The sequence below is a fragment of the Pseudorca crassidens genome, chromosome 7 (assembly GCF_039906515.1).
Source record: "Pseudorca crassidens isolate mPseCra1 chromosome 7, mPseCra1.hap1, whole genome shotgun sequence".
NCBI lineage: Eukaryota > Metazoa > Chordata > Mammalia > Artiodactyla > Delphinidae > Pseudorca > Pseudorca crassidens.
The window spans coordinates 38,782,266-39,358,981 of NC_090302.1; the positions used below are offsets into that span (position 1 = coordinate 38,782,266).

The 576,716-nt window shown below is 41.1% G+C and overlaps 2 protein-coding genes, 2 long non-coding RNA genes and 4 pseudogenes across 13 annotated transcripts; 3 read left to right on the forward strand and 5 right to left on the reverse strand.

Annotated features, from left to right (window-relative positions):
• Positions 1-23,002: 23,002 nt before the first annotated feature.
• On the forward strand, positions 23,003-40,007 carry LOC137228339 (inorganic pyrophosphatase 2, mitochondrial pseudogene; annotated as a pseudogene).
• Positions 40,008-59,213: 19,206 nt separating this feature from the next.
• LOC137227736 (spermatogenesis-associated protein 31D4-like) lies at positions 59,214-67,964 on the reverse strand. Its single transcript, XM_067744088.1, has 4 exons — positions 65,274-67,964; positions 64,481-64,526; positions 63,844-63,904; positions 59,214-63,556 (listed from the first exon to the last, which is right to left on the reverse strand). The coding sequence occupies exons 1-4, from the start codon at positions 65,469-65,471 to the stop codon at positions 59,266-59,268; spliced, it is 4,596 nt and encodes a 1,531-aa protein (XP_067600189.1). The 5' UTR covers positions 65,472-67,964; the 3' UTR covers positions 59,214-59,265.
• Positions 67,965-74,388: 6,424 nt separating this feature from the next.
• On the reverse strand, positions 74,389-95,401 carry LOC137227738 (uncharacterized). Its single transcript, XR_010944985.1, has 3 exons — positions 95,274-95,401; positions 75,281-75,398; positions 74,389-74,647 (listed from the first exon to the last, which is right to left on the reverse strand). It is a non-coding gene; the product is annotated as an uncharacterized lncRNA (long non-coding RNA).
• On the reverse strand, positions 95,393-261,129 carry LOC137227737 (uncharacterized). 5 transcript variants are annotated; one of them, XR_010944984.1, is made up of 4 exons: positions 260,978-261,129; positions 231,389-231,480; positions 221,305-221,416; positions 95,393-95,424 (listed from the first exon to the last, which is right to left on the reverse strand). It is a non-coding gene; the product is annotated as an uncharacterized lncRNA (long non-coding RNA). The 5 variants fall into 5 exon arrangements; XR_010944982.1 differs by lacking the exon at positions 95,393-95,424 and adding an exon at positions 111,298-112,281; XR_010944983.1 differs by lacking the exon at positions 95,393-95,424 and adding an exon at positions 155,277-156,071.
• LOC137228264 (heat shock protein 75 kDa, mitochondrial pseudogene) lies at positions 183,249-184,672 on the forward strand (annotated as a pseudogene).
• Positions 261,130-262,609: 1,480 nt separating the features above from the next.
• Positions 262,610-350,505, forward strand: LOC137227739 (transducin-like enhancer protein 1). Of its 6 annotated transcripts, none has more exons than XM_067744089.1 (20): positions 262,610-262,752; positions 263,531-263,631; positions 265,074-265,137; positions 265,252-265,296; positions 291,545-291,607; positions 293,471-293,575; positions 306,003-306,207; positions 306,946-306,962; positions 319,005-319,121; positions 322,021-322,074; positions 322,558-322,710; positions 324,106-324,250; positions 325,280-325,470; positions 326,941-327,017; positions 341,410-341,659; positions 343,619-343,866; positions 347,025-347,172; positions 348,581-348,731; positions 349,695-349,771; positions 349,917-350,505. In XM_067744089.1, exons 1-20 carry the CDS (start codon positions 262,729-262,731, stop codon positions 350,022-350,024), a joined length of 2,343 nt encoding a protein of 780 aa, XP_067600190.1. In that variant the 5' UTR covers positions 262,610-262,728; the 3' UTR covers positions 350,025-350,505. The 6 variants fall into 6 exon arrangements, with proteins under 6 accessions (XP_067600190.1, XP_067600191.1, XP_067600192.1 ...); XM_067744090.1 differs by having other exon boundaries at positions 306,006-306,207; XM_067744091.1 differs by having other exon boundaries at positions 293,471-293,545.
• Positions 350,506-512,988: 162,483 nt separating this feature from the next.
• LOC137228340 (ferritin light chain pseudogene) lies at positions 512,989-513,571 on the reverse strand (annotated as a pseudogene).
• A 55,570-nt stretch (positions 513,572-569,141) lies between these two features.
• On the reverse strand, positions 569,142-570,566 carry LOC137228341 (glycine cleavage system H protein, mitochondrial-like; annotated as a pseudogene).
• Positions 570,567-576,716: the final 6,150 nt, after the last annotated feature.

Genomic DNA, 576,716 nt, shown 5'->3' on the forward strand with positions numbered 1-576,716 from the left:
ACTATTACAAGCAATTCTACACCAATAAAAGGAACAACCAGGAAGAAATGGACAAATTCTTAGAAAGGTATAACCTTCCAAGACTGAACCAGGATGAAATAGAAAATATGAACGACCAATCACGAGTAATGAAATTGAAACTGTGATTAAAAATCTTCCAACAAACAAAATTCCAGGACCAGATGGCTTCACAGGTGAATTCTATCAAACATTTAGAGAACAGCTAACACCCATCCTTCTCAAACTCTTCCAAAAATTGCAGAGGGAGGAAAACTTCCAAACTCAGTCTATGAGGCCACCATCACCCTGATACCAAAACCAGACAAAGATACTACAAAAAAAGAAAATTACAGACCAATATCATTGATGAACATAGATGGAAAAATCCCCAACAAAATACTAGCAAATGGAATCCAACAACACATTAGAAGGATCATACTCCATGAATCAGTGGGATTTATCCCAGAGATGCAAGGATTCTTCAATATATGCAGACCAATCAATGTGATACAGCATATTAACAAATTGAATAAAAGCATTATGATCATCTCAATAGATGCAGAAAAAGCTTTTGACAAAATTCAATACCCATTTATGATAAAAACCCTCCAGAAACAGGCATAGAGGGAACCTACTTCAACATATTAAAGGTAATATATGACAAACCCACAGCAAACATCATTCTCCATGGTGAAAAACTGAAACCATTTCCTCTAAGATCAGGAACAAGACAAGGATGTCCACTCTCACCACTATTATTCAACATAGTTTGGAAGTCCTAGCCATGGCAATCAGAGAAGAAAAATAAATAAAAAGAATACAAATTGGAAAAGAAGAAGTAAAACTGCCACTGTTTGCAGATGACATGATACTATACATAGAGAATCCTAAAGATGCCACCAGAAAATTACGAGAGCTAATCGATGAATTTGGTAAAGTTGCAGGATACAAAATTTATGCACAGAAATCTCTTGCATTCCTCTACATTAATGATGAAAAATCTGAAAGAAAAATTAAGGAAACACTCCCATTTACCACTGCAACAAAAAGAATAAAATACCTAGGAATAAACCTACCTAGGGAGACAAAAGACCTGTATTCAGAAAACTATAAGACACTGTTGAAAGAAATTATCGATGATACCAACAGATGGAGAGATATACCATGTTCTGGGATTCCAAGAATCAATACTGTGAAAATGACTATATTACCCAAAGCAATCTACAGATTCAATGCAATCCCTATCAAATTAAAAATGGCATTTTTTATGGAACTAGAACAAAAAATCTTAAAATTTGTATGGAAACACAAAAGTCCCCAAATAGCCAAAGCAGTCTTGAGGGGAAAAAACAAAGCCGGAGGAATCAGACTCCCTGACTTCAGATTATACTACAAAGCTACAGTAATCAAGACAATATGGTACTGGCACAAAAACAGAAATATACATCAATGGAACAGGATACAAAACCCAAAGATAAACCTACGCCCCTGTGGTCAACTAATCTATGACAAAGGAGGCAAGGATATACAATGGAGAAAAGACACTCCCTTCAATAAGTGGTGCTGGGAAAACTGATCAGCTACATGTAAAAGAATGAAATTAGAACACTCCCTAACACCATACACAAAAATAAACTCAAAATGGATTAGAGATCTAAATGTAAGGCCGGACACTATAAAACTCTTAGAAGAAAACAGGAAGAACACTCTTTGACATAAATCACAGCAAGATCTTTTTTGATCCACCTCATACAGTAATGGAAATAAAAACAAAAATAAACAAATGGAACCTAATGAAACTTAAAAGCTTTTGCACAGCAAAGGAAACCATAAACAAGACAAAAAGACAACCCTCAGAATGGGAGAAAATATTTGCCATTGAATCATCGGACAAAGGATTAATCTCCAAATTATATAAACAGCTCATGCAGCTCAATATTAAAAAAACAAACAACCCAATCCAAAAATGGGCAGAAGACCTAAATAGACATTTCTCCAAAGAAGACATACAGATGGCCAAGAAGCACATGGAAAGCTGCTCAACATCGCTAATTATTAAAGAAATGCAAATCAAAACTACAATGAGCTATCACCTCACACCAGTTAGAAGGGGCATCATCAGAAAATCTACAAACAACAAATGCTGGAGAGGGTGTGGAGAAAAGGGAACCCTCTTGCACTGTTGGTGGGAATGTAAATTGATACAGCCGCTATGGAGAACAGTATGGAGGTTCCTTACGGAACTTAAAATAGAATTACCATGTGACCCAGAAATCCCACTACTGGGCATATACCCAAAGAAAATCGTAATTCAAAAAGACACATGCACCACAATGTTCATTGCAGCACTATTTACAATAGCCAGGTCATGGAAACAACGTAAATGTCCATCAGCAGATGAATGGATAAAGAAGGTATGGTACATATATACAATGGACTATTACTCAGCCATAAAAAGGAACGAAATTGGGTCATTTGTAGAGATGCGGATGCATCTAGAAACTGTCATACAGAGTGAAGTAAGTCAGAAAGACAAAAACAAATAGCGTATATTAACACATGTATGTGGAACCTAGAAAATGGTACAGATGAACCAGTTTTCAAAGCAGAAATTGAGACACAGAAGTAGAGGAAAAACATATGGACACCAAGGGTGGAAAGCGGCGGTGGGTGGGGGTTGTGGTGTCATAAATTGGGAGACTGGGGCTGACATGTATACACTGATGTGTATAAAATGAATGACTAATAAGACAATAAATAAATAAATAAACAAACAACAAGAAAAAAGAAAATTACTGCAAAACCAGATGATTTTACTGTAAATTATTTGAAATGTCTAAGTAATTAGTGATCCCCTTGTTGTAGAAATTATACACAAATATTTTAAGATGCCAAGTGAACCAATTAATTTTTATGAAATTAACATTAAAATGATACAAAATCTAATTTTTAGAAATAGCAAACCAATCAAAGCATGCTAAGTAAAAAAAGCCAGTCACAAAGACCTACACCTTGTATGATTCCATTTATATGAAAGGTCTAGAACAGGTAAATATAAAAAGATAGATATTAAATTAGTGGTTGGTGGGTGTGAAAGGAGATGGTAGAGTAGGAAAACCCTGCGCTCTTCTGTCACAGGGACACCAAAATTACAACTATTTACAGAGGAACTATTGATGAGAAAGACTGGAGCCTACCAGAAAAGTTCTTCTACAACTAAAGATATAAAGAAGGAACCACAACAAGACAGGTAGAAGGGGTGGAGTCACCCATGCTCCCAGGTGGCAACCCACAAATGGGAGAATAATTACAACTGCAGAGGTTCTCCCAAAGGAGCAAGGGGTCTGAGCTCCACATTGGACTCCCCAGCCCGGGGGTCCTGCATCAGGAACACAAGCCCCCAGAACATTTGACTTTGAAGGACAGTGGGGCTTACTTTCAGAAGACCCAGAAAGCTGTGGGAAATAGACTCCACTCTTAAAGGGCACACACAATATTGCACATACTCCAGAATCCAGGGCAGAAGCAGTAAATTGAAAGGGACCTGGTTCAGAACCACCCAACCAGCTGATCTTGGAGAGTCTCATGAAGGCGCAGGGGGCAACTGGTGCTCACCCTGGGGACACAGATACTGGCAGCTGATACTTTTAGTGAGCTCCTTCTACCATGTGGACACTGGTGCTGGCAAGTGTCATTTTGGAATCCTCCCTCAAGCATATTAGCCTCAGGACTGAGGCCCGCCCCAGCCCATCAGTCTGTACACACCAGAACTGGAGTGCTGCAGGCCAAGCAACTAGCCAGGCAGGAACATAGCCCCACCCCCAGCAGGCAGGGTCCCTTAAGACATCCTGAAGCCACAGCCACACCTGGACACAGCCCTGTCCACCAGAGGGCTCAGTACTTGGCCCCATACACCATTGTGCAGACACTAGACCCAGGACACTCAGGGCCCTGCATCCAGAGATCTCAGGACCCAGCTCCACCCACCAGTGGTCAGACACCAATCCTAAGACACCCTGGTCCTCAGCCCTGCTCACCAGTGAGGTGACTCTAGCCTCGGGAACAGCCTCACCCACCAGTAGGGAGGCACCAGCCTCAGGACAACCTGGCCCTGATCTCACCCACCTGAAGGCCAACACCAGCTCTGAGATACTTTGTGTCCCTCAGCCATCCATGCTGGGATTCAGCCCCACTCACCAGCAGGCCAGCACAAGCATCAGTACAAGCCAGACCCTGCAGCCAGCTGCGTCATGAAACCGGCCCCACTCACCAACAGTCCAACACCAGGTCTGGGACCCCTGGGCCCATTTACAATCATGTCAAAAAGAATAAAATACCTAAGAATAAATCTAACTAAGGAAGTGAAACACCTGTACTATGAAAACTAAAAGAAAATAATGAAAGAAATTGAAGAAGACACAAACAAATGGAAAGATATACCACATTCATGGATAAAAGAATTAATACTGTTAAAATGACCCAAGGCAATCTACAGATTCAATATAACCTCTATCAAAATACCAATGGCATTTTTCACAGAACTACAACAAATAATTTGAAATTTTGTATGGAAATACAAAAGACCCCAAATAACCAAAACTATCTTGAGGATGAAGTACAGAGCTGAAGGTATCACAGTCCCTGACTTCAGACTATATTGCAAAGCTACAGTAATCAAAACAGCATGGTACTGGCACAAAAACAAACTCACAGAGCAATGGGACAGAATAGAGAGCCAAGAAATAAACCAGCGCACTTACAGTCAATCTACAAGAAAAGAGGTAAGGATATACAATGGAGAAAATACAGTCTCTTCAATAAGCGGCACTGGGAAAACTGGACAGCTACATGGAAAAGAATGAAATTAGAACATTTCTCACACATTATACAAAAATAAACTTAAAATGGATTAAAGACCTAAATGTAAGACTGAAAACCATAAAAATCCCAGAAGAAAACACAGAACACACTTTGATATAAATCATAACAATGTTTTTTTGATCTATCTCCTAAGGCAAAGAAAACAAAAGCATAATACCATATGATATCACTTATATGTGGAATCTAAAATGTGACACAAATGAACTTATCTGTGAAACAGATACAGACTCACAAACAAGTGAGTGGTCTCCAAGGGGGAGGGGGATGAGGGAGGGATGGATTGGGAGTTTGGGATTAGCAGATGCAACCTATTCTATAGAGAACGGATAAACAACAAGGTCCTACTGTATAGTAGAGGGAACTACATTCAACATCCTGTTATAAACCGTAATGGAAAAGACTATGAAAAAGGGTGTGTGTGTGTGTGTGTGTGTGTGTGTGTGTGTGTGTGTGTGTGTGTAACTGAATCACTTTGTTGTACAGCAGAAATTAACACAACATTGTAAATTAACTATACTTCAATAAAATAAATTGTTTTAAAAACCATAAATTTAAAAATGGGGCCTAATTAAATGTAAAAGCTCTTGCACAACAAAGGAAACCACTGCCAAAAAGAAAAGGCAACCTCATGAATGGGAGAAAAAATTCAATATTTCCAAATGATATGACCAAAAGTGATTAATATCCAACATATATAAACAGCTCATACAACTCAATATGAAAAAACCAAACAATAAGATTGAAAAATAGGCAGAAGACTTCAACAGACATTTTTCTAAAGAAGACATACAGATGGCCAACAGGCACATGAAAAGATGCTCAACATCACTAATTATCAGAGAAATGCAAATGACATATCACCTCACACCTGTCACAATGGCTGTGACTCAAAATACCACATACAAATAACAAATGTTGGCAAGGGGGTGGAGAAAAGGGAGCCCTTGCACACTGTTGGTGGGAATGTAAATTGGTGCAGCCACTGTGGAGAACAGTATGGCGATTCCTCAAAAAACTAAAACTGGAGCTACCAAGTGATCCAGCAATTCCACTCCTGGGTATATATCCGAACAAAACAAAAAACACTAATTCAAAAAGACACATACACCCCAATGTTCAGGGAAGCATTATTTATAATAGCCAAGATATGAAAGCAACCTAATGTTCACCAACAGATAAATGTATAAAGAAACATGATATATACATGCAATGGCATACTAGTTGGTCATAAAAAAATAAAAGAATAAAATTTTGCCATTTGCAACAACATGGATGGTCCTGGGTGGTATTATGATTAGTGAAATACGTCAGAAAGAAAGACAAATATTGTATATATCACTTATATGTGGAATTTAAAATATCTAACAAGCTAGTGAATAAAACAAAAAAGAAACAGACTCACAGATATAGAGAACAAACTAGTGGTTACCAGTGGGGAGAGAGAGGTGGGGGGGGCAAGATAGGGGTAGGGGTTAAGAGGTACAAACAATACTGTGTGTAAAATAAATAAGCTACAAGGATATATTGTACAGCACAGGAAATATAGCCAATATTTTATAATAACTTTAAATGGAGTATAATCTATAAAAATTCTGAATCACTCTGCTGTACACCTGAAATGAATAGAATATTATATGTCAACTATACCTCAATTTTAAAAAACGGCAAGATATAACAAGTGTTGGCAAAGATGTGGAGAAAAGGGGAGCCTTATGCACTGTTGATAGGAATGTAAATTAGTGCAGTCACTATGGAAAACAGTATGAAGGTTCCTCAAAAAATTTTAAATAAAACTACCATATGATCCAGCAATCCCACTTCTGGGCACTCATCTGAAGAAAATGACAACACTAACTCAAAAAGATATTTACATCACCATGTTCACTGAAGCATTATTTACAACAGCCAAGACAGGGAAACAACCTAAGTGTCCATAGATGGATGAATGGATAAAGAAAATGCACACATAATGGGCAGATTGTATCTTAAATGAATTGTATCTCAATAAAGCTGCTTAATATATATATGTATATAGATATACAACCGGAGCCCCATAGCCAACTTCTGACTGGAAAGCTCTGCTTAGAGGCATCTAAGAACATTGAACTCAACATTTCAGAAATTAAATCCATCATCTTCTCAATGCTGTGTACTCCAGTGTTTCTACGTCGCTGAATGGTAGCACTGTTACCCAAGTCAGAAACATGGGGGCCATCTGTGACTTCTCTCTCACTGCTGAATCAAGCACCAGGTTAATGGTAAATAAAAGAATTATGTTTCAATTCTGTTCATCTCTCCAACATGACTGCCACCATGCCATCACTATCACTCACCTAGACCACTAAAAATGCCTCCAATTTGGATCCATTCTTAATCCCCACAATCTTCTGTAAATGCCAATTCCCCAATTTGTGCCATTCCCCAGCTCAAACCTGTTGTAAATTTTCCCAGGATTCTTAAGACAAAGTCAGAACTTAACAAGGCTTCCAAGACTCTTCACCTCCAGCCCCTCCCCACACAACTCTGTCCTACTGTCATACCAAACTCTTTCCAGTGCCTTTAAGGCTCCGGGCTGTCTCTTACTTTTGGATCTTGATACATCCTATTCCCCTGCCCTCGTTCCTTCTCCCTCTCCCCTCAGACTTTATCAGTCAAGTCTTATTTATCTTTCAGACATAAGTTCACAAGGAATTTCCTCTGAGAAACATTCCCTGGTATCCCAAAAAAAATTAGAGCCATATCACACTCTATTTGTGTAATCATCTGTCTTTCCAGAGGAATTTCAAGTTATGTGACGGCAGGAAAATAATCAGTCTTATTCTTTTTATCCTCAATGCCTAGTCTAGTGCCTAGTACATAGCAGTGCTGAGTAAATATTTGTTTAAAGAAGGAAAAGATCCTCATTTATGTGTATCTAAAGCTTATGAAGCTAGGTGAAGACTAAGACATTTATATTCTTCTCATCACTGAGGTCCCATTCCCAGTTTTACTTATAAGTTTTTTACTGGTTAATATTAACATTCATAACAAGAGTAGCTGCTGTCATGGCACAATCCTCAATCACCAAAGGCAGCTATGTTTTGTTTTGTTTTGTTTTTTACATACACAGGTATCTATCCTTTTTCAAATTCTTTTTGCATTTAGGTTATTACAGAATATTGAGCAGAGTTCCCTGTGCTATACAGTAGGTCCTTGTTGGTTATCTATTTTAAATATAGCAGTGTATGCATGTCAATCTCAAACTCCCAATCTATCCCTCCCCACACCCTTCCCCCCTAGCAACCATAAGTTCATTCTCTAAGTCTGTGAGTCTGTTTCTGTTTTGTAAATAAGTTCATTTGTATCATTTTTTTTAGATTCTGCATATAAGCAATATTACATATTTGTCTTTCTCTGTCCGACTTACTTCACTTAGTATGATAATCTCCAGATCCATCCACGTTGCTGCAAATGGCATTATTTCATTCTTTTTAATGACTAAGTAATATTCCATTGTATATATGTACCACATCTTCTTTACCCATTCATCTATTGATGGATATTTAGATTGTTTCCAATGTTCATTGCAGCACTGTTTACAACAGGCAAGACATGGAAGTAACCATCTAACTTGCTTGAATAATTTAGATCTTGATTAATTTAGGCCAATCTCTTCCTGCTAGTCAATGATTAGTTCAGAGATAACTAAACTTAAATTTACTAGGAAAGTAAATTTCTTAAGAGAATCACAAGAAGTTGACTTCTCTCATTTACTCAATGTGAATATGTATGGTGTTATTACTGGAATCCATCATTAGACCATGAAGGAAACGTATCTAAGTATGGAGTGAACAGTATTTATAGGAAAGCAGTGTTTTGTGTTTATGGTGACATAGTTTAGTCAGTATGTTGATGTTTCTTTTACCTGCAGCCAAAAACAATCTAACAAATATATTTACTTTACATCGTTAAAAGGAATAATAATAAAAATGTTTTAAACTTAACAATGAACTTATTTAACAATGAGCGCTAAAGAGTTCTCTACAAGAATTAGGAGCAAGTATGCTTATTATCAAAGATCACTATTTTAAATTGTTATGGAAACTAACCTGGCATTGAGACATTAAGTAGAAATAAGAGCTACAACTATTGAGCAAGAATGTAAAATAGTACCGAATACAGTTATTAGGTACCAGGAATTAACTGCCTTACATACATTATCTCACTTAATCCATAAAGGAATTCTATGATGTAAATGCTATTATTATCTTCATTTTACAGGTAAAGCAAGGGGAATTCAAGTAACTTAAGTAAAGGCAGAAGTTGGGATTTGCTCCAGGCAGACTGCTTTCAGAGACCACAGCCTTAACATATACACCCTTTTTCATAAACTGTACATGAAATAACTATTTGCCTGCAACACACACACACACACACATACAAGATAATAAACTCTAAAAGTCTTAGAATTACAAAGAATGTTTAATAAAAATTCTAGATACAGGATCAAAGGGAAGAGTTAACAGCTGGCTCCTTTCCTCCATCCTCATGGATGGCTACTGTTAGCTCAAGGAATTGTGAGGAGTAGATCTACAATGATTGCAAAATTAATAATCTCTAGATAAGAATTTGTACAAACCAAGCACTTGTACCTCGTTGTTGAAATTAAAGTGAGGAATCTATATTGATAAGATGTAGCAGCCCTGGAGAATGGACTCTAATCCTGTATCCCTAAAGAGGTTACTTGATAAGCTATATAAAAGTTGAGATGATGGGCTTCCCTGGTGGCGAAGTGGTTGAGAGTGAGCCTGCCGATGCAGGGGACATGGGTTCGTGCCCCGGTCCGGGAAGATCCCAAATGCCGCGGAGTGGCTAGGCCCGTGAGCCATGGCCGCTGAGCCTGTGCATCCGGAGCCTGTGCTCCGCAACGGAAGAGGCCACAACAGTGAGAGGCCCGCGTACCGCAAAAAAAAAAAAAAACTGAGATGGTCTATCACATAGCCCCATCTCTTAACACCATGCATGTATCAAGTGTGAAGTAACTGGAACACTGGAATCTTTGCCTGAAAATCATAAACTCTCTTCTATGCTGTTGTTGTGCATGCTGTTCTCTTCTCCATCTGTATCTTTTCCTAATGCTAAATTGACTTAAAGCTGGGTGAAGCCTATTGTGTTTTGTGAGTTTGACTGTTGCTCCAATACCAAGACCACTGCTGGAGAATGGGCACTGCAAAAGAAAATATTAGGGGCTTCCCTGGTGGTGCAGTGGTTAAGAATCCACCTGCCAATGCAGGGGACACAGGTTCGAGCCCTGGTCCAGGAAGATCCCACATGCTGCAGAGCAGCTAAGCCCGTGTGGCACAACTACTGATCCTGCGCTCTAGAGCCCACGAGCCACAACTACTGAGCTCTTGTGCCACAACTACTGAAGCCTGCACACCTAGAGCCCGTGCTCTCCAACAAGAAAAGCCACCGCAATGAGAAGCCCACACATCACAACGAAGAGTAGCCCCCACTCGCTGTAACTAGAGAAAGCCTGTGCACAGCAATGAAGACCCAACACAGCCAAAAATTAATAAATAAAATAAATTTATTTAAAAAGAAGAAAATAACTGATTTCCCATATGCCTGAAATAACTAGCTAGAACTTATACTGCAGAATAGCATCCTTTAACAAAAACAAAAGTGTAAAACAATGCTAGCAAGAAATGTACATCAATATTTAATTATGGCAAAAGTGAAATGAGATAAGCATTTTCTAACTCTTCTTTGGCAGGAATCTAACATAATACACCCTTTCTAGGGAAAAATTCAGATTTATGAAATTGAAACTTTAAAATATTCCTGTCTTTTTAGCCATTCATTTCATTTCAAGAATGTATCTTGATGAAATAGGCATGGTTTAGACAAATGTATGTGGACAAAACTACTCATCACAGTGTGGTAATTTAAAAAAAAAAGATTTTTTTAAAGGCAAATAAATATGACTTACAATATTAATAGCCATTAAAACTATTGTTTTTGAAGAATGTTAAATAGCTAAAGGTAAGATTAAAAATAAAAAGCTAAAGGAAAAAGCAGAATCCAAAACTGTATGCAGAATATTATTTCAATTGCACTACACACACACATACACACCCCACTAAAGCACGTATGTTGGAAATACACTAAAATATTAACCTTGTTCTTTTAGAGAGTAGGATTATGGATAATTCTATTTTCTTTTATACCACAAAATTTAATCTGCATGAGAGCAAAAATACATTTGTCTTGTTCATTGCAATCTTTTGAGAATGTCTCATATATTATAGGTGCTAAAGACATATCTTGAATGAATGAACATTTTTTCCCTTTTCTAAAATCAGTATTTATTGATTTCTAATAGGAAAAATTCAATAATTATTTTAAATGTGTATATGTATATATAATCTGTCCTTGAATAAATTCTATACAGATTTGTAGACAGGCTAATTTCCGTCTATGGAAATTTACACATCATATAATTTTAATCCAAAAGAATTTGCTCCCAAACCCAAGTTGGTGCACGCAAACATCAAATTTTTATTAGTTATTTCCTTTTATTAGTTATATGCTCAACAAAGAAAATTTTTAAAGTATAAGTATTTCCAGAATCTTTTTGACTCTACATTTCCCCCTTATTCTCAATTTCCATACCAAAAAATACAGTTAGATAATATGATTCAAGGGGATAAACTTGGTCACTCATTAATGAAATGTTTTAACAAAGATAAGCTTTCTTCCTTAATAAAAAAAAAGTTTAAAGTACATTTGAAATGAAGTTCTAAGTGATTATCAGGGTTTCATGAAAATAAGGAAATTCTTGATCAAAATTTCATTCAGCAATACATGTGGAGGTTTGTGATCCTCTAGGAAAAGCATTGGGTCCCAAGAACAAGTGTTTGGCAAACTCTAAGACTGAAGTGGTGAAGGCCAGTTCAAACTAGTTTAATCGAAAAGGAAATTTAATGATTTACTGAACCAGGAAGTCACAGATACATATGGTGTCTGGCACAGTGAAATCAGTGGGCTCAAACAACATTATCAGAGCTTTCTTTCTCCATTTCATGATTCTTTTACTCTACCTAGCTACATTCTGCATGCAGGCTATCACCACATGGTAGACAACATGACTACCAGCAAGACAACTACATCTTTCCTTAACATCCCTAGCTTAACATTTCCACAAACAGAACTTCCCTATCTGTCTATATATCAATCCTATGCAATGCTCTGCTTGACCATCACCCAAAGTTGGTCAGACTCAAGTTAAGGGCACAGTCCTCCAGACTGCCAAGTATGCCCAAGACTTCTGACACCAAGTGAAAAATCAGAGGGAACAGTCTCAAGACTGCTCTCATTTCAGACACCAGGCACAAGTTCAGTGTTCCCAAAAGGACACCCTTACTTCAGACCAGCTAGCTAAAAATTCAGGGGAGTTCTCATGACCACCCACAGGTTTGATGGTTCACTAGAACAACTCATAGGACTCGGGAAAACATTAGACTTATCATTACAGTTTTATTATAGCAAAAGGATACAAGTTAGAATCAACCAAAGGAAAACATGCATAGGGCAAAATCTGGAAGGGTTCCAGATGCAAAGCTTTCACCATCCTCAGAGATGCATTACTCTTCCAGTACCCATATATGACAATACTCTAAGAGCTAAGGAGCTAAGGAGCTAAGTCTCCCAGCTAAGGAGACTCACCCGAACTTCCACGTCCAGAGTTTTTATGGGGGTTTAATATGTAGCCATGATTGACTGAATAATTACCTGCATGGTTTAGCTCAATCTCCAGCCCACATACTTCCCAGAAGTCAGTCTGACATCACGTGGTCTAAGGAGCCCACCATGACTAATAGAGACACTCCTTGCAGGAAATTACAAGGGTTTAGAGGTTGCCTCCTAGAAACAGGAGACAAAGGCCAGATGTGTCTTTGAGCTGAGGCCAAATTCTTTATTACACAGTCATATTTGCCCATCCCTAAAAGAATTGATCACTAATGCTTAGTGAATGAAATAATCTGATAGGCCAAACTAGATCTGCTTATATCCCAGTAGCAGGAGTAAAGCATGCTAGAGAGGAAGTTCCCAGAAGGAACCGTAAGAATAAAGCTAGGACAATACATATGTTAAACAGACATAACCTTTAGCCACAGATGTCCGCTACAACTAGCAACAAACATTACTTCATTATCTAAAAATATTCAGACTTTAAAAACTAATAGGGGGCTTCCCTGGTGGCGCAGTGGTTGAGAGTCCGCCTGCCGATGCAGGGGACACGGGTTCGTGTCCCGGTCCAGGAAGATCCCACATGCCGCGGAGTGGCTGGGCCCGTGAGCCATGGCCGCTGGGCCTGTGCGTCCAGAGCGACGGGAGAGGCCACAGCAGTGAGAGGCCCACGTACCGCACAAAAAAAAAAAAAAAAAAAAAAACACTAATAGGAAACTTAGGGGAGATACGAAGAAATGATTCTAAAAACCTATGAGTATAAACTAATCAAATAGAAATCTTTCTAAGTAAAACATTAAGAATGAATATAAGAAAATTACTTGAAGAGTATGATTTCAATAAATATTTGTCTGTAGTACAAACTTTAAAATTATAATACATTTTTTTCTTTTCTTCTTTCCTATGAACTGTAATGCCTAGTAAGTACAGCTATTATTTTTGTTTCATCATATTTTTAAATTGAAGTATAGTTAATTTACAATGTTGTGTTAGTTTCTAGTGTAGAGCAAACTGATTCAGTTATACATATACATATTCTTTTTCATATTCTTTCCCATTATAGTTATTACAAGATATTGAATATAGTTCATTATGCTATACTGTAGGACCTTGTTGTTTATCTACTTTATATACAGTAGTTTGTATCTGCTAATCCCAAACTCCTAATTTATCCCTCTCTCCCTTTCCCCTTTGGTAACCATAAGCTTATTTTCTATGTCTGTGAGTCTGTTTCTGTTTTGTAAATTAAAACAGAGTTACCATATGATCCAACAATTCCACTCTTGGGCATATATACAGAGAAAACTCTAATTTGAAAAGATACATGCACCCCAATATTCATAGCACCACTATTTACAATAGCCAAGACGTGGAAGCAACCTAAGTGTCCATCAACAGATGAATGCATAAAGAAGGTGTGTGTGTGTATATATATATATATATATATATAATAGAATACTACTTAGCCACAAAATAAGAATGAAATAATGCCATCTGCAGCAACATGGTAGGACCCAGAGATTATCATACAAAGTAAAGTAAGTCAAACAGAGAAAGACAAATATCATATGATACCACTTATATGTGGAATCTAAAATATGATATAACCGTTTTTATTATAGAAAAACGTCATTCTAAGTCTCAGTTTTCTTATTTGCAAAATGAGGTTATTACTTACCTACTATATAATGTTATTACGAGGATTAGAGAAAAGGTTTGTAGAATTCCAAGCACAATTTCTGTCATTTAACAGATAATATCAAATTGATACTGTTGTGGGCTTCCCTGGTGGCGCAGTGGTTGAGAGTCCGCCTGCTGATGCAGGGGACACGGGTTCATGCCCCGGTCCAGGAAGATCCCACATGCCGTGGAGCAGCTAGGCCCGTGAGCCATGGCCGCTGAGCCTGCACGTCCGGAGGCTGTTCTCTGAAACAGGAGAGGCCACAACAGTGAGTGGCACGCGTACCGCAAAAAAAAAAAAAAAAAAAAAAAAACAAAATTGATACTGTTGTTGCCACTGTTGCTTCCCGAAATTAAAAGCCACAGCTCATATGTAGTAAGTGAGATATCCAAATATGAATGATCACAACCTAGGAAAAGCAGAACTCAGAAGAATCACTTTTTAATGCTTTAGAATAAGAGAGCAATGCATAAGGGAAAGACATTTGAATCGAGAACAAAAGGCCTGATTTCATGCTTCTTTCCCACCACTTTACGTACTAAGCAACCATGGGCAAGTCACTTTACTCCTATTGGCCTTAACTTTAACATCTATAAAGTGGGGATAATAGTCCCTTTTTTTACCGTCTTTACTGGATTCTTCATGTGATATGTTGAGAAAGTATTATACAAAATGAGTGGCACTAGTAGTTATATAACCATATTTTGCTTTGTATATATAAAGAAATATTATACAATTAAGGCAAAATATGTAAACTTCAATTGCTTACATAATTATTGTATCAAGAGAGAAAAGTTGTTTCTATTACTCCACAAACATAAGAAAGACCTTATCACATTATAAAAAGCATAAAATGCTAAAGATATATCTAATTATATGTTATATCAAGGGTTACAATTTATGACTAAGATATAAGAAAAGATAGATGGCTATAAACTTGTATATTTAGCAGTATTAATAGCAGAAGTAACCAGTGCCAATCCTGTCAACTGGAATATTGACACTAGCAGAATATGACAGAATTATGAACACCATTTCTGAACACCCAAGCTCCAAGTTCCATGGGAACAAATTTCTCAGGCCACATAAGATATATTTACTTTCATTATATTATGGATCATATGATCTAAACAATCACTTTTAGCCTAAAAGAGTTAGTAGAATGTCTAAGTTGTGACCAAAGAATAATAAGGAAGACATGCTTCCTTATTAATAATAAGCACCTTCCCTTCTCCAGAAAATGTCAAAGGGTTATGCTAATATAATTTTCCACACAGTCTGAGCATCATAGTACTTCAAAGAACATTGCTTCAAAGCCAGACTCCCAGCCTGGAAATCTTCAAGCCATCTTTGACTCCTCCATCTCTTACATTCAATCAGTTATTAAATCTCCTGGATTTTTTCCTTAAAATTTCTCTCAAGTTTGTTCCTTTAATCTCCATTTTCTCTGCCACCATCGCAGTCCATGTCATCACCTTTTGTTAAAACTCTACCTCCTCCAGTTTTTTCTCCCTTGAACACAGCCTATAAAATTCTGCCTCTTTATCTCCCTAAAAATACTATTTATACTTACATCCTGCCACATCCTTGCCTCGGAGCCTGTAATCCAGTCAATCCTTTGATTCCAAGGGAGGAGCTTTTTAAAAAAGCACTGATGCCAAAGTTCTACCTGAAGAGGTTCTGATTTAATTCATCTCCGTCAGAGCAAGTCATGAATTTTTCTTTTAAAGTTCCTCTGGGCTTCCCTGGTGGCGCAGTGGTTGAGAGTCCGCCTGCCGATGCAGGGGACACGGGTTCGTGCCCCGGTCCGGGAAGATCCCACATGCCATGGAGCGGCTAGGCCCGTGAGCCATGGCAGCTGAGCCTGCGCGTCCGGAGCCTGTACTCCGCAACGGGAGAGGCCACAGCAGTAAGAGGCCCGCGTACCGCAAAGAAAAAAAAAAAGTTACCCTGGTGTTTCTAACGTGTAGCCAGATTTGGGAACCACTGTGATGAATCTCTATTGCTTACTAAGTCAAGCTAGAACTCCTGTGGCAGTCACCGCAGGTGCTCTCCCCAGAGGCTTTACCATCCTACTGACCTTTCTGTGAGTCCATTCCTTGGCTTTGGGGTGATATGCTTTTAATAATTATCAGCACATACTACTCTCTTCCAATGACTGCCCTGGAGCTACTAGAGCTACTTTGTCCCTGCTCCTGCAAAGAAAACAGGAAGGGCCTGGGAGTTTACATCCCCTGGGGTAACCAGCAGTTGATGCCCAAATAATGTGGGAGTGTGACAGCCTAGCTCCCTTGCCTGGATTTGGACATATTCGGAGGTGTAATTTACACTTCAGAACTCCCTGGCAGGGTCAGGCTGAAACTGGGACTTTGCCTAAAAAAACACACACTTATTTGGCTTCTTCCCCTTCCCTTCATGCCCTTACTCATTTCTCCTGGGAGTACTTCTCTAAGAAATCACTTGCACATGAATCCTCATCACAAGGTCTACTTATGGAGACCCAAGGCAACCTAAGGCAACATCTTGGTCAAAACAGTTCATAACTTGTCACACCACGTTTTCTACAATTACCCAACATCCACCAGCAATGCTAGTTTTCTCATCCACTGTGCTTATTCCACACCACTTTTAAGCCTGCTATTTCCCCTCACCCAAGATGCCTCTTCCCTGCCTCTGTGACCATCAAAACTTCCCACCTTCCAAAAATAAGCTCTAGATATCTCCCCCATCCCATGCAGAGCCCAAGGCCCTACCCATGATAAGTGCTCAATAAATGTGGGTTGAACTGGTGCTGCCTCCTCCATCAAACTCATCCTGACAATTCCAGCACAGGTAACTCTAGCTGTCTTCTCTAACTTGTATATTTAATGTCAGATCCACAATCAGCTGTTGATTCTTTCAACCAATATTTGTGTGATTACTATGTCCCAGGAACTGTGCTCATCACAGGGAGTGAAACAGTGACTGAAGATGTTTCTGCCAGCATGGAGCTTACAGTCAAGTTAAGGATGCAGACATTAGGCAAATAATCACACAAATAAATGTTAATTTATAACCATGAACATCTAAGATGAGATAAATGGTGCTGTGAGAGAATATATGAGTAGTAATGTCCTTATCTAGGATTTCTCTGAATAATAATGAAGAAAGAACAACCTAAAATTACTGTCCTGTTTTCTATTCTAGGGGTTCTTAGACCCCCTTCCTCTGTAAAATTGCCTACAAATTTTATGTAACTATGTATTATTGTATTAACAGATTTTCAAGGAGTCCATGACCCAAAATTCTGCACAATGTTAACCCTGTAGAAAATAATGCCATGTTTATTAACTGACTCCTACATGTGCTTTATCTATCTTATCTGTAGGTCCTTGTTTATAGAAATATTAGCATTTTTGTTTTGTATCACATATCATTTAGTTTAATGTTAGACACAGGCACATCACTTAACAAATATTTGTTTTCCTCCCCCTGTTTTCAGCCTGAGTATTTCTACAGAACTCAGACCCTCAAAAACAAACTTTAAAAGTGTCTTTATTTTCTTTATTGAATAAGAGCACATTTTGAGCAGTTGTGGTTGGAGTGACAATGATTATCTGGTTTTTCTCTGGGTACCAGGAAAACAAGAGCAACAAAACAGGATTTGCATGTTAAAACCTGCCTGTGCTACGCTAGTGCCAAACAATTGTCACTACATTTCTTCAGAGTTCTATTTCTTCAGGGAGTTAACACTTTCATTCTGGGAACTCCCTGCTGCATCCCCAAACCTTAGCTACCCTAAAAGTATATTACCAGGTAAAAGCAGAAAACATTCATTTCATACACAAAAAGATGAAAGCTGATTACTTAATCAGTTATACTGATCAATTTAAAAGAAAAACAATGAAAAATTAAAATTTCATTTAAAATGCCACTGGAAAATATTTGTGACTATTACACATACACTGAAAATAAGTGTTACATATGTATAAACTAAAAAATATGTGTTTATATATACTAGAAATAAATATGCTTTCAATATGTATATTTATATATGTTGCAGATAAATTAATGTATATAAAGGCCATAATTTTTAACTGACATCAACAAATACCTGAACATAAAATAATAAAATAAATAAGATTATCCCAGATTCCAATATATTGTTAAAAATGCAATAATTTCAACAACTTGTACTTGAATCTCAGGTCCAGAAGACCTGAAATAATGGTGCAAAACGTGAAAAACACAGAAACCACAGAAAATATTAAAACAATACAATAAACTGTTAAATCAAAGTACAAAAAAACCTTCAAGTTTATTGTCCTCAACACCTATCAAAGACTGAAAGAGAGAAAAAGACTAATATAATGCCATATTCTCAATTCATGCTTTTCTTAAACTTCAAGCTCTGAGTCTCAAAGATAGGTTGTTACTAGGATATCTGAAGAGATGACACCATATGCGCACATCAATATTTTAACTGACTGCCACTCTTGAATGATCCAGGGACCAAACACCAAATTTCTAAAATTTACTTCCTTTTCCCATAGGTTGACAACCCTGTGCCCCTGTATTCCTGCTTAGCACTTCCATGATAGGTATACAGATAAAGGAAGAGGAAGTTAGATGCAAATAATGTTGGCGCTTAACAACAATTCAGGTATAAGGTTTGATATAGTAATTGAAATCCATAGTTCAATCTCAAAGCAAGATTGGATTTATAGTTTTCCTTTCCTGTTAGCATATGGGATCAAATGCATGCTAAGTAATTATACATTAGAAACCAAGTCTCAAAGATGACTTTAGGAAGGTAGCATCAGGTAAAAAATTACTGTCCATACAGGGAATGATGACAAGGAATGATGACAAGGAATGAAAGAGTATAAGGCAATCTAATTTTGCCATCTCTTGCTTCTACTTTCTAGGGCTTTGAAGCAAAGATCAGTGTTTCCTAACATTTTGTCCTCCCAGGAATGTAGTACTCCCATAGACATTGTCAACAATTCTTCATGCTAACTCTACGCTTTCTTTTGCCGCTTCAATGCAAGTAAAGATAAACTGATTTTACTGTAAATACAGATGGTTTTGATTTAGCTCCCATTTTTAAACTAATTTATTCTTAAATGTCAGCATTTTAATTATTAATGGCAAATTATCTGCTACCCACTTCATGAGTAATGAAGATTGACCAATATGTTGATATCCCAAAGTGGACAGCTGCTGACCATAAACAATTAACACTAACTTGCCTACTCTAACCAAGGAACTAAAGAACTGTGAGATAACTAACATGGCATCCTACAACTGAAAAAAGAAATACTTAGTAGCCATTTAGTCCTGTATTTTGCAACTCCTCTGTCAGGAACTCTCATATGCAATGAAAGACTACCAAATTTTTCTTTCCTTCCCTACTGACACTTTTAGCCAGGGTGAGGGGAATAAAGGTGATAGTAACCATAGTAGAAAGGAGATAGGCTAATAAATATGATGGAGGAGGTTTCACATGTGTATTATATATATAATATGATTATGGATGAGTGCTATGGAAGAAACAATGTCTAGAGGTCAGGAAAATGGCAGCCGCACTGTGCCCCAAGAAGGGTCACTGGGCTGTCACTGACCAGGAAAGACTCACTAAAAGCAGTGGGATAGGACTTCAATGTTTTTACTTCACTTCACAGTCAGCCAAAGTACTGCATTTTTCAAACTGGATTCATACTTGGGTTGCTTTCACTATGTAAATAAAACAAATGAAGAATTTTTCAATAACAATGGATCTTTTACTTGGCATATTAAACCCCTCCCCCAACACCACCCCCCAACCCCGCCACTACCACGACCCTTAAGCCAAGGCACTCCTCCAATGACTTTGATTGAGCCTTTTGTAGAATTATGAACTTGGAGAGCTTTTTAAAGGAGAAACGAACAAACTGAACGCCAGGTGGGATTTAGCCAAAGCTGTCACAGCTCTGGTTGTTACCCCTCATAATCCATCTTGCTGAATCAAAAAGCAAACTGTGAACAAACAGCTTAGGCAGTTTGTTTGAAGATACACTCCTGTCTTTCTAGGAGGGATTAAGTCATGGCTACAGTTTGTTTGGAAAATGATTATCCACATGAAAATTATTAAATTCATGTGACATCTCTTTGTGCTGAAATGTTTTATAACTTTTCGCCTCTGGATCATAGTGACAATGATGCTGTAGTTTTTATACTAAAACACAGGCTCTCTCCACAGTCTTTCAAAAAGTCGTCAATTTTTTTTGCATTTGCCACAAGCATACAGAAGATGTTGACTTTCAAACTTTTAAATAATAAGGGTTCAAGCTCTGCCTTTAAAAGGCATCACAGCAATACCAGATGTGGAGAGAAGAGGATTATTTTCAGCTTTTATTCTAAACACTGGATTCCATAAAAGCCACATTCATACCCTGCCGGGGGAGACAGATTAAGTGGCTGAGACCTTGAGCAAGAAAGGAAGAATAAAGGCAACCCTGTGATACATCAGAAGTAAAGTGTTTTCCCTTAGAGTATAGAATGGAGTGATATTAAATTTTCATTGTGGTAAGCAGATCTAAACCTTGGAATACAGTATAATCTCTAAATATCTAAGCAATCAGCCTCTTATATCACCAAATATTGCATTTTTGATACTCAACGTATTTTGGTATGCAGGTAACTCTTGAATTGAGGTGAGAAGAGAGGCTGGGGGAGGAGGGTGTTATTCAACAAACACTAAATGGTTGCTATGTTTCAGGCACCATGGTGGGTCTTGGATAAACAGGCTTAATAAAACACTGGCCCTCTCTTCTTATACTCATAGTCTAGTAAGGGAGACAGACACGTAAACAACAGATTACTAACCATTGTGATAAAGAGCACAATAGAAGGGTAACCATTATGTTGATTAAGCAGAACTCCATAGAATGCAGACCAAAAAAAAACCCAAACAACTTCATTCATTCCCTTTATACTAGGTCTTTTATAACCAATCTGCAGATTCATTTTTTTCTCTTGTCCTTTGAAGAAAATTTTGGGTAAGGGAAGGTCCCATAATTTTCTTAGACACTCTTCTTTTAAGTTACTTTTAGTGCCAAGAATAATCTAGCTCAGTAATAATAACGTCTAGTCCAGTTTATTAATCAAAACACCAACTTGATTTAAAGTTAAAACTTCTTCCCTCTGCCAACTGGTAGTAGTTTCAAGCTGGGACACTTAAAGTGGAGGAGAAGGGTATGGTCTTCTTTTTTCTCTATTTCCTCCCTTGCATTCTTTAACCCATCCAACTCCCATTTCCACACACAAAATTGCTTCTGTCTCCATCAGGGATGGAACTAGGCAAAGAGAGAAGAAAGCATCAGGAAATGTCTTAACTTGACTGGTACTATTAGAATCTGAACAAAGCAAATTCTTTCTCTAATAAGGTAAATTTATTTATTTACTTATCCCACGAATATTAATGGAACGCCAATTACATTTTAAGAACTGTTACAAACACTGAGGACACATAATAAAAAAATCAAAGTCCCTGATTCCATGGACTTTACAGTCTAGTGGGGGCTATAAGTCAACATACATTATACTAAATATATATAATTTATTCAGATAGATTGTATGTAAAATACAATGTTAATTATATAAAAAATATGTTAGATGGTGACAAGTGCTATGGAAAAATATTAAACAGGAAAGGGGGATAAGGAGCATGAGAGGTAGGTTAATTTTACTTAGGGCAGTCAGGAAAGCTTTTTCTGATAAGGTGATATTTAAGCAAGAGACCTGAAAAAAACTGAAGGATTTAAGCCAAGAAAATATCAGATTAAAGAGCATTCCGGCCTGAGAGAATAATAACTGCAAAGGCCCTGAGGTAGGCAAATGTTTAGTATGTTCAAAGAACAGCAAGAAGGCCAGTAGTATGGCTAGAGTAGAAGAAGAAAAGGAAAGAATGTTGGAGATGAGGCCAAAGAAGTAGAAAAATCTTAGATCAAATGTAAGGTATGCAGAGGCCATTGGGCTTTTTTCTGAGTTAAAAAGAGAAGCTCCTGGAAGTTTTGAGCAGAGAAGTAAAATGATATAATGTATGTTTTTAAAATATCAGTCTGGCTTCAAGGTGGAGAATAGATGGTAAGGCAAACATGGAAGCAGGAAGACAATTCGGAAGCTACCAGAAGAATTTAGGCAAGAGATGACAGTAGCTTGAATCACTATGCCTGAGTAGGAAGCAGGCAGAGAGCATTAGACAGATTCTGAATATACTATAAAAGATTTAATGATGGACCAATTATGGGTATGAGAGTGAGAAAAAAGTCAAAGCTAACTGCAAAATTTTTGACCTCAGAAACTCAAAGAAGGATGTTGCTACTTACAGAAATAGAGGAAAATGTGAGAAGGTAAGGTTCGACTTAAAAAACAAACAAGCAAAGGAAACAAAAACAAATAAACAAATGGGACTACATCAAACTAAAAAGTACAGCAAAGAAAACTACCAACAAAACAAAAAGGCCACCGGTTGAATGGGAGAAGAAATCTGCAAACAATATATCCAATAAGGAGTTAATATCAAAGTATACAAAGAACTCATATAACTTAATATCAAAAAAACAAACAATCCAATTAAAAAATGGGCAGAGGAACTGAACTGATATTTTTCCAAAGAAAATGGCCAACAGGCACATGAAAAGATGCTTAACATCACTAATCATCAGGGAAATACAAATCAAAACCACAATGAGATATCACCTCACACGTGTAAGAATAGTTATTATCAAACAGACCAGCTGGGCCTGGCGCGTTGGCGCTCCCACTGCCACCTCCGCCGCCGCCACCGCCGCCCACCTGCCACAGGGAGCGAGCTCAGGGCCCCGGCCGTGCTGCGCCATGGCCCTGTACCGCACGGAGGAGCACGGCCAGCCCCACTCTCCCGGTTACCACCTCTTTTTCAAGAATGTAGCTGGTCACTACATTTCCCCTTTCATGATATTCCTCTGAAGAGGAAAATGGCATTCCTACAAAGAGAGCACGAAATGATGAATATGAGAATTTGTTTAATATGGTTGTAGAAGTACCTCCGTGGACAAATGCTAAAATGGAGATTGCCACAGAGGAGTCATTGAATCCCATTAAACAAGATGTAAAGGATGGCAAGCTTCCCTATGTGCAAATATCTTTCCTCACAAGGGTTATATATGGAATGATGGTGCCCTCCCTCAGACTTGGGAAGATCCCCATCGAAAAGATAAGAGCACAGACTGCTGTGGAGATAATAATCCTATTGCTATTTGTGAGATACGCTCAAAGGTTCTTTCTCGTGGAGATGTTGTTCATGTGAAGACCCCTGGAATTCTGGCTCTTATTGATCAGGATGAAACAGATTGGAAATTAATTGCTATCAATGTGAATGATCCTGAAGCCTCAAAGTTTCATGATATTGAAGATGTTAAGAAGTACAAACCTGGTTACTTAGAAGTTATGCTTAATTGGTTTAGATTTTATAAGATACCAGAGGGAAAACTGGAAAACCAGTTTGCTTTTTTTTTTTTTTTTTTGTGGTATGCGGGCCTCTCACTGTCATGGCCTCTCCCGTTGCAGAGCACAGGCTCCGGACGCGCAGGCTCAGCGGCCATGGCTCACGGGCCCAGCCGCTCCGCGGCATGTGGGAATCCTCCCGGACCGGGGCACGAACCCGTGTCCCCTGCATCGGCAGGCGGACTCTCAACCACTGCGCCACCAGGGAAGCCCAACCAGTTTGCTTTTAATGGAGAATTCAAGAACAAGGCTTTTGCTCTTAAAGTTATTAAATCTACTCATGAATATTGCAAAGCATTGCTTATGGAGAAGTGTGATGGAGGGGCTATAAATTGGACAAACGTGCAGGTATGTGATAGCCCTTTCCACTGCTCTCAAGAGGAAGCTAGATCATTAGTTGAATCGGTGTCATTTTCACTGAATAAAGGAAGTAATGAAGAAGATCAAGTATGGCACTTCCTTGGCAAGTGATGAGAACGTTTGAAGTTCTGCCATCAGGATTCCAGTCTCTAAGAACTACAAGACTCCCATCTCCCCCAAGTGCTAGAAACAGGCAGATCTATGAGAATTTGCTAACTTCCTGTTGAAACTTTTTTTTTCAAACTTTTTCATATGCAATGTGTAAATAAACATTGAAATTTTTGAAAAAAAAAAGACAACAAATGACAAGTGTTTGCAAGGATGTGAAAAAAAGAAAGAAAAAGGAAACCTCATGCACTGTTGGTGGGAATGTAAATTGGTGAGGCCACTATAGAAAACAGTATGGAGGTTCCTCAAAAAACTAGAAACAGAACTACCACATGATCCAGAAATCTCACTCCTGGGTATATATCTGGAAAAAATGAAAGCACTAATTTGAAAGGATACCTACACACCAATGTTCACAGCGGCACTATTTATAACAGGCAAGATACCGAAGCAACCCAAGTGCCCATCAACAGATGAATGACTGAAGATGTGGTGTGTATATATATATATATATATATATATATATATATATATACACACAATGGAATATTACTCAGACATAAAAAAAGAATGAAATTCTGCCATTTGCAACAACATGGATGGACCCAGAGTGTATTGTGCAAAGTGAAATAAGTCACAGAGAAAGACAAAAAGACATAATGTATGATTTTATTATGTGTGGATTCTAAAAAAACAACAAATGAACAAACATAACAAAACAGAAACAGAGCCATAGATACAGAGAATAGATTGTCAGAGGGAAGGAGGGTGGGGGATGAGCAAAATAGGTGAGGGAGATTAAGAGGTACAAAATTCCAATTACAAAAATAAATGAGTCATGGGGATGTGTACAGTGTAGAGAATATAGTCAATAATAATGTAATATCTTTGTTTGGTGACAGTAACTAGTATAGTGGTGATCATTTTGTAACACACAGAAATACTGAAACACGATGTTTCACTATGTGAAACTAACATACTGTTGCAGGTCAATTATACTTCAAAAACAAACAAACTCAGAAAAGGAGATCAGATTTTGTGGTTGCCCAAGGTGGAGGTGGAAGGAGGCAGAATTGAATAAAAGTGATCAAAAGATACGAACTTCTAGTTATAAAATAAGTAAATACTAGGGATGTAATATACAACATGATTAATATAATTAAGACTGCTGTATGTATGAAAATTGTTAGGAAAGTAAACCCTAAGAGTTCTCATCACAAGGAAAAAATACTTTTTATTTTGAATCTATATGTGATGATGGATGTTCACTAAACTTATTGTGGTAATGATTTCATGATGTATGTAAGTCAAATCATTATGCTGTACACTTTAAACTTAGTGCTGTATGTCATTTATATCTCAATAAAACTGAAAGGAAAACAAAAACAAAAACAAGGGTTCTGTTTTGTTCATGTTGAGTTTAAGCTTCCTATTTAACAGCTAAAATCAATCTCCAAAACTGGAGATTAGAGAAGCCCAGCCTAGTCAGCAGTACTTAAAGACATGAAAAGGGAACTGTGTGGGTGGAAAAGTGATCCCAGGCCAAAGAGAATAGCTGATACCACATTTAAGATACTGATAATTATTAGAAGAAATACATTACCATTAATGAATCAAATATCACCCTTAAAGATTCCTTAATTTTAAAACATGTAAATGTGAAGAATTATAACATTTTATACCTGATTCTAATGATAACCATAAATTTTAAAAAATAAAATGGTAGCTGGCAGGTTAGAAAATTATCAAAAGGTTTTCCAACTAAAAAGAAACATTTTTAAATAAATGCTTTAAATAAACTCAGAGATTTCCTCATAGCTGCAACTTGGAATCAGTTGTTTTTATTTCCACTAAAAATATAAAGTCAGGAAGTTTTTTTATAAAGACAATTACATATCATATAATTCATTTCCCATTTGCAGTATGACAGTATGATCATCTCCTGAGATATCAAACTAAGATTTTGCTTCTCTTGGCAGTGATAACATAGTATAAATACCTACAAATGTAAAATGAGAGATTCTACTCTATTTAATATTTTCAAAGATTAAATTATCAAATGCAGATTAAACTATCAAACAAAACTCTATTATGCATGTTTTCACGTTGCATAAATACTGTCCCATGTAGACCCCAAGTTGAGAGAGGAAGAATTAATATTGGTCTACCAAACATCACAAGTGTTTCCTCTTTTAAGAAGAATGGGAGACAGATTTCTCACTACTGGAGAAGGAAGTTACAGATAATGGAGAGGAAGAAAACTACAATGAATCCTACAGTGTTGGATATTTAACTGGAATTGGAGGTATTAGTGTGAACTCACAGCTTTCAATATATACAGACACAAAAAATATATAGATGCATATTATATATACATTATTATATGTATTACGTGTTATATAAACACACGCACACATATATATGTATATATGTATATATATATTTTATATATATATATACACACACACACACACACACACACACACATATATGTGTGTGTCCACTGAGAAGACATGGAACAGTAACACCCCGATAGCAACGAACATACTTACCACAGTTAGAACCTACTAATGGCTTCTAAATACCATACTCCAGCAAATTAAACCAGGGCATTTTGGAGAAATGGCTGATTCTAGGATTGGTTGCCAGAAAATACAAGATGCTCCTGACACATGTTGTATGATAAAGTAAGGAAATGTTCAAAGAATGATAGAGATATGTCAAAAGGATCCAGAAGCCAGTTTGAAGGGGCTCCCACTGTCCAAACCTGAGACAACATAAACATCAAAATAAATATTGATTACATGGGAATTCCCTGGTGGTCCAGTGGTTAGGACTCTGTGCTTCCACTGCAGGGAGCCCAGGTTTGATCCCTGCTCAGGGAGCTAAAATCCCACAAGTCACTCAGCGTGGCCAAAGAAAAAAGAAAAATAAATAAATAAATATTGATTACAGACTATAATTAACCAAATAAAATAGAAAACCATGAGCCCATGTGAATATAAATGAAGGAATGAATGAATGAAAAGTGTGATGAATAGAAAGATATATACAGAGTCTCAAAGTACCTCTACTCAAAAAAAAAAGGAAAGCTTTATAGTATAAAAGTCTGGCAGACAGACAACACCTTAACCAAGTGATTAAATTGAACATCATTGGTAATGGGATTAATGAAAATCATGCATCACCTGATAGGATAAAATAAGAAACCAGCCTCGCTTGTGTGCTATTCCTACGAAAGACATATAACCTAAAACTAACATGAGGAAACATCAGACAAACCCAAATTGAAGACATACTACAAAATAACTGGCTTGTAGTATTTAACATTTATAAAAGTCAAGCATCAATAAAGAACTGTTCCGGGCTTCCCTGGTGGAGCAGTGGTTGAGAGTCCGCCTGACGATATAGGGGACACGGGTTCGTGCCCCAGTCTGGGAGGATCCCACATGCCGTGGAGCGGCTAGGCCGTGAGCCATGGCCACTGAGCCTGCGCGGCCAGAGTCTGTGCTCCGCAACGAGAGAGGCCACAGCAGTGAGAGGCCACAGCAGTGAGAGGCCCGCGTACCGCAAAAAAAAAAAAAAAAAAGAACAGCCTGACCCAGAAATTCCATTTCTAGGTATACACTCTAGAGAAGCACTTGCAAATATGCACAGTGAGGCATACAGAAAGTGGTTCATGGCAGCACTGTTTATAATAATGAAAAATAGGAAACAAATGTGCAGCAATCCAAAAAAAAGATGATTACCCATTTAAAGAACTATTATGCAGCAGTTAAAAGGAGTGAGGTACATCTATAAAAGCTATTACAGGTAAACTGACAAGACACCTGGTGAATAAAAGAACCATGCTGTAGAGCAACATATACAATATGATACATTTTTATAACTATACATATTCTAGGTCAATGTATAGCATATCAAACTGATAATAGTAATTGAGTGTTTACCTCGTAGGAAAGGCTGATCACTGGGAGTCTTTAGACTTATGGAGACTGTTTTAATTTTTTAACTCAGACAATCTAATAATGCATTACTTACATAAGTAAAAATAATTTTTAAAAATACTCCTGACTATGAGTCTACAGTCTATTTTGGGAGTATAGCAGACAATGAGAACGCTAGTGTTTCTCCGTCAACCATACTTTTCCATCCAATTCATCTAATATTTGAGAATGATATTCCCACTTCATGTTATCATGGGGGGAAATCAACCTAGTGCCTTTCTGATCATAAAGGTGAGCCCACAAAATTTTGCAGGACAGCAGCCAAGACGGCAGAGTAAAAAGACCCTGAGCTCACATCCTCTCACAAGCACACCAAAATCATAACTATCTGCAGAATAACCATAGATAAAAAAAGATTGGAGCCTACCAGAAAAGATCTTCTACAGCTAGAGACATAAAGTAGGAACCACAGCAAGACCAGTAGGAGGGGTGGACTCGTGATATAATCAAATCCCATACCCCTCCCTGGGTGGGTGACCCACAAACTGGAGAATAATTATATTGCAGAGATTCTCCCACAGGAGCGAGAGTTCTGAGCCCCACGTTAGGCTCCCCAGCCAGGGGGTCTGGTGCTGGGAAGATGAACTCCCAGAGCATTTGGCTTTGAAGTCCAGCAGGGCTTAATTGCAGGCGCCCCACAGGACAGGGAAAAATAGAGACCTCACTCTTCAAGGGCACATAAAAATCACACATACACTGGGACTCAGGGCAAAAGAATTAATTTGATAGGAGCTTGGGCCAGACCTACCTGCTAGTCTGGGAGAGTCTCCTGTTTGGGGGGTGGGGGGAGCTGCAGCTCACACTGGGGACATAGACACTGGTGGCAGATATATTAGGGAACATTGCTGACGGCTGACATCTTGGCTCATTAGTTCCAAGACCTGGACCAACCAAACAGCCTGCGGGCAACACTGCTGGGACACCTCAGACAAACAACAAAATGGGACACAGCCCCATCCATCAGTAGATAGGCTAACTAAAGACCTCACAGCCACCTCTAGGCTTGTCCCTAGACATGGCCCAGCGCACCAGAGGGCCAATACCCAGATCCCCCCACCAGTGGACAGGCACCAGCCCCTCCTACCAGGAAGCCAGACCAAGCTACTAGACCAGCCTCATCCACCAGAACCATGAACACTATGATCCCACAAATCAGGCCATATACCGTACCTGGTACCAGCTGGGCCCTGGCCTGGCCCACTAGCAGGGACACCCAGACCCCATACCCAAATGTGTCAGGAACTGACACCCCTCCACACCCAACGATCTATTGATAAAGTAAGCTCTGATTTCCCTGGGGCCTGCAAGCAGACTCCAGGAAACCAGTTCTGCCTGCCAGTGGACCAGCACTAACCCCAGGATCTGGCCTCATCTGCCAGTGGGTAGGCAACAGCCCCAGAGCCTTCAGGACCCTGATTCCACCCACCACTGAACCGGCACTAGCATCAAGATTCCACAGCCAGCCACGTCATGACCAGACCCCACTAAACAGCAGCCAGCAGCATCTGCACAAGGCAGCCTGGGAACCAACTAGACCTGGGGCCTACCAGACCACCCACATAGTTAGTCCACCACAACAGAAGGACCCATGTAGCCCTCTTAGGGTATACCTCTAAAGCATAAAGCTTGGGTGACGAGAGGGGAGTGCACTGCTGGGACGCATAGGACACCTACTACAGAGGGCCACTTCTCCAAGGTGAAGAAACGTAACTAACTTACCACATACATAAAAATATAAATAGCAACTTAGACAAAATTAGGACATAAAAATATAAATAGCAACTTAGACAAAATTAGGCAGCAGAGGAATATGTTCCAGACGAAGGAACAAGATAAAACCCCAGAAGAAGAACTAAGTGAAGTGGAGATAGGAAATCTACCTGAGAAAGAGTTCAGAGTTGTGATGATAAAGATGATCAAAGACTTGGAGGAGAACGGATGCACAGAACAAGAAGTTACAAGTTTTTAACAAAGAGTTAAAAAATATATAGAATGACCAAACAGAGATGAAGAATACAATAACTAAAATTTAAAATACACTGGAAGGAATCAATAGTAGACTAAATGATTCAGAAGAACAAATCAGTGACCTGTAAGACTGAGTAGTGGAAATCATTGCCATTGAACAAAAAAAAGAAAAAAAAAAGAATGAAAAGAGGACACATAAGAGACCTCTGGGACAACATCAGGTGTGCTAATATTTGCATTATGCGGGTCCCAGAAGGAGAAGAGAGAGAGAAAGAACCTGAGAAAATATTTGAAGAGATAACAGCTGAAAACTTCCCTAACCTGGGAAAGGAAATAGTCACCCAAGTCCAGGAAGCACAAAGAGTCCCATACAGGATTAACCCAAAGAGGAACACACCAAGATACTGTCATCAAAAGGACAAAAAGTAAAGATAAAGAGAGAATAGTAAAAGCAGCAAGGTAAAAAAAAAACAAGTAACATACAAGGGAACTTGTTCAGCAGAAACTCAGCAAGCCAGAAGGGAGTATCACAATATATTTCAGATTCTTTTCCTATCTAGATTGTTACATAATATTGAGCAGAGTTCCCTATTCTATACAGTAGGTCCTTGTTGGTTATCCATTTTAAATACAGCAGTGTGTACATGTCAATCCCAAACTCCCTATCTATCCCTTCCCACCACCCTTCCCTCCTGGTAACCATAAGTTCGTTATCGAAGTCTGTGAGTCTGTTTCTGTTTTGTAAAAAAGTTCATTTGTATCTTTTTTTTTAGATTCCACATATAAGCGATATCATACGATATTTCTCTTTCTCTGTCTGACTTACGTCACTCAGTATGACAATCTCTAGGTCCATCCATGTTGCTGCAAATGGCAGTATTTCATTCTTTTTAATGGCTGAGTAAGAATTTGAAAAAGAATGGGTACATGTATATGTATAACTGAATCACTTTGCTGTACACCTGAAATTAACACTATTATTAATCAACTATACTCCAATATAAAATAAAAAGTTAAAAAAAATAAAGTGATGAAAAGGAAAACCCTACAACCAAGAATACTCTACCCAGCAAGGCTCTCAATTGAGATTTGAGGAGAAACCAAAAGCTTTATAGACAAGCAAAAGCTAAAAGAATTCAACACCACCAGCTTTACAACAAATATGAAAGGAACTCTCTAGGTGAGAAAGAAAAGGCCACAAGAAACAAGAAAACAAACAAGAAAATTACAGAATGGAAAAGCTAACCAGTAAAAACAAACATACAGTAAAGGTAGGAAATCATCCATGCACAAAGCTAGTAGGGAGGTGAAAAGATGAAAGTATTGATACTAAAATCACCTTGTAATAAGCAGTTAAGAGATACACAAAACAATTAGATGTAAAATAAGATATCAAAAACAGTAATCGTGAGGGAAGGAGAGTACAAATGCAGGGTACTTAAAATGAAGAGAGTACAAATGTAAGGTTTGAAACGAACAGATCAGTAAGTTAGAACAATCATGTATATAAACAGACCACTATACAAAAACATCAAAGCAACCACAAACCAAAAGTCTATAATAGATATACACACAAAAAAGAAAAAGGAATAAAAAAAACACTAAAGATAGTCCTCAAGTCACAAGAGAAGAGAACAAAAGAAGAAAAGGGGAGAAAAAAGACCTACAAAAACAAATCCAAAACAATTAACAAAATGGCAATAAGAATATACATATCAACAATTACCTTAAATGTAAATGGATTAAATGCTCCAACCAAAATACATAGACTGGCTGAATGGAAACAAAAACAAGACCCATATATCTACTGTCTACAACAGACCCACTTCAGATCTAGAGATGCATACAGACTGAAAGTGAGGGGATGGAAAAAGGTATTCCATGCAAATGGAAATCAAAAGAAAGCTGGAGGAGCAATTCTCATATGAGACAAAACAGACTTTAAAATAAAGACTGTCATAAGAGACAAAACAGGACGTTACAAAATGATCAAGGGATCAATCCAAGAAGAAGATATAACAATTGTAAATATATTTGCAACCAACATAGGAGCACCTCAATATATAAGGCAAATGTTAACAGACATAAAAGGAGAAATTGACAGTAACACAGTAACAGTGGGGGACTTTAATACCCCACTTACATCAATGGAGAGATCATCCAGATGGCAAATCAATAAGGAAACACTGGCCTTAAATGACACATTAGACCAAGTGGACTTAATTGATATTTATAGAGCATTCCATCCTGAAAGCAGAATACACTTTCTTTTCAAGTGCACATGGCACATTCTCTAGGAGAGATCACATGCTGGGTCACAAAACAAGCCTTGGTAAATTTAAGAAAACTGAAATCATATCAAGCATCTTTTCCAACCACAATGCTATAAGATCAGAGATCAACTACAAGAAAAAACTGCAAAAAACACAAACATGTGGAGGCTAAACAATATGCTACTTAACAACCAATGGATCACTGAAGAAATCAAAGAGGAAATCAAAAAATACCTAGAGATAAATGAAAATGAAAACACAATGATCCAAAACCTATGGGAGACAGAAAAGCAGTTCTAAGAGGTAAGTTTATAGTGATAAAAGTTTACTTCAGGAAACAAGAAAAATCTCAAATAAACAACCTAACCTTACACCTAAATCAACTAGAGAAAGAAGAAGAAACAAAACCCAAAATTAGTGGAAGGAAAGAAATCATAAAGATCAGCACAGAAATAAATGGAATAGAGAAAAAGAAAACAATAGAAAAGATCAATGAAACTAAAAGCTGGTTCTTTGAAAAGATAAACAAAATTGATAAACCTTTAGCCAGACTCATCAAGAATAAAAGGGAGAGAGCCCAGATCAATAAAATCAGAAATGAAAAAGCAGTTACAACCAACACCATGGAAATACAAAGAATCATTAACAGACTACTAAGAGCTACTATATGCCAATAAAATGGACAACCTAGAAGAAATGGACAAATTCTTAGAAAGGTACAATCTCCCAAGACTGAACCAAGAAGAAACAGAAAATATGAACAGAGTAATTATCAGTAATGAAATTGAATCAGTAATCTAAAAACTCCCAACAAACAAAAGTCCAGGACCAGATGGTTTCACAGGCAAATTCTATCAAACATTTCGAGAAGAGTTAACCCCTATTCTTCTGAAACTATTCCAAAAAACTGCAGTGGAAGGAATACTCCCAAACTCATTCTATGAGGCCACCATCACTCTGATACCAAAACCAGGCAAAGATACCACACACACACACACACACACAAAAGAAAATTACAGGTCAATAGAACATAGATGCAAAAATCCTCAAAAAAATACTAGCAATCTGAATCCAACCATACATTAAAAGGATCACACACCATGATCAAGTGGGATTTATTCCAGGGATGTAAGCATTTTTAAATATCCACAAATGAGTCAATGTGATACACCACATTAACAAACTGAAGAACAAAACCACATGATCATCTCAGTAGATACAGAAAAAGCTTTTGATAAAATTCAACATCCACTTATGATAAAAACTCTCCAGAAAGTGGGCATAGAGGGACATATCTCAACATAATAAAGGCCATATATGACAAACCCACAGCTAACATCATACTCAATGGTAAAAAGCTGAAAGCATTTCCTTTAGGATGAGGAACAAGACAAGGATGTCGACTCTCACCACTTTTATTTAACACAGTTTTGGAAGTCCTATCCACAGCAACCAGAGAAGAAAAACAAATAAAAGGAATCCAAATTGGAAAAGAAGAAGTAAATCTGTCACTGCAGATGACATAATACCATACATAGAAAATCCTAAAGATGCCACCAGAAAAGTACTAGAGCTCATCAATGAATTCAGTAAAGTTGCAGGATACAAAATTAATATACAGAAATCTGTTGCATTTCTACACAATAACAACGAAGTATCAGAAAGAGATATTAAGGAAACAATCTCATTTACCATCACATCAAAAAGAATAAAAGGTAGGAATAAACCTACCTAAGGAGGCAAAAGACCTGTACTCCTAAAACTATAAGATACTGATAAAAGAAACTGAAGATGACAGAAACAGATGGAACAACATACTGTGTTCCTAGATTGGAAGAATCAATATTGTTAAAATGACCATACTACCCAAGGCAATCTATAAATTCAGTGCAATCCCTATCAAAACAACAATGGCATTTTCCACAGAACTAGAACAAAAAATTTTTAAATCTGTATAAAAACACAAAAGACCCCGAATAGCCAAAAGAATCTTGAGAAAGAAGAACACAACTGGAGGAATCACGCTCTCTGACTTCAGACAATACTACAAAGCTACAGTCATCAAAACAGTATGGAACTGTCACAAAAACAGACACATAGAGCAATGGAAACAAGAGAGAGACCCCAGAAATAAACCCATGCGTTTATGGCCAGTTAATATACAACAAAGGAGGCAAGAATATACAATGGAGAAAAGACAGTCTCTTCAGTAAGTTGTGCTAGGAAAACTGGAGAGTTACATGTAATAGAATAAAACTGGAACATTCTATAATACCATATTCAAAAATAAACTCAAAATGGATTAAAAACCTAAATGTAAGGCAGGATATGATAAAACTCCTAGAGGAAAAGATAGAACACTCTTTCACATAAATCATAGCAAGATTTTTTTGGATCCATCTCCTAAAGTAAATGAAATAAAAGCAAAAATAAACAAATGGGACCTAATTAAACTCAAAAGCTTTTGCACAGCAAAAGAAACCATAAACAAAATGAAAAGATAACCTACTGCATGGGAGAATTATTTACAAATGATATGACCAATAAGGGGATTAATATCCAATACATATAAACAGCTCATACAACTCAACATCAAAAGAATAAACAACCCGGGCTTCCCTTGTGGCGCAGTGGTTGAGAGTCCACCTGCTAATGCAGGAGACGCGGGTTCGTGCCCCGGTCCGGGAGGATCCCACATGCCGTGGAGCGGCTGGGCTCGTGAGCCATGGCCACTGGGCCTGCACGTCCGGGGCCTGTGCTCCGCGGCGGGAGAAGCCACAACACTGAGAGGCCCGCGTACCGCAAAAAGAAAAAAAAAAAAGAATAAACAACCCAATTAAAAAAGAGGCAGAACTGAACAGACATTTTTCCAAAGAGGAAATACAAATGGCCAACAGGCACATGAAAAGATGCTCAAGGTCACTAATCATCAGAGAAATGTAAACCAAAACAACAATGACACATCATCTTATACCTGTCAGAACAGCTATCTTCAAAAAAGAACACAAATAACAAGTGTTGGGGAGGATGTGAAGAAAAGGGAACCCTCCTACACTGTTGGTGGGAATGTAAATTAGTGCAGCCATTATGGAAAACAGTATGGAGCTTTCTCAAAAAACTAAAAATAGAACTACCATATGGCCCAGCAATTCCATTCCTGGATATATATGCAAAAAGACCCCCAAAACACCAATTTGAAAAGATACATGCACCCCAATGTTCATAGCAGCATTATTCACAATTGCCAATACAGATGAACCAGTTCGCAGGGCAGAAGTTGAGACACAGATGTAGAGAACAAATGTATGGACACCAAGGGGGGGAACACTGTGGTGGGGTGGGGGAAAAAAAATTACCAAGATATGGAAGCAACCTAAGTGTCCATCAGCAGATGAATGGATAAAGAAAATGTGGTATATACATATATATATAATGGAATACTACTCAGCCATTAAAAAAGCCATGAAATATTGCCATTTGAATCAGCAGGGATTGTCTTGGAAGGCATTACGCTCAGTGAAATAAGTCAGACAGAGAAAGACAAATACTGTATGATATTACTTATATGTGGAATATAAAAAATACAACAAAGTAGTGAATACAAAAAAGAAACAGACTCACAGATATGGAGAACAAACTAGTGGTTACCAGTGGGGAGCAGGGGGGAGGGGCAATATAGGGGTTGGGAAGTGGGAGGTACAAACTATTGGGTATAAGACAGGCTCAAGGATGTATTGTACAACATGGGGAACATAGCCAATATTTTGGAATAACTATAAATGGAAAGTAACCTTTAAAAATTGTATTAAGGGGCTTCCCTGGTGGCGCAGTGGTTGAAAGTCCGCCTGCCGATGCAGGGGACACGGGTTTGTGCCCCGGTCCGGGAAGACCCCACATGCTGCGGAGCAGCTGGGCCCATGAGCCATGGCCGCTAGGCCTGCGCTTCCGGAGCCTGTGCTCCACAACGGGAGAGGCCACAACAGTGAGAGGCCTGCATACCGCAAAAAAATTTAAAAATAAAATAAAAATTGTATTAAAATTTTTTAATTAAAAAAAAAATGAGTAGGAGGTATTGGTGAAGTTCCATTCCTTAGGCGGTGGGATGGGTACCTCACTGCTTTTCAGTGATTCAATGCAACATACCTATACATCAAATGTACTCTTTTTTATTATTAATTAATTAATTAAATTTTGGCTGTGTTGGGTTAAAAAAAACAAAATGAAAGAAATCCCCACAGGACATTTTCTCCAGTTGATGATTTTTGACTCTCTTCAGCTTTCTTAGTGTATGTTATATAGCAAATATTGGCTGCTTCCCTGTTGGAAACAATGTGAAAGGAGAAAGGGGAAAATTAAATCAAGGCAAAAGGCAGCCAGCAGGTTGAAGAGGAGTGTATGCCCTTGCATGTAGATTTTAGATGCAACCCGGTGTGCTTCTAGAATCCCTCCTTACTCACTGTGTTCAGAAGGGAATTGATCCTTTTCAGTCTGGCAATCAGATATACCAGTTTGTCTCCTTCCTGACCCTGTGCCCAGCAAGGCTCATCTGCTCCCTCCTCAACACTGTCTTCTTTACCCTCCGTGAGGCAGAGTCCTTAGCCTGCCTCAGATCCAGTACAAAGCTCCAACTTCTCCACTCCACCCAGCACTGTGTCCGCCTTCCCTAGGCTCTGGCCTCATTCATTCATTAATGCAGGATCTGTTGCTGGTCAGATCCCTGGGTGCTGCAAGGGATGTGGAGACTGATAAGGTAACTGGGAAGATCAAACATCCACAAAAAAACTCAGTATATAGAGCTTCAGATAAAATGTGGCATGGGAAGGATTTTTTGTGGTTGAATCATTCAGAGCAGGCTTCATGGAGGAGGCGACTTTTGAGAGAGCCTTGACTGATGTGCAGAGTTTGATTTCTAGATAGGAGTTAAAGAAAGTTTTGGTTTTGATCAGAGAGTAAGATTAAAATATTCTTTGACTAGGGAGAGATAAAGGTGTTTCCCAACTCTTTTCAGTCTCAAAAATTGAAAAAAAAAAAGTTAAGGAATGGGATAATTTTGAAATCAACCAAGATAACATATTTGTCTCCTTTTTTGAAATTTTGTCTTGTGTGTTGGGCACTGTGCAAAATATTTGAGGACAGTGAGCACCTAAGAGTGTTTAGAAGATGGGTCGTTTGAAGGAAATGAGATAGGAAAGTAGAGTGGCTATAAAATTGGTTCTCCAAACCAGAATTTTCCTATGAATAAAACGAGAACTAATATACTTAAAAATATATATATTAATAAAAATAAATAAATAAATAAAATTTTTAATTAAGGCAGAAAAGAAAGTAAATAAATAAGTTGAAATTTTGACATGGAATGAAATATTTGTTTTTGTTTTGGAATGGGATATTTTTAAATTAATTGCAAAAATGCAACTCATGACCTGATGGATCTTACAATCCATTTGGAGGGGATGTAGTTCACTGTGAGAACTCTAGGATTTCTCTGCCCAGCATATTTTATCAGTTCATCCACGTAGTAGCTGACTAGTAACGGGGAAAATGAAGAGAGAGGAGTACAGAATGGCTCTTGTGTGTCATGTTTGAGTGTCCAGATGCTACTAATTGATATTGGGAAGATAAGAGGGAGGGAACAAAGACTGGGGCCAATGGAAGACACTGGGTTAAGTTTAGAAGATTTTACATTGAGGATGTTTAGCAAGCAGTTTAGCGAGCAGTTGTTTTCACTGGCTTGACACTAGCACTGAAATAGCTAACCACTCATTGAAAGAGGCTGGAGAAAGAAAAAAGCATTCAGCCCAGGGCACAGCCCTGGGTTAATCAGACATTTAGAAAAAGCTTTATGCTGTTTGTAATAGGACAGTCTATAAGCAAGTACAATTATGACCAAACATGGAGAGCAAAATATTAAAATTTTTAAAAATTATAAACTACCCAAATGTCAATAAAAAGTAGAATTCAATACTGTAGCACTTAGGATGTCATCATTAAAAATGTCACTTCTGAAAGTTTATAATAACATTAAAATGTTTATGATAGTGGGTGTTTTTCTTTTAAAGTACATATTATTTAAGCAATGTAAAATTCGGCACAGCAAAATCTGGGAAGAGATGCATCAAAAAGTTAACAGTAATTATTTTGAAGGCAGGAATCTATGAGATTCTTCCTTCTCCTATTCCATATCTTTCAAATTCACTAATATTTTCTAATAGGGAAAACAGTCACAAAAAAAGGATTCTCTTCCCTTTTATTAACATAAACACGGCTACGGTTCCTAATTAATACAGAACCTGGACACACAGTAGGCCCTCAATAATCCATGAATGTATCAATACCTGCAATTGAAGACATTTACCTGAGATATTCTGCCCTGTAAAAAGCCTAACCCTTTCTGCGGGAGAGCCTCATGTCCCGCCGTCCTGGATCTTGCAAAGCGTGAAAAATGGTTCTGCCTCTACCCTCTCTGTCCATTGACTCTAACGCCTTGATAGGCCTTCACCTGGGGTTCCCACGCACTACTGCTCACTGATGGGTCCCAAGGGAAATGAAAGCACTTTGGGCTCCCCTGAAACCACCACCAGAGGATTGTGAGCATCCTCCTTATACTCACTGGTCCTGCAGAGAATCAGAGATGATTTCTTAATTTAGTGTATGGACTGGCACCTTTAAGTCTCGCCGTCCTTCTGACCTGTGCAGGCACTTCCACGGCACTGGCCTCTCTGGGGGCTGGCAAGGCTCACAGGGTAACTGCATTAGGGCCCCCAGCCCATTCCTTAACATCGGCCCTTAACAGTGTTCAAAGCTCTTCACTTGTCCATTCCGGTTCTCAAGGCCAACCCCATTAGCTCATATTAGCACGCCATCTGAGACTTAGGTCACCTGTGCAAGGCCAGGGCAAGGTGTAGTCTTAGCAGAAGTCAATGCTGTTACTGCATTTGTTGCTAAGATCACCCCCGTGGAGTTCCCTTGAGTGTCCACCGTGCGAAGGGGACGGGTGTCGCGCAGGCGCAGCGCCACCTCCAGGGCTTCTGAGACAGCGGCCTGGGGCGGGGGGGGGGGGTCAGGGACTGAGAAGCCTCGAAGCCCAACGGCTGGGATGGAAATGGCGGACGATTCCTCAGACAGGGCAAGGGGGAAGGTCACGCAGGCGTCCAGAAACCTTGGTCAGATCCTGTCTTTGAGTTTAAATCTCAACTTTTGTCTTCCAGAAGCGATGGAAACAGGACCCAGAAGCCTGAGGTAAGACGTCTTGCCAAACAGCCGGGAGCAGTCGCCATTACGAAGCCAAACGCCGCAGCCCCTCAGGCCCCGCCTCTGAACGGGGCCCCGCCTCTGAACGGGGCCCCGCCTCTGAACCGGGCCCCGCCTCTGAACCGGGCCCCGCCTCTGAACCGGGCCCCGCCCCTGAGCGTGACCCCACCGCCAGAGCACACTGGGCCGGGCCTCCGTGTAGAAATCCCTCCCTTTTCCATTTTCTGCAGAGGTTTCTGAGCTCTACTAGGTACGCCCGCCGCTTTGATGAGGTAAACGTGGTCTCTGTCCTCTGAGAAGGTAGATAATTAAGCCAAAAGTGTTCCACAGCATGTAAAAGTGTTGTGAATTGGAAAACAAGGACAGATCCCAGCGTGGGAGGATCAAGGAAAGCATGTGAGGGAAACCTTTCAGTATAATAGGAAGGAAAGAGGAAAGAAAGGATGAGGGTTCATGATTTGGTTTTGTTGTTGTTATTTTGAAGTTTTTAATGATGAAAAGTTCCCATTTCATGACTTCTCATTCCCCTGTGGTGGTCCAGCACATATGCTCAACGAGTGAGGAGTGTGGCGAAGTTGTAGGAAAGTGAAATAGTTTTGAGCACTTGGGCAAGAGAACTAAGAAAACAATCATGTGAGCGCCACCAAGACAGGGAACTGTTTCCTTCATTGGTGTGTCCTAAGTGCCAAGTACGTAGTAAACATGGGAAGAATGAATGGATTATTTTTAGGCAATGTTGAAGCTGACCATTAGTTGTAGAACATAAATTTGTGGTGGTACCGACATACTTAACCGTATGATTTTATCGAAGAGGAATCAGTCCTTTATTAGAAGGCAGGTGTAGAAAAGGTAGAGTTAGATTTTGCCAGCAGGACATGACAGGAGAATGGGGAAGGCTCTTTAGAGTACAGCTATTTACGTGTGGCGTTAAGTGATGGACCATGAAGTTTTCCTTGGAAAAGGAGGAAATGAAGACAGAATGTTGTCAGATGAACTACAAGTGGCTTGTACTTCCTGAACAGGTTGAGGAATTGACATATCCAGGGCATAAACTGAAAGAATAAAGGGAGGAATGTCCTGGGCTTCCCTGGTGGCGCAGTGGTTGAGAGTCCGCCTGCCGATGCAGGGGACACGGGTTCGTGCCCCGGTCCGGGAAGATCCCACATGCTGCAGAGTGGCTGTGCCCGTGAGCCATGGCCGCTGAGCCTGCGCGTCCGGAGCCTGTGCTCTGCAACGGGAGAGGCCACAACAGTGAGAGGCCCGTGTACCGCAAAAAAAAAAAAAAAAAGGGAGGAATGTCCGACTGTATTTTTTCAGAACGAAAAAATATTCCTGGTGATGAGTTCTAGAATATGGCCGTAACTGGAATGGAGGTAAAGGGCTCTAGGATGACAGTGAGAGGCCAGATTATTGGATGGTCTATCCACATGAATATTAGGCCTCTGCCTGATTCCTCCCACTTTGAGTTCCTTTCCTGGGACTCTTTCCTGTCACGAGGTCTCCATGGAATTGGTATTTCCTACAACTCTAACCTTCAGTCAGTGGCATGACTCTGGACAGGAAGGGAAACATGGGGCAGTGAGAGAGGGCTATGACAGACATCTGTTTTGTTTTTGTTTTTATTTTGACACTCAGCCTTCACTCACCTTCTGGAAACAGTTATTCTCTTGCCCTCTGGGAAACTAAGCCCATTCTCAGTCTCAGTCCATGTGCAAGTGGAGTAGTTGTTCCCCGACTCTCCTACTTTAAGGATGGGTATACCACTCGGGCTTGGCCAAAAAGATTGTTCCATGATTTTGGCAACAGTGAGAGATGGGCATAGGACCAAGCTAGAGACAGTAAGGCACAATAGGACTTTTGAAGGGACTAGTGGAAGAGATAACCCATTTTTAGTTGCACCTGAAGCTTGGAAGATATAGCTATGAAGTTGCCATCAGAAAGTCTCACAATGAAGCCAGTCCAGAATATAAAGCCAAGAAATGGATAGAAACAATACTGATAACATCCACTGAGCCCCAGTATGAACCCTCTTGCCTAAGGCTAGCCTCACTCCTAGGGTCTTTCAGGTATCTGAGCACAGTTCTCTTTTTTAAGTCAGCTGAATTGCATTTGCTGTCATTTACATCCAAATAATTCCTCACATTGTAAGGGAGCTCTCTATCCCTGGCTCCTTCTTCCATGCTAGCACACTAAATGTATATTACCTTCTCTGTCCTTCAGGTTGCTTTCTATAAAAGGGGATAGAGAAACCTGATTCAAAGAGTTGTAAAGATTAAACAGGATACTATACATAAAAGCATAAATTTGTTTCACAGAATTGAAGTACAATAACAAGCAGTACTTAGTTTTTCTAAATTAAACTAAATCTGGCTCAAAGCCCCCATTTTAAAGTGTAGAAAGATATCCAGTATTAGTCATTACTTGGGGCCTTTTGCCTATTTAGTGTAATATTCACTGTCAAACAAATATATAGGAAAGAGCCTCTGATTTAAGTCCACCATGGTGGGACTGGGATATTCATTGCCCAGGCCCATTTGGTCCATTAAAAGGCCAAATTAACGGCCTTGGCTTCACAGCCTCTATGCTAAGCATGGGCAGTGCAGTATTTTACTGAAGCTCCCAAAATAATGGCACTTGATGATTAGTCATCTCACCAAACATTATTTCATCCCATAAAAAATCGTGCTGTCTCCTAGAGGACTTCCACACAAAAGCCATCCACATAAGGAACTCATCTTTACATCCTTATTCTGGAGTCATTGGAGCCACTGCTACCTTGAGTCAACTCTCCTTCTTTCAACCCAGCACTTATATCAACCCCCATCTCCTCTCTCCTGGGAACACCCAGGTAAATTCTCCTCCCACATGAGAATCTGGACTGGACTGTACAACAGGTATCTCACAACTGCTGTTTGGGGTCAGGAAACATGAAAGCCATTAATAATCCCTTAGACCAGAAGCCCAGAACTTCCTGTAAGACAGAAGGGGAAAGTTAGCTTTTATTCCTCATGGAGTCCCCTCTGGCAGGGAGTGGAAACAGCAATCCATAGCTTGGTAAATTATCCTGCCTCAAATGAAGGATGCCTAAAGCTGGGCGAGCATTGCTACAGAGGAAAATTACCCACCCTTGTCATTGTCAGCCCAACCGCCTTCCCACAGTGAAGCACTGCTAAACTTGCATAATAATCAGTTCCTTCCCTGCCTGCCCACCCCCACCCCACCTCACAGAAGGAAAGAATAAACCCTGAGTTTCCTGGGAGAGATAAGGAGGCAGCCTCCACAAGTCTTTGAACTGTCTCTTGGCCTCCCTAATGAAGACCAAACATGTACTTGTGTCCCCAGGAAAATAACAGCCTAATTTAGGCTCTAATCCAGGACCAAGTAGAAGTTCTAGAAGAAAGGCCTCAGAGAAGAGTCTGATCTCATAGCCTGGACCTCTTCATTGAGACTGCACATTGGGGCACAGTTGTCAGTGTTAATCCCTGTGAAGGCTGCCTAAAGAAATCTGATCCTCTTAGGTAGCACCTGGCACCAAAGAAATTCATGATGCCTGAACCTGTGATATGGGGTTCCTGTGCCCAATCAACCTCGAGGTACCAGTTGATTCATCCATTTTGCTTGCCCTGATATTAGGTTTGGAGTGTGGGCTTGCGGTTGTAAAAATCCAGATAGACCATTCCTGTCACATTCTATGTCAGTGACAATTTCTTCAGGCACCACAAAATATCCTGTATATGAAACACCTCCTGAAATTGCCCAACACTGTGATCCTGAGTGTGGGCACAAAGCACATGAAATCTTTTTCTAGAGAAATTGATCCTGATCTCTCCAGTCATTTTTCAGCTAATATACTTTCCTGCCTTTTATGACAGTCCTTTCCCATAGGAACAGGAGTCTGGGGAAAAGGAAAACAGTCCTAGAAGCAGAACAAGAGTATGGGATCACTCCTGGATGGTGCTGCCACCTCATTTGGACAGGTCACTTTATAGATGTTCTGAAGGTGTAAACTCAGCCTCGTTTCCGCATGTAATGTTTCTCTGAATGGAAGCAAACATCTGGGCACCGGGTATGACTTGTTATGTGACCCCACGCCAGTAACTCATCTTTTAAGCCACTACCTGTCCCTTGGTTAAAAGTCCTCAGGCCATGGTTACATAGAAAATATCCCAGGATGGGAGTTAAATGCTGTGAGTTCCCTAGTACCGGCTTTTCCACCAATTGGGTGACTCATTTTCTCTGATGTTTCAGCTGTGAGAAGCACATTTGAAATGATGGATGTGCTATATTAAATATATTGATAAGAGCAGAAACTAAACCTTGCAATCTGTAGGGTTTGCTTCCTCTCTGCAGGAGCTGAAGGTTGCCTCTTTAGCCCTATGGTCTGAAAGCTAGGGCAGAGGGGAGGGACTGGGGGAGCCAGCATGAGCTATATTGCACCTAATTTTTTCTCTCTCCCAAGTCTGAAAACTGGCAATGGTGAATCACGTGGTTCTAAGGCCTCCTTTCACTTGATTATTCATGGTGACCCCACACCACCTTTACCTGCATGCCACCTTTCCCTCCTTCTTTGGATGCTCCAACCTCTTTGTTTTTCTTACCAGCTACCACTCTACTTAGCCATTAAACAGCTTTGACCTTGATGATATGAATGTGAATGAGGGCAAGGATACACTTGACACCTCTGGCCACTTTTGCTTCAGTAAACTGAATGGGGTGTCCAAGAAGAAACCCTTGTCTTAGGAAGACTTCTAAGACGGTTCCAATGATCCCCACGTCCTGATAGTCACACCCTTGTGTAATTACTCCTCTCCTTGAGTGTAGGCTGGACTTAGTAATTTGCTTCTAATAGAATAAGGAAAAGGTGATGGGATATCATTTCCATTATTAGTTTACAAAAGATTGTAACTTCTGTCTTGCTAGCAGACTGTCTCCTGACATTGATGAAGCAAGCTGCCATGTTGGAAAGGCCCACATGACAAGGAACTGAGCCAACTCTAGCCAACAACCAACAAAGAATTGAGGATCTCAGTCCAACAGGCTTTGAGGAACTTCATCCTGCCAACAGTTGTATAAGTGAGCACGGAAGTGAGTCCTTCTACAGTCAAGCCTTCAGATGAGACCCCAGCCCCAACTGACACCTTAATTGCAGCCTTGTGAGAGACCTTGAAGCAGAGAACCCAGGTAGGCCTTGCCTTGATTCCTACCCACAAAAACTGTGAGATAATAATATGTGCTTTTTTAAGCCACTAAATTTGGGGGTGTCCTTTATACAGCAATAGATAACTAATACACCCCTAAATTACTGTAATCTTGGTGAAAAATGTAGCATGACTGGGAGGGCAGGCACCGAATAGCACGTCTCCCTGATGACATTCCTGGGAATACTGTCTTCATGCGCAAAGATTATCCAATATACTCTTATGCTAAAATGGTATCATTGTGCTCTACAAAGCCCTGATTAGTATCCAGGAGGTACTGGAGGCATAGGTAGGGTTGTGTTGGGTGGAATGGATGGCCAGTATGGGATCATGAGTAGTGATGATGATGTCATTCTTTCCCCTTCTCATTTTTCTCTTCCTTTCCCATTCATTCCACCATTACATTTTCCTTACTCTCTTTCTCCTTTTCCCCAAAATTCTGGGTGACTGCCTGATGACCACTCCTGTAAATGATGCTATTAAGCTACATATCCTAAAGAAATTTCCTTGAGGAGCAGCTCTTCCTGTTCCTCAAGGTGTTCTCACAAGCACAGTGACCTCATTGTCAAGCTCAAAATGTGCTTTCCAGACAGATTAACACCCCATGTGTAGCAGATTGTTAAGCCGGACCCACCCAGTTCCTAGACGCTGCCCTGGCCAACCCAGTGTCCACAATCACAAAGCCCATTTATATACACCCCACTCAATGACCACCTACCTATGAGATACTCTGGAATCAGCAGCTTCTTTCTAAACGAAAGTAAGTCACCATCTTCAGGAAAATATTCATATCCCTTGTCCTTTTCAGAGCTGCCAATTCAGTCTTCCCTACTGCTCCAGTAAGGGTAGAGGAAGGGGAAAAAGTGAACTGCTACCCATTTTCATTAGGGTAAGGTTAAGGGGTGGGGAACATGGCCCATCACTACAAACTTCATGAAGGAGAGAAGGGCTCTCAGTTGCAGGTGACATTTAATCCTCACCAAGAGATCTAAGAGGAAGATTTCTGTCTTCCACTAACCTCAGGGCCTAAACACTCTCCAAAACTTTCTGCAGGAACAAGGGTTAATTCTGGCTACATTATGCCAGAGTGACTTATCCGACTATAGCTGTATATAGTTCAGGATAGTTTGAGAGCAGATAAGACAGTCTGAGCCAAGTTCTGGACTTTAAAGGGTTTTCTCACTTTGGAAAAGCCTGAAAGTTTCTAGAGTAAATTTTTGTACTTTTTTTATAGAAAAATAAAGTTTTTTAAGTAGGGGACATCTGAGCAGGATCAAATAAAGGACCCCAGGATGAAACTGAGGAGGCTGCTGACAGGCTCCCTGCAAGGAACTCGTCATCTCTTAGACGCCAAGAGAGGAAATCAGTATGAGCTGAACTACTCCTTCCTTTCTCTACAAACAAGTTCCAGGATACCCAAAACCCATGCCCCCAGTGCAGTACACAGAGAGCACTAATGTTTCTCTATTAGAAGAAACATTTATTGAGGAGGATCAATACTCTCAGTTGTACTAAAGAAAGATTGTTTTCATCAGAGGATGTGTTATCATGAAAACTGCGAGGTTTTCTCAACAACGACTGAGTTCTTTGGAGAAATTTTTTCTCCCTGGAAATGCTGGAGAAGCAATTTCTGTTTGAATAGAAGAGTCAAATCTCTGAACACAGTGCCTTCATCAGGGTGGCCGGAGGTACCTGGCATTCTTGATGCACGCAGGTGGGGCTTGGATTGGGTACAAGCTCCCTGGAGGACAGGGAAGAGAGTTGACTCTGGCATAATACCTAGTCCTCAAAGGCCACAACTTTCTGGTGATGTCTGATCCTGTCTCTGCTCTGTCTAACACTTGTAAGACAACTCTGGTCAACAGAAACAGCTTCTTGATTTGAGGACTTGGTACATGCCCATTCCTCTTGCTGTGGGTCAGAGAGAGCCCCACAGTTGGAGGGATGTCCCTTGTCAGGCTGTACCTGGGTCTGCAGTTTCTTCTTGTGCTGACTTAACTCCAAGGCCTCAGATTTGAACCTACATGCCAGCTTCTCCTCTAGGATCTTCCCAATGGCTGTCGTGAGCTCCTGAGCTTCAGGAGGCTCATAACTCACAAAGATAGCTGCACTTTCAACTGAGTCTTGGTGCTGCACAAAGGTTGACATGAATTTGGCTTTTGGCTGGGGACTTTCCTGGTCTTTGATTTTCCTCTTGGAGTCAATCCACTGGAAAAATCACCTCATCTTTTTTCTGAAGTAACTTTCTGGAGGAAGCTGTTCATTCTGTGACAGAGGTGGGGAAGTGTCCTTTAATTTTCCTCAACAGGGTGGCTCTTCTTTCTGCCTGTAGATGTCCCTAGTCCCGAATCCACTTCTGTATTCTCCTGCTTTGGAGCCCGGAGGTCTCAATCTCTTTGCAACAGGTGGGAAATTCTTATCCTGGCAGTTCCATAAGACATGCTTAGAGGGATCCTGCCTCTGCTCCGTGCTGATCCCACTGTCCTCCAAGTGGACATGCAGCACCTGGGAAGCTGCCATGTCCCCAGTGGAGACACTGTGGACATGAACCAGTGAAGACTTGGAAGGCAACCTACCTGAAATCAGGCGCATGTCAGTGGGACAGTGTACGGCCTGGCTATGCTCCTTACCCTCGAATTTAAACTTTAACTCACTAAGCAGCTGGTTTTGAAGGTCTGATAGTTTAGAATCTTGGGGAACAGTTATTTTCGGTGAGGGACATTGGGTGGTCAGGGTAGTTTCTATTTTATCCATATTGACATATGCCATTTGGGAGCTTTCCAACTCGCTGGTGGTCAAGATGTCACAATATTGTGATTTAAGAGCACACAGCTCCTTGGCCTTGAATATCTCCCTGGATACATTGGACATGAAAGAGTGTTCTAAATTCTTCCCCACTATCTCTGGGCCCTGAATCATTTCTACTCTATCACTGGAGTTCATGTTCTCATCCCTTGGCTCATGTCCATCCCCGGCTTGCCTTATGGGCACCTCTGGGCTGCATCTGTGGTCTAGTAGAGTCTCACTCTGACTCACTTTGTCTTTGTTTCTGTGTGTGAGCGGCTGAAAAGTCTGTCTGCCATGCTCAATTGTCTGAACGTCCTCTGCAAGCCTTTGGTCAATATCAGAGTGTGATGGTTGTGAGGCCCACTGTCCTTCTTTGTCCACAGATGAGATAACAGGAAGAGAATGATCCAGCACCGGGACTGAATTTGTAGTTCTCACCTTGTTTCCCTGAGAAGTTTTAGAACTTCCTTCAAGGGGCTTGGAAACCTCACCTTTGGAATCCACCCCAGAAATATGGGTGGTTGAGGAGGGAAAGTCAAATTGAGGAAGAGACCATGTTTTGGCTTCCCTCAACATATAGAATTTTATGGATTCAAGAACCTTGAGGGGTAGACCCCAACTCTGAGTCACACGAAACCTTAAAATATGGGCTTCTAGCACCTTTCGGATGTTAGGATCAAGAAAAGAAAGCTCTAGAGTGCTAATCTGGTGGTAGACTTTACCTACCATTGCACTTTTTGAATCTGCGTCTTCCATATCGGTCTGGGAACTCCCAGAAGGAGGCAAAGTATTGTCGTCAGCCAGCCATGAACGACACACACCTATAGGAATCCTACCTGCACTGATCTGCCAAGACTTCGTGCTCACATGTAATCTAAGAATGGTTTTTCTTTGATTCCGATCTATGTCCTTCCTTGAGACATTTAATAATTCATTCCCTGAGTGATTCCTTGAGTGACACACACAGTTAGTTTTTGTCTCCAAAGCAGCCCTCAGACCCTGCACTAGGTAACATTCTGAGACCTCTTGTGGGACTGTCTTCTGGGCTCTTCTCTAGGATATAGCCAAGATTCTCCCTCATGTCATCCCTTAGCTGAAACTTTGTTGGGGCCCTCTCATGGAAATTTGCTGGGAGACCCAATTCAGTCTTCCCTATATCCTTGCTATCCTTGCCCTGAAGCTCAGAGATTTGTAAGTGAACATGTGTGCCTCTCTGCTGAGGTACTTCTTTTAATTTATACTGAGGCTCCATCAGTGCTGGGGACTCTAGATTCCTACAGGCTTGGAGGCACCATCATGGAATTAGCCTCCTTGGAACGTGGAGCTCCAGTTTCTCCTGGGGTTCACTGGTGATAGGAAAATGGCCAAGGACAGAGACTGGTACATAGGCATGGGACGACCGGTTGACCAATGGGAGGTTAAGAGCTTGAGGACAAGTGGCTTCTTGAGATTTTTGGAGCACAGGAACTAAACCCCACAAACTTTCCTGTTGTTTCTGCAACACGTGCCATTCCAGGTGTTGATTTCCAGTCGCGATATGAAAGTCTGACTCATTCTGGAATCTATGGAAAGATACTCCATGGTCCCTAACCTGGGATGGAGAAGAAGATGGTAGAATTGGGAGTTGGGATTGAAGGTGGGCCTGGGGCTGGACCTGAGTGAAAGGTAGGGGCTGGGATTGGGGTTTAGTTTGAGGCAAGCATTGTGGATGTACATGAGGGAGCAGAAGGGGATGGGAATAAAGAAGTGGTGGAGATCCTTGATCCCGCATTTTGAATGCAGAAGCATTACAGATTCCATTGAATAAAACAGAGTGAGACTCTAGTGGGGAACTACTACTAGAAGCCAGGAGAGTAGCCACTAGGGACTCACTGTGCAAAGAGGGAAGACCCCAGAAGAGCTGGCTATATTTCTGCTGCAAGTTTTCCCCCAAAGTCATGTCATATAGGAGCTGCTGACAAATGTGTAGCTGCTCTGTTTTGCTTTCCCTGTTCCAGCCAGTTTGGGGGGGGGGGGCTCTAGTGTCCTTTACATCAAGTGACTGCAGTGAATTCCCTGAAGATGTCTGTTGGCATTCTGACATTTGTTTTGAAAATGGTCCCTCTTCCTTTTGTTCCTTCTCTAAACTCTGGAGAGCCATTTTCTTTTTTATTTGTCTCTCCAAGAGTCCCTGGATGTTAAAGCCAAAGAAAGAATGGCTGTTGGCCTCCATGTGCTTGGTAACAGAGTCTCTCCAGAGACAGGTGTCTGGTAGATGGAGGGAAACATTCTCTCTCTGAAAATCAGAGTGTGATACTGTGGGGAGGAACACGTTCTTGGCATGAGCTTGCCACCAGGAGAAGTCTGAAATGGACAGGCTTGAATGCTCAGTGCCTCTGATTGTTGAAACACAAGTGGATAACCCAGCAGAGCTATCTGGAGATAAGTTCTGCAGAACAGGCTTCAGTAACATGGAAGCTGATTTAGGTTGAGTCACAGATAAAGTACACTCTGGCTGTGGTGAAACAGACAGAGTTGGTGGTGCATGATGACAAGCAAAAGAATCGGGGTGATTCACTGCCTGGGACAAATCTGATAAGGGATTGATATCTTGGGAAAGGGTGGGGTCAAGAGAGAAAATGGTATCTGGAGACAAAGTGGCCTCTCGTGGGAGAACAGGATCTGCTGTCTGAGTGTCATGTGGTAGGAGAGGGGGAAAGGCAAGGGGTTGGGGTGGGGAATAGTCCACTGGGAATTCAAGGAAGGAAAAGGCTCTGGTGCCAGAGAGTGACCCAGTGGTGAGGGTGAAAAAATGTCAACTAAGAGAGTCATTGGGTTAGGGGAGAGAACGGAGTGGGGCAGTGGGGAAGGCTCAGGCAGAGATGCTGGTGTTAGGTCTCTTGAAGGGCCTGTTGAGAAGGCAGGGGACAGAGTAAATGACAACTCAGTCACAGGAGCTGTGGAAGCCAAGGGGGACATAGAGGAAGTAGAATCTTCCAGGGCCTCTGAGAGTAGCAGCCGATTGACCTCAGCAGTTGCATTATTACACACCTCACAGAAGGGGTCTGGACATAAGAGCCGACGAAAGCAGGTGGTGTCATCGTGCCGGCCCAGGGGGCTGCAGAAGACAGGAAGTACAAAGATGCAACCAGGACCAGAACACACATGAGACCCTGACAGGTCTGGCAAAAGTATGGCTGCCCAATGTATACTATCCTTTCACATTCTTTTACTTCCTTAATCTCACAATAAATCTTTTATCCCCCTCCCCAAGCCTTTCACATTCTGAATCTGAGGATTTTCCCTCCCATGTCAATACCAGGCTTCACTGAGGCCCTAGAAATTCAAAGACTCCACTAAAAAGCGGGATACAGGAAAGAAGGTAATGTTCAGTCACCTTTGCAGAAGAGAAAGCACCTTCCTTGCCTCCTCATCTTCGCTCTGGCAAGCTCTCCAACCTGGGAAACCAGGAGAGTGATGAAAGTAGAAACAAGGAGACCTTATAGGAGGCTTAGTATAATGTCCTTTAGTGGTACCCTTGGTGGATTGGACTTGGAGAACCCCAAGAACTAGGAAATAGGGTCAGATCACATGGTCAATGATGATAATAACAAAGCTCAAATATATGTTGCTTTATCATTCACAAAGGGCTTTCATATGTATTCTCCCATGTGATATTCAGAACCACCCTTTGAGGAATACAGGTCAATGGTTATTTACCTCAAAGAGGAATCTGATCATCCAGGAAGTCAAAGGACTTTTACAAAGTCAGGACACAGAAGTTCTGACTCTTGACATCTCACATGGCCACCTGTTGGGAAACACCCATTGCCCAGGTCCATCACTGGTTCATGCCCAGCGATGAGCAGAGCAGGGGATCTGAGCAGTGTCTCAGGCTCTGACTGCCCTCCCACAAGCCTCTCCTCTGAGAACTCTGGTTTCTGAGAGAAACTGTATCTAGCAGTTGACATCCTCAGAGATCAGGGACCTTGGATGTCATGGAAAAGGCAGGAAGGGTCACCCTTGGAGAGTTCAGCTGGGATAGGCAGAACCTTACCTTTCGGTGTTCCACCTTTCCTTCTCCTCTTGGCTCTGCCCTGACGCTGAGAACAAAAAGAAAAGAATGAAGGGCTGGGGCTCATTTCTCTCACTCCTCTCTAGGAAACTCAGATATTCATTATCCATGAATAATATGACTCTATTTTAATTAATAGAACTTTATGTTCCTTCCTTTTATCAATTTTAAAGGCTTAAAATGCTTTCGATTTTTTTCTTCTTTGACAAACTCAAAGAAGGACTTTTGTCTATGAGATCCACACTTGATATTCCCAGTCAGAAGTCATCTGCTCAAGGAGGGCATAGCATCTGAGGCCAACAGTCACGTCCATGTCCCTCAGATGGGACCCTGTATCCTGGAGCTCAGGCTCCAGCCTCTGCTCAGAGGCTCAGCATTGCTGCTCTGATCAGCCCAGCACAAAGGAAGGCTTTGTTGAGTGATGCCTGATGTGAGAATGTACTCATGATCAAGCATTAGGGAACTCTGTTCTCCTGCAGAGATCCCAAACTCTCTAAATAACCCAACCCAGGACCACAAAGTTACTGCAAAGTTATTGCTTGGGATTTTATCCTGGAATCTCCAAACACTCAGATGGGCCACAGGCTTCAATTGGAAGCCTTAGTCCCCCCAGAAATACTGGCCCTGCCTGGCCTATGATGTTCTATCCTGTCCTTGAACTTCCTATCTTAGGTGTCTCTCTGACCCAACCAATCTCACCGAGAAATGTGAGCACGGGAACAAGAAAATAATCATTCTTTGAGAGGCAACTTTTGGTTCCAGCTCCAACATTTAAAGAGCTTGGGAGTCATTACTCCAGTCTTTAGAAGAAGCAAAATCGGAACCAATTGAAAGTCAGTGACTTTTCTTGTAGCATTAGAGAATTAAGGTCACAGGGCAAATCACTCCAAAATCTTCATAGAGGGTGAATGCAGAGAATCACAGCTGAGGTCAGCTTACCTCAAGCAGGGGCCACTGGAGCCATAAATTGATAGGAACACTTAAAAGGACACTTTGACAAATCGCTAGAGGATGCCTGTGGGCTAACATGAGAGCGAGAAACTCCTAGGCTCATTATCTTAGGGGGGCCTCCACCTATTCATGGGTTTCGCCTGTGGGAACCCCACCAGGTTCTCACAGTGAAGAGCCATGAAAAATTCTGATGTTTCTGGTGGAGGAGTGTGGGAATGGGAAGAAAAGTAACAATTTTGAAAACATTCTGAAATATCCCCTGAACGTTCTCCATAACAGAAGCTTACTCAGCAGAGGAAAAGACTACCAGAGACTTATCCCACATGGGAGAAGGGAAATTATCCAACTCCAATTCCCTCTAGCCTTCCTATCTCTTCTAAAAAGTGAAAAGAAAGAAAGAGAGAAAAGTGTTAGAAACATCTGTGAATAACCCAAGGACACAGGCCCACTAAAAGATTTAATCATATCCCCTCCCCCACCGCCCCGCCCCACACCTTACTACCACATCAACAGGGCTCCAGTATGGTAACAGGATCATAGCCGAAGGACCTGCAAGGCATAGGCTCTATATAAGGAGGAGACAGGGAAATCTGAAGACACCAAGGGAGATTAAAACAAGGACACTATAGGAAATTGAAGTCTCTGACATACACAGCTACAGTAAATATTAAACACAACCAACACCTACCCAGATTAACATAAAACTTCACACTATTTAGCTTTCTTGAATCACACTCATGGTTACTTCTTCTATGAAAAGTCTTATGATTTTTTCCCCATCTACTTTCTTACCTTCCACCAAAATTCCTGTTGGCATCTCCATACCTTTTTAAACAATGTCGTCATTTTTGTTGATGTGTATATGTATTTATTTCATCTCCCCGTGCTACTCATTTAATAGTTGTAGCCCTTATACCTTCATTATTTAGATTATAAACTGCTGAAATTAAGCTGTGTCATTTCCTTACTTCGCTAGCCTGTATTCCCTCGTTGAGTCTGATGAATCAGTCTTGACCCCAGATACCTGATTCTCTCCCTCCCCTATGAGGAGGATACTAGTAATGACAGCTCCTTTCTTGACCTGTCTTCTCCTGCAACCACAGCTCCACTGTTGTCTCTACCCAAAAGGAGGGTACATTTCAAGCCCACTCCATCTCACATACCCTCCTCCCTTGACTGCAGGAGGTGTATCTGTTCAGAAAAATCCCTCCACATATCTTTGTATCTCTGGTATTGTTTTCTTAATAGAAAGTCTGGTCCTGACTGTCCCTGAGGTCCCTAGGATTCACAACTGTAAAAACATCCTCTAAAGTCTGAGCAATATAAGCTCCACCAAAAGAATTTCCAGGAGAGAAGGGGTCATAAAAATGACACATCAAAAAATTCTTCAAAAAATGGCCTTGTCATAAAAAAGAAAGACTGAGAAACACTGATCCAGATTAAAGGAGACTAAAAACACAGGACAACTAAATGCAGTCTGTGATTCTGAATCCTGTAATGGAGGTTTTGAAAAAAAGCCACAAAGGACATTACTCAATAAATTGACAAGAATGGAATATGAATGGGAGATTAGTTAAAAGTTTTATGTCATTGTTAAATTTACTGAAGGGGATAAATAACTGTACTGTAGGTAAGAGAATCTTCTTTTTCTTAAATACACAATGAAATATTCAAGGAGAAGGTGCATGGTGCATGAAATGTACTTTCAAATATTCAGAAATGTATGCATAGTTTTCATATATGTGTGTGTGTGCGTATTCATATAGAGAGAGAAAGGGGAGGCAGGGAGGGAAGGAGACAGAAACAGAGACAGAGAGAGGAGAGAGATCTCAAATGGGTCAAAATGTTAGTAGGTAAGTCTGGATAAAGGGTACATGGTTTTTACCATCCATGCAACTTTTCCACAAGTTTAGTTATTTTCAAATAAATACATTTAAAAAATGGACCATTGCCCGCTGTCCTGGATTTTACCTAAACTTTGAGACTTCTGCCTTTGATTCTTGCAGCTACCACCATCACCATACCCAAACCCCAGAAATGTGTAATGCCAGCTTTAAAAGTTATCTCACGTTCTGTCCCAGGCAAGAAACCTGGGATCCTCTGCACATTTCAACAGGATTTTACAAAATGCTGAAGAAGAGCACCACCCGCTCCCCACCAACAATTTTTTTTTAATTAAACACAATACAAAAAAAAAAGAAGGAAAAAAATCAACATGTTTACAGCACGGAACCCCTAATTTTTCTTATCTGGTGCCACCAGGTCATCTGTCTTCTGGCATTTTGTGGTGTGAATTGGTTTGCCAGCACTTCGTCTGCTCTGCTCCCCAGTTACCATTCCTCCACCAGATTTCCATCTTCCAAAAATGTGTTGACATCTTTTGTCGTATCCTCTCTCCTTCTAGTCATCCTTAAGCACTTATTCTTTTTAAATCCTTTGTTTGAATAGTTTTATTGAAATATAGTTCACATACCATACAATTTACTCATTTAAAGTTGTGTAATTCCATGATTTTTAGTATACTCACAGACATGTGCATCACCACAATTTTAAAAACATTTTCATGACTTCAGAAAGAACCCTGTAACCTTTAGCTATTACCCGCCACCCTTCATCTCCCAGCTCTAAGCAACCATTAATCTACTTCCTGTCCTCTCTTGGTTTCCCTATTGTGAACATTTCACATGAATGGAATCATATGTGGTTATTTGTGACTGGCTTCTTTCACTTAGCATAAAATTTTCAAGGTTCAGCCATGTTGTAGCATGTATCAGTGCTTTTTAATGCCAAAAATATTACACTGCATGGATATACTATATTTTATTTACCCATTCATCAGTTGATGGACATCTGGGTTGTTTCTGCCTTTTAACTCTTATGAATAATACTGCTATGAACATTTGTTTACAAGTTTTTGTGTGGACGTATGTTTTCATTTTTCTTGAGTATGTACCTAGAAGTGGAGTTGCTGGGTCACATAGTAATTCTATGTTTAACATTTTGAAGCGCTGCCAGACTGTTTTCCAAAACAGCTGCACCGTTTTTCATTCCCACAAGCAGTGTATCAGGGTTCCAGTTTCTCCGCATTCTCACCAACACTTGTTTTAATCTGACTTTTTGTTTCTAGTCATTCTTGTGTGTGTGAAGTGTTATATCATAGTGGCTCTGGTTTTCATTTCCCTGATGGCTAGAGATGTTGAACCTCTTTTCACCTACTCTTTTTTTTTTTCATCTACTCTTGCTTTTAATGGCATTTGGGGAAAGAGAGAAGATAAACAAGTGTGTTTTATCTACTGTGTTTAACTTGAAACACAATAGCTCATTTTAACTATGTGACAGGAAAAGTATTTTCTTGTAAATATTTGAAAACACATATAATGATGTCAAGTCTTTATCAACATGCACAGTTGACTACTTCTATTCTTTCTGCATGTTATAGTTACTGTGTGATTAAGGGAAAGCATTACTGTGCACTGAATTTGATCTGTAAGATTCCTTCCTCTATGGGGTTGAGGGAGGAATTCATTCAAATGACTCCTCAGGGTTGACTAAAAGGCAGAGCAGAACTGATTGCCAGAGCCTCCAAAGCACAATGCTTTTTTGTCACCAATGCTGTGTACATCTGTTGTGAATAACTGTGTACCACAGGTGATAAATATCAAAGAAATGTGAGAGCTTTGACATGGGCACATAGCATATGTCTTAAGAGATAGATGACAAGATGTTTAAATGGGCTTTTACACTTTAATCATAGTGTAAAAGATGGGATGTATCACACATGCCAAATGATAACTGTGAAAGCTGAGTGAGGAGTGTATGGGAGGTTACACTGTTCTGTCTGCTTTCGTGCATGTTTAAACATTTTTGTACTAAAAAGCTTTAAAAATAATAAAAGATGTAGAGTGACTCATAAGGAGAGGGAGGGAGCAAAACGATACCTGGCCAGGGTGATCAGTCCATCAAGACTAGAGTTTAGCTCTCTCTCAATAAGGAAATTTCAGGAAGTGTAATTCCTTTGAGGTTGGGAAAGAAACTTCTTTCCATATAACAGGAAGGAAGAAGGAAAAGAGGAATGGGAAAGTTTTTTTGTTTTTTTTTTAAGGATTTTGATGAAAATTTCCCATCTCATGACTTCTAGCTCCTCTGTGAATGGTGGTTTGGCACATCTGCTGAGCAAGTGGAGATGGCCTAAATTTGAGAAAAGTGAAGGAGATTTGAAATAGATTTGAGTAGCACTGGAAAGAAAATGGACTAAGGAAACAGTGACCTAAGTTCCATTTGTTTTGTTCACATGTAAGCAAGCATGGAATAAGAATTTGTGGAATGGATGCATTATTTCCAGGTAGTATGAGGGCTGAATTTATCATGGCATCAGTAGACTTGATTGTGAGATTTAATCCAATAGTCATCAGCTACTTATGGGAAGGTATTTCTGGAAAAGGCAGAGATAGGGGATTTTGCCAGACAGGAAGGATTAAAGGTGATTGGATGGGGCCTATTTGTAGTGGAGCTTTTTAAATGTTGATAGACCCCCAAGCCTACCTTGGAGAGAGAGAAAAAGAAGACAAGAGCTTGGTGGATAGAGGAAGAGTAAGTGGAAAAACGACCTAAAGTTGAAAAATTAACAAGTAGTATATAAGCTGGAAGGATGGAGGATGAGGCCAAAGGGTGGAATGTCAGACTGTATTATTCCAGATGGCAGAAGTGTTCCTGGTAATAAGCTCTACAGTGTGGCAGTGACTGCACTGGAATAGAAGTAAAAATGAGATGACGTAGGAACAGGGAAGCTGGGTTACTGACAGGTCTATCCACATGGAGGTTAGAGCCCTCCACCACTCCTCACCTCTTCATGTTCCCCACCCTGGGCCCCCTCCACCTTTTGTCCCTCTCCCGGGGGCTCCGCGGAATCTGCCTTCTCTCTGTGACCATAAGCTTCAGATATTGTAGGATCAATGTCATAACTCTGGATAAGAAAATAAAATTAGTGAGAGAAGGCTGTAGTGGACATCTATTTTTGGTTTTTTGTTTTAACACCCAGTATCCGTAAGTCTTTCTGGAAAAACTACCTCAAGTGCTCTCTAGGATACTCACCCTATTTTTGAGTCCCAGTCTGTACAAGTAGAGTTGCCTTCCCTCTAGACCTCATTGTAAGGGTGGGTATGTGTGCAGCCTTGGCCAAAAAAAGGAGGTCCATGGTAAGCCCCCAAATGTCTGATACCCCAGTGCATAGTCTAGGACTCACCTCTGGTTCATGAGCTGCAGGTATCCTGGGGGAGGCGTACCACGGCTCCACCAAGGCTATTAATATCAGTGGTGGCACCTTCATCTTGACTGGTGAACTGTACACACTAAGGGCGATATCTTGTGTATTCCCATCAAGCATAGATGGAAAGAAAGCACCATGATCACCTTCCCCAAAGAGGGGGATGCCATCTTGATGACATCCTTGGAGATACTGTTTTAGTACTCAAAGACACCCCCATGCCTTTTTGATATAAGGCATCAGTGTGCTGTGCAGTTCTCTGGTCAGCCTCAAGGACATGGTGCTTGGATCAGATTGAGGAATGGGGCAGCAGGACAGGGTCAGGATATGGGAATGATGAGGCATGAACTTTGTTCCACCAGTAAGGACATTCTTTCTCTTCACTTTTTCTTACTTTCCCACTCACTTTAAGACATCTTTTGCTTACTCTCAGCTGTATTTTACCCTGGGAAGTAGGTGGCTGCCTGGTCAACATTCCTACCACTGACAGCTGAGTGGTGCTTTTCCTCCACCAAAAAAAAAAGTCATCAATTGAGCAGCCTGAAAAAATACCCAGGGAGGGGAACCACTTCCCCAGGGTGCCTTTCTAGTAAGGAAACCTCCATGTCAAGTTTAAAGTATGCTGTCCCGATACATTAACATGACCCACATAACAGATTCTTAAGCAGCTGCTGTGCTGTTCCTGGACCCTACGGCAACTAGCCCAGGGTCCAGCAGAGCAACACCTCCGCCCAAATAGTGCCATTCAGGGTTCAGCCCCCTGTAGGAGCCTCTGGTCACTGAGTTCTAAATAACGATTAAGCTGTTGTTTCTTCTTCAGCATTATTTTCAGAAAGTATACCTGTCCTTAACGCTCCTCAGGTATAAAAGACCTATCTTCCCTACTTCTCTAAAGGATATAAAACGTTCAGTGAGGGGGGAGATGTGGGCTGCTATACATTTTCATTAAGGCTAAGCTAAGCGGCAGAAGACAAAGCCCATCTCCTCAAATTTCATCAGGGAGGAAATGGGCTTTGGGGCGGGGGGTGGGGTGGCGGGGTTCAGCAAGAACTCCAGAGGACTGGTCACCTTTTAGCCAAAGCCAAAGGAAGCAATCGGTAAGAGCTGAACTATCTCCTTCCTTTCCCTTACACATAAGCCCTGAGTTACCCAAAACCCATGCCCCCAACACAGTACACAGAAAAGATACACTATTATTAGATAACTATTTATTTGGGAGAATCAATAATCTCCACAAGGAAGGAGTTATTTCTGGATGGGAAGTCTTCCTCCCTGGGAATTCTGGAGAATTGTTTTCTGTCTAAAGAGTAGAGACCGATGTCCAGACACAGTGCCTTCAGCAGTGCTGAGAGCAGCCGTGGGTGCCTGGCCAGCTTGACGCCTGTGGGTGGGGCTTGGATGGGGCACAGGCTCCCCGTGGGACACTGGTGGGAGATGTCTGTGACATAGTTGCTGGTCCTTGAATGCCACAACTTTCTGGGGGTGTCTCTTCTTATCTCTGATCTGTCTTGTACTTGGAGGATAACTCTGGCCAGCAAAGGTAGGACTTGATATTTGATGGCAGGACTTGACATTTGTCACTTTACAGGAGGGAGCCCTGTAGTTGACAGGATGTCCCTGGACAGGTTCTGTCCGGACCTGCACTTCCGCCTTTTGCTGAGTTTTCCTCACCTGCACTGGGGGAGGACGGGGCCCTTGAGAGCAGGTGACATCAATTGCATGCTGACACCCCAGTTTCTCCTCTAGGAACTTCCCGTTGTCTGTCACGATTTTCTGAGCTTCAGTTGTCCCAGTAAAGGCAGCTTTACTTTTAACTAGGCCTCTGTTCTGCACAGTTGATATGGGGCTGCCCTTTTCCTGGGCATCTTCTTGACTTTCGTATTTTATCCCAGAATAAAGCCATTGCAAGAAGTGCATCATTCTTTTTCCGTTATGGCCTTCAGGAAGAGGCTGTCCCTTCTGTGATAGGGTCTGGGAACACTTGCTCGCACGTGTCTGCCCTAGTACCATCTCCTGAGTAGGGAAACTCTTCCTCCTAAGTTGGGATGTCCCCAAGCCTTTATCCCCTCCATCAAGCTCTTTTGCCTTGGGCTCCAGAGGGCTCACTCTCTTTGCAGTTGGTGGGAAGTTCTTATCCTGCTTAGGGGCCCAAGGTTTCTGCTGCTGCTCCATCCTGATTCCTCTGTCCTCCAAACGGACACGCAGCACCTGGGAAGCTCCCATGTCCCCACCTGAGACACCTTGGGCATGAGTCAGTGAGGCCTCGTAAGTCAAGTTATCTGAAGCAAGGGATGTGTCAGTGGGTTGGCCTTGAGCCTGGCTATGCTCCCTGTTCTCCAGTTTAAAGTTTAACTCACGGAACAGTTGTTCTTTAAGGTCTAATGATTTAGGATCTTGGCGAACTGGTAATTTGGGTGGGGGGCTTCCAGTGGTCACGGTAGTTTCTGCTTTATTCTCATTCACATTTATCATTTGGGAGCTCGTTGTCACCTTGCTAGTTGTCACCATGTCACTAGTTTTTATTTGAAGAGGATCAGGCTCCTCAGCCGCGAATACCTCCCTAGACAATCTGGGCATGGAAACAGGTTCTGACTTCTCCACCTTTTTGCCCCGTTGCATTTCTCCTTTATCACTGGAACTCACACTCTTATGCTTCGGCTCATATCTGGCCCCAGCTTGCTTTGCAAGCAGCTTTTGGGGATATCTGTTGGCTAGTTGAGTCTGTCTAGGACCTGCTTTCCCTGTGATGGAGAGTGAAACAGACAGAGGAGTCTGTCTGGCATCCTTAATTCTCTGAACATCCTCTGCCAGCCTACGGTTGACATCAGAGCGTGATTGTCTCAGGACCCTCTGTCCTCCTTTGCCCACAGGTGAGGTGGCAGGGAGAGAACGATCCAGGACAGGGGCTGAATTTGTTGTTCCCGCTTTGTCTCCATGGAGAGATTCAGAGCTTCCTCTAAAGGACTTGAAGCTCCCAGATTTGGAGTCTGCCTCAGAAATCACATTGGTTGAGGAGGGCAAGTTGGCATGAGACAAGGACTGGGATGAGGCATCTTTCAATTTAAAGATCTGTATGGATTCAAGGACCTTGCGGGGAAGGGCCCACAACATCCTCATATGAAACCTTTTAATATGGGCTTCCAGCATCTGTTGTGTACTGGAATCAACAAAAGTCAGGTCCTGGAAGGTATTCAGGGAGTAGGCCGCACCCACTGATGATGGCACACTTCTCTGTTTTGTTTGGGTGTGGGATTTCACAGAAAGAAGCAATGTTTGCTTGATAGCATGCCATGAATTATGCACAGTCCCAGGGAGCCGACCCTCATTTATTTCTCCAAACTTCTTGCTCAAATGTACTTTTAGGACATTTTGAAGTTGTCTCTGACCTAGACTCTCTGCTGACATCCTTGGATTTTTCTCTGAGAGACTCACCATCTGACTCTTTAGGTCTTTCTCAGAGTCATACCCCAGATCCTTACCTGAAGAGCTCTTTGGGTCATTCAACAGGTGATCTTTTGGGCCATTCTCTAGGCTGTGTCCCAGATCCTTCCCCACACCTTCCTCTAGCTGGAACATTTCTGAGCTCCTCTCATGGAAGCCTCCAGTTTGCCTCAATCCAACATTTCCATTTTTGCTACTCTGACCCTTAAACACAGAGATCAGTGAGACTCCATTATTGCTCACCGACTCAGATGCCTCTGAAAAACCATTTGGAGGCAATATCAGTGACACAGACTCGTAGATTCTGCGGGGCAGGCCCCACCGGTGTTGGATGAGCCTCTTTCGAAGGTGATGCTCTAGTTTCTTCCGAACTTCATCACTGAGAGGAAACTCCCCAGGAAGGATGGAGATTGAAACACGGGCCTGGGGGGCCCAGTGGCGAGGAGTGTTAGGAGCTGATGGACAAAAGTCTTCCCAAGATCTTTGGACCACAGAGGGTAAACCCCACAAATTTTCCTGTTGTTTCTGCAAAATGTTCCATTCCAGCTGTTGAATTTCAGATGAGGAGAGAGACTGGGACTCATCCTGAGGTCTGTGGAAACTTACTCCACAGGTCCTGATCTGGGGTAGAGGATCAGATGGTATGACTGGGAGTGGAGACTGAGGGTCGGCCTGGGACTGGACCTGAGTGAGAGGTAGGGGCTGAGATTGAGGCAGGGTTTGAGGCAAGGGCTCAGGCTGAATCTCAGGCAAGGACAGAGGCAGGGGATCAGGAAGCACTGGTGATTCTTGGCCTGTGGAGGCATTCGAGTTTCTATTGAAAATAAAGATTGAGGAACTGTCAGCCAAGACATGAACAGCAGAGGGCAAGGACTCGCTGTGCAGAGACGGGAGACCCCAGAAGAACTGGATAGGTTTTTGCTGTAAATGGTCCTCCAGGGTCTTAGGATATGGGGGCTGCTGACGCACATGCAGCTCCTCTGATTTGTCTCTGCTGCTCCAAAAGGGAAGGCAGACTGCCGAGTCATGCTTATCAGCAGTTGACTCTAACATTTTCCACGAAGAATTTCGTTGGTAGTCTGGCCTAAGTTGTTCTGGAAGAGAATCTTTTTCATTTTCCTTTTCCTTCCACATCAGGAAATCGCTCCTCTTTTGGACTTGTCTCTCCAGGAGTGCCAGGACATCAGGGCTGAGAAATGAGAGGTTACCAGGCTCTACAAGGTTGGCTGCAGGGTCTCCCCCAAAAGAGGCCTCTGAAGAATGGAGGTCAAGAAACTCCTGATTGAAATCACATTGTGCCAACGTGGAAGGGAACGAGTCTTTGGCATGAGCTTGCCGCCAGGAGAAGTCTGCAATTGACAGGCTTGAATGCTCAGTGCCTCTGATTGTTGACACACAAGTGGATAACCCACCAGAGCTATCTGGAGATAAGTTCTCCTGTTCTGGAGTCACAGATTGAGTCACAGATAAAGTGCACTCTGGCTGTGGTGAAAGAGACATCAGAGTTGGTGGTGCATGATGACAAGCAAAAGAATCGGGGTGATTCATTGCCTGGGCCAAATCTGATAGGGGATTGATATCTTGGGAAAGGGTGGGGTCAAGAGAGAAAACGGTATCCGGAGACAAAGTGGCCTCTCGTGGGAGAACAGGATCTGCTGTCTGAGTGTCATGTGGTAGGAGAGGGGGAAAGGCAAGGGGTTGGGGTGGGGAATAGTCCACTGGGAATTCGGAATCCAAGGAAGGAAAAGGCTCTGGTGCCAGAGAATGACCCAATGGGGAGGGTGAAAAAGAGTCAACTAAGGGGGTCATTGGGCTAGGGGAGAGAACGGAGGGGGGCAGTGGGGAAGGCTCAAGAAGAGAGGCTGGTGTTAGGTCTCTTGGAGGGACTGTTGAGAAGGCAGGGGACAGAGTAAATGACGACTCAGTCACAGGAGCTGTGGAAGCCAACGGGGACACAGAGGAAGCAGAATCTTCCAGGGCCCCTGGGAGTAGCAGCCGATTGATCTCAGCAGTTGCATTATTACACGCCTCACAGAAGGGGTCTGGACATAAGAGCCGACGAATGCGGGTGTTGTCATCGTGCTGGCCCAGGAGGCTGCAGGAGACAGGAAGTACAAAGATGCAACCAGGACCAGAATAAGGAAAGAGGGGGACCTGCTGGCCTGGCAGGGGTGGGGTCATTTGAAGCCTGCGGCCCCTTCACATTGCTCCACATCCATGAGTTCACAACATGCTCAACAGCCCTCACCTCAAGGCCTTCATCACATACTCATTCCTGTGCTACCCCCTGCCATGACTACAGCAGGTTGCACTGAATCCCTGGAATTGCATAGAACATGCTAAGGAGGGATGAGGAAAGAAGGGGAAAGACTAGTTAGTCACCTTTTCAGAATAGAAATCAGCTTCGTTTTCTCCTCTATTTCTGTCTGGTGACATCTCCAACCTGAGAAACCAGGAGAGTGGGTTATGTGTAACGAAGGTAGAAGCATAGGTATAATAAAGGAGTCCCCTTACGGGAAACCCTTGGGGTCTTAGACTCTGAAAGACCCAAGAATTAGTAGATGAGGTCAAATGGTCAATGATATTAACATGTGTATGTTGCTTCTTGTAAAGTACTTTCACATGCATTTTATCTCATGTGATGCTCAAAACCACCATGTGAAGCCCAGAGATCAGTGTTGCCTTAGAGAGGGATCTGATCATCCAGGAAGTCAAAGGACTTTTACAAAGTCAGGACACAGAAGTTCTGACTCTTGACATCTCACATGGCCACCTGTTGGGAAACACCCATTGCCCAGGTCCATCACTGGTTCATGCCCAGCGATGAGCAGAGCAGGGGATCTGAGCAGTGTCTCAGGCTCTGACTGCCCTCCCACAAGCCTCTCCTCTGAGAACTCTGGTTTCTGAGAGAAACTGTATCTAGCAGTTGACATCCTCAGAGATCAGGGACCTTGGATGTCATGGAAAAGGCAGGAAGGGTCACCCTTGGAGAGTTCAGCTGGGATAGGCAGAACCTTACCTTTCGGTGTTCCACCTTTCCTTCTCCTCTTGGCTCTGCCCTGACGCTGAGAACAAAAAGAAAAGAATGAAGGGCTGGGGCTCATTTCTCTCACTCCTCTCTAGGAAACTCAGATATTCATTATCCATGAATAATATGACTCTATTTTAATTAATAGAACTTTATGTTCCTTCCTTTTATCAATTTTAAAGGCTTAAAATGCTTTCGATTTTTTTCTTCTTTGACAAACTCAAAGAAGGACTTTTGTCTATGAGATCCACACTTGATATTCTCAGTCAGAAGTCATCTGCTCAAGGAGGGCATAGCATCTGAGGCCAACAGTCACGTCCATGTCCCTCAGATGGGACCCTGTATCCTGGAGCTCAGGCTCCAGCCTCTGCTCAGAGGTTCAGCATTGCTGCTCTGATCAGCCCAGCACAAAGGAAGGCTTTGTTGAGTGATGCCTGACATGAGAATGTACTCATGATCAAGCATTAGGGAACTCTGTTCTCCTGCAGAGATCCCACACTCTCTAAATAACCCAACCTAGGGCCACAAAATTGCTGTTTGGGATTTTATCCTGGAGTCCTCCAAACACTCAGATGGGACATGGGCTTCAACTGGAAGCCTTAGTCCTCCCTGAACCCCTAGCCCTGCCTGGCTTCTTTCCCTAGGAGGATGATGTTCTATCCTCTCCTTGAACTTCCCACCTTAGGTGTCTCTCTGAGCCAACCAATCTCATTTTAAAATGTGGGAACAGAAATGGAAACAACAACAAAGAATCTCTGTTGGGGGCTCACCCAGGGCTGCTTACCTTTCGGATGTCTTTGGTTTTACTGAAGGTAGGTGAAAATGGCAAGCTCACCAGGTACCACAGCAACAGAAGAAGCAACACCAACTCGCACAGGACGATGAGGTTTCGGTAAATATCCAAGGATGTTGAGTCACAGCTCAGACATGGGTCGATAACGCTGTTCAAGAATGAGAGAACATTCCATTCTCTGAATCCCATTTCTGAACCGCAAGACTGCCTGAACACACTGAGCACTGAGAGTGCGAGTGCAGTCCCAGGCCTGCATCACAGAGCACTGAAGAGTCACAGAGGGTTTCTGAGTGTGGGGGAGGGGACAACATGGAGAGGGTGTGTCCACAGCCCCTCCCCCACCCACCAGTCCAGCAGACCCTTCCGCCCCTGCTGGGCCTTCCAGGTCCCTCTGCCCTACCCTGCCATCCTATTTTCCAACTCCATCCTTTCATGGTTTCATATATTTACAGTAATGAAATTTTCTGCTTGTGCCATCTGTAACCCAGATACTACCTGGGTCCCCTTTACTGTTTGATAGAAACTTGACTTGGGTCTCACCAACTCCACTGCCTTAAGTGTCTGAAATACTGTCTGGAATTTTTGCTTGTACCCACACATTTATACTCAGGATCATATACGTCCTTAAATCCATCTTTCCTATAGAATCTTTTCACTACACAAACCCAGTTATAAAGAACTTAAAAGTTCTTTTATCCTGTTTTCTAAATGTTGAATAGGGAATTTTGCTTTGTGTTGCAGTCAGCCATTACCATCTTCAGTCAGAGGGGCTGACTCAAATAATTAAAATGAATAATTCATTATTCAACATTCACAAAACTAAAGTTACTATAAAATAAATGTAAATAATTAAACTTAAACGAGATCTTGAGGATAAGTCCGTAGCACTTATTTTTCTGAAGTCAGTGAAACTTAAACTGCATGAAGACTTTTAGGACATGCGACACAGACACACACACACACACACACACACACACACACACCCTTTGACAAACCAATCTGGTATTTTCAAATCTACGAATAAAGTGTTTTCTCATTTTATTCCAATCTTCCATCTTTCGTTTTGACCCTACTTCTTCTTATGCTACCTAAAATACAGACAGGCCCTGCACTCTACATCAATTTTCTAACACGTGCACAAATCCCTGACCTCGTCAGTTTGGGCTGCCATAACAAGACACCATAGACTGGGTGCTTAAACAACAAACACTTATTTCTCATAGTTCTGGAGGCTGGGAAGTCCGAAATGAAGGCAACAGCAGGTTCTGTGTCTGGTGAGACCTACTTCCTGGTTCGTAAACAGCTGTCTTCTCCCAGCAACCCTGCAGAAAAAGTGGGTGAGAGAGCTCTGTGAGGTCTCTTCTATAAGAGCACTAATTCCATTCATGAAGGCTCCACCGTTAGGACCTAATCACCTCCCAAAGGCCCCATCTCCTAATACTATGATATCATATTGGGCTTAGGGTTTCAACATATGAGTTTGGTGGGACACAAATATTCTGTCCATAACACTACCCAAAGGCTGTGCTAAGTCCTCTGGTGGCAGGGTGGGACCTAGGAATGTCAAAGCCTTAGAGAACAATCAAGTCTTGAGCAGCCTTACCTGATTATCCTTGTGGGCCCTGTAAATCTTTTCTTAAGTGTGCCTTGCCACAAAGGTTGAGAAGCTCTGCTCTATATAATCATCCCCATAAATGTTTGAAAATCAACTACCTGTCGTGCTTTTTTTCAGGCTCCTCTTGTCAGGTTTAAATAATCCCAGTATTTCCCTCCCCTCTTCCTACATCTTCCTTTCTAAACTCTTTACCTTCATGATAGCTGTTCTCTGAACTGTCTCCTAATTTCTCATGTCTTTCTTAAACTGTGATGCCCTCTATTTGACACCCATGGCCTAGCACAGTTACTCGATCTCCTGTGAAAGGGTTAGACAGCCTTCAAACCCACAGAGTCTTCTTTCAATTATGCAGGAACAGGTAAGCTACGCTGAGGATAAAATCTGCCAAGAGGCACCACTTCCTCCTGACCTTGATATGCAGCCTCAGCCAAGTTTTCATTTAATAAATATTTACTGCTGGGAACTAGGAGACACAAGTACCTGTAAGTCACAGCCTCTGTCCTTAAGGACCTCATGGTGCAGTTTTCGGGGAAAGCCCTACACAGGTCAAGAGTTACATAACGGCACAGGAGAGGTCCCCCATGGCATTTGTGAATTGGCAGGTGATCTCTGGAATAGATCAGAGAAGGGACAGATGCTATGGGTGATAACTGCTCAGACATTTTATGCTCCTTAGGAAGGTATCCCTGCATGCCTCTCCAATTTTCTGATACAAATTAACGATTCTTGGAGAAGATGGTTAAAGAAGAGCTTTTCTCTTTTAAAAGGGCACATGTTGGCTAGATATCCTTACATACATGTGTGTGCCTTGCGTGTAAAACTTACAAGAGGTTTCAATAAAAAGGCTTTTCCCAAAATGTTAATAAGATTCCTTTTCAGAACGTGGTAGAGCTCCTTCAAAATTTAAAGAAACAAAGGACTAAATGTACGGCACTTTTTTTCCTTTTTTTTTTTTTGCTTTTTGTACCAACCACAAATAAACTCCATTGGTATTTAGTAGGAGAAGTTCACAGCACTTATCCTTCCTAGACTAACATCAATTATAAATTTATTTGTCTAATTTGTAAAACATTTTGCTTTCAGCGATCTCAGTGGATTTTCACAAACATCCTGTGATGTAAACAGTACAGGTATTATTGTGCCCATTTTATCAGTGAATAAAACTGAAGCTCAGAGACGGGAAGAAACTTCCTTAGATCGTTCAGCAAGTAAGTAGTAGAGCCCTGACTACTAAATTCCCCACATTCTCAATGCTACTATTTTAAACAATATAAATAAGTGACTTCTTAAAAAGTATGCCCTGGTACTAAAATTAAAGTGGTTATGTGATTGAGACTATTCACTTTATCCATTAAATGATGCCAAATTTGGGAAGTAAAGAAAAGCTATTTTTGGCATCCTATCACCTCTTAGGTACCTTTTCCTTATCATTCTTAGCACCAGTATCTTGATGAGTTTTCTCCATTGCCCTCTTAAAACCTACTTTCAAGAACTCTATTACATATGACTCTCAGTAAGGTATAAATGAATAATAAAAGTTTAAAATGTCATCCCTCCCAGGAACACATTTCACACATTTTACATATGTCTAACCCCAAAGCCTTGTAATAAAGCTCTCACCTGAGCATGTCAGGCAGCCATCCTGAGGTGGCAGTGGTGGCTTTCAGTAGAATGAGATCTTCTCCTCTCCCCCCAATGACATCTTCCCAGTTGACCTTCGTCACCACACAGAAGTCTGGTCCCAGATTTCAGCGTGCACATGGTTAGATTATCCCCAAGGAAGAGTATTTTCCAACAGCTCTACTAGAATAGTACGCTGCCTATTGGAGGAGACTCAGTAGGGATAAGTCGTTTGTCTAGGATTGTCACATGTCCTCAGTGCTCTCGCTCACATCCTGGCCACGGTCCCAAGGATGAGCCACGTAGAGGGAGCTTTTTTTAGGTTACCAAAAAGCCTGAAGAACAACAGATTCTAGAGCAGAATCCTTTAAAACTGCACTTAACACTGCCGCTTTAAGATGTTCTTCATTCATACACACACCACACTTTCAACTGAACTCTACCATGTAGTATTTCTAGTAGAAATATCAAGAAAATAAGGCATTGCCTCTGCCCTCAGGCAGGTCATAGTTCAGTAAGGCCTGCAAACAACTATAATAAAGTGATACGAACTATAAAAGAAGTAGGAATAAGAACACAATGAAAATACAGATAAAGGAGCAATTAATTCTTCCGCCAGGAGGGAGACGAGAGAGACGCAGGGCAACTTTCAGACGTGGTGCCCACTGAGATGGGCCTTGTGAGGTCACCCCTCCTCCTCTCCATCCTTGCCCTGGCCCTCTTCCTGTTCTTCACCCCCTTCCTCCTCATCCTCCTTTGCTTCTTTCTTTAGACTTTAATTTTTAGAGCAGTTTAAGGTTCACAGCAAAACTGAGCAGAAAACACAGAGCTCCCATATGCCATCTGACCCCCCAACACCCCTCCACACACACACACAACCTCTCCCACTATCAACATCCAGCACCAGGACTTCCCTGGTGGCTCAGTGGTTATGCCTGCCAATGCAGGGGACATGGGTTTGATCCCTGGTCCAGGAAGACCCTACATGCCATGGAGCAGCTAAGCCTGTGCACCACAACTACTGAGGCAGTGCTCTAGAGCCTGTGAGCCACAACTACTGAGCCCACAAGCCACAACTACTGAAGCCCACATACCTAGAACCCATGCTCTGCAACAAGAGAAGCCACTGCAATGAGAAGCCCATGCACCGCAATGAAGGGTAGCCCCCACTCACTGCAACTAGAGAAAGCCTGCGCGCAGCAAAGACGACCCAACACAGAGGGGAGGGGAGGGGAGGGGAGGGGAGGGGAGAGGAAGGGAGGGAGGGAGAAAATAAAAAAAAAAAAATCCAGCACCAGAGTGGGACATTTGTTACAATCATACCTACATTGACACAGCATTATCACCCAGAGCCCATAGTTTACATGAGTTTAGACAAGTGTATAGTGGCATGTATCTACCATTGTAGTATCATACAGAGCAGTTTCACTGCCCTGAAAATCCTCTGTGCTCTGCCTCTTCACCGCATCCTCCACCCTAACCCCTGGCAACCACCAATCATTTTTACTGTCTCCTGTGTTTTGCCTTTTCCAGAATGTCATATAGTTGAAGTCATACAGTGTATATGTTGTAGCCTTTTCAGATTGGCTTCTTTCACTTAGTAATATGCATTTAAGTTTCCTGCATGTATTTTCATGGCTTAATAGCTCATTTTTTTCAGTGCTGAATGAATACTATTCAGTTGTCTGGATGTACCACAGTTTATTTACCCATTCACCTTAGACATCTTGTTGCTTCCCAGTTTTGGCACTTATGAATAAAGCTCCTATAAACTTTTTAAAAAAAAAACACGTTGTTGAGGCATAATTCACATACCACATAATTCACCCATTAAAAGTGTACAGTTAAATGACTTTTAGTATATTCACAATGTTGTACATCCATCACTACGATCAATTTGAGAACATTTTCATCACTCTAGCCTTCACCCTTCAATCTCATCACTCTCCCCAGCCCTAGGTTACCACTAATCTACTTTCTCTATAGATTTGTCAATTCCAGACATTCATATAAATGGAATTATACAATATGTGGCCTTTCATATCTGGCTTCTTTCACTGAGCATAATGTTTTCAAGGTCAGTCCATGTTGTAACAGGTATCAGTACTTCACTTCTTTTCATGGCAAGTAATATTTCATTTTATGGATATACCACATTTTGTTTATACACTGATCAGTTGTTGAACATTTGGTTTGTTTCCACTTTCAGCTATTATGAATAAAGCTGCTATGAACATCTGTGTACACATTTTGGTGCAGACATATGTTTTCATTTCTTGCTTATTCATTTTTGCGATAACTTAAAGTCACACTTTGTCTAAGTTTGTTGTTTTCTGAGATTTTGGTAATATAACCATACCAGACTCCCTATGAAATGAAAGCTTTGGAGTCTAAATGCAGTTTTTGTCAAATGTCTGGGTGCATCAATTTGCCCTCCTGCCAACACTCTCAAAATTAGCCCTTGAGTCAGCAGGAATTATGGTGATGCATAATGCTTAACATTTAAAAGTAATGAACACCTTATGTTCTCAAGTTCCTATTCTTAGAAAATCAGAAGAGGGTGTGGGAAGAGAAAGTGCAATCCAGCCCAAGTGAACATGAGCAAACCTATAACATGTATAAAAGTGCATGTCTGGTCACACTAAAGCATTGGGCATGTGCCTGAGGATGAGAGTAGCAAAAAAAATGAGGCTGAAAAAGAAGGGGACTCAACTGCGAATGACTTTGAATGACAGTTTAAGAAGCCTGAACTCTGGACCAAGGCAGTGGGAAGCTAAGGTTTTCATAACCAGAAGAATGGCATTCCCAGATCTCTGTTTTGGGAAGATGACTGGCAAGGTGACTGAGAGTTAGGGGAAAACATGCAAATTATATCACATAGGACTTTTTCTCTTGCAGATGATAGAAAACCTAATGAATTCTAGCTTGAGCAAAAATTTTAATTTATTGGCTTCTATTTCTCTACAACACAGGAGCAGATTCAGCTTCTGACTTGCTACCTCTTGGTTCTGCTTTCTTGGTGTTGACTCACTCTCAAGCCACTTCTCTTATAGTCCCAAGATGGCATCCAGCCAGGAAAAACAGAATTGTTGTCCCAGTTTCTCAACCAAAGTCCCAACATTCAAGTGACTGGGACCAGCTCAGGTCATAAGAACACCCATGAAATAATTACTAGGAACCAGAGAATACTACTGGCCTAGTCTAGGTCAGTGCTACTCAAAGTGTGGTCCGTGGGCCAATGCCTGTTTCCACATTTTTGTTACCATCTGCAACAAGATAAGTATAGACAATGGACTATTACTCAGCCATAAAAAGAAACGAAGTTGAGTTATTTGTAGTGAGGTGGATGGACCCAGAGTCTGTCATACGGAGTGAAGTAAGTCAGAAAGAGAAAAACAAATACCATATGCTAACACATATATATGGAATCTAAACAAACAAACAAAAATGGTTCTGAAGAACCTAGGGGCAGGACAGGAATAAAAACACAGAGAATGGACTTGAGGACACGGGGAGGAGGAAGGGTAAGCTGGGACGAAGTGAGAGAGTGGCATGGACCAAATGTAAAATAGATAGCTAGTGGGAAGCAGCTGCATAGCACAGGGAGATCAGCTCGGTGCTTTGTGTCCACCTAGAGGGTTGGGATAGGGAGGGTGGGAGGGAGACGCACGAGGGAGGAGATATGGGGATATATGTATATGTATAGCTGATTCACTTTGTTATACAGCAGAAACTAACACACCATTGTAAAGCAATTATACTCCAATAAAGATGTTAAAAAAAAAAAAGGTAAGTATAGAAACTGAGGATGGTTAGAAACTTGTTCTGCAATTTGAGAGAGTAATTAAATTTAATAATAAAAACTGAGGCTTATATTTTGTATGTCATAGTTCATCTGTCATTTTTCCAGTGATTCATTTTTACCAGATTTTATACAAGTACCAGTCCACAGTGGATGGGGGTGTGGGAGATGAAGCAAACTGGTCCTTCACCACAGATAGTCTGAGAAACCGTGGTCTCATATACATGGTCCACTGTGAAGCTTGCGGGTGAATCAACATTCTGGAAGCACACAGGGAGACTTTGGGGAGCTCTTTCCCCCTCGCCATGAAAGAAGGCAAAAATAAATGTCCACTATAATCGGGATCTTGGTTGGAGAGAGGAAGCACATTCCCAGACTTACTTTAGCTCTCTTATTTTCTCATGCTTTTTTCCACGTTGACCTGCCCTCTTCAAAGTCCCTAGTAAGAACTTACTCTGCATAAGCTTTGGATATGGCCAGTTTAATAGGCTACACATTACATGGGCATTCACCTACCTTGCCCATTAGAACTTTTATTACTAGAATCAAAGCATTTGAATGGCTCTCTTAAGCCATTAAGAGAAAAACAACTTCGAGCTAGACTAACAGAAGGTAATTACTAAGCTGAGCCAAATTCCTCTGCCATGCTCTTGGCACTGAGGTACGGAAACTCTACAGCCCTATACGAAGTCTGAAGGAAAAAAATGTTTTATACAAATTTCAGGGGTCTGAGTTTCTCATTAAAAATACATTTTAGAAAGTTGTTTTAAGTTAACTTGCTAGGGCAGTTATAGGGCAAGGAAACGGGTGTAGCAATTTGTCAAATTGCAGCTTTCATCTCTCTTTTAAAATAAAATGGAAACAATAAAAACACAATTAAAACTAAAATTAAAAAAGCATAATCTGAAAGAGTGTTTTGATTTTTTTCTAATGAAAGCTCTGCAATTAATGTTTTGCTGGAGAGCAACCTGTGTTTTTAATCTCACAAAGGGCTAATAAATGCTCAGAATTTGAGATGTCTGCTAAAACTCAGAGCTGGAAGTGACCTTGGAGAACCTTCTAGTCTGGCTTTCTCATTTTACAAATTGGAAACTGAGGCCAGAGCAGGTTTATTTATTTTTTCCTTAATCCTTTCTTTCGTGTGTGTGCGTGTGCGTGTTTTCTCTTGGTGTCTGCACATAATTTAGTCACTCAATATAGGACTTTCTTCTTTCCAGTATGAAGACAAGGACTCAACAAACACCAAATTTTATGCAGTACTACCTCGAAATCTGCAATTTTTGCCTAAGTGAACTTCACAAACCATTGAGAGAGTAATGCTTTTTTGTGAAAACCAAATGGAAATACAGCATGTGCCTTCATGCCTTCTGCAATAAAATAAGCTGAATGCAACTTCAATATTCCTTGGTGACCCCAGCTTAGTCTAATAAACAGCTGTGATACTGCAGAGGAGCAGGTGTAGGTGGTCTGGGACATGGACACAAATGTGCATTGTCTCCAGCAGTGCCCCACAAACCTGCTATCATTTTAAAAATCCATCACCTGTATTTTAGGAGCTTCCCTCTTTTTCATAAAAACACAATTGTTGGTCAAATATACATACGCAGTGCAAAACTGACCTATGACAGAACTGCCTTTAGCAGGTCACAGGGCTACCCTAAAGAGTTAATGTAGTTTGGATCACTTGTATCCCCTCAGGGGATGAGGGAACGACAGGAAGGAAATGGAATATAACAAATAATATAAGATTTGGTGGGTACTTAATATGTTCCCCAAACTTTCATTCATTTCATTTCTTAACTGTCTTGTGAGAGAAGAAGTATTTCTCTCACTTCACAGATAACAAGACTGAGCCCCAGAAAGATTAAATAACTTGCCCAAGGCCATAAGAGCTAAAAAGTGAAAAAGTAAGGATTTGAACCAAGCTTGCTTTTGTCCCAGACGTGCTTCTTCAATCCACACAATACTGTCTCAGAGAGTAGAGTCACTGGGTCTTGACCACTGACTTCATTTTAACAGGCCAGGAGCTATATTTTGCTGTATAACAAACCACCCCAAAAATGAGTGGCTTAAAACAATGAACATTTTATTTGCTCATAATTCTGCAGTCTGGGTTGGGCTTGGCTGGGTGATCCTTCTGTTGATCTTACTGATGGCTACTCACGTGGATTCATCCAGCTGGCAGGTCAGCAGGGGCCTGGGCTTGACTGAGATACTGGGATGGCCAGGCTTGTCTCTCAGGGCCTCTCCCTCCTATGTGGCTTTTCTGACAGCCTGTCCACATAGCTCTAGCAGGCTAACAGAATTCTTATAAAGCAGATCATGGCTCTGAACAGAACAAAAGGAGAACTTCTCAAGGCTTAGAACAAGAACTAATAGAGCATCACTCTGCCACTTCCAGTTAATTAAAATAAGTCACACTCCCAACTCAGGTTCTAAGAAAGAGGACTACACAGAGGCAAATACTGGGAGATCACGGGGGGCCAACAATGTAACAGTGGTCGCTATACTCTTCTTGAACTGTGGCACAATCAACTGTAAAAGTTGCTGTTTCTTCTATACCTTCCCTTTTTCTTATGTCCAGTTTTTCACTCTTTTCCTGTTTGTTTCTCCACTTTCTCCTACCATTTCTTAGCTTTTCTGCATTGTAACTGGCCTTCCCTAGGCAGCCACAAATAAAGGATGCCTCTCCTTCAGAGCAGTGAACTGACCAATCGCATCTTGTCAACCCTATTCTTCAGGTCATCAGTCTTTGCAGCTGAAGTGTTCTACTGACAGAGGTTTCTTTGTCTAGGTTGTTGTTTCATTTTGCTTTGCTTTATAAACTGGGTTCAAAGCTGGAAGTCTAATTTAAAGGAAATAGGACATTACTGCCTCAAGAAGCAACTTAAGTGAGTACATTTAAAAGCTTCACCCTTATAAATAAAATTTAGAATCTATGATACTCCTCTTCAGTTTTACCTGCAAGAAGGCAAGATGTCCAGTTCAATGGCCAAGGCAACAAATCAATGCTTATCATGTTTTACATGCTTTAAATTCCTTTAGCAGTCATTCACCAGGGCAGAGAAGGAAGAGAGGCCTGTAGGAATCAGATAATTTCCAGCATTACAATTCTAGTTCACAGCAGGTTGCTTCTTACACACAGCTAAAATGAGATCAGATTAAATTTCCATTGGATCATTCAACCTGTCTGATCACTGCTTTCTGCTGTCAGGAGAGTTTCAAGAGTACTAAGAATTAGGGCCAGGAGAACTTGCTGTACAGATACCACAAGCATGAAGAGGGCAAAGGAAGTAAGAGAAAAAAATTGTAAACACCCAAGGTGAAAATTCTTGCAGAAGGGGATCATGGGTTTCCATTGGAAATACTGAGGAATTAAAATGAAAGTTAAAATAAAAGTTGAAATGTCAATTACCCTTCAAGTGTTTCCAAATCCGTTCACTGACAATGTTTATCATTGTGTCTTTTATTCTGCTCCCTGAGGCCAGTCACTGGATCCTTGATTGTTGGATTACGTCTCCACCAGACATTTAGGTGCCAACATGAAAGGGGATTACAGTTAACTTGGCTATGAATTGCTCAAGTGAAGGTGGCAACTGAGATAAAATGTCTTTGTTACTATTTTAGACTAATTCATTGACTCTAATCTGCGTTCTGTCGTCACAAACATCAAAAGTTGATGGAAAATGGGTGTAAATTCATACATAAATGAATAATACACAAACTCATTACAACCCTCATAATGATATACAAGAGTCCAATAAATATTCCAAGAAGTCCAATAAATATTATATGAAAATTTGGAGAATCTGACTAGATTCTGATGTTCTCAGGAAGAAAAAATTGATAAGTTTATCAAAGAAATTTTTGAATGAAGTATATGAATGGGTCTAGCCACACTAGATATTTAAATACAGCATAAAGCTGAGCTGAAAGGAGTGGTGCCCACCAGCACCAGTGTCCATATGGTGGGGAGAGCTCCAAGGGTGGCTGCCGCCAGTTGACTCTGTCCCCAGGGTGAGCTGCAGTCGTCACCATCCCTCACCCCATGCCTCTCTGGGAAACTCTCCAAGACCAGTAAGCATTTTTTTGTGAGAAGTCTCTTTTAAAACTGCTTTTGCTATATCCCATAAATTTTGGCATCAATATGTCTCATGGTCTCTGCCTGAAGGACAGGGCCTGGATCTGACCCCATCTCTTCATCACAACCTCCACTTCTCCCCCTGGACCAGCCTTCACCACCCTCAGCCTCAAGTCACCTGTCATGGTCTCCCACACGAGCGCCACGCTTTTTACCCTTTTGCTCACATGTTAGCTTCTGCCCTTTTATATGGAAAATAAACTCTCTATGGTGAAAAAAAAATAAGGCTATGATAATTAAAATAAGACACTAGAGAAAGAAGAAAAAATATAAAGATATAGAACACACACTAGACAGTCCAGAATTGATTTTTTTCCATACAAGAATTTGATAGAAAACAAAAGTGACATCACCAGAAAGGAAGAACTATTCATTAACTTGTGCAGGAATAACTGGGTAGGAATTTAAGGAAAATAAAATTAATTTAGACCCATCTTTCATAGTGTATGACAAAATAAATCCCAGATATATTAAAAAGTTAAATATTTTTAAAACATCCTTTTCCAAATGCCCACTCAAACAAGGTATTAGATCTGTGAATTTAAAACCAAGGATGACTTCCTAAGCTTAAAATCTTTTAAGAAATCATAAGACAGGGCTTCCCTGGTGGCGCAGTGGTTGAGAGTCCGCCTGCCGATGCAGGGGGCACAGGTTCATGCCCCGGGTCTGGGAAGATCCCACGTGCCACGGAGCGGCTGGGCCCGTGAGCCATGGCTGCTGAGCCTGCGCATCCCGAGCCTGTGCTCCGCAACAGGAGAGGCCACAACAGTGAGAGGCCCGCGTACCACAAAAAAAAAAAAAAAAAAAAAAAAAAAAAATTTTGTTTATCTTTGGCTGCGTTGGGTCTCCATTGCTGAGTGTGGGCTTTTCTCTAGTTTCGGCGAGTGGGGGCTACTCTTCATTGTGGTACACGGGCTTCTCATTGTGGTGGCTTCTCTTGTTGCAGAGCACAGGCTCTAGGCGTGCAGGCTTCAGTAGTTGCAGCACGTGGGCTCAGCAGTCGTGGCTCACAGGCTCTAGAGCGCAGGCTCAGTAGTTGTGCTGCAGGGGCTTAGCTGCTCTGCGGCATGTGGGATCATCCTGTACCAGGGCTTCAATCCGTGTGCCCTGCATTGGCAGGCAGATTTTTAACCACTGTGCCACCAGGGAAGCCCCCACATTTATTATTTGTTGATGAATTTTTTTTCTATATGTGGCCTTTGTTCAGGGCAACAGAATTAATATTCCTAAAACCCCGTTTCCTTATGACATGTCCTTGCAGGAGTATAGCAATTCTCTGTTGTTTACCATTCTCTAATGTCAGTCATTTCAGTACAACCTTCACATACTCACCATATCCATAGGCCATCTCTACCCAATATTTATTTAATAATTTTCGTTAAATCAACTGTTTTACTTAAATACATTTACCTTTGTTCCGACCAATAATTTCTATGAAATCAGAAGTTTTATGTAAATGAGATTTAAATGTATAATACAAATTTAAAAACACAAATATGTCTACCATTGAAAGTTACCTATGCTGACTGTGATGATTAATTTTAATGTCAACTTGGCTAGGGTATGGTGTCCCACTGTTTGCCAAACATCAGTCAATGTTACAGTTATAGTGGTTTTTTAAGATGTGATTACCATTTAAATCAGAAGACTCTAAGTAAAGCTGATGGCTTTCCATAATGTGTGGGGGCCACATCCAATCAGTTGAAAGACTTGAGATAAAAGACTGAGGTCCTCCAAATAAGAAGGAATTCGGCCTCCAGACTGCCTTCAGATTCAAGACTTCAACATCAACTCCTGCCGGAATTTCTAGTCTGCTGGCCTGCACTGCAGTTTTTGAACTTGCCAGCTTCCACAATCACATGAGCTAATTCTTTAAAATAAATCCTCACCCCATCTGTCTGTCTCTGTGTGTGTGTGTGTGTGTGTGTGTGTGTGTGTGTGTATACACTCGTACACTCTATCCTATTGGTTCTATTTCTCTGGAGAACCTTGGCCATCCTTTGGGAACACTGACTTTACAAATCACATTCAAGAGTCTTGGCCTGTATGCCAATGTCCACCTAAATCTGGCTTCTCCTTCCTGTTCCAAATTCATTTCATGTGACTTTCCACTGCACACTCTGCTTTACTCCATCTGGTCACCTCACACCTTTGTTTGCGCTCTGTACTCTGCTGAGAATGCTTTGGTCTGGCAGGCCTCCCCAGTTACTACCTTCAAGGCCTGGATCAATTACCACATGGGGAGCTAAGGAAGAAATCAGATTCTCACATTCTGACATATATAAAACCAACTTTGGAAAATACGTTTCCATCTCATATGCCAATTCTGACTAAGTGGTGGTAGCTTCTTGGAACATGTTAAGGAGGATTCTGAGGCTCTCTGAAAGAACACAGCGATCTGTTAGTGATATCTAACAGCAGAAGTGTGAGAAGGGGTCAGACTGGTAATAAACTTATTTGCTCTCTGGCGTGATTATTAAGCAAACTAACCAGAAGTATTTTCCTGAGCCCTTTCCAATGCCTACTCAAACAAGATATCAGATCTATGAACTTTTTTAAAAAACTAATATACTTTCTAGTCATTTCCCTGATTTACCTATATAGGGACGTCAACCAAGAGCATTCAAACAAAGGGAGAAAGAGAACAGAGAGCAACCTACATTTGCTTCCCCAAAACCTGCTTTTTCGCATAATACCAAACATCAAAACAGAATCTACCTACTGGAATGAGTGAGTGGGGAATACAAATATCCCCAGCATGCCCACTTAGCTTTTCCGTGGCCAAGCTGCCCAGCACCTGACACTGGGACATCCTTATAAATATTTAGGGAAATCACTAGGTACGAAAATTCTCTTGGAGCTGAAAAGTTGCATTGGTCCTTTCCTCACATCCCTGCCTTCCCATCCCTGGATTGCTAGAATAAGAAAAGAAGCAACCCTTTGCAGCACACCAAGATCTGAGTTTGCCTGATTGATATAGATTTTCCTGAAAATCAACCTAAAATTGTCCTGATAGGAAATCATCCTATGCCTGGTTTTCAATAGTTCTTTCCCATATTCTTTAAGATTGGGAGTAGCGGGGTGGCATGAGTATTTATACAGGTGGATTAGGTTACTTTCATTTATGCTGAATTTGAGCACTTCCTTCCATCACAACAATGTGACAGGCACTGAAGAGACAAAGAAAAATCATATTTGGTTTGTGCTTTCAAGGGCTCGTAGCTTAATGACAGTCAAAGAACATATAGAAACATATCTTAGACCAGGGTCGGCAAACTTTGTTTTACGGAAGACCAGATAGTGAATGTTTTCAGCTCTGTGGGCCATATATTTTCTGTTGCAACTACTCAACTCTGCTGTTGAAGCACAAAAGCAGCATAGACAATACTTAAATAGATGGGTGTGGCTATGTTCTAATAAAAACGTATTTACAGGAAAAGGCTACTGGTCAGGTGTGGCCTCTAATTTTCTGATCCCTGACTTAGACTCTACTAGATGTCTTAGGACCTGAGATGAGCACCTCTCAGAGGAAGAGTTTAAAAAAAAAAAAACGGGGGGTGGGGGTGGGGATCAGTCTTCGGTTAGTGTGGTCGCTTGAATAATCAGAACCTTATCCCTTGGTGGTAATTTTTTAATTTATTGAAACTCTCACGGGACTCCCCTGGTGGTGCAGTGGTTAAGAATCCACCTGCCAACGCAGGAGACACGGGTTCAAGCCCTGGTCCGGGATGATCCCACATGCTGCAGAGCAACGAAGCCCATGTGCCACAACTACAGAGCCTGCGATCTAGAGCCCGTGAGCCACAACTGCTGAGCCCACGGGCTGCAACTACTGAAGCTCACATGCCCTAGAGCCCACGCTCCTCAACAAGAGAAGCCACTGCAATGAGCAGCCCACGCACCATAACGAAGAGTAGCTCCCGCTCAACACAACTTGAGAAAGCCCGCACACAGCAACGAAGACCCAACACAGCCAAAAATAAATAAATAAATATATTTTTAAAAATAGAAATAAAAAAATAAAACTCTCAGTAAGATCTATGGCATTTCTTATGAATATGTGAGGAAATAAAGCAGTTACATTGAATAATAGAATGACTTTATTCATTTTAAAATATTTTTGATACAAGATTTTCTATAGTCATAATTCATTCAATGAGGAAAAACTGCTAAATATGAAAATGATGTTGTAGAAATCTACAGGGCAGAGTAGAGAAAGCCCTAGAAGGAAATAAGAAGAGTCTTACAGAACGTGTTCAGTGGAAATGTGCCCCTGTCATGCACAGAGTTCCTAATTTTTCAAATCATCATGAAATATTCTGGAAAACCCATCCTCACCCCAAAATCTCAACAAAGTCTCTCTTTTTTTTAAAATTATTTTTTTAACATCTTTATTGGAGTATAATTGCTTTACAATGGTGTGTTAGTTTCTGCTTTATAACAAAGTGAATCAGCTATACATATACATATATCCCCACATCTCCTCCCTCTTGCAACTCCCTCCCACCCTCCCTATCCCACCCCTCTAGGTGGTCACAAAGCACCGAGCTGATCTCCCTGTGCTATGTGGCTGCTTCCCACTAGCTATCTATTTTACATTTGGTAGTGTATATATGTCCATGCCACTCTGTCACTTCATCCCAGCTTAACCTTCCCAGTCCCTTTGTCCTCAAGTCCATTCTGTACATCTGCATCTTTATTCCTGTCCTGCCCTTAGGTTCTTCAGAACCTTTTTTTTTTACATTCCATATATATGTGTTAGCATATGGTATTTGTTTTTCTCTTTCTGACTTACTTCACTCTCTATGACAGACTCTAGGTCCATCCACCTCACTATAAATAATTCAATTTCATTTCTTTTTATGGCTGAGTAATATTCCATTGCACATATGTGCCACATCTTCTTTATCCATTCATCTGTCGATGGACACTTAGGTTGCTTCCATGTCCTGGCTATTGTAAATACAGATGCAATGAACATTGTAGTACATGACTCTCGGACCAGGGCTCGAACCCATGTCCTCTGCATTGGCAGGCGGATTCTTAACCAGTGTGCCACCAGGGAAGCCCCCTGAACCACTTCTAATGCGAAGCTTTTGCCCATCTTGGGGATCCAACTGGGTAACTGCCTCGAACCTTGGAACTCATTGAAAAGCAATACAGTGGAATCTGGGTTGTTTATACAATTTCCTTCATGGTTTTAGCTAAATAATTTCATATCTCTATGCCTCAGTTTCCTCACCTTCAATTCATCATAAATGCTGTCTTTTAAGCCTGTATCATATAGTACTATAAAAAGAAAAGATGGTTTTAAGAGTTTGCTTGACAGGATATCAAAATTACATGTTGGCATCAAATCAAATTTAAATGGAAGCCTTATGTTTCAGTGGGAAAATATGTAAAATCTGTTGTTTTTCTCATTTATAAATCAAATTAAATGAAGCTAAATTTACAATAGGCACCCTATCTGAGGCAATAGAAAACTGCCATGAGGGGGAAAATTTTGTTCAAAAGCAGAACACCTGAGAGGTAAATACTACTATGTCTACATTTTATCTTTCTTTCCTAATGACATTTGAATGTAAAATAAGATGTTCTTAATAAAAGATAACTTTTGAAGACACAAAGTTGAAGGTGACCAATTGGAGTAGTGAGGGCAGAGGGCAAATAACAGTGGTTAAAGATTAAATGGGAAATGAAGAGCATGTAACATTGTTATAGATGGGAAGAGAAAGAGAAGTAGCTGGGGGCAAAACAGGACTGCTACTTTGTTTTCAGATAATATAATCATGGCTGCCTTACAGTTTTCAGCTTTTTAAAATGAGGATTACGGGCTGATCATTCAAGAAATGTAATGTATGTTTTCAAGAAATGTAATGTATGTTTTCAGATACATTAAAACGTATGTATATTTAATTTTTAAAAAACTTTTATTGGAGCGTAGTTGATTTATAACGTTGTGTTAGTTTCAGGTGTACAGCAAAGTGATTCAGTTATCATATACATATATGCATTCTTTTTCAGATTCTTTTCCCATAAAGGTTGTTACAGAATACTGAGTAGAGTTCTCTGTAGGGAACTTGTTGGTTATCTATTTTTTTTGTTTGTTTGTTTTTTGTGGGGTTTTTTTGCGGTACGCGGGCCTCTCACTGCTGTGGCCTCTCCCGTCGCGGAGCACAGGCTCCGGACGCACAGGCTCAGCGGCCATGGCTCACGGGCGCAGCCGCTCCACGGCATGTGGGATCTTCCCGGACCAGGGGATGAACCCGTGTCCCCTGCATCAGCAGGCGGACTCTCAACCCCTGCGCCATCAGGGAAGCCCTGGTTATCTATTTTATATATAGTAGTGCGTGTATGTTAATCCCAAGTTCCTAATTTGTCCCTCCTCTCCATGTTTCCCCTTTGGTAACCATAAGTTTGTTTTCGAAATTTGCGAGTCTTTTTCTGTTTTGTCAATAAGTTTATTTATATCATTTTAAATTAGATTCCACATATAAGGGATATATGATATTTGTCTTTATCTGATTTACTTAGTTTGATAATCTCTAGGTCCATACATGTTGCTGCAAATGGCATTATTTTGTTCTTTTTTATGACTGAGTAGTATTCCATTGTATACATATACTACATCTTCTTTATCCATTCCACGGTTGATGGACATTTAGGTTGCTTCCATGTCTTGGCTATTGTAAATAGTGCTGCAGTAAACACTGGAGTGCGTGTATCTTTTTGAATTATGGTTTTCTCCAGATATATGCCCAGGAGTGGGATTGCTGGATGATGTGGTAGTTCTACTTTTTGTTTTTTAAGGAACCTCCACACTGATCTCCACAGTGGCTGTACCAATTTACATTCTCACCAACAGTGCAAGAGGGTTCCCTTTTCTCTACACCCTCTCCAGCATTTATTGTTTGTAGACTTTTTAAAAAAATATTTATTTATTTGGCTGTGCTGAGTCTTAGTTGCCACATGCGGGATCTTCCTTGCAGCATGTGAGATCTTTTAGTTGCAGTGAGCAGGATCTTTTAGTTGCGGCATGCAGGCTCTTAGCTGCAGCATGCGGGATCTAGTTCCCTGATCAGGGATTGAACAGAGGCCCCCTGCATTGGGAGCATGGAGTCTTAACCACTGGGCTACCAGGGAAGGCCCTGTTTGCAGACTTTTGGTGATGGCCATTCTGACCAGTGTGAGGTGATACCTCACTGTAGTTTTGGTTTGCATTTCTCTGATAATTAGTGATGTTGAGCATCTTTTCATGTGCTTTTTGGCCATCTATATGTCTTCTTTGGAGAAATGTCTATTTAGATCTTCTGCCCATTTTTTAATTGGGTTGTTTGTCAGGTTTTTTTTTTTTTTTTTTTTTTTTTTTACATAGAGCTGCATGAGCTGTTTGTAAATTTTGGAGATCGATCCCTTGTCGGTTGCATCATTTGCAAATATTTTCTCCCATTCTGTGGGCTGTCTTTTTGTTTTGTTTACGGTTTCCTTTGCCATGCAGAAGCTTTTAAGTTAGGTCCCATTTGTTTATTTTTATTTTCATTGCTCTAGGAGGTGGATCAAAAAAGATATTGTTGCGATTTACGTAAAAGAGTGTTCTAAAAGAGTGTTCTATGTTTTCCTCTAAGAGTTTTATAGTGTCCGGCCTTACATTTAGGTCTTTGATCCATTTTGAGTTTATTTTTGTGTGTGGTGTTAGAGAATGTTCTAATTTATTTCCTTCCTTCCTTCCTTCCTTCCTCACTCCCTCTCTCCCTCCCTCCCTCCCTCTCTCTCTCTCTCTCTCTCTCTCTCTCTTTCTTTCTTTCTTTCTTTCTTTGGCATGGCTTGCAGGATCTTAGTTCCATGACCAGGGATCAAACCCGGGCCCTGTGACTGAAAGTGCTGAGTCCTAACCACTGGACTGCCAGGGAATTCTCCTAATTTCTTTATTTTACATGTAGCTGTCCAGTTTTCCCAGCACCATTTATTAAAGAGACTGTCTTTTCTCCATTGTATAGTCTTGTCTCCTTTGTTGTAGATTAATGGACCATAGGTACATGAGTTTATTTCTGGGCTTTCTATCCTGTCCATTTATCTGTATATCTGTTTTTGTGCCAGCACCATACTATTTTGATGACTGTAGCTTTGTAGTATAGTCTGAAGTCAAGGAGCCTGACTTCAGCTCCATTTTTCTTTCTCAGGATTGCTTTGGCTATTTGGGGTCTTTTGTGTTTCCATACAAATTTTAATTTTTTAAAAAAGATGACTTCTTTCCCAAAATGTTGTAATGCTTATTTGGTAAAAGAGGTCTTGGGGAGTGAGAGCTACAAATATGGAGAGGGAAAAAGAGTAATTCCTGAGTGTTACTGAACTGTAGACAGATTTCTAAAAATACTAGAAATTGTACTTGGTAGACCAAATAGATACATTTAAATGAGGATTCCAGGAAATGCTGGGCATTGCTTTGCAAATGGCCATCTCTAAATTTTACAGATATTATGTCCACTCACAAAAAGATCCATGGGGTTTTCCAATGTTTCTTGCCCTTTGGTCTACAGTGTAATTTCTCAAAGAGTGTTTACAATGGATGATAAGAATTATATAGAAAAAAATAAAACAGGAGGGTCATGTTCAGAACCCATATATATGGACACTTGATTTATGATAAAAATGAAACTACAAGAAGTGAGGAAAGAATGGCCATTACAATAAATAATGCTGGAAAAACTAGACAGCCACAAGGGGGAAAATTATGTTAAATCAAAGACATTAGATAAAAAAGAATAATTCACACTGTGTATCTGACAGCTCATAGTACAAAGCAGTGCTTCTCAAAGTGTGGCCCATGGGCCACTTGCATCCAGGTCACCTGGGTGATACTTAAAGATATAGATACTTGAGCCTACCTTAGACTTGTTGGTTCCCTAGTAGTAAGATCTAAGAATCTGTATTTTTGTCAAACTCCCCTAGATGTTTTTTAGTACACTAAAGCTTGAGATTCACCAGCAGATCATTTTGCAGTTAGAAAAACAACTATCTGAACCCTGGCTCTGCAAATTTATGGGCTAATTAATTAATCTGTCTAATGTAAGTTTTCTTCCCAGTAAAGTGGTGATAATAATAACTTACCGCATAGGTAAGTTGTGATGACTGAATGAGATATTGCATATACAGTGCTTACCATAGTCCTGGTTCATAATAGACACTCCATAAATGTTAAAATTACTCTCCATATCCAGTAAACCTGATAAAAATGATGTGTTTTCAATCATAAACAAAAAATTTCCATTGTAAAATTATAATTTTGAACTAGTATTACTGTATATAAAGGACAGTACCTTTGTCAAGCATACTGACATGTAAGTGGAGAGTATTTGATCTTGTGAACTTGTTTGGAGGTAATATCTAGACAATACAGCTATTCATTCATACACTTGCACAAAAAAAAACTGTGGTCCCATCTAAAATATGCAACCTTATGGGACTTCCCTGGTGGCGCAGTGGTTAAGAATCTGCCTGCCAATGCAGGGGACACAGGTTCGAGCCCTGGTCCAGGAAGATCCCACATGCCACAGAGCAACTAAGCCCGTGCACCATAACTACTGAGCCTGTGCTCTAGAGCCCGTGAGCCACAACTACTGAGCCTGTGTGCCACAACTGCTGAAGCCTGTGCGCCTACAGTCTGTGCTCCACAACAAGAGAAGCCACCACAATGAGAAGCCCACACACCACAATGAAGACTAGCCCGCACTCGCCTCAACTAGAGAAAGCCTGTGAGCAGCAATGAAGACCCAACACAGCCAAAAATAAATAATAAATAAATGAATGTATCAAAAAAAAAAAAAAGAAAAGATGCAACCTTAGGTCTTGTGCATGTGATACAATGAGGGACATCTGCCCCATGACCCCAGTGAGCTAAATCACCTTGGGAATGAATGTATGGCAGATTAATTCATTCAGCAAACATTTACTGGAGGATTATGATATTCCAGGTACTGTGCCAGACTCTGAGCATTAAGAAGAGAAAGCTGTGGTCCTTCCCCTCCAGCAGCACACAGTTTATGAGATGTTGCAGCATGTTATCTTCACATTTACATGTATTACACATGCAGCAATTTTTTTACACATTAAGTTTTTTGTTAAATGGCTAGGAAACTGGAAAAGCCTGGTTTTTTTGGACAGGCTTTTTGGAATTAGGGATAAAAGAAAAATATTATACAGTACATTTACTGTACCTAGCTTCCTCTCCTCCTCCTGCCCCCCAAAGCAAACATTTTTCTTTGAAACTTTGAAAACAATGCTCCATTTTCTTCTAGCACCCAGCACTACTGAAAGTAAGTGTGATACAATGAGTAAATGAAGGAAACTGCCCCGTGAAACAAAAGCTACCTTAGCAACTTCTCTGGTCTGTCCACTCATCTCCTTGCTCTTCAGTACTCAGGGACTAACTATCAGTGCTGGAAAGTGGACAGCTACTTCAGAAAGTAATGGGGAAAAGAGGTGACAAATCAGGGCCCGACTGTGCCCACTCATAACCAGGAACACCTGAGATTCAGGTGAGACGTTCTGCAAAGACCGTCTATACCAGATTCCTAGGATTACCGTAACTAAGTTCCACCATAACACAGTTGGGTGGCTAAAACAACGTAAATTTATTCTTTTGCAGTCTGGAGACCAGAAATTCAACAGCAAGGTGTCAGCAGGGCCAGGCTCCCTCTAAGGGCTCTAGGGGAGAATCTGTTCCATGCCTCTCTCCTAGCTTCTGATAACTGCAGGCGATTCTTTGTATTCCTTGTCTTGTAGCTGCATTGCTCTAATCTCTGCCTCAAACATCACATGGCCTTCCTCTCTCTATGTCATCTCTTCTTATAAGAACACCAGTCCTTGGATTATAGGCTCAATCTATTCTAAGATGTTCATGTGAATTTGACTAATTACATCTGAAAAGATCCTATTTCTAAATAATGACATTCTAAGGTTCCCAGTGGATATGAATTTGGGGGAGACACTATCCAACCCAGTCCAGTCTCAGGAAAGCATGGTCTTAGGGGAAGGCGGTGATAAGGGTTAGTTGAAATGCAGGCAGGCAGCAGATGGGAGCAAAGGCCAGGAGACAGAAACAGCGGCGCACTTAGCATCCAGCAGCACTGATCTATTCAGGATTGCCTTCCCACATGTTCCTACCTTCACTGACAGGGCCCACGTGTCCATTCAGGCATAAGAGGCACAGGGTCAAGGTACCTTTAGGGGACTATGGAAATGTTTCAATCTCTTTTGAAATCTAAAGAAAAAATAAATATAATCCAACCTGGATTACATTGATATTTATATCAGTATAGTCATAACATACAATTTTTAATATTTTTTATGGAGGAGGGGGCTCAGGAGAGGCTAAAGTGCTTAAGGCACACAAAAGTCATAATGCAGCCCCATTTACCAATGCTCATGCTCTCTGGTGGAAATTTCCTCCCTCTTCCATCATCCATCTTACCCTTCAGGCCTCAATTTATGAATCATTTGTCTTGAGTAACTTTCCTTGAGAACATTTTCTCCTCCATCTCACCCCTATTGCATTCCCCCACATACTCACACCTAGCTTGGTGTATGTGCTCCTTATGTGCATAGCTCTATCACTCCAACTCCACGTTGTTTTACAATGACCCATTCCTATGGAGTCACTCAGAGACTCAATATCAGGTATCACTGTGATGCAGATACTATTGGTGCTCCACCTAGATCCACTTTGTCATTATCGTGCCTCAGATGTCATGAGTGCATGGCTCACACTCCAAGCCTCCCAGAGAAACTGTCCTTGCCTGACAGAACTGTCTGGCGGTGCTTGCGAGCTCACATTAGCCTCTACTCAAACCCACCTCCAAGGGTGGTCCATAGCTAACCAGTGACCGATAGCAGGGTTGTAACAGCCCAGCCCCTTTGCCGATGGGGAGAATAACTTGTATGGCACCATTCACTCCCCAGAGTGTCCTGTGAAATCACATCGTAGCTTAGCTTCTTCCCCTGCCCTATTCTGTTTCCCCACCACATATACAGCATTCCCTCAGGATTAAATGGCTTGCTAAGAATACCCACATCAATCTCTGCTTCTAGGGAGCATGACCTGAGACATTTTGAATTGCCATGACCAGCATGAACAAACTGGCGAAAACTGTCTAATAAATGAACATATTGAATGAATGAATGAGTGGACAAATGAAGGAATAAATGTTGGAGAGACACGGAAGCAAGCATCAAAGACCTACACAGGCCTTTACAAGGGCTGAACTGATAACAAAAGAACTTCAGCCCTTGCTAAACTGACAGCTTGAGCACAGGGAGAAAAGATAGGCATGTAGGCTCTAGAACAATGGCGTAAGACAGGTTCTCTCACAAAAACTGGGGAAGAGTCTGACAATTAGACCTGAAGGACGATGCCTGCTGTGTGCCTGGTTAGTCACTTCCACGAATACCAACAGACTAAGATGATATTAAGCCATCAAAACTGATGGAGATTTCCTTAAATTCTCTCAGACCTGATTGGCCCAGAGCTGGGGACAAGATGAGTTTGCAAGTTTGGATTACGAGGTTAGTTCCAATGAATATTTGGAAATGATGATTTGTTGATGAAAGGCTGCCTTTGGGGCTTCCCTGGTGGCGCAGTGGTTGAGAGTCTGCCTGCCGATGCAGGGGACACAGGTTCGTGCCCTGGTCCGGGAGGATCCCACATGCCGCGGAGCGGCTGGGCCCGTGAGCCATGGCTGCTGAGCCTGCACGTCCAGAGCCTGTGCTCCGCAATGGGAGAGGCCACAACAGTGAGAGGCCAACGTACAGCAAAAAAAAAAAAAAAAAGAAAGAAAGAAAGGCTGCCTTTGAAGACCTGATACCCTGGTGATCCTAAAAGTGTGGTCCTCTGGAGCCAGTGTCAGACAAGCTGGGAAAATAAGAGAAGATTTCATGGCATGGAATTTCTATCATAGATATGATTCTTTGTAATTTAAGCAGATCCTCTCAACCTTTGCAGCAGTTTTGGAGCTGAACAGATGGCAGGGGAAGGCTTGACTAAGTGGTGAAGTTTCAGCTGCAAAAGGCAATTCCTAGAATGACAATTCAGAAACTCATTTCCCCCAACACTTATCATATTGGCAGAGGGTTCATGAATCTTTTTAGGAAAACGAGAAGGAAGCAGTGCATCAGAATAAGGCATCCCGTGTTTCGTTAGGTTATATGGAAGCAAACAGTACTGAATCCAATTCTTCCTGAGTGTTTGCTATTCCCAAGGCAGAGGGCCAGACTTGTTTGTAAATTAAATACTACCAAAAAAGCTAAAGCTCAGGGTCTGCAATCTAAAAGACCTCCGGCACACAAAGCAACTACTAGAAGCATTCTAAGTTGCTCCAACCCTGGCTGGCATTACAGACCCCTGTAGTTTCCAGCTACATCTTATAAAGCCCCAACCCCCGGGCCATGGACCAGTACCGGTCCGTGGCCTGTTAGGAACCAGGCCACACAGCAGGAGGAGAGAGGCAGGCAAGTGAGCAAAGCTTCATCTGTATTTACAGCCGCTCCCCATCGCTCGCATTACCGCCTGAGCTCCGCCTCCTGTCGGATCAGCGGCGGCATTAGGTTCTCATAGGAGCTCAAACCCTGCTGTGAACTGCACATGTGAGGGATCTAGGTTGCCCGCTCCTTATGAGAATCTAATGCCTGAGGATCTGAGGTGGAGCTGAGGCAGTGATGCTAACACTGGGGAGTGGCTGCAAATACAGATTATCATTAGCAGAGAGGTTTGACTGCACAGAGACCATGATAAATCAATTGCTTGCAGACTCATATCAAAACCCTATCAGTGAGTGGCAACTGAAGACAGGCTCAGGGATCCCACTGATTCTGCATTATGGTGAGTTGTATAATTACTTCATTATATATTACAATGTAATAATAATTAGAAATAAAGTGCACAAGAAATGTAATGTGCTTGAATCATCCTGAAACCATCCCCCCACCCCGGGGTCCATGGAAAAATTGCCTTCCATGAAACCAGTCCCTGGTGCCAAAAAGGTTAGGGACCGCTGTTATAAAGAAACAGCGAGTTTGTAGAAAGAACATAATCTGGACTCAAATCCTGCCTCTGATACTAAATAACTATATTATCTTGAACAAATTGCTTTTCCTTTCCGAGCCTGTTTCCACAAATGTAACATGGGGATGGAGGTGGGGGAGGGAATAATAGCAATCTCAAAGGATTATTGTAAAAATTCAGTGTGATAATGTTTATGAAAGTAACTGGCAAACAGTAGACTTTAAACTCATATCAGTTTTTCTTCATTTCTATTCTGCCTAGCTTGGCAGAAGTTTATGTCAAAATAGCTGCATTCTTTCAAAGCATTTCAGCTCTGGCTCATCTATAATTTTTCCTTTATCTTCAAGTAACTTTAATATTAAAGTTTGTGTTCCTTGAAATTCCATAGCCCTTATTCTGTGTGAATGAAGCAATGAGGTCCGGCTTTTGGGATTTTAGTTTCGATCCTTTGCATTGCATATGTAACAAACTATAAATGCATTTGATATTCAGAAACTATAAATGTATATTGTCTTTTAGTGAGGACTGAGGACTGGTTGTTTTAATTCAGTTTAAATTACTCAAATGCAATAAAAGTGTTATCAACTGAGATTATTTCTGTGGCAAATAATAGAAAAGCTATTCAACTGGCTTTAAAAATTCAGGGAATTTACTAGCTCCTGTAACTGAAAAGTCCATAGGACTTTCCATGGGTTGGTCCCAGGCATGGTTTGGTCTATAGGCTCTGGCTCAATTTTTCTGCAGTTATCTCAGTTCTGTCTGCCTTCAAATGTTGGCTTTGTTCTTGGGCTGGCCTCATAAAATGACTGCCAGCAGCACTTATGGTGGTTCTGCAGTCACATCCAAGGGTAGAACCAAGGCCAAAGCCAGTTTTTGGTAACATCATCATACAAAAGTCCCAGGCTTCACTCTTACTGGACTACTCCAACATAGTGTCTGTAGGATGGGAACTGCTATGCTCTGACTGGCTTAAACCTGTATCAATCACTGTGACAAAGAACTGGGATTATTCTGAGAGGCTTAGATCAAGCAGGACCCTCCTCTGGATCTGAAGATAAGGTTCATCCCTCCTAAAGTCCATGGTTGTCACTCAAGGAAGCTGAAATGGATGGTAAAGGAACAAATTCAATGTCTGCTAAAATTAAAAACGAAATTTTAGCAATTTAGCACAGTGTTCCTAAATGTCTGGTTTTTTCTTTTTGAAATTATCACTTATTTCACTACACTGAACACTTTCCAAATAAAATATCACACTTTAGCATCCAAGGGCAATGGTACACTGAGAGTCAACTAATACAAGGCAAGACATCAGCAGGAATTTCAGGACATCAAGATGAGAGCTCTTCTTTCTTGCTTTTTCTCTCTCCACTTTCCCTTATTTTTGTCTCCCTCTATTTTCTCATGAATTTTTTTCCTCACTTTCTTCCATCTATATTCCTCTTTTTCTTTTCTATTTTATCGTTTTATTTATTTATTTTTAACATCTTTATTGGAGTATAATTGCTTTACAATGGTGTGTTAGTTTCTGCTTTATAACAAAGTGAATCAGCTATACATATACATATATCCCCATATCTCCTCCCTCTCGCAACTCCCTCCCACCCTCCCTATCCCACCCCTCTAGGTGGTCACAAAGCACCGAGCTGATCTCCCTGTGCTATGCGGCTGCTTCCCACTAGCTAGCTATTTTACATTTGGTAGTGTATATATGTCCATGCCACTCTCTCACTTTGTCACAGCTTACCCTTCCCCCTCCCCATATCCTCAAGTCCATTCTCTACTAGTTCTGCATCTTTATTCCCATCTTGCCCCTAGGTTCTTCATGACCATTTTTTTTTCTTAGATTCCATATATATGTGTTAGCATATGGTATTTGTTTTCTCTTTCTGACTTACTTCACTCTGTATGACAGACTCTAGGTCCAACCACCTCACTACAAATAACTCAATTTCATTTCTTTTTATGGCTGAGTAATATTCCATTGCATATATGTGCCATATCTTCTTTACCCATTCATCTCTTGATGGACACTTAGGTTGCTTCCATGTCCTGGCTACTGTAAATAGAGCTGCAATGAACATTGTGGTACATGACTCTTTTTGAATTATGGTTTTCTCAGGGTATATGCCCAGTAGTGGGATTGCTGGGTCATATGGTAGCTCTATTTTTAGCTTTTTAAGGAACCTCCATACTGTTCTCCATAGTGGCTGTAGCAATCTACATTCCCACCAACAGTGCAAGAGTGTTCCCTTTTCTCCACACCCTCTTCAGCATTTATTGTTTGTAGAGTTTTTGATGATGGCCTCAATAGACATTTCTCAAAAGAAGATATACGGATAGCCAACAAACACATGAAAGAATGCTCAACATCATTAATCATTAGAGAAATGCACATCAAAACTACAATGAGGTATCACCTCACACCAGTCAGAATGGCCATCATCTTTTTCTTTTCTTAACATGCCTTTTAAAATATGCAAACATAACAGGATGTGAGATTAGACATTTCTTGATGTCTAACCAGGAAATTTTAGCTAAAGCCTCAAAGCTATCAAAACAGATCATCATCTATCATCTAGGGACACGTCCTCTCAGAAATTATTAAAAGAGGCCAAACTCATCCATTGCTCACCTCCCCAGCAGCATAATGAAAGAGAAAACTAGAGCTTCATCAGAAAGAAAGTTCTTCAAAGGTGAACTTATATGTAGATATGAGAAAGGGATGTTTTCACCCAGCCTGGAGCCAACTGAAGAAGCTTTCAAGTGAATCTCTCAGAAAAGCCAGAGCTTGTCAGATAAGGGAGGCTGGTATCTTACTTACTTGAAGCTGGATATTTTAAAAATTCCAGGGGAATTCCCTGGCAGTCCAGTGGTGAGGACTCAGTGCTTTCAGTGCCAAGGCCCAGGTTGGATCCCTGGTCGGGGAGCTAAGATCCCGCAAGCCATGTGGCACGGCCAGAAAAAAAAAAAAAATCCGTAATACTGGAGTTTGGTGGGACAGGGGAGCAAAGGAAAGAGTGAAAGTACAGATAATGCCCATCTTTCCCACTGCCAAACCCCAAGCTTTGAGTCAGAATTAAGCTGAGGAGAGAGCAAAGAACTCGGGTGAAACTTTTAAACTGTATGCAGGATGGAGAGTCATTGTGTGGGGTTTTTTTTTTTAGATTCAACTAGGTTCTCTAATACTTGAAAATATAACTCTTCAGTAATAGCCAAACATGATTCTGCCTGAGCTGTTTTCAAGAGGTGAGGAAGCAAAAGTCCTAAAGCATGTTGTTAGTTGTAGGAATTTTTAAAAAATGTTTTGCCTTACATTTTAACGTAAAGAAAAACGTTGTTTCCCAACTGTACCCCCACTAAATTCAGTTTATGTAATAAACTTACTATATGAATGCAAATTATCATATATGCATCTTCAATATACCTTCTCTGAGCATACCTAAATAATGCATCAGTGGGGTCCTCCAGGAAATGTGGAATTTTCATACAGAGCAATTGAGGAGTTTACAAAGATCTGGGGCAGTGGGAGGCTAAGGTCAGCAAATGGAGGAAGGATGGAGAAACACCAGAGGGAGCCTTAGCATCCCCAGGCCTGCAGAGAGAAGGGGAGGGAGTGGTCACCCAAGCCCAAAGAGGGATGGAGCTGAGCTTCTCTCTGATGTGCTGATGCCTTGGATAGCAGCAGGCAAGGAAGCCCGGCCGGTGCTGGGCACAGAGCAGGATGCAGACCAGTGAACAGCTCAGTGGGACTGGCAAATAGCGAATATTCAGCACATGTATTTCATTTTCTAAATTCTAACAAATATCATTGTAATTGATACAGAATACTCAAAGTACTTAAAACTGGTGATAAAGTAGAATTTCCCCATTGAGTCTCTTGGCAAAAACAGAATTACATTCCTCAAGGAGAAAAAATTAACCACAGGCCAATGAAATCGGCCTAAAGAGTATACAAAATGTATTTAAACACAAATGTTATTCACCCAAAATTCACCTCAACATGTGATAAAAGTTAATTACCAAAACAAATCTGGAAATAAAAATGCTGAAAATGGAAACCAAACAAACAGTGACCCTATGTAAGATCACAAATGACACAAGCCCAAGGCCCACTTCGCCCACGCTGACCTCGCAGCACAGACTATTAAAGCACCATCTCTTTCAACATCTTTGCTCAGACAGGCCCTCAATGCTATATTTTCTGACACCTAGGCAGTCTAAAATCACGATAAAATCACCTGTATTCCTAGGAATACAGAAAACTTTGTCATTCTTAGCATCTCAAAAGATCACTTTTTCCCTTTGCATCATTTTTCCATTACTCTCTGCATTCTTATCTTTGTGAACTTAGAGCGGGGCACCTAATTTTTCCACATCTTTGTTTTTTCTCACTGATGAAATAAGGACGCAAGATTTGTTCAACTCATTCTTTCCCCAACCTATCCCTTCAGTTGGTTCCCACATTCCAGCCATACAACACCCAGTCTTTCTCTTTCTGAACTCAACTACGTGCAGAGTTCTGTGTTCTGTCATTGCTCTGCAAAAGCTTCCTCTCTGTCCCCATCACACACACACACACACACACACACACACACACACACACACACACCCTTCCACCACTCCACCGTCCAAGGAAATCCTTCAAGGTCCAGTTTAAATGTTATCTCTTCTCTCAAGCCCCCACTAATCTTGCCCTATTCCACACCCCCAAGCCCAATATGATCAATAGAGTTGAATATCCCCTCTCCTCTGCTCACCTGGTACTTAGTCCTCTTAGAATGGTCTTTATTACCCACATCACAATTAGCTCTTTCGGTGACCATCTTCCCATTAGACTGATAGATCTTGGAGGCAGAAACCATGCCATTTATCTCTGTATCTCCAGTGGCAGAGGGAGAAGGTTTATGCCTAAAGAAAGAAAAAAAAAAAACCTGAAAAGGTTTTCGAGATCTTTTTAAGGTTTTGTAAGCAACAGAAATAACCGCTGTGCACTCCCCTCTGCTCTACTGGTACGTTAGGGCCAGGGCTACAAGGAGACAGATGGTGGACATGGACACTGGCTTCCCCTTTGACCAGAAATCTGGTCAAGGCCACCTCAAAATCCATCTAACACAAAGACAAGAACAACATGTAATAAATTAAAACCACCTTTTGCTACTTAGTTCTTAGCTATGTTCTACATGTCAAGTTGCCTTAAAATGAGAGGTGGCGGTTCATTAATATCTTACTGCTTGCACTGTGTTTACAAAATGGGTTGTGCTGCAACACACTTACACAGTTATAAATAAAGCAAACTGCCAAGAGATTAGCTGTGGAAGATCTGAGATTCTGTTTTCACAAGGACTCTCCCAGTCACTTCACGCTTATGGCAAATTCATGACTGTACCCTAAGGTTTATTTAGCCTAGACTAAGCGGCTGTCACCAGCCCCATTAATGCCGCAGCAAACTCAGTGGAGCTGCTTACAGACCAGGGAGGAGAATGATGTCACTTTGCTTTTAACAGACACCATTCTGAAGTCTTTGCGTTTCCTTTGCAGTCAGCAAGACAGACCCCAAGTTCAGGAAGAGAAGTTTCTGACTATAAACTTTCAAGAATTCCCTTCCTGCCCACCTGTCTCTTTGAGTCATGTTGACTATGCTCATTAGATGGGTTACTCACGTACAGTAAGTTCCTATTATTTGCAACCATTGTTCTCTAAAACTGCTTCGTAAACTATAAAGGGCTTTAAAAATTCACTTGTTTTCCTGCCTGAGGTGAGGACAACTCCCCCTCCAGCTGAAATTATCAGCACACAAATCACAACTATCCACCAGTGAGGACAGACTTTCCCTGATTTCTAAAGCAACATATTAAAGCGGAAAGGATCCTTTATTTAGAGAACTAAAAGGCTTAGGTCCAAATTCTGGCTACATTACCAGGGCTTGGACTAAGCTGAGGTGAGCAAGGGGCCCAGGGAGCAAAACTAAAGGCAGCCCTCACTCTCAGATCTCCCTGGTCCTGCCCCATCCACTATAACCTCTGAGAATTTTTTTTTTTTGAGGGAAAATTCATACAACACAAAATTAACCATTTGGAAGTGTACAATTCAGTGACATTTAGTAGAGTCACAATGTTGTGCGACCACCACCTCTATTTAGTTGCAAACATTTTCGTCACCCCAAAAGGAAACCTCATACCCATTAAGTAGTCACACCTCATCCGTCCCTCCCTCCAACCCCTGGCAACCACCAATTGCCTTCCTATCTCTATGGATACCACATGTGTGCTTTTGAGTAGCAGTACTAATAACCAAGTTACCTTGTGCCAAGACACTATTTGAAGAGTTTTATGTGCATTCATTCAGTTAATCCTCACAAAAAAACCCAATGAGGTAGACACTAATATCCCCAGGTGAATGGCTTATTATTTAATTCTCTAATTATCATTTCTTCATCAGTAAAATGAAGAAAATAGCAACACTCTAACAACAGTTTGCTAAGCACATTTATGTGAGAGGCATTGTTCTAAGTCAGAAATAGCAATAGGATTCAACTGTAACTAACCGGGAGTGACTTCCTGTAGAAAAGAGGGAGAGGAATTCTTGAGATAGCTTGCTGGGACAGAGTGTAATCATCGACTCGTGATGTCTGCCATGGACAGAGGACTGGGTGAAGTGCCGTAAGAAATGGAGATCTGCCCTCCCTCCTAGACAAGTAAGGGAAAAGAAAAAAGACAAGTGAAATCAGACTCTGCCTCAGTCCAGAACAGGAAGGAAGCAATTCCATGCGAGTGTAATGAGGCAGTGAAGGCAGTTCGTACAGTGTTAAGAGCAGAGGCTTTGGAATTTGAAACAAAACAAAATGGAACGTGTTAAATTCTCAACTCTGCAGTTCATAGGTAATATCCTGAAAATGTTATCTAACCTTTCTTAGTCTCACTTCCTCTTTTGTAAAATAGCTAATAAATCTAATTCATAAAGTTCTGGTGGGAATGTCATGAGATCATGTGAGTGAATGGCTAAGCACTGTATCTGACATATAGTAAGAGCTTAATAAAAGGCTAGGAAATAAAATATATATATTGTATTATATATTACATATTATATCATATAATATTAGGTATATTATACATACTTTATATATTTAATATTTATATATAAGAATATGTGTGTATGTACATGTGTGTACAATATATATAAATATTCAAATATAAAAATAAGTATATATATATATACACACACATACACCCATCCTCTCCTCTTTATAGGACATAGAATGGACACAAAGGAGGACTCAAGTCTACTTGCAAGAGGGAATGGAGATTAGAAAAGCTTTCTTACAAAAGGAGGCCCTTGAGATGATTCTTGAAAGAATAGACCCATATGCCTGCCTCATCCTGTTGTTCTGAGGATTTGGTGACATCATTTATTTAAAGCATTTTGCACAATGCCTGCAGTCCACAAATGTTAGCTACGTATAATGTTTTTGTTGGCTGCTTTATTATTCCATTGTGACCCTCTGAATCAGTCAAATTTCTTCATGGCAAAGAACAGAAACTGCTTCCAGGTACCTCAAACAGAAGAGAAATTTCTTGGAAGGGTCTCAGAGAGTTCAATGACTCAATAGGAAGCAGGTTCAGAGCAGAGACAGGAACCCAGAGGGGCCAGGCAGCTGAGGACACAGCCTGGACCAACTCCCTGGAGCAGTCTGGTTAGGTCAGTGCCAAGGACACCATTGCCGCTGGGCACTCAGCACTGCTGCCATCGTCAAGAGTGAGTCTCCTACTGGGCATATACCCTGAGAAAACCATAATTCAAAAAGACACATGCACCCCAATGTTCATTGCAGCACTATTTACAATAGCCAGGTCATGGAAGCAACCTAAATGTCCATCGACAGACGAATGGCTAAAGAAGATGTGGTACATATATACAATGGAATATTACTCAGCCATAAAAACAAACGAAATTGAGTCACTTGTTGAGACGCGGATGGATCTTGAGACTGTCAAACAGAGTGAAGTAAGTCAGAAAGAGAAAAACAAATATCGTATATTAATGCATATATGTGGAACACAGAAAAATGGTACAGATGAACAGGTTTGCAGGGCAGAAATTGAGACACAGATGTAGAGAACAACCGTATGGACACCAAGGGGGAAGTGGCGCGGGGGTGGGTGTGGTGGTGTGATGAACTGGGCGATTGGGATTGACATATATATACTGATGTGTATAAAACAGATAACTAGTAAGAACCTGCTGTATAAAAAAATAAAATAAAATTCAAAAAAAAAAAGAGAGTGAGTCTCCTACTGGGCATATAACCTGAGAAAACCATAATTCAAAAAGATATATGTACCCCAATGTTCATTGCAGCACTATTTACAATTGCCAGCTCATGGAAGCAACCTAAATGCCCATCGACAGATGAATGGATAAAGAAGGTGGGGCACATATATACAATGGAATAATACGCAGCCATAAAAAGTAACAAAATTGAGTTATTTGTAATGAGGTGGATGGACCTAGAGTCTGTCATACAGAGCAAAGTAAGTCAGAAAGAGGAAAACAAATACCATATGGAATCTAAAAAAACCGTACTGATGAACCTAGAGGCAGAGCAGAAATAAAGACACAGATGTAGAGAATGGACTTGAGGACATGGCAGGGGGTGGGGGGTGAGGGGAAGATGGGACGAAGTGAGAGAGTAGCATTGACATATATATATTACCAAATGTAAAATGGATGGCTAGTGGGAAGCTGCTGCATAGCACAGGGAGATCAGCTCAGTGCTTTGTGACCACCTAGAGGGATGGGATAGGGAAGGTGGGAGGGAGGCTCAGGAGGGAGGAGATATGGGGATATATGTATACATACAGCTGATTCACTTTGTTGTACAGCAGAAACTAACACAGTATTGTAAAGCAATTATACTCCAATAAAGATGTAAAAAAAAAAAAAAATAAGCCCAGTGTATAAGGGTCCTGGGAGTGGTTCATCCAGAAAGGGCATAAATCCTCTTCCCAGGGAGCATTTCAGGATCATTTCCGAGATGCCTGCCAGCCAAGGGTCAGAAGTGAAAGCATCACTTTCCCGTGGAGGCCGGTGGTGCTCTCTGGGGCAGGTGCCCGCTGTGTGGCCTAGGGGTGCCCTGAGCTTTGGAGTTTTATATCAACAGGAGTATTTTTATTGAACGTCACATGGTAAACACAAAGAAAGTCCTCTGGTTTCGGACTTAATGCCAGCAGGGCACAGAATTGAGAGTTTTTAGCTTATCACTTCATTTTCTGCTGAACTTGGTCAAGCTCAAATATTACAATCTTTTTGTTCCTGGAGCGAGGCTTTCTGCCCTCGTTAGAAATATTGAAATCTGCCTTGTACCCACGTCTTGCACTATTTGTTTAGTTCTTTAATAAAAGAAACGCTAATCCATGTACAAAAAAAAAAAAAGAGTGAGTCTCAGTGTCCCTGAGATTTTCTACCATTCCCCCAGGATGTGACACCCTTGATGAGAGAATCTGTTGACTGATTCTAAGTCAACTGTCCACATCTCAGCTGCCAGTGGTTATTAAGAGAAGGTAACTGGCCTCTTCAACATCCACAGCAGGAAGTAGGGTCATTTTTCCTACCAAGAATCACACAGAAGGACTTATTTTAGAAATAGAAGGAAATCTGAATGTGGGGTATCAATAAAAAGTTTCAGCTGAACCATAAAGAACACTGTTTGGACACAGCAGAAAGCATTCTACCAAAAATGTAGAAAATCATCATAAATCCCAAAAATTTATCTTCAAACTGTAAAATACTTAAAAAACAAGACTTTCAGGTCATTGTTGGGTGTTCCATGACAAACATATGCTATATATTAGTAAGTCTATAAATAATAGTGAAGTAAATATAAAACAAGTCAATGACTAAATGTGTAATTAATGCTAATCATAAACAATAATTTCTTCAAGTCTTTAAAAATTGGTCTAAAATGTTAATGTCTCAGTTTGAAATAATCCACAGGCCAATATGAAATGTGAGAAGGTTAGTTTTGTTTTCTTTACCCCCATTAACAAATTTGAGAAATGCTTTTATCTAATGTGAATGTGAGCATCTGGAAAATAGTCAGCAGGGAATGTGGGCTTATGAGTTAATAACAAAAGCTGGTTGGTAAGAGTTGATAAAGAATTAGCAAGAGGTAATTCTGATGCTCCTAAAAGATCTGCTCTGAGATTTCCAGGAACTATGCAGACCTTTAGACAGAAGGCAGGAGCCAGAGGAGAGAAAAATGACTTTAGTAGAGAAACTGGCCTCTTACCATCAGTACTTAAACATGCCCAACTCTCTCCCATATCAGATAAAACCCTCCCTCTACATCTTCCCCTGCAGGGACGGCCCTACTTCTACCCTCCCCTTGGCTGTCCCAGACTTCTTGATGGTTGTTTATATTCACTTTTTCTACTTCCTCACCTCCCACTCATTTCCAGCCCACTGCAGTCTGGCTCTGGCCCCACTGCTCCACTGAAACTTGTCAAGGTCACCAATGACTTCCTTGTAGTTAAATCTAATGAACACCTTTCCATCTTTGTCTTACTTGACCTAACTGCAGCTATGGATAATAACTTCCTCTTGGAAATACTCTCTGTACTACACTTTCATAACCCAATAGTCTCATAGTTTTTCCTCCTGTATATATTCAATTGTAACACACTGTCTTGGATTTTACCAAAGATGCTCAAAACTCAACATTTCCAGTCTGAATTCACAATCTTTCTCTGCAGGTACACTTTTCCTCCAATTTGAAATGTGAGAAGGTTAGTTTTGTTTTCTTTACCCCCATTAACAAATTTGAGAAATGCTTTTATCTAATGTGAATGTGAGCATCTGGAAAATAGTCAGCTGGGAATGTGGGCTTATGAGTTAATAAGAAAAGTTGCTTGGTAAGAGTTGATAAAGAATTAGCAAGAGATAATTCTGATGCTCCTAAAAGATCTGCTCTGAGACTTCCAGGAACTACGCAGACCTTTAGACAGAAGGCAGGAGCCAGAGGAGAGAAAAAGGACTTCAGTAGAAAAACTGGCCTCTTACCATCAGTACTTAAACATGCCCAACTCTCTCCCATATCAGATAAAACCCTCCCTCTACATCTTCCCCTGCAGGGATGGCCCTACTTCTACCCTCCCCTTGGCTGTCCCAGACTGTCCTTCAGAATGAATGTCTCCTGAATGCGTGGTTATTAAGGCTAAAGACTCAAGCACCATCTTTGAATCTTCCCTCTCAGTGTCCAACCCCACAGTCTGCCACCAACCAGTCAATGCTGATTATTACGGTCCCTCAATAGCTCTCAAATACTGATATATCCACTTTTCTACTCCTTTCTGAAACCACCCTAGTCCAAGTAACCAAATAAATAACTGAATGATCTTAATGACTTCGTGCCTCTGTGTCTCAATTTCCTACTTTGTAAAATGAGACAGAATGAACACGGTTTCTTCCTTCTTTATATTCTATGATTATAAGAGTTTAAAATCAAGGAGTGACTCAGGATAAAATCAAGTCCAGTTCTTTGGGAGACCATCTCACTTTCTCCACTTAAATACTGTAGTGACCAAGATTGTGCCTCATATCCTCCCACAGCACTGCTCTTAAGGACAATCTCAGGGTCTTCAAGATAATTTATAATAAGGCTCTTCCTCTTAAATAGGGATCTGCCTTATGCCACATTTTGAGTTATAGAGAATATTTTATAATGAGATTCTAATGATGGTAACAAATTTATCTACCTTGTTTCATTAATTCATCTGAAAGCTCCTTGAGAAGAATAGGAGAAAGCTCCTAGTCCTGAAAATGTCCCATGTAGTAAAAGGAAAAAAATGTCCCAGGACTTCCTTGGTGGTGCAGTGGTTAAGATTCTGCCTGCCAATGCAGGGGACACGGGTTTGATCCCTGGTCCGGGAAGATCCCACATGCCACGGCGCAACTAAACCCATGCACCATAATTAACGAGTCTGCAGTCTAGAGCCTGTGCGCCACAACTACTGAGCCCTCATGCCACAACTCCTGAAACCCTCGTGCCTAGAGCCTGTGCTCCGCAACAAGAGAAGCCATCGCAATGACAAACCCGTGCACCACAACAAAGAGTAGCACCCACTCACCACAACTAGAGAAAGCCCGCATGTAGCAACGGAGACCCAATAAAAAATAAATAAATAAATTTATTTATAAATAAATAAATATTTTTTTTAAAAAATCTGAATAACAGGGAAATGTTGACAGAGGTTGCGGGGAGAGGCAGTGATGAAGGAGTTGGGTTGATTTTTAGCAAGTTCAAAATAAAAGCATTATAAAAGGAGAGTAAAGGATTTAGGTCAGGGTTTTCTTTGAAAAAAATTTTTTAAACATAAGCAGATGGAAAAAATTAAGTGACACAATATGGTAGATTCCACCAATGAGCTTAATAGGTAGACATTTTAACGGGAGAGAAAGCATACTGCGAAGTGAGAAGTTGGGAAACTTAAAGGGGCAAGAGCCAGAAAAGCAAGGGACTCCTTCCTGCCATGAGGATTCTTTTGGTTCTGAAGTGTGTGAACCTACTAGTGAGGATATCATATATCCTCTAAAAGGGGCACCCATCAACTGGAGAAAGATGTGCCACCTCCTTCCACAGCTCATTAGCAGACTGAAAATGTGACACTGCGTTACTCTGATTAAGGATTAATTTTCTAATTCCAGGGATGGAACGCTCCTCTAAATGAGCAGGCCTTCACACAAAAACACAGACTCACATAATATGGATGAAACAAAACCTTTAATGCTGCCTTCCACCTTTCTAAGACCCAGTGGGGAAGAAAAAGGAGGTTCTCTAGCAAAAAGGGGAGTTAAGGGTTAAAGTTTTCCAGCTCTCCATCCGGGAACAGGTCCTACTAATGGGGGAGAAGTGTGATGCCATCTTTCTGGCAGACTGAGGGCTTGGGAAAACTAGGCCCTTCTAGTCTGGCTAGGGAAGACATCATATTTCCAACAGCCAACTGTAGCAAGGCAATAAATAGCAATGTCACAGACTAGATGAGTAACTTGTTACCTCAGATCCTCCCAGGGACATATGATTTGGGTTCCTACCATTTATTGGGATAATGCCGACATATGCTGGGTCCTGCAAATCCCTTTAAATTATGTAACTAAATGCTATCTACACTTTTATATTTCACATACATTGTTGGGGCTTCATTACAAACTGTTATATTTTAAAATTGTTTCAGATAGCTTTAAATCCAAGGCAGTGGGGACTTCCCTGGGGGTCCAGCGGTTAAGACTTCCCAATCCATTGCAGGGGGTGCAGGTTCAATCCCTGGTCTGGGAACTAAGATCCCACATGCCTCTCAGCCAAAAAAAACAAAAACATAAAACAGAAGCTACACTGTAACAAATTCAATAAAGACTGTAAAAATGGTCCACAACAAAAAAATATTAAAAAAAATAAAAATTTAAAAAAATTAAAAAGTAAATCCAAGGCAGTGGCTTTCAAAATCTTTTGACAGCAACTCACAAAAATATATAGAATAATTTTTATCATAAACCAGTATATATATACAAACACAAAATAAAAAAGTTTTATGATACCTTACCCTTATTACATATAATGCATTCTAATATTATCTATTCCACATTGTTTCATTGTTTTTAAGTGATTGTTACAACCCCAAGAATTATTTTATAATCCACTAATGGGTCAAGACCTGCATTTTGAAAAACTCTGTTCTAAAACTATAGATTCCAGCTACTTTAGTCAGAAGTCTGGTGTCAAAATTTTTTAAAGCCTCGTTAAAATGCATCATCAAAAAAAGTATTTACTGAAGGTAACTCAGTCTCCATAAAGAGCACTGTCTTGGGGATTTCTACCATAACTCACCATAAAGAGCATTGTCTTGGGGATTTCTACCATAACTCACAAAATGAATAATAAGCCTATACTTTGCAGAACTGAGATGTGAGCTGAACATTGAGTGAAAATGACATAAAATCAGAGCAGAGTTAGAAAAGGAGGACTGTCACCAAATGCAGTGTGTGGTTCCTCTGGAAAACACAAAGCAGATTAGAGTGAGGTGAGGGGAACAAAATAGAAAAAAATATATATGCTAATGAAGAAAAGATCAAGCTTACAACTTCCATCTCCAAGCTTCACAAGTTGCACTTGTACTTTCCAACTCTATGAGACTGAGTAATAGTCAGGATAACTCCACTAATCATGTGGTCTTGAATATCTCAGCTGATATCATTTAAGTCATTAAAAAGGATAACTGCAAATTAAATTAGTTCACCCTAATTATACAAAAATGAGAAATTCAAATAAGCAAGGTAATGCTCTTCTAAATTAAAATTTTTTTCAATCACTTGGCATCTCAAATCAAAGCAAATGGGTAATGTTACCAATTATATCAATTTGATTCTTAAATTTAAATACATAAACATATGATGAACTGAATTAAAATTTTTATTTGATATGCACTTAACGTATTAACATTTGTACTAGGGTAGGGAACCACATTCAAGATGTGAGACAAGGTCATGTCCTTGAAACCCAAAGAAGGTTGCCACAAAATTGCCTTGTGAGAATCTAGCAACAGAAATGAGTCCCAAAATCTATTAAACAAGTTATCCCACAGGAAAGGTAAGGTAGACCACACTACTAAAGGTAGTACTACAGAAGCCTATGAAATATTTATCAAGAGAAATATTTGATAAATAATAACAATATTAAGTTTTAGTAAGCAGTAGGATAATGTGCTAAGCTTCAGCATGGTTGCACTTACAGAGGACTTTCCTAAGAAGCAAAGAAATGGAAATTTATTGACTATCTGTGTTTTGCCTGGCAACACTAAATACTTTCAAATATACTATAGCATTGGAAACTAGGAATCAGAGATATTAAATAACTTGCCCTAAGTCACACAGTGATGAATGACAGAATTAGAATTTAAACTCCATCTTCGGATTACAAATCAATATTCTTGTCACATTTATGTCACTTTATCCTGAACCAGTACTAAAAATATGATAGTGCTTAAAATATTTGCTTAAATATTTCCTAAGACTTCTGATCAAGATCAATTAAGATTTCAATTTCATGGCTAATGAGTAATAAAGTGATCCTTAAAAGAAAAAAAACATTAAAAATATACATGCATTCTGGATGGCATTATGAATCTTTCAAACAATTGATGAAAGAATTATCTATTGCTATATAACAAATCACACTAAAGTGTAGTAGATTAAAATGGTAGTTTATTCTTGTCTCTTATCGTTCCATGGATTCATTGGGATTGGCTGGGGGTCTCCTAGAAAGTGCAGTCAGATGTCAGCTGGGGTTGCAATCACCTGTGGGCTCAATGGGGCTGGACGTCAAGATGCTTCACTCCTATGACTGACGGGATGCTGGCTATTGCTTGCAGCTACCAACTGGAGGACAGCCCACATCACGGACAAGCCGTGATGTGGGCTTCTCTCAAAGCGGTGGCTGGGCTCCAAAACGGAGCATTCCAAGAGTAAATGTTCCAAAAGACCCAGGCTTCTTACAGCCTAGCCTAAGAGGTCCCAGAAAGTCACTTCCACCGCATTCTATTAGTTGAGCCAGTCACTGGGGCCTAGGAATACAGATTTAGACCCCACCTTTTGATAAGAGAAACAACATGACAAAAAGCGAGGGCAAGGAAACTACCCATCACACCTTAGTCTTTTGCCTCCCATCCTGGCAAGTCTACTTTATCCAGCCGAGTTAAAAGGGGAAGTACATAATAAAATTACAATAACATAAATTACTTTGTTGTCTTTTTTCTATTTCTTTGGCTCTATTTCATTCTCTGGAAACACAGCACTTCTTGAATGAATGAATGAATAAATGAAAGCCTCTGTCTCTCATTTTTCCATTTACTCTTTTTTTTCCTTTCTTTCCTTCTTTGTAACTGAAAATAAAAGGTAAATATATATATTTAAATATATGTATATATTTACAAGCACCAACATATTCTGATTAGTTAGTGAATCATATGGTTAATTTCTACCCATATCGCCCATTTGATATCTGCCTGACTCAGTCATCATCCTATATAGTAAGGTATTAAGAGAATTTTTTTTCATGCAGGCAAAGGAAAGAGAGAAAAAATGGTAAAGAAAAAGTAGGATCAAGAGAAGAAGGAAAATATAAATGGGAAGGGAAATAAATAAAGGAGAGTGAGCAGGATTAAGCCCAAGTGGCTGAAAAGACAGAGAAAGTAGCCAAATTCTACCCCTTATAATGTTGCACCTTCCCCTTCCTTTTTAATCCACTGCCACCATCACCAGCCTAGTCCAACCTTATTTCTTAACGCCTGAATTATTGCTATATTATTTTACCTAATCTCCCTGCCTAGAGTCTTTATTCCCTTAGAAACACTGTTTTCCTCATGCTGCTCTCAATTAAAAATAAACACTAAATGACTTCTGAAGGATAAAGTCCAATATAAGCATTTTAAGGATTGTCATAATCTGACCTAACTTTTCTTGCCAATATTGTTCCTCAGATCTCCCCTGCATGAAACTATTGATTCAGCCAAAGCAGTCTACTCACTGTAGCCAAACACACGGAAGAATGAGACTAGATCTCACTATTTATTACATCTTGAAAAATACAAAATCTGAATCAAGGAAAATAATTAATTCACAAAGCAGTGTGGCAAAATTGTAAGTTTATATTATAGCACTTATAGCCCAGTTCATCTACAAATATAGCCTTCTCAGTGTTGTCTTCTGTCCTGTGCTCTAGCTAATCCTCTCACCAGGAGCTTTCTCTGTTGCCCTCAACCTTCCCAAATCTTATCTAACCAGGACCCACTAGAAAATCTCTTCTTCATGGAAACTGACATTAGCTGATTAATTTGGAAGTGTGATTAGCAAGATTATTCTGAACCCAAAGTATGTGTTAATACTACAGCGTCTGATTTGATTGTCCATGGAATCCAAATTCCATCCCAGTTTCTACTCTGTAGATTTGTTCAGCATACAGTGGTTTACAGGACAATTTCACCCCAGTCTGACAGATAATTCAACCAGCATCTAATAATTTGTACAAATTTGATTTGCAATAATTACAAACAGCAATTACAGAAACAGTTAAAAACACCCTTGCTAATATTATAACTCTTTGGGAGCCCTACATAAATGGGATTTCTTAAAAATAGGATATTTGAAGGTAATGATGGGTATATACATGATAAAACAGATTTTGTGGTAAGAGAAGTTTATTGTCAAGTATAATTAAAGTTGTAGATACCATTTTAAAAGTACAGATTTAGGGGGCAAGGGAAGAGACCTTTTGAAGCAAAGTGGAAATTAGGAATAATTACTGTGATGATCATGGAATGTCAACATCCATTTGATCAAGATGAGCTCAGTATCCTTCAAAGTTCCATTGAGTGCAGGAAAGCATTTGTGTAAGACCAAAGGTAGCTTTGGGAGGAATACCTTTGAAGTATAAAGGAGTAGAGTGACTGGCAACAGCCACCATAAAAATGGACTAAACAGGGCTTCCCTGGTGGCGCAATGGTTGAGAGTCCGCCTGCTGATGCAGGGGACACGGGTTCGTGCCCCGGTCCGGGAAGATCCCACATGCCACAGAGCGGCTGGGCCTGTGAGCCATGGCCACTGAGCCTGTGCTCTGCAATGGGAAAGGCCACAGCAGTGAGAAGCCCGCGTACCACAAAAAAAAAAAAAAAAGGACTAAACAGTAAACGTCTTTTATATGTGGAACCTAAGAAATAAAACAAATGAATATAACAAAACGGAAACAGACTCACAGATCTAGAGAACAAATTAGTGATTACCAGTGGGGAGAGAGAAGTGGGGAGAGGCAAGATAAGGGTAGGGGATTAAGAGGTACAAACTACTATGTATGAAATCATACACTTCTGAATCTTATTTAAAAAATTAGTTTTCTTTTTCATGCCCAACATTGAATGTGCGTGCAAACTGCTATTTTTCTTTTTTAATCTTTTTTGATTTCAAAATTGGGTAAAACTAAACTTTTTAGGGAAATTTGTAAATATGGTAAAATTATAAAGAAAAGTAAAATATTATTATATCAGACAGGAGAGTGGAGGCTTCTGGGGTGATATCAAAGTTGTATTACTTGACATGGGTGGTATTTCTGCAGGTGCTCACTTCATTCAATTCATTTATCTTTTATGCATTTTGAAGATGCAATATAAAAAATCCAATGTTCAAATTCTACAGTCCATTAACTTGGAGGTGTCAATTACTGCCCTACCCAGTACTTTGCTCTCATTCCCTTTTGCCCAAATGAAGCTGGTTGTGCGTTAAGAGATGACATCTTGTTTTCTAGAAGAAATAGTGAAACTTGTCTGGCCCTCGGTAATATTTCAAAACAGTCTTTTTGTAAATGGGCATGAGAAGATGTCCTTCTTAAGCCGAGGACGAAATCTTATATTTTGTATTATTTAAAATACCTGATACAGTGCTACACAACTAGTATGCATTCATTCATTCATTTGACAAATATTTATTGACTTACGTATCAATAGACTCTCTGGAAAACCACAGCCGTTTACCAACTAATCTGGTAAAATGGCATTTGATAAGTGCTATAAGGACACTCAAGATTCAGCAATTTCTCCTGGTTATCAAATTTATTTTGGCTAATGGATATCACTTACTTTCACTCCCATTTAAGTCTTACAAAGGGGTACTAGAGGAGGATTAGCCAGTTAGAAGGTGAAGGCTTAATAAAAACTAAAACAGAGGGCTTCCCTCATGGCGCAGTGGTTGAGAGTCCGCCTGCCGATGCAGGGGACATGGGTTCGTGCCCTGGTCCGGGAGGATCCCACATGCCGCGGAGTGGTTGAGCCCGTGAGCCATGGCTGCTGAGCCTGCGCGTCCGGAGCCTGTGCTCCACAACGGGAGAGGCCACAACAGTGAGAGGCCCGCGCAAAAAAAAAAAAAAAAATCTGAAATAGAAAGAGTCAGAGACAGGAGGGGGAAAAAAAAAAGCAGAGGAATAAGTAGGCAGAAATTGTGCAACCAGCAAGGCCTCAGGGCCCTGCACAGTTTGAGTTGAGCCAGATATTCTTCCTGTTTCCTTGCTTGATCTTTGCTTGATCTCTCCTCTTGCCCATGTCCCCAGTCTGGAGGAGTTAAGCCCAGCACAGATGCCACTGAGACGGTCAAAGCAGGGAAAGGTCCTGGGACCAAAAGTTGGCTGTGTAGGGTGAAAAGTTCTGAGCAGCCCAAAGCAGACAGAGCCAGAAGATAAACATAACCCGTTTTCGAAGGAGCCAAAGGTGACAAGCAGGAAAGACAAAATTACTCATCCAGTCCAAAGGGGTGAGCACGGAGCCAGAAGCTGGCGGGAGAAGGGAGTTAAGAAAGTCAAGTGTCAGGTAAAAGCAGAAACAGAGACTTAAAAATAAATAAATAAAGTGAAATGAAGGATCCAAGACAATAACTGGGAACGATTACTTGGAGTTTGGCACTAGATTTGGTTGAGTACGAGTTAGCTTAATTTAAAAGCATAGGATCTGAGCAGGTACCTTTCCTCCTTCTGACTTTATCTCCCACCTTATTGCCAATCCATTATCAACAAGGCATTTAAAATATTTACCAAACAAAATCTGGAAGCCATTTAGGCAGTCCTGCTAACGAACCAACTTAATTCAGACTGATTTGGCCATGAAGATGACCACATCTACTGAGGACAGCTCTCCCCAGATTCCTCCATTGACTAGTTTGAGAAACAGAGCACTTGAAGAAATGGTATATGTAAATAAGTGAGTTTAGGTTCAAGCAGCCTGAGATGCTGGTGGTTGGAAATGCCTTACTCGTGTGCAGAAAATTTCCTGAGCACTTACTATGCCCCATGCAGCATGCCCACCCAAAGTTCTTTAGATATTAATATTCCAGTGTGTTTAACGTTTAACATTTTCTCCATTTGGTTAAAATCAATGAGATTTTTGTGAGGCGCTTGATCCTTTCCCACCCCAATTTAAACCATAATTTTGTGAAGACTGGGATTATCTTGCCATATTCTTTTTAACCTCCCTAATTTCTAGTCAAGCCTCAAAATATGAAGTATACACTTGGGGCTCTTAGCACTTCAGAGATCACCTCCATTCTACTTGTCCAAAGGTGGGGGTGACTTGCTCAGTCAAAATGAAGCGAAGTGTTTAGTATCAGCCTTAAAATAAGTGGTTTCTTTTTTTACTGTCTTCTCTTTTTTTGTTGTTTTCCTGCTTTTCAGAGAAGCAGCAACAATAATTTAAACTCTTCCACTATGTGACCTACATTCCACAGACACTGTATAACAACCTAGCCAGTGCTTAACAAAGGACTTGCGTGATCGTGGGTATACACGTGTGTGTGTGTGCTTGTGTGTGTGTGCACTTCACACAATGTTGTATGCCAGTATGAGGTGGGAGACGAAAGAAAGTTCGGGCACACGCACATTTATATTAAAGAGATGATAGGACCCACAAAAAAAAGACTTTTTCTGTGATATTAATGTTATATTTTGGAGAGAGGTTTGCAGGGAAGGAAGAGGTGCAGCTAGGGGAGTGGGTTCTTGTCTCTAACTATGTAGGGAGGCTCTGGTAAAAAAGACAACTGAAGTCTTTCCCGGAACTGGGATCTTTCATTGAGAAAGGAGAAAATGCAACACTCATTCCTCGCCTCCTTCCCTCCCTCCCTCCCCGCTTCCTTGGTGCCCTTCCAAGGTAGGGCCCGTTGGTGCTGGCTTCTCAGTCCTCCCCCTGGGGAGGCTTGCCAAGGCCAAGAGGGCCAGATGGGGCTGCTGGCAGAGATGCTGCTGATCCGGCTCTTTCTCATCCCACTTTCCGTCTGCCAGTGCTTTTGGTGGTGGTGGCAGTGCCTCATCCTGATGAGGTTAGAATTACCACTCTGCAGCGGGCGGTGTGTGTACCAGCAAGCATCCTGTTACATTCACCAGCTACCCTCTACCTGCTCTGGGCTGGAATGTGCCATTATCTCGCTACTCCCATTTTACACTTCACACACCAGCTTTCTCTCACGACAGTTATTTGATCACTAACCACTCTGAATATCATGATCATCAGCTCATTTATTTTTTCTAGTTTAAAGGATGGTGCTGGGGTTCGCAGGGAGCATCGATTTCCACATTCGCCAAGGCATCCGAGCGTGAGCTGCCTATCACAGTGCTGACTTTAATAAGTGGTTATTACTGTGATCATTATTTAGCATTTATATAGCTCCTCACAATTGTTTACCCATTATTCCTCAGAGCACCCCTCTCAAGGTGATCAGAATTAGCAACCCCCATTGCAGAGGCAATAAATCAGGGCTCCTGGAGAGGATTTTAGGAATGTCCACAAAAGGACACAAAATGAATAACCACACAACTGGTGGGGCCTGGCCCTCCCTCTAGCATTGAACTTGATGAGTTCACTTATTCCATCATTCTGTTTAGCAGACTTACACAGGGTGGGCTCCTCTTGTAGGATACAGCTCAAATACCCTGAAAGGCCTTCCCTGGCTACCCTATCTAAAATAGCATGGCCTCCCCAAGGCACTCACTATCACATTCTGGTGTTTATGGACTTCATAAAAGTCCATAAACAGAACTTATCTGATTTGTCTTCTTATGTTCTTGTTTATTGCATGTCTTCACCATTCAAAAAAGCCATCTCCATGACAGTAGCAGTCTTGCCTGGGTTGTTCATTGCTGTATCCATCCCCTTTGTTGAAAGTACCTGGCATACAGTAGGTACTCAATAATGCCTGTGGAGTGAATGACAATGACAAGAGTCCTGTAAATACTGCTACTCATGCATCATTTCCCGTGCTTTTTCATCTCTTCCTGGACTTCTGGATATAATCACATATACAGTCCATTATTCTTAATTACCCTGGCACTAATGATCTAGTCTGTGGATGGCGCAGGTCCTTGCCTGCCTCTCCTTCTTGGGTTCCTTTCCTCTGGAGATTCCTCCAAATCTTTCAGTCATTTCTCGCCTTTAGTTGAGAGGGGTCAAGAAGAGAGTAGAGCAATGAAAGTTCTACTAGACAATTTTACTAGTTCTAATAGCTTTGGAAAGGTACAAAGTTGAAATTATTGAATCAAAGGTTTCTTTTTCACCTGATTTGTGGATTAAAAAAAAAATCCATCTATGTTATATATGCAATACAGTGAAAAGTGCTTTGAAGAAGTTAAAAGCACTATATAAATGTAAGATATAATTATGTATGCATGTAGTCCCAGTAACCTTGGTAATTGTAAGTTGGTTATACACTTAAGGCTTAATTAGTTTTTTTTAATTAATTTATTTTATTATTGGCTGCATTTGGTCTTCATTGCTGCACACAGGCTTTTCTCTAGTTGCGGCGAGTGGGGCTACTCTTCGTTGCGGTGTGCGGGCTTCTCATTGCACCAGCTTCTCTTGTTGTGGAGCGTGGGCTCTAGGCATGCGGGCTTCGTAGTTGTGGCACTCGGGTTCAGTAGTCGTGGCTCACAGGCTCTAGAGCACAGGCTCAGTAGTTGTGACACATAGGCTTAGTTGCTCAGCCACATGTGGGATCTTCCAGGACCAGGGGCCAAACCCCTGCATTGGCCACCAGGGAAGCCCAAGGTTTAATTCGGGTTTTTTTGTGTGTTTTTTTTTTTGCTGTACGCGGGCCTCTCACTGTCGTGGCCTCTCCCGTTGCGGAGCACAGGCTCCGGACGCGCAGGCTCAGTGGCCATAGGCTCACGGGCCGAGCCGCTCCGCGGCATGTGGGATCTTCCCGGACCGGGGCACGAACCCGTGTCCCCTGCATCGGCAGGCGGACTCTCAACCACTGCGCCACCAGGGAAGCCCGGTTTAATTAGTTTTGATTGAAGAGTAGCTCACACTTTTCTGATGAGTAGGACCAGGGAAGCTCTTAGAAAATGTGCCTTTCGTTGTTTTTCAACCATTAAATCAAGATAAAGCTTGAAATCCCTTCAAAGCCTAAAAGGTTGGAAGTAATGCTGATTTCTCATCAACAGATAAGAATAGACAAGTGGTACGAAGCATTTGTGCTTCCTTGCTTCAAATTTCAGACGATGAGAATACAACTCCCCCGTAAAAACTCTTAGGCTGACCTTGAAAGAAAGACCCTCTGGATAATCTAAAAATGGAGTTTTCTTTTTAAAGGTTGTCCTTAATGTTCTTTATAGTGCTATGTGCAACCAGAAAATGGTTTGCCTTTTTTTTTAAATACACCAAATCAATGGAATACCTTGTATTTGATAACATGTGCTGTTGCATTTGGGCCTCACTACAACTCTGTCCATAGATATTATTGTTGACACTTCATAGATGAAAAAAATGGAAGCAAAGCCATTAAATGCTTTCCCAAGTCTTAGAGGAAGTCACCAAGAAGACTGATCTGACTCAAGTCTCCTGACTCCAGTTTAATATTCTCCACGGTAATATTAGAAAACCACATTGGAAAGGAAAGACTCATTCCTAGTACTGCTGTCATAGCACCAAGCTTCAAAGGTCAGGTAAATGTTTTACTTTATGGTTAAACTGGCCACACTTACTCAGTGTGTACTATATCACAGGCCCTGTGCTGTGCCCTGGGAGGTTGTGGAGAAAGTAAAAGACAGGTTAGATTTCCCTGGTTGTTACAACCTAGTTGGGATGGGAAACACACACATACAATCATTGTTGTGATACAAGGGAAGGGTGCGCATGCACCAGGAGAGATGCAGAGTTCTACAGGAGCAGGGAAAGGGCAGTATCTGAAAACATTCCACAAAAAAAATCACCTTTCATTCCAAGATGAACTTGGCACGAAATCAAGATTTAATTGAGGATATACTGAGAAAAATGAAGAGGGGAATGGGGTGTCTACCAAATTTTACCTACTGAATTTTGTCTATAAAATTTCATCTATTCAAATTGTATCTACCATGGCAAGATGATATTGTTAAATTACTTTTAAATAGAATATTTAATATTAAATATTTTCAAATTACCTTTAATAGATAATATTTCTAAATTACTTTTAAATAGAAGTAGTTGCATATTAGTTATGTAAATAGAAGTAAACACAAGAAGAACTAAAATAGAAGTGGCTAAAGTAGGCTTCCCTGGGGCATGGAACTGGGGGGATAGAAGGATTGGGGTTGCGAGGTGGGGTAGGGCTTGTCATGTTTCTTTATAAATCCTTCAAAACTATTTGATTTTAAAGTCACAGGTATGAATTACTTCGATAAATATTAATTTTTAACTGGCCTTCAAAGAAATGAGTAAGGTTTCTATAAGGAGAGGGAAGGGGGGCGGCATTCCTAGCAGAGGAACCAGCATTAACAGAGAGAGAAGGCCGGAGAGCAGAGGCAAGGGGGAGTAATCCATTTGGAGAGCGTGGGTACACCTATACCTACATGGATCGGGAAACAGAAGCTGTTGCTCTATTGTAGAAGGACATACAAACACATGGTTACATGGTCGCTGACAAGGAAGGCAATAAAGGGTGTTGAACAAAGAGGTGACACGCTCAGAACTGAGCTTTGTATCAGCAGTGGTTCTCACATTTGAGATTATGTGCCTGTTAAAATTGCTGGGTCCCATGGCCAGTTTCTTCTTGAGTGAGGCCCAAGGATTTTCATTTCTAATAGTTAAGTTCCCAGACAATGCTAATGCTGCTGGTCTGGGAACCACCATTTGAGAACCAGCAACACAGTAATGTAGCAACAAGAAGTCAAGACTAGAGTAGCATGAAAATGAAGGTAAAGAGACTATTCCAACAGGATAGACCGGAAGGAATGGAGCCCTGACTAGGAAGCTGATGGTGGGAAAGTACAGATCAGCAGTCAAGAGAACAGATCAGCTGCTTCCAAGGACAGGGGAACCGTTGGGCCTGTTCTGGGTCATTTCAAATCACAGATCGTTGGTAAATCTCCAGTGCCTGGGCCAGGTATACAAGGAGCGCTTGGAACTGGTTTTTAAAATAGAAATCCTGTCTAGAAATTAAGGTGTGAGTTTTATCTTACTTTCCCCTCCTCCCACATCAATAACCTCATTCTAGTGCAATTTAGGTTGCAAAAGCTTCTTCCAGGGAGAGCATCCACAGCTGCACCTGGTCAGCAAGTGTATCCATCAGAACATGTAAAATTGTACTAAAACTGATTTCCTTATTATTTAATTTTAGAACATCCTTGTGGCTAAATAGTATTCAAAATAAATTTGGAATACAGGAAGCACCCATCTCTACAGACTGGGACAAAAATAATTAACTCACTATACCCTATAAATACCCATGAAAACATACATGAATGCTTTATCCACCCAACGTTCATTGAGTATCTACTATGTGACAAGCACCGTGGATGTGCTTAGAGACAAAGGTAAGTAAAACATGGGCTCCACTGACAGCAGTTCAAAATCTAAAGTCTTCTTCCTGTGCTCTTAAATCTGCCTAAGGACTGTGTTTTGTTTGTAATAAAAATTCTAAATCAGGAACAGAAGAAGTTAGCTTTTCTGCCTAACTTCTGCCTAACCTAACTGACTGCTTCTTGTTGTCTGATTATTCAACTGAAGAGAACGCTTCGGTCCTGGGTTATTTTACCAAGCTCAGATATATTTTGCTGACACATAGAAGGAGTCTGGGGAGCATCCAGCACCCGTTTACCTCTGGCCTTTAAGTATAGTGAGCATTTTATCACTTACACCTTTCAATGCCCAAAGAGAGTACCACTTGGGGTTTTTAAAATATCGTTTCCTTTACTACCTCCCAAAATAACAGGGTCACTTCAGGACCAGTAAGTGGTTGGCACTGTGACAGGTTTCCCAGAAGTACTAATAGTTCTGGAGAGGAGCAAGTATTTTCACAGCTGCAGGCCTGGGTGCTGAACTTTCTCCTGTCAGTAAGAATCATGTCCCAGTGAAAATATAGAAGTGGAACTGACCGTCAAAGGGATAAGGTGACAGGGAGTGTTGTTTACTCAAGTCAGAGAGCAACCAAAAATGATTTCTGCTGCTGGAACAAAACAAAGACAAGGGTTGAAGGTCAACTTCCTCTTTTATTTTGGCTAAATAAAAAGCACACCTAAGCAGCCTTTCTCAAATGTTTCGGGTCTGCTAACAATTTCAACTCTATAAAGACCCCACATATTATACCAGTCTATAGTTCTTGGGCACTGAAGGGAAACAAAAGGGAAACTGTTCACTCTCATTAGGATTAATGAAGTCATCCACGGCACCCGGTTCTTCTTCCCCGATCCCTAACCTCATCCATCACCAAATGTTAGGAATTTTATTCGTTAAAGGCCACTCACGTCCTTCCACATCATTCCACCTTGGCCACCACCATCATAGTCTAAACTGATGTCATCTCTCTCGTAAATTACTGCAAGACCCTTCTACTTGGTCTCTCACATCCTGTTTAGCCCACTCCAAATCTGTCTTTACATTAATTCACAGTAACTCACTAATTCACAGTATTAGTTCACAGTAATTCATTCACAGCACTCTTTTGGAAACTCAAATAAAACCACTAAAGTCTAAATACCCCACACATACACGTAAAACCTAGCCTAAATTTTTTCTCTGGATCCCCATTGCTCCAAACACTTAGCTGGTAGATTAGGTCGAGAAGCTCTGCATAATCTGTGCCTCCCACCCTTTTCCCTTTTCTTATTGCATCATGTTCCTCCCTCCTCACTCCCTCTGCTCTCCTCACCCAGATTACACCGCCTGGGAACATTTCTCCCTCCCTGCTTTGCCAAGTTGTCTCTCCTACTCACCTTTTAGCTCTTAACTCATATCAGCTCCTGAAGGATGCTTAAGGAATGCCCTCTCTTTCCTGGTTAGGCCAAATCCCCATGTTTCAAACTCCTCTGACATCATCAACCGGCTCATGAACCCTTCAAAGCATGTATCACAGGACATGTATATACTCTTGTATGATTGTTTAATTTCTACCTGGTCTCCCCACTAGACTGTAAGATCTGTAAAGGCAGGAACACTATCTCTTTTTGCTTACCATTGTATTCCAGAGCCTAGCACAGTGTCTGGCACATACCAGTTACTAAATAAACACATTCAGAAGGAAGGAAGGAAGGGAAGGAAGAAGGGAGGGAGGGAGGGAGGAAAGGAGGGAGGAAGAATGTATGGGTGGCAAATGGATACTACTAAAATAAGAAAGAGAAGGTCTAGCATTTTAAATGAATGATAATAATAGGTAACACATCTTGAACTTCCAATGTTAAGTCTTAAGATAAATTTATTCCTCATGACAACCCTATGAGGTAGTTATTTTTATCATCTTCATTTCATAGATGAGGAAACTGAACTACATAGAAATTAATTACTCAAAGTCACATAGCTAGGGACTTCCCTGGTGGCGCAGTGGTTAAGAATCCGCCTGCCAATGCAAGGGACATGGGTTTGAGCCCTGGTCCGGGAAGATCCCGCAGGCCGTGGAGCAACTAAGCCCGTGCGCCACAACTACTGAGCCCGCGTGCCACAACTACTAAAGGCTGCACGCTCTAGGGCCCACATGCTGCAACTACTGAGGCCGCATGCTGCAACTACTGAAGCCCGCACGCCCAGAGCCCATGCTCCACAACGAGAGGCCACCGCAATGAGAAGCCCGTGCACCACAACAAAGAGTAGCCCCCACTTGCCGCAACTAGAGAAAGCCCGTGCACAGCAACGAAGACCCAACACAGCCATAAATAAATAAATAAATAAATAAATTTATTAAAGAAAAAAGGAAGTCACACAGCTAGCAAATGTAATGTACCTCATAACTGAAGAGATATTATGTTCATACATAACCACAAGTAGCCAATCTTCTCTGGGAACCGTTTTGCCCAACCACTTTTAAGGGTTTTAGCAACCACTGCTTTTAAGGGGCAGGGATTTATCTTATTTGGAATAGGACTTTGAAAGTAAAAAACTCTGTATCTTCTCTACATGTCAAGCTCCTCAACAGATGAACATCAGAGAAACTCTTATCTGGATTTCAGCAGCCTCTGTGTCACTTTTCAGGTTGAAATTTTTCTACATGAATGTAAGGATGGGCTGATTAAAATGAGAACATTGTAAAGCAATCACCCATCCTCACCTCAGTGTTGACTCTATTGCTTTAATGTGCGCAGAACAGAAATTGACATGCTAAATGGATGAAAGAAAGAAACAGAGAGTGTTCAGCACATGGGAAGAAAGACTGAAACAGAGATATATTTGTTTAGAAAAGAGAAGATGAAAAGGAATGTGCTGCCCTCCCAATATCCACAGGAAGCCGCTCTCTGTGCGCGCCACCATAGATCAGTTTATTCGGGGCTCAACCTGGAATAAAAGCATAATGTTTAGACAAGGCAAAAGTTTCTGGGGAAGGGAGGAAGGGAGGAAGAGCAGCAAATGAAAATAACTGAGCTTATTTGCAAGATGGAACTCTAGATGGAGCAGTTCCCTCTATCTGAATTTTTTCTGGCAATGGAATCCTGATTCCACTGGATTAGTATCTATTGGAAAGATGACTGGTAGGAATACCTTAGCTCTGTGATAGGAAATAGAACTGGATGATCCACCACTTACAAAATAGAACCTGACTCTGTGGATGGGATCCACGTAAACAGGGGAAGGCAGAAGATTAAGAGGAAGAGGAGGGAGAGGAGTTATAGTAGGAAGAACTCCGAAAAGGTGCCCAACAAATGGGAGTGTACAATCAAGTAAGATTCAGGGCACAAGTACTGGAGTCCAACTGCCGGGATTTAAATCCAGGATCCACTCTCTACTAATTGTAACCTCCCTAAACTTCCCATCTTTAAAGTTGGGATTATAATCATAGCTGGCTCAAGGTTTTTTAAGGATTAAAGAAACTAATCTTTGTTAGCTTCATAGCAATAGTAAATGCTCAGTAAATATTAGTGCTACTGATGCTGGTGAAGACGATCTCACCTCATAACATAAACTTGAAGTACTAGCTATGTTGAATAATGTTGGAATCCATTAGAAATAGTCAGGAATAACGCTATATTGGACTCTCTTCTGGAGCAGGTCATCACCTAACAGTGAGCTTTATATCTTCAAGGCAGAAACTCAGGGTAAGATGCTATCTTCCAGAAACTGTCCATTATAGGCTTGTCTTATGAAATCGTTTTCTTCTCTCTCTCTTTTAGTGTTCACGCTCCATCTTTTTTCTCTTGGCTTACTTTTCTACTTCGTACTCTCTTTTCCAGTCCTTTGAAACCTTTGCTCCTCTCCCCATGCAAGGATCCTGTTGAGACAGACTAAGCAGATCTGTTTCCTCTATGCCTTAAACGGCAGGGGGCCAAGAGGGAAAAATGTTTCCTTTGGGCGGATGCCAAGGAACTTCGGGCGTGGGGGTAGAGTTTTTAATGACACAGTAAGAAAGAAAATATTTATGTTTCATTTTAATTGAACTTTTCTTAAGCTTACTACATTTTAGTAGGTGAAAAAAAAATCAACATATGAGAATGCTGAGAACGAAAATACACATAGCTCTGGCTTCCAGCACAGAGGTAGAAAAAGCAAAGGGAAGTCTAGCAGAGGCATCTTATGGGAAGAGCTGCCCCACCACAAATCTCAGCTTAGCAGCACTGTCTTCATCACTTCATTTCCAGGATCATATAGATCCTGTTTGACTGACCCATAAAATTAGCAAGATAATGAACAAGCTCATTACTTTAAACATATTTCTATCTGCTGGGTCCACTGAAGTACCTTGAGAAACAAGTTCATAGGGTGTCACACGCAGTTAAACCTGGAAAAATAAGCATTGTGAAATGAGGTGGCTTACTTTGTTAGGTGACTCTAGAAATAGCTACTGTTGTCACTGTTTCCTAAGCATCTGCTTTGTGCTATGTACTCTGTTAACTATTCATATGATCTCATTTAAACCTCCCAACAGCTCTGTGAAGTAAGTACTGTTAAGCCTTTTTTACATATGGGTGACATCAGGCAATTTACTTGGGTCACACAGCTGATGAATAGTGAAGTTGGGATTTTAACCAAGCCTGAAAGGACACCAAACCCGGCACTGATACTGCAATATCAGATGCGGCCCCACCTGTACAGTTATCTACCTCTAACAATACCCAGAAAGGCTCATTATCTTACGATTTATGAAGAAAACAGAGTAGCTGAGTATGAGAACTAAGTGTGTGTGTGTGTGTGTGTGTGTGTGTGAGATATAATTAAATGACATACAGTGTCATTGTTCTGTTAAATGAATCATAGTAGGACTAGGATAGAAACATCCACCTCCTCCCACTATTCCCAACTAAAAGAATGCTTCTGTTCCTTGTTAAGTTTCTCTCCTCCCTGGGTTGTCTAGCTTTTCCTAATCCATTTGTGTGTGGACTGCCAACATTTACATTCCAGCTGTGCCTCAGTTTTATCATCTGTATAAGCAGTACTGAACTCAGAGAGCTATCAAGATTAAGAGAGTTAATAGATTTAAAACACTTGGTGAAAAATCTGAAAGTGAAATTAAGAAAACACTCCCATTTACCATTGCAACAAAAAGAATAAAATATCTAGGAATAAACCTACCAAAGGAGACAAAAGACCTATATGCAGAAAACTATAAGACACTGATGAAAGAAATTAAAGACGATACAAATAGATGGAGAGATATACCATGTTCTGGGATTGGAAGAATCAACATTGTGAAAATGACTCTACTACCCAAAGCAATCTACAGATTCAATGCAATCCCTATCAAACTACCACTGACATTTTTCACAGAACTAGAACAAAAAATTTCACAATTTGTATGGAAACACAAAAGACCCCGAATAGCCAAAGCAATCTTGAGAAAGGAAAATGGAGCTGGAGGAATCAGGCTTCCTGACTTCAGACTATACTACACAGCTACAGTAATCAAGACAGTATGGTACTGGCACAAAAACAGAAAGATAGATCAATGGAACAGGATAGAAAGCCCAGAGATAAACCCACGCACATATGGTCACCTTATCTCTGATAAAGGAGGAAAGAATATACAGTGGAGAAAAGACAGCCTGTTCAATAAGTGGTGCTGGGAAAACCGATCAGCTACATGTAAAAGAATGAAATTAGAACACTCCCTAACACCATACACAAAAATAAACTCAAAATGGATTAAAGACCTAAATGTAAGGCCAGACACCATCAAACTCTAAGAGGAAAACATAGGCAGAACACACTATGACATAAATCACAGCAAGATCCTTTTTGACCCACCTCCTAGAGTAATGGAAATAAAAACAAAAATAAACAAATGGGACCTAATGAAACTTAAAAGCTTTTGCACTGCAAAGGAAACCATAAACAAGACCAAAAGACAACCCTCAGAATGGGAGAAAATATTTGCAAATGAAGCAACTGACAAAGGATTAATCTCCAAAACATACAAGCAACTCATGCAGCTCAATATCAAAAAAACAAACAACCCAATCCAAAAATGGTCAGAAGACCTAAACAGACATTTCTCCAAAGAAGATATACAGATTGCCAACAAACACATGAAAGAATGCTCAACATCATTAATCATTAGAGAAATGCAAATCAAAACTAAAATGAGATATCATCTCACACCGGTCAGAATGGCCATCATCAAAAAATCTACAAACAATAAATGCTGAAGAGGGTGTGGAGAAAAGGGAACACTCTTGCACTGTTGGTGGGAATGTAAATTGATACAACCACTATGGAGAACAGTATGGAGGTTCCTTAAAAAACTAAGAATAGTTTAAAACTAAAAACTACCATACGACCCAGCAATCCCACTACTGGGCATATACCCTGAGAAAACTATAATTCAAAAAGAGTCATGTACCGAAATGTTCATTGCATCTCTGTTTACAATTGTCAGGACATGGAAGCAACCTAAGTGTCCATCAACAGATGAATGGATAAAGAAGATGTGGCACATATATACAATGGAATATTACTCAGCCTTAAAAAGGAATGAAACTGAGTTATTTGTAGTGAGGTGGATGGACCTAGAGACTGTCATACAGAGTGAAGTAAGTCAGAAAGAGAAAAACAAATACCGTATGCTAACACATATACGTGGAATCTAAAAAGAAAAAAAAAAAGAAAATGGTCAGAAGAACCTAGGGGCAAGACATGAATAAAGATGCAGACCTACTAAAGAATGGACTTGAGGATATGGGGAGGGGGAAGGGTAAACTGGGACAAAGTGAGAGAGTGACATGGACATATATACACTACCAAACGTAAAATAGCTAGCTAGTGGGAAGCAGCCACATAGCACAGGGAGATCAGCTCGGTGCTCTGTGACCACCTAGAGGGGTGGGATAGGGAGGGTTGGAGGGAGGGAGATGCAAGAGGGAAGAGATATGGGGACATATGTATATGCATAACGGATTCACTTTGTTATAAAGCATAAAATAACACACCATTGTAAACCAATTATATTCTAATAAAGATGTTAAAAAAATAAAAAGCAAAAAAAATTTAAAAAAATTAAACACTTGGAAGAGTGTCTGGCATATTATTGGTATTTTGGAAATGTTACCTATTAGCATCATGCCACATCCTTGAAGAGGGATCACATTCCCATTTGAAGAACTGACTTTAGTCCCTATTGATGGATTTGCTAAAAAATACAGACATTATCAGGATATTGCCAAAGAGACTTTGCTTCTCTCCAAAGCATCTGTAAAATGCTCTTGTCCACAGCTGCCTGTAGCTCCTAGTAACCTCTGAGGAGGGTGAGGGTGTGTGTTTTATGCCCTTTGCCACACTGAGATGGCGGAAGATGTTTTCAAGGCGGATGGTAAGAAGAATCACCTCCTGTTTGTGGTCAAATCTGCAAATGGATTTTTTTTCTTTTTTATGACGGGCATGAGACCTAAAATTCCATGGAATGTAGCAACTTAGGAATGCTTCTGTGTAATGTTAAGCTTAAACAGGCCTTGGAAAGATAAAAAAAGATACCAATCCCAAATTGATCTGCCTTTGCCATACTTCTTCAAAAGTTTTTTCTATCTATTTTGGAGCATCTTGACTTATGTAGAGTTGCTTTTCAAATCCCATGCCTATTTCAAGTGTCCATTAAGTCTCAGACTCTTCACATTGAATCACCCAGTATAATGTTCCCATTCTATAAATGAGAAAACTGAGACTCAAATGGGTTAAGTCAGTGCCCCTCATAACATTTTTCCTCTGATATTTTGTCTTATCAAATTCATCTTTCCCAAATTTTAAAGACTGCTCACCCCTCTCCAATAAAGATATTGCTAAATTTTCTAGCAAAAACTCCTCAGTTATCATTTGTCTTGATAATATATGGAGGCTGGGGGGGGGCTTTCATTTTCATATTTTTTAATCTTTTTTTTCTCATCTAATTTTAACTCCTTTGTTTCCCAAGGGGCATTCTGTTTTTATAGGTCAAAAATATTTTGTATTGGCAATTTTATATGTTTCAACCTGATAACGAAAAGTCAAATACCGTCTCTGTTTCTAGGTTTATGTAGTCACTGGTACTGTGAATTTTGCTTCTTGCTTCTGTATTTTCTTGGCATACAGTATACTTTAAAGTAAATATTATAAAGTCAAAAGATTTTCTGTGTAAATAGCAGTAAAACATGCACAGATATGAGCTAAATGCCCATTAATATACCCCTTGAATCTCAGTCTCTCACATCTAGGGCATCTATTTTGGGGTCCCCAATACTTCCCTGCCTTGTCTGACACAGACACAGTAAGACACCAAGGGGAGAAAACAATCTACTAAAGAAGTCCAAACCTGTTGCGGGACTAGTCAGAGAACAATAAATTCAATTTACAGCAACAGGAAGTTGAGTGCTATGCCTGGCAATGACCTTGACAGCAACCCAGGCTTGGGAAGAGGTCAGAGGTCATAGTAGACCTCTCTCCTCATCTGGACCAGCTGCTCCTTCGTATGTAGACAATGGACAGAGAGCGCCAAGTTTATGATGCCAATGTGTTAGTAACAGTGCAAAGTTAAGTGTGAGAAGTGTCAGGGAATGTGACTGTGGCATCTACGTTCATTTCCGCAGAGGAAGTCCCATGCATTTGTGATTCAAACCACTTATCCATCACACGGTGGTTGGAAAACCACAAGAAAATCACGGGTCCCATCAAACAGTTCTTCTGCTGATGTATCCATAAGACAACAAATTGGGAGGATTTCCACAGTGGTAAAAGTTTGAGGAAAGTGATTAAAAGCCACTTCAAACCCAGCTTTTAAAAGCATGAATAAAGCAGTAATTCAGTATCAGTTTCCCCAGGGGCTCAGAGCCAATTCTTTCAATCCAGTGGGGGTGAATGTCAGCACAACGGCTGCCTGTGGGAGGTACAACAGCAGTGCCACCAAGCCATGGGCTCAGGCACACCCCAGTTAAAGCCTCACTGTGCCACTCCCTGCTTGTGTCACCTCAGGCAAATGACCCCACTGAGACTCAGTTTCCTCCCCTGCAAAATGGGAGATACCTAAGTCCTAGTGCTGATGCGAAAAATAGTGGTACCTGGTCATCAGTGTTCTCAAAAGATTGTAGAACAGTGCCAGGCAGGTAGCAGGAGGTCAATAAACAAGAAGGATAAGAATTGACACCTATTTGGTACTTGCTGTATGCCAGGCACTGTTTAAAGAACTTTAAGTGTACCGTTTATTTATTCCTCTAAACAACACTAAGGCCAGCAATAATACTACCTGTGTTTCATAAGTGAGGAAGACTGAGGCATAGCAGTAGGTTTCCACATCTAGCAAGGGAATGAATCGGTCCTCAAACTCAAGCCATCATCCAAACCCAAAGCCAATGCACTTCACCAATGAAAATGATATCAACAAATTGACTGGGGAGGAACCAAGATGGTGGAGTAGAAGGACATGCTCTCACACCCTCTTGCAAGAACACCAAAATCACAACTAGCTGCTGGACAATCATTGACAGGAAGACACAGGAACTCACCAAAAAGGATACTCCACATCCAAAGACAAAGGAGAAGCCACAGTGAGACGGTAGGAGGGGCACAATCACAGTAAAATCAAATCCCATAACTGCTGGGTGGGTGACTCACAGACTGGGGAACACTTATACCACAGAAGTCCACCCACTGGAGGGAAGGTTCTGAGCCCCATGTCAGGCTTCCCAACCTGGGGGTCCAGCAACGGGAGGAGGAATTCCTAGAGAATCAGACTTTGAAGCCTAGAGGGAATTGATTGCAGGACTTCAACAGGACTGCGGGAAACAGAGACTCCACTCTTGGAGGGCACACACAAAGTAGTGTGTGCATCGGGACCCAAGGGGAGGAGCAGTGACCCCAGGGGAGACTGAACCAGACCTACCTGCTAGTGTTGGACAGTCTCCTGCAGAGGCGGGGGGTGGCTGTGGCTCACCGTGAGGGCAAGGACACTGGCAGCAGAAGTTCTGGGAAGTACTCCTTGGCGTGAGCCCTCCCAGAGTCTGCCATTAGCCCCACCAAAGAGCCCAGGTAGGCCCCAGTGTTGGGTTGCCTCAGGCCAAACAACTAACAGGGAGGGACCCCAGCCCTACCCATCAACAGTCAAGTGGATTAAAGTTTTACTGAGCTCTGCCCACCAGAGCAACAGCCAGCTCTACCCACCACCAGTCCCTCCCATCAGGAAACTTGCACAAGCCTCTTAGATAGCCTCATCCACCAGAGGGCAGACAGCAGAAGCAAGAAGAACTACAGTCCTGCAGCCTGTGGAACAAAAATCACATTCACAGAAAGAGAGACAAGATGAAAAGGCAGAGAGCTATGTACCAGATGAAGGAACAAGATAAAAGCCCAGAAAAACAACTAAATGAAGTGGAGATAGGCAACCTTCCAGAAAAAGAATTCAGAATAATGATAGTGAAGATGATCCAGGACCTCGGAAAAAGAATGGAGGCAAAGATTGAGAAGATATAAGAAATGCGTAACAAAGACCTAGAAGAATTAAAGAACAAACAAACAGAGATGAACAATACAATAAATGAAATGAAAACTACACTATAAGGAATCAATAGCAGAATAACTGAGCCAGAAGAATGGATAAGTGACCCGGAAGACAGAATGGTGGAATTCACTGCTGCGGAACAGAATAAAGAAAGAAGAATGAAAAGAAATGAAGACAGCCTAAGAGACCTCTGGGACAACATTAAAAGCAACAATATTTGCATTATAGGGGTCCCCAGAAGGAGAAGAGAGAGAGAAAGAACCAGAGAAAATATCTGAAGAGATGATAGTCGAAAACTTCCCTAACATGGGAAAGGAAATAGCCACCCAAGTCCAGGAAGTGCAGCGAGTCCCATACAGGATAAACCCAAGGAGAAGCATGCCGAGACACATAGTAATCAAACTGGCAAAAATTAAAGACAAAGAAAAATTACTGACAGCAGTAAGGGAAAAACGAAAAATAACATACAAGGGAACTCCCAGAAGTTTAACAGCTGATTTCTAAGCAGAAACTCTACAAGCCAGAAGGAAGTGGCATGATACACTTAAAAGTGATAAAAGGGAAGAACCTACAACCAAGATTACTCCACACGGCCAGGATCTCATTCAGATTCGATGGAGAAATCAAAAGCTTTACAGACAAGCAAAAGCTAAGAGACTCCAGCACCACCAAACCAGCTCTGCAACAAATGCTAAACGAACTTCTCTAAGTGGGAAACACAAGAGAAGGAAAGGATCTATAAAAACAAACCCAAAACAATTAAGAAAATGGTCATAGGCACATATATATTGATAATTACCTTAAACATGAATGGACTAAATGTTCAAACCAAAAGACACAGGCTTGCTGATTGGATTCAAAAAGAAGACCCATCTGTATGCTCTCTACAAGAGACCCCCTTCAGACCTAGGGACACATACAGACTGAAAGTGAGGGGATGGAAAAAGATATTCCATGCAAATGGAAATCAAAAGAAAGCTGGAGTAGCTATACTCATATCAGATAGATTTTAAAATAAAGAACGTTACAAGAGACAAGGAAGGACACTACATAATGATCAAGGGATCAATCCAAGAAGAAGATATAACAATTATAAATAGATATGCACCCAACATAGGAGCACTTCAATACATAAGGCAACTGCTAACAACTATAAAAGAGGATATCGACATCAACACAATAATAGTGGGGGACTTTAACACATCACTTACACCAATGGACAGATCATCCAAAATGAAAATAAATAAGGAAACAGAAGGTTTAAATGACACAATAGTCCAGATGGATTTAATTGATATTTATAGGACATTCCATCCAAAAACAGCAGGTTACACTTTCTTCTCAAGCGCACACAGAACATTCTCCAGCATAGATCACATCTTGGGTCACAAATCAAGCCTCAGTAAATTTAAGAAGATTGAAATCATATCAAGCATCTTTTCTGACCACAACGCTATGAGATTAGAAATGATAAACAGGGAAAAAAAGTAAAAAACACAAACACATGGAGGCTAAGCAATACGTTACTAAATAACCAAAAGATCACTGAAGAAATCAAAGATGAAATCAAAAAATACCTAGAGATAAGTGACAAGGAAAACACGATGATCCAAAATCTATGGGATGCAGCAAAAGCAGTTCTAAGAGGGAAGTTTATAGCTATAAAAGCCTACCTCAAGGAAACAAGAAAGATCTCAAATAAACAATCTAACGTTACACCTAAAGGAACTAGAGAAAAAAGAACAAACAAAACCCAAAGTTAGCAAAAGGAAAGAAATCATGAAGATCATAGCACAAATAAATGAAATAGAAACAAAGAAAACAATAGCAAAGATCAATAAAACTAAAAGCTGGTTCTTTGAGAAGATAAACAAAATTGATAACCATTAGCCAGACTCATCAAGAAGAAGAGGGAGAGGACTCAAATCAATAAAATTAGAAATGAAAAAGGAGAAGTTACAACAGACACCGCAGAAATGCAAAGCATCCTAAGAGACTACTACAATCAACTCTATGCCAATAAAATGGACAGCCTGGAAGAAATGGACAAATTCTTAGAAAGGTATAACCTTCCAAGACTGAACCAGGAAGAAATAGAAAATATGAACAGACCAATCACAAGTAATGAAATTGAAACTGTGAATAAAAATCTTCCAACAAACAAAAGTCCAGGACCAGATAGCTTCACAGGTGAATTCTATCAAACATTTAGAGAAGAGCTAACACCCATCCTTCTCAAACTCTTCCAAAAAATTGCAGAGGAAGGAACACTCCCAAACTCATTCTATAAGGCTGCCATCACCCTGATACCAAAACCAGACAAAAATACTACAAAAAAAGAAAATTACAGACCAATATCACTGATGAATATAGATGCAAAATCCTCAACAAAATACTAGCAAACAGAGTCCAACAACACATTAAAAGGATCACACACCATGATCAAGTGGAATTTATCCCAGGGATGCAAGGATTCTTCAATATATTCAAATCAATCAATGTGATACACCATGTTAACAAACTGAAGAATAAAAACCATATGATCATCTCAGTAGATGCAGAAAAAGCTTTAGACAAAATTCAACAGCGATTTATGATAAAAACTCTCCAGAAAGTGGGCATAGAGGGAACCTACCTCAACATAATGAAGGCCACATATGACAAACCCACAGCAAACATCATTCTCAATGGTGAAAAGCTGAAAGCATATCCTCTAAGATCAGGAACAAGACAAGGATGTCCACTCTCACCACTCTTATTCAACATAGTTTTGGAAGTCCTAGCCATGGCAATCAGAGAAGAAAAAGAAATAAAAGGAATCCAAATCGGAAAAGAAGAAGTAAAACTGTCACTGTTTGCAGATGACACGATACTATACATAGAGAACCCTAAAGATGCCACCAGAAAACTACTAGAGCTAATCAATGAACTTGGTAAAGTTGCAGGATACAAAATTAATGCACAGAAATCTCTTGCATTCCTATACACTAATGATGAAAAATCTGAAAGAGAAATTAAGGAAACAGTCCCATTTACTATCGTAACAAAAAGAATAAAACATCTAGGAATAAACCTACCTAGGGAAACAGAAGACCTGTATGCAGAAAACTATAAGACACTGATGAAGGAAATTAAAGATGATACCAACAGATGGAGAGATATACCATGTTCTTGGATTGGAAGAATCAATATTGTGAAAATGACTCTACTACCCAAAGCAATCTACAGATTCAATGCAATCCCTATCAAACTACCACTGACGTTTTTCACAGAACTAGAACAAAAAATTTCACAATTTGTATGGAAACACAAAAGACCCCGAATAGCCAAAGCAATCTTGAGAAAGGAAAACGGAGCTGGAGAAGTCAGGCTCCCTGACTTCAGACTGTACTACAAAGCTACAGTAATCAAGACAGTATGGTACTGGCACAAAAACAGAAATATAGATCAATGGAACAGGATAGAAAGTCCAGAGATAAACCCACGCACATATGGTCACCTTATCTTTGATAAAGGAGGCAGGAATGTACAGTAGAGAAAGGACAGCCTCTTCAATAAGTGGTGCTGGGAAAATTGGACAGCGACATGTAAAAGAATGAAATTGGAACACTCCCTAACACCATACACAAAAATAAACTCAAAATGGATTCAACACCTAAATGTAAGACCGGACACTATAAAACTCTTAGAAGAAAACATAGGAAGAACACTCTTTGACATAAATCACAGCAAGATCTTTTTTGATCCACCTCCTAGAGTAATGGAAATAAAAACAAAAATAAACAAATGGGACTTAATGAAACCGCAAAGCTTTTGCACAGCAAAGGAAACCATAAACAAGACGAAAATACAACCCTCAGAATGGGAGAAAATATTCGCAAATAAATCAACAGACAAAGGATTAATCTCCAAAATATATAAACAGCTCATGCAGCTCAATATTAAACAAACAAACAACCCAATCCAAAAATGGGCAGAAGACCTAAATAGACATTTCTCCAAAGAAAACATACAGATGGCCAAGAAGCACATGAAAAGCTGCTCAACATCACTAATTATTAGAGAAATGCAAATCAAAACTACAATGAGGTATCATGTCACACCAGTTAGAATGGGCATCATCAGAAAATCTACAAACAACAAATGCTGGAGAGGGTGTGGAGAAAAGGGAACCCTCTTGCACTGTTGGTGGGAATGTAAACTGATACAGCCACTATGGAGAACAGTATGGAGGTTCCTTAAAAAACTAAAAATAGAACTACCATACAACCCAGCAATCCCACTACTGGGCATGTACCCAGAAGAAACCATAATTCAAAACGACACATGCACCCCAATGTTCATTGCAGCACTATTTACAATAGCCAGGTCATGGAAGCAACCTAAATGCCCATTGACAGATGAATGGCTAAAGAAGATGTGGTACATATATACAATGGAATATTACTCAGCCATAAAAAAGAACGAAATTGAGTCATTTGTTGAGACGTGGATGGATCTAGAGACTGTCATACACAGTGAAGTAAGTCAGAAAGAGAAAAACAAATATCGTATATTAACGCATGTATGTGGAACCTAGAAAAATGGTATGGATGAACCGGTTTGCAGGGCAGAAGTTGAGACACAGATGTAGAGAACAAACGTATGGACACCAAGCGGGGAAAACCGTGGTGGGGTGGGGATGGTGGTGTGCTGAATTGGGCGATTGGGGTTGACATGTATACCCTGATGTGTATAAAATTGATGACTAGTAAGAACCTGCAGTATAAACAAACAAACAAACAAAACAACTAATATGAAACTTTCTTTGAGTTATTTGTATGATAATACGTTAATATAAATGTTTCAGATATTACATGAAATTTCTAAAAATTTTATATGTTCTGGTTTAATGTTATAAGTCATAATTCTAGTTATTACTTTAAAACGTAAATCTCAGAAACAACTAAAAGAAACAAACAAACAAACTGACTGAGTCCTTCCTTTCTCCTCCCTCTAGCTCCCTCCACCCCATGGAACCCACACTCCATGTCCTCAGAGGGGAACCCAGGTCTTTTAGGAGTTTCTAACCCTTGCTGACACTGGGCTCAACTGTTCTGGCTGGCGGGGGGTTCCAGAGTCTTTCCAAGCTTTGCTCTGGCACTGAGCCTAACCTTTTTTTGTAACTGATTTACTCTACCCAGAAGTCAGGTTTGGCTACCTTCTGTGAGAACTGGCTAGACTCACGAAATACTCGGCTGGCCAACCAGAAAATTAAATAAGAAAGTCATCAGGCCCTGAAGCCTAATTCTCAAAAGCCAAACAATTTAGAACAATGAGTCACAGAAATCTTTCAAAATAGAAATAGTTGTCATGCAGTGTTTAAGTTCTTGCAGCATAACATAGTATACCGGCTAAAAACACAGTCTGAAAGCTGGGGTTCTAGTCCCAGCTCTAGCTGTGTAACCCTGAGCAAGTGTCTTAACCACTCTTGAGATATAGTTGCCTCTTTTAACACATGGCAACAATAACAGGCCCTACCCCAGAACCTGGTCTGAGGATTAATGGGTCAACATACGTAAATACTTTAGAATATGCCTGCCACATCATAAGAGCTAAATATTAGCTTTTATTATTATTATCTTATCATGTTTCGGTAAAGGTATACAGGCTTTGCAGCAATATCTTTACAGAATAATTTTGCTGAAGCTTTATTCCCTTTGAACATGGTTTCCCCATTTTTACCATCTCACTACCAGCCACCACCCAACCCCTAAAAACCCCCTCCCCCCATCTCAACTTTTCCTTAAAAGCAAAGGAAATTACATTTAAAAGCCTCACAGAATTACAACACTCAACACGCTCATAAAAGTCAGGAAATGCAAAAGTTAGAATTCTCTGAAGACATTAACTCAGAATCGCGGCTCTGACACAGTTCAGAGGGCTCCAGTTCAGCCTCGTGGAGTTCCCGCCAGAGAGCTCTGAGGCCTTCACCAGCTGCCCCTCCTCACCAGCTGCTTGCTTCTAGAACCTTCCTACGGACACTGCTGGCCTCTGGACCTGCTACTTCAGAAATACTACTCTTGCTCCAGCCTCAGAACCACCTCACAGAGCAGCGTTCCTCAGTTGGGGGAGCATCAGAATGCCTGGCAGGCGTGTGGAAACATGGACGGCTGGACCACTCCCAGAGTTTCTGAGTCAGGAAGTCTGGGGTGGGGCCTGAGAATTTATATTTCTAATAATTGCCCCTGTGATGCTGATGCTGGTGCTCAGGACCACACTTTGAAAATCACTGCCATGGGTGTTTCTCTCACTTCAAGCCAGTCCTCTCTCAAATCCCATAGACCCCTACCCGCTGCACCAAAAATGGAATGAAAAATTCCGTTCATGTATGTATCTTACTTCTCAACTTTCTGAGAGATGTAAAACACATTCCGTTCAAACCCCAACGCAGCCTTGACAAAACAAGACTCACCTCATTTCAGCTGCTTCACTCCCTCCACCCACCCACATTTATCCTTCCAGTCAGTTTCCACCTTTGCACAGATGGTCAGGATTGTGTGTGTTTATACATCTCCAGCCATGCTTGTTTACATGTACACATTTGTGTTTCTCCTTCCCCCCCCATTAAACTATAAAGTCCTTGAATGTCTTTCTCTCTAAGGCTCCACAGCACCTGATACTAAACACACAGTAGGTGTTTAACACATGCAGTTGACAGATAAATGTTGACTATTTTATTGTATCTGGTAAGCAAAGTGAAAGTTGCCATGAGAACTTTCAACTTTGCATCAGAGACCAAAGTGTGTTTATTTTTGCAGCATTAATGTAGCCAAAAGATGACTCTCCACTCACACATAAATATGCGATATGTTGCCAATGAGCATTTTAAATTGCTTTGATGCCATTCTCAGAAATACCATCTGGGCCTCTTCTTCTCACATAGTTATCAAAATGAGTAATTTAACGTGGGGGAGTTTGCTGCATCCTTATAGGGAATTGCAAGAGATACAAGTTCTAGAAATATTAGTGTAATTGTCATCCTTTATTCTATGGGACATTCATGTATGTGCACCAACTACATCTCAATCTTTTCAGAATTAAATAAAGGAATGATATTAATCCTGAATATTTTCAGAGAGTTAATAGTTAACCCAGAGGTTATTACTATGAACTGATTTACAAATCACATGAACTTAAATCATCAAAGGATGAGATCATTACTGTTTTATCTCTTGAACAGCTAAGAGTTGAACTGCACTAAGTTAAGGACACAGTATATTATCAGTCTTTCCCAAGCAAGCAAAGGCTATTAGGGAGCCAATCAGAAAGCAAAGCTTCCGTCTCAGTGTCCTCTGAGGTCTAGAATATACATTAACCATAATGACATTGGAGGTCAAATATTTACTCAATTCTGTTGAAAGAAATCAGTGTTATGCCTAGTCCTAGTTGATGTGACAATGTGTGGCCTTTTAAGATTTTTTTTTTAAGGATTTGATGCTACATCTAACCTTCTTCTGATCCTATTCTTCTCTGATCATTAAATTAAGGAGAATTTCACTGATGCATGCTGAACACTTGGTTTCTTTCAGCTTAAATCTTTCTAAAGTTCAACCAGGGACCAATAAGGAATCTTAACTGAGAATAAGTGTAGGTTGTTTCTAAAGTTTTTTAAAAGTGATTCCATTCTATTGTTACTTTCATAATAAAACGTAGTGACATCTGGGTTGATTTCTTTCCCTGATCTAATTCCCACCATTGCTTTTTATCCACTCAGGTCAGGTCTTGTTTTATAAAAGAAGCTGTATTGGGGCACTTGACCTAGCCTTTTCTTACACATACCACATAATTACAGGCAGCACACTTATCCCCTTGCAATTAATCTTTTCCCCCAGAGAATTAGGATGGTAGAGGATAAAGAGTATTCTCTTGCCTTTAAAGGTTAAAATCACACTTTGCCATATCACATAACAGATTTCAAGCCAGTCAGACTCTTTTAATTTTTTACTTAATTTTTTGAGATATAATTGATAAATAGCATTGTATACATTTAAGGTGTACAACATGTTGATTTGATACATTTATATATTGCAATATAATTACTACCTTAGCGTTAGCTAACATCTCTCTCACATCCCATAATTATCATTTCTTTTTTGTAATGCGAACAATTAAGATCTAGTCTCTTAGCAACTTTCAAGTTTATAATCCAGCACTGTTGACTATAATCACTCACATGAGATCTCCAGAACCTATTCATCTACTAGTTGCAAATCTGTACCTTGAACATCTCTCCAATTCCCCAATTCCCAGCCCCTGGTAACCACCCTTCTACTCTCTGTTCTCATGAGTTCAGGTTTTTTAGATTTCACATACAAGTGATATCATATAGTATTTGTCTTTCTCTGTTCAAGCGAGTCAAACTCTTGGCTCATTGGAATAGCTTTAAAAATCAAAAAGGCAGGTGTTGCACATTAAAATAAACCACAATCAGCTATGGTTAACGAAGTTGGGAAAAGAGTCCTGATCCTCCTCTGCTATTCCAAAAGCACAGTTAAAACTGACTTCAAAGGAAACCAATATTTGGATCAGTTCTGAACAGTTGAGAATTCAATCCGGTTCAACCACTGCTGGGAAATGCGGATAACATGAAAGTAACAGTCAACACAAACCTAGTCTTCAAGAAAGTTGGCGAACATTAAAGGGATGATAAGAGGTCAAAAGCATTTGTAGCAAAGTACTTTTATTCTTCCAGAATATTTCACTGTGGTTTATTTTCTAAATTGTGTTGAGTTTCAAGTTAATAGGTGCCTCTTAGACTTTGGAATTACTAGAAGACTGTAATTAGTGGTGTAATTAAGCAATGTGTTTTCATTAATACAGACTTTAAAAAGCTTGTTAATAGTCCTTTAGTGAAGAAATTCCTAAGGAGAAAAAAACTGTTTGCTAAGTTTAACTTTGTGGGAAAAGAAAAAAACTAGATCTTTCATGAAAAGACCTGAACTGAGTCCATTTTCTATATTTCACTTATGAAAGAATATGACAACTTCACATTTCTGCAATTGGGCATTGGTTCCTTTGCCACAAGGTAAGATTCATAGAGGGTTTGAGCTCTTCAGATACTAATTAATTAGGGTTGTTTAGGTTGAATTTTCCACAATTTTTTTTTGCATGCCCCATATTTGTATCTGTTTTATTTTTCACTCAGTTGTTGCCTAGTGCAATATAAATTATTCTCAAAATTAATTTCGTCCCTATCTAAAAGTCTTCTCAAGTACCCAAATATATAATTTCACCCATCAGCAAACTTTCAGAATATCTTTAGTTGTTCCATGTATTTCTAAAGACATGTTCCTTTGAAGTGTAATGCTTTTGTGAAAGCATGCCTTGGAGACTGTTCAAATTCTATGGTGTGTTCTCCACTGCTTTTGAGGGTACTATTCAGGGTGATGGATATAACTTGGCAATAATGGTGGAATGGGCACATGAGCTTGGGTTCAAGGCCCAGCTCCACTACTCAGCACCTGTGTGATCTGTGAGATTTTACTCAATCCTTCTACACCTCAGTTTCCTCATCTGTAAAATGGGGATGATAATAACAACCTCATGGTTGGGACTTCCCTGGTGGCGCAGTGGTTAAGAATCCACCTGCCAATGCAGGGGACACGGGTTCGAACCCTGGTCCAGGAAGATCCCACATGCCGCAGAGCAACGAAGCCCACGAGCCACAACTACTGAGCCCACGTGCCACAACTACTGAAGCCCACGCATCATACTCCGCAACAAGAGAAGCCACCGCAATGAGAAGCCCACGCACCACAACAAAGAGTAGCCCCCTCGCTGCAACTAGAGAAAGCCTGCACACAGCAACTAAGACCCAACGCAGCCAAAAGTAAATAAATAAATTTATTTAAAAAAAATACAACCTCATGGGATTACTAAAAAAGTTTAAGAAGATGATGCATATAAGTCACTTTAACAAATGTCAGCAAACAGTAAGCACTCAATAAATGTGACTTGCTATTGTTGTAATTGTTTGGTTGGTGTTAAGTGACTTCTTCCCTTTAAGAAAGTCCTTTTGTCACATCAGTTTAAAACTACATCAACATTTTCCCCCAGAAATGGCTCATCTATATTACTCTGATACAACACACTGGCTAACACTTGTTCACCTACAAATTGACCTTCACTCATTCAACGTGTTTATTCAATATTCAGTCCACAAGTATTTATTTATTTATTTATTTTTATTTTATTTATTTTATTTTTGGCTGCGTTGGGTCTTTGTTGCTGTGCGCAGACTTCCTCTAGTTGCGGTAAGCGGGGGCTACTCTTCGTTGCAGTGCACAGGCTTCTCATTGCGGTGGCCTTTCTTGTTGTGGAGATAGGCTCTAGGTGCACGGGCCTCAGTATTTGTGGCTCGCAGGCTCTAGAGAGCAGGCTTAGCAGTTGTGGCACACGGGCCTAGCTGCTCTGCGGCATGTGGGATCCTCCTGGACGAGGGCTTGAACCCGTGTCCCCTGCACTGGCAGGTGGACTCTCAACCACTGCGCCACCAGGGAAGCCCCATAAGTATTTATTAAGTGCATATTTTGTACTGGATTTGGCACCTGGGAAAGAGGGTAACTCTTCCCAGTAATATAAGAATGCCACCCCTGCCTGTCAGGAGCTCACAATTTTATGGAAAAAAAAGAAAATTTTTTAAAATTAAAATTTGGTGTAAAAGAATTAGGGAAATGACAGAGAGAGAAATCTTTTTCAAAGAGGATATCTTGAAGGATGAAGAAGAGTTTGTCAGGAGAAGGATGGAGGCTGGGGGAGAATGAGGATCTAGGCAAAAGAATCGGGAAAGCCAAGTTATTAATCAGAAGTTGACAAATGATGACAAAATCAGAACAAGAGAAAGAAAATAAGTGATGGGGGGAACATTCCTGCATCTAAGGGTTGAAGGGGACACTGAGCTATCTCTAACTGACCACAGAGAACAACAGCTCTCAGAGACCAGATTGTGTTTGTTACCAAGATCTTCTGTCTCTCTGCTTAAGAAGCAATAGGCTTTGGAGCTTCCCCAACATGGCAGAGTAAGAGGACCCTGGACTCAGCTCCTCTCATGGGCACACCAAAATTACAGTTATTTACAGAGCAACGGTCTTTGAGAACAACCTGAAAACTAGCAGAAAAGATTTCCACAGCTAAAGATATAAAGGAAGAGCTACGCGAGATGAGTATAAGGGGTGGAGATACAGTATAGTCTGAACCACAGCCCTGGGGTCAGCGGCCCACAAACGGAAGGAATATCACAACTGCAGAGGTTCTTCGCAAGGAGCGTGGGGTCTGATCGCCACATGGGAGTCCTACATTGGGAAGATGAGCCCCCAGAACATCTTGCTTTGAAAATCAGTGGGGCTTATGTTTAGGAGACCAAAAGGCCATAGGAAACAGAGACTCCACTCTTAAAGGATGTGCGTAGTATCTCACCTGCTCTGCGACCCAGAAGAGAGACAGTAGTTGGGAAGGAGCCTGGGTCAGACCCACTTACTGAGCCTCCCAGAGAAGCAGGAGGCAACTGGGACTCCCCCTGGGGACAGTGACACTGGCAACAGACATTTTTGGGAGTTTGTTCTACCATGATGATACTGGTGCTGGCAAGTGCCATTTTGGAATCCTCCCTCTAGCCTATTGGCACCAGGGGCTTACCCTGCCCACCCGTTGGTCTGCAGCAGCCATGTGCCTCCAGGCCATGCAGCCAGCTACGTGGGACCCAGCAGGCCAGCAGAAGCACATCCAGGCTGCACAGCCAACCATGCAGGAAGCCTACTCCATCCCACGGCAGGCCTGTAGCAACTTCACGAGGCAGGGCCTTATAGCCAACCAGGTCAGGAGCCAGCTCCACCTACCAGAGCACCCACAGTAGTCAGCCTGCAACAGAAGGGCACACACAGCTCATATAGGGGGCACCCTTAGTGCATATAGCTCTTCTGACCAGAGAGGAGTGCGCTGCTGGGCACCGTAGGACATCTCCTACATTAAGACCACTTCTCCAAGATCAGGAAACATAACTGACCTACCTAACACATAAAAATAAACAAGAGAATTGGGCAAAATGAGGAGACAGAGGAATATGTCCCAAACAAAGGAACAAGACATGACCTCAGAAAAAGAACTGAACAAGGTGGAGACAAGCAATCTATCCAATATGAGTTCAAGGTAATGATCATAAAGATGTTCAATGAACTTAGTAGAAGAATGGATGAACACAGTGAGAATTCCAACAAAGTTAGAAAATATAAAGAAGAAACAAACAGAACCAAAGAATACAATAACTAAAATAAGCAATACTGTAGAAAGAAAAAAAATCAACAGTAGATTAGATGATACAGAGGAACAGATCAGCAATCTGGAAGACAGAGTAGTGGCAATCACCCAAGCTAAACAGGAAAAAGAAAAAAAAAATGTTTTTTCTTTTAAATGAGGATAGTTTAAGAGAACTTGGGGACAACATCAAGTAAACATCTACATTACTGGGGTCCCAGAAGGAGAAGAGAGAAAGAAAAAAAGGGCAGAGAATGTATTTGAAGAAATAATAGAAATTAAGGAAACAATCCCATTTACAAAGAACTAGAACAAAAATTTTTTAATTTGTAATGGAAACACAAAAGACTCCAAATAGCCAAAGCAATCTTGAGAAAGAAAAACAAAGCTGGAGGAATCAGGCTCCCTGACTTCAGACTATACTACAAAGCTACAGTAATAAAAAGTGTGATACTGGCACAAAAACAGAAATATAGATCAATGGAGCAGGATAGAAAGCCCAGAAATAAACCCACACATCTATGGTCAGTTAATCTACAACAAAGGAGGCAAGAATATACAATGGAGAAAAGATAGTCTCTTCAATAAGTGGTGCTGGGAAAACAAAGAAGACATACAGATGGCCAACAGACAGACGAAAAGATGCTCACTATCACTAATCATCAGGGAAATGCAAATCGAAACCACAATGAGATACCACCTATCAGAATGGCTATCATCAAGAAGACAGCAGATAACCAGTGTTGGCAAGGATGTGGAGAAAAAGGAACCTTCGCACTTTGGTGGGATTGTAAATTGGTGCATCCACTATGTAAAACAGTATAGAGGCTCCTAAAAAAAACTAAAAATAAAACTACCATATAAGCCAGAGATTTCACTTTTGGATATTTACCCAAAGGTAACAAAATCAGTACTTTGAAAAAATACATGCACCCAAAATATGTGCACCTCTATGTTGATTGCAATATTATTTATAACAGCTAAGATATAGAAGCAACCTAAGTGTTCATCAGTAGATGAATAGATAAAGAAGCTGTGGTATATAAAAATACGATGGAATATTAGTCATTAAAAATAGAATGAAATCGTGCCATTTGCAACAATGTAGATGGATCAAGAGGGTACCATGCTAAGTGAAATAAGTCAGACAGAGAAAGACAAATACCATATGATCTCATTTATATGTGGAATCTGAAAAACAAAGCAAACAAACAAAACAAAACAATACAAAAACATACTCACAGATACAGAGAACAAACCAGTGGTCGCCAGAGGTGGTTGTGTGAAGCAGGGGAAGGGGATTAAGAAGCATAAACCTCCAGTTATATAATAAATAAGTTACAGGGATGTAAAATATAGCATAAGGAATATGGTCAACAATATTGTAATGACTTTTTATTGGGACAGATGGTTACCAGACTTATCCTGGTGATCATTTTGCAATGTGTGCAAATGTCAAATCACTATGTACTACACCTGAAACTAACATAATATGGTATCTCAACTATATTTCAATTAAGAAAAAAAGCAATAAGCTTTGCCTCTATGAACTCCATTTTCTATACTAGCCACCTCTACCTTCATAAGATATTGTTTCTTTTCTTTCAAATTTCTACTCTTTATTTACTAAATGGTACGCTTATAGGCATAAAAGCTAAAATCAGGTGACTTTAGCAAATAAGCAAAAACAAAAAAAATCATGCTCCTCTAATGTCAGCTCTTTTAAAATCTCTGCTTTAACTCTGTATTCTGTCCTCACAATGGTCCACAGGGCTATGTCAGTCCTTTGATAACAGCTGCCTAGTGCTGCACACTCATTAGGCACCAGTCACTTTCCCTTACCTCATGTAATCCTCCCAACAGCCTTATGAAGAGTAGGTATCACTCTTATCCATATTGTGCATGTGCAAAAGTGGAAAGTTGGGGAAATAACTTGCCCGAAGTCACACACCCACTGGTGACAAGGGATAGACTTGACCACAGGTCATCTGACTTCACAGCTGATGCACTCCAACGCCCAGAGCAGTGTTCCCAGCATCAGGTCTTGAACTGGGGCCAAGCAGTAAGGGTAAGTTCACTGTCTGTTGTAAAAGGAAGAAACAAAGCCCCCAACGTCCAGTATAGTGACATTTTACATAGAAATTGCTTTATTAAAGAATGGTTCTTTATGGGATTATGTCTTACTTTTCCTTTATATCATATTGTCCTTATCTTATGGAATGAGGAAATTGAAGTTGGTAGTTACTTTCTTCACAACACCCTACTTACAAAACAAAAAACCCCAAAAGTTGGCATCTGGTGTCAGTTTTTAATTTAAAAATTTTGTTTTCATTCCCAGAAATTAAAAATCTAAAATTTCCTACTAGATGAGAAAATATCTTCCTTCATGTAAGGCACATGTTTACCTTCTGTTGTCCGCATGACTAGCCATTGTCATCTTGAACTTTCAATTTTTCATACCCTAATTTTTAAGTGCTGTCACCTCTCTTCCCCACACTTGGACCCCAAATTAAATGCACTTACATTTACAGGAGGAGAGTAAGAGAATAGATAATCTAATAGCTTTCTTCTGCTGTGGTTTTCACAAGAGTGAAAATTCCAGCCTTTTCTTATCATAACTGGCTGGAAACACTCCATGTCGGAGATGTCAAGTCAAAACAATGTGGGGGGAAAAAAGCCCACTTTGCTCTCAGAACGACACAGTTCTTCTATAGAAAATACATTCTTAAAAGCTGTTTGCAATATCCTACATTAATTTCCTCTGGTATGGCATCTCACACAAAGGGGTCTTATAAATGGATTAAATGTGGTTGGGTGCAAAAGCACAGTAAGCCCTCTGTCAGATGCTCTGGAGGGTGGACGCCACAAACAGGGGCCTCCTTCATCAGGGTTCCCTGCAAATAGCTGACTTGAAATTTTGTGACCAGTAATAACCTCCTTAAAAATAAGCCACTTATGCCATCTGCTTAACAGTGCCCTATAAATTAGACCAAGAATGCATGGCTTTTCTTCCCTGGCAAATGCCTTCCAAGTGGACAAAAGTATAAACAGAGGGAGGAAGCAGGGTTGGGCCGTGCTCGCTCTTTCAGTGCCATCAACGTGGACCACCATCGTGTGGCCTCAGCACAAATAAGTTTGGGACGGGAGAGAGCAGACCCCACCTCTTTGTTTCCAAGACCAAACAAATGAAGGTTGGAAGGGGTTAGGTTAGAATGAGCAGGTGGACGAGCTAGAATGAGCCCTCAGAGCTGGAATGGCCAAAGAGGCTGTTGGTTGTAGTCCAGACTTTGATTGCTGGGCCAATTGACACATGGACGCAAGAGTGGAAGAGGGATCAAACTTATTTTTAATATCTAACAGATATGTATTAGAAATAATTACTTGGACCGGAGTCCAGTATGGTTTCTACATCTTCCCTTAAAATGTAGACTTAGACCAACAAGGGATTAATCTCCAAAATATACAAACAGCTCATGCAGCTCAATATCAAAAAAAAGACCCAATCAAAAAATGGGTGGAAGAGCTAAATAGACATTTCTCCAAAGAAGACATACAGATGACTAAAAAGCACATGAAAAGATGCTCAACATCACTAATTATCAGAGAAATGCAAATCAAAACTACAATGAGGTATCACCTCACACCAGTCAGAATGGCCATCATCAAAAAATTTACAAATAATAAATGCTGGAGAGGGTGTGGTGAAAAGGGAACCCTCCTACACTGTTGGTGGGAATGTAATGGAGGTTCCTTAAAAAACTGAAAATAGAGCTACCATATGATCCAGGAATCCCACTCCTGGGCATATACCTGGAGAAGACCGTAATTCGAAAGGATACATGCACTCCGATGATCATTGCAGCACAATTTACAATAGCCAGGACATGGAAGCAACCTAAATGTCCACTGACAGAAGAATAGATAAAGAAGATGTGATACATATATACAATGGAATATTACTCGACCATAAAAAAGAATGAAATAATGCCATTTGCAGCAACATGGATGGAACCTGGAGATTATCATACTAAGTGAAGTAAGTCAGACTGAGAAAGACAAATATCATATGATATCACTTATATGTGGAATCTAAAAAAAGGGTACAAATGAACTATCTACAAGACAGAAATAGAGTTATAGATATAGAAAACAAACTTATGATTACCAGGAGGTAAGGTGGGGGGCAGGGATAAACTGGGAGATTGGGATTGACATATACACACCACTATATATAAAATAGATAACTGATAAGGACCTACTGTATAGCACGGGGAACTCTACTCAATACTTGGTAATGGCCACTATGGAAAAAGAATCTAAAAAAAGAGTGGATATATGTATATATATAACTGATTCACTTTGCTGTACACCTGAAACTAACACAACATTGTAAATCAACTATACCCCAATAAAAAAAAATTTTTTTAATGCAGACTTAGGTAAATCTGCTAGGGGAGAGTGAGATTTGCAGAGCAATAGTTATCTAACCTAACTCGCATCCACAGAGATGTGGTAGAACTGTGTGTGTGTGTGTGTGTGTGTGTGTGTGTCAGGAGCCAGAAGCAGCATTCAGGAGCACCCAGGGAGCATTTTGGGTCCTAGTCCTGAAGGGTAGAGTGAACAGCAGACCGTCACTCCGTGGACAAGCTTCTGGTTGTGTGAGAGGTGGGCTGCAAGCCTGTTTTCAACCTCCTCTCCTTCCTCTCAGGCATACTCAGCTCTCCTTCAGACAAGAAAGGGGAAAGAAAGCAGACTGACACTGAACCAGGCAAGAGGTGTACTTTGCATAAAAGAAGGAAGACAGAATTCCAGCTACTCCCAAATCCCAGCATTATCTGTTGTTCTTCCTTTCAGAAGATCATTCAAGGCAAAGTTGGGAGTTGCTGATTAGAAAATAAATATGTCAATGTGCATATATATAATGGAATACTAGTCGTCCATAAAAAAGAATGAAATAATGCCATTTGCAGCAACATGTATGGACCTAGAGATTGTTATACTGAGTGAAGTCAGACAGAGAAAGACAAATATCATACGATATCACTTATATGGGGAATCTAAAATATGATACAAATCAACTTATTTACAAAACAGAAACAGACTCACAGACAGAAAACAAACTTATGGTTACCAAAGGGGGAAGGGGGGGATAAATTAGGAGTTTGGGATTAGCAGATACAAACTACCATATATATAAATAGATAAACAATAAGGTCCCACTGTATTGCACAGGAAACTCTATTCAGTATCTTATAATAAACTATAATGAAAAAAAAAGAAAATATAAATTTCAGGATACAGAGAACACACTAGTGGTTACCAGTGGGGAGAGGGCAAGGGTGAGGGGCATGGTTGGGGGTGAGGCAGGGCAATAAGAGGTACAAACTACTATGCAGAAAATAAATAAGCTACAAGGATATATGATACCGCACAGGGAATATAGTCAATATTTTATAATAACTATAAATAAAGTATAACCTTTAAAAGTTGTGAATCACTATGTTGATACACCTGAAACTTATATAATACTGTAAATCAACTATACTTCAATAAAAAAAGAAAACATATTATATAAATGTCAGGATGTTGAGAAAAAGGTATGTAGTTGGGGACAGAATAGATGTGAAGCAGAGTTCTTTGGATACTTGTCTCAGCTAAATGCAAACTCAAACTCTTCAGTGTTGCACTTGGTCCTCATCTAGTGGCCTCTGGCTGACATTTTGGCACTTCTGGGCTTTATCGTACTACAGATATTTATTTAGGTAGTTGGGCCTCAATCCTCTTCAAATGGTTATTTAAAATTAAAAAAAAAAAGTCTTGGGCTTCCCTGGTGGCGCAGTGGTTGAGAGTCTGTCTGCCGATGCAGGGGACACTGGTTCGTGCCCCAGTCCGGGAAGATCCCACATGCCGCGGAGCAGCTGGGCCCATGAGCCATGGCCACTGAGCCTGCGCGTCCAGAGCCTGTGCTCCGCAATGGGAGAGGCCACAACAGTGAGAGGCCCACATACCGCAAAAAAAAAAAAAAAAAGTTTCATTTCATCCAGTTACAGAACCACAACTGCAGGAAAACGCAGATTGTCTGGAAGCCTAATTGTGTTTTCCTCAAACTCATCACATGTTAACTGCCACCCTAACACCCACCCTTTTTGTTGTTTTCCAATAACTTATTCAGACATATTTTCCCTGGGACCCACAGTGAATACATCCCTTACAAACCTAGAAATCAACTACTCCTGAAAATTTCTCAAGGCAACATTCTTCCGGTTCCAACTGTCATATAACAAACTCCTATTATAAGCAAGGCATCCCATTATGTGCTTCGGAGAATACAAAAACATGCCAGTCCTGCGTTTTAGTTATCTATTGCTGCACAACACATTACTCCAAAACTTAGCCACTTGTTACCGCATAGTTTCTGTGGCTCAGGAATGGAGAAGAGACTTACCTGGGTGGTTCTAGCTCAAGGTCACTCACAAGACTGCAAATCAAGGTGTCTGCAGGAGCTGCAGTCACTTCTAAGTTCAGCTCAGTGGAGGATCCACTTACAAGCTCACTCACAGGTGCCTTTCCACAGGGCTGGCTCCACGCTTCTCCATGTGGTCTCTCATCCTCCAGGGCCTCCCTGCCTGGACAGCCCAGGATAGCCTGAGCTTATTTACTTTACTGGAGGGGACCCCTTCCAGGGCCCGAGAGTGGGCTCTTCTCTAACACTCGTAAGTGAATTGTCCGAGGAGACACATATACTGACAAAACAAAAGACTTTACTGAAAAGGGGCACTGAAGTGGATAGCAGCAGAGTAACAGAACCCAGGAGAACTGCTCTGCCTCGCGCTTCACCGTCTCAGGTTTTACGGAGACGGGGCTGGTTTCCAGGATGTCTCTGGCCAGTCATCTTGCTCGTGCCCATATTTGGTCCAACCCAGGGCCCTTCCGGGTGGCCCGCGCATGCCCCAGTCAAGATGGATTCCAGCGTAAAGGTTCCTGGGAGGTTGGCAGGACATTATGGGCTGGCGTGGCGACTCCTCCCACCTTTTGGCTCCTCCCGAATTCTTCCGGCTGGTTTTCGCGGCAGCTTGTCAGTTTCGTGTGCCTTATTGGGACCTCGTGTTGTGAGACAGTTTATGCACGTGATTATTTTCATGCCTGGCCAGAGCCGGCAGTTTCAGTCCACAGTTCCCTAACATTTACATGGAGGTCAGGCTGGGCGGGAGGAGTGATGAGGGAGGAAGAGAAGGGAGAGAAGGAGTGACAGGAGTGAGAGAAGGAGAAGGAGGGAGGCAAGATAAGCAAGAGAATATGACCAAGATGGATGCCAGCCATTTTATAACTTTACCTTGGAATTGATATCCCATTGCTTCTGCTACAGAAGTCTTTTTTTTTTTTTTTTTTTTTTGCGGTACGCGGGCCTCTCACTGTTGTGGCCTCTCCCATTGCGGAGCACAGGCTCCGGACGTGCAGGCTCAGCGGCCATGGCTCACGGGCCCAGCCGCTCCACGGCATGTGGGATCCTCCCGGACCGGGGCACAAACCCGCGTCCCCTGCATCGGCAGGCGGACTCTCAACCACTGCGCCACCAGGGAAGCCCAGAAGTAAGTCTTAATAGACCAACTCACACTCAAGAGGAGGGAAACAAATGGTGATCACTGGGGGCCGTTTTAGAGGCTGCCTACCACACCCTGCCAGGCTCTACATCATGGACAAACACACATACAGTTACAGCAGACGCAAAGAAGTTTGACAAAGGTAGAATGGAAATGCTCCAAGGCAGTAGGAAAAGGAGAACTTAATTTCATCTGGGGGATGCTGGAAAGGCTTCTTGAAGAAAGCAAAATTTGAGCTAGGTCTCGAATAAACCTCAAAAAACGTCATTTCAGGCAGCTGGGACAGCTAGAGCAAGTGGCCTGGGAACTGAGCAAGCATCAGAGTCACCTGGAGGGCTTGTTAAAATGCAGATGGATGAGACCCACTTTCAGAGTTTCTAATTCAGTAAGTGGTGGAGGAGGGGCTTGATCATTTGCATTTCAGGTGATGCTGATACCCTAGGTCCAGAGACCACACTTTGAGAAACTCTGGCTTGAGTAAAGGCTGGGAAATGGAGCTTTTTTCGAAAGTAACAAATAGATCTTTTTATTTGTCAATTTTGTTTGATTCAATCAGTTTCAAGATCCTCTTAGAATCAGTGGAAATGAAAGGTATTAGTCGGTACTTAATGAATCCCAAAACTATCCACTTTTAGAGCTGGGAGGGCTTCAGAGAATATAAAGCCATCATATTACAAATGAGGAAAGTGACGTTAAGGGATGGGCTCAAACAGATAGTGACAGTTTTCTTTAAAATCAGGTGGATTTTTGTGGCTCTCTCACTCAAGGGCTTCTGAAAGAAACAGACTAGAGCCCTCTTCCTTTGGAGTCTGAGTGCTTTCTCTGTGAAATGAACTAATGAGTTTGTGATCCACTCTCCCAGTAGAATACTCACCCTCTATAAAATGAATATGCCCATACTTTGGTAGAAGGAAGGCTGAAAGAACTCTCTGAACCTCTGGGTCCATTATTCCTTGTGCAAATGGATATATGTAACTCCTGCCTGGCTTCTGTGAAGTGAGAGGCCTTCCCCCATTTCTGCCCTCTCTTAGCCTCTGTTGTTCTTTTTCTTTCACAGGGCCCAGGTGTACAAATTTAGTTGCCAAAACTCTCTGCAACACTTGGATTTGGGGTGCTGTTTCTTTTTAACGTCTAAATAATTAGTAAAATCTAGTGCAAACTGGGGTGAATCTATCTCAACTCTTGAAATATGCTTTCTTTGGAAAGAGGGTAATGAAACCCTGCAGTTTACTGCTTGCAATGTGCACACAATCAGCTCGGTGCCTTTGTTCTGTCGTCTGAGTTTTTGTCATCTTTTATTTGACTGTACTTAGAGAAACAGTATGAAGACATTTAAAAGAAGCCCAAGGGAATCTCATTTGCACATTCAAACAAGTGGTTTTTTTGTTTTGTTTTGTTTTTTTGCGGTACGCGGGCCTCTCACTGTTGTGGCCTCTCCCGTTGCGGAGCACAGGCTCTGGACACGCAGGCTCAGCGGCCATGGCTCACAGGCCTAGCCGCTCCGTGGCATGTGGGATCTTCCCGGACTGGGGCACGAACCCGTGTCCCCTGCATGGGCAGGCGGACTCTCAACCACTGCGCCACCAGGGAAGCCCAAAACAAGTGTTTTTTTATCATTATTCCCCTACCCCTGACTTCCTTTACTCTCACTCTTCCCCCAGTTTATGGCCCTCCACTCCACTCTGACATACATTCTTGCTCCAGAAGCAGAAACAAAGATGCTAAAGGTAACCAAAGTGTAACCCTCTTTGCACTTGTGATTTTTGCACTTGCTTCAGCACAGGTGTCTCTTGAATTGTGACATTCTGAGAAGTCCTAGAGCTCACCAACCACACTTCCTCCCAAGGATAGGACCTATCCTGTGCTGTAACCTTGAATGAGAAGGTAATCTACAAACAGACAGAGGTTAGCCAAAACCTCACTGCAGCTTCACTCACACTCAAACCTGGTTTCTGAGCATAAGTTGGTTAACTGGAATCAGAGGATGCTATGTAGCTCATGTCTTCTTGCAAAGCTGAGAGGTGAGAATGGCAAACCGTAAATCCATTTTATTCGTTGCCTTTACCAATTCAACCACAAATTGCTTCCCCTTCTCCCACTGAGCACCGTTTAATGACCTCTGTCAGGTATACAATGGAAGCAGTCAACTGCAGAGGCAGAAAGAACACATCTCGTGAGCAAGCACACAGGTCTTCCCCACTTCCCAAGTCTTTGGTCTTGGCTAAGTTATTTAACATCTCCAGGCCTCAGGTTCCCCATTTGGACCTTGATTTCCTTACCTGAAATGGTGGTGGTGAAATGGAGTTGTGAAGATCACGGCCTCCATGTGAAAAGTCTCACTATCTGTGTATACCTTAGTCACCTGATACTAGCCCTGGATGACAGCAGGTATTCAATAAACAGCAGTCATGATGGACTGGGCAGTAAATTAAACACATGCTTTTTCTCCCAAAGAAGCTCACAGTCTTCATATACGTTGTTAATGGTGTTAAAAACAAGACAGCAGGCCCAAAATGGAGTGGCTTATGCTAACCCCACATCGCCAAACCAAGACTCAATTACAGTTTTGACCCCTCCCAGAGATGGAACCTTAAACCAGTCAATCAGGAATCACCTAATCAGCACTAGTGAGGTCACCTGCCTGACAAATGCCTGCCATCCACTAAAGGAAAGTGGCCTGGCCACAGCCCGTCCACTTTTTGCTCATGTAACGTCCTTGTTCCTGCTCCCGTCTGCCTACAAAAGTCCTTCACTATGTCCAGCTCCTCGGAGCTCCTTTCTATCTGCTAGATTGGATGCTGCCTGATTCATGGATTCTTGAATAAAGCCAATTAGATTTTTAAAATTTTCTTGTTTGAATTTTGTTTTTTAATACTGGTTTGATTTGGGTTTTTACTGGCTCAGAACCACATCTGTGTATCATACTCTCAATTTCAGGTAAACTAGAGAAATCCGAATTTACCTGAACGTTACACCAGAGTCAGCCTCTGACTGAAAACGTCTATGTTGCCCTGAAATACCCAATGTGTTTTTCCCAACCAATATCAAGTTATTAACAACAACGTTCTTTTCTAAGTCATTAGTCAGGAACTGTCAGAAAGGAATCACTCCTTGTATCTTCCGGGAGTTGATAGAAAAAAAGAATTAAAAAATGTTGAAGGCTGAAGCATCAGCCACTGACATGAATTCATCTGAAACAAAGATGACTTTTAAAAAAAAAAAATCTGTGCTGCACATAGACAAGGAAAGAAAGACACTTTGGCTGCAAAATCCCCCCCATCTTCTCTGGGGAGGCTCATGCCTCCGCCTGCTGTTCATCAATCAGCCTTGATTTTGATGGGGCGATTTTTAGTCAGCTGCCTCGATCATTTTGGCACAGACAAAAATCCTTTAAAAAAGTGTTACACTTCATCAAAGTGTATCATGAGACTTCACGGTCATTATCTCAATGGCCGCTCTGATGTGCTACAATTGGCAGAGACACAAACGGTAGGGGGTGTGTGAGAAGAAAGCCAGCGTTTCGTGTGGAAAGCTGGCAAGCCTCGCCAAGCTTCTGTCAACAACTCGGCGGTTTGATCCGATGCACTGAGCGTGCTGATGATGCTCTTGTTTCTGGAGGAAGTAAACAAGAAAATGAATTCCACCGTGCAACACAGCCTCTTTGTATCTCCAACATGGTGTGACTGGACTGGGGCCAGCCGCGTTGAAAGTTTGGCCATTTATGTCATCAGGGCCCCGGTACTGATGGAGGCTTTGATTACGAGTTGGACCAGCTCTAAGACCCTTCAGGGGCAGCCACGCAGCAAATAAAGGCATTGATTGGTTGTTGGGTCAATTTAGCCATAAGGGTACAGAGCATGGCTCTTTTGAAAAGCCTAATGGATTAGCTACACAACCAGTCCCACTGTGGGCCTTATTTTTCAAGTAACTTCAGGACGGTTTTCCAGCTTGGCAGGGAACAAACTCTTCCTCCAGAGCAAGTTCAGAGCTGTTCTTGTTATCAATAGTGGGCTCAAAGGATTAGACACAGCGGGCTTCACAATTTCATGAAAACAGCTGTTGAAACAACAATTAAGGCAAACAATAGTTTGCATGGACAACTATTAATTATGTAAAGTTATGCAGAAAGTGGAATACGCTTTTATTCAGGGCCTTCTACAGCCGCTGAGCCACCTTCCATTCCATGGCTCTCAAGCATCAGGAAGTGGGGGCACTCGTAGGAAGCGGCTCCACTGCATGTGGGTTGAATGTAAGCAGAGCTCCAGGCTGCCAGTTTGCTGCAGAGCAAGTCATGGGGAAAATATTCAGGAAATGTATATCAGTTAAACAGGTTACCTTGGGTACCGCAGATCTTTTCATACAAACTCAGAGCTGTGTTTTCACAGGTATCTGAAATTCAATTTGAGCCTTGTGGTTGGGATCTCTACGCTTGCTTTTAAAAAAACAGAACATTTCTATAATATGTCCCCTTTCCGGCCTCACACGCCCTGAGGAATTATGAACAATAATGTTCTTTTCTAAGTCATTAGTAAGGAACTGTCAGAAAGGAATCACTCTCCGGGAATTGGTGGAGCTCCTTGTCCTTAGGACTAAGTAGATTTTCCTTCCATTAGGAGGATGGTCCAACTTAGACTCAATCACTCCATATCCACCTCCTCCCCTAGAACAGCTCATCTCTCCTTCCACTCTCTCTGCTTGCTGGGGCTTTTAAATTCATTGCTTCTCTCTTTGCAATTTCCACCCTTGACTAACAGTGCTGGGAATTGACTTAAGGCCCTTCGCCTACCCTGTGTTCCACATCTCACTTTCCTCCCCGTATGGGAATCACCAAGCCAAGAAGTCCCATTAAGAAGGTTATTAACTGTACACATAAACATTGCCTCCTGCCTACAGTTAGATTTATTTCTCATCACTTCCAAGTAACTGGTTTTAACACTCTTTCCAGCAGGCCCAGCACCTTTTATTTGACTATATTGTTTTAGAAAGGCCTTTGGGAATTTGGCTAATTTCATGCTGGAACTTATTAAGTGGGTTTTGACACTCTTTGATAATTCCAATAGACCATTAGTCAAGTCTCACTTCCTTCAGGGAAAGAATGAAAGCTTCATTAGTCTTAGGGTCTCTATTCTAAACATGTCACCTGAATTTAGTAGTGCATCTGTGCTGAGATGCAATTGACTTTGTGATTGAATAGAACTTTGAAACTACAAGAAAGCTGTCACTGGCTATCATCAGTAAGAGAGCACCTGCCTTTTTCTGAAATTCTCATGAGATTCACCTGTGCATTTTGAAACAATTCAGTGAATTTAATTTTCTGACCTGTGAATGTTAATAAAATAAACTGCACACACACATATCCACACAAGTTCTCTCTAAAGTACTTGGTTTAGTCCTTTCTTCCACCCAGGACACGAGAATTCAGAATAATCTCCTTCCCTCCTACAGATAGTTTAAAAATCTTGAGAGATCCTATCTCTAGAAGGCCCCAGAACATAATTGAGTGTGCAAATGAAATTCATTACTAGGGTCACAAACAATAATCCAATTAACATGTATTTGCGTAATGCCTTTAAAATCATTCTAAACCCAAAACCACATTCATCTTTGAAGTATAACGCAAAACAAGTACCATATCCCAGCATACTCCAGTTCACACTTTGCACTGGAGAGTACGAAACAGCATCAAGATTGCAAAAGCAATAATTCCAGTTATCCAGATGTGATTTTCAATCATTCTAAGAAATGTTTTTTTGTTTTTTTTTTTTAGCAGTTCTTATTCCATGGCACCACTCACAGCTCTCACGCTGGCGCGGTGCTTACATCTCTTCATTATTAATTCAGCTCATGGAGCTTAATTGGACAAGGCTAGAGCGAATTTGACAAACATCACAGCAGCAGAAAAAGCAATCACTCTTTCAAGATGAAAATTTGTTTGATGTCTTACTGTGTAACTCATTTACGCTCCTCAGGAGTCATGTGACCTGAATGTTAATCAGCCATTGATTGGTTTCTCTCCTTGGACAGTCACGTGACTCGAATATTAATGGGCTGGCACTCAGTAGCTGTACTGTTAGGCAACCTTGTGATTGGCTGCCAGGTTAAGATACGGAGATAAGTGGGTGCTTGATGAGCACTTGACAGAACTTCACAGAAAATTAAGGCCCTAAAATAGCATGAGAAAGTCTTGTCAAATCAAGCATGATTATCATTGAATGCTTAAGGAATTCATCATCTGCATGAAATTGATACACTTCAGCACCAGCAGGCCCTGTAGTCAGCAGGGACTCATCAGATCTTTATTTATATGTGTTCACCAAATCACATTAATTCTGAGAGCTAAAACATGCTAAGGATGAAGGTTATTTTCTGTTCAATCTAATTTATCTATGACAATAATCATCACTAATAATGTGTCAAATTAGATTGCAGTCATTTTATGCATGCATGCTGATTTGGAAAATAGTGTTAAACCATCCCGCGGTAATTAACAACTGGTAAAGGTATGCCGGGCCTGAAGTAATCAGCATATCTAGATGGAAAATTAAGTTTTATAGAATGGATTTATAGATACATATCCTTACTCAATTCGGAATATAAATTATTCCTGGTAAAAGCCGACATCATTTTTATAACACCATTAAGACCAATAACCATTGAGGGACTTGCATCCTTAATTTGCTCCATCCTTCATTTTTTTCTCTCATTTTCTGTGGTTAACTTTCTAATGGGTGTCACTTCCTTCTTGGCAAGTCCTCATTTTAGCGGGTTTGGTAGGGCTAAGAGATGAATGAATATGCATCGGTTTAAGTGTTAATCATGGATGAAGGACAGGGCATCATACCTCTTAATACACAAAGCTTTATAATTATTGGCGGGGGTTGGGAGGTGGGCACTGGGGAGAATACAAAGAGGGGGGTGGGGACAGACTTTGGCCTTTTGGTGTTTCTCTATTATTTCTCCTCACAAAGGGACAATAGGAAATTTTGCAGATTAACTCATAAGGGATTAATGTTTCTTGGGGAATCACTTAAGCCTAAATTGCTTTTGTGGAAATAACTTTTACGGAACACAAGTTGTGTCGTTGTTGTTGTTTTAAATAACCTCCTGGTTTATAGGACATTTTAGGAGGAATGGAGTGTTGGGAGTAAGGAAATCTTAAAGAAATGTTTAGACCCTTTGGTGAGTGTGGCTAAAATGTTTGAGAGGAGCATTACACTTCGAAAAGAAGAGCGAAATAAATGTTGTTTCTTTCCCACCGCTGCCCCTACCCCCCATCTTAATCTTCTAAGCAACCAGGACTGCCCCTACTCTCTCCCCCTCGCTCAGGAGGTCTCTTTATTGATTAAATGAATCTGCTCCAAAGACTGGCTCCCAGGCTCTTTGATCTAATCCGATCTGATTTTATCCTATCGCTTCAGCAGGACATCGGGGAATTAACAATAAGCAGCTTTACCACAAGTGTTTAATAACTCAACACAATCTCCTTATGGCTCCGAGCTGCTCAAGTCCCATCCAGTCCACAGCAAACAGTGTAGCAGATTGGCCATCCCCCCCCACCCCCGCCCGAACCTGAGGAATTTTCATGCACTATGAAACTAATCGCTTCAAGTTCCTTCATAAATCACACAAAGCAGATTTTAGCATCTTAACAAATTGGGAAAAAAAAAAAAAAAAGAGCCAACCAGTAGAGTGGGGTGGGAGTGGCAGAGAGGACTGGCCCTCCGGCTAAAAGCGGGTGGGAAACAGGCAGGCGCTCCAGTACTGCAGTGGGGGAAGGGGGCAGATGTAAAATAACTTCTGTCTTCTCAAGCAATATGTTTCTCATCTCCTTAAATTTTAACATGAATGAAATTATTTGGGCAGGCTCAAACCTAACAGTGCTCACAGTGACCTTATTTTTTTTTTTTTTCTGCTGTGATGGAAACGATGTGGTTTCAACAACAGGCCCCTTGTTATTGTTCCTGTGACAGCCCTTGAAGTATGCAAGAAGCACACATTTAAACAAGGATTGTGCGTCCTGCGTGGTGCAGACAGCCGAGATGTTAGGCTGAAATGGTATGTCCCCTGGCTTTCAAACCAGCATACACGCATAAAGGGGCGTCTTAAATGATCACTTAATTACAAAACGCCATTCTTGAAATGCTTTTTTTTCTTTTCCACTCAGGGCTGTCCGTATGTATATCCCTATCTCTAAATTGCAGCGGTAGAACTGAGTAATATCTTATTCTCCTCCAAAAAAAAACCAAAGCATCATATCACAAGCACAGATAGTAAAGGTGATTCTCTCCTTTTGTAAGGCAGAATTTTTTTTTTTTTTTTTGCGGTACACGGGCCTCTCACTGCTGTGGCCCCTCCCGCCGCGGAGCACAGGCTCCGGACGCGCAGACCCAGCGGCCATGGCCCATGGGCCCCGCTACCCCGCGGCACGCACCCGCGTCCCCTGCATCGGCAGGCGGACTCCCAACCACTGCGCCACCAGGGAAGCCCTGTAAGGCAGAAATTTTGATTCAAGCGCTCACCCTTATGCCACAACAGAGCTTGTGAGGAACTGCGAGGCGAAACGGGCTTGTGAAAGCTGCCGGATTATTAGTGCCATGGGGAAAATATCACTCTAGCATTAATCTGAAATAAAACATCTCTCAGGTGCTCTATTTAATACCTACCGTACATCAGAATTACCCATAAAAACATGTTTCATAACAGAGAAACAGCCTTAGCTCTCCACCTGTCACTGTTCTCTCCATTACCCTGGCAGTTCTGCGATTTCTCGCTACATCAGCAGAGTAACAAAGTGCCCTCTAACTGAACATCTGGGGGCAGGAGGAATTTTATGACTCAGGTTCAGGCCAGATTACTATTACTATGGTGAAATCTTTTTCCGTATCCCCAGGGCGCAGGGTACTAACAAATTCACTCAGATACGGCTGGATGCTTCATTATTGCTTTCCTAAATACAAACATTTATTTTTATATCCTTCTCCATCCACATCCATTCATCAGTATTTATCCAGATTTTCCCACCATTATATGAGTTCAACACTTTCAGACACCCCCGTTCCCAAAAAATGTCTACTCCAATTTCGTGATCTACTCAATATGGAATGGAACACTAGCATGAATAGTGTTATTTTTTCCTCTTTGGAAATGACTTTTGCCTTACTTTTTTTTTCCAGATAAACTATGTCATAACAGAAAAATCCCTGTGAAGTTCTCCAAAGAACTCTCTGCTGCTTCCAGCCCCTGGAACTATAATTATGCCTTGCATAATTAAAACAGAAAGAACATCCCCTGGCAACTGTGAGCCCCCCTGTTTACATCACAAAGAGGTAGCAAAATGTACTCTGGAAGGTTCCCGCCAAAGTAATTGAGAGGGCTGCCTGAGCCCAGCGCTGCCTTCTAAATATTGTCCATGGGTTAGGAACCGGAGGACGTGCCAGAGGCCTATTGACTCTTCCTGCCTGGGCATGATGTCACGGAGTTCAGTGACTTTGGGGGCTGGTGTTGACTGAAGTCTTATGGCACGTTTAGCCCAAGTGCTTCTACTGGGGAGCTTCAGACCTGTCACACGCCACTACGTGGTGGCCTTCATATGTCCTGAATCCCTGAACTCACACACAAAGGTTCAGAGCATTAGGCCACGGTGTAAACACATTTCTGACATCGAGGACTACAAAGAGGACTCTTCTGCTTGCAGTTCAGTCAGTTCACAAGCTCGTCTTTCTCTGGAGCTTTCTTTGTAGGTTGCTGCAGTTGGAATATGAAAAGGGAGACACAGACACACAGAGAAAGACAGAGAGACAGAGGGAGAAAGAAAAAAAAAAGGCACTGAGGAAAAAGGAAAAAACAAAACAAAACAAAACCAAAGCCACAAGTTGAAAAAAAAAATCCCTATAAAATAGAATTGCATTATGTTTTTGTGTATTTTTGAAATGTAGCCAAACTAAACCATTACATGAGGATTTTGTTTCACAGAGTCTGCAAACTATTCAGTGCTAACCCACTACACCAAGAATGTGATGCCAACCAAAATATGTCAAGATCAGTAGTGCTCAATAAAATCTCAAAACCAAATGACATGCAAGCTGTATTTCATGATTAGAGCGCTTCCTTATGTCAAGGAACATACATATTAACTTGTTTAAACACAGCGATGGGCTGTCACTCTGTTTGTCAAAAGCAGAGGAAGGAGAATCTAGTGCTTCCCAATCCCATCCAGATGATGCTTCACACTTTCTATCTTCCTGGCAGACAGCACAGACCCCATCCAATTAATCTTTACATCTGAGAGAGGAGGAACTGAAGGAGAGAAGGAGGGAGAGAAAGAAGGGGAGAGGGAGAGAGACCACTTCCCACTTTACCAAGCAGGGCAGTAAAAGCAGGGTTTGCCATTGCTTTGCTCAAGGCCCTGATACAAATAGAGAGCTGGGATTAGAAGAAAAAATGCTTACTTTTTTCTACCAACTCACCAAAATTACAAAATACAAGCACCTTGAAACTTTTTTTTTAATCCAGAGAATTAACAGTAGCATAAAGCTTTAAGGTCTACAAAGGGCTCAAATATATACATATTTTCACACTGAATCCTCAGCACTGTCCTAGCCATTTATATATTATTATTCCCATTTTACAAAAGAGAAGCCCAAGTCTCAGAGATGAAGTGACACGCCCAAGCAGCTTCTCCAGAAACAAGGAAAACTAGAGCAGGACGCCTCTGTTTCAGGCCTCTAAACCAAATGGGAACAACACAAAACACGGCATCCCTTTCTGCACCAAAATGTGTGAGTTTGAGCAGGATTCTAAAAATGTAGAGGAGCAATTATCTCGTTCTCTGACTGTCACCAGCAACGAGCTGCTGCGTGCTTCTACCTGGCAGGAGGATGAAAGGGAGGCTGTTCTCTCATTTACAAAATACAGTAGTAAGATATGTGATTATGTTAGGAACACTTGAGGGGCCTTTTGGGTGAAAAGGAAAAACCAGAGCATGCCTCATCTGTTATTTGGGTGTTTTTTCACTTGTGTGAGCCTGGCAAACCCCCACTGATGCTGATACAGCAAAACGGGGTGCTCCCACAGCAGACTTGGAGCTAGAGCTGCTTCCATCTTCTGCACCCACCTGTCCCCCTACACCCACAGCATCCTCGTTCTCAGGGACCTTCTTGAAGCTGGGGAATAACTGCCACCTTGTACCTGCCACACAAGCCTTGGGGTTGTGGCAGAAGAGAACTGGAATTCAAACTAGTGTCTCCTCTGACATATCACAGTGTGGCTCCTTCCAGTAAGTCTGCCCTTCACACCGCAGCCGGAAGGGGCCAGGGACACCGAAATGTGGTGGGAACGTCCATATTTACACCCCCGACATCCTCCTTAGCCTGATGAGACGCCCAGCCTTTCAAGATTTAGGCGCTGTGTGGCATTCTGGCTTCATTTCCTCACACTCATCCGCATGCACCTGACTCCAGTCATGTTTAACAGATGACTTCCGTTATGGGCTGAATTGCGTCCCCCTAAAAATTCCTATGTGGAAAGCCCTAACCCCCAGTACCTGAGAATGTGACTATACTGGGAGAGAGGGCCTTGAAAGAGGTAATTAAAGTAAATGAGGTCATATGTGTGGTCCCTAATCCAACATGACTAGTGTCCTTAGAAGAAGAAGAGATTAGGATACAGAGAAAAGACCATGTGCGGACAAAGCAAGATGGTGGCTGTCAAGGCAAGGAGAGATGCCTCAGAGGAAACCAAACCTGCTGACTCCTGCACTTCCAGCCTCCAGAACTGCGAGAACATTAATTTCTATGTTTTTAAGCCACCCCACCTGTGGTATTTGGTTACGGCAGCCCTAGCTAACTAATATAGCTTCTCATTCAAAGCCGTGTCGTGGTCTTTCATACAGCCCCGGAGTCCCGAACACCGGCCCCTCTACCTGGAACATGCGTCCCTTGACTACTGGCCTTGTGGACACCTCTTCATCTCCAATGTTCAACTCAAATGCCAGGTCTCCTCCTCCATGAGGCCCTCCCAGCTAACCATGGGCACCCAATAAATAGCTCATCTGTGATTACATAAAGCCCGTGACATACCTCTATTATGTGGCCATCCCCCACACTTATCTGATGGCCTGTCTCCTAGTACCAGCCAGTCTTGTGGAAAAGGGACGCCCTCTTACTCATTTCCCCAGCCTAGCACAATGCCCATCAGAGAGCAGACATTCAATTAATGTTTGATGAAAGGACAAAGGGGGGTGTGGAAGGAAGCAACAACAGCAACAGCAAAAATAACTAAACCTTATTGAATGTTAACTATGTGCCAGACTCTATTCTAAATGTTACACTTGTATCAACCAGCTTTATCCTCCCCATAACCATATGAAGTAAACATTACTGTTTATCCTCATTTTACTGGTGAGGACCAAGGCATACCAAAATAAGTAACTTGCCCAAGGTCATGCAGAGCCAGGGATCTAAAACCATGTACCTGGCTCCAGAGTTGACATTCTTAAGAGAATGTCTTTCAAGGAGAAAGAAAAGGAGAAAAGGAAGAGGACAGGAAAGGAACAAAAGAAGGGAAGAAATCACCCACTGTGTAAACTTGGGCAATATACTTCAATTCTTTGAAACTCAGTTTCCTCATCTGCTTGTCTCAGGAAAGGCTCCAGTGAGATAACATATGAGAATACATTCTAATTGCAGAGGCCTGTAGAACCACACAGCCTCTATTATCAGTAGCCAGAAATCAATCAAGTTACCTCACAGGCCTTCAACTTGAGAATTTTCAGGTAGAGACATTCTGCATGGTGGATAATCCTGAAGAGATACATTCGAGGCGGAGAAGAATGGGGTAGTCAAAGATGAGCGTTGCAAAGGAATACTTCTCTGCCTCCCACCAGGGGTCAGAGGTCGCACTGCCTTTTTCCAGAACTCTAGGAGAACCATTTCCCCTGTAATCTCTCGGCCCCCTGGCATTGTAAATTCCACCTGACCTGGTCAGGAGGGTCTCTGAGGATACCCTACAGGGGTGTTGCCTCTGGTTCGGAAACCGCAGATTACATCCTTGAGAGGCCTACAGATCAATGTTATATTAAAATTTCAGGTTAGTGGGCTTCCCTGGTGGCGCAGTGGTTGAGAGTCTGCCTGCTAATGCAGGGGACACAGGTTCGAGCCCTGGTCTGGGAGGATCCCACATGCCGCGGAGCAACTAGGCCCGTGAGCCACAACTACTGAGCCTGCGCGTCTGGAGCCTGTGCTCCGTAACAAGAGAGGCCGCGATAGTGAGAGGCCCACGCACCGCGATGAAGAGTGGCCCCCGCTTGCCACAACTAGAGAAAGCCCTCGCACAGAAACGAAGACCCAACACAGCAAAATAAATTAATTAATTAATAAAAAATTAAAACTCCTACCCCCAACATCTTCTTAAAAAAAAAAAAAATTTCAGGTTAGTAATCTAGTTTACTGAACTTAATATTCCGAGTTGGGATTCTGATGTCACCTGTGGGGTGGAAGAATTTCCTGTTCTATTTTCAAACTGTTCAAACTGTTCTGGTTTTGGTTTGTTTGTTTTTTAAATACTGTCTTCAATGGGGCATCTTCATCTCTCTCTTCTTTGATTCAGAAATGCACTGAGCATGAAACAAGGACAAATGGGACCTGATAAAGGCACAAGTTCTGTTGTGCTACAGCTGCAAAGACTCCTTTTCTCTGGCAGTTTTCAGATGACCTACTTACCTAGGCAGGGAGCAGAATGGTTAAAGCGCTTGAGGAAATCAACTGTAAATAGAAAGCCTATGTTTAACATAATCCCCTCCAGATGATGCCCCCCTCCTCCAGTCACTGTAATCAACCCTGTAGTAGCAGGTGAAGGTGCTTGATTATCTCCCTGTGGCATTATGTCTCACCACATAGCTGATAATAAACTGATGGATTATCAAACAAGATTACAGCTTTAGCAAATAAAATCATGTTTTGTGTTAAGAGAGAAAATGCTTACTATCCCTATCTACCTGGCTAAATATTTACATATCACAGGCTTTCTAGGGTCCCTGTTCTTTCAAATCTGATTTTTTAAAAACAACACAAAGGTTAAGTTAACAAAAAGGGAACACACTGTGCTTTCGACACCAAGCTAAATACACCTCTGGGAGAAAACAGGTGCTGCCTGAAAGGTAGAAAAGAAATCCAAGGCCTCAGGTGCTGGTGAGATCAATGGGTACATGCGACAAAAAAAAACCAAGCTGAATGTGTTAGGAGGGATTCAAATGTCTACTTTAAAGGGAACATAAGTGAAAGAGAATAGAAATCCAAAGCATGCAGGCAGCTCTGTGTGTGTGTGTGTGAGAAGGAGAGCAAGGGGCTTGTATACAAGTCTCATGCTGGCCTGTTGCTTTATAACTTCCAAAGCCCTTTACCTTAGTTGCCTATATTCCTCTCCCTGCCTCCCCTCAACCCAGTTTTTCCCTGTTTTTCCCAATCTCTCCATTTTACAACTGACACAAAGGGAGGCCTAGGAGAAGTTATGTGACTTGCAAAATGTCCTGGAAGGCAGGCCTCAAACACAAATTTTCTGATTCCCGGTACAACCCCCTTTCTGTTGCACCTCTCTACTCTAACACAGGGATGTTCTTCTAAAGGACAGGAATGGAAGAGGGTTTTTTAAAAAAAAGCTTCGTGTAGTCATATTGACAAATCTGAAGTTGAATTACTATTTGGTTTAAGATTTGTGGACAGAAATGGATGTAATGTAAAATAGGAAACAGGCATTTTAAAAGGCCTATCTTTCAAGAGAGGGAGAGAGAAACAGAGAAATGGGCTTGGGAATGGTCTACTGGTCAGTTGAAATCTGTTACGATCCCAGGGAAGAGTACAAAGCATGGATAACCAACCTGGCTAGTTGTGGAGCAAGTTATTTCAGACGATCTGACTTCCTTCTCTGAATGACAGATCTTGCAAACATGGAAGGGCAAAGAGATGTGATTCTCTGCATGTGAAATTCAGAGAAGTTCTTGGTTCCAGTGTCTCTCAACTGCCACACACAAAATAGCACTGGGCTGACCTTCATCGCGAAGGAATTTCTGTTCAGTAGTCTAGGGAGGTCCACAAAAGCACAGGGCAAGATGCTCTGCACTTGCGCCTCTACTTTGTCACGGGCCTTGTGGTCTTCCAGGCAAATCAACCAGAGCGATCCTGGAGTGAGAACACGCTGCCTCTCTGGCACTGCCCGAGGAGCCAGTGTTCCACATACATACCCACTACTAATGAAGAGTCTCGAGAGAAAGAATCATTAGCGTAACACATAATAGAAACATAATAATGGTATGTCATCTACAAAACATATCAAATATAAACTAAATTTTCCCTTTAAAAAATTAGAAATGTAAAAGAAGTTTTTAAAATACAAGCAGCAATACAATAAACAATACATTTCAAATTATCTACACGTTTATGTATCAACTAAATATCAGCAGTGAAAGTACATCTTCCATTCCCCACAATCTTCCTTTCCCCATTTCCAGAAGGATTATCTCTATAGTTTAGTGTGTATCTTTCCAGTTCTTTTTCTATGAGATGTATATCTTTTCTGTTATATATAAATATTTAAGTATTATATATATTTAAGTATAATTAAATGTATATACTAAAATATATATGTGTGTATATATATACTTTATACATGATTTTGCCACTTTATTATTATTTTTTTAATATTATGTGTGAAAGATCTCCTCTGGTTAATAGATAGAACTCTACTTCAATCTTTTAAAACTGCCACTTAGCATTCAAGAATATCGACAGTCCGTAAATATTACGGATTCTCCTACTGACGGACATTTAGGTCTTTTCCTGTTTGGGGCTATTATAATCAACAATGCCATAAACATTCATGTGTATATTATTTTGTGCAATGGTAGAAATGCTGAATTGAAACAAATGTCTGGTTTTAATTTCAATAGGTCCTGCCAAAGTAACTATCAACTGACACTTCCATTTATTAAATAGTCCACACTTTGCTCTCTGATCTGAAATGTGAATTTTCTGTATAGTAAATACCCGCAATGTGCTTAGGACACTCTAATGTCTTTTGCAATTTATCTATCTATCTTGTCTCCTGTCATTTCAACACTATTTCAACTATGATGGCTGCAGGTCATGTTTTGATATCTGGTAGAACAAGTCCTCCTACATTGTTCTTTTTTCAAAATCTTCATAGCTAATTTTGTACATTTTCTCTTTCTTTTAAAGCTCTTGCTACACATCAAAGAGATAAATATTAATTTTAAAATATGTGAGATATAAAGAATAACAATAAAATGAAGACAAATGCAAAATGTCCTCAAACTTTTTTTCTTTTTTGGTTGCGCTGGGTCTTAATTGCGGCAGGCAGTCTCCTTAGTTGTGGCTTGCTGGCTCCTTAGTTGTGGCATGCAAACTCTTAGTTGTGGCATGCATGTGAAATCTAGTTCCCTGAGCAGGGATCAAACCCAGGTCCCCTGATTTGGGAGCACAGAGTCTTAACCACTGCACCAACAGGGAAGTCCCTCAAACATTTTTTTTAATCAGTATATCTAATTACACAAAAGATCCTGCTGGAATCATGATTGGGACTGTATTGAATTTATAGATTAACTAGAGAGAACTAATGTCTTTCCAATACTGAGTGTACCCAAAATTAAAAACATAGTATTTCTCTTAATTTTAGAGAGTTTCTATGACCATCAGTCAAATCTTATATTTTTCTTCACATAAGTATGCACATTTCATAATAGTTTTTGTTGCTTTTGTGCATGAGGTGTTTTTATGATGCTTTCTGATTACTTAAATGGAGATCCAGATAAGCTTTGGATTTTACAAATTGATATTGTGATAGTTACTAAACACTCTTAAGAGTTCTAATGTTTTTCAGTTGATTCTTTTGGATTTTGCAAACAGATTATATAATATAGTGAAACATTTCGCCTTTTCCTTCCCCAAATCATACTCATTTCTCCATATACTATTTCTTTTTCTTTTTTTTTTTTTTTTTTTTTGCGGTACGCGGGCCTCTCACTGTTGCGGCCTCTCCTGTTGCGGAGCACAGGCTCCGGACGCGCAGGCTCAGCGGCCATGGCTCACGGGCCCAGCCGCTCCGTGGCATGTGGGATCTTCCCAGACCGGGGCACGAAGCCGTGCCCCCCGCATCGGCAGGCGGACTCTCAACCACTGCGCCACCAGGGAAGCCCTATTTCTTATTCTTACCTAAAAGCTTCAGCTAGGACCTTCGTTATAATTTTGAGTAGGGGTAGTGATAACAAGCCTTCCTGTCTTGTTCCTGCTTTCAATTGTATGCTCTGTTTTACCATAAAATTTTGTATTTGCTTTAGATTTCTGGTAGATACCCTCTATCAAGTTAATGGAGTTTCTTTCTCTAGCCTAGAAGTCATTTTGTTTTGATTATTTTAAATCACAAATAGGTTTTGATGTACATGTTTTTTGCACTATTGAGATGAACCAATGGTTTCCCTCTTTTTAATGTAGGAAAATACATTAATAGATATCCTAGTGTTCAGCCATTATTGCATTCCTGGGATTAATACTATTTGGTTATGAATTTAATGATAATATTTTACTTGGAGTTCTATATTTATGTTCATAAGGCAGATTGGCCAAAAGTGGTCATTTTGTATGTGTGTGCAGTCATTGACAGTTTTGGTACCTCAACTATATAGAATGATAGTTTAGTTGGGATTATTTCCTTCTTATTTATTTACAGTAGGGACTACCTAGTTTTTAAGTATTTGACGATTTAAAGCCCATAAAATAATCAAGGCCTTTTATCTTTTGGGGCGTAGATTTTTTTATTACCTTGTCAATTTCTTCTACGATTATTATTCTCTTTAGGTTTTCTACCACCTCTTGAAATAATATTAGTAATTTATATTTTCCTGTAAAAGTGATCCCTTTTCAAATAGATTTTGAACTTATTTCAAAGTCAAAGACATTATACTTTTATTTTTTTTCACTTTCCTCTGAATCTGTAGTTAAGTCTTCTCTCTTGTTTCTGAAGTGTATTTGTAGCCTTTCTCTTTTTTCCTGATCAGACTTACCACAGGTTTTGTCTACTTCACACACCACTTCAAAGAAGTAGCTTTCAAATTTACAAAGTCTATTTTTTCTGTTTCTGTCATTAATTTATTATCACCATTCTTGTACATTCTTATTTATTTTACTGCTGCTTTTCACAATTACTGAGTTTTTTAATCTCTTATTTTCTAATAAGTGAATTAGGGCTGTAAAATTTCCTCTAAGTGCTGCGTTAGCCATAGTCAATAGTGTTGATTGGTAGAGCTTTCATTTTTGTTTATGTGTAAATGGTTAATAGTTTCTGTTTTTATTTCCTCTTTAAACCAGAAGTTATTTAGAAGAGTATATTTTGTTTGTTTGTTTTTTGAAATGGGTAGATGAGGGGTAGAGGAGTCTTCTTTCCTTGTTACTATTTTCTGTTACTGTATTTTGTTCAGGGAGTACGAACTATGATTTCTGCTCTTTGGAATTTGTGGAGATTTTCCTAGTAGACTAACACATTGTCAAATCTGTAAATGTTCCATGGATGTTCAAAAATAGTGTAAATTCTCTATTTGATGAAGTTTATAAATATTTTAAATGTGTAAATTATGTTACAGCAGGATTATTAAATGTGCTTTAAAATTCTGTCTCTTGGATTTATTCATTTTTGAGAAAGTTGTATTAAATTCTCCCCCTATGATTGTGGGTTATGCATTTCTCCTTGCATTTTCATTATTTTTTTTCTTTGCTTTGCTTTATATTTTATAACTTGTCCTGCATACAGTTTCATGGATTATTGCATATTCTTGTCAAACTTTTCGTATTGTTTTTCTTTGTGGATGTCACATGTCTTAACAGCACAATGTTGACTTTTTTCTTTATCCAGTGTTAAAGTCTGTGTTGTAAAGGAGAATTTAAGCCATTAAATAACATTAAATACATTTAATGTGACTACTTATACATGTTTGACTTATTTATGACCACCTATTTTTGTTTTCTATTTATCATTCTTCTGCATTATTTCTTTTTTGTTCTATGCCTTTTTGAATTAATTTTTTTTGAAATTTTCTGAAAAGGAATTTAATATCGTACAGCAAATAATCATCACAAGAATGATAAAGATATAATTTAACACTTTTTTAAAAAAATAAATTTATTTATTTTTGGTTGCAATGGGTCTTCATTGCTGCGTGTGGGCTTTCTTTTTAGTTGCAGCGAACGGGGGCTACTCTTCATTGCGGTGCGCAGGCCTCTCATTAAGGTGGCTTCTCTTGTTGTGGAGCACGGGCTCTAGGTGCGTGGGCTACAGTAGTTGTGGCACACGGGCTTAGTTGCTCTGTGGCATGAGGGATCTTCCCGGACCAGGGCTCGAACCCATGTCCCCTGCATTGGCAGGCGGAGCCTTAACCACTGTGCCCCCGGGAAAGCCCTAGATATCATTTCTTATACCAGCTTATTTTATTTTTAAGTAACTTAGAGTTAAGTGTTATAATTTTATGAGAGAAGTGAGGGTCAGAAAAGTTAAGTAAAAGTTTTCAAGGTCACACTGCTAGAAGTGGTAGAGTCAATTTGTGCACCCAACCTCATTTCACACTCAAATTTCTACCTGTACCACCTTACACATAACAATGTTTACCTCCTGACAGAGAATCACTCCCCAAATCACTGGTGCATTGACAAACTTGGGTGCCATTTTCAAACACTGTTGTTCCATTTTTCCCTTCCTTTTAGAATGTTTAAAAAATACATATTATTCTTCTATTATTCTTAGGGATTGTCTTGACATTTGATTATTCACATTTTAATGTATATATCTTACCAATATCTAGAAATAATCAGTATCTCTATGATCCTCCTGGTCAAGGCGAGGCTCTTAAGACACCTTTAATTCTGGTCCCAACTTTGTTTCCTATTCTCTAATCCCTGTATTCCCACATCTACTACTTACGGGCTGGGACTTCAGTGCCATGTTATTAACAACTGTTTCTATACTATGTGCCAATAGTTCTTTTCTTCTTTCTTTTTTTATAAATTTATTTATTTTTGGCTGTGTTGGGTCTTCGTTGCTGTGCGCGGACTTTCTCTAGTTGCAGCGAGCGGGGGCTACTCTTCGTTGTGGTGCACGGGTTTCTCATTGTGGTGGCTTCTCTTGTTGCGGAACACGGGCTCTAGGAGCACAGGCTTCAGTAGTTGTGGCACACAGGCTCAGTAGTTGTGGCGCACGGGCTTAGTTACTCTGTGGCATGTGGGATCTTCCCGGACCAGGGCTCGAACCCGTGTCCCCTGTACCGGCAGGTGGATTCTTAACCACTGTGCCACCAGAGAAGTACCTGCCAATTGCTCTTTAGACTCAGCTATAACTTTAATGTTTTTTGGCCCACATCTTTTTCATTGCTATATTCATTCTGGTTTTCTTGTTATTTTATAACAATATATTTTGAGGATTACTTTCAAAGATGGTCTGTGGTCATATACAAAAATATCTTTATTTTGTCCTCTTACTGGAACACAAATTTGGTTGAGTATAGAATTTGAGGTGCAAAATTGTTTGCTTTCAGCAATAGATTATCTTTAGTATTTTAGCATTATGTAGTAGTCACTGATTTTTTTTAAAAAAAGAAAGAAAAATGTGTTAAATTGTCCTGCTTGGGAAAAAAAAATATTGAAGTTAATGTTTAATACATATAGGAGTTGTCTTTTTCCCCTCTAATTTTGCATGGGGCAAAGAAACTGAAACTGAAAATGGGATTCATTCTTATAAACTCTTATGTAGAATGAATTCTAAGTACCACCTTAGAAGAGATTAACAATATAAAGGAAACTGCAAGAGCTTTCTATGACACTCTGATCACTTTCTAAAAAGTCTTGGAACTACATTCACTCTAGGAGGGGTCTGATTCAGGGAGGTAAAAGTTGTTTTCTACAATAGTACTGTTGTTCAAATTATTAGCTATTGACAATAGGTAATTCTACTAACAAGGGAACCAGAGCATACCAATGTATTTCTATTTCTTTAAATTTTGCTGCAAAGTACTCTGTTGTTAATGCAATAATTTGCCACTAGAAATTGTCACATTTTATCATTTAATAGCATTTTTTAAAAAGAAACATCTATTTACATAGAATTTTCACCCAGTCTCTGTTCTCAATTATTCTAGTCAATGGAAAACTTAGTCATTGGGATCACAAAACTTAATCCAAAAAATACCATTCAACACATAAGTTTCATGGGCTATTGTGAAGAAGGAAATAAAGTCTCTGAATGACTAGTTTTACCCACTGAAATCTGTAAGGTGACAGAGAACATTTTTCCCCCTCTCTCTACTTTTCTCACCACCATCTCCTTCCTCTCAAATTTCCTTGTCATTGGAAAGGGAGAGAACTAACTTCACACAATAATATACAAACTGATACACTCAGGTCACAGAGGAATTCAGTTTCCAACTCCTAACCTCCATTTAAAGGAGGGAAAGGAGGGGCCTTCCCTGGTGGTCAAGTGGTTAATACTCCGCTCTCCCAGTGCAGGGGTCCTGGGTTCAATCCCTGTTACCCTGTTCATAGAACTAGATCCCGCATGCCGCAATTAAGACCCAAAATAGCCAAATAAATAAATATCTTTTAAAATTTTAAAAAAATAAAGGAGGGAGGTGGGGAACAGTGCAGAGCTGCTCTGACAACAGGCAGCCTCCCTTGAGAAAACAAGAGATGCCTGGGCTTGAGATATGAGTTAATCCAGAAACCAAATAGGAAAGCTTTTGTTCATTTACTGGAAGAAGTAAAGAAATATGCCCAAACCAGGGGATATGGGTTGGCGAAAGGTAAGGATTCAAGATTTGCTATCTAGACTATGGGAACTCATCAAGACATCAGCATCAAACTGGACCCACTGGTTGCCTAAAACAACTCTAGAGATTAGGACTTTCCTTGTGAGTTTCTTTAATGGATCACTTTGTTTCAAACAGCCACAAGAGTGGGGTAGCATTTGATAGCAGAGAGCTGGCTAGAATATAAGAACTACATGTTGTTGAATTCTAGTTTAAGGATCTTTGCACTACTCCATCATAAGTCAAACACCAGTAGTAAGACTTTCTTACGGCTAGCTCTGAGTAATGCAAAAGCAGATATAAAAAGTAACAGGGGCTTCCCTGGTAGCGCAGTGGTTGAGAGTCCGCCTGCCGATGCAGGGGACACGAGTTCGTGCCCCGGTCCGGGAAGATCCCACATGCCGCGGAGCGGCTGGACCCGTGAGCCATGGCCGCTGAGCCTGCGCGTCCAGAGCCTGTGCTCCGCAACGGGAGAGGCCACAACAGTGAGAGGCCCGTGTACCATAACAGACACTGGGTAAAAAGAGCTAAGATTATTTAACAGGAGCTAAAAGCAATCACTAAAGGCTACATTTTCTTATATTCCTATAACATAGCAATATTATTTTCATGCGATTGGGACTGGGTCACAAGCAATCTTTCAGTCTGCTATTTGGCAGAGTCCAAAAAGAATGAGTTTCAGGGGGAACCGAAGGTGATGAAAAAAATGTAAGGACCTGAGCACTAATGGTTCTGGTAACTGTAATGACTTCTCTTTATGTACCCATACTCTCCTTAGATAAAGAAAACAAAATGGTGTCTTACAGAACAATAACATAATACCATCAAATTATAAATACCAAAGTGAATTGAAGTTTGTTTCACATTTACTGAAAGTCTAAACAAACTTCTTGATAATTAATCTCCAAAATGTATAAATCTGCTTAAGATTTGTGCACATAAATTATAATAAAGAACGTTGGTACGCAGTTGGATTCGAAGTGCTTTTTAGTAAAGTACGTAATGATGCGTGCTGAGGAAATGCAGGTATATTTAATTGGATATAATTAAAATAATGATATGTTTAAAATAATGATATATTAAAAAAATTTAAATGTAAGTGGATGAAAAACCTGTAATAAAAAGTCAAAGCAGTAACTACTTTTTGATTACCTGATTATTCACAGAGCTAATACCTTTCATTTAACAAGTAACGCAGTAATGCTGTAATAATGTCACACTGGAGGGATCAAGGGAGCCCTGCCGAAAATCTGGGCCTTTGCTTCCCCCTCTTCAGGGAGTGTTTCCAGGACTCTTCTCATGCCAACTTCCTTCATCAAAATGAATTTCCTCCAAGAAAGGTATAATTGCTAATTGGTGGAGCTGGGCAATGGGTACATGAGGGTCAGTGTATTCTTCCTCTTTACTTCTGTGTATATTTGAAATGTTCTTTTATTAATGGAAAAAAAGAGAAGTCTCTACATTTGAATATAGATTCTATAATGGTTGATAACTTTACTTTTTCCCTATGCAAAGGACATAACATATTAATGTGTCTGTGCATGTGCTGGTTCTACTGCATGAAATTCCCTTCAAATAAGTGGACAAATGGCAGATAAATGTACATTTCTAACTCTTAGCCCTGGTTAAATAAGGCTGTCTATAAAGACAGCTTTTTATCTTGGCTGTCTCCCACCATCTTGAGTTATTCTTTGGTCCCCTTCCTTGTTCACAATTCTTCCTGCTTCAAGTTGAATCAATGAGTCACATCCACCTCATCCATGCACCAGGATTTCTCAGATGAGCAGCTGATGAGCTACCCTACTGCCCAGACATCTCATTACCTTCTGTCCTCTGCTGCCCTGCTGTGACCTCACACTGAGCTCAGTTCAACTCCCTGCAGGGTTGTATGGGCAATCAGTGTCCTTGAACCCCCAGCTCTATAATTCATGATCTTGGAGTGGCCAAATGGCTCGGTTAAACTTTTTTTTATTCCTGCTTATGTGACAAAGCTTCTGCACTCAATAGGGAAAACTAGGCTTATGGTGCATGTACAATATTTCCTAAGAATAAAAACCGTATTATACATGCTCTCTATATTTCTTCCTTCACTTGTTATGTTTAATAACTGACAAATTATAACCATGTTTTCACTAATTTGAAATAGATATTCTGGAACTTTGAAAGATCATTCTCAAAAATAGGTCAATTCCTCTAGCAGTTAATAGATTTATGGCTTCACAACTTGATCTTAAAAGTGACCATGAAAAAAAACAAAACAAAAAGTGACTACGGGGCTTCCCTGGTGGCGCAGTGGTTGAGAGTCTGCCTGCCAATGCAGGGGACACGGGTTTGTGCCCCGGTCCGGGAGGATCCCACATGCCGCGGAGCAGCTGGGCCTGTGAGCCATGGCCACTGAGCCTGCGTGTCCGGAGCCTGTGCTCCGCAACGGGAGAGGCCACATCAGTGAGAGGCCTGCGTACCGCAAAAAAAAAAAGTGACCATGAAGCAGGAGTATCTTCTTTGTAGAAAAACATGTAGGACATCCAGAGAACAACACACATTGGAAATAAAGGTCAATAAACTTTTTGGCATTATTTTGTCTTATAGCAGTTCAGTTTCAACTTATATGGACTACAATTCCAAGCTTTTGATTATTTAATGGTGATGACCCAGTTTATAAATTACATCCATCTTCTCCTATTCCTGTTTTTATTCTGTTCATCATCTCATTACTTTGTTACTCAATATCATTATAAACTTCAGTAAACAGAAGGCAAAAAAAATAAAGGCAGAAAAAACACAAGCTAATCTACTGTACCATTTAAGCATCTCTCCAATAAGATTATTTGGAGGGAAACCTGAAAGGATTGACCAAAATAAAATCTCTATAGTTCGAAGACTCATGCAATTACCCTTCTCCCAGTGCTAAAAGCAATGAGGGAGTTGATTTTATATCCCAACTTTAACAAGATAACCATGAAATCCAGCTGTCAAATACTGTGACTGAATTTTTATAAGAGTTTCCAGCTAACGTGGTTTATATAAACAAGTACACGGAGAGTATTCAGGATCTGACTGGATGTCTGAAAACTCATAGTCTACATCCCATCCCCATGTGAATTCTTACATGTTATAATATGTCTCAAAGGACAGTTGAAAATTTAATTAACTAAAAAATAATTTTTTAACTTTAAAAATTAAAGTAAATTTTAAAAAGACAGTTAAGTCTCCTCTCAGCAAGTTTTAACATTGCCAGCTTAGTTTTCTTAATGTTTCTCCCTGTTCCTTCATTTCCTTCTCGCTCATCCGCTATCACTGACCCAGATCTCCTCCACCAGATTTGTACATGGCAGAGAATGGGGAAACACACGGAGAACAACAAAGGGTGAGGACGGATGAAAAGAGCCAACAGTAACTTTTACTGGGGCCAGGGTTTAGAGATTAAGCCGCAGGCTAAACACAAAGCAGCCAGCTTATTTATTTTGCAGTTAGTGGAATTTTTTTTCTTCAATGTCAAGTGGCAGGAGCCAAACTTTAGAAAGTCACAGCTTTCCCAAGACTTAAAAGAAAGAAAGCCTTGATCACGCACATTTTCTTGGAATGCTTGTAGGTTAGAACTGATGATCTTCCCCTGGATGGATTTACAGGCCAAAATGCAATCAAGCTTAGGAGCGCCTGGCTCCAGTCACAGCTGCAAACGAGGTAAATACAGATCTCCAAATTACATCTTCAACCTGCCAATATATTCTCTGCTACCCACCTCCTCCACTGCCTGAACTTTGAGATTCAAATGACTACTCCACATCCTTTGAGGTACTGTAATCTAAGATTTTCTAAATCTCTAAAGCACAAGGAAAGGTACACAGGGGTCAAAATATGTAACGTGTTACATGCCATTCCAAAAAATATGACTTTCCCATTAGAGGGAGCTATGACAGGTTTTTAAGCAGGATAATGATAACACCAGATTTAGTTTAGAAAGATAGTTCTGCAGATGGCAAATTCTTGCAAAATAGCTTATAAATTTAATACAATCAACATAAAAATCTCAACAAATGTTTTTTGAAGAGTGATGCAATGGTGCTAAATTTTATTTGAAAAATAAAATGTGGGGAAAAAACTCTGTCACACAAAAAAATAAATACATAAATATGGAGCAAAGCAGAGGACTTGGCTTATCAAATATTAAAATCCATTAGAAAGCTACTAGATTCAAAACAACAGGGCATTTTTGCTAGAATTTGTAGTCAGACTGATGGACGAGAATAAAAGGCCAGAAATAGACTCAAAGTTAAATAAAAATTTAGTGTATAACAGTGTTGTCACCTCAAATCATTGGAGAAAGGTTGGATTAAACTATAAATAATATTGAGAAAGCTGGCCAACCATTTTAGGAAAAATAAAGTTCAAAACATTGTCTCACATCTCATGCCAAAAAATTTCCAATTAGGAACAACCATACAGGGCTTCCCTGGTGGCACAGTGGTTAAGAATCCGCCTACCAATGCAGGGGACACGGGTTCGAGCCCTGGTCCGGGAAGATCCCACATGCCGTAGAGCAACTAAGCCTGTGCACCACAACTACTGAGCCTGCGCTCTAGAGCCCACGAGCCACAACTACTGAGCCTGCGCTCTAGAGCCCACGTGCCACAACTACTGAAGCCCGCGCACCTAGAGCCCATGCTCTGCAACAAGAGAAGCCACCGCAATGAGAAGCCTGCGCACCACAACGAAGAGTAGCCGCCGCTTGCCGCAACTAGTGAAAGCCTGCACACAGCAACAAAGACCCAACGCAGCCAAAACTAAAATTAATTAATTAATTATTTAAAAAAAAATTTTAAAACCCCAACTATATAGGGAGTTCCCTGGTAGTCTACTGGTTAGGATTCCAGGCTTTCACTGCCATGACCCTGGTTCAGTCCCTGGCCAGGGAACTGAGATCCCCTAAGCTGTGCAGCATGGCCAAAAAAAAAAAAACCAACCAAACAAACAAACAAAAAAACTATATATCATCTATACATCATGAAACCACAACAACATTAAAAGAAATTTTATGTGATCAAGAGTTCTATATTGGGGCTTCCCTGCTGGCACAGTGGTTGAGAGTCTGCCTGCCGATGCAGGGGACACGGGTTCGTGCCCCGGTCCAGGAAGATCCCACATGCCGTGGAGTGGCTGGGCCTGTGAGCTGTGGCCGCTGAGCCTGCGCGTCCAGAGCCTGTGCTCCGCAATGGGAGAGGCCACAACAGTGAGAGGCCCGCATACCGCAAAGAAAAAAAAAAAAAAGTTCTATATCAAGTAAATCTTCTGAAGAAAGTAAGACAGAAAGAGGTACAAGTAGAAAAAATATAGAAAGATGTTCCAGATCATTCGTGAAAGCAAAATAATTTGAATGGCTTTCAAAAGGAAATTATTTAAGTACATTATAGTACATCCATATCACAGAATAATACAAAGCCACCAAAAATGATGTAGCTGTGTATTTATTCATTTAGAAAAATGCTCACAATCTATTAAATAAAAAGGCAAATCACCAAACAGAATTATATTATAATCTAATTTGTATACATGTGTGTATAGTCATAGAAGAAAGTCTAGAAGGATGCACACTGGGTTTTCATTTGGTAATAGGATTTGGCAATTTAACAAGAAACTATTACTTTTGTATTGGAGATAAAATATAAAAGTCTTTGCATTTGAAAAAAAAATAAGATTAGGTTGGCAGGAGTTTGAAATGGGACTGGAGTAAAGAAAGCTAATGATAATCTAGGAGGTTGCTGCAAAAGTCCTGGTGACAGCAGATGAGAACCTGAAGAGACGAGGATAATAAAGCTGAATCTGAAAAATATTTGGGTGGTAGAAGATGTCAGGACTTGGTGGTCAGCTGGGTTTTTGTTACTGGGCTGTCATTTAGGATGCCTGTAACTTAGTAAATGGATCATTAATAAAGAAGGAGGATACCACTGCATGGTAGGGTAGGTGGGCAAACCAACAGTTCTACCTTTAGATATACATTGCAGGACAGTATGGAAGCGCTGTCCAGCAGGCAACTGGAAATAAGCAGCTGGAGACTGAGACATGGAGTTTATTAGTATGAGGGTACTGGTAGAAACCATAATCTGGTTTGTAAAAGCACCTGTAATTCTCCAGGGCAAATGACCATTGGGTCCACACTGCTTCGAGAGCTCTTATCCTAGACTACATTTTCCAAATTATGTGGGATTTTATTTCCTGAAGACCTAGTCATCCAGCTCATTAGGATTCCAACACTATCACAGTCTGGGTTAAGTAACCGCCCATCTCTGCTCTTTAAATCTTTCATTGGCTCCCCAGTTCATTTAGAACAAAATCCAAACTCTTGACCAGGATCTACCAGCCCTACATGATCCAGACTGCTGCTATTCCCATTACTCACTATAATCTTGCCATTCTGGTCTTCTTTGTGATCCTTGAACACACCGAGGTCTTTCCCATTTCAGAGCTTTGCACATGCTCTTCCCTTTGCCAGGAAGGTTCTTCTTTGCCTTGTCTCGTGACTGGCTCCTTATCTTTCAGACCTCAGCTCAAATGTCACTCCCTCCAAGGGTTATTCCCCGACCTCCATTTCTAAAGAACCACTCTCCCTTATATGCACTGGCATGCCACTCTACCACATCACTGCATCATATTTCCTTTATAGAACTTACCTCTACTCAACATTATTTTGTTACTTGTTTATTGTCAATCTTTCCTTCTAGTATGTAAGCTCCATAAGACAGGTCTTGTCAATCCAGCACCTATAGTAGAGCCCAACACACAACCACATAGCAGGCTTTCAAACCTGTGGAGTAGTTGTAGAATGAATGAAGGATTGAGGCATTTCCAGTAAGTAGCTCTACATTTGCAGTCAGAAGGCAACACAACCTTGGCTAAGTCAACCTCCATTTCCATATTTCTAAAATGTGGCCAAAAATGTTTACTCTGCTTATGCATTAGGATTATCATGAGACTTTGATTCTTCATTCATTCATCATTAAATATTTCCCAAGTACTTTCTATGTGCTATGTACTGTGCTCATTGCTGTGTTCACAGCTATGAATAAGAAGTTGAGTCTAGTGGCTGAGACAGTTACGTTTAGAGGCAATTATGAATGGTACGGCTATTATAAAAAAGACCAAGCACAGGGTGCCATAAGAGCACATAGGAGAGGCACCAAATTCATCCTCAGGGAATCAAGGAAGGGTGAGAATCAGTGGAAATCAACTTGGCAAGAAGAAGGCGGGTAGATGGGTAGTCAGAAAAAGAGAAAATAGTCGAGACAGAGGAAACAACATGTGCAAAGGCCCAGAGGCAAACAAGGACAGGGCATATTGATGAACTGCATGTCACTCAGGATGGCTGAGACTAGAAAGAAGGAGTGGTGGCAAAATTCAAGGCTAGAGCTCTAAAGAGAGTCCAGGTCACGATGGGCCTATGCACCAGCGTGGACAGTTTGGAGAACTTTGGCAGGACCAAAACAAATGAGGCAGTGGTAAAGAGGGGAGGGTGATTAGAGCATGCCAGAGATGAGTCTGGAAACAGGGAGAAGCCCAATCAGAGAGAATTTAGGATGCCATGTTTAGGAGTTAGACTCTATGCTACAGGTGATGGGGAACTACTAAAGAGCTTTAAGTGGGGCAATGGCCACTCCAGCATGGAGAAAAATTGGAGCAAGACAAAATAAGGGACTCAGAGTTGTTCATTAAACCAAGTGAGAAGTAATGGGTGGCTTGAATTAAGAGTGATGAGGGTGATGAATCAAAGAGATACTTAGGAAAGAGATCTGATGTGACTGTCAAACCATGTTTGGAGGGGGGCGGGGATCAGCACGTTGAGGGATTCCACTGGTAAGTCTTTATTAACAGCAGTCTTCCTAACTCAGTGAAAAGAGAACTAATGGATAGAATTTCCTTAATATTAAGATCTTGTATACATTTTTCCTAAATTTTGGATTCTATTCCTGATTATTTATAACTACCTGGCTCAAAAGAATTCTATGCTTAGTGATTGTTTGAGATGGGGGTCAAACCAACAGAAAGCAGACTCTAAGACAGTTTAGTATGCAGGATGTTTATTAAGGAGTGTCCTTGGGATCAACACCCATGGAAGGGAAGGGGACACAGGACTGGATGAGGCAGAAAGCAAGCACAGTATGGGCCCCATGACAACCCTGGACAATCTCACAAGGAACTCTGGAGCTAAACTGGCCTCCAAAGTTGTCCCATGCTGGACCGAAATGGCCAGTCCTTAATGCTCATCTCAATCAGTCACTGGATATAGGCCACCCCGAGAAGGGCATAACTTTAAGGAAGGCAGTTTTCTGCAGGTGAGGTAATCCCTGAAGGGGCTAGTAACTAAGGCTGTCCACAGACCACAACCCCAGCAGCTGAGTCAATAGGTTCTTTATTGAAGGGAGATCTGGGCAGGGGCACCTGCATATCACAAGGTGGTAAGTCTGTTATTTCAATATATCAAGGCCTTCGGGGGACACCCTAACAGCTCAGAAATATGCCACCCTGAGCAAGTGTGAGAACTTCTTCCCTTCCTACATTCTTTTAACACGCATTTATTGAGTATATTTTTTTGTGTCAGGCACAGTGTTAGGCATTGAGTCAACGATGAACAACACAGGAACAGCCTTCATGGAAATGATAATGTAATGAGGGAAACAGTTTTTTAGTAAGAAAAATATTGTACAATTAAACACAGTACTTTCCCAAAGAGGATGAAAATGAAAGGAAATGGAAAACGTGGGTAAATGGAAGGAGTCTCATTACACAGAGGGCCCAGGGAAAGCCCCTCTACAGGCCACTTACATTCCTTGGCTTGTGGCCCTTTCATCTTCAAAGCCTCCAATGTGGCATTTTCTCTTTTCTCTGACCTCTGCTTCTGTCCCTTATCTTCTCACTCAGACTCTATTTCTGTCCCATTCATGTTAAGGGCCCTGTAATTACCTCAGGCCCACACAGATAATCCAAGATAATCTCCCCATTGCAAAATCCTTAACCTAATTACACCTGCAAAGTCCTTTTGCTATGCAGTGTAACATATTCACAGGTTTTGGGGATTAGAGTGTGGACAGCCTTGGGGGGCCATCACTCAGGCTACCATACTCAACTTCCTCATCTTTAAAATGGGTATAATAATAGGACCACCTCATACATTTGTTGAGAAAATGAAATCAAATGCTAAGAGCGCTGCCTGGCGCAAAGAAAACCCTCAATAAATGTGAGCAGCTATTTGGGTCACGTGGATCTCTTTATCTATGCTATCCTCTCCATCTCTAGTGTTTCTGCCTTAGTTCAGTCCCTCCTCATTTTAACTTTCCATAATCATCTGCTGTCTTCAGTTTTGCCTCCTTATACACACATTCCTAGACCCCCACCTCCCCACCCTCCATACCACCACCAGAGGGGAACCACAGTGATCACATTTCATTGATTCATTCACTCAGTGAAGACGTATGAGTGTCCATTTTGAACCATTCACCTGCCATGACTGTCTCCACGGCCAATCCCTGTGTCAGCTGGACATCTTGGGCCAGGTATTGAGTCTTGTTTATCTATTTACCCCAGCATTTTACAGTGCTGAGCTACAGTAGGTGCTCCATAAGGCCTTTTGAATGAGTTAATGAATAGATGGATCTAGTTAAAGCACTCTGTAGGTATATGATTCTATAAGGGTAGGAGCCCTATTAAATTCTCATCACAGGAACACATTTGAATTATTTTTAAAGCAGCTGAGGTGCTGTACAAATTTACGGTGGAGCTCAGTGCATCCTGGAGAAGCATATCCGTGCCTGCACACCTCCAGAGGCCTCCTTAGCCAGAACTACACAGGGACAGTGGGGCGGAGAGGGCATCTGGGTAAACTGTCAAACAGGTAGGCTTTAGAGCAGATGCTTCTTTGGAGATTTTAGAAAGGAGAATCAAGTGACCCTGTGATGTGGCTACTATTTTGGTTAAGATATATTTTCTCTCTTTCAGTGTAATCTCATTTCCTCTCCACCACCAAAAAAAAAAAAAAACCCACATAAGATACTGAGAAGGGCCTTTCTCTATGCTTCCCATTCAAGAGTGCCTGCCAAACCAATTAATACCTTCTGAATGTTATCTCCCTGCTATGTTAATGTTATGTTAATAAATGCAATTAAGATAACATTCAGGAGGTGTTAATTGGTTTGGCAGATGTACATGAATAAGAAGCACATATTTTGCTTTCCCTATTTATGGAGGCAGGAAGTGACACAAAGTTGGACAAAAGGAAACTTAATTTGCCTCGTCTCTTTTGATACCCCTTAGGCCTTTTCTGTTAAGTAATACATGGGATTCTTAAAAATGCAAATTTAGATGGTATTACAAAGATGAAGCGATCGTCAAATGTTGCAAAAACACTGAAATTGTCTTTGGCCACAGGAATTAACTACATGGTGTTTACTCTCTTTAAAACACTATATATGCCATATATGCTATACATACACACACACACACACACACACACACACACACACACACATACATACACACACTCTCTCAAAAGTGTCTATAGCATATATGCAAATAAGCTCTCATGTTAATCTATAAAGCAGACTGTTTCACAGGTCTAATACCTAGACTATTCTTGATGTAATTAGTTATTTAATATATTCCAGTGACTTAATGTTCTTTTATTCTAACTTACAACAAGATGGCAGCTTTTACTTTTTATGCTTAGAAATCACATATATATACACATATATATATGCTAATGTACCTTACTTAGCAAAACAGAGGTTTTCTCTGAAATTTATTGGTATAAATGTGTGTAGTCTTGAAGCAAAGAGATGTTACATTGTATTACCATCAAGGTCACTGTGTTCATTTCTGGAACCTGGCATTTGCCAGCACATCACATGGCCTTTGGCAGACTTAGTCTTCCCAGGACCTTATTAGGACACACCTATGATAAGAGCCCGAGCCCCTCTAAGAGCTGAGATCTGAGAGCATGTCAGAGCACAGACCCATTAGGGTCCCTTCCAGTCCTGGAGGGCAAATTATCAGAGTCTACTTTGTGAACAAAATGGTCAGAACTAAACTAAAACATTAGTCTTCAGCCTGGACTTCAAAACAAATTGGAAGTACATTACCTCAATTCTAAGACACCATCTTCTGCAAAATGCACCAGCTCTTTAATAAGGGTTTTCCAGAGGGGGAAACAGGAGAAGAGGAAAGAGAATGAAGAAAAGGAGAAAGACCCCATTAAATTTTATATTTACTGCAAGATCGAAGTCCAGTTCCAGAAATGCTAAAATGTGCCTCTCAAATTAAAGAATAGCAGGCATCCCCTAGAAATACAGGTAACAGTAGGTAGCTAGAACACAGCCACTGCTTTGTTTCCAGTGGATGGTTTGGAGCCAATATCTGTTGCATAGTTCCAGAAAGCTTACCAATCCTTTAGAAATACATGCATGTTTCTTTGCTAAATGCCCATCTGCAGCCCTTAATTGTCCCTTCATCACTTTTCGCAATGTAATTTCCTTGGACCTTACATATAAAATAATGGGACTGTTCCTAGCTTTCAATCTGTGAGTATGGTAATTTCTTAAGTGACAAAGGGTCACTACTGCTCTCCTGTGACAACAGCTGAAGATTGTTATGAAATATTCTTCTAACCTGTGTGCCTGTGTGCATAAATATGTGATAGAATCATTGTGGTTCAAATTCTTTAGGCTTTAGAATCTTGGCTCCCCTCCAGCCTAAGGAGGTGGAGGAACACTCCTGACCTCAGTGACACTGACTCAGTGTTTTGGGACAGTCCCGACCGTGGCTCTAGGCTTTGGTTGACTCTGGCATGGCAGTGAAGTCTTGACACAGATTTGACTGACAAGCCATTTCTAGATGATTCCGTGTACCTTTGAGGGGAGGGTTGCTCACAGTGTGCACCTCTAAGCACACTGCCCCAAGAGCTCAGAAGGCTGCTCAAAGATGGGATCAGGCAATAAAATCTCATTCTCAAAGCAGTGTCCTCTGACCCAGGGTTGGCAAGCATTTTCAGTTAAAAAAAAATAAAAGCAAGTTATACTCACTTTAAATTATTCCTGGGTAAAATTATTGCATTTATATTATGTGGCAGAGATTGCAAATAGATTATATCTGAGTATAATAGGCTGAACTGTGTCCTTCCAAAATTCATATGTTGAAGCTTAACCCCCAGTACCTCAGAATGTGACTTTATTTGGAGATAGGGTCTTTAAAGAGATAATTAAGCTAAAGTGAGGCCAATAGGGTAGACCCTAATCCAATCTGACTGGTGTCCTTATACGAAGAAGAAATTTGAACACACAAAAGAAGGACCAGGGATGTACATGCACAGATGAAAGGCCACATGAGGACACAGCAAGAAGGTGGCTATATGCAAGCCAAAGCAAGAGGTCTCAGAAGAAACCAGACCTGCCCACGCCTTCATCTTGGACTTGCACTCTCCAGAACTGTGAGAAATAAACTTCTGTTGCTTAAGTCATGAAGTCAGTGGTATTTTGTTATGGCAGCTCTAGGAAACTATCACACTGAGTGATTGCTCTTGGCTGCCTTAAGCACAATGTTAGAAAGGATTCTGGAGTGGCAAACACGGGCATGGGAAGAGGAGTAGTCGAACACGTGCCGATTTAGCCATCCTTACTCCATGGGGTGGAATTGAGAAGCTTGACTACCTGTAAAACGTTTATTGTCATTCATGACACACGGTAACCAATGAATAATTTTAGCTGTAAATATTATTATTTTAAGTTTAAACATTTCTTCAATGAATAGGTCATTCAATGAATAGCGTGTAAATCTTCAACGCACAGGATATTTGGCCAGTGAGAATAATATCACACGCGCACACACCCAGTTTCCTCAGGGTGCTGTAGTCAACCATTCTACCCCTAAGCATGGAAAACCACTGCTTTTTCTCCTCCCTCCCTGTAGCTTCAGCTTATCCAGAATGACATATAAATGGAGTTGCATCATATGTAACTTTGTGAATTTGGTTTCTTTCATTTAGCAGAATGACTTTGAGATTCATCCAAGTTGTTGCACGTAACAAATAGTTCATTCTTTTTATGCTGAGTAGTATTCCGTTGCATGGACATACCACGGTTTGATTATCCATTCACTCATTAAAGGACATTTGGGTTGTTTCAGATTTGAGCAATTTTGAATAAAGCTGCTACAGGTTTTTGTGTGAATTTACGTCTTCAGTTCTCTAGGGTAGATACCCAGAAGTGGGATAGATGGATCATATGGTAAGTGTATGTTTAATTTTATAAAAAACTGCCAAGCTGTTTTTCAGAGTGGCTGTACCATTTTGCATTCTCATAGCAACGTATGAGAGTCTCAGTTGCTCCACAACTTCATCAAGACCTTGTATTGTCAGTTGTTTGTTTTTAATTTTAGTAATTCTAATAGGTATGTAGTTTATCTCATGATTTTAATTTGTCTTTCCCTAATGACTACTGCCTAATGATGCTGAGAATCTTTCCATGTACTTATTTGCCATCAATATGTCTTCTTAGACGAAGTAACTGTTGTAATTTTTTGCTTTTTTGAAAACTGGTTTGTTGTTTTCTTATTGTTGACTTCGGAAAGTTCTTTATATATTCTAAGTACAAGGCCTTTGTCAAACATATGATTTGCAAATATTTTCCCCCAACCTGTGACTTGTCTTTTCATTCTCTTAACAGTAACTTTGACAATGTATAAGTCTTTAACTGTGATAAGTTTAATTTATCAATTTTTCTCATATAAATCTTGCTTTTATTATATCTAAGAATTCTCTACCTAACTCAGGCCCACAAAGATTTTTTCCCAGGTTTTCTTTAAAAGTCTTATAGCTTTATGTTTTGCATTTAGTTCTGTTACCCATTTTGAGTTAAGTGTGTACAAAATGTGAAGTACAGGTCAAGGTTCATTTTTTTTTGCACATGGATGTTCAGTTGTTCAGCACCATTTTTTATTCAGTCTCTAAATATTTTTTTTATTGGAATATAGTTGCTTTACAATGTTGTGTTAGTTTCTGCCATACAGCAAAGTGAATCAGCTATACGTATACATATATCCCCTACATTTTGGATTTCCTTCCCATTTAGGTCACCACAGAGCACTTAGTAGAGTGCCCTGTGCTATACAGTAGGTTCTCATTAGTTATCTATTTTATACATAGTATCAATAGTGTATATATGTCAATCCCAATCTCCCAATTCATCCCACCCCACCTTTCCCCCCTTGGTGTCCACACATTTGTTCTCTATGTCTGTGTCTCTATTTCTGCTTTGCAAATAGGTCCATCTATAACATTTTTCTAGATTCCACATATATGCATTAATATACGATATTTGTTTTTTTCTTTCTGACTTACTTCACTCTGTATGACAGTCTCTAGGTCCATCCATGTCTCTGCAAATGGCACGATTTCGTTCCTTCTTAAGGCTGAGTAATATTCCATTGTATATATGTACCACATCTTCTTTATCCATTCCTCTGTTGAGGGACATTTCATTGCTTCTGTGTCCTGGCTATTGTAAATAGTGCTGCAATGAACACTGGGGTGTTCAGCACCATTTTTTTTGAGGTACGTGGGCTTCTCACTGTTGCGGCCTCTCCTGTTGCGGAGCACAGGCTCCAGACGCGCAGGCTCAGTGGCCATGGCTCACGGGCCCAGCCGCTCTGCAGCACGTGGGATCTTCTCGGACCGGGACACGAACCCGCGTCCCCTGCAACGGCAGGCGGACTTTCAACCACTGCGCCACCAGGGAAGCCCTTCAGCACCATTTTTTGAAGAGACTATCCTTTCTCCATGGAATTGCCTTTGTATCTTTTTCAAAACTCAACTGACCACAATTCTGTGAGTTCATTTCTCAAGTCTCTATTCCATTCCATTGATCTGTATGTCTATATTTTTATCAATATCTCATTGTCATAATAACTGTAGCTTTACAGTAAGTATTGATATCAAGTAGTATGAGTCTCCCAACTTTGTTCATTTGCAGAATTTTATTGGATATGCACCTTTGCCTTTCCATATAAATTTAAAAAATCAGTTTGCAGACATGGCTCGCCAGCTGTGGACGCTGCTGCTGTGGGGCTGCCGGCTGCGGGCCGCGGCACTGGCAGCAGCCCTGGCGGTGGCCCGGGGAGCACAACCAGTTCTGTGTCCTTGGAGGCCCCCAGCCCAGTCCTGGAGTCCCAGGCAAAGCCTGGCTTCAAGCTCCCACGATGGACGGCCGTTCAGCTCCCAGGATACTGAGGAGCATCAGCAGGAGCCTCTGCACTCCCTCAGCAGCAGCTCGGAGACCGTGCAGGGCTCTGTTTCCAAACATGAGCTCCAGGCTGAGACAAAGAAGCTTCTGGACATCGTTGCCCGTTCCTTGTACTCAGAAAAAGTGGTGTTTATACAGGAGCTGATCTCCAACGCGAGTGACGCCTTGGAAAAGTTGCGTCATAAGCTGGTGTCTGAAGGCCAGACGCTGCCAGAAATGGATATTCACTTGCAGACTGACACCGAGAAAGGCACCATCACGATCCAGGACGCTGGCATCGGGATGACACAGGAGGAGCTGGTGTCCAACCTGGGAACGACTGCCAGGTCGGGGTGGAAGGCCTTTTTGGACGCGCCTCAGAGGCAGGCGGAGGCCAGCAGCAAGATCATCGGCCAGTTCGGAATGGGTTTCTACTCGGCCTTCATAGTGGCTGACAGAGTCGAGGTCTGTTCTCGCTCGGTGGACACGGGCAGTCCTGGGTACCAGTGGCTTTCAGAGGGCTCTGGGGTGTTTGAAATCGCCGAAGCCTCAGGAGTAAGAACCGGGACCAAAATCATCGTCCACCTCACGGCAGACAGCAGAGTTCACCAGCGAGGCTCGGGTTGGAGATGTGGTGACAAAGTACAGCAACTTTGTCAGCTTCCCCTTGTACCTGAACGGAAGGCGCATTAATACCCTGCAGGCCATCTGGCTGATGGACCCCAAGGATGTGGGCGAGACGCGGCACGAGGAATTCTACCGCTACATCGCTCAGACCCATGACAAGCCCCGCTACACCCTGCACTACAAGACGGACGCACCGCTCAACATCCGCAGCATCTTCTACGCGCTGGAAACGAAACCAACCATGTCTGACGTGAGCTGGGAGCTGGGCTCCAGTATCTCACTGTACAGCCGCCAGGTCCTCATCCAGACCAAGATGGGGGCCGCCCGGCACTTCCTGCGCATGCGACAGCTGGCCAAGCCCCAGGAGGAGCGCGCTCAGCTGCTGCAGCCCACACTGGAGATCAACCCCAGGCACAGGCTCATCAAGAAGCTCAATCAGCTGAGAGACAGCGAGCCTGACCTGGCCCAGCTGCTGGTGGATCAGATCTACGAGAATGCCGTGATCACAGCGGGGCTCGACGATGACCCGCGACCCATGGTGAGCCGCCTGAACCACCTGCTTGTCAAGGCCCTGGACTGACACTGACAGCTGTGAAAGCCCCAGGTCCTCCTGCACTGTTAGGGCTGCAGGAGAGGGGACAGATGGAACCGTGGGACAAGGTAGCCTGAGACAGTCACGGCGGGGGGGGGGGGAGGTTGGGACAATGACACAGGAAGGACTGGATGCTGCCAATGAGAACACCTGCTTTTGAGCTTTATTTACTTTAAAAAATATCAATTTGCCAATAAATGCAAACATACTTGCTAGGATTTTTATTGGAATTGGACCAAATACATAGATCAAAAAGAGGAGAATTGACATCTTAAGTATACTGAGTCTTCTAATCCATGAATAGTCTTCTTTTTATTCATTTTATCAGTGTTTTATAGTTTTAAGCATACAGATCCTGATAAATTTATACCCAAATATTTATTTATTGAGTTGGGGCGCTATTATAAATGGTACTTATTTTCAATTTTGATTTCCAATTGTTTATTGTCTTTACAGGCATACCTCAGCAATATATTGTGGGTTTTGTTCCAGACCAACCAAGCCAAATGTCGCAATAAAGCGACATAATTTGTTTGATTCCCAGTGCATATAAAAGTTATGTTTACACTATCCTGAAGTCTATTAGGTTGGCAATAGCATTATGTCTAAAAAAACAAGTACATACCTTAATTTTAAAATACATTAGTGCTGGGCTTCCCTGGTGGTGCAGTGGTTAAGAATCTGCCTGCCAATGCAGGGGACATCGGTTCTAGCCCTGGTCCATGAAGATCCCACATGCTGCGGAGCAACTAAGCCTGCATGCCACAACTACTGACCCTCTGCTCTAGAGCCCGCAAGCCACAACTACTGAGCCCTTGCACCACAACTACTGAAGCCCATGCACCTAGAGCCCATGCTCCGCAACAAGAGAAGCCACTGCAGTGAGAAGCCCGCACACCGCAATAAAGAGTAGCCCCTGCTCGCCACAACTAGAGAAAGCCCATGAGCAGCAACGAAGACCCAACACAGCCAAAAATAAATAAATAAAAAATTAAAAATAAGTAAATAAAAATACATTAGTGCTAAAGAATGCTAACCATCATTTAAGCCTTCAGCAAGTCTTAATAGTAACATCAAACATCACTAATCACAGATCACCATAACAAATATAATGAAAAAGTTTGACATGTTGTGAGAATTACCAAAATGTGACACAGAGACATGAAGCGATCAAAAAATGGCATTGATAGACTTACTCAACACAGGGATGCCACAAACCTTCAATTTGTAGAAAATGCAGTATGTGTGATGGACAATAAGTGAAGTTCAATAAAATAAGACATCCCTTTATATAAGAATACAATTGCTTTTTGCATTTTAATCTCATAGCTTGAGACCTTACCAAACTCACTTTTAAGTTCTAGGAGCATTTTTGTAGATTCTTTGAGACCTTCTTCTTAGGCAGTAAAGTCATCCAGAAAGTTTTATTTTCCATTCTGAATGCCTTTTCTTTTTCTTGCCTTGTTGCACTGGCTAAGAGTTCCATTATGAATGTTGAGTAGAAATGGTACGGCAGACATACTTACCTCATTAAATATAATGTTGGCTACAAGATTCTATAGATATCCTTAATCATGTAAAACAAGTTCCCTTTTATTCCTAGAGTACTGATAATTTTATCATGAATAAATGTTGAATTATATCAACAGTTTTTTCTGCAAGTATTAAAATAATCAAGTGATTTTTCTTCTTTTGCCTGCTAATGTAGTAAATTACAATAATACATTGACTGTTAAAACAACCTAGCATTCCCAGGATAAACCCTATTTTGTTGTAATGTACATTTTTACATATGGCTGGATTCCATTTGCAAATATTTTGTTGAGAATTGGAGCATCTATGTTCATGAAGATCTATAGTTTTCTTGTATTCTTTGTTTTGGTATCAGGTAATTCTGGCTTCATAAAATGAGCTGGGAAGTGTCCTGCCCTCTTTTATTTTCTGGAAGGGGTTGTATATAATTGTTATAATTTCTTCCATAAATGTTTGGTATGATTCACCAGTTAAATGACTTGGGCCTGGAGTTTTCTTTCTAAGAAAGTTTGTAACTACAAATTAAATTTCTCTCATAGAAATCAAACTATTCATGTAATTTATTTCTTCATGAATTTTGTAATTTCTGTTTTTCAAGGAATTGGTACATTTCATCTATGTTGTCATGGTTATAGACATAGAATTGTTCATAGTATTCCTTTATTATACTTTCAGTATCTCTAGGGTTTGTAGTGATACCCTCTCTTTCATTCTTGAGATTGGAAATTTATGGCATCTCTCTTTTTCCTTTTCTTGGTCATCTGGCCAGATGTTTATCTTTTTTTATTATTATTTCAAAGAACTAGATTTTAGTTATATTAATTTTCTCTAATGTTTGTTTTCAATTTCATTGATTTCTGTTCTTTGTAATTTTCTTTTTTCTGCTAGCTTTGAGTTTAGTTTGTCCTTTTTTTAGTTTCTTAAAGTGAAAACATAGATTATTGATTTGAGGCCTTTCTTCTTTTCTAATGTACGCATTTTTAGCACTATAAATTTTCCTCTAAGCAGTGTTTTAGCTGCACAGATTTTAGTATGTTAACTTTCATTCAGTTCAAAATATCTTAAAATTTCCTAGGAGGTTTCTTTTTGACCCATGAATTATTTAGAAGTATATTTTTAGTTTCTAAATATTTGGAGTTTTCCATATATCTTTCTATAACTGTAGTTTAATTTTGCTATGACCAGAAAACATACTTTGTATGATCTCAATTCTTTTAAAATTGTTCAGGTTTGTTTTATGGCCCAGGATATGGTATACCTTGGTGAATGTTCCTTGTGCACTTGAAAAGAATGTGTATTCGGTTGTTGTTGTGTTTAGAGTTCTACAAAAGTCAAATAGTTGATAATGTTGTTCAGATCTTCTATATACTTGCTAGTTTTCTGTCTACTTGTATTGATTACTGAGAGGATTTTGAGGTCTCTAAGTATAATAGATTTGTACATTTCTCCACTCAATTTTATCAGGTTTTATTGTGTATCTTGAAGCTCTGCTTTTAGGTGTACACTATTAGGATTGTTATATCTTCTTGCCAAGCTGACATTTCTTATCAGTATATAATGTCCTTTGTATTTTTCCTTGATCTGATATTAATAAAGCCACTCCAGCTTTCTTTTTATTAGTATTTATATTGTATACGTGCTTGCATTACTTTGTTTTAAATTTGTCTATATTCTATAGTCAGGTCCTGTATTATTTTTTTTAACCCTGTCTTTTAATTAATGTGGTTGGAAGATATACATTTAATGAAATCATTAATTTATTTGGATTTAGGTCTACCATTTATTTTGTTTGTCCTCTCTGTGTTGTTATTCTGTCTTCCCTTTTCTGCATTTTACTGGATCTTAAAATATTTTTAGTATTTTACCTATTGGCTTTTTATTATATCTTTCTGTAAAATTATTTTAGAGTTTGCTCTGGGAATTACAATATACGTACCAACTTTTCTGTTTACTTAGAATTCACATTTTACCACCTCAAGTGAAATGTAAAAGTCTTACAACCATATTGTCCCTCTAGCCTTCCCCTTTATGTTGCAATTGTCATATATATTACATCTACTTACGTTGAAAACCCCATCAGACATATTATAATTTTTGCCTTTGAGAGTCATAATTATCTTAAAGAATTTAAGTAGAAAAAATATTATATTCTATTTATCCAGATATTTATCATGTGTATTACTTTTTCTGTCATAGTTTTCTGCATCTCAATCACCATTCACTTAAAGTCAAGCCCAAAACTTGGGTGTCATCTTTTATTCTTCTCTTGTCCTCACACTCCATGTCCAATTCATTAGCAAGCTAGCTCCACTTGCAAAAGTATATCTTGAATATGTCTACGTCTCTCCTTCAAATTCATGGCACCCCAGCCTGGGCCATCATTATTTCTTACCTGTGTAATGGTAACAGTATCCTGACTGATCTCTCCTTCCACTCAGTCCCTGTTCATGCCATTTCTCACACAGCAGCCAGTGTTCAAAATGGGTCTTTTGTTTGTTTTATTTTATTTATTTATTTGTTTATTTATATTTTTAATAGAAATAAAAATTATTGCTTCACAATACCGTGTTAGTTTCTGCTGCACAACAAAGTGAATCAGCCATATGCATACACATGTCCCCATATCCCCTCCCTCTTGAGCCTCCCTCCCACCCTCCCTATCCCACCTCTCTAGGTCATTGCAAAGCACCGAGCAGATCTCCCTGTGCTATGCTGCTGCTTCCCACCAGCCAAATATTTTACATTCAGTAGTGTATATATGTCGATGCTACTCTCACTTGGCCCCAGATTTGGCCTCCCACCCCATGTCATCAAGTCCATTCTCTACGTCTACCTCTTTATTCCTGCCCTGCAACTAGGTTCATCAGTACCTTTTTATTTTAGATTCCATATATATGCAATAGCATACAGTATTTGTTTTTCTCTTTCTGACTTACTTCACTCTGTATGACAGACACTAGGTTCATCCACCTCACTACAAGTAACTCAATTTCGTTTCTTTTTATGGCTGAGTAATATTCCATTGTATATATGTGCCACATCTTTATCCATTCATCTGTCGATGGACATTGACGTTGGTTCCATGTCCTACCCATCGTAAATAGTGCTGCAATAGAACACTGTGGTGCATATTTCTTTTTGAATTATGGTTTTTTCAGGGTATATGCCCAGTAGTGGGATTGCTGGCTCATATGGTAGTTCTATTGTTAGTTTTTTAAAAAACCTCCATACTCTTTTCCATAGTGGTTGTATCAATTTACATTCCCACCAACAGTGCAGGTGGGTTCCCTTTTCACCACACCCTTTCCAGCATTTGTTTCTAGATTTTTTTGGATAATAGCCATTCTGACCGGCGTGAGGTGATACCTCATCGTAGTTTTGATTTGCATTTCTCTAATAATTAGTGATGTTGAGCATCTTTTCATGTGCCTCTTGTCCATCTGTATGTCTTCCTTAGTGAAATGTCTATTTAGATCTTCCACCCGTTTTTTAATTAGATTGTTTGTTTTTTTGATATTGAGCTCCATGAGCTGTTTGTATATTTTGGAGCTTAATCTTTTGTCTGTTGTTTCATTTGCAAATATTTTCTCCCATTCTGAGGGTTCTTTTTGTCTTGTTTATGGTTTCCTTTGCTGTGTAACAGCTTTTAAGTTTAATTAAGCCACATTTGTTTATTTTTGTTTTTATTTCTGTTACTCTAGGAGGTGGGTCAAAAAAGATCTTGCTGTGGTTTATATCAAAGAGTGTTTTTCCTACGTTTTCCTCTAAAAGTTTTATAGTGTCTGGTCGTACATTTAAGTGTTTAATCCATTTGAAGTTTATTTTTGTGTGTGGTGTTAGGGAGTGTTCTAATTTCATTCTCTTACATGTAGTGTCCAGGTTTCTCAGCAACACTTATTGAAGAGGCTGTCTTTTCTCCATTGCATGTTCTTGCCTCCTTTGTCATAAATTAGGTGCCCACAGGTGCGTGGGTATATCTCTAGGCTTTCTACGCTGTTCCATTGATCTGTATTTCTGTTTTTGTGCCAGTACCATACTGTCTTGATTACTGTAGCTTTGTGGTATAGTTTGAAGTCAGGGAGACTGATTCCTCCAACTCCGTTTTTCTTTCTCAAGATTGCTTTGGCTATTTGGGGTCTTTTGTGTTTCCATACGAATTGTAAGATTTTTTTGTTCTAATTCTGTGGAAAATGCCATTGGTAATTTGATAAGGATTTCATTGACTCTGTAGATTGCTTTGGGTAGTATAGTCATTTTCACAATGTTGATTCTTCTAATCCAAGAACATGGTATATTTCTCCATCTGTTTATGTCACCTTTGATTTCTTTCATCAGTGTTTTATAGTTTTCTGAGTACAAGTCTTTCACCTCCTTAGGCAGGTTTATTCCTAGGTATTTTATTCTTTTCATTGAAATGGTAAATGGGAGTGTTTCCTTAATTTCTCCTTCTGAGTTTTCATTGTTGGTATATAGGACTACCAGAGATTTCTGTGCATTAATTTTGTATCCTGCAACCTTACCAAATTCACTAATTAGTTCTAGTAGTTTTCTGGTGGCATCTTTAGGATTTTCTATGTAGAGTTTCATGTCATTGACAAATAGTGACAGTTTTACTTTTTCCTTTCCAATTTATATTCCTTTTATTTCTTTTTCTTCTCTGATTGCTGTGGCTAGGACTTCCAAAACTATGTTGAATAAGAGTGGTGAGAGTGGACATCCTTGTCTTGTTCCTCATCCTAGTGGAAATGCTTTCAGTTTCTCACCATTGAGTATGATGCTTGCTGTGGGTTTGTCATATATGGCCTTATTTTGTTGAAGTCGGTTCCCTCTATGCCCATTTTCTGGAGAGTTTTTTTTATCATAAATGGGTGTTGAATTTTGTCAAAAGCTTTTTCTGCATCTATTGAGATGATCATATGGTTTTTATTCCTTAATTTGTTTATGTGGTGTATCACACTGATGGATTTGCATATATTGAAGAATCCTTGCATCCCTGGGATAAATCTCACTTGATCATGATGTATGATCCTTTTAATGTGCTGTTGGATTCTGTTTGCTAGTATTTTGTTCAGGATTTTTGCATCTATGTTCATCAGTGATATTGGTCTATAATTTTTTTGTGATATCTTTTTCTGGTTTTGGAATCAGGGTGATGGTGGCTTCACAGAATGAATTTGGGAGGGTTTCTCCCTCTGCAATTTTTTGGAAGAGTTTGAGAAGGATCAGTGTTAGCTCTTCTCTAAATGTTTGATAGAATTCGCCTGTGAAGCCATCTGGTCCTGGACTTTTGTTTGTTGGACGATTTTTAATTACGGTTTCAATTTCATTACGTGTGATAGGTCTGTTTTTATTTTCTTATTCTTCCTGGTTCAGTCTTGGAAAATTGTACCTTTCTGAGAATTTGTCCATTTCTTCATGGTTGTCCATTTTATTGGCATATAGTTGTTTGTAGTAGTCTCTTATAATCCTTTGTATTTCTGCAGTGTCAGTTGTGATTTCTCTCTTTTCATTTCTAATTTTGTTATTTTTATTATTTACTTATTTATTAAATTTATTTATTTATTTATATTTATTTTTGGCTATGTTGGGTCTTCGTTTCTGTGCAAGGGTATTCTCCAGTTGTGGTGAGTGGGGGCCAGTCTTCATCACGGTGCGCGGGCCTCTCTCTGTTGCAGCCTCTCCCATTGCTGAGCACAGGCTCCAGACACGCAGGCTCAGTAGTTGTGGCTCACAGCCTTAGCCGCTCCGTGGCATGTGGGATCTTCCCAGACCAGGGCTCGAACCCATGTCCCCTGCATTGGCAGGCAGACTCCCAACCACTGTGCCACCAGGGAAGCCCCTCTAATTTTATTGATTTGCGTCCTCTCCCTATTTTTCTTGATGAGTCTGGCTAAGAGTTTATGAATTTTGTTTATCTTCTCAAAGAACCAGCTTTTAGTTTTATTGATCTTTGTTATTATTTTCTTCATTTCTATTTCATTTATTTCTTCTCTGATCTTTATGATTTATTTCCTTCTCCTGACTTCGGGTTTTCTTTGTTCTTCTTTCTCTAGTTGTTTTAAGTGTAGGGTTAGATTGTTTATTTGAGATTTTTCTTGTTTTTTGAGCTGAGATTGAATTGCTATAAACTTCCCTCTTAGAACTGCTTTTGCTGCATCCCAGAGGTTTTGGGTCATCGTGTTTTCATTGTCATTTGTTTCTATGTATCTTTTTATTTCTTCTTTGATTTCTTCAGTGATCTCTTGGTTATTTAGTAGCACACTGTTTAGCCTCCATGTATTTGTGTTTTTTACAGTTTTTTTCCTGTAGTTGATTTCCAATCTCATAGCATTGTGGTCAGAAAAGATACTTGATATGATTTCAATTTTCTTAAATTTTCCGAGCCTTGATTTGTGACCCAAGATGTGATCTATCCTGGAGAATGTTCCATGTGCACTTGAAAAGCAAGTGTATTCTGCCACTTTTGGGTGGAATATTCTATAAATATCAAGTAGATATATCTGGTCTATTATGTCATTTAAAGGTTGTGTTTCCTTATTTATTTTGTTTGGATGATGTGTCCATCGGTGTAAGTGGGGTGTTAAAGTCCCCTACTATTATTGTGTTACTGTCGATTTCTCCTTTCATGGTTGTTAGCATTTGCCTTATGTATTGAGGTGCTCCTATGTTGGGTGCATAGCATTTAGAATTGTTATATCTTCTTCTTGGATTGATCCTTTGATCGTTAGGTAATGTCCTCCTTATCTCTTGTAACAGTCTTTATTTTAAAGTCTATTTTATATGATAAGAGTACTGCTACTCCAGCTTTCTTTTGATTTCCATTTTCAGGGAGTATCTTTTTCCATCCCTTCACTTTCAGTCTATAGGTGTCCCTAGGTTTGAAGTGGGTCTCTTGTAGACAGCATATATATGGGTCTTATTTTTGTATCCATTCAGCCAGTCTGTGTCTTTTGGTTGGGGCATTTAATCCATTTACATTTAAGGTTATTATCGATATGTATGTTCCTATTACTATTTTCTTAATTGTTTGGGGGCTGTTTTTGTGGGTCTTTTTCTTCCCTTGCGTTTCCACTTAGAGAAGTTTCTTTAGCACTTGTGGTAAAGCTAGTTTGTTGGTGCTGAATTCTCTTAGCTTTTGCTTGTCTGTAAAGGTTTTAATTTCTCCATCAAATCTGAATGAGATCCTTGCTGGGTAGAGTAATCTTGGTTATAGGTTTTCTCTTTCATCACTTTAAGTATTTCCTGCCACTCCCTTCTGGCCTGCAGAGTTTCCACTGAAAAATCAGCTGATAACCTTATGGGGATTCCTTTGTATGTTATTTTTTGTTTTTCCCTTGTTGCTTTTAATATTTTTTCTTTGAATTTAATTTTTGTTAGTTTGATTAATATGTGCCTTGGTGTGTTTTTCGTAGAGTTTATCCTGTATTGGACTCTCTGTGCTTCCTGGACTTGGGTGACTACTTCCTTTCCCATGTTAGGGAAGTTTTCCACTATAATCTCTTCAAATATTTTCCCAGACCCTTTCTTTTTCTCTTCTTCTTCTGAGACTCATATAATTTGAATGTTGGTGCATTTAGTGTTGTCCCAGAGGTCTCTGAGATTGTCTTCAATTCTTTTCATTCTTTTTTCTTTATTCTGTTCCTTGGCAGTTATTTCCACCATAACTGGATCCATGTTTACTTTTAAAACTTTGAAATGTTTTGGATCCCATGTGCACCCATCTCCCATTTTATTCCTCTCCCTTGACCCCAGAATTAAGCCCTAAATTAAATTTGGTGTTTATCACTCCCATACATGTCTTCCTACTTTTACTATGTATGTATGTCTGCTCAGGCTGATATAACAAAATACCACAGACTGGGTAGTTTAAACAACAGAAATTTATTTTCTCAAACTTCTGGATGCTGGACACCCAAGATCAAGGCACCAGCAGAGTTGGGGTTTGTTGATTCCTCTTGTCCTGGTTTATAGACACCCACTTTCTTGCTGTGTCCTACATGACCTTTCTTCTGTGCTTGTGCATGCACATACTAGATGGGGAGGAGGAGGAGAGGGAGAGAGAGATCTCTAGTGTCTCTGCCTCTTTTTATAAGGATTACCAGTCCTTTCAAATTAGAACTCTACCTTGAAGATCTCATTTAACCTTAATAAATTCCTTAAGGGTCTTATCGCCAAATATAGTCACATTGAGGTGTTAGGGCTTCAACATATGAATTGTAGGGAACATAATTCAACCCATAACAGTATGGATCCTTAAAAATTGATAGATAGATAGATAGACAGATAGACAGACAGACACTGTGGTAAAAGATGATATAAGCATATATATTTACCTCAACTAATGAAACCTAAGGAAATTGCTATTGGTAATTTTCCATTTAATAGTTGTGCTTTCCTCAACCAAAACCCCTAATTTTATCAATCCTCTTTTCACTAATTTTTCCAAACTCTGAGAAAAATCTGGGTGAGTCTAAGTTGCAAAGTAGAAAAGTCATCTCTGAGACTTGATAATATACAATATGATAAAAATTATGTATTTTATATTCTTGATCTTTATATCCATATACCTTAAGTCTCTCTTGTGTGAAACAAGTATTATGTAATTATAATAATTAAAATTCAAATGTTGTTTTGAGATGGAGACAAGAATTTTATCTCCTAGCTTTTTAATAAAAAGCATTTCTTGGGAGTTTCCTCGTGGTCCAGTGGTTAGGACACAGTGCTTTCCCTGCTGTGGCCTGGGTTCAATCCCTGGTTGGGGAACTAAGATCCTGCAAGCCACATGCTGTGGCCCCAAAAAAAAAATTTTTAAAAAGCGTTTCTTTTTGAAAAAACAATCCTTTATTAAAAATTATGTAGAGAAGAAAAATGTAATTTACAAAGCCTTTTTATTAGTCAAGTTTAGTGTAATGGAAAAAAAGTTCTAATCCATATCCAGCACTGGAGCCATCATATTTCCATTTTATAGTCAATTGGATAAATTTTCTTTCATTCCACCTCTCAGGATTTGTCCTTTTGAGGCAAACAAACAGCTCAGCCTTGGCAATACTATCTCTCATTTAACAATCTATTTCAGACTTATTCTTGGCAGTTAACAATGACCTCGCATTGCTGACACATTTTCAGTGTGTGTGGCTGTGTATAAAATGTTGCTATCTTCCTACATTGCTTTCCACTTTGTTCATCAACCTTGTCTTGTCTCCTACTCTGTCTGCAGCTCTAATTGTTTTTACTCCTTTGAAACCATCTGAGAAAAGAAGGTCCTAAACGAATAGTCTCCATTTCCAGTCCTTGATGCCTGCTTAGAAAACTTCCAGTTTCTTCCTCCCTGAATATTTTTGGTTCTGTTAAGATATTTTTTCTTCCCATCGAGCCTAATCAAGACCTAGGCTCACCCAATCGTCTTCCAGCAGGAATACCCCCAAGGCCTTCGGATGCCATAATGGAAGAGCATGAGGTTCTAAATAAGAACACTTGATATAAGTCATAATCCTGCCACTTCTTAGCTAGAGACCCTTGAGCAAATCACTGAGCCGCTCTGGGATTCAGTTTCCTCATCTGTAAATATGGGGGTGATCATTATATCTAACTTTTAGGGTTGTTTTAAAGGATTAAATAAATATATATGAATGTTCTTGAGAAGTGTAATTCAGTGATATTGACTTCTGTTCAGTTCAATAAACATTTGTTAGTAACTAACAGGGGTGGCAAACTCAAAAGACTATAGGTAATGTCAATACATGCAGCAGGCAGGGTTCCATGCATTAGGGAGCAGGGAGAATGTGTATCTGGAGAACTAGAGGTCACAAGCCTGTCTGAGGAGGATAACCACTGCTCAGTCCCAGCCCACAGTTTGCATCTGCCACATAGTATGGCAGGCCCCAGAAATGCAAAGAAAAATATCTGGTGTGTGGTAGATTTTGCAATGCACTGCCCCATCTCCCTTCAGGAAATGAAGTGCTGTCCCAGCTGCAGAAAGTGCTGTCAGCAGATGGCCTCCAGCTGTCAACCACTGCAAGGACTGCTTCAGCTGCAGAGCTGCCTCTTCCAATGTCATGCCCCTTCCTGGGATGGGCCATGCCAAATGATTGATCAGGTAAGTGATGCCCGGCCATCCCATGCCAATTTAGAACAACTCTGAAAGGGCACTCAGCTCCAGACCTCTTTATGGTGTTGGATGAGGCAGCTGGGTTTGCAACAGGGCTTGATTTCTCCCTTGGCCCACTCCTGCTTCCTTCTCCTTTCCACAGGTGTTCATCCCAAGGGCGCTCCTGAATAAACATCTTGTACACTAAAGTCTGTCTCAGAATCTGCTTCCTGGGAAATCCAACCTGCAATACAATTCTTGAACTAATGAAACAATTTTTGTGGTGAGCTAGGTAGACAGATGATATCAACATCATATAAGTGCTAGGATAAATATACACGCAAAAGCTACGGGAAGGAAGGAGGGAGGGAGCATCTAGTTCAACCAAGGGGACTCAAGTTAAGTCTTTCCAGAGCAGACAAGCTTGAGATTACTTTTGAAGGCTAATTAGGCTGTAACCAGATAAAGAGGAGGGAACAGATAAAGAAGAGGGAACAGAAAGAAAAGGCTAAAAGCAAACAGATATCCAAGGAATAGAGACTCAGGTATCCATGAAGGACCACCAGCAACTTGTTCTAATAAAACTTAATAGAATAGAACCTAAAAGAACTAATAGAACATAAATTCTAAACTGGGGGTTGGCATGAGATAAAGTGAGAGAGAAAAGTTATAATTTAAGAGCTTGGCCTTGATCCAGTAGATAATGGCGATTGAAGATTTTTCTTCCTAGCTCTTTGGAACTTGTTCTTTCTTTCCCCCAACAAGCTTTACATGTTGGTCCTTCATGGAACCTTATTTTCATTCAATAGGACTGTCTTGAGAAACCTCATCTCTTGACATAATTTAAAATCTAGATATGAACATCCAACTCAAAGTCTCCACTTGAATGGCCTACAAGAACCACAAACTGGATGTGTCCAAAATTGAGTTCATTACCTGATGTTCGTACACCTCATCTTTTTGAATTCCCTACCCCGGTGAACATTAGCACTGTCTATCTACCCAGTTGCCCAAACCAGAGTCCTAGGCATCAGTCTTGATCTCTTCCTCTCCTTCACCCTCCAAGTTCAATCCTTCAATGTCTCCTATGAATAATACCACTTTAATATATTTTGGATCATTCTGTATCTACCACTACTTCCTGAGTTCCGTAAAAGCTCTTAACAACTGGCTAATCTGCCTCCAATTTTACCCTTTTCAAATCTCTTTTCCAAACAACTATAAGAGTAATCCTTCCAAAACACAAATCTGATCACACCAATCCTCAGCTTAAAGTTCTCTGGGGTCCTCACAATCTTTGAGATGAAGTCTAAAGTCCTTAAAACTCTTCATCATCTGACCAGTGATTTCATACTTTCTGCTTCGCCCACACTATATTACTTTAAATTCTTCCAGCTCTTTATGCTCTCTCTTGCTTTTAGGATGTGCACCAGGTTGCACTCATAGCCTGAAATATCTTTCCCTACCTGTCTCTCCTCTTCTCCTTCCTTTTACCTGATTAACTCCTATCAGTCCTTCAGGGCTAAGCTTAGGTGTTAATTTCTCCAGGGAGTTTTCTCTGCCACTCTTACCCTTATTATGAGATAAGTGCCTGGTTTATAATTCTATCTATACTTACTTCTCTCTACCATGGGATTATAATTGAAGGCAGAGAACATGTCTTATTCATTTCTGAATTTCTAACATTTAGCATAATATATGGTACATAATAGTTTACAATAAATATTTTCTAAATAAATGAATGAATGAAACAGAATTTGATATTTAAATGCTCCCTGTGATGGCAATGTGGGTCACAAATTCAAGAGGGAACTTACTAGAGGCCGGAAGACAGGTTACAAGAAGTAGTAATGACCTAAACCAGAAAATTGGGAGTAGAAATAAAGAAAAAAAGGAGTTAGAGAGAGAAATATCTTGGAGGCAAAACGAGCAGAATTGATGATAGGACATCGGGGTGAGAGAAAGATTGTGGTATAAAATGATTCCTAGATTTCTGACTTGGGCACTAAAATAGTGATACCTTAACTATGACAATACAAGGGAATAAAGGGCATAAAGATGATGAGAGTGATGAATTCATTCCAGGCATGTTGAGAGTGAGATGCCAAGGGGAGATTCAGGTGGAGTCACTTGGACATCCACCTACAGGATGAAGGGAGGAGAAGAAACTATAAATGAGATGGCCCACAGGAACAGTGAAGGTACGGAGGTGGAGCACAGTGGAAACTCCAACTTTGCTACCGATTGTGCTGGATCTCTTCCTTTTGCCCCTCCAGATCCACTCTCTGCCCTGCCCCGGGAGACTGACTTATATGGATGACACCAGTGGGCTTCTATGTCCTCTGCTTTTGTTTGGGTTTAGTCAATGTGGGAGACCAAGAGTATACAGAAGGAGAGAGAAGAGTGAAGGCTGGATATTTATTCTCCAGCTTGCTCCCTGCTTCATCCCTTCACCAAATGTCACAGCAACTCTCAGGTAGCCTCTTCAGGCAACCACCTCTCCAGGTTCCAGGAACTGCCCCTTGCCCCATCAGGCCTAGGTGGGCTAATGAAGCCACGTGTTATTAGTATGGGCTGTCCCTAAGCCACACATGCTTCATAAACAGCCCCTTCATTAAATTCTCTTCAATCACCCAGCTTGAATATGCCATCCATTTCCTAAAGAGACCCTGAGTGATACATAGGGAATCCTAGGAAAGAAAAGATAGGCAAACTGATCTGATAAATTAACTCTATTCCAGTGATTTAGCGGATTACCTTTCTGAAAGAGTCTTCTCTGAAAACTAAAGGAATAACTCTAACAGTGGGAATTTCAGGTACCTAAGACAAACGAGTAAGTGGTTGGTAGCCAGGATGACTGTAATGGGAAATAACTTGGGAATCCCACAAATTAAATTTCAAGGAGGCACCTTCCAAAGGGCTAAATAACTGTACAAATTCATCACTTGTAGGTATCCATGGTGACATGGTATCATATTATAATGAACTTTGTGAGACAATAATAACAGGGGTTACAAATAACTGGGTATATGGGCTTCCCTGGTGGCGCAGTGGTTGGGAGTCCGCCTGCCGATGCAGGGGACGTGGGTTTGTGCCCCGGTCCGGGAGGATCCCACATGCCGTGGAGCGGCTGGGCCCGTGAGCCATGGCCGCTGGGCCTGCGCGTCCGGAGCCTGTGCTCCGCAGTGGGAGAGGCCACAGCAGTGAGAGGTCCGCGTACAGCAAAAAATAAATAAATAAATAACTGGGTATAAAATGCTGGTGGGTTGGGGGAATGGATATAACAGTACTACACTCTTGCCACTCAGTGACACCCACCCCACTTGAGTCTAATAGCTGGGCATCAAAATAGAGCAAAAGAAATGTAAGAATGTTAGGAGAAACTCAGCTGTCTACTCCACTGGGACCACAGATTAATATTTATATATCTTGTTGCATTGAAGATGGGGTTTTGGTAAACACATATGGCTTCAACATAATTTTTTTTAAAGCTGGACAATGGCCTTTCTTGAAGCTCCTCAAAATATAATACAGGCCACTGTCGACTCTGCCCCAGTTCTATGATATCTCCTTCCATGTCTGTATCCTCTTGGTCGTCTTTACTGCTCCACAGTTTATGACTCACTTTCTACATGAACCCTCTAAAGTAATTCCACTTGACTCAAGGTGGCTATTGTCATAGTTATAACCCCTCAGCAGCCCTTATCTTGCTAGCTTGTTTACAGAAAGTGGCCAGATTGCAAATTTAATTTGTTTTCCTATGATTTATCCAATCAATCCTGCCAAAATGCAGGGGGAAAAAATAACGGAGGCTACTGGAGAACAATTAAAACATCAACATGTTTAGAGACTTAACAGTAATGCAAATATGAAATAGTTTTGATGTTGATATTCAAGTCATTAGAACTTAGTGTTAATCAGGCCATTAGAACTTTGCATTAACTTACCAGTTAGCCAAGAAGGGCAGCGGACCCAGGGCTGTGGGTTGCTTATCTCAAGTCAACAATCTAAATCAAATAAAAGAAAAATCCCAAACTCGGCAGTAACCCTAGAGTCCATCTCTTCTAACTTGCTTCATTTTTTAATAGATCTTTATTGGAGTATAACTGCTTCACAATACCGTGTTAGTTTCTGTTGTATGCCAAAGTGAATCAGCCATATGCATACATATGTCTCCATATCCCCTCCCTCTTGAACCTCCCTCCATCCTCCCTAGCCCACCCGCCTAGATCATCGCAAAGCACCGAGCTGATCTCCCTGTGCTATGCTGCTGCTTCCCACTAGCTATCTATTTTACATTCGGTAGTATATATATGTCGATGCTACTCTCTCACTTCACCCCAGCTTCCCCCTCCCTCCCTCCTCAAGTCCATTCTCTATGTCTACATCTTTATTCATGCCCTGCATCTAGGTTCATCAGTACCATTTCTTTTTAGATTCCATATATATGTGTTAGCATACAGTATTTGTTTTTCTCTTTCTGACTTACTTCACTCTGTATGAGACTCTAGGTCCATATACCTCACTACAAATAACTCAATTTTGTTTCTTTTTATGGCTGAGTAATATTCCATTGTATATATGTGCCACATCTTCTTTATCCATTCATCTGTTGGTGGACATTTAGGTTGGTTCCATGTCCTACCTATTGTAAATAGTGCTGCAGTGAACATTGGGGTGCATGTCTCTTTTTGAATTATGGTTTTCTCAGGGTATATGCCCAGTAGTGGGATTGCTGGCTCATATGGTAGCTCTATTTTTAGTTTTTTAAGGAAGCTCCATACTGTTTTCCATAGTGGTTGTATCAATTTACATTCCCACCAACAGTGCAGGTGGGTTCCCTTTTCACCACACCCTTTCCAGCATTTATTGTTTCTAAATTTTTTTGATAATGGTCATTCTGACCGGTGTGAGGTGATACCTCATTGTAGTTTTGATTTGCATTTCTCTAATAATTAGTGATGTTGAGCATCTTTTCATGTGCCTCTTGGCCATCTGTATGTCTTCCTTGGTGAAATGTCTATTTAGGTCTTCTGCCCATTTTTTAATTGGATTGTTTGTTTTTTTGATATTGAGCTCCATGAGCTGTTTGTATATTTTGGAGCTTAATCTTTTGTCTGTTGTTTCATTTGCAAATATTTTCTCCCCAACTTGCTTCTTACTTCACTAATTTCTTACATGATGTCCCTGACAAAGTCACTTGTTAACATATTCTGCCCAAACTGAGCACCTGCCAAGCATCGTTTAACCCCAAAGATGAAAGTACTTTGGTTGCTGCTTCCAAGGAACTCACACCAAGCCTGTCCTTGAATGCTGACTTCATAACATAAATCATTAACAACAAGTTCTCTTGAACAAAATCTGCCTCCACACAAGTTCTGGAAGACAAAACTCTTCTGCCTTCAATATTTTTCGCAAGTAATTATACTTTTGTGCCATCCATCTCCACCCAACTCTCTTTTAGGCAAAATATACCAAGTTTTTTCCATCGCTCCTCCTATGCCTTGGTGTCCAAGCCACTCATGATCCTGGTCATCCTCTTCTATGCACATTCAAGTGTATCAAATCCCCTCTTAATAGGAAAAGCACAAACTGGAAGATACACCTGAGATTTCTTCTGTTACGATGTGGGCACTGTCTTTTTACTAACGTAGCTACAATTCCTTGGCTTTTGAAAAATCCTCCTGCGATTCTATTATGAGTATGGGCTTTGGGGTCAGACCCCAATTTGTAGTGATAGATAATTTTGCAATCTTGGACAAGTTACTTCACATCTCAAAACACTAAAAAAAAAAATCATCTGTGAGACAGACATAAGGTATTTTTTTGAGGGTCAAAGTGTATGACATAGGTAAAGCTCCCAGCACAGTACCTGATAGATAGGAAATGCTCAAAAATCATTAATTGATGCCTTTAACATCACTTCTACTTTCACAGATGCATCGTTTTCCTTTTTTTCCCCCCACATAAACTGACACCAAATCTAGTACCATCCATCCTGTATTTAACAGATTTTCTCCCTGAAATTTAAGACTTCACATTTCCTATTATAACAGTTCATATGCTTTCATCTTCTCTTCCCAATTTATTAAGATTTTCTCTAACTTTTGAATCTCATTGTGTTGCCTGCAGATTCGATATGCCTGACCTTTAAGTCCTCAGCCAAGTCACTGATAAAGCGGCGACTGAAGAAGGACCAAGGACAAAAAGCCCTGTGACACCTAAGGAGGACTTCATCTAGGTTTACATCCATTTCCACTTTTCATCAGTTGTTTAATGAGTTGTGAATAGAGCTTATTGCACTGACATCTGACACACATTCCTTCATCTTTCCACAAGAACATCCTGAGAGAAAAACCAAGCTAATAAATTTGTCCCTGGCATCCCCATGTCTATTTACCCGGTAACTCGTTAAATAAGAAAATGACACCTGCTATGATTTAGTGAATTTATACTGGCTCTTGATGCTCATTTTCTTTTCCAGTTACCTGTAAGTCATCTCTTTAATAATCCATAATTTTTCTCTTCCTCTTTCTTCTTCTTTGTGGTAGGCCAAATAATGCCCCTCCCCACAAATATGTCCATGTCCTAATCCCAGAACCTGTGAATTTGTTACTTTACAGGGCAAGGGAACTTTACAGATGTGATTAAGGTTAAGGGTTTTGAGATGAGGAGATAATCCTGGATTAACTGGGTGGACCCAGACTAATCACGTAAGTCCTTAAAAGCCCTGGAACCGGGCTTCCCTGGTGGCGCAGTGGTTGAGAGTCCGCCTGCTGATGCAGGGGACACGGGTTCGTGCCCCGGTCCGGGAGGATCCCACATGCCGCGGAGCGGCTGGGCCTGTGAGCCATGGCCGCTGAGCCTGCGTGTCCAGAGCCTGTGCTCTGCAGCGGGAAAGGACACAACGGTGAGAGGCCCGCATACCACAAAAAAAAAAAAAAAAAAAAAAAAGCACTGGAACCTCTTTTCCTGGGTGTGGTCAGAGGGAGATCAAATTTTCTAGTTACTAGAGAAAAAGAGTTAGAGGGGTGCAATGTTGCTGGGTTTTGATATGGAGGAAGGGGGCCTCAAGGCAAAAGAACATGGGCAGCCTCTAGAAGCTGGAAAAGCAGGGAACATATACTCCTCTGGAGTCTCCAAAAAGGAATGCAGCTCAGCCAACACCTTGACTTTATCCCAGTGAGACCTGCATTGGACTTCTGACCTTGAGAACTGTAAGATGGTATACCTGTGTTAAGCCACTAAGTGTGTGGTAATTTTTTACAGCTACCACAGGAAACTAATACCTCCTTCCCCTCCTCTATTGTAAATATTTACTTTGAGTCGGCATAAAATTTTCTTCAAATTCACTTTTGGCCAATTGGGGCTTAATTGGTCCAAGGCATAGGAGACCAGTATGTTTGGTGAATTGCAGGAAATCATCAATCTCCTAATAACGAATTATCCTTATCTCTTTACTAATGCAGGTAAAAATGAAATAGCTCCAGAGCAAAACTTAGAATTCTTATAATCACTATGACTAATAACTATATCTCTTTTTGAAAAATGTAAAGTTCTTCTGGTCTTTACTCCCTTGCACCTCTGATGTAATTTAATAAAATCAGGTGCAGTTTTACTGAATGTATTCTACCCTTACAACACGTACAATAACGTTATCATGGAAACTACCTTTGTGAGCCGGAGCCCAACTCTCATCTAAGAGTTTTGTGACTTTCAGGGAATTCCCTGGCGGTCCAGTGGTTAAGACTCTGCACTTTCACTGCCGAGGGCCCGGGTTCCATCCCTAGTCGGGGAACTAAGATCCCGCGAGCTGCGTAGCGCAGCCAAAAAAGAGTTTTGTGACTTTCAGCAGTCACTTCCATCCCTCTGCACCCCAGTTTTCATACCTAGAAAAATAAGGACATTAGACGGGATAATCTCTAAGGTCTCTTTCTTCCTCTCAATTGCTGTGTTCTGTCAGAGTACAGATAAAAAAAAAAAAAAAGTCCCTGTTTCTTTGCTGAAGGATAAACCAATTGAAGTACAGTACTTCAATCCTTTGTTCATGCCAGTCCCTCCACATGAAATGCACTCTCCTTCTCCTTTATTTTCTCTTACCACTTATATCTCCAGGTAGTAAAATCCTACTCTGCTTTCAAGTTCCAAATCAAATGCCACTTATCGTGAAGACTTCCTTGATCATAGCATCAGGAGCTCATCTTGCTCTCCTCCAAAATGCTCCGGCACTCATTGCCTGTAGGCTTATCACAGACTGAGTTATTATTCCTTTCTGTTGCAACATCTTGCCACTCCAACTGGACTATTGCTTCTCAAAGATGGGGACCATGTTCCTTGTTGTCTCCTAATAGCAGGTGTTGAGTACATATCCTTCCTTCTCTCTTATCATAATGGAATTGGTGGCCTACTCATTCTGAAGCCTACCTCTTTCTGTCTTCCGATTCTATCCCTCTTGCCTCTCACAAACTTGGTGACATCCATTATCCCCCATCGCTCCTTTCCCTTCAACTTCAACTTCTCTTTCAGTCTCAGTCCATCAGCTCAATTATCTTCCAATAAAAAAAAAAAAAATTCCTCCCTTGGCTCATGCCCAACTCTAGCTACATCCTTGGATCTCCCACTGCCAAATTTCATGAAGGAGTTGAGTCATTCACAACTAGTGCCTCAACTTCTCCATCTCTCATGCCTCTCTCTCTCCACTCCAGGCTGGTTTTCACCCCATCATTTCAACAAAACATACTTCCCCCAGGGTGACCAATGTCCTCCAAGTCACCACAGCCATTAGACACCGTATTTATCTTCTAGGCAGCATTTATACTATCGACTCTGACCTGCTTTTTGAAACACTGTCCTCCAATGTCTTCCATGATTTTACACTCCTCTTTCGCCTAGATGTTCCTTTGGTCTACATTGCCAGCTTACCTTCTATTATTCACCTCTCAAATACTTAACTTCCTTAGAGTTATAGCCTAGATTCTCTTCTGCACTTGGTCTATAAGGTCTCTCTAGATTCTTTCCTTCCCCAAGGCTCCAACTTTCATGAAAAAGAGAAAACTAGAGAGGCAAGGCCTTTGCTGTCCAGAAGTTTATATCCCAATGTAAAAAAAACAGACAATAGGGACTTCTCTGGTGGTCCAGTGGTTAAGACTCCGCGTTTCCAATGCAAGGGGCCCGGGTTTGATCACTGATCAGGGAAATAAGACCCCACATACCACCACTGAGCCCATGCGCTCTAGAGCCTGCGTGCCCCAACTACAGAAACCCACACATCGCAACTAGAGAAGTCTGCGCGCCACAAGAAAGAGCCCGTGCAGACAAAATAAATAAATAAAAATTAAAAAAAAAAAGGCAACAGATAAGCAGACAAATAAATTATGAAATAATTTCATATGGTACAAAACTAGACATAAAGAATGTCTGCATACAGAGATCATACAACAATAATTTTTTTTTTTTTTTTTGTGGCCGTACCACCCGGCTTGCAGGATCCTAGCTCCCCACCCAGGAATCGAACCTGGGCCCTCGGCAGTGGAAGCTCGGAGTCCTAACCACTGGACCGCCAGGGAATTCCCCATACAACAATAAACTTAAAATTAAGTTGCTGGTCAACAAATGTAGGACTCAAAATTCAAATTAACAATTTTAATTTAATCGGACACGTGCAGCCGGCCACTCTACCCCACGATCTGAATGCAGCACCCTCTTCAATGCACAGGCTCCTCTGAGTCCAGTGTGTTGACCACATGCTGTGTAATGACTCAATGCTTCCACCTCTTGTCTCCATTTAAACTATGCAGAGCCTTCCTTTGTACATCCTGTGATGAAGTCATTTGGCCTTCACTTGGTGAGAACAACCTTCACATGTTAACTGCCTGTGTGTGTGTGTTTTCCAAATCATTTGTCTCCAACAATTAAAGTGGCACTCCCTGGAACCAACAAAAATCTCAAACACAGACAAAAATTCAGGCCCTGAAAGCACATGGCAGCTCTCTGTTAAGTTGATCATCCAAAGGAACCAAAATATGTTGACAGTCATTTATTACGATCATCAAAATGAAAACACAAAATTAAATTCTTGCAGAGAACTCAAGGCCCCTTGAAAATACAACTGCAGGCTTTCAAGGATCTTCAGACCCTAATTTGAGAAACACGAATAACGTGAAAGGTCCTTGACTCAAAATCAAAAATTGTGGATACACATTCCAGCCCTGACATTTGTAACGAGTGGGCCTAGGCTATTTACTTTATAGATTTGTTAGAGAGATTAAAAAAAATCATAGTACTAAGATAATTTGTGAACTCATGTTTACAACATGTTAGAAGATGTCTTAGCCTAGTCTCCTAGAAAACAGGATAAGAGTAAGCAGTGGGGGCTTCCCTGGTGGCGCAGTGGTTGAGAGTCCGCCTGCCGATGCAGGGGACACGGGTTCGTGCCCCGGTCCGGGAAGAACCCACGTGCCGCGGAGCGGCTGGGCCCGTGAGCCACGGCCGCTGAGCCTGCGCGTCCGGAGCCTGTGCTCCGCAACGGGAGAGGCCACAGCAGTGAGAGGCCCGCGTACCGCAAAAAAAAAAGAGTAAGCAGTGGGCTAACACTTCATAGGGAGTGCTGTCCCAGGAAAGCAGAGGAGGAAGGAAAAGCAAAAAGGTCAAAGCCATTATTTTGTAATAACTTTAAATGGAGTATCATCTATAAGAACACTGAATCACTATTTGTACACCTGAAACTAATACAATATTGTAAATCAACTATACTTCAATTAAAAAGAAAGAAAGAAAAGAAAAGCAGAAAGGTCTGTTGTTCAGTAATCAAGAATAGGAATACTGCAACCCTCTTTGCCCCATCAGGTGTTCAGGTTACAATCAGAAAATACTAGCCTACGGTTTTGCATTTAAATTATATACTCAATTATACTATTTTAAAAATAAAGCTATGCCCTCCTCCTTCCCCTCAAATTCTTCCTATAAATAGAAAATATAAAACCTTTTACTCCTAAAGACCATTTGGGGGGTTTGTTATAGTATAGTCTTATGCCCCGATGATGGTCAAGTGGACATGAAAGTATATTTGCTGAAATTAGTTGCCTGATTTGACAGGCAAAACTTGACAAATGCAAACATGCAAACATGATTGCAAATGCGTAATGCAAAACATCTTATACAAATGGCCCCAATCAAGGCAAAGTCCTGTTAAATTAAATAAATAAAAGAGATTTTGGAAAAGGCTAAGAAGTAAAACATCTGAAGAGGCTAACTGCCCTGGGTTCACCATGAATATTAGTCTTATTTAACCTGTAAAAGATTACCACAAGGAAATGTACCAAAAGGCCTACTCTGTGTTCCATCATTTTTTCCACCCAGCCATTCTGCAATTTTCCCTTCTCACTTCCAGGCTCTGTGCCTATTTTTAGACATTCAATAACACCTAGTATAAGCCACTGCATGTTAGGCATGAATTAATGAACAGTAATATCTAGGTTGCTGGCAACATATTGTGGCAGGGAGTCAGGTGAGATGGGTGGTAGAGAGAAGGAGTGTTTCATGCAGAAGACTACACCAGGGGGCTGAGTAAAGGAACAATCTCTTTACGTGCTCTTCAGATACCAGTCAGGAGAAGAAAGCTCCTCCTGCCTAGGGGGCTTCGAACATTCCACCCACAATCAGCACCTGGAGAGGCAGCCACCTCGGCAGAATGACAGTGGACGCCCTTGAGAGCACACAGAGGGAACTCAATCAGGCCAGGAGGCCACGGTGAGCACGGCTGTTCCCGTGGGTTGGCAGAGGCAACAGTCAGAAATAAGAGGTAAAAAGTGGACATCTCAGACAAAACCAAATAAGACAAAAGCAATGGAGAGCATGCAGAAGAGAATCCAGTCTGGACAAGCACAGAGAATTCCCTTAGACACATGAATTTACAGTAGTCATAGCTTCTTTCAGGAGGAACCTGAGGTGAACATAAAAATTCACTAAGATCCCTTACACAATAGTGTATATAAATATGACTGTAAACTATTATGTATTTGGTTTTTTTTAGAATGTGAGTCCAGTCATTCTCCATATTTTGCCTTCTTTGGAGTCCCAAGTTAAAATGAATGAATGAATGAATCCTATAGTTCTTACCATATATACGTATCTGGATTAGGTGTTTTTTTTTGGCGGTACGCGGGCCTCTCGCTGTTGTGGCCTCTCCCGTTGCGGAGCACAGGCTCCGGACGCACAGGCTCAGCGGCCATGGCTCACGGGCCCAGCCGCTCAGCGGCATGTGGGATCCTCCCGGACAGGGGCATGAACCCGTGTCCCCTGCACCGGCAGGTGGACTCACAACCACTGCGCCACCAGGGAAGCCCCATAGATTGACTTTTAATCCTGCCTTTGGTTACTTAAAATATCCCAATATCCTCCCAATAAACCCTCCCTTTTTCCTAGACAAGTTCAGTTTGGATTTCGGTTGCCAGCAACCAAGGGGATCCTGAGTAGTAAAACAATGTGGTATTGTTTGACTATAGTAAACAATACTAAACTAAACTATAGTATACTATTATTGTCTTACTCCTCAAAGGATGAACAGGAAAATGTATAATAGCTAAAGGACTAGGTGGTGATTCCCAGTCACACACCTTTCTTCTCACTAACCTTGATAAGTGGTTTGCCAAGCTTAATCTCAAGAATTAGGCTGATATCAAAGTGATAAAAAACCTTCACATTGTTATACCACACTAATGAAAGGGCAATCGCTGTAGGAGATAGCAGGAAACAGTAAGGATTTTCAGAGGTCTTCTTTCTTTCGTTCTTTTTATATTATTATATTTTTAAAAATCCTTTGCTTCTGAACCCTTTGCTCCACAGGCAGTGCAGCTGGGAAGCCATGGGTGGTCCCCTCCTCACTCCCCAGGATGGCCAGAGATGACTCACCTCTTGGTCAGTGCCCCTAACTAAGCAGGGTCCGAGGCTGGGAGAAATCAAAGGAGTTACTTTTACAAAACAAAGGTTTTTCTGCGTGCTGTGCAGAGACAATCTAGGACTGGCTGGCTGGAGCTGGAGCATCTGAAACAACTGTAGCAGGAGGGCAACAGCGTGGAAAACCCCTCTGCTCGGCCCCTTCCTGCCTCCTACCACCAAGCCCACCTTCAGAGGAGAACAGAGACACTAGTGCCCATCTGGTCCAGAACAGCATTTGCACCCTTTGAATCTTCCCTCGGGGACAGATTTGGGAAGCAGAAAGGTTTTGTTTGTTTGCTTGGTGGTTGCTGTTGTTGTTTTTCAGAACACTTAAGACAACACAGCATCACAGTGACAATACTCACCGTGTCAGTGACTGGGCGGTGAAATGGACAGAGCACCACCCAAGGTGAGCAAAGACAAACGAAGACTCGATCTGCTCAGCAACCCCCAGACCGGCTCCTAACACAGAGACAACCCCACGGTGAATGGGTCTGCGGGATGAGCGCCACCAAGCAGGGCAGGCACCGCCCTATCCCCTGCTGATGCCCAAGCAGCAAACTATTATTTTTAAAAAGAAAATCTGAAATCTTCACCACCTCCCCAGTCCAATCACACCTTCCCCACCTCCCCCTCACAATCTACACAATGGCTCCCCCCTCACTGTGGGGGGGGAGGAAGTGTAAAGGCACTGCAGTTCAGTGATTGTTCCCGGTTCTTTCTCCTTTCTGGTGGGCGTTAGCGGCAGTCTGAAGACTGGCCTGAGGTTAGCCAAATGAAATCTAGAGGGTTAGACTTTTAGCTAGTGTGTGCGTGTGTGTGTGTGTGTGGTCCTTAACAAACACACATTAAGAATCATGGAAAGGGACTTCCCTGGTGGCGCAGTGGTTAAGAATCCGCCTGCCAATGCAGGGGACACGGGTTCGAGCCCTGGTCTGGGAAGATCCTACATGCCACGGAGCAACTAGACCCGTGCGCCACAACTACTGAAGCCTGCATGCCTAGAGCCTTGTGCTCTGCAACAAGAGAAGCCACTGCAATGAGAAGCGCGCGCACCACAATGAAGAGTAGCCCCCGCTCCCTGCAGCTAGTGAAAGCCCACGTGCAGCAACGAAGATCCAACGTAGCCAAAATAAAAAGAAAGAAAAAAAGAATCATGGAAAGAAATGCCCAGAAAGAACCCCTTCACTGGGCCCACTCTTCCGCCCCTTGGCAGAAAGCATCATGCCCAAACAGAGAGCGTGGCCGCGTTTAAGGTTACACAAGCTAGGCTAATATTTCAGCATGTCATTGAGTTAGTAGAGTGAGTACTATGACTTTTTTTTAATCATTAAAAATATTTTTGCTGAGTATGAAAATTAGTGAAGGTGTTTTACTACTTGAGTTGTAGTCAGACCTACTGTTTATTACTTTTCACCATTTTTAAGCCCTTAATCAAAGATTTCACAGCATTTCGGCAGAATGCTGTGAGATATTTCACAAATGGGCTTCTGGATATGTTAACTGTGACTTTTAAAAGCTGGAATTTATAGTCAGCTGTATATTGTTCTCTTTAAAGCAGTCTCCTGAGGAGACAACAGTAATGCTGAAAAGAGCATGTGCTTTAGAATGAACCAGACCTGAGTTTGAATTCTCGCTTTAAGACGTGCTGTCTTATCTGATAATTAACCTCTCAGCCTGTGCTTTCATCCATAAAACAAGGTTACTAACACCTACCTTTCAGGGTTGTTGAGAGATTAAAATAGGACAGTTGATGTGAAGTAGTGATGTAACTTTGGAAATACATAAAGGCTGAATAAATAGTTACTCTAAAGCTTGCCTGTAGAGCTGGCAATGCTTTTAAAAATATCTCAGTGGTTACGACCTTGGTTTTCCAGATTTTTGAAATTGCCAAAATTTATTTAAATTTCTACTCAAGTCCAAGTCAATCCCCATGGGAACGGTGAACAAGCTGGGGCAATACCGGTTTTGGTCAGACACAAAGTTGGCCTCCTAAGGAATGAGACTGCTTTGGTTGTACTACTTGCAAATTGGTTCTGAAGAAATTGCCAAAGAGAATTTCTAGAAGTGGGGGCATGGCCTTCCGTGGTGATTGTTAGCTTCTACTTCAAGCCTCCACAGCTTCATCTGCCACTGTCCCTCTATCCCACCTAGAGTCTCAGATGCACAGTCACAGTCTCAACCAAGGCCACTTGGCTTACCACCCATCTGGAGGTCTAACATTTCTGGTGTCACATTTACAAGGGCTGGACTCCTGAACTGGCCCTGCAATCACTCTGCTGACAGCCAGGTCAGGTACCCAAGAATGATAAATGTTACCTTCTTAAGAAGCTGCTCTTACCTTCCTTCCAATATTGACCCCGTTTCAACTAGACTCTTCCCAACTCCAAGTCCTGAGAAGTTAACTTGCTGAGCCCTCTCTGCTCTCCCTGATCTCCCTCATGCATGCCAATTTTCCTCCCATTTGAAGTAGGTCCTGCTATATAGAAGGGAGAATCCCTGCATGGAAAGTTAGTCAAGTTCTTTTTTTGTAAGCAATAGAATCACACTCTGGCTGGTTTCAATAGAGGAGTATTTCTTAAAGGATATTGAGACTTGACAGGGGGTCAGAGAAGGCTGGACAACCAGGCTCAAGAAATGGGAAAGAATAAGACGTTGGCCAAGACCATAGCCAAAATCATGCCAGAGTCCTTCTGGTGAGGACACTGCTGCCACCACCACTGAATTCTGGACCTCATGACTTGAATCACTACCTCAGCACTGAATATCAGATGCTGATTTGCTCAAAGCGGCTGCCCCTATATCCCCCAGAAGGAGTCTCCACTGTGCCTGCTTCTTCGTGTACATGGCTTCAGCCTGAAAGTCTGAAGGGGGCTGATCTGACTGGTTAATCCCAGGTTACATGCTGATGGCTTAGCTTCGAGGGAGCCTGAGAAGGTATCTGGCATTTTCCGTTTTTACCACAGGATATCTCCACTATAGGTGTGTGGTAACAAATTCTCCACGATAATTAAATGTCCATGATAAGTAATGACCCATGTGGTGTCTGCTTTGAGGAGGACATCCCTTCTAAGGCAGGAAGCTTTGGCACACTGGGATTGTTAAACTTTGAAACACCGTCCTGGAAAGCCTTAAAAGAGGTTATACCTTTAGTCTCAGAAATTTCACTCCTAAGCCTCTATAATGAGCATATAATGTGAAACAGACGAAGATTTCTTCAAAAATCAGAAATAGGGGCTTCCCTGGTGGCGCAGTGGTTGAGAGTCCGCCTGCCAATGCAGGGGACACGGGTTCATGCCCCGGTCCGGGAGGATCCCACATGCCGCGGAGCGGCTGGGCCCGTGAGCCATGGCCGCTGAGCCTGTGCGTCCGGAGCCTGTGCTCCGCCACGGGAGAGGCCACAACAGTGAGAGGCCCGTGTATCGCCAAAAAAAAAAAAAAAAAAAAAAAATCAGAAATAGGTAAATATAATACCAGGAAGGTAGTCATGCTCACAATTGGTGGAAGATATAAAAGTGTTTGCTATTTTTTCATTTCTACTTTCTGTGTTTTTCAAATTATTATTACAAATGGGATGTACTGACTATATTTCTTACATATATTTAAGAGTAATCTTTAAAATATGTTTCATTTCCTTGTGGTCATTTGGTACAACAGTGTATCGATTAAGTTAGCTTATTCTAGATTTTGAAAGACTAAGAGCCACACAGTCAAATGCAGTTATAACTGCAGCCACACAGTTATAAAAGTCACCTTATGAACAATTGTGGGTATTTCAGTATGGGCTGGGTATTAGATGATATTAGGGGATTATTTGGGAAGATGTATGCTGAAGTCACAATGTCTACAACTTAATTTTAAAAGATGAGCAAAAATTATGTAAAGGAAATATGGCAAAATATAAGGAGAGACGCATGTGAAATATTAAAAAGATTGAGAATAATCGGAGAGAAAAAGGAAAAGGATGACAAAAAGGATATAAATATTAACCAGAAGAAACACAGTATAGCTGTATTAGTATCAAAGTAGTGTCTGAAGCAGAAAGCATCCCTAGAGACAAAGAGGGACACTTCATTCTGAGACATTCACAAGACAGAACAATTCTAAATTTTGTATGCACCTAATAACTTTGCCTCCAAATATATATATATATATATATCAAAAACTGAAGAAAGAAATGCATTTATACATTTAGTGAGAGATTTTAACACTTTTTTTTTTAAATTTATTTTTGGCTGTGTTGGATCTTTGTTGCTGAGCACGAGTGGGGGCCACTCTTCATTGCAATGTGCAGGCTTCTCATTGTGGTGGCTTCTCTTGTTGTGGAGCATGGGCTCTAGGTGTGCAGGCTTCAGTAGTTGTGGCACGCGGGCTCTAGAGCACAGGCTCTGTAGTTGTGGCGCATGGGGTTAGTTGCTCTGTGGCATGTGGGCTCTTCCTAGACCAGGGTTTGAACCCGTGTCCCCTGCATTGGCAGGCGGATTCTTAACCACTGTGCCACCAGGGAAGTCCCTTTAACACACATTTTAACCCTTGGGATATAATAGGGTAAGCAAACAGTCAAGCAAAAAAAAAGCAAATCAGCAAATACACATGATTCGAACAAGATTAACACACGGTGTAACTGATATACAAGGAACATTCCTACCAATAACTACAGAAAACATTTCCTTCTTCAAGTGCACTTGGAGCACTTACAAAACTGACAAATGCTGGACAGCAAAGCAAGTCTCAGCTGCTTTTACAAGACTGAAATCTCACAGAATCTGTTCCCTGGACATGGCAGAATTATGCTAAAACATTAATATGAATAGAAATGTAGATACCACTAGCAACAAGTTAACTAAAAAGTTCACAAGGGGCTTCCCTGGTGGCGCAGTGGTTGAGAGTCCGCCTGCCGATGCAGGGGACGCGGGTTCGTACCCCGGTCCAGGAGGATCCCACGTGCCGTGGAGCGGCTGGACCCATGAGCCATGGCCACTGAGCCTGCACGTCCGGAGACTGTGCTCCGCAACGGGAGAGGCAGCAGCAGTGAGAGGCCTGCGTACCGCAAAAAAAAAAGAGAAGAAATATAACTCTAAATATCTTGTGATACAAAAAAGAAACTAGAAAATACCTTAAACTGAATAATAAAGAATAAGTCATCTCCTCTAAGATGTTTTATGCTACGCTAGCTTGCTAAACCAAAGATAGTCAGTTTTTGTTTAAAATAGTAATATTTTTCTTATCCAAAAAAGAGCTATACATGACCAGGTAAAAAATATCAAGGTCAACACTAAGAAACACCAGTTCTAACTGCTTCAGAAAACAAGGGCCAATCTTTGGATGAGGCTTTAATCTGCCCAGTGCTACACAATGTTAGGAAGGAAATTAGTCCAGCTGAAAGGTTCGAATGCATTTTTAATATGCACCTGATGGCGTTAATTCAGATTCATTAAACAGTATTTCTCTCTGTTACAGCAAAGAGCAAGAAATAACTAAAGCCTTCTGGCTGAGTGACAACGCACGACAGTACAGGAAATGTCACCAAACGCAGAGAGAATACGACAGATGAGGAGCTATAAGTGTGAAATAGACTCAAAGAGTTTTAAACTAAGCATTTCAGTAACCGACACCATAAGGAAAGAGTCCCTTGGTCAGGAATTTAGAAAAGAGACATTTGGTGTCTGTTCCAGGCTGCACATTTTCAGCAAAAGAAGTCTGTTCTACAATCAGAACTCCTAATTTGAGCTCCCCCACTGATAACGCTGTGTCCTTGGGCAAAGCATTAAGCACAGCTGATCTTCGCGAAAGAGGGCATATATCAAACATAACAATGAATGTGGATGTGCTTTGTAAACTGTAAAGGGCTGCATAAATGTTAATGATTACTGTGTCATAGCACTGTCTCAGCTGAACTTTTATTGATGTCACTGCATGAGCACAAACATTCTTGGAAGGTTTTTGAAGTAACCACTTAGAAACTGAATATTCTGTACTATACCACTTCCTGTCCCTTTTCAAATTCTCTCTCCCTTCTTTGCAAATTACTGATGTAATAACAGTAACAGTGGTGGTGAACTGAGCATATAATAATGCGGCAGACTCTGTGCTATGTACTTTACACATGTTATTATTAATCTCCAACACTTACAATAACCCTTCAAGGTAGAGATTTTCCAAATTTCTCAGATAAGGACACCTGGCACACAGAATTGGTGGCATTTAAGCCTGGGGTGGGGGTGAGAAGGGTGGCCTGGGGATGAGGGGTGGTATAAAAAAGTCTCCCTTTTAAAAAAAATACCAGGGAGTGGAGTGGAGGGACAAGCATGCATATTTCAAGAAGGTTCCTGGAGTGATTCTGTCTTCTCTGGTCTTTTGTGGAGAGCTAAACTACTAGGCTAATTAATCTGGTCAAGGTGCTAGAGAGAATAGAATCTGTACTCAAATCCAGGCCTCTGCTAGCAAACTCATGCTTTTTCCACTATATTCAATGTATTACATAAATTTAAATTTATTTCTATTTCTTCATCATTAGTAATAGATGATCTTTGTAGAAAACTTCAAATATATATAACTTTGTAGCACAACTTCACCTATAAAATATTTTTGCCAAGAACTTTTAACATGAATCTAATCAAACATCTAGACTTCCAGATTACAACAAATACACAGAATACAGAAATAAGTTACGTGACACCATAAGGAAACAATCAGACAAATCTAGAATTTTGTATGTTCTGTAAGACAATGAGCCTGCACTTTTCAAAAAGTGAATGTCATTACAAAGAAAAAGTGGGGGAACAGTTCTATATTAAAAGAGACAGAGGAATAAAAACCAAATTAACACGTGAACCTTGATTGGTGAATCAGGATTTGATGAAGAGGGCAATAAAAGACATTCTTGGGATAATTAAAGAAATCTGGATATGGAATAGACATTATATAATTCTATAGGATTGGTGCTAATTTGGGGGTGGGTCACCTAAGTTAGGTGTGATAATGGTATTATGGTTACTTGTGAGAGTGTACTGATTCTTGGAGATGTACATTCAGTTACTTAGAGGCAAAGCATGGTGTCTGCACTTTAAAATGGTTCAGAAAAACGTGTGTGTGTGTGTGTGTATACACACATATATATACATATGGGTGTGTATATATATACATATGGGTGTATATACACACACACACACACACACAGAGAATAAAAGTTGTTAACAGTTGGTAAATCTAGGAGATATAGATGTTCAAGTTACTGTTCCTTCTGGTTCTCTATATGCTTGACATTTTTTAGGGGAAAAAGAAAAGAAATAGATAAAAAGACTATTAGCTTTATGAATGCTGGACTGAAACATTCTTGCTCACTCTTGCCTGGCTCATGGAAGGTGCTATAAATAATTGCTGAAAGAAGAAACAAGTCAGGGAAGGAAGGAAAGAAGGGAAGGAGATGGGGAGGGAAGAAAAGAGGGAGAGAGGTGGGGAAGAAAGAAGGCCATCCCTCCTGCCATCACCCGGGCACCCCCAGCATGAATGTGATGGTATATATCTTCCAGGAATTTTTTCACCACAAGGATAAATCCACTTTTTAAAAGTGCTGCATTTGTAGAATCATCAGGTTTTAGAACCAAAAGCACCCTGGAGACCGTCCACATCCTAATACAGCTGAAGAAACTGAAGCCCAAAAGCAAAGTGGATAAGGTCACCTGGCAGGTCAGTGACTGAGGGGGTAGTAGCTGTCCCATGACCAAGGCTCCTCCCTTCACACTAAGCTGTCTCACTCCCATCTTTGGCAAAATTCTAAATCTACCTATTACATTTAAATGTAACCCCGACAAAGAGCCATATTTAGTTACTCACAGGCTTTCATTTTACTGAAAGTGAAATTTTGCCCAGAACAGCAGTTTTGAGAACTTGTCAAACTTGTGGAAGTACAACTCCTTAAAGGACCAAAAAGTAAAAGTAAATACTGATGTCACGCACTGTGCTAGGAGCTTCCATTATTGTGTCTAGTTCTCCCAAGAGCCCCGTGAAGTAGGCATTATATTCTACAGACAAAGTCTACTGCCTGTGACCTGCCTCTTATGGCTAAAAGGTAACTTCAAGGTAGAAAAAGGAAGAGAAAGGAAAGAAAGAATAACAAACAACTGGATACATCCATGAACACTGTGAGCATTTAAAACTGTTTCTTGATGAAACAGAATAATTATGCATATAGTCTTAGGATGATGAAATTAATAAAAAGAGAGGAAAACCCACATGTTCAATAATAAACTGGCTTAGTAAAGTGACAAATCCAGTGATAAATTAGTTGATAGAAAAAAAAAAAAGAACACTAATTAGAATATAAGTATCCACAAGTTAAAATTTTTTAAAAGGTAAGCATATATATGCACTATAATTTATTAGATAAAAGATACTAATGCTAATGCAATTCATTTTAGGCTCAGTAATAACATGTGTTTCATTCATTACGCTTAGTAGTTCCTTAAAAAAAATAAAACCAAAAACTCCCCTGTTGCAAAATGAGCAAAAGGGGAATAATGACAATAAAAAGTGAAAGGAATGAATGGTAAAGTCTACAATTTAAGAAAATAATCCACAAAAGTTGAAGTAATGCTTGCTTCAAAAACAATTTAGCATTTACCAGTAGTGAATTATACTTGAACAGAACTACATTTGATCTCAGATTTTTAAATGAGCAATATTTTAAATCTAGTTTGCAAGGACTTTCCTGGCCTCTCTGTCTTCTTTTAATCATATCAGGATGTTAGAAACAATCAGAAGTGTTAACATTCAACTTATATTTTAATACTATTTTTTCCTCTTAAAACCTTAGAGAAATATTATTTCTACCAAGAAAAATAAACTAGACAATTGAAGATAAAGCTCTGTTTCATTTGAAAAACGAAAGAGATGCAGGAATTTTGAACTGGCTTGTGAGAGCATTCAGAAAATTACTCCAGTTTTAAGTTTTGCAGAGATAAAGTTTAAAAATTTAAAAAGTAAAGTACTTAGGCAAGAGTTTGCCAGCTGTTAAATATTATACTGTAATAGAACTACAGGTTTGAGTAGAACTCTACATTGACTAAAACAGTCCTCTTTAAAATGATTTATGATGTCTATGTAGTGATTTATACTAGATCTTACCATTTTTCTTTTAAGCATATACATTTTAACTGAAGAAATGAAAAACTTTATCATAGTAAAAGATGATTTCTTAAGAATGGAAAAGGAAATAGTCTTCGATATTCTATCAATTAGCAAAAATCTTCCAGGAGTTTTAAGAATATACTTGAAAAAATTATCTGATGTATTTATTAGAAATCATACCTCCTTATGGATAAAAGTATCATTTTAACATGCCGATCAGTGACTAAAGTGTTTGATGACCTGATTTTTCTACCTAAATATTCACTTACATGCTCAATTTATAGAGCTCTAGAATCAGGACGGGTATTTGTCTTCAGAGCATGAAAGGCTGTGTATCAACCAGGGACATCTTTAGTTAGAGACGGCCTATTGTGTACATGATACGACATTAGGATAACCTTCGCCGCTAGCACCTGATTTTCCACCATTAGATGAAGCAACTTTATGTAAGGAAGAAAGTTTGGACCAAGCATCAGAAGACCTGGGTTTTAGGCTTAACTCTGCCAGTAACAATCACGGTTATTCCCGGATGGCCTCAGTCTGCTTATCTGCAAGAATCTGCAAGGTTAGGTGGCTGGACTACATCAGTGATTGTTGAACTTGTTTTAAAATCCACATATCCCTTCCTTCAAACAGAGACTCGCACAGTGCCTGTCACATCAAACAGATAATAAGGAAGCGACTCTGGCTGAAGAGGATTGGGAGGTAGAGAGTGGATCTGTCCACAGCATTTCCAGAACCCCCAGGAAAGTTCTATAAAGCATCTTGGTGGCCCCCCGAAGCACAGTGTTAAAACCATTAGTTTAGCTTTACTTTAACACAAAAGTCATGAATAGACCGCCCTCTGCTAAATAAGGATAATAAACAAATTTTGCTTGGTCTGCCCAGTGTTTATTTATTTATTTTAATTTAAATATCATTAGGTGGGCTTGCACCCTCCAGTTTAGCCCAGTCTGTACCACTCTGTTGCTGACGTCACTGGGCTTTTTGCACACACATTCACGCTACTCTTAGGGGGCTGAGCGGGGCTGAGTCTGTGACCCTGTGATCTAAAGTCTCTTTCACCAGTAACATTCTGTGATTAATACTGTTGTTTAATTGAGCATTGCTTTCTAACTGGTTTCCTTTTTTAAAATGCAAACATTTCTAAGAAGGGTAATGCAATGATTCCTAAACAATTTTAAGGTGAATGAATTTATCAGAATTTCCTCTCTACCTAGAGATACTGAAAATCACAGTTACAGTAGGGACTCATGGGACAGGTTACTGAAAGGTAAGAGAAAAAGGGAGGGGCAGGTACAAAAGATAAATTTGATTTTCTTACCAAAATTCACCTGGGGGCTCATTGGAGAAATGGTTAAGTCCAGGGAGGGGGCAGAGGGAATACAAGATGAGCCAGTTGCTACAGAAACTAAGGTAGTGCTTCAAAGCATCATGGAAACATGTCAAAAAGACAAACAGATTGAAGGGGCTGTCATTGGCCAAATTTGAGAAAATTTAAGCATCAAAATTAAAAAGGACAGAAATAGATTATAACCTACTGAATAACCTAAGAATCCATGAGTTCAGACTTAAATAAGCAAAAAAAGTAAATGCAGAGAAGGAAAGCTCTTCCTTACAGCAAAATGCCAACTAATAAATCTAGAAGGAATGATGGAGTTAGAACATCATCAATCAGTGCAAAGTAGTCAGAAAAAATTTTATAAACAGGATATTGACACAGTCTCAAAATATTTCCCCACAGAACACTTGTAATTTACAAAGAGAAAAGCTGTAACTTTACAGTGGAGTAAGCACCTGAATCAAGTGATCAAAGTTAACATCACAAATGGACACTGGGTACCCCCGATATGGTACACTGACAAGGACAGGACCTCACCTCAATGGTATTTCCACCAAAAATACATAACCCAAGTCTAAACATGAGGACATCCTAGTCAAACCCAGAATGAAGAGTCTTCTCCCCACCCCCCACAAAAAGAAAGACAAAGCAAAAAAAAATGGAGTATTGATCTTCCCTCTTTAAAAAATGTCAAGTTAAGACAAAGGCTCAGAAACTTTTCCAGATTAAAGGAAACAAAGCAGATATTACAACTCAGTACAATGCACAATCCTGGATTACATCCTGGTCTGGGGAAAAAATCAGCTTACAACTAATTATTGGGACATCATTGGGACAATTGAGAAAATCTGAATTTAAATTTGGACTGTGGTTTATATCATTAAAATACCTGATTTTGATAAAACCATGGTTATTAAAAAGAATGTTATTCTTAGGAAAATACCAAAATATTTCAGGGTGAACGGGTACATCGTCTTCAACTTACTCTCAAATGGGTCAGGAAAGAAAGAGAGTGTGCAATATAGACAGATTCATAGAAAGAGAGGTAGTAAATGGGGCAAGATATAAATATGAATCTCAGTAAAGGGGATTTCTTGTACAATTCTTGAAACTTTTATAGATATTTGAAATTATGTCAAAATAAAAAGTTGCCAAAATGCTAAAAGGAAAAGTTTTCAGGGACTGACTTGACCATCTACAATCCCCTAAACCCCGACTTGAGTGACTGATCAGGACCAAGTAGGAAGTACAGGATTTAAAATGTATCACTTACCAAACAAAATGGTATTTGACAGATGAGGTAAAGCTGATGCTAACAGAAATACTGGTGACACAGGAAATACTTAAGGTGAAAACTTCTCTGAAAATAAAAGTTCTGTACTAACTTTTTAGACCCAAGTTTCCTTGACATGAAAGGGAATAAACTGTTCCTGAAATATCATACTGGAATGGGTAGGAACAAACCCAATATGTTTCCTTTTGGCCTTCTAATTTAAAGTTAATGCTTTAATAATTTCTTTGAGTCTCCAGTTGGTTGCTCTCAGGCTAAGATGGACCACCACCAATATGTAATTAAAGGAGAATAACAGATAGAATATGGATCACACAGGTGCTGACTTACAAATGCAAACGCTGTAGCAGAAGATTAAGCTCCCAGGAGGCTGGAGGTGTGCGTCTCTGCTTATTGCCATCATAATTCATTAATGGTCAAAGTAACGCTGAGATCAATATTCCTGCAGTCATGGGAATGAGAAAAAATGATTAGCACCAAAATAAGATACAAAGACAGTCTCAAAATCTTTCTGCTTACATAATTAAGAAACCAGTCATTGTCATGAATTTTAAAACTGAGATTTTCTTAGCTGTTCCATGTTCAAGAGGTTGCACAGCTTAAAGGGTCTTGAAAAGAAATGCTGTTCCCCTAGATAATATCATCCACCAAAAGAGAGAGACAGTGAGGTCATTTTGGTTTTTTTCCTTCATTTTAGTGGTACAGAAATGCAAGGAAGGATGCTGGGATATGGTAAACACCACAGAAGGCAATGCAGCATGTGATGGTTTCACAAGAAGTTCAATCCTGAAATATGCTTGAAGAAGACATACAAGTGAGCCTTTAGTAAGATCTGGGTCTAAACCACTGGTTCCAATGCATATTCCTGGGCCCCAGTAGAGGGGGTCATATTCACTGGGACTGTGTTTGGAACCAGGGATTCTGCACTTTTATACAAGTATTGCAGGGACCAGTCACTGAGAAATATTAAGAGCGGCAACCGTTACCATTTTTATGAATCTAATTACTATAATACTTACTGTGTTAGAGTAGTAAATACACCTTACAATAAGTTAAACAGTATACACGAAATGATACAGAGAAGCTTATGATGATCCATCCCCAACCCTAATTCCACCTCTTGTGAACAGTTTTAAAGATTTTTGCTTTTAGCTCTTCTGGTTGCAAACACCCCCCTGACTTTCCCTAATTTAAAAAAGTAAATACCCCTCTTTTACAATATACTCATGTTGTAGATAAATTAGAATAATGAATATTTGAAGATATTTGAAGAATATTTGGCCTACTGGGTAAGTACCAATTTCATGTGAAATTTGAAATAGTTTAACTCTTACCAAGAGTAATCAAGAATTGCATAATTTAAAGCTAGTAGGCAGTGCGTATGGCAACTGAGTTTACGTGTGTGGCTATGTGGCATGCCACTCTAGTCAGCAATCAGAAGTACAGTGGAGCCTGTAATTACACACTCTTTGATAATGGAAATTTGGATATGCCGAGTTTGCTGACTGGCTCCTGTCCTCCTGGAGCCAGTTCACATTGGTCATTTCACGAACTCTGCACTAAGTGGGTCCCACACATTACACAACTGAATTTTTTGGACCTCAGTTATGAAGTGACAGCAGAGTTCTACTTGCATCTGCCATCGTTTAACAGGAGTTTGTTAACCATGCTGTTATTTAAATGCACAGGAACGTCTAGAAGTGATTCAAGTGACTTTTGTATTATTTTAAGTTTTAGAGTTATAACATTAAAATAGTTTTTCTCCTATAACAAGGTCATCTAAGCTTTCATCCAGTGGAGGAAAAACCCTAATTCTGAGAATATATTCTTGGGGAACAGAAATTAGATACCATAAAATACCATAAAGAGGCCACGTGGCCATATACCATGCTATTAATTTTGGAGACAGTACTCTGTGAAATATTAGAGATAATTCTGAGAAAAACTTAAAAAGCATTAAAGCAGATAGGGCTTTAAGTTTGCAAGTATAATCTTCTAACTGGGCATGGATAACGGAATGGGAAAAAATGCCAGGCTGCAAGATCATCAGCACTATAATGTGTCCTTAAGCTATAGAGACGGTTGATACCTGTGCTCTGAGATTGCGCCCATGACCTTCAATGTATGCCTATGAAAAATCACTCATGAATTATACATTCTTTGAATATATGATTCCTCTTTTCAATTTCTTGGTTATGGGTGGCCTCCAGTTACAAAAGATAAGCATTTAACTCATTTATGTTATCCTCTTCTTCCTCCCAACTCCTCCCAGTTTGGGGTAGTTATATCATTATTTTAAAGTTTTGTTGTGGTTACCCTTGTAACTTTAAATATTATGTTATGCCTCAATTTCTCATTCTGAAAACCTGAGTGTCTTGACTTCTCATTATAGAAGTTGAAGGTGTCAGTGATACTATTCTTCTCTTCATATTTCCTTCATTTTGCACTTCCCACCTTCGGTCAGCTATACTTTCATATTATGAAGATTAATGTTTGCCTCTTTTTTCTGCAACATAGCCGAGATCTTCCTTACTCTGTCCATTGACTGCAAGAGTTTAAAGCCAAAGGACTTACACTATTAAGACTACAACAACATTGTGCACTGCCAAGCTAAGGAGCGTGCTAGGATTGCCATTTCCTTTTCTATTAGGCACTGTCGTAACTCCTCACCTACTCAAAGGATAATGTTTTAACACCATGTACTAGTTTTTCTCTAACAGTCTATATATTATTGAAAATCATACATATTCTTCTTCAAAATTGGACCATAACATTCTCAGTTAGCTTTTTGTTTTTTCTGGAATTCTTAATTGCCTGTCTTTTTTATTGTCTAAATATAGACTTTATCATAACACTCAAGTCTTTTCTGTTTTTTGTTTGTTTTTATTTTTTGTTCCCTCAATCACACCATGAACTGCAGGGAGTTCTCCTCTGCCCAAGAGTCCTTACCTTTGGAGCTCTTCATTCTCCTGCTCTAAACTGGAAGACTTTGTATTATACTCTACTTCTGTTTCCAATATTAGGACCCTCACCTTCTTCTTTCTTGGATAATACCCTCATTCTGCTGGAATACATAGTCAAGTAACTTCTTAAGAAAGGAGTCTGGGAAGTAAACTTTCCAAGTGCTGGTTTATGTGAAATGCCTATATTCTACTCTTTGAATGATAGGTTGGCTGAATATAGAAATTATTTTTAAATTCAATTTCCCCCAGAATTGAAAGGACCACTCTATTATCTTCTAGCAGCCAGAGATGCTAATGAGAACTTGGCTGCTCAATTTTCATTTCTCTGTAGGTGGCCTAATTTTTCCCTCTGGAAAATTTTAGAAATTTTATTTATTCTTAGAGTTCTAAATTTTTACAATGCTGTATCCAAGTGGCTTATTTTCCCCATCTACTGTACTTGGCCCTCAGTGGGCTCTTTTTTTTTTTTTTTTTCCAGTACGTGGGTCTCTCACTGTTGTGGCCTCTCCCATTGCGGAGCACAGGCGCCGGACGTGCAGGCTCAGCGGCCATGGCTCACGGGACTAGCCACTCTGGGGCATGTGGGATCTTCCCAAACCGGGGCACGAACCCGTGTTCCCTGCATCGGCAGACAGACTCTCAACCACTGCGCCACCAGGGAAGCCCTCAGTGGGCTCTTTTAATGTAAACATGTATGTCCTTTCCTGGGAAATTTGCTTATATAATTTCTCTAGTAATTTCCCTTTTGCCATTTTCTCTGTTCTCCTTTCCTGGATCCCATATTATTTAGCTGCTGGATTTCTTAGATTGGTTTTTATATCTCCTCTTTTCTCTCATACGTCCCCTCTGTAGTAGAGAATGTTATTTGTATCTCAGCATCTTCTTTACCACTGTCATCTTCTTTGTCCACATCAACTGATTAAAATAACAATAACTATTACTAATAAACCTGGAGCAGAATGCTTGTTTTTATCACTCTGAGTGCCTCATCCAGAGTCGTGCCCACCCAATTGTTGATCTAGGTAGCATCCTCTTGGAGAGTTGATGCTGAAAACGTCAGGGGATGGAATAAAAAAAGAAAAGAAAACGAAAAAACCTTACTGAAGTCCAACTGTAGGTACTGCTTTCCCCTCTTCCATCAGGCTCATCATCCTCTCTTGGTAAAATTCAATTGGTCTGGCATAATTTGTACTTCACAAAATCATGTTGATTACTACCCAGTACCTTGTGCTCTTTTAGATGGTTGCAAATTGATTGTTTGATGATTTGTTCTTGTATCTTCCCAGGTATCCAAGATAAGCTGAATAGTTTATAATTACTACAGTTGTGCTTTTCTCTGTTAAAAAAAAAAAAAACAACCAAAGATACTCCATCTGCAGATTCTACTTGTCAGGACCTTCTCCTGTCCAACCTTCCTTTTCTAAAATAAAGGCTGGTGGTCCTGCAATTACAGTTGCCAATTCCTTAAGTGCCGTTGGATGTGAGTAATCAGGCCCTGCTGATTTGAATGTACTGAGCTTTCTGAAGTGCTCTTCAATCACTTCTTTCCCCTTGTTTGCCTTTGTATCTCCAATAAGATAGCACTTAATCTGGTTTAGTTTCCTTATCATTGCTGATTAAAAGGAAAAAAAAAACGGCTAAAAACACAGTGAAAGCCTTTGCTATTAGTTATTTTTTAATAGATTTTGTTTAGTAGTAATTGTTAATAGTTTTGTTAATAGTTTAATGGTTGTATTTGCATCCTGTAAATTCCTTCTGGTATTCTTCCTTCCTTCCACCCCTCCCTCCCTGCTTCCTTCTTTCCCTCCCTCCCTTGCTGTTTCCTCCTTCCTTCCTATCTCCCTCTCCTGCCCCCAACTCTCTCTTTTTCTTAAATTTTTTATAGAGGGTGAGGTGAGAAGGGAGGAAAAATGAAAGAGGCAAAGAGCTCCATATAACTTTATGACAGAGATATTTATTAATCACCAAATATCCATGTGCTCCCCCAAATTTTCCAGCCTCTTTATAGTTGGGGCAAGAGGCATATGACTAGTTCTGGCCAATAGGTACTTAAGAGCCATGAGTTCCCCTTGTCCTCTTTCCTCCTGCCCAGGTGAGCTGGGAGCCACATGTTCCAGATGGTGCACCAACAAAATGCAAGTGGCCCGAGTCATCACTTTGGTAACCAAGACCCCTGAGTCATCATTGGAAAGCAACAGTCCTAGAGAGCCAGAAGACGCCCAGAGGCCCATGTGTTAAGCTGCTAAGATTTAGGGGTTTATTTTTGCAGCACCGTCTACCTTATCTTCACTAATACAGTACCAATTTCTGGACCAGTCAGATTAGGTTTTGCCAAGGGAACAAATTAACCCTGAAATCTAAGTGGCTTAACATAACAAAGGCTTAATCCTTACTTGTGGTATGTGGTAGCTAGTCTCCAAAGCAGGCTCCCATGACTCTTACCTCCTGGTAGTCACACCCTTGTCTAGTCACCTCCCAGTCTGTCTCGCGCTGATCCCATGACTCACTTTAACCAAGAAAATGGAGCAGAAGCCTTAGGAAATCTTGACAGCCTCTGCATTTGAAGTTACTCATGACATAAGAAGTCTGACCATCCCACTGCCAAAGAGAGGCCACACGCAGATGGCTGGAGAATGAGACTCCACGTGGAGGAGCACTTAGGTGCCAGACCTCAGCAAAGAGGCCATCCTCAGTCAAGCTTTCCAAGGTCTCCAGCCCCAGCCACCATTTTGACTACAACCACATGAGACCCTAAGTGAGAAAAGCAGAAGAAATGCCCAGTGGAGCCTAACCAACACACAGAAATGGGAGATAAAACAATAAAGTGTTGTCTTAAGCCATTCTGTATGGGATGGCTTGCTGGGCATCAGTCGCTCACTGAAGCATGGTACACATCCAGTGTTGGTGTAAGGGGATTGAGCTCCACACAGACATTCATGGAACCATGTTGATACAGGTCCTCCCACCTTGTATCTGCACCACTGGTAACATGTGACCTCCTTTATTGGAGTGGTGCAGTGGCAAGGGAAGAGAGGGCTGCTGGTTGCATACCAACTTTTAAATGCTTCCATCTCTGTTCCCAGTCCACTGGTCAGTGAGAAATGTGGGGGAGTAAATGGAGAGTCAATGGGCATTAAATGTCTCTGCTGCAGATCTTGCCACCTAAAATTTGTCTTTTTTTCCCCCCTAGTTTTTTAAAAATTTATTTATTTATTTTATTTTTGACTGTGTTGGGTCTTCATTGCTACGCGTAGGCTTTCTCTAGTTGTGGCGAGTGGGGGCTACTCTTCGTTGTGATGCATGGGCTTCTCATAGCAGTGGCTTCTCTTGTTGAGGAGCATGGGCTCTAGGCACACGGGCTTCAGTAGTTGGGGCGCGCGGGCTCTAAAGCGCAGGCTCAGTAGTTGTGGCGCACGGGCTCTAGAGCACAGGCTCAGTAGTTGTGGCACACAGGCTTAGTTGCTCCGCAGCATGTGGGATCTTCTTGGACCTGGGCTCGAACCTGTGTCCCCTGCATTGGCAGGTGGATATTTAACCACTGCGCCACCAGGGATGCCCCTCTCCCTAGTATTTTTTAAAATTAATTTTTATTGGAGTAGAGTTGATTTACAATGTTGTGTTAGTTTCTGCTGTACAGCAAAGTGAATCAGTTATACATAGACATATATCCACTTTTTAGATTCCTTTCCCATATATGTCATTACAGAGTATTGAGTAGAGTTCCCTGTGCTATACAGTAAGTTCTTATTATCCCCGTAGTATTATAACAAGGTTTATCCAGGAGTCATCCAACTGGCTTTCCCATAATTGTAACCAGTGGTGTGCAGGACTGGCTCATACAGCTCAGAAGAGCCCACTGAACATGTCTCCTCCCAATTCTGCATTCGGTGATGCCATGTTGGTAGCATGAAATCAGTTATGGTGGAAATATTTACATCACAGAAATTGGGAAATGCTGTAAGTCAAGACCCTCCTACTCCCAGCCTTGGTTAAGCCGGTTGTTAAATATTTACCAGACCACTAGTTGTACAAAATCCAAAATATACCTATTATTCAGGCTAGCCCTATATTCATGCATATTCACTTATTATAGGTAGAATTTTGAAAACTTGCCATCAATGGTGTTACCTTTCTATTCCACAAATCAAACAACAGGCTGAACCCATAAATTGAAGAATTGTGTACACACCTGAGTAAACTTTATTAATAATAAAAAAGATGACAATTTGAAGTTTCCTATATGTAATCAGGATGTGCATATTTTTATAGTTAACTTCATTCTAGGACAGTACTGGAAGTGCTGTTATAAAGTAAGCATAGAACATACCTATTTTCAGCTAGCATCAACAAGGATTTTATCATTCCAGTAATTACTGCATCTAATAACACTATCTTAGGTACTGATCTATTCTGGAAACTTCAGTATCTTTTAGAGTTTATAAAAGACTAAAATCTTTTCTTTTAAGCCTTGCTGAAAGAGTTAATTCAACTCCCCGTTCCAGGTCACCGACTCTTCCTTTCCTAGCCTTCACCCTCTACACACACAAAGAAAGGCCATCGATAAGGTTCAAGCTTCTATTATGGGATATGAAGCAGTAACATTTGAAATAGCACCTTGGAGGTCCGAAGGAGTTAACACATCTTTCAGCAGTGCATACTTTACAGCTCTCGAGTATTTTGGACCCTGAAAACCTGATTATTTATTAAAAGTATGAGCAGAGTCCAGTTTGAGAAAAAAGCTCATTCACCAAGCAAGAAAGGATATACTTGCAAATGACATTTGAAAATAAGATGCCGAGAAACTTTCTGCTACAAACAACAAGGGATTTTTACTTAATCCACATCTAATTATATGGCAAAATTAAGGACAAGATGGTTCCAGAATCAGGGAGACAAGTCAACTTTAAAATACTGTTTCCTGGGCAGAACCCAGTGAGACCACCTATGGATAAATTTGATGTTCACTAATTCAGAAGAAAAAGAAAGAATTCTCACTGTATGCAGAAACCAGCATATTTTCCATCACAACGCTGATAATCTTATGGGAACTCTGATACCTTTTTGAGCTTTTGGGATTACTCTATATGTTAATCAAGGTTCTTTTACAAGTATGACTGATTCTATTTTCTAAAGATGTCCGCATTAATATACATCGCATGTTCTTTTCACGATGTGATGGTAACATTCCTTCATTGAGAGGCAGTGGCCCTTTGAGGCTGGGTGGATCTCTGTAACTTCCTCCACAAATAGGATGAAGTGGAAATAACACCGCGTGACTCTGGAAGCTAGGTCATAAAAGGTGATATGGCTTCCACCTGGCCCTCTCTCCCTGAGAACTGTACCTTTGGAGCCCTGAGCCTCCAGGGGAAAATCCATCTACCTTGAAGCCACCATGATAAAGAAACCATAGATGGACAGAGAGATTTCCACATAGCTCCAGCTCTTCCAATCCCCAGCTGCTTGAGTCTTCCCAGGCCAGGCATACGTAAGGGTTTAGACAATTTCAGCTCCTGGCCTTCAAACTACCCCAGCTGAAACCAAGTTGTAGTGGAAACAAGCTGTCCATGCTAAGCCTTGCTCAGAGTGCAGATTTTTAAGCAAAATAAGTGGTCTTATTTTAAGCCACTCAGTTTAGGGGTGGTTTTTGTTACACAGCCATTGTAGCCGGAACAGCAAGTAACAGAAGCCCCTCAAGTTAGCATTATCAAAACAGTAGAGGTTATAGTATAAAGGTTCAAGAGTAGCCAATGGTGCCCCAGAAGAAGAGGCGCAGCTGGGTCTCAGGATGGTTTGAATAGGAACTAAATTAGAAAACCAGCAGAGGCCAATCAGCTACTTTGCTCCAGTGCTGTCTCTTTTTCTCCTCCTGTCCTCTTCTCCAGTCTCTTACTTCCGGGCCCTCATCTGTCTCCCTGCACATCTGCTTCCTTCTCCCTGCAGTCAGGTGTTCTGTGCTTCTGCTGCCTATGGGGCAGTACCACAGCTCTTGAGTTGTATGTCCTTGGTTTAAGAGACCAGCCCACGCTAACTAGCATCCTTTCATTGCAGTGATAAATTCCTGGGAGAGAGGATCTAATTGGCTGGCCTTGAGTCCGGTGTCTGCTTCCAGCCCCCTCAGTCAACAAGGGGAAGGACCACATGTTACCAACATGGTTGCTACTCCCAACCCCCAACCTCCTGGGAGAATTCTTAGAAGGGGGGCGCAGAGGCTTCTACGCATAACAGCAGACCTTATCTAATTCTTGAGTTTTAGAAGGCATTTTGGATGTTTTTAGCTGTACATAAAACTCTACCATGGACTCCCCTTTAATTTGCTTGTCGTTTGTTTACAGACCTGCTTAGGTAGGTGGATACAGCCTCCTCCCCACTTCCATCCCATCCTCATGATCTGAAAGGGTGCTTCTGGATCTCCACAACAAAGAAGCGGATTAGGTTGATGTGACCTCAAGGAGGCTGAACTCAATAATGAACCTTTTTTATTTCATTTTTATTTTTTGAGGCCCAATTTGTAATGTGAACTTGACTCCTTACTTTACTACCTTTTAGCTGTTAGGGCCTCTGAGCAACTGGGCCGATTAGAGATCACAGAGGCAGTCAGGGAAACTGAGGACTCTTGATGAACATTGATAATTTCCCCCCTAATAAACATCTCCTTTTGCCAACTAACTTATGGTATTATAGATAAGGATAGAGGTTGCCCCTGAGGGAAGGAGAGACTGCTTGGAACAGGGCCTGGCCCACAGGAAACAGTGTTCACTATTATTATTACTACTATTATTATTAGTGCTCTTAGACTATTTCAAAATAAAAGGAAAAAGCATGTCTACTTCTGCCTTTTACTATTCCATTCACTCCAACAGAACCCACTGCAATTAAGCATACGTTGGTTGAATGCCTCTATGTGCCCGATCCGGGCAGAGCAAACACTGAAGGTATATTTCTGGCTGTTCCAGGTCCCCCACTGCAGAGACCTACACCCGTGGGAGGAGTTCTAGGCTGGCCACATCCCTGAAAGGTTCTGTGATTCATTTCTTCCCTGGGTCACTGCTGTTCAAAGTTTTATACATTTCTGTCCTGAGCCAGTGCGAACCGAGGGAACTCCTCTGGCTGGGTTTCCTTATGTGGAACCTGGCCAGGGGGAGGTGAAGCAGGATGGATTTGCTCTGTGTTTGTGTTTTGCTGCAGTGGTTGTGTTATGTTTTGTTTCACCCCGGCACCAGTCGACTTTACCTAAACAGAAACACCCTGTGTAGTCTTTTGTAACACCAGTATTATTTTAAGGAAACACAAGGAGGTGGGACAAAAGAAAATGGCCATTAATCAGAACTCCAGTCCCATGCAGCGCTCTCTCCAACAAGGTGCCTTTAGAACCATCCACGTTGAACAGTTGTCTAGAGGTCATTTGTAACCAAGGCGCTCAGCAGTGGACAGGACCAAAAATGATTAGTTACCTCCTTCAGGACTCATGGTCACTGTCATCTCCAGTAACTCCTGTTCTGCAGCTCACTTCTGGCACTGCATCAACAGATGAGCCAGGAACCCACTGAAATGAAATTGGTGAAAAACGTAAGGGAAACATTGCTTCTAATTAGGCAAGTCTAATGCTCTAATGATTGTCAAAACCAAAAATGAAAACAAAACAAAAAAACCAAGACCCTGAAGCAGTGTTTTTTCATTTATTTCCTCCCTCCCTTCCCGAATAAGCAGTTTCCTGAGACCACCTTGATATATGTTCCTCTTCCCCTTCAGATACAGAACTGGGTGCTTTTTGCAGCTTGGTTTCTCTCCTGTCCTTACCCAGGCGGGTGCACAGCTAGGGAAGGGGGCAATGAGAGCTGGGGGAAGGAGGGCTGCAACTCGGCAGTGAGCAGTGGATTCACCATGCCCCTTCCCGCTGCACTGCAGCCGTCGCATGTCGGGGGTGAAGAATCTTACCCACCTGGTTACTTCCAGGCAGGGTCATCAAGTGCTTTAAGGGCATGGATTCCAAGCCAAAATGCTTGGGTTTCAATCTTGGCTCAGCCACTTACCTTGTAGTTTGACCCCTCTCTTGCCTCAGCTTTCCCATCTATAAAATGGGGATAATAATACTAATTACTTCTTAGACTTGTGGTGAGATTAAATGAGTTAGTACCTGTGAAACACTCGAAACAGAGCCTAGCACGTATTAACCACCCAGTAAATGTTAGCTATTACTATTATCACCTTGGAATATCTCCAAATCATAATTATGACACAACATCATTATATTATATTGTCTCCAAGCTGCATACCATGAAACCAGCAATATGCAAACATCAGCTAGTCCTTTTGCTATTTTAGTTACTAAAAACTTCGTTATGTGATCCAACGGGAAACACCTTGGGCTGACTGAAGTCAGTAAAGACTAATGTGAAGTTCCAGGATTCCATTTTGCCAGTAATCCTACTTCTAGGAATACTTTCCATGGGAATTTTGAGATACACAAGGACAAAGTACAAACAAGCTCACTGCAGCATTATTTATATGGTGGAAAACTGGACACAGGCTACATGTGGAACAATCTGAGAATGATTAGGTTAGGGACAGCAAATACTACAAGTACTACATAGCCATTAAGAGGGGTGCTTTTGATGAATTTTTATGATGAGGAAATGCTCATGAAATAAATGTTAAGCAGAAAAGCAGGCTTCAAAACTGTGTGCACCAATTTGTATGGAAACACAAAAGACCCCGAATAGCCAAAGCAATCTTGAGAAAGAAAAACGAACCTGGAGAAATCAGGCTCCCTGACTTCAGACTATACTACAAAGCTACAGTAATCAAGACAGTATGGTACTGGCACAAAAACAGAAATATAGATCAACGGAACAGGAGAGAAAGCCCAGAGATGAACCCACGCACATATGGTCACCTTATCTTTGATAAAGGAGGCAAGAATATACAATGGAGAAAAGACAGCCTCTTCAATAAGTGGTGCTGGGAAAACTGGATAGCTACATGCAAAAGAATGAAATTAGAACACTCCCTAACACCATACACAAAAATAAACTCAAAATGGATTAAAGACCTAAATGTAGGGCCAGACACTATAAAACTCTTAGAGGAAAACATAGGCAGAACACTCTAGGACATAAATCACAGCAAGATCCTTTTTGACCCACCTCCTAGAGTAATGGAAATAAAAACAAAAATAAACAAATGGGACCTAATGAAACTTCAAAGCTTTTGCACAGCAAAGGAAACCATAAACAAGAAAAAAAGACAACCCTGAGAATAGGAGAAAATACTTGCTAATGAAGCAACTGATAAAGGATTAATCTCCAAAATATACAAGCAGCTCATGCAGCTCAATATCAAAAAAAGAAACAACTCAATCCAAAAATGGGCAGAAGACCTAAACAGACATTTCTCCAGAGAAGACATATAGATTGCCAACAAACACATGAAAGGATGCTCAAAATCACTAATCATTAGAGAAATGCAAATCAAAACTACAATGAGGTATCACCTCACTCCAGTCAAAATGGCCATCATCAAAAAATCTACAAACAATAAATCCTGGAGAAGGTGTGGAGAAAAGGGAACCCTCTTTCACTGTTGGTAGGAATGTAAATTGATACAGCCACTATGGAGAACAGTTTGGAGGTTCCTCAAAAAACTAAAAATAGAACTACCATACGACCCAGCAATCCCTACTGGGCATATACCCTGAGAAAACCATAATTCAAAAAGAGACATGTACCACAATGTTCATTGCAGCTCTATTTACAATAGGCAGGACATGGAAGCAACCTAAGTGTCCATCAACAGATGAATGGATAAAGAAGATGTGGGGCTTCCCTGGTGGCGCAATGGTTGAGAGTCCGCCTGCCGATGCAGGGGACACGGGTTCATGCCCTGGTCCGGGAAGATCCCACATGCTACGGAGCGGCTGGGCCCGTGAGCCATGGCCACTGAGCCTGCGCGTCCGGAGCCTGTGCTCCGCAATGGGAGAGGCCACAACAGTGAGAGGCCTGCGTACTGAAAAAAAAAAAAAAAAAGAAGATGTGGCACATATATACAATGGAATATTAGTCATAAAAAGAAATGAAATTGAGTTATTTGTAGTGAGGTGGTTGGACCTAGAGACTGTCATACAGAGTGAAGTAAGTCAGAAACAGCAAAACAAATACCATATGCTAACACATATATATGGAAACAGGTTCTGAAGAACCTAGGGGCAGGACAGGAATAAAGACGCAGATCTACTAGAGAATGGACTTGAGGACACAGGGAGGGGGAAGGGTAAGCTGGGACGAAGTGACAGAGTGGCATGGACATATATACACTACCAAATGTAAAATAGCTAGTGGGAAGCAGCCGCATAGCACAGGGAGATCAGCTCGGTGCTTTGTGACTACCTAGAGGGGTGGGGGGTGGGGGTGGGAGAGGGAGGGTGGGAGGGAGACGCAAGAGGGAGGAGATATGGGGATGTATATATATGTATAGCTGATTCACTTTGTTATACAGCATAAACTAACAAACCATTGTAAAGCAATTATACTCCAATGAAGATGTTAAAAAATAAAATAAAATAAAGTAAAATAAAAAAAACAAAAAACTGTGTGCACAATAGGATCTCATTTGGTAACTATGTACGCCCATTTGCAGAGAAAAAAGTCTAGGGAAATGCATCAAGATGTTAACAGGGCTTCCCTGGTGGCGCAGTGGTTAGGAATCCGTGTGCCAATGCAGGGGACACAGGTTCGAGCCCTGGTCCGGGAGGATCCCACATGCCGTGGAGCAACTAAACCCATGCGCCGCAACTACTGAGCCTGTGCTCTAGAGCCCACGTGCCACAACTACTGAGCCCGAGTGCCACAACTACTGAAGTCTGTGTGCCTAGAGCCCGTGCCCTACAACAAGAGAAGCCACTGCAGTGAGAAGCCCATGCACCGCAACAAAGAGTAGCCCCCGCTCACCACAACTAAAGAAAGCCCGTGTGCAGCAATGAAGACCCAACGCAGCCAAAAATAAATTTAAAAAAAAAAAAAAGATGTTAACAGTGGGGTTTCCGACAGGGGAAGAACTCAGTACATGGTTTTTATTTACATTTCTTTATATTTTTTGGTGTCTCCATGTTTTACACACAAACACAAATTATTTTTACATTTGGGGAAAACAGTAAGTCATAAAACCAAAACATTTAATAAAGCCTCTTTCAGAAGACACACAGTGGACTAACAGGAACTGAACACTTGTTTCCTAAACTCCTAGGTTGTTTTTTTTTTCCTTAAGCCCCAAACAACACCATATAAAGAGACAGGTGTTGCTAACCCTTCCACTTAGCTTTGCTTTGGAAAGAAAACTATGAGAAATCTCAGGTAAAAAAGAAAAAAAGAGAGAGAGAGAGAGAGAGAGGGAGGGAGGGAAGGATGGAGGGAGGGAAGGATGGAGGGAGGGAGGTGGGTGGGGGCAGTTAGAGAGGAGAGCAAGGGCAAAGGAAACAACTTGGGTAGAGGATACAACTTGGCATTGACTAATCAGGACCATTTGTTTTCACAACATTGGGTAGAAACATCCTTGGCCCAAAGCAAAATGGAAGAGAGCCATCTATCAGCTCTTTCGGAAGGAGTAAAAAAAACCAAAAACTTCTGCGGTTAAAAAAAAGAAAGAAAGAAAGAAAAAGAATACTAATGCAAACAGGACATCAAACAAGGCCAAGTAGACAAGTAACAGAATTCCCATGCCTCTGCACGCAGAACCTTGCCAATAAACCACCCATTCTGAGTCCTACACCTAAGGAAAGATTATTAAGAAGAGCCCACTCTGAAAGGGCTTGGAAAACATCAGGGAATGACAGTTTAAATTGCAGCCCACGTAACACCATTCAGCCCAGGGCACAGGTACTGCCCTCTGCCTGGGGACCTTGCCCCTTCAGCTGTATGCTCAGGAGAGGGGGCTGTGCAGGAGCTATGCCTCGGCCTGAGAGGCAAAATTAATAAAATTAGGATTATTTATGATGCAGGAGTGAGTTAATAATATTTTTCAAGAACCTGAAGGATTTATGTAGAGGAACTGCTGTTTTAGTAACTAAACCCTTTTGGATGGACTCCAAGACAAACCAGACTTGTCTGGCTTCCGCCCCAAGTCCCTCCACCTCTCCCAGTTTCTCCTGGCAAATAATCTCTTCTACTTCACTGGAGGGTGATGGTCAAGGAGATGACCTTCCTGGCTGCTTTATCAACCCTCGCCCCTATGTCAAAATATCTCCCAGCTTCTCTCTTTGTTCCTTCAAATCTCAAAGTAAGAATCAAGAGGGGAGGGGATGCCTTTTTCATGCCAGGAGCTGGCAGACACATTACCTCATTTAATTCCCCCAAACACTTTGTGAGGTAGTCATAATTATCCCTATTTTGCTTGTTAGGGGATAGAGGAAATTTATCCTTTTAGCAGCTGGTAGGAGGATTCCTCTTGGGGACAGAACCATCTTTGTGGGGAAATGTCTTGACCAGCCTCTTTTGGCTACAACGGGGTGTATAGGGAAATGGGTGGAGAAAGGGGGGTGTGTACTGTGGGCTCTGCACTCAGAAAGAAGGGAGGTAGAAGCAAGAGGAGGGGAGGAGGTTTAGAAAAAGACTGTGTGGGGCACCATATGATCCCACGCTCAGAAGTATAGCTCTTCAAATCTCCAGTAAATTTACTCAATTCGTGAAATGCTTGTTGAAAGAGAATTTTCTGAATGGCCTTGTTGGCACAGGGTGAAACAGGAGCCCCATGTGTTTTACTTGAGATAGTGGCAGGTGGTTCCATAAGGAAATGTTTCCTAAATCAAAGAGTAGGAAGGTCCCACTTGACATCTGAGTTACATAAAGGAGGGGTAGCCGGGGGCGGGGTACTGAGGCTCAGAGAAGTTAATCAACTTTCTTAGGGTCATACAACAGTGATGCGTACACTAGCGGAGGCAGAATCGAACCCAGGTCTGTGTGTCTCCAATGTCTACTTTTTTACACTGTTCCACGGGATGCACTGAGATGGCTTTTTCCTCCCCAAAGCCAACTCTTCCACGGGTGTACTCCATCCGCACATAGTAATAGTAGTGAATATTTATTGAGTGCCTACCACACCCCAGGCTTTGTTGCACGCATTAGCTCATTTGGTGTTCACCATGTCACTGTATGTTTGAGAGGATAATTATTCACATTTTAAAATATGGGAACCGCTGCTTAGAGAAGGTAAGACACTGGCTCAAGCTCCCACTGCTCTAAGTGGCGAAACCAGCATTTGAACCAGACTGTTGTGTTCTCTCATCTCATCCCTTCCCACCTCCTTCAAGAATGATTCCTCTCATTAACCCACCTAATTAACCCATTCTCTCCCTACCTCACCCTGGGCTGCACCCTGGGCTGGGATCTGGTGGGGTTTGTAGAGGCCATGCAACACTGAGCTCAAAAGAGGCTCTCACGAGCTCAGGTCAAAGTCACTGTCCACAGCTCAGGCTACTCGTATAACTCAGAGGTTGGCAAACCTTTTCTCTAAAAGGCCTATCAGTAACATCTTCAGCTTTATGGTCTCTGATGCCAACTACTCTGCTGTTGTGACGTGAAAGCTGCCACAGATGTAAATGAATGAGCACAGCTGTGTTCCAGTATGACTTTATTATGGACACTGAAATTTGAGTTTCATACAGTTTTTTTTTTTTTTTTTTTTGTGGTACGCGGGCCTCTCACTGCTGTGGCCTCTCCCGTTGCGGAGCACAGGCTCCGGACGCGCAGGCTCAGCGGCCATGGCTCACGGGCCCAGCCGCTCCGCGGCATGTGGGATCTTCCCAGACCGGGGCACGAACCCACCTCCCCTGTATCGGCAGGCGGACTCCCAACCACTGCGCCACCAGGGAAGCCCTTTCATATAGTTTTTATGTATCACAAAATATTCTTCTTCTTTTGATTTTTTCCCCCCAACCATTTAAAAAGGCAAAAAACATTCTTAGCATGAAAGGGACAGAAAAATGGGAGACAGCCTGGATTTGGCCTGTAGGTTACAGTTAGCTGACCCCTGGTTTTACTAAACCCCCTCCTTTTAGGTTCTGCGCCAGCTGGGCCTGTGTCCAGGCTGAACAGCCTCTGGGCTGCGCTTCGATCCCTTCTGCCTTAAAGCTACACAGGTTCAGTTCCCGAGCCTCTGTTCATTGCTCTCTTATTAGGAGCTCTCCTCCAATCCTACAGCTTCTCCTGCCGAACCAGAAGAGAAGAAATCGTCTGCTGTCCCTGAAAGAGGTGGCCATAAAATAAGACGAAACCGCCATCACTTAGATGACCCTCGTGGAGCCAAGCCCCTGGGATAGGTTAAAGGAGGGTCACCCTAAGGCTACGACAAGGTTTGAGAATAATATGCTTCAAATAGACTGAACATCCTAGAAGGAAATCTCTAGGAAGAGTGGAGAAGACATTCCTAAGAATCTGAGACCAAGAAAAGAATCCTAGAGTCAGAAATAGATATGCAAAGGCCAGAGGGCAAGAGAATGTAGGATAGGTGAAGGACAGGAATGCAACTCAGCCCAGGGCCAAGGGGACAGCTTAGGTCCAGACCCAGAGAGAAGACTAAAATGCACTAAGGAAAGATTGAGAATAGTAATAACTACCAACATTTATTAACCATCTGCTATGTTTCAGGCACTATACTGCTGGGTTCTTAACATATATTATCTTATTTAACCCTTTCAACACTCTAGTAAAAGAGACATTTAAAGAAATCTCCTTGCATTTATTGTTCGTTTGTTTATTCATTTATTTATTCATTGTGCATCTTCCATGTAGCAGACACTGGGTTAGATGCTGAAGATATGTGAGTAAGCAAAAATAGACTTTGTACGTGCTCTCATGGAGACTATAGTCAAGTACAGGAACTGGCAGCTTCTTTTCTGTAAAGGGCCAGAGTAATATTCAGGCTTTTCAAGCCATAAAGTCTGCTCTAACTACTCAGCTCTGCCACTGTAGTACAGAAGTGGCCACAGATCATATCGAAATAAGTGGGCATGGCTGCTTTTCAATAAAACTTTATTTACAAAAACAGGCTGCAGGCCAAAGATGGAGATAGTTTGCTGACCCCTGGTTTAGGAGAAGAGAAACATCAAGCAAACAGTCACACAAATAACAATATTAAGTGCTATCATATAAGTTCCTCATAGTAAAAAAGCCTATGGAGGGATTTTACCTATTCAGAGAGATCAAAGATTTCCTAGAGGGGGTAGGCCTTATATCTAAATCTAGTAATTACTGAAGAGGGAGGCAAGACTATTGCAGACAGAGGACACAGTATGTGCAAAGGCCCTGTGGTAGAAGGGAGCATGACAAACACGAGCTTGAGGAAGATTTATGCAGATGGAGCAGAAAGCGTAAGATCAGGAATTTCCCTGGTGGTGCAGTAGTTAAGAATCCGCCTGCCAATGCAGGGGACAAGGGTTCGATCCCTGGTCTGGGAAGATCCCACACGCCACGGAGCAGCTAAGCCCCTGCGCCACAACTACTGAGCCCGTGCGCCTACAGCCCGTGCTCCACAACAAGAGAAGCCACTGCAATGAGAGGTCTGCACACCGCAACAAAGAGTAGCCCCTGCTCGCTGCAACTAGAGAAAGCCTGCGTGCACCACCAAAAACCCAATGTAGCCAAAAATAAATAAATAGAAGAGTAAGATCAGTGGACATAAGATGAGGCTGAAAAGGCAGGTAGGGGCCAGAACACATAAGATCTTATGGATCTTGTTAGGGAAGTAGGTCTCTATTTAAATACAGAAACTATGGCACAGGAAGTTAAGTAACATGCTCAAGGCTGTATAGCTAGTGAAAGCTGGAGCTAGAAGCATCTGTTTATCTCTAGACCCAACTTCTGTATTCTCTCTATTCACTTTGGCTTCATATATGTTTGCCTAGTGTCTTTACAAATTTCCCTTTATGAAACTCCAAAAGCTCTCAACTAAACTAAAAGGAAAGGGAATTTTGTCCACACTTAGGCTAGAAACTTAGCAAGGCCTCGACATCAGTTGCAAACCAGAGTAAACCCGGTAGAGATGTCCTAGTTACAGAGAAGGAAGTACAAGGATTGGGGATAGCTGTGTATTCTCTTTTCATCTCTGATGTTCATGGAGTCTTATTAAATTGTTCTTTATATTACATGCCAAATAATGGCCTTTAGAATATTGCCAGACTCCTTAAACCAGCTCTGACGTTCCTTCGTGATCTAGCCCCTGCCTACCTCTGCAGTTCTGTCATCACAACCTCGTTTGCCACTCTCCCCTCTGAGAAAATTGGACGACTTGCTCTTCCATAAAAACTCCACGACTCCTCTTTAATTCCATACAGTTCCTTCCACTGGAAGAGCACATGCCTAGCCCTGACCTTTGCCTGGATACTTTCCCTTCTTTAAAAGTCAACCCAGCAATTACTCCTCAGGCCTCCAGTTCCGCAGGTAGCCTTCCTGGCCTCTTCCCCACCTACCCAGAACACCGCGCTCCTCAGCTGTGCTCCCACAGGTCCCTGTGTTAATGGCTAACATCCTAAATCACCGCTTGTGGTCAGCCTTCCCCCACTGGCCTCTGTCTGACAGCAAAGAACTTATCTGATAGGCATTTACCATTTTCTATGTAGAGGTTAACTTGTTTAATTTGCTGTTACTCCACTTGTTTCTGCCTCTTAATTATCCTCATATTTCTCCTTTCGAGTTCCTAGGATCAGCAGTTCTCAAAGTGGGATCCCTGGTCTGACAGCATCAGCATCACCTGGGAACTTGCTAGAAATGCAAATTCTCCAGCTTTGCTCCATCTCAGGAATCAGAAACTCTAGGGGGTGGGGTCCAGCAATGTGTGTTTTTAATAAGCCTCCAGGCAGTTCTGATGTGCACTAACATCTGAGAACCACTGCCTTGTAGGAAGTTACTTCTCATTAAACTGTTGTTGATTCCCTGAGGATGGTACCCTGTTATTTTCGATCTGGAAAAGAAAAAGAGTGACTGAGGAAATGACAAAGCTTTTATTGGGCTGTTTTTTTAGAGAAGGAATTTTCTGACATGATATTTGTGACTGGTTGAGTGAAGGCTCTCCTTCATATACCTTTAAAAGCGACTGATTCTCCTCTGGTCTGCCTCAGTCTGGCCTGGGTGTGGTCTTGCTGAAGGGCAGGGGTTTGGATGAGATAACCTCACCAGGTGCCTTCCAGTGCTCAGGTTCTCTGCTTCTAGGATATTCCATACACTATGGAAGATACACTAGTTAGGAAGCAGGGCGTTATTGCTAGGGGACTTTGGGCTTTCAACCCACAAGGAAAGTATCTGCTTTTTTTCCACCTCATAAGGCGAGTCTCTGCCAGTCTATAAGAGATGACCAGGACCTTTTGAAAAAGGTAATTGTTTGGTTTTAGGTCATAAAAATGAATCCTTGCTTTGTTTTCAAAGGAACATGCTCTTCACGCAACCTGTACAAACTGAATGACAAGTAGGTGAGGCCCAAGATTGGAAAGATAAAACTCCGTTTGTTGATTTTTGGCCTAGAGCTGAAACAATGGGACAAAGGAGTGGCTTGTTGGTATAAGCCCCATAAAACATAATGATATTGGTCATGTAAACAGAAGAAAATAGGAGAGGCTTAATGAGATAAATTACACCAGTCACCGCAGTAGGGATTAAAATATTCTGATAAAGCAAACACTAAAAGGTCCAAAAGAAAGGATAAAGGGAAGAGTGATAACTTCAGACTGGGAAACAATGGATCCTTCTTTCTTGGACTCCTCTGACAAAGAGGAGCTTTCAGAGGCTGCCTCCGCCGACTAGGAGCGCCCATTAAGATCCCACTCTTCGTCCAAAAAAAGAAAAAAAAAATCCCCTCTACTCAAACCGCAGGCAGACAAGGCCAACACATTCTTTCCTTCTTTTCTTTTTTCCCCTTCACAATTGCAAAGCAATCCATTTTGCTCTGGAAGTCTGTGAAGGGAATAAAAGCACTCACAGGTTCGCAACTCTGTATTCGCCTTCTCTAGATTTGCTGGCCTGACTTCCAAAGTGTGAATCGGCCGCTGTTCTCCAGCTCAGGGGAAAACAGCCAACTTATTGATGTTTAAGACTGCCGATGTAAAGAACAACAAAAAAAAGACTGCCCACGTACCTGTATGAATGGCAACTTTTTCGTAACTGTTTTCATAAGGACGTTTGAACAACTGAAGTATAGCACAGGGATTCATGCCGTTTAAACTAATAGCACTGCCAGGTCTGGAGTTGATAGTATACGTTTGTATGGTTATCTTTATTAAAGTGTACATCTCTAACTATGAAGAAATAGAACCTTTTCAAAACTTAGAGTGGGTAAACTCTCACTGGCTCACACTTCCATAAACTTCTTGGCAATGGTGATGAGCACAAGGTTGCCAAAAGCCAGTGAGCATTTCAAAGACAATAGAATAATAACAACAACAACAACCAAGCTTACCAGACCCAGCTTCAGGTGAAGAGCTGACAGTACAACTGCTAGAGAGGACTCCATCTGTGCTTTTCAGGAAAATCCTTCCTGAACGTCAAAACTGAGCCTAGGTGTTTTCAAAATAAACTTTTGTTGGTGGGTTTGGTTGTTTTTAAAAGTAATGTGTATGCATTTGTTATGGAAAATATTAAAAATGCAAAGATATTAAAGAAAAAATTAAAACAGCTTGTGATCACAAAGGCCTACATAAAGTCACATTTTGGCTTATCTCTTTCTAGGCTTTTTTCTGTGCATATATTAAGATGTACACACATACACACATACAAATACACACAAGTATTATCCAATTCAGTATCACAGTATGATATACTACATTCACTATTAGACAGTTACTACTGTGGAACCTATTTATTTTCACTTAACAATTATAAACATTTTCTTGCCAAAAAATTTGAAAGCAAAGGTTGTAAATTGGTAGCCAATAAATAGATCTGATTGGCTCACAGGGTGTTCAACCACATGGAGCTCAGCTGATCCTGTGAGATAGGGCTGTGCTTTCTACTTTACTGCAGTCCCCACTGCTCCCTATTGTTCTCCAACTGAGATTGTCAGTTGCTGTTTATAATTTCACTTAACACTCTTAAAAAAAAAGTGATAGAACTAAGGAAAATGAAATAGTTCTTCTTTTCTCCATGTCTTCACTTTATATCCAGACTACTTCAATCATTTCTATTACTGCCTGGAACCCAAGTTTGGAATCCTTTTACTGAAGCATGCTTTGTAAAGGCTTTTGAAAATATAGCATTATATGACTTCCATAATTTATTGAACCAAATCACTGTTGTTGGGCGTTCAAGTTGTTTCCAGTTTGTTGATATTACCAATAATACTGGAAAGAACATCTTTTTACATAACTGTGAAAGATAAATTCCTAGAAGCAGAATTGCTTTTGAAGGGTAGAAATATTTTCAAATTTTTGGTATATACTTCCAAATGCCTTTCAGAAAAAATGCACCAAATACATTCTACTAACAGTGGAGGACTTTGCTTGTTTCCCTGACTCTCTAGGCCAGAGCATTACTACACTTTTTGGTACCAGTATTTGCCAATTTGAGGAGTTAAAAATGGCATTTTGGGCATCATACTAAGTGGGATAAGTCAGACAAAGACAAATACTGCAGGATCTCACTTATATGGGGAATCTGGGAAAAAAAGGCATTTCATTTTTGCTTTAATATGCATTTCATATTCATTTTTTTCATATACTTGACAATTGTATTTCCTTTGGGAATTGCCTGTTCGTGTGTTTGCTCATTTTTCTACTAGGATAGTCATAGTTTCCTGAGTGGATTATATAAGTTTCATATATTAATGATATTACTTTACTTGGTCATCTATGCTACAAGATTTCCCCCTTTCTTTTTTTTCCCCCCATTTCTTATATTAATGTTTGTCATTTTTTTCACCTGCTGAAGTATTTAACATTCACGTGGTTAAACGTGGCAATACTTTGTTTTCTTCCTTTGCTTTTATGCTTACAAAGCTCTCTATCTTGTGATCAGGTAAAATTTTACCCATATGTTCTTCTATTCTTTTATGGCTTCTCTTTCTACATTTATGCTTGTAGTAACTCTTTTGCCCTCTCAGCAACATGGTCCAGGGCTCTGCAGTAAAACACTCTGTTTCTTGGCTCTGTGGACTGCATTATCCAGGGCTACCTCTTACTTCTCTATCTTCTCAGTCTCATAATGGCTCTTTGCATTTTCACAATCTTTTAAATAAGTATTTCTTAGACAGATACGTGCACAAAATGTGATTTGGAGAATACCTTAAAATGCAGTTTGTCCTGCTCCCCGAGGTGGGTCCCAGAAATACGCATGTTCCCAAGCATCTGAGAGAATTTTTCTGCAAAGTGATGTAGGGAACTGTTGGGCCCTATTATCCATTTGCACCATGTCTATATTTATACCTATATGTCTACATAGACCTACACATCCACATCTATGCATCCCCCACTGAACATCTCCAGCTGTGTATCTCCCAGCTACCCCAAACTCAAGCCAAAGCAGAATTCACTACCTCTCCACCCAAAACTCTTCATCCTCTGAGCACCATTTTACTTACTGACAGTGAGAGGTCTCCCTGCCCCAGATCGGAATGAGTGATTTCTCCAAGGGGCTGTGTTACCCATCCATGGATAACAGTATTTAGAAACTAAGATCTGGGCACCAGCTATACTTGTAATTATCTTGTCTTACTTTGAACTCTTTCCTCGGACACAGTTCCAACAGTGGGATTACTGGATTAGAGAAGATGAAATATTTTATGGCTCTTGATTCAATATTGACAAAGGTACAGCCAGTCCATTTGTGGGCTCTGTTGGGACTACATACCTTTGCCTCTCTTACCCCAGCCAGTTAGCATTACCTAACACTGTCCTCCTGATATCAGAAGTTCAGAAAAGGGTTCTGAGGTACAGCTCCTGTCACTGCCCTCTCTACTCCTCCAGGGATCTTTGCTGAAGGGAAGAACAGAAACACCCTGAACAGCCAAATGGGGGAAAAGAACTAGCTGGGCAAGTGACATAACCAGCTCCCACACCTACGCACTTCGAAATCAGTGCGTCTATGGTTCACGTGTAGAGAAAGCTGGGGCCAAGGCCAGGACTCCTAAGCAAGGCTCCCTACCTCTGTTTACCTCGTTAGTCTAAGTATCCTCAGAATGCACTGGGAACACTAGCCTGGTGCTTCAGGACGGCAGGAAGCAAAATAGAGAAAGACGGAACACAGTGTCTTACAGTAACGACACCCTTCAATAAATGTGTCCAAGGTTGTCATTTGGAGGGAATGGAGGATGGTGAGGGAGGAGGCCAAGAAGAGAGTAGAAAGGGGGTGGAAATCCAAGGGCAAAAGGGAGTCTCCCAGAGTAACCATTTGTGATGAGAGGGAGGAGAAATCCCCTCTCCTAGAAGCGCTACCAGGCACATTTTCCAACCGTGTCTATTCTCCCTTCCCTGTGGTAAAGCGCACGTTTGCCCACTCAAACTAACTGCACAGGAGACCGAGAAGCCCTGGGAAAGAACAAGCCTTACTACAAGCTGCTTCAATTTCCTTAAGGACTGGAAGTGAAGAAAAAGGATGCCAGGAAAGAATCAGAGCAGATGTAGTTTATCTTGACAAATCTTGCGCCTGTTCAAAAATGTGCCACTTTTGTGTTGCCGCTACTGTCCGTGAGCTCAAGAGGACTCTCTTCTTCCAGGGCTTTTCTCATGCTCCTGGGTGACAGGAACTCCAACCATTTCCAAACTGGACTTCTCCAGGTCCAGCTCCTTCAGTTAAACCCAGAAGTTAGGACTTAGCTCAAAGGGGTAGTCACTAATCTACCTGAGGGGTGGCAGGCACCCTGCTTAAGGAATGCTGACTGCAGAGCGGCTCTGCCACCCACTAGCTGTGAGATTTGGGGAAAGCTATTAACTCTCTGTGCCTCAGTATTCCCACATGTGAAATGGAGTTGTAACAGAGTTCTCCAGAGAAAAAGAAGCAATAGGATGTACATATATGCAGAGAGAAAGAGAGATGAGGGGAGATTTATTATAGGAATTGGCTCACATGACTGTGGAGGCTGAGAAGCCCCACAATCTGCAGTCTTCAAGCTGGAGAAACAGGGAAGCCAGTGTGTAATTCAGTCGAAGTCCTAAGGCTCTAGAACCAGGAGTGCTGATGTTGGAGGGCAGAAGATGTCTGTCTCAGCTCAAGCAAAGAGCAAATTTGCCCTTCCTCTTTGTTCTATCCGTTGAATGATGCCCACCCATGTTGGTGAAGACTATCTTCTTTACTTGGTCTACTGATTCAAATGCTAATCTCTTCCAGAAACACTCCCACAGACACACCCAGAAGTAATGTTTTAACAGCTATCTGGGCATAGTCAAGTTGACACGTAAAATTAACCAGCACAGGAGGTGATAATAGTACCGATTTTAGAATTGTTGTGAAGAATAAATGAATTCATGTATAAAGTACTTAGACCAGTGAACTCAGGAATGACCACCAGAAAATGATGATGATGATAGCGGAGGACTATAAAGGTGCCAAAAGGCATCTTCCTTCAACCTGGCACCTGAAGATCCCCCTCTGATCACTCCTACAGTTTGCAAATGGTCCCAAAATTATGCTTCAGGGGATACGAGTGTTTCAGGAGCTGGGCCAAAGTAATTCATTGCTAAAATCGAACAATGACAGCCTTCTCTGTGCCCGTTCTTCACCAACTGAAGATCCAATTAAGTTAATGGATAGAACTTTTACACTTAAGTCTTCACCCTATAAGGTTTTTTTGTTTGTTTGTTTGTTTTTGCCATACGCGGGCCTCCTCACTGTTTTGGCCTCTCCCATTGCGGAGCACAGGCTCCGGATGCGCAGGCTCAGCGGCCATGGCTCACGGGCCCAGCCGCTCCGCGGCATGTGGGATCTTCCCGGACCGGGGCACGTACCCGTGTCCCCTGCATGGGCAGGCGGACTGTCAACCACTGTGCCACCAGGGAAGCCCCCCTATAAGTTTTTTATACCTTTGGTGCTATGAGTATTTGGAAGGAATTAAGGAGTAGAAAACAAATATTATTGGCAAAGCTCAAAGACAGTTGTCCAGGCCTAGCTCGATAGCCAGATTTTTCATGAAGCTGTATTCATGGCTTTTACTTTAAACTGCATAGCTATGAGCCATTTTCTGCTAGTAAAATTAGTCTTTATTTGTATGAGAGAATGAAATATGTCAGTATTTGGTTGTGCCCTACCAGGAGCATAGCATCAAGGCCCAGTGCCACCTGAAAGAATCTGAGTCCCTCAGTGAGGTATTGAAGACTTCATGATACCATTTCCGGGCACATGGCTCCACTAATTCCTACAGGGCTCATTGAACGTAACACTCATTTGATCCTTAGCATGAACTGTCTTAAAGTTTTTTTTTGTTGTTAGTACTCATCATTTAAAGTGTAAGTATATAAAAACAGAATTGCCATAAGATCCAGCAATCCCACTCCTGGGCATATACCCAGACAAAACTATAATTCAAAAAGACAGATGCACTCCTATGTTCATAGCAGTACTAGTTACAATAGCCAAGGCATGGAGACAACCTAAATGTCCATCGACAGATGAATGGATAAAGAAGATGCGGTATATGTGTGTGTGTATATGACATGGAATATTATTCAGCCATTAAAAAGAATGAAATAATGCCATTTGCAGCAACATGGATGGACCTAGAGATTGTCATATTGAGTAAAGTTAAGTCAGACAGAGAAAGAGAAATATTGTATGATATTGTTTATACCATATGATATCGCTTATACCGTATGATATCACTTATATGCAGAATCTAAAGAAAAAAGATACAAATGAACTCATTTACAAAACAGAAACAGACTCACAGACTTAGATAACGAACTTATGGTTATCAGGAGGGAAGCTCGTTGGGGAGTGATAAAAAGGGAGTTTGGGATTGACATGTACAACTGCTATATTTAAAATGGATAAACAACAAGGACGAAGTTAAGTCAGAAAGAGAAAGACATATACCATGTGATATCACTTATATGTGGAATCTAAAACACGACACAAATGAACATATCTACAAAACAAAAACAGACTCACAGATATAGAGAACAGACTTGTGGTTGCCAAGGGGGAGGCGGAGAGGAGGGAAGGACAGGGAGGTTGGGATTAACAGCTGCAAACTACTATATATAGGATGGATAAACAACAAGGTCCTACTGTATGGCACAGGGAACTATATTCAATATCCTTTGATAAACCATAATGGAAAAGAATGTATATATATATGTATAACTGAGTCACCTTGTTGTACAGCAAAAATTAAACACGTTATTAATCAACTATACTTCAATAAAATTTTAAAAAATGAAGTATAAGTTTGATTTCCCAGCTATACTGTGCGCTCTCTGAAAGAGGAATTAACTTTTATATAGTCCCTGATGTTCTCAAAGCCAGGACAGAACCGTGTTTTTGGTACATCCAAATAAACATATTGGTTCGTAACTTGTTACCTGGAATGAATTATGCATCATAACTTTTAATTTCCATTTAATCCCCCCAAATGAAACATGGGGCAGCTAAGTCTTAATGATTTAAAAAAGTAGAAAATGTCCACCTACTGAGGACCAACAGCCCAGGTGAATGATACTATCTAGACGCCTCGTGAAAAGGTCTACAAATGGAGCTTCATGAGTAGGGCATTAGCCCCTAAAAGAGTTGCTGTGGCTGGAAAAAAACCCACTTCACCAAAGAAATTCCATTCACTTTAAAGGCTTGCTGGATTGCACAGGATCTGTACTTTTCTGAGTACTAAAGCCAATATTTGAAGAGGCTGTTGCCCTACTGATTCCCTTTTCGTATGGAAGAACTATATAGACCACTGAGCTAAATTCAGTGAAACTAAATCCAGCTTGAGATTCCTACTGGGTATCTGATGAGATTGTAGAACTATGCAGAATCCTTTCAAAACACTTTTCAAGAAGGTGGATGATAGGCTTCACAGGAGGAACATCTTATGCTCTTTTTGCACTAGAAATAAAAAGTTCCCATCATTAACATCTTCCATCCACAACCAACACCCACACCCCTGGCCCTTCCCCCAAACCATGTTGTCTTCCATACTCAACCCAAAAGAATGATGGAAATGAGCATACTTCATTCCTAGAAAGAATTTCATAATTCTAGCCCAGTGTAACTGTAGACCTTCCAGTCCATGCTGGTCCTAATGTCTGCTAATGTATTATTATGTGAACATGTTTATTGAAAAAGAGGTCTGTGTTTCCTGGGATTTGTTTGAAGACACCGGATACGAGTTGACAGACTGCAGATTCTAGATATGCCTCCCATTTGACACTGAAGGAATTCTTACTAAGTAAAATTTAAGGAGAACTATGTACCACCTTCTCTTCCTTGTCCATTATTCGTTCCTCTTCTCCCCTCCTCCACCACTGGGAGCTCTGCACTGTTCACAGCATAAAAATAGGCTTTGTTCTATCTTCCCAAATAGAACTCCCCCTTAAATGGCTGCGGTCGGGGGAGGGAGCAACAGAGATGTAAAAGCTGGTAGAATTGGTCTCTGTACACAGCAGTGCTAAGCACACTACGCTTTATAAATCATGAGGGTTTTGGATTTTTTTTTTTTTTTTAGTCTGATCTGAGTAGCCAAGATTGTTTACCCGATGGTTTAATCATCCTTACTGGAAAAAGCCAAATCTAGAAAGAAAAATCCCTTCTTTTCCTTTCACTCTCCTCATACATGAAGGTTTTGTATTTCAATTTTTTTGTCTTTCTAAAGTAGGCCTGATTTCAAACAAAAGATTTCCAATGAAGAAAGACACATAGAAGAGGTCCTAAAGCGACCCTTGGTTGACAGAGAATTGTTGAATTTAAAGATAATTGAGTTTGACTTCTACTGCAGAACAGCAACCCATGGCCATTAGGATTCTTACTTAGGCAGGGCTCATCAGTTCTCACTGAACCTTATTCACAGATTGAGAGGCTGCGGCCATCGCTAATAAAATAGATGATGTGAAAGCAAAGTGGAAGTTCCCAGTTCAAAAAGAATCCTAGGCCAGATCACATTCCTCAAAGAGTTCAGTTAATATCTAATTGACTGGGCTTCCCTGGTGGTGCAGTGGTTGAGAATCTGCCTGCTAATGCAGGGGACGTGGGTTCGAGCCCTGGTCTGGGAGGATCCCACATGCCGCTGAGCAAGTAGGCCCGTGAGCCACAACTACTGAGCCTGCGCGTCTGGAGCCTGTGCTCCGCAACAAGAGAGGCCGCGATAGTGAGAGGCCCGCGCACCGCGATGAAGAGTGGCCCCCGCTTGCCACAACTAGAGAAAGCCTTCGCACAGAAATGAAGACCCAACACAGCAAAAGTAATTAATTAATAAACTCCTACCCCCCCAAAAAAATATCTAATTGACTGATTAGATATTATAATTTCTATATGTGTTTCTCAAGGTCTTTCCAACGCACAGCTTCACATTCATTGGGTGAGATGGTGTGGCACTCAAGAAGAGTGTATTTGAGACATAATTCCATTAACCTCTCACTGATTAGCCACATTTTTCTTATTATATTATCTAAATGGGGAACTCAGGGCATTTAGCCACCCAGAATAACCATTGTATGTTGTTCATTATTTGTTTTCATAGCACTCCCACCCCAAATTGTATTTTCACTTCCAAAAAAGATATATGTACCAGGGGTGTTTTTCCTTGAGTATGAGACAGTCTATGAATGGGAAGACATTCAAGATCCATGGTTCCTGCCTCCAAGAAACACCATGGTGACGTATTTCTTGGGCCCCAGAGTATTGGGCCATGGTTGGACTAGAGTTCCACAGAACACACTTTTAGAATCTGTGCTATCTGATTTTCAAGGATGCATAATAGCAGGGGTGGTAATCCCCCAGCTCCTAGTAACCTAGGGTAGGGCCTTCATCAAGCCCCAGGCAAAAGAGGGAAAGGAACAAGGTTCTCAGGATCAAGCACTGAGTGAAGTAGGATACTGTGTTATCTCAGCTTATCTCTTTCAGTCCATGCAACCACCTTGAGAGACCTGTGCTGTTTTCCTGGTTTTATAGGTGAGGAAACTGATGCTCAGAGAGGGGAGTAGTTTGCCCAAGGTCATACAGTAAGAGGCAGATAGCGATTCCATTTCAGGACCCTCTGTTTCTGAGTCTGGTACTCTTTTTGTTAAAACACTCTAGGCTTGGGGTGGGATGGGGCAGGAAGGAGGATGAGGGATGCCATGGGATGTGGGTGATAGGATGGGGATCCTGAGAGCGGAGATGGAAACTTGAGGCAGAAAAGGGCCAGCAGAGAAGGGAGTGACAAAAGAATTATGCAGGAAGTTCTCTGAAGAGCTTCGAATCCTATTGATCTGGAACTCTGCAGCGGCATTTAAGGTAGGGATTATGAGTTATCATTGCCAAAAATGTAAAGGAAGGAACAATCTGTCCTAATGTTATTGAGTAGACTTGTGTCACCATTTTGCATGAATATGGTTTTGGGGTTAATGACTTTCCATAAGCTGAAGTAGTTAATAATCAAATTGAAAAATTCTATAGCTGTAATGGTTCACTTTAGGTGTCAACTTGACTGGGCTAAGGGATGCTCAGTGAGCTGACAAAGCAGTCTGGGTGTGTCCGTGAGGGCGCTTCTGGAAGTAAGCATTTGATTCAGTAGACTAAGTCAAGATCACCATCACCAATGCAGGTGGGCATCATCCAATCCATTGGGGGCCTCAAACAGAGAAAAAGGAGGAAGGGCGAGCTCTCCTCTCTTCTTGAGCTGGGATGTCAAGCTCCTGGTTCCCTAGCCTTCGGACTCTGGGACTTACACAAGTAGCCCCTTGGTTCTCAGGTCTTCAGACTCAAACTGAATTGTACCACTGGCTTTCCTGGTTCTCTGACTTACAGATGGCAGATTCACGGCCTCCATAACTGCATTGGTCGATTCCTTTAATAAATCTCTTCTCTTTCTCTCCTATTGGTTCTGTTCCTCTGGAGAACACTGACTAGTACAGTAACATAATTTAAAGTAATGTTTTAAAATTGTGTTGCTACCTGTGTATATGACCCCTGTGTATGTGAAAGAGAGAGAACTGAACTGAGGCTTTTAAAATGTATTTCTTAGTATGGTTCATGGCCAAAGATACTCAAAATCCATTGATTTTAAGAGGGTTTTGGAGGATAGAAACAATCCATTTACATTCAACAGGTCAAATGTTTCCAAACATATTATCAGGACCCAGACTACACGTCTACCATTACCAGGACATCCCAAAGCATCATTAATCACAGAACTCTATATATCCCCCTGCTTTTTTTATTTTTTAAAAGTGTAACATTTGCAACGTTGTGAATCAGGACAGTTGCTTTACCGTCCTAGTTGAAATTAAATTTGCTGTCTCTAGCATTCCTCTGCTTCAGCTGGCTACTGAGCCCATCTTTTCTTGATGAACTGTAACTTGGTGTATGGATCAGGTGCTGCCAGAAAGCACACAACTGAAGGTGGCTGCATTTCTCTGCTGGCAGACACAGTTCTAGAGCCCCGAGGGAGCTCTGTCTGCAGGAATATATATTCTTAAATTATCAACCTCACCTCCAAAGTACTAAGAAAGCCTACGAAGCTTGTGAGCAAAATACGTATGTGTTTTTCTATCAATAGATCAATGAGGGATTTGAGGAGAGAATAAGAAATGGCACTCTGAAGGGTAACTAGTACTCGCTGTGGCCAGTGGCTGATAGTGAGTTCTCCAGAATACCAGGGTTCAAAACCCAGCTCTCCTACAAGTGACTCTGGGCCTCAGGTTTCTGGTCAGTAAAATAGGGATGGTAATAGAAATGCCTTGAGGGTCAAATGAGGTAATACAAACAATAAAGCACTTAGAACAGCGCCTGAGGCATACTAAGTGCTCAGTAAACAAACAATGGTATGCAGGAAATGAATAGGATAAGAATCCACTGTAAAACTGGTACATAACCAAAAAAAGGAATCCTACTGACTTTAAAAAAATAATTGGTAACATTACACATAAAATTTATCATCTTAACCATTTTGAAATGCACAGTTCAGTGTCATTAAGTACATTCACACTGTTGTAGTGCCATCACCACCATCCATCCACAGAACTCTATCCATCTTGCAAAACTAAAACTCTGTACCTGTTAAGCAATAACTCCCCACCCTTTCCTCTCCCCAGCCCCTGACAACCTCAGTTCTCTTTTCTGTCTATGAATTTGCCTACTCTAGGTACCTCATATAAGTAGAATCATGAAGTATTTGTCTTTTTGTATCTGGCTTATTTCACTAGCATAAAGTCCTCCATGTTGTAGTGTGTGTCAGAATTTCCTTCCTTTTTAAGGTCCACTGATTGACTACTTATTTTTTATACAATTTTATAAAGCTTATATTCCATTTACAACTATTACAAAGTATTGGCTATTCCCTGTGTTGTAAAATATGTCCTTGAGCCTTTCTTATACCCAATGGTTTATACCTGCCACTCCTGCCACCCCATCTACCTACTGTTAACCACTAGTTTGTTCTCTGTATCTGTGAGTTTGCTTCTTTTTTGTTATATTCACTAGTTTGTTGTATTTTTTAGATTCCACATATAAGTGATAGCATACAGTATCTGTCTTTCTCTGTGACTTATTTCACTTAGCATAATACCCTCCAAGTCCATCCATGTTTCTGCCAATGGCAAAATTTGTTCTTTCTTATGAAGGTCCATTGACTTTTTAACCTACCAATTTTTTAAAGTTTTCAGAAATTAAAGATATAAATATGCTGATGCCCCCACTCAACAGCAAAGGCAAATAACTTCTTGAAAAACTTCCTGGAGTTACCTGGAGATACCCATATCCATAGGAATGCTAATTAGAAACCAGTTTTCTTAAGAAAGGTATTATTCCTTGAGGCAGGCTGTTTACATTAATCAACATTTCTCTAATACTTGTCAATGTTCCGTAACACTTTTTCAAGTGCCAATTGTATCTTGCCAGTTCTTTTGAAGTGTGGAGACTGCCAATGGGGGAAACCAGAATGGTAACTCTGTCCCCATGGGGCTTTTTCTGTCAGGGTGAGAGTTATTTTTATCTTTTTCATTTTACATAAGCATTGCTTATGTGGATGGTGGCTAGATATATTGGACACTGCGTTAAAAGTACTGGTTTTCCTATATTTTCATATTTGCCTCCCTTTAATGCACTCAAGTTTTTCACTGGAAGTTGTGAATTTAATCTGTTCACGCACAGACTGGAATCTGCTTACCACTGTCACAGAATGTTTCCTTTCAGTCAACATAATGGTGAGAGGAAAAACAAAATCATGCTAAATAGCCATGATTAAAGAGAAAAAATTGATGGACGGGGCATTCCAACTGTCAACCCTCAGATTATGCCTTGTCACTTTTCACAACTTTTTGGAAAACTGTTTATTTGCACATCAGAAATATGTGCCTCTGTGATTCTAGATGTTCATAATATCAGCATCCAAGATGTAGTGCTATTTTCATTTCTTTACAAGATTAATATTTAAAGCTTAGTACACAGAGCAATAATCTGTTTCAGCATTATATTTTAAAATAGTAAGGAAATTTCCAAATCAAACTAACAATTTATAAATTTCATTTCTGGGTTCAAGTGATGAAAAGGTGAGGAGAACAACTATTTATAATGGGAATTAAGAAACTGAAATAAAATTTATTTGCTACTACCTTATTCTTAATATGTAAGCAGTTGTTTATTTTATGGTAGATTTTCTGGTGATTCAGAGCTTGATGGTCCACAGGACGATGCATTAGAGGATTGCTAATGTAATGTCCTAATTTAGTTAAAGATTTCCGTTGTATGTTAATGGATAACTAAGGGACATTTGAGACTGCAGGAAAAAACAAACAAAAATAAAATATCATACATAATACAACAACTAAAAGATCCAGAGAAAAACACCAGGTAATACTTTGGGTGTTAGTACAATAGGTTTAGCATGATCCGGGGAAAGAAAGAAAAAGATTGCCAATTTTTTCGTACTCTTTAAAAGTAGAAACATCATAAGCCAACCTTTTTATTTATTTATTTATTGGCTGAGTTGGGTCTTTGTTGCTGCGCGCGGGCTTTCTCTAGTTGCAGCGAGGGGGGCTACTCTTCGTTGTGGTGTGTGGGCTTCTCATTGCGGTGGCTTCTCTTGTTGCGGAGCATGGGCTCTAGGCGTGCGTGCTCAGTAGTTGTGGCTCGTGGGCTCTAGAGCGCAGGCTCAGTAGCTGTGGCGCAAGGGCTTAGTTGCTCTGCGGCATGTGGGATCTTCCCGGACCAGGGCTCGAACCCATGTCCCCTTGCATTGGCAGGCGGATGCTTAACCACTGTGCCACCAGAGAAGCCCATAAGCCAATCTTTTAACCACGAAGGGAATTACCATTAACATATGAAGAAAAAGATGTAGACAATGAACCTAAAATGGCTTTCCACTTTTTATCATGAAAAATTTCAAACATACAGAAATGTTGAAAGGATAGTAAATGAATAGCTGCAGATTCTATCCCTAAATTCTATAATTGTAGACTTTTTTCAGATTTGCTTTCTCTTTTTCCACACTTTTTTTCTGCAGTTGCAGACATCATTTGATGTTGCATGTAACACCATGCATCCTCTCAGAACATCCTCTGACACGACCACAATTCTCACATTAAAAAAAAAAAAATTAGCCATAATTCCGTATTATCTAATATCCAGTCCACATTAAAACTGCCCAAGAACATCTTTTATAGTTGCTGGGCTTTTTTGAACCAGGAGCCAATAAAGATTCAGACATTGCATTTTCATCATATGTCTTTGTTTTTAGGGAACAGTCCTTCCCCAATTTTTTTTTCTCCTTCTCACGACGCTGACTTTTTAAAGAGCCCAGGCCAGTCGTCTTGTGAAATGTTCCAACATTCTGTAATTATGTCACTTGGCTTGTTCATCTAGGTCTAGACTTAGCATTCTAGAAGCCATGGAGGTATCTGGAATATTCACTTGCTTTCTAGCCCCTTTGTCATCTCCAGAGTTCACCTGCCTTCAACCGTGAGGGGCACCAAGTGATCAGAGATTAGCTGAACTCAGCTTTAACCCTTCAGAGAAATTGCTAGCTTCAGGAAGAAAAGTTATTTAAATAATACTGCCAAAAGCAAAGGCTTTTAAGGCCAGAGGAAAGGTGCCCCTGTTTAAGGTTGGTTTCCTAGCAAGTCCAAGGCCTGCAGCAAGGTGGGTAATTTCAGAGGGTATTAAGAGGCCAGGGTTTGCTCTATTATGCGAATATGTAGGAAGGAGCCGTCAAAGGTACTTCCTTTAACTACTTGTTCTTTTGTCTACCAAATGCCCTTCAGCTTCTGTTGAGCTAAATGCTAAACCGAAAGGATTAAAAAAAAAAAAAAGTGTATTATCCCAACTTTTACCAATCCACATTAACAAATTAACACGTGTGCCATCCATGGGCAAGAGATGTAAGCAGGCCTGGAAGGGGCGGTGAGATGTAGAGGAGCATTTGTATCTGCACCTCTAGGAGGACTTCTAAACACAGGCTATTTTGGACCTACACCTCTGTAGAAGTTCAGACTTACATAAACAAAATTCGCCCCAGCTGAGGTGGTGTTCTTCCGCAGGCCAAGTGTTTTTAAAAACATGACTGGCCAGTTAAGAAGTTTATCCGCCTGGTGCCTCAAATTCTCAGTTTATTTGAACACCGTGTGAACGGCTAATCTCCGACAAGTTTTGGGGCTTCAACAAGGTAAACAAATGGGTGGGCTGTGAAAGTAAACACTGCATTTCCTCCTAGTCTCATCCTCGTCTCCAAAATTACACGCCCTCACTCCTTTCGCGAGCCCCAGCCTCCCCCTTCCAAAGCTTGGTCTCTTGTACCCTGTAAAAGTACTGAAATTGCAAAGGAGACATTTTCAATTATAAGTACTACAGTAATGAATTCAAGTACACTCGTTTATCATAAAGGGCTTTCCCATCTGTCTCTAAAGTATACTTTAAAAGGCTGTGTATTTGATAACATTAGCACCAAGCATCTTCGACATGTTAATGTTCAGCATTTTAGATGTTTGCTCCCCCAACCCCCAAAGACAGCATTGTGGTGGTTCCAGAAAGAGCACATTTATCTCTGGGTTTGGGAGTGCCTGTGTGGTCTCTTCCTAATTTATTTGCACTCCAGTCCTCAGGGATAGCATCGCAATCCCCCTAGGCAAAAAGAGATTAGGGAACTGGGCTGTCTGCTTCTCCCCACCCTGACAGAGAAAGGAAAACAACTTCCCGAAGTCCCACAAGTTCTCTGGCCACTGTACAAATTGTTCCTGAGCATGGAGGGTTTCCAAAAGCCCTAATTAGCAACTCACAGCAAACATTTCTTTGCATTAGCTAATGATCCGGCTACACTTGTAAGCAAACAGAACCAACATATCTAATCAATGCTGAAAAACCAACCAAATGCCTATTAAACATCTGGATGTAATTTTCTAGTTAGAACAAAATGAAAACATATGCAGGTTCCTTTGATCTGCGTCTTAACAAAGAAATTGTTGATAAAAAAAGCATACTGGTCAGTCAATGTGTCATTTTCATAAAGTCTGCTCGTTTCTCTTCAAATGCTCCCAGTTTAATTTAGTTGGTTTCCTGCAATCTCTAATTTTACCATATTGTGTGAAACCGCAAGAGATTCTTTGGATGTGATTTTATTTGAGGTTTTACTGCTGCATGGATCTGCTACTGACTTTTTTTTTCTTTCTTCTTTGCTTTCTCCCCTCCACCCACCATGCCCATCCTGCCCTTTTCTTTGGTAAAGTGGTGAGGGGGAAAAAAGGTTTTAAAGCAATGCTCGGAAGATTTCTTCTGGACCCTACATTCTTAGGTTTAAGAACACTTCCAGTTAAAAAAAACAAGTCAGGGGCTTCCCTGGTGGCGCAGTGGTTGAGAGTCCGCCTGCCCATGCAGGGGACACAGGTTCGTGCCCCGGTCCGGGAAGATCCCACGTGCCGCGGAGCGGCTGGGCCCGTGAGCCATGGCCGCTGAGCCTGCGCATCCGGAGCCTGTGCTCCGCAACGGGAGAGGCCACAGCAGTTAGAGGCCCGCGTACCGCAAAAAAAAACAAAAAAAACAAAAAAACAAGTCAAATGAGGAAATGTATAACAGCTGAAAGGAAGAGAAAATGACAAAAGTGATCTTTTAAAACTGTGCATAATTATTATTTATTTCAAATAAAACAGTAATAGATTTAAAAGATGCATAATTTCTATGATCAGCATTCATAATTTTTCCCATTGTGTCTAGCGCCTGTACTATAGATAGGACCTAGTTTTTGTAATCACTTATACTATTGGTGAGTTGAAAATTTGATAACTCAGCAACAAATGAATGGAAATATACTCATATATGCATCGATGATAAAATAAAAAATCTGGCAATCTTTTTGTTTCTTTTGCAGAGGATAAAGAGGGAACTTTTTTCAGAGACAATTTCCTATGGACAAGGGGTATTTAATATTATTTCATGTAAAAAACATCATCAACATATGAATATGTTAAAGGTAAAGAAGATTGTGGTTAACAGACTTTAAACAACAGACCAAAATTATAGATTTTGTGAGTAGGACTATTTTCCTTTAAAAAGGCTGTAGGCAATCTGCACATATATTATTTATTTAAAACATAAGATTAAAGCTACTTGATTGTTTAAACAGCATCATTTGTAATGCAGTTTGATGAGAGTTTTGTAGTATAATTATTACAGCATGACAATCACATAGAAAACATGACCTTGAAAAAGGGCCCAGCCTCCTGTCTTAAGGAGAATGTGCTGTAAGAGAAAGAAGCCATCAAAAATCGACCATCTTCATGCAAACAATTAAAGGCCTTCCAATTTTCAAATCAGAACTCTTTCTTTTCTCCAGACACTACATCATAAGTAAATCAGAAAGCCTGGTGATTCAAACTCTACTGGTAATGAAGCACTAGTTAAAAGAGAATTTCTAAGTTTTACCCTTGGCAAACTAGGAAATATGGTGAGTAGACATGTTTGCTGTGAACAGTTATATTAGAGAACATTTAAAAACAATGTGTTAGAACTGATTTTGAAGGGGATGGGGAGGGGAGAGAAAAAGAAGTAGCAACAGTTTTGTTCCTCTTCTAACTTCTCTACTTAAAGTTAAGTACCAGCGTGTGCCAGTAAATCAAAGTAAAGCTTGGGTAAGCCAGAGAAAAGTCTCAGTTGCCCTAGTTGTCCCAGCATGCACAGGCATATTTGTGGCATCTAAGCACTTTCTGTACAATCCTGGAGCTGATTATGGGATGAACCAACCACAGACTGGTATAGGTGGCCCATTCATTACATGATTTCAAGGCACACAGGTTGCCAACGGGCAAAGCTTAGTTGCCCATGGCAGTATGGTTCAGAAAGTTCTGTATGTGGAGCAAGCCTGTTCTCATCATCACCAAGTTTAGCCAAGAAAAGGGGCAGTGCTTCCTTCCTATTCATTTCTCATGTCAGCAAAATGAATAATAGAACCCCTCCCTTACCCCACTTAATGAGCCACAATGCTGAACTTGTTTGAGAATTACTATGGTGTTGTACAGATTGGCTAAAATCACTCCTTTAATTTTTCATTTCTATTGATATTTGGGATTGATCCAATTATAGACAAATCAATATCATACATATTTAAGAACTCCACCAGTGAAATGTATTATCTAAAATGATTCTTTTAATATTTCAAGAAAAAGATCTCTGTAAAAGCAAATCTTCGAATAAATTGTATTTCTGTTTAAATAAATGCGTTCCCATAACTCTCTTGAAAGTAAAATAATGGTAACACGGAGGCCATTAACACCAAAAACTTAGTATGTTCCAACATAAGATGAATGCTTGTCAAGGATGTGTCTTTCTCATGGAAGAATTCACCACCATTTGGCTAAAACAGCATTATTCACGTACCAATCATGTGGAAATAGCTCAACTGAACTGCTCTTTAAACTCAAGTATAAATGCGACAATATTGAAGGTTTTCTGTGGGATGTACTTAGAAAAACAGACAAAAACTGGAGATTGACGCAGTATGCCTTGTTTATTTAAAATCTCAAAATCCTTTTAAAGTCAAGTTCCACCTCATAAGAATTTTTTCCACGTCCTTTACCCAACGCTTCCCATTCAGCTCCTTACACATTTCTGCCGGGGAGGGGGGTACCACCCGAACTATGGGGATGGGGTGGGCAGGACAGGTTTTTCAGGTCTCAGTGCTGTTTATCCCATTGTCTCCCTTTGTTTCTAGTAATTGGAAACAGACTCGTGGTCATGTCGCTGAGAGGCCCCTAAAACTCTCAGCAGCCCTCAACTTCCCAACACAACGAAATCAGGACTATCAAGAGAAGGACCCGAGATTTCGCGCCGCGGGCAAAACAACGCATCTGTGACTGGGACGCGTGTGCCTTACCCTGGCAGCACCGCGGGTATCCTTCCCGCCAAACCAAGTCAGGCCAATCTTTTTGCAAAGTGGTTTGAAATACTCCAATAAAAACCAATTCCTACCACCTTGGGTGCAAAAGGGGGCGTGGGCATCAGAAGCCTAGTCTTAAGCCGCTGGTGTACGTACGCCAGCCAATGAGTTGCCCATTATGCATTTTCCACAAAGTGCACAGTCCACTCCTCGTGAGTCCGCGAGAAGGCAGCTCAAGGAAAAACAATCCTCAGAGAAATTTTTGAATGTGACCTCACTTTCAAGAGTAGCATCAAACAAGGGGCCAGCTTCGAAAGACGCGTTTGGCTCGAACCAGCAAAAAGCACCCACTCTCCCTCATTAGAAACTACGCGGTTAGTCTCTGAGTTACTTTCACTGAGATCTGAGGATTTTCGTTAAAGGGAAAGTGAACAAGTGGCAGGATTTTTGCACACTCGAGCCCCCAGGTTTCGCGGCTGCACACTCGCGGGTCCCTCCCGCTCGCGCGCTCCCGCGCGCTCCCTCGCGCTCCCTCGGCTGTCCCACGTTACTTTGATTGACAGCCCAGCCCCGCCGCTCTCCTTCTCACCGACCTTCCCATCTACAGTGCCAATCTCCGCGTCTCCCTGCTTCCCATTGGCTGGTTTCGGCGTCCCGCGGCTCCTCCAGGAACAGTTCCTCACCGAGCCGGGGAGGACGCGGCTGGCGGAGGAGGGGTGGGGGTGGACGGGAGGGGAGACGGGGGAGATGGCGGAGATGGAAGCGAGCGGGGTGGGAGAGGAGGGGGGAGGGGGAGACAGTCCGTTCGGTGCCGCGCTGCCATAGGCTCTGAGGAGGCGTTGCGTCAGCAACCCACGTTGGGCACGGCGCACGCGATTGGCTGACGCGGGCCTTCCCGCTCCCCCCTCCACCAGAGCGGGCCCACGTCCCCCGCCGGCTCGGCGCTCGCGCCCCCCGCCCGCGCGGGGCTGGGCGGGGCCGGCGCTGGTTAGCTCCGGAGTGTGAAACCGCGTGTTAATGTAACCGGCGCGAGAGGCGCGGGCGGCGGCGGCGGCGGCGGCGAGAGCGGCGGCTGCAGGAGCGGCGGCGGCGGCGGCGGCGGCGGGTACCCTGTGCCCCGCGTCCCCGAGGCAGCCGACTGCGCCACCCCCACCTTCGCACGGCCGGGCGGGACCCGCGCCACCAACCCGGACCTCCGGTGGCCCTCGGCGACTTAACCCCCGCCGCGAATACTCCGGACTCGCCCGCGGAGTTTGCCCGCCGGGGAGGGAGGCCGAGCGGTGGAGAGCACTCTTGGACTTTTCCCCACCATCTCTTGGATGTCGTTCCCCGGGTCGTGAGAGAACTTTGCAGTGGGCTGGAGCGCCCTTTGCGGAGAGGCGGACGAAGAAAAGGAAAGAAAGGGGGTCGACAGAGAGGCTCGGAGGAAAGGTCCGGAGCGGTCGCGCCGGCCGTGCAGGACGAGTGCGCGCGGGCCGCGGCGCCCGGATGCGCCCAGGGCTCGAGGAGCAGCGAGAGGCTGCGGGACTGCCCTCCGCGGAGTAGCCCAGGAGGGTTAGGAGGGTTTGTGCAACTGCGGAGAATACCGAGAGCCGGCCGCACTGGGCGTGCCAAGCCGCCTCCCGGCGCGCCCTCCTCACTTTCTCCGCCTCATCGTCATCCCGCGCTCCTCGGCTCGGATTAAGGCTGCGGAGCGCCGGGCGCGGAGCCTCTGCTGCGGCCGGGACCTCGCACCCCGCTGCCTCCAGGGAGCCCGCGGGTGCCTGGTTGTGGGCGCTGCCCGGACCCGCGGCGGTCAGCCCTGTACACCGTCACGTTTGTTTGTGTGGGGTTAGCCCGGAGCGCCGCGCCACCTGCACCTCGCCGGCGGCCGGCGCCGCAGGGAAAACCCGGAAAAGAGGCGGACCCGGAGAATAGCGAAGGAGAGCAGCCCGCCTGGATTTGTTTGCCCGGGACGGCTGCGGCGCACGCGGATCGCCGAGGGGAGCGCGGCGGGAGTCACCGCGCCCCCACCTCCCAGCACGGGCGGCCGAGGCCCGCGGATTGGAGCGTAGCCCTTGCGCCCTCTTCCCGAGTGCCGGCGGCGCCCCGCAGGTTTTTGGTGCAGCCGGGCCCGGGTTGCCCCGTGATGTGGCCCTGAGCGCGGGAGCCCGCACCAGCGGGATCAGGAGCGGCCCGGCGCCGAGTGGCCTGTACGCCCCGCCGAGCGCGCCTGCGTGCGTGGCCAGCGCGCTACCCGCTTTTGCCTGGCTTCCCGGCTTAATTTTCCTCGGCGAGATTAAAGTTGGAAATTGAGCGGAGAATTGAGTTGCCCGGGAACAGAGCCGCGGCCGCCGCCAGAGCGATGTTCCCGCAGAGCCGGCACCCGGTGAGGCGCGGTCGGGTGGCTGAATAGGGAGCAGGGTAGTGGGGGTGGGTGGGTGCTATTGCTTTGGGTGAGGAGGTGGGTGGCTGCTGCATTTTGGCGGAGACCCTGGCTTCCAGGGGTGCTAGGCTTGGGAGGTCCCGGGCCCTCCCCTCCTGTGGTGGGGAGTGGACTGAAACTCAATTTCCCCCCTTTGCTCTGGGCTCCCTCCTACTTGACGTCTAGACTGGGCGGGCGGGGCGCTCGGGGAGACTGGGGTTTCTCCTGCGGCCACATCCTCTCCCTTCCCCGAGGCGGGTAGGGCGCCCCCCTTTGTTTTTCGTCTCGCCTATTTACATGTCAATGCGGCCCCCGTTCTGGCGCGCCTGAAGGTGGCCCCGGCGACACTGGAAACGAGGAGCGTAAGGGGGTTTTCTCCTCTGGTGCCCGGGGTCATTATCGCCCCGGTGAGGCAGAGGGCGGCGGTGTCGACGACAATCTGGCCAGGTCCTCCCCGTTCGCCGCCGGGGAGCCCCTGTCCCTTCAGCCAGGTGACCCGGGCGCGCTTACCGCGCGACCCGCCCTGGAGGCTGGAAGAGGCTCCAAGCCTCTTTAGAAGCTTCGGATCTGGGAGGGTCCACCTTCCCTCTCCCCAAAGTGAAGTGTAAACTCGAGTTTGGGGCTTTGTTTTCCGCCACTTCTAACTTTATTTTTTATGTCCCACCCACTCTTTCGTTCTCTGACTTCTCTATCCAACCGCCCTCATATCCGTCCCTCGGTCCCCCTCGCTGGTCGTCCCTAGACGCCGCACCAGGCTGCAGGCCAGCCCTTCAAGTTCACTATCCCGGAGTCCCTGGACCGGATTAAAGAGGAATTTCAGTTCCTGCAGGCGCAGTATCACAGGTGCGTGTCCGGCCGCGCCCGTTGAGCGGTTGCCCCGGCAGCTCCGTGCCCCTGGTGGTGGCGGCGGCTGTACTTAGTACTTGCGTCCAGGCGGTGGCGTGTGGAGTCGCAGTTAAGACCTGTCATTCACGTTGCCCCCTTTCCCGGCTCTTCCCGGGCCGCCTCTTCTCTTGTCTCCACCTCCTCCCATTGTTTCCCTTTTGCCCGTTTGCTTGTGTTCCAGGGAGCCTTTTTTCGTGTATTCAGGAGTTGCATGAGAACTGTCAATATTTGCACTTCATTTATTTATTTTGCAACAGGCTGAGCTGAAACCTTGGTTCAGTCGATGCCCCAGTTCAGGAGTACAGGTTCAGGGAGGCAAGGCGGGTGTTGAAATCACTGTTGGCCATACTAGAATTGAGTTCTTTGAGGCAAAGTCCATTATGGAGGGTAGATGCTTTCAGTTGTGCCCATCATTAGCGGTGGTGAGGGGGGGTGGGGTGGATGTGTGTAGGGGGAAGCCCACCTGCTTTGGCTTCATTCTGGATTGGTTTGGGTAGGACAGGGCTTGGAGTCACATTTATAGCCGTCTCAGCTTTAGCGTCTTCATGTAATGAGAGCTGCTTCAGAAAATTTATAAATGTAAACTATTTGTAAAGCACCCTGTCCATAGTGGACTTTCTAGAAATGTTAGTTTCTTCCCCTGTTTCTATTAAGTCTTAGCTGATTAGAGCGAAGAAATAACTGTGTAATGACAGTTTTTATTTTTTGTCACACTTGAAAAACACAGATGCTTGGGTGTGAATTTTCTTATTTTGCAGAGGCTTTGTGATTATTGGCCTTTTGTCTACTTGAAGATAATAATCTCTAGAGCTTGAAGCATACCTGCCTACACTATGTTTACCAAGCAGGGAAGACTTCAACGTACCTCATTGCAGAAGCTATGTAACATGTTTTGGCAGGGAATTAAAAAACAAAGGTTTTAAAAGGGACCAACAATTGTAGAAGTAACTTTACAGGTACAGTTTTCAAACCTAGAGACTATTTGAGTTGGCAGAGATGGCCTATGCCTGAGACTGAAGGTTGTGCAAAGGCCAGGTTTTGGTGAAGTCCACGGAAGCAAACTCTGATGCAGGGAAGCAAGTACGAGTGAACAGATGACCATGAGGAGAAATCAGTCTTCTGAGTAGATCAGAGGTCTTGACAGATTTTTTTCGTTCTTGGCATGAGACCAGGTCTGCACCAAGAAGAAAAAGAATAGTTGCAGAGTGGATACCTTGTACTGTTCTCCTTATTCCTTTTTTCCCTATTAAATGCAAGGACAAAGCTTTTGGGTGTTTACCTAGATAGTTTATGGTTTTCCCAAATTGGTCTGTGTTTTTACTTGAAGTGCAAATATGTGAGGCAGATGTTAAAACAAGTGACATAATGTTTACATTAAGTTGCCTGTTTTGTTTTCGTAGCCTTAAATTGGAATGTGAGAAACTGGCAAGTGAAAAGACAGAAATGCAGAGGCACTATGTGATGGTAGGTATCAAAGATTAGGCTTTTTTCCTTTTCACGTAATATTAACAAATATGGGTTCTCGGCATTACGAAATGTGAGTTAATGAAATGCTTGGTTCTTTTTTCTTTTTTACAGTATTATGAAATGTCATATGGATTAAACATAGAAATGCATAAACAGGTAAGCTTTAGCAAAATCTCAAATTGAAATGCAAAGTAAGTCATGATTTTATTATACTGGCTTTGTCCTCAAGAGTGGGGGGGATTTGTATGCCATTTTTCAGCCTTGGTTTCCCTTCCTGCAAATTGGTGGCAGTATTCTGCAGCAGGAGCTGCTTCTTGACATTATAGAATGTTTAAGTTACTAGGTGAGAGGTACTTTGGAAGTGTAAACTAGCCTGTTTATAGGCAGGTAGGAATTGAGGCTCTGACTTGACTTTTCTGCCTGGATACATTTATTTTCCTCTTGAAAGATCTGTGTATCCTGTAGAGTTCTGAAGTTCATAATAGCTAATGTTTTTATGCTGATTTGGAAAGAAGTGTGAATCTCTGTGGGAAAGAAGGGTATTCGGGAGTGTCCTTATTCAGGTTAAACAAGGTATATGACTAACTATGGAGTTCTCCCTATGCTTTGGGGCTGCGTAAAGCAACACTCAGGATCAGTGGCTTATTAGCAAACATTTTTTTGAAAAATGTCTCAGTTGATGCAGGTTTGGAGGTGAAAAAAGCATCCTTTTATGACCACAGCATATGTTGGGCGTTGCTTCAGTTCTAGTGGTTTTAAAAGCATGAAAAGATTAGTGACTGGAAGGCTCGAGCTATGACTATGAGTTTGCAAGTTCCCATAAAATTCACACTTATGGCTACTATAATGGTGTATAAAAAGAGTATTGAGCTGGAACAAGGCACTAAGGATCTCATAAGAGAAGAAAAGCTAAATGATTGCTCAGCCCAAAGGACCCTCGATTGAGTAGTCATTGTCTGCCAAAGAAAGCATTAATGGCAGGGTGTAAGTATTTCGAAGATATGCTGACATTCACTTTTTCATCAAGACTCTGGTACAATAAATCTTTTAGAAATCGATTGCCTCTTAAAAAATTATCATCAGATGAAGTTGCACAGTTGGACACATTTCAAAGTGCAACAATACAATTCTTACTTGATGTATATGTGCTATTTCATCTCAAACCCTTGTTTCATTAAATTAAAGAGCATGGCTGACCGGCGGGGGCACGGTGGAGAAATTGATTAGTTCAGCCTTCAGATCTTCCTTATATTCAAAGACTTTCATTAAGCAAGTGTGTTTCAGAGTTGAATTCTGCTTTTGTAACTCTGCGCTCTTTGATTTTTAATTCATCATAGATTTCATAATGTTAATTTATCGTCAAGTACCTTAGATCTGTTCTCAGTTATGTGTTTGGAAGGAGATAGTTAAGTTCAGGGCCTTTCATTAACAATGTAATTGGGCCTTTAAAAGTGCTGATTTTATTCTGATTTGCAAAGTTGGTAGCCTAGTTTATGTTGGGTTTGTGCCTTTGTTTCTGTGTGCTTAAATGGCTAGTGCCTGATTGAGGCAATTGTAACTTGTTGATAGTAATTAAGCTAGAAGATATATGGTGATTTAAATTAATTACACAAATAGATTTGGTCAAGCAGTTCTAACCTGCCACTTTTTTTTTTTTTTTTAAGTTACCGTAAAGGCACATTTTTTTTCCCCAACAAATATTCTGGAAGGGTAAGGGGAGATTGAGCTTTCTCTTAAACTCATGAACTCAGAGGATTTAATAACCTCACCGACTCCATACAAGGGAATGCCACCTCTGTGTGATGTGTGCTGGTGCTGGATTTATGGGGGGAGCTACAGGAGGTGTGAAATTCTTCTGGGTTCCTGTAGGTTGCTTGGTGGAGTGACCTCTTCTTTATCGCGTAGGAAGAAGGAAGAAGGGGCGAGGAGGGTCGGGAACCCCATGGTGTGAAAATAGTTTTCTAATGAGTTTCTGTATTCCGTCGGGCATTTGTGGGTATATATCGTCTGTCCGTGAGCCAGTGTGCATTAATAATATGCTTAGTAATTTGAAAGATGTGAAAAGCTGAGAGACGCTGTGTTCTTCATAGTAGGATATTAAGCCCCCTGAAACTTAGTTTATATTGTAAATGCTGACAGACCCTTAACTAGAGTGGTATGCAGAACAGTGCTGTAATTCAGTTTAAAGTGGCCTTACATTTGAAAAACATGCTTCTGAATGTCACACATTAATAATAAGTTCTGAGGAGGCATTTGGTGCAGCTAGTAATCATAATTCTTATTAAAACTGGTGACGTCTGGCCCCCAGGGTGTAGCCAGGCTCAAATTGATGCTTTTTGCCGCCTGATCACCAGCATGGCCTAAGTGCTCATTATATTGTAGAGAGGGCCTTTGGAGCTCTCATTAGATTTGACAGGAATTCTCTCTAGGGGGAAACTGGGCATTAGCGAGACTCCTGACAGGCTGAAATTAGTCCTGCTTTATGGCTTATAACCAAATGCTAGCAAGGCATCATCAGGGGACAGAAAAAATTGTCATTTCTGACAACATCTTTGTTACTGAAAAAAAATGCAGTGATGGGGAAACTTTCCGTGGAGAGAGCTTTAATGTTGTTAAGATTTGTCTCCAGTGTGATGACCGCTCTCCTCCCCACCTTTCAGCGGCTTTGTTGGAGGAGTGAGTTTGAGAGGTTTCAGTGTCAAATCTCACCACCGATTTTTCCGTGTGGAAGTTTTAAAGTGGAAGTGCGTCCAAATCAAGAATGGTATAATTGTGGTTTCCTTACTTGGTTTGGTGCCCGCAGTCTGTGTTTATGTTGTGTCAACACTTCCTGATAAGCCTTCCCCTCACTTTCTCTGCTTCTATTTGTGGCTGGTTACCGAATAGTCAATGAAATCAGGATGGTCATGGATATTTAAATCTTTAATCGTAGCATGAAGACAAAAATATTTTTCCTTTGAGCCTTTTATAGATTCCTGCCTGTCCTCTTTTCAGGTAGGTCGTGTAAACTCTAGATATCTCTATACAGAGAGGTGGAGACTCTTCATGAAAGATGGAGCCATTCTGATACCACCAGTGTTAGGGTACATGAAAAAGTAGCAGGTTAACGCGAGTCTAATTGTGTTTGAGGGCTGTGCCTAGTGTGTTTGGCAGTGTGATGTTTAAAGTTTTTTTTCTGTCATGTGGAGTGGTATTACCTCCTTTGATATTTTGGGGAATAAGATGCACTGTAAGTACTTATATAAGCCTGATTTATCCCACTTGTATACCTTTTCAGCACACTGATGAAGCCGTGCCGTAAGTTGTCATTGGTGGCGTGAATTTGTACAGCACTTAGTTTTCAAAAGCGATTTGCCTCATCCTGTGAAGTAGATTGGGTGGTAGGTGTTAGATTGGGTAGGTGTTTTGCTCTGCCTGCAACTTTGGGTGCGTGCTCAGAGTCTGGGACTTGTCAGGGCCAAGCATCTATTTAAGCTTGAGTTTGGCTCGCTTGGTTCCCAATTCAGCGCTTCTTCCCTGTCTCCCTCGTCCCCCACTGCCACTGGAGCATGAGGCCAGTGGTGGAATCACCCTTGGGCCTGTGCTTAGCGACCCAAGTCTACCCCACTGCGTGCCTGTTCTCAGTGTTTGTCTGTTTTGATCAACTTCATCATTTGTGAGACACCTTGGGGTGAGCCTCATGTTCTAAAAATTAGGAAAATCGGCAGTACTGACTGGTCTGTGGGGACCACAGCTGTGGGTAGGTAGGAAGTTGTAACCAACTGAGCAGTACTGTCCGCAGGTTAAAATGAGTCGAAGAACCAAAGAAAATTTGAAACGTGTTATCGGGGCTCTGGTTGAGCCCCAGTGACGCAGTGAGTTTGATCATTTACTTTGCCTCTCTGTGCCTGTGTTCTTCTGAAGGCAGGCAGGGAGTGCTTAGGGCTCTCCAGGGTGGTGGAAGAATTTAAAAATAAATGAAAGGACTAGCTCTGAAAGGAAAGTATTCTGCAATCCTGATGGTGGGGTGGGGAAGGAGAGGAGAAAGAGAAAAAAAAAAACCAGACGAGAGCTGAACATTTCCAAACTCTGTGTGATAGTTCAGCAAGCACAGTGTCTCAGACCATATAAATTTTGGAGTGAAACTGCTTTCACAGTTTTGATGTGTGCTTTAAAGTTTCTCTTTAGAAAGAAATGGTTCTTTAGTAGTGTTTTAAAAGTGTTAAGGTGGAACGGTTAGGGATTCACCTGTGGGTTAATTCCTTAGATGGGACTCTTACTATTTGTACGTTTTACCTTTCTTTCTGTTTTTAAACCATTGGGTTTTCAGTCTGCAGTTTCTCATTTTGAGATTTTTTTTTTTTTAAGTCAGTATCTCAGAATGGAACTGACCAGCTGGAGTATAGGAACTTAGAGTTAAGCCCCACCTTGTAATACAAAGAAGGTAGCTGTCTTCAAGGTTGGAGTGGTCCCCCACTTGATTTCATTAGCCAGGCCTGTCCTTTACAAGTAGGAGTTAAGAGATAAAGCTCCCTGTGTTTAGAACCTAGATTCCGAGGTGCAAGATTAGCCTTTGTTTTTTATTGGCAAGCGGGGCGGATTCTTCACTCCTTAAGCAGCACCCTCCTGACCCCTTCCACAGCTGGGCTAGTTGCAGATTTCTGTCCAGGGCCTGGCCTAGGGTGAGGTGAGTGAGGCCTTTGCCTCCGGCACAGAGTTGAAAGGAGGTGTCAAAAAGTTTAGCACTCAAGGTGAAGAGTATTTTTAAAGTTCAAAATTAAAACCAAAAAACCCATGAGGAACAAAATGTCAGCATTTTATGTAAGGACAGGATGTGATAGGGTCGGGTGAGGCCAGGGAGGCACGTGTTGGGTCAGAGAACCTCCCTCCCCTCCCCTTTGTTCTGCCATCTCCAGAGGGCTGGGCTGAGTGAGGCCCGAATGTCCCCGCTGATCCCTGGGATCTACCTTGGTGTAAGATAGAGTGGGTTAAGGTCACTTATTTAGGGATTTCAGTTGGTGACTGGGTGAGTCATTAACAAGTTGCCTGGCCCTGGTTTCCGCCCGCTCTGTAAAAAGGGTTAGACTAGGCAGGCCCTAAAGTAGGGCTCCTCTCACCAGAGGGGACTCATGCCTCCAGAGGCATGAGTCCCCGCCAGGCTTCGGAACCCAGCACCTTGTGTGTGTCAGTTAAGGAGAGTCTGCCCAGGGGGCTTCAGATGTTCCTCCAAACAGTGTTTATTAAGAAACACAGAAAGGAAAATCTGTTCCTTTAGCAAATATTTAAATAAATCATGTTGTGTGGTAGTTACCCTAAAGATATATTCAGTTACTGGCTCCTGGAACCATTTTGAGTTTCGCTAGATCTAAGTCTTCAGCTTTTCTATTATTAAACCTCTGTGGTCTCTAGAAGTGGATTAAACTAAGAAACTGACTGGACTCTCATTGAGGTTTGATTGACTCAGTCATGTCTCGTGCCCCCCCCCCCCCGCCACCCTTCCTATCCATGGTGCTTACTGTTGCTTCAGGTTTTTAAGAATTGAAATTCTCAGGACTAGTACTTTTAATGTGGAATATTTGGTGTAATGGTTTTTAATTAACCTTTAGAGAGCTGTTTTGGGAAGTTGGCTTACTGGACAAGATTAGGCATTTATAGCTTCAGCATAGTGTTTGCTGATGGGATCGGTGAGTTCTGTAGTGAGAAGTGTGCCATAGGATTGTTCCATGAACGTGGCTTTGATGTTTGAAGTAGAGTCTGTGTTTGTGGGGGGGTGTGGGTGTAGGCGTGGGCCTTCAGGTGGGGGAGAGATTTTCTAATTTTTTTCTGAGGCATGGTTTGATCAGAAAAATGAAAAAAGATTACCAAAATTTTAACGTAAGTTAAGAGATTCATATGTTACCATTCACTTGGTTAAAGAAAAAATGGTCCCTAAAATTGTTTGAAAAACCACCATGATTACAGAACTGCTCAGTTTATAGAGCACCCAGTCACCATAACACTTTTTGTGAAACTCCAAGGAACGTTGACAGAAAGTTTTAACCTGTGATTTCACACAAGTCTGTATTTCACTATTTTGCATTTCAATTTTTAGTAACTACTAAGTTTTTAATTCTGTTTGTCTGCTTTAAAGCAGCATACAGTCATAACCATGAGAACATTGTTTACCCCCCTTCCCCAGCATGTTTTCATACTAAGTATAACAAACACAGTTTTTTAGTTTTTCTAGTAGTATTATTTGCTACTTAGTCATTTTTGACCACAAAATATGTTCGCGAGAAAAGGGTAGTGTGAAGCTTAGTTTGGGTATAAGGAAAAAGTAAGCTAGAAGAATTCTGTGCGTTGAATCGATTTTTTCATCTGCCGAATAGAGAAAAACTGCTATTGAGTGTGGTAGGTGTACATTGCTGTGCACGCTGGAAGGGTAGTGCACCTATTTCCAATAGATACTTACTAGATAATCATTATTCACTTGATAAAGCAGAATCAGTTGTCTTTGAGAATGGAGGTACATTTGAACTTGTGGGTCCAACTCACGCAGTTTGTTAAACCGCTGAAATACATGTGGTACTAGACCGGGTTCTTTGTTTTGGTTTGTTTTGTCTTGTTTTGGCCGCACCGCACAGCTTACAGAATCTTAGTTCCCCAGCCAGGGATTGAACCCATGCCCTCAGCAGTGAAAGTGTGGAGCCCTAACCAATGGACAGCCAGGGAATTCACTGGACTGGGTTTGATATTAGTGTCATTGCTGATCTAACTAGCTTATTAGTCTGCAGTATTTTGTGCAGCCTGTCAGTAAAAAGTTTAAAAACATATCCCCAGACTTGTTTACTTATAATTTATAAGTTCTATAAATATGTTACTGTACTGGTATGTTGTATACATGTATAATACATGGAAATTTTAAATGAAGGGGTTAAAATCAAAGTTCTTATATTCTCAGTGCTCCCTATTGGCTTGTCCAGAGTGGCCCCTGGGACACTCCCACTCCACGGTCAAGACCACTAGCCCACATTTTAAACAGCCTTGGAACGCTCGCCCTGGAAGGGAACACCTTTAAGGTGGTGAATGCAGAATTCCTTTAGGGGCGTGGGTCTTTTGGCCTCCTAGGTATGCCTGTTTTTTTCTGATTTTGACTTCCCACTCAGGTAATTGCCTCTTTGCCCATCACTCACAGCCTTGTGTATCTGCCTCTGGTTATTGTCTCTGCCAGTCTTACTTGGTTACCTCTGTCCTCTTCCCTCCAGGCCCTTTAATCCAGCTAGATGGGTCCCTCCTTCATAGCTAAAGTATGTTTTGTGTTTTTCTGTTTTCCTAAAAGTCCAGGCTATTTTGTCAAACTTCACATGGCCTCCTTCAGTATCCTTCAAGGTCTAGTTCAAATACCAAAGCTGCCTGTTTACTTCAAGGTCTTCCATGGCTGCTCCAACAGGAGGCTGTCACATCGCTTATTGTTGCTCTGACTTTTGTAGTATTGTTTTTTCATGTGCCTTTTTCTGTTATTCCAGCTGTGTTGCAGTCTGCTTGAGGCTTGAATTTGAGACTTGCATCTTCCCTTCCCAGTGAGTTCGAGTAGGCATTTAAGTAGCATTTAATGTGCCCCTTAGGTAGAGCGGTAGTTGTTACTGTTTTGGATCCTGAACCCGTATGAAAATCAGGTGAAAGCTGCTTGGCAAAAAAAAAAGTACACCTTTTAATACACAAGATAGCTTTGCCCAACAATTTTGGCTGTTTGTGGACATCTTAAGATCTTTCAGCAAGTCCTTGGAATCCAGATTAAAAACTTGGATCTGCAGTACCAGTGTGGCTCCTTATGCTAAAATTAAGAAGGAAATGTTTGGTTTCACTAGATGTTTTATCGGATTACAGTTCTAATCTCATCCAGGCACTTTTGCTCAGTTGTTTTTCTTTTGGAAAAGTGATTTATAGTCAAATATCCACTGAGGCTTCTTAATGGGGAGTTTAATTATGGTAATATATTTGGGTTTGTAGTAAAAAAAAAAAAAGAGAGAGAGAGAAAACAAAAGTAGCATGTTTCTGAGGCCTGGGTTTCCTTGTGAATTGAATGTGTGCATGCATCACTGCCCTGGGAACCACTGCTCATCTCCTAAGGGTGACCACAGCCACTAATAGAGCTGTGGATACGTTGCATTACAAGCTTCTCCAAGGCATTAGACTTGACTTAGTCACCCGGTTTCTTGATAATAATGATTATACCCACTGATTATTTACTGAAAAGTCTTTACAGAGTCCCTCCCCCTGCCCCAAACACTTTTGTTATGAAGAATTTCAACTATACAGAAAAGGAGAGAGAGTACAGTGAACACCCTGTATTATACCCACCTATTTGATACCAGGAGTCTATAAGGTAACGTTTTTGTAATATCTGCCTGTCACGTATCTTGCATATAGCTTTTGCCCTCCCCTCACCCCGAAAGATAGATAGATAATTCAAGGCTTTCTTTAGCAGCCAACTCCATTTGAGACTGATGCACATGAAAGTGGGAGTTTCTCAGGTACACTTTAAGAATTCCATCTGAACGGGTGTTCATAGCATATTATAACATTTTCCTCGTTAACTTGCCTTTTCGTTCTTGGCATGGTTGTATTAGATGATGCACCATTATGTGGTGTCAGGGTGTTTGCTTTTCAGCTTTCACCTGAATGCAGAGGTTTGTACTTAAACAGAAAAGCCAGATTCCCCTTCCCAAGCCCTTGTACCTTTTGGCCTTTGATGACACCCCTTTAAGATGTGATCAGCATATTCACTGGGGAAACAGCTTTAGTGTTTATGGGTGGGAAAACAGGAAGTGATTGTGCAAAAGGACTCTGATTTTGAACTTTGTGTGGATGGAAGTTGTCCTGGTGGAGAATTTAGGTTGGCCTCAGAGGCCGTGGGTGGTATAGGGGTGTGAAGTACCAGAAAACAAAACCTCTTTGAGGACCCCACCATGTGGAGGAGGCTCTCCAAGGCTAGGGCCTCCAGGAGCGCAGCCTTTGTCTGTCCTTGGCGCCCTCTTGATGCCTTGAGTAAACAGTCGGGCAGAGCCTCTTACAAGTAAGGTGACCGGCCAGTGTATTGACACGCACAGACACAATAGAAAACTGCATTAGGAGGCGAGCCATTGGGATTTGCAGTAAATATATTACAGAACACAAGTGACTTGCCGATACTGCTTGTTTAGCAGTTTGCAAGGGCAATGGCAGTATGGATTTTTGAATTAGAAGGGAAGGGCTGTTCTTTCTCTGTGCAGGAACATCTAGTTGATGGCTGGGGAGAAAATTGATTTAGAGAACAAAATGCAGCCGCCTTTATTTGTGCCACTTGAAAGGCTTCTATGGATTAGTGAGTGAAAATAAAAAGGTCGCTCTCAGTTTAGGGAAGGGGGTCTTAACATTGATCTGCATCTTGGTCTGGTATGGACAGAATAATGGATGGGCCACCGGGATGGAGGAAGGGTGTCCAGTGCCCGCGCAGCCTACAGCTACAGGTGCCCGCTCGGTTCTCAGACAGTTGTCTATTTCAGCAGTTTGGCTTTCAAAAGTCAGCTTCTTGGGTTTATTGTAGAGTAAGCTTATTTGGGACATTAGAGTAAGTAGTCATAGCTCCATCCATTGAGCTCCTTGTGCCCTAGGAACTGTACTGTAGGCGCTCTCTGTAAATCCTTCCAGTCTCCCTTGGATACTAATTATTCCTCCTTACAAAGAACGAACAGGCTAGAACGGGGGTCCATTAGCCGTCCGAGGTCTGTTAGGATCCGGGCCGCACAGCAGCAGGTGAGCGGCGGGGGAGCAAGCGAAGCAAAGCTTCATCTGCCACTCCCCGTCGCTCGCACTATCACCTGAATCATCCCGCCCGCCCCCCAGTCTGTGAAAAATTGTCTTCCACGGTAGCAGTCCCTGGTGCCAAAAAGGTTGGGGACCGCTGGGCTAGAAGGTTAGGGGATGACAGTAGCACCTACTGGATAGGGTAGTTATCAGGATTGAGTGAGTTTCTGTGTGCAGGAGTCTGGCACTTGGGCACTCTCAGGACAGCTGTTCTCAAAATCTGTTACCTAAATCTATTATTGTCCCTTTAAAACTGTACCCTGCCCTTGGAATTCTAGGCCATGATTCCATCTTGTTTTTCCAAGCCCAGTTTCCTTCCTTCCTGCATCTGAACTGTTCACTTTTCATTATTTCTCCTCAATTACAAAGTTTTTTTATTCTCAGATCAGAAGCATTTATCTCTAAGCTCAAAAGGAGACTTCTTTTTAGGTTCCTATTGGCAATCTCTGTTGTCTAAAGAATCCAGAGGAATTAAGATGCCTTATTTAAGCCAAACAGCAAAATGTACCCTTGGAAGGCAACAGCCTTAAGTTCATACGACTACCAGTGAGAATAGCCTTGTGTTGAGTTTTTTCATTTAAGGGGATGGAGGAACAACAAAGAGGATTTGGTTCATTTTATTGAAGTGAGTTTTGGCAAAATAAAGGCTGGGAGGTGCGTTTCTGATTTTTTTATTTTTAATGAAATGTGGAAAATCCAACTTTGAATTCGAAGAGTTTTATCATCTTGAAAAAAACGGGGGGTGTGTGTGTGTATGTGCGTATGAATTACATGACCGAGTTGTTGCTTTGTTGGAGAAAAAAAAATTGTGCGCCTTGATGATGTATACATATGTATAGTTTTATTTTGGCTATGAAAACTTGTGAAGTGCGTGCAGAAGTTTGAGTAGATAATTGTGTTGCAGTATTCTCCAGGTACTACGTGGGCTTGAGATTTCTGTGGACTGTCAATTCACAGCTGCTGCTTATGTGCTAATATTTGAGGAAGCAGGGAAAACACAGGAGGGAGAAAAGCCAGGGCCATTGGGATTAGACAGACTGGGAGTTTAGGCTGTTGACTCTTATTGCCAAGCATGATGCAGTAGCAACTTTTTGTAAGTATTTGGGATAAAAGAGGACACAGTCGACAATACCTGCCAATACCTGCTCTCACACTTGCTTGAAAGCTCGGCTGCCTGCTGACATCGGTGTGCTGAGAAGCTCCACGTTGCGTCTGTTTGTGTTTAGCTTGAGTCCTGAAGTCCTCTGAGTGTCTGTACGGGAAGCACGAGGTTCTTGACAACCCCTTCGGCCTGCCAGTTGGCCTGGGTTCCAGAGCCTTTTCCTTTTGTAACCCGGCTGGCTCTCTTACAGTGCCTGGGCCCTGAGCTCGCGCGAAGCAAATCTCTTTGCACAGCTACTGAGGAGATTGGAATTGGACCACTGAAATGTGTCCAACTTCTGTACTTTTTAGCTGACCAAAGGCCAAAATCATACCACTAACTCAAGAGCGGAACTGCTGACTTTGAAATCTTATAAGAAATCTGTATTTCATAATTGACTGCCCTGGATGCTGTGATACTCATGAATTAAATGAAATAATAAGGGGGTGTCACATTTCAACTGTGGATTTCTCTAAGGGTGCAGAGATTTTTGAACTGGTTGCTAAATCTGTGTTCATTCTTATTTCTTACAATGTATCAGATGTAGCTTTACCCACCTAAAAGAGCCCCAGGCAAATCAGTGTTGGTGTACTACTGTCATCTTGTGCAGCCATTGTTTTGCTCATGATTTTATCATAAGGGCAAATAACCCCAAAATGCTGTGGTTTTTATTTTATTATTATTTTTTCTGATTAGCATGCAGAATTATTCTTGTCAGTTTCCCTCAAAGTACTGAAATTGATCAAGGTTTATATGGAATGAGCACCAATTGTTCCTTCTCAAATTAAAATAGTATAAAAGGGGGCTTTTGAGTAGAGTTTGCACAGTGAGAATATTGGTATTGACACCACTTATACTTTGGAGTACAGTTTGAAGACCAGATTCTACTGTGTGTTGCATACTGGTTGATATGGCTGTAAAGAGGAGATGAATGTGGCTACTTTTCCAAGCCTATTACTCAGGAGGACTGTAAATTTGATTGGCTGTTACAATTCTAGCAGAATCATTCGATTTGAGAGCAATAGAAAGATAAGATATCCAATTACCCAAATGATTTGCAGGGTTAGCCAACGTTGTCATGGAGACACGAGTTGGAACAAATTAAATTTTAAGCAATAAAATAATCTTAAAGCCCGTCTGGGAACAAGAAAATTTGGCAGTGGCACTTACCTGAATTGAATCTTAGCTTGACACGATGTTGTTTGACATTGATATACTGTGGGGGCCTCAACTTATATATGGTGCAGCCATTACCTTCAAAAAAGGAGCTTGGCCTCACCGGTAAAGGGGAGTATTAGTGTAAAGTTAGGATATTAACATTTATTCCACGGCTTAAATGATAATTGGGCTCTGGGTTCCCAGGAATATTTTGTATTTAAGGATTGAAATGCCTTAATAAGGATTAAGCAGCATTAATTGGACACTTGGAAAAAAAGACTTATTTTGCAGCAGCGCAGTTTTTGGAACTGCTGTTCCCCTTTGTGTGTGTGTTAGCAGACGTAATAGAAATCGTGTGGATGTCTTTTGGTGGGGGGGTGGAGGTGTAAGCATGCATATATTTGCATGTACAAATAAGGAGATTTCTGGCACATGCCCCAGCTCTGCAGATGATTCTCCGTATTTGTTAAAATTTCTGCTTTGCAGTACTGCTTGCAGACTGGAAAATTACTTTCCAAACTTGAGCTGATGACCTAAAACCTGAGTAAGTGTCAGTCTGGGGCTTAGAAGGTTATTTCCCCTTATTAATGTATTGTTTAACTGGTTCCTGGCTTGTGCTGCGGATTTGAAAACAGCCGAGTAGCCCAGAAGGAGGGAGGCTTTTTATCCACATGTCTATTAGACAGATGGAGATGGAAATTGGTCTGAGGTCAAGCCATTTGCAGCGTTCTCACAGCCTTCGATTTTCCTCTCATCCTCACCGCAGATCATCTCAAATGATTCAGTAATGACCAAAAGTGCAACATTGACCTTTATTCCTGGTGGATTACTGTGTTTCACAGTCCAAATGGCAGGAAGTCTATTCTGTTCTTCCAGAAGGAGGTCGACATTATTGAGCCAGCCCAGCCCTGTGGGAACCACACGAGTGCAGACCAGTGTAACACAATACGTGGGTTAAATTTGGTTTCTTGTGCTCTGGGAAACAAGAATTGACATGTCCTGAACCCACATAATTAATGGGAGAATATCTAGGATGCTTTCTAAAAACACACACAAGCACAGAAATTGATTTGTCCACTTGTAAAATAACTGGTGAGTGATAGGAGTGATAACTTCTGGTGGCCCCTGGTTTAGAAATTGTTCTCACTTCCGTGACCCAACGTTCTTTTTTTTAAAATTTATGTATTTATAAATTCTTTTATTTTTGGCTGCGTTGGGTCTTCGTTGCTGCACGCGGGCTTTCTCTAGTTGCGGCGAGCAGGGGTTACTCTTCGTTGCAGTGCGCGGGCTTCTCGTTGTGGTGGCTTCTCTTGTTGCGGAGCACGGGCTCTAGGCACGCAGGCTTCAGTAGTTGTGGCTCACGGGCTCTAGAGCACAGTCTCAGTAGTTGTGGCGCACGGGCCCAGTTACTCCGTGGCATGTGGGATCTTCCTGGACCAGGGCTTGAACCTGTATCCCCTGCATTGGCAGGAAGACTTTAAACCGCTGTGCCACCAGGAAAGCCTGACCCAGTGTTCTTTTATCCCTTCTTGTTTAATGCTTCCCCAGTAAATGTTAGACAACACGTTATAACACTGTATCATTTAAAAATTACAAGTTGAGGGACTTCCCTTGTGGTGCAGTGGTTAAGAATCCGCCTGCCAATGCAGAGGACGTGGGTTCAATCCCTGGTCCAGGAAGATCCCACATGCCACGGAGCAACTAAGCCTATGAGCCACAACTGCTGAGCCCACGTGCCGCAGCTACTGAAGCCCATGCACCTAGAGCCCGTGCTCCATAACAAGAGAAGCCACCGCAATGAGAAGCCCGTACACCACAACAAAGAGTAGCCCCCGCTCACCGCAACTAGAGAAAAACCTGTGCGCAGCAACGAAGACTCAATGCAGCCAAAAATAAATAAATAAAATACAAAAATTAAAAAAAAATTACAAGTTGATGTGATTGGTCGTAAGGGGGTTTTTCTTTATGTACTTTTAATTATATATACTCCTGGTCAATCCAAGTAACCCTGAGTAAATTATCCTCATAGAGCACACTTTGTTTTCCTGAACTTAGCTTGATTGTTATCTTGGAGAAATGATGATTATTTTTCTCTTGCTTAGATTTCTCTGTGGATTGTATTGTGTTGTGATGATCAGTTTATTTTGTTTTTTTAAGAGTTAATTTGTGGGGACTTCCCTGGTGATCCAGGGGTTAAGACTCCATGCTTCCAATGCAGGGGTGCAGGTTGGATCCCTGGTCAGGGAACTAAGGTCCAGCATGCCATACAGGGCGGCCAAAGGAAAAAAAAAAAAAAGAATTAATTTGTATTTAAAATATTTCTCCTTGCCTCCACCTGCATAGCTGGCTGAGTTAATATTCTGTAACTTTTGAATGCATTCATGAAGTCTGTTGTCTAGTATCCTTGTACTTACCATCTTGTAAATACTTAAAACTTTTCCAAAAGGGTATGCTTTGAAAATTTTCTCCAGCCTCCCAGATTTCATTTCAGTTATGATCCTAAGGTGTTTTTTAAAGAAGATGTTGGGGGTAGGAGTTTATTAATTAATTAATTTATTTTTGCTGTGTTGGGTCTTCGTTTCTGTGCGTGGGCTTTCTCTAGTTGTGGCAAGCGGGGGCCACTCTTCATCGCGGTGCGCGGGCCTCTCACCCTCGCGGCCTCTCTTGTTGCGGAGCACAGGCTCCAGACGCGCAGGCTCAGTAGTTGTGGCTCACGGGCCTAGCTGCTCTGCGGCATGTGGGATCCTCCCAGATCAGGGCTCAAACCCGTGTCCCCTGCGTTAGCAGGCAGATTCTCAACCACTGCACCACCAGGGAAGCCCCCTAAGGTGTTTTTGAGAAAATATTTCTTTTTTCCACTGTTGACTTCGCTGCGCACAAGTTCTGTCTCTGCCTCAGTGGCTGCCAGCCTTTGATGCCCCTCTGGCACTTGCTGGGTTCAGCAGAGCACTGTTCTTGAGGCAGAGGCCGATTCCCAGTTTGCACTAGAGCCCCCTCCCTTCAAATTCATCTTCTGGCCACTCTGGGGGGTAAATTGCATTCTGGAGCTTCGCAGGTTTCTTGGCACATGGTGTTGATGGAAAAGAGAATCCCAGGTTTCCACTTGGAATGCCAGGAACCTTGCCTTCCTTCCCAGAGGACCACCTCTCCAGCAGCTCAGCCTGTGAGGAAGAAGGCCCAGGGATGGGGCTTCCCAACTGAGACTGAGTTTGGGACTCAGATGGCCTTAGCAACGCATGCACACACACACGTCTGTCTAACTTGGGGCCATTCTGCTGCCATGCCACACGGCTTTGATGGCATAGGCCTCTTGACGGAGTAGCTGCTTTCCCTACGAAGTTGCTCTGGAAGAAGAGTGGCAGCCGTCCTTCGTGTGTGTGGGTCATTCAGCTGTAGCATGTTTTTAAAATTAGGGAACCACGGTCCCATGGTCACCTAAGGCAGGAAATTCCTTTCCCACTCTCTAGATTGGCTGAAGATTCCAACCTGTTAGGGAAACATTCACACCAAACTGCTTATTCAGTGATTTCCAAACAAGATGTGGGGAAGGGGATGATGAGAAGTGCTAAAGCTAATGATAAATTGTGCTTTATAGTTGTGGGTACTGGGTGTTTGCTTTGTCATGATGGAAGTCAGGGACATAGCGACACAGACCCTTGGAAGTCAGTACCAACCAAAGACGGGTTACACAGGCCTAAAAGATTGCCATGATGAAAAGGAAAGGGTTTAAGTGTTATTGCGAGGAAAATAACATTCCAAGTTCTGAATAAAGACCATTCTCATAAACCTGGTTTTCCGAGGCGACTTGGTTTTTGCATATGCCCGTGCAGTCTTTGTCTTTACATAGGCATATTTTATTTTCGTAATTGTAATTTTAGCCTTCATGCCATGATGATGTAGCTGGCTCTTCCTCCCACTGATCTTCCTGCTACTGTATGATATTATCTAATTTCTCATGAGCTCCCTAATGACTAAGACCTGTGAAGAAGGTGAAAGGTGTAGGCTTGCTCTCTTTCCATTCCCAGAACAATAGGTGGTGACTTCACGGTAGCGTTCCGTGATTCACCCCGTGGCGTTTGTCTTGAAACCCTTCTTGTGGTGCACAAGAGTGCATTTTCCTTTGACACCACCGAACGCTGTCTTTTTCCATCATGGGACAAGTCATTACAATTTCCTGTGAACAGCACTTTCTGAACTCCATAACAAGGGTTTCTGAATGATGGAAATGTGCTGTTCAGGCACTGAAACAGCTGCGATGCTTTTGTCAAGGATGCATCTTTACCAGAATGACAAAGTGAAGCCCAAATGCACTGCTTGGCAACAGTTGGGTCAAAACATTTAAGTCATTAATTAGAAGGAACTGAAGGGGGAAGAATTTACACAAATACACAGCGTTGCAGACTCAACTTCATCATGGAAAATGCAACTGAATTCTTAAAAAAAAAAAAAAAAAAAAAGAGGGCAGCCCTCAAGTGGAGCCTGCCAAGCTTGTCATTTGCAAATAAATCAGAAGACCGTCATTGCAAGAAGGAGGACCAGTGAATAGAGTTGCTTTGTCATTCTTTGATGGGCCCCACACTCAAGCCTGCTATTAAAAATGAATGCATTCAAGAGGCTCTGCATTAAGAACATAAACAATTAAGGGCACTTGAGTTGCTCTGCTGAGAGCTGCTGCGAAGATCCCAGAGCTTTCTCTGGAGATGCGAGCCCTTGCAATCTGCCTCTCGAGGAGCCGGAGTACGGGAGCAATTAGTGTTGCTATCTCGCCTCGGCAGCCTTCAGCAGGCTATTCTTTCCCTTTATTTTAACCCCTTCTTGTTTGGAGAGAAGCTGTGAGTGTGAAAGGTGAGCAGTGAAAGGAGAGAGTCTGTGCCCCTTTGGAAAGGGCTGGGATTTAGAATGCTTGCTTGCAGGAGCTGCCAAATGAGGGGGGAGACGGAACATAAAAGTTAGGATCTGCCCATAATTGGCGACTTGTGTTCTGATTAATTGAGCCACTGATGGGGTTCTGTCATCTGGTACTCTTTGTTTTGCTTTAATCATCAGGTTGAAGAAGGGGCAAGATTACATTGCCACAGGTGGACTCATTTGAATGAATATTGTTTGAGGTTTCCCACAGTAGTCAGATGGGTTCCTCCAGCCCCAGTTTGTGTTCTTGCCTTGGTTTTGTTTTGTAAAAATGTGTGGAGGTACATGTAAAAGTATGAGATTAGAACACTCCCTAACACCATACACAAAAATAAGCTCAAAATGGATTAAAGACATAAATGTGAGGCCAGAAACTATCAAACTCTTAGAGGAAAACATAGGCAGAACACTCTAGGACATAAATCACAGCAAGATCCTTTTTGACCCACCTCCTAGGGAAATGGAAATAAAAACAAAAATAAACAAATGGGACCTAATGAAACTTCAAAGCTTTTGCACAGCAAAGGAAACCATAAACAAGACCAAAAGACAACCCTCAGAATGGGAAAAAATATTTGCAAATGAAGCAACTGACAGAGGATTAATTTCCAAAATTTACAAGCAGCTCATGCAGCTGGATAACAAAAAAACAAACAACCCAATCCAAAAATGGGCAGAAGACCTAAATAGACATTTCTCCAAAGAAGATATACAGATTGCCAACAAACACATGAAAGGATGCTCAACATCCTTAATCATTAGAGAAATGCAAATCAAAACTACAATGAGATATCATCTCACACCAGTCAGAATGGCCATCATCAAAAAATCTACAAACAATAAATGCTGGAGAGGGTGTGGAGAAAAGGGAACACTCTTGCACTGCTGGTGGGAATGTGAATTGGTTCAGCCACTATGGAGAACAGTATGGAGGTTCCTTAAAAAACTATAAATAGAACTACCATATGACCCAGCAATCCCACTAGTGGGCATATCCCCTGAGAAAACTATAATTCCAAAAGAGTCATGTACCAAAATGTTCATTGCAGCTCTATTGACAATAGCCAGGAGATGGAAGCAACCTAAGTGCCCATCATCGGATGAATGGATAAAGAAGATGTGGCACATATATACAATGGAATATTACTCAGCCATAAAAAGAAACGAAATTGAGTTATTTGTAGTGAGGTGGATGGACCTAGAGTCTGTCATACAGAGTGAAGTAAGTCAGAAAGAGAAAGACAAATACCATATGCTAACAGATATATATGGAATCTAAGAAAAAAATGTCATGAAGAACCTAGGGGTAAGATGGGAATAAAGATACAGACCTACTAGAGAATGGACTTGAGGATATGGGGAGGGGGAAGGGTAAGCTGGGACAAAGTGAGAGTGGCATGAACGTATATACACTACCAAATGTAAAATAGATAGCTAGTGGGAAGCAGCCGCATAGCACAGGGAGATCAGCTTGGTGCTTTGTGACCAGCTAGAGGGGTGGGATAGGGAGGGTGGGAGGGAGGGAGACGCAAGAGGGAAGATATATGGGAACATATGTATATGTATAACTGATTCATCACTTTGTTATAAAGCAGAAACTAACACCATTGTAAAGCAATTATACTCCAATAAAGATGTTAAAAAAAAAAAAGGGCTTCCCTGGTGGCGCAGTGGTTGAGAGTCTGCCTGCCGATGCAGGGGACACGGGTTCGTGCCCCGGTCCGGAAGATCCCACATGCGCGGAGCGGCTAGGCCCATGAACCATGGCCGCTGAGCCTGCGCGTCCGGAGCCTGTGCTCCGCAACGGGAGAGGCCACAACAGTGAGAGGCCCGCGTACTGCAAAAAAAAAAAAAAAAAGTGTGGAGAAAGGCGGTCATCTCTCACTGTGGCAAGGCTTTGGAGAAAGGCAGGCCTGACCTCCCCTCCTGTTTCTGACCTAGGTGAGTTATTTTAACCTTCCGGTCCACTCTCCAAGGGCACCTACGCTGACTGACGCTTAGACCCTGGATGTAATTGGAGCTGGTGTGTACTAACCAGTAGATGCTGCCGCTGTCATGGTTATTCATTGGCACTGTTCTCAAAGTGTGGTCCCTAGTCCAACAAGCTGCAGAGCACCTGGGGCCTTGTTAGAAATACAGATGCTGGGGCCCCAGACCTCCTGGCTGAGAAACTCTAGGCGTGGGCCCAGCTGTCTGTTTTACCAAGCCTTTCAGGTGATCCTGATGCATTCTTACGTTTGAAAACCGCCGATAACCTCATAACCATTATGTCATCAGCTTAGAGACCCCAAGTCCTTTTCATTTGGATTTCCCCCAAATTGTGGTTAGTCATTTATCGACGTCATTATATTTTAAACAGAGCTACTCTGATGCATTAGAACTTCAGATAAAATTCGCTTTTCATGAGTGTGCTGGTGAAGCATGGTGCTAGGATGGGAGATGGTCTGGTGACTCGCCAGTGTTCTGAAGGAGGTCTCGAGGCCAAGAAGCCTTTCCCCCTCCTGTAAAGGGGTGGGGGGAGTGTTGGAAGTTTATTTGCAGATTTGCGTATATCATTTTGGGTATGCAGTTTTAGTCAAACACCTTGAATTTTCTTTAGGCACATCAGATGTCATCTTCAGGAAATAGAGATGTACTTGAGGATGTGTTTTTGTGGATTTTGCTTTATTGATGGGCCAGGTTGTCTGATGTTAGGGCTGAGGCACTAATTCTCTTTGCCTGCGAAGGGGAGGACAAAAGTGCAGTTCGGCTGCTACTTGTTTATTTAAGGTTTGCAATTTATAACTGTGGCTCCTTGTGAAATGCCTACTTTGCCTTGCACTGTACTTCTGCCAAAGACAGCAGGAGTACAGTGACCCTGTCAGTGACAGACTGGGGCCACTTGTTGTAGTACCGTTGTTGGCTGAGCGATGACATGGCCTTGGCCTTGTACTGCTGTGGTCCTGTTAGGGCTGTATTGCTTTGCAAACAAGGCTGAGTACATCAGCTTTGTTTCTGGTCTAGAGTATGTTCCAATTTCCCACTTCTGCTTCCTGGAGAAAGGACTAGGCAGCAACGTGGCTTTTAATCTTTATGATCCTGGGCAAATCATTTCCTTCAGGCATTGACTTCTCCGTATGTGACATGAAGATTGTTAGAGGGCCGGGCACCCAAAGGGTTTCAGGGTTTGCCAGCATCCTTGTGACTCAGTGCCAGGGTCAATCACAGGAGTGGTGGGCCTGATCACCCTTTGCTCCCTTCCCTGTTTAATAATACATCCAAACGATAAATCAAGGGCGGCATCTACAAGGTCACTGGAGGGGGGAAAATGGCACTGATAACCCAGCTACAGCAGGATAATCACTGGTTTTATTTGGGGTATCAAATTACAGCGCTTGGCCACATGCATATGTTGTAAAACAAACAAAAAACAGTCACACTAACAGCACAGCTTTGTTCTTCCCCTCCTGCTTCATCTAGTAAATGTGTTGGCCATTTAAGCATCATTATCATAAACATGACTTTAAAATGGTTACTTGCCTTGGCTTTGGGTTGATGTCGTGTATTTAACCCTTTCTCCTAGTACTAGACAACTGATTTATCAGGAGGGCAAATGTTAAGTTTTTAAAAAGCTGCAGATGGTTGTGACGTGTTGAACGACTGTTATATTTTTACCTGACTTTTCCTCTTTTGCTTTGAAACTCGTGCTGCAGTGAGCAGCTTCATGCATGGAATGCTTTTCATTTGAACTATTTCCTTATGATAAATTTTTAGCTGTGGGAAGCCTTACCAAAAGGTTTGAATAATTTCATGCACTTGAAACACATTGCCCGGTTGCTTTCCAAGACAACTGTACCGATTTACTCTGTCATCAGTAATGTGTGATTGCTCCAGTTTCCCAGAAGACTCATCATCGTTGGATTTCATTAATTTATTTTTAATAAACTAACTTAACTGGTGCAGAATGACCCACTTTACTTACAACAACATTTGCATTTTATTTGGTTGCTGGTGAGGTTGAACATTTTTCTGTATTGAAGGCTGTCATTTCACAGACTCTGAACCTTCTCGTCAGAAGGGATTTAGAGATTATCTATTTCCTTTTGTGCGCTTTGTTTTCATGTTCTTGCCTGTTTATCTGTTGCCAGGCACTTCTTACCAGCTCTCCACTGTGTTTTTCTCTTGGCCTCCTGCTTGGTTTGAGGAAACAGATCAGTTTGCCAGCCCTCAGCATAAGCGGCATTTTTTATGATCCATCAATTTGCAATTTAATGGTGGTGGAGTTTCCCCTCCGTAAGCTGACTTTGGGCCAGGTGCCATTGTGTTGCTTTGAGACCCATGGGCAGTTACTCTTAAGCAGTGCTCGCCCTGCTTTCAGCCTACAACAACCTTCATTATATATTACTCTGTGTGTGGTGGAGAAGTGGGCAGCCGTTGGGGAGCAGGCTGGCTCTTCAGTCTGGAAATTAGATGAGGTGGGAGGAGTATGAAAAGGTGGAAAGCCGAGCTTTTAGGAATCATGAAGTCTAAAAACTGAAGTTCAGGTGCTCAGAAGAACATGTCTTCAGTTTAAGAGCTCTGCAACATGTACCAGGGTTTGGTTCGTTGCTGGCCTTTGAGATATTTGGCCTATTTAACTCAGTTAAAATATACATGTACCTGAATCTTGTACCTACTAAGACGCAATTTCTTACTATAAACAGAACTTTATTCTGACACTGGTTAGGAACGGTTTTTGTGGTTACATCTTGGTCATTGAGTTTAGGGTGTACGGGGATTCCGTTTTGGTTCAGCGAGGCATTCCTTTGAAAGTCCCCCATGTGGAATGTGTACCCTCTGGTCAGTTTTGGTGGGGAGGATTCAGCGAGGAGCTGTATCAAAGCGTTCAGCCAGAGCCTTCTGCTTCCCTGTTATGTTGAGAAGACTCGATGCTGGAAGCTGTTAGGAAACTGTCCAGAAGCTTCACGTAAGATGTGATTTTAAACATAAAGTCTTAGTTTGCCAAATGATGGTAAATGCTTTGGGGGATCTTGAAGGGCCTAGAGTTTGTCTATTGGTGTTATGGGAGACAGGCAGCTTCTACATGGATTTGAGGTAGGCCTTGAAGGATTGGGATAAGAGCAAAGCACTTCGTAATAGTGCAGCTGTAGTTTACATATTAGCTTACTTGATTCTGCTGAAACACTGAAGTAGGTTGGTGATAAGAGACCCTGGGGCTCAGTGGTTGAAGTGACTTATCTCAGGACACCTAATACTAGTGTGCTGAGATGCAAACCCAAGTGTTTGGATTATGAGAGCCAACCGTGTTACCATAAGCAAGTCAGTGAGAAGGGAGTTGGCCTTGACAGGGAGAATAAAAGCTGGTTCTAGACAGATAATTTGGACTCCTGCTTCCTGCTGCCTCAGTGGGTGGTGGCTGTCCCTGAAGTAAGGCCTGATGCTGGGGCCTTAACCAAGCTGGTTAAGTTTCTGGGCACAAAGTTTCCACACAAATCTGGTTTAGGGCTAGCTCTTGAATGCTGACTTAGTTTTGTTGCCTTACATGGTGTCAGAAGTACAGGCACAGGGTAAGTTTACTTATAAACGTTATGACTGTTAGCAGGTACCACATACGTCTTCAGCTTTGGGCAGGAAAATGATTTCCAGGTGGGAAATACAGTTAGCCTGCAGTTTGTTTTTTTTTTCCCCCCACTGGAGTTGTCTAGTCTTTGGAAGAGGTAGAAAGAAGGCAGTCTGAAAAGATTACAGAACTTTCTTAACACCTGCTTAAGCAGGGTCAACTATACAGTTTAACCTGCTTGTAAACTCTGTGGTCAGGAATAGAAGCACGGGTGGAAAACACTACTACTTGTTAATTTGTGCTAAATTAAAGTTCTTATCAGAATACCGTTGTGTTGAAGCAAGAGATAATACTAAAGAATCACTGTTAGTTTTTATGCTGCCATCCAGACTATTTTAAGGGCTGGTGATGTCTTAGACCTCCCAAAGCACCGTCAGGGAAATAAGATGCATCCTCACGCTGCTAGGAGTAGGTACTCTATAGCTGGCTCGGAGAATTTTAAGGTAAATCAGAGGTAAGATTTGAATCCAGGCCTCCTTGATCAAAGTTAAACTCACTTGTCAGAGGCTAGTTTTAAGATTAGGGTTTATAGACATGGCAGAGGGAGGAGACAGCTGGGATAAGATCCTTCTCTGTTGTTCTTATTTCCGTTTCTTCTCCAGACCATTTATTTAGAATTCCCAGGACAAATGGTATGGCTTTTGATGTTTCTTCATCAGTTTGAGCTTTGAACTTTAACCCTGGTCCTCCTGTTTCAGTCTTAGCTACTCTAACTCAATTTATATGGTCTGTGCTTTAATCTGTACTTCTTTTATTTTGTTCTTAATATTAAATGTTTAATGTTAAAGGTTTACAAGTTGATTTCATTCAGACCAGGTCTTAACTGTTCCCTGACAGTCAAGTTCACTTCTACCTTGAAGCCACTCTATGTAATAACATATATAATTATTAATTAAAGAGGAGATCATCTTTCCTTCTTAAACTAAAGTAAATTCCCTGTAGGTCAAGTGATTAACTGCAGAAAGTACAGCCATAGCAGCACTAGAAGAAAATTAAGAATGGCTTCTGTAATTTGGGGGTGTTCTAATCCTGACCCAAAGGCCAGGAACGTAGGAAGACTATTTTTTAGTTTGACCACGTAAAAACAAAGTTATGCACAGCAAAAAATCCATCATAAGCAAGGTTGAAAGACAGGTAACAAGGTGGAAAAACTGGAGAAGTCAGTATTTGTCATATGGAAAGAACTACTACCAAAAGACAAGGATGAATAAATACCAAAAGAAAAAAAGAGAAAGGAAAAATAAAGTGGACCAGTCAATATATGAAAAGATGTTTAACTTCAGGAAGAATCCAAGTAATGCAAATAAAAATGAGGTCATTTTAAAATCTATTAGATGGATAAAGATTTTTAAAAGGTTAATAAAACCCAGTATTGACACTGGGTGGGGGAGCAGGCACCCTCATAGACTGGTGATGATGTAAATTGGTAAGCTTCTCTGCTGGGCAGTTTATCAGCATGCGTTACAGTTTAAAATATGCATACACTTTGACCTGGCGATTTCACTTCTAGAGATTCCTTTTAGAGATCCAGGGAGAGAGTTATTCGACATGCAGTGTGTAATTGTGGAAAATTAGGTGAAACATAAATATCCCCTGATATTGGGAGTGTTCAGACACCCGTCCGCTTGTATAGTGGGATATATTTTTGTGTGTGTGTGTGGTACCCGGGCCTCTCACTGCTGTGGCCTCTCCCGTTGCGGAGCACAGGCTCCGGACGTGCAGGCTCGGTGGCCATGGCTCACGGGCCCAGCCGCTCCGCGGCATGTGGGATCTTCCCAGACCGGGGCACGAACCTGTGTCCCCTGCCTGGGCAGGTGGACTCTCAACCACTGCGCCACCAGGGAAGCCCAAGTGGGATATATTGATGATGTCCTTATTCATATCTGTTTTTATTGAGTGGAAATAACAAATTACGGAAAAGCAGTATACGTATTGGGACCCCTTGGTATCCAAGTGTCTCTCTCCACTCTGGGCTTGTGTGCACACAGGTAATGAGAGCCTGTGGTGCTGCTTCCCAGGATCACCAGAACGTTACTGTGGTAATCTCTGGATGGTGGACTTAGGGTTATTTTAACTTTCTTGTATATTTCTATATAATATACATCTGTGTGTATGTGCTCAAAGTGAGCGGATGTCATTTTTAAAATTGGAAAACATGAAGGGAATTTTAGAGATGGGAAAAGTACAGAATGCTGCTGGAATGTATGGCAGGTAGGAAGTGGGGAGCAAGGACCTCAGAGTCCACAGAGGGCATCCCTACTCCTTTACATCTACCCAGATATATAGTGTAGAACCCTGGTGCAAAGGCAAGGGTAGCCCGCCCATGCTTTCATGACCTTGAGTTAGCTTGAGTGGGCGGCTGTGATCAAATGAACTGGGTAGGGCTGACCCAGTTCTGTGTTTGCGCCTAGTACAGCTGCACCCTTTTTGCATGTGCGTATCTGTTTGCCCCGCTTGTTCGAGCAAGGTCATGGGTTTGTTCTCTATACCAGTCCTTTCCCCTTCCAGTACATTTCTTCCAAGGCACTGTCTGTAACCCTATCTCATTGGTGGTCAGGGAGAATTGAGTTGGGTTGGCCTAAATCCAATCCCATAAAACCAAAGGCTTGTTGCTCAGTTAACTGGAATCATCTCAGAGGACAAAAGGCAGCTCTTTTTTATGTACTTGATTATACAGTTCCTGAGGTTTCTACTTTGTCTCACTTATTCCATTCTCTCTTTCTTAAGGGCATGGATTTTGCACTTCATAATTTTCTTCTCCTCGTAATGCTTTTCATTGCCTAATTCAGTAATAGAGGCGGCATTAGTAAGCGTTGACATAAAATGATGAAATAAATAAGGCCTATGTGGGACTCTTCAGATGACTTTTTTTTTTTTTTTTAAAGCAGAACTGGTTCTTCAGAGTTAGAGGAAAGCAGGGCTCCTTTGCATTACTGGAGGGTGTTGGAGGTGGGTGGGCATGTGGATCCTACCCTAGCCTGGGAGCAGAGCACACTTCATTCCCTTCTTTGCCAGTTTGTCCCTCTTGTAGAGGGACTGCTGTGCGTTTGGAGCTGAGCAGGGACTTTTCTTACTTTCTCTAGAACAGCCCGTGCTGCAGACACTCAGGACACATTTTCCTAAACTCAGTGGAACCGTGGGCCCTGTCAGTGAGGTCCTGGCATTTGATGTGGAATTGTGGTGAAACTTCACAGATAGCCAGAATACCTTGACTTGACTGTCACTCTGGACTTGAGTCCTGTTTCAGCAGTGTTTTCTGGGCTTGTTTGAAATTTTGAGGCTCAGCGAAGCCTTCCAAACATTAACGTCCTCTTTCAGTTGCGCAGGCATTGAGACAAGTGGGAAGGATGTGTTCTTCCACTTGCTCTAGACCTTATCTTGAGAGCTAGACTGCTTTGGCGGTGCCCCTGCTCCCCAGGGTTCTGACTCCGGCTTGAATGAACTTGTTGTATGAATGTGCCCTGATATGCCGTTATTGAATAAGTGTTCGGAGAGGTTTGCAATCCCACCAGGTTAAATGATTACATAGCCTTAAACCGTGTAGATTTTCCAGCTCAATTAAACTACCCATTATCTCTTAAGTGACCAATAACGCGTGCAATTATGTCTTACTTTGCAAGTGGGATTAATATCTGCTGTTTATCTCAAGATAAATATTGCTAACATAGCCTGGGAAAGCAATTTTATGCCCTCAAGAGTGAGGCAGTAGAGGACTCAGATGTTGGGTATGAAGTTTTATCTTTCTGAACTGATTATGAAATATACTAAACATTTATATCGCTTTGTCTTTATAGACTGAAATCGCCAAGAGATTGAATACGATTTGTGCACAAGTCATCCCATTTCTGTCTCAGGAAGTAAGTAAAACTGTTCAGCTGTTAAAGTGCAATTATGTTGCTTCTCTGTTTGCAAATTAGCTAGTTTTAAGATGTTAATTTTATCACGAGGAACAAGTGTGAAGAACATCTGTTACAGCTGAAGTGTGTAAACCCCCTGCTGTCCCATCTAACAGATCTGAGGGGACACTGTAGAAGTGGTGACAATAGCTCAACCTTAAATTAATTTTTTTCTGTGGAAAACTGCAAAACGACTATCAAGCATAAAGCTTTTCTTTCCTCAGAGGAGTAGTATAAATAAGCTTGATAGCTACTGATGATTCACGTGTCCTTTCTCTAGAGAGCTTTTCGTTTACTGCATTTTAAAAATGGTTCCATCAGGGTTGACTTGACCACGGGAGCAGGTATTTCCTTTGTCCTTGTACCTCGGGGCAGATTGACTTAATGCTGTCCATGGAGGGAGTGGATGCCAATACTATTAAGGATAAGACCATTCATGTTACCTGTTCATGTTACTTTAGCTTATGGAGTTAATATACATATATAAGCCATTTTATTAAGTTACAAAGTAATAGAAGTTTACCCTTAATATTTGAGAGGGAAAAGCTCTTTATGTGAGTAATCTATGACTCAAAGCTAGTTATGTTTTAGTTTTACCTTTACTTTTGGATACAAGCTAATAAATGCAAAACTGTTTTAAGTGTGTACAGGATGCTTATATCTTGAGACAGTGAAAAACTTATGGGCCTTGGAGCTGGAATACTGAGTGTTTGCTCTCATTGGCATCTACTTTTCCATGCTGGGTAGCACCATCTCTGCTGTTATTATGGCAGCCTTTTCCAGCATATTATTTACTCGATGTTACAGTTTAGATTTGTTGGCCTTTTTTTTAAAAAAATTTATTTTTGGCTGCGTTGGGTCTTCTTGCTGCACTTGGACTTTCTCTAGTTGCGGCGAGCGGGGGCTACTCTTTGTTGCGGAGCGCGGGCTTCTCTTGTTGCGGAGCATGGGCTCTAGGCATGCGGGCTTCAGTAGTTGTGGCTCGTGGGCTCAGCTGCTCCGCGGCATGTGGGATCTTCCCGGACCAGGACTCGAACCCGAGTCCCCTGCATTGGCAGGTGGATTTTTAACCGCTGCACCATCAGGGAGGTCCCCTGTTGGCCTTTTGAAGCCTGTTGTTCATTAGATTTTAGTAATCCTGGTCTCTGCTACAGTCTCCTTTCTCCCAAAGAGACCTGTGGCTTTGTTTTTATTTGTGGGTGCAGCTGGGAGGTGCGCAGGCTATTTCCAGCCTGTGATCTCAGAGTGTGTGTGGGGAGGGTGGGGGGCGGGGTCTTTCCTTTCCCCTGTGGAGGGTGAAACATCTAGGGGTTAAAGGAGGAGAGGAATTCCCAGAGTTTCCAAAAACCAACTGGTGGGTTGAGATTTGTTGACCAGAGAAGTGATTGCAGGCTTAATATTTACATTTTAAGTATCAAAAGGGGTGTTTTTAAATGGCTGTAAACTTTTCCTGCTCAAACTTATCATAGCAAACCCATTCTGAGAACGAGGGTGATCTTCCAAATCCCATACTGTTTATTTTCTAAGGCCTCACGTTACCATTTTTGATGTCCTCCTTTGACTTTCTACCATTCTGAGCCCCAGATTCCCATCAGAAGTAAAGTGGTAACTGGTGTTGGTTAGAACTAAGGGATGCACCGCTCTCAGTTTTCCTTTGCCGTTTGTCTGTGTGTTCTGTGGAACAATGTGTGCTCGAGCAAGTTCACATTTAAAGACATATTACACTTCAGTCTGCACCTCATGTGGCATTTGTCTTATTGTTGGAAGGTACAGTGAAGGTCTTGGCTGCCTTGCTAACACTTTTCCTTCTCCTTGTTTTCAAAGCATCAACAGCAGGTGGCTCAGGCTGTCGAACGTGCCAAACAGGTGACCATGGCAGAGCTGAATGCCATCATCGGGGTACGTGGCCTACCAGGTCTACCTCCTACAGTGTGTATAACCAGCTTTCATTTCTTCTTAATTTGTTGGCTTAATATCTATCTATATATATATAATGTTGTGTCACTTGATCTTAACCCATTTGGTAAGCTGGGGGGCAGGGGGTGGCAGTGTCAGGTATGCTGAGGTGTGTAGGGGAAGAAAGATTAGCATAAGGGAGATGATAGAAACATTTTTAGGAGGGGAAGAAAAAATAAATCTTCTTTTCAATGGAAAAATAAATGTAGTCTATCCTGCTCCCTTAGGTTAAAGCTTTGGCAAGGGTTTTAAATACGTACTTTCCTTACTTCTGTTGTATAAACTTTAGATCCCAGTGAGGTCAAGACGTAGCTCGGCATTATTTCATTTCGTTGTCTTTTGCTTTTTTGCCTTTTGCTTTCCCAGGGTATTAGAACCTATGCATAACTGTTTTGCTTTTCTTGTGCCTCTTTCATGAATTTTTAAGTGGCACCCCAATGAAAAGAAAGCCCTCTTGCCGCTGAAGAAGTGATGATTGTCTGCCCTAGTGCCCTCTAGCCTTTCACCAGGTTTCTGCTCTCCTGGGTTGAGTTCAGTCAGTGCTCCTTGCTGGCAACTGGTTGTCAATCACAAGTCATTTGCTCTGCATTAATGAGCCTGGTGAACTGTTGGGTCCATCCCCTGCATGAGTTCATCCCCCCGCCCCCTCACTGCAGGATCCAGGATGGTTCTCATGTTTTCTGCCCTTCCAGACTAAGCGAAAGAAGTAGCTGAAATAAGCGACCGTCCTTGCTGATTTTATTCATATGTGAGTGCCTTGAGCGGATTCAAATCACTCATTTATCAATTTATGTTAATTGCTTGTGAGAAGATGCCCTGCTGGTCTTTATAGTTCCCTCAGACACTTTGTAATGATAATTAGACATGCTGCTGTACGGATTAAGAGTGCCATAGTGCAGTGATGGCCACAGACAATGGAACCAGTTAATCCATCAGGGTTTAAAATTACATCCCAACTGGAGATGGAGAAAAAACATAAGAGCCAAGGAGGATTAAAGAATGAGCCTCAGCTTGAAAACTCTCCTTTCATCAGTTTCTCAATTGCAGATCTGCAGTCGGGTTGCCTGTGGTAAGCTATTGGCAGTCAATTAGGTGAAATAAACTGGGAGGGTGACCTTCATTTCCTTTTAATAGCTTTTTCCTCCCTGAAATGGGGAGCTTCAGTGGATTTTCAGCTTAAATTTTATTCAAGCTGCTTTATTACACTTGACAGCTTAGCTCTGCATAAACAATTCTCCCCTCCTCTTCCCCACAGGTCTGGGCTCTGCATCTCTCCCCCTCAGTGTCACATTTTTGACTGTTACTTAGTGGGCTCTCTAATCACATTCAACAAAAAACACAATTACATCTGCATTTGTCTGCCGCCTTCTGTACGCTTTTCTTGTGTAATGAATTGCTTTATTTCAGAGATCAAATCAAATATTCACTGGTACTTTTGCATGTACCGTGTTTGATTAGCAAAGACTAATAGCAAATTGTACTTGTAGCTCGAGCACAGAAATTTTTAGCCCAGATGAATGAGGATGGAAAAGCCTGTTTTGATTAAAGGAAAACATATGCAAGGCAGTTCTCAAGTACCCAGTTACACTTTGTGGAACATGTTTGTTTTCTGATAGGCTCTGAATTTTTACGTATCATTTCTCAATGGTAAAACTTTGTACTCTTACATTATCAAAGGCACTGCCCAATCCTGTCCACTAGAAAGGAGGAAATTGTGTTAACCAGATGTTTATAGGTAATACTCATTTTGAGTTGAATCAGAAAATAAAAATAGCTGGTTGTTCTGGAAGGGCAGATGAATCGCTAATTTTATGAATGGCTTTAGTCCAGGAAACATGTTGTTGAGATTATAAAGGCAGATTAGCTCCGATAGCTAGCAACAATAACCCAAATCAGTGAATTGGGCCCAGCACAAGACCTAACGCCAGTTGCAGGTCTTCAGCATACTGGCATGTGCGGCTTTTATAATTGTAATTTTTGGATCAGTATATTAATTTATGTCAGCAGGCTCTTTTAAAGTTTGTAGTGATCAATAATTATCCCGCACCATAAGTTTCATGCTGTGGCATATGCTTGATTTTTGCTTGAAAGGAATTGTGCGCGTCCTGGAAAATCGAAGTAGCATAAAATTGGGTTGACAATTCAGCAGACCTTTGCACCCCTTCATTGAACATGCAGTGTGTCAGCCTGTCTCCCCAGAGGGGAGGAGGCTCTGGGAGGCTGTCTGTTCCTACAAGCAGCAGCTGCGCGCAGGGTAAATGCAGCCTGGTTTGATAGCAGCTGTCAGTATTGTTCAGGGACCGACTTAGGGTAAAGAACACTGGGAAGGCCATGCTCTTCGTCTGCATCGACTTTCAAGCTAAGAAAAGAAATAGTAATTTAACGGTTTAGACATCTATTACAAGTGTGAAAGATCATGAAAGAGTACCCTTTAAAATGCAAATGAGCTGAAACATTCTCATTCCCTTTAAGGTACAATCAAGGAGCTTACTGCTTGCTTGACAGGGCTACAGATATTTCTCTTTAGCAAACCTGGAAAAAGTTAAATCTTCTCAAGGACACCAGGCTTCTAGGTAAGCTCAGCTGTGTCCTGGGACCGTGGCTGCTCTTTTAGGAGGAAGAGAGAGGTTATAGTTTTTTCCATTTTTGTAGCGTGAATTAATGATGCCCATTTCTCACCAGCATAGAAAACTTAGTTCTCATATCTGACGGAAAATACTGAATTTTAAATCTTTTTCACCACAGCACCTGCCTTCAACCTACGTAGATTCCTGGTATTTAAGAAAGATAAGCTTCTTAGATATTTGATACTTGGAGAAACTATTGAGATATTTTTTGTTATACTTTTTTTAACAGCTTGACTGATGGCATATCTGGTAATTGGCAGACTAATAACTGCAACCTTACTTTTTGAATTTTGCTTTTTATAAGCTCCTTTGTTATTAAACGTGTTACGTTCTTGTAACAATAAAAATGCAGAGATCTTAATAGATACAGGGTTTGTTTGGTTTGGCACAAACTCCCTTGTACTTGAGAAAACAAGTTCATTGTGGGAAGGAAACTTATGTATTTGAACCTTGGTGTTTTTTTTTTTTCCCCAAACATCAGGATAGTCTCCACAATTTAATCAGCATTCCTCAAAGATTTTTTTTTTAGTTTGGAATGCTATTAAAAATGCTCAAACCGAAGTAGGTTATTGACTGACGTAACATTTTATTTGTGGGATAGCTAATGGCTGCCTGAAGGAAAGGAAAATTGACGGACGGGCTCTTCAGATCACTCCCCATTGTAGTATTTGGGGAGTTGGGAACTAAGAGCTCTCTTCTACCTGCTCTGATACTACAGAATTGATTTTAAGTTGAGATTGGGATTCCAAATAATTAGTGTTATCTTTTAATTGGGTTTATATCACGTATAATTAATATAAATCATATAAATATAGATATGGATATATACATCCTGTACACACACAGATTTTTAAAAAAAATGATGTGTAATTCACAGGTGAGATGCACACCTCCTGAGTGTACGGATTGATCACTGGCGCATGCACACACCCTGTAGCCCACATTCCTCTCTGGGTGCAGATTGTCCCCACCTCCCCAGGAAGTCCCCTTGTGCTTCTTCTCAGCCAAGTTTTCCCACCCCCCTAAAGAAACATGGTTGCTTTTTGATTAAAAAGTAGAAGAGTAAAAGAATAATTAGCAGAGTGTGATTTTCTTTATTGAAACAGTTACATAGTTGTGTATCTATTTCTAACCAAATACCTACTGCCTGACTTCTCAGTGTTTTATGCTCATCTTTCTAAGACCGTTTGTATTGTGTTAACCTGGACAAAGCCTGGGCCTAGGATGAGATGCACTTGGTTGGGACTTTGCACTGCCACTTTTTATTTTTATTTTTAAAAAAATGTTTATTTATTTTATTTTTGGCTGCATTGGGTCTTGGTTGTGGCACATGGGATCTTTCGTTGCGGGGCACGGGCTTCTCTCTAGTTGTGGCACGAGGGCTGTCTAGTTGTGGCCTGCGTGCTCAGTAGTTGTGGCACATGGGCTTAGTTGCCCTGCGGCATGTGGGATCTTAGTTCCCAGACCAGGGATTGGACCTGTGTCCCCTGCATTGGAAGGTGGATTCTTAACCACTGGACCACCAGGGAAGTCCCGGCACTGCCACTTCTTAGCTTTGTGACGTTGTACAGCCAGTTAACCTCTACCAATGTCCTTCTACAGGACAATGGATAATACCATTTACCTTGCATGGCTTTTGTGGGGGGTAAGACCTTGGCTGGCAGCCTTCAACGAGCATGTGGTGCTGACACCCTGAACTGAGGTTCTGTCTGCCTGGTTTCTCTCAGCACCTGTAGCAGATCTCTGGGTCCAGTTGGCCAAGCTCCTGTGAAGGGGCGATTGCTCCTAGCAGCAGGTCACCTCCTCCTTTGTCTTTTCTGGTGGTTACATGGATGTTGGTGTTTGAGATTAGACCCAGCCAGATGCTCTGCTCCTGCCATTAAGTTGTCATGCTTGAATGACTTTTAATAAGGACTCAGAAGTGCAAAAGCACTGCCATTTAACTTTTGACGAACAAACTTATTAAAGTTCAGAACCAGGGCGGAAAGCTAAGTTAGGGGAGCAGATGGAGGGGTTTGAGAAGCAAAAATGTGAGGACAAGGCATCACTGGCTTGCTTACTCAACGTAGAGAGGAAAGGGCACCAGGCCTTTTGCTGGCCCTGGGAGGTGGCGGGGATCCTTGTGATAGAATTGGAAGGAGAGAAGAGTCAGAAGACATGGACAGATGAACAGTTCCCCTACCACAGAATGCCGGATTTCTGATAGCTGCCTTGATGCTGACTGTTGGATATAAGAAAATTTAAACAATTTCCCATAGCAGTGCTATGAACATCAGGGAACTCAGGGAAATTTGGGGTTAATGTCAGCAGCGTTGTTTGTCCTCTCTCGTTTATTTGGATGTGATCTGACTTACTTTCCATGAATATAACTTCTGTCAAGGCCTATGGGGCTCAGGTTTGGGGCACCAGTTCTTGGTCATGTGTGTATACTCCTGTTCCATAGGCAAATTTATAATTCTCTATACTTTAAAACAACTTAGTATGAAATAAAAGAAGTCTAGGGTGGTCTGTGGTGTCTGACTGTGTATTTGTGTAGGTGATGGCTGTGAATACAAACTCCTGATGTGTCTGCAGAAGAAGCCTTTCTGTCCTTGAGAGATTGAGTTGTAGACCTAAAGGACTCCCTATTGTTGCAGGAGATGACTGGTTTAAGGATTAGCAAAAATGTTGGATTATTTTTTTCCTCCGGTTGTAGCTGTCAGACATCTATAGGATTGTAGTGTGGGAAGTTTAAGAGGATGAGGTTAGCCTCTTATTCTTATGAGTATGCAGTTAATCCCTGGAAAGCCCATCAATAACCCAGCTGTAAGTTTCTTTATAAAACAAATTCACCCTGAGAGAATAATGCATAGCCTGCTACCAAAGGGAGTAAATAAAATGATGACAACAAACATGGATCTTCCAGCTCCTACTTAGTGACATACCTGCCACTTAAATTCCACCATTCTAGCCCTTTTATTAATTTTCCAAAGAGATGGTGCAGTATCTCAGAGAAGTCTTTTATGCATCCTACCTCTCCTTTAGGTCGAGCTAGTTTTTTTTTTTTTTTTTTTCCACTGAGGGTACAACTAGGTATCTCTGACAAATGCAGAGCTTGGCTTCAGTGTCTGGGTTCCAGTGAATTGGGCAGTGTGCTTTTTATTTATCAGGAAACTTACTGAAGCATTGTCTACTTGTTCATTTCCCCATATATTTTCGTATGATTTTTATTTGGATTTCTTAGAAGAAGGCATTATAACATTTTCCCTCTTTTCAGAGGAAGAAGAAAAATCTTCAGAAGAGAAAGTTGAGCATCTCATTTTAGAAATTAGATCTATGCAGTTTTTTTTAAATTGATAGATGACTTAACATACCATATCATTCACCCTTTTAAACACACACAGCTCAGTGGTTTTTACTATATTCACAGACTTGCACAGCCATCACTACTATCTAATTCTTGAACATTTTCATCACTCCAAAAATAAACCCATATTCATTAGTAGTCAGGCCCCATGCCACCTCCCCTGAACCCCCTGGCAACCACTAATCTTTCTATCTCTGTGGATTTGCCTGTTCTGAACATTTCATATAAATGGAATCATATGATATGTGGCCTTTTGTGTCTGGCTTATTTCACTTGCATAATGTTTTCAAGGTCTATAGATGTTGTAGCAAGTACTTCAGTCCTTTTTATTGATGAATGATACTCCATTGCATCAATATGCTGCATTTGTTTATCCAATCAGTTGCTGGTCATTTAGGTTGTTTCCACATCTTGACTGTTACGAATAATGCTGCTGTGAACATTTGTGTACAGATTGTGGACATGTGGACATGTTTTCTTTTATCTGGTGTTTATATCTAGGAATGGAACTCTGGGTCATATGGTAACTCCATTTAGCTTAAACAGCCAAGTGGCTGTACCATTTTACATTCTCCCTAGCAGTGGATGAGAATTCCAGTTTCTCTGCTTCTTCCCCAACACTTGTTATTGTCCATTGTTGTGATTCTAGCCCTCCTGGTGGGTGTGACGCGCTGTCTCACTTGTGGTTTTGATTTGCATTTCTCTGATGGCTGATGGTGCGAACATCTTTTCACTGAAACCTTATATGGTTTTAGAAATGGATCTACCTAAGTAAACATGGCTTTTAAAAAACTTATTCTAGTTTAGGTCTTTTAAGTCACGACGGAAACAGACACCCAGGGCAGGTAGGATGAATAAGTCGGGGGGTGATGCAGAATGAGTTGGCCTGTGCGGATTAGCTGAAATGCAGAAGCAGTGAAGACGAGTTTAGATGCTTTTCAGAATTTTAGGCCTTCATCCTGGTGCCTGCCTATGTACGGGCCATCAGTGTTGCTTCTGCATCTCATTTTCTGTGGGCTCCTGCATCGAGATGGAGCCTCTCGATGGATTTATGTATTTATTTATTTTATTGTCTTCAAGTGGCTTGCGAATTCTTGGCCCCAGCAAGCAGTTTCTGCCTGTTTATCACCCTTGTCCCCTTCACGCGAGAGGCCATCCACATATTGGGAGGTTTTCAGATAACTCCTGTAGTAGTGTCCTTGATGTTTCTCCTGCCACATAGCTCTTCCCCACTTTTCCCACTTGTTTATCATAGCACACCAATTTTCTTTTTCTGCACTCTCCCAAGATAAGAACTGAGTGTTTTAAAGAACAGAGAAATAGAAGAAAATCAAGGATGACTTGGAGAGAACTGTCAATAAATGCTACTTTTCACTCCCCCCCCCCTTGAAAAGTGTTTAAATACCAAGTGCTATAAATGCCACTTACTGTCACGCTTTTAGCATTAAAGATGCTATTTTGGGGCATGGTTTTAGTTCTGGTTGGGTTCAGTTTGTGATCTGTGTGACATAGTTTTCCCAAAGGTTATAAAGTGGGTTAAATTTCAGAAATTCAGTGGTTGGTGATAAGGAACTTATTAGCATCTAGTGGGAATGAGAGGGACGTTGGCCTTCGTTTTTATTCTGGTGTCCTTTCCACTTGTATAGGCAGCTCTGTGGTGATAAACCCTGTGCCACACCTGTTTTAGAAACAAAAATGTAGAAACCACTGCACAGTTATATTAAGGCTCTGAATGTAAACGGCAAAGTCAATTTCATATAGCAACATAATTGACCCAGTCTGCACTGGGTAAAGTGTGAATTAAAATTCTAAATGTGTGGCTGTTGTTTGACATGGATGAGGTTATTTTATTCCTTGCGGGTTTTCAGTATCACTAACTCAGTGTTTGGTGTTTGTTTTACTTGTCTCCTTCCCAGCCTATTCAAATTGTTTGGGTTAAGAACAAGTACAGTTATCTCCTTATGCCCCAAACTAAACCTTTCCCTAATCACCTTTGAGGCACCAGAACAGTATGTAAAAGTTCCCATTTAGCTCTTTTCCCAAATTGTTTTGTAAAATGTGAAGTTTCTGTTTGTTTGTTTTGTTTTGAATTGTTAGTGGAGTCAGCATTAGGAAGCAGAGGCTCATTTTTTTGAGCTGTGACAGGGTACTCGATGGGGAAGGGACAGTGAAAAGTTAATATTTTAAAGTACTTCTGGTTTTTAAGCAACAATTTGGCAAGTCCTTTGGCATATAAGAACATGGTTTCTAATGTAATGGGACAGAATTCCAGCTTAGATTGAGACCAGAACTTCTCACCCTCAGCACTGTTGACATTTTGGGCTCGTGAGTTCTCTGTGCTGGGGGCTGTCCGGTGCATTGTAGGACGTTTAACAGCATCCCCAGCCTCTACCTACTAGATGCCAGCAACACTTCTACTCGTCTTTCCCTCCCAGTTGTGACAACCACAGATGTCTCTAGATGTTGCCAAATGTCCCAGGGGTGGGGAAAGTGGTGTTGAAATTGTTTAAGAGCTACCAGTCTAGATTGATACATATTGCCCCAAACCACCATTGTTCATCAGAAATGCCTTTTCTGATAGCTTTATAAACTGTGTTGCTTATGTGTTCTGTGGTGTATAAATCTATAAGCATCAACTTAAAGAAAATGTTTACTAATTAGTTCAAGCTAATGAATGGGTAGAAGGTTGAATTTTCCCAGCCAGCCTTGCTGTCACGTTGAGAAACATTTTACAGTTTCCCCGATGATTTGGGTAGGTTTGGGTCTATGGAGGACTGATTCATGTAAATTCCCCTAATTGACGGAGCCATTGGATTTTTTGATGTGTTGCTGGCTATATAGCAATGTCAGGATCTCTTTTCTTGTACCATATATTTTTAAGTAACATTCATGTTTCTTCCTTTTGGTGAAGGTGATGAGTACTAGTCTGTCCCAGGTAAGCCGTGTTGAGAAAAAAATGTTCTTTAGGACACATGGGGCAAGTGGGCTGCCCTTTGGGAGTCAGTTGTTTCAATCTCCTGGATGTGGGCCCTCTGTTCATTTCAATAAATATTTTATCTTAGAAATAACACTTATTACTTATTAAGCATCTTCTTCTGAGAGAAGCCAGAACTATCTCTGTTTCAGCTTGATTCTTCTTTATCGGCTTCCTTGGGCGAGAGCTAGAGCAAAAGATACTTTCCTTTTTCAGATGTAGGGTATCGGAAAGTGGGGACTGGAGGGATGGCACTCGTGAGTCATAAATCTAAGAACAAATTCCCATCTGTCACTGCTGATGAGGCTGCATCGTGAAGATGGTTTTATTTCCGGGTAAATGCCCAATAGTGAATGTGGATTGTCTCTGGGTGTGCAGTATTGCATACCCTCAAGAGTATCTCCTTACCTGGGAAGGGAGAAACGTGAGGTCCTCGGTGGAGAAAGAGATTGCCCTCTTCCTTCCCCTTGCTTGGGAACACTAGGTCTGCAACGGATCCCTTGTGAACAGGACTGGGCTGCTGGGGTCACAGGAAAAATGCTGTTCTGGGGACTAAAAGCTTTGCAATCATTGTTCTGGCTATGAGCCCCACGGCAAGCCACTCTTTCATCTGTGAAATGGGAGCCATTATGCCCGCCCACCCTTCCTCCCTCTGGTGTATTCCGAGCTGAGGCCAGATAAGGAAGCTGGAAATATTATCTAGGGGCACTGCATGGTAGGATAAAGAAGGAGAATGTGAGGCAGCAGTATCCACGTTTCTTGGGTCCTCAGCATCTTCAATAGCTGTGATTCATCCTGTCGCTACCTACTTAGTACTCCTTTCATTTTGTGATAGGATTTATGCTTTTTAAAAAAAAAGGAGGAAGAAGGAGCTTTCAAGATCGCCAAGCTAAGGATGGAAGAACCTAATTGCCTCTAATAATGGGCAGTGAGCTATCTCTTCAAGGGGCCTGGAAAGCTAGAGCAGGCTAGAGGTGGGACTTACTCATGGCCAATTAGGCTGTTGGATAGCCCTGTTGAGAGCTATTTGCCTGAAGGTTGAGTTTAACTTTGCAGGTCTGTTTCACAGCTGTGGCAAAGCCCCTTTATTTTATAAGCTTAGTCTTTCTTTTCAATAGTACATCAGAGAATGCTTTCCAGTTCATCTTTCCAAAAACCAACTTGGGCTTGGCAGAAAATCTGCTTCCTTCTAGCATATCCAAATATCACCTGAGACTGCCTTTGCTCTAACATAAAATCACACGTCTGGAGTTGTGTTTTGGTGTCTCCGTTTGGGGGGGAACGTTAGAGGGGGACTGGGGGTGGGGTGCAGGGAAGGGTGATAGGGTTGGTACCCTCCACCCTATAGTTAAATTCCTTCCCCTCTGCTTAGCCTCTCTCATCTTCTTTAATCAGTGCCGTGCTTAATTACCCCACCGCACCCGCTTGTGTATGCATCACTGCCTTTCCCCCCAAGAAGCCGGACATTGCTTTCACTCTGAGTAATGATAGTAATCGCTGGTAGGGCAGACCTGTTCCTCATCTTTCTCCGAGCACATTTCTTATGGCAGGTGTCTAGTTCCTAATTAAGTGCTAATGAGCATGCCTAGTGGACCGTGATGCTGCTGCCAGCTCCTTCAGTTTTATGTCCTGCTACTGCCAAGCTCTTAAAAGGTGACGGAGCAAGAATTAGTGTCTTTGGGATGACAGGAAGGTGATTTTATGCATAAAGAAGTTGTTATTATGATCTCAAATGGTGAATGAGTAGTTTATAAATACTTTCCAAGAATACTATTAATGCTGCCTGCTCTGACCTCACCCCTTTTCCAGTTTCCCTCGCATTAGAACTGTGCTCTCTTTGGAAGGAGTGGAGGTTTAAAGAGAAGGTTGGCGCCTAAATATTTTTAAAAAGGTACTAGGAGTGGTTGAAAATTTACTGTAAAATGACTATAGATGCTGACTTCTGCCTTTTAGATGCTGCTTTCTCTTGCTCTTGAGTGCCGGAAGCATAATGTTTAGGATTCAGTCAAAGATCAGTGGTCAGGGTGGAAATTGCTGAAGATCTGGTGTGAAGATCTAATATATTCAGTACGTGCAAGGGTGTAATAAATAAAACGAGTAATTGAGTCCCAGGGAAGTGAGCACAAATCAGAATCTTAAGAATTTCCTAACATTACACCTTAGAAATTGAGCTTTAATCGTTTTTACTGTCTCATCAAAAACGAGTTTTATGTTGGACAGCTGAAATGTGGCCAGATTTATGGTGCAAGGGCCATTGCTTGGATACTTTTTCGTTTCCTGCAACAAATCTTAAATATATGAGAGCAGTGATACTCTAAAGTGAACAGGTTTCTAACTTCTGGAATGGGTTAAGTGATAGAGGCGAAGGCATTTGGGAATGGGGACTTGGTCCTCATGGTTGGAGTCCCACACAGCTGGTGGGAGTGCCTTCCTCAGCAAGGTTCTTGGCCTGAGTCTTGGTGTTTTCCTCTGTGACACGGAAGGGTCACACGGGAGGGGGATGGGTTTGGGGCATGGGGCCCAGGAGAAAGGAAGGGATGAACAAAGTTTTGTCTCTCAGGTTCCTTCCATTTGTCACATGCGTGGCTCCCTGAGGGCTCCCTCTGTATGTGGTGGTAGCATGACTAGAGCACAGCCATGAGGGTCCTTCCTACGTTGACTTCACTTCCCTGCCACCTGGTGGGAGAAACTCAGTGCCTTGAGCCCCATCTGTGAAATGGGAATATCAATACTTCCTCCATTCTGTGAGGGCTTGATGAGCTAAGGGCACACAAGTACATGAGAGATGCTAGTTCTTCCTGCTTTCTAAGTTCTGTTAACTAAAGATAATGTTTGGTTTTGTCTCATCCTAACGTTGTGGTAAGTTAACGCAAGAATGCTGGGGTGCAATGGAGTCACCTAGTAACTGGTGACTAGTTGAGAATATAGTTTCTGTATATTAGGATGCATATCTGCACCTCCCCTATTTTAACCTTTCTGAAGTCAGAATGAGTCTGAAATCTGTGGCATCTTAGATTCAATGACGCACTGGATTTCATCCTTGGAGGCGCTTAGAGATGGAACTTACCACCGTGTGAGGGCTTACTAACTTATCCAAGTTTGCTAATAATCAGTAGCTACACTTTCAGGGGGTGAGTTAGGCCAGAAAGTGACAGTGTCGATCTGAGGATTATGTTTTGGGAAGATTATATGATATCAGGTAACTGAGCAGATGAAAGCTTTTGATGGACTGAAAGTGCTAACCACATTTTTTTCTCTCTTTCCTCCCTGTCTCCTTGCTCCCTTCGTGTGTGTGTGTGTGTGTGTGTGTGTGTGTGTGTGTGTGTGTGTGTGTGTGGAACCTCCTGTTCTGTCTCCTCCATCCTCTCCTGTCACGTCTGCTGTCTCCCTGGTTGCCGCCACCACTGCCACCACCCCCCCCCCCTCTTCCTCTCTCACCACCACCACCAACAGCAGCAGCAGTTGCAAGCTCAGCATCTTTCTCACGGCCATGGACCTCCAGTGCCCCTCACCCCTCACCCTTCGGGACTTCAGCCTCCTGGAATCCCGCCCCTCGGCGGCAGTGCCGGCCTCCTGGCGCTGTCTAGTGCTCTGAGTGGCCAGTCTCACTTGGCAATTAAAGATGACAAGAAGCACCACGATGCAGAGCACCACAGAGGTGAGAGGCCGGGCAAGCCAGATTAGGACCTTGCCCTAACACTCTTACAGTGCTGCAAAGTTTGTGCACCGCTAAAGAGAGCCCCAACCCATTCAGAGAGCAAACAATGAGCTAAGAGGAACTGTCTGTCGCACAGCTTGGCCACTGAAACACAGTTCACCCTGGAGGTTTTCAGGGTTTAACGTGGGCATCTGTAGATTTCTCCATCTCTTTAGATGGCAGGCATCTTGACATCTTGGCAACTGCCTCATTAATGCCAGTGGCCTGTACCATATTATGGAAAACTGTTAACTGCTTAATTGGGTAATTTTCAAAGAAAGTAATGTTGTTAAATGGGGCGAAATAAGAAGTTAAATTTGAAAGTGAATGTGTTCAAATGAAAGGTTTGATAATTGCATCTGTTACTACTTAGTTTCATAGGCTTTAATTCTAGTATGCATTAAATATTGGGCAAAATTGCACTTGACTAATTTTTGAAAAAAAGTAATTTATTCTGTCAAGAAATTTTAAAAAAATAGGCTTTTGTGTATGGTTAAACTGTAAATCTTATGTTTACAAAATACTGTAATTTTCAGGAAATCACTGTATTAGGAACGTGCAATGACTTATATAAATAAAAGCCATTTTAAAACTGTTTGGGGCTTGTGTTCTAATTATTCCCCCCTTTTTTTTATTTCTGTTCTTGCCTCTGTGTCTGAACGGGCATGTCTGTGCGTTTCTTGGTAACCTCGGGAGCAGACAGAGAACCGGGCACAGTAAGTACCCTGACGCCTGCTGCACATAAACGCGTTCTCCCCCCCTGCAGTGCACCCTCAGCCGCCTTTCTTTAAACACACAGGCACAGACACGTATATTCTACTCTCTCTCAGCGACCTGTTGTTTTTCTTTTTCTTTCTTTTTTAAAAAAATATGACTGTTTCCCCCCACCCTTTGTCTTTTATATAAAACTTCCATCAGGTGAGAGGGAGGCAAAGCTGTTTGCTATGATTACTCACTTGAAAATACACTTTGATCCCTATGTGCCCCAGACCCATTTAAAAAATATGTTTATCATTGCACTTCGAGTCCAGGTTTACCTGTAGTTTGAGAGTATTCATTTTTATCTTAAGTCAGTTCTGCAGGCAAGAGGTCACAATCCATATGTGACATTAGTTAGTATTATGTTATTTCTACCTAAACCATTCATTATCCTCTGCAAATGCATCTTAGTTTCTAGGTTTCCATATCTAGTTTTCTTTTCATAATTGTCCTTGGAGTGTGAACTTGAACTTAACTTTATTTTAGTCCAAAGAACTGAGTGTCTGAGTAAGCTCTCAAAACAAGGAAATTCAGTGCACGGGGCTCTGTGCTTATCGAGTTCATTTTTTTCCCACCAGCCTAAATCTTACTCATTTTACATAAAGCACGTTTGATCTGTACACATATCTGCCGGTTACTTGTGGGGAGGCCTGTCTCTAAAATGCGTCTCTTACATGTTGTGGAACAAACAGAATGAGAAATTGGCCCCTTTTCAGCTCAGATAACCTCCAGTGTTTGCCCCCTTCCTTCCTTCCTTCTTTCTGAACATGGCAGTATTTTGATCATCTTCAATCTAAATATTGTTAAAAAATAGGATACTGAACTTTTAAATCACTCTGATACTTTCTTATGTTTGGGGGGATGATGTGTAAACTTTTTCAGTTTGAAAAGTTTAGACACCCCTCCACACACACCTTCTGTGTAGAACGGTAGCTATTTTTAAAATTCTCTTTGGGACAGAGCTTTGTTTTACTTCATGTGTCAGGATGTATTGGTGGAATGGATAATGGTGAAAGGATGAGGTAGGTAGTTGTGAAATTCTTGTCCTGTAAGTTTTCTTTGGAAAATGTTGGGAGGAGAAAAGAGGGGAGAAAAAATTTAGATCTAGGGAATAAAATTACCTACTCCGAAAGTATGGACCTAAGTAAACTGATTTATGGAGGTGACCTTTCTGTTTTGCTGTTTCAATGTCCCTGTAGATTGTCATCTTTTCTGCCATGTTCATTCAATAGAGTATCAAATTAAAAACCCTAATCCTGGGCCAGAGAATAGAGATGGCAGAAGATGATGCTGGGAATGCCCACATGCATTAGTCTGCTGCATGTTTTAATCTATTGAATTTATTCTAGGTTTGAGACTTGATTTCAACTTTATGTTATCAGTACTACTGTTCCACCTTAAGTCACGGTATATTTATTGAATGCTTACTATATGTAAGGTAATATAGGAAATATATCTGTAGTGAGGGATGTGTAGGGATATGTAGGTACATGTATCACAAGCCCTTTCTCAAAGAACCAAGGAAAAGCAACAAAAATACTAGAAGATACAAGGCTGCAGAAAGTTTTAGCAAGAGTTCTAGACAGTTGTGGAAGGGATACCATGGTGTATGCCTCTCTGAAATGCCAGTGGCAGGAGAGAGTAGAATTTGCACACTTAAGCTTGTAGAGGCATTTTTCCATAACTCGGTATGACTGTATTTCTGAGTATGTCTAATAATCTGTGTGTAATTTTGGCTGGAAGATGTAATCAAGAACTTGACTGGGGAAGTGAGGGTGAGGTGGACGAAGGTTAATGAGTTGTACCCTTAAAGAAGTACTAAATCGTTCTTGAGTTTCAGGCAGCTGTGGATTGTTTTCAAGTCTAGTTTGTTTAGTTTGTAAGTCCGTGTTGAGTTAGCAATCTGAACTTTTAAGTCCAAATGTGGTAGATACCTTGCATAAACCAATCTATAAAATAATATAAAATACATGGTTACTTAATGTGTTATTTGCATGTCTCCTTTTTCACACCAAATTTTTGTCAAGTCTTAATAATAATTTCAAAGAGTATTTCCAGAATAAGTATATATGCTGAGTTTCCTGTGTAATTATTACAGAAAACTCATGGTAATGATAATATAAAATGGAGAAACTACACTAATTTTTAATCTAAAAATTTAATTCAGTCTGTAGAGAGGAATTAAATTGTTCACTGTCCGTATAAGTGGGATTTTGCTGCAGTTACATAAAATTAACTAGCTCTCTTCAAACTTTGTGTAAAATTAAATATGAGACTCAGTGGGTAATGAGATGATGTGTACTTTTAGCTCCTAAAATATTATAGTACTTATCTGTTTAATAAAGTGGTTTGAATTATGAAGTTGAATTTTACTTGGCAGATAAAGTCAGTTCATTGCTCTGTACTGCTGTTTTGTTTGTTCACTCATCGAGGGGTTAAGAACAGTGGCTATAGGGCAGCGATTTTCAAACCTTATGGTCTCAGAATCTTTTACCCTTAAAGTAACTGATGACCCCAGAGAACTTTTGTTTATGTGTGTCATATATTTTGAAAATTTTCTGGGTTAGAAATAAAACATTTTAAAATCACTTAAACAGATAAAGAGCTACTTGTGTTAGCATAAATAACATTTTTAATGAAAAATAACTATTTCCCAAAATAAAAAATTGCAGTGGGAAGAGTAGTTTAGTTTTTTTTGCACATTTGCAGATGTCTTTAATGCCTGGCCTAAAAGAGGGCAGTTGAATTCTCCTCGGCTTCTGCATTCTCTTTGTTGCCATACATTGTTTCGGTTTAAGTATTGGAAGAAATCTGCCCACAGAGAGACACCCTCAGGGTCCTTGGACCAAACTCTGAGAACCTCTGCCATAAAGAAGACCAAGGAGTTCTAAAAAATTCTAGGCTGGCATATAGTCTTGTTTTTTTTTCCTGCCCTTCCTTCTATGTTGAACAAACATATTTTTTATATCAAGTGCAAAAATCAGGGACTTATGTCGGAGGGAGTGTGAGTGTGTGTGGATTGTTATCTGTGAGTCTAAAACTGGTTCATAGATAGTTTATGTTTATTTTTAGTGACAGATGATTCCATTTGCTGGTTTAAGGTTTTATGGTAGGAAAACAAATGAACCTTAATGTAACCTGTTTAATGTAAAACCCAGGAAATAAAGGTGCTAAGAACAGAGAGAAAATACGGACACTATTTTTAAGTTTCTTGTTTCTGAAAGGGATGAATGATAAAGCTAGTAATTTTTGAGAGGTGTATTCTGCTGTTTGGCTGTTTTCTAATTCGCAAACCTTTTTTTTTCCTAACATAAGCCTATTTACCAGAGTGCTACTACTGAGCAAAAAAATGACCTAACAAAAGCCTTTACTTCTTCAGGAGTAATAAAAACTTTAGATATCCCAATTAATTTAAAGATGAATTGCACTAAATTTTGGCTGAAGGGAATGCACTTTAAATACGTCTACTTGAAAGACCTGGAGTTAGAGAATTGACACGGAGTTGTATGGGTTTTAAGAAAAATGGTAGAATGGATGTTTAAATACTCATTCATTTTGCATATTTATTGACCACTTACTATGTGCCAGGCACTGGCTGAGGCACTGCGTTTACTTGCTGCCATTTTGCAGTGATAGCTTTTAATGTCAAAGTCAAATTATGTGTTGAACGAAAAGCACTGAAATATCTAACTCATGTGATCGCTATTTGGAACATTTGGAAGAGGGAGGAGACTTGAGGGGTCTATGTGGGAGAGACTTAGGACAGGGACGATCTGTAGACCTAAGGCGGGTTCATAGTGGACTTCAGAAGGTCCTGGGACCCCTCTAAAATTGTATGCAGAGTGGGTCAGTGCTCTTACATAGTGCTGAGGAGAGATCATAACATGCATTAAATTCTCCAAAGGGGTTCCTGGCCCAGAAAAGTCTAAGCACTTTTCATCTACTTCAGAGGTCAAAATGGTGCGTCACCATCATTTTCTCAATAAGACACCAAAGTAAGGAGGTTGGGTGTCTTTGGTCATATAGTTAATTAACAGAGGTGGAGATTTAGATCATGTCTTTCTGAGGGACCCTGTTGCCATTCCTATAACATTTCTAAAATTATGTTCACATTTAGAACTTATTTAAAAGTAGTTATGACAGCCATCACTTTATTTAATGTAAGGGGGTGTCTTTATCTTTTTCTTTTCTAGCTGTTGTACTTCACTAGTTTATTGGCAGAGGTAGGACCAGATCCTAGTTACGGACCACCCATCCCTTCACTCTTTTCTAAGACGACACTCAGCAGTATAGAGAGCAAGGAGGAAATAAGGTGTGAGGCTTGCTTTGGGGAATACTTCACTCTTGGCCTGTTTCTGAAATTTTATTTTTTTGAATGTCACAGCGTCTCCCAGTGGCTCTTGAGGACCGTGGCACTGTGGGTGTGGGGGGAAAGGGGACAGTGATAGAAAGAACATGGGTTTTGGACAAAGGCAGCCCCCAGTGGAGTTCTGGCTGCACAGGCAAGATTTCTCATCCTTCTGTAAAGTGGTGATGGTGGCTGTCTGCAGGGTGAGGGTTTAGGGACTGCAAATGGGAAGTCGTCAGACATACCGTAGCAAGCCTTTAGGAAAGTCCTCCCTGACAACAGTAGATGCGTCGTTAGTCACCGTCAACGTAGTTACTTGTGGTTTCCTTTTTAAAAAATGTGTGAGGCTGTTGTGGAGGTGAGGGCTCACATGACCGGTGACCATTCCTAATGATTCTTAGTGTGTCAGCATCACAAAACCCATCCCAGCCTCTTAGGAACTTGATCAGTCTCACGGTGCTCGAATTCATCAAAGGTAAACAGGGACCAGGAGGAGGTGTTTTCGCCTAAATGTTGTTGACCTGACTCATGTCAAGGAATTGCCTGGAGATAAAGGATAAAACTGAAATGCATCACCTGAAATCTCAATATTAAGGCACAGCGGAAAACATTAAGTTTTCTTAAGTGGTTGCCTCAGTAGATTTTTCTTCTGGCAGAATTTAAAACTCTGTGCTTAAAAACGTAGATCTTCTGGGAAAACCAGCATCACTGCCACGAGAAGGGTGACCCCCTGAAGGAAGGAAAGCACTGGCAGCTTCTTGCTTGTCGGGAGTGGCGTGTTCCTGTGCCAGGTGAGGTGTCTGCTCGCTGTGGGGCCGGAGCTTGCCAGGCGGATGTCAGGACCTGTGCGTGACCAGAGAATGTTCAGGTCTTACCTCCCTGAGATCTCAGTGAGGATAGGGCATCTTTAAACAAACAGAAAGCAGGTAGAGGCTATTTTCTCCCTCCACAAACTTTTTTAGGCTTCATTTTGTGTTCTGTAATTAGAAACCTTAATGCCCACCCTTTGGAGCAGATTTTGTAAACTTTTATTTTCCTTTTGGCCTGATCATCATCTTCAGTATTCCCTCTAGAACACAGTAAGCAATAAACTTTGTGTCTCGGTCTTTCTGATGAGGAGAGATGGGTTAAGTGGCGTCCGATATCCAGATACCACAGTCAAGTCCTGACCCAGTGCTTTCTAGTTTCAGGACCTTTTCTTGCAGTAGAAGCATCTCATCGGGGGCTGGAGAATGAAGAGCACTTCGAAAACATGCTTCTAGAAAAGGTTTGAAATACAAATTTGATTTTGGCTGTGACCACGGTCCTGATTAGGGGAATGAAGGTGTTACGAGGTCATTTAAAGATTATTTTTAAACAGTTATATTTGTTATGAGCTCCAAAATTTTTTATTGGTTTTATTTTGTTTTACCTGGAGAAGGAGGGTGGAAGGGCAAGCTGTGGATGTAGAGAGTTGATGCCGAAGGCATTTTGTGGTTTAGTACTTCTTCCAGCCCAAATACTCACTGGGTGTGTATGTCTGGCTCCGTTTTATTCTGAGTATCCTGAGTCGCCCGTCTGCGCCCGACAGTGCCACGTTCTTAGATCAAGGTGCAAGAACACCCCGTTTTTTTGTTTTTTCCACATATTTTGCCTTTAAACAATATGAAAAATAGACATGTACCCTTTAGGCCTGCTTCACAGCCAGTCTTCCAAGATGTGATTTCCACATTTCCACATGTCTCCACTTGCTTCCACTCTTCACTGTTGACAAGTGGGGATCGTTAATCTTACAGGTTAAAAATGCATTTGTCACACAGAATACTTGAATGACCAACTGGACTGCAGCACGAAGTACCACACAGGGTGATGGCTTAATTGGTACCAGGTGTGGATGAGAAGGCGCAGAGATGTGATGGGGTGCGTCCTTACCTCATTGTTTTAATGTTCACCGAGAAGTTAATTGTCAGTGTAGAGTGTGCTAGCAAATTAGGTTCCCACTGCCTTAGTGTAACTGAGGATAAATGAGGTGTCATGAGTTTCCAATCTGTACCTCTGACACAGACACTTTTCCTGTGAGGAGGACACCATTCCCAAGGGGAATTAGCATGGCAGCTAAAGAAATCCATTTGAATAATGTGTATTATTTTCACATTAGGGAAACCTGTCTCGCTTTTGCTGTCTCCATGAACGGGTTTTCCTTTCACATTTGCTGCTGGTGGCTTCAAGGTTTAGACTTGGTTGGCAGAAGAATTGCTTTGAGGTCTCAGGATAGATGAAGGATACATGAATACTCTTATAAAGGGTTTTGGCCACACTGACAATGTAAACATGCCTTCTTTTATATATTCTGGAGTTTACCTTCCAAGATACCTCTGTATACATGAACAACCATTCCTGTTAAATTGCCAAAGAAAAGTAAAATTCTTGGAACAAGACTTTAAAGACTATTTTTTATTCATATTAAAGCAGCTGAGTCTCTTTACCTTGGTCTTGAGGGGGTGGGTGTTCAGAGCATGAAATAGAAACATGATTGTCTAGAATGGTCAGAACAAAGGTGGTACAGGGTCCAACTCTTGACATTTTCTTCCGATTCGACTGAATGCTCTTTGAAGTTCAAAAGACTCTTCTGCTTACATGGTAAGTTCTTATATGAAGGTATGGTTCAGTACTTGTGTGTTTGCATGTTTATTTTTACTTCAAGAGAATACACTGTCCAGTTCTACCCACTGGGTTCACATTGCCACCAACTCTCTAGTTAACATGTGCCCACTCAGCAGGGAACGGTTCTGGTGTGTGTTTTTATAAAACATGGTTCACCTATTTGGGAAATGGTGCTCTGGATCTGACCACTCAAGGGAGTGCACACCAGTTGTAATATTGGAAGACCTCCTACTTTTTCTTTTCTCTTCTGAGCAGCTTTTCTGCTCACTCTTGTACCTGTTCTTTTTTTTTAATATATAAATTTATTTATTTATTTTTGGCTGTGTTGGGTCCCCGCCTCTGTGCGAGGGCTCCCCCCAGCTGCGGCGAGCGGGGGCCACCCCCCATCGCAGTGCGCGGGCCCCTCACCATCGTGGCCCCTCCTTCCATGGAGCACAGGCTCCAGACACGCAGGCCCAGCAGCTGCGGCCCACGGGCCCAGCCGCTCTGCGGCATGTGGGACCCCCCCAGACCAGGGCCCAAACCCGCATCCCCCGCATTGGCAGGCAGACTCTCAACCACTGCGCCACCAGGGAAGCCCTTGTACCTGTTCTTAACCATCACATCACTGTTAGTGCAGGAAGTGACCCTCAGGAAGCACAGGGTAACTACAGTGAACGATTTGTCTGTTGTCAGTGCAGTTGCCCACTGAGGTTTTAGGTTCTCAGATATTTCAGATTTTAAGAGGGATGGGTCCCTTCTTGTGGTTCATAACGTTTTCTCTGTTCTTACACCTCATCAAGTCATTTCATGTGTAGTCTCATATATATAAATGGAGAGAAAAGCATGCCTGTTGGGCTAACAGGTCTTTTGGACACTCTGTCTCTGGTACTGAACATTTCAGAGGGCTCTTGTTTTCTTCAGAGACTTGTCTGGTCTGCCTCTCCCCTTATCGTTTTACTTGGCTCTATTCCCGTCAACGTGTGCAACTTGTTAGGTGCAGAAAATCATCATGGTTTTCAAATTTTAGCTTGTTTTGAAGACATAATGGGCTTTTAGATCTTGATATGCTCAGATTTGTAATATCCCCCATGGGCTGTATAAGACTTGTACTTTGAGTTCTTGTAGAAGACATAAGGTAAATAAGATGATTTTGTTTGGTTCTTAAGAAAATTTTTAAACAAAGGAAAACTTATATACAGTCTGGAAATCCCAGTTCTCAGAACGTTTGTAGAAGTCTGCCCAATAGTTACAGCGTTTGAAAAAGTCTGGGAGATGATTAACTTTTACCAGCTGCAAGGTGAAATAAAACATCAAGTTTCTTGGCTAGAATTAGAGTATAGCAGTCAGTGTGGTAACACTAATTCTCATGTTGATTAAAAAACTCTGGCAAATAAAAATTTGAAAGGGGAATTTTACTTGATGAACGCTGTTTGGTCGATACATATCTTTCAAGATATGGACTCTGGGAAGAGAAGGCTGCAGCAGCAATTAGGTCTGTGGAACCACTATTCTTGGTGGTCGATGTGGCATGAAGCCAGTGCTGTGAGTACCTGGGCTGCTTTGTTGCTCTCTGCTGGGGTCTCTGTTAGTGTGCACCTTGGGTAGGATTCATGAGTGGAAAGCCAGGAACTCGGGACTGTTTTCAGGTCATTTAAAAGTAGGCTGTAAAATGTTCTTTTTTTTTTTTTTTTTTTTAAATGTTCACAATTTTGTTATGGTGGGCCTCTAACCAAGTAAATCAAGATGTGTCTGTGATTAGGAGGTGGGGGCAATCAGAGATAGCATGCAGTAGGCATTATTATGTCACATTAGAATATTAAGCTCAATAGGTTAAAGAGCCAATGTGACTTTTAAATGGGAAGTATTTGGGGGTCAAGTATTTGGGTCCAAGTATTTGATGTGTATAAACTGAGTTTAAAAATCACTTCTTCCGGGAGCACAGGCGAGTTGCCTTAATGGATAGTGCTTCTTGACTTTAGGCAAATTGCCTTCCCCTCTGAACATCCTCTAGATAAACTGAGGAGGGTGAAGAGGGTGGATATGTGTTAAGGTTGCTTTGGCGTCTTGAGAAGTTTGGTCCTAATTATCTTCAGTGTTTAGAATGCATGACTTTTTCAGTAACTTAAAGCGAAGCAACCTCAGTTTTATTCTTTCACAAACAGGCTTTTAATCAACATTTAAATGTTGATTAAATATTAAATTTTAACGTTAAATTTGAGTCTGTCTTCTCCTCGTTCAAATCTAACAAATCAAGGTAAAACCCTAAATTTTGAAGGATCCAAAGGATATTCAGTCAGTACGCATTCTCAAAATATGTGTAAAGTGGCTCAGAACAACCATCAGAATGACTGTATTCCACTTCTGAGCCCTGAGGAACATAAGACGGTCTGTGAGAACAAAACGCAGCATGAGGGAAGAAGACTTAATGGTATTAGGAGACGTCCAGTACTACCCATGTAGTCACTTTTGGATTTCTGGTGAGCAAGTGAGGTAGCCAAGAGGATTAGGGTCACCTAGGCAGTAGTTAAGCAAGACTGTTTTTGTTGCCAACAGCAAATGAAGTCCATTAGGCTGGAACTATTTGCTTAAGTCAAGAACAACAGTGAAAGCAGTGTCAGGGCTGGAGGATGTCAGGGACAATTACACACAGCAAGCAAGTTTCATGGGAACAAGGGTAAAAGAAAGTGGTTCGTCTTTGTTGGGGCTGCAGCGTGAGCCAGGCACCCCCTGACTCTGGACTGTGGCTCTCCCAGGCCTCTGCCGCCCATACTCTTTGCTGCCTTGTTTTGAATCAGTTGTACAGCATCAAAGGTATGATGAGACATTTCGTTTTGTAACTTGTCTCAATCTTCCATCTGAATGGAGCCAATTTTCAGATAAGCAAGGGTGCTAATTATCAGCCCCATCTAAATTTAGAAGAACTTTCAGAGCTTTGCAAAACGCATTCAGATTACAGGCCTCACTAAAGCTGCTCAAACGGGAATTTAACTTCTGATAATGGAGACGCAGAAGCCTCAAAGCTTGACGGGCTCACAGGTCCAGCCAGAGAAACGTTATTGTTTCTAGCAGAAATTGCATTGTTCCTAATAGGCGTGTCGTTTACTTTTATGTTCGCAGTACCACTTGACATTCAAAAAATCAGATCATTAAAAAGCTGTCTTTGGATGGCTGAGTGGTTTGGATGCCCCCTGCTAATTACAGCAGGAGGGCTACACAGGGGACCCCGGGGAAAGAGACTTTTAAATTGTGAGTGGACACCGACTCTATGCTACATTCTGCTGGGCAAGTGGGTAGATGTCAAGTTGAATATGATACAGCCTTGACCTTAATGTATCTGGTCTGAGTCTGGAGGAGGAGACTTGGGGACTGACATAATCTAGAAGACAGACAGGTGTGTATGGACACTTTTTCCACATGAGCTCAAGCTGCTTCTCCCCTCCCCAGCATGTAAGCACTTTGCAGTTTTGTTAAGTCTCCTGCGACCTGTCAGGCTGTGGGTCTGGGTCAGAGGGGTTAGTTTTTAGCAGATATTTACCAATGTAATTAGTTCAGGGATCCAGCCAGCTCACCTTTCAGCCCCACACTGAGCTCAAGACGTTATTCTGAGCTTCTCTATATTGAATTGCATTGGTCCCTCCCTGCTGCTTTTATGTAAGCCTCCTGGCATTTGTGGAGCTTGAAGGGTCGTGAATGAGAGCTCAGCTGCTTCAGAGGCAGCCTCTGAAGTACGCAAAGAGGCTTCAGAATGCCTTCTGATTCCCACTTTTGATTTCCTCCTGTGTGTGGTTGAGCTGAGAACGTTCCCATAGTGGGGTTCACGGTTTTCACGGGGGAGTTTTGAGAGCCAGCCACCTGGCTAATTTCCTTGGGCTGGTTAGGAACGAAGACCCATCCATGGCCTCTAAAAATGGACCATTAAAGATTTGCTCATGGTACGTAACTATTGCTTTAGAGATGGTCTAACTTAAAGGTTTCCCCAGGCCCCTTCTATTTTATATCGTGGCAGAGAAAGGTAGCATTACTGTTTGTTGGCCCTGGACTCCCCGACTTAGTTCTTCAACGTCTTTCAGAAATGGAGGTTATCTGGGCTTTGAGAAAGAAAGTTTTTGCACGGCCCATTCAGCATTGTTCAAGGCAGTAACACACCACTGAACAAATTGCCCCCTTGCGTATGCTAATCCCGCACTTAAAAGAACTCATTGTAACATGTTCTGATGCTTTAGCCCCGAGGGGAGATGGGAATTGAAGGGATGTCACATCGTGTCATGTGACCCTCAAATATCTAAAATGCCTGTTTTCTTTGGGTCAACAGTTCATACTCAGCACATGTGAATGAAAGTATCCTGTGTGGTTTGTGGAAAAGATTAGTCCTTGTTCCCGCTTTTGTGTGTGGGAGCTGGCCTTGCTGTTGAAGATTCACTGGCTGGAATTCCTGCTTTGGGTCTTAAATTTCAGTGCTCTTGGCAAGGAACACCAAATCTTATTTTCAACAATAAATTAGAAGAACTCAAAAGAGTTCCTTCATTGTGACTGTGGAAAATGTGATTTGCCTTTTAGGAAACCATGCTGTTAATCCCACCCGTTCTCTTTGTGTCTTTTTAGAGAGGCACACATTGACTCTTACAGTCACAGAATATGTCTAATAGAGTGATCTCAGGTTTTGCTCATAGGCCATTCTTATTCCTGACCAGGGAGTCTCAGTGGGAAAGAATGAAAACACATCCGCATATAAACAGCAGGCTCCCATTTCTCTAACAGCAAACAGAACAGAAGAACATTTCAAGTGAGCAGGGCCTGGAGGATCCACCAGGCTTTGGACGGCTTGAGTGCATAGTCAGGGTCTCCCTTTTAAGTGCCTAAATCTCTATAAATGTTTGCCGTCAAAGTCTTCAGATGAGACGAATTAAATGGAATGAAAGGCCATGTAGGCATCACCTTTCTAAACCAGCTATCACATCCAGGTGGGGTTTTCATGTGTACAGGGAGACCTGGGAAGAAATCTTTGATTAATTTTTTTGTCTTGCAGAGTAACTCCCTCTTGGTCCCAGACAGTCTAAGAGGCACAGATAAACGCAGAAATGGACCCGAGTTTTCCAATGACATCAAAAAAAGAAAGGTGGACGATAAGGACTCCAGCCACTATGTAAGTAAATAAAGGACTTGAAATAATACTGGTTTGCTTCCTTGCTCAGCTTCTAAGTGAGTATACAAAGGACCTCTAAGATCTTAGTGACAATTTCACATCCCTTAAAATAATAGTATCGGGCTCCCCTGGTGGTGCAGTGGTTGAGAGTCCGCCTGCCGATGCAGGGGACACAGGTTCATGCCCCGGTCTGGGAAGATCCCACATTCTGCAGAGCAGCTGGGCCCGTGAGCCATGGCCGCTGAGCCTGCACGTCCGGAGCCTGTGTTCCACAATGGGAGAGGCCACAACAGTGAGAGGCCCGCATACCGCAAAAAAAAAAAAAAAAAAAAATAGTATCAAGAGGATAGATTCTTACATTGTAGGATATTATTTCCATCTTGAGCTGTAAATTATGCATCTGCCAGGCTTAGTATTAAATTTTAGGCTTTCTGCCGTAGTTACTCATGAGAGGGAATACAAAATTGTAGGGCTGGCTTCGTGGTGTGCAGCCTGGGCAGCTGCACTGACCCTGGTCTTGCTGGGGCCCTGCCTCACCATTGGTTTCATGCTGTGCTCTCCACCTTCTTCAAATTCTCAATTTTGAGGCTAGGGCCTGCATTTTCATTTTGTCCTAGACCTTGCAAATTTGGTAGCCTGTCCTGCTAAAATGACAAGGGCAAGAATTCGGTGTCACCAGCTTACCTTTTTGAATGCCATTCTGGTAATATATTCAGGCTTTTATCACGTCTTAAGGCAGAGTTCGTCCTTTTCCACAGGGAGCAGTGTAGTGATAAAAGTCCATGGTAAAAAAAAACCTGGAAGAAACTGGGGGTATCTCGTTCAAACCCTACAGATGAGATCACACGACTGGATGTGAGGACTCTTGACTTAGATGTAGCTAAAACCACATTCATGAGGAGAGCAAACCACGCCAAATGGCCATTGGTGCTGGTCTCGGCGTCATAAACATTGCAGCTGACAGATGCCTTGTAGTTTCCTTGTGTGTCCCCGAGTGTCTGTTTCAGGATGCACACATTCTCAGGAACAGTGGGAGTAGAATTCAAATTAGGCCACTCCGCACTGCCCCTGGAGGAAGAAGTGTCTACCTCTGGCTGGCTGCTGTGCAGGCTGTGCGGAGGTTTCCACGCGAGACCTCTGTCTTCTGCTGGCTGGCGCAAGCCAATGGCTAACTGTGGGTAACATTTCTTGGGCAACATCTCAAGGTAGCGTCAGGTACTGCGTGCTTCTACGTGGCTTGTTTCATTTAACTCTGAAAACAACCCTGTGAGTTTTGTATCATCCCTCCATTTCATTGATAAGGGAAGAGAAGCACAGAGCTTTTAAGTGATTTGCCCAAGGTCAGAATTAGCAGCACAGCCTGGAGACAGTCTGACTCCAGGATCCGTGCTCTTCATCACCATGTTAGGATTCCCAAAGCGAGAGCCTAGGATTGGATATTTTGCCAGAGGTCCTCAAATTGGTCCATACTTTGTACCATAATAACATCCCAAGAACCCAAGTTGTTGATCTCCCCACCACAGCCCAAGCCTTTTTAGCACATATTTACCCCTTATCTTTTGCCCAGAGCCAGTATCCCACACAAGTACGTTTATATATGGCATCAACTGTTAATAAGCTAGTCAAGAAAGTCCACGACATACAGAAATTTGCAAATTTGCCAATGATGGAATTCCGAGTTGCTCTGTAGATAAGTTATTTAGTAGTGAGGGATCTAGAATCCATAGCTCTGCATGACTTTTTTGTAACCTGTTTGTACCAGGTATGTCTTATTTTTCCGTATGTCCATTGTATTACTCTGTACTAAAAGACATATAAGGCCTTTTGGCTAAGAAAGTAGACTTCTTCAGCCTGCCCTGAATTTGATTTAGGAGTGATCACGTTAAATTGAACAGCTTTTCTGAAGCTTTTTGAAACTCAGTGCGTGCAACCTTGGAGTTTCCTCTGATTAGCCAATTTTATGGCTTCATGTCAAGACATTAAAAGCCCTAATGTAGGGTGCCAGGGCCCTCCAGATACTGCCATCCTATCTTCCTTCCATCTCAAGAATATTCCAAGCTGATTGCTGAAGAGCTTTATTCTTATCATGAGGTTAGATCTTGGTACATTATCCCAACCAGTAGCCAGCTTTGTTGTTTGTAGTTTTTTGTTTCCTTTATTTAATTTTTTGTAGTAACTAGTAACCCCATGGGAACAGGGTTCAAGTTTCTCTTTATAATTATGAATTGTCCATGAACACTAGAATTGATTGGCAGCCTTCAAGGTGATACACAAAAAAAGCAATGACGTGAAATTGTGTTCTTTTTTGTTTGTTTGTTTGTTTTTTGCGGTACGCGGGCCTCTCACTGTTGTGGCCTCCCCCGTTGCGGAGCACAGGCTCCAGACGCGCAGGCCCAGCGGCCATGGCTCACGGGCCCAGCCGCTCCGCGGCATGTGGGATCTTCCTGGACTGGGGCACGGACCCGTGTCCCCTGCATCGGCAGGCGGACTCTCAACCACTGCGCCACCAGGGAAGCCCGAAATTGTGTTCTTAATTTGAAATCCAGTGGGGAAAGATCTCTGAGATAAGGATATGCAGATTTCAGATTATAAGAGAGATTCAGCTGCTGCAAACATTTATTGAACCCTTACTGTGTGCCAAGTTTTATGGCTTGCCATCACCTGTTGTATACACATTGTGATTGTTTAGCTGGTGTGCTGCTGCAGCAGAGTTTCCTGCCTGGGTCTTTGCATGTCCCCAGGTCAGATGCGAAGGGGAGACGGTGGTATTAATTACCAGGACTGGCATTCTGGAAGGGAGCCCAGGTCATTTGCTAGTCTGTCTGCTACCAAGAGCTACAGAAATTTAATTGAGCCTCAAACCCTTTAGTAAATGGCATTAAAATTTCTTTTTTTTCAGGACAGCGATGGTGACAAAAGTGATGACAACTTAGTTGTGGATGTGTCTAATGAGGTAACCATTCTCTTTATCAAACTTTATTTTCAGAGTGACTTGTGAGAGAAAGGAAGTGGAACCACCATATTTTGGTCTTTTGCAACTTTACACGTTAAGGATTTAATGGTTGTTCATGGATGGAACAATAAGTGTCTAAAACCGACACAAACTTTTGTTTCCTTTAAAAAAAAAAATCTGTTTCCCTAACCATTTTGGATTACTAAGTTGGTGTCTGGTGCTCCTTTCGGTCCCGTGCCCTCTGGGCAAAGTATTTGAGCATGAGGGAAGATACGATTATTTCTAGATTTGTTTCTTTATGGTGTCTTCATGGGTGCACTCGCAAACACCATCCTATTCATTGTAATAGCAGTATTAGGTGCACACCCTCAAATCCCCCAAATCTGAAGGACTTTCAGGGCTCTCCTTTAATTTGGCGAATTGGTGTGGAAAGATCCGTCCATTCTAAGTGAAATCACGAGCCTTTTGCTTGTGCTTGTTGAGGACCCCTCGTCTCCACGAGCAAGCCCCGCCCACTCACCCAGGGAAAATGGGATCGACAAAAACCGTCTGCTAAAGAAAGACGCCTCCAGCAGCCCGGCATCCACCGCCTCCTCGGGAAGTTCCACTTCTTTGAAATCCAAAGAAATGAGCTTGGTAGGTCATAAGAACTGTCACTTGCCTATTTAGCAGTTTAGTTTTATCAGGGAACCAGAGGTTCCCTAAAGTATTTGAAATGTGGGGTTTTTACTAATTGAGAGTTACATTTTTAAGGGTTTAAAAGTGAAGCTCATCGTTCTGCTTTCTGTCCCCATGGTGATTACTTTTGCCCTCTGGGTCGTCTATTTTGGGCCATGATTAGAGAGAGATAACAAGCTTCCATGCCCATTTCCTTCTTACTTGGGGGATATGTTCCTGGCATAGGCTCAACTTCCTAGTTGGCAAATGGTTCAAATGCCTTAGGTCCTAAGGAGTCCTCATTTTCTTAAGCGGTACACTTCCCCTGGTTTTAGACTGACCCATCCTGTTGGGTCATGTTGTGATTGGGTTGCTGGGCAGATGGTGATGTACTCAAGGCGGCACCAGGGGAAGCCTGGAACTCGGGGGGGCGGGATGTGGGTACATCAGGCCAATTCATGCTTTCAGTCATTCAACAAACATCGTGGAGTATCTCATCTCGTCACTCACCATAATTGCACCATAACAACTCTGCAGTTAATCCCTACATAGTCCCTCAAGGCATTATCCCATTTCACTGATGGGGAGGGAAGCTGGAGGAATTTGCCAAATTTGCACAGCTCGTCAGATCCAAGGCCAGAGGGAGCTGGGGTCTCTCTAACCCATGTTCTTTGCTACCCCAGAGTGCTTCTCAGACTATGATTAAAGGGACATGAAGGGTTAAGATGCAGAAGAAGATGCCCTGTGACCCTGTTACTATCTTGACTCCTGAAGGCCCCTGCACTAGTGGGTCCACTCTGGTTACGTTGGCAAATGGGTGCAGCTGCTGAATGCCAAAGAGTTATTTTTTTAGGCACATCTCTCAACATGATAGGACTAGGTCTAGGGCTCTTGCCCCTGAGATGCCAGTTTGCTTCTCATCAAATTGATGGCTCCGCTGCCTCTCGCTGTTAGTCTCAATCCCACTGCCATTAAGCAGCAAAGGTAGAAAGGGGGTCCTCCCTCTGATATCCTCGATGACCGGGGCAGTCGCTTCTGAGTGACCGGGAACTTTCCTCTGGGTGGTCATCCTTCAAACTTGGCCTAGATCCAAAGTCCACAAGCCTGATGAAAAAATACTTTTTAAAATAAAATCTGCGGAGGAAGGAGTGTGATCATGTTCTGTGTCTCTAGCTAGAGTTTTAATTCTGGCAGGAAGAGGAAAGGTCAACATTTCTCCCTCACAAGTTAATGCTGTCAACATTGTGTGGATTTATGAAAATTGGCTGCGGGAGTAGCTAGAAGGTGCCCAGTGTCCCAGCTGCTGTTGTGATAAATTGTGTAATATGGCTTGGATTAAAAATAATACTCATTTAATTTGTTTAATGATACCAGCATGAAAAAGCCAGCACGCCTGTTCTGAAATCCAGCACACCGACACCTCGGAGTGACATGCCAACGCCGGGCACCAGCGCCACTCCAGGACTACGTCCAGGCCTCGGCAAGCCTCCAGCCATGGACCCCCTCGTTAACCAAGCGGGTAGGGCATTGCCTCTTGCGGGCTGTGTTTTGTTTTTCCCTTTCCCAACTTGATTCGTCAGTTCAGCTCTCATGCAGTTTCCTCGTGAATATGAGATGCACTTTCTGCCCCCCTCCCTCCTTCCTATCTCTGAAAAGCCATGATAAGAAACAGATGTTTGTCCTTGGGTTTCAGCAGCTGCACCCTGTTCAGTCTCTGACTGTTTACATTTGGCTTTTCTTTTATTTCCAAATAATCCAAATCCCAGGGACTTCAATAAAGTTTCTGGTAATTATTCCGCATGTAAGCTCCTTACCAAACTATCATTGTGTGTCTGAGTTTGCTAATATTGACTGAAACAGCCTGTCTGACCGGCCCAAGTGTGCTTCTTGCTTGCTTTAGTTGGCCAGTGTTCTGCCGGTATATCCCTTAGGAATCACGGTCTCTCCTTCGGGAGAAATTGGGAGGGTTTCACTGGGACCCCAGCCCCTGAATAAACTCATAACTTTTAACTTTATCTTCCTCCCTGGCAAAGGAAAAATGTAACACTCTGGGCCCAGAGGAAGAGAGGCCCCAGCATATTCCCCCTAAACCTGTGCTCTGGTTTACATAAATCCAGGATCAGGTTTTCATTTGGAATTGGTAGCAGGTAATGGAAAATTTGGGCTGAAGGAGAAATCTTGGATTTTATCAAGAGAACCTTCTTTTGAGTTTAAGTCAACAGGTAGTGCCTGTGCCTTGGTTAGCCTTCTGTGAATTGGGTACAATGATGCTGCTTAATCTCCCTGGTGCGCAGTGTTGCCCAGTGTACCGACCAAGGAGGAAATATGTGGGCAGTTCTTCCCCTGGGGCCCATTCTTTCCTTGAGATGAATTCAGCTCCAGGGAAGAAGGAACCCTGTGTAGGATTTAGAGTTGGTACCCCTCTGCTCCCCCCAGCCTTCTCTCCTCCTTCCCTATAATGAAGGGCACTGAAGAGGACCCTGGAACTGATGGTCAGGCTGGACCTGAGCGGCCAGGTGAGTCACGTGCAGCTTGTGCTTCCTTGCAGCGGCCGGCCTGAGGACGCCCCTGGCGGTGCCGGGTCCGTACCCTGCGCCTTTCGGGATGGTGCCCCACGCGGGCATGAACGGCGAGCTGACCAGTCCCAGCGCCGCCTACGCCAGCCTCCACAACATGTCGCCGCAGATGAGCGCGGCCGCCGCCGCGGCCGCCGTGGTGGCCTACGGGCGCTCCCCGATGGTAGGGATGGCGGGGATGGCAGGCAGGCAGCCGTGGGTGGGCGCAGGCGGGCGGGCGGGACCCAAGCAGCGGCCAGCGGCCTGCAGTCCCCGCGCCTGCAGACAAAGACCCAGTGTCCTCGCTGCGCCCGCCTCCCTCTTGTCCGCCTTCATCGGCATGCCGCTTCATTAAGTTAAGGCCAAATGCTTTTTGTTTTACTGTTTTTGTGGATGAAAAAAGGCAGTGTTTAGGAGCTACTTCAGCGGTCCAGGGGACATCTGGTTTTCTCCCACCAAAGTAGATTTTTTTTTTTTTTTTTTGGAAGGCGATGAAATGACTCAAGTAGCTCACAGAAGCCTTTTCATTCGTTTCTTGAAGTTGTTTTTTTTTTTTTTTTTCCTCTTTAATTCTTAGAAAAAAATATTTGAGGAGCCGTAATTTTCTCATTCCATGCTTATATTATTCTTTAAACCCAATAGCGTGACTTAGGTGTAAGAAGTGATCTCAGCTCAACAGGGAGAAACACAAAGGGACTGAAACCGTGGGGCAGGTTCTCCTTCTTGTCCTACCTTCTCCCACTGTGTAAATGGCCTCATGTTTGACCAGGAAGAGACAGAACTTCATGTGAAGGGGAAAATTGACTGTGTAGTCCTTAACTGCATCAGGAAAAGGGACTAGATTATAACTCATAGCAGATGAAAGTCCCTAAATCATTTCTGTTGGCTGTTTGAAATATGTCACGTGCATTTCTCTCCTCTCCCTTCTTCATTACCTCCAATAACTTGGGGTGATAGTAAAGTTCATTGTTTTTTCCCTTATGTTGTACTACTAGGAAAGGCTGTGCAGTGGAGGGTGAGATAATTTAAAGCAAAGGGGACAGCTGAGGGACTAGGTACCTTCGTTAAGGTGCACAAAATAGAGCGTCCATGCGTGAATTTCTAAGCAATGACTTAGACCAGTGGTATGAAACGGGGTGATTTTGCCCCCTAGGGACATTTGGTCATATCTGGAGACACTTTTGTTTATTAGAACTGGGGGATGCTGTTGGCACTGAGAGGGTAGAGGCCACGGATGCTGCTAATTATCCTGTCATTCCCAGGCCGGCCCCCAACCGAGAACTATCTGACCTAACACATCGATAGTGCCGCAGTTGATAGGTTGTCCTGACTCAGCGTATTGCTCTTTGTACTTGTTTGGACAGGTAGGACATCCTAAGTCCACAGGGCGTATTGACCATGGGAAGCTGGTTCTCGATGCACGGATCAATCACACACCTTCCTACTTACCACAAAAGAGTGTCTTGTGGTATTTAAAGGCGGCTGTATTATTTTTTTGCATTATGCTCTTTCTTTTGAGAAATGCTAGCGCACGTCCCTGTTTCTGTTTCTGTTGCTTTGGGGATTTCTGAGTTTCTAGTGAAAAGTCTTTAGAGGTGTCACAAAGTGCCTACCCTGCATAAACTGAGTGTGCGATGCCTTATTCTGTTTCCAGGTTGGGTTTGATCCTCCCCCTCACATGCGTGTACCTACGATCCCTCCAAACCTGGCAGGAATCCCCGGGGGGAAGCCGTAAGTACCTCTAACTCTTCGGTTTTACTGTAAAGGCGGTTACTTAGTCATGGGTATCAGCAGACTCGAATTCCAAAGGGAGCACAGGCTTGGGCGTTTCCAAGGAGATTTCTAGTGTCTTTTCCTGAGGAGTGTTAACACTTGCTATAAATAGGCACCTGGTAGGTGTCACGCCTCTGTCTTCTCACTGTGGATGATGTCATGCATTTAGTTATTTCTGGAGAGAAGCTGTTGGGGACGGGGGCGAGGAGGGAGGCGAGAGCCAGGGGCGGTTGGTCCTCCTTGCTTGACCCTTCCTCAGAAAGCTGCTCTGCTTTGCCATTTGGTTAGGGGGTAGCTGCTGGAGATTTTCCACAGGACTGTGTTGTGGGCAACAAGCTGTCACAAACTTGAAATCTCAGAAATGGGAAACGTGCTGTTTCTTTACCCGGCTCAGTGCCACCTTTTCCTTATTTTGGTCGAAACGGGAGTTCCGTGAAAGGTACATTCTGTTGGATGCCAACATCGGGAGTTGACCACCCCCCCTCCCCAGGAACCCCAAGTAAAGTTTTGCTGGGTGCCTTCCTCTGAGAGATTATAAAGTGCAACGTGGCTTTGGTGAGGAAGCAGGAGAGGTAGGTTAAAGGGCAAGAGAGCCTTCAGAATTTAAAAAGCCCCGTTGGTTATTCTTCCAGGGTCACTTAAAATCACCTGTTTTCCATAATATTGGAATCAGAAACATGATTTCAAAGAATTCCTAAAGTTCTCAATTTTTGTACAAAACAAACCTGAGGGCTTCCCTGGTGGCGCAGTGGTTGAGAGTCCGCCTGCCGATGCAGGGGACATGGGTTCGTGCCCCGGTCCGGGAGGATCCCGTGAGCCATGGCCGCTGAGCCTTCACGTCCAGAGCCTGCACGTCCAGAGCCTGTACTCCGCAATGGGAGAGGCCACAGCAGTGAGAGGCCAGTGTACCGCAAAAAAAAAACCAACAAAAAAAAACCAAAGTAAAACAAACCTGAAATGTGAGAGTCTGTCTTACTTCTCAGCAAATACTCTCTTCCCCTAGGATAGAAGATGGCAGAAAGCCAGTTCCAACTCACTGATTTTTCCAAACAGAGGTACATGTCACAGGCCTTCAGGTTTTTTTTTTTTGGTTATACCTTCTACCTCCGAGTGGTTTCTTTCAGCTATTACTCATGCATCTGTTGCATACTGCATTATTTTGAGTGGTCCGTTCAACTACCTGGTCATCCTTCTGTGGTTTTTATTGCAGCCTTGCATCAGACAAACCAATAGCATGAGGAAAGATGGACTTCCTTACCCCGTCATCTGCTTTTAGAAAGCAGATTCCCATTGCTCCTCTTTCCCTGCGTTATAGTATCTGTTTCACGGTAATTTGACTCATGATGAAATGAAGCTTTGGTTTATACTAGGAGCTAGTAGCAATGTTAGGAATTTGTGGTGACATCTAGGCCCAGGGAAGAGCAGGACTGGGAGGTGGGGCGGCATCGCATATCCTTTCTTAGCTGGTAGATCTTTTCCGATTGAATACTTGTGAACTACTGTGTTGTGTTTTCTTGGGAATGCCCCCCCCCCCCCGTGTCCAGCCTGGAATGCCACAGGGCACTTATGGGTATTTCTTACCTGTGGTTTTGCTGGCAGTGTAGCTAGCTGTTGTGTGTCCCACTGTCTGGTGAGTGGATAAAGGGCAAACGGGGACTTCCCTAGCAGTCCAGTGTTAAGATTCCGCGCTTCAGTGCAGGGGGCACAGTTTCGATCCCTGGTCGGAGAATTAAGATCCCAAATGCCGCAAGTTGTGGCCAAAAAATAAAGAAGAAAACGAGCAAACAGTTAATGTTGAGCCAAGATGCAGTAATTAACAGTAACTGATGAATCTTCAGGGAAATAATAGGTAGCTAAGGCCAAGTTCAGCGAACCATTAGGGAAAGCCAGTTTCAGGAGTCAGAGCTGTGGGGAGTTTCCAGCTGCCAAGCCCCCCCGCCCCGCCCTGAATGTGAAATATGAGGCAGAGGGCATGGGGTGAGCAGAGCTGAGAGCCACAGAGCTGGTCCTCAGGGCTGGTGTGGGGGGGAGGGTTAACTTAGACCCAGTTCCTAACGACTGTGTGTGCCGTTAGACACAGTTTACACCTTCAGTGGATGACAGTACTGGTGTCACGCTTCCTGGAGCCAAAATAGTCATGTCTTTGACTTGTGAGAACCTTGGATTTCTTTGTGTTCACAGCTGCGTAGGCTAGGACCACGACAGTGGGCAGAGAGGCAAAGTGGTGAGACTCAGGTATGACGGTGCTTTTCTCCCCTTGGTCAAAACGGGCACTGGGCTGTGGATCCGAGGGGTCGCTGCTTTCTAAAACAGTTAAAACATTTCTTTGGATTCTCTTTCAAGTTTAAGGTGAGCCATATCATGGGAGGAAGATTGAGTAAATTGGTATCAGAGGGAAAAATGAACTTGCCCGTGGTCTGGGACCTGGGCTGCGTACACAGTCTTAGTCCCCATATTAATCCATTAATTAGTATGAGAGGACATACTGTTCTCATCGTTCAGTAAAGTAATACCGCCTGAGGTGGTCTTCTCAAACTGGCTATGATGGTAGCAGACCAGTTTTTTCCCAACATGACAAAGATTGAGACTCTTATAACAGACAAATACAGATGGATAGGGGGAAAAAAGATACAGAATACACGTCCCAGTTTTTTATTACAAGAGCCAGCAGTTGTGAACTGACTCTGAGTTGCTGTGTAAAAGTTTCTCAACACTTAGTCTTGAGGAGTGAGCACCTCGCCGGGGGCAACGGTGAATGTCAGCCGACCACACTGGGCAGCGTCTGTGCGAGGCTTATAAGAGGAATGGTGACAAACCGTCATGTCCAGGGTAGAGTGAACAAGGTGGTAAAGGGTTTGCGAGAGTCATTCTCTGAGAAACACCAGTCGAAGTAATATTTGGGAAGGACAGACGGAGGCTCTTCGTGGATGTTTGATGGAGAACTGTGTGTTAGGCGCCTGCCGTGCTCCAGGAAAGAAAACGTTTGTCTTTCCGGCTTTGGGGGGAGCCTACTGATGTGGGGGGAATGTTAAAGGAACAGTAGATGCTTGAGTTAAGTTTGCGACAAATGCTGAGTGCTGTGAGGGCAGAGTGGTGGGTGATAGGCAGACAGGTAGAGAGTGACCAGAGTTAGGAAGGGAAGGCCTTCCTTGGGGCAGGGTGGATATGCAGGAAGCTGAAGCTGGTGCAGGAGGGATAAGGCCACCCGGCAGAGGGGGCCGGGAGGGTGGGCTGGTGCCAGTAGAGGGACAGTGGGCTCCCAGCACAGAGAGGGAGCTTGAGGGTTCACGGGCAGCTGCATGAGTGCCCTCGAAGAGTGGTACAGCCGGGAGAGTGCAGGTGGGACTGGAGGGACCTTAAAAGTGCGTCTTGGGCTTCCCTGGTGGCGCAGTGGTTGGGAGTCCGCCTGCGGATGCAGGGGACCCGGGTTCATGCCCTGGTCTGGGAAGATCCCACATGCTGCGGAGCGGCTGGGCCCGTGAGCCATGGCCGCTGAGCCTGTGCGTCCAGAGCCTATGCTCCGCAGAGGGAGAGGCCACAACAGTGAGAGGCCCGCGTACCACAAAAAAAAAAAAAAAAAAAAAAAAAAAGTGCGTCTAGTGTGAATGCCCATCTGTGGTTCTAGTGGCCTCACCGAGTGGCTGCGCATCTCTGACCCAGTGCCTCTAGTGATGGCGACTCATTTTCCCTGGCTGTGTGAAAACTCTTCCAGCCCTTGAGTTGAGATCTGTCTCCCTGGAACTTTTACCTATCTGTCCTGTTCTTTCCTGCTCCCCGAGACCACACAGCGTGCTGCTACTCCATCCTCCTCAGGGCAGGCAGCTCTGCAGATATTTGGAGACCACCGTTTCTCCATGAAGGGTCTCTTCTGTCTGAGTACGTCCATTGCTTCAGCCCTGTGTTATGGGATGTGATTTCAGGTTCCCACACCATCTGCCTACTACAGTCTGGTCAGTCACCTCCCTCCTGTCCTCTCTTCTACAGATTTCATCAAAATCTGCTGACTAGGCATAGAGGACCCTACTGGGAGCTCACAGCCTAGTGATGGAGCGGTGGCATTAATCAAGGAATCACAAAAATAAATGTGTAATTATAATTGAGATAAGAGCTGTGACAGAGGAGTACTGTTTTTGTGAAATTCTGTGAAGGGCTGATCCCATCTGGAGGGTCAGGGGAGGATTCTCAGAGTGTTTTCAGAGCTGCAGTAATTGTGTAGGGGAAGGGCAAAAGACTCCAGGTGGAGGAACCAGCATATGCAAAACGCCCTGCTTCCTTCCATTGTTTTTATCCAAGTGGCGTAGAGCAAGATGACATTGCCAGTGTTCTGTACTTGTTTTGGTGTCAGAGTGATCTAAGATCTCAGTAGGGTTTCCCAACCAACCTGGACATTTTTTCTCTCTCCCACTTCTAACTTCTCCTAACTTCTTTTTGTTAAAGGCATTGTCCCTATTTTTCTTCTTTTTTTTTTTTCATTTCTCTTGAACTTTATTTTATTTTTTTTATACAGCAGATTCTTATTAGTTATCTGTTTTATACATATTAGTGTAAGTATGTCAATCCCAATCTCCCATCTCCCAGCATTGTCCCTATTCTATCTAACATCTGGACCCAAACTTTAGCCTTTGGTGCTTCCTTGTTTAATTCCCATTTTTACCCAGTCTTCTTATTTGTTAAAATCCTCACTAAGATCGTAGGTGTGTTTTTCCCTTAATGAAATATTTATCTGATCTTGTCTGTTTCTTGCTCAGATATCTTCAAAAGGTGCATATAAACTCCTGATATAGCCCCTCTGGTAGTATCACCCCAGCCTTTCTTTCCAGCCTTGTGTGCTGTGTTCTTTGCATCCTGTGCTCTGGCCAAATGGGATAACGCTCTGTTCCATGAAGAGAAGAGCCCTCCTCCTTCTACCCGGGGCAGCTTTCCTTCTCACCAGCCTCTACCTCTTCCTGCGGAAATATTTTCTGTCCTTCAAAGACCACTTCAGCTGCTGCCTCCTTCGTGAAGCCTCTGCTGATGCCTTTCCCTATGTGCTGTCTCTCTTCTGGCACCTTGTAATGTCTTGTGACACTTTCCACACTTTGGCCTTGAGTTATAATCCTATGTCCAGGTCATGTTTCAGTCAGCTTCTTCCCCACTAGAACTGAAGCTTCTGAAGTCCCCTTGAGCACAGATACCCAGTAAACAAATGTTTGCCCCGTTGACTGGTGGGGGGGGGGGCGGGCGGTGAGCCCAGGATTGCGCAAGACCCTATGATTCATCCTTTTCCAAGGGAGAGTGCAGTTTGCATTTTAGAGATGTGTAATGCTGATTTATAAGCGGTTTACCCTGACTGTGTTTCCAAACCCTCAAGGTGAAATTTAATTGCTGTTGTTTGGTCAGCTTAACTTGAACTCATTTTTAGTTTTAGGAAATTTGTTGCCTGAACTCTGTGGAGATCACTGATAAGAAAGAAACCTGAAGTTTAGACAGATTGACATCTTCGTTGTACTCCACGCCTCTCTCCCCTCAAGGCATTTTTCTGGCCCCGTGACACCGCTTTCCTCTCCATAAATACTTGGGGGGCAGAGCTCTACCTGCTTCCTATAGTAGCACCTAGAGGTCAGTCATAACTCACGCTAATAATAGTTTGGCTTAAGATTCCAGCTAAGTTCCAGGTTCCTTTACCCTGTGTTTTAATGCTAGACACGTAATTGAGAAATCTTCCACCCACTTGTTTAGTGTTTAAATAAATCTTTAAACTACCTTTTTGGAGTTGGAGCCTAAAGGGAAGAGAAAATCTGAACTACATTTGGGGTAAAAGTGCTTCTTAGGAAAACATGATTTGCGGCAGTGAATAGGGGCCAGTCCGGGCTTCTGGCTGAGAAGATGTGTCAGTGGCCAGTCCCTCTCCCTCTGCCCTCCATTCCTCTCTGATCCCTCTGCTGACCATGTCTGGATTCCACACTTAGTTTATTTCGTGGATTTGAAAATTAGTTCAGCCCCCTTTTACTTGTCACGATATTTGGGTGATTTTTTGTCTTTTTTTTTTTTTTTTTTTTGTGGTACGCGGGCCTCTCACCGCTGCGGCCTCTCCCATTGCGGAGCACAGGCTCTGGACACGCAGGCTCAGCGGCCATGGCTCACGGGCCCAGCCGCTCTGCGGCATGTGGTATCCTCCCGGACCGGGGCACGAACCCGCGTCCCCTGCATTGGCAGGTGGACTCTCAACCACTGCGCCACCAGGGAAGCCCGATTTTTTGTCTATTAAATGCTAAAAGTAACATGCTTATTTTGTGCCATATTATCACCATGTGGGTTTTAGTTTAACTCTTGTTTTTCTACTTTTTGATGGTCTGGGAATGCGTAGATAATTTCTTGGAGTTATATTGAGGAGTGAGGCCCTTCCTTTTGATGTGAGTTATGTTTAGCTGCTGGACAACTGTCCCTTCCCTCTCTCTCCCTCTTCACCTCTTCAGAAATAGCTTTCAGCTTACCAGGCCTAGTTTGTCTATCTCTTGATCGAATACTGCTGTTTGCCTGCAGTGGTTGGTTCCTTTGCTAGGAATTTTTGAATTGACCTTTGAAATGGCTGTATATTTTAAACTTATCTTTGTCTTACTTTTCGTCCACGCATCTCTTGGTTTGTATCTTTGTCCTGCCTAGGAGCCCTGTTGCTGCCCCAGCACATTTACAATTTGGAAATGTTTAATTGATGGAGGAAGTAGGACCTAGAGCTCAGAATCATAAATGCTGACTTTGACCAGAGAACCTCCTAGTATATCAGCTAGGCCATCTCTTCTTCCTTACTTTATCTAGTAATTTTCTTTTTCCTATCCATTTTAAGAAGTTCTGCATTTGCTTTTTTAAAAAATGAGGATAGCCGTGCATTCAACTAAATAAGGAAACAAAGAAAAAGTCTTCTATCGTAAGGCTTTGAAGTCCTCAACTTGTCATTTAATTGTTACTAAAGCCCTCCATTGACGCAGAAATGCTGTCTTCAGATAGGGTAGGGATTGCACCTGGATCTGCATGTTTGAGAGGATGCCCGGATGCCAAACTAGAAAAATCCTGTGAAAGAAGTAAAGGATTTCACAGTTGTTAGGAGTTAGGTGTGCAGACCCTAAAAAATGTTAAAGGTAGAGAGCTTGTTACATTGGCAAAGAAAGAGGTTTTACCAGAAGGAGGTGAATTATATACCTGAGGACATTTTTGTCCCTGAAATCTTAGAATAATATGGCTCTGGTTTTCTTTTCTTTTTCTTTTTTTTTTCTTTTTTTGGCGGTACGCGGGCCTCTCACTGTTGTGGTCCCTCCTGTTGCGGAGCACAGGCTCCAGACGCGCAGGCTCAGCAGCCATGGCTCACTGGCTTAGCCGCTCCGCGGCATGTGGGATCTTCCCGGATCGGGGCACAAACCTGTGTCCCCTGCATCGGCAGGCGGACTCTCAACCACTGCACCACCAGGGAAACCTGGCTCTGGTTTTCTTATCACCCCACATCACAGCATCCCCAGCCTCCACCTTCCCTATACTAGTTCTTCAGGCAGAGAGCATCCTCCAAAGTCATAAGTTAACATTATTCTCATCTGTCTTAGAATGAGCCAAATGCCCCAGCTCTCAGCCCTCAGAGCCTCCTGTGCCCAGGGCTCCATAATGAAGCACATCAGTGACGCTGACATGCCTGGTGTTCTCCTTTTGTGTGGGGTAGGCGTCTCCCTCCTGATGGGCCCCATGAGCCCTCTTGAGTCGAGAGTGTCTAAGGTAGTGCTGATGTGGAAGCTAAGGTAAAGGTTAGAGCCCCACTTCTGTGGTTGGCTGACCTCTCCTGCTTACGAGCTGAGTTGGGCCTGTTAAGCTCCCCTGTGCCTCTTCCCTGCTGTAAATAATAAGGGACAGCGAGATGCCTTCTGTGACGTGGGAACCAAAGGCTGAATCTGTATTGTGCTTCGTACTTTCCTACGTGCTTTCATTTCCCCCACACCTCAGCGGTCACGTTGGTAGGGTAAGTTTTGTCAGGGCACGTTGTAAAAACAGGGAAATGAGGCCCAGATAAGTTCCGTGTGGTCCCCACGTCTTATTAGTGACTAAACTGAAACTCTGACCTGGGTCCCCTCACTTCCTGAACTTTACTGCATGCTCTTCAGCCCCTAGACTCATGACCCATGGCAACTTCTGCTGCAGCTGGTATCTGAGGGGTTCCACACCCACCGGCTTCTACTGATGGGGTGGGCTGTGGATTTCACTGTTACTGTTGCTCTCGTTGCCTTTTGTTTTGCTCTTCATCAGCTCTTCATCTCTAGGGACTGCCTTCCCCCCTTGGGAAAGTTGGTACCACCTCTGAGCCACATTTGGTACGACGACTAGGAGTTCCTTGGGAGAGTTGCCTGGCAGAGCCCAGGTGGTTAGAGACTCCCCACCTTCTTGTAGCTTACTTTCCGTAGCTACACGAGAGTAAGCTACAAGGAGCAACCTGGCAGCTTACAAATGGAAGGTTGCTGGAGCAACCTTTCATGCCTCGATTTATAAGTGATTAGGGAGCAGTAAATGACTCGGGGCTTTCGGATTCGTTTACTGAGTGCCAGCTGTATGCTCGTTGGCGAAGTCATCCCAGAGGACTCGGGAATGAGACAGACACATGTAAACGTGGGCTGTAGTTCTCGGCATGATACCGATTTATAGGATGAGCCAGGGTCCTGGGGAAGGACTCACGACACCTGGGGAGTTGGGGCGGGCCGAGGGAGGGGGAAGTGATGTGCGCTTAGGGGGACGCCGTGCTATTCTAGGCAGGAGGGAACAGTTTGTGCATGACGTGACAGCATGCGATATTTTAGGGGACTGGCCCGTTGTTCCGTGCGGCTGGGAGTTTAGGATACAAGGCGGTCGTATGAACTGAGACTCATCGACACTCAATTGTGAAGGGCTCGGTGAGCCGTAGAGCCGGAAGAGCCAGTGGAGGTTTTGACATGATCAGATTCTTTTTGATACCTGTTAATACAGCAACAGATTCCCTCTGAAGAGGGCCAGGTTCACAGGCAGCGGGGTCTTGGCCGCAGCCTTTACCTCTGGGGTCCGTGGTTCTTCATCCCTGTTCGCTGGATCCGGCCACTGCCGTTCCTCTCTACTTCCAGCAAACCAACAAGTCTAACACCTGTTTTCCTTTGCCCACGGAACACAGCATAGTTTTATTAACAGGAGCCAGTCAGCTAGGGAAAGACAATGTGCTTCCCCAGAACGCAGTCCTGTTTCCCAGTTTGTAGCACCTGTGGGGACTCTGAGTGCCTTTACCTCTGCCGTGTGCCCAGTGACTGAAGAGTTTGAGTGAGTTTGATTTCATTCCGTTTTTAAATCTGTGCGGTCCAGCGGGCTTTATTCTGTTCAGTTCTGCCACCACATTTCCGAATCAGATCCTGATCTGCAGGCGCTTGATTCAAACAGCAGGGGGACTCAATTCTCTGAGGCTCTGGGATGTGGGTGGGTGGCCCCTAAGCAGGGCCCCAGGGGCTCCTTCTTTCTGCCCCACAGTTTGCCACCATCCTCTCTCGAAACGTCCTCCGCTCCTCTTTGCCCGGTGCTGTCTCCCCACCTCGCCTTTTAGGATTTATGAATTTCCCGGTTTTCCTGGCCTCACCATTGCCCTGTGCTTTCCTGGCTCCCACCCCACGCCTTCCTCCCTTTCCGCATTCCTGGCCCTCACACTTGTCCCCTGTTTGAGATAAGAGCCCTGGATTCAACATAGCCTCACTTTCCTCTTTTTAAGTCACGGGTGTTTAATATCCATGCTGTCATTTCCCGAAGGCCCCTGCAGGTGTCGAGCACGGTTAAGGGTTTTGCACTTTTGCAGCCGTTTTCTCTCTTTTTTTTCCTTACAACAACCCCTGCGACCCCAACATTTTATTATTATTTCTATCTTGTTGATCAGAAAATGGACACATTACAGGGCTCAGGTAGTTAGGCCTGTTCGGAAAACCACGGTCATTGAGACCTCGAGCCGGGGACCCCCGCATCTCAGGTCCCTTTGAATCCAGAGTCTGGGCTCTTATCCTGGCTGTGGACCCAGCCTACTGTGTTCATCGGTCGGGAGCCTCCTCTCACCTTTTTCTTGAATAAACAAATAAATTCAAGTTTTTAAAATTGAGGTATACATATAGAAAAAAAATGTACACATCATGTGTGTATAGCCCAGTGACTTTGCACCAAGAGCACCTGAAAAACCCCTTCCCATGCCCCTTCCAGTCTCTAGGGGAACCACCATCCCAACTTCTTATACCAGAGGTGAATCCTGCCTGGGTTTGAACTTCTATAAATGCAGTTGTACCATATGCATCCTTTTGTGGCTGGTCTCTTTCTGAATTCAGGCTTGAGAGATAGTTATAAATGTACACTATCCGTTTATAAATTCGCCCTCCTGGTTGATCTTACTTTCCCTAGTTCCTCAGTCAGTAAAGAGGGTAAGTTTCCTTCTGGGATCTCTTGAACGTTGTCACGATGCGCCGTCAATGTGGACTTTCTCAAAGACGTGTGTGTGCTTCCCGGAAGTGAATAACAGATTCCAAGCTGCCTTGTTTGCTCCCCTGGTTTTTCCTTCCTGTGGGTCCCTCTGTGAGCCACACCCGCCCTGTGCCTCACTGGGGTTTGTTCATTCGATTAGGCCCTCCAGCACAGCAGACAGCGCCAGCTTCCTCCGAGGCCCCCTCTGACTGATGTATTAACAGCCATATGGGTTTCCCCTGGGACAGACGCATGTTCACAGCTTCTGGCAGCAGTTCGCTGCACTGTGAATCAATTTTAAACTGCCTAAGTGTGATGATCACAGACCTCCTGTGCGGTTTAAAGAAGAGGACACCTAGGGGAGAGGTGGGTATCTTCCAGAGACAAGCATACAGCTCTCTGTACTTTGTGCATCTGTTTTAATCTGGAACATTTAACTCTATAATAAGCAGAGTTCCAGTTGAAGTGAGATAAAATTTCCTTCCCCTAAAAATCAGGAATTGCTAAAAGGGTACCTGATGGAAACTGCCCACCTAGAGGTACCCACCTTGATTTATGGCGAACAGAAAAACTAACCTTCACATCTGCCATTTTCCTCACAGCACAGAAGGCTTTAAGAGGCAAGTTCTCTCCCCACGTTTACCATCGTTCATTTGTTATTTTCAGACCCAGGTCGTGGTGCCTGGTATCTGGGTCACATAATTTAGAATGTGAATAGACTTAAACCCCAGTTCTCGTGGTCTCATCTTCAAGGGCAATAATACAATGCTATTTGATTCCAACTCCAAATATCCTATAATAAATGGCATAGGTTCAATTAAGTGTAATGTGCATGTATTGAAATATCATGTGGGCTTGATACATTACTAAGGACACTAAAGGATACTGTGAGCTAAAAATAGGAGATATAATAACGAAAAAGAAACAGACTCACAGACGTAGAGAACTAGTGGTTACCAGTGGGGAGAGGGAAGAGGGAGAGGGATAAGTAGGGGTAGGGGATTAAGAGTTACAAACGATTATGTATAAAATGATCTGCAAGGATATATTGTACAACACAAGGAATATAGCCAATATTTTATAATAACTATAAATGGTATTATTTTATGAGTATATTATATTTTATAATTATAAAATATATTTTATTATAAAGTAATAACGAGTATTATTTTATAGTAACTATAAACTCACAACCTTTAAAAGTTGTGAATCACTGTATTATACGCCTCTTACTTATATAATGTTGTACATCAAATATACTTCAGTATGAAAAAATAGAAGATTTAGTGGTTTGGTACTAAACCAAACCCTTGACATAAGGGCTTTGAGCTGTAGTTGTTTTATATGCATACTTATTTTCTAGGACATTCTTTGTGGTTCCCATTATGTGTACTCAGTCATTCAAATTAAGAGTAATGTTAAGGATTTGGGCCAAATAGCTGTATAAGATTAGTTACTGGAACCAGTTTGCCAGGAGATAACGTATCTAAAATTGTGTCCTTTGGTCAGGGAGAAGGGGAAGTTCTTTTAAAAATCTTTTCATATATTTGATATTTTGTTTTTTAAATTTTATTTATTTATTTATTTTTGGCTGTGTTGGGTCTTCGTTTCTGTGCGTGGGCTTTCTCTAGTTGTGGCGGGCGGGGGCCACTCTTCATCGCGGTGCACAGGCCTCTCACTGTCGCGGCCTCTCCTGTTGCGGAGCACAAGCTCCAGATGTGCAGGCTCAGTAGTTGTGGCTCACGGGCCTAGTTGCTCTGCGGCATGCGGGATCTTCCCAGACCAGGGCTCGGACCTGTGTCCCCTGCATTGGCAGGCAGACTCTCAACCACTGTGCCACCAGGGAAGCCCGACATCTTGTTTTTATAGAAGGAAAATAACAGCATGTATTTTATTTTCAAGCTAAGGAAGTATGTGGTTTTATGTGCAGGCAGGTAGAAACCTGATGTCTTCTATCAATTTTAAGTTTTGTGCATGCTTAGTTATTTTTCAAAATTTGAGTTAGCATTAAAATGAAAATTTAAGTTCTGTATTAATGCCCAAGGTCTTTAGGATCTGTAAAGGGACTGCAAGGTGCCAATGATAAATTACAGAAAGGGCCCAGACTTATTCCAGAAGGTTATGGGAGGGAGGAAGCCCTACGTACTTCATTTATTGTTTATGTATGCAGACCTATAGAAAAGCTTTAATGTTGAACTTCTAGATCACCGAGTGATGCTTTGGATAAGAAGAAAGTGAAAGCAGTGGTCTTCATAGTGCCTAGTTCAGATGTGGGTGGGAAATAAAACGTTAGCACTCCTATATCTTCCATCCTCTACAGTGTCTTTTCTTTGTGCGTGCTTTCTAGTATCTGTAGTATATGAGTGCTTGGAGTTTAAATAATTAGATTGTTAGAGAAAAAATATGCTTTAAGATTTTAGTGTAGAAACAGAAGTGTGCACTAGGATTAGGTTTGTTTGTATTTAACAGGGAAGAAAATAATAGCTTAAGTAAAATAGAAGTTTATTTCTCTCTCCCATAAAAGATACTGGCTGTCAGTAGCCCAGGGCAGGTATCACAGCCCCAGTGATACAGCCCCAGGTCTCATAGTGTCACCAGGACCTCTGCATTCTATCTTTCTGTTCTGTCCCCCTCAGCAACTGAGTTCCATCTTCAGAGTCACTTTGTGGCCCAGAAACGCTGCTGGAGCTCCAGTCATCTTGCTCATAGTTCAGGTAGCAAGAAGGAGGAAGAGAAGAAGGAAGGCACTCTCCCCTCCCTCTTTTTAAATTCTTTTTCTTTTCTTTTTTTTAATTTTTTTTTTTTTTTTCCCGGTACGCGGACCTCTCACTGTTGTGGCCTCTCCCGTTGCGGAGCACAGGCTCCGGACGCGCAGGCTCAGCGGCCATGGCTCACGGGCCCAGCCGCTCTGCGACATGTGGGATCTTCCCAGACCGGGGCACAAACCCGTGTCCCCTGCATCGGCAGGCGGACTCTCAACCACTGCGCCACCAGGGAAGCCCCTTTTTTTAAATTAATAAACTTATTTTTTAGAACAATTTTATGTTCACAGCAAAATTGAATGGAAAGTACAGGTAGTTTCCATGTCCCTCAGGGTCCCCTTTCTTTCAAGTTATGAACTAAGTGCCGCCCAGCACCTTCTGCCTACATCTCGTCGGTCAGCACATGGGCATACCTGGCCAGAGCAACGCTGGGAAGAGTAGTCTTTTAGTTGAAAGCTTTGCTGCCTTCGATAAAACTGGGCTTTGTGGCCAAAGTAGACAGGGAGGTTGTTGAGGTGGAAACTTGAAGTCTTGTCAGAAAGCCATTTGATATAAGAGAATCTCTTTATTATTTTCTGTTAATTATGCAAAAGAGAGTTTAAGTCCAAGCCTTAAACTGGTACGTTTAGAAAGATGTTTTTGTTTGTTGATGTTGAAGTACATGGTTTACCGTGTGTAATCATTATGACTCTCAAGGGCTTCATCTTAAGCATCAAAAATAATCATTTTAAATTATACTAAGGAATCATACAATTATACAGGGTACAAGAAGGAAGTATTTTATGTTAATTTGGAAGCACATGTAATGTTTTTTAACAGGATTTGAAGGAATGCCTTACGGAATGAAGAGCACAGTTTAAAAATCTTAAAAACATTTTTAAAAAAGCATTTAATATATATCTTTTTTAACACCCTGGACTTTGGCTGTTATTTATTTCGTTTGTTTCATCAGTAAACACTTCAACTTATACTGATTTCAAAAGGAAGTTGTGGCAAGAATCTTTGCTCTGTCTTTCTCATAGAAGCGTGCTGCTGTGGTAAGGACTAATTGCTTTATGATAAATGTTTTTTCTGTCTCCTCTCCCGTTCTTCTCTCTTCTCCCTAACCATCCCCTCCCCAAAAGCGCATACTCCTTCCACGTTACTGCGGACGGTCAGATGCAGCCTGTCCCCTTCCCCCCGGACGCCCTCATTGGCCCCGGCATCCCCCGCCACGCTCGCCAGATCAACACCCTGAACCACGGGGAGGTAGTGTGTGCGGTGACCATCAGCAACCCCACGCGACACGTGTACACGGGCGGCAAGGGCTGCGTCAAGGTCTGGGACATCAGCCACCCCGGCAACAAGAGCCCTGTCTCTCAGCTCGACTGTCTGGTGAGTGAGAAGGAGCTGGTGCACAAGGGTAATTTCCTCCTGGAGACTCAGTAAGGAAATCGCTGTCGGGGCCTGGGTTTTATTCCCATTATGAGGAAATGGAAGCCCATTCTGTTTCCTGTGTTAGCTATTTAGCTCTCCCCACTCTCTCCCCTCAGCGTGAAGGTTTCATTTGTTGCTGTTTCAGTGGTTAAATCCCAGAGTTGATGGATTTCTCTTAAAACATATTTTAACAGTAGTTTACAGAAGCGGTTCTTGTTTGAATGTGTATTCAGAAGGGGGTTTCCCGTTTAATGGATGGAGTGCAGCTAGGCCTGGACTCTGAGCCCTGCACTCCCCTCGACTTTTAATTTCCCTACAGCCTTTGGATAAATATTGAAGAGTAAACATTTGATAACGTGGCATAAAACCATTCTGAACAGGGTCTGTGTTTTCAGGGAGACCTGGCTGAGTTTTATGACCTTAACTTTACGAACGAGTTACTAGATCGCACTGCAAGAAATCAGGGCAGCCTTCAGCAGGACGGGGGTGGTGGGAATGCTTCCCCGCCTCCCCCCAGCCAATACCGTGTTGCGTTTTTCAGGATCATAGAATACATCAGGACATGTTCTCTACACAGTAGCCACAGGATTTACACACCACGTACCATTGGCCTGAAGTGGACTATAGGCTGCCCTGCCCCTGTAGGGTGTCTGCCTGCACTTTGCTTCGGCATGTGGTACACTTTACCTGCTGCCCCCCTGGCAAGTGGCAAGGATTCCTGAGAGGGTGTTTCCAAAACGAAGACTGACTGTGTTTTTTGAGACGAAAAGCCTCTTTGGGCTAGTTCTTGGGTGTTTTTTTTTTTTTGCAATCAAATAACTTAAAAATATATCCATTAATGAAAGTTAAACATAGGGAAACATACTTGAACATCTTACGGAAAAACCCAAGCAAGCTTTTTGGCAGCCCAATGGTAGGAGAGTTTTGTAACACTCATCATCTTTTTTGAAATTACATTGCTTAAAGTTTCTCTAATCTTTGAACAATAGGCCATGGTTAAAGCATACTAAAGACTCTGACTGTATCTGTTTGGGTCAAAGGATAGCAGTTATTTCTTTGTTGCAGAGGGCGGGGGTCATTTTAGGTCCCACCTCCCTTTTCTAATGTGTTGGTTTTGATGGAGAGATGCCTTCTTTTTTTTTTTTTTGCCATACGCGGGCCTCTCGCTGTTGTGGCCTCTCCCGTTGCAGAGCACAGGCTCCGGACGTGCAGGCTCAGCGGCCATGGCTCACGGGCCCAGCCGCTCTGTGGCATGTGGGATCTTCCCGGACCGGGACACGAACCCGTGCCCTGCATCGGCAGGCGGACTCTCAACCACTGCGCCACCAGGGAAGCCCAGATGCCTTCTTTTATTCATTTTTTTGGCCTTTGGGTTGAGAGGCTTAAATATCACAGCAGCCGTGTTACAACTTGAGAAAGCAGCTGTGTTCAAGTCTCAGACAAGGATCCATTTGGCTAATAAAGACACAGTACAAGCCTTAGGCAGAAACTTAAGAGTAATGAAAACCAAAGCATAGGTAGTATGTCTGCAGTTTCCAAATAGTAAATAACGGAGGCTGATGAGGTCAAAGATTTACAAACTAGCTGTGAAAAGTGGCTTCTTTGTAAAGAACTACATGTACCCTTACCTTACATCCCCTGATCATCTCAGTTGCGTCTACTCAGCAGGAAATTGGGCTTCGGCGGCAGTTATATCTAAGCCTTCACACATGCCGAGCAATCCTGTGAGTTTGCTTTGTTTACTACTTCAAAGGAGCCAGGGGCCATCAGATGCTGATCTTTACTACAGAACGCTTGCTTTGGTAGTGTCCCCGAAATACCACTTTTTAAGTCAACAACGGAGACAGCAGTTAGAGAACATGGCATTGTTACTGCTTGGTCATGCATTATAACAATTGAATTATGTTTATTTCACAGAACAGGGATAACTACATCCGTTCCTGCAAATTGCTCCCTGATGGCTGCACTCTCATAGTGGGAGGGGAAGCCAGTACCCTGTCCATTTGGGACCTGGCGGCTCCCACCCCGCGCATCAAGGCAGAGCTGACGTCCTCGGCCCCCGCCTGCTATGCCTTGGCCATCAGCCCCGACTCCAAGGTCTGCTTCTCATGCTGCAGCGACGGCAACATCGCCGTGTGGGACCTGCACAACCAGACGCTGGTGAGGTGAGCAGGGGTGGTTTCCTGAGTGGGGCTTCACTGCTTGAGTACCTGGGTCAAAAGGCCCCCTATTACCCCTGCTTCTCTGCCGGCCCCCAGGCTCAGCCCACACGTGCCAGGCTTGGATCTGGGTGTCAGTACCGTATCACCGCCCTCAGAGGGCTTACGGTCTTGTGGCCACGCTTGGGTGTCACCCAGGCTTTATATTTACCTCCCTAATGTTCCCATTCTTCAGCCACATACACATGCCAGATTTGTTTAAAAAACATTCCTGGCTTTTGCCAAGGGGCAGCATACCATGGATTAGATGGAGGTACAAAAGGTCCTCAATACTAGATGTTTTTGGCTTTGCCTAGAACCTCGTATGTGCGCACAGGAGCCAGCTGATAAAGGATGACAGAAAATCAACAAAAGGACATTAGAAGAGGAGATTCCACGAATTTCACCCACAGAATGGTTTTAAAGTAGCTGTGTTTCTCAATAACTAAATAAGCTCTGTCCAGGGGTCATTTCACCCAGGAAGGAGCCCAGCTGCTTGGAATCTGCCAGCTTTGTGTCCCTCCTCGGCTCTGGCCAGCTCACGCCCTCTGGCTGAGTCGGTGCTCACGTCAGGGATGTTAGAGAAAAGTCTTTAGAAAAGGAAGAGCTAGTTAAACATCTACGGCAGAACGGGCCTGTGTTTCGCCCTTTCGTGTCACAGTTCATCTTCGCTCAGGAACACTGTTCATGGTGCCTTTTTAGACTTGGATGTTATTTAGCAGGGCTCCTCCCGTGCTTCTGGGCCCAGAGCTGGAGGGAAGGGACGGGCTGTGGAGTTGATTATAGCAGCTCACTCTTTCTTCAACCGTTTCTGTAGAAATCCACTAAGTGTCACCGAACCAGGCTCTGTCCCTGTGTGTCAGTGACAGTGTGGTTATTTTTCTTGTCACTCTCCGGGCAGCTCAGAATGAGCAAAGTGAAAAAACGGAGCCAAGCCAACAGCCCCTTCAAACTTTCAGCCTAGCAAGTGTCGGCTGTTTTTTCTTTTCTTTCTGCTTTTTTCTTTTTTAAACTTAATAAATAGCTCTCCCAAAATATTCATTCGAAGTGCTTTTCAAATATTCATCTCTTTAATCCTTGTCGCTTCTGCACTGCTGTTATCCTGATGTTATCGTGGAGGAGCTGTAATGGGGCCCAGGCACTCTGCCCTCTTGTATGTTCTGGGCCCCTGCTCTGTGCCGGCCCCCAGGGAGTAAGTACCTGTTGGATACGTTGGCCTGCTTCACACATCTCTCCCTCTCTCAGTTTGGACAGGCCACACGTGGCTAGCGGCCACTCTGTGTGACAGGGCAGTACAGAGTCTCCTGAATATCTTTGTATCTGCTGTGACCCAGCACGTTCTGAACAGCCCTAGGATCTGCGTTCTAGGAGCCTGACCTGAGGGTAGCGCTGAGATAAGTGGACGGAGGGATCGAGGGACACCCACGAAGAGCTTAGGTCAGCAGAGAAACACAGTTGTTTTCAAGAAGTCAAAGTATTTCATGAGTTTCAGAGGTAAAAAAAAAATTCAGAGGATGAAATGAAGAGGAGGTCCCTGGGTTTCACGAGCTGTTTGAGGACAGAAAAGCAGCACTTTGGAAATGTGGGGCAGGACTGCTCCAGACCAGCGGGAAAGCCTTGGGTGCAGGCTGGGACGTTTGAGGCAGAGAGTTGGGGTGCATGGGGGAGAGGACCAGGATGGAAGCTCTGAGTAGTTTTCAGGGAAGAGATTTTTGGAGTGATGGTTCACATCTTGTTTCAGAATTCAGGGCAACAGTGGTGCTCTTGTCTTTTCCTCCATGCCCTTTAAATTCCAAGGTCAGCTTTAAAGTTGGGAGCTCTGCAGGAATACTAAGGTAATAGGAAGGAGAGGCGGTGGAAACTTTTCTCCGGGCATTGAAATTTCCAAGCAGTTCTCTCATGGATTCTGCCTGGTTCACCATCCTGATCGAACCTCGGACACTTCTCACCTGTTCCAGTCACTCCTCTGCCAGCTCCCTCTTGGCCTGCAAAAGCAGGTCCACGACCCCCATGCCACCAGCCCTGTGGTGGCTTACGTCAACCTCCCCTCGGCAAGCCCTGCCTGGGGCCTGGCAGAGCATCGCACTCAGCAAATCCCTGTCGGCTCGTTGTCCTTGGTAGTGGTTCTTTGTTGTTTTGTTTGTTTGTTTTTTGAAGTATAGTTGATTTACAGTGTTGTGCTAGTTTCTGCCGTACAGCCAAGTGGCACATTCTTTTTTTTTATATTCTTTTCCATTATGGTTTATCCCAGGAGTTTGGATAGAGTTCCCTGTGCTAGACAGTAGGACCTTGTTGTTTATCCATTCTAAATGTAATAGTTTGCATCTGCTAACCCCAAACTCCCAGTCCATCCCTCCCAGCCCCCCACCCTTGGCAACCACAAGTCTGTTCTTTGGTGGTGGTTTTTGACTGAGGCACGAGGTTCCCCTTTAAGAGAACAACAGCCTTGTGCTCAGATTTGAGGGCAGGACCGTGCCCAGGGGTCAGTCAGCAATCAGCTCTGTCTCTGCCCCACACCTCTGAGTCAGGAGGCCGGCATGCCCCTTTGTCTCCAGGAGTCCAGATTTCCTAACGTGGGGCTCTTTCGAATAGAAAACGCGAGGTTGAGTAAATACATGAGCTCATGCTTTGTTGGCACGAAGGGCATTGCGGTGTTACTCACTCATGAAAATGGGAGTGCTCCTCGGCCCTGGGCTGGTGATGTGGTGATTCAGGCCTGCACAGTTATAGGCCAAGCCTGCTTCTTTCTTTAAGGAATACACTTGTGATTTTGTGTGTTTGTCTTTTTTCCCCCACTTTCACACTTAAAACACTTTTCCAGACCTAGGAGGAATTTTACCTTCCAGACAGATTTGTGAGAATAGCTATAGGAGCGTATTTAACTTCTCCTGTGTGGTGACCTAAAACGGCATTCCATTTCTTCAGCACTTGGATCATGAAAAAAGGAAAAGAAAGTCTGCAGGTGCCGTTTCCTCTCCTCCTCGGGGGGAAGGTTGGTTTGATCTTGCACATCAGCAGACACCGAGGAGGTGACACACGCACAGCGAGTCCAAAACTAACAACACAACAGTGTTTACCTTGAGCTCTGGCAGGAAATCATTATTCAATCTGGTTTGTTTTATCAGGCAATTCCAGGGCCACACAGACGGGGCCAGCTGTATTGACATTTCTAACGACGGCACCAAGCTCTGGACGGGCGGCTTGGACAACACGGTCCGGTCCTGGGACCTGCGTGAAGGGCGGCAGCTGCAGCAGCACGACTTCACCTCCCAGGTGCAGGCTTGTCCCTCCCCGGAACCCACGCGGTGCTCTGTGTGTGGTGCACGCCCTCCCCATACCTCCCCCGCTCCCTCCCACCCCCAAGAGTAGTAGCTAGACAAACAGACCTGGCTTTAATTTGAGATACACACACAAACACACACACACACACACACACACACACACACACACACACACACACACAAATTACCCTGAAACACTTAGACTGGTTTTTAAAATGCTGTAGGTTAAGATGTGTTAGTTGTTTTACTTGTATATGAGTTGTTTCAGGAATTTGTGCCATGAAGAACATACAGGGTCTGATCTGTTGTCCATCTAATGTGGGGATGAGAAATGATTTTATTCACATATAAATAGACCTTGAGAAATATGCAGGGATATCACAAGGAGTAGAGAAAAATCATAACAGCTCTGCAAGTTGATTCATTTTGCTTAAATCAGGGAGCTTAAAAAATCCAGCAGTATCTCAGTGGATGCCCATTTTGTTACTCATCCCTCAGACACTGGACTCATGGCTGACTCGATTTATGGAGTTTTGAAATGATATAAAAATGGCAACTTTGTGGACTGTGGAGCTTATTTAGATGTCAAGTGTCTGAATCTAGGCCTGTTTGGGGAAAGATAGTGCATGCCATTTTAAGTGTTTTCTGTTGATGGTGGAATTGTCCTTTTTATTGTGACTTATTTACTTATTTTTTTCCTTTAATAATTCCAGTCAGAAAAATAGGACAGAAATGGAAAACAACTATACGTACAACTAAATTTCATGTCCCTGTCAAAATTTTGTTGAGTTTCTTATAGGCTTCCCTGTTCCCTTCCAGTCCTGTTCCCATTATGGGTAGGATCCTATTTTTGGTCTGCCCTTTTTTAAAACTTCTTATGGAAAATTTCAAATATATTCAATTTATGAGAACAGAGAATGTTCAAGCATATATGAAAGTACAGAGAATTATATGATAAACCACATATGCCCATCACCCAGCTTCAACAGTTACTAACACATGACCAGTCCTGTCTCATCTGTCATCCCTGCCCCCAAACACTGGATTATTTTTAAGTAAATCCCAGACGTTATATCATTTCATCCATAAGTATTTCAGTTAGTATCTGTAAAAGATAAGGAACCCTTTCAAACAACACACAGAATACCGTTATTATTAAGAACAATTTCTTGATTTTATCACCCATGACATAAGTGTTGCAGTTGTTTTTATTTTTTTCCAATTGTTTCATAAAGGCCTTTAACACTTGACTTATCTGGGTTGGCATGGTTGTCCTGTAGACTTTGCCTTTGCTTATTACCTCCTCCTGTTCTTGCTAGTTTTTCCCCTTTTCTTGTTGTCTGTTCACTTCCTAAGTCTACTGGGCAGAATACTCAGTGAGCCTCTTCTGCTTCTTGTAGATATTCTCCCTTGGTTATTGCCCAACTGGGGAGTGGCTGGCCGTGGGCATGGAGAGCAGCAACGTGGAAGTTCTCCACGTGAACAAACCTGACAAGTACCAGCTGCATCTCCACGAGAGCTGTGTGCTCTCCCTGAAATTTGCTTATTGTGGTGAGTTCAACTGAAAGGAAACCGGGAAATGTTGATGGCCTAAATGGAAAATACTTCTAAAAAATATAGTGGAGATGATATCTGGAAAAAAATGTTGTTCTCTGAGCATCTGGATGCAGTAATTCTGTTGTCTTAAAATGTCCCTCAGAGCATAGGGATGTCTGTTTTTGTCTGTTTCCCTGAGTTGGGAAAAGTCAGCAGGTGATAGAATTGCCTAATACGAAGTTCTGACACATGTTTGTTTTCAGCGGGGAGTGTCAGGGGTGTGGGTGGAGGCAACCCCTCTGAGAGGGGTTGGTGGGAGTTTATAGAAAAATGAGGCAGGAGCAGAGGAGGTTGCTATGAACTGACCGGGATGAGCAGCCCATGGGCAGAGAAGGGAACACTTAGCTGCACCCAGACCGTTACACTCTGCAGTGAGGATAATGAGGGAAGAAGTTCATGGGGGGTCAAATATTTATTCACAAGATGGATGGATGGATGGATGGACAGATGGATGGACGGATGGATGGATGGATGGATGGACAGATGGATGGATGAATAGCTATCACATATTGACCATCCTATGTGCCATATGTGCTGTCTGCCATTTAACTTAGATTCGTCATTTAATCCTTCCTAGTCCCATTTTATCATAAAGAAGCTAACAGAAGACAACTTCATTGACTGACTATTCGAGGACCCACTGCATGCTCCATGTGAAGCTACCTGTCATGTATCCGGTGGCTAACGGGACTGACATGGTTCCTGCCACCGCTTTGATTAAACCCAAGATCACAGATGGTTCACAGTGGAGCCCAGATTTAAAACCTGCTGTGTCTATTCATGTCATGGCCCAACCCCTTGGACATGATAGTTCATGATTAAAAATGCTCTGAGTTTGATTAAGCCCAAGTAGCTAATAGTATAGCAGGAATTCTAATCTAGTTAAGCCACAACCACATGTTCCTTTGCTAATTCTAGGTAAATGGTTTGTGAGTACTGGAAAAGATAACCTCCTCAATGCTTGGCGGACACCCTATGGAGCTAGCATATTCCAGGTAAGTCCGTGCTCCTTACATAGAATGACAGACAGTTGGACCACAGCATTGCTGATGACGCCAGCAGTGAAGGTGCCTTGTTGGGAGCAGGGCCCTGAGCATCTCTGTTCCACATTAAACACATGTCCATTGTTTTCTCTTCCAGTCCAAAGAGTCCTCATCCGTGCTCAGCTGTGACATCTCTGTGGATGATAAGTACATAGTCACTGGCTCAGGGGACAAGAAAGCTACAGTCTATGAAGTCATCTACTGAAAACATTATGTGGTTTAACGTTTATAGTTGAATTGGGCCAAAATGTTTTGAATTTGTAGAAATAGAAAAGTTATAACTTTAAAAACACAAAAACCTGTTTCCAAACCTTGACACAAAACTACTTTGCGTCTACAAAGAGGAGGCAGTGAGCACATCAACAGAAGGTCACCTACCTACCTAGACCAAATGGAGCACCGAGGCAAAGTGGACAGAGGGGTGAGGGTTGTGGGCTTGAGGAATGGAGCCCGCTGACCTGGGCAGAGTCCATCCTTTTCTTTCTGTGAGATCTGCCGAGATTACCTTTCTGTTCCTTGCCGTTCCCCTCCTGTCTGTCCGTGGTAGAGCAGTGGCGTCTCCAATGAACTTGTTTCCTCGTTTTGCATCTTGTGAAATGTTTTTTTGTATTTTTGTTGAAGGTTAAACATTTGTATAAATTGTAAATATATTTGGTTTATTACAGTAAAGGCTTTAGTACCAATAAGTGGTTTTCCTTCTTCTTCATTGTTTTTATCAACGCTTTGGGATCGTTGGTGCGGGTTCTATAAGCAAAGTTCAAACATTTGTAGAGGAAGTTTTAAAGTGCACTTCTTATTTTATAAATATATTTTGTCACGGACTCCCACCGCACTAGAACCTAGTTAACACTTCTGAGTTAACCAGGAAGTCAAGACTAGGAATAATGAGTAACCGGAGGTTTATTAACGACGATTTTATTTGGGAAGCAAAAATAACTTTGCCAAGATTCATTCTTTTGTTTGGATACTGTTGTGATTCGAGGTCACAAATTAAAGCTTTGCCTTTTCTTGGTGATTCACTGGGAGATAGAATATTCTTTTCTCTAGGAAAGCCTAGCATTTTCAAATCTCTAGTCTCTCCCTTCACAAGCTGCACATTTCAAGAAAGGGAGGTGACTTGGGTTTAGTGTTAAGACTGATGATATCCACAAAGCTGTGGAGTTCATTAACCTGTAAAAGAAAGGTGGGATGCCTGCTGGTTTTATCTCATTAATACTTATTTGATCTATTATATTAATTGACGTGAGCCAACCACACTCAGCACTTCGCTCCATCCTTCTCGTTAAGGCTTTTCCCTGCAGCTACAGCCCTGGCCCCCTGTCATTAGTCTGGTCCTTATCTTTGTGGACAAGCTTTCACTAATTTGATTAGATGAAACCTGTAACCCTGGGCTTTTAATAAGTTGCCGTGCATGGTTCCTCCTGGAAAGGCTGCATGACTCATTCTTTATATACCTATTATTTACTGCTATATTTTCAAAAATAATGGTTAATAATTTTAAACCAGGTTTTCTGGCTGTTTAAAAATAGCACCTAAGGAATCTTTTAATGTTCTTATTTTCTTATGATCCAGCAATTTGTTGGCAGTTTAACATTTTTCGTTTGTTATCCAGACCTTCTTGTTTTTATACACTTAACATTATTTTGTTTGCTTTTTGCCAAAATAATGTTTATGTACATAGTTCGTTAAATATTTTCTCTTCTCAGTAAGTGGATGGCAAAGGCCTAATTACTAAAGCTGATTTCTCTCTCATCCCTTCCTTGTATAATGAAGTAAGTTTCTGTACTACAGACTCCGATGGCTTGTTAATGAGCTGTTTACCTCTTCTGTTCTCTCTCCTTCCCTGCCTCACCATCCCTGTTTTCTGTAGAGTAGAGGTTAAGTTGCTGTAACAGCACCCAACAGTACAGTGGCTTTGAGACCACAAAAGGGTTTGTGTCTTACCCACCTATGACCCAGAGCCTCAGGGCAGTGATGCAGCTCTGCACTTGCACCGTTATTCCCGTGGGCCTCCACTCCTAGTCAGCAGTGGGGAAAGAGTGGGAGTCCAGGGGAAGGGGTATGCTTCCAGGCAGGTGACTAGGAATTTGTCCATCACTTCCACTACTGGTCCCTTGGTGGGGACTTAGTCACGTGGGAGACGAGATTTCTCCTACTGTGCAGCGGGTGCTCCTGGAGAAGGGGGAATATATTTGAAGGGATTCTGGGTTAAAGAAATAGTCCTATTTTTTGTTGGTGCATTTTCTCCCTTCATGCTTTATGGTTTCCCAAGCTTCCAATATTCTTTCTCTCATGGGATTTTCTGAGGGTCTAGATCTTATCAAGACATCGATTATCTTGAATCTGATGAAACCAGTCCATTGCTTTTGGATGAGACTCTAGTCTGGTCCTGGAAGAGGCGTTCTACAGAGCTCGTCCCTCTGCTCGGGGTTTGGAATCTTGGGGAATTACCGAGACAGTTGTTTCCTCACTTGTTAAACGGGAACGATAAAATAGTCATACCTCCTTCTCAGGGTCTTGAAGGTCAGACTCAGGGATGTGAAGCACGACTGGGACCACCAACTGTCTCACAGATGGAGGACATGAATGGGAGATTTCTTCCTCAACTGTGAAGTTAGGAGGCCCCACTTCTCTCCCCCGGGAGATTGGAATCATGTGATCGTTGACACCTGGGTAAGCCAAATGTTTATGTACCTCTTGCCTTGAATATGGATTATAAACTAGTGTTCAACAAATTCAGATCCTCCTAGAGAGCGTGCAAGGCAGGTTCACATATAAGAATATCAGGAGATGAATGTCATTATCCCTATTTAGGTAACCAAGGCTCAGGGAAGCTGTGTCCTCCTGGCCTCATGGGAGATAGAACCAAATTCAGGTTTGTTCTTTCTAGCCTTGCAGAGTGGCCTGTGATCGTTCCCAGCTCTCCAGGTTTCCTCTTCATTTTATCTGAAATATTTACAACTTGCACATTTCCCTGATGTATATAGGTGTGTAGATAGGTTTGTGTTTACTCATTTAGGACTGAATTTATGCAAATGATTGTTTTCCCCATTCTTTTTAATAGGTTTTATTTTATATATATTTACTCTTGTTTTTGTTCTGTTTTGTTTTAAGTCACTCACAGTCTTAACCTTGAACGTAGGTTTCTGCCACGTGGCTCTTCCGTGGGATTGAAGTTTGCTGGGTAAAAATTGAAGGCCTAGTGAGACTGGTTTTGTAATGCCTTTTTTCATAACTAGATGTTTCTGGTACTTCATAAGAAGAACAACATATTTCATCAATATGATAATTAACATTTTTAAAGTTTTTGTTATTTGGCAGATAGATGATAGGGAAGTTTCTGACATAAATTATAATCATCCTCACAGTGGCTGAGAGATGGGATTTTTGATGGGTTAATTCTTTGACTGTTTCATGACTGGCAAGTAGCAACGGGCTCCAAAGCATTGATACAGGGATTTTTAAAATTGCACTTTTGCTAATGGCACAACGAGGTGGTGACTTTCCCAAAAGTTTTCCAGCAAATCAGAGAAAGGGATCAAATTCTCAATTTCAGCATGCTGTTTAATTCCATCAAGAGATTGCTTCCTCTGCCATCAGCTTGAGCGTGAGGGAGGACATTTCAAACCCTCCGCCCTGCTGTAGATCGTGGCTTATTTGTTTCTCAAGAATATCTTCTCTTCACTCTTCCTTCGGCAGTGAAATCGGCAGATCACCACAGGTTCAGGCTCCCCTGAGCAAGATGAAGCTTGTGTGAGGCGCATTTTCTGCCCCAGTGAACTTTCTCTCCAGACAGCCAAAACTTCTCTGGCTTCATATTTTGTCCTAGTACTTCAACAGTGAAGTGGTTTGGTGTTCAGACTTTATAGTCTGCATCAGAATCACCAGGAGGACTAATTAAAATTCAGATTTCTGGGTCCCAGACTCAGAGTTTTTGATTCAGTAGGTCAGGGTGGGACCTGAGAATTTGCATTTCTCAGACAAGTTCCTAGCTGTTCCTGAGGCTGCTGGTCTGGAGACTACACTTTGAGAACTGCTAATCTAGAGCAATAATCTTTACAGTAGAATTATCAACTATTAGAGTATATTCATATTCTCTTAAGACTGGAATAACCGTATACTTTTGGCTTTGGGCTGAGGATTAAAAGTAAAATGACAATAAAATGCAAGGCATACTGTTTTGATGTTGCTGTTCTTACATTAGTCTCTGCTCCCAAAACTAACTTTTGCAGCTAAATATTATAATAGGTCTAAACCAAAATAAAATGCAAGGCATACTGTTTGGATGTTGCTGTTCTTACATTAGTCTCTGTTCCCAAAACTAACTTTAGCAGCTAAATATTATAATAGGTCTAAACCAAAATTGAGCTCTTAAAAAAGTTGCTTTTTTTTTTTTTTTTTACTTAGCCATTACTCAGTGTGAATTATGTGAGTCTTATTATAAGGCTTGGAAAACCTACCATAATCACCTCATGTAGTGGAAGCCTCGAGAATGTACACAATGTTGGAGTGGTGATGCATAATTAAAAGTTAGAAATTGTTCTTCAAAAACCGGAATACTTACTGTATGTAGAACAATAAGCTGCTGACTTTATAGAATGTTTTTCTTCTTCAAATTATCATATTAGATTCAGTCAGTCAGCCAGTGCTTACTGAGTGGGTGACCTCAACATGGGGGCGGTCACTGGGCTAAGGTGAAATTATTCCAGCGGGGGGCACTGGGGAAGAATCTACTGGCAGTAATGGAGGGGCATGTGGGTGAGTCACTGCCCAAAGGAGACCAACGGTAAGAGACGGGCAGGCAGCTCTCAGCAGTCTTGGATGTGAATTACTCATTTGACATTAGCTGGCTAGGGCCGCCGGTGGCTGACGCTCCAGCAAGTATTTGGAAGAACTGCTGTGTTCCAGGTGCTGGTCCAAGGGCTTCCAGTTGTTTTCTCATGATTATTTTTTTATTCATAAAAGTATCATATATCTCTGATTTTCAATTTGGAAAATATGGCAAGGTACAAAGAAGAAAATAAAAACCTATAATTGTACCACTTAGAAATAATATATTATTTTTATGCCAATTATATCAACTATAGTACAGATGATTAATAATAGCGAACAAGTGAACAATTTGTTGAGTGTTTTACTATGTGCCAAGGACAGTTGAACACTTTGTGTTATCTCATTGAATTTTCACAAAAGCCCAATGAGGTAGTTACTGGTTTCATACTCATTTAACCGCTGAAGAAACTAAGATTCAGTAACCAGCTTGAGATCACACAACTAATTGTTTATAGAGTGAGATTTAACCCAGGTGGTCAGATTGCAAAGCCCATTGTCTTAATTCTACTGTTCTACCTACTTGTCCATGTGGTTTTGGAACCTGCTTCTCACTTTTTCTTTTGTTTTCAGCTTGACGTATGATTGACAAATAAAATAGTAAAATATTTAAAGTGTCCAACATGATGATTTAATATACATATACATTGTGAAAGGATTCCCCACATCCAGTTAATTAACACATGCATCGCTTCACATATTTACCTTTTTTTTTTTGGGTGAGAACACAAGTTCTACTTTCCTGGCAAATTTCAGTTATACAATACATTATTATTATCATCCTCTACCTTATTTATCTTATAACTGTAATTTTGTACCTTTACCAACCTCTCCCTATTTCTCTCAACCCCTGTCAACCATCCTCTACTGTTTCTATGAGTTTGAATTTTTTTTTTTAGATTCCACATATAATGCAGCATGCAGTATTTGTCTTTCTCTGTCTGGCTTATTTCACTTAGCTTAATGCTCTGTAGGTTATTTCATCTTGTCACAAATGGCAGGCTTTCCTTTTCAAAGGCTGAATAATAATTCCATTATATATATATATATATATATATATATGCATACATATACTTACATATGTCACATTTCCTTTATCCATTTATCTGTTAATGGACACAAGGTATATTGTTTTTGTACATTGGCTATTGTGAATAATGCTGCAATGAACATGGGGGTGCACATATTTCTTCAAGATGATTTCATTTCCTTTGAATGTCTACAAAGAAGTGGGGTTGCTAGATCATATGGTAGTTTTATTTTTAACATTTTGAGAAACCTCTGTAGTGTTCTCCGTAGTGGCTCAACCAATGTACATTCCCACCAAGAGTTCCCTTTTCTCCATGTTCTCGCCAGTGTTTGTCAGCTCTTGTTTTTTTGGTTATAGATATCCTAACAGATGTGAGGTGATATGTCCTTGTGGTTTTGATTTGCATTTTCTGATGATCAGTGATGTTAAAAACCTTTTCATGTATTTGTTGGCCATTTGTATGTGTTCTTTGGAAAAATGTCTATTTAGGTCCTTTGCTCATTTTAAAAAATTAGGTTATTTGAGGGTTTTTGCTATTCAGTTGACTTTATTATTAAAAGTTATTCACAAACAACTTACTATGCTGGGTTTACTCTAACTTGCCCTTTCTCTTTTATTAGGCATATAGGCTATTTCGAACACCGAGATACAATTCTTATAGAGAAAATGTTTGTATATCATATTCTCGCCTTACTCCTGTTCCTTTCCTTAGAGTTAATCCCAAGAAATGGAATTACTGCATCAAGAGATAGAGTGATATTTCAGATCATTGATATTATTCACTGCCAAATTGCCTTCCAGAAATATTGGGCCCATTTATACTACCCTCAGCAAAGCATGGCAATGCTAGTTTGTTTCAGGTTGACCACATTGTTCTTACTCTAAAGAATATTTGCTAATGATGGGCCATATATGATATCTCATTTCCCCATTTAGTTTTGTTCTAACTTATATTCATTCTTTGAAAGGATCCTAAAGATCTCAGCTGTTTGATCATCCTGTCCTCATACTTAATATGTCTGTCCTGTTAACAATTCCTAGAAAACCTTTCATAGACCCTTGCGAGTTTCTTTCAGCCACTTAAAGTGGATGTCCAATTTTTTCAAGATAGCTTTCTGTTGTATAAACTTGTGGGTTTTATTTTCAATATTAAGAATCAATAGTTTATAATAATTACATGTGTTAATTATTTTCCATCGTTACTCTTTGCTGGCCTCAAGGAGGTAATTTAGAAACCACAATGACGGTAAATGTTAGTAATGAGTTAAAAGCAGGGAACTATAACCTACTTCTATAGCATTTTTGTTGTTTAAAATAAAAGGTTCTTCTGTAGTTGTGTGAGTAATATCCTACTTGTAATGAGGACACAAACTGGGCACTGTTAGGAGAACACTGCATTTGGAATCAACTCCCATCAGGTAAGGATACTAGAGGTGATTCATATGTATACATATACCTACATTCATATGTACATGGCCTTGGGCAAGTTCCTTAGTCCCTCAGGATCTTTCTTCAACTGTCAAATTGTAATAAAAATGCCTACCTCACAGCATTGTTGCAGGCATTAAATGAGATGCCATTTTTTTGAGAATTCAACAATTTTAAGAAATTTGAGATTTTTAAAACAAAATTTACAAATTTTTATCATTTTTTGAGACTTTAACCATGTTGAGAATTTAACATGATGCTGGCTGGTCACTCTTGTTTGAGAAGCTGCCACTTGAGTCCCTGTCTGGCTGACCACTGAACTTACCTGCTTCTTGTTATTTGTGAATGCCTTGGGCAATGAGGAGATGGTCTCAGAATGAACTCAAGCTCGCACATCAGTAACTGGCACTGTCAGCAACTCCAGTTTAGTCTGTTGAAGCACATCTGTGGGTCTTGTAAAGTCAGGCCTCTGTGTCCAAGACCTTCTGAGCTGGCATCTTTCCCTAGAAATAACCAAACTCAGGTGTCAACATTTGAAAAGGCAATTTCTAAAGAAACTTGGAATTGCTTTGCAGCACTTATAGAGGTGCTGCAGACTTGTTTCGGTCCTGACACCGTCTGCTGGCAACTGGTGTAGGTCTACTCTTCATAGCTTATCTCAGCTCTGAAAAAGATGCTGACAGTGTCAGTAAGTATGTTGGGAGGGTACCGTTCATCTCTTAGAACACTGATCATTCAGACTGTTCTCTCTAGGAAGAAAATGTATGCATCAATATTCCTTAGAGTTTGGATGGCATATATCTCTTGCAGTTTTAAAGGCTATACTATGCATTTCACCCAAAAGGAGTGTGCTTTAAGGCTTGCACAATTTCTACCTGTTTGTTAATTGTCAGTGTCAGCATTTTTTGGATGCATGTGGCCATCGCCCTTGCTGTAAGCAGAACCTGATACTATTTCTTTATTTTCCTCCCTCTGTATCTAGTTAGAGAGCTAACCAGTGTAACAACCCAGTTTTATTGTATGCTCTGAAACCGACTGAGCAAGCAATAGCCAACATGCAAAGCCACTTACACAAGTAAGGCAGGAGGGTCCAAAAATCAGATTACTGTCTTTTATATATGTAGAATCTATACAGATCTATGTCACTAAGGAAGGAACTATAAAGCTTAAAAAAAACTGCAAACGCCTCCATCCTAATATTTCTATTTTTGCGGTATTTCCCTTAAGCCTCTTTCTATGTGCATTCACATGTAAGCACAGCACTCATTTCATTCTGTGGTATTCTGTTCTTCACATTAAACTATCACAAGTTCTTTCCCCCCATATATCTGCATAGTCTTCAGTTATTTTTATTAGTTCCATCAAATGATACACCACCATTTATTAGGCTACTTCTGCAGTGTTGCATGGTTATTATTATTTTTTTTACCACATTTTAACTCTAATAACCACTACTGCATCAAGTATCTCCATGTATAGAACTTTTTTCTTCTTTTGAACTACTTCTTTGGTATAACCTCAAGCATGGGATTTTTAGATCATAGGGTGTGAATATATTATAAGCCTAGTTTTCATGTTTGTAGTTGGCTTTCTTGTTTGCATGAAAGTAAAATCTGTTCCCTCCACCCAACACAAGCGTCTCAATCAAGAGTTTTATTTTTATCAAGCATTTCAGTTGTAATATTTCATGAGAATGTTTTATACGGCAAAATGAAAGAAAGGAACACACTGTTTCCCTTTCCATAATACAAACCATCAGCACTCAAGTGAGGTCTCTGTGACAAAACCTATGCCCTTCTGGTTTTCTTATTGTATGAAGTGACCCGTATCTCACTTCTGTGTAAAAGACAGTTGATGAGAAAGACAAAGCTCTTGTTCTTTGGGTGAGTGATTCATTGGTTGATTGCCTAGAGTTTTCCACTTGGGAGCAAATTCCTTCTGTGGTTTCCAGAGCTTGAAGAGACATTAGTTTGCTTTTCAATTTACATGGCCATTCTACTGAATCCACTACACAGCACTCTGCAATTGTAATAGCCCCAATACATAACTTCACATTTGGAATGTAAAGTGCAACCATTCTTAATAGTTTAGTTTAATGGCCACTCTTTTCTTTCCCCTATGGTTTCTTGTATATTATTTTTTTAAGCAGACAGTCATTTTAATGCTACCACATTCTCCATTTAACGTACCGTCTGCAGTGAAAATCCTTTTAAAAACAACTATAGTCCCTTGGAAAGCAAATCACTCAGTATAAGAAAACACTGATCTACAGGAAGAAAATGACCCAATGAGCCCTAGTCTGGAATTTTCCTTTTTCTTTTCTTCCCCTCTAAGCAAAGTGAGCATGATGCATAAGAAAATGCATGAGTATGAGCCGTGGGGAGAGGAGCTGTTGAGACCTGTGGCATGGCACTTCTTAAGGTCCCTGGCAGACCATCATCTGTATATTTGTTTTACTTGAATGACTAGATTTTGAATTAAAGAAACCCTTGTTTTATTTTTTTTTTAAAGCCTTATGAAGTTTCAGGTCACTTTAATTCCTTTTCTTCTTTCACCCCTTTGGCTGAACCCAGGAACCGTAGCCTTCATGACTCTCCCCTTCAGTGTTATCTTCCGAGATCAGTAAAGTAAGAGTTCCTGCTCTCAGCTCTTGGGGTGGGGGGTGGGTGGCATCCCTGATTCCGTTACCGGGGAAACCAGTATCAGATGGGTGCAAAGAAGGTAAAGGGTTCAAGCATCTTATTTGAAGTAATGAACTAACACAACCCATAACTCGCCCTTCCCCCCCCCGCCTATGTAATGTCATGGAAACAGGAACAGAAAAGCCAGCAACTGACAGTGAAGTCACGTGTCTCCGTGTCTCTCTAGGTGTCAGGCATCCTTTTGATATCTTCAAATGCCAATTTGTACAATCCCATGACATATTGTTGGGCTCGAAAGACTTTTATTTGAAGAGTGAATAAAATAGAATTCACCCAGGCAAGATGTCTGCTCTTCTAACCTTTTATCAAACAAATAAGAATTCAGGAATATGGTCCAGGTGATTATTACTGCTTTCCATCGTCGCCACTTTGTCAATGTGCAAACCTTGTCTACCATGTTTGTCTTTCTAATTTCTGAACTAATGCTTAGCAGCATGATGACTATCTGCTAGTGGCTGTAATTTATTTTATCAGATATTTTGACACTCGGAATACCTTCAGTACATGGAAGGTATTCCGAGGTGGGCTTTTCATACCTTCAGTACATGGAATGTAAAGCTTAGTGTTGTTTTTAATCTCTGCCTAAACATTTAGTCATATTGTTTACTAATTTATATCCATTTTAGATGTTTTCCCTTCTAGAAGATGTGGACTCTCAGGATGAAGTAGTTGGAAATCTTAACGTACACATCTAAATAACTGAGAAGTTCTAAGTCGTCTCTAGCATCTGTGGAGCTGAATCCCGCACAGGTAAGGGAAATGCCGTTAAAAAAATGCTCTGTCACGGCTGCAGTTCAGTTGAACATTTCAACAGGGGTTGGTTATTTTTTAGTAATGTGGGACAGTTAGTAGCAGAAGGGACGCTTTAAAAGGAACGGAGTGCTTCAAAGTCATTTCAGCTCTCACCGTTGCCATGTAGAGATGCTGGATTACTCACAGTATGAATTTTTGCCTTTCCAGTTGGCTTTTGTTAAAATAAAAATACACTTCAGTATCCCATCTATTCTGGGCTCCTCTACTAACATTAGACTTAGATTATTTAGATTAAATTGACTAGATGTTCACTGTTTAAGTTTTAAACCTCAATGGATTATTTGCACTTGGTAAATATAAATTGCTACCTATTAATGGTGGTATGACATATATAAACTTAAATTTCTGTGGCACAAACCTGCCTGACTGATAAAACACATCTTCAGAGCAATACCCCCTCTACAACTAGCTCTGCCGGAGACCACACTGCCCTAGTCAGCCACGTTCCTCTTCCTCTCGGCATCCCCGCCAAGGGAAGCTTTCCTTCCCATAAGCCACAACTCAACACGTTTTCTGAGGGCGAAGTGCTGAAGGGTTGGTTGGTTGAATGACTCACATGAGAAAAGTGCTGAAATGGATTTTGGTGCTGGCCTTTCTCCCCCTCCTGGAGAGAGAAACACGAAGATAAATCACCAGTTAGCCAATATTTTCACAAGCTGAAAACCGTTAAACTTACCATTTTCTCTGCTCCTCCTTCCCTTCTTGCTTTCCTCAAATTGACTGTGCGGCGGGCAAGGCCGGCATCCCACCTGGCTTGTCTAAAGCCCTTGATGCACGTATGATTTCTTTGAAGTAGGCTGGGAAATACAGAAATGGGTATAAATAAGCCTTTGATCTGAGTTAAACAGAAATTTCATTGTATGTAGTGTGTTGTTCCTTACGTTGTTAATTGACAGCTGCTCAGAAGCAGGTTATTAAATGCTTTGCCTTGCGTAAGTGCCAGAACTTCTGGAGTAGCTTCCAGGCACAGTCACAGAAATAGCAGTGACTGTCCTGTTGGAATGGGAAACTTTTCTCCCGGCGTTTCCATAGGCTGTTTCACAAGATTCTCTTCTCATAACTGTCTATATTTTGAATGACTCCAGTTTACGGCTACTTCTGTTTTAGGAATTGCAGTTCTATAATTTGCCGGTGATTGAAATCCTCAGTCATTCGGATCCACATTTCAATGATTCTAGCATGTGAGGAAAATCGTAGAAGAAATGAATGCCGATCAAGTAAAACTAGACTTGATAAAACATTAGGGCAAACCCTAAAGTCAGGTCTGAATTATACTTTATTTTTTGAACTTTAAATAGCAAACAACCGGGGCTTCCCTGGTGGCGCAGTGGTTGAGAGTCCGCCCGCCGATGCAGGGGACACGGGTTTGTGCCCTGGTCCGGGAAGATCCCACATGCTGCGGAGTGGCTGGGCCCGTGAGCCATGGCTGCAGAGCCTGTGCTCCACAACGGGAGAGGCCACAACAGTGAGAGGCCTGCGTACTGCAAAAAAAAAAAAAAAGAAAGAAAAGAAAACAACGACAGAGACATGTGCAAGCAACACTGCCTTGTGCACTTTTTATTGAATCATAATGTTATTTTATTTTTTTAAATAAATTTATTTATTTTTGGCTGCGTTGGGTCTTCGTTGCTGTGCGTAGGCTTTCTCTAGTTGTGGCGAGCGGGGGCTACTTTTCATTGCGGTGTGCGGGCTTCGCATTGCAGTAGCTTCTCTTGTTGCAGAGCACAGGCTCTTAGCGTGCGAGCTTCAGTAGTTGTGGCTCACAGGCTCAGTAGTTGTGGCTCGCAGGCTCTAGAAAGCAGGCTCAGTAGTTGTGGTGCATGGGCTTAGTTGCTCCATGGCATGTGAGATCTTCCCAGACCAGGGCTCAAACCCATGTCCCCTGCATTGGCAGGTGGATTCTTTTTTTTTTTTTTTTGCGGTACACAGGACTCTCACTGTTGTGGCCTCTCCTGTTGCGGAGCACAGGCTCCGGATGCGCAGGCCTAGCAGCCATGGCTCACGGGCCCAGCTGCTCCGCGGCACGTGGGATCTTCCCGGACCGGGGCACGAACCCGTGTCCCCTGCATCAGCGGCGGACTCTCAACCACTGCGCCACCAGGGAAGCCCGGCAGGTGGATTCTTAACCACTGAGCCACCAGGGAAGTCCCTTATAATGTTATTTTAATCACCAGTAGAATCCCAGAGCAAATGCATATCTGCATCACATTCCCTCACAAGAGAGGCAGAGGAAACCAGGTTTTTTTTTCCCAGCCTGAATAGAAAATCCTTTCTCCATCCAGGATTCAATGGAAGCATTTGCTACCTAAAAGCACTAGACTTGACTTTTTAAAATGCAACGCTTGACATGTTAGAGGTGAATATAAACATATGGACAGGCCCCAGACACCAAATTTGCTCAGCCTGACAAAACAGAGAATAATGTGCCTTTAAAATATGTGAAAAGTAAGAGGATACTTCATTTGTGTAAAAAGCCGTTACTTCATTCCACAAACATTTACTATGTGCAGGTAACTCTGGTAGGTGCTCCTTGAAGGACATAATCACACTATGGTTAACATTTATTGAGTACTTACTGTATGTCAGGTACTTTACTAAGTGCTCTACTTGCCATATTTTATTTAAAAAGAATAATAAGACATGGTTTCTGTCCTGAAGGAACTGCATCCAGGGCCAGGATTAGGGTGAGATGAGGACTGAGCCTCAAAGTTTAAGGTGATGCCAAAAATCTCAGTGATCAAGATAAATCATGTTTTACTGCAATATTTAAAATATCAAAATTGGTGTAAAAATCTGATGACGTGGATGAACACTCATTCATTGCTAGTGGGAATGCAAAACGGTACAGCTACTTTGAAAGATAGCTGGGCAGCTACTCGCAAAACTAAACGTATACTTACCATTCCGTCCGGCAGTTGTGCTCCTTGGTATTTATCCAAAAGAGCTGAAAACGTTATGTCCACACAGAAACCTGCACACAGATGTTCAGAGCAGCTTTATTCATAATTGTCAAGATTCGGAAGCAACCAAAATGTCTTTCAGTAGGTGACTGTATATGGTGGTTAATTTTATGTGTGAACGGGCCCCAGGGTACCCAGACTTTTGGTTAAACGTTATTTTGTTGTGTCTGTGAGTGTGTTTCTGGATGAGATTAACATATGAATCAGTAGACTGAGTAAGGTAGATTGCCCTCCCCAATGTGGGTGAGCCTGATTCAATACTTAAAGGCCCAAAGAGAACAAAAAAAAGACGACTAAGTGAGAATTCATGTTTTCTCTACCTGACTGTCTTCAAGCTGGGACAGTCTTCTCCTACCTTCAGACTCTGACTCGGGCTGGAACTACACCATTGGCTTTCATGGGTCTCCAGCTTACCGACTGCAGATCTTGGGACTTGTCCGTCTCCATAACCACATGACCCAATTCCATGTGATCTCTCAATCTCTCTCTCTCTGTCTCTCTCTCTCTCTCCCGCCGTGTATATACTGGTTCTGTTTTCCTGGAAAACCCAGAACACTACAGTGCATAAACTATGATAATCTAAACAAAGGAATATTACTCAGCACTAAAAAGAAATGAACTATCAAGCCATGAAAGGCATGGAGGAAACTTAAATGCATATTCCTAAGTGAAAGAAACCAATCTGAAAAGCCTACATGTAGCCCCAGGCAAACCATCAGACGACACACCTGCATGAGACCAGCACCACAGTGACTCACATGGCCAACCAACAGAATTCTGAAAATTAATAAATCATTGCTTCAGGCCCCTACCTTTGGGGTGGTTTGTCACACAGCAGCAGGTAACTGAGACAGGTGGTCTGTTAAAAATAGAAGCTGGTCTCAGAGTATTCTGGCTTCTGTAAGGAGACAGGTTCAGAAACATATGACGTCTGCTCTAGGCCTGGTGCAGCCCCTGTTTTCCGTCCTTGTGGGCATTGTGAACAGTGCTTTGCCTGGAGACATCAGCAAGTCTAGTTGGGTCAGGCAACAGTCCATTCAGGCACACATGGTATTCTGGAACTGGGGACTGCCCTGAAGCTGTTGGGCTGCAGGCCTTCCTGTGCTTACTGCTTTGTTCCTACAGGACGGTGGTACACGTATAATCATTCTAGCCGAGTAGACAGCTTGAAAACACCTATATTCCCAATGAAAAACTGAAACCTAACATCTCTATGCTAATTACGGCATACTTGGTTCTGATTCAGATAATATTTGAAGGACTTACAGAATTTGGAGTATGTACTCCTGATTAGGGTTCTTCACTTTCTAATTAACTGCCTCTGGAGTAGGGATTCCGGAGCAGGGTTCGTGCTAACTCACAGCAACCAGGGAGATTGACAGTAACCTACGTACACATGAGGATCACTGATTTTATTGAAGTCTCTTCCTTCACCTCCTTCTCCAGGCAGCAACCTTAAACCTAAGTAGAACCCTGTCCTATAGAAGGTGCTGAGTTGAAAGAGGGTAGGACTCTCCAAGGGAGAAGGGCAGGGCTGACCATGGAGGTTGGGAGGACAGCTAGGGGTCCATCCAGGAGGAGACAGGAAAAAAGCAAGAAGGCCTGGACTGACTTTTACTCCTATTCAGTGTTTTTAAATCAGTATTTCCCAATCATCTTCAGGCTGTGGCACACACAGAAAAGGAAAATATTCATTAGGTACAGTTGGGGAACAAGAGAGTCTGCTTGTGCACTGCGTATCGCAACCTCTGAGGGGACCTGTGGTTTCCCCATGTGCCTCAGGGCAGCAATGGGATGTTCTGGCTAAAAAAAAAAAAGAGCCCTCCTTTATGGCATATATATGTACTTAAAGTAAATAAAAGTTGACTATTTCAATAATCTGTAGGAAAATTTTCACTGCCCTTTGAGATCACTGGAGACACCCTAGGCTGGGCAGAGCTGGGGCTGAGTCTCTGCACCCAGCCTCGTTTAGTCACAAAAACTCAGGAGGAATAAGCAGAAGACTGTAAGAAAGGAGACTAGTCTTAAGCAGTGGGAATTTAAAACTGCATATTGTAGAAAAAAGATGGCTTTATTTCTTCCATAAACTCTAGAAATTAGACACTAAAGTCTAAAGAGCTACTCATGGTATGGGATTAACAGATACACAGCACTATATATAAAATAAACAACAAGGATTTACTGTATAGCACAGGGAACTATATTCAATATCTTGTAATAACCTATAATGGAAAAGAATCTGAAAAATTTTATATATATATATATGAATTACTTTGCTGTACACCTGAATCTAACACAAAATTGTAAATCAACTACGTTTCAATAAAAAAAAGGAAAGCTACTCATGGGTTAAATGAGAAGAGCTACCAAAAGAACTACAATTCTCAATGAAATCAGGAAAAAAAAAAGTCCCAAGTTTCCAAATTAGCTGTCTCGATTTAGTTGGGTCTAAAGAAAATTCAGTCACAAGGGTAAGGATGAGAACTGCATACACTGAGTGACTGCTATGTTCCAGAGACTTATGTATCTCACCTCACTCCCTTCAGCATACTTCATGTAGGCTGGCCTATCTCCCATTTTAAAACCAAAAGCCAAAACCGGAAGACCAAAATCAAAACAAAAAAGTTTCCTTAACTCCACGCCCTCAGGGGTGCTGCCCCATTTGTCTTCTTATCACATCAGTTCTTTTCAGAATAATTCCATGCCAGTTGCCACTGTTTCTTCACCTCCAGCCTCAGTTCAACAGACTCATCAGGCTTTTAATCCCAGCCATGCCACGGAAACTGCTTTTGACAAGGTCTCCAGGGCTCTCCTTGCCAAATCCATTGGCCAGTTCTTTATGTTTTTCTTGTTCAACCTCTCAGCAGCTTTTTAAAACAGTTGATTGCTGTAGAAACTCTCTTTTCTCGGCTTTGGAGACAAAAAACAGGTTGCCTCCTGCCTCTCTGGATGCTGGCTTCTCCTCACTGGCACTCCCTGTTTCTCTACCATCTAGCCACACTTGGCTTCTTTCTCTTTCTGAAACATGCCAAGCTTGTTCAAGTTTGTCCAGTGCCTTTGCACAAACCATTCCCCCTGCCTGGTTGCCACGTGGAAGTTCCTTCTCATCATTTAGCTCAAATTTCACTACCTCAGAGAGTCCCTGACCTCATTATCTAAAGTTACCCCCCACCTCGTCTACTTCTGTTGTTGCTTTCTTTTTTTCCACGCGTGTATTTCTGTCTTAAGTCCTTTGTTTGTGAACTTGTTTACTATTTTTCTCCCTCCCCAAGATTGTGAACTCCTTGAGAGCAAACTCAATGCCTATGCCAAACTGAAGATACACGTGTGATTACCAGCCTCCAAGATGGCCTCCAGTTATCCTTGCCTCTGGTATTCAGGCCCTTGTGTTGCCAGGGCTAACCTGTGTGACCAAAAGAATACTAAGAAAGTGACAGTATGGGACTTCCTGCCTTGGCCTTCTGGGTGGCTTCCTTTGGGGGAAAGTAGCTGCCACATTGTGAGGTCACTCAAGCAGCCCAGTGGAGAAGCACTGAGGCCTCTTCTAACAACCAGCACCAATTTGCCAGCAACATGAGCGAGTCATCTTAGAAGCAGATCTTTAAGGCCCAGTCCAGCCTTTGGTTGACTTCAGCCTGCCAATATCTGACTACAACCTCATCAGAGACCCATAAGCCAAGCCAGAACTGCTCGGCCAAGCCAGCCCCAAATTCCTGATCCAGAGAAACAATGAGAGATAACAAATGAGTATTGTTGTTTCAGCCACTAAGTTTTGGGGTGGTTTGTTATGCAGCATTAGATAATGAATGCAGATACCTATATTTTAGTTACTTGAAGAGGATGCTCAACCTAGCAACTAAATTCCTGCTTCTCAGCCGTATTTGACTTCACTGTGAATCCACCTAACATCAGCAGCCTATCAACAAGTGCTTATTGATCACATGCTATATAGCAAACAGTGCTAAAGCAGCTGGAGATGCAGAGCTCTGCAAGTTATGACCCTGCTCTCATAGCTCTTGATGTAGTTTGGTAGACAATAGCTCTTGATATAGTTTAGGAGACAAATAAGAGCGTGTGAAAAGTTAACAACATAAAATAGAGATTTAAGGATGATGATTTCAGAGGAAGGCAATGGATCTTAGGTTTGCTTACCATGAGAAGTTTTCATGGTAGAGATGCTCAGGGACCTACATGAAAACATGGCCTAGATCTAGAATACTTGTGGTTCTCAAATGTGAGAGTGCATCAGAACCACCTGGAGAGCTTGTTAAAACTCAGATTTCTAGGGCTTCCCTGGTGGCGCAGTGGTTGAGAGTCTGCCTGCCGATGCAGGGGACGCGGGTTCATGCCCCGGTCCAGGAGGATCCCACATGCCGCGGAGCGGCTGGGCCCGTGAGCCATGGCCGCTGAGCCTGTGCATCCAGAGCCTGTGCTCCGCAACGGGAGAGGCCACAACAGTGAGGGGCCCGCGTACCACAAAAAAAAAAACCAACAAAAAAAACCAACTCAGATTTCTAGCCCCACAGCCTCTGATTCAGTCAGTCTGGGGTGGGGTCCAAGAATTTGCATTTCTAACAAGTTCCCAGATGATGCTGATGCTGCGGTAGAGGGACCACACACTTTGAGAAGCCACATTCCTCTAGATGTCTGCTACTTAAGTCTGGTCCACACACCAGCAGCATCAGTATCTCCTGGAAGCTTGTTAGAGATATAGATTCTCAGGCCCCATCTCATACCTACTGAATCAGAATCTGCATGTTAACAGGCTCCCAGGTAACTCATGTGCACATTGAAGTTTAAGAAGCACCGCTGCAGAGGAAAGGTCATGTTCCCTTCAACAAGCTGGGCAAGGGCTGTATTTGCTGAGCACATCTGAGGTCAGGCATGGCCTGTGTATATGAGAGAATTCTTCTCTATGGTCAGCCCATTTTGGTTTCATTGATTTTCTCAGGCAGACCATTTTTTTCACTCATTGATTTTTGCCGCAGCAGGAGCCTTCCTCGTCAGTTCTCTGCAGATAATTTCAATTCATTTTGATTCATTTCCTCACTAGCTTGGCACTTCTCCCTTGGCACTAGGCAGTGCAACTAATTGTGCTTGCCTGAGAGTGACTGGGTATGAGACAACCGTGGAAAACTGCAAGGGGTCATGGGGATACTGCCCTGTGCAAAAGCGGAGAGGCCTGGATGCCTTCTGGAAAGCCAGGGAATTTGAACCTAGCCAGGCTTGGAAGCCCAGTGGTGTTGCTGCTGTTTGCTAAGTGAGAAGCTGGTGACAAAATGAGTGTGTCTGTGGCAATGCTTTGAACACAACTGAAAAATTCTGTGCTAACCCATGGAGGAATGGGCTGTTTTCCACTGGTGATTATGAGATAGATGTCATGACATCAGCTGCCCTAATGTCCAGAATTTTTTCTTGTGCCTTTTGTTCTCACACTAAGGCCAAGCTGCTCCCATGAATAGAGGAGGCTGCTGTGTCTGTGTTATGTCAAGATGAGGAAAGAAAACCCTGCTTCTCAAATCTTCTGATCCCAAATTTTCCTTTTTTCTTCTCTTTTTTGTGGGTTTTCACATTTTAACCCATTGATTGAAATCACATGTTAGCTACATTCTGGGAGTAACAAGCTCTCTCTAAAAAGCTGCTTTTTTTTTTTTTTTCTTCTTTTCCCCCTTTGGTCTCGTTGGTTTCCAGACTCATCAAGTTGTGTACGTTAAATATGTATGGCTCTTTGTATGTCAATCATATCTCAATAAAAGTGGTTTAAAAAATAAATAAAAGGCATTTCCTCCCCTTCATACAATAGTCATTTAGCAAACATTTCTGTCTTCAGGTTGACAAAGATGATCTCCTTAAGGAGAAGAGACACACTTATTTTCAAAAACTAAAATAGTGTGATATGTATAATATATAAATACTGCTGAACTTACACAACCATTCGGTTCTCTTAGGCAGAGCTTCCCAAATTTTCTCTGTTCACAGCACCACAGGCCGAAAGAAATATCTAACAGTTCTACTTATTAAGTAGTTAAGTTCAAACAACTTAATAATATTTGTGTCTTATAAACTTGGTAGCTATTTAAAGAAATAAACATAAATCAAAAGAAAAAAATATTTTGAGATGACCATGCTTACTAATGGGATGTGTGCACCAACTGGGAACTTCACAGCTTCTCACATTTGGGAAGCAGATTGAAGACTGTCACCCTTCATTTCCTGTTCCATAGTGATTTTTCTGATCTAATGCTAAAAACTGGGAATGAGCTCAAGCTAGTATTTTGTACGTCTGGCAGTTGTTGAGTGCCTCTGTGTTTCCCTTAAAAAGGTAAAATATCTCATGGCGTCCCTGTGAGTTTGCTGGGGTGCCCCAGGAGCCATGGCCATGAAGTCTTAGGTAAATGTTGCAGAAATATGCAACTCAATAACCCTGGAGCCCCACCTTGCCCAATCTCCTCATGGACTCAAATTTAGGGAAGCACATTCCCATGAAAAAATGTAGTTAAAAATAGAGGGTTTTTTCCTGATGTTGTTGAGATGCACTATCCCGTTTAATTCAAACCTTCACTCATTTTAAGGTCTCTGATATTGCAGAGTAAATAATTTTTTGTCATAAATTTATTTATTGTGACATATGTACAGTAAAAAGAACATATCAGCAAACCTCAGCTTGCTGACTTTTTACGAAGATGAACACTATTGACATTTGGGCTGGATGATTCTGTGTTGAGGGGGCTGCCCTGTGCCATGTAGGATGTTTAGCAGCTGCATCCCTGGCCTCTACCTTCTAGGTACCAGTAGCATGCCCACCGAAGTCATGACAGCTAAAAATGTCACCAGAGTTGTCGGCTGGGGCAAAATCACCCCCACTTGAGAAGCACTGGCCTGTACTCATGTAACTACCACCTTATGGTGGCAAGATTTAGCAAATCCACCCAGTTTATAAGACACCCAGTTACATTTGAATTTCAGATAAACAATCTTTTTTTTTTTTTTTTTTGCGGTACGCGGGCCTCTCTCGTGGAGCACAGGCTCTGGAAGCGCAGGCTCAGCGGCCATGGCTCTCGGGCCCAGCCGCTCCGCGGCATGTGGGATCTTCCCGGACCAGGGCACGAACTCGTGTCCCCTGCATCGGCAGGCGGACTCCCAACCACTGCGCCACCGGGGAAGCCCAGATAAACAATCTTTTTTGATATTCATTGTCCCAAATATTTAACCGAGTTTCCTATATTTTACCTGGCAAGCCTATACCCCTCCCCACCCCAGATTAAGATACGGAACGTTTCCAGAACCCCAAAAGGCCCCTTTCTGCTCCTTCTCAGTCAATACCCTCACCTCACGGAAAGCACCATTTTTTTTTTTTTTTTTTTTTTTGTGGCGGTACGCGGGTCTCTCACCGCGGCGGCCTCTCCCACCGCGGAGCGCAGGCCCCGGACGCGCAGGCTCAGCGGCCACGGCTCACGGGCCCAGCCGCTCCGCGGCACGCGGGATCCTCTCGGACCGGAGCACGAACCCGTGTCCCCTGCCTCGGCAGGCGGACTCCCAACCACTGCACCACCAGAGAAGCCCAGGACAGCCCCATTTTGCATGAAGTAAATCTTTATGTTCTCGCGAGATCCGCAGCCACATTTAGCGACGCCTCCCTCTGTTGCCCAATCTTTCTCTGCCCGGAACGGTCTCAAAGCGTCTCACCTGCTCATCTTGAAGAATCTCCTGGACCCAACCCTTGTGCCTTTTCAGTTTCTCTCCTCCTCCTCACCCTCCGTAACCCGCCAGCTCCTCGTTTAGCTCCCTTTCTGCCCTGCACGGGCCTTCTGTCCCTTGCGCCACGTGGAAACAAGGCGCCGAGAGCCGAGCAGCAAGCGGATGGCGTCTACTTTCCTGTCGCCTCTCTCACCCTGTTCCTGCTACACGTTTTCTGGATTCTATATCACCACTACGGCGACAACTAGGCCGACAGAGACAGACTTCTCTGGAGGGAAGAGGGGTTTGGAGGCCGTATTAGAAGAGGAGGAAGACAGGCCATCCTTACCACTTCACCCCGTGGCTATTGGGGCTGACATCACCTCTGGAACCTTGTTAGGTTCCTCCTACCTCAGCCCCATTGGGCCTTTCCTCTTGCATCTAACAATGGGATGAGACCAAAGCACAAGGCCTTGTGTCCCTCATTCTGGGAATGGGAACAAGCTACAAGCTTCCTCCTTGGATTGGCTTCTCTCTACCGTGCTCATTTTTTGATGTTTGTTCACCCACTGGATTATTTTGTTTTTCTGTACTTAATATATGTGTCATGCCAGTCACATTTTACAGCTGATTAATGGAACAATTTACGTAGCGTTGAATTTGCAGAGGTTAAGTGAATGTTGCTGGGAGTTGCTGTCATGAAAGAGGTAAGATATATATATTTTTTAAATTGAAGTATAGTTGATTTACAATGTGTGTTAATTTCTGCTGTACAGCAGAGTGACTCAGTTATATATAGTCTTTTTCATATTCTTTTCCATTATGGTTTATCAGAGGATATTGAATATAGTTCCATGTGCTATACAGCAGGACCTTGTTGTTTATCCATTTTATATATAGTTTGCATCTGCTAATCCGAATCTTCCAATCCATCCCTCCCCCACCTCGCTCCCCCTTGGCAACCACAAGTCTGTTCTCTACAAGTCTGTTCCTGTTTTGTGAATAAGTTCATTTGTGTCATATTTTAAGTTCCACATATAAGTGATATAATGTGGTATTTGTCTTTCTGACTTTGCTTAGTATGATAATCTCTAGGTCAATCCATATTGCTGAAAATAGCATTATTTCATTCTTTTTTATGGCTGAGTAGTATTCCTTTCATTTGTCGATGGACATTTAGGTCGTTTCCATGTTTTGGCTATTGTAAATAGTGCTACTGTGAACATAGGGGAGCATGTATCTTTTTGAATTATAGTTTTGTCTGGATATATGCCCAGGAGTGGGATTGCTGGATCATATGGCAACTCTATTTTTAGTTTTTTGAGGAACTTCCGTACTGCCTTCCATAGTGGCTGCACCAATTTACATTCCCACCAACAATGTAGGAGGGTTCCCTTTCTCCACACCTTCTCCAGCATTTGTTATTTGTAGATTTTTTAATGATGGCCATTCTGACCTGTTTGAGGTGGTAAGAGGTAAGATTTTGACACTAAGAAGTGAGCCATGACCTTTACTGGGTGGGTGCAGGTCAGGGAAGTTTCCAGAGAAGGTGATGCTTGAACTCAGATTTTGAACTCAGATTCTGCTAAATGGTTGTGACTGAAGAAGTGTGTTCTAATTTGAATTAAGGAAGTTCAGAGGAAAGGTAAATATTGCAGCATGATTCTGTAATGGGAAGAGGGTGGGGCAGGGTTGTCCTGGACCAAAATGGTGGGTATTTGGGTTGGATGGGGATGCAGATGGAGTGAGGGTGGGGGCTTCCACATTTTCTGTGGGTCACAGGGAACCAACAGAACCTGGTCAAGTTTTTGCTTTAGACCGCAGCTCTGTGGAGGTGGGCTAGAGGGAAGGGTCAGTTAGGAGACTTATAATTTAGATCAAAGGGGTCAGCCATTCACCTGTAAGTATGAATTTACATACACTCATTACTTCCCTCCAAAGCTGTAGTTGACACTAGCAGTGAGGAGATGGGAGTTTTACTGACACAGTGAGGAGACAGCAGGACATTTTGAGGCAGCGGGTACTGCCAGGGAGTTCAGACTTAGTGGAGGGGGTGTGCCTCACAGCAGAGGGGCCACCGTTGGCAGCTTTCAGCCACTGAACGCATGAAGTTGGAGCAGGGATGCAGGGGTGGGATTAAAGAAAGGGTGGAAAGGACAAAGATGGTCCAGGTCATGAATCAGCCTGGGGTTGGTGGCAGCCATACTGATGGGTAATGCCACTGTGAGATTGTTGGGTGTTCTCAGAATCCAGAGTTACAAAGGTGTGACATCTCCTGAGCATTTGTTCTTGTTCTTATTCTTATCAGCCTGTCCAGGAATGAGTCTGAGATTGAGAGAACAAATAGTTTGGAGATTAAGTAATCAAGCATTCTCTGGTGGCGGTCCCCTGTGGTGCCTCGTTCCATTAGTTTCCTAGAAGCAAGAGACAGTAGTTTACAATTGCAAAGCACAAGGCTGCTCTCCCAGAAAGACCTGAGTTCCTGGTAGGGGAAAAATGAGCTAGTAGGTTGGAAAGGTCACAAGGGAAGTTACCTCATAGCATGGAAAACTGAAAGATGACTTGTTACATCCCTTGTCATGGGTCTAATTTGTTTAAAATCAAATCCATCTGTTCATTTCACACCCTTTGTCCCACTTCCTTGCTGCAATCCACAGTGGATTACTCCATTACTTAAAAACTGGCTGCCCTTACAATAAACTAGTAACTTATTTTGTGGTTAACTGCGTCAAGACATTCTGGAGCACGACCAACGCTTCTCTCTCTGTCTCTCTCTCTCTCTAATGAACTTCTTGGTGTAGCACATTGACAGAGAAAAATGTTTACGTCTCCTTCACAAAACATACCATTTACAGGCTCTGAAGTGATGCAGGTAGGGGAAAAGGTTTCTGTCACCGGCTAGGCCTTCCTCTTCCCGTGTAACCTGCAAACGCTCATTTGCCTCCCATGTGCCATGCATTACAAAAGACTTCCTGGCTCAATTGATTCCATTGATGATCTCCAAATCTTAATTTCAAATGAAGCTCGCTCCTTTTCAGGAAAGAATTATCTTCAGTGCAATAAACCAGAGTCCCCGGAGGCCTGCATTTGGGATGCATCAATTCCCTTAAGGTCTCCTAATCCATTAAAATATGTACAGTATTTCTGGTTAACTAATGGATCATTGGAAAAATGGAATTGCATGCAAAATATAATTCAAAGAAATGAACTTGGGGTTGTTGGCCAATCCATTCATAGGAACATTTGCTGATTGGGAAAATATGTTATTTTTTTTGGCTTAATCCTTTGCCAGGCCACACAAACTAGTGAAGGTTGTTATTTTTGATTTGTTGGACCTGATTCTGAAGACAGAGCAGCAATGGAATTTGTGATTTTTGTCACTGCTCCTGATTAAGAAATGGCTGGCTGGCATTTAAACTCAGTTGGATCTGCACAGTCCGTGGATATTCCCTTCTTGTTGAGTGCAAGCTATAGCTAGATGTTATCTTGCATTCACTCCTGTTTTCTGAAGGGCCAAACATTTTGGAAATATAATATTTATGAAATTGGATATTAAAATAGCAAGTGGTTCAAAGCTGAGGAATGGGTGTTGAAAGATCCCAGCACAGACACTCAGTAATTTTACATTTTTCATTACTGAGGTAATTAAAAAATTCCTTAGGGCTGAATTACAGTAAAATTGTATGTATCTTTCTACTAAGTGTAAACTAATTTTCTTTCCCACTGGACAGCGTTAATATAAGTAGGAAATATTTTTAATCCTATCTCATTTACTCATATTATGAAAAATTGCAAGCCTTACGAATTTTATTCAACATCATTTCTTTCTAAATATTCTTAGATTCAGTAAGTGCATTTAGTATTAAAGGTTAAACAGAAATGAAAGATGGAATTTTTTGTCTCACCAGTGACCTTTCCTAGTTCATTTCTAATTCTTGGGTGTTCCCAGAAAAGTCATAGGGTCCGACCACTTTGTATCTAAGTCCCTGAAAGTCATGATAATGTTTCCATAAATTTTTCTTTTAACTTTGAGGAATATATGAAATGCTGTGTGATCTTGGACAAGTCCTTATATTATCTAAGAAATTTAATGAGCTATAGTCTCTTCCTTACCTAATTCTTAAAGCGGCAAGTGAAATGCTCAGTGAAGCCCTTTGACTCTTTGAAGCCACAGGGTGCCGTTTTGTATGTTATGGTTCTAGCGGTATTAACTTTAGGGTTCACTTTTCTGATACTTAGGGAAACAGAGAAGTGAATGTAGCATGCAAGAAATTGTACAGAATCTGATGAAAAGCCCTTATGTCTAGAAACAAGAAGGAACTGAGGGCATCCACGCATGGAGCAATAATATTCCATAATGGCTTATCCATTTGGAATTTATGCCCAAGAGAAATGCAATGACAGAGACAGGGAAGAGGGAGGATGGAGAGAAAACACTGTACTCAGTGCTTGGGCTGAATCCATGTGGAAAATTGAGACCTGGGAGAAGCTTTGAACTTCATGTGCCAGGGATGGCTTGGGCAGCAGGGAATAGAAAACCCATTTCCAGACTAGGAGGAGAAAGAGCTGCCGTTTCTTCTAAGCCTCCCCTCTGCAAGGTGCTCTGCCAGTGCTGGCCATAATGGGGTGAGTGTCACGAGCATTACCTTCTGTGACCCTGGTAACCACTTGCACTACCACAGATAAGGAAATAGAAAGTTCTGACTAGGTCACGTGGTTCAGTTCCTATTGCTCGTAAGATGTAAAGTGTGGCTTTGAATGGAAGGCCCTTTGTCTTGCCTTCTCCACAGGGTGTCATTGCTGCCCTTAGAGATTTGCTGCGGATGTGCATTTAGTGTCCATTCCACTCTTTTCACCCCATGACTATCCCAGGGGCTTTCAAAACTAGCTCTGCAGGAGAATCTAATATGAAGGTGCTGGGGCCTTTGCCCAGGCCTATTCAATTGGAACCTTCTCAGGTGGGAACACATGGATAATGACTGGTTTATACAAGAGGTTATTTGCATTTTATTTAAGGGATCCTTCATTCTATTCAGCTCACACATCATTGTATATGGAGGATTATTAAGGGCCTCACTCTGGATCCATGAGATTAAAAACACACTCTGTCTTTAAGGCTCACAGTCATCTAAACAAGCCTTTGGGATAGGAACAAATATGGAGGATGAAGTTTCAGATCTCACAACCGGCAAGTGGAAGAGATCATTTAGAGCAGAAATCTTCTTCTAACCCTTTCAGTTTCTATTGGGTGAACCTCCCCTGCCTGTCCTCAAAAACCACGAACCGTGTTCTGCTTAAATCAACCCCGAAAATCCCAGGATTGAAGGAAAAAAAAAAGTAAAGTTCCACACCAAAAACGTATTCCTTTTCCCCTGATCCTTTTTGCTTACCTTTATGCAGACCTGATGTGATAATGAGCTGAAAAAGAAAGCATCATAACACTACTTCCTCTGGAGGCATCGGCAAATATAGCAGAGACTACACAATCCTTCCAGTAGCCATCTAATCTAGCCCGGAGAAACGGGAGGTGTTTCTGCTTCAGTTTTTACTAATCTGTAAAGAACAGGTGCTTCCTAATCTTTAGGACGTGATTAGCAATTTGCCTTCCTGGAGTCTTTTTTTTACCATTCCTGGCTTGTCTAAGTTCTTGGCAATAGCTGTCGTTTAGGAGTGAGATTCTTAAGATGAGCTAGGAATTCTGCTTTTGTCTCTGGCACATACTCTGCTCGGCACCCTTTGCTCTGTGGGCCCCTGTAACCCCAAGGCTGGCTGCAGCCTTTTTATGCTGGGGTGAGGGTGTAATTACCCTAATATTACGCTGCTATCAGTTTAATCATTACAGCGTAGACCATGTTGTCCAAAACATTAAAGTTTGTGTCCCTTTTTTGGGGGGGCCATGCTGTGCGATTTTGGGGATTTTAGTTTCCCAACCTGGAATTGAACCCCGGCCCTTGGCGGTGAGAGTGCAGAGTCCTAACCACTGGACCGCCAGGGGATTCCCTGTGTCCTTTTCAAGTGATGGACTCTAGATGCAGTTACTCTTTCCACATTGATCCTCTCAAACAGAACCTGCACTATTCACCTGCACTACTTAACTCCAGCTGAGTTGGTCTGCTTCTCACTTCAGTTTACTTTTGCAGGCAGTCTGTTCCTGCTTTCTTCAAAAGTGGCATTCGGACAGCTGGGGCACAGTGTCTTCCCATTTATCTGTTTGTGTGCCTGTGTCCTCCTCTAGACCGTGAAACCCCCAGTAGCAGGAGCCCGCCTAATTCATTTTTGTGCCCCACCTGGCACAGAGTAGGACTTTTGTAAATTCAGTTAGTGAAAACAAAAATGCTTGAGTTGATATAATGACTAGGTGTTTCTTTAATCAGATCTTTTATTTCCTTATCTTTTCTAGCTCTTTTAGGTTGAACCTGTATGACTTATGTAATAAAAAATATTTAAATTAAAATATGGGTGTTTCTGTTTAATTCTGTGAAAGCATTTCCACTGTTAATCTTAAACTGTTAACTTTTTAAAAAACAATCTAGGCAAAGCATAAATCAGTGCTGTGGGCACGTTTAACAAATGCTTATATTATTTGTTGAAATACGTTTGACTGTGCACAAGCACACGGGCCTGTTCAAAAGAAGAAAGAGTCTCTCTGTGCCCACCAAAGCGTTTCAACCTGTTACCCATTCCTTTTTGGCTTTTCTTTCCAGCCTTCCTATCCCATCACTTAAAAATGGCCAGTGTAGCCCTAACTCCGTAAACAGAAATTATTGAATGCTAATAATTTCTGGTAGGCAATTTAGGAGACATTTAAGTCACTAATATATATGTGATTGCCTTTTTTACTGCAGTTTCCAGGGAAAGTGCTACAAAGTGATGTGCGGCAATAACAAATTCAGAAGGAAGGGAATATGAAATTCAGCGAGCAGTGTGAATGATTTGCTGTTAGCATGGGGCCCAATAACACTACAAAGCTATAAACTCTGTCGATCTAGATTGCCCAGTTAGGTGGCAGAGATGCAATTTGTCTTTTCTGAAGCCGCCTGCTGTTTGCTAGCTCCATCTTCTGTCACAGCCTATTAGCTCCCCAAGAAAATTGGTGGGAAATTGCCTGCAGATTGTAGGAAATTGCATCTCCAGGCCCTGGAAAAAATGTAGGATAGCACAACACTGACCCTCGCAGAGCAGCTATTAATACAGCAAAAAGTGACCTTTGACTCACCGGGAAAGACTTTGCTATCTGCTGAATAAAGTGTGTATTATGCGTGGGTGAAGGAAGGTGCAAATGATTATCCTAGGGAGGCTTGCAGCCAACCTGCTTTTGAAAGCCTAAATACTAGTTAGAAGTTTTTTTTTATTTTATTTTTTGGTTTATTTGTTTGTTTTAGGTGCAGAGGGTTTGAGTGCTGTAGGAGAAAATGGTCCAGTTGGCTTGTTTTTGAAAAAGCACCTCTTCCCCGAGTTAAAAAGAGGTAAATTGTCTCAAGGAAGCGCTCACGAATCTCTCAGGCAAAAATCCAGGAAGTGAATCTTTCAAAGATGAGATTAGAAAACAAAGATGAGCACATCAGGGCACTGGTTTGTTTCCCTTTGGTTCTGCTGCGCGTACATCTGGGGCTTCCCGGCCCCCCTTCCTAATTGCGTTTTACAATTCTGTCTATTTCCACTCACTTCTGAATTATTTTCTTTATAGACCATCCCCAGAAGTTCAGACATGAAGATAATTCAGTGCTCCTCAGGGGTACATATTGTGCATATTTTAAGCATCATTAACTTTATGTTACAAAAAAAAAATCAAGATCCTGACATGATATTTACAGGCTTGCATTTCTACCTAGAAGGATCTGAGCTCCCATTTACAAGCGATATTTTTGGAGAGGGAGAACAGCAGTTTAGCTGCTCAGAATGAGTCAGACGCCCTCACTGCTTCTGAATCCTAAACATTGTCCCCTAAATCCCACCCTCTCCCTCATTACTGGGTCATTCATGTTCAGTGCCCTTGGGAGCAAATTTGAATGAAATGAGATGGTGGAACACAGATAGTCATTGCTATAAAACAGTAAGATATAAGCCATATTGACAAAGAGAAACCCCACACAGGGAAAAAGAACATCAATGGTAGCTCCAGATTTATACATGATAGAAAGCATTGCTCATCAATTAATATGCTTTTAATTTAAGATCAAAATTACTCTCAGTTTTGATACCCCAGCTTTTCTTCCCTTGTGAACTGCAGTGTTACTCCCTGTTGGATTTGCACAGATGAAAAAAATGAGACTCCTCTCAGCTCCTTGCAGGATTGAGAGGTTTTTTTTTTTATAGATCTGCTGCCTTCTTACATTTGGTTCTTGCTTCTAGAGAGAAAAGTATAAAGTATCGGACACTATGTTGTATCAGAGCGCACTGAATTTAGACTGAGAATTTCTGAGCTTCTAAGTGGGCTCTGATGCTCTACCTGTGTGATCTTGGGTGATTTTTTTTAAGCTTCTTGGGCCTCAGTTTCATGATCTGAAAAAAAAGGATGTTCTTTAAGAACCCTTTGAGATTTAAATTCTGTAATAAAGGGTAAGGATCTGGATCTGAGCTGCTGCTCTGCTTCCTGCCTACTTCTTGGGCTCCCTTGACTGATCGTCCTTGGAGAAGGCGTTCTGTTTGGCCAAAGAATATATTTTGGAGTCTGCAAGCACCCAACATGCAACCAGCTAACTTATCAAACATTCTGTGTCAGGTGAATACTGGCCTGTGACTACAGAAGGGCCTAAAAAAGTTCTTAAGACATGACCCCTGGGGGCATACTGACTACCAGGGTGAGTGGATATTAGGTGGTAGACGGCCCATCACAGGACAGCTGCTAGGCAGTGGAACTTAGGTGTAGAGTTCATATATATGTAGCCCCACATTATAGGATATGGGAGGGGATATCAAATGAGGTCCAGTTAACTTTGAAAGTAGTATGTTAAATGGAAAAAAAAAAGGCACAAAAAGTTACATATTATATGATTGCATTTGTATGAAATATCCAGAACGGGTAGATCCGTAGAGACAGAAAGCAGATTAGTGGTTGCCGGGGACTTGGTGATATGGAGGATGAGGTAAGGGGGTGTTGCTGCGTAAGGGGTAGGGGTTTTCATTTGGGGGACATGAGACTGTTTTGGAACTAGATAGAGGTGATGATTGAACAACTTTGTGAATGTACTAGGTGATGCTGAATGGTACACTTGAAAATGGTTGATTTTATGTTACGTGAATTTTACCTCAGTCAAAGGAATTTTACCTCAGTCAAATTGATGAATAAAGGAACAAGTGCAAGGATATATAATTACTTACAATTTAAAGTGGAGATTTTAGCCCAGAGAGTATAACTCTTTTCCACAACAGAAACCACTCTGTAACCTTTCTTATCAGCCTTTTTTCCACTCTGGTGTTTGACCATGATGATGATTTGAAAAATGACTGGAAGTTCTGATGTCCCAGAATGCTAAATAACTCCACAGCTCCAAAAGCCAATGCTAGAGCTGATTTTGTGATATTTCCATTTTCAGATGATTTGTGAACACCATCTTTCCTACAGACTCCTTCAAAATCCAGTTCGGGTGCCATGTCTTTTCTAAAAAGTCTCCAATTTGAGCTGAAAGAGATCTCTGCCTTCTCTGACGAATAATGGCATCTACCGACCTTTTTAGGGCTTTACTGATTTCCTATCTTGGATTATGGTTGCTTCTTCCGACGTGCCTTACCTCCCTTACTTGAGGCCAGAATCACATTTCCCTCACCTTTGTATCCTCCCAGACACCAGGGCAGTATGTACTCAAGTAGACATTGGAGCTTTTGCTCTTATTTTCTTCTCTACCTGAAATGTGCTTTGAGGAGAATTCCCCAGCAGTCTCTTCCCTCCTTCTACGTAGCTGCTGGATTTTTTAGGGATCCACCCATTCCCCATTCTCAGTTCCTGAGATTCAGGGTGGGCGAAATGCCTCCCGGTATGTATGCCAACCCTTCAGTCATCTTCATGGGTGATCTCATCTGCATATTCCAGATCTGAGAATCCTTCCACAGAGACCGCAGATTTGGGCCCATGTAAACCTGAAGCTGAAGGTGACTGTTTGCCATGGTGTGGGAAGAGGCTGCCTGGGAATAAAGCCAACATGAAGAAAAGCAGGCCAAGCAGTGGAGAGAGACTGGTTCTGGGAATATTGTTTGGATACCAGGGTTCTGCCAACGGGGAGCCAAGTTTGCCCCTGGATTTCTCAGTTTCGTGAGCCAACTTTTCCCCCTTTTTTGCTGAAGCCATTAGAGGTGGGTTTCCGCCATGTGTTATTGAAAAGACTCCTGTCCGATACATTCTTGGTATCTTTTCTCTGTGTTTGAAATGCCCTTCAAGGCTTGGGTAACATCAGATGTTCTCTGGGAAGCCCTCACATCTCTTCTATTTTTATTTATTCACCCTGTTATTTGTTATTCTACTTTGAACAGAGGTTTATGGAGCATTAGAACAGAAGCAGATATATAAAAGAATAAGATTGTTTTTGCTTCCGGGGAGTGATATTTAAAGAAAGCCTTATATTTAAGCAATTTTGTATAATTTTATCTCCCTTAATCCTTATATTAGTCTTGTGAGATGAATATTACCACCTGTATTTTATAGATGGTAAAACCGAGGATCAGAGGTTATAAAAATATTCAGTTGAATAAGCCCACAGTTTGACCATTTGGACTCCAATTTGGACTTCTGTTGATAACTCCTTTGTTCTTCCAATGTAGTCTGCGTTATGTATTTTTTTTGTCTTCTCCACTAGACCCTGGGTCCTGTAAGGGCAGGGACGTATTTTTCAATCAGCGACACATCTTAGCAGAGTCTCTTAATGACGAGAGACTTCAATAAGTATTTTTTCGGTGTCATGATAGCTAGATGAATGAACCACAACTAAGTGAATAATTTGTGTCAGCTGAAATCCAGACCAGAATTCACATCTCCAGATTCAAAAGCGTTGGAGATGCCATACTGCTGTTTCTGAAGCTCAGAATGTTGTACACCTGTACAGCCATCTATTTCCTCTGAGCCATCACGCGCGCAACAGGACCATGTGTGGAGCCACTAGAACTCGGGAGAATCAGTGAAGATTTACCATTAAATGAATGATTATTAAACTTCAGGGCCACTTACTTGCAAGGTCATAGGTATAAACTATGCAAAATAAAACGTTTTAAACATATTGTTTAAGATCAGGGTCCCTTTCCATTCAAACGTTCCTTCCACTCTTCTTTCTCTTGCATAGGATGGCACTGGAAAGGCCATGTGTGCTGGGATCCAGCTAAGAGGAAGTTGAGTTGGGGATACATGTAGTTCAAGTTTAGTGAGATATGTTTATTTGTTTCACAGTCACTTCCAGAAGTACGTAGTGGATGTTTCTTTAGAAAGAGGATTAGCCTAGCTGTTCTGCTGTGGGAATGGCTTCCAGGAACCATTGGCTCCTACTGACCATTGGCTACTTGACCCAGTGTCGTGCTGTGAAGGTGTGGGGAAGGAGTTATCTCGCACCATGAACATGTTTCATAGCTCAGCACTAAGGATATGAGTAGTGGAGGAAAAACTGAAGTTGAAGCATATAGAGTCAGAAACTGGTAAGGAAAATGTGTCTCACCATCAGCTCTTAGTAGAAAATTTGGTTCTCATCAAAGCCTAGTAAATGGAAGTTCTTTCCTCTCAGGAATATAACGCGATAATGCAACATGCACAGTTATAAAGACACCATAATCTTTTTTCTTTCGTGAACGGAATTGAGAAAAATACGAAGTTGGTATAGGGCCTTGCAAGGGACCCGTGGGAGTGAGGGGCCTGAAGCTGAGGCTTTATCCATTTCATGGTAAATCTGCCTCGGAAAATACTTTTCAAAATCGTTGTTGTACGAAGAGATGGTCAAGGGTGCAGATGAAAAATGTGGGAAAAAGTATTATGGAGGTGTGGCTTGTAGGTAAAATGTCAGTTTTTTACACGTTTTGTGACTTTTATGATATTTCCTATTAAAAATTAATAATGTATTGTGACTTTTTAAAATTCTGAAGAAATACTAAGTATTCCTTTTACTGAAGAGCACCTCTCTCTCCCTGACAAAAATGTTTTTTTTTTTTTTACAAAAATGTTTTTAAAAGCTCCAAGCCTCAGAAAATCTGAATTTGCCTCTCCTGAGAGGAACTATCAAAGGACTTTGGGTCAGTCATTTCCCCAGACATTTGTGAAATTCACCTCATAGTGTTTCACATCCTTCTGGAGACGCATTCACTTTTGGTTTTCTTCAGGGACAGGGGATGTGGCATCTTTGTGATTTCTGTGTTTGCAAAGTCAAAAGCAATAAGATTCCTCTTGCTTTCTAATTGTGCAGCAATTGTTTTGAGCTCTGTAATAACCTCAGCTTCAGGATCTGGGAGAGCATCGCTTTTTGCCAATAAGCAGTACACAAGGCAAGACTTTTTGGCTTAGCATAAAATAGTGTTGAAATTATGTATTGCAGTAGAGTACCGTTAACTACAATTTATGCACAAATAGGCCAAGGCCCAGGGAAAAAAAATTGCTCTACCCGGGTTCATGGGATAATGAATATCAGAGCTGCAATTATAATTTTCTAACTCCCCAACTGTACATGCAATTTACAGGTTTACAATCCTGTACAAAACACCAACAGAGAGCACAGATGGGCTTCTAACCCCTGCTAATGAGAGCATCACTCTTCATTGCTGGGATAATTAAGCAAATGTTTAGTGGTCAGAAACCCACCCAGACTTTAAATAAAATCAATCAAACCCCAATCCCTTGGGAGATGTTGATTTTGGATTTTTTTTTCCTACATTGAAATGTAACTGTGTGTGTGTGTGTGTGTGTGTGTGTGTGTGTGTGTGTGTGTGTGGTGGTTCTTATTTTTATAATTTTAAGCAGAGGAGAGTTAATCCAATTGCACTGTCTGTTGAAGAGCCACATTCCCCAGAAAGGCGCTGCTCTGACACTCAGAAGGCACCAGGTCAGAAGAGCGTTTTCTCCTCGTTGATTGCTCTTTTTTCCTCAGAATTTTCCTTCTTCCTTATCGAATTAGACCCTTTGAGTAAATTGCAAACAGTTCTCTGTGTGAGGCAATGTCTAGCCCACTACACTACGTGACACAATCATTGATATTTCTTGTGTAAATAACAGCAGTTGGATTCAGCACTTTCAGGAATGGGAGTTGAAAAAAATAATGAACTGTTTTTCCAAGATAAAACATACTATATGTTCCAGAAATTAGAAAGGTCTGAGGAATGAAAGGAAAAACTAATACTTAATTCTTGTGTTATTTTTGTTACAACCTGTCCATTCCACCTTCCTCTCCTAATTCTCTTTACTCAGCTATACTTTTTTTTCCTGTAGAATTTATCACCTTTGAACAAACTGCAGTCTTTATTTATTGTGACTATAGTTTATTATCTGGCTCTGCCTGCTAGAATGTAAGATATAATGGGGCAAGAATTTTTATCTGGGTGTATCCCAAGCACCTAAAATAGCACCTGGCATACAAAAAGAGCTCAAGAAATAGCTGCTGGATGACCACGGACTACGTGTCAGCACTTGGAGAGCAAAAAGTGAATATGATATTATACTTTCCTTTGAGACGCTAATTACTTTCTCTGTGGATTGAAATTCTAGAATTTTGGCATTAAATATTTATACCATTCTTTCTTATCCTTCCTATTAGAACCCTGATTTGTTTGCGGTGGCAACATGTCTAGTAAAAACAGTCTATCATATAACCTTCCTTGCAGCTTTTCTTTTAATTCTGGCTAACAAGACACAAGCTGAATTCTATTAGGGATATCTGGGAAAGTTTTGCGTTCCTGATGTAGATATTTCCTTTTCCTCTTTGTCACTTGTTTTTTCTTGTCTGGAATGTGGATGTGATGCCTGGAGGCCATATTGAGGCAGGGAGGATGAAAGCAAAATGCTAAAGATGGCAGAATGAAAAGATAGAAAAGGATGACCTACTCCTAGACTTATTGCAAGAGAAATATACAATATTTGGTTAAACTTTTTTAAGTGGATCTACATTGCATTGAACCAAAAACAATCCTACAAAATACACCCATCTCAAATTGTGACTTAGCTGAATATCTTTGTTTTCATGATCCCAGTTTTTCAGAGAGTTAAGCCCATTGGATTACATTTTGGTGCCTTACTATCATAGACCCAGGGCGTCTCAAAAATAGAGGGGAAAGGAAGATGACTGGAGGGCAGAGGATTCCTGCTACAAGGAATACACTTACCAAATAAATCGAGAGTCATTTGAAATGCAAGAGGACAAAATATCTGTACTGTAACTGCTCTTCAGAAAGTAACCGCTTTTTCACAGAGGCTTTAGGTTTGTTTTCCTCTCCTCTTGGGGCACTAGATTATAGTAGATTTATTGCTACCCATGTGCAGGGACTAAGTAGAGATATTGAAAATGCAGGTAATAGGGCTGAACCATCTGGAAAACTTTTGTACTAATATAGTGGTTGCTGTGACTCACAACTGTATATATAGGTGTATGAGAGTGCAAGAGTGTGTAAGAGTGTCCTCTTTGCATCCCCAAACCAATACATAGTTTAGTTCTCCCTTTAACTTAGCCAGAATAACCATTCTTACCAGTCGCTGCCATTTTGATACTTGACCAATAATAAATTTTATTTTATATTTGGTACATTAGCTGGCAGCACCATACAGAAAATAAAATATCTCCCTTATTTCTGGGACCTTTCACATGCCTTTCACATGTGGCACCTGTGTGCCATGGAGGCACCTTTCACATGCCTCCACTGTGGATTTTCAGATTTGGTGCTGTGATTTTTATTTATTTAATTTTTATGTAAAGCTAATCCTATAAAGGGAAACTTACAATTCCCGTCTGCAAAGAACATTTAGTTACATTAGCTGTGGATCTGTTTTTTATTTTTTTAAAGATGCTATCTTATTATAGAAAGTGCCTCTTTTTAAACCTTTTAAAGATGACAAATTATTCCTATGTTTTAGTTGAAACCTGAAACAAACAAACAAACAAAAAGCCTTAAGCAAGGCAGTCCACCAAAAGGAAACCATTTAGCTATTTCCCTGTTTTTCTAGCTCTTGCAGGAGGACTTTGCTTCTATACTCTTTTGAGGAAATTTGTGTTGAGGAGCAAAATGAAAGGAAACAGGTAAGAAACAATAAGGTCACATCAGTTCTGAGCAGTTCTGTCTATACTAGGAACTTCAAGCTCCCTGAGAAAAAGAACTGTAATTGCAGTTTATATGATTTCTTGCTCTTGGATTCTTCATCCCTTTTTCTTATTATTTAAGAAATTGATTTCCAATTTCAAATATATTTTTTACCTAGTTATCTTTTTTTAATGAAAATTTGAAGACAAACAAAACCAATTTATTCTGCAATGAGACTCAAAAAATCCTGTCTATTACTAACCAGAAAGATGTCCAAGGATCAAATATTACCTTAATTCTCTCTTGAGAGTCATCTCAATATTTGAAGATAGAGGCAGCGCTCCCTACCCCCAATATTTATTCTTTCATTTCTCTCCATCAATAGAACCTTGGAACCCAGAATAAAGACAGCATACACAGCTAGGTATCGTCACATGAGTAAGTTATGGCCAGAATTGGTGTGTACAACTTCTGGGAAATGGAGGTGGCTTGTCTTCCTCCTTTTTTTCTCTTTCATTCATAGCCTGTGTATATGATGGCTGGACTACTTAAAGAAGTATTTTTTCCATATGTATTTTCCTGGGAGTCACACAGACAGAGGGAATTCTTACATTACACCCACATAAATGGGACTTGTGATTAGAAATTCTCAAGCCCAATGAGGCATATATGCCCAACATCTCCTCTGTAAAGTGTATGAAATGCTTTCCCCTACCCTCTGAAAGTATATATATTTGGGGTTAGGAGGGCAGCTCTATGCCAACGCTTTTTAATCTGACCCGCTCCCTTGCTACAGCCCCAAGTTGTACTGGGTGCAGCCGAGTAAAAAGTGAGCTCTGGGCCTCTTGAGGATTTTTAGATAGTCCTAAGATGAGTGCTTTCTCTACTGCTTGCTTACTTCTGAGATTCACATTCTTCATCTCTGGCCTCCAATCCATCCCTGTATTTCCCTGCCAGCCACACCATGCATTCAAATGACATTTTAAATATTTTATTCAGCATTTTAGTTATGCCTGGAGGGATTAGTCTGCCATGTTGCTGGAAATAGAATTCTAAATTCTGTTGTGTTTCATCTTCAAAAAATAGTGCCTACCTGATCACTTTACATTCATCAGCATTACTTCTTTTATTAGCCCATCCTTCCTTGTGTTAGACACAGAGCTAGGGGTTTCCCTTCATTTCTTTCTTTCCTTTCTTCTTCTGTTCCTTCCTTTTTACCTTTTCTTTTCTTTTCTTTCCTCTTTTCTCATTCTTTCCTCCTCCCCCTCCCCTCCTCCTCCTCTCTCTTTCTCTCTCTCTCTCCCCCCCTCCTCTCCCTCTCCCTTCCCCCAACCTCATTTTTTTTTTTAAAGGAATCCAGGACCCCAGAGCCCAAGATCCTGTTGAGTTTTAGGGAAGAAGTAACAGAGTCACTGTTCACTCCCACATTTATTGACTGCCTGCTGTGTGTCAGGCACTGGGCTAGGCACTGGTGCTCTGTGGGTGCACCAGGATTCATAGATGGATCCTGTCCTCAAATAACCAGTTGTGTGGGTGACTGTACAGTGTTGAGTGCTGTGGTAGGGGGAAGTACAAGGTGCCAGATTGATACAGGAGGGGGCAGATATAGAAGGTTTTCTAGGGGAGCCCATCATAAAGGGTAATCTGTATATGGGAATTCCCCTTTAAAGAGCCCATCTGAGCAGATCAGGAGTGAATGACTGAAGTAGTCTAGTCCCTGGCATTAGAATTTGTCTGGGAAACAAACACTGTATTATTATTGCTTATATTACACAGGTATGAGACTGTTTTTAGCCTCAGAAAAATCACAAAACATTTTTTCCATGGCAATGTAGTTAAACTCTCACACCCAGGAAGACAGGAGGAGTCTTCTGCTCTTGAATGGGTAGATAAAACGATCAGGGAGCTCCAAGTTCAAGAAACAGACCCTCATAAGTCAGACCATAAACATCAACCTCATAGGATAACAGAACTGCCCATGGTTTCTCTCCGACCACAGCATGGTGACCTCAGATAATCCTTTGCAAAAAAGTTGGCACAAATGCATTCCAAAAAGCACTGCACTACTGCACGTCAGTATTTGAACCTCCTAACTGAAATGGGTGAAATAATGACCTACAGATAGGATCGTTTCTACAGGCTCATTTTCCAGTTTCCATAATGTAAAGTGGAAAGAATCGCTTTGTTAAAATCCAGTTTGTTAGGATCGTGCTTTACACCAGGATCCCAAGACATGTAATTTTTATTAATGCAAAAGTGCAAAGTGAGAAAACAGACAATTTTTCTGTTTTCTGCAGGAACTGCAGGTTGGTGGGCATTTCTCTGTATGTAACACTGCCTGTTTTCTTGGGTACACCGGTCGGCTTGAGTGGAGCCCAGCAGATGACAGACTGCGTGTACTCTCGGTTGTAGATCACAGCTGAACAAACTGCTCTGGAGTGTGAAGGGTCAGCACAGTGTAAACAGAAATCAGCAGTGACCTATGGAGTAGTTCGTTGCGAGACATAATAAATACCGTCTTCGCGCCCCCTCCTGCCTTCTGCTGATGCAGGTCTTCTCCAGCGCCATGGGGCTTGTCTCTGGAGCAATATTTCAAAGCCAGCAGACCATTGTATTTGGAGCAGATTTTCTAACTGTGCTTTTAATTTGGGGAAGATAGCTTTTAGCTCCTTCTGAAAATGTCATCATACACATGGAGCTTCACTGGGAAAGAATAAAATACTTCTTAGAACACTCCATTAGCTTTGGCTACCATTAGTTTTGCTATTCTGCAAGAATTTCTCCTAGGTTTAGTGGATAAAAATAGAGCTGTTTTTTTCAATCCAGAATAGAATTTTGTGGCAGAATCACTAACTTTCCCTACCTTTGAAATCCCCCAGTGACCATTTAGTCCTTCTGTACGCCTTTATTGAGGGCTATCCAGGCCAGTATAACCTCTTGCCAAAGTAGGGTTGGGTCCACATCCATCCTGTTCCTTTCCCTGGGACAGCCACAAATCAATCAGGAGAGCCTGTACTAGTCCCTGCCCATGTTGGGCAGATTATGCTTTGCTGTCAGCTGGCTCATACTCACCTATGGAGGTAATTTAAGACAGTCTTACTCGCCTGGACCTGAGGTGATTGGATCTGGTGAGATTGGACCATACACTATGTTCCCTGTGCACGCCAGGGCAGAGGAGAAATAAGTTTAGGAAGCTGTATGAACATACCGGAGAATGCTTTCCAATTTCCATCATGTACGAGATTCACATAGATTTGCTTGTCCAACAGGGTAGCCTTGCAGAAAACCTAAAGCCACTCATAGAATAATAATATCTGACACTGTGCTGCTCGACAAAAGTGTAAAAGGGGGATAGGGAAGACTTCCCCCGACCCCAAGCCAAACCAAACAAAAAGCTCAGTCTATAACTTAACCCAGATGGTCCTGTTTTCTTTAGACTGCAAACCATTTCCAGTGAATTCACTAGTTTCAGTGTTTCTTCTTTTCTATTCTTGCAGTTAATGTTTGGCTTGCCAAGTGCTAGCCATCCAAGAAGATGTGAGATCAGATACTTAAGATTAAGCATTCCAAGTTAATGATATTTGGTTAAAATAAACAAATGGAATAAAATGAACTGCAGACTCACTGGTCCAAAAGTTAAAACTTGTTGATCAAGACTTGTGCTAGGAGATGGTTGGTTTTATCTGAAAGTAAGGTGCTCATGAAAGATAAAGTTAACAACAGTGTCACCAAGGAGAAAATGGGAGTGTTATGTTGAAGGAATGGTCCAATCTCTCCTGTTGTGTGACCCCATTTTAAATCCCAGCAAAATTTCCCAGTGAAATAAAACAACAAAAACAACAAGAAACTGAAATAATGGGCTAGAATATGTTGGTCATTAACCTCTTCAACTTGGAGGCCTGGGATGACTCAGGGTAGGAAATCTGATGAGAAGAAACAAAATTAAAAGTTAAAAAGAACACGAACCCAAAGAAATTGTGACTTAGAGAATTATGTGCACGCCTTTATATTTTAGCATTTCTTCATCTTGCACTAGATGCATTTAAAAATGGAAAACAAGGGCTTATGACTGGCTAAAGATAACTTCAAGGCCTTTCATCAGTCATTTTCACCCATCACCTCTTGATTTCCAAACATACTGCTTTGTTTGGCAAATAAAGATGTTCTTAGTCTATTTTGAATACTGTTTCTTCTCTGGCCTTTGTGCCCACAATGTATATGTGAAACTGTCCGTGCTCATCTCCCTTTTCTTCTTCACAGCACTGCTGAAGTCTAGGACCTGCCTAAAATTTTCTCCAATTTAGAAGGTTCAAGTTACTCTCAATACAATGGAAAACATACCTCTTCCCGGACATCTAAGCACCATTCTGCACATGTCCACATGGTATTTTTTGGCGTGTGCACTTTGCAAGAGCCAGGTCTTTTGAAAGCTTGCATGGTTCCTACTCCTGAGTCATGCATGACCCATATGGGTGTTCCGTAAATGTTGAATCGAAGTGAATTGCTTCCCATTGCATTTATTGGCATATGTACTTCAGTAAGTCAGCATCCATCTCTTTTTGCAGTGCCCAGTGGTTTTCTTTTTGAATGCATTCCCGACCAGGCCAGAGGTGTTGGATGTCTCTGAAAATTGTTCACAGCTTCCTAAACAAGGAAGCAGCATGATTGCATTGTTGTATTGTAGCCATGGCCAAGGTTTACAAATCAAGGAAACTCCACTTATATTGTACAAGTGGTTGTGCTTTCTCTTTTGTTCTTTCCTTTTTCTCCCTCCCTCCCTTCCTCCCTCCCTCCCTTCTTTCTTTTCTTCCTTCCTTCCTTCCTCTCTCCCTCTTTCCTCCCCTCTCTTTCTTTTACTTTCATTCTATCAAAGCTCTCTTGTGAAGCTCAAACACTTATAACAGGATCAACAGCATTGAAGGGCTGTCTTTTTCAGCCCAGCAAAGCTGGACAAATGCAAATCCAGAAGCCTGGCCTCATACCTCAATTGAGGAAGGTGTCAACAAGAATGAGTTGAATCAAGGCTGGCCCTGCTCTCTGCCTGGGGATGGCATTGGCCCCACCAGCAGGAACACTGAGTTTCTAGCTTCAGGCATTGAGTTCTCTCTATAGCTTAATGGCTCACAGCCCTTTTATGAGACAGCTGGATAACAATGTGCCTTTATGACTGGCTGACTCTTTTTCCCCCTTTTAAATCTCCAACTGTACTGTATAAAACATTCTGTCTCCTATCGTTCCATCAATGAGGCCTGAATAGCTGAGCCAAGTGCTCCTGCAGCACTCATTTATTCCCTTGGATCTTTTTTTTCCTACAGTAAAAGAATGAGGAGAAAAGAAGGTCCAGGATGTAAGAGGTGGCTGGTAAAGGCCTCTGTGTGAGGTCCTTGGCGAGATAATCTCATTCTAAAGATCTGGGTGACTGGAATTTCCCTTCCTCCCATCCCCCGCAGACATCCCCTCCCCAACATCCTTCTAATACAAATCCTTAAGCATTAAGTCAGGCGGAAAATGAGTCTACTCTACATTTATCTTCCTGAATGGCAGTCAACTCCCGCTTAATCTTTCAACATATATTTGTTCAATGGATCAACAGATTGTGTAAGCAGCATGACGGTTGGGTTTAGAAATGTGTCTGCTCATGTTTGGTTTGTGCTGAACCATTGACCATTTTGTTTGTGAATCCATCATAAATTATATCTCTGAGTTACCCGGCACTAGGGATGGGGACAGAGGACAGTGCTCATACAGGCGGAAAGGCTTTTTCAGTCACTGTCATTTTCCAGCATCGAGAATGCTGACTTGTTTTATTTTGGAGTGCTTTTTAATCTTTCAAACTAGAAAACTTCAAAGTTAATTCCTTCCTCATTTTCCCAAGGTGTCTCCTACATATACTTCTGCAGTCCTTTCCCCATTAAAACAAAGTAGGCCCTGAAGATAACAAGGAGGTAATAAAATAGTATAACGCATGAATGAGAAGGTTAAGAATTAAAAACATTATGACTCTCCTAATGTCCTATATGAACATTTTGGTTTAAATCACTGCTTCTTAAAAATGGGAAAAGTTTGTTTGGGTATTAGAATATTGAAGCATTGATTAGTCAATTCATGACAAAACTGATTTGATTTTTTTAAAAAAAGAATTGTCAGTTTCACTAAATTTTCAAGTTATCATTCAACCAATCAGCCAGCACTTACTGAGCATCTACTGCATTAAAGGCAATGGAGAGAATATAAAAAGTCAAAGACAAATTTCCTGACCTCAATAACTTAAATCAAGTTGGAGGAATGCAAGTATTTTGAGGCTTCTTGAATAATGAAGGGAAGAGAAAATTTGTGTTGTAGTAGTGTAGTTTGTGCGCAAGAAGGAATAGTTTTTGAGGAAATTTTATTCATTTATTTGAGTAAATTCAACAGTATTCAAACAGTATGTTCAACAGTATTTATTGAACACCTAGTATTTTTTGAGCACTGAGCATATAATGCAAAGTGAGATAGATTTACTTGCTATCCTTATGATGCTTAAGATTGAAATAGGAAGACTGGAAGTAGGGTGTGGATGAGGAAGGAAAATTGATATCAGCCATCGTGTCCAATTCATGCCCAACTCATGTCCTAGTCAGACCAGGGTCGGGAGCTACGGGCAGACTTCACTTGCTGGTTCTCATAAGTAGACTTTGCATGTTAAAGTGGAGACTTGTAAGATAAAATGATGTTTTCATACATTTTGAGTGACACATTCTTGCATTTCAAACTAGAAGTATAATCACAACTTTGAAATTATCAAGGCAGAATTTTACAGTAATACATTATTTAATAATATATTGATATATAATATTTTGAATAATATGTTACATATCATTTTTTAAAACCTACTGTTGATGTAGCATTCTAGCTATTCAGTCACCTCTGTGCGTCTGTTGCCTTACTGACTCCCCATAACAACTCTGTCAGCTTGGGAAAGTGTTGTTGTCACCGTTACAAAAATAAGGAACCTTCAAGTTCTCGTGGACAAATACTGTATGATATCACTTAGATGTGGAATCTAAAAAGTACAAGAAACTAGTGAATATAGCAAAAAAGGAGACTCACAGATATAGAGAAGAAACTAGTGGTCACCAGTTGGGAGAGGGGAGGGGGGAAGGGCAATATAGAGGTGGGTGAGTAAGAGGTACAAACTATTAGGTATAAAATAAGCTACAAGGGTATATTGTATAACACAGGGAATATAGCCAATATTTTATAATATTCTATAAATGGAGTATAACCTTTAAAAATTGTGAATCACTGTATTGTACACCTGTAACTTACATAATATTGTACAGCAGCTGTACTTCAATAAACAAAACAAAACAAAACAAAAAAATCCTGATGGACAAGTGCCCAAGGTCATAGAACTAGTTATTGGGAGATTTGACATCAGGGTCTAGGCCTCCTGATTCCTAGCTCTGGGAATTTAAAAACTCATCTATTGATTTTTTGTTTCCTGCTGGGGAATATTAACCAATGTTTTGTTGTTGTTGTTTTTGGTTTTTGCTCAAGATATGTTTTAATATTTATAGGTGAATTTGTCTGCAGTTGTGAAGACAAATTCTTTGTAAATGGTGATATCCTATTATGGTGATTCAATACCGACTGATATCTCCACACACTTTGAATATGGAGTAACAGTAATAGAATAAGATACATAATATCTAGTAAGCCAAATACCAACAACAAGTCCTTTAGCAGCCACTGGATCGAGAGACATTCAGGCTTTGGAGTGTTTACTTGGATTTGATGACATCAAAAGGCACAGAAAAGCTGTAATCCTAGATCCAAAACTGGTAGCGATGGTTCCCTTCATTGCAGAAAGAGAAGCTCACCCAAGCCAGCCCATGAAAAGAGAAAGGTTTCTAAGAGGTTTCAGGGGGTTTATTAGGAAATAGAGCTAAAAGATGGGCCTTAGGGGCCCTGTTGCTGGGAAGACACGGGAACTGCGGCCTTTCCTTAACTAATATAGGGTTAGGCAAAGTTTGGGTTCGGTACACACCCTGGGTCCAGTCACCTGATCCCAAGGTGTTGCACATCCCTATGTCCATTCAGAAGAGGGTATGGGCAGAGCTAGCAATGGTCTGTGTCTTTCATTAAGAATATTCTATTTATTCTGTTTATCTTACACCACAGCTAATGGACTCAGTTGACTCTAAATGTTCCCCCAATTTGATTAGGGTTGATCTGGTTATTTATAATTGCTGAGAAGCATAACATAGTTTTGTTTGCACTGTAGTTTATTATGCAATATTTGATTTCCTCTAAAAATAGAGGGAAATTGTAATATTCACAATGACCATATCAGTCAATGGCAGGGACAGAAATTAGAATTCTGCATATCCTGGTCATATGCACTATGGTTATCCCAATGTTTCCTAATATAAGAGAAGACTAAAATTATCCATTATTTAGTTATCTCTTATAAATACAGAATCTTTGCTAATAAGGGCCTGAGAAAATATAAGAGCTAAGTTTTCTTTTTCACAGAGATGTTCCTGAAACAAGCTGCCTTGATTTGACCTTTTTCTCCTCTCACCCTCTTTGTACATTTCAGGGCAGGGGCTTCCATCATGGAGTATGAAAACTCTGGAAATCCTTGAAATTTTCCAAGGTAGGTGTTATGGGAGACTGGATTGTATTTCTCCAAATCAACATGTTGAAGTCCTGACCCTCAATATGACTGTTTTTAGAGACAGGGCCTTAAAGAAGGTAATTAAGGTTAAGTGAGGTCATAAGGTTAGGGCCTACTCTGATGGGACTGGTGTCCTTACAAGAAGAGGAGACACCAGAGAACTCTCTCTCTGATGTGCACACAGAGGAAAGGCCACATGAGGACATATCAAGAAGGCAACCGTCTCCAAGCCAAGAAGAGAGGGCTCACCAGAAATCAACCCTGCCAGCACCTTGATCTTGGACTTCCAGCCTCCAGAACTGTGAGAAAATATATTTTTATTGTTTATCCCATCCAGTCTGTGTTCTGTTATGGCAGCCTGAGGAGACTAATACAGAGACTTTCATCTATGAGCAAGCTGAAATGCACTAGAGGTGAAGTAGCATAACGTATTAAATGGAGAAACCAGAATTTGAAAACAGGCTGTTCTGATTTCCATGATGATGGTCTGTCTCCTATCTGGTCTGCCTGCTTAATTCTCCAAAAGTCTTAGTGTTGAAAACCCTTACTGGTGTCAAATTTACAGGTGGGTCCAAAAGTTTGCTAAGTAGTGAAATTCTGGGTGAAACTCGAGGCAGAATCTGGACAATCCCCTCTAGTAATTGCAGGTTGGCTATGATGAGGGAGCGAAGCAAAAGCCCTGGAAGCTGTGCTCCAGGCAGGTACAAGGTGCCGAGTCACACTAAGGAAGTCAGTTCTTCCAGGGGAAGCAGAGAAATGGGGCCACTGTAATTATCAGCTGGAAAGGGAATTGGGGAAGATGGAGGAAGCTAGCGAATCTGCAGGCTACTTCCTCCTTGAATTCAGGCTGGGCAGAACTGAGACCACTTGGAGCAGTCCAGGAAAGCACATCTCATGCAGAGGGGTTAAGGTCTGAATAGAATTGGCAGCAGTGTTTACTGCTAAGGGATTCTGAAATGCTGCCAGTTAATTTAACGACAGTCTGCCTCGAAAAAAAAAAAAAACAAAAAAATGCACGTGTTTACACAGCCTTTATTTGTATTTGCCATGCAAAGCTTATCATCGTACTTTCCTCTTAATTTTTCATCTTCCTTGTACAACGTTCAGTGGTGAATATCATCAGTATTTTCTTTTTATCCTTGGATGATGGAAACCTCTGATTTTTTCCCGTTTCCTCTTTACTTTAGAGAGAGGAGGAACACTTAGAATTTGCCCCGGAGATACAATGTCTTCCAAATATTAGCTCAGGGAATAGAAAGGCTCTGAGTTGCCGTGTGCTGTTGTTTGCTGGAATAAATAATCATACAAAAGGCCTTGCTCTTTCTGCTCCTCTCTCTTTCAGCAGAGTTCAAACCAGGGTTATTTGCAGGTATCCTTTTGAATCCAATTGAAACACTCTGAATATCTTGGCTTTTCAATCTTTCTTTGGCTTTTCCATCACCTCATTCCTTTTTATTTCTTTATAGGTTCTTGACCTTATTTCTTTATTTCTCTCAAACAGTAGAAGCTCTTCTGTGTGTGAGTGTACACATGTGTGTGTGTGTCTTTGTGTATACGTTCAAGTGTGTGTCTGTAGGTGTGTGGTATATGTGTGGCTGTGGGTGTGTGTGTGGGGGTGGGTATGTGGTGTTTCTTTCTTTTAAAAGCAACGCTGATTGTACCATCGTTGAATTCCCAACGCTTTGCCATCCGTAATTGTAATTGCTAAGTATTGATAGACTAAAAGTCAAATAAATGGATGAACTACCAGATGCATATCGAATACAAATAAAGATTTATTCCCCACATCTAGTGCTGTTTAGAAAGTTAAGTGCGTAAAATGCCTTGAAGAATAAGGGTTGTGACACTCTGGGCTCAGTTTTCTCCAATGTTCACTTGTGCCCCTGCTTTTTTTTTTTTTTTGCAGTACGCGGGCCTCTCACTGTTGTGGCCTCTCCTGTTACAGAGCACAGGCTCCGGACGCACAGGCTCAGCGGCCATGGCTCATGGGCCCAGCCGCTCTGCGGCATGTGGGATCCTCCCGGACCAGGGCACGACCTGTGTCCCCTGCATCAGCAGGCGGGCTCTCAACCACTGCGCCACCAGGGAAGCCCCAGTGCACCTGCTTTTAAAAACAGGTATTTCCTTTCTGTTTTGAAAGAGTAAACACCTTACAAGCTGAAAGTCATCAAAATTCTGCCTTTCTCTATTCATCATACATTCCACTTGCCAAGTACAGATTAAGGCAGATTATTAACCTGCTCAATTACAATGGAACTCCTATGGAAATGTCTATTACAACCACATTAATATCTCATTAGTTCATCATGTAAATGTTATTACAATGGTTACCAAAGGAATTGGCACTGATTGGTATCTAATTTTGAAAGGTTGTTGCCCCAAGCATCATTGGAGAGGGAGGCTCAATAGTAAAGATTAAAATCTGCTTTCTGTCTTATTCTCTAAAACAGAGAAGAAAAGAAAAAAGAACAAATGAATATTCCTGGCAAAGACATTCTACAGAGGCTGTCTGAGACTCAAGATATAAATCTATTTTGACAGGTGTAGTCATTCTTCTTCTCATCTAGGATAGCATTATTCTTTTGTTTTAATGACAGAGATAGCAGGAAGACAAGATTTGCCTTCACGTGAATGCATAAAAATGTAATAACAATTAGCTAATATAATTAAATTATTACTAATGATGATAATACCATATCTGTGTCTTTACAATGAATGTGTAGCTCTACTTATTTACATCTTTCCCCAAAGGAGTTCAAATAGATTTATAGGAAAGTTCAACCACTCCCACTTCCCCATTCATTTGCATACATTAAAAGAAACTGAGCATAGAAGCTGATTGTGCCATTTTATAAGGAAAATAAGGTCTCTGCAGTTTCATGCCTTTAACTGCCTGGGCAGTCCGTCGTGTTTGGGCAGGAAGGTTTATGCAGCTGTAAGGTGGGTAGAACCAAGACTGGAGTCGGGGTTCTAAGACTGGACTGGACTTTGAGGGTATGTTCATCTCCATATGCCCAGGGTCTCTGGCTGGTGGGTCCTATACAGAATGAAGAGCTGGCCTTTAAAACAAGTATAAAGAAGATAAAGTCTGTTGTTGATGCTGTCTTATTTACTATACTTTTCCTACCTGTGTTCCTACTTTTCTCTCAGAATCCAGAGCTCTCACAAAATTTCAATGAAATTTTGGGGTGGGTTGTCATAGGAGTTAACCTCTTGGTTTGTTTCTATTTTCTTAGCAAAAAGCCAGCTGAAAATGACTAGGGAGGAGTTGTTGGAGGTTTGCAGAGAAGGGAGAAATTGTAGAATGGGCCTCCTAAGGAGGAGGGGGAGAGCAAATTGTGTCTGAAATGTTGAATAAATAAGACTTGTCTGGTAGCGCTGAGGTCCCACTTGAGGTTTGCACAGACGTTGAATGGTGAACCGTCATACTGGTTGTGAGCTTACTCCTGCGGTGTCCAGCTGCTTGGAGGCAGGCACCTGGTCGAACTGGGATCTTGCTGGGTGTGTAGCAGGCATATGCAAGGGAAACATCATAATAATGGATTGTGAAATCTAACCAGGGCAAGGAGGCAAATAAGAGTGCAATTAAAAAACAAAAAAAGAGCGTGTAACAGACAGTGAAATGTGGTAGGGGCAGTCAGTGGAAGTCCCAATGTGGTTGAAGAATTATTGGATCAAGATTGTTGAAGGGATGCAAGAAGAATAGGAGATGGTGACCTAAATGGAAAATTTGGAGGCAGTACATTTGTTGGTAATGACAAGGTCTAGGACGTTAATATGGGAACCAGTGGAAGGTAGATTATTGCAATAAGGGCAGGTTAATGTGGTAATCTAATCTGATAACACATGTTTCCATGTAACTGAGGACTTTTAGAGATTGGAGGGAAACAATAGTTTAGAAATAAAGATAAGGAGCAAGGGGGATCCTGCCCATCTCAAGCCTTGTTGAATTTTGGGTATGAGGGGTTTCCCTGGTGGCGCAGTGGTTGAGAGTCCGCCTGCCGATGCAGGGGACACAGGTTCGTGCCCCGGTCCGGGAAGATCCCACATACTGTGGAGCGGCTGGGCCCGTGAGCCATGGCCGCTGGGCCTGTGCGTTCGGAGCCTGTGCTCCGCAACTGGAGAGGCCCGCGTACCGCAAAAAAAAAAAAAAAAAATTGGGTATGAGAATAAAAACAGCCTCTACTTAAAAGGACTCCTCTTGAAGTGGTACCTGAAAGCTCTAGCTAGAGCAAGAAGGTGAAGGCAACTTCCAGAGAGGAGGTCACAGCATAGGGGATTTCCAGTTGCAGAGGGCACAGAGCAAGGTGTTAGGGAGTCACGGAGGTGTGGGAAATTGAGTCAGATTAGGGGAGGCACGAACCCACAAGGGGATCCATTCTAAGTGGTGAGAGATGATGAATCTGAGGAGTGGAGAGAGAGAGAGAAATAAACGTTGTAAGCACCTCATATTTTGGAGCTTGTTGTCATAGCATAATAAGCACAAATTAATCAGTGCAGTCCTTTAAAGAAAGGGACACATGTTTCTGTACCCCCCTTTCTCCTTTGTGCTGATTGGGATATGGACAAGCAGGTTGATGCTCTTAACTAGTGTGGATCATGGGGTACAAGCTTAAGATTCCTGAGCTGTAAGAGAAAAGACGCTCAAGTCCTTGGTGACAATGAAGCTGCCACAAGTACCGTGAGCTAGCTATACCTCTGGACTTCTTTTTTGGGACAAAGAAACTTCTATCCAATTTAACACAGTGGAGAAAATAGTAACAGTCCCTCCTTAATTAGAATTGTGGTCAAAGGGGAAGAGAGAGCCAAAATGAGCAAATAGATTGTTTTTTGCGGTACGCGGGCCTCTCACTGTTGTGGCCTCTCTCGTTGCGGAGCACAGGCTCCGGACGCGCAGGCTCAGCGGCCATGGCTCATGGGCCCAGCCGCTGCGCGGCATGTGGGATCTTCCCAGACTGGGGCACGAACCTGTGTCCCCTGCATCGGCAGGTGGACTCTCAACCACTGCGCCACCAGGGAAGCCTGAGCAAATAGATTGTTAAGAGGAGTTGAAGCACCCCCTTGCAATAAATGCATGTTTTTTCTTTAAATTATATTTCAACATTAAAAAAAGGACTTGTAAATGCGATTGTTGAGTAATCTTGGCAAATGAGGTACGTTGGAAGATCAGATGTGGGCAAATGCCGTTTTGCCTTTCCAGTTTTCAAAAAGAGGAAGAGAGATTCAGCAAACTCTGAATTATGAGCTTTATTTTATTTCCTGGAGTTCCAAGAAGAGGAAGTGTTTGGGTCATCATTACAGTAACCTCATTTCCTTCTCTGACAGATATATTGGACTATCGTGCCAGGGGAAATGTGGCAGAGTGTACTTTTGAACTAAAGCAAGGCATCCGAAGAGGCTTTCAAAATGTCTTCATAGATCAATTAGAGGAATATTGGTTGAATAGAAGATGGAAAGAGTGTATGAAGGATATTTCCTCTGTAACAACCCTTCGCATAGGTTCTATTTTTGCTCCCCTATGGTGTCAGCTTCATCATAAGGGTTGGCTCCCCCTTGTGGTTAAAGGTGGCTTCACTGATGCTTGCCTTGAACAGGGAGAGGGATCCTTCTGAATCTTCCCTCTGGGGAGTGAGAAAGCTTCTTTCCTGGATTGTGACAATAAACCTTTTCTTATATTTTATTGACTTCAGTTGGATCAGGAGTCCATCTCTGAACCAGTTGCTCTGCCCAGAGAAAGGGATACTTTGCTTGGCTCAGGGCTGACTGGCTAGGGGTGGAGTTGACTTCCTCTAAAACACATTGGCTTCATGGGGCAGGAAGGGCGTGATTATGTACGGATATAGATATCTAAAGAGAATTGAGTAGTTAACGAAAGAAGAGGGAGTGTATTATTTTTTAGGCAAACACAATATTCACTATTCTTGGAAGATATTGAGGGTAAGGTTCTTCAATTCTATAACATGAAAGTTTAAATTTTGATGAGGCAGGCATTCTGATCTGTCAGGATCATATTAGCCACAAAATATAGTCCAATTAATCAAATGAGTGAACCCAAGGAGCAGAATTTTTTATCATGATTCATCTCATGGCAGAGACATGTTGGCCAAAAATTATGATTTTGGTTTAATTATAATCAAGGTTAATGCTTCTACCTGATTAATTACCCAATATATTTACCTTCTTTAGAACATTACAGTAGAATTATGTTCTCAGAATGGATAAGAATGACACCCATTGTTTTTTTAATTGCAGGAGAGCATGTATCTAAAGATTTGCATGAAATTGCTCAGGTATAAATTAAAAAGGAAACGGCTGGAACATAGTCTTTTTTGAATGCTATTTGAAATAGTGGTTTGAAATACTTAACTTCAGTGTGATTTTGAAGGTGCTATTGCAAAAAAAAAAAGTCTCTCAAAGGATCCTTAAGTGTCTCGGATCATTTTATTGAGATCGTAAAGACAGATTTTATTTTAAAAATGCTTAGAGTTGTCTAATACTTGCTGCTGTTTTTAACCAGTTCCTCTGTTAAGTGAAGCAAAGTATATCAAAGCTCAGTGGTAAAAAGTTCATCTTGAAACCAGCTTATTGGTTATGCTGACTATTTAAATGAGAAATCAACGTGTGCAATGTATTGAGGAAAAAGAGACCACAGATTTGGGGTATGTGTTTGGTGAAATGATAGATCTGTAATTTGGGGAAGTTTAGAGGAGCTCTTTTTGTAGGAAAGTCATCCCTTAGGGTGTGTTCTGCAAGATATAAATCCAAGGTCTTCAAGAAAATTAAATAATTTTTAAGATGAGATCTTGTCATTCAAAACAGGATTTAATGATTTCCATCAGCAGAAGATTGTCCCAGAAGGCCATCTTCACTTGAAAATAGTTAAATATTCTGCAACTCCTTGTTACTTAAACTGTGGTCCATGGACCAGAAAGATCATTATCATGGAGAGCTTGTTAGATCTGCAGAGTCTCACCTCCATCCTAAACCAGCTGAATCTTAATCTGCCTTTTAATAAGATCCCCAGAGGATTCATCTGCTCATTAAAATTTGATCATGGATTACTAAATCTCAATTAGGGAGATTTCCACAGTCCACAGAGTATTGGGGGGGTAGGGGTTCATAGGCCAAAGAATTCATGTTTCTACAGATTCTCTCACAAAAGCCCTTAGATATAGCATAGAATTTCCATTTCCATTTACTGTGATGACTACACATGATGTTTCCTACTATAGTCTCTATTACTTTTTAAAACTTTATTTTAAATGAGCTGTCTCTAGAGTAAAGGCTTTGAAGTTGAGCAACCTAGGTTTGAAATCTGGGTCTGCCACTTCCCAAACGTCTGACTTTGGGTAAGTTACTTCCATAGTCAAAACCTAGTTTTCTCATCTCTAGAATCTTTAGATTGTGGGAAAATATCTCTAGAATATCATCTCTACATGATACTGGTTTCATACTGTAAGACACTTAAATGTACCAGTCCGGGCCCTGGTACATATAAAGAACTCAGTGAATATTAGTTCCCTTCCTCCTTGCTGGAGCGTGCAGTCTGTTAAAACCTTAGAATCATCTACTACAAATGATGCAAAGACTACAGAAAGTCTTCCCCTATGTAGCAAAACTGTAATGTGGTTCCTATAAAACATTAGATTTTAAACAGTTCTCCTTGCCAAGTTAAGTGATTCTCAAAATAATATTTAAATAATTAAAAAGAATTGCATTGTTTAGTGTGGTCCATCTGGATGCCAAATTGCACTCACCAAATGATAATTTGGATTTTTTAATATAATTGATACATTACTGTGCTTCCTGAGTCTGATTTATCAACAGGCTTTGCTACTTTTTTGCTACTTAGCTTTTATTCAGTGACTGCTTCTGGGTTCCATGAAAAAGTGTCCACTTGCTAAGTTTCCTTGACTTCCCTGCAATCTTTGTCTAGTGAGGAGTCAGAGTGGTCCATTCCCTGATGCTTGGAAGTGTGGCTGGATGGGTTCTGATGAGTCACGGAATGACTGTTGGAAAAGCTACTCCTGAAAGACAGCCTGGACTGAGAGCTGTAAGCTTCGTGGACCACCAATAGTTCTTTACAGTGAAACTGTTACTCTACTATAAACTCCCTGATCACACCATCCCAAGATGAGTGAAACTGTAAAATGATAGCTAGACTGTATGACAGTAGTTGAGGCATGGAGGGAGCTAAAGGCAGTGCACAGGTGAATCCATGTGACTGATGGTGTGGTGGACATCATGGATTTTCTCTCCATTGTGGGCTGCAGGTCTCCACAATTCCCACTCAGAGAACAGTAGGTTATCATTTATTTAAAAAATTCTTTTGATTAAAATATATAGTAAAGCATAAAAGAGAACATAACAAACACCCATATTCCCATCATTCAGAATTAACTATTGATATCCCATTTAACCATTATTGTATGTCCCATTTCCTTCCCAACATCTCCAAAGGCAACCACCATTAATAGTTTGGTACATATCATTATATATCACTATAAAAACTCTATTATTGAAGATGGTGGAGTGGGAGGACTTGGAGTTCATGTCTCCCCCCAACTAGGGCACCTGCTAGATGCTGGTGGGGGACCTCAACCCCAGAGGAGATGGGAGGAACCCCCGAGTGACTGGGTAGGATGTGGTGGGGAGTGAGTGGAGGGGAGAAGTGGAAGCCAGATGGGACTGGCGCCCCTGAAGGGTGGCTGGGAGTGGGGAGAGGTTCACATGCCTGGAGGGACCCTTGGGGCCTTGGAGGATCAGGGGGAGCACGGCTAGTGTTCCCCCTGCCCACTTGGGCCCTGGGAAGCTGGCTGGGCTCCTGGGCTGGGTTCTCCACCCTCCAAGTCCCCTTCCGGCTGCATTGGTCCTAGGGGCATGAAGTGGGGCAGGGGGAGAAGAGGAGAGGCAGACTGGGAGGGGCCCTCTGGGATCAGAGGATCAGGGGGGAATGTGCCTAGCATTTTCGCTGCCCACTCAGCCCTGGGGAGCCTGCTTGGCTCCCGGGCCTGGTCCTTCACCCTCCAGGACCCCCTCCAGCCATGTGGGCCCTAGAGGCATGGGAGGGAGGGAGGGAGGAGAGGGGAAGAGGAGGAGAGGCAGACTGTGGTGGGGGGGACCCTCTGGAACTGGAGGATCAGGGGAGGTGTGGTGGGTGATTCCTGCACCCAGTCGGGTCCCAGGAAGTCTGATGGGCTCCTGGGCTGGGTCCTACACCCTCCAGGGCCCCGTCCAACCATGTGGATCCTAGGGTGGAGAAGAGGAGAGGCGGATGGGAATGGACCCTCTGGGATCAGAGGATCAGGGGGGAATGTGCCTAGCATTTCCCCTACCTACTCAGGCCTCAGGGAGTCTGCTGGGCTCCCGGACCTGGTCCTCTGCCCTCTGAGGGTCCTAGGGGCATAGGAGGGAGGGAGGAGGCGTGAAGAAGAGGAGGGGCCAAAGGGGAAGGACCCTCTGAGATCGGAGGATTGGGGGGAACACTCCTAGCATTTCCCCTGTCCACTCGGGCCCAGGGAGTCTGCTAGGGTCCCAGACCTGGTCCTCCACCCTCCAAGTCCGGAGGCACTCCTGGGCCCCTCCAGCCACACTGAGCCTAGCCCCGCTCCCCACAGCCAAGGCCTTTTGCAGCCTTTTTTTTTTTTTTTCTGCTGTTGTGGTTCTGTTTTACCTTCCAGTTGTTGTTTCATCTACATTTTTTTTTCTAACATATCTGTTAGTTTTCCTAATCTTATTTTATTTTTTACTCTTTGTTATTGTCCTGCTCCTTTTTTTTTTTTTTTTTTTTGCTGCCCCTCGCAGCTTGCAGGATCTTGGTTCACCAGCCAGGGGTTGGACCTGAGCTCCCGTGGTAGGAGCTCCATATCTGAACCACTGGACTTACAGAGAACCTCAGATCCCAGGGAATATTCACTGGAGCGAAGTCTCCTGGAGGTCCTCATCTTGGCACAAAGACCCGGCCCTGCCCAACAGCCTACAAACTCCAGTGCTGGAGGCCTCAGGCCAAACAACCAATGAGACAGGAACAAATTCCCACCAATCAAAAAAAAAAAAAGAGAGACAACAAAAAAGTATGTCACAGATGAAGGAGCAAGGTAAAAACCTACAAGACCAAATGAAGAGGAAATAGGCACCCTACCTGAAAAAGAATTCAGAGTAATGATAGTAAAGATGATCCAGAATCTCGGAAATAGAATGGAAGCACGGATTGAGAAAATATAAGAAATGTTTAACAAAGATCTAGAAGAACTAAGGAACAAACAAACAAATGAACGAAACAATAACTGAAAAGAAAAATACACTGGAAGGAATCAATAACAGAATAACTGAGGAAGAAGAACCAATAAGTGAACTGGAAGACAGAATGGTAGAAATAACTGCTGAGGAGCGGAATAAAGAAAAAAGAATGAAAAGAGTTGAAGACAATCTCAGAGACCTCTGGGACAACACTAAATACACCAACATTCGAATTATAGGGGTCCCAGAAGAAGAAGAGAAAAAGGAAGCATCTGAGAAAATATTTGAAGAGATTGTAGTCGAAAACTTCCTTAACTTGGGAAAGGAAATAGTCACCCAAGTCCAGGAAGCACAGAGAGTCCCATACAGGATAAACCCTAGGAGAAACACATCAAGACACATATTAACAAACTAACAAAAATTAAATTCAAAGGAAAAATATTAAAAGCAGCAAGGGAAAAGCAAAATATAACATACAAGGGAATCCCATAAGGTTATCAGCTGATTTTTCAGCAGAAACACTGCAGGCCAGAAGGGAGTGGCAGGATATACTTAAAGTGATGAAAGAGAAAAACCTTCAACCAAGATAACTCTACCCAGCAAGGATCTCATTCACATTCGATAGAGAAATCAAAAGCTTTGCAGATAAGCAAAAGCTAAGAGAATTCAGCACGCTGAAGGAACTTCCCTAGGTGGGAAACACAGGAGAAGAAAAAGACCCACAAAAACAAACCCAAAACAATTAAGAAAATGGTAATAGAAACATACATATCAATAATAACCTTGAATGTAACTGGATTAAATGTGCCAACCAAAAGACACAGACTGGCTGGATGGATACAAAAACAAGACCTATATATGCTGTCTACAAGAGACCCACTTCAGACCTAGGGACATATACAGACTGAAAGTAAAGGGATGGAAAAAGATATTCCATGCAAATGGAAATAAAAAGAAAGCTGGAGTAGCAATACTCAGATAAAAGAGACTTTAAAATAAAGACTGTTACAAGCGATAAGGAAGGACACTATATAATGACTGATGGATCAATCCAAGAAGAAGATATAACAATTATAAATATTTATGCACCCAACATAGGAGCACCTCAGTACATAAGGCAAATGCTAGCAACCATAAAAGGGGAAATCGACAGTAACAAAATAATAGTGGGGGACATTAACACCCCACTTACACCAATGGACAGATCATCCAAACAGAAAATAAATAAGGAAACACAAGCTTTAAATGACACAATAGACCAGATAGATTTAATTGATAGTTATAGGACATTCCACCTGAAAGTGGAATACACTTTCTTCTCAAGTGCGCACGGAACATTCTCCAGGATAGATCACATCTTGGGTCACAAATCAAGCCTCAGAAAATTTAAGAAAATTGAAATCATATCAAGCATCTTTTCTGACCATAACACTATGAGATTAGAAATTAATTACAGGAAAAAAACTGTAAAAAACACAAATTAGTGGATGCTAAACAGTACGCTACTAAATAACCAAGAGATCACTGAAGAAATCAAAGAGGAAATAAAAAAATACATAGAAGCAAATGGCAATAAAAACACAATGACCCAAAACCTATGGAACGCAGCAAAAGCAGTTCTAAGAGGGAAGTTTATAGAAATTCAATCTCACCTTAAGAAATAAGAAAAATCTCAAATAAACAATCTAACCTTACACCTAAAGGGACTAGAGAAAGAAGAACAAAGAAAACCCAAAGTCAGGAGAAGGAAAGAAATCATAAAGATCAGAGCAGAAATAAATGAAATAGAAATGAAGAAAACAATAGCAAAGATAAATAAAACTAAAAGTTGGTTCTTTGAGGAGATAAACAAAATTGATAAACCCTTAGCAAGACTCATGAAGGAAAAAAGGGAGAGGATGCAAATCAATAAAACTGAAATGAAAAAGGAGAAACCACAACTGACAGTGTAGAAATACAAAGAATTATAAGAGACTACTGCAAACAACTATATACCAATAAAACGGACAACCTCAAAGAAATGGACAAATTCTTGGAAAGGTACATTTTTCCAAGACTGAACCAGGAAGAATTAGAAAATATAAACAGACCTATCACAAGTGATGAAATTGAAATTGTAATTAAAAATCTTCCAACAAATGCAAGTCCAGGATCAGATGGCTTCACAGGTGAATTCTATCAAACATTTAGAGAAGAGCTAACACCTATCCTTTTCAAACTCTTCCAAAAAATTACAGAGGGAGGAACACTCCCAAATTTGTTCTATGAGGCCACCATCTCCCTGATACCAAAATCAGACGAAGATATTACAAAAAAGGAAAATTACAGACCAATATCACTGATGAACATAGATGCAAAAATCCTCAACAAAATACTAGCAAACAGAATCCAACAACACAGTAAAAGGATCATACACCATGATCAAGTGGAATTTATCCCAGGAATGCAAGGATTCTTCAATATATGCAAATCAATTGATGTAATACACCGTATTAACAAATTAAGGAATAAAAACCATATGATCATCTCAATAGATGCAGAAAAAGCTTTTGAAAAAATTCAATACCGATTGATGATAAAAACGCTCCAGAAAATGGGCATAGAGGGAACCTACCTCAATATAATAAAGGCCATATATGACAAACCCACAGCCAACATCATTCTCAATGGTGAAAAACTGAAAGCATTTCCACTAAGATCAGGAACAAGGTGAGGATATGCACTCTCGCCACTATTATTCAACATAATTTTGGAAGTCCTAGCCATGGCAATAAGAGAAGAAAAAGAAATAAAAGGAATACAAATTGGAAAAGAAGAAGTAAAACTGTCACTGTTTCCAGATGACATGATACTATACATAGAAAATCCTAAAGATGCTACCAGAAAACTACTAGAACTAATCAATGAATTTGGTAAGGTTGCAAGATACAAAATTAATGTACAGAAATCTCTGGCATTCCTATACACTAACAATGAAAAATCAGAAAGAGAAATTGAGGAAACAATGCCATTTACCATCGCAACAAAAAGAATAAAATACCTAAGAATAAATCTACCTAAGAAAGCAAAAGACCTGTACTTAGAAAACGATAAAACACTGATGAACGAAATCAAAGATGACATAAACAGGTGGAGAAATATACCATGTTTTTGGATTGGAAGAATCAATATTGTGAAAATGACTATACTACCCAAAGCAATCTACAGATTCAATGCAATCTGTATCAAGTTACCAATGGCATTCTTCACAGAAATAGAACAATAAATTTTACAATTTGTATGGAAACACAAAAGACCCTGAATAGCCAAAGCAATCTTGGGAAAGAAAAATGGAGCTGGAGGAATCAGTCTCCTGACTGCAAACTATACCACAAAGCTACAGTATTCAAGACAGTATGGTACTAGCATAGAAACAGAAATGTAGATCAATGGTACAGGATAGAAAGCCCAGTGATAAACCCACGCACATATGGTCACCTCATTTATGACAAAGGAGGCAAGCACGTACAATGGAGAAAAGACAGCCTCTTCCATAAGTGGTGCTGGGAAAACTGGGCAGCTACATATAAAAGAATGAAATTAGAATACTGCCTAACACCATACACAAAAATAAACTCAAAATGGATTAAAGACCTAAATGTAAGACAAGACACTATAAAACTCTTAGAGGAAAACATAGGAAAAACACTCTTTGACATAAACCACAGCAAGATCTTTTTTGACCCACTTCCTAGAGTAATGAAAATAAAAACAAAAATAAACAAATGGGACCTAACTAAACTTAAAAGCTTTTGCACAGCAAAGGAAACCCTAAACAAGACAAAAGACAATCCTCAGAATGGGAGAAAATATTTGCAAATGAAGCAACAGACAAAGGATTAATCTCCAAAATATACAAATAGCTCAATATCTAAAAAAACAAACAACCCAATTAAGAAATGGGTGGAAGACCTAAATAGATACTTTACCAAGGAAGACATACGGATGGCCAAGAGGCACGTGAAAAGATGCTCAACATCACTAATTATTAGAGAAATGCAAATCAAAACTACAATGAGGTATCATCTCACACTGGTCAGAAAGGCCATCATCAAAAAATCTACAAACAATAAATGCTGGAAAGGGTGTGGAGAAAAGGGAACCCTCCTACACTGTTGGTGGGAATGTAAATTGATACAGCCACTGTGGAGAACTGTATGGAGATTCCTTAAAAAACTAAAAGTAGAACTACCATATGACCCAGCAATCCCACTACTGGGCATATATCCTGAGAAAACCATACTTGAAAAGGACACATGTACCCCAGTGTTCACAGCAGCCCTATTTACAATAGCCAGGACATGGAAATAAGCTAAATGTCCAATGAGAGATGAATGGATAAAGAAGATATGGCACATATATACAATGGAATATTACTCAGCCATAAAAAGAAACGAAATTGGGTCTTTTGTAGACATGTGGATGGACCTAGAGTCTGTCGTACAGAGTGAAGTGAGCTAGAAAGAGAAAAGCATCATATATTAATGCATATATGTGAAATCTAGAAAAATGGTACAGACGAACCTATTTGCAGGGCAGGAATAGAGACGTAGATGCAGAGAATGGACATGTGGACATGGGAGGGAAGGGAGGGTGGGACGAATTGGGAGATTAGGATTGACATATGTACACCACCGTGCATAGAATAGACAGCGGAAACTTGCTATAAAGCACAGGAAGCTCAGCTCAGTGCTTTGTGCCTACCTAGATGGGTGGGATGGGGGGTGGGGTGGGAAGGAGGTCCATGAGGGAGGGGATATAGGTATACGTATAGCTGATTCACTGCATTGTACAGCAGAAACTAACACAACATTGTAAAGCAATTATACTCCAATAAAAAAAAACCCTCTATCTATTCATCTATCTCTCCATATCTGTAGCCAATGTATAGTGTTATTTTGTGAGTGCTTTCTAAAATGTACATAAAGATCATTCCTGGGACTTCCCTGGTGGTCCAGTGATGAAGACTCCACGCTCCCAGTGCAGGGGGCCCAGGTTCGATCCCTGATCGGGGAACTAAGATCCTACATACCACAACTAAGCCCGCGCCACAACTACTGAGCCCGTGTGCTCTAGAGCCTGCATGCCACAACTAGAGAAGCCTGCATGCCGCAACGAAGAGCCTGCACGCTGGCCACAACAAAGACCCAGCGCAGCCAAAATAAAATAAATAAGTAAATAAAATTAAAATGTACGTAAGGATAATTCCTTTTGAACATCACCCATCTCCCTTCAACATGCTTTTGAGATCCTGCCATGCTGATAGGCTGGTTTCATTCCTTTTAGTATAGATCTAATCAATTTCTTTTAACAGTAATAGAGCTTTCAGTCTTAGAAATAGACCACATTTTACTAATCTCTTTTTAGGATTTGTAGGTTGTGTCTGATATCTAGCAGCCATCGGTAGATCTGTGAATGCGCTGTTATTTCTGCTCCTACCCTAATGGTTTGCTTATTTATCTAATGGCTGCTGTCTTCATTAGGGATTAGCATATTAATTGAAACAGCACTTATCCCTCTTGGTAACGTGATGAGTTGTCTGTTTTATTCTTTTGTCCTCAAGGCTGAAAGGTGATGTGTGCACACTTTGGTGAGCTCAGAAACCCTAAATAAAGGACAGTGGATTAAATAATTCATTTGGTAAGAACAGGAGGCTACTCAAGTGTCCTCCTCTAATTTCTTGGCTATTGTTAGACACAGACCAATGAATAGATTACCTCTGTATTTAAGCAGGTCCAGGCTTACTTCAGCATTCACAACTTGCCTCTTATTGGTGGCTAGAGAAGGAAGCTTCTGTGGCTTCTGCCTGCCAAGGGAAATGTGTTTACGTACCTTTATTAGCAATGTGTACGGAGTAATGACACTAAGGTTTTGAGGTCATCTTCATGCCACACTGGAGCAGTTATTTAAGTGGGAATATTATCCTCCATATAAACTATATTTTCTAGTTGCCTCAAAACTCTTTTATCTTCTTACACCCTTTATTAAGAACTTAGTCCAAATTGTGAAATAAAAATGTAGCTGTGTAAAGTTGTACACTGTTATGAAATATAGTACAAAGAAGTTAAAATACCCTAGAGTTGAGTTATGGTCTAACTCAGAGGAAGTGAAACTGTCAGCAAGACTATGAGAGAGAGAGAGAGGAAGAGGGAGAGATTGATACTGTGTGTATGTGTGTGTGTGTGTGTGTGCGCGCGCGCGCGCACACATGCGCACCATACTTTGGGTTGGTGGTGTAAACAAGCACATTATAACCACATTATAAAGGATTATGTTCTGACTACCCTCTCTGATCCATTCCAGTCAGGTTTTCTCCCTACCGCTCCACTGTAACCCTTCAGGTTACAGTTACCAGTAAACTCTCATTGCCAAATTCTGTAGTTAATTCTCTGTCTTCATCTCACTCTGCCCCAAGAGTATGTGATATATTTCATCACTCCCTCCTTGAACCGCTTTCTTCATTTGGCTTTCAGGGACCACACAGTCTTCTCCCTTGATTATCCAGTCTTTTTCAGTCTCTCTTGTGACATACCCTTCATCTTCCAGACCTCTACATGTCAGTATATCCAAGGGTTCAGTTTTTCCATATCTTTATTTTTTTTTACTCACTGTTGTGGCCTCTCCCGTTTGCGGAACACAAACTATATATCTTCAGTATAGTTATAATTATTGAACACTTACCATTTTAGAGGATGTTGTCAGGAGGAGCATCTAGTTCTCTTGCTCGTATCCCCATCCTGCCCCATTGCACATCTTCACAGGTATTGAGAAATTTGCTCAAGAAAACATTAATATTTCTGCAGACATTTTAGAAGCCATGGTGCCTTCCTTACTTCTCAGGTTCCAATCTTTGTCTTAAATGTTCTGTAGAGCTTCAGTGAATTGTGGGTGAGAAAGAGAAAAATAGCAGAAATGTTATATGTTGGATATGTCTGCTTGTTTAGAATATTAAGAAATAAGGAGAGAAAGACAGTCTAAATTAATAAAAAAAAGTCTTAGTCTTGCATATGTTCAGGTACATACACATATTTTGTTTTTGTTTTTGCGGTACGCGGGCCTCTCGCTGTTGTGGCCTCTCCCGTTGCGGAGCACAGGCTCCGGACGCGCAGGCTCAGCGGCCATGGCTCACGGGCCCAGCGGCTCCGTGGCATGTGGGATCTTCCCGGACCGGGGCACGAACCCACGTCCCCTGCATCAGCAGGCGGACTCTCAACCACTGCGCCACCAGGGAAGCCCCCATACACATATTTTGAAGTACGTATTTCTTGGTGCAAATATATACTGAAATTTGCTAAGTGAAGTTCTTTTGGCTCTGTTATTATATATGTAACATTTAAAAATTAGAACATTGTATGCAAATGAGCACAATAATAATTGTAAGAGTGATTGAAAACAGGTGAATTTCTTTAGTAAGTGATTGTTTTCTACTTGGTATGTAGTAAAAGGGATAAACATTAGCCTTGTATGTTTGCAAATGATTTAATTAAAAATTTCCAAACTGAGGTGGTGTTACTATAATTTTAACAGTTAAAAGGAAGAACTAAGACTTGTTTTTCTTGGTTCAGATGTGAGAAAGTTCTTTAGGTGACTCCATCTTGACCCTTGAGAGAATTTCTATTTCCTCATACAAGCCACAGAAGCCAATGTTATTCCTTAAATCAGGAAGGTCATTACTTACCTTTGGCCCTCCAAGCAATTCCAAAGTGACGCATTTCCTTGCTCACCCTGATTGGTTCTAGAAGCCATGGGAAAGAAAGATGGCCTGCTGAGGGATCGGTTGGGCTAATTTAATGTTGAAAAGGACCACCGCTTTCTAAACTATCTCTTGGTTTACTGAATTATCCCTCAGAGGCAAAGGAAGAATGGCAAAATGTTACATGCCATAAACATGCAAGCAAACATATTAGTCCTGTGTCGAATCAGAGTAGCTCTGATGGTGCCTATCCCAAGAGTGCCCCAAGAGACTAGGACATTAGTTTCTTTGTCATGACCACTGGTGGGGATTGGTGAAGTGGATTTGGGGTGCTTCTCTTGATTCTGGATGAGGGTATCCCCCTTGGATTTTCTCCCTGAATCCTCCAGATCCTCTGTTACAGTTTTTCTGTTTTCCACCTTCTCCTAACAAGAGCAACCAGGTATGACATGAGGAGAGCTAGTATATCAAAATAGTGCCATATCTGTCTTTTGGGATGGCTTCTGAAGTCTAGGCCTCTAATAGGTATATGGGGCCTGAGAGTGAGGTCTGGTGATAATGGTGCAGGGCCGGTGCTTTTGATTGGTAGGAGAGTAAGCCCATAGAAAAGTGCTTTATGATCTGACAGCTGATCTTTTGATTGTGTCTGGAACAGAAGGATTCTTGCTTTTATAACTTTTCATTATAAGCCCAACAATTGTCATATTAGCGCATGACCTTAAAAATTGCTGAAAAGACCTATTTGGGTCTGAGAACAGATGTGTACAACTCTATGAATTCCATGGAATGACATGGGATTCCTTCTTGTCTTATTTTGTACACAAATTTTACAATGCTATACAAACTCTTCTGAACCTTGCTTTTAAACTCATCGTATTTTGGAGATTGTTTCATAATATTATATAAAGAGCTGCCTGGGTCTTTTCAGTGGTGCCGTAATATTTTATTATTTTGATGTACTATAATGTTTTAAAATACATTCTTCTATTATTGAATATTTAAATTACTTCCAATATGCAAATATGGCTTTTTTGGGGGAATGCTCTAAATAAATTCTTGTGTATATATCTTTGTGTGCATTTGTAAGTGTATTTGTAGCATAATTTCCCGGAAGTGGAATTGCTGGGTCAAGAGTATGAATATTTTAATTTGGAAAAATATTGTCAAATCATCTTTCATTAAGTACATGCCAGTTTATACTTCCATCTGCAAAACACAGGAATACCTGTTTCCTCACTCCTTTTTCCAGCATACCAACTGGGTGTTACCAAGTATTTCGATCTCTGCCGCTAATGATGACTAAATCATGGAATCTTGCATAGTTTTTATTTCTATTTCTTTTATTATTAATGATATTTAATATCTTTTAAAACATTTAAATGTCATTTTAATTTCCTTTTCCTTGAATTATCTTTTCATGTCTTTTGTCAATTTGTGCTTTTTCTCTTTAAAAAATTAGATCAGTTAATGGTTTATCTATTTTGTTTTTTCAAAGAGCCAGATCTTGAATTTAATTATCAATAATTTAATATTACTAATATTTTTTTCTAATTTCCAAGTCACTGATTGCTGTTTTCATTTGCATTACTTCTTCCTTCTGTGTTGATTTTTAAAAAATATTAAATGAGGGCTTCCCTGGTGGCGCAGTGGTTGAGAGTCCGCCTGCCGATGCAGGGGACATGGGTTCGTGCCCCAGTCTGGGAAGATCCCACATGCCGCGGAGCGACTGGGCCCGTGAGCCATGGCCGCTGAGCCTGCGTGTCCGGAGCCTGTGCTCCGCAACGGGAGAGGCCACAGGAGTGAGAGGCCCGCGTACCGCAAAAAAAAAAAAAAAAAAAAAAAAATTAAATGAAACAAGCCTGGCAATAATGATGAAAATAGCAGATGCTGGGGGATGAGTACATGGGAGTTTATTATAGCATCTTTTATACTTTTGTGTTTGTTAGAAACACTGTAGAATAAATGAATGCCCTGATAAGTTCTGTGCAAATTAATCTGAAAGCCTTACAAAGTAAATGATTTTCTTGAAAAAGTATAAATTAGCAAAAGGCTGTTGCTTTTTCTCTGTCCCTTTTTGCCCTCTGTTTAAAAAAAGAACATATTTACTGTAAAATAAAAAAAAAACCTTTTAATTAAAAAATTGTACATTTACAGAGAAGTGGCAAAGATACTACAGAGAGTTCCTGTAAACCCCTTACTCACTATCCCCACTGTTAACATCGTACACTACCATGGTACATTCGTCAAAACTAGGAAACCCACACTGGGACCTTACTACCAATTAAATAGCCAACATTATATGAATTTCACCAGTTTTTCCACAAATGCATCTTTCTGTCCCAGGACCAATCGAGTGTGCCACAGGTATATGGGTTGTCATATCTCCTGAATCTCTTCTGGTCTATGGCAGCTTCTCAACCTTCCCTTGTTTTTCATGACCTTGACAGTCTTGAGGAGTACTGCCCTGATACCCTGTAGAATGTTCCGTAATCTGGGTGTATCTGATATTTTCTCCATGATTAGACTGGGGTTATGTGATTTTGGAAAGAATATCACAGAGGTGAAGTGCCCTTCTCACCGTATTTTATCAGGGCATGTGTGATATTTCCATGACGCCACTGAGAATGTGAACCTTTACCATTTGGTTAAGGTGGTGTCTACCAGGTCTCCGTACTGTACCTTTGCTCTTTCCCTATTCTGTCCTCTGGAGGTGATCACAGTCTAGCTCTTCTGAAGAAAGGATAGTGGTGGGAATTAAGCTCTACCTCCCAGGACCTTGAGACCTCACGTGGCCCTTGTCCTCACCTGTCGTGTGCTTGGGCAGAACTCCTCTCAGGTTTTAACTGCTCTTCCTAGACTGGAGCAGCTTGGTTTTCAGTGAATACCTGTTGGCTGTTTGGGGATTCTCCTGCTCTTGAGTCTTTAGACGCTCTTTTGCTCTGGCAGATTTTGTGGCTACTGGTGGTTTTTCCCTGCCCACTTACATTTCAGCATTTGTGGCTTGTTGTAATTGTTGCCTTCGAGTGCTTGGTTTATCGTGCCTCTGAGTGTTTGGTTTATCACCTAGTTCCTTTGTTTTTATGTGGAGATTGTGAGAGATCCAAAAACTGTGCCTCCCTTTGCTTCAGTCTTGTCTTTATGAGTTTTCATGATGCTGTATTACTTGGCATAGATATTCTGCCTGCTGGATATTTATGGAGTATAATCTTTGCAATGAGAAACGTGTTAACGTTATGAATGCATTAAAAAATATTGGGATCATAACCTTTTCTTTTCCTCCTTTCTCTCCTTCCTCCCTCTCCTTCTTTCTTTTCCTTCCTTCTTTCCACCACCACTCTTTTTTTTTTCTTTTTCATTTTCCAGCTTTGCTTTTATCACTTTGGAATCATTCTATTTTTTTTAATTAAGAAGTTGAATATTTTATTATTAAACTGTTTCTTATTTTCTTGCATGACTCTTGCTTCACTGTATAAAAATAGCAAACACAGTATGCTGCAAAATTAAGATAGTGTTGTTCTTCATCTGACACTGTGCAACTAACAAAAACTTTTCTCCACTGCTAGTTATTTCCAATGGGAAGATAATTAAGTATTTTGAACCAAATCCAGGGATGGATGTGAGCAAGTTACAATATTATGTAAGGCCTAAGATAGCAGTGTTACCCTTGAGTTACATAATTTTTATAACTAGTTTTACCACAGCTAGTTTCAGGAATTCTGAATATTATAGCTGGAGCCTAGCCTAAAAATCATAGGGTGCTATGAAAAAGACTCAACAGTGTTTATCTGACGTTGTTAGAAACTTAAGGAGTATTTTCTTTTGGTAACATTGTTGCAAGTAGTTTCGTTTTGCAAAAGTTGGTGTTAAAAAATCTTCTGTCCTCCACTAATTTAAAACAAGTATGCTAGATTAAGTTCTTTCAAGCTACTTTATTTAGGGATTCCATTTTCACTCCTCAATGGATCTTATGTATTTCTCATATACTTCTTCACTCATTAGTTCATCTAGTTCCGAAGGGCTGCTGAGTGTCATCTTGATCAGCCAACCATTTTCCTAATAAGATTTGTTGACAAGTCCTGGATTTTCTGCTAGAGCTTCATTCATTACAGTTACTTTTCCTGATAGAAGATATAAATTCATATGGTAATTTGGAAGTTTTATGTTATTTTCTATATGTCATTATTATCCTTATAGTTAGAGTCTAATGTAACATACTTAATTTTCATCTTTATGAACAAAGAGAAATAAGTATTGCAGTTTTTCCTGCCCTTTTCGTTTTCCTGACTACCCTGATTTTGGCTGATTACATTATCTTTTTCTGTTTTCCTGGTATTCACTTTGAACCTTTCTGTATACATACTTCTTTTACTGGATTAATCAGAATTAAATGATATATTTTAATTTCTACCAATGTACTTGCACTCCATTCTCTTTTTCAGCCCTTATCTCCAAGATTTTGTTATTAAGTAAAACCAGAAGAAATTGCTGTTTTTACAGGTTAAAATGACAGAATATTGGCAGTTTCATGATGGATATAATTGGATCACTACCCAAATAACTATTTCTTTAACTTTAAATTTAATTACTTTACTGAAGTTTGTCTTGATGTTTATCTCTCTGATTCAGTATTTTTTGGTATCTGGCATAACCTCTCAATCCATAGTTTTAAATCTAATTTTATTTAAGATAATTATCTTGAATTATATATTTGAGTTTTTTCTTCTCTTCAGTTAATTCTCTTTTTTCAGGAGCAAAAAAATACTTGAATTTAGGATCCTCTTGTTTTATACTATGTATTCTATTTCCTCTCTAATCCCATAAAACTCTTCATTCATATACATTTTATTGTGTTCTCTTTTCTCAGTTCTGTGTTTTCTACAGTGTCTGTTCTCCTTTTTGGTGTTTCCTTGATTCCTGTGATGGTTTTATTTTTCTCTTCACCTTCTTTCCTGGGCTCTGGATACTTCATATATAATTTCCTTCTGATGTCTGATCATTTTTTTCCCTCTTGAATATTTGTATCTTTTCTTCATGCTCTTGTTTTAAAATGACATTTGTTCTATTTAATTCTCTGAGATCCTGGATATGTGTATGATATTTCTATCTGCTTCATTGTAATATTTTTTATGATGTGCTTAGTTTTGTTTCTTTTCTTTTGTATTTTACTGTAGTATCTTTGACTAGATCTGTTGTTAATTCCTTTTTTTTTTTTTTTGCGGTAAGCGGGCCTCTCACTGTTGTGGCCTCTCCCGTTGCGGAGCACAGGCTCCAGACGCGCAGGCTCAGCGGCCATGGCTCACGGGCCCAGCCACTCTGTGGCATGTGTGATCTTCCCGGACCGGGGCACGAACCCGTGTCCCCTGCATCAGCAGGCTGACTCTCAACCACTGCGCCACCAGGGAAGCCCGCTAATTCCTTTTTATTATCACTCATCTTTGAATGATGAACCAGATATTTGAGGGTGTTTTATGTTCGTAGTGTTCTGGGGTAGCAGGAGGCCTTGCTGGTGCACAGTAAAACTCCTTATGATTTAGGGTTTTGAATGTCAGCTAGCTGATGCTTCTATCTCTGAGGATGACAGAGTTTAACATCTCCTCAAACTTTAGAACTGCTCCTCTCTCCCGTCTCAGTAACATATTCTTTCAAGGAATGATGGCAAGTCTATGTGTTACTTTTTTATCCTGGTCTCCCTTGTTATTCTTGGCTGCAGTATCCAGGGAAGGTCCCACCGTCACTGCACATCTTACTCTGTTGCTTCTGCCTTAAAGGGCACCATCTGCTTTGTTTTCTGTGACCTCCAGGTGCAGTTGTCCCCTCAGCATTGTTCTGTGCTCTCGTCTACTATTCGCTAAATTTGGGGACTCTTTTTCATACAATTTGGTTCTCAGTTACAGGTTTCATTCTAGCTGAGGTTTGCCTTTTTACCTGTCAAATGTCTTGCTTTTAGGTAATTTCAAGGAGGAATACAGGGTGGAGATATCTTAATTTTGCCCTTTAAAAATTGGAAGGCTCTGCGTCATTCTCTTTTGAAATTTGTTATGTGAATTTAAAATGAGGTTGAGAAGGAAATTCAGAATCATTCTCCTAAACTACTTCAGACAGACAGATAACCATTCAGGATTGGAGATACTCAGCAAAGTAGGTCAAACCATTTTTAACCTAAATATGACTGTTGGCTATTTCCGGGGTGGGGGGGGCTGGCCCACTTGAATTAATGAAGGGTGTAAGGAAATCTAATGTGGTTATGTTTTAAAATTTATTTAGGAACAGCTTTTAAAAGTGAAGCTTCACTAGAGCTGTGAGAGATATTTAGGAATTTCTAGCTTAACTCTCATATTTATTACTGGGAAAATTAAAGCTTGGAGAGCTTTGTTGTTTCATATCTAGTGAGTATCAGACTGAGTTCTAGACTAGCAGTGTTCCTAAAGTCAGTTGTATATAATAGCTTTATTGTTTTTGCCTTATCTGCATATTATTTAAAACTCTTCTACATAATATTTTTCTCAAATCCGGCTCATATGTTTTATTAAAATAAATTTATATACAGAAGAAATTGTGAGTAAATATTGGTACAGAGCCCAAATGTTTGGTGAACCTTAACTTCCAACATCATGCTGTTTCCTCCGTATTCAGCTCTCTGAGAATCTATTCTCTGATATAGAGTCTGGCTACTCTAGCCTTTGGTCACCTTGACATCTGAGTTCCTAAGTGTCCAGAGATGAGGTTTTTTTGGGCAGAAATGCTTTATATCCTTTCCGTGAAACTAGATTATCTTTCATCTCTTCTTTATCTATTCAAATCATCCCACCTCTATTTACTTTTCTACCGAGACCCAATTTTATATCTCTTCAATGGTATTCAGTCCTTTCTGCTGTGGAGCTAGAAGCCATCTTGGAATTCAACGTCTCTCATTTTACTGGAGAACAAACTTATCTGAAGATTAAATTGGCAATAAAGGGTCATGCAGCCTGGGGCTAAGACTTGGGTTCAAACCTCATCCTCTTACTCGTCTGTGATCTTGCAGAATTTACTAATCCTTTCTATCAGTCTTAGTTTCTTCACCTGTAAAATGAGGTTAATAATACCCATTTTAGAGGGTTTGGTGAGGATTAACAAATATAATGAATATGAAAACACTAAGCAAGATAGTAAGTAATAATTGATCAACAAAGTGCTATTATGACTTTGCTACTATTGTTGTTATTAGTAGTAGTAGTGTTTGTATTTCTACTACTGCTGCTGCTGTTGCTACTATTACTACTACTACTGCTACAGGGTCTCAAAGTTAGTGTGAATCATTCTACCACACCAGGTAAGCAATACCTCAGTTTGACATACCATTTAAGAGGTATGCCTTCTCTCTTTTTTAAAAATTTAATTATTTATTTTTGGCTGCATCAGGTCTTAGTTGCGGTGGGCGGGCTCTTTGTTGTGGCATGTGGGCTCCAGGGTGGGTGGGCTCTGTAGTTGCGGCACCCGGGCTCTCTAGTTGTGGCTCAAGGGCTTAGTTGCCCCACGGCATGTGGGATCTTAGTTCCCTGACCAGGGATTGAACCTGCGTACCCTGCATTGGAAGGCGGTTTCTTAACCACAGGACCACCAGGGAAGTCCCTATGCCTTCTCTTTGATAATGGCTTATGTGGTTCAGGGTACCAAATTGACCCCAAAGAATTACCTATAGACCCAATATGAAGCACACCAAAATCATTGTGTGTTTTAGGGGAATAAGACACATCTGCCAAATGGTGTGATTTGAATTGTCTAGAAATATATCTTCCATGCTCTGTGCACCAATTTGGAAATTGTCCTAGACTCTAGAGAGGTAGTCAAGTATAATAGTTACGACATAGACTCTGGAGCTAGACTGCATGAGCTCAAAACTTGACTCATCCACTTTGCTAGTTGTGTTGCTATAGGGAAAGTATCTGAATACCTCTGTGTCTGTTTCCCCATCTCTAAATTGGGGATGATAACAACCACTTCACTAGGTCTGAGAGATCAAGTGAGCTACTATGTATAAAGCACATGAACTAGATCCTGACACTGTATTCACATGTCTGTCTCTCCAGTCTTGGGGGCAGTGGTTTGCCTGTGTCTTCCTTTCTCTTGTGGATCCAAGAAGAGTGTTGATTTTTCAGTCTGTTCAGCTTTTACTTGTTGTTCAGATGGAATGGTAACGTCCAAGCGCCTTACACACAAAACTGGAAACCAGAAGTATTACTGAATATTTAAACAACAGAATATTATTTACTCATGCACATATAAGTATGCGTACATATACGCAGACATGTGCACCCAGCTCTGATCTTAATGAAATTACTCTGACTGGAACAGTTTAAAACCAGTGGTCGGGAGTGGTATGCTCTGATGGAGTGGCAAGGGGTCAGGAAAGGCCTAGAGAGGGGAAAGCTTGGGTATCTCAGGGAAGGTGCAGAGGGCCAGGCAGCAATCTTAATAGCCCAATTAGGGTAGAGTGGGATAGGTGGCAGGAAAAGAAGAATGAGAATGGAGTTCCAAAGGTAAGAATAAAATTAATAATGCACTGTAAAGTTCCTTATGATTACAGAGAAGGTTACTGTTGCAGAGGAGGCAGTAACCCCTGAAGACAGGAAAAGGGAACATGGGGAAGGGATGGGACATGGAAGAAAAAACTTCTTCACTATTTCATTGCACAGACTTCTAGATCTCTGCTGATGACATCAAGAAGCTGTGGGCCTGTGTGACATGTTTGGGCTTTTCTTAAACGTTGCACGTTGATAAAACATCCGATGGAGTTTTAAGGAATGATGATGTGAGCAACCCTTAATTTTTCATATTTTGTTTCCTATCCATGAGGGGGTATCACATGCATATCAAGACCATATAGTTCTCCATTGTGTGAATAGATTAAAATAGTCCTCATCCATCTGAAATCAGTCAAGGTCACTGCCCACCCTATTGTTAGCGCATCCAAAGGTACATTGTAACATATGTGAGAAAGGTAAATCTTCAGGGAAAATTAAGGTTGGGGTCTGATGCACAGTTGTGTTGCCGACCCTTTTCTTCACCTTGATCTTCTCAGCCAGGGGTCATATGGGAAGAAATGGCGCAGCTCTGGGCCAATTAAACCATTCTCTGGATCTTAGCAGTCCTGATGGCCTCACCGAGGTGGGGGGGGGGGTTGGGAGGGGTGGGGTCACCCGAACAAGGACAACATTAGGGAATCTGCTGTTTTAATATCAAGCTACTTCAAAAATTTACTAGAATATCATTTCTGCCTTGGTGTTCAAAAATCCCTTAGTAAGTGGTCATTAAGCCTACTCCTCTGCCTCTCCCGCCCTCTTCTTTTCCAGTACATTCTCTTGGCACTGGATGACAGAAATATCCCCAAACTTTTGCACATTTCAAAAATATGCTGTATCCTGAATAAGTCTCACAAAGAAAATGTTGACAGACTTTGCATCAGGCCCATAAAATTCAAACCTAAAAAAAATTATGGGCCTGGGTCAAAGAAGCTATTTCCAAGAAAACAGTTGGACTCCGTGCAAAGGATTTTTGACACAGAACATACTCTTCTTTTAGACAATCAGTGGGAGACTAGCTGGTCCCCAGCCATGCATAAATCTGTCCATGTACAATTGGTAGCAGTTCCTAATTGGGGGAAAGGAGTGGGGGTGGACTGGGCAGTGCAGGCTGAGAGTGGCAGGCGGGGCAGAGCCAGGAGGAAGAAGCCCAGTGCTTGCTGCCACCCTTCCTGAAAACCTCCACCACAGGCCTGTACCGAGAATAAATCACCACCTCTTCTGGAGCTCAGGAAAATAAGACGATAAATAACAAGTGGATGCGCCCGAGTGTATCGTGGAATGGCCGGCTGGATGTGAGAGAAGAGCAGGAAGACCGTGTCCAGGCCAGGAGAAGGGCAAATGGAGGCGCATTTGCTGAATACAAGGAAAAGCTGAGTGGCCCAATTAATTTTTATGAAAACTCTTCCTGTATCCTGACTGTTCAGCCTATGCTCTCCGATAGGGAGAAGAAAGCAATGCTCTTGATGCCTGATGGGTAATAAATTGTGAATAGCCTGGATGGGGGCGGTCATCACTTTCCGCAAGGCTAATTTCCAAGGGCTGGGTTCACTCTCCAGACTTCTCCCCTGAACTTTCTCCCTCTGGGTTGGGACACTCAGTACCACCATTGGAAAGCCTCTTTTGTAATTTTTTACTCCATTATGTTGCAATTTTAGCATCTCATGCATTTGGCACTTACAACATTTTTATAATGGTCTTTGGTTTATTTTTGGCTCAGTTTTAGGGCTCTCTGCCAGGCCCAAACTTCTGCTGTGTAGCTGACCCAAAATAGTTTCAAAGGCGCTGATGCAACTTGATACCAAAATTTTCTCCTCACGTGTTTAACTTAGCCCTGTAAAATTTGAAGGCCCCACAAAAGTTTTTCTGGTTAGTTATTAGACTCATAGGACGTGTTGTCTCGTTGCTACACGAGGTGGGAAAGTCTAGTGTGCATGTCACTTGCAGGTAAATCCAAACAAAAGATGCCTCTGCAATGAGGTGCTCTCTACAAGTCAGAAAAAGTTCCAGATGCATAGAAATAGAAAATGGGCTGACATTTAAAGGGATCTAAATATGCTACATCGCTAGCTAGGCTGGGAGAGTCCTCGTGAATCTTCATCATCTGATGCCTCACGACTTCCACCACCACCAGCTAACAAGGATAACTGTTATTCTCAGAGCACTTATGCCAAACCCTTTACCATCTTTGATCTTGTTAAAATGTCTCATTAACTGTTTATAATTGGGACAGTTTTCACCACTGTTTTATAGATGAGGGAATTTGTAGTTTAGAGCAGTGATTTCCAAACTTAGCTGTAGAATCCCTTGGGGGGCTTTCAGAAATCCCAGTGCTTAGGCAGCAATCCATACCCAGTACATCAGAATGCCTGGGGATAAAAGCTAGGCATTAGTATTTTAAAAAAACACTAACACAGGACTTCCCTGGTGGCGCAGTGGTTAAGAATCCACCTGCCAATGCAGGGGACATGGGTTTGAACCCTGGTCCGGGAAGATCCCACATGCCGCGGAGCAATGAAGCCCGTGCACCACAACTACTGAGCCTGCATGCCTAGAACCCGTGCTCCGCAACAAGAGAAGCCACTGCAGTGAGAAGCCCGCGCATCGCAATGAAGAGTAGCCCCTGCTCTCTGCAACTAGAAAAAGCCCGTGCGCAGCAACAGGCCCAATGCAGCCAAAAAAAAAAAAAAAAACCACAAACACAAATGGCAGGTGTTTCCAATGTGCAGCCATGTTTGGGAACCACTGGCTTATAGAGATTTAAGAGATTAGCTGAGGGTCACCAGCTAATAAGTGGTAAAATGAAGGGGCCATTTGAGTACCAAACTTGCACTTTTTCTAATATGCCAGGCTACCTTTCATCCTCCTGCTGGGAAAATTGTAAAATATGTACAAAATGGAGCCCATGGACCCTGCTTCAAGGAAATTATGATCTGAGGAGGAAAAATGATGTAAGTAAAGGTCAAATCAGTGTTAATCTGTGTGGTGTTGCTTGTGAATTTAGCAAAAGCTCGGGAGCTACTGAGCTAGCCAATCAAATGCGTCTACTTGGATGTGGCTGCCCTATCTAAAAGAAACAGTGAACAGCTCACCCTAACGAACACAAGTTGAGGAGGTAGGTTAAAATTAAAGGTAGAAGCTGATGAACACTAAGATTGATTATCTTAGTACCAGGGAGACTGGATCCTTTGGGAAATTACATCATGGATTCATTTTATCAAACAATAATTTAAGCATTATTACATGCAGGGTACTTTAGACATAGTTAATTCTCACAGTAACCCAGAAAGGTGTTATCATCCCTATCTTACAGATTAGGAAACCGAACCTCAGTGAAGATAATAACTTGGTCTCACACAACTAATAAGTATCAGCCCCGGCATTCACATCCAGCTTTATAATATTAATAAATCTTAATTTATTATATTATTATAAGATAGGTGCTGGGGATATAACGATGAGTAAAAGCATAGTCCTTGATATCACTGACCTTCAAGTTTAGTGAGGAAGACGTCCATTGACCGAACTTTCATAAAAACATGTAAAAGGGCAAATGTGTTCTAGTGTATGAGGGCAGGTGCATAGTAGGGGCTAACTAGGCAATCAAGGGAAGGAAACAGGCAAAGCAAACAGCTTAGGAATTTTTCCTGTGATAGGAGGGAACGTGGAAATCAGAAGGAGCTGGAAGAAAACCCATGAAACTGGAACACACAAGAAGAGGCGAATGTATTCCAGATTGGGTTGGGGCTGGAGGGTGACCTTCCTTGGTGGTTAGTGGCGGGAGAAGCTGACATCAGATTTGTGTTTTGAAAGAATTACTCTGGTTGCCTTGTAGAGAATATTTTGCAGGAAGGCCAGAATGGATTGTGTCAGTGGCTGTCAAACAGTTTTTGCAGGTGATCCCTTGTTAATTTCTTTATACATTTTTTTTTTTTTTTGCGGTACGTGGGCCTCTCACTGTTGTGGCCCCTCCTGTTGCGGAGCACAGGCTCCAGATGCGCAGGCTCAGCGGCCATGGCTCACGGGCCCAGCCGCTCCGTGGCATGTGGGATCTTCCCGGACCGGGGCACGAACCCGTGTCCCCTGTATCGGCAGGCGGACTCTCAACCACTGCGCCACCAGGGAAGCCCCTCTTTATACATTTTAAAAATACATTTTACATTGTGATCTAGTATACATCACACACACACACTCTAGAAGTTAAGTGTTAAGAGACTTACCCTCTTTGTGGGGATGCATTCTCATATTTTTGTTTTATCTAGACTAGTCTATCTCATTAAAAATGTACTGTTTGCCATCTACTATATTTATTTCACAGTCTACTAATGGTTTTCAGTTTTAAAAATACTGATTGAAATACAATAGCTACTACTCTATTGCATTAGTCTTGGTGAGATTTAGTAGAGATAGAGAGAAGTTGACAGATTAAAAATTCAGAGACAAAATTGATAGCTTGGAAGTAATGAGATCTATCAAGGATGACTTAGTTTTCCCAGCTTGAGAAACTGTACAGATGGTGGTTTCATAAATGGAGAAGTGATGTCCTGGAGGAAGACCATGCTTTGTGGGGGAAGATCATGGATTCAGCTTTGGACATTTGGGGTTTCAAGTGCCTTTGAGAGACCTGTCAGGAATTGTTCATAAGTGTGGTCTAGACTAGAGATGTCCATGCTTGTGCCATTAGCAGGCTACTGTGGGAGAGTTATGGATGGAGGGCTGAGACAAGGAGTACATAGTGAGAAGAGGAGAGGACACAGGACCAGGTTTGGAGGGACTGTAAAATTTAATTGTCAGGTAGAGGAAGGTGAACCTGTGAGGAGAATGAGGTGGAGTTGTTGGTATGAAAAATAAACAGTGGTCACTCGGACTGAAGGAAAGAGTGTTTTAAAAAGGAGGGAGAAGCCAACCATGCCAGATGCTGCTGCACAAGGTCAAGGGGGATGAAGGCAAGAACATCTGTTTTCTTATGAACGTGTGTGTCATTGGTGGCATTAGAGAGAGACATTCTGATGGACTGTTGGGGCTAGAGGCCAAATGGAAATGGTTTGAGGAAACGGAGGGGGAGAATAGACACCAGCGTCTCACGAGACCATCCCATCGCCTTGGTGAGAGGCAGGAAACCAAATGTTCAAGAGAGGCTGTTTGTAGCAAAAAGAGAGCTCCCACCTTCTCGAGGGGTCCCAGGACCCCTGGCTGTGCCTCCCTCCCTGGAGGCTCAGATTTCTCAAGTCACCTCCAGGCTAAGTGAGTTAATCCTCCAACCCAAAACAAAAGCCACTCGTGCTGTCAGTATGAATGCACTTAGGGGGACAGGAAGTTTAAAGTAGAGAATGCATGCAAAGTCTGGGGCATTCAGTAATTGTGTCCACTGACATGGCTAGGTCCTGAAAGAGGGAAGTTTGGTACGTGGTTTACCATACCGCATACTGTGTACCCCTGTATTAAAGAAGAGGCGGTACAGAGGGGTAAGGAACTTGTCTTCTGTGGCAAGGGTCAGAGATGGGATTTCAGCTCGAGTTCTCTTCTCTAAGACTCCTGTTCTCTGCTCTGCAGTGCCTGGTCCACAACCCAGGGGAGAGTCTATCTCTGCAGGAGGTCAGTTCTTTTTGTGCTTTGTATGACTGTAGAAGAAGGCTTGGCATACATGGGCAGTTTCCAACAACAGGACTTCTTTCTAAGCATCGGCTCTCACCATCAGTATATTCCTCATCTGTCCCCCCGCCCCCCGCCCCAGATTATAGTACAATTCCACCATAGTTGTTTTCTGTTCCCCCATAAGAAATGGATATTAGATTCATCTGAGCCATGAAAACAATAGAAGGCTAATAATAATAGGAACAAGTCAGAAGGAAACAACAGAATGGGGATCATTTATTATACATTATATTATATCTTGGATATATGTTTACATCTCTAGAAAGTTTTCTTCTCTCATTCCTTCACATCAGTAAGACCGACATCTGATCTTGGGAGTTTTAGATGTTCTCTTGTCCAAACAAACTCTCTTGGTAATAAAGGCTACCATTTGAAATGCTACCTAAATGTCGAATATTTTACAAACATTTCATCTACAAAACAGTCATATTTTCATTTCAGAACAACTTGTTGCTATGGTTGTTGCCTTTATTTCACAAATGAGGAAATTGAATCTGTGGTGGATTAAAAATGGCTGCAAATTCTCTGCCACCCTTCCATCAAGAGGTTAGGTATTGTTCTCCCCTCCCTTGAATCTGAATTGGCCTTTGAGACTGGTTTGACCAATAGTGTGTGGTGGAAGTGACCTTGCCTGCTCTGGGTCTACACTTTAAGAGACCTGATAGCTTTTGCTTTTGTTCTAGCTGCCATGTAAGAAGTTCAAGTACTCTGAGACTGTCATGCTTTGAGTAAGCCCAAGTCAGCCATGTGGAGAGGCTACCTGGGTGGGGGGGAGAGGGAGTAGGAAGGAGAGAGGGACAGAGGGAATGAAAGAGAGGGAGAGGGACAAAGAGAGAAGAGAAAGAAAAAGGAGGAGGAGAGAGAGGAAGGGTGACAGACAGACAGACTGACAGGCATACTTGGCCAACACCAATTTTCTAGCCATCTTAGCCCAGAAGTTATCTTGGACATTCCAGCCCCATTAGATGCTATTTGGAGAAGAACCAAAAAGACTAACCAAAGCCAGAATCCAGGCCCCAGTCTATGTCCAGAGTTGGGTCATCCCAATCATTCCCAGCCCTCTGTGCTACCCTATCTGAGGCCACAGACATTGTGGTGCAGAGACAGTCTGTCCCTGCTGTGCACAGTTCTAATTCTAGACCCACAAAACTGTGACTATGGTCAGATGGTTGTCATTTTAAACCACTGAGTTTTGAGGTGGTTTGTTATGCAGCAGATAGTAACTTAAACAGCGTTTCGTTAAGCAAGTTTGCCTGATGACAAAGGAAGGAACAGAGTCTGGATGGAAACCAGCATCTGTCTGATTACAGAGCTGGGGCACTTTCTGCTACTTTGTGTGGTCTCTACTGGGACTTCCAGATTGGTGTTCCACTTCCTATCAGGTCTCCTGCTAAATCTCTCTTAGCTTAAATTCTGAGCACATAGGAAGGGGACAGACATGGTTGTTCTCCTTCAACATTACAACAAAAAGTTAAATAATAGGCACGTTCTGAGGTTAATTCCGGGTCAGCCTGTTGCTCATTCTTTTTTCTAGACCTTAAGATGTAATTTGGTAGCAAAAGCAGAAAAAGTTACAAAAGACCAGCCCTAGCCAGATCTTCATCCCCGACCACTCCAACTTTTCAGTTGTTCAAGTGAGACCATATTTTCCCTATCTCTTGTTTTTTTAAGTTTTAAAGTAAAACGCGATGATGGAAGGAAGGAAGCAAAAGAAGAGCTGTGCAAAATGAATGATTACCCCCTATTCCAAATTGCATGCAATGCATAATGACCATTCTGTGGGATCTTTAGGAAACGGCAGGGATTTCGCTTGCAGGATGAAGAGGGGATGTTCCTATAGAAGAAGTTGTGTTTCTGTGGTAGATGGCCCTGTGAATAGCTGTGTTTATCAAATTCCAAAGTAAATACTCAAGTGAAACTCCACATGAGAGGCCAGACCGCAGGCTGGAGGTTCCCCATGGCACTGGCGGGTTTGCAAAAATGTCTGTGGTTTGTGAGTGTGTGTGTTTAAACTACACATCATTTATACATACATTTATTTCTCGTGATTGCTACACACAAGTAGCAGAAAGGCTTAGTCCAAGTCTCTTACCTAATGCTGAGTGGGCAACAGTGATTAGACCTCATGCAGGATTTGTTGTGATAGACAGCTTCCTGATTCGTGGAAGTGTTGTGTTATCTGACTTCTAACTCTGGGCAAGGAAGATATTAATATTGAGATGCAGGGAATGTTGAGCATGCAGGGAATAAAGAGCTGGCATGTACATAGGTGTTGTGGGTTAGACCATCGTTCAGCACATGTTCATTCTCTTACCCCTGAACGCCTCCACTGGAGGAATCTACTTCCTACCCTACTGCTGTGGACTTGGCATTGTGACCTGCTTTGGCTAAAGGAATATAGTAGGAAATGACAGTGTGTGAGTTCTGATTCTAGGCCTTTAGATACCTCGTGTGTGTCCACATGAACCTCTGGGAGTCTCTGGCCTCTTCCCTGATAAGGGCGGCTGCCTCCTCAGCCAGGGACCCGGGATGAGCGCTTGTGGAATAGAGTTGTCCCACCTGACTTCCAGCCTGGAGAAGAGCCTTGTGGTGTAGTCACTGAGTTCTCCTTGGTTTGTGACAGCATTATTGTGACCGTTGCTGATGGATGCAATCATTGTGTCTCAACTTTTGTGCAAATTTTTTCTCTTGAGCTTGTGCTTATAAATTGAAGCTGCTTTGAGTGTTGCAAGTTAGGTGAAACTCTAGGAAAACTATTCAGATCAGGCCTTTAGTTGATTCAAAACAGTGAGTTTGTGATTAGAAAGGATGACTGTCATCTGAGAGCAGGACAGGGGACTATGTATAAGGTTACAGAATAGCTACACACGAGACAAGTGGGCTATTGGATGTGCATCACAGGGAGATGGGGCAGTTCTTCCACTGCAGGGGATTTCCGGCTACTATTTAAATTAGGTACGTGAACTAACTGAGCACGTGCAGTTGAGGAAGAACGCTGTAATGGGAGCTGGGAAGGTGGAAGGGAAGGATGAGAGGATGGAGTTGCTGCTGCCATGGGGCATTGAAGGCCCACTGATCTAAAATGTCTTGTGTGAATGGAGGCAGCTGAGTTTCCTTCAGACTTGGTTGGATTCACCTGCTGTGGAGCCTCTGTGTGGCTGACTCCCTCGACAAACTTGAACCAGCAGACTAAAATATTTTCTGAGATGCCAGCATTTTCCCTGAATCCCAAGAGACCACCAGGGGAAGAATGGCCTGGGCAGACAGTCAACTGTGACCACATAAAAAAAACTCTGCCATTTTTTCCAGATCATATGTTCTGGAGGGAAACAACTTTGGTTTTTACTGTGGACACAGCAGTGTCCTAGGAAAAACATCCAGAATTCAGTCATAGACAAGAAATATGTCTTCAAGACCTTTCTGGCTGCCCCTGGTCCTCTTGCCTTTGCTGTGTACCAAGAGAGTACTGTAGTGCTTCTTTGTGAGGTTGAATTAAAATGTGAAAAAGAATCCAACCAGTATTTGCTGAATGACTAACATGTCCTGGGGTAGATGTTTTAAGTGGCTTACTTCATTTAATCCTTATGCAATACCCCTATGAAGTAAGTATTATTAGAATCATTTTACAGATGAAGAGTTAATTAATTTACCTCTGGCTACACAGCTAATTGGTAGAACTGTCTTTTCGACCTGGGAGTTTTCTTTCTCAATTTTGTCTTCCTTCCATTATGCCTGAGCCTTTCCTGAAATTTCATCTTTGGCTTTCAAGATAGAATTTGGTGGAGAGATGGTAGTTGACTCTGTTAGATTAGGGTCAAGTCATGCTGTACGTCTTGAACTTATACAGTGTTGTATGTCAGTTATATCTCAGAAAACCTGGGAGGAAAACAAATTGGGGCAATGCAAGGGAAGGCAGCTCAGACTGTCTCTTAGAGTGGGAACAAAACAGGCAGATCGATGAAATTGGGACTTTTCTCTCAGCCTCAGGCTTTCTGCAAGGCCTCGAAACAGAATTAGATGGATATTTGCTGCAGGAAGAGAGAGGGCAGAGGTCTCCTCTAGCCTGTAAGCAAGCCTTTCTCCACCACCTGGTTTATGCCGTGGAGAAGACTCCGGATTCCTGGCCTACAGTGACTTCTGTGTGATGCCGAGAACCCATAAAGCTGCAGAGGCCAGTCCAGCCCTGAGTGTACATCCATTTCCCGTGGGCACCCTTGTTAGCTTCTCAGTCAAGAGGAGGACAGAGTGGACTGGGAATCAGAAGAACTGGATTCTAATGTCTGCTCTGGTATGTGATGGTAGGCAAGTTCCTTAGCATTTTTTAATTCTCTGCCTTTCTGTAACATGAGGCAGTTAGATAATATCAATACCTTTTTCTTTTTTCTTTTTTTTTGCGGTACGCGGGCCTCTCACTCCTGTGGCCTCTCCCGTTGCGGAGCACAGGCTCCGGACGCGCAGGCTCAGCGGCCATGGCTCACGGGCCCAGCTGCTCCGCAGCATGTGGGATCCTCCCGGACCGGGGCACGAACCTGTGTCCCCTTCATCGGCAGGTGGACTCTCAACCACTGCGCCACCAGGGAAGCCCCCCTTTTTCTTCTTTTTAGCAGCAAAAATCTTTCTAAAAAATAAGATCCAAAGTGGAATCCTAATAAGTAATATCGAATAAACTCTTCTGGATTAATCAAGAATTTTGGACCCTAATCCATGCCCCTTCTGGAAGCCCCTGAGCCACCTCTGAGAAACCAGGAGCTTTGTGGACCAAGTTCAAAACTGCTCTTCTGGGTGATCTCTGGGATCTTTCCCAGAAATACCATCATAGGATTACAGAGCTTGGTGGTCTGAATTGTCTTCTAACTGTTCTCCCCGTGTTAGCATCGTAGATATCCCCAAATCTTCCAGCCTGTGGAGTCATCCTTTATTATATATTTACGGTTTTTTTTAAGAGTCAAATGAACTGTCTCAAGCCTTTACTCCTAGGTTTCCTACCGCCCGGCCCCGTATCTGAGAATTCCTGAGGGGCATCCATACCCCCAGCGATGTGTTTCTCTGATTCCACTGAACACACAGCTCCTCTTCTTTGGTTGTCTCCTCCTTCTGCCCACATCGGCTCAATATAAACAGCAGCTGCCTTGCCTTTGGTTCTCTTCCAATAACTACCCACGTATGGCTGTGCGGGCAGTTGCTTTTACTTACGGTTTGGCAATAATGGAAGATTGGGGGGTCACATCACCTAACAGCACCACAGATACTTCAAAATTGAAATTTAGCCATCTCTGTTCTAAATAGCCCAACAGTCATGGCTAGCACTGATGACTTCTTCATGGGCAATCTTTTTTCCTTAAAAAGACTTTGCTCCGGAATGCTGGGTTCCTTCCCCGTCCATGCATCCCGCCTTCTTTCTTTTGAGGCCACTCACCCCTCAGAGGCTGTTCATTTTAACAAAAATATAAAAAGATATTTATTTCTCTCTTTTACTCTGTTCTTCTAGATTATCACCATTGTTATACCTAAATGGCTCATCAAGATACTTTGCTTAACAAAAGACAGTTCTGTTTCTATGAGAAATTCTGCCAAGATCCTTTGAAATAATATTCCCCCGTTTTCCAACTCTTGGTTCTGAAATTCCATGAGGTATTTGTGTTAAGAAGTAGAAGGATGAAACAGAAGCTTTACATCACTGCCCCTAGGTTGATCAGAAAATTAATGTTGAACTCACTCTGAAAAATTAGCCCTTTAAAGACATGGACTGAAATGTACGTTCCACTGGCCTGCTCAGCAGTGCCAAGCTCAACCTGGCCGCCTCTCCTCCAGTCCTGTGATGTCTCTCTATTTAGCTATAAAATAGTCAGGTGTTTCTTTCTAAGCCTTAATATTCATCCAGAGGAAGAAGCTACTTTTAAATCTTAGGTGGATAGTTTGGGGATATTCGTAGATGATCTGGGATTTTGGACTTTTTATTATTTTTACACAAATGGAAGAACTAGTACAGAGAAGACCCATATTCCTATCACCTGTCTTTTTTTTTTTTTTTTTTTCCTATCACCTGTCTTGATCAATTTTCAACTCATGGCAAATCCTGCTGCCAACTGCAGATGGATCATTTTGAAGCAACTCCAAGACATCAAATCATTCTGTTTATAATATTTCAGTATGTATCTCTAAAAGGTGAGAACTCTTTTAAGACAACATAATCACATTTCATACCTAAAAGATTAATAATAGTTCCTTACTATCATCAAATAGCTACTCAGTGGCCACATTTTCCAGATGGCATGAATTTTTTTTTTTAGTTATTCAAATCAGAATTCAAATAAGAATTGGTTGCATTGCAGTTGGTTGATATGACTCTTAATTTCTTTTAATTTTTAGGCTCTCCCCTTCTCCTGTAATTTTTTTCCCTTGTATATATTCATTGAAGAAGCTAGGTTGTTTGTTCTGTATAGTTTTCCACATTTTTGATTTTGCTGATTGCACCCTCAAGTTTAACGTTCAATGAAATGCTCTTTCCCCTATATTTATTAGAAACTGAAAGTTAGATCTAGAGACTTTTCTTTATAGGTGGTGGTGTCTACTTGTGGTAGGGGGCACATATCTACCTCTTTTGGTGATATTAGTAGCCATTAATGATAATTTCCGACATTCACTCTAGTTTATCAGGCTTGCAAACTAATGATAATTTAATTCCAGATTCCTTCCTAATTTATAAGCTGGAATGATTCTAAAAATAAATACTTTCCCTCATCAACTGTTTGGTTATCCTCAAGTAAACTTAGTATAGGAAAGGCGAGATAGGAATGCCCTGGCCGTCCAGTGGTTAGGACTCTGCACTTTCACTGCCATGGGCCTGGTTCAATTCCTGGTTGGGGAACTAAGATCCCACAAGCCATGCAACCAAAAAAAAAGAAAAAAAGAAAGAAAAATGTAAGATAAATGCTTGATTCTTTCTTTTTGTTTACCAGTTTTCAGAGTATTGAATTCATTCCCTAGCATTTGCCAAAGGTAGCGGATGAGTAATTATTTTAATATATGATGTGTTTTAATTCATTGAAGTTATAATTAATATTAATGTTCAAATTGTTCCATCTTTTGCTGTGCAGTCCTTTTCAAGTTGGCTCCTGGGCCCTTTTGACAATCGTGATAGTCTTTAATAGTTTTCTTGCTTTCTAGTTGGACAAAACGTTCCAGGTTTATTTGGCATATTTCATGCCATAGACGTAGAATGAGCTGGTTCCTTTTGGTGGGAAAAGGCCTTTACAAACCATAGTCTGCTTGGGCTTGCATCTGCACATACTTTTACTTAACATTAGGCCAAAAATAAAATGGTACTTTTTCTTTTATAACGTTAAAAATAACAAATATGTAACTACTGCAGAAAATTCAGAAATAGAGGAATACATAAAAAAAGAGAAAGGAAAAATAGCCACGTATTACCAATATCCTGTCACCCTAAAGCAGTCTTTGTAAACATGTTGAATGACCTTTCATCCAACACTCTCTTAAAATGTGTTTAGAAAACTTGAATTCTACCTACAGATTTTTCCTCTTTCCTTTTGCTTATCTCTACTCCTGTGTGTACTTAGGCAATGCATTCTGCTTATCTAAGTTATCTAAATTGGGAACAAAGATAATCAACTGTGATGAGCTATGCATCGAAGACCTGGTGACTGTAAACCCAGAGAGAGCAGCCACAGAGAAGTGGCATGAGGGACTGTCTGTATCTATAATCAGAAGATGAATTCCCCCTAGAGAAACATATTTTCCTCCACTGTTCAAGTCTCATAGCTGAATACTTTGGAGGCCAGTAATTAGGTAGTTAGGGAATTCTCCAAATTCCCCAGAAAATAGCTTCATTTCTCACATTTCTGCATTGTAGATGTGGAATAAGGCAGAGCTAGGCAGCGTAAAGGAGTCACAGCACTGTTGTTTCCTTGCTGACCCTGTAAGGATGTAGACGGCGCCTGCCTCGATGGGAATTTTCTTCGGCATTTTGTCTGCTTTGGAATCCTCCCTTCTGTTGGGTTGGGTTTAAATTTCAGGGCACATACTGTAGTCATCGCCTGCCAATCTATGCAATTTCCAGAGAGTGGGTGAGGTTTAGTGACCTAAAGCCCAGTGACATTTAGGGACCCACACTTGTTCTAATGTTCTTGTCACGTTCCTCTACTCATCTCCTCACCTAAGGCACAGGGTAACTTGAGATACTTCGCTTGACCAGTTTTTCCTGTTCACACCTGCTCAGCACTTTCTGTGAATTCAACGTAGAAGGTGGCAAAGGGCGGCAGAAGCACCACCGGATTCATGGGAAGCTCACTGACAAGTGCATTTCTTCAGAGTTCCTGTAGGAGGTAGCAGGGTTTGAATAAAGAAGGCCTACTTCTAAAGCACTTAATAACATTGTGTTAAAATCCACATGTCATAAAATTGACCTGTTTAACCATTTTAAAGTGTACAATTCAGTGGCATTAGGTACATTCACAGTGTTGTACAACCATCACCACCATCTAGTTCTAGAACTTTTTCATCACCCCCAAAGGAAACCCTGTACCCATTAGCATCACTTCCCATTTCCGTGGATGCCTGCCCCCTTCCCCAGCCCCTGGCAGCTATTAACCTGCTTTCTGTCTCTGTGGATTGGGTTGTAATGGACATTTCATGTGGATGGAATCATACAGGGTGTAGCCTTTTGGGTCTGGCTTCTTTTACCCAGCATAATGTTTTTAGGGTTCATCCCTATTGTAGCAAGTATCATACTTCATGGCTTTTTATGGCTGAATAATGTTCTGTTGTATGGATATACCGTATTTGTTTATTCCTTCATTGGTTGATGGGCATTTTGGTTGTTTCTACCCTTTGGCTCCCGTGGATGGTGCTGCTCTGAACATTCATGTATAAGTATTTGTTTGAACACCTGTTCTCAATTCTTGTGGGTGTATGTCTAGGAATAGAATTGCTGTGCCATTTGGTAATTTTATGTTTAACTTTTTAAGGAACCACCAACTGTTTATCACAGTTACAGAGAACTTAAGGCTGGAAATTTCAATACTGGAGTCTGTCTCTGGTTAAATTAGGAAGTAGTTTCAAAACTTTTCTTCCGTTTACCTCTCCCAATCCCCCACGCTCCTTCCGGGGGCCAGTTTCTTCATGTTGTCCCCTGGAGGCCCAGATTTTTTTTCCCTGAAGCAAAACATTCTGGCCTACTTTTCCTTTCCTAGCTGCCATCTCACCATCAAACTTCCCTATTTCTTATCTTATTTTTTCACGACACTTAAAAAAGATGAACCTATGCTATTAGGTTTGGATGCTTACTGAGGAATTACTGCAGTAGATGTGAATCTGGGATGAACATCAGAGTGGCCCAGTGTGCTTTCTCAACATGGCTTTCCTCCTGGACCCACCTTCTGAGCAACACCTTCTGGAGGGCTAAGCTGAGTATATATATTTTGAAAAGCTCCTCCAAATGGTTCTTTTGCACACCTCTGCCTAATAATCAATGGAGTAATATGTTGCCTTCACATTTTAATAGGGTTGTTCAGGGTGTAATGCTCCATCCCAGAGGTTAGGACTAATGATGATGTTCTGGCACTAAGGCAGGTAGATGGAAAAAACATTATGACATTTTAGAGCTGTAGGGGGCCTTGAGATGCCTTAACTCCCATTGCAGAGGGAGCTGGTGGATTTTAGGATTATTCATCATGATTCTAGGGACATATTGGTGTGGTTGAAAATAAGCTGCCCTCATTAGGAAAGCAGATTCCTGAATCTTGCAGAGTTGGTATAGACGGACAGAGTGAGTTGATTGGAAACTGCTGTGATTGTTTTGTATAAAACAAATTAGGGATCCGGAAAGAACAGTTACTTGAGTGTGCTTCCAGAAGAGGGAATAGAGCTGAGTAGAAATTGGCTGCTTAGAGAAATAAGAGGAAATGGTATCAAGTCTTGAATATGCGATGCCCCTTTCACCTGTAGACCAGCTGACGTGGCATCTAAGCGTGGCAATCGGTTAAGAGACTGCGAGGACACTGTTAACAGTCGAAAGATGAGATACAAACCTATAATTTTTTAATTTAGAAATTTGTGAGTATTTGGTATTACTTGGATCCCGTATTTATGCTAAGTATGTTTAAAAACTTGCCTTATTTTAAACATTTATCTTCATGTAAACACTAATCTAGTATTCCCCATGGATTTTTCCTGCCCTAAAACTGGTCATTCTTTAAATTGTCCACCACGTGCTGGGAACATTTACTATGAGTTTATTCACAAGGAGGACACTTTAAGAAAGTGCTAAACTGAAGAATATTAAAACTTTGGACATTTTGACCCTTGTTCCCAAATCTATACAATGGAGATAATGGGATGAATATCTTGTGGAGATAGTTTAAAGATAACTTAGCTAAAAGCTTGTTCATCTCATGGGAAATAACGTATTTCTTTATATGATATTAGCAATGAGGAAAAAATGTCAGTACTGTCTTCTTTGAACACATATCAGAAATACGATTAAGTGTATTTAATGTAATTCAGGATATCAGTCAGTTGTTGCTCAGTTGATATCCTGGGTAGGAAAACAGGTGTGTTATGCTGACAGTGCTGCCAGATTCACACATGAGCTGAGATATGAATAGTAGCGCTAATTACACGGAGCAGAACTGGTAGCCAATTAATGTAATAGAGAATCCCACTAAACTTAACTTCGCATCAGCCGTGCTAAAAATAATATAATCCCAGTGGTGACTGATATGCCGATTTTATTTGCCCGCTTAGGTATCATAAAAATATATGAGATTATCTTACGTTGTCTGATTCTACCTGCTATTAAAATCTGGATGGAATAAGTACAAAATTGAAAAAAATTGGAGAATTTCTTCTAGAAAACACATTCTTAAAAATCATTCTTAAAATCTGGAAAGGAGGGGGTATGTTATTTTATAGCCTGCAAAGGAGGGGCTGTCTGGTTAAATCACACAGTAAATATATTAGTTCATTGCCACAGACAAATAGGTGGTGAATAAAACTTCTTTATTGTGTATATGAATTTGGAAGTTTACAGCTTGAAAATTGGGCAAGCGTAACTCTTAGAATATAAATATATGAGTGTCCTCTTTGCCTTGACAATTTAAGCAAATAGTCACCATACCTCTACCATAAAAGCAAACCACAAGGCAAAATGCATGTTTTCCAAACACTCGTAATGCGTGGGCCCACTTGAATGAAAAAACATTTTCACTCATTCTCCCCTCTTCGAATTAACTGATATCTTTTTAAGATAATGGTACTTACATTTGTGCAAATGTAACTAGGTTTAAGCTCATGATGGTTATAGATGGCAAACAGTTATAAAATCAAAACATATTTACAAATTAGATATCAAGAAAATGATCAAACTAATGAAATCCAAATTCTAAACTGAGTTAAGAAGACTTATTTGCTCATTACAATGGTCTCTGAGTCTTTAGTGCTGCTCAGTTTTGGTATCATGGACTCAACTCCCCGTTTCTTTAGTAGAACCACTGAGAACTCATTGTTCATTTAGTGCAGCAGGATTTCATTTGGCATTCAACTGGCATAAATATGTCATTTCTATACTAATTCCTCCTCTGCCTTCTGTGCATTAGCCCATGAAAATTAAAATAGTACTATTTGGTGTTAATGCAATAAGAAAATGCAAGCAACCAAAATAGAGTAGAAGCACTCCTCCTTTATAAGGAGGCCCAAAGTATGTTTTCACAGTTATTTTAGATTATCAACAAAAAGAAAACACAAAGTTAAAAAATTCCATTCTAGGCAGTTTGGCAGGACTCTCTTCCCACCCTCGAATTTCTCCGAATTGACATGGTTTGTGCCTGCCTTATTTTTCTGCAATTAGAAGTCTAGCTCTGCAGCTTGATTTCAGTGTCCACCTCTGACCCCTTCAAATTCTGTAGCTCCCTCGAATTCACCTCTAGCATTTTGCACTGGTGAAGCCCTCGGTGGCGTTCGGCCTTTCTGACTCCTGTAGCCAGAAAGGGGAAGAAAAAAATAGGTTAATAAAAACTGGCACGCAGGGAAATCCCTATCACCCTTCAAACTTCTGTGTTCAGTGCAGTCTGCTGGGAAGCCCACTGACCATCTCCTGTGTTGAATACATCAACTGTCACTGCCCATCTTCCTCTCTTCCCCGTCTATTCCACACCGCACTCACTGCCTGATCAGTTGCTTTAAAATACATTCTGATAAAGATGGTCACTCTTCCCTCAGTTGCCTACCAAGGAGTTTTTCCTTGTGAACTGTGCCTTCAAAACCCTTCAAAATTTAACCTCAGCTTACCTTTACCTCCCAAGCACCACCCACCCCACAGTACACACGGTCCAGCCAAATTGGATCACTGTTTGTTCCCTGCGCTTTTCTACTTCTGTCCTTGCTCATGCCATTCCATCTGCTGCAGTGCCTCATCCCCCCATCTGTGCCTTCTGCAGTCTGACTCGTGGCTTCATGCCCAACTCAGATGCCTCCTCCTCTGTGCTGAAAACATTTCCTGGCCAGCCCCACTGGAAGCGAGGCTCCCTTTGAATTCCTAGGTTACTTGGTCCTTCTTTCCATGACCCAATTTCACGTTGCCTCACATTGTAGACATTCATGTGTGTGTCTCATCTGTCCCTGTGTAGAGTGTCAGGTTCCTGGAGGCAGGAACCAGGTCTAATTCACTTTTCCATTTTTCCCACTGTCTAGCCTAGTGCTTTTGGCATAAAACAAGCTAAATACTATTTTCTGTGTAAATAGGAAACTGAAAAATCACAATTCTTGAAGAGGTGTGAATAAATAGTTTAGTACAGCTCTAAGTAATAGACGGTATTTTACCCTCAAATATAGCATCAGCTAGTAAAGTCTGATAAATTGTTCCAGGTTTCAGGCCAGATAGTTATTTTCATGCATGATCAATAACAAATTTAACAATTTGTTCCAAGGTAAAAAATGATCATTATAAAGAATAGGCAGCCAATTCTCACTCACTAAAATGAGAAGAGACATTTTATGCACTTGCAGGAGATCTAATGGGTAAACAGAGCAATGGCCCAAGACTCTGGTTCAAGGACATATTATAAACTGTCTAGAAACTATGTTTACAGAAAACAGCTGACCTTGGGGATCTATGAGCCCCTGTACTTTCTGGCAGTTATTTTTTGTTGCCAACTTTAAAACATGAATAACAAATCCACATTAGTTTATTGACTCTCCTGAATTATTTTTACTTATTTATTTTCTCTCAGTGTAGCATATATTAATGGGAAAATGAAAATACATAGGGATACATTCTTCTACTAAACTCTGACACAAAACCAAGGTCAAACATCATTCAGAGAAATGTTTTGGGCTTTAAGTAAATAATTTTCCTCTGCTGGGCCCTATTAGTATAAACACTTTATGAATGGTCACATTTTTCCTCTGGTGGAGTTTATTTTCAGTCGAGTCTAAATACATGGCTTTCCCCTTGTTACATCACTATTAGTTGACAAAGATGTAATAATAAGTTTATCAGAAGGAGGTGTCTGCCATGCAGACATTCTTAGTTATGAGAGGACAGCACGGTAGAAATGTCCTAGTTATGAGGGGGGCCACCTCTTGATGCTCTTACATGACCAGCGTTAGTTGACCAGGGAATCTACAGGTGTGGAGATGGCTCTCTGAATTTTGAGAATCTGACCATCATCAGTCAAAGGTAATTGCGATTCTGGAGGTATTGCCCCCAGAAACACATTGCCTCCAGAAAACACATTGTTTTCAGAACTTAGAGGCACCGTTTGGCATCCCAAAGAAGTTGCAAAAAATTGGACTTTCCTTGGAAAGTTAAACTTTAAGCACACAGGCTAGTAGCAGTGACTTATAGGATCTGGAGAGAGATAGCTTTCCCTCCAGGACTGATTGAAGCTGAATTTAGTGTCATAATGTATGTAAAGTAAACGAAAATGCCTGTCAGAAGGAGGGCATGTTTTATCACACAGGGATGTACCAAGGAGAATTAGGGAGACACGCATCGACGGTGCCTTTCCAAGCACTGAGAGGGAGGAGAATATCCTCTTAGCCAGTGGCTGTTTAGTTCAGTATTCTGGTCGTATTGGCAAAGCTCTTGGCCAAGATTGCATCTCATATGGAGAGGGATCCAAAGAGTTGTAGCTAGAGCATTTTGGGTCCTATTGGTATAACCACCTCTACTGTCAGCTGCAGACATCTGCTGTCATGACCTGATCCCATTTGCTTTTGATTCATTTGATGGGTGTACCTTCTTTCTGATTATAACTTTCCTTCCCATATAATTTTACTTACGATAAGGAGATGAGCTCATTGTGCTTGTATAGAGAATTCTGGTTTTCGTGACACATATTTCTTGAGACAAGATAATAAATTTGATAACTTTGCGACTTGGGTCAAAGCAAATGGATCTGTCTCCATTACTGACAGAAAACTTTCTGAGGCTGTGAAGCTGAGAATCAGACTGTGGATTGTGATCCAGCAGATTCACAAAGGGACTGCCATCTTGTGAGGCTGCCGGGGCTACTGCCCAGAAGTTTAGCCAGATGGAGGCAGGGGGCGTGATTGCTCTGAGCACATTCTCTGAAAGTGGAACACACAGGGCCCACGCGTTTGGACATTTATGCAGTTTGTTCACTGCACAAGGGTATCTGCTGAGGGGTGGGTGGGGCTGCAGTCCAGCCCCCGTTTAGTTCTCAAGATTGTACTTTCCAAGCAGGTCCACCTGGAAGAAGCACTCATTTTTCAGATTTGCAGGAAGGCATGATTTGGTCCTGAATTAGAGCCTTTGTGGTGGTTATAATACTCATGACAAGTGTTTTAGGGCAAGTCGGTTTATATATGTATTTAAAACATCACTGGTCATATCCTGAGACTCTGAGCAAGGGTCTTCAAATACGTGGATGATTCATTATTGTCAGGAAAATTTCTAAGTATGTAAATATGCTATATATATGTTTAAAATATATATAAGTATATTTTATACCTAAATTAAATTTTTAATGTACTATGTTCATCATTAAATATATGCAGTAGTAAAAAGGAGTAAATAAATACAAATGTAAACAGAGTATTTTGTGTACATCACTCTGGACATCACTAATGTAAGGAAGACGATCAAAGTGGGCCCTTTCTTGCCCTAATACTGCCTATACACCTAAGAAAAAATTGTGGGGACACCCCCTCCTGCCCAGAGATTTATCTTTCCTACTCATATCACCCTGAGTTCAGAAAGCCTTCTAGTTGTCTATCTCAAATTCTAGTCACATAAGCTTAACATTTTCAAAGACACTAGAAAGTCTTCATAATAATGAATTCTGCCAATTAGTATTTAGGTAAGATTTTAGTCCTGACCATCTTTAAGTAAAGAATGAAGTCAATTAAACATCAAAAAATTTCAAACGCTTAATTTAATAAAATAAACACAAGAATTTTATTTCTAATACTTTGATTTTAAGTTTCTGAAAGGTATACTCAAAGCGTACAGCAAAGATAAAGATTAGGAAGTTACTGAAAATGTCACTGTTACTACCAATAAGAGCTGCAATCGTACATTTTATCTTTTAACTAGTTTTGAAAAGGAGCCCAGTTGACTGAGTCTATTGCGGAAGCTGGTCATTGAGATAAACATTTCCCGCTGCCATGACAGATTTCCAGAAGTTTTGCTTCATTATCATTGATTACCATATCTGGTGGCTGTCAGTTTAGGGTATTTGGTGATAAAAACTACAGTACCTTTCTTGTCTATGTCTATATTTTTTTTAGCATTGGCACCAGACTCTGTCTGCCAGAGCGATTCCACGGAGAGGATTAATTAGCCTGGTTATGACTCCAGAAGGTCTGTTCAAAGAGACAGAGCCCTGTATAAATAGGGTTAACCCCTCAGAAGTTACTGGAACTTCCACACTCACTTTGCATCTTACTGGAATGGTGTTCTTCAGAGATCAAGGGAGTGTTCTTTATATCTGCAGGAACTTTTAACAGGAAAATACTTCTTGTTTCTACTTGGAGAATATGATTCCTTGAATTAGTGTGATAAGGAAAGTGAAGCAAAGGGTAAGAAAGAGTATTTTTCTGTAGACTCTTGTTATCTATGGAGGAAAGTTCTAGCCTTTGACTGCTTAATACTTACTGATATTTGACATGCACTGGTGAGCTTTGCTTGGCAATTATTTTGGTTACTCTCTCTCAATGCTCAGCATCACTTTTATGTCTACTCCTTAAGCCTCCTCAAAAACACCAAGTATCTGGTGGGAACAGACACGTAGAAATGATAATCTGAGCCAATTACACATTATAGACTCGCAAAGGAAGAATTCTCATTGAATTAACATAGAGCAACAATACGATCCGTGACAACCACGTGTGAGTGTTGCTGGTAGGGACTTGTGTAAAGAGTTGCTTTTCATGTTTTCCATTGAAATGCTGACTGATTATTCATACGTGCATATTCATACATTTATGGGTGTGTTTGCCACGTGCTTATCCATATAGTATTTCATTTTGATCCTTACAGTTCTATGAGTTAGGAAGGTAGATATTATTATCCTCATTTTGTTCATGAAGAAACGGAGTCTCCAAAGGGTTAAGTGCCTTGCTTAATGATGATGATGATAAATGGACAAAAATATTTCCACTGATCTCTAGATGTATATATTTCACTGCTTATGTGACATATATTCTTGGATTTCTCTTACGCATTTTAATTTGTCCAAAATGAATTCTTGATTCTCTATCCCAAAGCTTTTCCTTCCCACTTGCCAATCTTCACAGCTAAATGGCGACACTATCTTTCTGTTACGCATGTTAGAAACCCAAGCATCACTGTTGATTTTTCTTTCTTTTTTAGCAATCCCCCATGTCCAAACCATAATCAATATATCAGACATCTGTCAGCACTTCCGAAACACGTCTCCTCTTCACTTTTGTCCATTGCCACAGCCAGTACCCTAACTGGACTACCTATCTCCTGCTAGGCTACAGCATCATCTCGTACAGGACTCCTGTATTTCACTCTTACCCCCAGTCAGTTCTCCATGCAGCACCAATATGCAAAGTAGATAATGTTTCGCTCCTGTTTCAAAACCTGCAATGTCATCCCATGTTCCTGGAGTGTGAAATCTGTGTTCTTTATCCTGATTTACATGATCTCATTCTGTCCAGCCTCACTTTGTGCCCCTGTATCCCTTGCTCATTATACTTTATCTAGTCTAATTTTTCTTAAAGTTTCTTAAACATGTTAAGTTCATGCCCACTTCAGAACCTTCGCACAGTCTATGCTTTTCTCTCTGGAAAGTTCTTACATGATTGGCTCCTTACTATCTTTAGATCCAAGCTTCAATATTGTCTTTTTATAGAGGCCTTCCATAAAAACCTCATCTAAAATAGCTCTTTTCCATTATTTTATATTTCCTCAACTTTTGTTTCCTTCATAGTGTTTATCCCAATTCACATTTTTTTGGAACTTATTTGTGTTATCTTCCTTTTCAGATCATGTTCTCCACCGGGGCACTGGCTCTGTCTTTTTAGTTTACCAGTCTATCCTGGGTTCTTAGCACGCTGTCTGGCACATAGTAGGTACTCAATAGATATTTCTTCAATAAATGAACCACTTAGTTCAAATTCCTCTTATTAACAATGGGAAATGAAGGTAGTTTGAGGTGAAGTGTTTTCCCCAGTGCAACATGAGGACTTAGCGACTGGATCCATCCCTTTCCATACTTGGTGTTGAATTCAGTTGGACAATGATATAAAGGTATTGGACATCATTTCCTGAGCCTCTCATTCAGGGATTGGGTGAGCCTACTTCCATTTTAAACTAAACATTCAATTTAGGTTAGTCAAATGTTATGACTCTTCAGTTGGAAGTTATTTATTTATTTGTTTGTTTATTTATTGTTTTCAACATTGAAATTGTATTTATAGGGAAAAAAACTAGGCATTTTGTTAAGAAAGCAGGCCAACAGCATTTTGTTGATTATATGTAGAATTAAAACCATTCTTAGAAATTAGAAACATTGTCCTTAAGCATAAGACTTACAACAAGTATAAATTACCATGCATCTATTTTTTGTCACTTTAGGAGCTTAACATCTACAATTTCCCATACTTTTTGCAAAACTTTATGAAATCACTATTATCCCTTTCACTTAGATAAAAAACAAAAGAGGTTTTTACAACTGGCAGTTAGATCTTTTAGTTTATTCCTGAATATCAGAACTCTGGCTTGTCTATAATCACACATTCCTGATGACTTGACTAATAAGAATAATATAAATCAAGAAGGAACTTTACTACTAAAGGTCACAGTTTTTTTAAAGGATCATTCTTTAGGATCAATCTGTAAAGGAATAATCCTTGGAAAATGACTTGACAGTCAGCACAGCCTTTTCTTTTTCATTTTCCCATCTGGATCCTCCTCCATTATAGACTGCAGGAATTTCTGCAGGGGTCCTTCCAGCAGGAACAGAGATTATTCTCAAGGGGTATCCTATGATGGGGTGAAACCCCTGTAGCTAGCCTGGACTAGATGTGGGGATATGGGAAGACACCGAGGCAATGCTTGTTGTGGTCCAGTCTTACATTTATATTTCTCACCTGCACAGCATCTTATGCGTGGATGGTGTTTGTTCCATGTTATAGACACTGTTGGTCCCATCCCGGACTCCCTTTCCTGGGCCAGTGTGCCTATCTGTCACTGCTGTGAAGGTGGGCTTCTCAAAGCTCGGAGCTGTACCTTTTCTTGGCCTAGGAAGCTACTTCATCTAGAAATGCTTGGGACGTCAACTCCCTGCCACCCCCTTCCCCAACTGAGGGCAGCCCACAGTCAATGACTGCCAGATATGAGGGTGAAAAAGCCTGGGCTTCTTCTCAAGGGGAGACATCTCTGTGGTACTCTTCATGCTCCGAAGTTCCCCGACCAAGGGTAGACTTCAGCTGAGCCTGCATCTTGGCTTCTCCTGGCCCCTTCTTCCATCCCTCCCTTACAGATTTTACCTGCGAGCATGCCCTCTATATATCACTTGCACAATGATCCCTGTTTTGAGTGTGGAGGCCCTCTTCAGCAAAGGCAATCCTTGTAGGGGGCTGACAGCTGAGGACTGTGTGCCTGCAACACTCCCTGTAATGGCAGACCGGGTCCTTCATTTCTAGAGAAGTATCTAACTGGTGCAGGTACACGTACAGTCACTTCTGCAGTCACTTAGGAAATCCTGGGACAGACAGACACCCAGTCTACTGCTCTAAGATTTACCATATGTGGCCTGAAGCCTCTCAGGACACACTTTACCCAAACGCCTGTTTCCAAGGATGTAATTGCAAAAATCATGCAGGTGGGATAGAGGCTGGCTCTTAACTATTTCCAAGTTATCATGGTTGGTTGGGGCTGGATATGAGCATAGGCTTATTTCTCTGCTGCCTTCTAGCTGCTGGTCCAAGAAGAAAATAGAGTTGTTTGAAATCCTGTGAGCTCTATTAGGAGGATGGTGTTTTTGTAACATAAGATTATGAATTCTATTCCTAGTATCATATGATTTAAATTTAGCAGGGAGCTGGACTGGCTGTGTGTCTTGACCACGTATCTATTAAAAGAAAGCCCTGGGCTACATAAGAAAGGCTCATCACAGCTTCTCGTGTTTTGGAAACCTTGAGAGAAGGAAGAATATTTGGGAAGTGAGAAACTTAATAGAAATTCGAGTAGACAGGGGACAACTAGACTCAGGAAATTTTCAGTAAAGTGAACAATGTCAACTGATTGGATCAAACGTAAAACTTACAACACTTTGTATTTTTTTCCCATTTTTTAAAACATGCTCTTTTCCTTATAAACCTTGTGGGTTTTTTTTTCCTGATGAAAGTATGTCGAGTTAGTACCTTTCTGTAAAATGGAAATGATAGATGAATCAGCCATGACATTTTAAAATATGGGTTATAAAGCAGTTTACAAATTAGTACTCACACAGAGTGCTTGGATAAATGGTACATGTTTTGAGTAGCCCATCATATTCAGCAGGATTTAATCTAACCTCCAGACTTCTTTAATGCTCTAACTAAATGTCTGATAGACCAGCACAGATATGAAATGGGCCAGTATGTTGTCAAAAACCCAAAAGGGGGTGTCTGTTCAATGTAACTGGGTAGTCCATTTAGCATAAGGGATTTCACAATCTTCTCAGTGATCTTTTTTAAGAGAAATAAAGCCTCTTCACTTTAACTTAGACAGGACCTTAGAGGTGCTGTTAGACAGCCTCTGACAGAACTTTAATCTTATCATGGCTTATGGTCCTGCTACTGAAACATGGGAAGAAAACCTCAACCACAGGAATGGAGTTTCAAAAGGAACTTGGAAAATTCTGGGCTTCAGGGTGTCCGGGAGAGAGGTAGACCCTGCTCCTGGTTGGTGATCTTGCAGCAAAACACTAAATATGGGGTTATCTCTTGCTTATTTTCTTTTTTCTTCAGCTGGAAAATGCAGTGGAGAAAAGATGGTTTTGCCCCTTTGCATATCCATATTGAATTGAAGAACCAAATAAAATACTGAAGACCTAATAAGATTTAGCTTTCCAGCAATATAAATAATTTAATCAGATTAATGACATTGTTCTACCTGAGGGGTTCCATAATTAGTGGATTATTGAAGCCACGTGAAAGTTATCTGCCACTAGCACCTGGAGGAATTCCTGTTGTCTTAGACTGCGGAATCGAGCGATATGAATATTCCTGTCAGGCAAACTGTAAAGATAATAAGCCCCTGGCATTTTGTAAGCTTTATAAATCCACAGATTTCACATTAAATATTTAAGGCACAGGAGGTGTTATTTGTTAGGATGTAGATAAAGGGAGTTCAACTGTGTTTATTTCCCCTTTGGGGAAGTCTCTTGCTTTGTTGAAGGTACTTTCAGGCCTTTATCATTGTGTTTCCCCCCTTATGTTCGTATATTGTTTCAGTTCCTCTGGAGGTATCCTTTGGGTTTTGTATGAGAAACATTCAAAATATTTTTACAGAAAGTTGGTTTGTCCTTTCTATATAAAAAAAAATTCATACCAGGGGTGCAGACAGAGATGAAGCAAGCACTATCTCAATATATGGCAAAGGCTAGAATTCTGTGGAAAGACCATCTCATTACTCTGTCCCTAAAATATTTGAAAACCAAGTTTTTTCAGTTTTATGTCTTCCACTCCTCTTGTTTATGTGTTATTTAGCGATGGGAAAAAAGACTGGCCTTTAAATGCAGACCTATTAATTCACTTTTTAAATTTTTGTAAGACTTTTCGTATAAACCAAATTCATAAATGAGAAATTAGAAATACCGTGTGAGACCATGTTTAAATAGTTGGTGTAGAAAACACTGTCATGTGGTTGCCAGAGGTGGGGGTGGGATGAAATGTGTGAAGGGGGTCAAAGGTACAAACTTCCAGTTATAAAATAAATGTCATGGAGATGTAATGTACAGCATGGTGACTGTAATTAATAATACTATATTACATATTTGAAAGTCGCTAAAAACGTATTGATAGATCTTGAAAGTTCTCATCACAAGAAAAAGAATTTTTGTAATGATATATGGTGACGAATGTTAACTAGATTTATTGTGGTGATCATTTTCCAATGTACACAAATATCAAATCATTATACACCTGAAAGTAAAATAATAAGTCAGTTATGCCTCAAAAAAACCCCTGCTGTCACCATAGTATATAAAGAGGTGACAGATGATTTAGTTGAAGCTGGACATGCTGCTGATGTGATGTATTTTCAGATTAGAGCACATTAAGTGAAGATGCTGTTTTCTGAGTTGGGTTCCATTCACTTAAGATAATAGATCAATCAGGTTAAATCACACTCAAATGGGTGAGATGAGGAGAGATCAATGAAGGGACGTACTCTTTGTAGACACACAGGCAGGGTTAAGGGAGCCAGCAAGCAAGGTTGACACACCCCAGGGCAGCAAGAATGGAGAGCCCTTCCACATGCAGGCCAGAAGGGGAAAGGGGAGGACGTGGTTCCCTGTCTCCTACAGCTGTAGAAGAGCAGCGCCCAACTAGCATTAACGTGAATTATCACATAAGCAGTGGACCCAAGCTGCTGCCAACCCAAGGCCTGGCAGGGAAGTAGCTGGTGGAATAAATACCCCCAAACCTCTTTCCTCTCACCCTCTATGCTGTTACCTCTCATCCAGTGAACCTAACTGGAAGCTAGGGGACAGGAGATCATGGTGTTGCTATCCATGGAAGTCAGGTTCCTAGGCCAAAAAGCAGGGCGGGGGTGAATGGAGAATGGATCAGAGTGGCAAATGGGAATATCCAGAATGGTTGTATTTAAAAAGATTTGGCCAAGTTCTTCTGATACGAGGGCTTTATGTAGACAGTGAAAGCATTATAAGGAGAATGACAGAATTTAAATAATAACATATGCTGTATGAATTTAATGCATTTTTAGCTTAAGTGGGAATATATGTAGTATTGCATACACCACAAGACATCACTCCTGTTTCCCTAGAGAATTTATAAGATTATTAGCTAGTTAGTGGTAAGGGAATGTCTCCGTCACAGTCACACTCAGATTCCTATTTCCTTTTCTCCTATATTATCTACTGATCTGATGTGATGTGTGGGACTTATTCCATGACAGCTTCTGTTGGAGTGAACATGACTTTGTATCAGGGGTTTTGTATTAATTAACAAACATTCTCTGTCCCTGTTTCTGTAATTGTTCAAAGTTCATAGATCAGATACAGAGTTTTGATAATATTTCTATAGCTCTGGCTATCTTTAGCCCTGTTTTTAATGTTTTACTGTACAGACCAGTGTAATGCTAATATTCAGTTAAGTTTGCTAATATTTGGTGAAATTTACTTTTCAGCCTAAGCTTTGAAATTTTTAGTTAATTAAAGGTATCCCCTCATGGTCTCTATTTTCTGCAGTGGCAATAGAAGAGATTTTATATACATCCCAACTTTTTTGAAAAGGAAGTTGTTAAAAAATTCTCCTAGGCAAAGTACTACCTTAAAATTTTCCCTGCTTTGCTAGAGCAATGGACTCTATACTTCCAAATATACAACTCCTCATAGTCTTCTTTATACTCCTTTATACTTCTTTTTTTTTTTTGCAGTACGCGGGCTTCTCACTGTTGTAGCCTCTCCCGTTGCGGAGCACAGGCTCTGGACGCGCAGGCTCAGCGGCCATGGCTCACAGGCCCAGCTGCTCCGCGGCATGTGGGATCTTCCCGGACCGGGGCACGAACCCGTGTCCCCTGCATCGGCAGGCGGACTCTCAAGCACTGCACCACCAGGGAAGCCCTCCTTTATACTTCTTTATACTCCTTATATACTATTCATGATATTGTCCTAGGTGTGGCATCTTTTAGTTTACCTTTTGTCTGTTTCTTGCCCTCTTTCATATAGGTTTAGCATTGAAAAAGACTTTGTTTTTGAAAGAGAAAAGCGAAGATACTTATTCACATAGTAGTAAAGGATTACATTTAATTTATACTGTCATCCCTAGGTTTCCTTGTATGGGGAAGTATGAATATATAAAGCTGAGGGTAAACACTTGGGCTGTAGTTTCTTCTGTAAAATTAAATTCATACCTTTGACATAATTTGCAAATTATTCCATGGAATTAGCCAACACAGGCAGCGTGGAGAAATAAAATGCCCATGGAAGATTTGTACACTCTATATAGTTCACAGGAACAGCTTCTAAACTTGCTGAAATGTTTTAACTGAAGAACTTTAAGATTGCTACATCATGTTAAAACTTTAGTGGAGATAACCAGTGACCTTGACCTACTTAAGAAAAATTGTGGTTTGTTTGCTTAAGAGGACAGTGCAATTAAAAATATTTATGTAATTGTTCTTCAGAGAGCTCTGACATTAATATGAGGTTATAAATTACCAGAACTTTCAAAAAAGCAGGGAGAGGGGCAAATTCTCAACGGGGTGGTCCTGGAATTTATCTATAGAATTGTTGCATCTTCAGCAAGGATGAAGTCACCATGAGGACATTCTAGGCAACTGGGAAGTTACTGGTGGGCTGATAAAGCAATTGAATTATAATATGGATCTAATTCTTCCGTCAGCAGCAGTTATAAGACCTGTATCAGAAATTTATCGCCTCTTTTTAGAGAGATCTCCAGCTAAACAACTAGCCATGCTGTCTTTAATCTTCCTGGTGTTAGTGGTGGTCTAAATAAATCATTTCTAAACAAATACGTTTAAAACCTTTTACTCTATTTAAAATGCTAGGCTTGACTAAATAAGTCCCTATCAAATTATAGTGGCGCCTTTTGCCCTGTCGCGGTCTCCATTAGAAACCCCTATTTTTAGAGATTTGTAACTCAGATTTCCTTAAGGGAGGAACCTTGGCACTCAAACTAGCGACAGAGAGTGATGGTTACTCATTGTTATTGCTTGCGTCTGTTTCTTTCTTTTTTTTTTTAAGTGCTTTGTTTCCAAACTGAATTATGGGAAAGCAAACAAAAGCCTGAAGTAAGTTTAGGGCAGCTGTTTTTTCTTGTTTTTTTTTTTTCCTTTTTAACCAGTATCTTGAGCTTTAATTACATAACTAAAAGATCAAAATTAAATACTACTGAGAAAATATACCCAGTCTGTGCTGGATATGGAAATATTTTCTGACCCCTTCTCCATGTAATCAACCATATTTCTCTATTTCTCAAGATCTGAAGTCTTTGTAATTTTATTTGACTTAAATTCTTCCAAAATTCCCTCTGTTATCTATATTTTTAGATCCTTTTGTTAATCTTTAATATCATGTAGATAAAAAGTGTTTCTATTGAAAACATCTTAGATAATTTGTAGCAAATAGTAATTTTGAGTTAAACATTGAATTGTTTGAGCACTAAGTAATTTGGAAATTGTATGTAAATGTTTATCTCCTGTCCCTGGGGCAGCACTGTATGGGGATCAAGGACTTCATAAGCCTGTCTAATAGAGCCAGATCGTTTTACCTGTGAATTAGTTTTTATCCAATATCATGGAGTTGGACCAGAGGAAAAATGCCAGAGGTTTTGTAGTGGGAAAGGTGCTGATGTGAAAGTGGGTCCAAAGGGAGTTCTGAATCAAGAGGATTGGTTGAGAAACTGGAGGCAAGAAACAGACACAAATGGGTGAAGTTGAAGGTAGAGATGGCATGAGAAAAAGGTACAGTGTGGGAATAGGCATATATTGATTGTCTGGATGAATTTTGGAGATACAGGCCAATGCCTAGGGCTTCTTTTTGTATGTTCCAGTGTGTATTTCCATGAAGAATCTATTTCCTAGATTCATTTAGAGTCATGAGTGTGGGCTGGGCACTGTGTATTTTATTCAAAAGTTAAAATTTCTAATTTTATTGGTACTACCTTTTTTTTTAGATGGTGAGTTGGTATAATGTGGCTTGTTAGTGTGTGTGTGTGTGTGTGTGTGTGTGTGTGTGTGTGTTCTATGGGTTTGTGGGAAAAGGAACCTGTAATATCATTAGTTTTTAACTGAGTCTGTCAGCTAGTGTCTCAGGCTTGTGATAGGGTCAGTGACATAAAGAGAAGGAACTCACAAATTCAAGAGTTAGGACAAAGCTAAATTACTGGACCAATTCTTCCAACTAGGACAACTGGAAAAATTGGACAGAAGATTAAAAAAAATCTGCTTGTAGGCAAAGGAAAAAACAAAACAGTGAAAGAGTGAAGAATATACTGGGCTAGGATATAGAGGAGTTCAGAGCCCCAGGTAGAATTTTGTACTGCTTTACCCCTGTGGCAATTTGCTTATTCTGGAGGGTGTAGCTGAGAGACTTGATGGTGTTTTCACAGTGTCAGTTGACAAGGGCAAAAGTTGGAGTCCTCAGTCACCAGCAGTGAGGTGGGGTGCTGGTGAACTCTCAACACTTTGGATAGGAATTTAAAGAGACGAACCCTAAGAATAATGGAAACTGGGAAAATGTGACTTTCTTTTTAACATCTTTATTGGAGTATAATTGCTTTACAATGGTGTGTTAGTTTCTGCTTTATAACAAAGTGAATCAGCTATACATATACATATATCCCCATATCTCCTCCCTCTTGCATCTCCCTCCCACCCTCCCTATCCCACCCCTAGGTGGTCACAAAGCACCGAGCTGATCTCCCTGTGCTAAAAAACATGACTTTTTAAGACTGCAGCTCAGCTGTAAATCATTTCAATTTCCCAAATTAGAATGAAGTGACATGTTGCTAGTTCCCTTAGCTGCCCACCAAAGTTGATTTTAAATCCTCTCTGGTGGAAGATAGCATTCAATACTTAAAATTATTTCTACAAACAATTTTGCAAATATGGTGTTTGGCAAACAGTAAAAAATAACCAGATACCTAAAATGACAAGAAAACAACAAAAACAGTAGAAAAAAACAGACCATGTAAATGAATCCACCAAAGCTCCAGATACTGGATAATAGTTTAAAATAACTATCCTTGTTATGTTTAAGAAGATACAAAACAAGACTAAAAATTTTTACAGAAACTATAAAAAAAAACCTAAATGGAAATTCTAGAATTTAAAATTATAAAGTTAAATTTATGGATTCAGTGAATAGGGTCCTAAACTTGTTAGACCCAGATGAAGAGAGAATTCACAAACTGGAAAGTAGATCAGAAGAAAATATCCAGAAGTAGGTACTGAGTGACAAAATGGAAAATACAGAAAACAGACAAAAAACATAGAAGATAGATCTAATGTATTTATAATTATAGTCTTAAAGAAAAGGAAATAGAAAACTGGAAAAGCAGTATTTGAATAGATAATAATTGACAAATATCCAAACCTAATTAAAGACACCAAGCCACATATTCAAGCAGGATAAATTTAAAAAATCCATCTCCAGGCACAAAAGGGAAATAGCTAAGTAGGCAGAGAACAAGAAGGTAGAGTCAAGGGAGCAATAATTAAACTGATAGCTGACTTCTCAGAAAAATAAAATATGAAATTGTAAATCAAATAAGGAATCAAATAAGAATGTCCAGGGAGCTGGAACCAATCGGGGTAGCTAAAGTAATAGGTAAGGATATAAAAAGTATTATGGGAAGATGATAGAAACCTTGAAGTGAAATAACTCAGTGGTACAAGTTGTGGACTTATGTATGTGCACAAGTGACTGTATTTGTGGACTTTTGCTGACATCTTTAACACAGTGTACATTGGTCACACATTTCTGGAAATTGGCTTTTTATCCCTGGTCTTTAGTGATTTTTGTTAGTCAAGGAAAAAAGAGATGTTACATAGCATTGTTTCACAGTTTATATTGGCTTATCTTCTTTTTTATTGAGGTGTAGCTGATTTAAAATATTATATAAGTTTCAGGTCTATAACATAGTGATTCACAATTTTTAAAGGTTATACTCCACTTATAGTTATTATAAAGTATTGGTTATATTCCTTGTGCTGTATACTATATTCTGGTAGCATATTTATTTTATACATAGTAGTTTGTAACTCTTAATCTACCCTATCCCTATGTTGCCATTCCCAACTTCCCTCTCCCCACTAGTAACCACTGGTTTGTTCTCTATATCTGTTCTTTTTGTTATATTCACTTTTTAAAAATTTTTTAGATTCTACATATAAGTGATATCATATAGTATTCATCTTTCTCTGACTTATTTCACTAAGCATAATACACTCCAAGTCCATCCATGTTGTTACAAATGGCAAATGTCCATTCTCTTTTTATGGCTGAGTAGTATTCCATTGTATGTATATACCACATATTTTTTATCCATTCATATGTTGATGGACACTTAGGTTGCTTCCATATCTTAGCTATAGTAAATAACGCTGCTATGAACATTGGGGTACATATATCTTTTCAAATTAAGGTTTTCACGTTTTTCGGATATATACCCAGGAGTGGAATTGCTGGATCATATGGTAGTTCTATTTTCAGTTTTTTGTGGAACCTCCATACTGTTTTCCACAGTGGCCACACCAATTTACATTCCCACCAAAAGGGTTCCCTTTTCTTCACATCCTTGCCAACATTTGTTATTTGTGATCTCTTTGATGCCATTCTGTCAGGTGTGAAGTGATACCTCATTGTGGTTTTGTTTTGCATTTCTGTGATGATTAATGATGTTAAATATCTTTTTGTGTGCCTGTTGGCCATCTTACATGGGTCCTTCAATAGTTAATAATGGAGAAAGTAGCATGGACAGGCTTTGCCTTGCTTGGTGCAAGAAAACATAGCTAATCACTAGCTGATATAAAGCTAGTCCAAAGTAGTCAGTATCATGCTATTGAAAACTCCAAGATAATGTCATATGACTATGAAAAAATACTTTCTATTTAAGAAAGCAGAAAGGAAACATTTCAAAGACCCAGGTCAAAAATATTTTGGCATAAACAAATTTTTTTTTTTTTTTTTGCAGTACGCGGGCCTCTCACTGTTGTGGCCTCTCCCATTGTGGAGCACAGGCTCCAGATGCGCAGGCTCAGCGGCCATGGCTCACGGGCCCAGCCGCTCCGTGGCATGTGGGATCTTCCCAGACCGGGGCACGAACCCGTGTCCCCTGCATCGGCAGGTGGACTCTCAACCACTGCGCCACCAGGGAAGCCCAAACAATATTGTGATTTGTATGTTACCACCAAGAAACATATCCTTGACTTCAGCAGTCCTTGAAGTCCAGAACTGATCCTGTGTTAATACTTGCCTATAAAAATGGAAATGTTCCCCCCACCATTAAAACCAGTGACTTGTTACCATATACTAAAGAAAGTCTTCTCAGCTGTCAGAGTGCTAAAAACAGTCTCTCAATATTTCTAACACGTCATCGTAAGAACTAGTATGTTACATTTTAAAACAGGGACTTCCCTGGTGGCACAATGGTTAAGAATTCGCCTGCCAATGCAGGGGACATGGGTTTGAGCCCTGGTCTGGGAAGATCCCACATGCCGCAGAGCAACTAAGCCTGTGCGCCACAACTACTGAGCCTGCGCTCTAGAGCCTGTGAGCCACAACTACTGAGCCCACATGCCATAACTACTGAAGCTCACGCACCTAGAGCCTGTGTTCTGCAACAAGAGAAGCTACTGCAATGAGAAGCCCATTGCACTGCAGCGAAGAGTAGCCCCCGCTCGCCACAACTAGAGAAAGCCCATGCGCAGCAACGAAGACCCAATGCAGCCAAAAATAAATTTAAAAATTAATTAATTAAAAAAAAGTTGACTTTAGAGTCAAACAAAAAATACTTTAAAAAATGTATACAAATAATATCATGCCTGCTTTAAATCCTTTAACACCTTTCAGCTGCATCTATTCTCATCATATTGCCCACCAAAACTAAACGATTTGTCTCTGTCTATTTGATATCATGATAAAGAAAACAAGCCAAAGAAAAGATTTTGGCAGATGAAAGGCGAAATTAATGAAGGTGTTTATGTTGAGACCTCAGACAACATGATACAACTGCCAAAAGTTGTATCTGAAATTTGAGATGTCCTGAAATAAAGATAGACTCTGAGCATTTTGCAAAGAGATCCAGTTCAGACAAGGACAAATGAGTAATGCCTGAACCAGTTGCAGAAAAAAGATCAAGAATGAATATGACTATGTGTCCCTGAACCAGTCGTGAAGAAATGTAGGATTGAGGTAATGAGCAGATTCAGGACCCAGGCCACTCTTTGGGTCTTGCTTCCCAAGACCTATATAACCTGAGAGGAAGACTTTCTTCCTCCTTTGAAGAGCATGCAGCTTTGCATGGAAACACTTGGCCAGAAATAAAGATGAGCACATATAAGTGTCTTAATTCTATCATGTAGTTAATTGATTAATTGTTTAAGAAATGATTAATTGTTTAAGAAAAAAATGAGGAATTTATTGAAGCAGACGACCATTTAATATAGCATCCGGTGACCAATGTTTTCTTTCTGTAAATCCTTCATGCTAAAGGGATCAGAGTTAGAAACTGTTCCATGTTGATCGTTAAACTAAGTGATAATCTTTATAATCCCTTGGAATATAAATTCTGTGAGATGTAGTGTTATGGGAAGCAGAGAGGAAAAGAAATTCAAGTACTCTTTGCAGGCCTTGGCTTTTTACCATCTGCTTGTTGATTCATTGGTCCCGTTTCTTCCTCATCTGTTTATTTGCATAGCAGCACCAGCTGCCCCCTCAAATTTGAATTGCCTGACTTAATCAGACAGGCCCCTGATTGAGAACTGAGTTACAAATTGGCAGATGAATACCAAATTGTTTTTAATAAGACACAGAGTTCTGGGTGCTTTGTGCCCGTGCTATAACTGTTTTTTGGCAGTTACAATAACCAGCAGTGTTCCTTTCATCTTGAAGAGAAAGGCAAAAGGCATTCAGAGGAAGCCTTTGAATTTTGTACTCAGAATTTCCACTCATCTGCCTAATGTTCTTTTTTTTAATTAGAAGGATACACATATGACTTAATTAATCAAGCCTGTCTTAGAGAATTATGCATTTATTAATGGTTTCTGCACTCAAGCACATTATTAAGGGATTTGTGCTAAGCACCTGACATAAAGCAGACTAATTTTGCTTGCTTTGCTTAATGTATTGAGAAACGACATGTTGATCAGATTTCAAAACATTCAAGCTATGAACTAATGTCCTATTTAGAGGGTTTAAAAATTCAGTGCATTGGCAATCTAGCCTTATAATGCTTTCTTTACAAGGCACTCCACAACGGGAAAGGGAGAATAACTTGATGAGAGGAAGAAGCACTATAAGTAGAAGAAAAGGAAAGAGTAGAAGGGGAAGCCCCTGAGGGTAGGGCAGGGCCTTTAGAAACTGAATTTGTGGTTCCTTGCTTTAGTCTTTACATAGTTTTTGGTAACCACATCTGAACAAATCTTGCAAAGCCCCCCACTGGTTGTATGAGTGACTGAAATGACTAGGATTGTACCTACCCTATCATATAGGCCTTGTCAGAGGATTGAGTGTGTGAATCTGTATTCAAATGGCTAATAATTGTATTTTGAGCTCCTTATTACTGATCATTTTTGAATATTTAATATGTTTTATCACTTTTCTGTTTCTTTTCAAGAATCTTCAAATAGGTAGCATACAGGTAGGAATGAATTGAGCACAATTGCCATATTCTGTTTATTTAGCCATATAAACCTGAGTTTTATTAATTGTCTTAAAACTGACCATTTTGATAATTTTTATTCATGATAAGTGATTAAAAACATATTATCTGGGGCTTCCCTGGTGGCGCAGTGGTTGAGAGTCCGCCTGCCGATGCAGGGGACACGGGTTCGTGCCCCGGTCCTGGAAGATCCCACATGCCGCGGAGCAGCTGGGCCCGTGAGCCATGGCCGCTGATCCTGTGCGTCCGGAGCCTGTTGGCCACGACGGGAGAGGCCACAGCAGTGAGAGGCCTGTGTACCGCAAAAACAAACAAAAACAAAAAAACCCATATTATCTGGTATGGTCAATACCATTATTAAAAAAACATTATATGTTGAACCAGGATTCCTCCACATAAAGCATAAATATTTAACACGTCAAAGTTCAAATTCTCATGGCTTCAGTAACTGAAAAATAACATGAGAAACACATCACAGAATTCTCTGTATACATCTACAGTGAAGAGGAGCCTGGTTCAACCAAATGAAGAACAAGCTTCATGAATTCAGGGAATTTTTCAAGTGTTTCATTTGCACCAAGCAGTGGCTAGATGATATCATGGAAGGGTAGCTGTCTATGAGCTGTAAATATTAAAGTCCTGCCATTCAGCGTTGTCCTAGGAAAGCAGAGAACACAGAGAGCCTGAGTTCAGTGTACTGTGGTGGTTAAGAGAAGGCTTCTGGGGCCAAATGGCTGACCTGCAGTGGAATCTTGGCTCTACCACTTAGCAGTTTAGCAACTGCGCACAGCTCGTGTAGCCTTTCTAAACATCACCTGTGAAATGGGGTAATGGTAATATCTACTATCTAGACTTCTTGTGATAATTGAATGAAATGAGACAAGGAAGCAAAGCATGTTCACATTATTGTTATTAATCAGTCATCAGCCATGTGCTAACAGAAATATGTCTTGGTGTGTTTTTATTTTATGCAAATTCAATTATACCATTGGTAATGTTTTCCTCCCTGTATTTGTTAGTAGAAAAGTCAGTTTAGAATTTGTAGCTCACCTCTGTCAATTACATAGGACTTTGTTGCATGTATTTTCTTTACTGTTTTCTGTACTGCAAAGCTGGCTTCATCTTTATTTTCTTATCCTTATTAACCTTTCACCCTAATTTTCTTTCTTCTTTATTAAAAAAATCTAAATATATTATTTCCTTTCTCTGGCATGCTCTCCTTCTCTCATGTTGCTGGTTAACTTCTATTCATTCTTCAGATAGTCCAGGGAACTCTTCTCTGACCCATTGGATTGAGTCACATTCCTCGTTTTACACTCCCATAGTACTCCATTTTTCTTTCTCATCTCTTGTTACTATTAAAAATATATAACGGTTTCACAAGGTGGGAAGATACCTTGTTACTTTAACAGATAGCCATAGAAGTCTCCTTAGGAAGAGAATTATACTTGCTGGGAAAATACTTCAATATGCATTTGGAGTTGAAGCAAGCCTCTTGAAGGATTGCAGTTGGTCTGTACTGTATACTCAGCGGAAGGGAAAATCTGTTCTGTGAGACAGAGGAAGAAGAATTTGTAACTTTTGAAGAATTATCATACTTTCAATTCTATAATCCATAATTTCTACTCCATAATGGAATGAAAATAGGAGGAAAATAAGGGACACTGGAGGAGGTGGTGAGATTGGAAGCAAGTTGTGTACTATTCAAAGGGACCTTTCCTGGGGTCCATCTGAAATCTTTAGTAATGACCAACAGTCCTGCAAATGCTTGGGTTAGGTGATTTTGTTGTAAAAACTGAATAAGGCGAGGCAGCTTAATGTAGGGATCAAAGTGGTGCAAGGGACAGATAAGGAAACCAATGTCCAAGAAGCCAGGAGAGTGTAAGATTCCTCCCTTTCCCACACAGAGTTGGTAGAAATCTTGGGGAAGACTTTAGTCATCTGTGATCATGGCAGGGGAGTAGGTGGGAGGGTCAGTTCAAGGCAATTCTTCCGGAGCTCAAAGGGATGAAAAGCTCCAGCTGCCAAATAGATTGCATCTCTTCCTGTGATTATTATCTAATTATCTGTCTTCTTCCCATGAGGGCTGAGACTGTGTCTATTTTGTTCATTTTGAATTCCTAGAAAGTAGCTCAGTTCCTGGCACATTATAAGTTCTCAATGAATATGTGTTGAATGAATTACTGTTGTACGTCTCCTTAGGTTCTTTTAGGAACACAGCCTGGAAGAAGGCAAGCTGGGAAGAAGGAATGAAGGGAGAAAGTTTGCAAATAAATTGTACAAGGTCACACAGCAAATAAGGGTGGAGTCAGGATTTGAGCACAGACAGACCATCCCTAAGTCTTTTCTTTTATACAGTAGTATTATCTCTATGTTTTTAGACAAGATTTTGAGATTCAATGAAATTCAGAAATATGTTTAGTCAAGGATATACAGTTAGGAATTCAGGGAGATGGGATATGAATCTTAATTTGATCTCATATTCTATTTTTTCCAGTTCATTATTTTATTAGGAATATTTCAGTTGTAAGTGACAGGAACCTAAGTTAAGTTGGCTTAAACACAATAAAGAATTGATTGGTTTTTTAAGTCCTGAGGAAGAAAGTCTCAGGCATGGAGTTCTAAATTATGCTGGTTGATCTCAGACAGACTTTCTCTATATGACTGAAAGCTTATAACCCAAATACTCCTATCTTAGTAGGCTCCAGGGAAAGAACATCATTTTCTTTCATATGCCAGCTGAGTGGTCCTTGAGAGTTGTCTGATGGCTCAGCTTCAGTCATATCCCTCCTAATTGGCCTGATTGGCCAGCTTAGGTCGTGTGCTGTGTGTCTGATGCTTCGGCAGAGAAAAGACGTCTTGTATATTCAATCCGACCATAATCAGATACAGTAGGAGAGTGCTTCCAAAAGGAAAGAATGTGAGAAAAATGAATAAATGACAGATGTTCACCCCAACTTGTTTCTGATGCTATATAGAAAAGTGCTTAAGAGTATGGGTTTTTGGATTATATACTTAAAACTGATTCCCAATCACTTCACTTTCCACCTGTGTCTCTTGAACAAATTATTTACCTTTGTGAACCTTGATATTTTTCTTCTATACATAATCTTTCATACAGTGTTATTGTGGTGAATAAATGAGTCAATGCGTGCAAAGCACCTAACACAATATATAGTTTATAGAATTACAGTTTTAGTATTACTATTAGAAGCATGAGAGAAGAAACTAGAGGGTGTTCTTAAATCCATAGTGATTTTGAGTGGTTGTGTATACATCATGGATGAAACTTTTGAGATTACATTAAACTAAGGAACTATTCATTGTGGAATCTGCTCACAGATTATTAGCTCTATTGATGCTTAATTATGATTACCATTTATTTCCATCATTAATATAAATATGCTTATCCCTTTAAGACCTTGCTTTGTCAATTGTTTGCTCCATCATTTTTTTTAAAACTCAGATAATTTTGGTTTTTTTCCTTCACTCTATAATAATTTAAACTACTCTCTTTTTATTCTTTATTTTTTTACTTCTTTTATTGGAGTATAATTGCTTTACAATGTTGTGTAGTTTCTGTCTGCTCTACAACAAAGTGAATCAGCTATATGTGTACATATATCCCCATATCCCCTCCCTCTTTATTTTTTTGCAATTTTATTATTTTTTATAATTTTTTGGTAACATCTTTATTGGAGTAAAATTGCTTTACAATGGTGTGTTAGTTTCTGCTGTATAACGAAGTGAATCAGCTATACATATACATATATCTCCATTTCTCCTACCTCTTGTGTCACTCTCCCACCCTCCCTATCCCACCCCTCTAGGTGGTCACAAAGCACCGAGTTGATCTCTCTGTGCTATGCAGCTGCTTTCCACTAGCTATTTTACGTTTGGTAGTGTATATATGTACATGTCACTCTCTCACTTCATCCCAGGTCACCCTTCCCCCTCCCCAAGACCTCAAGTCTGTTCTCTACATCTGCATCTTTATTCCTGTCCTGCCCCTAGGTTCTTCAGAACCTTTTTTTTTTTTTTTTTTTAGATTCCATATATATGCGTTAGCATATGGTATTTGTTTTTCTCTTTCTGACTTACTTCACTCTGTATGACAGACTCTAGGTCCATCTACCTCACTCCAAATAACTCAATTTCGTTTCTTTTTATGGCTGAGTAAATATTCCATTGTATCTATGTGCCACATCTTCTTTTTTTTTTTGCGGTACGCGGGCCACTCACTGTTGTGGCCTCTCCCGTTGCAGAGCACAGGCTCTAGACGCGCAGGCTCAGCGGCCATAGCTCACGGGCCCAGCCGCTCCACGGCATGTGGGATCTTCCCGGACTGGGGCACGAACCCGTGTTCCCTGGATCGGCAGGCGGACTCCCAACCACTGCGCCACCAGGGAAGCCCTATATGTGCCCCATCTTCTTTATCCATTCATCTGTCGATGGACACTTAGGCTGCTTCCATGTCCTGGCTATTGTAAATAGTGCTTCAGTGAACATCGTGGTACATGACTCTTTTTGAATTATAGTTTTTTCAGGGTATGCCCAGTAGTGGGATTGCTGGGTCATATGGACATAAAAAAGATATATTTTGAATAATTAAGGATAAAGGAGTGTTAAAATGCCTGGGACATGTTTCTGGTTACGGGATGTCAATATTAAGTAAAGATACTAGGAAGCAGGATGACAGAAGTAAATTTTTTCATATATTTCACCCTGCCATCTAATATTAACCAGAAAAATAGAAACTACCACATAACCATCATCGCTTATTGAAATATTTCTATCTGTTGGGCACCTTACCAGGTGTATTAAATATTAACCTAATTTAATCCTCACAACAATCCTGTAAAGTAAATAAAATTAACCCTCTTTCAGAGGAAACTGAAGTTATAGGAGATTATGCGATTGGCAGAAGTTCATTGAATAGGTAAATGACTAAACTTAGGTTTGATTAATTCATTTATTCATTCATTCAAGAAATACTTTTGAATAATATTACATGGCAGGCACTGTGCTAGCTTTGGGATAGAATAGTGAGCAAAACATATGCTCTCATGGGGCTTATATCCTAGTGGGTGAGATAGAGAGTTTTCACAGCACTTGGAAAAGACTGATCATTCATTGCATCAGGTAAGTTTTAAACCAGTTCAGCTGATCAAAAACAACTTGCATAAGTAGTATAGTTTTGCAGGCTAACCTGTTATAGCTTTTGGCTTCTGAAAATCAGCCTGTCATAAGCATACTCACTCTATTAAACACACTCTGAGTGACAACTAAACACCAGTCTCACCTGAGTTCCCATGTTTTTATAGCTGATGTCAACCCCTTTAAACATCTGAGAATCAGAGAGTCCCTGAGCTCTATACTTCTCAAAAATTCTAAGAACAGCAGTTTGATTTGCTGAGGATGATTGGGCCTGACCTGTATAGCTGTCTGGTTTTCGAGAAAGGAGTAATTGTTTTGCTAAACAAGAAGGCAGCTATATAAGTGTTGAAATTAAATACTGTTTTAAAGCTGTATTATGAGCTATAATGAGAGATTTATTTTAAGCATCAGAAATAAAGACAAATAAGTATTTATTGCAGAGTTCAGGATTTTAAAATATCAGATTTGGAACAGTAGATTTTACCAACTAGTTAATTCATGTTCTGGCCTCTCAGTCAGGGGGAAATTGTTAAAAGAAGCAAGGCCAGGAGAGGATTTGAGTAGCCAAACTCTGCATAATTGAAAAAATTGACTTTGAGAGAATAAGAAAAATAGAAAATGCATTACATAAGGTCATTTTAGAAGCCTTTTCCTTAAGCAATGATTTGTCGAAAATGAAAAATTATAAATAAAATCAAGAAAAATAAATAGGTGAGTTTAAAATAGACTTCAGGAAATTTTCAAATGAGATTCTAGGGTATATTGTACAGCTAAAGTAAAACAAGCCTTGTCCTCTCTTTTCGTAAAGGGGCTCAGACTGAAATAATCAGAAAAAATAAATTGGAATTGAAAATTGCCAATTTAGAAGATCTCTAAATGTGGCAAACATTTGTGAAGAACAAGCTGGAAATAAAAATAAACTTTGAGCTCTTTAAATAAAAGGACTAGCCCCAAAATAAAAATAAGAACAAAAATTCTTCTATTATCTAAGAATCAGGAGCTTATAAATAAAGACACTTATAAGACATTGTAAGGAAAAGAATCATTGGAAGAGGCAATGTTCCCTATGAAGTTAAGAAACAAAAGGTCAGCTCTCCAAAATATGTCCAGTGATGCTTCTTCAAGTGAAACATTAGCACCCAACAATTTCCTGTCCTTCTTCTGAATTCACAAGGAGCATGATCTAGAAATATAAATGAACAACACTGTAGTTTCTTTTTGATTTGGTTATGTTCTGTTATCATTACTCCTACTACCATAGACTATCAGTCCCCTTAGAATATTGAAACCACTCAAGTAGTGGGAATTTATAACAATCCTAAGCTTTTCCCATGCCTTTACTTTACTGCTTTGGGACCATTATCAGAAGAACACTTTTTTCTTCTCTGTGATTCACTCCCTGTATATGTACTAGAGATTTATTCTGCAAATGGAACTGCCAGATACAATGTACTACAGAAGTATTTCTGTAAAAGTTCCAGACAGTTCCTCCTCATACAATCAAATTATAGCTGATCTGGATTTACAGATAATACACACATCAATATTATGTATGATTCAAGAAATAGCTAGAGAATTAGCTATGGTTCTAGAACTACTGTGAGGAAAAGACTGTATGGATAGAGGCAAAATATAATAATTGGAGCATAACTCAGATGAGTTCAGATGGAGTCATCTAAATCTTTACCTAAAGTTCTTCAATATTCCCTTAAGACTGAAGCCAAGGAAGGATTTAGACCATTTGTAAGTAGCTAAATAGAGAAAGGACCAGGTATTACTTGGATCAGTTCTCATTACCCTAAAAACTGTGAAAAAGTGGAAAGGACAAGGGGAATATTAAAGCTGAAATTATCTAAGCTATCAGATATTCATGAATTCCTTTGGCCTAAAGTAACATCCTTAGCTCTTACCCTGTGCTCTTCCCCCTCAGGAGCTTGTAGATTGCCTTCTTATGAACCAGTCACTGGCAGGCTCATGTAACTAGCAATATCTTCATCCATATATATTTAAAACTGTGGTAAAATTTAGATGACATGGTGTTTACATTTAAGTGTACAGTTTGATAGAGTGCCAAGGATTCTAAGGGAGGACTGTAAACAATTTTATGTCAACAAATTAGATAACCTAGATGAAATGGATAGATACGTAGAAAGACATGAACTACTGAAACTGACTCAGAAGAAATAGAAAATCTGAAGAATACTGTACTGAGTAAAGAGCTTGAGACCTAGGGAAAGAGCATTGCAATTAGAAGGATTAGCCAAGCCCTGAGTGGGGAGAATACTCGATGTATTCAGAGAAAGGCAAGGAGGCTGGCATGGCTACACAGAGTGAATGAATGAAATCATGGTAGGAGACAAAGTCAGAGTAGGTAATAGGCTAGGTTAAGTTTCTGTAGCATCTTTAACTTCAGATCCTAGTGGATTAACAAAACAAAAATTTATTTTATGCTGTTTCCGTATTGGATTGGCAGGGACTCTGCTCCACATCATTTCTTAAGGAGCTAAGCTGATGAACCTCTGTCATTTTGTAGAGGTACTGTTTGGATCGTGTAGACTCCTTGATTCTTACAGAAGCAAAGCAGACAGGTAGAGTATTGTACCATAGCTCTCCTATACTTTGGCCTCACCTAATTCCAAGGAGTCTGAGGAATGTGGTGGAGCAGTAGACTTTTTGGTGAGTCCCATTTTCTTTGCCGTAGGAGGGCAGGATCTTTGAAGGCTGTTATAAGGAGTGAGTGTGATCAGCAGCCACTGGATGATTTACTTTATACATGTTAACAGGATCACTCTGGCTGCTGTGTTATATGGAGAATAACTGAAGGAACTAAAGGTAGAACCAGAGAGAGATAAGTTCAGAGCCTACTGTGATAACCTGAGCATGAGATGATGATCCCTGCAACTGCCATGGTAATGGTGGAGGTAATCAGAATTGGTCAGATTCTGTGTGTATTTGAGTGTAGGGCCTATGTAGTCTATTAATTAATCAAATTCTGCATGTAAGAAAAAAAAGAAGAGTAAGGGTAATTTTATCTGTTTGCTTTGGTTTTTGTCTTGAGCTACTGCAAGGTTGGAGGTGCTATTTACTGAAATGGGGAAGACTACAGAGGAGCAGATTTTAGGTAAATAAACACCAGGTGTTTGGCTTTTGACATGTTAAGTCTGAGATGCCTGTTAGATATCTAAGTTAAGCTGTGGAGTAGACAGTTCGATATGAATTTGGAGTTCAGAGGAGCTCTTAGTTCAATCTAAATTATTGGCATAGTTAACCTTTAGAATTTGACTCTAGGTCCTTTCATTCTAAAGCCCAGTCTCTAAACTGCTTTTATAACTGCTTGTAGAAGTAAAGAAGCAAAAGTGTTCGAATCTTGCACTTAATAAAAATATCATTTATATTATTCTGTAACTTGCCTGAATGCACACTTACTTTACTTAAAGTAATGGTATCACAGTATCAGCTAACCAATGATAATTTTCATTTTGTGATAAGTTTTGGTTTGGCAGTAGTGCCTCACATATGACAGCCTGCATGTTTTTTTTTTTTTTTTAAAAACCATTCTATATGTTTTTATTTGAATTCTACTAAACTAGAGCGTTTCATTTTTAAAAGGAGATAAGGAACCTTTAAACAGATTTCCAGGTGATTTTCTATTCTGATCTTTCTGTTTATACAAGGAAGTATTTATGAAATTCTTCAGCCATAACAGCACAATACATGACATTATAGGGTACACTACAAACACCAGCCTGCATGTTTTATTTTTTAATCTCAAGATTAGATAATTGAGAAAAGCATGTCTGTCCTAATTCTCCTGAAGGCAAAAAGTAATTTCTGAGGCATTAAATATGAATTATTGACCAATCGTTTATAAAAGAGGAAACTCCTCCATCAGTTTCTATAATTGAGTCTATTTTTTGAAATAATCTCTCTCTTTAAAGGAACAATTTCCTCTTAGTATTTCAGGTTGAACTCCTCTTAGATATGAAATGAAGTCCTGCATGGTTTGGCTAGAGTTATTTAAATAGATATGTGCTTTTTAATCAATAACACATGTTCTTTATAAGGGGAAACAAACAAGCAAAAGTCCGTTGAAGACAAGCAAATATTGGACATTGTTTTACCTGTACAGAAAAGTGTTTTCATTTGGAAGTGATTTCAAGAGATTCCTGTCAGTGGCTGTCAAACATTTCATGGACAGTCAATATGGAACTTAAATTTTCATAGTAGTAGAATTATTATGTCAAGACAAACCAAAAACAGGGCTATAATTCCTCTAGTTGGTATCATCAGAGATCTTCTCCAAGACATATGCTCATAAGATCATTAGAATTTTGAATCATGACTCAAAATTGATGATTTATAAATTATACATGTGTCTGCATTTTTATGAAATTGTGTTGTGCTTTCTGTGTACTTAATGTATTCTCAGTGTCCATAAGATACATTTCATTCTAAAAAGAAGCCAAAGGTTGGGATTTATCCCAGGGATGCAAGGATTCTTCAATGTATCAAATCAATCAATGTGATACACCACATTAACAAATTAAGGTATAAAAACCATATGATCATCACAATAGATGCAGAAAAAGCTTTTGACAAAATTCAACACCGATTTATGATAAAAACTTTCCAGAAGTTTAGAGGGAACCTACCTCAACATAATATAGGCTTTATATGACAAACCCACAGCAAACATCATTCTCCATGGTGAAAAATTGAAAGCATTTCCACTAAGATCAGGAACAAGACAAGGATGTCCACTCTCGCCACTCTTATTCGACATAGTTTCGGAAGCCCTAGCCATGGCAATCACAGACGAAAAAGAAATAAAAGGAATACAAATTGGAAAAAAAGAAGTAAACCATGGCAATCAGAGAAGAAAAAGAAATAAAAGGAATACAAATTGGAAAAGAAGAAGTAAAACTGTCACTGTTTGCAGATGACATGATACTATACATAGAAAATCCTAAAGATGCCACCAGAAAACTACTAGAACTAGTCATTAAATTTGGTAAGGTTGCGGGATACAAAATTAATGCATAGAAATCTCTGGCATTCCTATACACCAACAACGAAAAATCAGAAAGAGAAATTAAGGAAACAATCCCATTTACCATCACAACAAAAAGAATAAAATACCTAGGAATAAACCTACCTAAGAAAGCAAAAGACCTGTACTTAGAAAACTATAAAACACTGATGAATGAAATCAAAGATGACATAAACAGGTGGAGAAATATACCATGTTCTTGGATTGGAAGAATCAATATTGTGAAAAGGACTGTACTACCCAAAGCAATCTACAGATTCAGTGCAATCCCTGTCAAACTACCAATGGCATTCTTCACAGAATTAGAACAAAAAATTTTACAATTTATATGGATACACAAAAGACCCTGAATAGCCAAAGCAAACTTGAGAAAGAAAAATGGAGCTGGAGGAATCAGGCTCCCCGACTTCAAACTATACCACAAAGCTACAGTAATCAAGACAGTATGGTACCAGCACAAAAACAGAAATATAGATCAATGGTACAGGATAGAAAGCCCAGAGATAATCCCACGCACATTTGGTCACCTCATTTATGACAAAGGAGGCAAGAACATACAATGGAGAAAAGACAGCCTCTTCAATAAGTGGTGCTGGGAAAACTGGACAGCTACATGTAAAAGAATGAAATTAGAACACTACGTAACACCATACATAAAAATAAACTGAAAATGGATTAAAGACCTAAATGTAAGACTGGACACTATAAAACTCTTAGAGGAAAACATAAGAAAAACACTCTTTGACATAAACCACAGCAAGATCTTTTTTGATCCACCTCCTAGAGTAATGGAAATAAAAACAAATATAAACAAATGGGACTCAATTAAACTTAAAAGCTTTTGCACAGCAAAAGAAACCATAAACAAGACGAAAAGACAACCCTCAGAATGGGAAAAAGTATTTGCAAATGAAACAATGGACAAAGGATTAATCTCCAAAATATACAAACAGCTCATGGAGTTCAATATCAAAAAAACAAACAATCCAAACCAAAAATGGGTGTAAGACCTAAATAGACATTTTACCAAGGAAGACATACAGATGGTCAAGAGACACATGAAAAGATGCTCAATATCACTAATTATTAGAGAAACGCAAATCAAAACTACAATGAGGTATCACCTCACACCAGTCAGAATGGCCATTATCAAAAAATCTAGAAACAATAAATGCTGGAAAGGATGTGGTGAAAAGGGAACCCTCCTGCACTGTTGGTGGGAATGTAAATTCATACAACCACTATGGAAAACAGTATGGAGCTTCCTTAAAAAGCTAAAAATAGAACTACCATATGACCCAGTAATCCCACTACTGGTCATATACCCTGAGAAAGCCATAATTCAAAAAGAGACATGTACCACAATGTTCATTGCAGCACTATTTATAATAGCCAGGACATGGAACCAACCTAAATGTCCATCGACAGATGAATGGATAAAGAAGATGTGGCACATATATACAATCGAATATTACTCAGCCATAAAATAAATGAAATTGCGTTATTTGTAGTGAGGAGGATGGACCTAGAGTCTGTCATACAGAGTGAAGTAAGTCAGAAAGAGAAAAACAAATACCGTATGCTAATGCATATACATGGAATCTAAAAAAAAAAAAAAAAAAGGTACTGATGAACTAGTTGCAGGACAGGAATAAAGACGTAGACATAGAGAATGTATTTGAGGACATGGGGTGTGAGAGGGAAACTGGGGTGAAGTGAGAGGAGCATCGACATACATACACTACCGAATGTAAAATAGATAGTTAGTGGGAAGCAGCAGCATAGCACAGGGAGATCAGCTCTCGGTGCTTTGCAATGACTTAGAGGGGTGGGCTAGGGAGGGTGGGAGGGAGGCTCAAGAGGGAGGGGATATGGGGATGTATGTATGCATATGGCGAATTCCCTTTGGTATACAACAGAAACTAACACAGTATTGTGAAGCAATTATACTCCAATAAAGACCTATTTTTAAAAAAAAGCCAAAGTTTCAAAAAGAAGCCATGCGTACCCTATCTTCATAGAGAGTTCATTTGCGTCCATTTATGTCTACAATAAAGGAGGTGATAAGAAATGGAAAAAAACAAAGAAAGCTACAGTTTCTTATTTCCTTCAGGCCCCATGTATTTACTCAGGTAAGGGCTTTGCATAGCAGCAGAGATTGAATTTAGTGGGCCTGTGTACTGTGAAATTTAGGATTGGAAAGGAATTTAGGAAGACACCTGCTTTCAAGAGAATCTCATCCCTTCACTCTTATGAACAGATAGGTTTTTCTGCCTGGCGTGTTCATCCAGGTTTTCCCCCAAGGCCATACTCATTCTTCCTTTCCCCCAAGGAAAAAATAGTGTGGGTCATCAATTCTTAATCTATTTATTATTCCTGACCATTTTGTGAATCTGCTGGAATCTGTGGGCACTTTCCCTTAAAAAGTACATAATTAAAGGTACAATTATTTATAAACCGTATTGGGTTCACATCTATGGATCTCAAGTTTCAACCTCAGGTAAGTCACATTTGTTCTTGGACTATGACAGATTCTGTATCACTATTTGTGTTACTTAGAAGGCAGGTGGATATAAATGGAATTACTTGAAGCAAGAGTACAAAAAAATTTCATTATATAAATGTATATAATTTCATTATTTGTAAAACTTCACTGTATATATGTGTACATATATATATATGCACACTTATTTTATATATATAACATTTCAATGAACTGGAGGTTGCAATAAGGTCAAAGAATTGTAGTGAGAGGGTCCTTGAGCAGGTGAGGTGGAAGTACTGTTTATGGTGGACATAATGTGGGTGTTTGACATGGATGCCTTGAAGGCAGGGATGAAAAGATCTAAGGTTTGTTCGTGGAATGGGTGGCTGAAGAGGAGTGAAGGATAATATTTGTTTTAGGTGAGAAACTGAGGTCAGAGTATCATCTGGTTCATCCACATAGTTGTGGAAGCAACTGAGAGTGATACCAGGTATAGTGGTTGAGAGCTAGGGGCATCACAAGATGTTGGCTGATGGCAACTTCAAGGTGGGGTAGTAGGTAGTAGAGCCAGATGGTGCAGGCTTCAAAGAGCTGTGTTTTTTTTTGTTTGTTTGTTTGTTCATTTGTTTTTGATGGAGGACAGAAAAAGAGAAATTGTTTGGAAGTGGCCCTGGGGAGCATAAAGAACAACTACTAAATCTCTTGTGACCAAGGTGTATGGATTATGAAAATAAAATTGTTTCTACTTAAGAACAGTGCTTTTAAGGGAATGGTCAGGTTTCACTTAACAAAACAACTAACGTTTATGGAGTAGTGAAGATGTGTCAAGCATTATTCTAAATGTTTTATAAGAAGATTAAAGGCACACTGAGGGTTTAGAATGGAGAGAATTCATAGATCTCATATTAGGACTCTTCAAATGACTCAGGGTTTGAGAGGGAGGAAAGAGTGATCAAATTATCTTGGGAGCCCGGTATATGCCTCCACATGGGGATAAAAGCCCTTATGACTAGAACTTGCTACTCAAAGTGGGGTTCATGGTACTTCAGAGTCAGCATCACCTGGGAGATTAGTAGAAGTGCAGAATTGCGTGTCTTGTCCCAGACTGACTGAATCAGAAGTTGCATTTGTAAAATGTAACCCCAAGTGATGGATATGCACATTAAAGGTTGAGAGACACTTCTTTAGAGGACTGTTGGGGCCTTTCAAGTAAAATGTATAACCTAATAAGAATTAGGAACACAGAGGATGAAATTTTAGGGAGAATATGAGGGTACACGTCCAGTTTAAAGAAACTTGTTAGTAAATCTTTGTTTGCATAATATCAATGTGTGCTGGGCAGAAACAGAGGCATGATGGAAGCATATTGCAGTGAATTGAATAGAACTTAGGTTGCCACTCTAATGAAACTTCTGATTCACAGGTAACTGTGTTGTACAGGCATCTCCCCAGCCACATCATTCACCCTGTGGTTTGAGTGAGTGAATGTGTTGGGCTTGGGTAGAAATTTCCAAGAAAAGAAAATTGCCCATATACAGCTGTGACAATAATTAAAGGCTTGAAAATATGATAAATATCATGTCTAATATTGTCTCTTTTCTCTACTTAATTCATCATTTAGACTCATCTTAGAAAGAGTCTCTGAGTGCAGCAGATAGAATAAGGATTTGCCTTAGATTAACTTTTGTTTTTAGGGTCTCTAATATATCAATAGTATTTAGTCATTATGGATATTTGATGGATATTTGCTTAGAAGAATAGAAAAAAAAGAAATCTTGGAAAGTTTTTCTATCTATGCCAAAAGCATACCTCAAAAGCTTTGTATATAATCTGATAGCAATAGCTAATAAAAATGGAATAATTCTTTCATTGCAAGGAATTATAAACTAATGAGATGTTACAGTATAGTTTTAAAGATGAAGGTGGCAGACAAGCTCACTACTATATTAGAAAATACTTTTAGACCTTAGGATAATGCCAAATTGACTTTTTTTTTTTTTTTTTTTTTGCTCTCCCTGTCGTGGCCCCTCCGGTTGCGGAGCACAGGCTCTGGACGCACAGGCTCAGCGGCCATGGCTCACGGGCCCAGCCACTCTGCGGCATGTGGGATCTTTCCGGACCGGGGCACGAACCCGTGTCCCCTGCATCGGCAGGTGGACTCTCACCCACTGCGCCACCAGGGAAGCCCCAAATTGACTTTTAATTACTTGGACAATTACTGAAAATCATATAATCTTTGATTATTTTGGATTGTCAATGATACTCTCAGGTTTTCTCAGGGCAAGACAATTGAAGAATTAGAAAGCAGTACATTTAATCAGAGGTAATCCATTTCATGCAGGATTGAGTGAGAATGTAGAAAAACGGAAATCTCTCAGTCACTAGCAGATGCTAGAATTAAAATTATTTAAAAATAGATAAGTGCAGCTCAGTGACACAAGTGTATTGCATTTCAAGAAGCATTTGTCAAACTGAAAACCTTAGTGTGGAAAAAACCCCACAAAACTCTAGTGATTATGAGACAATGCAAGTGAGTTTAGTCCAAGAAAAGGAAGTACTAAAATTTATGAAACAGAGTGTGTTAAACTGATTGCATGGCCCCAGTTAATGGCATCCCTCTATCATGTTGTTCGTCCTATATCTTTGTGGTTCCTCTTACACTGACTCTGGGCTTGGCTAAATGACTTTGTCTTGGTCAATGGGATGCTACACACAGAAAATACAGAACTTTGTGTGACTGAGCTTGCTCTCTCTTGCTCTTCTGCCTTCATCATAGAAAGTGCTTGGGATAGCCTGATGGATCCTGAGACACATAGGATAGAGTTGAGTCCTCCTAGTTGGCCCACTGAGACCCCAGACATGTGGGAGAGCCCAGCCGAGTTCAGCAAAGCTGCCTACTCAATCCAAAGCCGACCACTGACCAATAGTTGAGCTCTGCCCAGTACAGCTCAGATGAGCATAATACCCAGCCAATGAAAAGGGTGATGAGTGAAAATAGTTATTTTTGTATACTCCTGAGGTTTTGTGGGGTTTTGTTATGTAGTATTGTCATGGCAATAGAGAACTGATACACAAAGAAAGGATAAGTATCCCAAAGTTTACTTGCAAGATATTACACTTTTCCTTTTGCTTTAGTTTCTGTTCAAAAATGATGTGGATACATAAATGCAAACATGGATTCAGGCCGAATAAAATTCCGTTAGAGTATTTTCACACTGTGCAAAATAAAAAAAAATAAAGAGCATGATAAAAGTAGGAAGTGGCTTTAATGCATGCATAAAAAAGATACCTATTTTCAATAATACTTTAGGCTTCAACATATGCTTACATTTGTGTTGATGTATACTTCCTGTACGGGGAACTCTCACAATAGTGTTATTCCTAATATACATGACATACATGTAGGTTAAAAGAGTCCAGTTTATAATGAGCCCAATGAGTCCAATTTATAATAAGATCATTTGGTAATTAATGTTATTGGTGTTATAAAATTTACCTTAGTGCTGATACAATGAAAATAGTAATAGCTAACACTTGACATTTATTATATGTCAGAAACTGTTCTAAGTTTCTTACAGATATTAACTCATATCATCTTCATAGGCTGTAGTAGTTACAATAGTTTTCACCATTGATAAATGAGGAAACTGAGGCACAGAGAGGTTGAGTGACTTGCTCAAGTCCACACAGGATTATTGGTAGACCTGGGATTCGAATCCAAGTAGTCTGGCTGTAGATCCCACACTCTGAACATACTACTGTTCAAATTTATATTATGCAGCGATATTTTTTCATTTCCTAAAAGACACACCCAAGGAAGGAGAGAGCTTAAGTGGAGAAAGTAGTGTCTACCATATTTGCTCAACATGAGATAGATTTCTTTTTTATTAAGTAATTTGACTTACAAAATGCATGTAAAATTCTCTCCTTTTCTAAAAGAGGCCACTGATCATGTTTCTTCAGAGTAATAAGTCTTTCTTCTGTTTGTCTCATTCTTGTAGTCATTCATGCTAATTCATGCAGTTCAATTGTAATGTGTAACAAAGCCGATTGGGTAAGAATAATAGGCCGGAATACAAGAGGAATAATCAAAAGGCATAAAAGTGGTTAGAATTAAAACCTTAAGGCTATAATGAGACTATGTTAAGGACTTCATTCTTTAACCCAGAAGTTCTCCATGTCTAGTACACGTATGACTTATCCTACAGAAATATGGATTTTACCTTCAGAGACAGAAAGAGTGTAGTTCAACGTGTCTAGAGAGCTGAAGAAATTTGCCTTTACAAAGCACACCAAATAATTCTTATGCATGGAGTTTCTAGAGCAGCACTGTCCAACAGAACTCTTCTGTGATGATGGAAATGTTCTAAATCTGTGCTGTCCACATTTGCCACATGTCAATTGAGGAAATGAAGTTTTAATTTTACTTAATTTAGTTTTAATTTTAAGTAATTTGAATTTCAATAGAAATAGCCATGTGAGGCTAGTAGCTTTTGTATCAGACAGCTCTTGGGCATGGGCCAACACGTGATAGCCAGATGGCCAAATCTAGCCATGCCCGTTTGTTTACATATTGTTTATGGTTACTTTCACTCTATGAGAACAGAGTTGAATAGTTACAACAGATGCTATATGGCTTGCAAAGCCCAAAATACTTACTATCTGGTCCTTTACAGAAAAGGTTTGCTGACTCCTGATCTAGAGCATTCTTTGGGAAACAATGGCCTATAATTTCGGTTTTCTTTTGAAGGTAATGGGGAATCAAAGAGATGTTTTTGTAGGAGAATGTGAATAGATTGAATAACGATATCTAATTTACAAGGCTATCATGGGCATTTTTGGTAAGTTGTACTGTAATCACAGTAATCAAGACTCCAAATAACTGATATTTCATTGCTTTTTTTCATATTTTGACATCTTTGTGCTTATTTACAAGATTTTAAAAGTCAGTTTTAAGAGCTTTATCTGCTAATTCCATTATTTCTATCATTTCTGGGTCTATTTCTATTGATTGATTTTTCTCCTGAATAAAGGTTGTATTTTCTTGCTTTTAAAATAAACCTAGTAACTTTTTAAAAGTTATTTATGATTTATTAACATATCTTAGGGCAGGGCAGGGGTGGGTGGGGGCTCCATGTCTATTGCCTCACGTTTCTACATGGAAGGACTTCCGTAAGACTAGTAATTTTTCATTGGATGCTGATCATTAGTGACATTTACCTTGTTGAATGCTTGATATTGTTGAATTCCTTTAAAGAGTGTTGGACTTTGTTCGGGCATATAACTGCATATAACTTGGGATCAGTTTTGAGGCTTTCTTTTTAAGCTTTATAATGACGGTTCCAGAGAGCCTTTATCCAAGGGACGGTTAGCACCAATAGCAAGGGAAGACCCTGCTCAGGACTCTACCTTAGGCCCAAGATATAATAAAGTCTTTCTACTCTGGCTGGTGAGATGCCAGCTCTTCTCTACCTTGTTTTAGCTGTGAGAATTGTTGGGCCTCCTAATTTCCAGTAGCTCTTTCTGAGGCCTCATGAAGTTTCACCCAACACTTGCATGGATCAGTACTTAGGCAAAGACTAGAAGGGACCTCTCTGTGGGTCTCTGGATCTCTTTCTCTGTGTAGTTTCTTCCTCTTCAGTACTCTGTCCTAAAAATTCTAGCTGCTTCAACTTCCCTGAACTCTGATCCATGTTTTCTTAACTCAGGAAGACCTACTGGGCTCTGAATTACCTGTCTCAGCACTGCAGCTTGGAGAATGCCTCCAGGCAGTAAGCCAGCGACAGTCATGGAGACTGTTTAGTTTGTTTCCATTCACTGAGGAATCGGTTTCCTATGTTGCCTGTTATGTCTGAAAATAGTTTCAAATATTTTATGTGTGTTTCTGAATGATTGTGGTGGGACAGCAATTCGTTTAAGTTAATTCTTCATGGGCAGAAATGAAAGTAACATAATATTTAAATGATTTTAAATGTCTCTAATAAAAAAATAAAATTATCTTAAAACAGGAACATGTACTTTTATTTTTTTATTTTTATAATTTTTTAAAAGTTTATTTTATTTATTTATTTTTGACTGTGTTGGGTCTTCGTTGCTGCGTGTGGGCTTTCTCTAGTTGTGGCAAGTGGGGGCTACTCTTCGTTGCAGTGCGCGGACTTCTCATTGCAGTGGCTTCTCTTGTTGCGGAGCACGGGCTCTAGGTGCACAGGCTTCAGTAGTTGTGGCACGTGGGCTCAGTAGTTGTGGCTTGCAGCCGCTAGAGCACAGGCTCAATAGTTGTGGCACATGGGCTTAGTTGCTCTGTGGCATGTGGGATCTTCCCAGACCAGGGCTCGAATCTGTGTCCCCTGCATTGGCAGGCAGATTCTTAACCACTTAGCCACCAGGGAAGCCCAAGAACATGTATTTTAAAGTATTTAATTATGTTAGTTAAAATGTGAATATAAATTTAAAAATTTATAAAGTTTTAAACCAAGTCAATAAGAAATTTTACATATACAATTTGTTCCTCACTTTCCTTTTCATATTTACTCATGATCTGGAGTAGGAGTACATTTTCTATTAATTCAAACTGTTTCTCAGCTTGAATGAATTTGTCAAAGGAAAAAAAATCTTTCTATGGTTTTAGAAGGAACTATTCTTGTAGAATGAGATGACTCTATAGCTGTATTATAACAATTCGGGAATCTTTGGTGAATGTAGATGTTCTAGTGACTTCCTTCTTTTTATCAGTGAATCTCTTTAAAATCTCATCAACAATCTATATTCCTGCGTGACTCACCTTTAGCCCTCAAACCAATCCCAGTTATAATGGGTAAATTATTATTAGAGTTTTATGTCTTAGCTAGTCTGCCTCAATAGTTAAAGTGTGAGCATAGAAGCAAGTGTGAGAACTTTGGCAAGACAATGAGCTGTGGCATGTACTTGTCTTGCCAATTTGTCAAAAATTTCCAGAATATCTTCTCATATATCATTTTATATCACTAGCAGTTATACACATAATTCTGTAATAATATTTTGACCTTTAATGTATCTTAAACATTTAAATATAGGTTCAATGTTTTAATAAAGTGTTCTAAGCATAATTAACATTCTTTAGGTTAAAAAAGTAATGAGATAAATAATAAAAACAAATTTCCATTTTGTTGATTGATGGGGGCTTACCAGTGTAAGCCCTGATCTAAGCCAAATGGAACTCTTTAACCTCTTGTGAAAGGGATACTGCAGCTGAAATGGATGAATGAATTAGAGACTAATGGTTCAATCAAGATGCTGAAGTCTGAGATTGGACACCAGTGTGGGGTTATAAATTCTATAGCTGCTATACTATTGTAGCAGGGAGGAGGATTGAGAGAAGGGGGAAAATAAGATATAGCACAGGCACAGAACGAATCATGGAGTGGTCATGAAGAGTTTGTTGAGGATCAAGAAGAATGACAGAAACTCAGTTCAGTCTTACTTAATTCACTTAAAGGCTCAGCTGATCTGAAATGACTATTGACCCATTTGAAACAGTGTATTTTCAGGGGATGAATATTGTATGGAGTGGACATTTGTAGAGTATAAAATACTAAACAGTAAAATATAAAAATACCTAATAGCATAATTTCAAAATATATGAAGTAAACAATGACAGAATAAAGAAAAGAAATAAAAGGAAACTTAAAAATTAACAATTACAACTGGAAATTTTAAAATATTCATTTTCTACATATGCTTGAGCAGTATGTGTATTGTACCATTGTTGGTGCTAATGTTCTAATATGTCTGTTAGTTCAAACTTATTGATTATTGATAAAATTATCTGAATCCTTATTTATTTTTTGCATGCTTGAGAGAATTGCATGAAGATTTTTCATCATGGTAGAATATTTGTTTATTTCACTTTGTAGGCCTGCCATTTATTTTTTAAAAATGAGTTTATGCTTCTAGGTACATGCATTTTCTGGCATTCTGTAAAATATTTTACAGTTGTATTATATAATGGTTTATACATATAATGGAATATTATTCAGCCTTAAAAAAGAAAGAAATTCTGCTATATGCTACAACATGGATAAACGTGGAGGGCATTATGCTAAGTGAAATAAGTCAGTCACTGAAGGACAAGGGCTGCATGATTCCACTTTTTATAAGTGGTATCTAAAATAGTCAGATTCATCAAAGCACAAAGTAGAATGGTGGTTACCAGAGGTGGGGGGGAAGAGGAAATGGAGAGTTGCTAGTCAGTGAGTTTGAAGTTTCAGTTGTGTAAGATGAATAAATTCTAGAGAAGTGTTTTACAACATGTGCCTATAGTTAACAATACTGTACTGTGCACTTAAGGAAGATAGATCTCACGTTAAGTGTTCTTATAAGAAAGGAAAGGAAAGGAAGGAAGGAAGGAAGGAGGAGAAAGAAAGAGGAGAAAATACTAATAAACGGTATTATGTAAGTCAGGAGTGGGTGATCAGAATTAAATGGTTGGTACATAAATATTAAATTTAGAGTTGGGTACAGTCTAACTAAAAATGCAATGATTTGAAGATACTGGAAGTCAATTTTTCTCTCACATACTAGTCCTGTGGTAAGTGGGCCAGACCATACAGTCACTAAATACAGACTAAACAGTCACTAAATAGGGAATCCAGGTTTCTTCTTATTTGTTTTTCTATCTCCCCTATGGTGTTGTTCCTTGCAGAGACAAAGCAGGGGTAGTGGGCATGTCCATGCTCAGTTTCTTGAAGGAAGAAAAGAAAGAAAATTTTTGCTTTCTGACTCACAACACATTACTATTATTATTATTTTTTTAAAAAATAAATTTATTTTATTTATTTATTTTTGGCTGCATTGGGTCTTCATTGCTGTGCGCAGGCTTTCTCTAGTTGCGGTGAGTGGGGGCTACTCTTCGTTGCAGTGCACGGGCTTCTCATTGCAGTGCCCTCTCTTGTTGTGCAGCATGGGCTCTAGCTGCACAGGCTTCAGTAGTTGTGGCACACAGGCTCAGTAGTTGTGGCTTGCGGCTCTAGAGCGCAGGCTCAGTAGCCATGGTGCATGGGCTTAGTTGCTCCGCAGCATGTGGGATCTTCCTGGACCAGGGCCCGAACCTGTGTCCCCTGCATTGGCAGGCGGATTCTTAACCAGTGCACCACCAGGGAAGCCCTACTATTATTTTTGTGTTAAGTAGTCAGCATTTGATCAGAATTTATCCATGTATTTGGCTCTTTCTGTGTCATTTTTATGCTTTGTATGCTCTTCATCCTTTCTACTGTCTCAGACTCTCAATCTGTAATATCTTTCCTTCCACTTGAAGAATATCTTTTAGAATTTATTTTAAAAACCATCTGCTTTTGGAAAGCTCTCTGTTTTTATTTGTCTCAAAAAGTCTTTATTTCAACCTCATTCTTATAAGGCGTTCAGTCTCTCAATCCTGTCAATGTCCAGGCCAGTTAAGATTTCTTATGTTGAAATGAACCACAGGTTCCATTCCTGGTGCTATAAAATTCTAGGTGACAATTATTTTCTCTCAATACCTTGGAAATATTTTTCCATTTATCTCTTAGCTTCAGTGTTGTTGTTGAGAAGTCAGCTCTCAATCAAACTGTCATTCCTTTGAAGAAAATCTTTCTTGTTCCTGTCAACTTAAAAAATACATATTTTTTGTTTTTGTTTGAATGTTTTTGGTCTTGTGGATGATAGTAGTCTACAAATTTACTATGATGGGTTTTGGTGTAGATTTATTTTTCTTTACCTTGGTTGGGTTTTATTGGAATTTTAAAATCTGTTCTGGAATATCCTCAACACTCAACTATTGACTCAGCCCAGCTTTTACTTCCCTCTCCATCTGGAAATGCCAAAATGCCAGTTAGATATATGTTAGAAATTCCAACTTTTATTCTCTATCTCTTAAATATTTTTTATATTTTTTGTTTCTTTGTTTCTGTACTGCATTCTGGATAATATTTTTGAGAAATATTTTCTAATTCTATAATTCTCTCTTTAGTTGCATCTGATCTTATGTTAAATTTATCCTTTTTTTCATTTTGAGTAATTATTTTTGTATCTTTAAATCTTGGTAGTTTAAAATAGTCACTCATTTTAATCCCCCTTTTTATGTATTTAAAGATATTGAACATGTTTATGATAACAAACTCTTATGGGAGGTTTTTATTCTATTCTGGTTGGTACAGGCATTTTTCTTATAGTCCCTTGGGAAGTGATTTCAGGTTTCTCTTTAGGGTTTCAGTTTTAGAAATGGTAGGAAGTTAACATTTCCCATCAAACCCCTTACCTTATACATGCCCTTAGGTATGTCTCCTATTCTCAGTGACCTGAGGCTTTGAGAACCAAAGGTCAAAATCACCTGTATTAGGCAAATGAACTCAGGGTAGAAGCCAGTTTCAGTAATAGGCTTATATCTCCAGATTCTTCTTCACTTAGCTTTTGACTCTGAGTATTTCTTACTTTCCAGATCATTAATAGATGAAAACATTTTACAAAAAAATTTCCTTTTGCATTTTTTTAGTTGTTTCCAATAAGAGGATTGTTATGGGATAAATTGTGTCCTTTTAAATTCATGTGTTGAAGTACTAACCCCCAGGACCTCAGAATGTGAGTGTATTTGGCGATAGGACTTTTTTTTTTTTTTTTTTTTTTACGGTACACTGGCCTCTCACTGTTGTGGCCTCTCCCGTTGTGGAGCACAGGCTCCGGATGCGCAGGCTCAGCGGCCATGGCTCACGGGCCCAGCCGCTCCGCGGTATGTGGGATCTTCCCGGACCGGGGCACGAACCCCCGTCCCCTGCATCGGCAGGTGGACTCTCAACCACTGCGCCACCAGGGAAGCCCTATCTGTGTCTTGTAATGTACATCTTCTTATGTATTGTACTTCATTGTTCAAGGTGCACATTCTCTACCCTGACCTGTGTGTGTGTGTGTGTGTGTGTGTGTGTGTGTGTGTGTGTGTGTGTGTGTGTGTGTGTGTGGCTCCTGAATCCTTTGACAGTCTTGATCTTGCTCAGTGCTGGGGAATTTTGCCTGGGGTATGCTTTTAAGCTGAAAGGCATCTGCTAGAAATCATTTTCTCACTTAATCACTGAAATGGCCCTTCAAATGTAATTTGATATTAAATTCCTATACTATATTGTAGGTTTTACTTTTTAAGAACACCAACACAATGGACAAATGTTTTCTATCAAATATGTTTGATGACTGATATTTTGGCTTGCCAGGGTAATGAAATGAGATTAGTGCTGCTACATTTGTTTCTCTTTTTCCCACCCCCCCCTTCATTTTTGTTTGAAGAAACGACTGGTTAAATTACTAGGGTTGGAGAAATGCAGCTGCTTTCTTTATGTGCTGCATAATTTTGCTCTCTTGATTTCCTGGTTTACTTGGCAAGGTTTCTAAATCAGTGTTTAAATAGGAAAATGTCCTGACGAACTGAAAAACCCTTGTGGTTCTTAAATACATTTATGAAGCGGCACCTGGTAATTTCACAAATAAGAGAGTAGTACAGTTGCCTGAAATGTAACTTGTGCTTCTCTGGGGATCAGAGCGTTTTTGACTTTTAATTGTTTTGTTGGTGGGGGCAAATTGCTGCCACTACCTTTCAAAATCTAAAGTCTAAATAATATCAGCTTAAGTCAGACAAATGATAATTTCCAAAATAAGCAGTTTTTCAAGAAGGCTTCGTAAGAATTGCTTAGCAAGAAAGAGGTAGAACTTGGGGTGGAAGAAGTTTCTTAGAGGAAGTAAAGCTGATGACCTTTGACAGTGTGTATTAGGCTAACATTTGTGAACTTTGTTCATTTCTGCCTCCTCTGAATCCCCAATAATGAACTTTCAACCAACATACTGGTCAACACATTTCCATTTTGACAGCCCAGTCATTTGGTTGTGCCGATAGAGTTTCTCTTTTAGAATGGAAGTTAGCCAAAAGTTTCTTTTTAACTGTGGAACCAGACAATCCTAACTAGCTAAAAGAAAGGAAGTTGTAACTACAAGCCGATTGTTTTTCTCTGCCTACTCAGGAGGGGCTGACTCAACCACTGACTCCTTTCACTCGTTATGTCCCTTAGCATACTCCCCTTGGCAGTTGGATGTTTGAGTCATTCTGTTCCCTCTCTTGGCCCCTTGTGCTGTCACTGTCCTGATTAACTTGTGTCAAGGGGGAAATATAATCAGGTAATCTTGGCTGCAGCTATGTGACTCATCTGCTGGTTGGACGGAATCAGAAACAAGTGAAAATGTCTGTTACTCTACCAGCGGTCCTTGCCAGGCTGCCTTAAGAGTGCTAGAAGGCTGTAAATAACCCTTGGCTCACTTGAGTTCTCCTTCTTTTAGGTCAGGCTCTTGGCTGATGTGCAAGCCTTGCTGTCAACATAGAATCATGAGCCTTCCTTTAAACCCCTTGATACGAGAGGAGCCTTGGCCTGATGGTCTCAGTTTCTTTTTTTTTTTCCTGATGGTCTCAGTTTCACTGAAGGTGACATGACCACCTGCTTAGGCCACAGGATATTCTGCACTGATGAGAGTCTAGGCTTGCTGTGTGGGTCAGCTGTGGGCTTAGATAGAGCTTAGCAATTAAATTCCAGAAGAAGAATCACTGTGGAAACTATGTTGAGCATGAATACTCTTGAAAGCCCCTTAAGTCAGGGTTTTATTATATGACACTGTGTCCGTGTGAAAGGGTTCATGTTAGACAGAGAAGGAAGAGAAGGGCGAGGCAGACGGTGAAAGGTGGAATGTATATGTTAAAAAAAAGTTTGTGGTGTAGTCCTGGCTCCCAGCTGTGTTTGGAGGCTTTCAGGCTTTGTGGATGAGGGTAGATATCAGACCACAGACATTGCTCCTGCTTCTACAACATAATTGAATAAACACTAGAGAATTAGGTGGCTTGTGGTAAGCTGTAATTATAGACTATGGTTCCATTTGCAAGAGGAAAATATTTGGACCTGATCGGATGCCTAAAGCATCCGGTAAGTTACTAAAATATAAAAGTGGCTTCAAAAGATGACTCTTAAAACTTTAACCCAGGTCACAATAGAGACTAAATAGTGACAGCCAACTTTTAAAAACTTTTGCTTGTTCTCACATCCTTATTATTTACCTGTCTGATTAAAGATTAGGTTTTTGAATGTGAGAACGAAATATTGAGTGAAGACATAGGCCTGGCCTGTTGCTACATGATGATATTTAAATTTCATGTTCTCATCAAGAGCTGTATAGAGATGGTTCTTGATTTATAAAACTTGTCATGGCATGATTTGCACATGCTTGTCTAGCCTTCTCTCTCCCTGCACCTACTCCATGTCATCGCACTGTGCTGCCCTAGACCTGTGTCCCAATTCTAACATTTCATCCCTCAACCCCTCCACCATCATCTGTCTGGGAATCCCTGCTTCTGATCACAGGAATTTCCATCAATATGTTGCAACTAGAAAAAGTCCTAGCCAAGACCACTATATGGCACAAGTCTAGGAAGTAGCACTCCCGTAGAATACAAAGTGAATGGTTTTCCCTGGAGTTGTGCAAAACACCTGGCCCTGCTCTCACTTCTGATTCCTTGGAGGCAGGGAGGTATGGAATAGGCCTACCTGTGACCACTCTCACTGCTACAGCTGGAGGAGGTGGCCCTGGCTTCCCTAGATGGAACTCAAATTTCCTATTGAATAGGTTCTACAGAACTCATTGTACTACAGGGTCCAGGGACATTATGGGGTAAAAAAGAATTGCATGGGAATATGTGCGTATGTGTGTTTGGGCAGAGGGAGTCCAAGTTTCAAGCAACAAATTTGGTGTGGAACTTTTGGAATATCCCTTTTTGGTAATATGGTTGTCCCCTGTGTTAAACGCATCCAGTTCCTCTTCTTGCGTGCTTTATTTTACTTTAATTGAATTTTTATTGCTGCTTATGTACATATAGTATTTTACATAAATGCATGAATGTGACATTACCATATACATTGGCATCTCCACCTTTTAATTTTTATTTATTTATTTTTGACTGCGTTGGGTCTTCGTTGCTGCGCACGGGCTTTCTCTAGGTGTAGCAAGCGGGGGCTACTCTTCGTTGTGTGCGTGGGCTTCTTGTGGCGGCTTCTCTTGTTGCAGAGCATGGGCTCTAGGCACGTGGGCTTCAGTAGCTGTGGTGCGTGGGCTCAGTAGTTGTGGCTCGTGGGCTCTAGAGCGCAGGCTCAGTAGTTGTGGCTCACGGGCTTAGTTGCTCCGCGGCAGGATCTTCCCGGACCAGGGCTCGAACCCGTGTCCCCTGCATTGGCCAGCAAATTCTTCACCACTGTGCTGGCAGGGAAGTCCCTCCACCTTTTTTTTGCAGTTTTTTGTATCTTTTTCTTTTTGGCTTGGCTTCCTTCTGCCTCTGTTCTCCCCCTACCCTGACTTTACTCATATCACTCCATGCATCCCGTAACAGCCCAAGCCGACCACCTTGTATGTGTGTCCTCCAGTGTTTTTCTCTACGCTTTATATGATTATAGAGAAATACGTGATACACACGTACTAATGCATATATGCATATAACCATAAATAAATATAACACACAGTTTTTGGTCAATATTTCTCTTTATTTTAGGATGATTTATTATATACACTTTTCTGTATTTTGCTTTGTAAATCACCAGGTATTTCTTTTTAGTGGCTGTTTTGTGGTGTGGATATACCAAAGCTATCCAGTCATTCCCCTGTGGCTGGGCATTCACTTTGTTTCCTGCCTTTTTTTTTTTTTTTTTTTTGCGGTGCGCGGGCCTCTCACTGCTGTGGCCTCTCCCGTTGTGGAGCACAGGCTCCGGACGTGCAGGCCCAGCGGCCATGGCTCACGGGCCCAGCCTCTCCGCGGCATGTGGGATCCTCCCGGACCGGGGCACGAACCCGCGTCCCCTGCATCGGCAGGCGGACTCTCAACCACTGCGCCACCAGGGAAGCCCTGTTTCCTGCTTTTTAATAGCACAGTGTTGCAACAAACACTCTTGCTCATATTTTCTGTGGTTAATGTTACTCAGATAATGGTACTTTCATCTACATAGGATAGATCCCTAGGAGTGGCTTGGCATTGTTGAAATACATGAGGATTCTTAATTTAAATATAGATATTGCCAGGTTGCTTTCCCCAAAGGCTTTAATATTTCATGCATATTCTCACCAGCCACATGGGGAAGCACTTATCCCATATCCCTGGAAGCAATATGCATTATCAGACTTTTTCATTTCTGCCTGTCTAATGTCTCCTTATTATTTTAATTTGAATTTTCTGGGCTGCTAGTTTGTTTTAATATGTGTCTTGGTATTGTTTTTCTCTGAATTGTGTATGCTCTCCATCTTACCCATATTTCTGTTGGGTTGTTTTTCTATATTGGGAAATTTGGAAGAAAATAAGTACATTACAGATACACATGCTCTGTTTCCTTCGTTGCATGTGTTTTTTTCCCACATCGATTGTTTATTTAATTGTTTTGCTCTCTTTTTCTATACATTTGAAAAAAATGGAGCCAAATGGGTTGTTTTTGTTTTTTATACTTTCCTAATGCCCAATCTTGGTTAAAAGGTTTTCTTCTACCTACACTGTATATAGCCTGTATATAGCTATATTTTCTTATAGAATTGTAACTACCTTATTTTTTTGCCCTTAAGTTTTTAATGAAATTTGTATTTAAAAAACAAAAATCTCCTTTTTCATTGAGTTAAAATAGTATATTTGACCCATTAAATTTTCAAATATGTTGGCATAAGTTTGGATTCTCTATTCTGTGCCAGTGATCTTTTGTCTGTCCCTAGGCCCATACCATGTTGACTTAATCACTGTTGGCTTAATAGAATCATTGGATATCAATCAGGGCAAGTCTCTCTGCCATTCTTCTATTTAAAATTTTTGACTATTTTCTGGGATTTATTAATTCCAAGGAAAATTTAAGATTATTTTATCCAGTTCTAAAAAACTCAAATTATATGTTTATATATTTATGTATGTGTGTATATATATATGTGGGTGTGTGTCTGTGTGTGCATGCATGTCTGTATATCACCTATGATATATATGAACATATATATCACTATGATATGCATATATGTGTATATATTATATATATTATCTATGATAACATATTCTGTTGGATTTTGGTAGTAGTCTTTATTACTTTTAAAACACATTTTACTTGAAATTGTTCATAAGAATGGCATCTGAATTTTAGAAAATCTATTTCAGTATCCATGACCTGACCATTTGCTTTTCCTCCAACAATCAGTGCAATTATTATGTCAATATATATTACCCAATAATGATCTGCCCTTATATTCTTGAAATAAGCCCTTTTTTTTTTTTTTTTTTGCGGTGTGCGGGCCTCTCACTGTTGTGGCCTCTCCCGTTGCGGAGCACAGGCTCCGGACGCGCAGGCTCAGCGGTCATGGCTCATGGGCCCAGCCGGAGCAGAATGTGGGATCTTCCCAGACCGGGGTACGAACCCGTGTCCCCTGCATCAGCAGGTGGACTCTCAACCACTGCGCCACCAGGGAAGCCCGAAATAAGCCCTCTTGAACATAGTTTTGCTCTTGAACATTCATTTGCTACAAAGCTGGATTCTCTTTGATAATATTCTTTTGGAAATTGTGCATTTATATTCAGAAGAAAGTTTTCTTTTTTGTGGTATCTTTACCAGGACTTGAAGTAAAAGTTATACAGGATTCATAAAATGAATTGGAAGAGCTCTATATTTTTCTGTGGCCTGAATTAGTTGATTAACATTATTTTATTTTAAAAACTTAACATGTGGTGAAATTTATTTTTGGTGTATAGTTCTGTAAATTTTAGCACATCTAATTCATGGAACTACAACTACAGTCAGGATATAGAACAGTTTCATCACTCCAAAAAACTCCCTTGCAAATCCTCCCCACAACTGCTAGGCCCTGGCAAACACTGATTTGTTTTCCATCATTATAAATGGAGTCTTTTCAAAAATGTCATATAAATGAAATCCGAATATATAACCTTTTGAGACTGCCTTTTTTGAGACTGGCTTCTTTTACTCAGCATAATGCCTTTGAAATTCATCCATGTTGTTGTGTGAATCAATAGTTTGCTTGTTTATTCATTCAGCTGTTGAAGGACTTTTGGGTGGTTTCCAGGTGTTGGCGATTATGAATAGAGCTGCTATATACATCGTGTACAAGTTTTTGTGTGCATTTATGTTTTAATTTTTCTTGGGTAAATACCTAAGTGAGGGATGGTGGGGTTGTGAAGTAAGTGTATCTTTAAATGTAAAGTTAAAAAATGCAAAACTGTTTTCCAGAGGGGCTGTGTCATTTTGCATTTCTATTAGTAATATGTGAGAGTTCCAGTTGTTTAGCATCCTTGCCAGGACTCGGTATTCTCAGTATTTTTAATTTTGGCCATTCTAACAGGTGTGCAGTGGCATCTCACTGTAATTTTAATTTGCATATCCCTAATGACTACGTTAAATATCTTTTCACGAGCTTATTTGTCATCCATATATCCTCTTTGGTGAAGTGTCTGCTCAAGTCTTTTGCCCATTTTTAAATGGGGTTGTTTTCTGATTGCTGAGTTTTGAAAATTCGTTGTATGTTGTTAAAAGTTCTTTTTAGATAAGTGATTTGCAAATATTTTCTGCCAATTTGTGTCTTGTCTTTTCAGTCTCCTAACAGTGTCTTTCAAAGAGCAAAACTGTTTTTTTTTCGTTCTTTCCCCATTTTATTTAGATATAATTGAAATAGAGCAATATATACGGGTTTTTTTTAATGTGTCTCACTCTTTTTTCCAGCTTTATTAAGGTATGATTGACCAATTAAAATTATATGACTTAGGTTGTACAGTGTGGTTTCTTTTCTTTTTAAGGCACACAATATCACTTCTTTGTTTCATGTATTGGGTTGGCCAAAAGGTTCGTTTGGGTTTTCCCATAAGTGCTTACAGAAACCCAAAGGAACTTTTTGGCCAACACAATTTTTCTTTTTTTTAAACATCTTTATTGGAGTATAACTGCTTTACAATGGTGTGTTAGTTTCTGCTTTATAACAAAGTGAATCAGTTATACATATACATATGTTCCCATATCTCCTCCCTCTTGCGTTTCCTTCCCTCCCACCCTCCCTATCCCACCCCTCTAGCTGGTCACAAAGCACCGAGCTGATCTCCCTGTGCTATGTGGCTGCTTCCCACTAGCTATCTATTTTATGTTTGGTAGTGTATATATGTCCATGCCACTCTCTCACTTTGTCACAGCTTTCCCTTCCCCCTCCCCATATCCTCAAGTCCATTCTCTAGTAGGTCTGTGTCCTTATTCAGGTCTTACCCCTAGGTTCTTCATGACATTTTTTTTTTCTTAGATTCCATATATATGGGTTAGCATACTGTATTTGTCTTTCTCTTTCTGACTTACTTCACTGTGTATGACAGGCTCTAGGTCCATCCACCTCACTACAAATAACTCAATTTCATTTCTTTTTATGGCTGAGTAAATATTCCATTGTATATATGTGCCACATCTTCTTTATCCATTCATCCGATGATGGGCACATAGGTTGTTTCCATCTCCGGGCTATTGTAAATAGAGCTGCAACGAACATTTTGGTACATGACTGTTTTTGAATTATGGTTTTCTCAGGGTATATGCCCAGTAGTGGGATTGCTGGGTCATATGGTAGTTCTATTTGTAGTTTTTTAAGGAAACTCCATACTGTTCGCCATAGTGGCTGTACCAATTCACATTCCCACCAGCAGTGCAAGAGTGCTCCCTTTTCTCCACACCCTCTCCAGCATTTATTGTTTCTAGATTTTTTGATGATGGCCATTCTGACCGGTGTGAGTTGGTATCTCATTGTAGTTTTGATTTGCATTTCTCTAATGATTAATGATGTTGGGCATTCTTTCATGTGTTTGTTGGCAGTCTGTATATCTTCTTTGGAGAAATGTCTATTTAGGTCTTCTGCCCATTTTTGGATTGGGTTGTTTGTTTTTTTGTTATTGAACTGCTTGTAAATTTTGGAGGTTAATCCTTTGTCAGTTGCTTCATTTGCAAATATTTTCTCCCATTCTGAAGGTTGTCTTTTGGTCTTGTTTATGGTTTCCCTTGCTGTGCAAAAGCTTTTAGTTTCACTAGGTCCCATTTGTTTATTTTTGTTTTTATTTCCATTTCTCTAGGAGGTGGGTCAAAAAGGATCTTGCTGTGATTTATGTCATAGAGTGTTCTGCCTATGTTTTCCTCTAAGAGTTTGATAGTTTCTGGCCTTACATTTAGGTCTTTAATCCATATTGAGCTTATTTTTGTGTATGGTGTTAGGGAGTGTTCTAATCTCATACTTTTACATGTACCTGTCCAGTTTTCCAGCACCACTTATTGAAGAGGCTGTCCTTTCTCCACTGTACATTCTTGCCTCCTTTATCAAAGATAAGGTGACCATATGTGTGTGGATTTATCTCTGGGCTTTCTATCCTGTTCCATTGATCTATATTTCTCTTTTTGTGCCAGTACCATACTGTCTTGATTACTGTCGCTCTGTAGTATAGTCTGAAGTCAGGGAGCCTGATTCTTCCAGCTCCGTTTTTCGTTCTCAAGATTGCTTTGGCTATTTGGGGTCTTTTGTGTTTCCATACAAATTGTGAAATATTTTGTTCTAGTGCTGTGAAAAATGCCAGTTGTAGTTTGATAGGGATTGCATTGAATCTCTAGATTGCTTTCGGTAGAAGAGTCATTTTCACAATGTTGATTCTTCCAATCCAAGAACATGGTATATCTCTCCATCTATTTCTATCATCTTTAATTTCTTTCATCAGTGTCTTATAGTTTTCTGCATATAGGTTTTTTGTCTCCTTAGGTAGGTTTATTCCTAGATATTTTATTCTTTTTGTTGCAATGGTAAATGGGAGTGTTTTCTTGATTTCATTTTCAGATTTTTCATCATTAGTGTATAGGAATGCCAGAGATTTCTGTGCATTAATTTTGTATCCTGCTACTTTACCAAATTCATTGATTAGCTCTAGTAGTTTTCTGGTAGCATCTTTAGGATTCTCTATGTGTAGTATCATGTCATCTGCAAACAGTGACAGCTTTACTTCTTTTCCGATTTGGATTCCATTACTTTCCTTTTCTTCTCTGATTACTGTGGCTAAAACTTCCAAACTATGTTGAATAAGAGTGGTGAGAGTGGGCAACCTTGTGTTGTTCCTGATCTTAGTGGAAATGCTTTCAGTTTTTCACCATTGAGGACGATATTGGCTGTGGGTTTATTATATATGGCCTTTATTATGTTGAGGAAAGTTCCCTCTATGCCTACTTTCTGCAGGGTTTTTATCATAAATGGGTGTTGAATTTTGTCAAAAGCTTTCTCTGCATCTATTGATATGATCATATGGTTTTTCTCCTTCAGTTTTTTAATATGGTGTATCATGTTGATTGATTTGCGTATATTGAAGAATTCTTGCATTCCTGGAATAAACCCCACTTGATCATGTTGTATGATCCTTTTAATGTGCTGTTGAATTCTGTTTGCTAGTATTTTGTTGAGGATTTTTGCATGTATGTTCCTCAGTGATATTGGCCTGTAGTTTTCTTTCTTTGTGACATCCTTGTCTGGTTTTGGTATCAGGGTGATGGTGGCCTCGTAGAATGAGTTTGGGAGTGTTCCTCCCTCTGCTATATTTTGGAAGAGTTTGAGAAGGATGGGTGTTAGCTGTTCTCTAAATGTTTGATAGAATTTGCCTGTGAAGCCATCTGGTCCTGGACTTTTGTTTGTTGGAAGATTTTTAATCACAGTTTCAATTTCAGTGCTTGTGATTGGTCTGTTCATATTTTCTATTTCTTCCTGATTCAGTCTTGGCAGGTTGTGCATTTCTAAGAATTTGTCCATTTCTTCCAGGTTGTCCATTTTATTGGCATAGAGTTGTTTGTAGTAATCTCTCATGATCTTTTGTATTTCTGCAGTGTCAGTTGTTACTTCTCCTTTTTCATTTGTAATTCTATTGATTTGAATCTTTTCCCTTTTTTTCTTGATGAGTGTGGCTAATGGTTTATCAGTTTTGTTTATCTTCTCAGAGGACCAGTTTTTAGTTTTATTGATCTTTGTTATCATTTCCTGCATTTCTTTTTTTTTTTTTTTTTTTTGCAGTACACAGGCCTCTCACTGTTGTGGCCTCCCCTGTTATGGAGCACAGGCTCCAGACATGCAGGCTCAGCGGCCATGGCTCATGGGCCTAGCCGCTCTGCAGCATGTGGGATCTTCCCGGACCGGGGCACGAACCCATGTCCCCTGCATCGGCAGGCAGACTCTCAACCACTGCGCCACCAGGGAAGCCCTCCTTCATTTCTTTTTCATTTATTTCTTATCTGATTTTTATCATTTCTTTCCTTCTGCTAACTTTGGGGGGTTTTTTGTTCTTCTTTTTCTAATTGTTTTTGGTGCAAGCTTAGGTTGTTTATTTGAGATGTTTCTTGTTTTTTAAGGTAGGATTGTATTGCTATAAACTTCCCTCTTAGAATTGCTTTTGCTGCATCCCATAGGTTTTGGGTCATCGTGTTTTCATTGTCATTTGTTTCCAGGTATGTTTTGATTTACTCCTTCATTTCTTCAGTGATCTCTTGGTTATAACATAGTGTATTATTTCGCCTCCATGTGGTTGTATCTTCTACAGATTTTTTCCTGTAATTGATATCTAGTCTCATAGCGTTGTGGTCGGAAAAGATACTTGATATGATTTCAGTTCTCTTAAATTTACCAAGGCTTGATTTGTGACTGAAGATCCAATGTGTCCTGGAGAATGTTCCATAAGCACTTGAGAAGAAAATGTATTCTGTTGTTTTTGGATGGAATGTCTGATAAATATCAAGTAAATCCATCTTGTTTAATATATCATTTAAAGCTTGTGTTTCCTTATTTATTTTCATTTTGGATGATCTGTCCATGGGTGAAAGTGGGGTGTTTAAGTCCCCTACTATGAATGTGTTACTGTCGATTTCCCCTTTTATGGCTGTTAGTATTTGCCTTATGTATTGAGGTGCTCCTATGTTGGGTGCATAAATATTTACAATTGCTATATCTTCTTGGATTCATATCTTGTTCATTATTTAGTGTCTTTCATTTTCTCTTGTAATAGTCTTTGTTTTAAAGTCTATTTTGTCTGATATGAGAATTGCTACTCCAGCTTTCTTTCTTTTTTTTTTTTTTTGCGATACGCGGGCGTCTCACTGTTGTGGCCTCTCCCATTGCGGAGCACAGGCTCAGCGGCCATGGCTCACGAGCCCAGCCGCTCTGCGGCATGTGGGATCTTTGCAGACTGGGACACGAACCCGTGTCCCCTGCATTGGCAGCCGGACTCCCAACCACTGCGCCACGAGGGAAGCCCCCAGCTTTCTTTTGACTTCCATTTGCATGGAATATGTTTTTCCATCCCCTCACTTTCAGTCTATATGTGTCCCTAGGTCTGAAGTGGGTCTCTTGTAGACAGCATATATTTGGGTCTTGCTTTTGTATCCATTCAACCAGTCTGTGTGTTTTGGTGGGAGCATTTAATCGTTTTACATTTAAGGTAATTATGGATATGTATGTTCCTATTCCCATTTTCTTAATTGTTTTGGGTTTATTATTGTAGGCCTTTTCCTTCTCTTGTGTTTCCTGCCTGGAGAAATTCCTTTATCATTTGTTGTAAATCTGGTGTTGTGGTGCTGAATTCTCTTAGCTTTTGCTTGTCTGTAAAGGTTTTCATTTCTCTGTCAAATCTGAATGAGATCCTTGCTGGGTAGAGTAATCTCGGTTGTAGGTTTATCCCCTTCATCACTTTAAATATGTCCTGCCACTCCCCTCTGGCTTGCAGAGTTTCTGCTGAAAGATCAGCTGTTAACCTTATGGGGATTACCTTGTGTGTTATTTGTTGTTTTTCCCTTGCTGCTTTTAATGTTTTTTCTGTGTATTTAATTTTTGATAGTTTGATTAATATGTGTCTTGGCATGTTTCTCCTTGGATTTATTCAGTATGGGAGTCTCTGTGCTTCCTGGACTTGATTGACTATTTCCTTTCCCATATTAGGGAAGTTTTCAATTAAAATCTCTTCAAATATTTTCTCAGTTCCTTTCCTTTTCTTTTCTTCTTCTGGGACCCCTATAATTCGAATGTTGTTGTTTAATGTTGTCCCAGAGGTCTTTGCGACTGTCCTCAATTCTTTTCATTTTTTGTTCTTTATTCTTCTCTGTAGTAGTTATTTCCACTATTTTATATTCCAGGTCACTTATCCATTCTTCTGCTTCCGTTATTCTGCTATCGATCCCTTCTAGAGAAATTTTAATTTCATTTATTGTGTTGTTCATTACTGTTTGTTTGCTCTTTAGTTCTTCTAGGTCTGTGTTAAACTTTTTTTTGTATTTTCTCCATTCTGTTTCTAAGATTTTGGATCATCTTTAGTATCATTATTCTGAATTCTTTTTCAGGCAGACTGCCTGTTTCCTCTTCATTTTTTAGGCCTGGTGGGTTTTTACCTTGCTCCTTCATCTGCTGTGTGTTTCTCTGTCTTCTCATTTTGCTTAACTTACTGTGTTTGTGGTCTCCTTTTTGCAGGCTGCAGGTTTGTAGTTCCCGTTGTTTTTGGTGTCTGCCCCCAGTGGCTAAGGTTCGTTCAGTGGGTTTTGTAGGCTTCCTAGTGGAATGGACTAGTGCCTGTGTTCTGGTGGATGAACCTGGATCTTGTGTTAGTGGTGGGCAGGTCCACGTCTGGTGGTGTGTTTTGGCGTGTTTGTGGCCTTATTATGATTTTAGGCAGCCTGTCTGCTAATGGTGGAGTTGTGTTCCTGTCTTCCTAGTTGTTTGGCATAGGGTGTCCAGCACTGGAGCTTGCTGGTCATTGAGTGGAGATGGGTCTTGGCATTGAGATGGAAATCTCTGGGAGATTTTTACCGTTTGATATTACGTGGAGCTGGGAGGTCTCCTGTGGACCAATGTCCTGAACTTCACTCTCCCACCTCAGAGGCACAGCCCTGACACCTGGCTGGAGCACCTAGAGCCTGTCATCCACATGGTCAGAGTAAAAGGGAGAAAAGAAAGAAAGAAGGAAAGAAGATAAAATAAAATAGTTATTAAAATAAAAAATAACTATTAAAAGATGTTTTTAAGTATTAAAAAAATAGAGAAAGAAAGAGAAGAGCAACCAAACCCAAAAACAAATCCACGAATTATAACAAGCACTAAAAACTGTGCGAAAAAAAGCTGCAAAAGAAAAAAAAAACAGACAGACAGAACCCTAGGACAAATGGTAAAAGCAAAGCTATACAGACAAAATCACACACAGAAGCATACGCATACACACTCACAAAAAGAGAAAAAGGAAAAAAAAAATATCCTTGCTCCCAAAGTCCACCTCCTTAATTTGGCATGATTCATTGCCTATTCAGGTATTCCACAGATTCAGTGTACATCAAGTTGATTTTGGAGATTTAATCCGCTGCTCCTGAGGCTGCTGGGAGAGATTTCCCTTTCTCTTCTTTCTTTGCACAGCTTCTGGGTTTCAGCTTTGGATTTGGTCCTGCCTGTAGGTCGCCTATGGGCGTCTGTTCTTTGCTCAGACAGGACGGAGTTAAAGGAGCAGCTGATTCGGGGGCTGTGGCTCCCTTAGGCCGGGGGAGGGAGGGGTACGGATCCGGGGTGAGCCTGTGGTGGCAGAGGCCGGCATGACATTGCAGCAGCCTGTGAGGCATGCCATGCGTTCTCCCGGGGAAGTTGTCCCTGGATCACGGGACACTGGCAGTGGCGGGCTGCACAGGCTCTGGGGAGGGGAGGTGTGGAGAGTGACCTGTGCTCACACACAGGCTTCTTGGTGGCTGCAGCTGCAGGCTTAGTGTCTCATGCCTGTCCCTGCGGTCCGCGCTGATAGCTGCGGCTCGGTCCCATCTCTGGATCTCCTTTAAGTGGCTCTCTTAATCCCCTCTCCTCATGCACCAGGAAACAAAGAGGCAAGAAAAGTCTCTTGCCTCTTCAGCAGCTCTAGACTTTTTCCCGCACTCCCTCCCGGCTGTCTGTGGTGCACTAGCCCCTTCAGGCTGTGTTCACGCAGCCAACCCCAGTCTTTTCCCTGGGATCTGACCTCTGAAGCCCGAGCCTCAGCTTCCAGCCCCCGCCCGCCCCTGCGGGTGAGCAGACAAGCCTCTTGGGTTGGTGAGTGCTGGTCGGCAGTGATCCTCTGTGCGGGAATCTCTCTGCTTTGCCCTCCACACCCCTGTTGCTGTGCTCTCCTCCGTGGCTCCGAAGCTTCCCCCCTCCGCCACCTGCAGGCTCCGCCCGTGAAGGGGCTTCCTAGTGTGTGGAAACTTTTCCTGCTTCACAGCTCCCTCCCACTGGTGCAGGTTCCATCCCTATTCTTTTGTCTCTGTTTTTTCTTTTTTCTTTTGCCCTATCCAGGTACGTGGGGAGTTTCTTGTCTTTTGGGAGGTCTGAGGTCTTCTGCCAGCGTTCAGTAGGTGTTCCGTAGGAGTTGTTCACATGCAGATGTATTTCTGATGTATTTTTGAGGAGGAAGGTGATCTCCACCTGTTACTCTTCTGCCATCTTGAAGCTCCCCCTCCAAAAGTTTTAATTTTGATGAAATCTGATTTGTCAGCTTTTCATTTTGTGGACTGTGCTTTTGGTGTCATATTCGTGAATGCTTTTCTTAACTCCAGATCATGAAGATTTTTCTGTTTTATTCCAAAAATCTTATAGTTTTGTCTTACATTGAGATCCGTGATCTAATGGATCTATGACCCATTTTGAGTATATTTTGTATGAAGTATAATTAAATTTTATATTAGGTTGAGGTTTACTCTATTGCATATAGATGTCCAGTTGTTCCAATATCATTTGATGAAAAGACTATCTTTTCTTAATTCTATTAGGTTTGCATGTTGGTCAAAAATCAGTTGGCCATGCTTGTCCGGGTCTGTTGGTACACTCTATATTCTAGTCCATTGATCCATGTGTCTATCCCTTTGTGAGTATACAGTGTTTTGATTAATGTAGTTTTACAGCATTTCTTAAATTGAGCGTGTGATTCTTCTAACTTTGTTAATTTGCAAAAATATTTGACTCTTCTAGTTCCTTTGCCTTTCTATATAAAACTTAGAATCAGTTACCTATATCTACAAAAATACTGGCTGAGATTTTTTTGGAATTGTATTGAATCTGTAGATCAGTTTGGGGAGAATTGAAATCTTTACTATATTGAGCCTTCCAATCCATGAATGTAGTATGTATTTACATGTATTTAGGTCTTCTTTCGTTTCTTTTACCAGGATTTTTTCAGTTTCATCATACAAAATCCATGCATATATTTTTTATATTTATATACTTCATTTTTATAGCTATTATAAATGGTATTTAAAAATTTTGTTTCCAATGGTCCATTGCTAATATATAGTATAGAAAATTAATTTTTTGTTTGCTAGTTTCATTTTGTTTTGTCTGGTGTATTTGTTGACCTTGTATCCTGCAGTCTTGCTAAGCTCAATTGTTAGTTCTCAGAGTTTTAGTTGTAGATTCCTTCGGATTTTCCATATGGACAACTGTGAGACCTGGGACTAAGGACATTTAATTTTTTTCTTTTCAATGTGTATGCCTTTTATTCTTTTTGGTGTCTTATTGCATTGGCTAGGTCTCTAGTATGATGTTAAACAGGAGTGGTGAGAATGGATATCCTTGCCTTGTTCCCAATCTATGGGAAATCATTCAGCCTTTCATAATTAAATATGATGTTAGCTATGGTTTTTTTTTTGGTAAATGTTCACTGTCACTTTTAGGAATTTTCCTTTTATTCGTAGTTTACTGAGAGTTTTTATTTTTAATCATGAATATGAATGGATGTTAGATTTCGTCAAATAGTATTTTCTGTATCAACTGATATGATCATGTGTTTTTTTTCTTCAGGCTATAAATATAATGGAATACATTGATTGATGTTCAAATAGTGAACTAGTTTTTTGGGATAAATAGCATTTCTGGGATAAATCTCACTTGGTCATTGTAACATTTTTAATGTATATTGACACACTGAATTTGCTCACACTTTGCTGAGCAGTTTTGTATCTAAGTTCAGGATAGATATTGATCTGTTGATCTGTAGTTTCTTTTTTGTACTTTTTTGTCTGGCTTTGGAATCAGGGTAATGCTCATCTCATAACATAGATGGGAAGTGTTTCTGGAAGAGGTTATGCAGAATTGGTACTATTATTCTCCTTGAATGTTTGACAGAATTCACCAGTGAAACCATCTGTTAGTAGGGACTTCTTTTTCCAGAAGGTTTAAACTACTAATTCAGTTTCTTTAATATTGGGTTGGCCAAAAAGTGTCTTCAGTTTTTTAAGTAAAAATAAAAGACGCATTTTTCATTTTCACCAAGAACTTTATTGAACAACGTATTCACCCTTTTGTTCCACTACCTTCTGCCATTTTTCAGGCAACTTCATAATTCCATCTTCCCAAAACTTTTAATGTTTTTGAGCAAAGAACTGTTCGAGGTGCCTTTTACAGCCTTCCAGGGAATGGAAATTTTTTCCATTAAGAGAATTTTGTAAAGACCTAAATAAATAGAAATCCGAAGGTGCAACGTCTGGTGAATATGGTCAGAACTTCCCAGGGAAGGTGTAACAGTTTTTGCCCCTCGTCAGAGAAACATGCGGTCTTGCGTTATCCTGAGGGAAGATTATGCGTTTTCTGTTGACTAATTCTGGACGCTTTTTGTCGAATGCTACTGTCAGTTGGTCTAACTGGGAGCAGTACTTGTTGGAATTAATCATTTGGTTTTCCGGAAGGAGCTCATAATAGAGGACTGCTTTCCAATCCCACCATATACACAACATCACCTTCTTTGGCTGAAGACCGGCCTTTGGTGTGGTTGGTGGTGGTTCATTTCGCTTGCCTCACAATCTCTTCTGTTCCACATTATTGCACAGTATCCACTTTTCATCACCAGTCACAATTTGTTTTACAAACGGAATGTTTTCATTATGTTTAAGTAGAGAATCGCATGCTGAAATATGATCAAGAAGGTTTTTTCTGCTGAACGTATGTGGAACCCAAACATCAAAGTGATGAACGTAACCAAGCTGGTGCAAATGATTTTCAGTGCTTGATTTGGATATTTTGAGTATGTCAGCTATCTCCCACGTGGTATAACATTGATCGTTCTCAATGAATGTCTCAATTCGATCGCTATCAACTTCAACCAATCTACCTGACCGTGGAGCATCGTCCAGCGAGAAATTTCCAGCACGAAACTTCACAGACCACTTTTGACATGTTCCATCAGTCAGAGCACCTTCTCCATACACTGCACAAATCTTTTTTTGTGTGTGTTCCGTTGGGATTTTACCTTTCTTGAAATAATAAATCATATGCCAAAATGTTTTTTTCATATTTAATATTAAAATGGCTATGCAAAAATTCACCAGTTTTGATAAGTCTTTTTTTTAAATGCACACTGATATGAAAGCTTTCACATACAATCTAACAAAATTGTTTCGAATGACGTTAAACACAACTAAGTGCTACTAGAGCCATCTGATGGAAAAAAACGAACTAACCTTTTGGCCAGCCCAATAGTTACAGAACTGTTACAGGTTGAATTGTATCTTCTCCAAAATTCATGCATTGAGGTCCTATCCCTCAGTACCTCAGAATGTAAACCTGTTTAGAAGCAGAGTGCAATTAGTTAAGAAGTAATTAGTTAAGATGAGGTCATAGGGGAGTAGAATGGGCCTCTAATCCAATATGACTGGTGTCCTTGTAACGAAAAGGAAATTTGAACACACATGTGCACACAGGGAGAACATAATGTGAAGATGAATGCAGAGATAGGGTGATGCTTCTACAAGCCAAGGAATGCCAGAGATTGCCAGCAAACCACCAGGAGCTAGGAGAGCACATGTAACAGATTCTCTCTCAGAACCCTCAGAAAGAACCAACTCTATTGACACGTTGATCTTGCACTTGTAGCCTCCAGAACTGAGACAATAAATTTCTACTGTTTGTCACTCAATTTGTAGTCCTTACTTATGGCAGCCCTAGTCAACTAATACAAGAACTATTCTGATTATATATTTCTTCTTGTGCAAATTTTGGTAATTTGTGGATTTTGAGAAAGTGGTCCATTTTATTTGTTGTTGTCAAATGTATGTGTCTGGTATTATTTGTAGTATTCCCTTATTATCCTGTTAATGTCTGCAGAGTCTATAGTGATGTCCCCTTTTCCATTTCTGATATTGGTGATTTGTGTTTTTAAAAAATTTATTTTTTGTCAGTCTTACTCTGGAGGTTTATCCCTTTTAATAATGTTTTCAAGGAAGTAATTTTGGTTTCATTAAATTTCTCTATTGCTTCTCTGTTCTCAATTTTATTGATTTTTGCTCTTACCTTTATTATAATTTCATTCCTCTACTTGCTTAGGATTTCTTTTGCTCTCTCTCTCTTTTTTCTAGCTTAAGGTGAAAGTTTAGATTATTGATTAGAGATCAGTTTTTCCAATATAAAAATTTATTGCTATAAATTTCTCACTAAACACTGCTTTAGTAATATCTCATTAATTTGGGATGTGTTGTATTTTCATTCAAGATATTTTCTAATTTACATTGAGACTTCCTCATAGGCTTTTAGAAGTGTGTTGTTTAATTTCCATGTGTTTGGAGATTTAAAAAAATGTTTCTGTTGATTTCTAGTTTAATTCATTATTTTCAGAGACATATTTTGTATGATTTCCATTCTTTAAAATTTTTTAAGGTTTGTTATGGTTACCAAGGGGGAAAGGTTGGGTAAGGGATAAATTGGGAGATTGGGATTGACATATACACACTACTATATATAAAATAGATAACTGATAAAAAAACTACTGTATAGCACAGGGAACTCTACTCAATACTTTGTAATGACCTATATGGGAAAAGAATCTAAAAAAAAGAGTGGATATATGTATCTGTATAAGTGATTCACTTCGTTGCACAGCAGAAACTAACAAAACATTGTAAATCAACTATACTCCAATAAAAATTAATTTAAAAAATTTTAAAAAAATTGTTAAGGTTTGTTGCTAGGGTTTAAGAACACCTTTTTAAAAGCTAAATAAAACTGAGCTGTAAACATATGTGTTCATGGTGCTGTTTTTCAATGATGAGTTATTAATCACCTTTTAAATCTATTATACGGCTATCTAGCTTATTGAAGTTTTCACATCATTTTGGGTCATTTTTTGCCAGTTGTTTTCATTTCCTCTAGATTTTCAAATTTGTTACCATATAGTTGTCTGCAGTATTGTCTTATAATTCTTTCAATCTCTTCTCTACCTGTGATTATGTTTCCTTTTCCATTTGTAAGCTTGTTTTTTTCTTTTCTCTATTCTCCCTTATGTAGACTCATGAAGGACTTATTTAATTTATAAATTCCTTCTAAGAATCAGTTTTTGAATTTATTTATAATAATTACAGTATTTTTCTTTTTCCTTAATTAGACTTGTATAACTTCCTTGCTTTTTTGTTTCTTGCTTCTTTCTTTCTTTCTTTATTTTTTTAGTGTTTCAAGATGAGTACCAAGTTCCTTTTTATTCTTATTTTCTGGTAATGGAGGCTTTTGAATCAATGTTTTCTTCTGAGTAGTGCTTTTGTTTTCTCTCATCGGTGTTTTTATGGGCTGTTTTCTCTTGCATTGTTTTCCAGATAGTTTGAAATTTCCCTCTTGATTTTGTTTTCATTCCAAGGTTTATTAAGAAGTGTGTTATAAATTTTCAGATATGGAAAGCTTTTTCAATCATTTAATATTATTTGTTTCTAATTGTATTGGTGAACAAAGAATATGTTCTGTACAAATATGACATTAAAAATTCATTAATCTTTTAACAAGTTCAGATTAATTTTAAAAAATATTTCATGGAGATATGAAAAAACAAACACTCAATATTTGAGGAACATAAGGTTTTCTCTCTATAAAAATTATTACATATATATCACATGTATGTCACACATATATACCCAATACATTCAGTTTATTGATTTTTATCCTTTGTAATTTTTTCTATTAGATAGGTCACATTCTTAAAATACCTCAACTAATATGCTTATTTGTCTTCTTTACTGTATCATATTTTAACATCTCAGATATTAATATCTTACCCCTGATTTTTCTTTATTTACATTTATTTGATATTTAGTTCACTCTTTTTTTCAAGCTTTATGGGGTATAATTGACAAATAAAATTGTAATATATTTAAAGTATACAACATCTTGATTTGATAAATGTATACATTGTAAAGGGATTCCCTCCCTCCATCAAGTTAATTAACATATCCATTTCCTCACATATTTCCTTTTTTTTTTTTGGTGAGAAAACTTAAGTTTTACTGTCCTAGCAAATTTCAGTGATACAATACAGTATTATCAACTATGGTCACCATGTTATACATTCGATTCTCTGACCTTATTCCTCTTATAACTGAAACTTTGTACCCTTTTACCAACCTTTCCCCATTTCCCTCATGCCTAGCTCAGTCTCTGGCAACCACCATTTTCTATGAGTTCGAATTTTTTTTTTAGATTCCCCATATAAGTGACAACATGTAATTTCTGTCTATCTTGCTTATTTTGCTTAGTGTAAGGCCCTCCTAGTCCATCCATGCTTTTGCAAATAGCAAGATTTCCTTCTCTTTTAAGACTGAATAACATTCTAGTGTGTGTGTGTGTGTGTGTGTGTGTGTGTGCGCTGTAATATATATATATATATATATCATTTAAAAAAATTTATTTTTATTTATTTTATTTTTGGCTGCATTGGGTCTTTGTTGCTGCGCACGGGCTTTCTCTGCTTGTGGCAAGCGGGGGCTACTCTTCGTTGCGGTGCAATAGGCTTCTCATTGTGGTGGCTTTTCTCGTTGCAGAGCATGGGCTCTAGGTGCACGGACTTCAGTAGTTGTGGCACGTGGAGTTCAGTAGTTATAGCTTGTGGGCTCTAGAGCGCAGGCTCAGTAGTTGTGGTGCATGGGCTTAGTTGCTCTGTGACATGTGGGATCTTCCCAAACCAGGGCTTGAACCTGTGTCCCCTGCATTGGCAGGAGGATTCTTAACCACTGCGCCACCAGGGAAGCCCCTATATATCACATTTTATTTATCCATTCATCTGTTGAGAGACACGTAGATTGTTTGCATGTCTTGGTTATTATGAAAAATTCTTCAATGAACATGGGAATATAGGTAGTGATTTTATTTCCTTTGGATATATACCCAGGAAGTGGGATTGTTGGTAACCTATTACATATTGTATTACATATTTAATCTACATATGTGGATTTGTAATTCTATATGTAATGTATATTACATATAGAATTACATATGGGAATTCTTTAAAAAAATTTTTTTAATTTAATTTTATATATTTTTTTATATAGCAGGTTCTTATTAGTCATCAGTTTTATACACATCAGTGTATACATGTCACTCACAGTCACCCAATTCATCACACCACCACGCCAAACCCCCGCCACTTCCCCCCCTTGGTGTCCATACATTTGTTCTCTACATCTGTGTCTCAATTTCTGCCCTGCAAACCGGTTCATCTGTACCATTTTTCTAGTTCCCACATGGATGCGTTAATATACGATATTTGTTTTTCTCTTTCTGACTTACTTCACTCTGTATGACAGTCTCTAGATGCATCCACGTCTCAACAAATGATGCAATTTCGTTCCTTTTTATGGCTGAGTAATATTCCATTGTATATATGTACCACGTCTTCTTTAGCCATTCGTCTGTCGATGGGCATTTAGGTTGCTTCCATGACCTGGCTATTGTAAATAGTGCTGCAGTGAACATTGGGGTGCATGTATCTTTTTATTTTTATAAATTTATTTATTTTAATTTTTATTTATTTATTTGCTGTGTTGGGTCTTTGTTGCTGCACGCGGGCTTTCTCCAGTTGCCGCGAGCAGGGGCTACTCTTTGTTGCGGTGTGCGGGCTTCTCATTGCGGTGGCTTGAGAATGCAAAGCACGGGCTCTAGGCGCGGGCTTCAGTACTTGTGGCTCGCGGGCTGTAGAGCACAGGCTCAGTAGTTGTGGCGCACAGGTTTAGTTGCTGTGCGGCATGTGGGATCTTCCCAGACCAGGGCTCAAACCTGTGTCCCCTGCATCGGCAGGTGGATTCTTAACCAATGCGCCACCAGGGAAGCCCCATGTGTCTTTTTGAATTATGGTTTTCTCTGGGTATATGCCCAGTAGTGGGATTGCTGTGTCATATGATAATTCTATTTTTAGTTTCTAAAGGAACCTCCATAGTGTTCTCCATTTTGGCTGTGTCAGTTTACATTCCCACCAACAGTGCAAGAGGGTTCCCTTTTCTCCACACCCTCTCCAGCATTTGTTGTTTGTAGATTTTCTGATGATGCCCATTCTAACTGGTGTGAGGTGATACCTCATTGTAGTTTTGATTTGCATTTCTCTAATAATTAGTGATGTTGAACAACTTTTCATGTGCTTCTTGGCCATCTGTATGTCTTCTTTGGAGAAATGTCTATTTAGGTCTTCTGCCCTAAATTTAAATTTTTGGATTGGGTTTTTTGTTTCTTTAATATTGAGTGGCATGAGCTGTTTATATATTTTGGAGTTTAATCCTTTCTCCGTTGATTCATTTGCAAATATTTTGTCCCATTCTAAGGTTTGTCTTTTTGTCCTGTTTATGGTTTCCTTTTCTGTGCAAAAGCTTTGAAGTTTCATTAGGTCCCATTTGTTTATTTTGGTTTTTATTTCCATTACTCTAGGAGGTGGATCAAAAAAGATTGTGCTGTGATTTATGTCATAGATTGTTCTGCCTGTGTGTTCCTCTAAGAGTTTTATGGTGTCTGGTCTTACATTTAGGTCTCGAATCCATTTTGAGTTTATTTTTGTGCATGGTGTTAGGGACTGTTCTAATTTCATTCTTTTACATGTAGCTGTCCAGTTATCCCAGCACCACTTATTGAAGAGAATGTCTTTTCTCCATTGTATATCCTTACCTCCTTTGTCATAGATTAGTTGACCATAGGAGTGTGGGTTTATCTCTGGGCTTCCTATCTTGTTCCATTGATCTATATTTCTGTTTTTGTGCCAGTACCATATTGTCATGATTACTGTAGCTTTGTAGTATAGTCTGAAGTCAGCGAGTCTTATTCCTCCAGCTCCGTCTTTTTACCTCAGGACTGCTTTGGCTATTCGGGGTCTTTTGTGTTTCCATACAAATTGTGAAATTTTTTGTTCTAGTTCTGTGACAAATGCCATTGGTAGTTTGATAGGGATTGCATTGTATCTGTAGATTGCTTTGGGTAGTATAGTCATTTTCACAATATTGATTCTTCTAATCCAAGAACATGGTATATCTCTCCATCTGTTGGTATCATCTTTAATTTCTTTCATCAGTGTCTTATAGTTTTCTGCATACAGGTCTTTTGTCTCCCTAGGTAGGTTTATTCCTAGGTATTTTATTCTTTTTGTTGCAACGATAAATGGGAGTGTTTCCTAAATTTCTCTTTCATAGTTTTCATCATTAGTATATAGAAATGCAAGAGATTTCTGTGCATTAATTTTGTATCCTGCAACTTTACCAAATTCATTGATTAGCTCTCGTAGTTTTCTGGTGGCATCTTTTGGATTCTCTGTGGTATAATATCATGTCATCTGCAAATAGTGACAGTTTTACTTCTTGTTTTCCAATTTGTATTCTTTTTATTTATTTTTCTTCTCTGATTGCCGTGGCTAGTACTTCCAAAGCTATGTTGAATAATAGTGGTGAGAGTAGACATCCTTGTCTTGTTCCTGATCTTAGAGGAAATGCTTTCAGTTTTTCACCATTGAGAATGATGTTTGCTGTGGGTTTGTCATATATGGCCTTTATTATGTTGAGGTAGGTTCCTTCTATGCCCACTTTCTGGAGAGTTTTTCTCATAAATGGGTGTTGAATTTTGTCAAAAGCTTTTTCTGCATCTGTTGAGATGATCATATGGTTTTTCTTCTTCAATTTTTAATAAGGTGCATCACATTGATTGATTTGCGTATATTGAAGAATCCTTGCATCCCTGGGGTAAATCTCACTTGATCATGGTGTATGATCCTTTTAATGTGTTGTTGGATTCGGTTTTGCTAGTATTTTGTTGAGGATTTTTTCATCTATATTCATCAGTGATATTTGTCTGTAATTTTCTTTTTTTGTAGTATCTTTGTCTGGTTTTGTTATCAGGGTGATGGTGGCCTCATAGAATGAGTTTGGGAGTGTTCCTTCCTCTGTAATTTTTTGGAAAAGTTTGAGAAGGATGGGTGTTAGCTCTTCTCTAAATGTTTGATAGAATTCACCTGTGAAGCCATCCGGTCCTGGACTTTTGTTTGTTCGAAGATTTTAAGTCACAGTTTCAATTTCAGTGCTTGTGATTGGTCTGTTCATATTTTCTATTTCTTCCTGGTTCAGTCTTGGAAGCTTATACCTTTCTAAGAATTTGTCCATTTCTTCCAAGTTGTCCATTTCATTGGCATACAGTTGCTTGGAGTAGTCTCTTAGGATGCTTTGTATTTGTGCGGTGTCTGTTGTAACTTCTCCTTTTTCATTTCTAATTTTATTGATTTGACTCCTCTCCCTCTTTTTCTTGGTAAGACTGGCTAATGGTTTAGCAATTTTGTTTATCTTCTCAAAGAACCAGCTTTTAGTTTTATTGATCTTTGCTATTGTTTTCTTTGTTTCTATTTCATTTGTTTCTGCTGTGATCTTTATGATTTCTTTCCTTTTGCTAACTTTGGGTTTTGTTTGTTTTTCTTCTTTCTCTAGTTCCTTTAGGTGTAAGGTTAGATTGTTAATTTGAAATTTTTCTTGTTTCTTGAGGCAGGCTTGTGTATCTATAAACTTCCTCCTTAGAATTGCTTTTGCTGCATCCCATAGGTTTTGGATTGTTGTGTTCTCATTGTCATTTGTCTTCAGGTATTTTTTGATTTCCTGTTTGATTTCTTCAGTGATCTCTTAGTTATTTAGTAACGTATTGTTTAGCCTCCATGTGTTTGTGTTTTTTACGTTTTTTTCCCTGTAATTCATTTCTAACTCATAGCGTTGTGGTCAGAAAAGATGCTTGATTTGTGACCCAAGATGTGATCTATCCTGGAGAATGTTCCGTGCGCACTTGAGAAGAAAGTGTAATCTGCTGTTTTTGGATGGAATGTCCGATAAATATCGATTAAATCTGTCTGGTCTATTGTGTCATTTAAAGCTTCTGTTTCCTTATTTTTTTCATTTTGGATGATCTGTCCATTGGTGTAAGCGAGGTGTTAAAAGTCCCCCATTATTATTGTGTTACTGTCGATTTCGTCTTTTATAGCTGTTAGCAGTTGCCTTATGTATTGAGGTGCTCCTATGTTGGGTGCATATATATTTATAATTGTTATGTCTTCTTTTTGGGTTAATCCGTTGATCATTATGTAGTCTCCTTCCTTGTCTCTTGTAACATTCTTTATGTTAAAGTCTGTTTTATCTGATATTAGTATTGCTACTCCAGCTTTCTTTTGATTTCCATTTGCAATGGATATCTTTTTCCATCCCCTCACTTTCAGTCTGTATGTATCCCTAGGTATGAAGTGGGTCTCTTGTAGACCACATATATATGGGTCTTTTTTTTTGTATCCATTCAGCCAGTCTGTGTCTTTTGGTTGGAGCATTTAATCCATTCACGTTTAAGGTAATTATTGATATGTATGTTCCTATGACCATTTTCTTAATTGTTTTGGGTTTCTTTTTGTAGGTTCTTTCCTTCTCTTTTGTTTCCTACTTAGAGAAATTCCTTTAGCATTTGTTGTGGAGCTGGTTTGGTGGTGCTGAATTCTCTTAGCTTTTGCTTGTCTGTAAATCTTTTGATTTCTCCATCGAATCTGAGTGAGATCCTGGCCGTGTGGAGTAATCTTGGTTGTAGGTTCTTTCCTTTCATCACTTTAAGTATTTCATGCCACTCCCTTCTGGCTTGTAGAGTTTCTGCTGAGCAATCAGCTTTGAACCTTATGGGAGTTCCCTTGTATGTTATTTGTCATTTTTCCTTTGCTGCTTTCAATAATTTTTCTTTGTCTTTAATTTTTGCCAATTTGATTATTATGTGTCTCGATGTGTTTCTCCTTGGGTTTATCCTGTATGGGACTCGCTGTGCTTCCTGGACATGGGTGGCTATTTCCTTTCCCACGTTAGGGAAGTTTTCGACTATAATCTGTTCAAATAGTTTCTCTGGTCCTTTCTCTCTTCTCCTTCTGGGACCCCTATAATGCAAATGTTGTTGCGTTTAATGTTGTCCCAGAGGTATCTTAGGGTGTCTTCATTTATTTTCATTCTTTTTTCTTTATTCTGTTCAGCAGCAGTGAATTCCACCATGTCACTTATCTATTATTCTGCCTCAGTTATTCTGCTATTGATTCCTTCTGGTGTATTTTTCATTTCAGTTATTGTATTGCTCATCTCTGTTTGTTTGTTCTTTAATTCTTCTAGGTCTTTGGTAAACATTTCATGCATCTTCTTGATCTTTGCCTCCATTCTTTTTCCGAGGTCCTGGATCATCTTCACTATCATTATTCTGAATTCTTTTTCTGGAATGTTGCCTGTCTCCAGTTCATTTAGTTGTTTTTCTGGGGTTTTATCTTCTCCCTTCTTCTGGTACATAGCTCTCTGCCTTTTCATCTTGTCTGTCTTTCTGTGAATGTGGTTTTTGTTCCACAGGCTGCAGGGTTGTAGTTCTTATTGCTTCTGCCCAGTAATTCTATTTTTAATTTCTTGGTTTCCTTGTGTTTTGCCAGGATCAAAGAAAGGAAGGACTGGGTCCATCATGTGCTCCTTCTTGGCCTTTTCGGTATCAGGGTGTCAGGCCCTTTTCTAGGGTTGATCTTGACCTTGCCTGGGAATACACAGGTCTCTGCATTTCTGTGGTCTCCCTGGAATCTACCACTTTATGACACTCACCCTCAGTTCTAGTCTCAAGTGCTTAACCAATGTAAGGCAGAGACAATCTTGCAGGTTTCTCTCCTCTAGGACTTGCACAGAACCCAAGAGTTTATCTGGTCCTGCTAGCTTGTAGGGCTGAGCAGCTATTCATTGCAGGAAAGGGAGATAGATTGATGTTGGTAGTGGGGGAGAAGAGAGGTATAATCAAGCCACAGTTTCCCAGAATCACCTGCTAGTTTCCTCTTCTCTATGATAGCTGTGCAAACATTCATTGGGTTTGGAGGGTTTAGCTGTATCCTAAAACACAGACTTAATTTTTCTTCCTGTTGCCTAGTAATTTTCATTTAAATTAAGGAGTTTTACACATCAGAATTGGTATTTTACCTGTTGAGACATAAAAAGCCTAAACAAAGATAGTAATTTTTATCTGAAACTAAGCTTAGGCAACTTAAGTAGCGAAAATTGTTATAAATTAAACCAACTGTCAAGTATAGCCTCATTTCAGCTTTCCTGGTGATTTAGTTTAGTTTTCTTAGGGAAGCCCCCAATCTGTAGTGTTTCTAAAACATAATATTCATGTATACTGAATACATAATACATGAATACCAATAGTGTTAATAGTAAAAAAGTCTCATTCTAGTAAAAGCAAACCATGTGTGTATATTTGTGTGTAAGCAATAGCGGTTAAAAGGTCACATTAGAATTTTCTTCTCACTTAGTAAGTAAACAACGTTGTTTTGTATAGAACTAAGCTGAGGCTAAAAGGAGGAGCGCTTTGATTTTTTTTTTATCCCTTGTGACCTTTTAATGACCTTTGGATGCAGACTATAGATAAAGAATATTCTGAAGGTGAAAGAGAAAAATTCCTTAGGGGTATTTTTCAGGTATGTTTTTGTTAAGTGTTTAACATCACTGAATTCTCAGATCTTACATATTTTTATGACACAGAACACATACTCTAAATGCAGGTGTATTCCTTTAACTGCAAGTATTTATTTAACAAATTTCCTCTCAAGTCTTCTGGTGTCAGACACAGTATGACAGTAGTTAAGGATCTGTCATCGTTCCCATTAAAAACCTTATTGTTTAGGCTTTGCTTCCTTGACTGTTTCAAATTACATCTAGCTGAGACTTGCCAAAGAAGTTGTCAGCTTAGATATGACTTCGATTTTGAAAAACTGTTGAAAATAGGAAAGCCATTTATAGTGACAGAAAAAAAGAGAATTTGGCTGGCATCAAATGTCTTTTCTTGCTGAAATATACTTGTTCATGAAGTTTTCCAAACAATTGCAGTATGGATTAGTACATTTTGACACTTTAAAAATAAGCATGCTTTAAAATGGGATAGATAATTAACTGGAAAAATATATGTCTCAGTGTATATTAGAAATGTTTCCTGGCTTCATTTTATCACAAGTGTCCAATATGTCACTATGATAGGATTGAAATGGCAAGATTCTATTTATACAGAATATGAATCAGGAACATCTCCAGAAACATCTACCACAAAAAGAACATTTGCATAAGAATATGCATTTTCATCTCTTTGGTATAGTCAGGGAATTAGGTTAAAACTATAGTTTTTTTGTATAATGCTTATATTCAGCATAAAGTAAAACTCAATAGGTTAATCAGTAATTAGATCTCTCAAGAAAAGACTTTTCTGAATTGTCAAACTCTAACAGAATCACCCAGAATGCAGTTCAGAGAGATAAAGAGATGGGAAAATAGAAGAGAAATTAAGAGGCATGGAGGAAAGAATTAAAAGCTCCAACATTTATCTAATAAGAGTTCTAAGAGAGATTAGAGAGAATGGGGCAGGGTTAATATTCTAAGAGATTATGGCCACAATTTTTTTTTTCAGAATTGAAGAAAGACATGATTCCTCAAATATAGCAAGCAACACTAACTTGCAAGCAAGATTTGAAAAACAAATCCATACCTAGAAAATCTAAAACCTACCAGAAAAAAAAGTGAGGGTCTTATTCTTTCCTAGGTAGAAAATTTTACTGATGACAGGCTTCTCACAGCAAAAAGTAGATGCCAGATATCAATTAAATAATTTTTGCAAAGTCCTGTGGGGAAGCAAGCTGGGATTCCATTCCCAGCTAAAATATTGGTCAGGAAAGAGTGTAAAATGTAGATATACAAAGACTGAAAGTTTATTGTTCCGTTTATTGTTTATAGAGTTTATTATTCATTGATTATTCTTTCTGCTGAAAGGCCTACTGGTATATTTACTTCAGTAAGAAGCAAAAAGGAAAAAGTAGGAGGCAAATAAAAGAGGAAAGTATGTTGTTACATGCAAATTAGTGTTGGCTGTTTCCTCTCCTTCCCCTTTCCCCTGCCCATGCCCTTCAAGCCTTCAGTAATACAGTGAGGGGAGAGGCTGTTTGAGTTAAAGCCATACTAAGGTCCTCTTCTTTTTGGTGGCATCAAGACTTTTTTATGGAGATACAATTTACATATAACATTATATTAGTTTCAGGTGTACCACACAATGATTTGATACATGTATATATTGTGAAATGATCACCACATTAAGTCTAGTTAGTCCATCACCACAGAAAGTTACAAATAATTGTTTTCTTGTGATGAGAACTTTTAAGATCTAGTCTCTTAGCAACTTTCAAATGTACAATGCAGCATTATCAACTACAGTCACCAAGCTATATGTTACCTCTGAGATTTTGATTAAAAAGAGCATTTGCTGAAAACACATATTAAAAGTTTGAAAGCCACCACAGAACAAATACAAATAGAATTAGGAAGTGGAGCTAAACCAACCTCTGAACTTTGTGATAATTCCACTTAAAGAATGCACTTTTTAGGGCTTCCCTGGTGGCGCAGTGGTTGAGAGTCCGCCTGCCGATGCAGGGGACACGGGTTCGTGCCCCGGTCCGCGAAGATCCCACATGCCGCGGAGCAGCTGGGCCTGTGAGCCATGGCCACTGAGCCTGCGTGTCCGGAGCCTGTGCTCCGCAAAAGGAGAGGCCGCAACAGTGAGAGGCCCGCGTACGGCCAAAAAAAAAAAAAAAGTGCACTTTTTAGTCTTTACCTCCATGTCCTGGTCAAGGCGAAGTCTGGTTTCTCTCCAGTTCTCTCATTAAAACCCACCCTGTTTCCATGCAAAAGACACTAGTGTCCTTCTGGAAAAGTTGAGAATATAGACACTCCCCTAAGCTATCTGTAGATGCTGTGGGTTAGGAAGATATTTTGTTAAACTTCATTTAAGTGAAGGGATATAGGGTTGTTTTGGAGAAGGGAAAGGAAATGCTCAAAAAATGAAGTACCTCTAAAATGACAGCTGTGATACCTACTGTTTACTGAGTATCTGCCTATGCCAAGCACATTACATTAACTTTTTTAACTCTAAAAATGACCTTACACTTTTGATATCATCAATCCTGTTTTAAAGATGTGACAATGGAACAGCTTGTAAAAGGGACCCTGAATTTGAGGGCAGGCACCTCTGGTTCTACCTCTTTATTCTCTCTGCTCTGTAATGCTATATCTTCAATAATATTCTCACCTATGAGGATCTTGTTCTAATGCTTGATATATCTTGATCTTTTGAAACTGGGGGAGAAATCAGTGTACAAAGCAGGATACACAGTGTTGCATTCTTCAATAGTGTTTTTTCACTTTTAGTTTTTGACACACTGTGATGTGTAAAATGAAAAAAATATAAAATAGGGCTTGTCCACAGTGGGCTAAATATTTAATTCTCTTAAGAACATTAGTGGATTTTTAAAAGGCATTCTATACTACTGTTTGGTATGTGCGTAATTTTTTTTTGTTGTTGGGGGGATGGTTGGTGATTAGTATGTTCTCTAGAAGAGACAGAACTTGTGATTTTTTTTTTTTTTTTTGCTGCAAAAAGCTTTATTTCCATTTGTCCCAAGGCTTGGGAGAGGGGTCAAGGGCGGTTAAAAAGCTGCCCAGTGGCTGCAGAGTGGGGCTTCAGGAAAAGCTCTGACGCCAGAGGGGCTCCTCAGAGGCCGCTGGGCTTCAGAGACTCCTGTTCGTGCTCGAGGGTGAGCCTTTCAAAGAGATAATCGCCCAGCCCAGCCTGCGGACCAGCCAGCCTGCGGCGGTTGGTCAGGTGGTCGCCCATCTGCTTGATGAGTTTCACCTGCTCCTACAGGAAGCAGCTCTCCCGGAAGTCGTAGGGGTGGGAGTCTGCGCAGGCGGAACCCAGGGCGCGCAGATCCGATAGTGCCTGGTTCAGGTTCTTCTCCCTAAGAATGGCGGCTTCCACAGCGTCCTGGGTTTCACCCCACTTATCTTGAGAAGGCTTCCGCACATCTTGGAAAAGGGCGTGGCTCCAGCACCGGTTTTGCATTTTTAAGAGACGCTGGGCGCCCTCGCGCTTTTCCTCGGCCAATTCCTGAAGAAAGTGTCCCACGCCGTGCAGAGCCGCATCGTCGGGGTCGAAATAGGAGCCCAGAGAGAGGTAAGTGCCCGCCCCGCATCTTGGACGGCGGCCTCCTCCTCGGTGGAATAATTCTGACGAATCTGGGAGCTCATGGTTGATTGGTAGTAAGGAGCTAAGCGCAAAAAATGGTGTTGGCTGGTCCTGGAGGCCGAGGATAGCTGAGTGGCTGATTCCAAAGGTTGTGACTGGAAAAAAGGTTGGAGGGTGGTAGAGGCTGGAGCAAGGAAGGTCCCTGGGTCTGTTCATTCCAAACACTGTTGAAGCAAAAGACAGATATGCAGGACAGCTGAGCGCACTGCCTAAAGTGATTTTTTAAAAAAGAATCACATTATGGTAAACCAAATTATAAATAGGCAATAATTTATTAAAGTCTAAATGAAAAGTTTCCTCTGTTAAAGAGAGTACTGTTAGATGGCATCCTGCTCTCTGAATGCTCGGGGCTAGAAGGTGCTTTTTGATAGTGTGTCCTCACCTCTGAGCCCTAACCAACATAGAGATGGAAAAAATCATTTGGCTATATTAATGTTCCTCAAGCTGCTGTTGAGAAAACTACATGAAATTGGAGGAAACTTTGTCCATGTGAATTCCACCCTACCTAAGAAAACAGCTTCAGGGCCTTTAAGATGCAAAAGCCGTATTCTGATTGCCAGAGCACATGTGAATTGTTCAATCTCTTCCTCAGAATTTGGCTTCCCGTGTAGATTTCACGACAGGGAAGAATCTACTGAGCAGCATTCCGGCTGTTACATTAGCCTCTTATGAATTTGTATGATGTTCTTTTGTTTTTGAGAAACTGATCTCTGCCTAGGATAGTCACAAAATCCAATTTCTGAGCCTTTAGAACTGAAGCCCCATTTCTGGATTAAGATGCTCTCTTCTGAGGCCTCTAGGCCTCTACCTAGTGATGACCGTCTCTGGACACACCCCTTCAATCTACACAATTCTTCTGGCTCATCTGTGTTTTATTGTTGTTATTTCGTTTGTTCTGTGTGTGTTCACATTTATCCAGTATTGAGATTGTTATTTTCAGCCTCACTTTCTCTGATTTGCGGGGGTGGGGTGGGGATTTCCTGAAGCAGTACTTGTGGATAAGTTAAAAAGAATAGGATGTTCACTGGAAACAAAGAAAAACTTCCATGGTAAACCTAAAAGGAAACAAATTCATTTCACGGGTATAACATGGACCTAAACTCTACAGTTCAACTGCATGTGACAGCACAAATTTCTAATCCTTGTGTGGCTGGCATATGTGTGTTGCTTTTGCTTTCAGAGAGCTAGAGGCTGTGAATTTACTTTAAAGTTTGATCCTCGAAGGTATCTCTTTTAGAATATTGAGTTATAAAAATTTAGGATCTAAACTTTGGGTTTATGTGTGCAAAAAAGATAAACTTTCTCTTGATCAAGCACTAGACTGACTGACTGATATTGGAACTGACTGATAATGGATTAGAAAAATAATGTAACAGAGTCATGCAGCATTTATTTTGGAAATAGCATGGTGTGAAAAAACAATTGAGAACCACATAAAATGAACACTGAAATGTTGACCTATGACTTTTGCATGTCTTTTGGTGTGAAAGAATTCACCATCAAATCTAAATCAACACACAAAGAATAAGCAAGATCTAGGAGTCAGAGGACATAGAAAGTCAGACAAAATGGTGTGATTTGAGTGTCTAAGGTTGAAAGATGGGTTACATTGACTGTGTTCAGGAAATCTCTTTCTTTTTTGGGGGGGTATGGTGCTTTCTAGGGGGCCCATTTTTAACCCCATTGCATCATGGGTATACTCACATAATACAAATAATGAAAAATGGTTACATCACTAGAGTGACAGAGCTCCCTACATGAAGAGCCAAAGGTCAAGAAGAAGCAAGGCCTCCGATATGAATTCTTGTTCTCTTTTGGCTTTCCGTCTTATATCTCCTTTCTGGATCTCACAGATCAGTGATTTCATGGTCCTGCATCTCACACTGGTGTTAGTCACCTGAGCCTCTCTTTCCTCAGCTAAACGTGGGGGTAATGACATCTACCTCTAGTCTCATGAGGGTCAAATGGTTCAATATATACATGACATTTAGAGTAGCTCCTGGCAGGTAGAAAGCATTCAAAAGTTCCTCCACCACCTCCTGATCACATCACCTTCTTATCAAATCACATTTCCTTTGGAGAAGAAGGAAACTGAGTTTCTTTCTTTAGTCTGGAAAACAGGCTGAGTTAACTTGTTATATTTCTTCTGTTCAAATATCCTGAATACTAGTTTGCTAGGAGATGCAATAACAAAATACCACAGACCCGGAGGCTTAAACAACAGAAATTAATTTTCTCACAGTTCTGGAGGCTGGTATTCCTGAGATCAAGGTGTTGGTAGGTTTGGTTTCTCCTGAGGCCTCTCTCCGTAGCTTGCAGATGGCTACCTTCTCGCTGTGTCTTTGCACGACCTTTTCTTGGTGCGTGCCCATCCCTGGTGTCTCTTCCGCTTTGTATAAGGACACCAGTTCTGTTGGATTAGGACCCCACATTTATGACCTCATTTAACCTTAATTACTTCTTTAAAGGTCCTTCCTGGAAATATAGTTGCACTGGGGATTAGGCTTCAACATATGAATTTTAGGGGATACAGTTCAGTCCATAACACCCTATAAGACATTTTAAGGCTTGCATTTAGGTGAACACTTGGGCCACAGTTACCAAGCCTGGCTCTCAACCTTATTGAAGATGTTCATAGGTGTTTTGGCCTCAATAGGGGTAAATACATTGCTCTGAACATTGGGATTTAGCTCTGTTCAGTGACCCCTCACTACACCTGCTCCTGAATATTCCTGTGTTGAAAGGAGCTTCACTTTCTTGATCATAAAGTAGAAGGTAGGCAGTACCATCAGGGTGCCAGGCTGAGTGCCAGAGTGTAATCAGACCCCCATCCAGGGCCTGGAGGAGTCAGGGGTATTTACCATCCTACAGTGGAGATTCACTTTAGGAATAAGACAAAGTAAGCAATTTGAGTGGGCATTCATTGAGTTCCAGGTCCTTTCTGTGACTCCCACTGTAGCTGTGTATTTGGCAAGTTAGAAGGTCAATTTATTTACTTTTGCCATGGAACCTATTGGTAGGTGGAGCTAGATGTTTGCATGGAAATGGGTAAGCCAGTTCGCTTAAATAGTACATGGGTTCACAGGGTACATAACTGAGTTCAAAGTTATGGTTTGCCAGTTAGGCGTAAACTGAGGGAACCCTGACCGAGGCTACTCAGTGTATAAAGAAGAGAGACTGATAAGATGGCTTCCATCCCACACTAGGTCATCAACAGAAAATGATGCTTTTGTGTCTGAGGCAGGGGGTCCAGGACTTCTCTGAGCACATCCCTCAGGTGGCAGGTTGGGATTTGGAGACTGGCCACATGAGGGAGTCTGAAGAGTTGTGTCCTGAGGTGCTGGGCCCCGTTAAGTCTGGAGCACCACTGGCTGAGGTAGCCCCAAGTGGAGTGCTGTCATTCCTTCATTTTGCAGGCCTCTGGGACAACCCTGTTTCTGCAGATACCAGTCTCTTTGTTGTGTAAATCTCTTGGGTGTCCCAGCATGAACTGCCACACCAGGTCTCTAGATGGGAATGTGGTGCCCATTCAGAAGCAGCAGCTTCTCTTGGGTGGTGGAGGGCAGTGCCTGAGGTTTGGAGTTAGCCAGGAGGTGAGAGATAAGACCGACTCAATGAACACCAGTCAACCAAGAGAACTCCTTGGACATTTTAGGGGAAAGGGCATTCTGTAATCTAGGCACATGGGATTGCGGGTTGACTATGGAGATATGATACACGCTGGGACACTCTGATGTGACTACTCGAATCAGAAATGCTACCTTGCATGGAGAGGTGGGTACACATGCTGAATCAGAAGTGTGCCTGGCCTGATCGCTCCACTGCTTTCAGGGGTCTTTCGAAATCATAATTCTGATCATGTAATTCCAAATCTTTCAACAGTTCCCAATTACTGTACTCAAGGATGAAATTTTCATGCCCTTGCCCGGAATGCAAGCCCTCACACAATGTGTCCCTTGGCCACCTTCTGTGCAGCCTCACTTCTTTTCATTATTAGCTCCTTTTACACTCTTGCCAAAAGTGCCTCTGTACCTTTACCCATGCTCTTTCCCGGCAGGGAAAGCTGTCCCACCCTCCTAACCAAGTTCCTACTCATTCCACATGACCTAAGTCAGTGATCTTCTGGAGTCACCTCTCAACCACTCAGAGGATTAATCATTCCCAGCTTTGTTTGACTTAAGTATTTCACATTTCAATTATAATATTTACTCTAATTTTGTCATTATCATTTTGCATCCTAGTTTTTACTAAAGCTGGCTTCCATAAGCTTCAAGTTCCACCAAATCTGGATCCACCCCAGGACATAAAAACTAGGCCTGGGATTCAATCATAAGGGTTGCAGAGCTACAAAGGAGACTGAATGTTCATCCTTTATATGTCTCCTAAGCTAGATAAAGTCAGCGCCCTGCTTGGGAAGTAGTGAGTATCATGTAGATTTTAATTTTCTTTACACCTCTTCTAAAATGTTAGATCCTTAAAAACAAAAACGATCATTTCATTTTCCAGTTTCTCCTATCAAGCAAAGAGCATGGCACTTTGTAAACGCTGAGTAATGATTTGCAGACTAAGTGAACTTTGCACTAGGTGTATGAAGCATAATATAAAACTATGAGACATTTAGAGCCAAGCTGTCCAATTGGAATATGTGAGCAGCCTGTTTAGTTTAAACTTTTTTAGAAGCCTTAAAAAAACTAGAAAGATGCAGGTGAAATTAATTTTAATAATCTATTTTATTTAACTCAAGATATCCAAACTCTTATTTCAACAAGTAATCTATATAAAGTGATTAATGAGACAGTTTACCTTCTTTCTTCATGCTAAATCTTTGCAATCTGTTGTGTATTTTACACTTCCGGCACATGTCAGCTTGGACTAGCTTCATTTCAAGCGCTCAACAATCACATGTGACTTGTGGCTATCACATTGGACAGTATAGATGTATGGTTTTAAAAATAGTGACAGGAAGAAGAAAATGCTTTTGATCCAGCAGTTTAATGATGGTTGCATCGGTGACTTCTAAATTCTAATAATATTTTCTGCCTCCTAAAATCACATTAATTTTGTGTCAAAATGCCTTCCTCACCAAAACCTTACAGTAGATTGAGAGTAAAAACCCACAGGTATCAGTCTTTAAATGTAAATGTGGGTCATAGTATTTTTAAAGCTGCCATAGAAGAAATGCAGCCTCCCGGGGTCAGGTGTTTTTAACATGCAAATAGCATCTTGAAGTCCTGAAAGAGATAGAGTTCTCATTTATGAAGCGTTAGAGTAACTCCAAGACCCTTCATTTCACGGCAGAATTTCCTGAGCTTATTGTGTGAAAAGAGTGCATTGTCTAGTACATTCTGTCTTGGGAAGCTCACCTGCTGCAACTCCAGTAGATGTGAAAGCTATATGTTTACATGAGAAAAACTTTCATTAGACATTCCTGGTGGTAAATTTTGTAGTCTGGGAGCCTTGTGTAAATCACTGGTGTGGCTTTGCTGACTTCCTAGTCAAACTCCGTTCAGTGTGTCACTGCACAGAGCAAATTAAATTTTGATGAGCTTGGGAAAGTAATTGGGCTGTAAATGTTACCCATTACTCAGAGAATTGTAAATGTCCGGAAATGAAACCAAATGATGTAAAATCCAATTGATATTTTCGGAGCAAGCAGAACCATAGAGATATAGAGCAGTCAGGGGCCTACGTCCAACTCCTAATATTTCACATTAAAAACCCCAAGGCCTGGGACTTCCCTGGTGGCACAGTGGTTAAGAATCCGCCTGCCAATGCAGGGGACACGGGTTCGAGCCCTGGTCCGGGAAGATCCCACATGCCGCAGAGCAACTAAGCTCGTGTGCCACAACTACTGAGCCTGTGCTCTAGAGCCCGCGAGCCACAACTACTGAGCCTGTGCACCACAACTACTGAAGCCCACGTACCTAGAGCCTGTGCTCTGCAACAAGTGAAGCCACTGCAATGAGAAACCTGCGCACCGCAAGGAAGAGTAGCCCCCCACTCGCCTCAACTAGAGAAAGCCCGTGCGTAGCAATGAAGACCCAGTGCAGCCAAAAATAAATAAATAAATAAATTTATATAAAAAGAAAAAACTCAAGGCCCTGAGGGGTTTGAGTGGCTCAGCCAAGGTCAGATGAGTAATTTCGGCGACAACTGGGATTAGGACCCATTTCTACCGACTCCTTAGCTCAGTGTTCCTTCCTCTCCGCCATGTGTCCCTGCACCTCCTCCTTTCTGCAGCTTTGGTCATTTGTCTAAATTTTGTTATCTCAGGAAGGAGAAGGAGAAGCAGAAAAGCCGAAAACTGTCAGCACTTGGTCCTTGCATTATTATGTAGCGTGTGATAATTGTTCCCATTTCCCACCACAGCAGGATAGAAACATAACATAGGTAAATGTCAGTTTTGGGGGAAATACTAATTTTCTGAGCTGGAAGCTGATGGAAGTAAAATGGGAAAACAACAACAACAACAACTGGGTCAGACAACAACTAAAGGGATCTGGAGCAGGAAAGGCCATTCTGCTGGAGCTCAGCCTTTGAGAGAGGTCAGTCAGTAGGTGCTCCATCAATATTGATTTGATTGATCACTTGAAACAGGTGAGAGAGGAAGGAGAGGGATTGCTGGTGGTCCTTTACCAAGGCTTGGGGCCTTTTGGATTCAGAGGAGTTTGGGGTTCCTGGAGGGCAGAATCCAGGGGTGCCTTAAACGAGGTCACAGGAGGGTAGGCAGCTTGTCTCCTGTAGACAGACATGGCACTGGCTTCTACGGGTCAGTCTCAGATGGGCTGTTTCCCAGCGGTGTGTCCTTAAAACAACTTCCTGCCTTTTTTTTTTTTTTTTTTGCGGTACGTGGGCCTCTCACTGTTGTGGCCTCTCCCGTTGTGGAGCACAGGCTCCGGACGCGCAGGCTCAGCGGCCATGGCTCACGGGCCCAGCCGCTCCGCGGCATGTGGGATCCTCCCGGACCGGGGCACGAACCCGCGTCCCCTGCATCGGCAGGCGGACCCTCAACCACTACGCCACCAGGGAAGCCCTTCCTGCCCTTTTAAAGACAAGAGGGCTGACCCAAGTGACTGTTTCTGGAGTTCCTACATCAGCCCTGTCTTAGGATCTGTGGGGGTGGTGAGGACCTGGTGTGACTGTTCACGGAAGGTGAAGGAATTCGAGGATTGACCACGTCTACAGAAAACAGGCACGTCGTGCCATCTTTCCCTCTGATATGAAGAAATGTGACCTTTCCCGCCTTTCTCGGTGGCTTAGAATAATAGAATTGGTACGGGGGGACAGAGGGAGCCTGGGTAAAGCCTACAAAATGAGGTTTTCTTTGCATCCTCCGAGGAGCTCTGACATGGCCTCTCCTCTCCCATTATTTTCCACTTTAGAAATAAAATCATCCCAGTGCTCCATACATGGGTCCTGTAGCGTTCACTTAACAGCGTGTTTATTTGAAATCTTGGACTCAGCGCTGAGGGGAGATGGAAAGTGCTAGCCTCAGGCCCTCTTGATCTCCTGCTTCTTGTGAATGCTGCATTCATCACTTAAATGTAATATATTTATAATCAAGGCCAAGGCAGCCTGACCCTGTTTTATTCTAAATAGATCACAGGCAGCTGGATATGGGGGCTTCCTGCTTTAAATCAGATGCAAAACGTGTTAGCTGTCAAGGACTTTGTTATGATTCCGTTGATCTCTTTCTTTGTTTTTATGTAAAAAGAAAACAGAAAGTTGGTGGTGGGTGAAGGGAAGGTGGTAGGGGCTCCCCAGAAAACCAAACTTCAGGAATTGCTCAGCAGTGGAAGGTTACATAGCTGGGTCTTTCCATCGGAAGGGGCGGGGGCAGGAAGATAGCATGTCCGAAGCTTAGATCTTCCAACCCAAGATAATTAATTTCGAAGCCACATTTTTTCCCCTCTCTGGAAACATTAATCATGAAAATTAAAAAAAACACAAAACCTTGAGTCAATTGTTATTTATCGCTTCTCTGTGCAGCAGGGCGTAAAGAGCACTAACCAGGAATGTTCAACCACAATTTTTTTTTCCTTCTAGGACTTAGTCTGGGGCCAGCCCTGTATGTATATATCATTTTAGGGAGACAACTCCAGTCTTCTTCAGCCTCATCTTCTATACTGTTGTGCTTTAACCATCTCTGCTAAATAAAGGTGCAGTCCCTTTTGGTGACTTGAATCGTTCTTAAAAGTCAGAATGGTCAGAGTAAAGCAAGCACTACCTATTTTAATGATGGTAGCAAGTAGAAATCAAAGATCCAGAACTGAACATTTGCACAGAAGGAAATCCACGGGGACATTGTTGCTTTAAGGCATCTGATTATTTATCTGCCTACAGCCGGTTCCTTGGCTCTCCCACTCCACCCACCTACCCACCCACTGTTTCCCCTTGTTACAAGGTGTTCTATCTTGGAGATGAAACAAGTGAGGGCTAAACTAATTAACTAACAGCTTCAGCACCTTGCATTCCTGAAGATTTATCCCATTTCGAATTCATTGCCATTTCCCTCCAGGGAAATAAAGATTGCTGCCTATTAAAGATGGGGACAGAAAAAGGCACCTTCACTGGAGACAGCCTGTACAAGAAAATAATACTGTAATCATTCCCTCCAATCAGCTGAAAAGGATTAAATCTTCTGCTTCTAAAGTAATGTTCCAATTGAGCCTTGGGGAAGAATAATTCATGATTAGGGAGAAGGCTGGTCTAGCAAATGTGAACATTATGTCCATTACTTAAACACACTTCCTGGGCTGACTGCTAATGTACCCAAGGGACTCGAAGCCCCAGCAACTGATAGGCGCAGTGGAACAGGCAGACAAGGACAAGAAGTATTATCATCTGCATTCAACAGCACTGTATAGACTTTACCACTGCTAAATCACTGCCTTTGGTAAATAGCCCAGATAACTCATTTTAATAGAAGAATTCTTCTCTTCTTTATGTGTATTAAACAACAGACTCTTATGAGCGGTGGCAGTGTATTGATTCCTGGGAAAGGCCGTGTGAATACCAATTCTGTAATTTATGCTGTTTTGTGGCTCTGGCTGTATTTGTTATGCATAGTGTATTAAACATTCAATAGCTCAATTTAATCTTTGCAGCCAAATTGCACAGCACATCATGCCAGATAGTGGTTGTTTCATATACACAGCCCATCTGCTTCCTGTTCTATAATTCATTCAGCAGGCAAAGTTTCTGGCAGCCTCAGGCTACCAAAATATATATATATATCCTTAGGGTACCAGAAGTGCTTGGCACTCAATTAGTTTTCCGGGTGTCTGGTGCTATGCGTGCATGAGCATGGGTATGTGTTTCCACTTTTATGAGAATTAAAGATGGGAATAGTTTGCTAAGTTCTGTGTCCTCATCTGGAAAACTTTTCATAAACTTCTGGGGTTTCACAAAACCCAAAGAGAAAAAAATGTTAGAAGTGAAACACAATGATCATTCTCCCTTGGGAAATTATCCATCGCAATAAAATGTGTTCTCTCAACCATCCCTAACTAAATAGATTGATTTATATATTGTGGGGGTGGATAAATAAAACGAACCCCAAAGAACTATAAACTCTTGGCTTCTTTCTCTGGATGAACCACCTGGGATTAGCTCTCTTATGGCGAATGTTTATTTTTCCTAAAATCCCCTCTTCTCTTGGAGGTCTGCCCTCTCTCTTCTAGGGGATGGTAACTTTGTCCTTTCCTAATCTCCACTTTCTGTTTGCTTTTAAAGAAGCCAGTGCCTAAATGTTGTCCAGTGGGAAACTACATTTGCAGTTAATTGAAATCTTTCTGTAACTCCCAGTACAAATACTTGATTTTCAGCGCATTTTATGGCCTTTATAATATACAGGGGACAAAGACCGTCTGGGTTTGGGGTGATCATTTTACACCTTTTTGGGAAAAGTGACTGAAGACCCATCTTACGGACTGGAATTACAGCTTCTCCGAGTGGAAGTAGCTCATCCATTCCAGTGACCTCACTTTACAGGTAATAACAGCCAACACTTGCATAATGCTTTAGAGCAAAATCAAAGATGCTGATCCAGCAGGGCCCAGTGAGACCTCCCAGAAGGTCGAAACCTGAAGCCCACCTGGTGATGGTGTTGGGAACTGGATGCAGAGCCACAGAAGACTGTCGCCATGCAGAGTGCAGGCCCTGTGTTTGCAAATCTTCCAGATTTTCAAGAGAAGCTGGAAATCTGGATTATTTTTTTTTAAATGGGAAATCTACTGGTTTTTTCCAAATGTTGGCATTAAATGATATTATATATTTTAAAACACTGCATGGGCCAAACAAAACACATCTGTGGGCCTGCCAGAGCATATGGGCCTCCAGTTTCTACACTTGTAGAGTTTATGCCACCCTGTTTCATGCATTCTTGTTATATTTTCCTGGTAGGACACTGAGGTCTAGGGAGTTAGGGTGTTGCCCAAGTTTATACCACAAGTGAGAGGGTGGAACAGGGACCAGGATTAAATCTCCTGGCACACACTCTGGGGCTCCCTTGACATAACTATGTTTTCCCCTATAGTGCACAAAGATTCACCTAACATTCCTTTTTAGTAATTGGAATTTTCTCTTTGTAGCAGGGAATTCCACTTTACTCCTACTTTCAATATCCACTCTGGTGTTACCATCATTAGCACAAATTATTTTGGTTTGATTCAACCCTAACTGTCTCTAGGATTATGATCCTTGGGTAAACTGTATGTCCAACAAGTACAACTCAACAATGCAAACGAAACACTTAGTGTTTTATCCCTCTGTCCTTAACATTTATTCATTGGTAATAATGTCCCTGTACTACTACTTCTCCCCCTATGAAAACTATGGAAACCGTGAACGTTTCTGCTCATTCTTCACTAATAGACAGTTCTGCAGTTCCTTTGTGTTGCAAACAGACCCTTTATTTAGCAGTTTGCATGCTCAGGCCTGAAGATTAATCCAGACTTCCTACCTGACTTGTTTGTGGTAAGCAGATTTCTAAGAATGACCTCTGATCACCCTTAGTCTTATATAATTCCCTTCCTTTTACATATAGCTCTCCAGTTTTCCCAGCACCACTTATTGAAGAAGCTGTCTTTTCTGCAGTGTAAATCCTTGCCTTCTTTATCAAATAAAGATGACATATGTGGATGGGTTTATCTCTGGGCTTTCTATCCTGTTCCATTGATCTATATTTCTGTTTTTGTGCCAGTACCATACTGTCTTGATTACTGTAGCTTTGTAGTATAGTCTGAAGTCCAGGAGACTGATTCCTCCAGCTCCGTTTTCTTTCTCAAGATTGCTTTGGCTATTCGGGGTCTTTTGTGTTTCCATACAAATTGTGAAATTTTTTGTTCTAGTTCTGTGACAAATGCCATTGGTAGTTTGATAGGGATTGCATTGTATCTGTAGATTGCTTTGGGTAGTATAGTCATTTTCACAATGTTGATTCTTCCAATCCAAGAACATGGTATATCTCTCCATCTGTTTGTATCATCTTTAATTTCTTTCATCAGTGTCTTATAGTTTTCTGCATACAGGTCTTTTGTCTCCTTAGATAGGTTTATTCCTAGGTATTTTGAGTGTGGGTGAGATCTGGGAGTATGATGAGGTATTGCTTTCATGGTGGTGTTACTTTATATGGCAAAAGGCCTATTATTCCAGTGGGGCAAGTCTAATCACATGAGCCTTTTAAAGGCAGAGTTTTCTCTTGCTGGGAGTAGAGAGGAAGTCAGAGAGATGCTAAGCCCGGGAGGGAGTCCATGTGATGTTGTTGCCTTTGAGGATAGATGGGGCCACATGCAAGGACCAGAGAGCAATGAGGAGCTGAGAACGGCTACCGGCCAATAGCCAGGAAATGGGGACCTCAGACTTACAGCCACACGGAACTAAATTCTGCCAACAACCTAATGAGTTTGGAAGTGGATTCCTTTCCAGAGCCTCAAGATAAGAACCTAGTTGGCTAAGGCTTTGATTTCAGCCTTGTGAGACCCTAAGTGGAGAACCTAGATGAGCCATGCTGGACTTCTGACCTCCGGAACTGGTAGGTAGTAAGTGGCTGTTGTTTTAAGCTGCTAAGATTGTGGTAATTTGTCATGTAGCAGCAAACTGATACAATTTAAAATCCCTTGCTCCCCAGCTAGGCCTTCAGTGGTGAAGGGGAGCCTCTTGGCTTTCCTGCTCTTCTCTCCAGGCTCACCTTCTTTCTCCCCCGAGCTAGCTTCTGTTTTACTTGGGGTGAGAGGGGTGGATAGCAAGGAGATGTAAGGAGTAGGACAGTTCTTTGCTTGGCTGGTGGCTGCTTCTCTCTGGGCCCACAGAGGTCCCAGCTGGCCGGCTGTGTTGTGGGCATTTTGCAGGAATTTTGGAGGTTCTTCGCTGCCCCTCTCGTGTAGAGCTTTCTGGGCCTGGACTGATGCTTTTTTAAAATTCTGAGTGGCCTTAAGAAGTTTCTGTGTGGCTTAGGGACTTCCCTGGTGGTGCAGTGGTTAAGAATTTGCCTGCCAACACAGGGGACGTGGGTTTGAGCCCTGGTCTGGGAAGATCCCACATGCTGCGGAGCAACTAAGCCCGTGTGCCACAACTACTGAGCCTGTGCTCTGGAGCCCGCGAGCCACAACTACTGAGCCCGCGTGCCACAACTACTGAAGCCCACGTGCCTCTAGCACGTGCTCCATGCTCCGCAGCAAGAGAAGCCACCGCAATGAGAAGCCCACCCGCTACAATGAAGAGTAGCCCCCGCTCGCCACAACTAGAGAAAGCCTGCGTGCAGCAACGAAAACCCAGTGCAGCCAAAAATAAATAAATAAATTTATTAAAAAAAAGAAATTCCTGTGTGCCTTGCTGTCCTAGATGACCCACTTTTGGCCGACATGAAACACATGCTCCCCAGCCTCCTACTTGCTGAAATGAACGCCGGGTTGCAGATGCCTCCATGTGGCCATGCACTTCTCCCTTTGCTGTCAAAACAGTCACCTCCTCCCTCACCCTTCTTTTTGTAGGCTGGAGTCAGGCCCCGGTCCACAGTCTGCTTTGTCTTTCTTGGGGATGGATCAGGCACCAATTCTTTCTGTGTCTCGGTGACAGGCAATCCATTTCGAAGCTCTTTGAAGTGAACCCTTGCAGATTCCCTCACTAGACATGTGTAGAGAAGGCAGCTTTCCCCACCTCTTCCCCTCAGGGACGTGTGGCGTGGTGGGACCAGGCTGTGGCTTCGCATGGTTCTGTGGGGCAGCATTCATATTTCAATCTATGTATTCAGAAGCTTCTGGAGCTCTGGAACACCTAGAACACATAGAATGCAATCAGAATGGTGCCCCAGGTTGTGCAGTGGGGCTCTGCCTGTGGTGGGGATTCACTGTGAGCACAGCCTTCTTCTAAAAGAACCCTTCACCAGTCCTCTCTCTCTACTTTTTTCCCCTTTTATTTTCTCAGAGTGGGTGGCTGGAGACGCAACTGGTGGAACAGGTTGTCCGATGATTCCGTTGTAAATTCTGCTTACGGGAGGCTGTGTCTCACCCTAGCTTGGGTATCTTGTCACATGGGCCCCTTACTGCCAAATACTGTGTGAAGGGTTACACCTGTCTAGCTGAGCATCCGCATCAGGGGCCAGCACCCTGCAGCGCTCACCGAAGAAGGCACTGAGAGGGTGGATTTTAAAAAAATAGCATCAGGACTGGATGCCCCAGCCATGCTACCCTGTCCCTCCACTTGCTGGTCAATAGGTTCTTCCACTAGCTGGGAGCTGGAGTTGCCAGTGGTCAGAGCCTTGCCTCTGGTCACGCATCCCTGGAGGCTTTGCTTTCCTATCGCAGGCCTTAGTTGACTTTGCTACTGGCCACCTGTGCCCACTGAAAAGTTCTTTTTAGCCTTGAGCTTTTCTTCTTCTCTCCGTGTGTGGCTGCATGTGCGTGTGTGTGCGTGTGTGTGTGTGTGTCTGTGTCTGTTTTTTATCTGTGCTTTCCCTTTGTTGAATGCTGGGATCTTGGTGGTGTTTCATTCGGGAAACCCAGTCTGGCTGACGTCCATGATCCCTCTCTCCTGCTTTTGCTCACCCACTGCCTACACTTCCTTCCTCTCGGCATCTGCTTACTCTGTGCCAGGCCTAGGCCCTGGGAGACGAGCTTGTTGGCAAAATGTGCTGATGGGGAACATGCGTTCAGATGGCAAAGTGGGTTTTTGACACAGCTGGCCGTCTTCAGGTGGGTCACCTGCATTGCCAGAAACACAGGGGCATCTTGTTCATGAGACTTAAAACAGCCGTTCTGAGTGATTGAGCAAGTGTCAGCTTCACAGGTTTTGGGTGAGTGTCTGCTTTAATCAGCCAATGGTTTTCTAGTCTAGAAGATCACACGTGGACAGCTTGCCTGAAGGGCATCTGAACATTTTTCTTTTCCTATCTGAGTCTAACCTGTTACTCTGTGACTCCCAATTAGATCGATAGGAACTGCCATTCTCTTCCCCACTCTTTATCAAAACAGGCCCAGGAACCATGAATTCATATGATATGCCTGCCAGCTTAAGGTCTTAGCAGTCCCAGGATGTTCAAAACATAGTTTTAAATTTGGGTGGTGTGTGTGTGTGTGTGTGTGCTCGTGTGCACGTGCGCATGTGCCCTGGACCAGAATTAACCACCTGCTCTTATGCAAGTCACACTTTTGTTGCCTTTCTTCCTTTCTTCTTGGGTTGGTGGGTAGGTCATTGCCTTGGTGGAAACCGAAGATCCTCCCAAAGCCTGAACAACCATGATGTCTACTCCAGGGCCTGCCAAGTGTCTGTGATTTCTTCCAGGAGAATCTGTCATTTAGGTTACGGATATATAAAAATCCTCATATTTAACTTTCTAAAGCTACATGGTAATCAGCCAGTCCTCATCGTCTAGCTGTGCTTTCTTTCAGTAAGTATATATTGAGTACTTGCTGCGCCCTCACTCTGCTGGAGGTTGTGGAGACACAGAGGGGTCAGAGAGACCATAAGGATTCAGTCTGGCAAGTGGATGACAAAGTGCATAATGTTTTGGTGTGATGGGGTCTCTGAGAGCAAGGCATGTACTCCCAGACAGTAGGAATGGATGGGCGCGAAGCGTTGCTAAGAGTGATGGGAGGTATGAACAGGGAGTGGAGAAGCCATGCTGGCTTCCTTGATGTTTTGTCCACACCTTTTCTTTTCGTGCCTGTTTTCCTGTCCCTCCTGCCCCTTTCCTCTTGCCTGCCTTTCTTCATGTCTTCTTGACACCGATGCTTCTCTTCCTCCATCTCAGTCACCGCCCCCTTCCTTATCGTGCTTCTTGTCTCTAAAGTTGCTGCTTCCAGAGGGGTAAAGGGGATGGAGACTAAAGGAACATGTCTTTCGTTTTCTTCTTGTGCGATTCTGACTTTGAAAGAAGAGAAGGAAATTTAATATTAGATGTTAGGCTTATTATTATCATGATTATTAAAGCACTTCCCAAGTTCATTGAGGAGAGTGCTCATGCACTAGGATTAAAGGAAACAAGGTGCACAGGGTTGGGGACAAGAGGTGGGATTTACAGCCCACCTTTTCCTAGGTGCTCCAGCAAAGAATCCTCAAAGAGTGACCCAAGGAAAGGACAATTCCCATGTTGAGTTTACAGTGGACACGTTTAAGGTTCAGAAGGCAAATGTGAAAATTGCCTCAGCTGCTTAAGGCTGTCTCCTTGTTATTGTCCCTCTTGCTTTTCAAACTGGCCTGCAGATGAGTCCCGTGTGCTGTCACTTGTGTTCAGCTGGAGTGTGGGAGAGGCGGCGTGTAGTGTGTTGTTGCCTAAAGTAATCTCTGCACTCATTCGCCACCAGAAAGAACACCAGGGCTTGCTTCCTTTTGGGGAAACAGGCACACCCTGGCTGTACTTTGTATCACAGGGCACAGGACAAATGGCTTCTAAACTAATGGCCAGTGATGAAACAAGGGACTGGGATCCTTTATTTGATGAATGATTCTCATTGCGAGCACAATAAAATATTACCACAGCTTCCAAAGTCAGCCTACTCGGCCAGTGAAACACAAGGGAATTAAAAACAGGAAAGCAAACCCAAAACAAAACAACAATATACAAAGCGATGATAATGTTACTGCTAATTGTCCTCCACGTGAAAATCTGAAAGCTTTACACTACCTTCCTTAAAAGGGAGGATGGGTTTGGTAAATTAAATGGGATTGGTATAAACCAGGCTGCTTTCCAGTGAATGCTTCGATAAAGACGATATTCGGAAAAGGCATAAACACTCAGTGCATAATAAGGCAAAGGGCTGTAGGGAGTAGTCCAATAAATGGAAAAACGTCTGCTCAATGAAAACACTTTACAAGTGAATATATATATTTGCTCTAAAAGAGATATCTTAAAGTCTAACAGAGGTACCATTCAGGTGGCGATAGCATCTCCCCCTGGTCCTAGCAGTGAACCAAAATTGGAGGGAATGCAACGTGTGGAAAATTATAAGCACTTTATTCCGACATTAACTAGATTTTCTTGTTCTGTAAACACATGCGCATCTGATGTTCCCACCCAGGCTATTCATTCTAGGAGGAGTGTTTGCTCTCTCTCACGTTAACCATTTGGTTGCTCGATGAAACGCATCACCATCGCCCTTTGTACCCATTTAGCACCTCTGAAAGTCACTACATGGATTTAGTGATGAAAGATGATTGATTTTTTTTCTTGCCAGCTTAATCGTCACCCTTGAGTGGGGCTGATGTAGACCCAGCTGTGCTTAATTAGCCCACAGGACTTAGAAACCATAGTTTAAATCCAGGCTTGTATTGGAAGAAGTCTTCTTGACCAGGCAGCCCGGTGAGGTGAACCCAGACATGTGGTAGATGCAGTTTTTCATCAGGCCCAAGGAGCATGTTTGGGAATTGGATGTTGCCTGAAAAAGACATGTTCTCCCTAGACATGGGAAAGCTGTTGTTTGTTGCCTTCTAGAACATGGGGTAGAGAGGGAGACGGCTCAGTATGAATTTCTTTCTCTGTGGCATGATCTTAACTAATTACTTAGGACAAATGCTTGCTTCAGTCTGGAAGGTAGGTGTGTTATATCACATCATTTTATATGACATATTTGGTTTTTTGTATTTTTGGCGAATTTAACCTTCTCTAGTGTCTACCTTAAAATGTGAAACTCTTTATTATTCTTGAAAATGTTCCATGTCTATAAAGATGTCTTTTGGTCAGAATCCAAAATAAAGAGCCAGGCTTCCTCATTCCTTTCCTTCTTTGCTTGGCCAGTGGAAGGCTTCCTACCTTTCTTCCTTCTTTCCCTTCTTTCTATTTTCCCTTTCTTCCCCTAGACATATCTTCTTTCCTATAATTAGGAAAGTTATTTCTGAATTCAGCCTATTCCCTGTTCAGTTGAGAGGCTTTGTGCTGATGTCTGCTGCATGAGCAGTTGCCCACTAAGCGCAGTCCACATAACCATAATCTCGTATTGTACACACAATAGGAAGTCATCCAAGTGTCATCATCGCTTCAGGTAGCATCTGGCTTGAGTCAAATCTGGACTAATGACATAGGAAAGCTGTGACTCTTGTCAGTACTTCTCTTAACCTAGAAGGCCTAGAGGAACTTGATGAGGGTTGGATTCTCAAGGAGTCTTCTAGGAGTATTTAACAGATATACCTGTAGATATTGTTGGGAATTGTGAAAATGTTCTTATGTTCTTTTTTTTTTTTGCTCAGAATGGTGCTGAGGGGTCAGTTAAACAGACTTAGGCTCATTTCATTGATGAAAAAAACCCAGGTCTAGACTAAATAGTAGTACGTTCATACAAGGGCATAAAAATAACTGAAATATATATATATAAGGAAACAGAGGAAAACCTTGTTGCAAGGCTTGTGCCATACTATTAGGCTGTTGACTAGGGGGAACTTGTTTTTTTTTGTTTTTTTTGCGGTACGCGGACCTCTCACTGCTGTGGCCTCTCCCGTTGCGGAGCACAGGCTCCAGACGCGCAGGCTCAGCGGCCATGGCTCACGGGCCCAGCCGCTCCACGGCATGTGGGATCCTCCCGGACCGGGGCACGAACCTATGTCCCCTGCATCAGGAGGCGGACTCCCAACCACTGCGCCACCAGGGAAGCCCAATTAGGGGGAACTTTGATGCAAGTGGAGTAAAGGGAAGACTAGTGAGAGCATGAGGAGTGGGAGTAGCAAGTGAGGGGGCTCCCAGCCGAGGCCCAGTGTCCTGGAAATTGATCCTAAGAGAGTTGCCTCCGAGGGTGGTGGGAGTGCAGATGGAACTGCTACGAAGTGCTGTTGAAGAGAATTGTCAGTGTGAAAGGCAACATTTTGGTGTTAAAGAACAGTATTGTATTTAAGAAGAATGCTACGTTATTCAGAACCCTTTGGGCTGCAAGTGATAGAAACTCAGTTTAGACATTTTAAGCAAAAAGGGGAATTTATTGGCTTACATAGTTTAGAAGGAAATAGGTATAGCTCATCGGACTGAAGTTACAGCATAGGACCGCGGCCTCAAGAACTTGAACCAAGCACTTGACTCCCATGTCTTTCTCTGCCTCTTGCCACCATCTCCATCCATCCATCCATCCATCCACTCATCCATCCACCCACTCATCCATCTCTCATCTGTATCTGTGCTCGACTTCGTTCTGCAGATAGAATTCCTCTAAATGGCAGGGTTTAACAAACACAGTGGAAAGAGCTTTGTTGCCTAATCATGCATATGACGGTCCAAGGGAGGGACACTATCTGGCCTTGTTGGGTCATCTGATCCTCCCTAATGCAATGGAGACGAATGAGGTATTATTTGGCTAGGGTGGGTCATGTGCCCATTTCTGTGGGTGATACTTTAAGGTGAGGAGAGAATGGTTATATTTGTATGAGAAAGAACAGCTTGCTGGGCACACAAAAATAATGGTTACCTCAGTCTGCTAAAAACTCCACTGTAATGTTACCACTAATCAGTCTAGAAAACATACCTTTTTCTGAATAACAGTTTATTCTGTTCAAAGCGTTTTCACTTACATATTACCTAAATTTTTCCTCAGAATGGTGCTGAGGGGTCAGTTAAACAGACTTAGTCTCATTTCATTGATGGAAAAAACCCAGGTCTAGACTAAATAGTAGTACGTTCATACAAGGGCATAAAAATAAATATATATATATATATATATATATACACACACACACACACGCACACACACATATATATGTATATTCTTTAGTCAGTTATATACAAACTAGAAGATCTAGGTCTAGTTCTAGTTCTGCCACTAACAAGGCTCTTGACATTAGCAAATCTTACTTCACTATTTTGGGTTTCAGAGGGAGTTGGACTAGATCAGTAGTTCCCAGACTTTAACATGCATCAGAATCACCTGGATTATTTGTTAAATGCTCATTGCTGGGCTCCACCCCCAGAGTTTCTGACTCAGTAGGTTAGGGGTGGAGCCAGATAATTTGCATTTCTAACAAGTTTCCAGATGTATTACTTTCCTACTGCTACTCTTAACAAATCACCACAAACCTAGTGGCTTAAAACAATGCAAATTTATTATCTTACAGTTCTGGAGGTCAGAAGTTTGAAACGCTTCTCACTGGCCTAAAGTCAGGATGTTGGCAGAGCTATGATCCTTCTGGAAGCTCTGGAGAAGAATCCATTACTTTGCCTTTTCCAGCTTCTAGAGACTCTCTGCATTCCTTGGCATGTGGACCCTTCCTCCATCTTCAAAGCTGACAGTGTAGAGCCTTCAAATCTCTCTCTGACCTCCTCTGCTGCCTCCCTCTTCCACATTAAAGGGCCCTTGTGATTACATTGGGCCCACCCGGATTAGCAAAGATAATCTCTTTATTTTAAGATCAGCTGATTAGCAAGCTTAATTTTGTCTACAGTTGTAATACCCCCTTGCCATGGAACAAAAATATTCACAGGTTCTGGGAATTAGGACATGGAAATCTTTGGGGGCCATTATTCTGTCTACTACATCAAGGATCACTCACTGAGAACCGTTGGACTACAGAATGATTGCATTTTATTCAGCTCAAAAATTCTAAGACAGCTAAGCAGAATTGTTCTCACTTTTCTGAAAATGGATTCATTGCTTACCTGTTTTTATATTAATTCTTTCCATTGTTTGAGCTTCATTACAAAAATAATTTGCTCCAGAGTTAAATTGCTCCCCCAGTGAAAGCCATTTATTCCCTCGGCTACAACAGGAATAGTCCCAGTAAAGGGCTATCTCTGTGAGGCTTTCTGTCCATGAGTGCGGTTCTGGCTCAGTGGTGAGGTAACATGAGGTCTGAGGCTGGGAAGGTCTGTATTCTCCAGGTTCAGATCAAATAGTCTGTCTCAAGTTTATTTTGTGGTTTCAGGTTATCTACTCTTGTCATTCTTGAAGAGTTAGAAGTTTTCCTAGCATTAACTAACTGCAAGCAAGAAGGCCCTGAGAAGGCAGAGAATGTTATAAAAGGCTTCAATTTCTATCCTCTGGGCTTAAGTTAGTTATTGGTGAGACAAGGCTTTGGGTCAAGTCTCCTAAGAACCACTGGGAGTTGCTATGGGAACTGCTCTGTTGTCTACTTTTCCTTGATTCCTGCCTCTTCATCATTTTGAATCTGAGCAAACAAATCTGTCTGACAGTATCTCAAATGCCTATCTTGGATCTGGAAACGGATAAAGTAATTCTCACTTTTTCCCTTTCCCTCCCTTAATCACATCACTTTTTTGCATTTAAATCTGAGTGAATCTAGACTTCCCTTTGCAGTGGAAACACTCCTTGTGTGGTAATCTGTATTTATAGTGAATGAAAACTTGGTTTCATTTAGAAGTCATTGTATTATAAGCTACTCTATGAGAATCTGCTCTCTTCTGGGCAAAGCCTTCCTGTGGCCATTTTTGTTTTCTTCTTTTAGCTCCTTTTCATCATCTTCCTGTAGTCACATCTTTACCCTTTGCAGCAATTTGCTCTGAATTTCATATTGTCTTTAATTTAACATGGACTTAAGCATTTTATAGGGAAATGCTTTAAGGTCTAAAGAAATAAATCTCTGACAACAGAATAGCGAGGAAAATTTCTGTTGGTATTGAAATAACAGTATGTTTGCTGGACTTTATCTTCCTAACCTAAAATGTAATTTTACTGACATGCATTAAAAGGAACTCTGCCAGCTTTGGAATCTTTTCTTTTGATTCCACTAATTACCTTTATTTAAATTGGTAAGTCCCCTACTGCTCTAGAAGATTTGAGGTATCTTATTAGAGGTGCACATTTTCAAAACTTTCCAAAAAATGTATGCACATATACATCTATTTATACAAAATAGATTAGTGTAACTAATATAATTAATATATATTAATTAGTGTAATTAATATAATTAGTTAGTGTAATTAATATAAGGTTAATATAAGGTTAGTGTAATTAATATAATTGAGCATTACATGTGATTTTGAGTTTCATGACAATGAAAGGACAAAGGGAAACTCAATTCACTATAATTTTCATCTGGAAAAATGTTAGCTTAGCGTTTCCTCAGGTGAGCCAATTTTTTAGATATTATATATTTAAAAAATATTTTCAGGGATATACAAATCCAAATGCTGATATTCAGAATGTTTATTACATTATCGTTTATACCAGCAAAGAAGTAACTAGAAGTAAACATTGAGGAAGAGTGGTATAGTAATATTCCACACAACTATTACAAACAGTGGTATGTGTTCATATAGTAGAATCTTAAGATGGCATAAAAAACCATATTGAAAATGACTACTTTTCATTATGTGAAAATGTTTATGATGATACACCTAGAATATGAATATACACTCTATAACAGAATATCAACGGTATGTTATTTGAAGGGTGGAATTATAGGTCACTTTTATTTGCTTGCATTTTTTCCGCTTATCTGTATTTTTGTATGTAAACATGTATTCCTTTCCAGATTTTTTTAATTAAAAAAATAATTTTCTCCATAGGCCTTTAGAACAAGAGATGTTTGACAGCCTTAAGCAATATATGATACCTTAAACAATGGTTTTACTGAGAAACAGAACCGTTCTTCCTGAAATTTATCAAAATCTGAGGGCATAACTTAGTGAAGGCATTTCTTTGCATCGTGAAGCAAGGTGGTGGCAATCCAGTGAGCCCTGGACTGATGACTTCAAGTGACTCAATAGATATGCAAACACATTCGAGCAGTGCTTCTTGAATTTTAGCATCCACACAGAGTATCTGGAGAGCTTGTTAAAGTGCAGATTCTGGTTCAGTAGGTCTGAGATGGGGCCTGAGACTCTGCAGTCCCAACATGCTGCTGATCCATGCGTGCTTTACATAGTAAGGGCTTAGGTCACCTAAGGAACCAGGTAGAACTTACTGGTTCCCACCGCAGGCTGTCCGTCAGGGTCACCTACAGAACGTTAAAAAGTACAGATTTCAGGGCCCACCTTAGATCTGGAGGTGGAACTTAGGGATAAGTATCTTATCAAAACCTCCCCAGTGATTTGGATAAAGTTGGTTCAGGACAGGGTGTGTGTGAGGTTCATTTCCTGGGACAGTCTTATCTGTCACTCATTCCAGTGGTGGTTTTGACAGGAGCAGCACAAAAGCCTGCCTGGAGTGTGCCCTGTCTTGCCCTGTGTAAGAATTTGCTCCTGACTTTATAGCAGACATTGAGGTAACAAGCTTGTCCATGTCACTCGAAGGAGGAAGCCAGGTTGATATTGCCACCCTCTCTCTGCCCTTTATGGGCCACTGTGGTTGTTTCTAGAAGGAAGGTATTAATTTTCCATAATTTAGGTTTGCTCAAATAAATATATTGCTAACTGCGTAATATTATCTAACTCTGTCAATGAGTTTATCTAGAAACATACTCAACAAATATGTCATTGAAACAGAGTCATTATTTTGTAATTTCGTTTCTCCCATGTTTAACTTCTTATATAAAAAATCACATAGGTGATACTGCAGCTGTCTGTTCAGAGTGGACAGATTAATTATATTTGCATGAAGTCCATGTCAGACTCGAATTGAGAAATATACTGAGCAAATGCCCACATGGACTCACTACATAAGGTTTTCTTGGAAACTGGAAAACGTATGAGCTGCCAAGGAGGTCAGCGTCCTTCGGGATGTCTAGTGCATGCAGAAAGCGACGTGTGACAGGACAGAACACGTCCGTTTATCCTCTGCTAGGTCTGAGCCAGCAACTCATATATGCCAGCCTGTCACTCAGAACTATGCTCGTGCTACTGGTATCATCTACATATGCTTGTATTTGAGAGCAGTAAAGCCCTGGCTTTTGAGTTTTAATAAGGCATACCTAATTTCCACATAAAAATTGAAGGTTAACCATGCTAGCATGTGGTGGACAATTTCCATCTCAAGTGCAAATTTACTTTCCACAGACATTGCTTTCCAGCAGGTTTCTGGGAAGCCCACGTAACTGGGGTGTGTAGGACAGTTAATGAACAATTCTTTGATTAATAGATTAACTGTGACTTTGTAACAAGCAAATCGGTGACTCTTACTAGAATACATCCTGAACGTCAGATTTTATTTTCCTGTTACCAGAGTTAGACTTCGTGCTGCAAAAGGCAGTAGGACCGGCCCTCTCCGCTAAGTCCCCTCTATGGTGAATCAAGCCTTCATTTCTCTGAGATGCTCTTTGTATTATAATCCCTATTATGATAACCTGCTGAGCTAGTGGGTTGCATAAGTGCACAGAACCGCTGTCCAGGAGTGATCACAAGGTGACTAATTTTACCTCTTGACAAAGGAGAAGAGCTTCTCCATTTTCCCTGTCCTTGCTGCCCCTTTCTCCTTGCCTGCACTCTGGGAAGCTCCCTTTCTCTTTTGCCCCTGGCACGAGTAATTATTCACATCAATATTAAAGAAGAACCATGAGCTAAAGTTCAGGACCAGAATGATACGGATGAGCCTCATGTAGCTTCCCATTTGGAGTCCTTTCAAGTTGATCTTTCTCTCGACTGCAGCTGGCCAGCATATGTGGTTCTCCCGGCCACACAGCATTTTCTCTTCGATGGGGACCATTTATAATCAGGCTGCTGACCTCTCAACATTTCCTTCTTCCCCAACCTCTGCTGTCCTCTCTTTTTGGTCCTCTTCTCTTCCTACTTCCTGATTCTTCTTCCTCTTCCTCCTTCTCTGGCTACAGATAGAAGCAGGAGCCTGGCTCCTCCAGGGTCAAACACATAATGTCCTGGCTTACCTCCTGTTTGATTCCAGCCCCGTCCCTGGGGGGATACAGTGTTATTGTTGTGGCCCAGTCTTGTAGCACCACAGGCTAATGGATCAGTTCAGCCTTCAGAGCATCCTATGACCTGTCGATACGAAATTCTAGCAATTGCTGAAGTGGGAAGGCTGGGAAGTGGCTAAAAACCATTCCCTATTGATCACTCTAGAGTATGATGAACTTGTTTAAGAAAAATTGATCTGACACATTGATTTTTTTTTATCAGAGGATCTTATGAATGCAATTTAAGTCATAATATTTCTTGCCTTGCCGTGTTTTCTTCACGAGGAGAATCTGTGAGGCAAACCAGCCAATGAGAGATACTAAGAACAGTTCCAAAGCATCCTACCCCTTGCCTGTTCAGTCATTTTAGAAAATGTTTTTGTATTACACCAGTTTTTAAATGTGAGGTCTCCTCTCCTCCATGTTTTTGTGTTTTTTAACCCTCTCATAAACCTTCTTTACTAAAACTCTCCCTTCCTTCCAGTCCATCACTTGTCCAGCTCTAAACTCCTAATCGGAGGTTTCTGTTGAGGAGCAGGCCCTCTGATGTAGCATCTGTGTTCTTATTTATTACATGGAGAATAGATTTTGGAAAATGAGAATCTTAATCATGGCCAAGGATAGCCCTGTCTCTGGACATCTCTGAGAACTACTTGGATAGTGATGGTGATAGATTGCAAACCCCAGGGCCATTCATGCCCTGAGCTGTGTCACATCTACGGCACAAGCTTGGACAGCTGTTGTGTCAGCTGGAACTGCACTGTGCACTTGAAGAGGTGCCCCAAGTCCTCACCTACTTCTAAACACCTCCCCCATGCATCTCTATGGGCTGGCATTCCCTTCTCTCTCTGTCTAAGCTGGCGTTCTCTTGGGGAGTGGATCAGTGGTTTCCAAATATGGGTGATCAGCAGTAGCATTTTGGGAACTTCCCAAAATGCAGATTATTGGGTCCCATTCTGGACCTGCTGAAGCATAATCAGGGAGTGGAGTCTGGGAAATTATAATTTAAAAGGCTTCCTAGCTGAGTCCAATTCCAGCCTTTTTTGGGGTCCACTGGATTAGATAACAAAGTTGTGTGAGTGCGTGCGTGTGTGTGTTTGGTAAAGAAAGAGTTGGATAGAAGTGTAAAAAGAGAATGTTACCCCAAATTGCAATTTATCTCTTTAGAATTCCTTATTAGCACTTTGAATTTGAATGTACATGTACAGGAATTTGTTGATGAGACGAATCTAGTTGATACTAAGTCCAATAGAAAAGAGATAAAGGACAGAGTGATTTCCAGAGAGGGTTGTACTGAGGGTAGAGGGTAGCACAGAAGACACATATGGCACCCTTTGGTGTTGGGTCCAGGAGAAGGTCTCCTGGCAAAGCTTCAAGCTTGTGTCACAAAGGGAGAAAAGATACCTCTGCCTAAAATTTCTGATGGCTCACTTGTAGTAAAGCCCACGCCTAGCTTCTCTGACGTGTGTGGAAGAAACCCATTTCCTTCCAGATTAACAGACTGTGTTGAAAGTGGAGAACCATTCCCAGACCTTTCAACACAAGAATTCAGGAGTTGTGTCTTTAATTACCTCGTCAAGCCTCACAGAGAACGTTCTAAAGGAGTTGCACCACAAGAGAAATGCAGGTTGCCTGAGTTCCGGAATACATCCAGGAAATCTGTTCCCAAATGATTTTCCATTCCATTATCTCAAGACCTGCTTCCAAGGGTGAAATTTTTAAGCAACTTTGCTGCCTGCTTTGTGAGTTTGAATAAGCTGAGAGGTAGGTCAAAAGAATCTTGTTCAAGTTACTTAAATTGGAGATTACTTGGCAAATAACCTAAGTTTCAGTGCAGTCTAGTAAATTCAGGTTTTAACCATTTAATACTTATCCTTCTCTGGGCTTCCGCAAAGTAGACTAGATAGTTTGCCACAGTAGTTCTTAGTCTTGACTGTAGTTTAAAATCACTAGGGAACTGTCGCAGCTACTCAGGCTTGGGTCCACCCCCAGAGATTCTGACTTAATGGGTCTGGGGTCAGGTCTGAGGATTTCTGTAAAAGCTCCCGAGGTGATTGTAGGTTGTGGCCAAATCTGAGAACCCCTGGTTGATTTAGATTGGAAGGCAGCAAATTGAAATTCTGCCACAGTTTGAAATCTTTATTTTAATTTGCTGCCTGTCCACTTCTGGACTTCTGGAGACGACAGTGCACAGCAGAGATGAGAGGTACCTTCTGTCTGCCAAATTTGGGAAAAAAACAAAGGCCTCTCATTTCAAGTACTTCTCAGGTAGCACGTGGGCTCTCTTCAATATGCAGCTCTGCTTTCAGCAAAATTGTTAATTACAGATCATAATAAGCTGTTAGGAGCAAAACACACATAATTTGAAAGTGAAATGAGGCACAGTACACTGATAAAGCAATTGTTTGTTTAAGAGGTGATTAGCAACAGCAAAACAAGCAAACTGATACTTGAACCTGAAAGAAATTACACCCATTTGCAATTGGTAGATTCTTTGGTTCTTTGGGCCTCACAGCCTAGTCTGTCGCTGTCAGCTTTCCTCTCTTCTGTGTGTGATGTAGGGAAGGTATAGTCTATGCCGTCTTAGAACTAAGATGATATTAAAAGAATAACCTGTCAGAAGGACTAAGGAAGGGGAAGTATCTTGGTTTCTCAAAGAAGCACAACTGAGATTTAAATTGTTCTGAGCTATGATAAATTATAAGGCTTTAAAACCGCTGTAATCACTGAATGAACAAAACAGTTTGGTGCCTTTGGTAATTATGCGTTTTTGGTCTCCTTCACTTTCAGGTTATTTTCCCCTTGTAAATGTTACACTCTGGCACCATGTGCTGTGTCAAAGCGTGTTAATCTCAGTGTGAAATGCTGGGGTTGTCTTGAAGAGTAAGTGAGCCCAGAAATATTTGCAATTCAGACCAGGTTAGGTAAAAACACCATTAACGTGACATTTGGTGACAATAGCTTCTGAATCACAACTCCATCCGGGGTATGGGGTGAGGTGACGTGGGGGATCACCCACTAATGTCACAGGAGAGTTTTACTTGAGTGAGTAATCTTGGGGGGCTCAGCCTCGTTCCTGAAAATTCCCAGGGTGGTAGCTTCACGTGGAATAGATGCCAGTTAATGAATAAGGGCTCACAGGCTGAGGAGAGAGAACCATGTTATTAGGGTAGATTGCAGCACTCGAGACGGGAGGTTTAATAAGCAACGGAGGTTAACAGGAAATCCTTAGCTTTTTGTTGCCTGATAATGCATTCAAATTTTGCAGGCTGTGCTTGCTAAAATTGAGGAAGGGCCTAATTGGTACTTACGAGAGTCACCACGGTTCAGAGTCCAGGTTCCAGTCCCAAGCACACTGTCCGATTCCAAGGTTGGCAGCAGAATGTGAGGCTGCTCTGTGTAGCTCATCTGGTATTGTTGTCTTTGGAAAGTTCTAGCAAGAAAGCCTCTCTCCGGTGTCTTGAGTGAGAACATGGAGGCAACAGTCAACCTCGGTGCCACCACATTTTCAAGTTGCCTGGCTCTCTGGGTTAATGTTGCATTCCATCTAGGGGCAGAGCCTGTACCTTCCAGTTTCCTTGGAGATAACAAGTCCACGTGCTCAGCTGCTTGGATAAGAGCTAACACTTACTGAGCAATTACTTTGTGCTAGGCATCGTTCTATGCATGTCACCTGTATTACCTTCTTTAACAAGTATCTCATGAGGCACTTTCATTCTCTCAACTTTGCAAAAGAGGGAAAGGAGACAAGGAGTGGTTGCCCGAGGACTCAAATAGTGGAGCTGGATTGGAACCAGGCAATCTGACTCCGGAGCGCTCAGAATGCACAGCCAAGTTACATGCCTTCAAAGATACAAACTCTTCCCTCTTTCTGTGCTTCCCACCTGCCCCACCCCAGCTCCCAGCTTTCTCACAACCCCAGGACTGGGGGCAGATAACCCAGTACTGGGCCAATCTCCCCTCTTGGCCCTGGAAGAGGCTCCAAAGTCCTTGTTTTAGAAAGTTAGTCTTTATGTGATATCGTGCCTTTCTGTAGTTTGATTTGTACAATGCTGGGGTTTATGGACTTGTTCTGGAACAGAGGTCTTAAGGGAGAGCCTGTAGGTGATATTCTTCGTGACCTCCTTAGGTGATGTCATAATGCGTCCTCTCCAAAGGACCGTGCCTGAGCCTCCCGGTAGGCCAGTTGTAAACAATACAACAGACCAGGGGATTTACAAATCCTAGCGAGATTGCAGCTGGGGCTGCAAATGTATAACCCAAAAGGCAGGGAGACAATGTGAAGTCTGATACGGTTGCCTGGAGGTATTAGAGAGGCCAACAATCCTATAAATGTAATTGGTCTTTCGAATTAGTTGTGATGGGCTCATCAGCCTGCACGTCTTATGCAGCCTAACTGGCTGGATTCAGGACTGCATGCATAATAGCCCTCTTTGACATTTATAAGCCTAGGCCATTTATTTTGAGTCAAACCTTCAAGGTGTGCTTCTTGATTCAGACTGCTGAGAGCTGCCTTCACGTGGGGAGCTGGTCTTGTGCCTGAATGCGCAGTGGCCTGGTTTGCATGCAAGACCAGCTCTTGCCTCCCGTGTACCATCACAGGCTCTCAGAATGTTCCCTCCTTTCAGCCTCCTTGTGTAGCTTGTTTTGAATCTACTTCTGCCTCCTCCCACTTCCTCCTATTACTAATGAGCCTCTCTGGGTGAGATGGTATGACATCTAAGGGCCTCTGGGAGCAGCAGGAAAAGCTGTCGGTCTGTCCACAGAGGAGTCCCATGGCACTGACCATTCGTCTGTGGCCATGTGGGCCCCATAAACAAAGCAGATCTGTCCGGCTCTCCCTCCTTCTGTGGCTTTTGGGCCTGTGCAAGTGCATTTCCCAGGACAGTTGCAGGAGACACCAAAACTTGTCTTCATTATGGCTCTGACTCATAACCCAATTAATGGTGTCAAGAAGTGAAACATGGTCCCCAGGCCCAGCTGCCTTTTGAAAGCAAGTCCCAGCCTGTTCAGAGGAGTAACGAATGGTGCTCCAGAGAAGGCGGCTCAGGATCTCTTCTGCCAGCTGGTAGCCAGGGGGAGGGGTTCTGAAAGGCACTGTGCAGTGTCAGCTCTCAGTTTTGGGGTGTGAATGCACTTGGTCTCAAAACTGAGTGAGAGGGAGGGCGGGAGAGCGGGAAGGGAAGTGAAAAGGTCCGTTGCTTCCCCTGACTTCTCAGAGAGGTCACCTGCCTCAACTGCCCTGGATTTCTCAAGTTTAAGGCAGGCCGACCTGTCACCTTGAGGTCTGAGATTCTTTAGGAAGAATCTTCTCATTCACATTGACCAGACACTCATTTTCCCCCTCTGGGGCCCCTGCGTGGGCTGCTTATGACGTGCCTTTCCTGACAACACTGCTGTCGGTGTGTAGGGGAAAGGCCAGCATCACGTGACCGTTTTCCAGCTTCCATTCTAGAGGGTATTTTGTAGGTTGAGATGTGTTAATTTCCAAAGGGGGTGTGCTAGGAAGGGTTCTCTGCAAGACCAGGGCATACTGTTCCTTCAGACACCTGACTGAGCGCACACAATTTTACAACACGCTTCCCCTCGGCTGACTGGTAATTCTCCTTTCTAGGAAGCCATTTACTTCTTTCTGAAGAAATCAGACCTCTTCACAAATCATATGCAGAGCCCCTTTCATAACACTCATGAGAGCTGCCATTGGGTGCCACAGAGACACGGTGAGAGGGTCCCGATGCTCACAGCAGCCCATCCAGTGGGGAAACGACCCCCGTTTCTCAAGTGAGCTCTGTTGTCATTTTGAAGGAAGGCAGTGGGTAGAGAGGACCGTGGCTGGGCTTCACCTCGAAAGGGAGCTGGAAGCTGAGCTGCTGGGTCCTGCAGTGAAAAGCCCATCTCTTCTTACTGCTTTCTCACCCCCTGCAGTCATCTCGGGATTTTTAATATCCCAAGAGGCCTCAGCCTTATTTCATGTCTCCAGGAGAGAAGGCGGAATCTCCAGGAGGGTGAATCTCCCAGGGAAAGGTTCAGAGGGAGGAGAGCACCCCAGCAGTATCACCCAAACACCTGCGGCCTCTCAGGTCTCCCTCAGTGGCCTCCTCCCTGGAGAGGACTGAACCCAGCTTTGCCTGGATTCTGGGAGATGACAGCCTGTGGTGACAGGGAGGCAGTTGAACACCCCGCCCTCCCTACCCCTAAAAGGATCCCCTAAGGATCCTTATCTTCTGTTGCAGCCAAATGCTGCTCATTTGAGAGCTTGGGAAACAAAACGGTCTTTGTTGCTTAAACTGAAGTCATTCCCATGGCTGATTGTCCCAGTGGTCCTGTTGTTAACAATACTTCCTCCTCCTCCTCCCGCTCGCTCCTCCCCCTCCTCCCCTTCCTGCTCCTCCTCCCGCTTGCTCCTCCCCCTCCTCCCTTTCCTCCTCCTCCTCCTCCTCGTCTTCCTGTTCCTCCTCCTGCTCGCTCCTCCCCCTCCTCCCCTTCCTCCTCCTTCCCACTCCCTTGCCCTCTATGATTCTTATTTATTTTGGCCACATCTCACTGCTTGTGGGATCTTAGTTCCCCAACCAAGGATCGAACCTGCACCCCCTGCAGTGGAAGTGCAGAGACTTAACCACTAGACGACCGGGCAAGTTCCGCCCTCTATGATTCTTAATCATTACACTTCTGCAACATGACAAACCTAACAGAATCTTGCCAAAGCGAGAGGCCCCAGGGAGTTAGTACTAAAAGTAAAACAAGAGCCAAATTCATTTGGAAAGGTTTGGGTTTCATGGGAATGGTTTGGTGCAGTGAGAAGGAGCGAAGGGGGAGGCGGCCTAGCTGGTTGTCTCCCCGGATGGTTGCCCAGGGAGTGGGGCCACGAACTGGATTAGTCATTGTTCACCGATTTTAGATCATGGTTGTCTCTGAGAATTTGAGGAGCCTGCACAGCGACACAAGGTTTGGGGTCTCAGATGGGTTTCCCTGAGTCCTCAGTCCAAGGGCTAATGCTCTGTACACTTCTAACTCACCCCCCCGGCTTTATCTATCTTAGTTAGAAGCCCGGTGGACACATGTCCTTAGCCCATGTCACTTATTGCCTTCACTGGGACAATTTTGAGAGTGACAGAGGCACTATTGGTAACTACGCTGGGACAACATACATCATCTGAGATGGTCCCAAGCAAAATGTGATATGGTGTCTCTCTCCCTGCTCTCGTCATGGGGTTTGGTAGCAAGATCCAAGACTGGGAAGTGGGTTCTACCATGAACTACCTAGAATTTCTGCGCAACCCTCAGCTTACCCAACTGTGAAAATCAAAGAATTGGGCTGTCTTCATTGTTTCTTTGTGTGCTGGTGTTTTGAATCCTATCATTTACATGAATGGAAGAAAAGTATTTTGGGTGACATATTTTGCCTCATACTGGTAGGTTCAATCAATGCATCCACTCAAATATCTAGGGAAAAAAAGTGCTTGGTCTTGGGAATTCCCTGGCGATCCAGTGGTTAGGACTCCACACTTCCACTGCTGGGGACCCGGGTTCGATCCTTGGTTGGGGAACTAAGATCCTGCAAGCCGTGGCCAATAAATAAATAAATTTTTAAAAAAGTACTTGGCCTTGTGAGAATAACGTAGTGCAAAGAACCTGGGAACTACCATATATGAGGGTCTGTCCTTTTCTGAAAGAGTGGGGCAATGCTTTTATGAAACTGCTCCTCCTTGTTCCAAGTGACTGACCATGGTATTAAGTACTAATTATTCAGGGAGCACCCACAGTTCACTGAGGGCTTCTGCAGGAGCATCTCAGAGGGGAGGCATTCTCTGTCTCGAGGACCTAGGCTCTCAATTATATGGAAAAAGCAAGCTTTCATTTAAAAATACACTAGCTGAGGGCTTCCCTGGTGGCACAGTGGTTGAGAGTCCGCCTGCCGATGCAGGGGACACGGGTTCGTGCCCCAGTCCGGGAAGATCCCACATGCCGCGGAGTAGCTGGGCCGTGAGCCATGGCCGCTGAGCCTGTGCATCTGGAGCCTGTGCTCCACAACGGGAGAGGCCACAACAGTGAGACGCCTGCGTACTGCAAAAAAAAAAGCACTAGCTGGGAAGGTACTGAAATCCCAGAGCTCCTTGACAAGGCCCAGGTTTGGCCTAATTTGGGGGAAATTCTAGCATCAGGATTTCACTATTCACCTTGTACATCTCGAATAAGCAGGAACCACAAACATTAAAGACGTGGAAGGCTCGTGGGCAGGTGAGAATGAGTTCAGGGCAGAGAGCCCTGGACCCTGAGGCAGGCTTGTTTGCGGTTATTCTGGGTTTGCCATTGATTTTCAGGATGTCCACAGGCAGATCCTTTACATTTCTTTCAAAGATTTCATTTTATCCTGCTGTTCACACTGAATGATAATTGAGACCAGAGCATTGTAAATGGCTTGCCATTCTGCATTTTGAAGTTAAGGGGCGCACTGCGAAGCTGGCGGTGGAGTGTGGAGGAATCAGTGGGCCTGGTGTTAGGAGGACACAGATTCTAATCACTGGACCTCACTTGGTTTGTGTGACCTTGCTGGGTCTTTTTGTGCTAGAAGTCTCTGTTTTCTCATTGGAGGGTGGGGTTTTTTTTTTTTTTTTTTTTTAAGTAGCAGAATTCTTTAAAAAAGAGGAAACTTTATATAGATCTTATATAGATTCCCCAATATTAAAACAATGTGTATGTATATATATATATGTATTTGTTGAAATAACTTTCTAGGCCCAAGATGTAGCTGCTCCTGTCCGGGGTACACATCAGCAAACCAAATCTTACATGACTTTTGTTAATGCTCCACTTGACCAGAAACCCAGTGTATCCAGTCATTTGATCCCCAAACACCAGGCCAGCTCTGGGCTCTATACTTACTTGTTTGTTCCTTATTCATTTTCTATTTTTCTCTTCCTTGCTTCTCATTCTTTATCCTATAAAAGCTTCCTGCTTTCTGCCCCATTTTGCAATTCTCTGGACCCTTGAGAGTGGAGAATACCTGCTTCATTTAGTGTTAAACTTTGTTTGTATCTCGTAAATTGTCTTCTTTAATCATTTTAACATGTATAGAAAGCTGTTTGGATTAAAGGGGGCTTAGGACCCGGAATGCTGCCAGCTCAGGCTTCCCCCTGGAGCCCTCATAGCTCCCTGAGGCACCTCCTCAGCTTGGCCTTGGCCAGTGCTGAGGCTGGGGTGAACTTTAAAAGGTGCCATGCCGCAGTCTGATGCGCCTCTGCACCAGGCCTTAGCCAGCCCACAGGGCGAGAGGAGCAAGCGCTGGGTGGAAGCGCCTCCTCTCCCTTTGGTTTGGTGCACATTGCCCAGGCCCAGCCCAGTGATCCCGAGTGCTGGAAAACTGTAGAACACCTCCCACAAGCTCCTTCCAGAATTTGGCCTTCTGGCTAATAGACGCGGCCTTTCTGGATTGAGAACTGGAGCCTACGGCACAGGTAACCATTGGAGCTGTCGGATGATACAGACAGGACCAGAAGCAAAGTGCTTGTCAGTCAATCAAGATGTCTGGCTCCTGAGACACCCATCCACCTGAAAGCCGGCTGTCCCGGTTCTGTGGCCGCCAGACCTGCTGCTCTCTTGGCACTTCTGGTGCTCAATTTGATTGTTACCCAAGCAGGTTATCTGCCGGTTATCTGGGACTGTGAAATAGGATTCTTGAAGGCTAGAGTGAAGCAAGTGGCCCTTGGGGACCAGACACCTTAGGTTGTAAATCAGTCTCTGCAGTTCAGACACTACAGCGGTTAGACATTACAAGGTGAAGAGTGGCCCCCTTGTGGGACACCCTGCAGCGGTTGCCACGTTAGCCGAGAAGATTGCATTTCTGGAAACGATCAGATGGAAGATACAGAATCCTCTCTGGGGACTATGTTTTGGACACGGGGGAGCATCTGTTAACAGGAAATGAGTATAGCTGGGTCCTGGGAATGATCTGGGGAGTAGCTTCTTTTTCTTTTTGTATGAAAAAGGAACAGATGCTTGCATAAAATATATTTCTTGATAATTCTGTTCAATACTTAAAGAACTCCAGTCCTACCCACCAGGAAATGAACAGTGGATATTTTGTAACTGTTTGAATCTCCTTAGAGTCCTAGCATCCTGAATAATTATGTCTCCTAAAATTTCATTTTCTTGGATTATTTCCAAACGGTCAGCTATATGTTTGAGTTATACTTGGGAAGAGTCACCAAGTGACTTGCGTTAATGAACTGATGAGGCCATAGACTGTCCCTTGATAATCCCTGAGAAAATACAGATTCAAAATGTGCAAATCAAGCGTTGAACTTAAATTTTTCAGTTTGGGAAAATGAAAAAGTTCTGGAGATGGATATGATGGTGGTTGCACAACATTGTGTTTGTTGTATTTGATGCCACTGAACTATGCATTTAAAAATGGTTAAGAAGGTAAATGTTATCTTCTGTAAATTTTAGAATAAAAAAAAATGAAAAAGAATTCAGGTCCTAGTTTTTGTTTTTAGGCTTTGCGCAATCCAAACCAAAGGTACTTTGGCTTTGTTTTTAGATTCATGACCCATGTGGGTATGGCATATTTCGTATCTCCCCAGACTCTTCAGCTCACTTGTGAGTCTCAGGTGCCCAAATATTAATTCTCATTTTTCTGTCACATGGTTCCTGCTCACCCATTTCAAATACCAGGGAGCAAAATAAAAGCAGGCAATGTTTCCATTGCAGAAATTCATACAAAAGCTAATGATGTGAGGGCCTTGCAAAGATTTCAGAATCTGTCTTTACTTTGGAGAAGCGTCCAAAGTTTAGAATGGTGGGAGCTCCTTTCCACTCACTGTCAGTTCATGCTTTACTGTCTTCCTGCCTCTGAGCCCTTCATTCCATAAATGCTCATCACATCCTACACTGTTCATGGTACTGTGTTAAATGCTTTGAGAAGTTATCAGACTCATCTACCCTCTAGATAGAGGCTCTAGAGATGTGTGCATAATGAAAACAAAAGAACGGACAATATCCTGAAATAGACCCCCCCTTCCTCCATTCACTCAACAATTACTCATTGATCCCCAAAACATGCCAGATACTTTAGTTATCATGGGATTTCAGAAACAGCAGAAAGACCCTCCGGGGGGGGGCATTAGAGAACTGTCTCTGGAAGACATGGTGTTTCAAGAAGCTAGTTCCTGAAGGTTGTGTAGTATTTGAGGGGCATTCCACAAAGTGAGAATGGAATAAAAAAAGATAAGAAGGAGGAAATCAAAGGGTATGTATGGGTAAGAATAGGCTATATTACGTGGGTCAGCAGACTTTTTTTGTGAAGGGCCAGATAGCAAGTATTTCAGCTTTGTGGGCCGTATGGTCTCCATTGCAGATACTCGTAGACAATATCTAAATGAATGGATGTGGCCATGGTCCCAATAAAACTTTATTTACAAAAACAGGCGTAGGTTCATTTTGACCCACTCGCCATAGTTTGCTGACTCCTGAGCTGGAAAGTAGGATGGATGAAGGGATGCAAGAAGGAAGTAGCCCAGAGGCTGATCAGGGTGGTACTTGCACACCAAGCTAAAGACATTTTTCCGAAGTAGCAATCAGAAGACACATGTCTTGAAGCAAAGTGAATCTCTTGATTAGAACCAACAACTTTAAATAGCATCTTTCTCAAAGGAGGCCCCATAGTGGTCTCTTCCAGAGCACTTCTGGGGACTTTCTTTTTTAGTGTTATTCATTTACTATTACACTCGTAAATTCTCAGAGCTTTAAAAGTAGTTTGTTTTCAAACCTTATAAATCACTTGATCTTACCCACTAAACAAGGAAAGGAGAGGTGGTTATAAGTTTCTTCCAGATTTTCTGTCTCGGGAGGATATTATAGATGGGAGTAGGGTGTAAGAATTAGCCAAGATTCTTGCCTTGGTCTTTCCATATATTCTACCACAGCTCCTTTGAGTAAGGCCTAGAGTTTTGCAATACCTTCATGGCCTTGCAGATCAGAACACTTGTCTTTTCAACCTGAGTCCCCTGCTCTCAACTTTCAAAGTCCTGAATTTCCAGTTAAATTGTACTTTTCCAGGCCTCATCTTGCTTGACCTATACAGTATTTAAAGCTCCATACGCCTTCCTCCTGGTTACTTCCCTGCTCTGGATTTTGTGATACCACTTTCTCTTGGCTTTTCTGATTTACTTGTGACTGCTCCCTCTCAGCTTCTTGGCCTGGTTCATGCACCCCAACGCCAGTGGCAGAGTTGGTGTGCCCACCTATTTATGCAGTTCTGTTAGGAGGCCCATTTGGATAACAGATCTAAAGCCACAGCTTCCTTCTTGGCCTCCATTGGTAGAAAAGGTGGTACTTTAGTCTCTTAATCAGTGTTGCTCCACTATTTTATTTCTTCATTTGCTCAGGGAAGAAAGGGTGCTATTTGTTGGGCCTTTCAGATACCCCAACATTATCCACCTTTCTATCCAAATACTCCATAGCTACTTAGAACTCAGTATGTCTAAAAAATTTGTCTAATCCTGAACACATCTGTTTTATTTATTTATTAAAAAATTTTTTTATTGGAGTATAGTTGCTTTACAATGTTGTGTTAGTTTCAGGTGTACAGCAAAGTGAATCAGTTATACATATACATGTATCCACTCTTTTTTAAAATTCTTTTCCCATATAGGCCATTATAGGGTATTGAATAGAGTTCCCTGTGCTATACAGTAGGTCCTTATTAGTTATCTATTTTATATATAGTAGTGCGTATATGTCAATCCCAATCTTCCAATTTATCCCTCCCCCTCCACCCTTATCCCCTGGTAACCAGATTGTCATGCTGAGTGAAGTAAGTCAGACAAAGACAAAGACAAATATCATATGATATCGCTTACATGTGGAATCTAAATAAAAGGGTACAAATGAACTTATCTACAAAACAGAAATAGAGTTACAGGTGCTATTTTATTTTTCAAAAAGAAGATTTTCTCCTTGAATTTGCCATCTTTAAAATGGTGTGATTTTGTATTCATTAACCTAAGCTAGAAACCTAGAGTCATCCCAAACTCTTGTTTTTCCCTAACAGTATTCTCTGGCTTTCCTACATCTCTCTTTCCTACATCCCATCTTCTTCATCCGTCTGACACTGACATCATCCAGGTCATCAGAATCTCTGCTAGCTTCCTGAAACAGCTTCTTAACAAGCCTCAGTGTTTCTAGTCTTACGCCTTCCAGCTCAGTTTTCCTTTCTGTAGCCAGAATAATCTTTATAAAAATACAAAGCCAGTTATGTCATTACCTGGTTTAAAAATCATGCTATGTTTTTTTCCATTGCCTACAAGGTAAAACCAAAACTCTTAGGATGGCAGTAGGACCCTTTGTGATCTGGCCCCACTTATGCTTCCAGCCTCATCTACCAGCATTTCACCCGACCATGTATTCTGAGTTCTAGCCATTTTTTTGCGATTTTAAGTTCTCTTAATCTGTCTTACAGATTCATGCCTCTGTCTCTGTGCACACAGATACCATTTCCTCTCTTGAAGATCAGATGAATATTTTACTTGTCTTTTAAAATTTGGCTTAAATAGCATCTCCACTTTGCCTTTCTTTCACTCACTTTCCAATAAAGTATCACTTCTTTTAATCCCCCATAAATGGCAGACAGAAATATAAGGCTTAGAGTAGACTCACATAAATCTTGATAGATATGTAAAATGATGACTGTAATATCAGTTGCTGATCATTGATCTCTCAGAAGATCTCAGGAAAACCTATTGATCAAGCACAGCTAAGCTTATTAGGCCTACCAAAGTAAGGGAGAAGGTTAATTTGGCTGACTTTTAGTAGTGTCTCAAAATGGAGAAATGAGGGGTGGGTATATATGACATTTTAGGACCTAAGCTGTGTGATTTTAAGGTGGGTCTTTCGAGGCAGGGAATTGGTTGGGATTGGGCCGGTGACTATGATAAAATAACTTTTGGTTGGTAGGCATAGCTAGGCAGGATCTTAAAGTAAGCCCTGATGAGCAAATTTAGTCTTGATAAGGTATTTTAATTGGTTCATAGTCTTATCTTCCAGGAGCAAATATTTCATGGAACAAAAGGGTACTTCCTTTTGCTTGGTCCTACTGTTTTTAGCACACAAGCGGGAAAATATTTTTCCAGTAAAGTATGTTGGTTTAACTTCTCACTATCTCATAGGGATATTGTAAGGATTGACTGATTTTAATGCATATGAGATATCTATGATAGTGCTTATATAGCAAGTTCTCGATAAAAAGGATTTATAACTGTTCCTCTGTATATTCTGTTTGTTAGAACACCTACAACCCTTTATTTCAGTGATTTGTTTTAACGTCGCTCTCTCCTACCATATCGTAAGAGCTCAAGTACCTGCGCTATGTTTTATTCATCTTGTCTCTCCAGCTCCTAGCACAGAGCTTTGCCACTTAATGGGTTCTCAGTAAATGTTTGTAGGATAAATGAATGGATGTGTTGTGTTACATACATTCTGTGTATGTGGGCTGACACTGAGGAACTTGTTATGTTGGTGACTAGCATGAGAAGGGAAGAGAGGACAAAAGCTTCCTAGAATGCAGGAAGTGAGTGAAGAAATGGAGAATCTAATTTTTCTCTTTCTCTTGCATGCTAAGGAGCAACTCTCTTGCTCTGAAGCTGAATACATTTAGCAGATAGCCATCCATCATTCCCTGTTTGCAGACAAGAGCAAGCGATAGCTCCATTAACTCTGCCCACGTAACTCGTGGAGCAAAACCTCCAAGGTTGGTTTGGATTGGGACCTGGTGCTACCTGATGTGGAACAGGGCAGAGAGGCTGAGCAAGACAAGCATGGCTGGTGACTGTTTCTTATGTTTAATGGGAAAATCTTGAACTATTGCAACCCTCAGCACTAAGAAGGTAGGGATGGCTTAAGAGAAAACCAGGACCATACAGCAACGAAATATTGATGGTTCTGCATCTTAACAGTGAGTGACACTGTTCATGTTAAATACAACATTGAGTCTTTTGCATTCTGTCTACATTTCCCTTTTTGCTAGGAGACCTTTCTATACTACACAGATCAGTGGCCTTGCAAATCATGTATTTGCTCCAATCAACTGAGGCAAAAAAAAAAAAAATTTGGATTGTGTAATAGCTGTCTGATCTTAGTTTATACTTCTTTTAGAGCTTTGAGGATAGGGCATCATACTTAGTTCGGTAAAGAGCTGGGTTTTTTTTTTTTTTTCACTCTAGTATGCTTCCCTAAGGGGAAGGTCAGCCTCTTATTCAGTATTATAATGATTGCCAGGCCCTTTCCCATGTATCCCAGTACTGAGAGTGTCTGGCACATAACAGGAAATGTTTGTAAATTTGATGGTGATGAAGTGAATGTGCATAGATGGAGCAGCTAAGTGAATCAAACAAGACATTTCTTTTAAAATTGTATTAATTTTTTCTTATTTTGAATTATAAAATGTTTCATTGGGAAAAACATAATTAAAAACAACTTTATACACCTGAAATTAACACAACATTGTAAATCAACTATACTTCACTTAAAAAAAAATTTATAAAGAAGGGGAAAAAAATCCTTAAACTTAACACTGTTAGTAAGCGTTCCAGTCACTCACTTTCATACACACACATACACACAACATATAAATATATAAGTATGTAGACATGTATATACAAATGTAAAATACATTTATACATATTTGTGTGTAAATATGTATATATATTTAAGTCTCATGTATATCAGTGAAATTAGATTTTGATTAAAGAAATAATTTTGAACTTTTTTTATCATTATTATATAGTGAAGGATTTTCACATGTTTTAAGATATTTTTGGAAATATTTTTATTAACTGTATCATTTTTCATCTCAAAGCTGTACATTATATACTTAAATTGTTTCTGAGTCTTCTAACCCTACAGGAGCAACACTGTACACAAATCTTATTGTGTAATCTCCGTTTATGTCTTTACAAGAAATTCTAAATTTATTGTAAGGGACATTTTGGCTCAAAGGGTAAGAATATTTTCAAGACTTTTATCCATGATACCACATTGCTCTTCTTAAAAATTATACTGATTTATGATTCCCTCTGCAGAGCGTGAGCTTTCTTTGTCCTGTATCAGTTTTAATGGTAGGTTTTAACGTTAGAGGAAAAAACTGGTGTCAGTCTTAAAGGAAAAAAGTAAAATTATATTGTTTTAATTTGCATGTGTTTCTCCATTTTGAATGACTTACGCATTTCTTCTGTTTTACTACTAATGTTCGTGATTTTCTTATTGACTTGGCAATAAGAGCTTCTTATAGATTGGGGATATTTTTTATTAATTTTTTTCCAGGTTGTCATTTATCTTTTATGTTAGAGTTGACAAACATATTAAAAGTTATGTGAAATCAAATATGTCAGTTTTTCCCCAGTGTAGATTTTTCCTTTGCAATTATGCTTAGAAATTTTACTACAAAGTCAGATAAACATTCATCAAGAATTCCATGCTTCTTTGGTTTTATTTCTTATATTTAACTCTTTAATTTAACTGGCGTTCTTAGGTGTAACATGTGAGTTAAGGATGATATAACTTTTTTTTCAATTGGGGTATAGTTGCTTTACAATGTTGTGTTAGTTTCTGCTGTACAGTGAAGTGAATCAGCTATATGTGTATATATATATATATATATCCCCTCTTTTTTGGATTTCCTTCTCATTTAGGTCACCATGGAGCATTGAGGTGAAAACCTATACAGCAGGTTCTCATCACTTATCTATTTTATACATAGTATCAGTAGTGTATATATGTCAATCACAATCTCCCAATTCATCCCGCCCTCCTTGGTATCCATATGTTTGTTCTCTACATCTTTGTCTCTATTTCTGCTTTGTAAATAAGATCGTCTATACCAGTTTTTTCACATTCCACATATATGCGTTAATATATGATATTTTTGTTTCTCTTTCTGACTTACTTCACTCTGTATGACAGTCTCTAGGTCCAGGGGATAATATAACTTTTTAAACTCGAAATATTTCTGCGATTGTTCCACTCTATTTTAATACAGAATTTTAACTGTCCCAGATAATTTAACACATAATCTTTCTCTTCTCATTAATTTGATATTGTACTAAAATCTAATGTAACTCGAATTTTCCCATGCATCATGAGCCTGTGGATACTAATTGGATCATTTTAACAATAGTTATTTCAATTTCACTAGGATGTGTTCCCTGTTAGAGCAGGAACTCCAGTTGTTCATCTTACACCCCTCCTGCCCCCTTCCCCCGCAACTCTCTATCCCAGGACCCATTCCTTTTCAAGTATTCTGGGAATTCTTAGGAGCTGGCTTGTTTGTACTCTTGGACAAGTCTGACTAAAGATTTTGGGGACAGTGCTCTTGCCTCAAAATCAAATATTTGTCCTGGCCTTCCTGTTACTTCACTTAAGTGGAACCAAACAGTTGATGAGATAAAGTCTTTCTTTATGTATGCATTAGAGCTAATCAAAGAAGAAAGAATGACAGAATTAAAATATGCCATCTTGTAACCCCTAACATAGTGAGTAATGGTAATATTTTCAATGGCTGCTAAGACTACTAGGTAAAGAGCTGATTGAGAACTTTTTAAGGGAGGCTATGGCTGTAATGTATATAAACCCCTGATCAATCTTAACATGAAGGAAAGAGACAACCAAACATTACATACCTCATGATGGGATTCTACTAACAACTTTTTTTTAATTGAAATTTAATTGAAATATAGTTGATTTACAATATTATATTAGTGTAGAGCATAATGATTCAATATTTTTATAGATTATATTCCATTTAAAGTAATTAGAAAATAATGGCTATATTTCCCTGTGCTGTGTAATATATCCTTGTTTTTATCTATTGTATACATAGTGGTTTGTATCTCTTAATCCCATACACCTTTCTTGCCCCTCCCTGTTCCCTCTCCCCACTGGTATCTACCAGTTTGTTTTCTATATCTGTAGGTCTGTTTCTGTTTTGTTATATACGTTTGTTTGTTTTACTTTTTAGATTCCACATATAAGTGATAACATATAGTATTTGTCTTTCTCTGACTTACTTCACTAAACATAATACTCTGTAGGTCCATTCACATAGTTGCAAAGGGCAGAATTACTTTCTTTTTTTTATGGCTGCCATTATATATCTCTCAATGTCACATCTTCTTTATCCATTCATCTGTTGATGGACATTTGGGTTGCTTCCACATCTTGGCTATTGTAAACAATGCTGCTGTGAATATCAGGGTGCATGTATTTTTTTGAGCTAGTGTTTCAGGGTGTTTTTTTGGAAACCCAGGAGTGGAATTGCTTCATATGGTAGTTCTATTTTTAGTTTTTTTGAGGCACCTCCATACTGTTTTCCGTAGTAGCTACACCAATTTACAATCCCACCAACAGTGTATAGAGGTTTCCTTTTCTCCACATCCTTGCCAACATTTGTTATTTGTAGATTTTTTGATGATGGCAATTCTGACAGCTGTGAGGTGGTACCTCATTATAGACCTGAATATACATTTTTCCAAAGAAGACATATAGGCAGCTAACAGGCACATGAAAAGATGCTCAACATTGCTAGTTATTAGAGAAATGCAAATCAAATCTACAATGCAACTTTGAAGTATTCTTACTAAAAATATCCAACTTGAATCTGCTCAAGCCTCGAGATCCAATTACTAGCTTTCTAGAAACACAGGGGATATGGGAACATGTTAAACAACACCATGAAGATATAATTAACATTTTATTTTGTTTTAAGTAGTCCCTCTTTCTACATAGATATCTTAGCGTCTAACTCAGAGGAAGCTATGTCAAGATCTGCTAGGTGCCATTTTTAAATGGAAAAACAACCACAAATTTTTGGTCACCTACTAGGGACATTTTTTCTGTTTCATATAGGAGTAATATTGAGAAAAATATTGAGAGTTACCACTATGAGAACAAATAATATAATTACTGGATGAAGGAGGCTGGTTCTTTGTTTTAAACAGCACTTTTTTTTTTAACATCTTTATTGGAGTATAATTGCTTTACATTGTTGTGTTAGTTTCTGCTGTATAACAAAGTGAATCAGCTATATGTGTACATATATCCCCATATCCCCTCCCTCTTGCGTCTCCCTCCCACCCTCCCTATCCCACCCCTTTGGTGGTCACAAAGCACCGAATTGATCTCCCTGTGCTATGCGGCTGCTTCCCGCTAGCTATCTATTTTACGTTTGGTAGTGTATATATGTCCATGCCACTCTCTCACTTCGTCCCAGCTTACCCTTCCCCCTCCCCGTGTCCTCAAGTCCATTCCCTACATCTGAGTCTTTATTCCTAAACAGCACTTCTGAACACTCAATACCCAATTTTCAAATTCGATAATTCACTGTCTTACTTTTTTTTAATATTAAATTTTCACTTTGCTGATATGAGATACTACATTTAAATATCTCTTTGAGAGTAGAGAATGGGGGCAATAGACACATTTTCTGTTCTCTAAAGTGCTGTAAACAACTGGTTTGGATCATGAAGTTTCTTTTTAAAAACCTGAAGTCATTTTTATCATTTTACTAATAACACAATTTATAGTAGAAGAAAAAAATAAACTCATAATCACACTAAGATATAACAATTATTACTCGTTTGGTATATTTTTTATGGCATTTATGAATATGCATGTATATACTTTTTAAAATAATTATGGGATTATCCAATCTATAACCTGAAATTTTTATTAAATAGGAGATAACGAACAACTTCCTACATCATTATTTATGCTTCATTTCATCAGAGTATTTTGCTCCACCAGAACATTCTCTCAAGTTACCACCAGTGAAAGTTGTAGCAACTGGACCTCCACGTAATGCTGTGAACTATTTGTGTCCCACATGCCACCTGGGATGAAGTCCCCATTGTCAGCTGGGCAGTGAGTGATCTGTTCCCCAAATCCCAGGTTACTGCCAGCTTTCTGGGGTCACTCCTGGTAACAGCTCTGACATTCAGATGCTCCAGGAATCAGACACTGAGACAGAGTTAGGAGGACAGGAGGTTTATTGGGGATTAGTGACCATGAAATAGAAAAAAGGGGACAAAGCAGGATTGGGCAGGGAAAACCTACAGACCATGTTGCAGGTCTGACAAACCTAGAGGGATGGGATAGGGAGGGTGGGAGGGAGACGCAAGAGGGAGGGGATATGGGGATATATGTATACATATAGCTGATTCTCTTCGTTGTATAGCAGCAACTAACACAACATTGTAAAGCAATTATACTCGAATAAAGATGTTAAAAAAAAAATAGCCAACCCGACAGGAGCTCTAGAGCTAAGATTACCCATAAGGACTCCTGTTGGGCAGAAATCGCCAGGTCCTGCAGCCCTGCTTGCTTAGTCATTGGCTGGAGGTTGTCTGGGGAGAGTGTGGTCTCAGTTTGAAAGCTGAGATGCCTCCTGAAGGTGGTAACAGCTGGAGGCTCTCAATCACCTGCACTCCTTGCAGCTGAATAGCAAGTTCTTTCTTGATGGGTGATTTGGGCCACCTCTACAGTAGACATGTACCTCAAAGCATGCTACTGATTTTAGTGGTGAAATAGACATAAGATTTACTACTTTAACCATTTTAAGTATGCAAGTTAGTAGCATTAAGTACATTACATTGTTGTGTAGTCATTATCAGTATCCATCTCTAGAACTTTTTCATCATTCTGAAGCTGAAACTCTCTACTCATTAAACAATAACTTTCCATTCTTTCCTTCTCTCAACCCCTGGTAACCACTATTCTACTTTGTATCTCTATGAATTTGACTACTCTGTGTACCTCATATAAGTGAAATCATACAACATCTGTCCTTTTATGTCTGGCTTATTTCACTTAGCATACTCTTTTTTAGGTGCATCTGTATTGCAGCACGTATTGGACTTTCATTCCTTTTCAAGGCTGAATGATATTCCACTGCATGTGTATACCACATTTTGTTTATCCATCTGTTGATGGACATTTGTATTATTTCTACTTTTTGGTTATTGTGAATAATGCTGCTGTGAATATTGATGTATAAATGTCTGAGTCTCTGCTGTCAGTTGTCTTGAGTGTATACCCAGAAGTGAAATTGTTGGTTTACATGGTAATTCGGTGTTTAACTTGTTGAGAAACCATCATACTGTTTGCCAAGATAGCTGCACCATTTTACATTCCCACCAGCAATACCCAAGCATTCTGATTCCTCTACATCCTCACTAACACTTGTTATTTTCTGTTTTTTGGATAATAGCCATTTTAATGGGTGTGATGTGGTATCTCATTGTGGTTTTGATTTTCATTTCCCTAATGATTAGTAATGTTGAGCATCTTTTCATGTGTTTATTGGCTACTTGTATATCTTCTTTGGAGAAATGTCTATTCAAGTCTATTGCCAATTTTAAAAATCAGGTTGTTTTGTTTTCTTGTTAAGTTGTACAAGTTCTTTATATAATCTGGATAGTAACTCCTTATCAAATATATGATTGGCAAATATTTTATCCCATTCTGTGGGTTGCCTATTCACTCTCTTGATAGTGTCCTTTGATGCACAGACGTTTTTAATTTTGGTTAAGTTCAAGTTTTCTATTTTTTCTTGTGTTGCCTGTGATTTTGGTGTCATATCTAAGAAACCATTGCCAAATCCAATGTCGTGCTTTTTCCTTATGGTTTCTTTTGGGAGTTGTATGAGTTTTTTTCTCTTACATTTAGGTCTTTGATCCATTTTGAGTTAAATTTTGCATATGGTAAAGAAAAGGTCTAATTTCATTCTCTTGCACGTGTATATCCATTTTTCCTAGCACTGTTGAAAAAACCATCCATTTCCCATTTGTGTTGGTATCCTTGTTGAAAATCACTTGGCCAAATATGTGTAGGGGAGGAAGAATTTTATTCTACCCTATTAGGTTCTGTGGCTGTGCCTAAGAATTAAACTGACATAAGACAGATTCATAGGAGAAAAGCATACAAATTTTATTGAATGATTTTATGTGTAATGGGTGCCTTTAAAAGGAAAAGGAAGACCCAAAGAAGCTGTTAGGTCTAAAGCTTATATATACTTTTAAAAATAAAGAACAATAAATTGTGGGGATGTGACAAGACAAAGGGATTTGAGTTATGGGCAGTAAATTGTGGGACAGTAACTAGGAAATATATGGGGAAACTAGTGGAAGATTAGTTTTTCATCCAGGTCCATTTCAGCATTGGCTTTCAGTCTCTGGTAATAAGCACATCCTTCTCTTCCTGGTACAGAGACAGTACCTTTCTCATGGGAAATTTTATGATCTGCTTTTAGGTAGAAAGGGGGAGGTCAGAGAGCCCTTCTTGCCTCTGCTGTTTCTCAAGCACCTTTCACTCAAAGTAATCAGTATGCCAAAGTGGCATATTTTGGGGTGGCATGTTCTGAAGCCCTTCATATGTGAGGGTTTATTCCTGAGCTTTCTATTCTGTGCCATGTTACTGATTTTTAAAGCATATTAATATTCAGACATTCAAGTGAGTGAGGTTCCTTTCAGCATCCTTTCCCTGGGAGGCTATATTCCTCTTCAGCTCTTGCTACTATTACTTAAAGAATTTCTTCTGTCCTTTTATAACTATATTCGAAGACTGAGGCCATTATTTGTTGTACCTCCAGTGATGGTACACCTTCATCCTTCATGGTATTCTGATTTGGAGGAATGATCACAAGTTATCTGTGGTCAATCTGGCAAATAAATTGAGTGATACAGACAAAACCATTCCTCTTAAAAAAATGAAAGGAGGTTCTAAGGTAATGGTGTGAAATTTTGTGTGTACCATATAAACTGACTTGAGGCCAAATATCTTCTTAAGATAATCGTTTAAAAAGGGAGAATGCTTATCTTGAAGATAACTGCTGGAATGATTTTTTTAATTTTTATTTTTAAAAATTTATTTTTTTGGCCATGCTGTGTGGCCTGTGGTATCTTAGTTCCCTGACCAGGGATTGAACCCGTGCCCCCTGCATTGGGAGTGAGGAGTCTCAACCACTGGAGCGCCAGGGAAGTCCCTGGAATGATTTTTTTAAAAAAACAAACAGTACATGATCCATTCATTACTTTAGTGTCACAGCCTATAGGCTTTATTTATTTATTTGGACATGTACCTACTCTCTGTGTAAGAGTGCTAAAAGCATCATAAAAAAATTAGATGAAGGAGTAATGGCCATGCAACCAAAGGAATCAGAGAGGCAAAGTTTGGAAGGACCTGCCCTCCTTGACAAATGAGGGCTGGAAAGGTTCTTTGTTCAGGGCCACTCTTCAACTGAGGAGCACGTGAGGAGCAAGACTGACTACCACTCAATCTTCTGACTTCTAGCCCAGAATTCTCTCTGCAACATTATTGGAGAGATGGGTCACCAGGAGGTGTTGTGGGCTCTTCTTTCTGAATATCCATCAGGATATGCTAACTTTCTTTCTGCAGAGGATAATTTAGATGTAATCTCACCCTTAGTGGGGGGCATTTAGCCTTTCTAAGCCAATGATTCTACAGTTATCATCTGAATTTTCTGCAAAACATGTTTTAACCCTAGACAGCATTTCATATGTTAAGAACTGGGAAGTGGGTTTTCACAATTCCTTTGAATGAAATACTTTTCAAAGTTATCACATTCTATTATAGTCTCCAAGTGACATTCAGGAGAAAAGAAAAGAAGGAACTGATTTTGATTATTTTAATTCAAGTGGCACAGTTTCATTCGGTAAGGAAAATACTAAAATATCCTGCGTGTGTGCTTGTGTAGAGAGAGAGAAGGAGGGAGGATCTCTTAGGCAAGTGGAAGCTCCCTGAGGCCCACAGGTGCCTCCCTAGGATGCAGGAGACCTGGGTGCTGGATCTGTGATCACCACTGTTTAGCCATGTGACTTGGAAATACATCTAACCTATTTGGATTCCTTAGTTTGAAAGGGAAGGTTTTTTTGGCAAGATATTCTTGAAGTTTACTTTTAGTTGGATAACTCCTTGAAATAATTCCAAGAAAGAATGTTGGATTTAAAATAGTTAGCTACAATATTGTGAGTTGACAGCAAAAGGCTGGCATTTTGGCTTAGTGTGATACCATGTTGGAAGCAGCATCTATATAAATCTGAACTCCAAGTACAGTTGTCTGAAAACTGAGGAAGTAAAGTTGACAGGACATCCACTCTTTGTTAGTATCTTTATCAAATACGGTATCAATGAATCTGTGACCTTGGAGATATATTCTAGTATGCAGTTATTTCTGAATATTATATATAATCACGTGGAGAGAGAGAGAGAGAGGAGCACAGGAGAGAAATAAGAAACTTAACTTTTGAATTTCTTAGTATCACTAAGAGCTAGAAGAGTTTGTTTTTTTGTTACACATCCAGTCTTTTCAAATGTGCTAGTTGGGAAATTTCCATCAACTTTTTCTTTGTTCACCATCAGATGAAAGGAACCCAACTGTTCACAGTGTAGTGCGTTTGCAAGATTATTCATTTATAACCAGGGCAAGATGATAAATGAGCACAAGAGTTTCTCAAATGAGAAGTTTTGGAAGGATAATTTCACTTATCTGAAATTTTATGAAAACCCCTAAAGTTGGCCCAGTAAGTCATTCACCTCAATCACCTGTGGGACCAGTCATTCCTCAGATGAAACAATAGTAACCACCATCACCACCACCCCCTGTGCTCAGTGCTGCAGGCTGCTTGCTGCTCAAAGGACTAATTAGGGCTGTTAGGGTTGTGCTCTCCCTGATCGTTTTCACTGAAAATGAATCTCTGTCTTTACAAGACATTCTTCCTGCCTTGTCCTTTGTGGTGTGGTTTTATTTTACCCTAGACTTTAGCTTGAAATTCAGTGGCTGATAGGGTGTGAAATGGAACCCAACATACTGTGCAACATGTACAAGCTGAGTGGTGCCAGGGACCCTGGGGGACAGGTTGAAACCTTCTTTAGCCCGGAATCTTTAGCCACAATGAACTGGAAATTACTGATGCTTCATACACAATAGCCAAGCCGTCATGAGCAATTAAGGAGCAGTGGTGTAATTGACCTGATTTGAGGATGCAGGGCAGCTGAGCACTTCTCCCTGGGGCCGGCTCTCCCGCTGAGCAGAGCAGATGGCCATCTGAGGGATTACAATAACAAGGGCTGCTGAATAGTCAAGTGACCAGTCAGGGTAACCAAGGGGACTGGGCAGTCAGATTTCTTCTGGATGAATGGGCAACCCATGCCTAACTGAGCCATGCCATATGTCCCTGTTTCTGCCACCCCTGTGCCCTCTCCCAGGAGTGTTCCTTCCAATGCAAAACATAAGGGTAAGGGATGTGTCACTTCAACAAATTCCTGTATGTTGGCACTATGATGAATGCTGGTAATGAATAAGATGAATAAGGATCTAAAGGGGGTGGAGCAAACATGAGTGTAGGTGAGTATAATCCAAGTCTTACTTTCTAAGTGTTTACACAGCGTGTACCATACAACTGCAAAAAGGAAGATAATTTCTTACTGAAGAAGACTTTGAAAAGAGGTGACAGTTTCCACTATATATTGACTAAAAAATAGCTCTGTGGTTCAATACATTTCAGAAACCCCACCTAAAGATTTACAATACACATTAGCATATGTGGTATATTCTAAATTTTATTTTCTAAATAGGAAATACATAATTAAAAATTCAAAATATCTTCCCTATATCCCCCAACTACTCGGTTTCCTCAATGGCAGCAACCACTTTTGCTAGTTCTAGGGGACCCTTCCAGGGATATAGTGATACTGTGCCTATGCATATATGAGCACACATGTATATATTCCATTTTTTCTTTACACACAAACTTGATTTTTTTTCACTTAAAATGTATCCTAAGAATCACACCTTATCAGTCAGTTTTGAGCTTAATAACTTTTTAAAATGACTGCATCTAATCCCATTGTATGAAGAGTTTTTCCATTATTTATTTAGCTTTCTCCCTACTAAACATTTTTGTGTTACAAACAGTACTTCAGTGAATATTCTGGTAAATGATTAATTTAAATATGTACATGTTTATTTGTAGGAGCAGTTTCTAGGAGTAGCATTGCTGGGAAAATGAGTGTGTTTATTTAAAATTTTTTTTTATTGAAGTATAGTTGATATAAAATGTTTCAGGTGTGCAGCAAAGTGATTCAGTTATACATATCTACCAATCTTTTACAGATTCTTTTCCATTATAGGTTATTATAAGATATGGAATACAGTTCCCTGCGCTATGCAGTAGGTCCTTGTTGTTTATCTTTTTTTTTTTTTTTTTTTTTTACGGTACGCGGACCCCTCACTGTTGTGCCCTCTCCCGTTGCGGAGCACAGGCTCCGGACGCGCAGGCTCAGCGGCCATGGCTCACAGGCCCAGCCGCTCCGCAGAATGTGGGATCTTCCCGGACTGGGGCACAAACCCGTGTCCCCTGCATCGGCAGGTGGACACTCAACCACTGTGCCACCAGGGAAGCCCTGTTTATCTATTTTATATACAGTAGTGTGTATCTGTTAATCCCTTATTCCAAATTTATCCCTCCTCCCCACCGTTTCCCCTTTGGTAACCATAAGTTTGTTTTCAATATCTGTGAGTCTGTTTCTGTTTTGTACATAATGTCATTTGTATCATGTTCATTTTTAATTTCAAGAGAGATGGTCCTGTGTTTTTGGTTTTTTTTTTTGCGGGACACAGGCCTCTCACTGTTGTGGCCTCTCCCGTTGCGGAGCACAGGCTCTGGACGCGCAGACTCAGCGGCCATGGCTCACGGGCCCAGCCGCTCCGTGGCATGTGGGATCTTCCCGGACCGGGGCACGAAGCCGTGTCCCCTGCATCGGCAGGCTGACTCTCAACCACTGCGCCACCAGGGAAGCCCGGTCCTATGTTTTTATTGAAGTTATTTCCACCTGGATCTACCTGCTTTGTACTTTTTCACTAATTCAGTGTATTATCAAAGTTATTTTTATCTTGGTCAATATAAGTAAAAATGGTATTTTTGCATTTTTTTTTTTTCTTGTGAGTGGTGTAAGGAGGAGAAACTATTTCTCTAGTCTCTTATGTTGAGTAACTGGGGCCTGAAAATTAAATTGACAAAAACCAGAATAACAGGAGAAAAGGCATACAATTTTTATTGACTTTAATATTTTTATGTGCATGGAGACTTCATAGAAAAGAAGTGAAAACCCAAGGAAGCAGTTCGATTTGGGAGCTTATATACCATTATAAGAAAGAATAATGAATTGTGGAGAAGTAACTTGACAAAAGAAAGGGGGTTTGGGTTTCTAGGGCCAATAAATTGTAGAAGAGTAAATAAGGAATATGAGAGGAAATATGAGGAAAATATATTGAAGATAAGGGTTATTTTGGTAAGATTTATTTGTGTAGACTCATCTCAGTATTGACTCCTTTTCTCTGGTGATAAGAGGGCTCACCTCTTCCTGGTACAGGGAGGATACCTTTCTTACAGGAAATGTACCTTAGGCAGATAGGGAGAGGGCAGAAAGCTCTTCCTGTGTCTGCTATATCTCAATTGCCTTCAGCTCAAATAATCAACATGCCAAAGTGGCACATTCTGATCTCCTTCAGTGGGGTTAAAAAATTTTCACATATTTAAGAGTTATTTTTATGTCTTATCTGTTTAAATTCTTTGTATTTTTTTAAATCATTTTCTTATGGAATTTTAGGCATTCAAAGTATGTCAAGTAATTAGAAATTAGGGCTTTATATAATGAATATCAAATATTTCTTTCAATATGTACTCCCTTTTTGGATATAATTCATGATTTCTTTTTGCCAAGTAGACAGTTAAATTGAATTATTAATCAAATTTATTGATTTTTACATTTAGAGCTCTGAGCTTTGTGTCCTGCCTAGAAAGACCTTCTTCCAAAATTATATAGAAAAAATTCTCTGATAATTTCATGTAGTACCTCTATACAAAGTTGATAATTTGAATATTTGATCTGATATACATATGTGTGTATATATATAGCTCTATCTATCTATCTATCTATTTTTTGTATAAGTGAAAGGTAGGAATCCAGGTAGGCAGCCCAGGTATCTCAAAACAAGGTATTGAATAATCTGCCTTTTTCCCACTGAAATGAAATGCTACGTTTATCATATACTAGATTATATTTAGGTCCAATTCTGAACTTTCAATTCTGTTTGAATGATCTGTCTACTCATGCTAAGTTCTGTAATTTTATAAATTTTAGCATATGGTAGTGCAATTTCTCTTTCATTACTCTTTCAGACTTTTCCTAGGTTTCCTTGCTTGTTAATGTTTTCAGTATGAGTATCAGAATCAACATGTTAAAAATAAACTGTGAGTATTGTTAGGGGGGAATTTCATTAAATATAGATCAATATAGGTAAAATTGATATCCTCTTAATACATATTCAAGAACATGATTCTATATGGTATTTGTCTTTTTGGGATTGCTTAGTACCATTTGAAAGATTTCTCCCTATGAACTGTATTCATTTCTTATAAATTCATTTTCTACGTATTTTATCTTTTTGAATGCTACTTATTGTTCTTCCATTATGTCTACTAACTGGTTTTTATACATGAAAACTTATGATTTCTGTATATTATTTTTTACTTAATGAAATTAGTAATTCATGTTACTATTTGAAATGGCTTTTCACTTGATTCTTTTGGGGGTTCCTAAATAATAATAATTATTATTACTATTGTAAATAGTTAATTCATTCAAATAATGGTAAATCTTACCTTTGTTTTTCTTGTTCTTATACCTCATTTCTTTCTTTGGCTATTTCTTATAGAATAATACTAAATATTAATGGAGAAAAGAGACATCTTGTCTTGCTCTTGGACTTTAATGAGAAATTTTCCAGCTGTGTTTCCCTATTGTACACAGAAGAACCTATTTTTTAAAAAAAATTCTTATGAAGAATAGTTGTTAAATTTTGTAATGCCTTTTCAGCAACTATCTAGTTGTTGTATGATTTTTCTATTTATGAGCTGTTAATATGGTGAATTATATGCAGATTTCCTAGTATTAAACTATTCTTACATTCTTTGAATAAAACATATTATCATGGTTTATTTATTTATTTTTTAAGTTTTCGTGTAATTGATTTACAATATTGTGTTAGTTTCAGGTATATAGCCAAGTGATTCGATTACACACACACACACACACACATTTTTTTTTCAGATTCTTTTCCATTATAGGTTATTACAAGATACTGAATATAGTTTCCTGTGCTATACAGTAGGTCTTTGCTGTTTATTTTATATATAGTAGTGTGTATCTGTTAATCCCGTACTCGTATTTTTTATCTCTCCCTGCATGGTTTATTATTTTTAAAAATCCTGATGCATTCTGCTTGCTAATATTTTTTTGATATTTGCATCAATATTTGTAAATGAAATTGGTTTATAGTTTCCTTTTTTGTGGGTGCTATCTTTGTCAGGTTTGGTACCATTGTTATACTTGCTTCATAAAACTTATCTGGGTGACTTCCTTTTACAATTTATTTTCTGCAAGAGTTGAAATAGTACTGGAGCTATCTGTTTCTTGATAAATAAGTCATGGGGAGGTAATGTACAGCATAGTGACTATAGTTAATAATATTGTATTGTATTTAAAAATTGCTGAGAGAGTAGATCTTAAAAGTTCTCTTCACAAGAAAAAAATTGTAACTTTATGTGGTGATGGGTGTTAACTAGATTTCTTATGGTGATCATTTTGCAATATATACAAATATTGAATTATGTTTTACACTTGAAACTAATATAATGTTATAGGTCAATTATATGTCAATTGAAAAAAGGTTTGGTAGAATTTTTTTGTAAATTTTATTGAAGTATAGTTGATTCACAACGTTGTGTTAATTTCTTTTTTTTTACATCTTTATTGGAGTGTAATTGCTTTACAATGTTGTGTTAGATTATGCTGTATAACAAAGTGAATCAGCTATATGTGTACGTATATCCCCATATCCCCTCCCTCTTGCGCCCCCCTCCCACCCTCCCTATCCCACCCCTCTAGGGGGTCACAAAGCACCGAGGTGATCTCCCTGTGCTAGAATTTCTTGATAAAGGCATCAGGGCCAGTAACTGTTTTGAAGAGTAACTCTTACACTTTCTCTCTTCTTTTCTATTTAATTATGTTCAAAATATATCCTGCCTATTTCACTTTGATTTCTTTTTGGACTCCAGAGTAGTTCCTGAAAATTTTGTTATAATCTTGTCTTCTGTGTCTTTCTCCTTGTGTTTTCTGTTGCTTTATGAAAATGGCTGTGTATTATTTATTACAAAGATATTTGTAATTTTTAGATCTTCCCTGTGAAGTGTACCCTTTAAATAATATTTGCTCTAAATCCAACCTTGTCTGAAATTTCCCTCTATGTGCATTTACCCAATAAGCGTTTGCTCAGTTGTTTGCCCTGCCTCACATTCTCTTGGTCCACTTTTCACTGTTGTTTCACTTTTCAGCTGTAGTTGCAGCAACTGGCTCTCTGTATGTGTAATCTGAGCACTCACCTCGTCTGTAACGCGAAGCTATGTATCTGTATATACCTGCTCAGCTGTTATTAAGGGCAAAAATTAATGACTAATGGGGGACAGGGGACAATGTGTAAATATTCTCCTTTTCCATCTCTTGGGTGGACAGTTTTGAAGTATATTCACATGGCTGCACAGAGCTCCCAGGGGGATCATACCTAGGTGCCCCAGGGATAATCAGCTTCCTGACACACTGTTTTCCTATTTCATCTTTCTAAGTCCTCCACTTCTGATCCTTGTGATTACTTCCCCAAATTTACCACCTGGATCAGGCTGCTGCTTCAGGGAAGCCTAGATTAGGACAGTGTCTTTTGAGTTTTGCAGTGAACTGAATCTTGCCTTGCTTTCCTCTTTTAACATACTCTTATACTATATGTACAAAACACATAATATGTTTATTTATATGACATACATTTGTTCTTAATTCTCTTATGTTTAATTCCTTCTGTAAAAGTTAATAAGCAGAAATCTGAATTAAATAGAGTTGGGAGACTATCAGGGGGAGCTCTCATGGCCTGAACAGATAGCAGAGCCCAACAGGAAGAAGACAGACTCCTCTTCTTTCTTGGCAAGGACTCAGCCAGTGAAAAGCCATGGACTCTGTTAAGAATAATGCTCCCAACTTCCTTTTCCCCTCTATAAAAGTGTTTTTCTTCCCTTGTCCTGTGGGGAATTTGCTCATGGTTGCAGACCCTGAATTGCAATTCTCTGCTATCATGAATAAATCCATTGTTGCTGGGGAAGTATCTGGCAGTCTGTTTCAAGTCAACACTTGTATATTCCCTTTTTCACAATAATGATTTGTATATTTCTATGTATAAATATTTTCAGAGATTTTTCTTTTTGGTTCCAAACTAGTTTATTTAAGGGTTCCATTTTCACTCCTCAATAGATTTTATGTATTTCTCATATGCTTCTTCACTCATTAGTTCATCTAGTTCTGAAGGATTCCTTAGTGTCATCTTGATCAGCCAACCATCTTCTTAACAAGATTTGTTGACAAGTCCTGGGTTTTCTGCTAGGGCTTCATTCATTTCAGTTACTTCTCCTGATAGAGAATAGAGTTCACCAGCAGCTTTCACACTTTCCAAAGCACCAACCTCCTCTCGTTTGTTCAATTTTGTCCCAACTTCAGGCAGACTACGGTGAACACCTCCCAAAGCTTCCTGTGCAAAATTGCTCATTCCCACTGTACCCACACCATTTTCTGTTGGTACCCACTCACGTCTGTCTGTGAATTTACGCAGGGAGAGCAGAGCGTGGCAGTGCACAGTGTTTAGACATCAGCCACCCACAGCCCCCAGGGCCCTGGTGGGCAGGACAAGGCAGGCACCCACTCGGCAGAGTGCAGGCTGCAGACCCAGGTCCCCACGCTCTGCGCTGCCCCTTACCATATTTTTGTTTTAGCAGTTCCTTTTTTAAAAAAAATATTTATTTATTTATTTAAGGCTGCATTGGGTCTTCGTTGCTGCGTGCGGGCTTTCTCTAGTTGTGGCGAGCGGGGGCTACTCTTCGTTGCGGTGCGAGGGCCTCTCATTGTGGTGGCTTCTCTTGTTGCGGAGCACGGCCTCTAGGCACATGGCCTTCAGTAGTTGTGGCTCATGGGCTCTACAGTGCAGGCTCAGTAGTTGTGGTGCACGGGCTTAGTTGCTCCGTGGCATGTGGGATCTTCCCGGACCAGGGCTCAAACCCATGTGCCCTGCATTGGCAGGCGAATTCTTAACCACTGCGCCACCCAGGGAAGTCCTAGCAGTTCCTTTTTTATTTTTAACTGTGGTTGTAAGAGGTCGTCAAGAGGATGTGACTGCTAGTTGACCCTAGAGCTGGACCAGGGCAATGGAAGATTCCTCACCCCCTCCCCTGTCCTTGCAGTGCACACCTTGCTCTCTGTTCCCACAGTGGGAGCTGTTTTCAAAGACGCAGGCTTGAGAGGGCAATGTGTTTAGATGATCTGGACTCTGCAGGTGAGTTAAACCTCATTTTAAGCCCTCTGTATAAACTTCTAAGTTTCTAGTAGGCAGGTGTAGCGTATCTACTTGTTGCCGACCCGGGTTCTTGGACTCTTTAATCAATAGAAATTGATAACAGGCCAGAGAGGAATTCAGGCAAGGCTCTATTGGGACCCTTGGTGCAGCACGAGGGCAAAACAACTGACAGGTGCCCTTGCTCACTCTTTGAGTAGCGTGGGCGAGCTGGTTCATTAAATGGGGTGAGGGTGGGGCCGATGGGTGGGTCGGCCTGGAGGCGTGGCTTACGTGGTCTGCCCACCCCATTGGCAGTGCTGAGCGCAGAGATCATGCGCAGTACCCTGCTTTTGCTCCGGACGCCTTCGAAGTAGCAGTTGACTTTCGGCGTTTTTGTATGTTATTGTTTATACCTTGCCCCGACTGCGTATGTGTGCAGTTATGTTTGCTCCCTTATAATTTCTTAGAATTCTGTTGCTGGAGGAGATGTCTGTTCAGGTGCAAGCACTGCAGCACAGGGTCCCAGGTCCCAGCCTGTCTCATACTCGTCGTGCAGCTGCCCCAGACAAGCCTGGTGAGTTCCCTTGCTTAGTTAACCTGCCACCTACTAATCTGGCGTGGCCTGTTTCTTTGGTTTCTCCTTGCCTTTCTCTGTGTATGGGGGCCAGTTTGTGAGCAAACAACTGTACTGTTGATTCCTTTGTACAAGCAATGATGGAATTAGTCCAATGTTAACTTCGTTTTCATCTTTCTGTTTTGCCATGCGATATTTTTTGTTGACTATGTTATTTTTTTGTTAATGTTACCTTTATGTCTTTAAATATATCTATGCCATGATTACTTGATTTATTATACCTGAAGAATATGTTTTGATACTTGGTGATAAGAGACGAAGAAACCCATGCATATTCACTGTCTCTCATTTTCCCTTCCCCTGTCAGCTTTATTTACCTATTTTTTGTCCATTTATAGTCTTTTATATAGCCTCCACGTTATTTTAATTTTATGATAAAATGGATTCATTATACATTCATTCTTGTGCCACAGGTTTTTTGTTCATTCTCTGGTAATTTCTGTAGAAAACTCTTGAGAACTATATTTTAATTTTTTATTTAAAAAATTATTTTTCTCTTGCCTTTATTTGGACCAGAGTTTGGTTATGTCTTATGTCACACTTTCTTTCTTCAAACTTTGTAGGCATTGCTTTGTAGTCTCCTTGTATTAGGAAATTTGAAATTCAGCAATTTTAGTAGATCATGTTTTCCTGTTGATTGTATGTATAATTACATTTGAAGTGCATTCATGTTCTAATTGTTAGTTGTTTTGTCTGGTTTTCTTAGCATTTCTTCACGTTTTGGAGTTTTGATTGAAAGTTTAATTTTGAATTGATATTTCTTCACACTCCTTTTCTGTTCCCACTCTTCCCTGCCTAGGGTTTTAATGATTGTCTTTTAGGACTGCAGTCCATAAGCAGATCTCATTATTCATTTTGTGGCTCCTGCTTCTAAGCAGTATTGGTGAATTCACAGGTGTAATCACTGAGCCAGTGGAGCGCTTGGTTTAGTTTTTGGTTGAGAGACTTCGCCTGTGTTTTTGATGTCTCTAGGCTTTAAGTGACTGTGGTTTCTCACTATTGAGACTTGGCACTCAATACTGCACTATTTACATGCTAGCATTATTGACAATTTGTACCAGATAATTCTGTTTTGTGTGGGGCTTTTTGTGTCTATGTGTTATAGAACGTTTTACAGAATCTCTAGCCTCTATGCACTAGATGTGAGTAGCATCTTTACATTCCCAGTTCTGACAACCAAAATACTTCCTGACATTGCCAAATGTTTCCTGGGAGACAAAAGCACCTCCAGTGGAGAACCACTGTGCTAGGCAAATGGTGGGAATATATTTCAGTCTTTTATCCCAAGAGGGAAATAGCGCCACCAAAGTCTTTTGCTTCAAGTAATAGCCTGGTTTCTGTCTGTTTCCCTGCGTGCTGTCACTCTCTTTTTCAGACTTAGAGATCTACAGCTCATGGCTTCAGCCTGGCTGACCACTTTTCATTCAAGAGATGTTTATCTTGATTTTGAGATATTTATAACATTTTCTTATTTCTATTTTTACCTTTATGTATTATTGCTCATTGTTTGGAACAGAGAGGTTCCAAACAGAGGTTTGGAACCTTTGCATCGGAGTCAGAACTAATGGAGTTATCTTTACTGGAAATCTTCACCCCTGTTATATTTATAGGGTGGTCAGTATACTTCTACTTCAATTCAGTCACCCCCAAAACAGTGGATAAAATAGGCGTGGCAAGGGAAAGCTAGTATCATATTGTTGAGTTATGATACTCCTCTGTCTACTGTCATCCATTTCTCCCACCATTCCCAACCTGCTTGATCTTTCCTATTAGTATACAAACAAACCCTTGTTCTGGTTTACCAAAATATCCCATGTAATCTGGCTGTGGCCTAGCCCTCTGACATCATCTGGTAATCACTATAGGTTAGTCACAGTAGGATTCTCTCTCTCTCTTTTTTTTTTTTTTGGCCAAGTTAAGCTCTTTCCTTTTTTTTTTCTATTTAACTCATATATATACCCATCTTTTATTTTCCAAAGAAAATAGTACAACTTTGCCATAGATTGCTTTCAACAAGGATTAGTTTACACATAAAAAGATGGTGGGGGGCAGAGATTTAAAAAAAAAAAACCCCAAAGACTATTTCTAGAAAAGTTACAAGCTCATTCCATTTTAGAACCCTGTGGTGATCTTTATATCTGTGCTCAGTTTGTTTCTCCTGGTCATTTAAATATCAGTTTAAATATCACCTTCAGCAGAGTTAACTATCCGTTCAAAAATATCTACTCAATTATTCTCTTACATTGCCCGATTTTAATTCTCTCTGTGTAAGCTTCCAGTCTCCAATATTCTTTTAAATTTGTTTATTTTCCATTTCCATCTACTGTAATGTAAGCTCCTTGAGGGCAAAGACCTTCTTATTGTTTAGCACTATATTGTTAGTGCCAAGAATAAACCTGACCCATACTTAGAAATTAATGATAAATATTTACTGAATATTGAGGGCAAAGACCTTCTACTTATTGTTTAGTACTATATTGTTAGTGTCTTGAGAGCAAAGACCTTCTACTTATTGTTTAGTACTATATTGTTAGTGTCAAGAATAAACTTGACCCATAGTTAGAAATTAATGATAAATATTTACTGAATAATAATAAATGCAAAAACACGCTGTGCATGAATACTGTTGAATCTATTCCTTTAGTAAAATTATCCTAAAAGGAGTCTTGAAGTACCTTCTCATTCTCTGAAGTTTTTAGAATAATTGCTTAATAAATTCATTAAATGTGACATCAATCCCATTTTGTCATATCCTAGGCCCATTTTTCATGGGGAAATGTGCAAACAATCTCTGGTGTAGAATGCCTCACAAAGACAGTGTTATCTAAGAGACAAGCTTAAACACAAATTGAAGATGCTTTCAGTAGTTGGTGACTGGCTCTTTTAAACTTCCTTTGGAGGTCAGGTATTTAGTCTTTAGGCGACCGTATGTTGTAGCATATAATTGGACTTAAAAGTTTGTTGCGTTCTGTTTTGTTATTTATAAAAAATATTAATTATAAAGATATAAATTGTTCTAAGGAGGTAGTTTGAAAAATATGTGAAATGCTTATTAGGGAATAGATTAGTCACTGGTTTCTGTTCCAAATATTTTCGTGGTATTTTACAAAGAAATGTCTCGAGAAGGGAAAGGTATAAGGGCCTGTGAAAACTAGGTTGTCAAGCCAAGAAGTTAAACCTGTATTTCAATTGATTTATCTGGAAAATGATACTAATAATATTTAATGTCTTCTGACTTTAGATGATGACTATGATAATAAAATTAAATAAATGTATAAGTGCTTTGAACACAGTATGGTAAAAATGCAAGTTATTTCTAGTAGCTACAACAAAATGATCACAGTAATATTGAGTTAGCTTTAGGATATTAAATAAAGGCTGTAATTCCATGGGTGGCATTTCCTTTTTGTCCCTTGTGAGATGATGTCATCATTTTAAAAAGCTAGAGGAGCCAAAGCCCTCCAGATTCTCAGTGTATATTGGACACCATTTCAGTGGGCCAACATTTGAGAATGATAACCACTCGATGACCATAAGTAATATCTTTCTTCTTATTACTTTCATTGGTGAAGTTTGTTTCCTCTTTATAATTTAGTTTTTTTTTTTTTTTTTTTTTTTTTTTTTGCGGTACGGGGGCCTCTCACTGTTGTGGCCTCTCCCGTTGCGGAGCACAGGCTCCGGACGCGCAGGCTCAGCGGCCATGGCTCACGGGCCCAGCCGCTCCGCGGAACGTGGGATCCTCCCGGACCGCGGCACGAACCCGTGTGCCCTGCATCGGCAGGCGGACTCTAAACCACTGTGCCACCAGGGGAGCCCTATAATTTAGTTTTAAGAATGCTGATTACAGTGGTGACTGTGCCTCAAATTTCGATTCTTTCTGGCGGTATGATTCTAAACTTATTCCCAAAGGCTTTGAGTGAAAGCTGATATGCCTAGTTTTGCTTTTGGAATTTAGACAATAATCGAGAGTAAAAAGTTATTGATGAAAGTGTTAGTTAGAATATATTATATCTTCAGGAAACTCCAGATGTAGACTGTGCCCTCAGCATTGTTCTTCTGTGATGTAGAACTGTTTGAGAGAAAGGAAGTCCTGGAGTCCTATGTCTGAGAGTTGCATTTTGTTTTACAACTCAGTGGCACATCCATACAGCTCCCAAGCAAAGCAGTTAGTTCAGTAAACACCTGAAAAACGGTAAAAATGATGACCCCAATAAAGTGAATTTCTGTCTCCTTTTTTGTTCTTTTCCAGTATACATACTTACAGACATACAAGTACTTTTTAGACAATTGAGAAGGATAAGCTAAGGGTGAAAATTCTTTTTTCTAAAGATGTTTTCTGAAGGGGTCTAGGTAGTAAAAATGAAACAGAATATCATTCAATAAGGCAAATTTATTCAGCACTAATAGTGTTTTAGGTTAAAAAGATGTTTACTATAGTAATTTTAATGAAGCACATTTACCTGTTATTAAGAAACTAATTTTATTACACAATTATTCTGTATCTTTACTAACACAGAATATTGCTATCTTTTCATAATTTCTGAGATTTTGACATATGTCATAGCATATGCTGTGAGTCTTTTTTTAAGTGTACAATTTAATGGTCTATTACTGTGCTCACAGGTTATGAGTAACCACTGCCTCATTCTAGAACATTTACATCACCTCAAAATCAAGCTCCATTAGTACTAACTCCCCATTCTCTCATTCCCCCAGCTCCTGACAACTACTAACCTGCTTTCTCTCCCTATGGCTTTACCATTCTGGCCACTTAATAAAAATGAAATCATACAATATATGGCCTTTTGTGACTAACTTCTTGCACTTAGCATAGTATATTTCGTGTTCATCATTGAAATACTGATAGCTTATATCATCATTTTATTCTTTTTTAATGGCTGAATAATAACATCAATGTTTTATTCCTTTGTATGGCTGAATAATATTCCGTTGTACGGATATAATTTATTTTTGCATTCATCAGTTGACGGCATTAAGGTTTTCACTTTTTTGGCTATTATGAATAATGTTCCTATGAGCATTTGTGTAGAGGTTTTTGTGTGGACATGTGTTTTCAATTCTCTTGGGCATGTATCTAGGAATAGAATTCTGGGTCATATGGAAACACTATGTTTAACTTTTTGTGAAACTGCCAAACTGTTTTCTAAAGTGGTTGCATCATTTTACAATTCCATGAACAATTCATGAAGCTTCCAATTTCTCTACATCCTTGCCAGCACTTGTTATTGGTTGTGTTTTTTTTTTAAGCAATCCCGGTGGATATGAAGTAGTATCTTTGGTCTTTGGTTTTGATTTGTATTTCACCTACGGATGTTGAACATTCCTTGGGAGAATATCTTCTTGGAGAAATGGTTATTCAGATCCTTTGCTTGGGTTATGTGTCTTTTAATGGTGGATTTCCAAGTCTTTTATATATTCTGCATTCAAGACATTTATCAGATATAAGATTTGTAAATATTTTCTCATTTTCTGTGGATTGTCGTTTCACTCCCTTGACAGTGTGCTTTTTTTTAAAAAAAAATTGAGGTATAACTGATATAACATTATATTGGTTTCAGGTGTCCAACATAATGATTTAATATTTATGTATACTGAGAAATCACCACAATAATTGATAGTGTGCTTTTGATGCACAAAACCTTTTAATTTTGGTAATGTCCGATTTTTCTTTTTTTGTTTGTGCTTTTGGGGTCATTTCCAAGAAACCATTGCCAAATCAAAGATTGAAGAGATTTTCCCTGAAGATTTTGACTAAGAGTTTTATAGCCTTAGAGGTTCCATTTAAGTCTATGATTCAATTTAAGTTAATATTTATATCTTTTGTGAGGT

Bases quoted from the DNA above. Each gene is read 5' to 3' on its own strand.
- LOC137227736 (XM_067744088.1), bottom strand. From the start codon at position 65,471: ATGGGATTCAGAGAATGGAATGTTCTCTCATTCTTGAACAGCGTTATC. The intron at 64,527-65,273 runs GTAAGCAGCCCT...TTTTGTTCTCAG, and splicing joins AAACCAAAGACATCCGAAAG to CGTCAGGGCAGAGCCAAGAG. The intron at 63,905-64,480 runs GTAAGGTTCTGC...CTGGTTTCTCAG, and splicing joins GAAAGGTGGAACACCGAAAG to GTTGGAGATGTCACCAGACA.
- LOC137227739 (XM_067744089.1), top strand. From the start codon at position 262,729: ATGTTCCCGCAGAGCCGGCACCCG. The intron at 265,138-265,251 runs GTAGGTATCAAA...TCTTTTTTACAG, and splicing joins TGCAGAGGCACTATGTGATG to TATTATGAAATGTCATATGG. The intron at 322,711-324,105 runs GTAGGTCATAAG...TAATGATACCAG, and splicing joins AATCCAAAGAAATGAGCTTG to CATGAAAAAGCCAGCACGCC.